The sequence below is a fragment of the Meleagris gallopavo genome, chromosome 6, assembly GCF_905368555.1.
Source record: "Meleagris gallopavo chromosome 6, MGAL_WU_HG_1.1, whole genome shotgun sequence".
In the NCBI taxonomy this organism is placed as follows: Eukaryota; Metazoa; Chordata; class Aves; order Galliformes; family Phasianidae; genus Meleagris; species Meleagris gallopavo.
In genome coordinates this window covers 47936562-48502206 of record NC_139409.1, presented here as the reverse complement: position 1 = coordinate 48502206, position 565645 = coordinate 47936562, and the positions used below count along the sequence as shown (strand labels likewise).

Sequence of the window (565645 nt, the reverse complement as noted above, 5' to 3'; positions counted from 1 at the left end):
CCAGGGGAACACAAAGTAAATCACGGTCTCATTAAGCTCGTGCTTAATGAAGATGTTTAAGCATCTTTCTGACTCGAGGAAAAAAGACATTGAGCGATGTTGCTGTGATGGGTAAGGTAAGTGGATGAGGTGGTGGGTGTAGGTGCAGTTTGCAAGACTGGGCAGGCAGAGCACAAGCAGCCATTCCACTGTGCAAAAGCTCAGATAGGATTTTATTGTTAGTCTGCAAAAGAGATTTAAAAGATCTTTTTTATTTGAAACAATACGTCGCAGGTGGTGACTCAGCACTTGATAGGCCAATTCCTGTCTGCAAAAAGTAGTGAGCCCAGTTAACTAAGGTCACATTTTGGAAAGCAGTGCAAAAGAGCACGGAGATGATGGAGAGCATCAACCTCGTCCATCCTGGAGGCTGTGTGCTGAAGTACCATTGTGCAAGGCACAATGCACTCAAGCCAGGCGTGCATCTACACTGCTGGGCACTGTTGGTCCTAATAGCCCAGGGTTCACAAGTTCTGCACGAGCTGCCAGAAAAGTGGGCCCAACTTGAAGCTGGGTGGCTCTTGTGGAACAAAGCACTGCCTCTTTGTAGCTGATAAGAAGCACAAAAGTCCCGGATAAATCCCGAGCCCGGCTTTAGAGCAGAAAACAAACCGGAGTCTCTCCCTTTTGGTGCTGCTGTGGCATCCGGTTTGCTGTGGCACAGGCTAACCACAGGTGTCTAATTGTGCCTGTGTGGGTGGTAGGTGGGCCGTTCCCAGCACACCCCGTCACAGGAGCGAGGACATCACGACCCCGGAACGGTGTCTGTGTCGGTTTAGATTATTACATGTCCAAGATGCATGCTTCAGAGGAGGAGGTGAGTGTTTTAATAAAGAAAAACACAACAAGAAAACCGTCACAACCGTGTAACCTTGAAGAACAATCGGTGTGTCAAGACAAGATTGCTGGATGTGAAGGTGATACAAAATTCCCTCAGTGGCCAAAATCGGACAGACCCCAGCCCTGACAAAATGCTGTGACCCCACAGGTCTTGTAGAGAAATAACTGGAAGTAGAAACTGCCTGTAGTGGTTCACAGGGATTCAGAACACTGAAAATAAAGTCTGTGTATGATAACCGTTTTACTGGAGAAGCCATAAAGATCCTGAGTCTCTGAGTACCTCCTGGTGCAGGAATGAACATCGTGCTCCCGTCCTCTCAGAAAAGTACTCTTCCAAATAAAGGGATCGGTGCGCTGTTGTTCTGCTTGAAAGCGTCAGCGTGCTGTAGGAGTTCTCAGCATCGTCCCGCTCTCATTCCACAGCTGCTCAAAAAGTTCACTCCTTTACTCCAGCAGAGGGTGGTAGGCACTAGAATTTGTGTTTATGGGACTGGAGATAGCAGTGGATTCAGTCTTCAGATACGATTTTTTTTGCACTGACCTCTGGTTATCTAAAGTTGGCTCACAGCTGCAGACACACAGGGCAAATGAAATGAGTCTTATGTACACAGTAACTGGCTGCTTCAGCATGCTGGCAGATGAAGACAGAGCAGCACGTTACCGAGCTGTTCTCTAACTCATTGCTGCAACACATCTTTGTGTTTCACACCTGTGTTTTTTCAAACTTACAGCATAGATCGAGCTGGAGCAGCTGCTCATGGAAAATCTGTACCATGTAACGAGAGATTTGGCTAACTCAATTCAAAAAGGCAGTGTTAAGAAAGAAAGTAATCTTCTATGCTACCTGTGTTTAAAGCAACTTTATCGTTCATCTGTGTTTAAATAAACAGCTAAATGACTAAAAATGAGAGGGTTTTAAAACCTTTAAGTGGTCTCATGTTCCAGGTCCTTGGCACTACTTTGATCCTATTAAGCCAACGCCCCTCACAATTTTCCTACACATCTACTCCTGTTTGCAGCCCGGTCTAGTATTAGATATGGAGGTTGGTGGCCCTGCCTGTGGCAGGCGGGTTGGAGCTGGATGATCCTTGAGGTCCCTTCCAACTCAAGCCGTTCTATGATTCTATGATCCTCTGCCTCCATCTCTCTCCGTTCACTTGCCTGTGCTTAGCTCTGGCTTCACTGGGATAAGTGCTGTTCCTCTGCATTCGCAGTGCTGTGCTGGTTGACCTTCAGCTAAAACACCAGAACTAAATGAACGTTAGCAGTCTTTTCATGCTGAGTGCCCGCAGCCAACAAGCCAGTCCCTTGCAGGGGACTGTGCTCAGTTGCCTCCCCTGGCTCTTGAGACTCCAAAAATCCTGCACCTTCCCTCCTAAGCAGAGTCCTCAAACCAGAAAAGGAGGGAGAGGGTGGGTGTAGGGATGTGCTTACGTAGGTTTCGTGTACTCCTTAGGTCTCCTGCCACGATGACATGGCATGTCAATGTCATGTGCCCCTCTCAGCACTCGTATGTGCCTGTGTGTCCCCTTTCTCTCACTGTCAAAACCTGAAACTTTCAGAGGCCTGAAGCATCAGCAGCTGCTAACTCCCATATTTGCATCAGAGGCCTTAGGAGCCTGTCTCCTCTTGCTCCTTCAGTCCCAGAGTACTTAGTGCTGGGAGCACTGCTTCTGTCTCCTGAGGAGCAGCAGCAGCAGAGGCACATCAGGCTTCCAGACCCAGCAGGGCACTGATGTCCGAGCACAGGGGCACGTCTCTAGCTGCTGTCTCCGCATCGCTTCTCTCCCTCATCACTTTCCAAACATGGCACAGTGGTTTAACACAGCCTGTGGCCAAGCCCCACCCCTTCCCAGTGGGATGGGGGAGAGACCACCCACCAAGCAATGCCCAGCTGGCCCCCTGAGCAGTGGAAAAGAGCAAGAAGAACAACTCACTCCCCCTTCAAAGCTCTCCTTCTGTGTGATGTCATATGGCATGGAATAGCCCTTGGGCCACTTTAAGATGGCTGTCCCGATTTTGTTCCCTCCCAGCTCGTTCTCCAGTTCAGCCAATCTGCTGAGAGGTGGTCAGGGGGCTGCCCACACTGACTGCCAGACTTAGGGTCTTTGCCTTTTATATAGGATTAGTGATGGTGTTACAAAACAAAACATGTCTAGGAAATGCTTGATAGGGAACTGGAGAAAGAGACCAAGGAAGGAAGAAGTGGTATGGAAAGTGGCTAGGAGACAGAAGGGCATAAAGAATTAAGTCACTGAGTTTGCATCTCGAATGATTTTCAAGTTAAAAAAAATCCTGAATGATGCACATTCAAGCCTGGGGAATTGTTACATGAAATGAAAAAATGTCCATCTTAAAGCCCTCCTCAGACTATCTTCAGCTGAAGGTCCGGGGAGGCAACAGGAAGGACAGCAGAATTCCTGTGCAGGGTCTGCACTCTCTCAGTTAACAGCATACAGGATGGAGATGCAGGTACCTACTACTGTGCCTGCTGGGAGTCTCACAGCGGGAGCAGCCTGCAGGCAGCCCTTACAGAAAGCTGGCTGCAACCTGAGCGGCACACTTTCATACAAGTGCCGAGAAACACAGCTGCCTTCCTGCCCCCATCTCTCAGCCTTCAAGACACCCCCACAAGCTCAAGCAGAGGAAGGAATTCCAAGACGAAAGCCAGGACACTGATGTGGCAATCATGTTCAGAGCTCACTGTCTGTGCCGCTATTCTGTGCAGCCTGAGTCCATCGTTTCCTCTCCCTCCAGCAGCCGTCCTGCCTCTAAGGTTCACTTTTTTGCCGCTGGAATGGCAGCACTAAAGGACCTGATGCAAAACAATGGATCTATCACAAGGAAACTGGCAGCAGGACTTTACAGAACATGTCCTGACAGGAGGTCTGCAGTGCATGCTGCAGTCGACAGAGACCTGGAGAGGATCCAGAGCAGATTCACTCTTTGTCAGAGAAGGGGAAACATAACTCTGCAAAGGACATGCGGTGGTAGGGGTGCTGTTTGTGGAGACAAACAACATCCAGGGTTGGTGCAGATGGCTGAGGAGGCCCATGGAGTTGTCCCCAGCATGAAGAAGTCAGCAGTTCACCATGAACTAGGCAATTTGTGCTACTCAAGCAGGCAGCACTGTCTAGGAAGGGCTGATGAGAGATGCTTCTTGGACAGCCCTGGGGTCTGAGGAGAGTAGAGTGACCTGGGGAAGGGCACAACTGAACAACCCTGCTTTCTACGTGTGTGCTTAACAAGATTTATGGTAAGGTTAAATGGAATGTAGCAGATAGATAGATAGATGTGTGCCCACAAAACAGTAGCTGGATTGAATATTTTAGGTCCTCTCTCCAGTGTTACTGTGTTTTGAAAATTCCCTTACAAATACTTAGGCCAAAGATCTTGGCATTGAGTGGACTTACCATATTCCCTTGCATGCACCAGCTTCTGGTAAAGTCAAACAGTACAGTGGGTTGTTGAAAACCACGTGGAAGGCAATGGGGGGCGAAACATTTCAGCAGTGGGAGAAGCATTTGGCAGAAGCCACCTGGTTGGCCAGTAGTCAAGGATCTATGAGCCTAGACTGTTGCAGTGGAAATGCTGATACCACAAGGTATCTTGCTGTGAAGACTGTATGGGAACTGCTGAATCACTGCCTGAACCTCTGACTGATCACCTGAGGCAAGCAATGAGTCAGCCCTGGGAGCACAAGTGAAGGCAATTCACCTGTGCTGCCAGAAGGGATGGAGCCTGGCTCCACCTCTCTGAGGCCCCATTTAAGAGCTGCCTACCAGTGGGGAAGGATCTCTTTCTGGAGATGCCTCCTTTTGGAGTTTTCCAGTGAGCCCAGGACCAGGGTAAGCCCTTTCTCTATTCCTTTTGGTGTATTAACCTGCTTAGCCAAACTCTCTTGTGTGTTTCTTAATTATAACACCTGTCTAATCATTGATGATACAGAAGACTGAAGAGATTAAACGAGAACTTAAGTCAGAGGAAAGCATTCCAACTCATTGCTCCATCACAACGTTGTTTATTAATGTTAATTAAGAGTCACAGAACAACAATAAGACACTTAACTTCAGAATTAACTTAAATCCTTATCATGTAAAAGGTCTGCGGGTGGTGGTTTCAGAGGGACCTTTCCCAGCGTGAACTTCTTGGCCTTAAACTGCTCCAGCTCTTCGGCTGTTAATTCACTCCTCGGTGTGTGTAACTGGCCTGGTCTGATGCCGTGTGGGAATGCAGAAGGCGCGGACGTGACGCTGTGTCCAGAGGCACCGGCAGTCTGTGCAGCCGAAGCACTGCTTGCGCCCGAGTGAGAAGTTGCTGTGGCTGCCTTGGGAGTTGCAGCACCCGTAAGCGGAGCGGTGCTGGAAGAGTTTGCAGCAGCAGAACTTCCAGGGCCGGGAAGCCCAGAAGTTCCACAGCCACCGGTCGTTCCAGAAGCGTGAAGTGAGAAGGGGGCTGCAGATGGAGCTGAAGAATCCCCAGTCCCAACGGGATGGGGATCGCTGTGGGAGGACGTCACCCCGAGTGCAGGCGGAGTGGAGGCAGCAGCAGAGCTCCCCAAAGCTGGAGGGCTTCCAGATGGGACGCTGGCTTTGGCCTTCGAGGACAACCTGGCAGCACCTCTGCTGCTGTTCACTGGAAGGCCTGCAGTGAGGAAATGGATGAGAGCGCTCACAATGGTACACCTGCCGTACTGAAACACTGCTGCATTTCAATACCTAAGAAGAAAACTGATCAACGCCTGTTCAGTCGCTGCTTCTTTATGCAGAGACTTACTTGGGAACCCAGAGCTTGGGGCTTGCTGTCCTCCCAGGCCAACAGAAGGCGACGGTTGAGTGACCGCATTCTTCCTCCGAGACGGCTGAAAAAGTTCCAAAGACATCCATGAAAACTACATTCCAACACAGGCAAGTATCTTTCAATCCACGCTTAAAGCAAAAACCCGTGTGTGCCGCCCAACTGAACGTAACTCTGAGAAACTTAATCAAACGCTGGCCACCAGCAGCTGCAGCTTTAAACAAAACGCTCGCAGGCTGCTGTCTGCAAACAGCCTAGAAGCAGGGCTCTGCTGACTGGCGGGCAAAAAGGAATTGCAATCACCAAAACCTCCTGGAGCTCTCATTCTCCTCTCTCTTGTTCTGGTTTGTTTCATGACTCCATCCGTATCACTGCTTTGGCTCAGTTTGCTCTCTGAGCACGGAACCATCATCGTCTGTGCTGAAGTCTGAACCCTGGGCTCTGTCTAAATGTGAATCCTAAGAAAAACCTTCGCTCAAGATTTAAGAGAGAAGCAATATCAGGAACAGAAATATTTTACCTTTCCTTAACACTTACCATCGATGCTTTCCTCGAGGCATTTAAAGCCTTCAGCTCCTGCAGCTTGTTTCTCCATTGTTGCACGCACTGATTGACAGCGTTCATCTAAGCGTGGGAAAACACAAACATGCTCTTATTAAGCATGGCTTTTGTTTTTTTCTTATTTGGATTTTTTTTTTTTTTCCTCTCTATCTTTAAAAGAGGGAACAAGAGTTCTGACCTACTGCAAGGAAACTTCAGACCGGACAATTCTTGCCCCACTTTATGAACAGAAACTCATGCTTTGGATAATACATTTTGTACCTGCATCATTGGTGAGGCCTGTGTCATGCAGTTATCAGAAAGAAGAAGGGAGAATCATAGACCTGTTTGAGTCAGAAGGGACCTTTAAGGCCATCTGACCCAACTCCCCCGCAACGAACAGGGACACCTACAAACAGATCAGGTTGCTCACTTATGGCAAAGCATTCAGGCCAGCAGCTCCTGTTGTTTCCTACTCGGTGCACAGAAAAGAGAACGTAGGAGGGCTTTCTTACGTCCCCCTCGAGTTTGGTTGTCACTGAGTCAAGAGTGGCCACCTGAAGAACAGTAACCACTCCTACCCTGAACCACTCCTAGCCACCAAAGGTCAGTTGTTTTAAATACTTACGTAGTATCCAGTGTTCTCGTTTGCACTGCAGTTATAATACTCCAGGCGCACCTCCTCCTGGGAGAACTCTGGAAAGCCTGCAGGGAGGCAAACAATCACCGTGCTCCAAAGGAGATGCAACAAAAATACAAAATTGCCCTCTAGGGTTACACAAGAAACTGCCCTTGCTACACCACCTGGGCCAAGCCGGTTCTACTTGGGCACACACAAAGGACTCCTGGTGCAACTCCGGGGGTGCGAACTCACCAAAGAAACACTGTAATCCAGTGCCCCTACCTGTTGCATCGCAAGGCAAGTCATCGCCTTGCAAGTGCTTCTGCTGAGACACAGCAGTGTGGACAAGTATAGAAATGCAGTCTAAACAGTAGCAGCACTCAGCGCTCAGCAAGGCTAAAAATGGTACCGACCTGAAACATTAGGCTTGCCCGTCACAGGAGAGTAACACGAGAACATCCACTGTCCAGAAGATTCCCAGGTTGCCATGTCTTCTGCTATACAGTCACTAGAAAACAGAACACAACAGCAAAAGAAGAAATTACGGTCAGAAGCCAAACGGCAAAAAGCAAAGTCAAACTCAAGTAGCCAAAGCCATGCCAATTAATTCCATAGGACGCTGCTCAGAGGGAACAAGTGAAGAACACCACAATTATCTGTGAAAGACACAGCAGTCACTCTGCTGGACACACAGGTGTCCCACAAAGCGTTTTACCATTTCATCGAACTGCAAGTAAATCACATCAGGTCTGGAAGAGAAACAAAACCCCAGTGCTTTCCATGGTTCCCCCCGCACGTCCCAGCTTCCATCCCCCGGAACGCATCCTCTCCATTATCCAGAGGAAGCCAGTAAGCACTTAAGCAGCTCATTGCGAGCGCTTCCCAGGGGACAGGTCATCACTCACCAAAGTCGCTGCTGTCCACCTCTGCGGCCATCACCAGGGGCTGCACTGCTTAACGCAGAGGGCGCTTTCAGCGACGAGACCGCGCTTTTCTTGCCTGCTGGTCCAAAACCGGAGGCACCAGCGAGTCCTCCTCCATCACGGCTGCCACCCGATGTGCTCTTGGTGCACACAGGAGGCTGGGCAGCGGCTGCGGGAGCGCCCCGTCCTCCTGCAGCTCCTCCCTTGCGCAGGGACACGGCTGGCCGGAGAAGGTTTAGGGCTCTCCGGGCACGAGGAACACGTCCTCCTCCATCGCCTCCCGTGTGCTGGATCACGGGTGGCTGGCTAAGGTTGGTGTTTATCTGGGTAGCATCACCCAATCCTTTTACAGCTCCTTCCGTGTGCTGGATCACGGGTGGCTGGCTAAGGTTGTTGTCTATCTGGGTAGCATCACCCAATCCTTTTACAGCTCCTTCCGTGTGCTGGATCACGGGTGGCTGGCCAAGGTTTGTGTCTATCTGGGTAGCATCACCCAATCCTTTTACAGCTCCTTCCGTGTGCTGGATCACGGGTGGCTGGCTAAGGTTGGTGTCTATCTGGGTAGCATCACCCAATCCTTTTACAGCTCCTTCCGTGTGCTGGATCACGGGTGGCTGGCCAGGATTTGTGTCTATCTGGGTAGCATCACCCAATCCTTTTACAGCTCCTTCCGTGTGCTGGATCACGGGTGGCTGGCTAAGGTTGGTGTTTATCTGGGTAGCATCACCCAATCCTTTTACAGCTCCTTCCGTGTGCTGGATCACGGGTGGCTGGCTAAGGTTGGTGTCTATCTGGGTAGCATCACCCAATCCTTTTACAGCTCCTTCCGTGTGCTGGATCATGGGGGGCTGGCCAGGATTTGTGTCTATCTGGGTAGCATCACCCAATCCTTTTACAGCTCCTTCCGTGTGCTGGATCACGGGTGGCTGGCCAGGATTTGTGTCTATCTGGGTAGCATCACCCAATCCTTTTACAGCTCCTTCCGTGTGCTGGATCACGGGTGGCTGGCTAAGATTTGTGTCTATCTGGGTAGCATCACCCAATCCTTTTACAGCTCCTTCCGTGTGCTGGATCATGGGTGGCTGGCTAAGATTTGTGTTTATCTGGGTAGCATCACCCAATCCTTTTACAGCTCCTTCCGTGTGCTGGATCATGGGTGGGCTGGCCAGGATTTGTGTCTATCTGGGTAGCATCACCCAATCCTTTTACAGCCCCTCCCGTGTGCTGGATCACGGGTGGCTGGCTAAGGTTTGTATTCAATTGAGCACTGTCTCCCCATTCTCCAATAGCTCCTCTCCTGTACTTGAAACTGGCTCTTCTCATGTACTTTAACACGGCTGAACGGATATTGTGTCTGTTTCTCGGGGTAGCAGCACCCCATCCTCCTACAGCTCCTCCCTCGTGTTGGATCATGGGTGCCTGGCTGTGGTTTCTATTTGTCTCTGTAGTGGCTCCTGATCCTCCTACAGCTCCTCCCGTGTGTTGGATCATAGTTGGCTGGCTAAGGTTTGTACTTGTCTGAGTAGTGCCTCCCCATCCTGCTCCTGCTCCTCCCTTGTACTGGAACACAGCTGGCCGGATAAGGTTTCTATTCCTTCGGGTACCAGCACCCCATCCTCCTACAGCTCCTCCTGTGTGCTGGATCATGGGTGGCTGGCTAAGGTTTGTATTTGTCTGAGTAGCGTCTCCCCATCCTGCTACAGCTCCTCCCGAAGGCTGGATCATTGGGGGCTGGCTCAGGATTGTGCTTGTCTGACTATTGTCAGCAGATCCTCCTACAGCTCCTCCCGAAGGCTGGATCATGGGGGGCTGGCTCAGGATTGTGCTTGTCTGACTATTGTCTCCCCATCCTCCTACAGCTCCTCCCATCTGCTGGATTATGGGGGGCTGGCTCAGGATTGTTGCTGTCTGACTATTGTCTCCCCATCCTCCTACAGCTCCTCCGGAAGGCTGGATCATGGGGGGCTGGCTAGGCATTGTGGATGTTTGATTATTGTCTCCAGATCCTCCTACAGCTCCTCCCATGTGCTGGATCATGGGGGGCTGGCTCAGGATGATTGTGGCTGTCTGATTATTGTCAGCAGATCCTCCTACAGCTCCTCCCATGTGCTGGATCATGGGGGGCTGGCTCAGGATTGTTGCTGTCTGACTATTGTCTAAAAATCCTCCTACAGCTCCTCCCGTGTGTTGGAGTACAGGTGGATGGATGAGGTTTGTATTTGTCTGAGTAGTGTCTCCCCATCCTCCTACAGCTCGTCTCTTGTAATTGAACATGGCTCCTCTCTTGCGCTTTAACACGGATGACCGGATAATGAGTGTGTTTCTCGAGGTAGCAGCACCCCATCCTCCTACAGCTCCTCCCTTCTGCTGAATCATGGGCAGCTGGCTAAGGTTTGTATTTCTTTGAGTAGTGTTTCCCCATCCTGCTACACCTCCTCCCGAAGGCTGGAGCACAGGTGGATGGGTGAGGTTTGTATTTGTCTGAGTAGTATTTCCCCATCCTCCTACAGCTCCTCCCGTGTGTTGTAGCACAGGTGGATGGATCAGATTTGTATTTGTCTGAGTAGTGTCTCCCCATCCTCCTACAGCTCGTCGCTTGTAATTGAACATGGCTCCTCTCTTGCGCTTTAACACGGATGACCGGATAATGAATGTGTTTCTCGAGGTAGCAGCACCCCATCCTCCTACAGCTCCTCCCAAAGGCTGGAGCACAGGTGGCTGGCTAAGATTTGTATTTATCTGGACAGCTGTACCCCATCCTCCTACAGATCCTCCAATGTGCTGGATTATGGGGGGCTGGCTCAACATTGTGCTTGTCTGACTATTGCCTCCCCATCCTCCTAAAGCTCCTCCAGAAGGCTGGATCATGGGGGGCTGGCTCAGGATTGCGGATGTCTGACTATTGCCTCCAGATCCTCCTACAGCTCCTCCCATCTGCTGGATCATGGGGGGCTGGATCAGCATTGTGGCTGTCTGACTATTGTCTCCAGATCCTCCTACAGCTCCTCCCATCTGCTGGATCATGGGGGGCTGGATCAGCATTATTTGCAGTCTGACTATTGTCTCCCCATCCTCCTACAGCTCCTCCGAGGACTGGATCACTGGGGGCTGGTTCAGGATTGTGCTTGTCTGACTATTGTCTCTAGATCCTCCTACTGCTCCTCCCAAGTGCTGGATCATTGGGGGCTGGTTCAGGATTGTGGCTGTCTGACTATTGTCTCCCCATCCTCCTACAGCTCCTCCCATGAGCTGGATCATTGGGGGTCTGGCTGAGGATTGTGCTGTCTGACTATTGTCTCCCCATCCTCCTACAGCTCCTCCCATCTGCTGGATCGTTGGGGGCTGGCTGAGGATGCGGATGTGTGGATGTCTGACTATTGTCTCCAGATCCTCCTACAGCTCCTCCCATCTGCTGGATCGTTGGGGGCTGGCTGAACATTGTGGATGTCTGACTATTGTTCCAGCATCCTCCTACAGCTCCCCCATCTGCTGGATCATTGGGGGCTGGTTCAGGATTGCGGCTGTCTGATTACTGTTAGCAGATCCTCCTACAGCTCCCCCATCTGCTGGATCACTGGGGGCTGGCTGGTTCAGGATTGCTGTGGCTGTCTGGTTTGTGGTACCCCATCCTCCTAGAGCTCCTCCCATCTGCTGGATCATGGGGGGCTGGTTCAGGATTGCGGCTGTCTGATTACTGTTAGCTGATCCTCCTACAGCTCCGCCCATCTGCTGGATCACTGGGGGCTGGCTGAACATTGCGGAGTTCTGACTGTTGTCTCCAGATCCTCCTACAGCTCCCCCCATCTGCTGGATCATTGGGGCCCGGCTGAACATTGCGGATGTCTGACCATTGTCTCCAGATCCTCCTACAGCTCCCCCCATCCGCTGGATCACTGGGGGCTGGCTGAGGATTGTGGCTGTCTGGCTTGTGGTACCCCATCCTCCTACAGCTCCTCCCATGTGCTGGATTGTGGGGGGCTGGCTAAGGGTTGTGCTTATCTGGGTTGTGGTACCACGTCTGCTTCCACGTCCTCTCGAGCGCCGCAGCTCGGATGCCCGGACAGCGTTTTTGTACCTCTGGATAGCGGCTCGCCATCCTTCTCCGGCTCCTCTGACGGGAGCTGCCAAGGAAGAAGAAAGGACGCAAAGCGTTGCAGACGGCAGGCGATTCGCACAACGCCGATCGAGCCGGCAAGAAGTCGGAACCAACACGCGCTCCCGGCCGCTCAGCCCGGGCACGTCTGAACCGCAGCCCCCCCCGCAGCCCCGCCGCGGCGTCCCCGTGCCCGCAGCGGCTCGCCGGCCGTCCCGCGGGACGGGAGCCGCTCCGCACGGCCCGGCCCCCGCCCGGAGCGGCGGCGCCCGGAACGGTCGCGCACACGGGGGTCCGGTCCGGGCGGCCGGCGCCCGCTCTCGGCGGCCGCGCCGCCCGGCGGAGGAGCCCCGAGCCGCCTCCGGACGGCGGCTGCCGGACACGCGGTCGCGGAGGCGGCATTTCGGGGACGACCGCCGGCGCGGCGCGGAGCGGCGCGGAGCGGCGGCGGCGCGGCGCCCCGCGCGGCAGCTCCCCGCCCCTGCTCCCCGCCGCCCATTACCTGGGTAGGGGCGCCCCCAGCTGCCGCCGAGACGCACGTTCCGGCACTTGGCCGCGGAGTGGCAGCGACCCTGCAGGAAGAGCTGGGAAACGGGCATGGCTGCGCGCCGACCGACCGCTGCCGCCTGGCGGCGCCAACCGCCGCGTGTCGTCACCCCGCTCTGTGACGTCGCGGAGGGGAGCTGTGCTGGGCGTCGCCTTGCGGAGCCGCTGCGTCAGCGTGGAGAAGGCGCGGGGAAGCGGCACGACGAGCCCATTGCGGCCGTTCTCCTGAACGAATGCCCATAGAAATAAACAGCGAAGCCGACTCGTGTTCCTAACGCCCGCGGGAGCAGAGTGCTGAGTGTTTGTGTTTCTGCGTTTCTTAGCTTTTCCAAGAGGATCTTGCTCCACGAACATCACCAACCTAATCTCCACGTGTCACCTCCTCTTTGGGTGACAAAACTGCACCCAAAGCGCTGTGTTACTGCTGCTTTAGTGGGCTGTGTGTGTCCCTGCTACTTTGTCCTTGTCGCTGGGACTTGGAGGACTGAAGATGACTCGTCAGTCCTTAATACAATAAAACCATTACCAAAATTAACACGTAGAACAACATTAACGGATAATTATCATCCAGCTACTCATCTGGAACTTGTCTTATCTTCTCACTTCCGGGAAACCATCAGTACAAATTCATCAGTGTTACAAGTACCTCAAATATCAAAGTGATAATGAGCATTGCAAGTTAATTGCATAGAGTCCATTAGCTTCTAATTCAGTAAGTCACCTTACTGGAGGCGGACTGTTGGCAGCCAAAGAGCCGCTCCAGTTCCCAGCTGCACCACAAAACTTGCACTGCCAGCTGGGGCTTGCCTGGAACTTGCCACTGGTTTACTCCTAAGATACAGAAATATAATGTGGAATGCTGAACTTAAGTAGAGTTTATTGCAGCCACGCCCAGAAATCCTTGACTTTCTCTTCTTTTTGCACTTTTATTTTAGCAAAGAAAAAAGGAAGAAGCCTAAGAAAAAGGGAGAGGCTTTTTTTTCTCGTTTTCTTTTAAGAATCCTTCCTGCAGTAAAGACTTGGGAGAAGTTGCCGTTGTAGTGCACAGTTCTCTGATAAATCGAAAGGAAGATGTCGACATTTTTTATGTTCATTATTTCCTAGGCCTTCTCACAAATGTAATTAACATATGGTAATGAAACACTTTCTGGTAAGGCAGTGTCTGTGCTCTACACTTCACGTTCCTGTGACTACTGAAAAGTGTGCGTCAGAATCAGGAAGGAAGAAGAGCATTTGTAAATACTGCCCCAGGCACAGAGACTGAAATCTGCTGGAGTATCAGAAGCAGCTGCGTTCCACCATTTCAGAAGCAGGTGTTTCTCAGACACCTCGCATGAAGTCCAGTGGCTCTGCAAGTCATCTGTGTGTGCCTTGAAAAACAGGGGAAGCAATAGGTGACACCAACCTTTTCTCTGCAGATTAGAGCAGCTGTGAGGTTTAACAAAACGGCTCGTTTTGTGTTCACAGAATAAATGAGAATCAGTTGACCAAGAGCAAAAATGATCTCAGGGAATAAGAGCAGCAACATTAATGTTATTTATTCAGTGCATCCTGTGGAACTAGGTTGACTTTTCTGGACTGGGAGCGAATCAGAAATTCATTGCATGGTTGCACTGGATGCCTGGAGGAGAAGCAGTCATTTTCCGTCCTGATGCTGCCGAGAAGACTAATTCAGTAAGTGGGAAGCTACAAGGGGCTTACTTAGAGTAACTCCCCCAGCGTGAGACAGAAGTCAGGACGAGATAGATGTGGTGCTGTCACTGTCTGCATTACCTCATGGCAGCACATGGCAAGCCACATTTGGTACCCATTGCCACTCCTGGACATTTAATGCCACCTTGTACAAGGGAAATTCTCCTTTGAACTCTTCCTCCCATCCAAGATGAGTCACAGTACCCTAGATCATCATAAATCACTCAGGCACCGATGTGATGTCACTCCAGTTTTACTGTACTATCAGTTCTTGTTAGGACAGCCAGCAATGTTTCCGATGTGCATCTATTCTGGTGTCTCCAAACCTGATTTAGATGAGGGGAAAAGTGGAATGCATGTAGAAGTTGGGAGAGGAAACCAAGAGCGATCTTTAACACCACTACTGAGAGACAGAAAGCAGCTTTGTGTGAAGGAGGAACATTGTCTCCGAGGGGGGATGTGGAGCTCCATTCCACAGTGTTTGGTCACACAGCAAAGGAAAATGGCCAAGGACAATCAAGATGATTTCGTGTTTCACAGGTGAAACTGTGACAATGGAGATGTAACGGAGAGAACCCGGCATCCTGAAAACCTGTAGCTCTAATCTAGTATCAGAAAAGCAATGAAATGGAGACATGCACACGAACAGCCGCGTTGCACGGCTTCCTTGCAGCTGTAAAGAAGCTGCCTTTGATGCAGAATGAAAACTTTTCCCCCCGAAAAGGTAAAGCTGTGCTCCCACGAGACTGGGGCTGTGAGAGAAAATGTGGCTTTGGAGAAGTGACGTTAATCTTGTGGACTGGCTGTAGTCTTGGAGAACTGACAGCAATCCTGATGTGCAAGACAGCTGGGTTGCATTTGCCTTCGATGGGCAAGGAATTCTGCAGGGAAAGACAGATACAGACGTAAATCTAGACATAGATACAGATATAAGTAGGGAAAATTCATTCAGTTTCAGTTTCCAACACTGAACCCAATGCAGTGTTTTTCATCACCCTGGGCCCAGACTTTTAGACTTTTGCCTAATGCCCACTGATTGCATTTCAGATACCTTCTTAAAGGCTCACGGGAGAGTTCAGGTCAGGAAACAATATGCCCATTTGCTATTACTTCATCTGTTGTGGCCCATTGCAGCAGGAAAAAGTAACACTGCTACAGAAGCAAAAAGAACTGAGGTGCTGTATTTCTAGCAGGAGAAAGAAATGTCCCTGCCATTAGTGGAAATACAAAGATAATGAGCTCTCCAAATTTGCTACCAGCACAGGAATGGCCATCCACTGAAAAACTCTGTAATGACTGTTATTTATACAGCCTACTTTAATCTTAAATGCAGGAACAAAATGTTGGTGACTCGTGGTTTGTAATGAATGCAATCACAGCCCACTGAGCAGGCATCCTTAAACCAGCACTTTTCAGGCCATTGTGTCTGAGCAGTGGTCCTCAGCTCCACTACAGGTAGCAAAAACCACACTGCAGCATAGCCTGTACGAGGCACAGTGCCCCAGACAGGGATCAGCCATGAGCAAAGCCACGAGCAGCCATTCTTCCCCATGTGCTCAATGCACAGTATCGATATCCTGTGCTCAGCTGCTCTGGCAGGGGGCATTCGTGTCACTGTCACCCCCAGGTGCTCAGAGTGGTGTTTCCACAGTGCCCACTGATAGAAACTGCATCCAGCTTAGGATAAAGTATGGCAGGGTGGCTTTTTTCGTATCACACAGGACTGGTTGGAACCCTGAGAATTTGGCAGTGAAAAGGAGCTGTCTTTGTCTCAGCTGTGTGTCAGGCACTGTAACACTGTCAAGCCAGAGAAAACATTTTTAATTTCTGCTTAGTGGAGCCACAGACATTTTCATATAGGCTGGGTTCCTTTGTAAAGAATTTGAGCCGGACACCAGTGTGCCTGTAGATACTCAGTGCCAGCACAGTGACTGGTCCTGTGTGGACGTGTGCTTAAAGCACAGCAGGCACCAGACTTCTCTTTCTAAGTCACCCAGTGTTGCCTTTAAATATCATCCCAAAGCCTTGGGACACTGCCACAGTGGAAAAGATAAAATGAGTGGAACACCTGGCGATAATCCAGTTTCCCCACATTCACCTCGGATCGTACGTGTTTCATCTGTGGTGCAGCTGGTCACTTCTTGCTTTGCCTGGGTAATAAGTCATTTCTGAAAGGATTACAAAAAGATGAATGAACCTCAGGTGCCCTGTCTTTATTCCAAGGCGCCGTCTTCTCGTTTCGACAGATCACAAAGCTGAAACTTGGTTCCACTCCCACCTACCCATTTCCACGCAGGAGAGCCACAGTTACCATTTATATTCTTTAAAACGAGCTGTCATTTATTCAGAACCTTGCATACCAATGCAGCTCCTGACTATGTGCCTGTGTGACTGAAATGAAAGCGTTTCCTTCCAGCCAGCTTTTGCTGGCGGCGTTTTTTTCTCTTCCACCATCGCTGTGATTTCTCTAACCCTGTGCTGAGACCTGCACTGTGCATCGAAATTGCTGTGCCATCACAGCTCTGCTGATACGGTAGGAGTGCCTGGAGATCATAAAGGTTTGCCTGGCCAACTACAGCACTTCTGAGGGCCGTAGAGCAAACCGTGGGCTGGGTGTGTATGCTGGAGCAGCCGCACCGTATTTGAAAGGGACAGCAAGAAGAGCAAACAGTTTCTGAGCTTAGGAGCCTCGTTATTTAGTCAAGTGAAATGTGGCTTAAGCAAATATCTCCGGATACAGCCTTTCTCTTATAGCTGGGCAGTGTAATATCATCCTTTCTCTTATAATTGGGCAGCGTAATATTTTGGTGACAATTCATGTTTGCAGGTCTCTGAGCCAGAGAGAGTTTAATCTGTGACCTTTTTCACCGGAGGGAGTTACTGTTACTGGGGACATCACATCTGCACCTTTGCCAGGCATCATGATCACGAGGAAGAAGGGAAATAAAACTCTTTTCACATAGAGCAAACGAGGGCCGAAGGAAAGCATGAGGCTCAACTTCAGTCCTGAAAACACGGTGGGCTGTAACCATCCTAGAGATAGCTGGGTTAACTTTCATTGCTGCATTCTTTCCTGCTGATTTTCATATTAGGGATGGTTCGTGCCACCTGTTTTAGGCGCCTCACTGTAGGTATGTCAGGTAGCAAGTTGCTTTTGCTGTGATCCATCCGTAGCCAACGGAGGAAAGCTCTCTGAGCTGCCTTTAGGTTTCTCTGGCTGTACAGAAGGATTCAGTTCCTGACTTAGACCCTTGAAGTTGACTGTATAAATCCCTCTGACATTCATACATCATCAAATATGTCCAGATTAATGTTCCTCTCTGACAACTAAGAACCTCATCCCCTCCTGCAAGAATAAGGCCTCCAAAGGCTCTGAATCAAACCCCATCAGCAAATACAAAGCTTTCAAGAGAAAGTATTTTTGTCATTTTTTCTTTTTAATGCACAGTAATGCGTATCAGCACGTTATCTGAAGGAAAACACATCATTTTCAGCCGATCTCTATTTCTAAATAGCCACCTGGAATGTCTCCAGACTTTTCTGGCCTCTTACCAGAAGGCAATTTATTCAGGGAGAATCAGGAAAAAAATAGTGTATCTTAGATGTTCAGTGTTATTCCAAACCTGTGCAGTAAGGCTGTGGCCGCACAACTAAGCTGAGTAGAACCTCTGCAGACAGATAGATGCAGAAAAGAGCTGCTGTGCTCTGGTGCACTAAGCAGTAAGAGCAGCACGAAATTATAAGGGCTGTGATGTGGATATGGACATATTTTAGCAGCTCAGCCTGTTTCTGCACGCATTAATGCACTCCAAGAGGAAAGCAGACAAACAAACAAGCTTTAGAGTGTTAAGCTGAGGTTCACAGTACAAAATTGGAACTGTAGAAGAAACTTGCAAGTAGGTCATGTATTTATCCACGTCTGCTTGACTTATTCAGGATGAGGGCATAAACGGGCAGGTGGCAGCTAGAGAGAGAAAAGGGTGAAGATCTGCTTAACAAGAACAGGGATGTTCAGAACTGGATGGAAATTACACCTGGACAAACCCCCAGGAATTTTTGCTGCTCCTTAAGAAACAAGGCTAACGACACTAAGAAGCAGAAGTGATTGGTTGATCAGACTGACTTCTTAGCTGAGGAGGTTACTGATAATGATACAGGTTCTCCTCCAAAGACATTTGCACTTTTTTTGTAAACTAGCAAAAGAGAACAACGGACAAACTATTATCCAAGCATGAGCAAAGCCTGCAGACTAGAATGGTTCACTAGGAGGGGATCAACACATGGGAATTGCTTTGAAGCTCTGTGAGCCTGAAGAAACACGACAAAGACAAAGGTACAAATATATATATATGTATTTAAAATCATTGTTTTGCAAGTGTGTGAAAGTATTTTTATGAAGCTATTTATGAATTAATGGCCGTTAATGAATTAGGAAATAAAGTTAAAAGCAAAAATCAGAAGCCATTCACTGGATGTGCCAGGACAGCTTATTATCCTCTGGGTTTTTAATGTAACCTTAATTAAGGAGACAAATAGCGCATCTCTGCAGTTCAGGATGATATTGCTCTATGGCAGGTTGTGTTCTAGTCTTGAGTGAAGGGGCTGATTTCTACCCACGTCCACAGTTAGCTCACAGATGCAGAAATAAAAACAGGTCCTGGTGCTGTGTGAGTGAGCTGGAGATGCTAGAACTTGTCTTTCCCACGCTACAGAGATAGTGATCAAATGAACCCTGTTTTTCTAAAGTATTGTGGAGTTACTCCTGTGTCAAAACATGCAAAGTACTTAAAAATCAAGGAGTCATTCTCTGCTGTTTAAATGACAGTGCTCAGTGTGTAATGAAGTGCAAGGCCATGGGCCTTTACTCATGGAAATCAGTTTCAGGTCCCCCCTAAAACATGAAAAGCAAAGGAAGCATTTTCTTTCAGCCCCAGCCTGGAGTCTAAAGAGCATCACCAATTGTGAGGCCAGCTTTGTTCATAACCTTGAGAGCATGAGACTTCTTTGGTGCTTTGATTCGCTCCTCTTACAGAAAGGAGTACAGCACATCCCCTCTTCCCTCTTTCATTTTCACAGTCAGTTTGCATTTGAATGTGTGGATTTCCCTGGCAGAAGGGCACACAGAAGGGCAGACAACAAGTCTGACACACTAAAATGCTGGGCTGGCACGATGGCACCCATTTGAAGTAAGCCTCACAGTGCTGACTGCATCAAGAGCGAGAGCCCTCAGGTCTGTACAGCAGCACCGATCCACTCGTATGCAGCACGTGCATTTTCATGCTGATCTTCTGATGAATTCTTACAGCTCTGCAGCACTAAAACCCAGCACATCAAGTGTGTTTCTTTTTATCAAAGCGTTTTTAGTGACAGATCTCATTGCTCTGTGTCAGCAATTCTCATGAAATGTTGATGCACCACAGGCAACACGGCAAAGAAAGCCACTTGAAACCTTTGCAAAGCAAAATATCTGATCTCATCTTAATACTTAAGGACCAACTGCATCAGTTGCACATCAAACCAGTTCCCCTGAAGGCTCCTCTCGTAGTATTGTGCTACAAAAACATACCCCTCCAACACAAAAGTTCCTAAAATGAACGAAGCAATGGTAAGTCCTGCACCACTGACAAGTTAACTGGGGGAGCATCCGCTCACCACACACATGGTTTTCATCAGGTACCTCCCATACACCCATTTTCTTTCAAGGCACTACATTAACAGAAAATTTCTGATTAAAAAGTGGCATCTTCTACACTCAGGTATTTCCCAAAGTGCTTTTTTTAATTTGCTTTTTTTTAAATAAAATCTCTTCTGCAGTGAGCACTTGTTAGAACAGAAGTTTTGAGTAGTGTGGGTCTGTAGCACGTTATGTACCAAGGGTCTGGATGTGGAGTGGGGGGGACAGTGTCACCAGTCCTCTTCTGAGGCCTTGGAATACACGGGGGGTTGACAGTAATCGAGATGAAAGTGTTCTGCACGGTGCCGAGGGTGCAGTGTAAGAGCGTGCCACTTCAAGTGTGGATTTCCTGTCAGCAGCAGCATTGCAAACACGTATTGCTCTCAGGGACCAGGCTGCTGTAAGTGCATGCCATATCTAAAGGCAGGTACAATTCACTCATTACAAAAGGGAAAGTGTTTTCCACTAAAAAAAATAAAAAAAAAAAAAAAAAAAAAAAAAAAGATTTGCCAGTAAGGAGAAATCATATGTAAATAGAGAAATTATTATTTGGGATGAAGCTCTTGAGGGTAAATGAAAAAAAGTTGACACTTTGATCCCAGCTAGATTAGTCCTTATAGTCTTAGAGCTTCACCATGTTCTGAATCAAAGAATCATAGAATTGCTCAGATTGGAAAAGATCATCAAGTCCAACCACAACCTGACCATCCTACCCTACCTCTAACAACCCACTGCTAAATCAGCCCCTGAGCACCACGAATGGTTTGTAAACACATTCAGGGATGGTGACTCAGCCACCTCCCTGGGGAGCCTATTCCAGTGCTTAGCAGCCCTTTGTGTAAACAAGGTTTTCCTGATACCCAGCCTAAACTAGGATGTCTTCTGCAACCTTCACAAATGCAAACTTCTTAGGCTACAAAGCCTGCACCCTATAGACTGTATAAATCTTTTTCTTAGCTTGGAACAGAAGTGGGCAGGATAGAAAAAAGATGAAATTAGGGTTGGGAATTAGGGTTGCTACTGAAATTACCAGCATCCTTTCATTCAGTGCTGTGACCTTGCAGATAAAAAGCTGCTCGCTTTGGAAAGCTGTGCGGTTTAAGAACTGAGCTCAGCTCTTTCACACAGGTATTGACAGCCCCCTTGGATATCAACATCAGCCTGAAAAGTGATGTAAATTTCACATTCTGAAGAAGCACCACATGCCCAGCAAGCAGGATCTTTAGGGCAAGAAAGAGGAAGCCCTTCAGAAAAGGGAAAGCTTCCTCACTCCCTGCAAGCACACAAAAGGAAACAACTGTACTGAACCCATGGCAGATGGAAAGAGTCTCAGGCCTGCTGTGATGTCTGGCAATGCTCATTCAGACCACAAGCTATGGCAATGAGTTATTGCTGCTCTCCTTTAGCTGGGGAAAGCTACAGGCCACCTGCACAGGGTCTGTCTGGGGAGAATGTGAGTCCTCAGACCTACTGCCAGTACTTCGGGTAAAGGATTGAACTCACACAAGGTTTGAGCATCGTGTTTGGGGGCACTGCTGAACAAACAGGAACCGTGGGAGGTGGGAGAACGGCTCTTCAACACATCCAGAAATGGAAGTGATGTGCCCCGTTGTTGGCTAAGATTCTGTGTGCCACCTGCCTCCCACCAAAGTCCCCAGCAAACCATGCTCAGACCTCTGACTGTGAACTGGAGTGAGAATCAGATGGAGCTGGTGACTGACAGGTGGAGACAAGCTGCCAGCTGGAAAGCAGTGATGCTGACTCCAGCAGAGCGTGTCTCAATACATTACAACGCATTCGAAGTATTAGAGCACCTCAGTGTGCGTAGTTTAGGAGCACAAAGGGCATTTGCCTTTTGACAATGTTTTTATGAGCTGCCTGAGTGATTTGCAAGCAGTTCAGAATCCACGCTGCATACCAGCACTGCTGTATTTCTTAGAAGACTGCTTGCCTAACGCAAGGGAGAAAATGACTGTGGTCAAAGTGAAATTACAATACACAGTTGCATTTCTGTGAGCAATCTGCACAGCTACAGTCTTTGCTCCACAGAAAGCCGCTGTAGCAAATTCCCTGTAGCAAAATGTTGGTCCCGTTTAGTGCATCTTTTCCTAAATGACATTCTGCAGAACAGCCCAGTTTTGGGGCAAGGCAGAGTACAAGGAGAAGGGCTGGTTTTCTATTCCTGCCACATGCAGTGCACGCAGTGTGGAAACATGAAGGGCAAGAGGTGGGCTTGGGGTTTCCTTTGGGTCCCCAGAGCAAAACCAGGCATTGGGATGGCTGATATTTTGACAGACTTTCAAACGTCCCATTGGCAGTTCTGAGTCTGCTTCACAGATGCACTCAGCTGCCAGCAGACTGAACGGTGTGTTTTTTACATTTTACATTTCACATACATAAAGCTACATTAAGAAAGCAGGGATTTTTGCTATTCCCCTCTTGCATACCAAAGCAGCCACATTAATTACTCTGAATCTGTCTTCAGACAGACTTTTCTCCACCTTGCTGCACACCAAACACCCGGCATTTTCATGTTTCATGCTTCCTCACCTGCTGATTCGTGCTACTCGCAATCCCAAGAGTTAAAGGTTTTTTTCTGCAGAGTTACTTCCTTCAAATTCTCTGCATGGCTGTGTATCACATGTTTGCAAAGGTTTCAAGGGACTTTGGGTTTGGCAGAAAGATACGAACGTGGTGTGTCTGTATGTTCATGAGGTCCCATCTGCAGTGCTACAGGTCAGGCGGCAGGAGAAAATGTTTTACTTGAAGGGTGGTGAGGCACTGGGACAGGCTGCCCAGAGAAGCTTTGGGTGCCCCATCCCTGGAGGCATTGAAGGCCAGGTTGGATGGGGCCCTGGGCAGCTGCATCTCGTGTGTGGCGGCCCTGCCCACAGCAGTGGTGTTTGAACTGGGTGGGCTTTAAGGTCCCTTCCAACCGAAGGCACAACTCGTTATGGACGATGTAACGTGGTGTCATGGAGACTTGGTTGATCTGAGGAGATCAAAAGCTCAGGAATCGGTCATGGCAGTTTCAGGCGAGATCCAGACGCTAAATAATATTCAGTGCATTCTGGCACTGCGGTGCACTTCATGGAAAGAAGTTCAGCATGTATTTTCATGTACTGTATTTCCCACCTGATGATTTTACCAGGCAATCCTCCAGGGCATCTTACCAGTATGTTTTGTTTGTGTTACCTGCAAATACCAGGGAGACAAAGCAGGTATGAAAATGAGAATGGCTGTTGTCCTACTGCCATGAAATTGCCAGCCTACAGTTAGACAAACACTGAGCTGCAGCTTGCAGTATCACGGCTTGAACACCATGGCAATCTGTTTTACAGCTTGAGGTGAGGAAGAAAAAAAGACTGTACTCCTGCCTATCAATTTAGAGTGAAGTAGCTTCATCAACAATATCTGAAACAGTAGGAAAGGATTAGAAATGCTGGTGCTCAGTGACAGTAATAATGACCAGAATGTCTGCATTACAACAACAGAAACTCTTTACATGGATTGTGCACAATTTTTGTATGAGAAAATTCATGCAGCTGCTGTTGTGACCAATATATGGATAAGCAGACCTTGAAATACTTGAGATAAAGTGTTGCCAAAAAGGATCAAGGAGAGGGACCCAGAGGAAATAACAAAAGGATCTATGGAGAAAACAGTGGGGAAGGACAGAATTACATTTTTTAGTAGTTGATATCCTACAAGTCTGTTTCTCCTGAAAAATGTTGGAGACAGGGGCATCACTTTACATAAATCGAGAAGCAATGAATTACCAACTGTGTAATTTCTTTGTCCTTTGAGGAGGCATGTCTTTGTTGATCTAAAGGAGCTGCATTTACACAGCTCAATGAGGCCAATTTCCTTTGTGCTGGAATTTTCCCTCCTACTGCTTTCATTCTTCCTACCTGTTCTGCTTTGCCTGAAGGAGAGAAGGGGAGTTAATTAATGAGTTGCATTTGAGATGTACTTTCCCAGCAGCCAACTCATAGTGATTATTGTTCTTAGTTTTGACTGAGATATTTAGGCATGCGTCAGTCTTAGGTTCATATACCTGGGTTTGCTTGATTCCTATTTCAAAACCCACAGCCACCTCCAAAGCATCCAATACAACTCATGGACGGTGTTGGCAGTGTTTCCCTTTATCTGTTGCTTAAGCAGCTGCTGAAATGTTGTCCACTGCTCAAATCCCTGAGTGGAGCTCTATTCCACAGAAAATTTCTCCTTGGAGCAGGACTTCCCACTGAAGAAAGAAATGCATAACCTCATAGGCCACGCTCTCTTCTGCATGCAAGTAAAACAAGAAGGGAAGCGGGGACACCCAGCACTGCCATCCGCTCATCTCTCCACAGCATTCGTCCTCCACTCAGTTCTCCACTCAGCTCCTCACCCTGGTGGGAGGAACAGGGCTTTCTGGGGGCCTGAGACCACTGCTGACGGGGATGAACACATTCCATAAGCCAAGTTCTCCTCCCTGTGTGCTCTCCAGGCTTTTAGCAGGTGCCCCGCTCCACACAATCCCCTTGCAGCCCTTAGTCCAGCTCTCTGTGAGTATGGGGTAGTGTGGGGGTGGGGAAGAGTGCTTAGGGAGAGATTTATTAACAAAGGCGAGTGACACGAAGGCCTAATAGCCCTTGCAGCTGCAACACATTGCTTTGAACTGTCAAGGGTCTGATCTCTTGCTCCCTGGTAAGTGCTGCAACCTTAGAGGCTGATGCTGTGTGGCATGAGGTTGTCTCAGCCCTTCATTATTTAAGCTAGAGAGCTCTGAGGTGAGGCTGGAGCCTCGCTCAGTCCCTTCTGGCAGCACCTTGCCTGATTCATCTCAGGGGTGGGGGCCCTGAGCACAGAAATGTAAGAAATCCAATAAATATATAAAATGCCCACCCACCGTAACAAGATTCCCTCTTCCTATGAGCCAGAAGAAGGAAGAGGGAGAAAAAGAAAAAAAAAGGAGAGGGATCACTTCTGCCACTTAAAAAAGTCTGTATAGCCGTAAGAGGAGAACTGAACAGGCTCCCTCTCAAAGGTGTTCAAGTGGGTTTTGTTTCATCTCTTGCATTTTGCGTTCTGCTCCAGGCCTTAAGCAGAAAGCACACAGCTGCAGAGCACAGTGTGTCATCAGTGCTCGTTGCAGAGCTGCAGCCGATCGCCTGCTAAAAGTGCTGCCCAGCCACAACTCCAGCCTGCACCCAGATGAGCTGCAGGGCTGAGAGGGGCTGTGAGCAGCCAGCACACTGGGAGAAGGGGCTGTGCCCAGCTCCCAGCCTCATCTTTGGCACTACGCTGTTCTGAGAGCTAAAACGTTGGCACTTGAAATGGCATTTTTAGGTACGTAACAGGGGTCTTTCTTTGATGTGCTGCTTCTGGTGCTCTTTGCACGCAGGCAGGTGATGGGAACACGTGGTGATGTCCCCAGAACCCGAGCTGGTGCTCAGCCCTGAGGAAGAACTTGCCTTACGAGCCTTGCCTCGCGTAGCCAGTGCTACGAATGACGCAGCCCTCTCAGACTTGTTTCTCCAATAGCAGTAGGGGAATCACAGAGTCTTCCTCCATTCCCTTGCTACAGGGCACCTCCAACCACAAAGCAAAACGGTACGTCAGCCTGCTGTAGCTTAGCGTGAAAGTGTCATTCCTTGCTTCTGGGGGCCTAAGAGCCTTTTCTTAACGGGAGGCTGTGATAGGCAGGGCTGTCACAGAGCAGCACTTTGGTGCTGCCTGCCTTTAGACTGGGTGCTCACTCAGGGGACCATTAGAAGAGTGCTTCTCTGTAAGTGATGATGCTCTAACTGGCTGCTATTTACCCTTTATGTGTGTGCAGCGTACAGCAGTGCCTCCATACGTCTGGAGGGAGCGCTCTGAAGACTTAAAGGAGCGCACACACACACACACATATATATATATATAACACACGTAATGTATTCTATGGGCATTAAAATAAAAACAAAGACAAATGAAAATACAATTTAATAAGTATCCCCTTAAATAAGACCCTGCGTAGGGAGCAGTTCTTCTTGCATGAACAAACACTTGTGTGTTATGACAGTCCGTATTTGTGCGCACGTGATTAAAACCCTAAATAACTGCACTGCCTCATGCCAAGCTCTTTTGTCTCTCCTGCAGCATTCGCTCTCTGTTGGAGCCCCTGCTTTCTGTTTGATATCCTGGACAACTTCAACATCCTCCCCGAGATCAAAGAGTGCTTCTATGCATCCGTGACCATTCAGAACCTGCCGGCCTTGAGCAGTGCCGTCAATCCCCTCATCTACTGCCTCCTCAGCAACCTCCTCTGCAGCCCCTTTGAGTCCCGTCCCTTTACTCTCACCCTGACCGTCCCCACAAGGGGGGAGAGATAAGCACAGGTGCGGAACTCATCCCCTATTTTCACCCGTTTTAATCCTGACCGTTCCTTATTTTCCTTAGGGAGAGAAGAACACGAAGGTTGGAGGGGACTTTCCGGGACCGGAGTGATGGAGGGCAGGAGATGCAGGTCCTGTCCAAAGCACAATACATCTGGCACAGGTAACGCCCCCAGAAGCACAGCAGGACCCGTGCTGAGGAGAGCAGGGCTTTCCCCGAAGGACAGACAGACGCTGTGTCTCACGTCCTAGTTGCTTTTCCAATTCTTCTTCAAGAATGGGAAAAGCCGGTGCCCGCTGCCATTGTACAGCAGTGCCGGTATGGGCTGCCAAGAGGGACCCCTCGATCGCAAAGCAGACAATTTCCGATCCCGAAGTCGGGGACCGGGTCGGGGTGAAGCCATGCGATGCTGCTCCTGCGGGCGATAAGACGGCGTTCGGGTGGCTTCAGCCTCGGAGAAAGGTCTTTGAAGCGCTCAAGAGCCGCTTAAGATCGCGATCTGACAGCCCCAGCCTGCCTGAGGGCGAGGGAGCGGCCGCTTGCTCTACAGATCAGCCCGCGGTGCCGTCGGGAAGACAGAAAAGAGGCTGGATGTGCAGAGCTGTAGGAAACTCGGGATGCCAGCGTCAGCACGGGAATCCTTGGGAGGAAGGAGCTGAGAGAAGGGCTCGGGGACCCAGAGATCTCCTCGGGAAGAGCTGAGAGGGGGGCTGGCAGGGTCCAGGAGGGTTCTGCCCTCGTGGAACAGAACAGCAGTTTGTGCAAAAAGGGGCGCTGGATTTGGTCACAGCTGCGATAACAGTTAAGGGTGGAGGAAATTAAGCTACGGAAGGAATTGCAGCCAGGTGTGGAATTTGTAGGCAACGCTGAAGCCAAACGTGCTGTTCTTACTGCAGTCAGTGGTGAATTTGTAACCACTGGCAAAAGTGAGGAGGTTTACTTTGTTAAACGTTTACAATCTAGTGCAGCTAAGCAGGTAGGCAGACACAAATTGCTGCACATCCCAAATTCACCAAAACCTTTAGTAGGGCATGATTTACTAAACCACCTGCAAAATGAAATAAAGTTTAAAGGCAAATAGGAATTGGAGGTAAAAAAGAACAGTTTCTAAAGATTTAGCATTAATCATTGCCCCTGCTGGGACCAGAACACGGAGGAAGTAAGGGATGAAGTTTGTCCTGGGGTGTGGGCAGTAGAATCCCCAGGTAGGACCAAGAACGCAGCACCAAAAGGATTCAGAAAAAAGCCGGGAGCTCGGCTGGCTCGGCTTAAACAGTTCTCTCTCAAATTCAAAGACGTGGACGACCTGGTAGCCACCAAAAAAAAGGAGGCAATGCATAACACGGACAATTAGCTCACTAAACGATCGCTCAGCCTTAATGGCTACCGAGTTTCTCCGCAGAAAGCCCAAGGCAGCCACGAGGGGTTTTCGTGCTACTTTCGTGCTGGCTCGTTTTAACCATCTGCTTCCAAACAAGGTGTAACGCATCCGTACTTTTTGCGAGTGGCAAAAAGCAATGTCAGCAGTGTCTAGTCCAAGCCTTTCTCTGTTCTTCCAGACCCTCTCCGAGCCATCGCTTGCAGCTCACACAACCGGTGCAGTGCTTACAAGCAGTTACAGGAGGGCACCCTGCCTGCCAGTGACCCAGGCACGTTTCGGATGAGAACGCACCTCTGCCACTCTCAGTTTCTGGCTTGGCTCCACGTGCAGCCACTGGCAGTGCCCTAACGGAAAGGAGGGGCCGTAGGGATGGACGGCTGTCTCCCTCCCACCTTGCCGTCCCCCCGTACACACCATCTGTGTCCTTCATCCTCCATCCCCTGCAGAACTTCCCTGCTGTTTTTCCTCGGCTCCCCTTCCTTTGTTTGCCATGACAAACGCGGGCGATCATTTCCTTCTGGGCTGCTGTACAATAAGACGGGAGCAGCCCATCCCAAATCCTGTCGTCCCTCAACTGCTCTGCTGCTCGCATCCCTGGGACAAAAGCCCCAAGCAGCCTTTGGGGCATTCTGCACTCATGCCACATAGGTACACCTGCATACAGGACACTCCAGCAGTGCAGATCAATCCTGCCACCAAGCAGAGGTGTTTCTCCCTGTCGACACGAGAGATGAATCTAGAGCTGTGTGTATCTCTCCACATAAGAGATATATCTGGAGGTGTTTCCCTCCCTGCATAATTTCCTAATCTCACTTAAAACGTAGAGGGAACCGTGTGCATCTTGAGAGAAGCTCGAAGCTGGAGAAAAGCCTGGGTTAAATTGTAAAACTCGAACTGTATTTTTAACACTTATTTGTTGATGTTCCAGTCTTATACATTCGTTCTGGGGTCCTCAGAGCACCAGCCACCAGGCAGAGCTTTGTGGCACAGTACCCTGAGCTGCTGGACGTTCCCTCCCTCAAACCCTCGGGTTTGAATACAAACGTTCTCAGTGCTGTTTTAGCAACTGGGTGAAGGAGATGAACATCAAGGCTTATCTTACCCTTAATTGTTGGCATGATGATGTGCTCTAACCAGCTGCACGGCATCTTTTTGCTTCTCCCTGTGCAAAATTTGCATTCTTACACGAGTCTGTTTAAACAGGTGTTTTTGTCATGATGATGATGATGATGATCCTTCACACTGAGTTTATTCCCTGCGAAACAAGAACTGAATAAACTTTATCTCATTACCTATGTTACAAGAATCTTTTTTCCTAAGCAGAGGATGTATAAACTCATGTAGCCTTACGTTCTCAGGAAAATGAGTAGGGTTTCTCTTTTTATTGTTACAAAGTTCTGTCGCAGATAAATTTGGTGTTAAAACCAGCTTAATTAAAGCCATGAATCCACACCAGCCTTTGCGGCCCTACCTTGGACAGATTGTCTGTAAGAACCAGAAGACTTTTTTCTGTAGCATCTCATAACATTTCCAGAAGTGGACTGCTTGGTTTAATCTTCATAATGATGTTGGTTTGGTTGTTTTTCCCATTACTTTTCGTCTGCTACAATTACAGCAGTTGCCCACTTTTGAGCATTCAATGCAGTTTGTAGACTTCATACCTGGAAATCAGACACATTTTGTTATTAGCACTTTGGTTTGCAAACTTACGTGCCTCAGATCCCCCCCAAATGTATACATTTGGTCAGCATATGAATCAGCCCACCAAAATTCAACGTCTTCATCAAGAAATGTGGGAATCCAGCCTGGAATGAAGTCATTACTCACTTATTTTTCAGAGAGATGGTGTCTTTCAACCATTACTGTGTCAGGTGCCATTTAGATGTTGCTCCTGTCCTTTTGCCCGTGGACCTGACTGCAATTCCCTTCTTCATATGGAGACATTTCTCTTCCAATACCCTCGCTTCCCTTGTGTCTGCATCCCTTCCAAGCACGTGTCCAGAAAGAATTTTTCTGATTTTCTTCCTGCTTCCCTCCTGTGTAGCACAGGCAGGTTTGCTAAGCTTTGATGTTCTTTTCTGTTGTTGTTGGAAGATAGTGTGCATGATACTTGAGAACTGAGAAAGAACTCATTTTTGCCATGAGTCCACAAAATACGTTCACAGTCCTTTGTCTCACGAGTGAGTAATTTGGGGGATTTTGTGTAACTGGTGGATTTCTGATTTCACATCCACAACCCCATCTTCACCTGTTGACTTCATTGTGCTGCAACTGTTAGGAAAGATCCCAGACGAACCAGGAGAGGTAACAAAAGGCAACGTCAAGGTCCAAGTGCCAAGAGAAGAGTCTGGAACACAAGAATGTGGCGCTCAGTCGGGTTGGTGCCTGTGACACTCTGTGAGTTGTGCCTTGCATCTTCTCTGACACTCCAAGATCCAGCTGAGAGATCCTTCTGACGCCCACAGCAACCATCCATGGCAACAGGCACGGCTGCTGGGATGTAGAAGAGCTCATGTTTGTAAAGTCCTCTGTGATCACAGACTCCTAGGAATCTGAAAATGAGCACTTCAACCCTCAGACAAGTCACATCACACAGCCTAAAACTCGTGCAGCTTGCAAACTAATCAGTAATTCAAGCAAGTAAGTGAAAGAGTGTAAAGGGGTATTTAGTCCATATTGTTGTTTTAGTCCTTGAAAATGCCAGTCACATTTTCATTTGAAAAAAAAGCTAATGCAAAACGAAATTTAAGATCCAAACCACCAGGTAGGTACAGCCCAGTAATGGAAGGCAACATTCCGCAGTGAAGTTGTGAAGGAATAACAAAGTGAAAGCCCTCCCCGAGGCATTTGGCATCCTCCTGCGTGCTTCTGGCTGAGATCTTAGAGCACAGATGTTATCAGCCAAGAAAAACGGTGGGCAGTGCGGCTGGTCAAGGAAAACGAAACCCACTGTGGCTGATGGAGCCAGACTGCGTGCAGATTTCAAGGATGTGAACACGTCAGGTCCCCACACTCCTTTCCCTGAATCAACCCACGCACCCCACGACCACAGGCCATACTCTCACCTCTGCAACAATTTACGCCCTGCGAAAAGAGAGCGCAGCACCTCCTGCCCCCATTCCTGCCTGCTTTCAGGATAGGAGACACAGAACAGCTGGTGGTGTTTGCTCTGCAGGGTTCCCAGGAGGGCTAACACGTCTCTTTTCTGCCTTTTTTGGGGTAATGCCACAGCACTGCATTTTTGTATCAGCAAATGGGTTCTGGAGGACCTGCACTTAAGCAGATGGACAACCTTAACTTTTCTGAGACACGTTACCTTTGGGAAGGGTAGGTGCACACAGGGTACCGTGCTCTACAGCTGCTCAGCGCATTTCTTTAGGAAAGAGATGAGCTGCTAGACTAAAATCCCTCTCCAAATCCCTGCCTCTGAGATTCCTGTATTTTCTGTATGCTTGTCTTTTTTTTTTTTTTTTCTTGACAGCTATATTTCACAGGGAAAAAAAAAAAAAAAAGCTCTTGTCCTATGACACCGAATGATCTCCCACAGAACAAAAATTTGACAAGATTTACATGGAAAGCATAAATGAGTGAAGGTCCCTGTTCTACAAGTCACCTGGACATCGAAATATGAACTGTTCAATGGAAATCAGGCGCCCTGCTATAGAGACAGGCTTCCAAAATATGGCTTTGTAGTCCTGGATATTGCAAGCATCAGCCACATATGGGTTCAAGTCCCCAAGGAGGTCACATAAGCAGAAGTACACGTGAAAACAGAACTTATTTTAGTTCCAACTCTGGTACTTAAATACAGGAAGGTTTTATGCTTGTTAGGACCTTGTGTTTTCATGACACTACAAGACATCATAGGAAAACAGCAAAATCCTAACAGGTTCATTAACAGTTTGTTAATTAAAAAAAAGAAGGGGTGTGGGGTGGGTGGGATGGTAAAGTAGGACAGAACGCTAAAAAAGGAACCTTGTGAACGTAGATCAGTTTTGTGAGGACCTGTAATAAACGATTTGGATCGTTCATATCTGAGTCCATACAAGGACCAGCAGGACCGAGAGTGCGGAAAGGAAGCTCGTGCTGCATAGAAGCTGCAGGGAAGCTCAGGCTGCAAGAAGTGATGGAGGGCAGGAGATGCAGGTCCTGTCCAAAGCACAATACATCTGGCACAGGTAACGCCCTCAGAAGCACAGCAGGACCCGTGCTGAGGAGAGCAGGGCTTTCCCCGAAGGACAGACAGACGCTGTGTCTCACGTCCTAGTTGCTTTTCCAATTCTTCTTCAAGAATGGGAAAAGCCGGTGCCCGCTGCCATTGTACAGCAGTGCCGGTATGGGCTGCCAAGAGGGACCCCTCGATCGCAAAGCAGACAATTTCCGATCCCGAAGTCGGGGACCGGGTCGGGGTGAAGCCATGCGATGCTGCTCCTGCGGGCGATAAGACGGCGTTCGGGTGGCTTCAGCCTCGGAGAAAGGTCTTTGAAGCGCTCAAGAGCCGCTTAAGATCGCGATCTGACAGCCCCAGCCTGCCTGAGGGCGAGGGAGCGGCCGCTTGCTCTACAGATCAGCCCGCGGTGCCGTCGGGAAGACAGAAAAGAGGCTGGATGTGCAGAGCTGTAGGAAACTCGGGATGCCAGCGTCAGCACGGGAAGCCTTGGGAGGAAGGAGCTGAGAGCAGGGCTCTGGGACCCAGAGATCTCCTCGGGAAGAGCTGAGAGGGGGGCTGGCAGGGTCCAGGAGGGTTCTGCCCTCATGGAACAGAACAGCAGTTTGTGCAAAAAGCGGCGCTGGATTTGGTCACAGCTGCGATAACAGTTAAGGGTGGAGGAAATTAAGCTACGGAAGGAATTGCAGCCAGGTGTGGAATTTGTAGGCAACGCTGAAGCCAAACGTGCTGTTCTTACTGCAGTCAGTGGTGAATTTGTAACCAGAGGGGAAACCACTGGCAAAAGTGAGGAGGTTTACTTTGTTAAACGTTTACAATCCAGTACAGCTAAACAGGTTGCTCTACAGATCAGCCCGCGGTGCCATCGGCTCCCCGGCCCCCGCCATCGGATGCGATTTTGACCGCCTCGCCCCCCGAGGATCCCGGCGGCGGGAAGAGACGGATTTGTGCCCTCCTGATCCACGCGCAGCTGTCGGGAGGGAGGCTGGGAAAGCCGGCAAGACGGAGAGCTTGCAAGTTTTCCCCGCGATCGGAGCCCCAGATCGAGAGCCGTGTTGGGAAGCGTTATTGCGGAGTGTCCTGCGGGACTCGGGACGCACGGTCACAGCCGTGCCCCCGTGTGAAGTACTGGCAGGCGCTTGTATCGCTCGGCTGCTTTGTTCTCAGGCACGGCCAGTGCCAGCCGCGCCCATGAAAAGGGGCTGCAGGGTTTCCATCAGCGGGGACCCCCACACGGAACTGGGACGTTTCGGGACTTGTAACGCCCGACTTAAAAGACTGGTTGTTCACCACCTCTCTGGACCCCCACGATGCTCCGAGCTTTGCTTTTCGCCCTCTGCAAAGCATCAGCACCAGCCCGGCAGGATCGTTGGACGGCATTACCTCAGGGCATGAAAAGCAGCCCTGCAATCCGCGCAGATAATGGCCCGGGACATCTATCCCAGAAAGTATTTCAGTGTTACAGAATTACAAGAGAAGCCAGAGCTGAGCACACCCATAGCAGCCTTAAAGCTGTGCTCCTTCAGCAAAACAGAGGGAATGCAGAAGGCACTTCCAGCTGGAAGGCTTGCTGAAACTACACGTGGATTGAACTTTTTAAGCCAAGGATGGGAATCCAGAGCACAACCCATAGCCCTCATTTCGTTTCAGTTAATTGGGAAAGAGTGAATATTAATGGAAAAACTGTGATAGCAGGAAAGAACCTGGAATCAGGTGAACGGGAAGGCTCATTCCCACTGATAACTTGGGGGGGAGGAAGAATCTTTAGGAGAAAGTGTACTGGTTGTTGTCACTCTCTTTGTGATTGGGAAATGTTTACGGCATATGGAAGTGTAAATGTTAATGCTATTTGGAAGTGCAAACATTAATGCTGTATGGAAGAGGAATTATGAATGGTACATGGAAGCGTAACTGAGGGTACAAATAGTGGAACTGTGAAAAATAACAACAACAACAAAAATGAGCAAAAAGTTTAAAGAAGAAGAGTGAGTTAAAACATTAAAGTCTGTGATCTGCTCCAGCCAAAGCGGAGAAGTGCCGGCAGGAGAACACATCCCCGCACTGCTCCTCCCCCCGCTTGTCGTCAGAACGGAAACAAAGCGTTGGTTGCGAATGGGGACGAAAAGAAAACCTCGGGAGCGAGAATAGACTGGATGTGCAGAGCTGTAGGAAACTCGGGATGCCAGCGTCAGCACGGGAAGCCTTGGGAGGAAGGAGCTGAGAGCAGGGCTCTGGGACCCAGAGATCTCCTCGGGAAGAGCTGAGAGGGGGGCTGGCAGGGTCCAGGAGGGTTCTGCCCTCATGGAACAGAACAGCAGTTTGTGCAAAAAGCGGCGCTGGATTTGGTCACAGCTGCGATAACAGTTAAGGGTGGAGGAAATTAAGCTACGGAAGGAATTGCAGCCAGGTGTGGAATTTGTAGGCAACGCTGAAGCCAAACGTGCTGTTCTTACTGCAGTCAGTGGTGAATTTGTAACTGGCAAAAGTGAGTGTAATAGCAGCAATCTGTTGTTTGTTAATCAAATGACGTGTCAGCTTATCACTAGGAAACTGCAGTAACCACGGGGCCGGTTTCCAACCACAGACATCCTGAAACACCAACAAACACAACCCTTTGAGGTACGGAGCCCAGGACTTGTCCAGCTTTACAGATCCTGCGCAAGGATCACGAAGGGCTGCGCTGCGAAAGATCCCAGCCCCCATCTGACAGGACAAAGGACGGCTGCCTGGCAACAGGAGCACGCATGCGCAAGAGATATCATGAAGCCACGAACCCGGATGTGGCACTGTGTAAAGGCTGTCAGCTGGAAGGGGAAAGCGCGCGCCGTTGGTGGAGCAGAGGCTCCCCGGCCGCCCAGCGCTGTTTTGCTTTCTTTCTTGCTTGCTTTAATAAAGCACGAGTTCCAAACTACATAATTGGGTCGCTCAGTTTGTTTAATGTAATTTAAAACAATTTGGTGCCGTGACTCGGATCCAGGTAACTCTGACACGGGATCCTCAACCCGGGGCGGCGCCCCGTCCTTGGGCGGCCCGCAGTGGCTGATCTGCGTACGGAGACCTGTAATTCCAAGCCCTAAAAGTCAGGAAAGTAAGCAGAAGAAACTGCAGAACCCCGCGATTTTTGTGCACGGAGACCCGAACGCCGACTCGAGGTGGCTGAGTAAGTATTGCAGTGTTGCAAGGGAATCCGTTCGGTGGGGGTTGGGAATCCTGGAGTGCGAGTGACTGAGAGGGCTCTGCCAGAGACCAAGCCAGTGTGGAGCCTTTAGTTGTGCAGCTCCCATCACCCGCGAGGGCGTGGGTCGCAAATAAGGGGGGCGAGCGTGAGAGTGAAAGGAGAGCACCCCAGAAGATGGGACCGAAGAAGAGCAAGCCTTCTGATGCCATGGGTGGTCCTAAGGGGAGACTACCAGATACACCGCCAGATAGCCCACTAGGACTTATGGTTGAGTACCGGGGGGCTTTCCCTCGAGGAAAGGGAAGAGCAAGGAGAAAGTGGTCCGTTACTGTATGGAGGTTTGGGGGGGAAAACGGATTAGGGCAGATAGTTTGTTCTGGACGATATTTGGATTCTTTGAGGACTGGATATGCCCGGCCTTAAATATTTATGTTAATTCCAAAAAGCCATTTAGCAATGAGGAAAGCGAATACGCTAGCCTATGGATTGTGCCAGGAACCCGAACTTTTCTATTTAGCCTTAAAGAAAAGAGACAAAGAGAAAAGATTAAAAAGGCAGAAGAAATCCCCTGGTCCCCTCCTCCTTATGTACCCCCCGAGCTTCCTGCGGCTCCCCAACTCCCCGTAGCTCCCGAACCTGCCTCTGCACCCCAGGCTCCAGTAGAGGCTCTGGTAGAAGATGAGGGGATAGGGTCTGATGATGCGGAGGAGTCAAATTATCCTGACTCACCTGGACTCCGAAGGAGAACCAGGAGCCAGACCAAACGAAAAAGTTCCAGGGAGGAAAAGTTTTTTTTTCTTCAGCAAAACTTCAAGTAGTCAGAGCCAAGGGTGAACCATTTAAGGTACCAATAATCAAAGGAGTAGAGATAGAAGCACCCTGTAAGTATGGTTTAGGTCCCTTTTTGCTGGTGCCTGAAGCAGAGTCTAATTTGTTGGGAAGGGATTTGATTATTGAATTAGGAGTGAATTTGGAAGTCAGAAACAAGGAGCTGACTGTAAAACTATGCACCCTGACAGTAAAGGATGAGGAACAGATAAATCCTGAGGTGTGGTATACCTCGGATTTGGTGGGGAAATTGGATTTTGCCCCTTCTGAAGTAACCATTAAGAACCCAGAGATCCCTGTAAAGATGAAACAGAACCCTATGTCACAGGAAGGCCGGCAGGGACTTCAACCAGAGATTGGGAGATTAATAGCAAGAGGCTGTTAGAACCCTGTATGTCACCATTCAACACCCCCATGCTACCTGTGAAGAAACCTGATGGCTCATACATGCTAGTGCACGACTTGAGGGAAATAAACAAGCGAACGATCACCCGGTTCCCAGTAGTCGCCAACCCTTATACTCTATTAAGCCAGTTAACACCAGAACTTTAAGTCATAGACTTAAAAGATGCATTCTGGGCCTGCCTCCTTAAGGAGGAATGTCGGGATTATTTTGCCTTTGAATGGGAAGATCCCCGAACCCACAGGGAACAGCAATTAAGGTGGACAGTGCTACCCCAAGGATTCACCCAGTCACCGAATCTGTTTGGTCAAGCACTAGGACAGGTACTGGGCACTTATCAACCAGATCCCCAGGTAACCTTAGTGCCATATGTAGACGATTTGCTCCTGGCAGGGGCAGACGAGGATGCAGTCCAAAAAGAAAGCATAAAGTTATTAAACTTTTTAGGCCTAAAGGGACTAAGAGTATCAAAGTCAGAATTACAGTTTACAGAAGAGGAAGTAAAGTGTTTGGGACATTGGTTAGCAAAAGGAAACAAGAAATTAGACCCAGAAAGGGTGAATGGAATCCTATCCCTCCAGGCTCCGAAAAATAAAAGACAAATAAGGCAAATCCTGGGATTACTAGGATACTGTAGACAATGGATTGAGAACTGTAGCAGTAAGGTAATATGAGGTTATATGAGAAATTAAGCAAAGATGGACATCTGGAATGGGGCCAAGAGGAAGATCAGAAACTAGAAGATTTAAAGACAGACTTAGTTAATGCCCCAGTATTAAGCCTGCCAGATATTAAGAGATCATTTTATCTGTTTGTGAATATAGATGGAGGTCCCGACACAGGAATGGGCAGGAAGAAAGAAACCTGTGGGGTACTTTTCTGAGTTTCTTGATCCCGTGAGTAGAGGGTGGCCAACTTGTTTACAAGCCATAGTGGCAGTAGCCCTTTTAGTAGAGGAAGCTGGAAAAGTAACCTTTGGTGGAGAATTAGAAGTATATACCCCCCACAACGTTAGGGGAGTATTACAACAAAAGGCAGATAAGTGGATAACTGATGCTAGGTTGTTAAAATATGAGGGGATATTAATACATCCCCCCAGGTTGGAAATTGAAACTACGGGCCTACAGAGCCCTGCTCAATTTCTTTATGGAGAACCGAATGAAAATCTAACCCATGATTGTAAACAATGTATAGAGCATCAATCCAAAATTCGGGAAGACGTGGAGGAAGAAGAGGTACAGGAAGGAGAAAAATTATATGTAGACGGGTCCTCTCGGGTGGTAGATGGGAAGCGTAGGTCAGGATATGCAATAGTTGATGGGAAAACATTATCAGTAGCCGAATCAGGGGCGTTAGATAAATCCTGGTCTGCTCAGGCTTGTGAATTATACGCCCTATGGAGGGCGCTAATATTACTTAAAGATAAAAAGGGGACCATATATACTGACTCTAAGTATGCCTACGGGGTGGTCCACACCTTCGGGAAGATATGGGAAGAAAGGGGGCTAATAAATTCACAAGGAAAAGGGTTGGTTCATGAATACCTAATCAAGCAGACACTGCAAGCTTTGAGAAGACAGAAGCAAATCGCGATTGTACGTATAAGAGGTCACCAAAAGGGAAAGTCCAATCACATCAGAGGAAATAACCTGGCTGATGAGGAAGCTGAGAAAGCAGCTGTTGATGGTTAAAGAGTTAGGGATCGAGGAGCCTAAAGAACAAAAACAACACAAAAAAAGTTTTGCTACTAAGGAAAAGGAAAGGCTGTTGCAAATGGGTATTGAAAAAAGAAATGGGAAATGGTTACTTCCTGATGGTCGGGAAGTACTACCAAAAGGACTCGCCTGGAGGGTAATGAGACAATTCCATAGAAAAAAGCACTGGGGAATCCAGGCACTAGTGGACAAAATATATTTAGCACAAAATATATGTGCATTGGGGTATGCAATATAGCAAAGGCTGTTTTGGGAGGATGCTTGACCTGTAAGAAAGTTAATAAGCAGCATCTAAGAGAAAGAATACTGGGTGGGAGAGAATTAGCCTTAAGACCGTTTGCCGAAATCCAGGTAGATTTTACAGAATTGCCTGAAACTGGGAGATATAAATATTTATTGGTGATAGTAAACCATCTGACATCTTATGTAGATGCTTACCCAGTAGCCAGAGCCACGCCCAAACAGTGTAGAAATATTATTTGAAAACAGCATCCCCAGATATGGGAACATTGAGGTAATAGATTCAGACAGAGACCTCATTTTATTTCCAGAACAGTGAAGGAGGCCTTAGAACCACTCGGAGTTGAGAGGGAATTCCACACTCCGTGGCACCCCAAAGCTCAGGGAAAGTAGAGAGGATGAACGGAGAAATCAAGAAGCAGCTTACTAAATTAATGATAGAAACTAAGATGTCTTGGGTTAAATGTTTACCGCTGGCTCTGTTAAATTTAAGGACCCAACCTAGGACGGATACAGGCATTTCTCCCTTTGAAATGTTATATGGGATGCCACAGGACTTAGAATTAGCAATAGAACATCCAAAGATTGAGGCATACTCCTTACGGGAGTATATGGTGGAGTTAATGAAAAGGAGGAACGAGCTGAGAAAGAGAGGCCACCCCTAAATACGGCAATCCATCAGTTGAAACCAGGAGATGGAGTGTTGATTAAGACTTGGAGGGAAGTACCCCTCACCCCTCGATGGGAAGGGCCTTTTATTGTTCTGCTTACCACAGAAGCTGCCGTCCGGACAGCCGAACGAGGATGGACGCATGGAAGTCGTGTAAAAGGACCCATTCCGGAGGATCAGTGGGAAGTATCTGAAAGCCCCGGGGGACTGAAATTCAGACTGAGAAGAAAGACCTAATAAGCACAAACGAGACTGTCTGTAGCTCAATCTTGTGAGTGCTAACCGACTTCTGTAAGGCAAACTGGTGGATCCGTTACACTTAGGGATATCTCTGCCGAGATATCCGTGACCTGTAGCTGATTGGTCAAGCTCCTACAGAGATTATTTAGAGCCCTGTGATGGGACACTTTTGAAACGGGAATTGGCCCAAAGGAGGGGTTGGTGCGTTTAATGGGGGTAAAACCTTGAGAGCCTGCAAGTGGTTGATCGAGAGTCGAGTAAGCTTATAAGGAGCAAAGAGGGACCCCTGAAGAATCCGACTGCTGCCGAGAAGATGGAACACCTCGCTGCTCTAAGCAAAGGAGCAGGCGAAGGAGGCAGAGGCGTCAAACGGTGGGGATGTAGGCCAAGAGGCCCCCTCTGGGGTAAAACCCCAGGCTCCCACTCCCAGGACCAATGCCTCTTAGAGCGCGAATATGACAGCCAGATCCGTCGGGCGCTTAAAACTTTGGAGGAAAGGAAGCATCCATTTAAACACCGTAAGGATCCACCAGTTATCCTGTTCTTATATGGGATTGTATGTATTGTGGGGTGGGTGTTGGTACCGATCCAGGCGGGAAGTAGCCCACACCAGCCCTTTAAATGGTCTCTAATCAGGTGGGAGGATCAGCAAGTGATTCAAATTAGGGAGACTGCAGGTCCACCCAGTTTCACACCTACTTTGTGTGAGCTTGTACCAATTAAACCATGCCTGAACCTTTTAGGATTTTATTTGTGCCCGAGCTCTAACCCAGGAAAAGAATATTGCAATTGGCCCGGGCATTATTATTGTGCCTATTGGGGTTGTGAGACCGTAGCTCCTGACTGGATAGGAGGGAAGGGTAAAGATCCCTTCCTATCCGTAGGCTGGGGACCCACAGGGTGTACACCTCCTCGTCGAGATGCCAGCGGAGGCACCGTCTCCCCAGGGAATTGTGAGCATATTTACCTCAACATAACCAAACCTGAAAATCAAGGATGGACAACGGGAAAAACTTGGGGAATGAGATACTGGGAGCCGGGTACCGACCGAGGGGGTTTGATATATATTAAGAGGGAAGAACTTCAGTCATCCCCTGTGGCAGTCGGCCCAAATGTAGTACTAAAAGAGGATCCAAAGCCTGAGGGAGGGAGTGTCAATGTCACCGAGGACAGTAAAGACAACTCCACTGAAAAGCCTGTGATAGAAGCTGTGAGTAACAACCCCCTTTTGGAATTTAATGAAAGCTAGTTATCAGGCCCTTAACGACTCCAACCCAAATGTGACGAACCATTGTTGGCTATGTTATGATATTAAACCTCCATTTGATGAAGCAATAGGAATAACCGCTCGTGCTAAGGCAACAAATGTATTGCAACAGTCAGTGTAAGTGTTAAGGAATGGGAAAAGTAAGGTCACTGTGCAACATGTTATAGGATATGTGCAACATGTTATAGGATATGTGCAACATGTTACAGGATATGTGCAACATGTTACAGGATATTATATCACAATGAGGACTTCATATATAATCATTGGGGAAAAGGGGAACACTATTTACAGAAAAGAGAACCCTTTACAGCTCTCACTATAGCAACTCTAATGGCTGTAGGAGCTGCGGGAGGGGCACAGGCATCACTTCTCTGGTACAACAAAATCAAAGGTTGCAATCATTACGAGCTGCTGTAGATGAGGATTTGGTAAGAATCGAAAAGTCTGTAACAGCCCTAGAAAAATCTTTAATATCACTATGGGAAGTAGTGTTACAAAATCGACGAGGACACGATGCATTATTCTTGCAACAAGGAGGTTTGTGTGCAGCCATAGGAGAGGAATGCTGTTTTTTATGCTGACCACACCGGGGTTGTAAGAGATACCGTGACCAAATTAAGGGAAGGATTGGAGAAGCAAAAAAGAGAGAGAGATCAACAGCAGAGTTGGTGTGAGTCATGGTTCAACCATTCTCCATGGCTTACTACATTATTATCAACAATAGCTGGTCCTTTGATTTTGTTGCTGTCAGTGCTAACCTTTGGACCCTGTATTTTTAATAAAATGATCGCCCCAGTAAAAAGCTGAATTGTAGCAACACATTTAATGTTGATCAGAAAACAATGTGAACAATGAGAGGAGAAGGAGGTCAATGAGACCCCTATCCTTGAGTTGGCTCGGGAAGCAGTTAATCGATTTGATGAACAAAATGGGAAAAAGGACAGGGGGGAATTGCAATAGCAGCAATCTGTTGTTTGTTAATCAAATGACGTGTCAGCTTATCACTAGGAAACTGCAGTAACCACGGGGCCGGTTTCCAACCACAGACATCCTGAAACACCAACAAACACAACCCTTTGAGGTACGGAGCCCAGGACTTGTCCAGCTTTACAGATCCTGCGCAAGGATCACGAAGGGCTGCGCTGCGAAAGATGCCAGCCCCCATCTGACAGGACAAAGGACGGCTGCCTGGCAACAGGAGCACGCATGCGCAAGAGATATCATGAAGCCACGAACCCGGATGTGGCACTGTGTAAAGGCTGTCAGCTGGAAGGGGAAAGCGCGCGCCGTTGGTGGAGCAGAGGCTCCCCGGCCGCCCAGCGCTGTTTTGCTTACTTGCTTGCTTTAATAAACGACGAGTTCCAAACTACACAATTGGGTCGCTCAGTTTGTTTAACGTAATTTAAAGCAGCGAGGAGGTTTACTTTTACTTTGTTAAACGTTTACAATCCAGTATAGGTAAACAGGTAGGCATACCCAAATTGTTGTACATGCCAAATTCATCAAAACCTTTACTAGGGCAAGACTTACTGAAACAACAATGCCACGGCCCAAATACAAAGGTCTGGGCTCTCTCAGCTGCAGAGGGGCAGCGGTAGCCTCCCCACTGCAATGTGGCAGCTCTCCAAGTAAAGAAATACTCGTGGCTCGACTGTGCGTGCCCTTCAAGGCTCAAACAGGCTCAGAAGATCTCGAGAGGATCTGAAGTAAAACTGCCCCCCAGTGAACTAGGAGAGCGTGAACGTTTCTGCCTCCAAGGAAACAGACACAACTTACGTGCCCAATGCTTACGCGTTTTCTCACTCATCTTGTCTGGCTGCCTTGTGACAATAAGCCCTGTTTAGTGTTCATTTCTTCTGTTTGTATTATTTGTTGAGGAATAGCTTCCAGCGTGTGCGCCCAAGCAGAAGCAGTTACTGAGTGAGGTGGTCAGAAGGGCAGCAGCTCCTGGCTGGCCACGTGCAGGGGCTTCTCAGCCACGTATGCCAGCGAGGTGTGGGCACAGCCGGTAGAACAGCTCCTGGGGGTAATTTGTGGTCCCAGAGCACTGCAGTGCCCAGAGCAAAGCCAGCAGCCCGTCCCTACAGAGACCCATGTCAGGTGGGGCTGGGGCTGCAGCAGCCCTGCCTCTTCCCAGTCTTAGCAAACAGCAAGTCAGTCCAACAGCTCTGCTTAGAGGAGAACCCGAAGTTATTTCAGGCGCGTGGTCCTGGAACCTGGAAAACCCCGGTGTTTCCAGGTGCAGGCGGTACTGGCCAGCACAGACATCAGATGGCTCTATACACCTCGTGAGCTGCCTAACAGGAAAGGAACGGTGCCAGCGTGCGGCCAAACTGAGCCCATCAGGCAGCTGTAAGTCAGTTGAGTCCTCAGAGTCCAAAGTGAGCGGAAGTTTGCTACAACACTCCGTGTGTGGTTAAGGTAACTTAGTTTCAGCAAGCTTTGCATTGGTAATAAAGGAAAAAAACCCACCCAAACAATTATGATAGGTGCTGCAAAAGAAACTCCTCTTCGTCTTTTGGATGGAAAGTCACCGACTGTGTGCAGTTTCCCCTGTAAAGCTGCGGGGCCTTCTTCCACTGCAATGTCTCTGCTGTCTGACACAACGGGAGAGCTGCTGTGGCCTCGTGTCCGTGCCTGGGCCTCCTCCTGGCTGAGCAGCTTTGTGGGAGGAGAAGAAACCCACGGGGCCTTGGGCCACAATTAAGAACTGCGTCCTGTAAAGGAAAACCACAGGTAAGAGGGAGGATCAGCAAGCAGCAGCACGGCCATCACAGCTCTGGGGGAGGTGCTGTGTTTCTCTAAGACTTGCTTATCCTAGCCACTGGAGGGTGATGTCAAAATAGGCATTTTGTCACAGGTCTGTTTATGGCAGAGGACATACTCATCAGTGAAGCAGCTTACTGTATTTAAGCAAGCGAACAAAACTCCTGAAAAGTGAGGACAGGTCAGACAGAAACCTTCGCTGCCGTACTTGTATCAAGCTTCATCTGCATGCAAAATATTGCAGGGCAGTGCAGGTGAGCACGAGGAGTCTGCTCTAAGAGCTGTCCTTCTTTGCCACTGCTGACAGAGCAAGTATTTCTGTGGCCGTTCTCACGCCGTAAGAGGTGTGGCAGGGAAGTGGATCATCCCCTCACATCAACATCCTGCTTGGATCCATTCCTACTACTTATTCCTTCAACATCACAGCTCCTGGGTAACGTGTGCACAGCCTCGTGTGTTTGTCAGCTGTACCTGAGTAGCCAGGCTTTGGGCCAAACGGTGTACAGACATCCAACAGAGTAACCTGGGGTGGCTTAAAGCAGGCTGGGGAATGCTGTCCCCTCTTGGAGGCTGCTCCAGGCTGAGATGCCGTGCTCAGGGGGGCTGCCTTGCCAGAGCAGTATTGCCAAGCTTAGCTGATGCACCGTGACATTCCCTGACCCTTCTGCTTGTGGGGAAGCAGACAGTGTGACCGTCTGAACCATTAAACAACTAGCCAAGGTGATGTGCTCCATTCTACAGCCTGGGCCATCGTATGGCTCAGGTGCTTTGCATCTTCCCCTGGCAGAGCTCAGCCTGCTGGGGGCTGTTCCTGTTCAGCCAAGCCAACCCCTGCATCCTGCTGACATAGAAACTGCCTTCCAGTGGGAACAAAAGCTGGACTTACAGCAACTGTGCTATCCAAAGAAGAGCAACGCTCGTATCAAATGGCAAGCAGCAAATACTCTGGAAAAGCAGCTATCTATGTCCACCAGAGGCAATAACTGCAGTGACTGTGCAAATTTCATTGGAAGGTCGGGGTATCAAAGTGGATGGAACAAACTTAGTGCTCCTCTGGAATAATAATTGCTTGTGCTCCTTACACTGACCCATCTAACATGCAGAGGAAACTTTCTGTCTGGTGCAGCTCTGTTTCTTTCCACTGCACCAGGTGCACTTATGGTCTTAGCAGTTACCAAGGAAAGCTGTAGGTTCCAGGGCTGGGCACAAACCCCTTGCAGTTATGTCCTCACTCTCAGCACCTAAGCTGTGGCTCATCCTAAAGCCACAAGTCTTCAGTGCAGGCAGAGAACTGGGCAACAGCTGCAGGGCCCGTGCAGTCTTTGCCATGCAGCTGGGCAGCCCTGCTGATCAACCTGTGTGAGACACTGTGCAGAAGAAGCAACCAGGAAAGCAGCTGTCAGAATATCTCACATTAAGAGCAAGACTTCTGTTTCTCAGCATCAGTGCAAATGAATACCAAGAGCTTTCTTTAAATCTGCTGATTGCCATTTGCCTTCTAAGGTGCTTGTGTGGGCATGGAATGTTGTTTCTGCATTTGATATTAAAAAGAGCAATTGGTTTGAAGAAGTAAAACATAATGCATTTGTATTCTGTAACTTATCCTTAGAAATAGTTTTAGAATACTTAGATAGATCTAAGAAGTAAAATATCATACACGGTAGCGGCATGTTTTAGAAACATTATTACTGCATTATGTGATAAATTCTTTCTTGCAAAACTGTAATAGTTGTTAAATGTTCCAAACCATGCCAGTATAGTGTTAGGGATTAGAAAACATACTGTAGGGTTGTTCTGTTAGGAGAAGAAACTCCCAGCAAAAGAAAAACAGATTTAGCAGCCATCAAAGAAATTCGGGCCTCTACACAGGGCTGAACTGTCTCACTGCGTGAGAAGGCTGGGATGTGACAGGCAGGCACCAAGATACCGCCCTGTCCTTCTGCCAAGCTCATCTTTGTGGAAAGAAGGGCAAGCAGGTATTCGCAAAATAATGATCAGCTGTGGAATAAGTTAATTAATTAACTACAGATTCACGCTTATGCAGCAAACATTTATGTTTGCCCAGTGTTTCCATGTTTAGTAAGGCATCGAGAACATTGTGAACCTCAAGCACTCAGCCGATGAGGAACCAGGGGAGAAAGAGATCAGCGTCGGGGAATAGGGAATTAAAGATGTAACTCTGTTTTCTGGGTGCTCTCCTGCTTGCAGGAGGCCCGCCATTGCAACTGCGAGTAAAATCTGCTTTATCAGAGGTAGATAGATAGATAGATAGAAAATTATTTGGATATTTCCAACAATTTGGGGCTCGTCCGGGATTATTATCGCCTTTTGGGGGTCTCCCTCCTGCCCTGGGCAGGATTTTTCTGAAACAGAATTGGCTTCTGTCGCTTAAGGGGTGCAAGAAGTAAAAAGTTCCTCACAAGAAGGAGTCGAAGTTCAAAAGAAAAAGGAAAGAGAAACAGAAAGATCATAAATGGGATCCCTTAGATAACTCCCCCCTTCGATTTCTAAAGCAGCGCAAGCAGCAGTGACCTCTCAGAGAAGGGCAGTGGCTGTGCTGCTGATGTGTGCAGGGCCTGGAGAGAGGATGCACTGCCTGTTACTGAGGGAGTCGGAGCAGTGTGAATGGGACCTGGAGAGCTTTCCTTTCTCTATCACTAACCTTACTAATACTTGGCTTTATCCTCTTAGGGCAGTCCCCTTAGGTCAAAGGGAAATAAGGTATGCTGGTGCCTGCTGTTTTCACGAGAAGAAAAGTTAGCAGTTTCAAGAAGAATTCCTTAATTGAGGATCCTGTAAGTCTAGCAGAACAATTAGATCAATTTCTAGGGCCTGATTTCGACTCATGGGTGGAAACGATGTTTATCATTGATATGTTGTTTATTGGAGAAGGATGTGGGCAGCTCTGCAAGTGTGGGAAATGGATACAGAGGGAAGGTTGGGCCCTGGAGGGAGGCAGAGAGAGGAAGGATCCTGAGGATAAATTGTACTGATTATTGTCACTGTCTTTGTGATTGTTAAATGTTTGTGTCCTGAAAGTGTTATGTTATGTTATGCTATGCTATGTTATGTAATGTTGTTATGTTATGCTATGTTATGTTATGTTATGCTATGCTATGTTATGTTATGCTATGTTATGCTATGTTATGCTACGTTATGTTATGTTATGTTATGTTATGTTATGCTATGTCGTGTACGAGGCTGTTATGGTACAAGGGGGTCTAAAGTGATACCCAGAAGACCCCCTGGGGGGTATTTTGGCTCACTGGAGAAACGTTGCTGGTGAGCCAGGGGAATATTGAATAAGAAGCCAGGAACGTAAATGGAGTAATGGGACCAGTTTTATAATGGAGTGCCCTAATGATGAGACCAAGTGCTGGGTGTTTGTGGAAGTTGAAGAGCTGTATTGTTTGATTTGTGGATTTTGAAGGCAGTGGGAGAGACTGTCTTGATGCTGTATGGAAGTGCATTTATTAATGGTACACGGAAATGTAATTGAGGGTACAGATAGTGGAACTGAGGGGGGGGGGGAGGGGGGAGAAAACAAACAAACAAAGAAAAAAACCGGCACAAAGGTGAAGGAAAACGGTGAGTTTGTAGAGTTCGGGTCGGCACGAGAACACATCCCCCGCAGCACCCCCCCACCGCGGCTTGTAAGAGCAACTCGGAGTGAGAGAAAGGGCTGGGGGCCGGAGCCTCCGCTGTGACTGCAAAGGGTGCAGTGCTGTGAATGGGGATGGGACGGGACTGTGAGAGGGAGAACAGCATCGTCTGCAGAGCTCGGGAAACCGACATCCAGTGAGAGCACTGGAAGCTGGGGAGGGGAGGGGGCGAAGCTGAACTATAACGTTAGTAACGTCTGTGATGATGAAAGGCTGGAAAGTGAAAAGGGCTTGGGAAAAACACAGGCTGAGGAAGGCAGAGCTGAGCAATGTGTAACAGGGATGTCCTCACCTAGAAGAAGAGGTCAGGGGGAGCCTGGAAGGGCTCAGGGAGAGTTCCACCCCCATGGACCGAAAGCAGCTGGGGAAGCAGGGAAAAGAGGTTTATTTTCTGCCTCTTACTCTGTGCTACATCAGGAATTATTACCCGTAGATGATTTCTGTAAAAGCTGTAGGAGCTACTGGAAGAGAAGTTTACTTTTTTGGGGACCGATTAAATACAGGCTAGGAGAACAAGTAGGAATATCTAAATTCTTGTACATGCCAGGTTCTCCAAAGCCATTACTTGGGCATGATGTATTAGAACAGTTGAATGTGGAGATTAAATGCGGTAGAGAAAACTGGAGCTAATTGTCAAGCAAGAGCAATTGACTGAAAATTTTAAGTCTGGCTTTAACACAAACTGGGAAAAGCAACGTTGTACTGCCAGAAGTTACGTAAATCTTAAATCAGGTAAACACAGGATTGCAGGCATCAGGAATGCCTGGCAGAGCCAAAAATGCAGCCCAATAAAAGCTGAGTTAAAGAGGGGAGTCAGCCCAACCAGGGTAAAGCAATGCCCTTTGAGGATACAACATTGCAGGAGGATAAAAGAAATAATACATAACCTCCTGAACTTTGGATTATTAATTGGATAGAAATCCAAATACAACATCCCAATCTTGCAAACGAAAAATTGGATGGCAAGAGCTATAGTTTGGTACAAGATTTGAGGGAATTAATAGAAATGTTGAATATGTACAACCCCTGGTGTATATCTTTATTATCTAAGTTAAGGAATAAGTAGGTGGGGTTTACTGTTCTAGATTTGAAGTACACCTTTTTCTGCCTGGTTTTGCCAGAGAAAGTCTAAAATTATTTGCCTTTGAATAGGAAAAGTCCAACATGGGGAGAAGGAAAATAATAATAATAATAATAAAAGAAAATAAAATAAGAAAAATTCAGTTAACCTGGACAATGTTACCCAGGGTTGTGAGAACAGCCCACTGATTTTTGAGAACTGGTCAACTCGTGAGCCTGAGATTTGGGTTCCTCCATCTCACAGTGGAACTTCACTGCAGTACCTGGATGCCCCATTAACAAAGGAGGACTGCGCACAATGGACTGTGAGTTTGCTGAGCTCCTTGATTTAAATGGCTATCAAGTTTCTCAACAGCAAGCACAACTGATCACAGAGAAGGAAGCAATTTGCTGAACACCCAGAACACCAACGCAGAGCTACCTCCAAGCCAGCAGTGTGCGACTGCACGGAGACTGACTGTGCCAGCTGGTCAGACCAAGGAGACTGAAGGAAAAGAGAGTGGTGAACTGGCTTTAATTCCAGATGGTAAACTTAAAATATCTGAACCTTAGTCAGAACCTGTAAGGTATTCTAGAGAGGATAGGAATCTAATTAATGATTTAGAAGGGAAGCGAGCAAGCTGACAGATGGGTGCATACCCAGATGGACACATAGTTGTGCCCGTTAGTATTTTATTGAATTTGGTTCTAAGGGAATGTAATAAAACATATGGGGGAACAGACACCAGAAAGTAACTGTACAATCCTAGAACCAGGAACAGGGTACAAGTGGGGCTTGTGGGGAAAGGGAACCTTTCAGGGCAACAATCGCAAATTGATTTTTTTTCAGCACCTAAGCTGTGGCTCATCCTAAAGCCACAAGTCTTCAGTGCAGGCAGAGAACTGGGCAACAGCCCAGCCTGCTGATTGCCATTTGCCTTCTAAGGTGCTTGTAAGGATCAACAGATCGTGCACTGTGTCGTACTGCAAGACAGCTCAAGTGGGAAAGCACACAGAAGCTTGAAGAAAGTGATTTTAGAAAGAAAAGAGAGAGTAGGGGGAAAGATGTAAGTTACTCTGTACGGCTTGTCAGTGTGAGGACCTAGCAGCAGCAGCCACACTTTCAGCTGTATGTTCTCGTAGAGCATCCCTGGCTTCCCAGAAAGATACTGGTAGCCACATTTGCCATATTCTTACATCAGCCCAGAAGTCTGTTGTCTCCCCGACAGTAAAAGCGTGAGTCAAGTATCTTGGTGGAGATCTGGATTGATCCAGCTGCATCTGCACCTCCACGAAGGCAGCTCTTCTGCTGATGCAGGCAGACTCACTCTGCTGTGATATGAAGGAAAAACAGATGAAGTAAAACTGCCAACACTGAAGACTGGGAAGGCACTTCTGGCTGTGCAAAATGTGTTGATTTTGGAGGGGAGGGACGGGAGGGTCTACAAAGGGTGCGTGTGTTTATTTTGAGGTTTCTTTTCAACACTGTTTACAAGATGTCAAGCATGAGCCCATCTGGTGCATGTCAGCGTGTCCCTGTTTCAGTTCTGAATGACACTGGCCCAACACACACCGACTTCCTTTGGAGCCCAGCACGCTTTTATGTCTCTGAAAATGATGCAGGGACATTTTCTTCAACGTTCCCTTTAGGATGCTTTGTTTACCAACGCTTCAACAAGGTCTACGGGTAATGAACAGAACAGTATAGAATTCTAAGGGAGTGATCTGTGTGACATCTGGTGCTGGAGCTGGTGGCACCATGCAAAGCAGCAGCACAAGGGCCGTTGGCAGGGAGCTGATCCAACCCCTCCAGGCTGACGCCTGTGTGTCAGCAGTGACTCTGGGGCTTTTCCCAAGGGACTGAGCACGCTAATTCTGCACCTCATGCTTCTCTGTGTTTCTTCTGGTGCCTTGGTCAATAAGTAACTGCACTGCATTTACTACGTCTCCAGCATCACAGCCCGTACAGCGCTCGCTGCGCAGGGTCCAGCAGCGCCCACTCCTCCCTGCTGAAATACACGCCACCTCTGCAAAGGCCACGGGCTCCTGCAAGTGCTCCTTGCTGGCCACAGCCAAGGCCCAGAGAAGCAGCGAGGAGAGGAGAGGAGAGGAGAGGAGAGGAGAGGAGAGGAGAGGAGAGGAGAGGAGGAGAGGAGAGGAGAGGAGAGGAGAGGAGAGGAGAGGAGAGGAGAGGAGAGGAGAGGAGAGGAGAGGAGAGGAGAGAAACTCCCGTCCCAGCGGCTTCTCTGTTCCCAGCACACAAGTGCTGGCTGAGGACACCTCACTCTCACCCTACAAACTCCCATCTCTTGCTCCTGGCCCTCTCCTGCCTGCTTCCCCAAGCCCCTGCCTGAGATGGACGTGCTGTGGCCACTTGCTGCTCTGCTGCAGGCAGAGGTTAAACTGGAGCCTGCTGGGACAACAGAAACAATAGGCAGGAGAGGAGTGAGGGAATGCAGCAATCCCTGCCCAACCCCCACCCTCACCAGCCCACCTGCAGGGCACTGCTTAGGGGTCAAAGCCAGCTGGCACTCAGACCAGCAGCACTGCTCTTACCAGGCTTCCTTCCCAGCAAAGCCAGTGTGATGGTGCGCTCCCTCCTCTCTCTTTCTCTCTTCCTTCCTCCCTCAGCCTGGCACAGGAAGACAGTGAGCAACACTCCTGGCTAAATCACATTGGCGATGACAAAACTGTCTCAGGCTGGGAGGCTGCAAGAACTCACAGCAGACCTCTGGCTCAACAGCTGAGGGCCAACTGAGCACGTGCCTAAAAACAAATACAGCAATGAGTCAATCATCTTAGCACCAAATAGAGAGCAGCACGAGCACCTCTTAGGCTCTCCTGCACAGCAGCAGGCTGCAGGACGAGCTCTCCCCTTGAGCAGGGATGCTTCTTGAGGTCACACCTGCACTGAGATCCTTTCCACCTTGATGTCAAGACACCTTGCTGGTACGGATCCTCAGTGAGCCACTACCAGTTTGCTTTGAGCTTTGTCAGCTCCACTAAGGTGATACCTTTGATTGTGCACATCGGATCCCTTAGACACAAACTCCTGAACGCGTCTGGGACTAGGAGTGGATCCAGCTGTGCTGAGGAACCTTACCTCTGTGCTTTGAAGAGTTCACACAGCCATGGGGCTCGCTCTGATCCTCATGACACGGCAGGAGAGCTGTGTGCTGTAGGTCTGTGTGTAACCCTGTGTGCCCCCTTGTGCTCAGCAGCCCGTGTGCAATTCCCAACTAAAGCCCACGGTGCGACCGAGCTGCCGCAGCGCTCACAGCACTGAGCGCCCTTTGCCCAACGCTATCGCGACAGGTGCCCGAATCGAGGTATGATGTCATTTGACAGTGCTCGTGTACTCGCCCTGTTTGCCCTGCAGGGAAAAGCCACCGACCGAGCTGAAGCAGCGTCTGCCAGCACCGCGACGTTCCCCGAGTTCTGAGAAACACATTTGCCATCGCTTTGCCTTCACTGTATTAATTTTTTTTTTCACTACGAATACCGGATCTCTTAATTTCAAGGCGTGCGCAATACACGTAAATGAAGCATTTACCAATGACCGAATTAGAAGAGTTGGGAACGTTAGAAGCTCCGTCCACCCGCGGTGCAAACGCACCGCCCCCGCCCGGCAGCGTTCCCACACCCAACATGGCTCCTCGACGGCTTCACCCGCTGCTCAGCGCCCCCCTGCAAAGCGCCTCCCCGCCGTTCTGAACTTGCCGTGCCCTTTCTCAAAATGGCGGCCGCCAGCTTCACCCGCGGCCGCCCTGCCCGGGTGACGGCCGCGTCGCGCGGTCACGTGGCGGGCGTTGAGGGCGGAGCGGTGCCGCGCGGCGCGCCGGGTTCGTCCGCTCGTCCTGGCCGTGCCGCGCGGTCGGCTCCCGTGGGGTCCGGGGCCTCCCGGGGTCGGTGCCGCTTACGGACGGGACGGCGCCGAAGGGCCGGGATCGGCGGCAGCGGGGTGAGCGGGGCCGGTGGGCGCGGGCGGGGAGGGAGAGCGGTGGGAGGGGGGAGGGGAGAGCGAGCGTCCTCCGAACGGCGTCGTGTTTCGCAGTTCTTGTCCTCGGTCTGATTTCTCTCTCCTTTCCCCGGCCGAATTTCGGCGCCCCGTTACACGTCCTCCAGGGGGAGGTTGGAGCCGACGGGCAGCCGGCGGCTGTGGGCTGTGCGGGGCTCTCGTGGCGGTGATGCTGCAGTAACGTGTCCTCCGTGCTCCCTTCGCTGAGATGTGCCGTGTGTGTCTGTGGCCGTGCTGAGGCTGCACGAAAGATGTCACGGCTGGTGTCTGCAGACCCGTGAGGGAAATCTACACTCGCGTTCCGAAGACGGTGCTCTCTTTCCCTCTCCCCCTCCCGCCCCCTTGATGTAGAAATGCGTCTATGATCGCTGTGAGCAAAGTCTGAGAAGGAGCTGGATTTCAATTCCTGCTGCTGTTTTCTTTCCCCTTACTCTTTCTCTCCCCATACGTCACCATGTGGACGTTATCTGCTAATTGTATTTTCAACTTTTTCTCATGATCCCAACGCTGTGAATTTCTCAGTGGTTGCTGAGAGGAAGGCAATCATAAATACAGATTTTAGCATATTGTATCATAGCTAATCACGTTCTGCTGCAAAAAAGGAAAGCGTAGTCCCTTTTTAAAAAAGCAGGAGACAGAGCGCTTCCCCCCAAAAAGGGAAAAACCCCCAAACGTTTATGCTGAGTTAACACGCTGAGAATGAAGAGTGGCAGCTTTGCTTCTTCCCTTCACTACTCGTCTTGGTTTGAAGTACAGAGGAAAGGATGCGTGAGCCATGCTGGAGCGGTGTGCCTGCCTGCAGAGTGTGGCAGTGAGCAAGGCAGAGAATTTTATAGCGTCTCTATAATGTCTGTCTCCTTCCTAGATGGCACTGAGTTCTCTGAGATGCGCTACGGAAATGATGAGAACGACTTCTGAGGCTGTGAGCGGTGGCTGATGAGAGAAGCTAAAGAGAGGAACCTCAAAATTGAACAGATTGGTAAATCCAAGCCTTAGGGTTTATATGCTCTTTGTTCTAACAAACACGTCTGACCCTTAATTACTTTAACGGACCGATGTTTTTATGTGGCGCCAGACAAGGTAGGGAAGCTCTAGGACTTGGTATGCCTGCATTGATGCTTCTCTCAGACTGTGCTTTTCTGTAGTAGCATAACATGCCAGGCAGTGGCTGGATACTGACTTCTGTTTACTTTTTGCTTTGTAGATACGGGATGAAGGGGCATCTCATAGCAAATGGATGAAGGTATGTCTGTTTTCCTTCTTAAAAGTGAAAGGTGCTTCTGAAGTTCCCTTGTTATCACATGTGCTTTGCTCGTCTGCTTCTTCTCTAGAGAAGAGACCTTCATCCTGTGACTACTTCGCTTCCTGACCTCTCGTGGTAGCTGCAGGCATGAAGCACTAACAGGAACATCCTTAGATTTTTTTTTTTTTTAATCTGAAGCTTTTATTTTGAACTTGGTAAGTCAGTGTATGCTAAGGAGGGCATTTTAAAGGAAGCTGCAGTTGAACCGTACAAATTCATCTTCTTACTGGCTGTTAAACAGCTTATCTTGTAAGTCAGAGATCCAGAATTCCTTCAGATTCTCAAGTGAAGTTCCAGTGGATATGATGCCCCTTAATTATTGATGTACAGCTCCAGGCTTTCATTACGTGGTCTGATTTACTTTTTCCATAAAGTAAGAGCTCTGAGTTTTAACTGTGCAAAAGTCAATACCTCATTTGGAACATGAGTTGGAAAGAGACAGTATTTCACATCAGGTAACACTGTGTCTCCTTCCCTGCACACCCCTCTTTGGAAGCTCGCTTCCCTTTGAGTTATGTTATGCTGAAGTGGAATCTTAATATAAGTTCTACTGTATTCATTGTTCACGTCCTTGCTGCTGCTTTGAGGCTCAGAAGGAAATGCATTTCTTCTCAAGAGAAGGTAGGGGTTAAGCTGAGTGTGAAGAAAACTGCTGATGCTTTTTTCCTTTCCACGCACAACTTTGCAGAAATTGGGTCCCTTCTGCTTAGAATCAGTCAGTCAGCGACTATTAGGAAAGTTCTTCTAGTTTTTGTATGCTGTACAAGGTCAGCTGTGTTATTTGTCCGTGGCAGCATCTGCAGCTATTTCATTCAGTGATTAGTTTTAGCAGAATAATACAGAAAATGGTGCACAGCAGTTAAATGTGACGTGACATTAGGAGGGAAAAACCCTTTGTAACTTCAGTGTCCTTCACGAGGCTGGCCTAGATAACATTCTGCCTGCTCCTGAGAAGTGGGAGTGCTCTCCTCTGAAACACCTTATCCTCATTCATATGTAAGGGTGTGTGATACGCTCGTAGTCTGTTAAACTGATCTGTGGTCAAAGTTTATAGCGGGACAGGTGAGCAGGAATTTTATAAAGAAACATCCTTAGGCACTGAGCTAATCAACTTTGATCACCTGCAAGAGGCTTCCTGAGAAATAGCAATTATGATGCTGGTGTTCTAATGTAACTAATTTTTCTATGGTTGTTTTATTCCTGGTTTGCCCACAACAGGCAGGAGTTGCACCTCAGCGAGTTCATAGCGCATGAGGAAACATGCATCACACACTCCAATTCCATAGACACGTTTTACGTACGGGCTTGTATTACTCACTTCCACCCCTCTGTTTTCAGAGAAGCCGGTGAGATCCAGAAGCTCACTGGGGCTTTGATGACCTTTTTGTTACGGCAACGTCTGGGTTCTCAGTTCCCATGTGGTTATGATGGCAGTGCAGTGTTTGGGAAGCATGCAGCCAGCTGACTTGTTCTTCTCGTTCTGGGTTCTGTCGCACGGCGGTCGTCCTTTGCAGAGGTGGACTGCATCTGATGGCTGACTTGTGGATAGAAACGTGTACGCCGCGCTCCTTCCCTGTGTGTTATCAGCAGTCTTCATTAGGAGGAGGTCTTGTGAAGGAAACGAGCTTTGGTTGTGTGTTGGTCACTGCCAGTGAATGGCTCTGCAGCTCCTGCAGCCCACCCAGCGTGCCTTTTGCAGCTGAGCTTGTTGTCAAGGCGTGCACAAAGAGCCGAGTTGGGTGCTAAGCCGTAAGTGCAGCTGCATGTTTCAACTGGGACTCGTGCTGCATCTCGCTGCTGATAATAAATACTTAAAGCTGGGCCTAAGGCAGTGCAAGACTGCGCTGCCTCTCCTTTGGCACGTTAAGGTTACTGCTGTAGGTCCCCAAGGGCAATATCAGAATGAGGCTTTGCTTTACAAGCCGTGGAGGTGGCGTGGCGTAGGTGAAGCTAGGTTTACTTGTGCTGCTGTGTTCTGAAGAAATAATCTTGTACTCATGCGAATGCTGTGGTGTGTTACAGCTTGCTCTGTAATGCAGGCTTTTCTGTTCTACCGGTATTACTCCAAAGCAAGCGTGCTTTTCGCTTTCAGTTTGGAGGGGAGGAACTACTGCAGCTGTTTGTACTTCTAGGCTCTGAGTTTTCTTCTTGTGACAAGTGCTCTCCTTAATATCTCGGGCAGGCCTCTCTCCTCTGGGACAAAGCCAGTGCCAACCGCCTGACCAACTCAGCAGGAACCGCGGGCTGTGGGAGATTGCAGCGCCTTCAGCGATGGAGCAGCGCAGGATGCTGGGCTCGGATCCCAAAGCAAACCTGCGTGAACGGAAACGTGAGCTCGTAAGTGCTGTGCACTGCTGATAGCTTTTACAGCTGTGTGCGTAAGGACTGCCTAAGGACTGCACAGCACATCCATCTGCCGCGCCAGGGCAGGAGAGAACCTGCAGCTGTCTGCTCTGTCAGTCTGAACTCCGGAATGCTGAGGTGTGAGGACAGCTGTCCTTAACAGCCCTGAGAAAAAGGTTGTGCAAGTTGTAGGGCATTTTTGAGTGACGTTTTCACCTTGGCCTATGCAGCTGAGTTCAGGTGTCGTTCAGCTTCTGAAGATCTATTCAAAAAGGGGATGTTCTTTAGAAGTAGCATGAAAAACGCAGGAGGAAAGGAACATAGTAAAGTTAATCTAGCTGTGTGTTTCTTAGGGTCTCTCTCAGGCTGTTTGTCTCCAGTTACAAAGAACAGCTGTGAGGGTTTTATTATCTGGGGCATCTGTACAACTTTCTGAGACTCCAGTCTGAAAACAGGCCGCAAACAGACTTTTACTTTCTCTCCCAGCTGCTTTGGTTAGGAGGTACAGCTGGAGGCTGTCACCCTCAGTTGCTCGTTTCATTTAACGTGCAGCTTTTTGTGGTGATACAGGCAGAGAATGTATTGGTTTCACTTTATTAAGTTCTCAGCACTGGGAATTGGTTCAGGAGGTGGATTTGCTGTCTTTTCCTTTCCTGTGGGTTTGTTCTGTCTGTTTTGTGGGGGGAAGGATGGTGGGTTGAGGGGAAGGAGGGAGGTTGCTTGTTGGGTTGTTTTCCCTTGTTTCATCTGGACGTGCCAGTGGAAATTAGTGGCTAGCTCAGATGCTGTTTCTGTTACTGTGTGTCCAGTTGAGCTTTGGTGAGCTGTGATATTACTTGCGTGCAGATACTTGTACTATGCGATGTGTTGTGTACAGTCTCTGACAGGCTTTTGTCACGTATATCACAGTGCTGCACTTGAGGAGACACGCAGCTGTTGTATCTACTCGTCTTCTTGTGCAATGCTTTAATTGGGAGGTCTCTTGAAAAGCAGTCAACGCTGAAAAGCAGAACGCTGAGATGTTATGCAGATCTGGCTATCCAAAGCTGGTGAAGAACGTACTCGTAATGCTGCTTGATTTCCTTGCGTAATGAGTAGTCCCGCATCAGTGATCTGCATAATGTCATGTGGACTGTCTCACCAGTGCAGTAGATTTATGCTCATCATGCTTCGTTGTCAGTCTAAAGAGTCTTAGATGAAGCGGTGAATCTGTCAGCTAGGTAGTTGTCGTAACTGTTTATCGGAACTAGCTATGCTGAGGGGAGTATAGTCAATGTCAGGGATCGCTCTGGTTGTTCTGTCTCTGCTTGGTATCAGGAGCTTGTCTGTGTAGTTGATTTCGCATGTTTGAGATGTACGGGCTAGAATCTTTGTCACTTTATAAATTCATATGACTGTGTGAGCTCTAGGTAAGTTCTGCGTTTTTTGTTTACAGGTGCTCTGTCGTCTATGTAAGTGACTCAGCTGAGGGTAGGGTGTTGAGTGACGCGATCCTTGCATTATCGACAGAGATTGTAGAAATAGTTCTTGAGTTAGAAATCTAGCATCGTTGTGATAACATGCTGTTTCTAATTTAACACTGCGTGCTATTCACTCTCTGTAATAGCCCTGAAGATGTTCACTCTGTTAGTGATGCTTTATCAGTGACTGTAGGTTTCGAATTGTAGTGAATCTAGATCTGCTCTTGGATGCGACATGAGACTGTGTAGCTCCTGGTCATTTTGTCGTCAAATGGCTGTCTCGTCAATCTAACAAGTACTGCTTACAGATGCAACTTAGTCTGTATGTTGTATCGATCTAGTTCTGGTGCTGTCATCTCTACTGAAGCATATTTTATATAATTAGTTCAAAAGTAGGAAAACTAGTAAGTGCTGTATGCAGGTGTAGGTGTGGTTAGTTTCCTGGTAAGCTGTTTTTTAAGAAGGTTGTGTCATTATGCTTCGTTCATGTCTATTCACTTATTGCATAGGTCTGTCTTATTCGAAGTTGTCTGATATAGTAGAAAAGTGCTTTCAATACGTTGATTTGTGAGCAGTAACTATAGAGAATCTGATAAAAGACTGTTGTTATAGCTGTGTTACCTGTGAGACAGCACGATCTCACATGTTGTCAAAAAAAGTCATCTAGTCTTTCTAAACGTTTGGTCCCCTTCAGATTTTCTTCATTAAGTTATGCATCATTCAGACACTTAATATTAGCATTTCTATTTATAATTAGACTTCTCAGTTTTGCCAGTGATAATTGGTTGATTTGAAATTTTGGACATTTAGGAATTTTAGTTGATCAGATAACTTCTTCCAACCTTTTCTGTTTTGTCACTAAAAGTTAAAGGTTGGAATTGACTTATTGTGTCACACACTACATTACTTCATAGAGGAATTTGCAAGGCAGTCACTGCTTAGTCTCTACCACGTCCATATACTGCTAATTAGAGATGTTTGCATCCCATGTATTGTAGTGTTCTTGCCTTGACTCAGTTATTCCATCATAAAGTTGCTGAAATGTTGCGAGCTTTCGTCTTAAAACGATTGATGAAAAATCAAGTCGCTAATCTTATTTATATTGTAATTGCTGATGCGTAGCTCTCATCTGCGAGTCTACCTACAATTGATGTTAAAATGAGTAACGCATTGCCTTGATGGCTGTCAGATCGTGCATCTCACAAAGATGACAACGTTTTGCCGCGTTCTTTCGCTCACACAAGTGTTGTAATAAGCAACAATCTTTTTATACCATGCACTTCTATTAGGTTTATGTGCCAAGACTTGCGAGGTAACATATTATGTGACAGGACTCCTGTTCGCAGCGCCTTCAGATTTTACATATAATACTTAGGCAACCGCATTGAGCTAACATGTCAGTCATCTGCTATTCAAAAGATGGAGACATCTCAGGGCTCATTTAATGATGAGACCAATAATGGTCGGTCCCTGAGCTGCGGAGGACCTGGTAGAGAAATAGTTTTCTGGTGGTAATAAGGCTGGTGCAGTCTATACTAGTCACCTTTGGATTAGTAAAAATATTGTAGTGCTCTAATCGCTTCACACTTTGCTCGAGTCCCGTGTAATTAAGAACATAGTCGTCGGTTACAAATTTCTCCTCCCTTCAGTTCATAGAGCAGTAGAGCCTCAGTCTCGTAATAGAGCGAAAGTCATAGGCTGCCCCACCTACGTGGGCCAATTCAAACCCCCCTGCTTTAGGTCATCTCGTCTCATACGGTCCTGCCGGCGCCTCTCAGCCAGTTTATCGCAAGCTCCCCGATAGTTCCACTCGCTCCCCGTAGTCCTGCGGCTGCCGATGCCGCTCACTCGTTGGTGGCGCCGTAAGGCTCAGCCATCTAGGCAGCACCAGCCCCCCAGCGCCGCGAGCCCAGCCAAAAACCGCCGCCGGCTACGGCTGTCTGCCGCCCCAGTGGCGCGCCCCGGCCCCCCCCGCCTGCCGCGCCGGGCCCGGGCCGGTGGCGCCGTTCAAGCCAGAAGCCACGCCCCCGCCTCGGGCCCGCTCGTTTCCGGGACCTGCTCGGGCCCGCCACCTCAGCGGGCCGCCGGGCCCTCGCCCCCGCGCTCGAACCGCAGCGCCACGCGTCGGCGCGGCGCCAAGCGTGCTAGCGCTTCCCCCGGACGCTCAGATGGGCCCGTACGAAGGCGTGGCCCCCGCCGGCCCCCGGGTCCCAGGCCGGAAGGCTTGTGTCCATGGGCCCGGAACCAGCGGCGCGAGTCTTCCGGTCGCGCGGCCCCGGCCGGGCCCGGGGGCCCGACGCCCGGATGCTCGCGCCCGGCGGGCTGGTCGGCTGCGGCGTCGCCCTCTGGTCTGTGAAGCTCGAGCCCCTGCTCCTGCCTGCCGGCGGCTCGCCTGAAACCCGCTCGCAGCCGCGGGCGTCGGCCCTCCGGCGGCCCGCCGCTGCCGGTGGCCTCTCCCGCCCCGCTGGCGTGCCCTGTCGTCTGCGTGCGGCCGGTGCTCGCAGTGCAGCCGTGGGTCTTGCGCTCCGGGCCCGGCCTGGCGCGCATGGCCCTTTCACTTTAAGGCGCTGACGCCGCCGGGGTCCCCGATGCCCACGTTCCCGGCAGGCGGCGGCCCTGCGCGCCGGCACCTGGCCGTCGCTGCGTGCGCCGGGCTCAGCCCTCCGGTGCGAGGGGGCTGCTGGGGGGGCGGGCAAAGGGGGGGGGGAAGTGGCGGGTCGGGGGCCCGGCGCTGGGCCAGGGCGGCCAGGAGGCGGGGGGTGTGCGTGGGGGCGGTGATGCTTGGTCGCTCGAGGGCGCGGTCCCGTCCTGGTGTAGCCCCGAGTGGCGCCGACTCCGGGCCGGCTCCTGCCGCTGGGGCCCGGGGTGGGCAGGGGGCCGAAGTCGGGGCCGAGGGGGGTGGGCGGGACCGGCCCGTGGTGTGGGGCGACGGCGCTCGCCGGAGGTTGCTGCTTCCCGTGGGTCCCTCGGGTGCCCCCGGGGCCAGGGCGCAGGGCTTGACCACTGCCCGGGGCTCGGACCTGGTCCCCCGGGTGGCCAGACCGACGAGGAGGAGGAGGCCGAAGCCAGTGCGGCCCGAGTGCCGCTGCCAGGGGTGTCTCGGGGGGGGCCGCGGCTGGGTTGGGCGGGGGGAGGGCTGCGGGGCGTGATACTCACACTGCGGAGCCACGTGGGTCCATCACACTGCATCCTGCCTGGGCTTCCACCCCCTATGGGACAGCAGGGATGCACCCTGGGTGCTGGTGGGCTTGTGGCACCCAATGCCTGGGGCCTGGGGAGGGTCGTGGGGGCTCCCGGTGTCTCCAGGAGAGTCCCCAGTACCCCCGGGACTGACCTGAGGGGTGGTGGACAAGCAGGATGAAGGTTCCCTTTCCCCATTCCCCTGTGTTGCGGCAAAGGGGAGAGGTTTTGTGAAGGGCACAGTGGTATGGGATTCTTTTCATAAAGATTCTGGACCTCGGTTCCCTGCCCGTGTCCAAATCAGAATGAAAAACTGTATTAAAAATTCATCTTTTGAGGAAGAAGCTCTGAGCACTTGTAAGTGGCAGTGCTTTGGTATTCTAGATTACCCGTTCCATGAGGAGTGCTGGGTGATGCTGCCTGATAGCATCAGTTGTGAGCGTGCTCTATAGAAAGTTTCCTCTGTGGGAGCGAGGAAACAAAACGTGGTGATTCAATACTGTGGGGTTATTATGGGGTTACTGGAGTCTAGGATTCTAGAGTCTGAGGATTGTGTGAGGATGCTACGAGGATACTGGCTGCTGTGAGTGCAAGTTCTGTAACTTCAGCTTCTGTGATTGTTTCCCAGTTCCAGATTCTTTGATTCTGTGATGATTCTGGGCTTTGAATGTGTGGTGATGCTGATTCCTCACTAAGAGTATAGACCCCCAGATTTGTAGCTATGCAATACGATGCATTTCCATATCCACCCCTGAGCACAGTGTGTGGCATAGTTCTGAGTGCCTGACGCAAACCCAAGCAAAATCAATTTCTGTGGGTTATTAAAAAACATAAATAAATTTTCTTTGCTTTAGTTTCTGCTCTCTGTTCCATTTATTTACGTTCTCCCTTGCTTCATATGTAACTTCCATTCTTGGCATTTTGCAAATAATACCTTTTCCCCCCTTCATCCTTCCATGGCTCCTGATGGTCCCTTGTTTCTCAGTTATCATGAGCCCATTCATGTAAGAATTTGGGAGTGGAGTTCACTCCATGAATCTTATAATAGTTAGTGTCCCTAGTTGCTATCATGCAGACTTCATCAAATTATAACAGACAGATACAGCTACAATATGCACTCCTAAGGGGGAAGCAGGAACGTATTGATTGATGAGCATAGGTATGCTGTAGTAGATATAACAGTGACTTAACAAGACTGGAGATGGCTGGGTGCACTTGGTTATTTTCCACGTAGAGGACAGGGTTACACACAGACCTACAGAACGCAGCTCTCCTGCCGTGTCATGAGGATCAGAGCGAGCCCCATGGCTGTGTGAACTCTTCAAAGCACAGAGGTAAGGTTCCTCAGCACAGCTGGATCCACTCCTAGTCCCAGACGCGTTCAGGAGTTTGTGTCTAAGGGATCCGATGTGCACAATCAAAGGTATCACCTTAGTGGAGCTGACAAAGCTCAAAGCAAACTGGTAGTTGCTCACTGAGGATCCGTACCAGCAAGGTGTCTTGACATCAAGGTGGAAAGGATCTCAGTGCAGGTGTGACCTCAAGAAGCATCCCTGCTCAAGGGGAGAGCTCGTCCTGCAGCCTGCTGCTGTGCAGGAGAGCCTAAGAGGTGCTCGTGCTGCTGTCTATGTTGGTGCTAAGATGATTGACTCATTGCTGTATTTGTTTTTAGGCACGTGCTCAGTTGGCCCTCAGCTGTTGAGCCAGAGGTCTGCTGTGAGTTCTTGCAGCCTCCCAGCCTGAGACAGTTTTGTCATCGCCAATGTGATTTAGCCAGGAGTGTTGCTCACTGTCTTCCTGTGCCAGGCTGAGGGAGGAAGGAAGAGAGAAAGGGAGAGGAGGGAGCGCACCATCACACTGGCTTTGCTGGGAAGGAAGCCTGGTAAGAGCAGTGCTGCTGGTCTGAGTGCCAGCTGGCTTTGACCCCTAAGCAGTGCCCTGCAGGTGGGCTGGTGAGGGTGGGGGTTGGGCAGGGATTGCTGCATTCCCTCACCCCTCTCCTGCCTATTGTTTCTGTTGTCCCAGCAGGCTCCAGTTTAACCTCTGCCTGCAGCAGAGCAGCAAGTGGCCACAGCACGTCCATCTCAGGCAGGGGCTTGGGGAAGCAGGCAGGAGAGGGCCAGGAGCAAGAGATGGGAGTGCAGGGTGAGAGTGAGGTGTCCTCAGCCAGCACTTGTGTGCTGGGAACAGAGAAGCCGCTGGGACGGAGGTTCTCTCCTCTCCAAGCTGCTTCCCTGGGCCTTGGCTGTGGCCAGCAAGGAGCACTTGCAGGAGCCCGTGGCCTTTGCAGAGGTGGCCGTGTATTTCAGCAGGGAGGAGTGGGCGCTGCTGGACCCTGCGCAGCGAGCGCTGTACCGGGCTGTGATGCTGGAGACGTAGCAGTGCGTGGCCTCGCTGGGTGCTCCTTCCTCGAGTCCTGTTGCTAACCCCTGATAAGAGGAGCAGATAAGAGACAGGAGGATCTGGCTTTCTGCAGGGTGACAGCCACCTGCGTGACCTGTATTTATTTTCCCAAGGAGGTGCAGCGAGGGGACATATCAGTATGGTGGGAAAAGGAGTTTTGCCAGAATTGTAGTGACAAAAGTATTGGCACGATAGAAAGGTGCTATAAAGGAATGGAAGAACACTTTTTATCTCTATAAGCAGATTGCGGGGGAATTTTCCACCAAGGCACGATCTCCAGAAAGAGATCCTTCTCCTGTGGCATCAGCCCTGAAATGGGGCCTAAGTGAGGTGCAGCCAGGCTCCAGCCCTTCCTGTTGCACAGCTGAATTGCCTTCACCTGTGCTCCCATGGCTGACCTGGTCCTTTCCGCAGGTGCTCAATCAGTGGTTCAGGCTGTGACTCAACAGATCCCATGCAGAGTCCCTCACAGGTTGCAGTGCAGGAATCTGCTTGGATGTGGTTCTTTAGGGGCTGCCGGGGGCAACCGTGGTCTTCTTTACAGCTTGCAGGAGAAGCTCTGCTCTGACACCTGGAGCTCCTTCTTCCTCTACTTCTTCACTGACCTTGGTGTCTGCAGTGTTCTTTCTTTCACATTTTTCCTCCTCCTCTCTCTCACAGCTGCTGCACTGCTTCAGAAATAACTTGGATTTGCAACCCCAGACTTGGCAAGGGCAAACAGTAGCCTTAACAGAAAAATGAGTGCTATATTTTCAGTTCTGAAATAACCAGCTTAGGGATGTTTAAAACTGGCTACAGGAGCTGCCAGCAGCCAGGGTGCTCCACATTAATGCCTGGCTATTGTAAGCTGGAGCTAGCAATGCAAGTGCTGAAGTACAGGAAGGGCCATTTAAAGAAAAATCTCCTGAATTCCTTACAACTTGCAAGGACATTAAAGTGCAGTTCCAAACCTCACACGATGGGCAGGGACACCTTCCACTAGTTCACATTACTGAAGTGGCCAATAATAAGTCCATTATCCCAGCAACCACCCACTACCCAACCCACCAGCGTTCTTGTGACCTGCTGTCAGCTGACGAGACAGAAGTAAGATCACCGTGATCTTCCAAGCCGTGAGGTGGGCCAGGACACCACAAGAGGAGTTACAGTACTGGAAATGGGGCCTCATGAAGGCAGAGAAGAGAAGGACGATCACCTCCCTTGCCCTGCTGCCCACCACTCTTTTGTTGCAGTCCAGAATACTGTTGGCTTTCGGGCTACAAGCACACACTGCTGACACAGGTAAAGCTTTCTGTCTACCAGGGAAGTCCAAGACCTTCTTGGCAGGGCTGCTGTTGAGGAGTTCTCCCACCATTTGGTAGTTGTGCTCTGGAATCCTGCCTTCAGGCACGAAAGCCAGGGAAGCATTGCTGGTGAAGACAGGGGCAAAGAAGCCGTGAGGTACATCAGCCTCTCTGCTCCTATGCTTATTAACACAACAGTAGGCCCGCACCATCCCTGTCTACTCTTTTACTTGTAAGGAAACCCTATCAGCTGGAGCCTGCACACTCCTCTGCAAGTATCAGGTCTGTGTCAGGTGAAAGCAGCCAAAGCTGGCCCTGATATCACAGCCCTGACCAGCTCCCTGCTGGCCAGTATGAGACCCAGCTGAGCATCACCTGCGTTGTCCCCCCAGCAGCTGTGTGAAGAAGCTGGCTGAACTCGGTGGCCTGTTGTTCTGCTCGGCCAGAGAATGCCAGGGCAATTGCAGCTCCCACAGGCAGCTGCTCATTGATCTGCAGACACCACAGATTGCTGACAAAAGACTTCTGCTTGCTCTCCTTGATCAAGCAGTTGGTAAGCAGCCTGATCGAGACCATGCAACAGTTGATGACGTTATCCTATAATAGCTCAAGTGACCAAGCTGAGAGAATCTTTTCCATGGTGTACTGCACGTGAGTCGTAGGCCCATTCACTTCTGGACACTTAAGGACACAGTTTGCAAAGGAATCCCTCATTTTATCTCCATCTATCACTAACTGTATCCGGAAAAGTCCTGCAAGAAGACACAAAAGCCAGGACAAGCTTGCTGATGACAGCTGAGGACACGCGGGAATGTCCGTGACACAACAGCCACTGCAGTCAGGGAAGATCTAGAAAATACAGGTGATGAAGCAGAAGAGAAAGAACTAAGCTTAGTCATGCTCCTGTGGCACACGACTCCATTTGTTTGGCTAAATCCCTTTATAGGCTGCCCTCATGCTGCACAGCAGGGACAGTTTCAGTTGTCCCAGATGTGGGTATCTGCTGTCAGTGCAGGTGTTGTTGGACAAAGCAATGTCCTTCCCCGCTCTGGGAGCAACATCCTACATTTCACCAGATATTTGCATCTGAACAGCTCCTTGCTGTCCTTAATCTCCACATGTGGGCATTAGTGGCTCACTAATTAGCATCAGTGAGGTACCTCACAGGGAGGTGTCTATGTTGTGGACATCTGATCTGAGGAAAGAGGAACTGAGGGGGGTAATGGGAAGGGGGGTGAGGATCAGAATGGGGAATAAGGAGGGGAGGGTTGAGGTGGGGATGGGGAAGGGACTCTGGGGGTAAAAATAAATGGGGGAGGGTGAGGGGGGGGTGTGGCGAAAAGGAATGGGGGAAGTGGAGTGGGGGGGCTCTAAAGGTCAGTGTTGAGGGGGATCGGGGAGAGATGTGACCCTGGGAGTCAGAAAGAGGGACTGGGGGCTTTATGGCCGAACCATGGAGGGGGTCGAGGCAGCGATGTACCCTGGATTGGGGTGGGGGGGACACAGCGCACCTCCCCACACCGAGCAGAAGCCCTGAGCACCACAGAAGCCCCACGGGGACCAATGCAGAGCGGCCCCCGCCCCGGTGCTCGCCCCGAACACCCACTCGTAGAAGCTGAGGCGGCGCTCGGAGCCCCGGCGCTGCCCTGCGGCGTTGGAGCAGCGCGGGGCCCCGCACCGCTTCCGCACGGCCGCCTCGGCCTCGCGGCGCAGGATGATGACGTCACACGGCCGCGCGCACCTCGCTCAGGTCAGCCCTGCAGCTCCTCCCTCCCCCGGCCCCAACGCGCCGCTGCAGTCGTGCCCCTCAGCGCGGGAAGAAAGTCATCAACCTTTTGTTTTCATCGTTTCCTACTAAAAATCTCTGCTGTCTTTTACGAATGGCCGTGAATTTCCACTCGGTACACGCAGGTGTGTTCTGCGTTTCCCAGTTGCTCCGCACCTCCAATTTGACGCGGCCGAGGGCTTTGCGGGGCTCCTCCTGCCGACACAAAGAGGAGAGGCTTCGTTACAACGCGGAAGAGGCACGGCACATCCGCACAGCTGCTTTTGCCAGCTGCAGAACCCTGACTTGTTCTGCTCCGCTCCCTGGGTTGCCGTGGGATGCCAGAACGGCGCTGCTGATGGGGGAAGGCAGCTGCGCTCCTCCTTCCCACCAGCAATTGTCCCTCCACACCCGCAGGGGGACAGTTTCCCTCCCACAGCGCCTTCCCACTGCTGCTCTCTCTGCTCTAGCAGGAAGAAAAAGTGCTTCCAGAAGTGGGACGGCTGCCTCGTCTGTCTTCCCCGCAGGAGTCGGCCATGTTGGAGAGCAGAGGAAGGCCCGGCTGAGCAGGCAAACCCTTTCGTTCCAGGACTTGCGGGCTGCCCGGCCTTCCTCCCTGGCAGCCTGCTGCACGCACTTGCCATACCTGCACGTGGAAGGTCTGGGCGACCTCTCCGTCCACGTTGTAAACAAATAACCCCAGGAGAGTTTCACCTTCATCCTTATCCGCTCCCTCAAAGACAAGAGATGACACAGTCACACTTAGGCAGGCCGTGCGAAAACATGCTGAGGCTGAAGGCAGGAGTCCCTCCCCCCCACATCATCTCTGGCAGGATTGGAGCACAAATGAGAGTGAACCTGAGTCAGGACACATGGAGCAATTGCTCCCAGCTGCTCGGCCATGAAGAGCAGCAGAGGCCTCTGGAGACGTGTAACCACCCTGAGGGTCTCCATGCCCTTGGGCAGGATGCTGTGCTCTGCAGCAGCCCACCACAGCTCTCTGGGAACTCCCACCACTATGGGGTCTTATGGAGCTCTATGGGGTCTTATGGGGCTCTGTGGCAAAGCTTTTCCTCGGGGCTTTCCTCCAGAAGAAGCAGTGGGCAGAGACTTACCGAGACAGCAAACTCTTTGGGGGCACTGCTGACTTCCCTGAAGGGAGAAACTGCCTTGGAGATGTGAAAGCCATGGGCTGGAGATGCTGATTCTGAAGGTGCTTGTGCCAGAGCTTGAATTTCAGCCTGCAGATAGCTAGCTGTGGTGGTTGGTGATGCTTACAGCACAGGGTGTGAGGGCCTTGCATAGGAGCTGATTCCTGAGGAGGCATGAGAAGGTCAGCACCCTCCAGTTCCTGGGAAGGCCAAATGCCCTTGGGCAACGGAGGGGGTGACAGTGGATGTGGGGGGGCTGGGACCAGCAGACTTTGCCTGAGCTCAGGATTGGAGTAGCTCAGTTCCCAATGAGAGCACATCACATCCATTCCTACTGTCCTGCTTTCTTTCTAAAGGAACTGACCAAGAAACTGAGCAGGATGCACTGCAGGAAGGCAGCCATCCCACACTGCCGGTCTCGGACAGTGGAATGCAGGCAGCACCAACAACTGGCATGCCAGGTAATTTCCGTCCTGCGCTCATCCAGCGTCACTAACCAGAGTCACTGTGTGTCTGCAGGCTCTTGCTGTTTGCCCTTGCACACCAGGTCAGCAGCCAAACCTGAGCGTGTGGGCACAGAGCACGTGTAAAATAAGCCAGGGACGGCTCTCTGAAAATGGCTGACCTCAGTGGGGTGTGGAGAGTTGTCCCAGCGGCGTGCCGGTACTTGCAGACCTCTGTGACGCTGCTCAGCTCCCACCACTCGCAGTTGCCAGAGTTGTGAGCTTTGCCCTTTTGCAACAAAGCCACCCGGGGGTGATGAGCGGGGGTCCTGTGTGGTAGGAGCCTGCAGGAGTGTTTCTCCCCTGGGCTGGCTCTGGCTGTGCCCTGTGCTGGCTGGAGCCCGACCTTCAGCCTGGGGTTGTGCTGCGGGAGAGCTCAGGACACGCGCGCTGGGGAAAGCATGAGGGATTCTGCTCTGCAGTGCTCCCCACAGACAAAGCCCAGATCCCAGGGCACAGCCCCAGCCCTCGGGCCAGAGGAGGACACGGGTAGTGCCTGTGCAGCCTCTCCCTACCCAACGAGAGGTGGAAGCGATCCTTCTTGTCCCCCGGTGCTTAGGCACCAGAGACAGAGGCACTTGCTAATGAAAATCTCTTGGGTCAATGGAGCACACTGAGAGATCATCTGTAGTGCAGGTGAAGGTAACGTGAGACATTGTCTCGTTTCTTCTAGGAATGAATGCTGGGAAAAGCACAGAGGCTGCGTTCACAAATCTGTGCAAAAGCGCCACATCACAGCCATGGTGATGTTCTCAGCTATGCTGCTGTCTGCGCTCGTGCTGGCCTGTGGTGCTGTGATATGGATGTGCAAAAACCCATGAGTTGGCTTTTCCTCAAAACACTTGATTGCTGCATTTGGCAGTGAAGCATTTGTAGTGCCAGGATCCTAGACAGCCAAATCAGCTACTGGCAGTACACTGCCAGGACTTACATTGCCAAGTTTTTCAAGTTTCCCCTTATTTCCTGTCAGTGAGTAGTGCTTTCTGAAACTCCTGTGCAAGAGAGAAAAGAGAGCAGCAGAACAAGCTCATCCTGATACCAACTAGGAGAGAGTTCCAACTGGAGATGAGGGCAGAATGGAGCTGGGAGAACAACAAAAGAGACTCTTGCCCCATCAAACAAGAATCTCAGCAATAGTTCTGGTCCATTCAATTCTGCCATCCAAGAGGCCAGAGGTCTTCAAAGTCATCTGGAAGGCCTGGAGCATGAACTCAGAGCCGTGAAAGAGGTCCACAGGAACAGTCCTGAGTGCTGCTTTCTGTCAGAGGACGGCCCTGAAAGTGAGAGCGGAGAATCAGCAGCAGAGTTTTTGTCCTTCATCCTGCACTCTCCAGGACAAGTATCACCAATAATTTGAAGATTCTTAGCTTGCCATAGCTACAATTCTTTTGAGGGTCCTGATGAGGACCCAGAAAGCGAGCTTCCTCCAACCACTGGACAATATGTTAACTTCTTTGGAAATGTCGATGAGAACGGCTGGTTTCAGGGAGAACTGACAGATAGCACAAGAGGACTGGTCCCTTCCAGTTTGGTTGCAGAGGTTTCAGATGATGAACTGGATACACCTCAAGATCCTGTCAGAATTCCTGCATTACTCCATCTGCAAAACTACCCCCTGTTCCCCTTGATGTTCAAGTGGACTGCGTGCAGGATGTGGATGAGCTCCTACAAAATGAAACAAAACCAACCAATTAAACACCCACAATAAAACAATCAATCAAACAAAAAACGCTACGCTGTTCTTTTTCTTGGATAAACGGCTGCTTACAAGGGTGGATAGTGATAGGACACGGGGGAGTGGTTTTAAACTGAGACAGGGGAGGATTAGGTTAGATATTAGGAGAAAGGTTTTTCACACACAGTGTCGTGACGCACTGGAACAGGCTGCCCAAGGAGGTTTTGGATGCCCCATCCCCAGAAGCATTCAAGGCCAGGCTGGATGTGGCTCTGGGCAGCCTGGACTAGTGCTAGCCTGGTTGGTGACCCAACACGTAGACGGGGGAGTTGAAACTAGATGATCACTGTGGTCCTTTTCAACACAGGCCTTTATATGATTCTATGATTCTATGATCGTATCAGACCTCAGGGAAGTAATGTGAAAGAAACAAGACTGAAATTAAGCTTGGTTTGCTCTGCCCCTCATACACCCGATAACTGCATCCCTTGCTTGGCAAATGGCCTTTCTGTGGGGTGTAGAAGATGAAAGCAGAGGAGGAGAATAAAGCAGCTGTTTTGTCCCAGAGCTTTCATTTCACTGGGGTCTGGCCCTATTTTCTGAAAACAAAGAGACAACATGTGGAAGAAGGACAGGGAAAGGTGCAAGGAGGTTTTGTTTTCGGTGCTCGTTCCAGCCTGCTGCTTGCTGCAGGGAAAGGCGTGCTTGGCTCCAAGGGAGGATGTATGGTGGAAAGCCAGCAGCTGGGAGGTTTGGGATCCCCAGGATGCCTAGTGACAAAGGGCAACAGCCCAAGCAAGAGCTGGGGCAATTTGTTTTTAAACTGCATCCAGTTAAGTCCTGTCCCATTGCATCTGTCAAATGTCTCCCAGTGTTTCTATAGAAATATACACAGCTAGAGGTATAAGCAAAAGGAGCTAGAAGGTTTAGCTTGGCTCCAGAGCTTCATCAGCAGCAGAATAAATGAGGTGTGTTGGAAAGGGTCCTGTGACTGGTGAGCTGTGTGTGACAAACAACATCCATGGTTGGTGCAGATGGCTGAGGAGGCCCACTGAAGGTTGACCTGCCATCTACACACTCTTGTGGACACTACCCAGTCCCTGCAAGAACAGCCAAGGTGGCAGTGGCATCTTTCACAGCGTGACTTGGGACACAGCTGGGGAAGAACTGGTCAGCCTCTTTCTCTGCCTATGTTATCTCTGGTATTGCATCACATTTTTCATAAAAAGAATAGAAACTCTTAAGTTGGAAAAGCCCCATAAGATCATCAAGTCCACCCATCCATGTAGCACTACTAATTCCAGTACTAATCCATGTCCCTAATGGCTTTTAACTACCTCCAGAGATGGGCACTACACCATTTATTTCACTGGGCAGCCTGTTCAACAGTTCTGCCCAGAAGAATTTAGAGTAGATGACTGTTTCTCTTACATCTGCTTAACCCATCTGCAGTCTGGTTCCTCTCTGCAGACACAAACCGTACTTTCTTAGTCTACCTTGGTTTGTAGTCATTAGGGCACACAAGGTCCCAGAAGTATTCAGACTTTTTCTTTGAAATGTCAAGCTAAGCACGCAGGCTGGTTGCCAGTAGCAGGGTTTTCTCAGATGTTATCTTGGGCTGTCCTGAAGGAAACAAGTGCGCAAAGGAAAAGCCTTCATCATCCTTCTGCTGACACAGGAAAAGATGAGCCATAGAGCGTCAGAGAGTTGAACAGGAAAGGGAGCTTTACTGAAAAATGTTGATGGCGAACTGTAACCAGGCACAGAGAAAGGCAGAGCTCCTGAAGTTGTTCAGTGGTACATGGATTTGGGTTTTCTGGGCAAAGCAGTCAGCAAGAGCAAGTTGCAGTTCCATCATATGCTAGTTTTATAAAGCAAAGATTTAAGAAAAAACAATTGCTCTTTGTGTCAGAAGGTGGATATTGTTAAGACTTTACTCTGTGTTTGTCTGCTCCTTCCAGACAGAGCAGGAAGGAAAACCTGAACCTGCACTACAGCAGTCCAACTTCCTCCAAGCTCCTGGTGCCTGGATGCCCTGAAGCAGCAATGGGCAGGACCAGGGCCAACACAGCACTCCTGTCATCTTGTAGCTCTTTGGACAGCTATAAATTGAACTTACATCTTTTCCCCCTTCTCACCAGACCACATGCATTGTTTCCAACAGCACCAGGTTTTCATTACCTACTGTTTTGCCATTAAGGCAGGAAAACAGCAGCAAGGCTTATAAAAGTCTAATGGTTATGGAAGGCAAGCCCTTCATCAGAAATCGATTAGCTGTGCAGGTAGCTCTTCTGGCAAGCCCTTTTCTCACGCTTGTATTAGGAACAGAACTCATGCTGCTGGAGGGAGCTAGGCCTCACTCTTGGGACTCCCATGGAACTTGCAGACACCGTGAGCACTCAGTGCTTTGAGAGGTCTCTGCACTGAGCTGGATGAAGCCACCCAAAGTCTGCCTTTCCTTGAGAAAACTCATTCCTAACAGAAGACTTGATGCCTTCATCCCATATAAGAGAGAAACCTCAATACAGTTTTGTTTCTGTAGGAACAAACAACCCAGAACTGTTAGTAAAATGTGGTTGATTTGTTGAGTCTCATAGCAACTCCGTCTTTTACGCAGAGGAAGCTGTTAGGAACTAGAGACAAGCCAGGTTGAAAGAAAAGTCCCCAGGTGTAGATTGCCCCCAGTAATTTGAGCGTGCACAGAATCCCACAGAGTTGAAAAGAAAGACTAGGCATGAGAAACCGCAGTGAGATTAGAGGCAGGAATGGGGAGTGTCTTTGATAAATTCGTAGTGCTGGGAAAATAATGGCTTGAGTAGCAGGGTCACCAACCAGCAGACCAGGCTGCCCAGAGCCACATCCAGCCTGGCCTTTAATGCCTCCAGGGATGGGGCATCCACATCCTCCTTGGGCAACCTGTTCCAGTGCTTCACCACCCTCTGGGTGAAAAACTTCCTCCTAACATCCAACCTAAACCTCCCCTGGCTCAGGTTAAAACCATCCCCCCTTGTCCTATCACTGTCCACCCTCACAAACAGCCATTCCCCCTCCTGTTTATATGCTCCCTTCAAGTACTGGAAGGCCGCAAGGAAACTTCCCCACAGCCTTCTCTTACTCCAGGCTAAACAAGCCCAGTCCCCACAACCTTTCCTCACAGGAGAGCTGCTGCAGCCCTCTGATCACCTCAGTGCCCTTCTCTGGACCCGCTCCAAGAGCTCCACGTCCTTCCTGTGCTGGGGGCCCCAGGCCTGGACGCAGTGCTGCAGATGGGGCCTCACAAGAGCCGAGCAGAGGGGGACAATCACCTCCCTCTCCCTGTTGGCCACCCCTTTTTTCATGCAGCCCAGATCACAGTTGGCCTTCCGGGCTGCAGGCGCGCACTGCTGGCTCATGTCCAGCTTCTCGCCCACCAGGACCCCCAAGTCCTTCTCTGCAGGGCTGCTCTCATGGGTTCTTCTCCCAGTTTGCATATATGCCTGGGATGGCCCCAACCCAACTGCAGCACCTCGCACTTGGCAATGTTTAACATCAGTAGGTTCTCATGGGCCCACTTCTCCAGCCTGTCCAGGTCCCTCTGGATGGCTTCCCTTCCTTCCAGCCTATCGACTGCACCGCTCAGCCTGGTGTCATCTGCAAACTTGCTGACAGTGCACCGGTCCCAAGTACGACCCTGAAGGACACTTCTTGTGACTGGCCTCCAACCTGACACAGAACCATGGATCAAAACTCTTTGGCTGCATGCAGCCAGCCAGTTCTTAATCCACCGAATAGTCCATCCTTCAAATCCGTACCTCTCCAACTAGGAGGGAAGGATGTAGTGAGATACAATGTCAAAGACCTTGCAGAAGTCCAGGAAGACGACATCCATCACATTTCCTCCATCCACCAAAGGCGTCACTCCATCATAGAAAACCACCAGATTGGTCAGACGTGATCTGCCCTGGGTGAAGCCATGCTGGCTGTCTTGGATCACCTCTGCCTCGCACGTGCCATAACATAGCTTCCAGGAGGATCTGCTCCGTGATCTTCCCAGGCACAGAGGAGAGGCTCACTGGCCTGTAGTTCCTTGGGTCATCCTTTCTCCCTTTCCTGAAAATGGGAGTGACCTTTCCTTTTTGCCAGTTCCTGGGGTCTTCACTGAACAGCCATGATTTTTCAAATAAGATGGAGGGCGGTTCAGCAACCACATCAGCCGTCTCTCTCGGAACCTTTGACTGCATGTCATGTGGCCCCGTGGACTTACATACATTCAGTTTCCCAAGGAGGTCTCAGACTTGTTCCACTGTTACAGTGGGATGCAATCTGCTCCTCTCACCCACACCTAGAGCTGCAGGGTCCTGGCAGGCACGGCAAGCCTGACCACCTGTGAAGACCGAGGCAAAGCTCTCATTGAGTACTCAGCTTTTTCTACGTCTCAGGAAGCCAGCTCTCCATCACAGAAATGAGTGTCTTGCTCCTGCTGTCCTGCAGGTGTCCTGCACGTTTATACTAGAAAGCATTTCCATTTCAGCTAAGGATGAGCACGTGTCCCGGCCTGCTGAAGTTGTCATGTTACCAAGAGCAAAGGAAGTGGCTAAGTATGAAGACAGCTGCCTCAAAAGGCAGAGAAGCACAGTGGGGCTGCCACCGGCTGTGGGACACGCAGGTCCCTCCTTCCCACCCCTCAGGATCCAGCTGTCTCCTCCAGTACGTTCTCTACCCGGGATTGAGCGAGCCTGTCCTCTCTGCTTAGAGAGTTTTCTTACAGAAAAACAGGCTGGGCTAGCACCAAGCAGGCAGACCCATCTGTACTCTGACAGTGAGAAGTTGCAAAGGCACAGGAAGCGACCTATGACTGTGCTTACTGGCAGCCCACAGCCCTGCAGAACCCCCAGCAGCCAGCACACTGCTTGGCTGCGCTCCCCCTGGGGCAGGGGCTGCAGCCCTCCCCTGCTGCTGCCCTGCTGCCTGTCTGGGCAGCTCACCTGGGGCAGGATGTGACAAACAGCACCAGGCTGTGCGGCTGCTGTGGGCAACCCGCCTGCAAGGGGGAGAAGGCAAAGGAAGCAGCACGCTGGCAAGAGATACGGTCCGGTTTAACCCCAGCTGTCTGCTGGGGGCTGCTGTTGTGGAAATGGCTGCAAATGCTTCCTGATCCTATCGGCAGGTAGAGCAGCCTCATTGGGAATCACAGAAAGAAGTGATTTCCACTGCTCGGATCTGCTTTGGGACCTCTCGAGGGTGCGACTGAGGCTGTCCACGCAGGGAAGCCCGAAGGAGAGCAGCGACCATGTGGCTGCTGACAGCTCTCATGCTGGCAGTTGGTTTCTCCTGTACGTGCCCTGCTCACCACGCTGCCTGCATGAACAGCGGGAACCTCTGCCGTTCCAGCTTTGTCTGCCCACTTTCTCTCTTGCTTCCCCTTAGGTGGCTCTGCACAAGCCTTGCAGCAAAGTCCAGCGGCCGTCACCAAGCCTGAAAGCAAAACGGCGCTCATCACCTGCCGCATCTCCATCTCCAACTTTGACAAAGTCTTCATTCACTGGTACCGCAAGAGGCCTGGGGCAGCTCCCAAGCGCATTGCCTACATGGCGACCAGGCTGTTCCTTGAGAAGGAGTCGGATGAGGGGAAATTCAGCATCGAGAAGGACCTCGCCAAATCCCAGTGCACCCTGACAGTGGGCAGACTCACTGCGCAAGACGCTGCTACCTACTACTGTGCCAGATGGGATGCACAGCAGCAGAGAGCCATAGGGAACCTGCACAAAGACACGCTCTGCTTCTTGAGCCACGGCCTAGAATGCCAGAAGACTTGTGGGAATGGCCTCTCCTTCCCTCTGCATCTTTATTCTAGGCAAATCCTATGTGGGCTCTAAAACGTTTGCGTTTCTTGCACCGTTTGGCCCAGACTATAAGGTCCCTCTGTTGTCTGCTTTCTCACAGCATCACCTGCTGGCTGTGCAGGGCCCCTCTCTGGGTGGCCGCCAGTGAGTCACATCCTGCCCTCAGGCGCAGCCCCTGTCCCTGCCACAGAGCTGGGGGCTTTCTCTGGGGCACAGGCAAGCAGGCACCACGACAGGAATGCTGCTGCTGCTGCCACTCCTGGCCCTGGCTGAAGCCTGGTTGCATCCATTCCCCTCCCCGTGGAGGCTCCACTTGCAGCAGCAGCAGGAGGCTGTCCTGCCTACACCTGCGGGCAGCAGGCTGGCAGTGCTTGCTGCCTTTTCTCTCCTTCTGATCCATGGACATGCACAAGTGCTGCTGCAACAGAGTCCACCATCTGTTACCAAAATGGGATCCAAAAGTGTGACTATTGAGTGCAAAGCCGAGGGCATAGCTAACTTCCAGGCTGCCTACATCCACTGGTACCGACAACTGCCTGACAAAGCTCCTGAATGGCTCCTTTCTGTGACAGCAAAATCACAAGTTTCCTATGATTCCGAATCCTATAGGAACAAATATTCGTCTTATAAAAGAGAGAATAACATCTGCACTCTCTCAGTTAACAGCATACAGGATGGAGATGCAGGTACCTACTACTGTGCCTACTGGGAGTCTCACAGCGGGAGCAGCCTGCAGGCAGCCCTTACAGAAAGCTGGCTGCAACCTGAGCGGCACACTTTCATACAAGTGCCGAGAAACACAGCTGCCTTCCTGCCCCCATCTCTCAGCCTTCAAGACACCCCCACAAGCTCAAGCAGAGGAAGGAATTCCAAGACGAAAGCCGAGACACTGATGTGGCAATCATGTTCAGAGCTCACTGTCTGTGCCGCTATTCTGTGCAGCCTGAGTCCATCGTTTCCTCTCCCTCCAGCAGCCGTCCTGCCTCTAAGGTTCACTTTTTTGCCGCTGGAATGGCAGCACTAAAGGACCTGATGCAAAACGATGGATCTATCACAAGGAAACTGGCAGCGGGACTTTACAGAACATGTCCTGACAGGAGGTCTGCAGTGCATGCTGCAGTCGACAGAGACCTGGAGAGGATCCAGAGCAGATTCACTCTTTGTCAGAGAAGGGGAAACATAACTCTGCAAAGGACATGCGGTGGTAGGGGTGCTGTTTGTGGAGACAAACTACATCCAGGGTTGGGGCAGATGGCTGAGGAGGCCCATGGAGTTGTCCCCAGCATGAAGAAGTCAGCAGTTCACCATGAACTAGTCAATTTGTGCTACACAAGCAGGCAGCACTGTCTAGGAAGGGCTGATGAGAGATGCTTCTTGGACAGCCCTGGGGTCTGAGGAGAGTAGAGTGACCTGGGGAAGGGCACAACTGAACAACCCTGCTTTCTACGTGTGTGCTTAACAAGATTTATGGTAAGGTTAAATGGAATGTAGCAGATAGATAGATAGATGTATGCCCACAAAACAGTAGCTGGATTGAATATTTTAGGTCCTCTCTCCAGTGTTACTGATGGGGTTTCATTTGCCAGTGAATTTCCCGCACACAAATACGCACTCCCTGGCAATGAGCTGAAGACCTTCCATTGGATGAGCCATGGGTCATTTCCTCCTCCCAGCTGCTGATGCTTTCTCCACCTGGATGCCTTTATAACACTTCTCCACTACGTCAGCTCTACATTTCACTCCTGCAGACAGCATGCTGTTGCTTCCCTTACTCGTTGTGACTTCATTTTGGTCCCGTAAGTGCTGTTTCCTTTCTCCTCTCCATCCCGTGCATGGAGAACACAGTCCCTGCTCCAGGCTTGCTGGTTCCTGGCCTACGTGCAGTTTCTCCCTGTTCCCTTGCAGGTGGAGATGCACAGGCTGCACCGGTGCAAAGCCCAGCAGAGCGCAGGCTGTTGGAGGGCAGCTCAGTCACCATGACATGCCAGCTGAGTAGTGAAAACACTGTGCACTGGTACAGGCAGCTTCCCGGGGAGCCACCCAAGAGGATACTGTACATGTCTGGATCCTCACCTACCTTCGATGACAACAACGATAGACGGAAATTTCAGGTGCAAAAAAATCCTTCCAGCAATGTTCTGACAATAAAGAAAGCAACCCAGAGGGATACTGGTACTTATTACTGTGCATACTGGTATTATCAAGTCTTCACAGCATGAGATGGGCAAAGGCAAGCCGTACAAAAAGGCATCTGGCACTGTGAACCTCAAGCTCTCCACTCCTGCCGGATGCAGATACTTCTTTATGCCACCTTTCTCTGGTGATTTTCAGCGGCAGGAGAGCAAAAGCAAAAGATTAACATGGCAGATGCTAAACGAATTATCTTAACTAATTCTCAGAATATTTTCTCTGTGCTTACACATACCTGTAACATGCAGAAACTGAACAGTCTTAGTCACTTAAGGATAAAAAGAGGTGACTTTGCACTTATGGCAAAGAACTGACTGGACTCAGAGCGCTCACCTGACAGTGAGCACAGACTGTCTGTGCCTGGGAACGAGCAGTTGTCAATTTTCCTTCTTCATTAAAAGCTGTACAGCAAGCAGAGAAACATACCTCTATCTCCTGGAGGCTCTCATTTGGAAGGAGGCACACAAGTGAAGCAGCGAGAGAAAACTACCTGATCTTCTAGATCCTCCTTCATTCTTTTTCGGCTGTCATTTCAGTTACTACCAACTCCTTCTGCAGCCCCGAAAGCCCAATTTCACTGTCTCCATTTCTCATCTGATGCATCCAGACAGAACGTCACTCTTCTCCCGTGGGCCTGGTCTCCAATGAGCCCTTTGAGCAAAGAGCAGTGAGTTCTAAGAATTAGAGACTGTGGTCAAAGCCTCTCTCTGCTCTCGCTCCTTTCCCACGTTGCTGTAGCTTCTTGACAAGCACAGCCCCATGTTGTTATGCACAGAAAAAACAGCGCTGGAGACTTCTCCTCCCACTCAGTGTGTCCCCATCTGGGCCCCACTCACACATCCCTCAGTCTCAACAGCAGCTGAGCAGGAGCAGCAATCATGCTGCTGCTGGCAGCTCTGATGGTTGCAACTGCATGGTCTTGTAAGTGCTTTAGCTTATTTTTGCTCACAGGCAACCAAGCGTTGTGCCCTAACAGAAGTCTTCGCTAGAAGATTGCTGCCAATGAATAACAATTTCTCCTCTTTTTGTCTTGTCTCTCCCGTCTTTCTCTCTCTTTTTTTTTTTTTTTTTGTAATTCCAGATGGATTTGCACAGGAGATTCCCATACAGATCCCTGTATCCATCACCAAGTCACAAGGAAATACAGATCTGAAGTGTCATTTTAAGGACTTCTCTGGAAATTTTGATAACACCGTCATACACTGGTATCAACAGAAGGAGAATAAAGCTCCAGTCAGGATGATCTATTTTTCATCAGGGACAGTAGTAGCAGATGAGAGTTTCCAAAGGCACAGATACAGGATTCAAACTATTCCTGAGCAGAAACTTTGCACTCTTACCATAAGAAATGTAATTCCGGATGATGCTGCTACTTACTACTGTGCCTACTGGGACCCTCACTGTGCCAGGTGCCAAACAAACACCTCAACAAATACTTCCTCAGCTGCTCAACCACAAATCATTTGGAATAAACCAGATCAGCTCCCATGGTGTGGAGGAGCTGCGCAGCCAGAAGCAGTTCCATCTAAATCTCTCTGAGGATTTGGATATCTGCTTCTCTCAAATGAAGGACTCCGAAGCTATCTGCAAAGTCCACGCTGACCGTTTCTTCCCTGACAAAACTAGTTGGTGATAGCTTAACCTGGAAAGCCATGTGGTTTGAAAGGAATCTGCCCAGTACATGTCTCTTCTTGCAACAGATAGCACAAAGTTTCCTTTGTAATTATGCCTGCCGGGAGAGTTGCTGTGTTAGAAAGCTTCAGGACAAAACTGGGACGGTAGCTGTCATTCAGACATGAGCTGTGTGAGATCCCATCACTACCAGGCCCCAATCGTATTCATCCAGCATCAGGTACCGGGCAGATTTCTGCTCTGTGGGCAGAAGAATAGCAATGGACCGATACGCATTTCATCTATCCTGGTAGATTTTGGCCACAGGGTTCTAGTTTCCTGTACTCTCCATACATCCCTAACACAAATGTGATTGTAACTGACTGAGGTTGCCCACACAGCAGATTGCCCTGGGGTGCCGCTGCCAGGAGTGACTGTGCGCATGCATCTCCCTCCCTTCTCCTTCAGGTCTGTTCCATCCTTCTCTCCTCCTTGCTCATGCACTGAAGCCACCTACCTGCCTGTCCTGACATAAAATCAAACGGCTTTTGCCGTGGTATTCACTAGAAGGAGGCAGTCGTCCAATCCTCTTAGCAATATGAGCATAACACCACACTGCCACGTGTCTTTCTGCTCTTGTTTTCTAGTCTCTCTCTCCAAGAAGTGTTTGCATTTCTTCTGAGGCTCAAAACTGAAATCCTGTGGCTGTGCACTTCCTCCCACACTCCAGATCAAAGGCAGGGCACACGCTCACGGTGCTGCTGCCCGTTGCTGAAAGCTGATACCTACCGGCTCTTCAGCCGAGAAAAAGCATGCACAGGACAAACATGGCTGGAGATTTCTCCTCCCACCTGGGGCCCCGCTCACACATCTCTCAGTCTCAACAGCAGCTGAGCAGGGGAGGCAGACATGCTGCTGCTGGCAGCTCTGATGGTTGCAGCTGCCTGGTCTTGTAAGTCCTTCCGCTTCTTTTTCCTCACAGGCACCCACGGGTGACATAACAGATATCTTCCCAAGTGGAACGTTGCCCCTGAACAACGTTATTACTTCTCACTTTTACCTTTCTTTTCCTTGTTTGTTTGTTTTCTCTTTTTCCCCCACAGAACTTCCATCACCATAGACTCCCACTGGCTGCTGTCTCCATCCAAGGCCCCATTCATTCTGCTCCTCAACAGCAGCAAAGTGGAAGCAACGAACGTGCTGCTGCTGGCAGCTCTCACGACCACAACCACTTGGTCTCGTACATTCTGCTTTCTTAAGCTTCCTTTTCCTCACAGGAACCCATGGATGAGTTCAAAGACATCTTTCCAAATCCCTGATTGTCACTGAATAACAATTTCTCCTCCTTTTTTCCCCTTATTTCCTAGATGAATTTGCATGGAAAGTTCCCATTCAGAGCCCTCTATCCATCACCAAGTCACAAGGAAGTGCACGTCTGCAGTGTCGTTTTGGAGACTTGTTTGGACATTTTGATAACACCGTCATACACTGGTATCAACAAAAGGAGAATAGACCTCCAGAGAGGCTACTCTTCTTTGCAGAAGGGAAAACTAGAGTTGAAAGTGGCTTTCAAGGGAACAAGTACATGGTTGATAAAGTTTCTAGTCAGCAACTGTTCATTCTTACAATAAACAATGTAAGTCCAGATGATGCTGCTACATACTACTGTGCCTACTGGGACCCACACCTTGATAGATGCTCAGAGACCATCAAGCCACAAAACTCCTTCAACCACTCAACTTCTACTTCAGTCTGAACCACAGGATTGTTACTGCCTCATTCCCCCAGCCTTCTCACTCCATCTGCTATCAGCTGCTACCCAGAGCAAATACTGCACAGGTGCAGAGAATCCCAAACAATAAAGGGCTGGAAGGGACCTCTGGAGATCATCCACTCCATCCTCCCTGCTGAAGCAGACTCCCTAGAGCAGGTTACAAGGGAAAGAGTCCTAGAAGGTCTTGAATGTCACCAGAGGACACTCCCCACCCTCTCTGGGCAGCCTGTTCCTGTGCTCTGTCACCGTCAAAGGAAAGAAGTTTTTTCTCAAGTTCAGATGGAACCACCTGTGTTCCAGTTTGTAACACATCTTGCCCCATGTCCTGTTGCTGGGCAACACTGAAAGGAGCCTGGCCCATCCATTTCACTCCTGCCCTTATCATATTTACAAGCGTTGATAAGATCCCCTCTCAGTCTCCTCCAGGCTGAACAGTCCCAGGCCTTTCTGCCTTTCCTCGTAAGGCAGGTGCTCCATTCCCCTAATCACCTCTGTGGCCCACCACTGGACTCTCTAGAAGTTCCCTGCTTTTCTTGAACTGAGAATCCCAGAAGAGAACGCAGCACTCCAGATGTGGGGTCACCAGGGCAGAGCAGGAAGCGAGGATCGATCACCTCCCTCAACCTGCTGGCCACGCTCTTTTCAATCCACCCCAGGATCCCATTGGCCTTCTTGGCCGCAGGGGCACACTGCGGGCTCGTGGTCAACCTGCTGTCCTCCGGGTCCCCGGGGTCCTTCTCCATACAGCTCCTTTCCAGCATGTAATCACAAACCGATGCTGATGCATGTGGTTAATGCCCGCTCCTTTTGAAGCTTTTGAAGCCATTATTAGCACTCCAGTCTTCAAACACACATCCACCCTTTCTGAGGGCAAAACTCTTCGCTGCCTTAAGAATAAACGCATCACTACTGGAAACTCACCTGCTCCATTGGCGTGCTTTGCCTAGCCATGGCAGAAATTGACTGATTCTGGAGGAAAGCTGACACGGCCTTGATTTTCTGGTCCAGCCATTGTGATCCCCTAGGAAAGGAGGCCCACGAAAAGAACAACAGTGTGTGAATGCAAAACAATATTCTTGCAAATCCCAAGTGCTTCTAAGAAACGTCATCCTGCGTCCCCTGTGGTCTGCTCTGCTCTGCAAGTAGGAGACTCTTAACCCCCTGCAAATACAATTTGCCTGTTTTGGGTACTGCAAAATCCCAAGGAGGCCAATTTGCATTGGAGATTTACTCCCTCTTATCTACCACAAATGAAGATGTGCTTTTTATAAACTTCCCTGGACGCTTGCTCCCCGACTCTCCCTGCTCCCAGCTGGACATCTGGGGACAAATTCCTTTGGTCTGCTACGCAGGGTCACCATCAGCCCCCAAAGGAGTCAACTCCTCCTCCCGTGCAACACAGCTCGTTGTACTGGCGACAATTTCCTGTTCTCAGTCTCAACAGCAGCTGAGAAGGACAAGCAACCATGCTGCTGCTGGCAGCCCTTGTGGCCACAACCACTTGGTCTTGTTCGTACTTTTCCTTAAGCTTCCTTTTCCTCACAGGAACCATGGATGAGCTAAAAGGTATTATCCCAAATCCACAACCAACACTAAATAACATTTTCTCCTCTCTTTTTTTCCATTTTTTTCTAGATGGGTTTGTGTGGGAAATTCCCATACAGAGCCCTGTATCCATCACCAAGTCACGAGGAAGTACACGCCTGCAATGCCATTTTAAAGAGTTCTCGGGAAATTTTGATAACACTGCCATACACTGGTATCAACAGAAGGAGAATAAAACTCTGGTGAGGGTTGTCTACTTCACATCAGGAGCAACTGTAGTAGATGAGAGCTTCCAAAGGCACAGATACATGATTCAAACTATTTCTAGACAGAAACTTTGCATTCTTACCATCAGAAATGTACTTCTAGACGACGCTGCTACCTACTATTGTGCCTACTGGGTCCCACACTACAGCAGCAGCCCCACAATCACCTCAACCAAAACTCCTCCAGCAGCTCAACCACAAACCATGATTCTATGATTCCTTCAGTACAAAGCAGTGCTTTTTCATGCTCTTGCTCCTGGTGATGGCTGAAGATTTTCAAAGCCTTTTGCTTGATAAGACAACAAAGAGAGATCTTTAGCTTGAAGGGTCCTAAGATTTTCAGTGAAGAAAAAAGTCTTATTTTGATTCAGAAGATAGCAACCGAGGGAGAAGGAAGATTTGCTGTTCATTCCTCCGGAGACCCGGAGAGGAATATCTTTCTTCTTTTTCGAGCTGTGTCAGTGTCTTTCGCCATCCTTCTTGCTTTCACTTTCTGTGTTTGACTCCCACTCATCATAGGAACAACACATCGGAATCACTACAGAAGTGCGGATGCTGCGATGCCAAAGCTAGTCCCAACAAAAAGAGCTTTCCACCTTTAAGAACACCTTTCCATATTTATGCCTTTAAGCAATGTGTCCCTCTTAGCTTCTGATTCAATGTTCATGTTGACCCTCATGGCTATGAAAATAATCCAGGTACCAGCGTTTTCTCAGATGTTATCTTGGGCTGTCCTGAAGGAAACAAGCGTGCAAAGGAGAAGCCTTCATCATCCTTCTGCTGACACAGGAAAAGATGAGCCATAGAGGGTCAGAGAGTTGAACAGGAAAGGGAGCTTTACTGAAAAATGTTGATGGCTAACTGTAACCAGGCACAGAGAAAGGCAGAGCTCCTGAAGTTGCTCAGTGGTACATGGATTTGGGTTTTCTGGGCAAAGCAGTCAGCAAGAGCAAGTTGCAGTTCCATCATATGCTAGTTTTATAAAGCAAAGATTTAAGAAAAAACAATTGCTCTTTGTGTCAGAAGGTGGATATTGTTAAGACTTTACCCTGTGTTTGTCTGCTCCTTCCAGACAGAGCAGGAAGGAAAACCTGAACCTGCACTACAGCAGTCCAACTTCCTCCAAGCTCCTGGTGCCTGGATGCCCTGAAGCAGCAATGGGCAGGACCAGGGCCAGCACAGCACTCCTGTCATCTTGTAGCTCTTTGGACAGCTATAAATTGAACTTACATCTTTTCCCCCTTCTCACCAGACCACATGCATTGTTTCCAACAGCACCAGGTTTTCACTACCTACTGTTTTGCCATTAAGGCAGGAAAACAGCAGCAAGGCTTATAAAAGTCTAATGGTTATGGAAGGCAGGCCCTTCATCAGAAATCGATTAGCTGTGGAGGTAGCTCTTCTGGCAAGCCCTTTTCTCACGCTTGTATTAGGAACAGAACTCATGCTGCTGGAGGGAGCTAGGCCTCACTCTTGGGACTCCCATGGAACTTGCAGACACCGTGAGCACTCAGTGCTTTGAGAGGTCTCTGCACTGAGCTGGATGAAGCCACCCAAAGTCTGCCTTTCCTTGAGAAAACTCATTCCTAACAGAAGACTTGATGCCTTCATCCCATATAAGAGAGAAACCTCAATACAGTTTTGTTTCTGTAGGAACAAACAACCCAGAACTGTTAGTAAAATGTGGTTGATTTGTTGAGTCTCATAGCAACTCCGTCTTTTACGCAGAGGAAGCTGTTAGGAACTAGAGACAAGCCAGGTTGAAAGAAAAGTCCCCAGGTGTAGATTGCCCCCAGTAATTTGAGCGTGCACAGAATCCCACAGAGTTGAAAAGAAAGACTAGGCATGAGAAACCGCAGTGAGATTAGAGGCAGGAATGGGGAGTGTCTTTGATAAATTCGTAGTGCTGGGAAAATAATGGCTTGAGTAGCAGGGTCACCAACCAGCAGACCAGGCTGCCCAGAGCCACATCCAGCCTGGCCTTTAATGCCTCCAGGGATGGGGCATCCACAGCCTCCTTGGGCAACCTGTTCCAGTGCCTCACCACCCTCTGGGTGAAAAACTTCCTCCTAACATCCAACCTAAACCTCCCCTGGCTCAGGTTAAAACCATCCCCCCTTGTCCTATCACTATCCACCCTCACAAACAGCCATTCCCCTCCTGTTTATAGGCTCCTTTCAAATATTGGAAGGCCACAAGGAAACTTCCCCACAGCCTTCTCTTACTCCAGGCTAAACAAGCCCAGTCCCCACAACTTTCCTCACGGGAGAGCTGCTGCAGCCCTCTGATCACCTCAGTGCCCTCCTCTGGACCCGCTCCAAGAGCTCCACGTCCTTCCTGTGCTGGGGGCCCCAGGCCTGGACGCAGTGCTGCAGATGGGGCCTCACAAGAGCCGAGCAGAGGGGGACAATCACCTCCCTCTCCCTGCTGGCCACCCCTTTTTTCATGCAGCCCAGATCACAGTTGGCCTTCCGGGCTGCAGGCGCACACTGCTGGCTCATGTCCAGCTTCTCGCCCACCAGGACCCCCAAGTCCTTCTCTGCAGGGCTGCTCTCATGGGGTTCTTCTCCCAGTTTGCATATACGCCTGGGATGGCCCCAACCCAACTGCAGCACCTTGCACTTGGCAATGTTTAACATCAGTAGGTTCTCATGGGCCCACTTCTCCAGCCTGTCCAGGTCCCTCTGGATGGCTTCCCTTCCTTCCAGCCTATCGACTGCACCGCTCAGCCTGGTGTCATCTGCAAACTTGCTGAGGGTGCACCGGTCCCAAGTACGACCCTGAAGGACACTTCTTGTGACTGGCCTCCAACCTGACACAGAACCATGGATCAAAACTCTTTGGCTGCATGCAGCCAGCCAGTTCTTAATCCATCGAATAGTCCATCCTTCAAATCCGTACCTCTCCAACTAGGAGGGAAGGATGTAGTGAGACACAATGTCAAAGACCTTGCAGAAGTCCAGGAAGACGACATCCATCACATTTCCTCCATCCACCAAAGGCGTCACTCCATCATAGAAAACCACCAGATTGGTCAGACGTGATCTGCCCTGGGTGAAGCCATGCTGGCTGTCTTGGATCACCTCTGCCTCGCACGTGCCATAACATAGCTTCCAGGAGGATCTGCTCCGTGATCTTCCCAGGCACAGAGGAGAGGCTCACTGGCCTGTAGTTCCTTGGGTCATCCTTTCTCCCTTTCCTGAAAATGGGAGTGACCTTTCCTTTTTGCCAGTTCCTGGGGTCTTCACTGAACAGCCATGATTTTTCAAATAAGATGGAGGGCGGTTCAGCAACCACATCAGCCGTCTCTCTCGGAACCTTTGACTGCATGTCATGTGGCCCCGTGGACTTACATACATTCAGTTTCCCAAGGAGGTCTCAGACTTGTTCCACTGTTACAGTGGGATGCAATCTGCTCCTCTCACCCACACCTAGAGCTGCAGGGTCCTGGCAGGCACGGCAAGCCTGACCACCTGTGAAGACCGAGGCAAAGCTCTCATTGAGTACTCAGCTTTTTCTACGTCTCAGGAAGCCAGCTCTCCATCACAGAAATGAGTGTCTTGCTCCTGCTGTCCTGCAGGTGCCCTGCATGTTTATACTAGAAAGCATTTCCATTTCAGCTAAGGATGAGCACGTGTCCCGGCCTGCTGAAGTTGTCATGTTACCAAGAGCAAAGGAAGTGGCTAAGTATGAAGACAGCTGCCTCAAAAGGCAGAGAAGCACAGTGGGGCTGCCACCGGCTGTGGGACACGCAGGTCCCTCCTTCCCACCCCTCAGGATCCAGCTGTCTCCTCCAGTACGTTCTCTACCCGGGATTGAGCGAGCCTGTCCTCTCTGCTTAGAGAGTTTTCTTACAGAAAAACAGGCTGGGCTAGCACCAAGCAGGCAGACCCATCTGTACTCTGACAGTGAGAAGTTGCAAAGGCACAGGAAGCGACCTATGACTGTGCTTACTGGCAGCCCACAGCCCTGCAGAACCCCCAGCAGCCAGCACACTGCTTGGCTGCGCTCCCCCTGGGGCAGGGGCTGCAGCCCTCCCCTGCTGCTGCCCTGCTGCCTGTCTGGGCAGCTCACCTGGGGCAGGATGTGACAAACAGCACCGGGCTGTGCGGCTGCTGTGGGCAACCAGCCTGCAAGGGGGAGAAGGCAAAGGAAGCAGCACGCTGGCAAGAGACACGGTCCGGTTTAACCCCAGCTGTCTGCTGGGGGCTGCTGTTGTGGAAATGGCTGCAAATGCTTCCTGATCCTATCGGCAGGTAGAGCAGCCTCATTGGGAATCACAGAAAGAAGTGATTTCCACTGCTCGGATCTGCTTTGGGACCTCTCGAGGGTGCGACTGAGGCTGTCCACGCAGGGAAGCCCGAAGGAGAGCAGCGACCACGTGGCTGCTGACAGCTCTCATGCTGGCAGTTGGTTTCTCCTGTACGTGCCCTGCTCACCACGCTGCCTGCATGAACAGCGGGAACCTCTGCCGTTCCAGCTTTGTCTGCCCACTTTCTCTCTTGCTTCCCCTTAGGTGGCTCTGCACAAGCCCTGCAGCAAAGTCCAGCGGCCGTCACCAAGCCTGAAAGCAAAACGGCGCTCATCACCTGCCGCATCTCCATCTCCAACTTTGACAAAGTCTTCATTCACTGGTACCGCAAGAGGCCTGGGGCAGCTCCCAAGCGCATTGCCTACATGGCGACCAGGCTGTTCCTTGAGAAGGAGTCGGATGAGGGGAAATTCAGCATCGAGAAGGACCTCGCCAAATCCCAGTGCACCCTGACAGTGGGCAGACTCACTGCGCAAGACGCTGCTACCTACTACTGTGCCAGATGGGATGCACAGCAGCAGAGAGCCATAGGGAACCTGCACAAAGACACGCTCTGCTTCCTGAGCCACGGCCTAGAATGCCAGAAGACTTGTGGGAATGGCCTCTCCTTCCCTCTGCATCTTTATTCTAGGCAAATCCTATGTGGGCTCTAAAACGTTTGCGTTTCTTGTACCGTTTGGCCCAGACTATAAGGTCCCTCTGTTGTCTGCTTTCTCACAGCATCACCTGCTGGCTGTGCAGGGCCCCTCTCTGGGTGGCCGCCAGTGAGTCACATCCTGCCCTCAGGCACAGCCCCTGTCCCTGCCACAGAGCTGGGGGCTTTCTCTGGGGCACAGGCAAGCAGGCACCACGACAGGAATGCTGCTGCTGTTGCCACTCCTGGCCCTGGCTGAAGCCTGGTTGCATCCATTCCCCTCCCCGTGGAGGCTCCACTTGCAGCAGCAGCAGGAGGCTGTCCTGCCTACACCTGCGGGCAGCAGGCTGGCAGTGCTTGCTGCCTTTTCTCTCCTTCTGATCCATGGACATGCACAAGTGCTGCTGCAACAGAGTCCACCATCTGTTACCAGAATGACATTCAGAACTGTGAATATTGACTGCAAAGCCGAGGGCATAGCTAACTTCCAGGCTGCCTACATCCACTGGTACCGACAACTGCCTCACAAAGCTCCTGAACGGCTTCTCTATGTGACACCAGCATCACAAGTTATCTATGATTCAGAATCTTATAGGAACAAATATTCGTCTTATAAAAGAGAGAATAACATCTGCACTCTCTTAGTTAACAGCATACAGGATGGAGATGCAGGTACCTACTACTGTGCCTACTGGGAGTCTCACAGCGGGAGCAGCCTGCAGGCAGCCCTTACAGAAAGCTGGCTGCAACCTGAGCGGCACACTTTCATACAAGTGCCGAGAAACACAGCTGCCTTCCTGCCCCCATCTCTCAGCCTTCAAGACACCCCCACAAGCTCAAGCAGAGGAAGGAATTCCAAGACGAAAGCCAGGACACTGATGTGGCAATCATGTTCAGAGCTCACTGTCTGTGCCGCTATTCTGTGCAGCCTGAGTCCATCGTTTCCTCTCCCTCCAGCAGCCGTCCTGCCTCTAAGGTTCACTTTTTTGCCGCTGGAATGGCAGCACTAAAGGACCTGATGCAAAACGATGGATCTATCACAAGGAAACTGGCAGCAGGACTTTACAGAACATGTCCTGACAGGAGGTCTGCAGTGCATGCTGCAGTCGACAGAGACCTGGAGAGGATCCAGAGCAGATTCACTCTTTGTCAGAGAAGGGGAAACATAACTCTGCAAAGGACATGCGGTGGTAGGGGTGCTGTTTGTGGAGACAAACAACATCCAGGGTTGGTGCAGATGGCAGAGGAGGCCCATGGAGTTGTCTCCAGTGTTACTGATGGGGTTTCATTTGCCAGTGAATTTCCCTCACACAAATACGCCCTCCCTGGCAATGAGCTGAAGACCTTCCATTGGATGAGCCATGGGTCATTTCCTCCTCCCAGCTGCTGATGCTTTCTCCACCTGGATGCCTTTATAACACTTCTCCACTACGTCAGCTCTACATTTCACTCCTGCAGACAGCATGCTGTTGCTTCCCTTACTCGTTGTGACTTCATTTTGGTCCCGTAAGTGCTGTTTCCTTTCTCCTCTCCATCCCGTGCATGGAGAACACAGTCCCTGCTCCAGGCTTGCTGGTTCCTGGCCTACGTGCAGTTTCTCCCTGTTCCCTTGCAGGTGGAGATGCACAGGCTGCACCGGTGCAAAGCCCAGCAGAGCGCAGGCTGTTGGAGGGCAGCTCAGTCACCATGACATGCCAGCTGAGTAGTGAAAACACTGTGCACTGGTACAGGCAGCTTCCCGGGGAGCCACCCAAGAGGATACTGTACATGTCTGGATCCTCACCTACCTTCGATGACAACAACGATAGACGGAAATTTCAGGTGCAAAAAAATCCTTCCAGCAATGTTCTGACAATAAAGAAAGCAACCCAGAGGGATACTGGTACTTATTACTGTGCATACTGGTATTATCAAGTCTTCACAGCATGAGATGGGCAAAGGTAAGCCGTACAAAAAGGCATCTGGCACTGTGAACCTCAAGCTCTCCACTCCTGCCGGATGCAGATACTTCTTTATGCCACCTTTCTCTGGTGATTTTCAGCGGCAGGAGAGCAAAAGCAAAAGATTAACATGGCAGATGCTAAACGAATTATCTTAACTAATTCTCAGAATATTTTCTCTGTGCTTACACATACCTGTAACATGCAGAAACTGAACAGTCTTAGTCACTTAAGGATAAAAAGAGGTGACTTTGCACTTATGGCAAAGAACTGACTGGACTCAGAGCGCTCACCTGACAGTGAGCACAGACTGTCTGTGCCTGGGAACGAGCAGTTGTAAATTTTCCTTCTTCATTAAAAGCTGTACAGCAAGCAGAGAAACATACCTCTATCTCCTGGGGGCTCTCATTTGGAAGGAGGCACACAAGTGAAGCAGTGAGAGAAAACCACCTGATCTTCTAGATCCTCCTTCATTCTTTTTCGGCTGTCATTTCAGTTACTACCAACTCCTTCTGCAGCCCCAAAAGCCCAATTTCACTGTCTCCATTTCTCATCTGATGCATCCAGACAGAACGTCACTCTTCTCCCGTGGGCCTGGTCTCCAATGAGCCCTTTGAGCAAAGAGCAGTGAGTTCTAAGAATTAGAGACTGTGGTCAAAGCCTCTTTTCACCGTGCAGAGGAAAGCTGGCATTTGTCTGTCAGTGAGCTCCACAACTGAGTAGTGAATTTGATTAGAACTCACGCACAACATCCTGTGAGGTACTGCACTCGAGAGACCGGACCTTCAGCCACACACACACACACTGCCACAGGGGTGGTTTTGCAAGGCTCTGAACACTGCTCCTGCTGAATGTGCCATCGTGCCTTTGAGTCCTTGCATGGAGCAACGGTTCTTTGCTTTTCTCTGAAAAGCAGACAGGACCACCATCTTCTGAACAACCTCAGCATTCTCTGCTCTCGCTCCTTTCCCACGTTGCTGTAGCTTCTTGACAAGCACAGCCCCATGTTGTTATGCACAGAAAAAACAGCGCTGGAGACTTCTCCTCCCACTCAGTGTGTCCCCATCTGGGCCCCACTCACACATCCCTCAGTCTCAACAGCAGCTGAGCAGGAGCAGCAATCATGCTGCTGCTGGCAGCTCTGATGGTTGCAACTGCATGGTCTTGTAAGTGCTTTAGCTTATTTTTGCTCACAGGCAACCAAGCGTTGTGCCCTAACAGAAGTCTTCGCTAGAAGATTGCTGCCAATGAATAACAATTTCTCCTCTTTTTGTCTTGTCTCTCCCGTCTTTCTCTCTCTTTTTTTTTTTTTTTTTTTTTGTAATTCCAGATGGATTTGCACAGGAGATTCCCATACAGATCCCTGTATCCATCACCAAGTCACAAGGAAATACAGATCTGAAGTGTCATTTTAAGGACTTCTCTGGAAATTTTGATAACACCGTCATACACTGGTATCAACAGAAGGAGAATAAAGCTCCAGTCAGGATGATCTATTTTTCATCAGGGACAGTAGTAGCAGATGAGAGTTTCCAAAGGCACAGATATAGGATTCAAACTATTCCTAGACAGAAACTTTGCACTCTTACCATAAGAAATGTAATTCCGGATGATGCTGCTACTTACTACTGTGCCTACTGGGACCCTCACTGTGCCAGGTGCCAAACAAACACCTCAACAAATACTTCCTCAGCTGCTCAACCACAAATCATTTGGAATAAACCAGATCAGCTCCCATGGTGTGGATGAGCTGCGCAGCCAGAAGCAGTTCCATCTAAATCTCTCTGAGGATTTGGATATCTGCTTCTCTCAAATGAAGGACTCTGAAGCTATCTGCAAAGTCCACGCTGACCGTTTCTTCCCTGACAAAACTAGTTGGTGATAGCTTAACCTGGAAAGCCATGTGGTTTGAAAGGAATCTGCCCAGTACATGTCTCTTCTTGCAACAGATAGCACAAAGTTTCCTTTGTAATTATGCCTGCCGGGAGAGTTGCTGTGTTAGAAAGCTTCAGGACAAAACTGGGACGGTAGCTGTCATTCAGACATGAGCTGTGTGAGATCCCATCACTACCAGGCCCCAATCGTATTCATCCAGCATCAGGTACCGGGCAGATTTCTGCTCTGTGGGCAGAAGAATAGCAATGGACCGATACGCATTTCATCTGTCCTGGTAGATTTTGGCCACAGGGTTCTAGTCTCCTGTTCTCTCCATACATCCCTAGCACAAATGTGATTGTAACTGACTGAGGTTGCCCACACAGCAGATTGCCCTGGGGTGCCGCTGCCAGGAGTGACTGTGCGCATGCATCTCCCTCCCTTCTCCTTCAGGTCTGTTCCATCCTTCTCTCCTCCTTGCTCATGCACTGAAGCCACCTACCTGCCTGTCCTGACATAAAATCAAACGGCTTTTGCCGTGGTATTCACTAGAAGGAGGCAGTCGTCCAATCCTCTTAGCAATATGAGCATAACACCACACTGCCACGTGTCTTTCTGCTCTTGTTTTCTAGTCTCTCTCTCCAAGAAGTGTTTGCATTTCTTCTGAGGCTCAAAACTGAAATCCTGTGGCTGTGCACTTCCTCCCACACTCCAGATCAAAGGCAGGGCACACGCTCACGGTGCTGCTGCCCGTTGCTGAAAGCTGATACCTACCGGCTCTTCAGCCGAGAAAAAGCATGCACAGGACAAACATGGCTGGAGATTTCTCCTCCCACCTGGGGCCCCGCTCACACATCTCTCAGTCTCAACAGCAGCTGAGCAGGGGAGGCAGACATGCTGCTGCTGGCAGCTCTGATGGTTGCAGCTGCCTGGTCTTGTAAGTCCTTCCGCTTCTTTTTCCTCACAGGCACCCACGGGTGACATAACAGATATCTTCCCAAGTGGAACGTTGCCCCTGAACAATGTTATTACTTCTCACTTTTACCTTTCTTTTCCTTGTTTGTTTGTTTTCTCTTTTTCCCCCACAGAACTTCCATCACCATAGACTCCCACTGGCTGCTGTCTCCATCCAAGGCCCCATTCATTCTGCTCCTCAACAGCAGCAAAGTGGAAGCAACGAACGTGCTGCTGCTGGCAGCTCTCACGACCACAACCACTTGGTCTCGTACATTCTGCTTTCTTAAGCTTCCTTTTCCTCACAGGAACCCATGGATGAGTTCAAAGACATCTTTCCAAATCCCTGATTGTCACTGAATAACAATTTCTCCTTCTTTTTTTTTCTTATTTCCTAGATGAATTTGCATGGAAAGTTCCCATTCAGAGCCCTCTATCCATCACCAAGTCACAAGGAAGTGCACGTCTGCAGTGTCGTTTTGGAGACTTGTTTGGACATTTCGATAACACCGTCATACACTGGTATCAACAAAAGGAGAATAGACCTCCAGAGAGGCTACTCTTCTTTGCAGAAGGGAAAACTAGAGTTGAAAGTGGCTTTCAAGGGAACAAGTACATGGTTGATAAAGTTTCTAGTCAGCAACTGTTCATTCTTACAATAAACAATGTAAGTCCAGATGATGCTGCTACATACTACTGTGCCTACTGGGACCCACACCTTGATAGATGCTCAGAGACCATCAAGCCACAAAACTCCTTCAACCACTCAACTTCTACTTCAGTCTGAACCACAGGATTGTTACTGCCTCATTCCCCCAGCCTTCTCACTCCATCTGCTATCAGCTGCTACCCAGAGCAAATACTGCACAGGTGCAGAGAATCCCAAACAATAAAGGGCTGGAAGGGACCTCTGGAGATCATCCACTCCATCCTCCCTGCTGAAGCAGACTCCCTAGAGCAGGTTACAAGGGAAAGAGTCCTAGAAGGTCTTGAATGTCACCAGAGAACACTCCCCACCCTCTCTGGGCAGCCTGTTCCTGTGCTCTGTCACCGTCAAAGGAAAGAAGTTTTTTCTCAAGTTCAGATGGAACCACCTGTGTTCCAGTTTGTAACACATCTTGCCCCATGTCCTGTTGCTGGGCAACACTGAAAGGAGCCTGGCCCATCCATTTCACTCCTGCCCTTATCATATTTACAAGCGTTGATAAGATCCCCTCTCAGTCTCCTCCAGGCTGAACAGTCCCAGGCCTTTCTGCCTTTCCTCGTAAGGCAGGTGCTCCATTCCCCTAATCACCTCTGTGGCCCACCACTGGACTCTCTAGAAGTTCCCTGCTTTTCTTGAACTGAGAATCCCAGAAGAGAACGCAGCACTCCAGATGTGGGGTCACCAGGGCAAAGCAGGAAGCGAGGATCACCTCCCTCAACCTGCTGGCCACGCTCTTTTCAATCCACCCCAGGATCCCGTTGGCCTTCTTGGCCGCAGGGGCACACTGCGGGCTCGTGGTCAACCTGCTGTCCTCCGGGTCCCCGGGGTCCTTCTCCATACAGCTCCTTTCCAGCATGTAATCACAAACCGATGCTGATGCATGTGGTTAATGCCCGCTCCTTTTGAAGCTTTTGAAGCCATTATTAGCACTCCAGTCTTCAAACACACATCCACCCTTTTTGAGGGCAAAACTCTTCGCTGCCTTAAGAATAAACGCATCACTACTGGAAACTCACCTGCTCCATTGGCGTGCTTTGCCTAGCCATGGCAGAAATTGACTGATTCTGGAGGAAAGCTGACACGGCCTTGATTTTCTGGTCCAGCCATTGTGATCCCCTAGGAAAGGAGGCCCACAAAAAGAACAACAGTGTGTGAATGCAAAACAATATTCTTGCAAATCCCAAGTGCTTCTAAGAAACATGTCATCCTGCGTCCCCTGTGGTCTGCTCTGCTCCACAAGTAGGAGACTCTTAACCCCCTGCAAATACAATTTGCCTGTTTTGGGTACTGCAAAATCCCAAGGAGGCCAATTTGCATTGGAGATTTACTCCCTCTTATCTACCACAAATGAAGATGTGCTTTTTATAAACTTCCCTGGACGCTTGCTCCCCGACTCTCCCTGCTCCCAGCTGGACATCTGGGGACAAATTCCTTTGGTCTGCTGCGCAGGGTCACCATCAGCCCCCAAAGGAGTCAACTCCTCCTCCCGTGCAACACAGCTCGTTGTACTGGCGACAATTTCCTGTTCTCAGTCTCAACAGCAGCTGAGAAGGACAAGCAACCATGCTGCTGCTGGCAGCCCTTGTGGCCACAACCACTTGGTCTTGTTCGTACTTTTCCTTAAGCTTCCTTTTCCTCACAGGAACCATGGATGAGCTAAAAGGTATTATCCCAAATCCACAACCAACACTAAATAACATTTTCTCCTCTCTTTTTTTCCATTTTTTTCTAGATGGGTTTGTGTGGGAAATTCCCATACAGAGCCCTGTATCCATCACCAAGTCACGAGGAAGTACACGCCTGCAATGCCATTTTAAAGAGTTCTCGGGAAGTTTTGATAACACTGCCATACACTGGTATCAACAGAAGGAGAATAAAACTCTGGTGAGGGTTGTCTACTTCACATCAGGAGCAACTGTAGTAGATGAGAGCTTCCAAAGGCACAGATACATGATTCAAACTATTTCTAGACAGAAACTTTGCATTCTTACCATCAGAAATGTACTTCTAGACGACGCTGCTACCTACTATTGTGCCTACTGGGTCCCACACTACAGCAGCAGCCCCACAATCACCTCAACCAAAACTCCTCCAGCAGCTCAACCACAAACCATGATTCTATGATTCCTTCAGTACAAAGCAGTGCTTTTTCATGCTCTTGCTCCTGGTGATGGCTGAAGATTTTCAAAGCCTTTTGCTTGATAAGACAACAAAGAGAGATCTTTAGCTTGAAGGGTCCTAAGATTTTCAGTGAAGAAAAAAGTCTTATTTTGATTCAGAAGATAGCAACCGAGGGAGAAGGAAGATTTGCTGTTCATTCCTCCGGAGACCCGGAGAGGAATATCTTTCTTCTTTTTCGAGCTGTGTCAGTGTCTTTCGCCATCCTTCTTGCTTTCACTTTCTGTGTTTGACTCCCAGTCATCATAGGAACAACACATTGGAATCACTACAGAAGTGCGGATGCTGCGATGCCAAAGCTAGTCCCAACAAAAAGAGCTTTCCACCTTTAAGAACACCTTTCCATATTTATGCCTTTAAGCAATGTGTCCCTCTTAGCTTCTGATTCAATGTTCATGTTGACCCTCATGGCTATGAAAATAATCCACGGGTACCAGGGTTTTCTCAGATGTTATCTTGGGCTGTCCTGAAGGAAACAAGCGTGCAAAGGAGAAGCCTTCATCATCCTTCTGCTGACACAGGAAAAGATGAGCCATAGAGGGTCAGAGAGTTGAACAGGAAAGGGAGCTTTACTGAAAAATGTTGATGGCTAACTGTAACCAGGCACAGAGAAAGGCAGAGCTCCTGAAGTTGTTCAGTGGTACATGGATTTGGGTTTTCTGGGCAAAGCAGTCAGCAAGAGCAAGTTGCAGTTCCATCATATGCTAGTTTTATAAAGCAAAGATTTAAGAAAAAACAATTGCTCTTTGTGTCAGAAGGTGGATATTGTTAAGACTTTACCCTGTGTTTGTCTGCTCCTTCCAGACAGAGCAGGAAGGAAAACCTGAACCTGCACTACAGCAGTCCAACTTCCTCCAAGCTCCTGGTGCCTGGATGCCCTGAAGCAGCAATGGGCAGGACCAGGGCCAGCACAGCACTCCTGTCATCTTGTAGCTCTTTGGACAGGTATAAATTGAATTTACATCTTTTCCCCCTTCTCACCAGACCACATGTATTGTTTCCAACAGCACCAGGTTTTCACTACCTACTGTTTTGCCATTAAGGCAGGAAAACAGCAGCAAGGCTTATAAAAGTCTAATGGTTATGGAAGGCAGGCCCTTCATCAGAAATCGATTAGCTGTGGAGGTAGCTCTTCTGGCAAGCCCTTTTCTCACGCTTGTATTAGGAACAGAACTCATGCTGCTGGAGGGAGCTAGGCCTCACTCTTGGGACTCCCATGGAACTTGCAGACACCGTGAGCACTCAGTGCTTTGAGAGGTCTCTGCACTGAGCTGGATGAAGCCACCCAAAGTCTGCCTTTCCTTGAGAAAACTCATTCCTAACAGAAGACTTGATGCCTTCATCCCATATAAGAGAGAAACCTCAATACAGTTTTGTTTCTGTAGGAACAAACAACCCAGAACTGTTAGTAAAATGTGGTTGATTTGTTGAGTCTCATAGCAACTCTGTCTTTTACGCAGAGGAAGCTGTTAGGAACTAGAGACAAGCCAGGTTGAAAGAAAAGTCCCCAGGTGTAGATTGCCCCCAGTAATTTGAGCGTGCACAGAATCCCACAGAGTTGAAAAGAAAGACTAGGCATGAGAAACCGCAGTGAGATTAGAGGCAGGAATGGGGAGTGTCTTTGATAAATTCGTAGTGCTGGGAAAATAATGGCTTGAGTAGCAGGGTCACCAACCAGCAGACCAGGCTGCCCAGAGCCACATCCAGCCTGGCCTTTAATGCCTCCAGGGATGGGGCATCCACAGCCTCCTTGGGCAACCTGTTCCAGTGCTTCACCACCCTCTGGGTGAAAAACTTCCTCCTAACATCCAACCTAAACCTCCCCTGGCTCAGGTTAAAACCATCCCCCCTTGTCCTATCACTATCCACCCTCACAAACAGCCATTCCTCTCGTGTTTATAGGCTCCTTTCAAATATTGGAAGGCCACAAGGAAACTTCCCCACAGCCTTCTCTTATTCCAAGCTAAACAAGCCCAGTTCTCTCAACTTTCCTCACAGCAGAGCTGCTCCAGCCCTCTGATCATCTCAGTGCCCTCCTCTGGACCCGCTCCAAGAGCTCCACGTCCTTCCTGTGCTGGGGGCCCCAGGCCTGGACGCAGTGCTGCAGATGGGGCCTCACAAGAGCCGAGCAGAGGGGGACAATCGCCTCCCTCTCCCTGCTGGCCACCCCTTTTTTCATGCAGCCCAGATCACAGTTGGCCTTCCGGGCTGCAGGCGCACACTGCTGGCTCATGTCCAGCTTCTCGCCCACCAGGACCCCCAAGTCCTTCTCCGCAGGGCTGCTCTCATGGGGTTCTTCTCCCAGTTTGCATATACGCCTGGGATGGCCCCAACCCAACTGCAGCACCTCGCACTTGGCAATGTTTAACATCAGTAGGTTCTCATGGGCCCACTTCTCCAGCCTGTCCAGGTCCCTCTGGATGGCTTCCCTTCCTTCCAGCCTATCGACTGCACCGCTCAGCCTGGTGTCATCTGCAAACTTGCTGATGGTGCACCGGTCCCAAGTACGACCCTGAAGGACACTTCTTGTGACTGGCCTCCAACCTGACACAGAACCATGGATCAAAACTCTTTGGCTGCATGCAGCCAGCCAGTTCTTAATCCACTGAATAGTCCATCCTTCAAATCCGTACCTCTCCAACTAGGAGGGAAGGATGTAGTGAGATACAATGTCAAAGACCTTGCAGAAGTCCAGGAAGACGACATCCATCACATTTCCTCCATCCACCAAAGGCGTCACTCCATCATAGAAGGCCACCAGATTGGGCAGACGTGATCTGCCCTGGGTGAAGCCATGCTGCTGTCTGAGATCACCTCTGCCTCGCACGTGCCATAACATAGCTTCCAGGAGGATCTGCTCCGTAATCTTCCCAGGCACAGAGGACAGGCTCACTGGCCTGTAGTTCCTTGGGTCATCCTTTCTCCCTTTCCTGAAAATGGGAGTGACCTTTCCTTTTTGCCAGTTCCTGGGGTCTTCACTGAACAGCCATGATTTTTCAAATAAGATGGAGGGCGGTTCAGCAACCACATCAGCCGTCTCTCTCGGAACCTTTGACTGCATGTCATGTGGCCCCGTGGACTTACATACATTCAGTTTCCCAAGGAGGTCTCAGACTTGTTCCACTGTTACAGTGGGATGCAATCTGCTCCTCTCACCCACACCTAGAGCTGCAGGGTCCTGGCAGACACGGCAAGCCTGACCACCTGTGAAGACCGAGGCAAAGCTCTCATTGAGTACTCAGCTTTTTCTACGTCTCAGGAAGCCAGCTCTCCATCACAGAAATGAGTGTCTTGCTCCTGCTGTCCTGCAGGTGTCCTGCACGTTTATACTAGAAAGCATTTCCATTTCAGCTAAGGATGAGCACGTGTCCCGGCCTGCTGAAGTTGTCATGTTACCAAGAGCAAAGGAAGTGGCTAAGTATGAAGACAGCTGCCTCAAAAGGCAGAGAAGCACAGTGGGGCTGCCACCGGCTGTGGGACACGCAAGTCCCTCCTTCCCACCCCTCAGGATCCAGCTGTCTCCTCCAGTACGTTCTCTACCCGGGATTGAGCGAGCCTGTCCTCTCTGCTTAGAGAGTTTTCTTACAGAAAAACAGGCTGGGCTAGCACCAAGCAGGCAGACCCATCTGTACTCTGACAGTGAGAAGTTGCAAAGGCACAGGAAGCGACCTATGACTGTGCTTATTGGCAGCCCACAACCCTGCAGAACCCCCAGCAGCCAGCACACTGCTTGGCTGCGCTCCCCCTGGGGCAGGGGCTGCAGCCCTCCCCTGCTGCTGCCCTGCTGCCTGTCTGGGCAGCTCACCTGGGGCAGGATGTGACAAACAGCACCGGGCTGTGCGGCTGCTGTGGGCAACCCGCCTGCAAGGGGGAGAAGGCAAAGGAAGCAGCACGCTGGCAAGAGACACGGTCCGGTTTAACCCCAGCTGTCTGCTGGGGGCTGCTGTTGTGGAAATGGCTGCAAATGCTTCCTGATCCTATCGGCAGGTAGAGCAGCCTCATTGGGAATCACAGAAAGAAGTGATTTCCACTGCTCGGATCTGCTTTGGGACCTCTCGAGGGTGCGACTGAGGCTGTCCACGCAGGGAAGCCCGAAGGAGAGCAGCGACCACGTGGCTGCTGACAGCTCTCATGCTGGCAGTTGGTTTCTCCTGTACGTGCCCTGCTCACCACGCTGCCTGCATGAACAGCGGGAACCTCTGCCGTTCCAGCTTTGTCTGCCCACTTTCTCTCTTGCTTCCCCTTAGGTGGCTCTGCACAAGCCCTGCAGCAAAGTCCAGCGGCCGTCACCAAGCCTGAAAGCAAAACGGCGCTCATCACCTGCCGCATCTCCATCTCCAACTTTGACAAAGTCTTCATTCACTGGTACCGCAAGAGGCCTGGGGCAGCTCCCAAGCGCATTGCCTACATGGCGACCAGGCTGTTCCTTGAGAAGGAGTCGGATGAGGGGAAATTCAGCATCGAGAAGGACCTCGCCAAATCCCAGTGCACCCTGACAGTGGGCAGACTCACTGCGCAAGACGCTGCTACCTACTACTGTGCCAGATGGGATGCACAGCAGCAGAGAGCCATAGGGAACCTGCACAAAGACACGCTCTGCTTCTTGAGCCACGGCCTAGAATGCCAGAAGACTTGTGGGAATGGCCTCTCCTTCCCTCTGCATCTTTATTCTAGGCAAATCCTATGTGGGCTCTAAAACGTTTGCGTTTCTTGCACCGTTTGGCCCAGACTATAAGGTCCCTCTGTTGTCTGCTTTCTCACAGCATCACCTGCTGGCTGCGCAGGGCCCCTCTCTGGGTGGCCGCCAGTGAGTCACATCCTGCCCTCAGGCACAGCCCCTGTCCCTGCCACAGAGCTGGGGGCTTTCTCTGGGGCACAGGCAAGCAGGCACCACGACAGGAATGCTGCTGCTGCTGCCACTCCTGGCCCTGGCTGAAGCCTGGTTGCATCCATTCCCCTCCCCGTGGAGGCTCCACTTGCAGCAGCAGCAGGAGGCTGTCCTGCCTACACCTGCGGGCAGCAGGCTGGCAGTGCTTGCTGCCTTTTCTCTCCTTCTGATCCATGGACATGCACAAGTGCTGCTGCAACAGAGTCCACCATCTGTTACCAAAATGGGATCCAAAAGTGTGACTATTGAGTGCAAAGCCGAGGGCATAGCTAACTTCCAGGCTGCCTACATCCACTGGTACCGACAACTGCCTGACAAAGCTCCTGAATGGCTCCTTTCTGTGACAGCAAAATCACAAGTTTCCTATGATTCCGAATCCTATAGGAACAAATATTCGTCTTATAAAAGAGAGAATAACATCTGCACTCTCTCAGTTAACAGCATACAGGATGGAGATGCAGGTACCTACTACTGTGCCTACTGGGAGTCTCACAGCGGGAGCAGCCTGCAGGCAGCCCTTACAGAAAGCTGGCTGCAACCTGAGCGGCACACTTTCATACAAGTGCCGAGAAACACAGCTGCCTTCCTGCCCCCATCTCTCAGCCTTCAAGACACCCCCACAAGCTCAAGCAGAGGAAGGAATTCCAAGACGAAAGCCGAGACACTGATGTGGCAATCATGTTCAGAGCTCACTGTCTGTGCCGCTATTCTGTGCAGCCTGAGTCCATCGTTTCCTCTCCCTCCAGCAGCCGTCCTGCCTCTAAGGTTCACTTTTTTGCCGCTGGAATGGCAGCACTAAAGGACCTGATGCAAAACAATGGATCTATCACAAGGAAACTGGCAGCAGGACTTTACAGAACATGTCCTGACAGGAGGTCTGCAGTGCATGCTGCAGTCGACAGAGACCTGGAGAGGATCCAGAGCAGATTCACTCTTTGTCAGAGAAGGGGAAACATAACTCTGCAAAGGACATGCGGTGGTAGGGGTGCTGTTTGTGGAGACAAACTACATCCAGGGTTGGTGCAGATGGCTGAGGAGGCCCATGGAGTTGTCCCCAGCACGAAGAAGTCAGCAGTTCACCATGAACTAGTCAATTTGTGCTACAAAAGCAGGCAGCACTGTCTAGGAAGGGCTGATGAGAGATGCTTCTTGGACAGCCCTGGGGTCTGAGGAGAGTAGAGTGACCTGGGGAAGGGCACAACTGAACAACCCTGCTTTCTACGTGTGTGCTTAACAAGATTTATGGTAAGGTTAAATGGAATGTAGCAGATAGATAGATAGATGTATGCCCACAAAACAGTAGCTGGATTGAATATTTTAGGTCCTCTCTCCAGTGTTACTGATGGGGTTTCATTTGCCAGTGAATTTCCCGCACACAAATACGCCCTCCCTGGCAATGAGCTGAAGACCTTCCATTGGATGAGCCATGGGTCATTTCCTCCTCCCAGCTGCTGATGCTTTCTCCACCTGGATGCCTTTATAACACTTCTCCACTACGTCAGCTCTACATTTCACTCCTGCAGACAGCATGCTGTTGCTTCCCTTACTCGTTGTGACTTCATTTTGGTCCCGTAAGTGCTGTTTCCTTTCTCCTCTCCATCCCGTGCATGGAGAACACAGTCCCTGCTCCAGGCTTGCTGGTTCCTGGCCTACGTGCAGTTTCTCCCTGTTCCCTTGCAGGTGGAGATGCACAGGCTGCACCGGTGCAAAGCCCAGCAGAGCGCAGGCTGTTGGAGGGCAGCTCAGTCACCATGACATGCCAGCTGAGTAGTGAAAACGTTGTGCACTGGTACAGGCAGCTTCCCGGGGAGCCACCCAAGAGGATACTGTACATGTCTGGATCCTCACCTACCTTCGATGACAACAACGATAGACTGAAATTTCAAGTGCAAAAAAATCCTTCCAGCAATGTTCTGACAATAAAGAAAGCAACCCAGAGGGATACTGGTACTTATTACTGTGCATACTGGTATTATCAAGTCTTCACAGCATGAGATGGGCAAAGGTAAGCCGTACAAAAAGGCATCTGGCACTGTGAACCTCAAGCTCTCCACTCCTGCCGGATGCAGATACTTCTTTATGCCACCTTTCTCTGGTGATTTTCAGCGGCAGGAGAGCAAAAGCAAAAGATTAACATGGCAGATGCTAAACGAATTATCTTAACTAATTCTCAGAATATTTTCTCTGTGCTTACACATACCTGTAACATGCAGAAACTGAACAGTCTTAGTCACTTAAGGATAAAAAGAGGTGACTTTGCACTTATGGCAAAGAACTGACTGGACTCAGAGCGCTCACCTGACAGTGAGCACAGATTGTCCGTGCCTGGGAACGAGCAGTTGTCAATTTTCCTTCTTCATTAAAAGCTGTACAGCAAGCAGAGAAACATACCTCTATCTCCTGGAGGCTCTCATTTGGAAGGAGGCACACAAGTGAAGCAGCGAGAGAAAACTACCTGATCTTCTAGATCCTCCTTCATTCTTTTTCGGCTGTCATTTCAGTTACTACCAACTCCTTCTGCAGCCCCGAAAGCCCAATTTCACTGTCTCCATTTCTCATCTGATGCATCCAGACAGAACGTCACTCTTCTCCCGTGGGCCTGGTCTCCAATGAGCCCTTTGAGCAAAGAGCAGTGAGTTCTAAGAATTAGAGACTGTGGTCAAAGCCTCTTTTCACCGTGCAGAGGAAAGCTGGCATTTGTCTGTCAGTGAGCTCCACAACTGAGTAGTGAATTTGATTAGAACTCACGCACAACATCCTGTGAGGTACTGCACTCGAGAGACCGGACCTTCAGCCACACACACACACACTGCCACAGGGGTGGTTTTGCAAGGCTCTGAACACTGCTCCTGCTGAATGTGCCATCGTGCCTTTGAGTCCTTGCATGGAGCAACGGTTCTTTGCTTTTCTCTGAAAAGCAGACAGGACCACCATCTTCTGAACAACCTCAGCATTCTCTGCTCTCGCTCCTTTCCCACGTTGCTGTAGCTTCTTGACAAGCACAGCCCCATGTTGTTATGCACAGAAAAAACAGCGCTGGAGACTTCTCCTCCCACTCAGTGTGTCCCCATCTGGGCCCCACTCACACATCCCTCAGTCTCAACAGCAGCTGAGCAGGAGCAGCAATCATGCTGCTGCTGGCAGCTCTGATGGTTGCAACTGCATGGTCTTGTAAGTGCTTTAGCTTATTTTTGCTCACAGGCAACCAAGCGTTGTGCCCTAACAGAAGTCTTCGCTAGAAGATTGCTGCCAATGAATAACAATTTCTCCTCTTTTTGTCTTGTCTCTCCCGTCTTTCTCTCTCTTTTTTTTTTTTTTTTTTGTAATTCCAGATGGATTTGCACAGGAGATTCCCATACAGATCCCTGTATCCATCACCAAGTCACAAGGAAATACAGATCTGAAGTGTCATTTTAAGGACTTCTCTGGAAATTTTGATAACACCGTCATACACTGGTATCAACAGAAGGAGAATAAAGCTCCAGTCAGGATGATCTATTTTTCATCAGGGACAGTAGTAGCAGATGAGAGTTTCCAAAGGCACAGATACAGGATTCAAACTATTCCTGAGCAGAAACTTTGCACTCTTACCATAAGAAATGTAATTCCGGATGATGCTGCTACTTACTACTGTGCCTACTGGGACCCTCACTGTGCCAGGTGCCAAACAAACACCTCAACAAATACTTCCTCAGCTGCTCAACCACAAATCATTTGGAATAAACCAGATCAGCTCCCATGGTGTGGAGGAGCTGCGCAGCCAGAAGCAGTTCCATCTAAATCTCTCTGAGGATTTGGATATCTGCTTCTCTCAAATGAAGGACTCCGAAGCTATCTGCAAAGTCCACGCTGACCGTTTCTTCCCTGACAAAACTAGTTGGTGATAGCTTAACCTGGAAAGCCATGTGGTTTGAAAGGAATCTGCCCAGTACATGTCTCTTCTTGCAACAGATAGCACAAAGTTTCCTTTGTAATTATGCCTGCCGGGAGAGTTGCTGTGTTAGAAAGCTTCAGGACAAAACTGGGACGGTAGCTGTCATTCAGACATGAGCTGTGTGAGATCCCATCACTACCAGGCCCCAATCGTATTCATCCAGCATCAGGTACCGGGCAGATTTCTGCTCTGTGGGCAGAAGAATAGCAATGGACCGATACGCATTTCATCTATCCTGGTAGATTTTGGCCACAGGGTTCTAGTTTCCTGTACTCTCCATACATCCCTAACACAAATGTGATTGTAACTGACTGAGGTTGCCCACACAGCAGATTGCCCTGGGGTGCCGCTGCCAGGAGTGACTGTGCGCATGCATCTCCCTCCCTTCTCCTTCAGGTCTGTTCCATCCTTCTCTCCTCCTTGCTCATGCACTGAAGCCACCTACCTGCCTGTCCTGACATAAAATCAAACGGCTTTTGCCGTGGTATTCACTAGAAGGAGGCAGTCGTCCAATCCTCTTAGCAATATGAGCATAACACCACACTGCCACGTGTCTTTCTGCTCTTGTTTTCTAGTCTCTCTCTCCAAGAAGTGTTTGCATTTCTTCTGAGGCTCAAAACTGAAATCCTGTGGCTGTGCACTTCCTCCCACACTCCAGATCAAAGGCAGGGCACACGCTCACGGTGCTGCTGCCCGTTGCTGAAAGCTGATACCTACCGGCTCTTCAGCCGAGAAAAAGCATGCACAGGACAAACATGGCTGGAGATTTCTCCTCCCACCTGGGGCCCCGCTCACACATCTCTCAGTCTCAACAGCAGCTGAGCAGGGGAGGCAGACATGCTGCTGCTGGCAGCTCTGATGGTTGCAGCTGCCTGGTCTTGTAAGTCCTTCCGCTTCTTTTTCCTCACAGGCACCCACGGGTGACATAACAGATATCTTCCCAAGTGGAACGTTGCCCCTGAACAACGTTATTACTTCTCACTTTTACCTTTCTTTTCCTTGTTTGTTTGTTTTCTCTTTTTCCCCCACAGAACTTCCATCACCATAGACTCCCACTGGCTGCTGTCTCCATCCAAGGCCCCATTCATTCTGCTCCTCAACAGCAGCAAAGTGGAAGCAACGAACGTGCTGCTGCTGGCAGCTCTCACGACCACAACCACTTGGTCTCGTACATTCTGCTTTCTTAAGCTTCCTTTTCCTCACAGGAACCCATGGATGAGTTCAAAGACATCTTTCCAAATCCCTGATTGTCACTGAATAACAATTTCTCCTCCTTTTTTCCCCTTATTTCCTAGATGAATTTGCATGGAAAGTTCCCATTCAGAGCCCTCTATCCATCACCAAGTCACAAGGAAGTGCACGTCTGCAGTGTCGTTTTGGAGACTTGTTTGGACATTTCGATAACACCGTCATACACTGGTATCAACAAAAGGAGAATAGACCTCCAGAGAGGCTACTCTTCTTTGCAGAAGGGAAAACTAGAGTTGAAAGTGGCTTTCAAGGGAACAAGTACATGGTTGATAAAGTTTCTAGTCAGCAACTGTTCATTCTTACAATAAACAATGTAAGTCCAGATGATGCTGCTACATACTACTGTGCCTACTGGGACCCACACCTTGATAGATGCTCAGAGACCATCAAGCCACAAAACTCCTTCAACCACTCAACTTCTACTTCAGTCTGAACCACAGGGTTGTTACTGCCTCATTCCCCCAGCCTTCTCACTCCATCTGCTATCAGCTGCTACCCAGAGCAAATACTGCACAGGTGCAGAGAATCCCAAACAATAAAGGGCTGGAAGGGACCTCTGGAGATCATCCACTCCATCCTCCCTGCTGAAGCAGACTCCCTAGAGCAGGTTACAAGGGAAAGAGTCCTAGAAGGTTTTGAATGTCACCAGAGGACACTCCCCACCCTCTCTGGGCAGCCTGTTCCTGTGCTCTGTCACCCTGGGTCCTCTTCCTTGAATGTGGAGTCACAAGCTGAGCCTGGAGCTCTCACTGCCTCAAGGGCTATGGACTTGTTGAGACGCCTCCCCCTTCTGCTAGTCCATGAGATGTTCTCTGCAGGGAAAAACCTTCAAAATATAATTTATCTCAAAAACGGTAATTTCCTGCAGGAGTTTGTTTGACAATAAATGTTCCCAGATAACTCTACACCCTACCCCATAGGAATAACCACATTAACAGCCCTTTTTCTGAGGGACCATCAGGGGAATTGCCGAGTTTTCCCAGAAGAGTGACCTCATTTATCTTTCCTCTACAAATTATCCTACATTCATGCCATTTTATAAACACTGCAAAACAAAGTCGCCTTTAAATTATTATTTTGGTGCCATGTGAACATGTCTTTCACCTAAGTTATGTCAGTGCTCATCACTGTTGGCGCTCAGTCGAGTTAGAGAGCTCTCACAGTTTCTTGTAGTGTCAGAATCGTTCTCCCAAAAGTTCTGCTTTGTTGTGTTCAACGTCCATCTTATATTCCATCCATTTACGAGCCAGGATTCCTGTCCCTCTCATCAGTTCATTGGCCGAGCTTCTCCCAAACAACGGTGATCAAGGATGAAAAGTTTCTTAAGTGTGATAAGGTTAACAGTGCGTGCAAACAGAACCTCCTGTTTACCCTTAGACGCAAACAGATCCCATTTGCTCTCAGTCTTACACTCCATACTCCCAACGTTTCACAGTGATAGGGTCTATCAAGGAGTCTGATAAACTCTTTGCTGACTGCTCACACTTCCATCTTCCCCCACATCTCCCCCTTCTTTATTCATAAAAAAGGCACGGCTCAAAGCATCCCGTATCATTTTTGTATACACAGCAACAAGCGTGAAACACAAATTAAAACACACAAAGAAGCAATGAGACAAACCAATCCTAATTGTAACAAACTCTGTCTCCATCCTGCAAAAACCCCTGAAGGGACACCTGAATACATTCCACCCATCTTGGAGCTGTTCCTTCACCCAGAGAAAAGCAGGACTCTGCACGGGATTGCTGCTGTTACCGCAGTAATAGCACTAATTATATTAATAACAAAATCATCACAACTCAATCAAAGCCTCTACTGATAACACACTAAACATAAAAGTCACAGAGGAGGTCACGATTTCTTGAGTCGATACAGACACACTCACACAGGCATTTATTTTAGACAATTCCATAAGTGGGAAATGGAAACTTTCCAAGCTAATTTTTACTACTTATTGACCCCTGAGAGATGGCAAACCGCCGAAACAACAGAGAAGGGACTTTGTGGTGTGGATGCGAAAGGCAATGCCAGCAGGGTGTCCCCTGCTTCCAAGATCCCTTTTCCTTTCTCACCCATCGCAGACTCTCTCCTGCTTTTATTCTCCTCAGGGTCTGCGAGGTTTTTTCCACTTGTGCTCCACACCTGCATGGCCAGTGCATGATACAGAGCCCAGGTGGAACACCTGCTCGCTAAATACAACTAGCCACTAAGTCACATCTCTCGACAAAACAAAATACTCGCAGAAAGTTATTTACAGCTATAGTCGCTTTCTCCCATTGTTTCTTGCTTTACCCTTAGCTCCATGTTTTATTTCATCCATAAGCTTTTTCTTGTTGACCAGCAGCTCGTACTACTGTGACAAAAATCACCTACAGGTAGTAAATCTTGATGCAGCACAGAGTGAGAGGCACCCACATCTACCAGGAAACAAACATCTTTACCCTGCTGTGTGTGCAGTGCATTCAGTCCACTGGGGGCAAAACTCATCCTGGGTCCTGCAAGGTCCTGCTCTAGTGCAACTGCTGCTGCTCTTCCCAATTTCTTTCTTTCATTACAAACTCTGTTTCTACTTTTCGAGTCCCCTCATTTAATTTGTGCAGGTCCCTGACTTCAATTCCTTTAACCTTTAACATTGTTCAAGTTCATCACCCACAATACAAGTGTTTTTTTTTTTGTTCTGCACTAACAACGGAGTCCGTGTCTGATTGCCACAGTTAAACCTTCCTCTAATCCGTCTTCCTCAACCTGCATGAGGACCTTTGGACAGGATTTCAAAAGGGCATAGAGGGGCTTTCCCAGTATTCCATAGTTGTAGGCGGCACCACCTCGTCATCTCTAGGAGAGTATAGCTGTTTGAGGTTCCAGTCTGCCTGTTTCCTTCCTCGCTGTTTCCTAGGGCTGGGGATCCCGCAGTGATTCCGTAACGCAAATGGGTTACTTGTGGCTGTGCCACCTGGGCTTTCTGTGGAGCAACTCGGTAGCCTGAGAAAGGCTGAGAAAGTTTGGTGAGCTAATTGTCCGTGTTATGCATTGCCTCCTTTGTTTTGTTGGCTACCAGGTCATCCACGTCTTTGAATTCGAGAGAGAACTGCTTAAGCCGAACCAGCCAAGCTCCCGGCTTTATTCTGAATCCTTTTGGTGCTGCGTTCTTGGTCCTACCTGGGGATTCTACTGCCCACACCCCAGGACAAACTTCATCCCTTACTTCGTCCGTGTTCTGATCCCAGCAGGGGTAATGATTAATGCTAAACTAAGCACCTTTATTAGCTGTTCTTTTTTACCTCCAATTTCTATTTGCCTTTAAACTTTATTTCAGTTGGCAGGTGGTTTAGTAAATCATGCCGTACTAAAGGTTTTGGTGAATTTGGCATGTACAGCAATTTGTGTCTGCCTACCCGTTTAGCTGTACTGGATTGTAAACGTTTAACAAAATAAACCTCCTCACTTTTGCCAGTGGTTTCCCCTCTGGTTACAAATTCACCACTGACTGCAGTAAGAACAGCACGTTTGGCTTCAGCGTTGCCTACAAATTCCACACCTGGCTGCAATTCCTTCCGTAGCTTAATTTCCTCCACCCTTAACTGTTATCGCAGCTGTGACCAAATCCAGCGCCGCTTTTTGCACAAACTGCTGTTCTGTTCCATGAGGGCAGAACCCTCCTGGACCCTGCCAGCCCCCCTCTCAGCTCTTCCCGAGGAGATCTCTGGGTCCCAGAGCCCTGCTCTCAGCTCCTTCCTCCCAAGGCTTCCCGTGCTGACACTGGCATCCCGAGTTTCCTACAGCTCTGCACATCCAGCCTATTCTCGCTCCCGAGGTTTTCTTTTCGTCCCCATTCGCAACCAACGCTTTGTTTCCGTTCTGACGACAAGCGGGGGGAGGAGCAGTGCGGGGATGTGTTCTCCTGCCGGCACTTCTCCGCTTTGGCTGGAGCAGATCACAGACTTTAATGTTTTAACTCACTCTTCTTCTTTAAACTTTGTGCTCACTTTTGTTGTTGTTGTTTTTATTTTTCACAGTTCCACTATTTGTACCCTCAGTTACGCTTCCATGTACCATTCATAATTCCTCTTCCATACAGCACTGATGTTTGCACTTCCAAATAGCATTAACATTTACACTTCAATATGCCGTAAACATTTCCCAATCACAAAGAGAGTGACAACAACCAGTACACTTTCTCCTAAAGATTCTTTCTCCCCCCCAAGTTATCAGTGGGAATGAGCCTTCCCGTTCACCTGATTCCAGGTTCTTTCCTGCTATCACAGTTTTTCCATTAATATTCACTCTTTCCCAATTAACTGAAACGAAATGAGGGCTATGGGTTGTGCTCTGGATTCCCATCCTTGGCTTAAAGAGTTCAATACACGTGTAGTTTCAGCAAGCCTTCCAGCTGGAAGTGCCTTCTGCATTCCCTCTGTTTTGCTGAAGGAGCACAGCTTTAAGGCTGCTATGGGTGTGCTCAGCTCTGGCTTCTCTTGTAATTCTGTAACACTGAAATACTTTCTGGGATAGATGTCCCGGGCCATTATCTGCGCGGATTGCAGGGCTGCTTTTCATGCCCTGAGGTAATGCCGTCCAACGATCCTGCCGGGCTGGTGCTGATGCTTTGCAGAGGGCGAAAAGCAAAGCTCGGAGCATCGTGGGGGTCCAGAGAGATGGTGAACAACCAGTCTTTTAAGTCGGGCGTTACAAGTCCCGAAACGTCCCAGTTCCGTGTGGGGGTCCCCGCTGATGGAAACCCTGCAGCCCCTTTTCATGGGCGCGGCTGGCACTGGCCGTGCCTGAGAACAAAGCAGCCGAGCGATACAAGCGCCTGCCAGTACTTCACACGGGGGCACGGCTGTGACCGTGCGTCCCGAGTCCCGCAGGACACTCCGCAATAACGCTTCCCAACACGGCTCTCGATCTGGGGCTCCGATCGCGGGGAAAACTTGCAAGCTCTCCGACTTGCCGGCTTTCCCAGCCTCCCTCCCGACAGCTGCGCGTGGATCAGGAGGGCACAAATCCGTCTCTTCCCGCCGCCGGGATCCTCGGGGGGCAAGGCGATCAAAATCGCATCCGATGGCGGGGGCCGGGGAGCCGATGGCACCGCGGGCTGATCTGTAGAGCAACCTGTTTAGCTGTACTGGATTGTAAACGTTTAACAAAGTAAACCTCCTCACTTTTGCCAGTGGTTTCCCCTCTGGTTACAAATTCACCACTGACTGCAGTAAGAACAGCACGTTTGGCTTCAGCGTTGCCTACAAATTCCACACCTGGCTGCAATTCCTTCCGTAGCTTAATTTCCTCCACCCTTAACTGTTATCGCAGCTGTGACCAAATCCAGCGCCGCTTTTTGCACAAACTGCTGTTCTGTTCCATGAGGGCAGAACCCTCCTGGACCCTGCCAGCCCCCCTCTCAGCTCTTCCCGAGGAGATCTCTGGGTCCCAGAGCCCTGCTCTCAGCTCCTTCCTCCCAAGGCTTCCCGTGCTGACGCTGGCATCCCGAGTTTCCTACAGCTCTGCACATCCAGCCTCTTTTCTGTCTTCCCGACGGCACCGCGGGCTGATCTGTAGAGCAAGCGGCCGCTCCCTCGCCCTCAGGCAGGCTGGGGCTGTCAGATCGCGATCTTAAGCGGCTCTTGAGCGCTTCAAAGACCTTTCTCCGAGGCTGAAGCCACCCGAACGCCGTCTTATCGCCCGCAGGAGCAGCATCGCATGGCTTCACCCCGACCCGGTCCCCGACTTCGGGATCGGAAATTGTCTGCTTTGCGATCGAGGGGTCCCTCTTGGCAGCCCATACCGGCACTGCTGTACAATGGCAGCGGGCACCGGCTTTTCCCATTCTTGAAGAAGAATTGGAAAAGCAACTAGGACGTGAGACACAGCGTCTGTCTGTCCTTCGGGGAAAGCCCTGCTCTCCTCAGCACGGGTCCTGCTGTGCTTCTGAGGGCGTTACCTGTGCCAGATGTATTGTGCTTTGGACAGGACCTGCATCTCCTGCCCTCCATCACTTCTTGCAGCGTGAGCTTCCCTGCAGCTTCTATGCAGCACGAGCTTCCTTTCCGCACTCTCGGTCCTGCTGGTCCTCGTATGGACTCAGATATGAACGATCCAAATCGTTTATTACAGGTCCTCACAAAACTGATCTACGTTCACAAGGCTCCTTTTTTAGCGTTCTGTCCTACTTTACCATCCCACCCACCCCACACCCCCCTTCTTTTTTTTTAATTAACAAACTGTTAATGAACCTGTTAGGATTTTGCTCTTTTCCTATGATGTCTTGTAGTGTCATGAAAACACAAGGTCCTAACAAGCATAAAACCTTCCTGTATTTAAGTACCAGAGTTGGAACTAAAATAAGTTCTGTTTTCACGTGTACTTCTGCTTATGTGACCTCCTTGGGGACTTGAACCCATATGTGGCTGATGCTTGCAATATCCAGGACTACAAAGCCATATTTTGGAAGCCCGTCTCTATAGCAGGGCGCCTGATTTCCATTGAACAGTTCATATTTCGATGTCCAGGTGACTTGTAGAACAGGGACCTTCACTCATTTATGCTTTCCATGTAAATCTTGTCAAATTTTTGTTCTGTGGGAGATCATTCGGTGTCATAGGACAAGAGCTTTTTTTTTTTTCCCCTGTGAAATATAGCTGTCAAGAAAAAAAAAAAAAAGAGACAAGCATACAGAAAATACAGGAATCTCAGAGGCAGGGATTTGGAGAGGGATTTTAGTCTAGCAGCTCATCTCTTTCCTAAAGAAATGCGCTGAGCAGCTGTAGAGCACGGTACCCTGTGTGCACCTACCCTTCCCAAAGGTAACGTGTCTCAGAAAAGTTAAGGTTGTCCATCTGCTTAAGTGCAGGTCCTCCAGAACCCATTTGCTGATACAAAAATGCAGTGCTGTGGCATTACCCCAAAAAAGGCAGAAAAGAGACGTGTTAGCCCTCCTGGGAACCCTGCAGAGCAAACACACCAGCTGTTCTGTGTCTCCTATCCTGAAAGCAGGCAGGAATGGGGGCAGGAGGTGCTGCGCTCTCTTTTCGCAGGGCGTAAATTGTTGCAGAGGTGAGAGTATGGCCTGTGGTCGTGGGGTGCGTGGGTTGATTCAGGGAAAGGAGTGTGGGGACCTGACGTGTTCACATCCTTGAAATCTGCACGCAGTCTGGCTCCATCAGCCACAGTGGGTTTCGTTTTCCTTGACCAGCCGCACTGCCCACCGTTTTTCTTGGCTGATAACATCTGTGCTCTAAGATCTCAGCCAGAAGCACGCAGGAGGATGCCAAATGCCTCGGGGAGGGCTTTCACTTTGTTATTCCTTCACAACTTCACTGCGGAATGTTGCCTTCCATTACTGGGCTGTACCTACCTGGTGGTTTGGATCTTAAATTTCGTTTTGCATTAGCTTTTTTTCAAATGAAAATGTGACTGGCATTTTCAAGGACTAAAACAACAATATGGACTAAATACCCCTTTACACTCTTTCACTTATTTGCTTGAATTACTGATTAGTTTGCAAGCTGCACGAGTTTTAGGCTGTGTGATGTGACTTGTCTGAGGGTTGAAGTGCTCATTTTCAGATTCCTAGGAGTCTGTGATCACAGAGGACTTTACAAACATGAGCTCTTCTACATCCCAGCAGCCGTGCCTGTTGCCATGGATGGTTGCTGTGGGCGTCAGAAGGATCTCTCAGCTGGATCTTGGAGTGTCAGAGAAGATGCAAGGCACAACTCACAGAGTGTCACAGGCACCAACCCGACTGAGCGCCACATTCTTGTGTTCCAGACTCTTCTCTTGGCACTTGGACCTTGACGTTGCCTTTTGTTACCTCTCCTGGTTCGTCTGGGATCTTTCCTAACAGTTGCAGCACAATGAAGTCAACAGGTGAAGATGGGGTTGTGGATGTGAAATCGGAAATCCACCAGTTACACAAAATCCCCCAAATTACTCACTCGTGAGACAAAGGACTGTGAACGTATTTTGTGGACTCGTGGCAAAAATGAGTTCTTTCTCAGTTCTCAAGTATCATGCACACTATCTTCCAACAACAACAGAAAAGAACATCAAAGCTTAGCAAACCTGCCTGTGCTACACAGGAGGGAAGCAGGAAGAAAATCAGAAAAATTCTTTCTGGACACGTGCTTGGAAGGGATGCAGACACAAGGGAAGCGAGGGTATTGGAAGAGAAATGTCTCCATATGAAGAAGGGAATTGCAGTCAGGTCCACGGGCAAAAGGACAGGAGCAACATCTAAATGGCACCTGACACATAATGGTTGAAAGACACCATCTCTCTGAAAAATAAGTGAGTAATGACTTCATTCCAGGCTGGATTCCCACATTTCTTGATGAAGACGTTGAATTTTGGTGGGCTGATTCATATGCTGACCAAATGTATACATTTGGGGGGGATCTGAGGCACGTAAGTTTGCAAACCAAAGTGCTAATAACAAAATGTGTCTGATTTCCAGGTATGAAGTCTACAAACTGCATTGAATGCTCAAAAGTGGGCAACTGCTGTAATTGTAGCAGACGAAAAGTAATGGGAAAAACAACCAAACCAACATCATTATGAAGATTAAACCAAGCAGTCCACTTCTGGAAATGTTATGAGATGCTACAGAAAAAAGTCTTCTGGTTCTTACAGACAATCTGTCCAAGGTAGGGCCGCAAAGGCTGGTGTGGATTCGTGGCTTTAATTAAGCTGGTTTTAACACCAAATTTATCTGCGACAGAACTTTGTAACAATAAAAAGAGAAACCGTACTCATTTTCCTGAGAACGTAAGGCTACATGAGTTTATATATCCTCTGCTTAGGAAAAAAGATTCTTGTAACATAGGTAATGAGATAAAGTTTATTCAGTTCTTGTTTCGCAGGGAATAAACTCAGTGTGAAGGATCATCATCATCATCATCATGACAAAAACACCTGTTTAAACAGACTCGTGTAAGAATGCAAATTTTGCACAGGGAGAAGCAAAAAGATGCCGTGCAGCTGGTTAGAGCACATCATCATGCCAACAATTAAGGGTAAGATAAGCCTTGATGTTCATCTCCTTCACCCAGTTGCTAAAACAGCACTGAGAACGTTTGTATTCAAACCCGAGGGTTTGAGGGAGGGAACGTCCAGCAGCTCAGGGTACTGTGCCACAAAGCTCTGCCTGGTGGCTGGTGCTCTGAGGACCCCAGAACGAATGTATAAGACTGGAACATCAACGAATAAGTGTTAAAAATACAGTTCGAGTTTTACAATTTAACCCAGGCTTTTCTCCAGCTTCGAGCTTCTCTCAAGATGCACACGGTTCCCTCTACGATTTAAGTGACATTAGGAAATTATGCAGGGAGGGAAACACCTCCAGATATATCTCTTATGTGGAGAGATACACACAGCTCTAGATTCATCTCTCGTGTCGACAGGGAGAAACACCTCTGCCTTGTGGCAGGATTGATCTGCACTGCTGGAGTGTCCTGTATGCAGGTGTACCTATGTGGCATGAGTGCAGAATGCCCCAAAGGCTGCTTGGGGCTTTTGTCCCAGGGATGCGAGCAGCAGAGCAGTTGAGGGACGACAGGATTTGGGATGGGCTGCTCCCGTCTTTTGTACAGCAGCCCAGAAGGAAATGATCGCCCGCGTTTGTCATGGCAAACAAAGGAAGGGGAGCCGAGGAAAAACAGCAGGGAAGTTCTGCAGGGGATGGAGGATGAAGGACACAGATGGTGTGTACGGGGGGACGGCAAGGTGGGAGGGAGACAGCCGTCCATCCCTACGGCCCCTCCTTTCCGTTAGGGCACTGCCAGTGGCTGCACGTGGAGCCAAGCCAGAAACTGAGAGTGGCAGAGGTGTGTTCTCATCCGAAACGTGCCTGGGTCACTGGCAGGCAGGGTGCCCTCCTGTAACTGCTTGTAAGCACTGCACCGGTTGTGTGAGCTGCAAGCGATGGCTCGGAGAGACTCTGGAAGAACAGAGAAAGGCTTGGACTAGACACTGCTGACATTGCTTTTTGCCACTCGCAAAAAGTACGGATGCGTTACACCTTGCTTGAAAGCAGATGGCTAAAACGAGCCAGCACGAAAGTAGCACGCAAACCCCTCGTGGCTGCCTTGGGCTTTCTGTGGAGAAACTCGGTAGCCATTAAGGCTGAGCGATCGTTTAGTGAGCTAATTGTCCGTGTTATGCATTGCCTCCTTTGTTTTGGTGGCTACCAGGTCGTCCACGTCTTTGAATTTGAGAGAGAACTGTTTAAGCCGAGCCAGCCGAGCTCCCGGCTTTATTCTGAATCCTTTTGGTGCTGCGTTCTTGGTCCTACCTGGGGATTCTACTGCCCACACCCCAGGACAAACTTCATCCCTTACTTCGTCCGTGTTCTGGTCCCAGCAGGGGCAATGATTAATGCTAAATCTTTAGAAACTGTTCTTTTTTTTACCTCCAATTCCTATTTGCCTTCAAACTTTATTTCAGCTTGCAGGTGGTTTAGTAAATCATGCCCTAGTAAAGGTTTTGGTGAATTTGGGATGTACAGCAATTTGTGTCTGCCTACCCGTTTAGCTGCACTAGATTGTAAACGTTTAACAAAGTAAATCTCCTCACTTTTGCCAGTGGTTACAAATTCACCACTGACTGCAGTAAGAACAGCACGTTTGGCTTCAGCGTTGCCTACAAATTCCACACCTGGCTGCAATTCCTTCCGTAGCTTAATTTCCTCCACCCTTAACTGTTATCGCAGCTGTGACCAAATCCAGCGCCGCTTTTTGCACAAACTGCTGTTCTGTTCCATGAGGGCAGAACCCTCCTGGACCCTGCCAGCCCCCCTCTCAGCTCTTCCCGAGGAGATCTCTGGGTCCCAGAGCCCTGCTCTCAGCTCCTTCCTCCCAAGGCTTCCCGTGCTGACGCTGGCATCCCGAGTTTCCTACAGCTCTGCACATCCAGCCTCTTTTCTGTCTTCCCGACGGCACCGCGGGCTGATCTGTAGAGCAAGCGGCCGCTCCCTCGCCCTCAGGCAGGCTGGGGCTGTCAGATCGCGATCTTAAGCGGCTCTTGAGCGCTTCAAAGACCTTTCTCCGAGGCTGAAGCCACCCGAACGCCGTCTTATCGCCCGCAGGAGCAGCATCGCATGGCTTCACCCCGACCCGGTCCCCGACTTCGGGATCGGAAATTGTCTGCTTTGCGATCGAGGGGTCCCTCTTGGCAGCCCATACCGGCACTGCTGTACAATGGCAGCGGGCACCGGCTTTTCCCATTCTTGAAGAAGAATTGGAAAAGCAACTAGGACGTGAGACACAGCGTCTGTCTGTCCTTCGGGGAAAGCCCTGCTCTCCTCAGCACGGGTCCTGCTGTGCTTCTGAGGGCGTTACCTGTGCCAGATGTATTGTGCTTTGGACAGGACCTGCATCTCCTGCCCTCCATCACTCCGGTCCCGGAAAGTCCCCTCCAACCTTCGTGTTCTTCTCTCCCTAAGGAAAATAAGGAACGGTCAGGATTAAAACGGGTGAAAATAGGGGATGAGTTCCGCACCTGTGCTTATCTCTCCCCTCTTGTGGGGACGGTCAGGGTGAGAGTAAAGGGACGGGACTCAAAGGGGCTGCAGAGGAGGTTGCTGAGGAGGCAGTAGATGAGGGGATTGATGGCACTGCTCAAGGCCGGCAGGTTCTGAATGGTCACGGATGCATAGAAGCGCTCTTTGGTCTCGGGGAGGATGTTGAAGTTGTCCAGGATATCAAACAGAAAGCAGGGGCTCCAGCAGAGAGCGAATGCTGCAGGAGAGACAGAAGAGCTTGGCATGAGGCAGTGCAGTTATTTAGGGAGTTAATCACGTGCGCACAAATACAGACTGTCATAACACACAAGTGTTTGTTCATGCAAGAAGAACTGCTCCCTACGCAGGGTCTTATTTAAGAGGATACTTATTAAATTGTGTTTTCATTTGTCTTTGTTTTTATTTTAATGCCCATAGAATACATTACGTGTGTGTGTGTGTATATATATATATATATATATGTGTGTGTGTGTGTGCTCCCTCCAGACGTATGGAGGCACTGCTGTACGCTGCACACACATAAAGGGTAAATAGCAGCCAGTTAGAGCATCATCACTTACAGAGAAGCACTCTTCTAATGGTCCCCTGAGTGAGCAGCCAGTCTAAAGGCAGGCAGCACCAAAGTGCTGCTCTGTGACAGCCCTGCCTATCACAGCCTCCCGTTAAGAAAAGGCTCTTAGGCACCCAGAAGCAAGGAATGACACTTTCACTCTAAGCTACAGCAGGCTGAAGTACCGTTTTGCATGCTGGTTGGAGGTGCCCTGTAGCAAGGGAATGGAGGAAGACTCTGTGATTCCCCTACTGCTATTGGAGAAACAAGTCTGAGAGGGCTGCGTCATTCGTAGCACTGGCTACGCGAGGCAAGGCTCGTAAGGCAAGTTCTTCCTCAGGGCTGAGCACCAGCTCGTGTTCTGGGGACATCACCACGTGTTCCCATCACCTGCCTGCGTGCAAAGAGCACCAGAAGCAGCACATCAAAGAAAGACGCCTGTTACGTACCTAAAAATGCCATTTCAAGTGCCAACGTTTTAGCTCTCAGAACAGCGCAGTGCCAAAGATGAGGCTGGGAGCTGGGCACAGCCCCTTCTCCCAGTGTGCTGGCTGCTCACAGCCCCTCTCAGCCCTGCAGCTCATCTGGGTGCAGGCTGGAGTTGTGGCTGGGCAGCACTTTTAGCAGGCGATCGGCTGCAGCTCTGCAACGAGCACTGATGACACACTGTGCTCTGCAGCTGTGTGCTTTCTGCTTAAGGCCTGGAGCAGAACGCAAAATGCAAGAGATGAAACAAAACCCACTTGAACACCTTTGAGAGGGAGCCTGTTCAGTTCTCCTCTTACGGCTATACAGACTTTTTTAAGCGGCAGAAGTGATGCTTTTCCTTTTTTTTTCTTTTTCTCCCTCTTCCTTCTTCTGGCTCATAGGAAGAGGGAATCTTGTTACGGTGGGTGGGCATTTTATATATTTATTGGATTTCTTACATTTCTGTGCTCAGGGCCCCCACCCCTGAGATGAATCAGGCAAGGTGCTGCCAGAAGGGACTGAGCGAGGCTCCAGCCTCACCTCAGAGCTCTCTAGCTTAAATAATGAAGGGCTGAGACAAGCTCATGCCACACAGCATCAGCCTCTAAGGATGCAGCACTTACCAGGGAGCAAGAGATCAGACCCTTGACAGTTCAAAGCAATGTGTTGCAGCTGCAAGGGCTATTAGGCCTTCGTGTCACTCGCCTTTGTTAATAAATCTCTCCCTAAGCACTCTTCCCCACCCCCACACTACCCCATACTCACAGAGAGCTGGACTAAGGGCTGCAAGGGGATTGTGTGGAGCGGGGCACCTGCTAAAAGCCTGGAGAGCATACAGGGAGGAGAACTTGGCTTATGGAATGTGTTCATCCACGTCAGCAGTGGTCTCAGGCTCCCAGAAAGCCCTGTTCCTCCCACCAGGGTGAGGAGCTGAGTGGAGAACTGAGTGGAGGACGAATGCTGTGGAGAGATGAGCGGATGGCAGTGCTGGGTGTCCCCGCTTCCCTTCTTGTTTTACTTGCATGCAGAAGAGAGTGTGGCCTATGAGGTTATGCATTTCTTTCTTCAGTGGGAAGTTCTGCTCCAAGGAGAAATCTTCTGTGGAATAGAGCTCCACTCAGGGATTTGAGCAGTGGACAACATTTCAGCAGCTGCTTAAGCAACAGATAAAGGCAAACACTGCCAACACCGTCCATGAGTTGTATTGGATGCTTTGGAGGTGGCTGTGGGTTTTGAAATAGGAATCAAGCAAACCCAGGTATATGAACCTAAGTCTGACGCATGCCTAAATATCTCAGTCAAAACTAAGAACAATAATCACTATGAGTTGGCTGCTGGGAAAGTACATCTCAAATGCAACTCATTAATTAACTCCCCTTCTCTCCTTCAGGCAAAGCAGAACAGGTAGGAAGAATGAAAGCAGTAGGAGGGAAAATTCCAGCACAAAGGAAATTGGCCTCATTGAGCTGTGTAAATGCAGCTCCTATAGATCAACAAAGACATGCCTCCTCAAAGGACAAAGAAATTACACAGTTGGTAATTCATTGCTTCTCGATTTATGTAAAGTGATGCCCATGTCTCCAACATTTTTCAGGAGAAACAGACTTGTAGGATATCAACTACTAAACAGTGTAATTCTGTCCTTCCCCACTGTTTTCTCCATAGATCCTTTTGTTATTTCCTCTGGGTCCCTCTCCTTGATCCTTTTTGGCAACACTTTATCTCAAGTATTTCAAGGTCTGCTTATCCATATATTGGTCACAACAGCAGCTGCATGAATTTTCTCATACAAAAATTGTGCACAATCCATGTAAAAAGTTTCTGTTGTTGTAATGCAGACATTCTGGTCATTATTACTGTCACTGAGCACCAGCATTTCTAATCCTTTCCTACTGTTTCAGATATTGTTGATGAAGCTACTTTACTCCAAGTTGATAGGCAGGAGTACAGTCTTTTTTTCTTCCTCACCTCAAGCTGTAAAGCAGATTGCCATGGTGTTCAAGCCGTGATACTGCAAGCTGCAGCTCAGTGTTTGTCTAACTGTAGGCTGGCAATTACATGGCAGTAGGACAACAGCCATTCTCATTTTCATACCTGCTTTGTCTCCCTGGTATTTGCAGGTAACACAAACAAAACATACTGGTAAGATGCCCTGGAGGATTGCCTGGTAAAATCATCAGGTGGGAAATACAGTACATGAAAATACATGCTGAACTTCTTTCCATGAAGTGCACCGCAGTGCCAGAATGCACTGAATATTATTTAGCGTCTGGATCTCGCCTGAAACTGCCATGACCGATTTCTGAGCTTTTGATCTCCTCAGATCAACCAAGTCTCCATGACACCACGTTACATCGTCCATAACGAGTTGTGCCTTCGGCTGGAAGGGACCTTAAAGCCCACCCAGTTCAAACACCACTGCTGTGGGCAGGGCCGCCACACACGAGATGCAGCTGCCCAGGGCCCCATCCAACCTGGCCTTCAATGCCTCCAGGGATGGGGCACCCAAAGCTTCTCTGGGCAGCCTGTCCCAGTGCCTCACCACCCTTCAAGTAAAACATTTTCTCCTGCCGCCTGACCTGTAGCACTGCAGATGGGACCTCATGAACATACAGACACACCACGTTCGTATCTTTCTGCCAAACCCAAAGTCCCTTGAAACCTTTGCAAACATGTGATACACAGCCATGCAGAGAATTTGAAGGAAGTAACTCTGCAGAAAAAAAACTTTAACTCTTGGGATTGCGAGTAGCACGAATCAGCAAGTGAGGAAGCATGAAACATGAAAATGCCGGGTGTTTGGTGTGCAGCAAGGTGGAGAAAAGTCTGTCTGAAGACTGATTCAGAGTAATTAATATGGCTGCTTTGGTATGCAAGACGGGAATAGCAAAAATCCCTGCTTTCTTAATGCAGCTTTATGTACGTGAAATGTAAAATGTAAAAAACACATCGTTCAGTCTGCTGGCAGCTGAGTGCATCTGTGAAGCAGACTCAGAACTGCCAATGGGACGTTTGAAAGTCTGTCAAAATATCAGCCATCCCAATGCCTGGTTTTGCTCTGGGGACCCAAAGGAAACCCCAAGCCCACCTCTTGCCCTTCATGTTTCCACACTGCGTGCACTGCATGTGGCAGGAATAGAAAACCAGCCCTTCTCCTTGTACTCTGCCTTGCCCCAAAACTGGGCTGTTCTGCAGAATGTCATTTAGGAAAAGATGCACTAAACGGGACCAACATTTTGCTATAGAGAATTACTGATGCTACTGGTCCCCTTTCCCAAACCTGTAACTGACTGAATGCTTCTGAGACGCGTGCAGAAAATGACCAACCACAGTCATTTTCTCCCTTGCGTTATGCAAGCAGTCTTCTAAGAAATACAGCAGTTCTGGTATGCAGCGCGGATTCTGAACTGCTTGCAAATCACTCAGGCAGCTCATAAAAACATTATCAAAAGGCAAATGCCCTTTGTGCTCCTAAACTACGCACACTGAGGTGCTCTAATACTTCGAATGCGTTGTAATGTATTGAGACACGCTCTGCTGGAGTCAGCATCACTGCTTTCCAGCTGGCAGCTTGTCTCCACCTGTCAGTCACCAGCTCCATCTGATTCTCACTCCAGTTCACAGTCAGAGGTCTGAGCATGGTTTGCTGGGGACTTTGGTGCGAGGCAGGTGGCACACAGAGTCTTAGCCAACAACGGGGCACATCACTTCCATTTCTGGATGTGTTGAAGAGCCGTTCTCCCACCTCCCACGGTTCCTGTTTGTTCAGCAGTGCCCACAAACACGATGCTCAAACCTTGTGTGAGTTCAATCCTTTACCTGAAGTACTGGCAGTAGGTCTGAGGACTCACATTCTCCCCAGACAGACCCTGTGCAGGTGGCCTGTAGCTTTCCCCAGCTAAAGGAGAGCAGCAATAACTCATTGCCATAGCTTGTGGTCTGAATGAGCATTGCCAGACATCACAGCAGGCCTGAGACTCTTTCCATCTGCCATGGGTTCAGTACAGTTGTTTCCTTTTGTGTGCTTGCAGGGAGTGAGGAAGCTTCTCCTTGTCTGAAGGACTTCCTCTTTCTTGCCCTAAAGATCCTGCTTGCTGGGCATGTGGTGCTTCTTCAGAATGTGAAATTTACATCACTTTTCAGGCTGATGTTGATATCCAAGGGGGCTGTCAATACCTGTGTGAAAGAGCTGAGCTCAGTTCTTAAACCGCACAGCTTTCCAAAGCGAGCAGCTTTTTATCTGCAAGGTCACAGCACTGAATGAAAGGATGCTGGTAATTTCAGTAACAACCCTAATTCCCAACCCTAATTTCATCTTTTTTCTATCCTGCCCACTTCTGTTCCAAGCTAAGAAAAAGATTTATACAGTCTATAGGGTGCAGGCTTTGTGGCCTAAGAAGTTTGCATTTGTGAAGGTTGCAGAAGACATCCTAGTTTAGGCTGGGTATCAGGAAAACCTTGTTTACACAAAGGGCTGCTAAGCACTGGAATAGGCTCCCCAGGGAGGTGGCTGAGTCACCATCCCTGAATGTGTTTACAAACCATTCGTGGTGCTCAGGGGCTGATTTAGCAGTGGGTTGTTAGAGGTAGGGTAGGATGGTCAGGTTGTGGTTGGACTTGATGATCTTTTCCAATCTGAGCAATTCTATGATTCTTTGATTCAGAACATGGTGAAGCTCTAAGACTATAAGGACTAATCTAGCTGGGATCAAACTGTCAACTTTTTTTTCATTTAGCCTCAAGAGCTTCATCCCAAATAATAATTTCTCTATTTACATATGATTTCTCCTTACTGGCAAATCTTTTTTTTTTTTTTTTTTAATTTTTTTTTAGTGGAAAACACTTTCCCTTTTGTAATGAGTGAATTGTACCTGCCTTTAGATATGGCATGCACTTACAGCAGCCTGGTCCCTGAGAGCAATACGTGTTTGCAATGCTGCTGCTGACAGGAAATCCACACTTGAAGTGGCACGCTCTTACACTGCACCCTCGGCACCGTGCAGAACACTTTCATCTCGATTACTGTCAACCACCCGTGTATTCCAAGGCCTCAGAAGAGGACTGGTGACACTGTCCCCCCCACTCCACATCCAGACCCTTGGTACATAACGTGCTACAGACCCACACTACTCAAAACTTCTGTTCTAACAAGTGCTCACTGCAGAAGAGATTTTATTTAAAAAAAAGCAAATTAAAAAAAAGCACTTTGGGAAATACCTGAGTGTAAAAGATGCCACTTTTTAATCAGAAATTTTCTGTTAATGTAGTGCCTTGAAAGAAAATGGGTGTATGGGAGGTACCTGATGAAAACCATGTGTGTGGTGAGCGGATGCTACTCCAGTTAACTTGTCAGTGGTGCAGGACTTACCATTGCTTCGTTCATTTTAGGAACTTTTGTGTTGGAGGGGTATGTTTTTGTAGCACAGTACTACGAGAGGAGCCTTCAGGGGAACTGGTTTGATGTGCAACTGATGCAGTTGGTCCTTAAGTATTAAGATGAGATCAGACATTTTGCTTTGCAAAGGTTTCAAGTGGCTTTCTTTGCCGTGTGGCCTGTGGTGCATCAACATTTCATGAGAATTGCTGACACAGAGCAATGAGATCTGTCACTAAAAACGCTTTGATAAAAAGAAACACACTTGATGTGCTGGGTTTTAGTGCTGCAGAGCTGTAAGAATTCATCAGAAGATCAGCATGAAAATGCACGTGCTGCATACGAGTGGATCGGTGCTGCTGTACAGACCTGAGGGCTCTCGCTCTTGATGCAGTCAGCACTGTGAGGCTTACTTCAAATGGGTGCCATCGTGCCAGCCCAGCATTTTAGTGTGTCAGACTTGTTGTCTGCCCTTCTGTGTGCCCTTCTGCCAGGGAAATCCACATATTCAAATGCAAACTGATTGTGAAAATGAAAGAGGAAGAGGGGATGTGCTGTACTCCTTTCTGTAAGAGGAGCGAATCAAAGCACCAAAGAAGTCTCATGCTCTCAAGGTTATGAACAAAGCTGGCCTCACAATTGGTGATGCTCTTTAGACTCCAGGCTGGGGCTGAAAGAAAATGCTTCCTTTGCTTTTCATGTTTTAGGGGGGACCTGAAACTGATTTCCATGAGTAAAGGCCCATGGCCTTGCACTTCATTACACACTGAGCACTGTCATTTAAACAGCAGAGAATGACTCCCTGATTTTTAAGTACTTTGCATGTTCTTAGCTGTAACACAGGAGTAACTCCACAATACTTTAGAAAAACAGGGTTCATTTGATCACTATCTCTGTAGCGTGGGAAAGACAAGTTCTAGCATCTCCAGCTCACTCACACAGCACCAGGACCTGTTTTTATTTCTGCATCTGTGAGCTAACTGTGGACGTGGGTAGAAATCAGCCCCTTCACTCAAGACTAGAACACAACCTGCCATAGAGCAATATCATCCTGAACTGCAGAGATGCGCTATTTGTCTCCTTAATTAAGGTTACATTAAAAACCCAGAGGATAATAAGCTGTCCTGGCACATCCAGTGAATGGCTTCTGATTTTTGCTTTTAACTTTATTTCCTAATTCATTAATGGCCATTAATTCATAAATGGCTTCATAAAAATACTTTCACACACTTGCAAAATAATGATTTTAAATACATATATATATATTTGTACCTTTGTCTTTGTCGTGTTTCTTCAGGCTCACAGAGCTTCAAAGCAATTCCCATGTGTTGATCCCCTCCTAGTGAACCATTCTAGTCTGCAGGCTTTGCTCATGCTTGGATAATAGTTTGTCCGTTGTTCTCTTTTGCTAGTTTACAAAAAAAGTGCAAATGTCTTTGGAGGAGAACCTGTATCATTATCAGTAACCTCCTCAGCTAAGAAGTCAGTCTGATCAACCAATCACTTCTGCTTCTTAGTGTCGTTAGCCTTGTTTCTTAAGGAGCAGCAAAAATTCCTGGGGGTTTGTCCAGGTGTAATTTCCATCCAGTTCTGAACATCCCTGTTCTTGTTAAGCAGATCTTCACCCTTTTCTCTCTCTAGCTGCCACCTGCCCATTTATGCCCTCATCCTGAATAAGTCAAGCAGACGTGGATAAATACATGACCTACTTGCAAGTTTCTTCTACAGTTCCAATTTTGTACTGTGAGCCTCAGCTTAACACTCTAAAGCTTGTTTGTTTGTCTGCTTTCCTCTTGGAGTGCATTAATGCGTGCAGAAACAGGCTGAGCTGCTAAAATATGTCCATATCCACATCACAGCCCTTATAATTTCGTGCTGCTCTTACTGCTTAGTGCACCAGAGCACAGCAGCTCTTTTCTGCATCTATCTGTCTGCAGAGGTTCTACTCAGCTTAGTTGTGCGGCCACAGCCTTACTGCACAGGTTTGGAATAACACTGAACATCTAAGATACACTATTTTTTTCCTGATTCTCCCTGAATAAATTGCCTTCTGGTAAGAGGCCAGAAAAGTCTGGAGACATTCCAGGTGGCTATTTAGAAATAGAGATCGGCTGAAAATGATGTGTTTTCCTTCAGATAACGTGCTGATACGCATTACTGTGCATTAAAAAGAAAAAATGACAAAAATACTTTCTCTTGAAAGCTTTGTATTTGCTGATGGGGTTTGATTCAGAGCCTTTGGAGGCCTTATTCTTGCAGGAGGGGATGAGGTTCTTAGTTGTCAGAGAGGAACATTAATCTGGACATATTTGATGATGTATGAATGTCAGAGGGATTTATACAGTCAACTTCAAGGGTCTAAGTCAGGAACTGAATCCTTCTGTACAGCCAGAGAAACCTAAAGGCAGCTCAGAGAGCTTTCCTCCGTTGGCTACGGATGGATCACAGCAAAAGCAACTTGCTACCTGACATACCTACAGTGAGGCGCCTAAAACAGGTGGCACGAACCATCCCTAATATGAAAATCAGCAGGAAAGAATGCAGCAATGAAAGTTAACCCAGCTATCTCTAGGATGGTTACAGCCCACCGTGTTTTCAGGACTGAAGTTGAGCCTCATGCTTTCCTTCGGCCCTCGTTTGCTCTATGTGAAAAGAGTTTTATTTCCCTTCTTCCTGTGATCATGATGCCTGGCAAAGGTGCAGATGTGATGTCCCCAGTAACAGTAACTCCCTCCGGTGAAAAAGGTCACAGATTAAACTCTCTCTGGCTCAGAGACCTGCAAACATGAATTGCCACCAAAATATTACGCTGCCCAATTATAAGAGAAAGGATGATATTACACTGCCCAGCTATAAGAGAAAGGCTGTATCTGGAGATATTTGCTTAAGCCACATTTCACTTGACTAAATAACGAGGCTCCTAAGCTCAGAAACTGTTTGCTCTTCTTGCTGTCCCTTTCAAACACGGTGCGGCTGCTCCAGCATACACACCCAGCCCACGGTTTGCTCTACGGCCCTCAGAAGTGCTGTAGTTGGCCAGGCAAACCTTTATGATCTCCAGGCACTCCTACCGTATCAGCAGAGCTGTGATGGCACAGCAATTTCGATGCACAGTGCAGGTCTCAGCACAGGGTTAGAGAAATCACAGCGATGGTGGAAGAGAAAAAAACGCCGCCAGCAAAAGCTGGCTGGAAGGAAACGCTTTCATTTCAGTCACACAGGCACATAGTCAGGAGCTGCATTGGTATGCAAGGTTCTGAATAAATGACAGCTCGTTTTAAAGAATATAAATGGTAACTGTGGCTCTCCTGCGTGGAAATCGGTAGGTGGGTGTGGAACCAAGTTTCAGCTTTGTGATCTGTCGAAACGAGAAGACGGCGCCTTGGAATAAAGACAGGGCACCTGAGGTTCATTCATCTTTTTGTAATCCTTTCAGAAATGACTTATTACCCAGGCAAAGCAAGAAGTGACCAGCTGCACCACAGATGAAACACGTACGATCCGAGGTGAATGTGGGGAAACTGGATTATCGCCAGGTGTTCCACTCATTTTATCTTTTCCACTGTGGCAGTGTCCCAAGGCTTTGGGATGATATTTAAAGGCAACACTGGGTGACTTAGAAAGAGAAGTCTGGTGCCTGCTGTGCTTTAAGCACACGTCCACACAGGACCAGTCACTGTGCTGGCACTGAGTATCTACAGGCACACTGGTGTCCGGCTCAAATTCTTTACAAAGGAACCCAGCCTATATGAAAATGTCTGTGGCTCCACTAAGCAGAAATTAAAAATGTTTTCTCTGGCTTGACAGTGTTACAGTGCCTGACACACAGCTGAGACAAAGACAGCTCCTTTTCACTGCCAAATTCTCAGGGTTCCAACCAGTCCTGTGTGATACGAAAAAAGCCACCCTGCCATACTTTATCCTAAGCTGGATGCAGTTTCTATCAGTGGGCACTGTGGAAACACCACTCTGAGCACCTGGGGGTGACAGTGACACGAATGCCCCCTGCCAGAGCAGCTGAGCACAGGATATAGATACTGTGCATTGAGCACATGGGGAAGAATGGCTGCTCGTGGCTTTGCTCATGGCTGATCCCTGTCTGGGGCACTGTGCCTCGTACAGGCTATGCTGCAGTGTGGTTTTTGCTACCTGTAGTGGAGCTGAGGACCACTGCTCAGACACAATGGCCTGAAAAGTGCTGGTTTAAGGATGCCTGCTCAGTGGGCTGTGATTGCATTCATTACAAACCACGAGTCACCGACATTTTGTTCCTGCATTTAAGATTAAAGTAGGCTGTATAAATAACAGTCATTACAGAGTTTTTCAGTGGATGGCCATTCCTGTGCTGGTAGCAAATTTGGAGAGCTCATTATCTTTGTATTTCCACTAATGGCAGGGACATTTCTTTCTCCTGCTAGAAATACAGCACCTCAGTTCTTTTTGCTTCTGTAGCAGTGTTACTTTTTCCTGCTGCAATGGGCCACAACAGATGAAGTAATAGCAAATGGGCATATTGTTTCCTGACCTGAACTCTCCCGTGAGCCTTTAAGAAGGTATCTGAAATGCAATCAGTGGGCATTAGGCAAAAGTCTAAAAGTCTGGGCCCAGGGTGATGAAAAACACTGCATTGGGTTCAGTGTTGGAAACTGAAACTGAATGAATTTTCCCTACTTATATCTGTATCTATGTCTAGATTTACGTCTGTATCTGTCTTTCCCTGCAGAATTCCTTGCCCATCGAAGGCAAATGCAACCCAGCTGTCTTGCACATCAGGATTGCTGTCAGTTCTCCAAGACTACAGCCAGTCCACAAGATTAACGTCACTTCTCCAAAGCCACATTTTCTCTCACAGCCCCAGTCTCGTGGGAGCACAGCTTTACCTTTTCGGGGGAAAAGTTTTCATTCTGCATCAAAGGCAGCTTCTTTACAGCTGCAAGGAAGCCGTGCAACGCGGCTGTTCGTGTGCATGTCTCCATTTCATTGCTTTTCTGATACTAGATTAGAGCTACAGGTTTTCAGGATGCCGGGTTCTCTCCGTTACATCTCTAGTGTCACAGTTCCACCTGTGAAACACGAAATCATCTTGATTGTCCTTGGCCATTTTCCTTTGCTGTGTGACCAAACACTGTGGAATGGAGCTCCACATCCCCCCTCGGAGACAATGTTCCTCCTTCACACAAAGCTGCTTTCTGTCTCTCAGTAGTGGTGTTAAAGATCGCTCTTGGTTTCCTCTCCCAACTTCTACATGCATTCCACTTTTCCCCTCATCTAAATCAGGTTTGGAGACACCAGAATAGATGCACATCGGAAACGCTGCTGGCTGTCCTCGCAAGAACTGATAGTACAGTAAAACTGGAGTGACATCACATCGGTGCCTGAGTGATTTATGATGATCTAGGGTACTGTGACTCATCTTGGATGGGAGGAAGAGTTCAAAGGAGAATTTCCCTTGTACAAGGTGGCATTAAATGTCCAGGAGTGGCAATGGGTACCAAATGTGGCTTGCCATGTGCTGCCATGAGGTAATGCAGATAGTGACAGCACCACATCTATCTCGTCCTGACTTCTGTCTCACGCTGGGGGAGTTACTCTAAGTAAGCCCCTTGTAGCTTCCCACTTACTGAATTAGTCTTCTCGGCAGCATCAGGATGGAAAATGACTGCTTCTCCTCCAGGCATCCAGTGCAACCATGCAGTGAATTTCTGATTCGCTCCCAGTCCAGAAAAGTCAACCTAGTTCCACAGGATGCACTGAATAAATAACATTAATGTTGCTGCTCTTATTCCCTGAGATCATTTTTGCTCTTGGTCAACTGATTCTCATTTATTCTGTGAACACAAAACGAGCCGTTTTGTTAAACCTCACAGCTGCTCTAATCTGCAGAGAAAAGGTTGGTGTCACCTATTGCTTCCCCTGTTTTTCAAGGCACACACAGATGACTTGCAGAGCCACTGGACTTCACGCGAGGTGTCTGAGAAACACCTGCTTCTGAAATGGTGGAACGCAGCTGCTTCTGATACTCCAGCAGATTTCAGTCTCTGTGCCTGGGGCAGTATTTACAAATGCTCTTCTTCCTTCCTGATTCTGACGCACACTTTTCAGTAGTCACAGGAACGTGAAGTGTAGAGCACAGACACTGCCTTACCAGAAAGTGTTTCATTACCATATGTTAATTACATTTGTGAGAAGGCCTAGGAAATAATGAACATAAAAAATGTCGACATCTTCCTTTCGATTTATCAGAGAACTGTGCACTACAACGGCAACTTCTCCCAAGTCTTTACTGCAGGAAGGATTCTTAAAAGAAAACGAGAAAAAAAAGCCTCTCCCTTTTTCTTAGGCTTCTTCCTTTTTTCTTTGCTAAAATAAAAGTGCAAAAAGAAGAGAAAGTCAAGGATTTCTGGGCGTGGCTGCAATAAACTCTACTTAAGTTCAGCATTCCACATTATATTTCTGTATCTTAGGAGTAAACCAGTGGCAAGTTCCAGGCAAGCCCCAGCTGGCAGTGCAAGTTTTGTGGTGCAGCTGGGAACTGGAGCGGCTCTTTGGCTGCCAACAGTCCGCCTCCAGTAAGGTGACTTACTGAATTAGAAGCTAATGGACTCTATGCAATTAACTTGCAATGCTCATTATCACTTTGATATTTGAGGTACTTGTAACACTGATGAATTTGTACTGATGGTTTCCCGGAAGTGAGAAGATAAGACAAGTTCCAGATGAGTAGCTGGATGATAATTATCCGTTAATGTTGTTCTACGTGTTAATTTTGGTAATGGTTTTATTGTATTAAGGACTGACGAGTCATCTTCAGTCCTCCAAGTCCCAGCGACAAGGACAAAGTAGCAGGGACACACACAGCCCACTAAAGCAGCAGTAACACAGCGCTTTGGGTGCAGTTTTGTCACCCAAAGAGGAGGTGACACGTGGAGATTAGGTTGGTGATGTTCGTGGAGCAAGATCCTCTTGGAAAAGCTAAGAAACGCAGAAACACAAACACTCAGCACTCTGCTCCCGCGGGCGTTAGGAACACGAGTCGGCTTCGCTGTTTATTTCTATGGGCATTCGTTCAGGAGAACGGCCGCAATGGGCTCGTCGTGCCGCTTCCCCGCGCCTTCTCCACGCTGACGCAGCGGCTCCGCAAGGCGACGCCCAGCACAGCTCCCCTCCGCGACGTCACAGAGCGGGGTGACGACACGCGGCGGTTGGCGCCGCCAGGCGGCAGCGGTCGGTCGGCGCGCAGCCATGCCCGTTTCCCAGCTCTTCCTGCAGGGTCGCTGCCACTCCGCGGCCAAGTGCCGGAACGTGCGTCTCGGCGGCAGCTGGGGGCGCCCCTACCCAGGTAATGGGCGGCGGGGAGCCGGGGCGGGGAGCTGCCGCGCGGGGCCGCGCCGCGCCGCTCCGCGCCGCTCCGCGCCGCTCCGCGCCGGCGGTCGTCCCCGAAATGCCGCCTCCGCGACCGCGTGTCCGGCAGCCGCCGTCCGGAGGCGGCTCGGGGCTCCTCCGCCGGGCGGCGCGGCCGCCGAGAGCGGGCGCCGGCCGCCCGGACCGGACCCCCGTGTGCGCGACCGTTCCGGGCGCCGCCGCTCCGGGCGGGGGCCGGGCCGTGCGGAGCGGCTCCCGTCCCGCGGGACGGCCGGCGAGCCGCTGCGGGCACGGGGACGCCGCGGCGGGGCTGCGGGGGGGGCTGCGGTTCAGACGTGCCCGGGCTGAGCGGCCGGGAGCGCGTGTTGGTTCCGACTTCTTGCCGGCTCGGTCGGCGTTGTGCGAATCGCCTGCCGTCTGCAACGCTTTGCGTCCTTTCTTCTTCCTTGGCAGCTCCCGTCAGAGGAGCCGGAGAAGGATGGCGAGCCGCTATCCAGAGGTACAAAAACGCTGTCCGGGCATCCGAGCTGCGGCGCTCGAGAGGACGTGGAAGCAGACGTGGTACCACAACCCAGATAAGCACAACCCTTAGCCAGCCCCCCACAATCCAGCACATGGGAGGAGCTGTAGGAGGATGGGGTACCACAAGCCAGACAGCCACAATCCTCAGCCAGCCCCCAGTGATCCAGCAGATGGGGGGAGCTGTAGGAGGATCTGCTGACAATAGTCAGACATCCGCAATGTTCAGCCAGCCCCCAATGATCCAGCAGATGGGGGGAGCTGTAGGAGGATCTGGAGACAACAGTCAGACATCCGCAATGTTCAGCCAGCCCCCAGTGATCCAGCAGATGGGGGGAGCTGTAGGAGGATCTGCTGACAATAGTCAGACATCCGCAATGTTCAGCCAGCCCCCAACGATCCAGCAGATGGGGGGAGCTGTAGGAGGATCTGCTAACAGTAATCAGACAGCCACAATCCGTAGCCAGCCCCCATGATCCAGCAGATGGGTGGAGCTGTAGGAGGATGGGGTACCACAAGCCAGACAGCCACAATCCTCAGCCAGCCCCCAGTGATCCAGCAGATGGGGGGAGCTGTAGGAGGATCTGCTAACAGTAATCAGACAGCCACAATCCTGATCCAGCCCCCCATGATCCAGCAGATGGGAGGAGCTGTAGGAGGATGGGGTATCACAAACCAGACAGCCACAATCCTCAGCCAGCCCCCAATGATCCAGCAGATGGGGGGAGCTGTAGGAGGATCTGCTGACAATAGTCAGACACCCACAATCCTCAGCCAGTCCCCCATGATCCAGGACATGGGAGGAGCTGTAGGAGGATCTGCTGACAATAGTCAGACAAGCACAATCCTGAGCCAGCCCCCAATGATCCAGCCTTCGGGAGGAGCTGTAGGAGGAGCTGCTGACAATAGTCACACATCCGCATTCCTCAGCCAGCCCCCAACGATCCAGCAGATGGGAGGAGCTGTAGGAGGATGGGGAGACAATAGTCAGACAGCGACAATCCTCAGCCAGACCCCAGTGATCCAGCCTTCTGGAGGAGCTGTAGGAGGATGGGGAGGCAATAGCCAGACAAGCACAATCCTGAGCCAGCCCCCCATGATCCAGCACTTGGGAGGAGCTGTAGGAGGATGGGGAGACAATAGTCAGACATCCTCAATCCTGATCCAGCTCCCAATGATCCAGCACATGGGAGGAGCTGTAGGAGGATGGGGAGACAATAGTCAGACAGCCACAATCCTGAACCAGCCCCCAATGATCCAGCACATGGGAGGAGCAGTAGGAGGATCTAGAGACAATAGTCAGACAAGCACAATCCTGAACCAGCCCCCAGTGATCCAGCCTTCCGGAGGAGCTGTAGGAGGATGGGGAGACAATAGTCAGACTGCAATAATCCTGATCCAGCCCCCCATGATCCAGCAGATGGGAGGAGCTGTAGGAGGATCTGGAGACAATAGTCAGACATCCACAATGCTGATCCAGCCCCCCATGATCCAGCAGATGGGAGGAGCTGTAGGAGGATCTGGAGATAATAGTCAGACATCCACAATGCTGATCCAGCCCCCCATGATCCAGCAGATGGGAGGAGCTGTAGGAGGATCTGGAGACAATAGTCAGACATCCACAATGCTGATCCAGCCCCCCATGATCAAGCAGATGGGAGGAGCTGTAGGAGGATCTGGAGGCAATAGTCAGACATCCGCAATCCTGAGCCAGCCCCCCATGATCCAGCCTTCTGGAGGAGCTTTAGGAGGATGGGGAGGCAATAGTCAGACAAGCACAATGTTGAGCCAGCCCCCCATAATCCAGCACATTGGAGGATCTGTAGGAGGATGGGGTACAGCTGCCCAGATAAATACAAATCTTAGCCAGCCACCTGTGCTCCAGCCTTTGGGAGGAGCTGTAGGAGGATGGGGTGCTGCTACCTCGAGAAACACATTCATTATCCGGTCATCCGTGTTAAAGCGCAAGAGAGGAGCCATGTTCAATTACAAGCGACGAGCTGTAGGAGGATGGGGAGACACTACTCAGACAAATACAAATCTCATCCATCCACCTGTGCTACAACACACGGGAGGAGCTGTAGGAGGATGGGGAAACACTACTCAGACAAATACAAACCTCACCCATCCACCTGTGCTCCAGCCTTTGGGAGGAGCTGTAGGAGGATGGGGAAATACTACTCAGACAAATACAAACCTCACCCATCCACCTGTGCTCCAACCTTCGGGAGGAGGTGTAGCAGGATGGGGAAACACTACTCAAAGAAATACAAACCTTAGCCAGCTGCCCATGATTCAGCAGAAGGGAGGAGCTGTAGGAGGATGGGGTGCTGCTACCTCGAGAAACACACTCATTATCCGGTCATCCGTGTTAAAGCGCAAGAGAGGAGCCATGTTCAATTACAAGAGACGAGCTGTAGGAGGATGGGGAGACACTACTCAGACAAATACAAACCTCATCCATCCACCTGTACTCCAACACACGGGAGGAGCTGTAGGAGGATTTTTAGACAATAGTCAGACAGCAACAATCCTGAGCCAGCCCCCCATGATCCAGCAGATGGGAGGAGCTGTAGGAGGATCTGCTGACAATAATCAGACAGCCACAATCCTGAGCCAGCCCCCAATGATCCAACAGATGGGAGGAGCTGTAGGAGGATCTGGAGACAATAGTCAGACAGCCACAATCCTGAGCCAGCCCCCCATGATCCAGCACATGGGAGGAGCTGTAGGAGGATCTGGAGACAATAATCAGACAGCAACAATCCTGAGCCAGCCCCCCATAATCCAGCAGATGGGAGGAGCTGTAGGAGGATGGGGAGACAATAGTCAGACAAGCACAATTCCTGAGCCAGCCCCCAATGATCCAGCCTTCGGGAGGAGCTGTAGCAGGATGGGGAGACGCTACTCAGACAAATACAAACCTTAGCCAGCCACCCATGATCCAGCACACAGGAGGAGCTGTAGGAGGATGGGGTGCTGGTACCCGAAGGAATAGAAACCTTATCCGGCCAGCTGTGTTCCAGTACAAGGGAGGAGCAGGAGCAGGATGGGGAGGCACTACTCAGACAAGTACAAACCTTAGCCAGCCAACTATGATCCAACACACGGGAGGAGCTGTAGGAGGATCAGGAGCCACTACAGAGACAAATAGAAACCACAGCCAGGCACCCATGATCCAACACGAGGGAGGAGCTGTAGGAGGATGGGGTGCTGCTACCCCGAGAAACAGACACAATATCCGTCCAGCCGTGTTAAAGTACAAGAGAAGAGCCATGTTCAAGTACAGGAGAGGAGCTATTGGAGAATGGGGAGACAGTGCTCAATTAAATACAAACCTTAGCCAGCCACCCGTGATCCAGCACACGGGAGGAGCTGTAAAAGGATTGGGTGATGCTACCCAGATAGACACAAATCCTGGCCAGCCCCCATGATCCAGCACACGGAAGGAGCTGTAAAAGGATTGGGTGATGCTACCCAGATAGACACAAATCCTGGCCAGCCCCCCATGATCCAGCACACGGAAGGAGCTGTAAAAGGATTGGGTGATGCTACCCAGATAGACACAAATCCTGGCCAGCCACCCGTGATCCAGCACACGGAAGGAGCTGTAAAAGGATTGGGTGATGCTACCCAGATAGACACAAATCCTGGCCAGCCCCCCATGATCCAGCACACGGAAGGAGCTGTAAAAGGATTGGGTGATGCTACCCAGATAGACACCAACCTTAGCCAGCCACCCGTGATCCAGCACACGGAAGGAGCTGTAAAAGGATTGGGTGATGCTACCCAGATAGACACAAATCTTAGCCAGCCACCCGTGATCCAGCACACAGAAGGAGCTGTAAAAGGATTGGGTGATGCTACCCAGATAGACACAAATCCTGGCCAGCCACCCGTGATCCAGCACACGGAAGGAGCTGTAAAAGGATTGGGTGATGCTACCCAGATAGACACCAACCTTAGCCAGCCACCCGTGATCCAGCACACGGAAGGAGCTGTAAAAGGATTGGGTGATGCTACCCAGATAGACACAAACCTTAGCCAGCCACCCGTGATCCAGCACACGAAGGAGGCGATGGAGGAGGACGTGTTCCTCGTGCCCGGAGAGCCCTAAACCTTCTCCGGCCAGCCGTGTCCCTGCGCAAGGGAGGAGCTGCAGGAGGACGGGGCGCTCCCGCAGCCGCTGCCCAGCCTCCTGTGTGCACCAAGAGCACATCGGGTGGCAGCCGTGATGGAGGAGGACTCGCTGGTGCCTCCGGTTTTGGACCAGCAGGCAAGAAAAGCGCGGTCTCGTCGCTGAAAGCGCCCTCTGCGTTAAGCAGTGCAGCCCCTGGTGATGGCCGCAGAGGTGGACAGCAGCGACTTTGGTGAGTGATGACCTGTCCCCTGGGAAGCGCTCGCAATGAGCTGCTTAAGTGCTTACTGGCTTCCTCTGGATAATGGAGAGGACGCGTTCCGGGGGATGGAAGCTGGGACGTGCGGGGGGAACCATGGAAAGCACTGGGGTTTTGTTTCTCTTCCAGACCTGATGTGATTTACTTGCAGTTCGATGAAACGGTAAAACGCTTTGTGGGACATCTGTGTGTCCAGCAGAGTGACTGCTGTGTCTTTCACAGATAATTGTGGTGTTCTTCACTTGTTCCCTCTGAGCAGCGTCCTATGGAATTAATTGGCATGGCTTTGGCTACTTGAGTTTGACTTTGCTTTTTGCCGTTTGGCTTCTGACCGTAATTTCTTCTTTTGCTGTTGTGTTCTGTTTTCTAGTGACTGTATAGCAGAAGACATGGCAACCTGGGAATCTTCTGGACAGTGGATGTTCTCGTGTTACTCTCCTGTGACGGGCAAGCCTAATGTTTCAGGTCGGTACCATTTTTAGCCTTGCTGAGCGCTGAGTGCTGCTACTGTTTAGACTGCATTTCTATACTTGTCCACACTGCTGTGTCTCAGCAGAAGCACTTGCAAGGCGATGACTTGCCTTGCGATGCAACAGGTAGGGGCACTGGATTACAGTGTTTCTTTGGTGAGTTCGCACCCCCGGAGTTGCACCAGGAGTCCTTTGTGTGTGCCCAAGTAGAACCGGCTTGTCCCAGGTGGTGTAGCAAGGGCAGTTTCTTGTGTAACCCTAGAGGGCAATTTTGTATTTTTGTTGCATCTCCTTTGGAGCACGGTGATTGTTTGCCTCCCTGCAGGCTTTCCAGAGTTCTCCCAGGAGGAGGTGCGCCTGGAGTATTATAACTGCAGTGCAAACGAGAACACTGGATACTACGTAAGTATTTAAAACAACTGACCTTTGGTGGCTAGGAGTGGTTCAGGGTAGGAGTGGTTACTGTTCTTCAGGTGGCCACTCTTGACTCAGTGACAACCAAACTCGAGGGGGACGTAAGAAAGCCCTCCTACGTTCTCTTTTCTGTGCACCGAGTAGGAAACAACAGGAGCTGCTGGCCTGAATGCTTTGCCATAAGTGAGCAACCTGATCTGTTTGTAGGTGTCCCTGTTCATTGCGGGGGAGTTGGGTCAGATGGCCTTAAAGGTCCCTTCTGACTCAAACAGGTCTATGATTCTCCCTTCTTCTTTCTGATAACTGCGTGACACAGGCCTCACCAATTATGCAGGTACAAAATGTATTATCCAAAGCATGAGTTTCTGTTCATAAAGTGGGGCAAGAATTGTCCGGTCTGAAGTTTCCTTGCAGTAGGTCAGAACTCTTGTTCCCTCTTTTAAAGATAGAGAGGAAAAAAAAAAAATCCAAATAAGAAAAAACCAAAAGCCATGCTTAATAAGAGCATGTTTGTGTTTTCCCACGCTTAGATGAACGCTGTCAATCAGTGCGTGCAACAATGGAGAAACAAGCTGCAGGAGCTGAAGGCTTTAAATGCCTCGAGGAAAGCATCGATGGTAAGTGTTAAGGAAAGGTAAAATATTTCTGTTCCTGATATTGCTTCTCTCTTAAATCTTGAGCGAAGGTTTTTCTTAGGATTCACATTTAGACAGAGCCCAGGGTTCAGACTTCAGCACAGACGATGATGGTTCCGTGCTCAGAGAGCAAACTGAGCCAAAGCAGTGATACGGATGGAGTCATGAAACAAACCAGAACAAGAGAGAGGAGAATGAGAGCTCCAGGAGGTTTTGGTGATTGCAATTCCTTTTTGCCCGCCAGTCACCAGAGCCCTGCTTCTAGGCTGTTTGCAGACAGCAGCCTGCGAGCGTTTTGTTTAAAGCTGCAGCTGCTGGTGGCCAGCGTTTGATTAAGTTTCTCAGAGTTACGTTCAGCTGGGCGGCACACACGGGTTTTTGCTTTAAGCGTGGATTGAAAGATACTTGCCTGTGTTGGAATGTAGTTTTCATGGATGTCTTTGGAACTTTTTCAGCCGTCTCGGAGGAAGAATGCGGTCACTCAACCGTCGCCTTCTGTTGGCCTGGGAGGACAGCAAGCCCCAAGCTCTGGGTTCCCAAGTAAGTCTCTGCATAAAGAAGCAGCGACTGAACAGGCGTTGATCAGTTTTCTTCTTAGGTATTGAAATGCAGCAGTGTTTCAGTACGGCAGGTGTACCATTGTGAGCGCTCTCATCCATTTCCTCACTGCAGGCCTTCCAGTGAACAGCAGCAGAGGTGCTGCCAGGTTGTCCTCGAAGGCCAAAGCCAGCGTCCCATCTGGAAGCCCTCCAGCTTTGGGGAGCTCTGCTGCTGCCTCCACTCCGCCTGCACTCGGGGTGACGTCCTCCCACAGCGATCCCCATCCCGTTGGGACTGGGGATTCTTCAGCTCCATCTGCAGCCCCCTTCTCACTTCACGCTTCTGGAACGACCGGTGGCTGTGGAACTTCTGGGCTTCCCGGCCCTGGAAGTTCTGCTGCTGCAAACTCTTCCAGCACCGCTCCGCTTACGGGTGCTGCAACTCCCAAGGCAGCCACAGCAACTTCTCACTCGGGCGCAAGCAGTGCTTCGGCTGCACAGACTGCCGGTGCCTCTGGACACAGCGTCACGTCCGCGCCTTCTGCATTCCCACACGGCATCAGACCAGGCCAGTTACACACACCGAGGAGTGAATTAACAGCCGAAGAGCTGGAGCAGTTTAAGGCCAAGAAGTTCACGCTGGGAAAGGTCCCTCTGAAACCACCACCCGCAGACCTTTTACATGATAAGGATTTAAGTTAATTCTGAAGTTAAGTGTCTTGTTGTTCTGTGACTCTTAATTAACATTAATAAACAACGTTGTGATGGAGCAATGAGTTGGAATGCTTTCCTCTGACTTAAGTTCTCGTTTAATCTCTTCAGTCTTCTGTATAATCAATGATTAGACAGGTGTTATAATTAAGAAACACACAAGAGAGTTTGGCTAAGCAGGTTAATACACCAAAAGGAATAGAGAAAGGGCTTACCCTGGTCCTGGGCTCACTGGAAAACTCCAAAAGGAGGCATCTCCAGAAAGAGATCCTTCCCCACTGGTAGGCAGCTCTTAAATGGGGCCTCGGAGAGGTGGAGCCAGGCTCCATCCCTTCTGGCAGCACAGGTGAATTGCCTTCACTTGTGCTCCCAGGGCTGACTCATTGCTTGCCTCAGGTGATCAGTCAGAGGTTCAGGCAGTGATTCAGCAGTTCCCATACAGTCTTCACAGCAAGATACCTTGTGGTATCAGCATTTCCACTGCAACAGTCTAGGCTCATAGATCCTTGAGTACTGGCCAACCAGGTGGCTTCTGCCAAATGCTTCTCCCACTGCTGAAATGTTCTGCCCTCCATTGCCTTCCACATGGTTTTCAACAACCCAAAAGTACTGTTTGACTTTACCAGAAGCTGGTGCATGCAAGGGAATATGGTAAGTCCACTCGATGCCGAGATCTTTGGCCTAATTATTTGCAAGGGAATTTTCAAAATGCATCCCACCATCTGACTCAATTCTTTCTGGAATGCTGTGTTGCCACAGGACTTGTTTCTCCAGACCCAACACGGTGTTTTGGGTACTAGCATGGGGTACTGCACATGTTTCAAGCCACCCAGTGGTTGCCTCCAGCATGGTGAGCACATAATGCTTACCATCGTGAGTTCACGGCAAGGTGATTTAATCAACCTGCCACACCTCCCCATATTTCTACTTTTGCCATCGCCATTCCTCCCAGAGAGCTTTCATCCTTTGACATGGTCCCCCACCACATCCTTATCTCCACATTGGAGGGATGTGGATTTGATGGGTGGACCACTCGATGGATAAGAAATTGGTTGAAAGGACAGAGACAGAGGGTGGTCATCAATGGCTCTATGTCCAGGTGGGGGCCAGTAACGAGCAGCATCCCCCAGAGGTCTGTCTTGGGACCAGTGCTTTTTAACATCTTTATCAGTGACAGCAATGATGGAATCGAGTGCACCCTCAGCAAGTTTGCTGACGACACCAAGCTGAGTGGTGTGGTTGACACGGTGGAAGGAAGGGATGCCATTCAGAGGGACCTCAACAGGCTTGAAAGGTGGGCAGGGTGAACATGATGAGGTTCAACACGGCAAAGTGCAAGGTTTTGCACTTGGTCCGGGGGAATGCCAGGCATCCATACAGACTGGAAGGAGCAGTCCTTGAGAGCAGCCCTGCAGAGAAGGACCTGGGGTCTTGGAGGATGAAAAGCTTAACATGAGCCAGCAGTGTGCCCTTGCAGCTCAGAATGCAAATGGTATCCTGGGCTCCATCAGAAGATGGGTGGCCAGCAGGGACAGGGAGGTGATTGTCCCCCTCTACTCTGCTCTTGTGAGGCCCGAGGGGATAGAGATATGTTTTTCTGTTTGCTCTACAGATTTAAATAAAATCTGAGACCTTTGCTTTATAAAACCAGCACGTGATGAAACTGCAACTTGCTCTTGCTGACTGCTTTGCCTAGAAAACTCAAATCCATGTACCACTGAGCAAACTGAGCAACTTCAGGAGCTCTGCCTTTCTCTGTGCCTGGTTACAGTTCGCCATCAACATTTTTCAGTAAAGCTCCCTTTCCTGTTCAACTCTCTGACGCTCTATGGCTCATCTTTTCCTGTGTCAGCAGAAGGATGATGAAGGCTTTTCCTTTGCATGCTTGTTTCCTTCAGGGCAGCCCAAGATAACATCTGAGAAAACCCTGCTACTGGCAACCAGCCTGCATGCTTAGCTTGACATTTCAAAGAAAAAGTCTGAATACTTCTGGGACCTTGTGTGCCCTAATGACTACAAAAGTAGTCATTAGTATACTAAAAAAGTACGGTTTGTGTCTGCAGAGAGGAACCAGACTGCAGATGGGTTAAGCAGATGTAAGAGAAACAGTCATCTACTCTAAATTCTTCTGGGCAGAACTGTTGAACAGGCTGCCCAGTGAAATAAATGGTGTAGTGCCCATCTCTGGAGGTAGTTAAAAGCCATTAGGGACATGGATTAGTACTGGAATTAGTAGTGCTACATGGATGGGTGGACTTGATGATCTTATGGGGCTTTTCCAACTTAAGAGTTTCTATTCTTTTTATGAAAAATGTGATGCAATACCAGAGATAACATAGGCAGAGAAAGAGGCTGACCAGTTCTTCTCCAGCTGTGTCCCAAGTCACGCTGTGAAGGATGCCACTGCCACCTTGGCTGTTCTTGCAGGGACTGGATTGTGTCCACAGCCTATATCCCAGCCTGGGGAGAGAGGGAAGCAGGCTGAGAAAAGTTTGGGAAAGATTTAAAAATCCATATCCAAGCCTATCAATTATGAAGCCATTTATATAGCAGCCCTGTGCACATGTAGGGCTGTGGAAACAGACAGGAAGATGGGCCAGAGTTTCCTGACAACTCTGCTTTGGATTTACAGCTGGTCTAGAGAGTTCTGCATGCTCCCACACCCTGCAGCATCCTTGGAGACTTCCTCTGCATGTGTGCCATGATTATACCCAGGCCACAGTCAAATCAAGGCTGATGTCTATCTTTTTTAACAAAGTGAAGGCCTTTGGATAAAAGACCTGTCACACCTGATTGCCTTGCTGGTTGTCCAAAAGCAACAAGCAAAAGGCCAGCTGCAAAATGAAAGCACTTCCCCTGCCAAGACGTTTTTTGAGATTAGTGATACAGCAATCTTATTTCAGTATTTCTATGGCATACAAAAGCCACTCACCTCTCATCACTGCTTCACAAAGCAAATGTAGTTCAGATCATTAACTCCAGCACAAGTAACTATCCTTGGTTCAGGACATTCATGAGCAGAGTCATTAATCCCTTTAAACATATTATCACTGCTCTATTGACTGACATCCCTTACTCAATCAACTGAATTCAGTTCATAATCTTTTCAATCAGAAAATGCATGACTGCAATCCTCCTCCTCTGAATTGCTACATTAGCTTCCTCTGAAGTTTGAATCACGTGGATTTGTGATGTTGCTGCTGCTGTCTATTATAGTGACCTATGGCTCATACTATTCTAGGTGGGATATCTGCAAGCAGAGGCAAAGGTGGCACTTCCGTTCTAAAGAGCCTTTTAACTCATTTAATGCATTACAGAACAGGAGAGGGGGAAAAAAAAAAAAATAGATTTTTCTCATGGAGTGTGACCTCAAGGAAAGTTTGTTTACAGCGCACTCCAGATACCAACAGGTCTTAGCATGACATTTGGACATATTAAGCCTCTTTTTCTCCCACAAACAGGCCTTTCTTCTGCCACTCTATTACAGATTTTAGAACCCCTTCAGGCACATCGGAAACTTCCCACCACCTCCTTGTAAGATGTTGTTCACCTGGAGCATAGTATCTGATAGTCATCCAGTCCTTTCCACTCAGTCCTCTCCTCCATTTGCTAATTAGACAAGGGGACAGACATCTCAGGAGGGAACAAGGGGACTAAAAAGGACACACAGGCTCTGGGCAATTGCTCCCCAGCTAAAGTCTCTTCACCAGCAGTCACACTGCCACCAAATGTTATGTAGCCTGAAGCCTGTAGACAGGCCAAAAAGAGCACGTAGAAGTCCACTGTCTTTTCATGTTTCATGGTGGACAAATGATTCTGTACACATCACTAATTTGGAAATACAAATGAAATCTCTTCTGCTAAATTGTGCTAACGTCAAACAAATAAATACAGAAGAGGGCTGAATCTTCACAAAAAGTCAGGAGATGTGTATTCCATAACTTAGTCTTTTACTGACAAAGTGCATTTCAGTAAAGTCAAATACCAACCTATGCATCAAGGGGAAAATGTGCCCCCCTCTATCTAGGGATAGTGGCTCTGCAGCTGGAAAACCCAATCTAGAAGGGAACTAGAGAGTATAACAATGAATTAGCAGCATATCATGAACTCTCGGTGTGATTAGAGCTTAGATGACATCAGGGAAAAGAAAAGAACTGTTTGATACCCTTCATATACAATGGGAAGAACAGATGTGGATATAATATCTTTTTCAAACACATTTACAAAACTTATGTAGTCTCTCAGCAAAGAAGATTAAAAAAAAGTCTGAGGATGGAAGAAAAATCAGCTGCAGTAAGAATTTTCAGAGTCAATCTATTTTGCTTAGTAAAAGATTACCAATGGCAACATCTAAGAACTTTCACAGAGAGACAAACAGAGTGCCAAAAAATTAAATTAAATTAAATTTAGTGGAGCAAGGTATGATGTATCAGTAATATAAAGCTGAAACCTACAAATCAAACCAGACATAAGGATCTCATTTTAATAGGGAAAAATGTTTAACTAGTGGAAGGAATCATCCATGAGAAATACTGGATTGCTCATCTTCAATGCCTTTTAATGAAAGCTAATTTGCTTATGTTTTATGAACAGAAATTAAATGCTCTTCCACATTTTGAAATCTTTAAACAAAGTTACATTCTGCATGGCTTTGCATAAACTCTTCCAGCAATAGTTAACTGCATTGAGTAGTGCAAGAACCAAAGATAAAACAGCTGATTAGTTTCTAAAAGCCCCCAAACCTGATTTTTGTATTCTTGTTTGTGGATAGAAACAAACTCAAAGCACTGATTTTTTTTTTTTTTTTAAACATCTAATGAAAATGAGTAAAGTGCCCAGGTATCTTTTAGATAATGTTGTGGTGACACAGGAAAACCAGAGGGTGGTACTTCTAGTGTGGATAAAGCCGATTCTTGACCTCATCCAGGAGAGCACAGTAAGAACAGAGCACGTTAAAAGAAGGGGCAAATAAAGCAACCGCTGGGTAGTAGGGGGAAGCTTTGAGGCTATGAAGGAGCTACGGCTCTCCAATACTTTACTGCACAGGAGCAGCAGCTGCAGTTTTGGACACTCTGGTTGAGTCTCAGTTTAAAAAAAAAAATTGTTTGTTTTTTTTTCCAAGCAAAAAATACCACAATTTGGATAAGAAATAAAATCCCATTCCCTGCAACATCCAGCTGTGAATGAGTGTCCTGTCACTTCCTTATTTTGGAAATATCTTCTTTTTTTTCCTCTGCTGATACACCCAGCCCAGACCACTGTACTGTTACAGCAAGACATAGTTTAAGAGACCATTCTCACCTATCTGAGGATGTCTCTTGCTCTCTTTCCTCTTCTAGAAACTGCTCTGGCTTGGTATAGGATTTTGCATATGGCACATTGCACAGAGCAAATACGGAAAGAATCATTTTTCATTTTCACTGTTCAGCAAAATGATATTTCCTACCACAAATTTAATCTGCAACGTTAACTGCTTATAGCTCTACAGCTAAGTCATTATGATTGCTTGGGTCTGCAAGCAGGGAAGATTTATTTATTTAAAAAAAAAAGAAAAAGAAGAAAAAAGGAAAAGAAACTTGCTCATATGTGCTTGGCAAACACCTGAGACTTTTCTGTCCTAAATGAAGGATTAGAGACTGTTAATCCCTCCTGAAGGCACTATATTCAGTGGATTCCCGTGGTCCATTGTGATTACTGAGATGTTCTGCTTCAGAAACAAGCAGATAACCGCCTTTGTCTAAATGCCAGAACACCTGCCAAGCAGCAATGGGTCCAGATATCTCTTGGAAGGACCTCAGCACATGGTACAACATTGCCTTAAGCAAGAGAAAAACCTATCCATGAATTGTCCAGAGATGCTAGCACCTCAGCGTGCTTGAGCTATGCCTAAGGGAGAGCCTCTCCCTGGAAGGCAAAAGACATGCACCAGTATCTCACATGTGGGATTACCAACGTGGTACCTGTGAGCACAAGTTAGGCTGGCAACAGCCTTCACAACAGCTGACCTACAAACATTTTTCATTCCACTTCCATTTCATTATTTTAAAGTCTGAAATCTGAACCCCAGAAATCAATGGCAAAGCTGTACTATCAACAAAAATAAAGAACTGGGTTTCTTTCCTTTTCCTCTTATTGAAACAGTGTTACAGCTGGAAAGATTATTGTGGTGAAAAAGAGAAAAGAAACAAATGAAGGAATGCTCACCCGTATCCATATCCAATGTAGGTTCACAGGAAAGACTCCACAGAGGAAGGAACTCCTGCAAGAGACCCTTCCTCAGTGGCAGTCAGCCCTTAAATGGGGTCTAGGAGAGGTGCAGTCAGGCTCCACCCCTTCGGTCACACAGCTGAATCGCCTTCATAGCTGACTCAGTACTTGCCTCAGGTGATCAATTAGTGGTGATCCAACAATTCCCATACACAGAGGAAGGTAATAGGAGGGTTCAGGGTGGTTTTTTTTTTTTTGTGTTTGTTTGTTTTGTGTGTTTTTGTTTTTATAACCTCTCTGCATTAAGCTACATCAAGGCTAAATCTATATTGCTCCCTCTAAATATACTGCTACCTGGAATTTTTTGTTCAGTAAGACAGATGCAGAAATTATTCATTACTTGATAAAACACCATTGAATGAGAAAATGCATTCATGAGTACTGAAGGGATTTTGTTTACATGCATCTATTTGTTGTCAATGTTAACCAGATTGAACGTCTCTGTCTTTCTGTCTGGCCACGCTCCCTTTTCCAAACAAGACGTTTGGAGACATTGTGAAGGTTAATTCAGCATTTTCCAAATGCCATCCAACTCTGAATGATAAAGTTTATCTAATTTCTTTTTCATCCTCCATCACAACAAACTGTTTCCAGAAAACTTACTTAACAACTCTTAGGGCCGTAGCGTGTACAAACCACAGGCATCTAAATCATGAGCTGAGCTCTTGGTTATGGAAACAAACAAACAAACAAACACACAACAAAAATCACACAATTTGTTGTTCTTTGGTTTCAACAGCTTCACACTTTCCACAAAAAATGCAATATCTCTTCACACTGCCCCCAAAGTAAGCTATCTCACTTTTAATGGCATGCATCTGTTACTGGACCAGAGTACATGACATCCAAATTTGGTGATGAGTTCACTGCATTGACCTAACCTGAACATCCCGGTGTCAATCCTGAAGAACAAATTCACTGCCAGTGAGGATGGAGAATTTGGGTTTTGGAGAGATTTGTGCTCTCAGGTTCAGCTATTAGCATGCTCACTACTACATGTTCTTCAGTAGTTGAAGAAGAGCAGGACATCTCCATTACAAGAAAAAATTTTGGTCTTACCTGGTTTCACAGTGACCTTGAACTAACTTATTCCTCTTCACCATGGAAGAGTGGAGTCACCTCCACAACATGTGGTTAGCATCCAGGGAAGCACTTGAGTCATCTGACCTGAAAAAGATGAGGAAAACTGGTCAAACTGGTCAGTGGGTTTCATCCATCTACACATTTTCTAGTAAAATTTGATTCTGACCCACAGATAATTTCTGAATAATATTTTTTCTGCCTTTTAACGTGACTTTGTTTTGTTTGGAAATAGCAATCAAGGGAGGGTATTCAAAGTTACTAGAAAAAAAATTGCCATCTTCCAAAGAACTCATGAATTGATTGGGAGATTCCAGTGAACTAAGCAGTGAACTCATCAGTTCATTGACAATGCAACTATTGCACTGCAATTAGACCATAAACACTATTTTATGTAATTTTCTTGTTAGTCCAGGAAAAGCCTTCCTGTTCGCTCAGGCTTCTGCTCTAGAGCTAACCAAACACACCTCACCTGCAGCCTCTGAGGACTTGCCACCCAAGGATAAGCATGCAGGTGATGCCTGCTCTGCTTTTGAAACGTATCAACAAAAATATGTTGGTGGCAAAAATGGCCTTAGGAGTACAATAGTTTTAGAGAAGCAGAGGTTGATATTGTCTCTATAACTACACTTAATAGGCACTAAAAGCAGCAAAATGGTTATTCAGCCCTTACGGTAACTGCGCCTCATAATTTCACAAATTGATAAAAAGACAATATGAAGCACAGGGTTGTTGCAACAGACACATATTCCACACAACACAGTCCCTCGACATGCAATAGACCAGTGAAATAGGCGAAGAGAGGTGGAGACTTCACCACCAGGAAGTTGAACTCCAGAGGAGAGGGGTCCACACCATAAGCACTCAGCTCACAGGCAGGGAACATTATGCTCCATTTGATACAAATGATGGTGATTGGGTATTTTTTGTGCTTGCTTGCTTGCTTGCTCTTTTTGGCAGCAAGACAAGGACAGAGAGGGGGAAGAATCACAATTCTCTAGAAGGTTGTGCTTCTTCTTACTGGAACTCTTGCATTCTTCAAAGCAGGCCAGGTGCTGCCCTTTCTAGTTGTATCTCCATTGCCTGCAGGACTCTGCTTCAGAGAACTTCAAAATACCACTTCGGCCTGCTGACTGTCTACACTACTAAAGGTCATACCACAAGCTCTCAGGCCCCATCCTCACGCCCTCAATTGGGAGTTTGCTTCAGGAGAGTGTGGTTGAAGAGCTGGTATGTAGTGAAGCTACAGCATGCAATTAGCTGAGCTGTATGCAACAGCATCAACGGGGGGATGACTCAAAGCACCTCACTAAGAGGCTTCATGCAGGGCAAAAGAAAAAAAGTGCCAATTCGGTATCTACAGAAAATCCTGTAGACCTCCTCTGCTAGCCAGGGCAGAGTCTTTTGCTATACCACCTGGGCTACAATCTATGCAAGATGTGTAGACATTCTCCCTCACCCTTTCTTGTGGCAGTGACAGATTTTCCCAGATGCTTGCTGATCTTGGCTGAGCAGCTGGCACAATCATTTCGCTAATGGCCACCCCAAAAAAGCCATCACCGAGGCTGGTGCACCTTAACCCACAGGGCAAGAGGGCAGGTCCCTCTGCCCCAGCATCAGCTGGCAGTGTGTCCCAGGTGGCACAGCAAAGGTGGCAGAAGGAAAAGGATTCCTTTAGTCAGCTTTAAATACTAGATACCTTTCTGAACCAATTTCTGACCTTTTAAAAATGTTGCTGTTATTAATTCAAGTAATCTGCAATGCTAAACTTTAAATATTATTCAGAGCAATTCTTTGTCCTTCTGTAAAATGCCATTCTATTCATCCAGGCACACACATTTTTTATTCATGTGCTTCTTTTTAATTCTCCTTTACTATACTACTGAAAGAGAAGTGTGTAACCTTTGCCTACTCTTTGAATTCCTCTAAAATTACATCACTTCAAGGCTTTACACTGTATTTATTTTACTGGGAAGCTCCAAGATGGCTTCTTGACACTCTCTCATAACATCCCCAGCTTGCAGGATGGGTGCAAGCATGGCTGTGCCCACTCATGCGTTCTGACAGAGAAGGATCTCAAACTCACCACCACTCAGAGGCATAACTGCATGAATATTCAGGAGCAATGTTGCTGCAGTTACCTGCAGATACCAATGGCTGCTTTTGCCATTGGAGCAGCTGGAATTAAAGCTTTGCTCCTTTACTTTTATGTCAGCTATGATCTGTAACTCCCATCTTGCAGAATCAGTGTATGCTTAACCCCGAATCAACTCATCCTTCTTTGTACCCAGGTAATAGCATCACACCAAGGAGAACCACACAGCTGCAGTTGTTCTCAGCAGCTCTGGAGGAAAGAGTGGCTTTTCTAGACTATGGTCAAAAACTGTAGGCATGCCAGTTTTGCATTCAAAACACTGTGGAAATTATTTGTTTTCTTTGTTTTCCTAGGGAGAGCCCCTGTTTGGTGTCTTGCTTTTATACCAGCATTCCTCCAGCTGAGGCAGTGACTCACTGTTGGTACGCAAGCTCAACAATAAGTGCAGCAGAGTGAATACAGGAAGAGCTACTTAGTCACATCTACAGACAGCAGAAAGTTGTTTTCAGTTCGTTTACTTTGAGAATTTAAAAATCAGGGAGAAAGGAGAATTAAGATAAATGCGAATCCAAAGGAAAAACAAAAATGGACTATTTTTGGAAATGCAATATTCCATTATCTTTACCTTTCTGCTTAGAGTCAGAATTCAGTTCAATTCAGGTTCATATGTTAGCATTTAATTTAGTTATACAGCATACAAATGGCAGTACTTTGACATAGGAAAGTACTTTTACACTGGAAAGAGCAGAGTTTCTGAAGTTTCCCAAGGAAATACGATATAGATAATATGAAAAAGCACAAGAAGTTGAGCATAATTTTCAAGACCTATAGCAGGCACAATTTGTATAGATTGCAACACATCAAACATTCACCTGAAACCCGAGTCACTTGGAGCCACGGCTGACTACCTTTTGATTGAAGCTAAAGCTCGGTGATCCTGGATTTTTGCTGCATGAAGTCTCATTCCCAGTGGATTTACAGATGTTGTGCTGGGCTGTCAGGCAGAGCACTTATTTCAGCATCTACCCATGCTCTCAACAAGGCCACTGTAATACAGGGTTTCTAGGAGCTAAATGACCTGTGTGCAAAACTCCAGCAACTCCTTCAGGCTCCAGTCTTCCTCTCCAGCGAAAAAGGAGGGCATGGATCTAACTACTCAGTATGGATTGCTCTTTCTTTTTTTTCAGCACAACTGCTAAAAGCCAACAGCTCTGGAATTACTGATTTAAAACCCTTTTGTCTCAGCACAGGCTTTTCAGACTAGAGATGATGGTACTCAGTAGACTGGATCCAAAACCTGTCCTGTGTGACCAAGGCTAGCACTTACCCACACTTAAGCAAAACTTGCTTGCTTTTCTTGTCAAATAAAACCAGGTACTGGGGTGAAAAGAGTCGTGTTCATAATTTCATTCAAAATTCCCTCCCATTCTCTGATTGCTCAAGCTGAAGGTGTGCAAACTCAGGAGAACTTTGCTTCTCTTGGATCTGGCATGGTTCAACCACTTTGTTTTTCTTCCTGGCTCCTCAGTGTTGCTAGCGTTAACTGATAGCAACACATGAATTGTTCTCACTATTTTAAATTATTTGTGCATCCTGAGATTTTCCTTAAAGAATCATACAAGAAAACCAAGGATTTCCGTTTGTGCTATTCTCTTCATATCCAAAAAAAGAATGGAAAGAGACTTAAAAAAACTACCAAGGCACAATACATAGGTACCTCAGACACTGATATATCCTCATGCTACAAAACAAGCTCATGTTATCATAGAATCCTAGAATCCTAGAATCAGGATGGCCTGAGTTGAAAAGGACCACAATGATCATCCAGTTCCAATCCCCTGCTATGTGCAGGGTCACCAACCAGCAGACCAGGCTGCCCAGAGCCACATCCAGCCTGGCCTTGAATGCCTCCAGGGATGGGGCATCCACAACCTCCTTGGGCAACCTGTTCCAGTGCCTCACCACCTCTGGGTGAAAAACTTCCTCCTAATATATCAACAGTTTACGGGCTGGTTTGGCCTAGTTCCGTGACTAGCAGGGCAGAGGGATTTCGCAAAATCCATGCCTCTGGAAAAAGGGAACAGGGGACACCAAAAAAGTTAAAAATAGCGGCAATGATCTGAGAAGAAAAAACTAATTTACTAAATATAGTATCGGATGCAAGATAACACACTATAATACGCTATAATTAGAATTGAAGCTAACAAATCAAATGTAATGACAGAGAGAATGTCTGAAAGGTAAGTAGGCCACACCATAAAGCTGAGGTGAGATGTGCAGTCCAGTTGAGCAGCAGGGAGACAGGAGGAGAGCTGACGAAGAAGAGCAGACAAAAAAGAGCAGGCAAACAAGAACACATCAGGTGAACTTGCCAGGAGTTGTATCTCCTCTCTGTAACTGCAAAGTTCCCTGGGGAATGTAGTTCTTCTCTTCCGGGCAGGTACCCAGAACTTGAGCACTAACAGTTAAACTCCCAGTGCCCCACATGATGTTATGATGTGGAATACCAAAAACCAAAAATCACAAAACCATGACATAATATCAAACCTAAACCTCCCCATCTCAGTTTAAAATCATCCCCCCTTGTCCTATCACTATCCACCCACGTAAACAGCCATTCCCCCTCCTGTTTATAGGCACCTTTCAAATATTGGAAGGCCACAAGGAAACTTCCCCACAGCCTTCTCTTATCCAAGCTAAACAAGCCCAGTCCCCACAACCTTTCCTCACAGGAGAGCTGCTCCAGCCCTCTGATCACCTCAGTGCCCTCCTCTGGACCCGCTCCAAGAGCTCCACGTCCTTCCTGTGCTGGGGGCCCCAGGCCTGGATGCAGTGCTGCAGATGAGGCCTCACAAGAGCCGAGCAGAGGGGGACAATCACCTCCCTCTCCCTGCTGGCCACCCCTTTTTTCATGCAGCCCAGATCACAGTTGGCCTTCCGGGCTGCAGGCGCACACTGCTGGCTCATGTCCAGCTTCTCGCCCACCAGGACCCCCAAGTCCTTCTCTGCAGGGCTGCTCTCATGGGGTTCTTCTCCCAGTTTGCATATATGCCTGGGATGGCCCCAACCCAACTGCAGCACCTCGCACTTGGCAATGTTTAACATCAGTAGGTTCTCATGGGCCCACTTCTCCAGCCTGTCCAGGTCCCTCTGGATGGCTTCCCTTCCTTCCAGCCTATCGACTGCACCGCTCAGCTTGGTGTCATCTGCAAACTTGCTGACAGTGCACCGGTCCCAAGTACGACCCTGAAGGACACTTCTTGTGACTGGCCTCCAACCTGACACAGAACCATGGATCAAAACTCTTTGGCTGCATGCAGCCAGCCAGTTCTTAATCCACCGAATAGTCCATCCTTCAAATCCGTACAGAAAAACAGGCTGGGCTAGGCAGACCCATCTGTACTCTGACAGTGAGAAGTTGCAAAGGCACAGGAAGCGACCTATGACTGTGCTTACTGGCAGCCCACAGCCCTGCAGAACTCCCAGCAGCCAGCACACTGCTTGGCTGCGCTCCCCCTGGGGCAGGGGCTGCAGCCCTCCCCTGCTGCTGCCCTGCTGCCTGTCTGGGCAGCTCACCTGGGGCAGGATGTGACAAACAGCACCGGGCTGTGCGGCTGCTGTGGGCAACCCGCCTGCAAGGGGGAGAAGGCAAAGGAAGCAGCACGCTGGCAAGAGACACGGTCCGGTTTAACCCCAGCTGTCTGCTGGGGGCTGCTGTTGTGGAAATGGCTGCAAATGCTTCCTGATCCTATCGGCAGGTAGAGCAGCCTCATTGGGAATCACAGAAAGAAGTGATTTCCACTGCTCGGATCTGCTTTGGGACCTCTCGAGGGTGCGACTGAGGCTGTCCACGCAGGGAAGCCCGAAGGAGAGCAGCAACCATGTGGCTGCTGACAGCTCTCATGCTGGCAGTTGGTTTCTCCTGTACGTGCCCTGCTCACCACGCTGCCTGCATGAACAGCGGGAACCTCTGCCGTTCCAGCTTTGTCTGCCCACTTTCTCTCTTGCTTCCCCTTAGGTGGCTCTGCACAAGCCCTGCAGCAAAGTCCAGCGGCCGTCACCAAGCCTGAAAGCAAAACGGCGCTCATCACCTGCCGCATCTCCATCTCCAACTTTGACAAAGTCTTCATTCACTGGTACCGCAAGAGGCCTGGGGCAGCTCCCAAGCGCATTGCCTACATGGCGACCAGGCTGTTCCTTGAGAAGGAGTCGGATGAGGGGAAATTCAGCATCGAGAAGGACCTCGCCAAATCCCAGTGCACCCTGACAGTGGGCAGACTCACTGCGCAAGACGCTGCTACCTACTACTGTGCCAGATGGGATGCACAGCAGCAGAGAGCCATAGGGAACCTGCACAAAGACACGCTCTGCTTCTTGAGCCACGGCCTAGAATGCCAGAAGACTTGTGGGAATGGCCTCTCCTTCCCTCTGCATCTTTATTCTAGGCAAATCCTATGTGGGCTCTAAAATGTTTGCGTTTCTTGCACCGTTTGGCCCAGACTATAAGGTCCCTCTGTTGTCTGCTTTCTCACAGCATCACCTGCTGGCTGCGCAGGGCCCCTCTCTGGGTGGCCGCCAGTGAGTCACATCCTGCCCTCAGGCACAGCCCCTGTCCCTGCCACAGAGCTGGGGGCTTTCTCTGGGGCACAGGCAAGCAGGCACCACGACAGGAATGCTGCTGCTGCTGCTGCCACTCCTGGCCCTGGCTGAAGCCTGGTTGCATCCATTCCCCTCCCCGTGGAGGCTCCACTTGCAGCAGCAGCAGGAGGCTGTCCTGCCTACACCTGCGGGCAGCAGGCTGGCAGTGCTTGCTGCCTTTTCTCTCCTTCTGATCCATGGACATGCACAAGTGCTGCTGCAACAGAGTCCACCATCTGTTACCAAAACGAGATACAAAAGTGTGAATATTGACTGCAAAGCCGAGGGCATAGATAACTTTCAGGATGCCTACATCCACTGGTACCGACAACTGCCTGACAAAGCTCCTGAACGGCTTCTCTATGTGACAGCAAAATCACAAGTTTCCTATGATTCCGAAGCCTATAGGAACAAATATTCGTCTTATAAAAGAGAGAATAACATCTGCACTCTCTCAGTTAACAGCATACAGGATGGAGATGCAGGTACCTACTACTGTGCCTACTGGGAGTCTCACAGCGGGAGCAGCCTGCAGGCAGCCCTTACAGAAAGCTGGCTGCAACCTGAGCGGCACACTTTCATACAAGTGCCGAGAAACACAGCTGCCTTCCTGCCCCCATCTCTCAGCCTTCAAGACACCCCCACAAGCTCAAGCAGAGGAAGGAATTCCAAGACGAAAGCCGAGACACTGATGTGGCAATCATGTTCAGAGCTCACTGTCTGTGCCACTATTCTGTGCAGCCTGAGTCCATCGTTTCCTCTCCCTCCAGCAGCCGTCCTGCCTCTAAGGTTCACTTTTTTGCCGCTGGAATGGCAGCACTAAAGGACCTGATGCAAAACGATGGATCTATCACAAGGAAACTGGCAGCAGGACTTTACAGAACATGTCCTGACAGGAGGTCTGCAGTGCATGCTGCAGTCGACAGAGACCTGGAGAGGATCCAGAGCAGATTCACTCTTTGTCAGAGAAGGGGAAACATAACTCTGCAAAGGACATGCGGTGGTAGGGGTGCTGTTTGTGGAGACAAACAACATCCAGGGTTGGTGCAGATGGCTGAGGAGGCCCATGGAGTTGTCCCTAGCATGAAGAAGTCAGCAATTCACCATGAACTAGGCAAAATTACTGATGGGGTTTCATTTGCCAGTGAATTTCCTGCACACAAATACGCACTCCCTGGCAATGAGCTGAAGACCTTCCATTGGATGAGCCATGGGTCATTTCCTCCTCCCAGCTGCTGATGCTTTCTCCACCTGGATGCCTTTATAACACTTCACTACGTCAGCTCTACATTTCACTCCTGCAGACAGCATGCTGTTGCTTCCCTTACTCGTTGTGACTTCATTTTGGTCCCGTAAGTGCTGTTTCCTTTCTCCTCTCCATCCCGTGCATGGAGAACACAGTCCCTGCTCCAGGCTTGCTGGTTCCTGGCCTACATGCAGTTTCTCCCTGTTCCCTTGCAGGTGGAGATGCACAGGCTGCACCGGTGCAAAGCCCAGCAGAGCGCAGGCTGTTGGAGGGCAGCTCAGTCACCATGACATGCCAGCTGAGTAGTGAAAACACTGTGCACTGGTACAGGCAGCTTCCCGGGGAGCCACCCAAGAGGATACTGTACATGTCTGGATCCTCACCTACCTTCGATGACAACAACGATAGATTGAAATTTCAAGTGCAGAAATATCCTTCCAGCAATGTTCTGACAATAAAGAAAGCAACCCAGAGGGACACTGGTACTTATCACTGTGCATATTGGTATTGGTATTATGAAGGCTTCACAGCATGAGATGGGCAAAGGTAAGCCGTACAAGAAGGCATCTGGCACTGTGAACCTCAAGCTCTCCACTCCTGCCGGATGCAGATACTTCTTTATGCCACCTTTCTCTGGTGATTTTCAGCGGCAAGAGAGCAAAAGTGGATTTTTGCAGAGAGCAAAAGCAAAAGATTAACATGGCAGATGCTAAATGAATTATCTTAACTAATTCTCAGAATATTTTCTCCGTGCTTACACATACCTGTAACATGCAGAAACTGAACAGTCTTAGTCACTTAAGGATAAAAAGAGGTGACTTTGCACTTATGGCAAAGAACTGACTGGACTCAGAGCGCTCACCTGACAGTGAGCACAGATTGTCCGTGCCTGGGAACGAGCAGTTGTCAATTTTCCTTCTTCATTAAAAGCTGTACAGCAAGCAGAGAAACATACCTCTATCTCCTGGAGGCTCTCATTTGGAAGGAGGCACACAAGTGAAGCAACGAGAGAAAACCACCTGATCTTCTAGATCCTCCTTCATTCTTTTTCTGCTGTCATTTCAGTTACTACCAACTCCTTCTGCAGCCCCGAAAGCCCAATTTCACTGTCTCCATTTCTCATCTGATGCATCCAGACAGAACGTCACTCTTCTCCCGTGGGCCTGGTCTCCAATGAGCCCTTTGAGCAAAGAGCAGTGAGTTCTAAGAATTAGAGACTGTGGTCAAAGCCTCTTTTCACCGTGCAGAGGAAAGCTGGCATTTGTCTGTCAGTGAGCTCCACAACTGAGTAGTGAATTTGATTAGAACTCACGCACAACATCCTGTGAGGTACTGCACTCGAGAGACCGGACCTTCAGCCACACACACACACACTGCCACAGGGGTGGTTTTGCAAGGCTCTGAACACTGCTCCTGCTCAATGTGCCATCGTGCCTTTGAGTCCTTGCATGGAGCAACGGTTCTTTGCTTTTCTCTGAAAAGCAGACAGGACCACCATCTTCTGAACAACCTCAGCATTCTCTGCTCTTACTCCTTTCCCGCGTTGCTGTAGCTTCTTGACAAGCACAGCCCCATGTTGTTATGCACAGAAAAAACAGCGCTGGAGACTTCTCCTCCCACTCAGTGTGTCCCCATCTGGGCCCCACTCACACATCCCTGAGTCTCAACAGCAGCTGAGCAGGAGCAGCAATCATGCTGCTGCTGGCAGCTCTGATGGTTGCAACTGCATGGTCTTGTAAGTGCTTTAGCTTATTTTTGCTCACAGGCAACCAAGCGTTGTGCCCTAACAGAAGTCTTCGCTAGAAGATTGCTGCCAATGAATAAAAATTCTCCTCTTTTTGTCTTGTCTCTCCCGTCTTTCTCTCTCTTTTTTTTTTTTTTTTTTTTTTTTTTTGTAATTCCAGATGGATTTGCACAGGAGATTCCCATACAGATCCCTGTATCCATCACCAAGTCACAAGGAAATACAGATCTGAAGTGTCATTTTAAGGACTTCTCTGGAAATTTTGATAACACCGTCATACACTGGTATCAACAGAAGGAGAATAAAGCTCCAGTCAGGATGATCCACTACACATCAGGAAGAGCAGTAGTAGATGAGGGCTTTCAAAGGCAGAGATATAGGATTCAAACTATTTCTGGGCAGAAACTTTGCACTCTTACCATAAGAAATGTAATTCCGGATGATGCTGCTACTTACTACTGTGCCTACTGGGACCCTCACTGTGCCAGGTGCCAAACAATCACCTCAACAAATACTTCCTGTGCAGCTCAACCACAAATCATTTGGAATAGCCAGGTGCCAAGCAGATTTCTGCTCTGTGGGCAGAAGAATAGCAATGGACCGATATGCATTTCATCTGTCCTGGTAGATTTTGGCCACAGGGTTCTAGTCTCCTGTACTCTCCGTACATCCCTAACACAAATGTGATTGTAAGTGACTGAGGTTGCCCACACAGCAGATTGCCCTGGGGTGCCGCTGCCAGGAGTGACTGTGCGCATGCATCTCCCTCCCTTCTCCTTCAGGTCTGTTCCATCCTTCTCTCCTCCTTGCTCATGCACTGAAGCCACCTACCTGCCTGTCCTGACATAAAACGAAACGGCTTTTGCCGTTGGTATTCACTAGAAAGAGGCAGTTGTCCAATCCTCTTAGCAATATGAGCATAACACCACAGAGCCACGTGTCTTTCTGCTCTTGTTTTCCAGTCTTTCTTTCCAAGAAGTGTTTGCATTTCTTCTGAGGCTCAAAACTGAAATCCTGTGGCTGTGCACTTCCTCCCACACTCCAGATCAAAGGCAGGGCACACGCTCACGGTGCTGCTGCCCGTTGCTGAAAGCTGATACCTCTTCAGCCGAGGGCAGCACGGGCAGAGAGCATTTTGTCGTGCTGGAGATGGGTGAGCATGCTGGGGCAGTTGAAGGGGGTCCCACATGGAAAAGGACATCCACTCTGAGTGACGGCACACATTCTGTGCCCACTAGGGTGTCCTCTCAGCTGGCAGCCTTGCACCTGATGCCCAGCTGCTCTTGCTCTCAATCTTTTCTCAGTAATCTTATGCAAAATTCAAGTCATTGGATTGAGCAATAATTCATGCATTTCTCTGAAAAGGAGATGGGATGATAAACTTCTAACCAACCTGAAGGAACATTTGCAGGCCGTACTCCAATACCAGGCTGTTGTGTTATTTCAGCCCCATGTTGTTATGCATAGAAAAAACATCAATGGAGATTTCTCCTCCCACTCAGTGCAGCCTCCGTCCAAGGCTCCTTTCATTCTCCTCCGAGTCTCAACAGCAGCTGAGTAGGAGCACCAAACATGCTGACGCTGGCAGCACTTATGGCCACAACTGTGTGGTTTTGTAAGTCCTTTTTCTTTTGTTTTCCTCATACGGTGCCCTTTGCTGCACTAACTACTTTCCTAATCCCTGATTTTCAGCTAATAACATCAGTTACCATTTTATCTCTTGCAGATGGATTTGCGCAGGAAATTCCTATACAGAGTCCTATATCCATCACCAGGTTCCAGAAAAGTGCACGTATGTTCTGTGAAATGAAGAAATTACCAGGACGTTTTGATAATACCGTCATACACTGGTATCAACTGAAAGAGAATAAACCTCCAGAGAGGCTACTCTTCTTTGCAGGAGGGAAAACTACAGTTGAAAGTGGTTTTCAAGGGAACAAGTACATGGTTGATAAAGTTTCTAGTCGGAATCTGTGTATTCTTACAATAAACAATGTAAGTCCAGATGATGCTGCTACATACTACTGTGCCTATTGGGACCCTCACCTTGATAGATGCTCAGAGACCATCAAGCCACAAAACTCCTTCAACCACTCAACTTCTACTTCAGTCTGAACCACAGGATTGTTACTGCCTCATTCCCCCAGCCTTCTCACTCCATCTGCTATCAGCTGCTACCCAGAGCAAATACTGCACAGGTGCAGAGAATCCCAAACAATAAAGGGCTGGAAGGGACCTCTGGAGATCATCCACTCCATCCTCCCTGCTGAAGCAGACTCCCTAGAGCAGGTTACAAGGGAAAGAGTTCAAGAAGTTCTTGAATGTCTCCAGAGGATGTCTTGATGTCTTCCGGATGATGCTGCTACCTACTATTGTGCCTACTGGGATGCTCACAGTGGCAGCCCAACAATCACCTCAACCAAAACTCCTCCAGCAGCTCAACCACAAACCATTTGAAAGATCCCTACTCACTTCCCCAGCATGGAGGAGTCTCCTGAACACGTGGGGGGGATTTCCTCATTACTGACCAGCTCCTTGCAGATGTCAGCTCCCAGAACATAGGGATTTCAAGCAAGCCAACGGTGCCAAGGCTGAAGCAAACAGTGGACGTCTAAAACATAACCCAACCTCAGCACTTCAGGTGCTCTTCCTTTTTCCTCAGGCATAGCCACAAACTGTTTGTAGTGGTTCAGCTTGGATAGTAGGAAAAATTTCTTCTCAGAAAGAGTGGTGATGATATGTTGGAACAGGCTGCTCAGGGGAGTGGTGGAGTCCCCATCCCTGGAAGCTTTCAAGAAAAGGGTAGATGTGGCACTTAGGGACGTGGTTTGTCAACATGGATGACAGTTGGACTAGATGATCATAGCAGTCTTTTCCAACCTTCATGATTCTATGATTTCTTCAGTAGAAAGCAGCTCTTTTCCATGCTAGTGACACAATTTCATGTATGTATTAGATGTCCAAATGTGCTATTGTTGAATTTTGTCCTACTAATGCTTGCAAGCCAAAAACACTCTGCAGAACTGGACAACCTTTCTGCAGCACAAAGTGCTTTGTTTTCTGTGTTTCTTCCAACGAGACCTGCCATCTACACACTGTTCCAGTCCCTGCAAGAACAGCCAAGGTGACAGTGGCATCCTTCACAGCGTGACTCAGGACACAGCTGGGGAAGAACTGCTCTTTCTCTGCCTATGTTGTTTCTGGTATTGCATCACATTTTTCATAAAAATAATAGAATTGCTTAAGTTGGAAAAGCCCCATAAGATCATCAAGTCCACCCATCCATGTAGCACTACTAAGTCCAGCTCCATTTTGTGTCCCTAAGCACTACATCCACATGGCTTTTAAATACCTCCAGAGATGGGGACTCCACCGTTTATTTCACTTGGCAGCCTGTTCAACAGTTCTGCCCAGAAGAATTTAGAGTAGACGACTGTTTCGCTTACATCTGCTTAAACTGAACGTTGGCCTAAACTGCCTAAACCATCCACAGTCTGGTTCCTCTCTGTAGCCACAAACTGTACTTTCTTGACATTGGTTTGTAGTCATTAGGGCACACAAGGTCCCAGAAGTATTCAGACTTTTTCTTTGAAATGTCAAGCTAAGCATGCAGGCTGGTTGCCAGTAGCAGGGTTTTCTCAGATGTTATCTTGGGCTGCCCTGAAGGAAACAAGCATGCAAAGGAAAAGCCTTCATCATCCTTCTGCTGATACAGGAAAAGATGTCTGTGAGTGGCTATTTCAGGGTCAGGATCGAGTTCAGGAGGCAGACAGGTAACAGACGTGCTGGGACAGAAAATGCCAGATGCAGCACATGGACACCTTCACAATGGACCCAGAGTGGCTCCCAGTGCTGGATTGTGTCCTAGTACTAGTTGATGGTACTTAATTCTGGATGAGAGGTGGAGTATGCCTTTGAGGATGTGCAGTATGATCACCCCAGTGTATGTGGCTCCTTAAGATGTATAATCCTATGGGCTGACTTGTGTGTGTAAAATTGAAGAGGATATCTTCACTTAATTATTAGGCACTAAATGGATGGGTTATCTGACCAATTTAGAATCTTTTTAGACAAAGATTTAATCTAAAGAGAATTATATATGTGCTGAACACTAAGTGCAAATTTGAAATTCCTGACATCCTCCAACAAGCCAATGCCAGCCCATCCCTCAAGGAGTCTCCCAGGGCTTGAATAGTGAAAAAGGGCTTTTTGTTTTCAGTGACTGCACATTATGAGAGCACTCCAGATTTTTGCAAAGCTAAAACACAGTGTGTAATGTGTGGATCAAATACTTCGGCACAGGAACTAAGCTGATTGTCTCAAGTAAGTACCATTGATATCAATCTGATTTTTACATCGTTACTTGTGTTGTTAGATTGTAATTACTAATGTAAGTGTTTAGAAAAAATAATTTCTGCCTGATAGGTCATATTTTGTCTTTAATCTGTGAATGTGGTTGCAGTTGTGTGTTGATGGGCATGAATACCAACCTAGTGGATAGGGAGATCACAGGAAAGACTACTGAATATTTGTTGAGATGGGGGGTGGGAAAACGAGGAGAGGTAAAATTTTAAATGTTGTGGTGGATACCTTCCTTGTGCTGTTCCAGGAAAGAATAATGAATTGTGAGAAAATTGTAGAACAGCTCTCAGTTCAACTAGTCAGAAATGCCAAAATTTGCTTGTTTATAGATGTGATTCAGCCTAAATTAATTGGGAAGAAAAATTGCCAGGAATTGAATAAATGTTGTGGTCCTGGCTGTACCTAAAGTAACCGGCTTCCCTTTGCATTCAGTAATCCCTCAAAAACGGTGCAGTCTATAGTATGAATGCTATTGTCAGTATAAACCATACAGCAGTGCCTACAGTGTCTTGCTCAGAAAATACATGAGGTTACCAAGGTGAGTATAAACAAATCAAACTGCAAAAAGCAGAAGAAAGTTGCAGTTTTCTGCAGTTTGCTGTTAGATTTTGTCTGTATATAGGCAGGTATTTTTGCCAAAGAGAGAATAGTGTAGTTACTCAGAACAGCCACAAACTTAGTTACACATACTAGGTGTCTGTTTAGTTTAGAATATGGTGTTTGCATGTAAAATATTGGCTTTGAAGTAAGAGTATGATGAAACTTAATCTAAGCTTCAATATTCAATAAGCAGCAATATTGTGCAAGGTACCTTATCTAAATCCACAAATATCTAGTAATTAATTTTATTTTCCTTTGGGAATGATACTGAAACCACATTTTTTCTTAAAATAACACATAAAAGTTACCTTAGAGAAAATGCAGTAGACTAGAAGCAGCAGATCTTTGTTACAAAAATCGCAGCACTAAAAGGGCTAAAGCATAGTAAGTAAGCATGACACAACTTTCTTTTCAGAAAATGTTGCATTTAAAAATTGGGACATTTTAGTCTCCAAGAAAAAAAAAAAAAATCATAGTATTTCTACATATTGCAGTCCAGTCCATACTAAAAATTCAGTTATTACGCTGGCCAAATTATCACCAGCTTCTAAATCAAAGAGATCATTTCTGTGACTTGTGAAAGAAAAATGAAATGCAGAAGATATTGCTAAGCATTATCACACTGTGCTATGGTGATGAGAAAATATTTGGAAGTGGAACTAAACTTATTGTTTCAGGTGAGTGTGAAATAAAACTTACTGCATCTGAAATGCATTTCAATACTGTTAGATATTGACTACGTGATGTGCTCTGGTTCTTTATCTTCCACTAGTTTTAATACTACAGAATGCTTTGCAGGATTTTACCTGAAAACAGTATTTTCTGATGCAGAACACAGCATCATTGTTTTGTATTTATATATGAAATTGGAAAAATGAGGCAATTATTCCGGTGGAGAATATAATTAACCCCTTTTTTTCTTCTTAAAGCTGAATTTAAATGCAGTGAAGATAATGTTCAGAAAAACAAATTTATTTTTTTTTTAAATTTTTAATGGTGCATATTCCACTTTTGTGACATGTCTAATTCATTCTGAAAGACTATGTCAATTTTGAGTTACTCAAAATCTTGGAAGAGCAAAGAAGAGCAAGACGTTTGTTTTTGTCTGAGTCTGACCATGCCAAATAATGGGAGAATGCCCAGAACTGTCTTAAGACCTGCATAGCTGAAAGGCTACTCTCTCTCCCTCTCTCTCTTATTATCATTTATTACATATTATCAGTTGTTATTATTAAGAGTGCTGAACTGTAGAGACACTAATTTTCCTCCCCCAAAGTACTGACATACTTTATCAAAATTTTATTGCTTCAAGTAAACTTCGGATGTTTTATGCTTGCCTGTGGTTTGGCTTGACTAAGTACCTGGGATGGAAACTGTCTAATTTTGCTCATTTGAAAATGGGTTTTTTTGGTAATGGGAGTTTTGATGTTTATTTGAGGTTTTGCTTCATGTTCTGATAACAAAAATTCTGATCAGGGGTTTTGTGCTGCTCAGCTCTCACGATGATGTTCACTAATTCTAGGGCTGATTTTATGGTGCTTTAAGGGAGCGTTTAAGGCCAGGTTGGATGGGGCCCTGGGCAGCCTGGTCTAGTATTAAATGTGGAGGTTGGTGGCTCTGCCTGTAGCAGGGGCGTTGGAGCTTGATGATCCTTGAGGTCCCTTCCAACCCTGAGCCATTCTAGGATTCTATGATTCTGCTGTTGTTGCTTTCTCCAAGTAGCAGATAAGGAGCGAAATTACTTAGTCTGTTACATCCATCTAAAGTTTTGAAAGGCTAAAATTAGTTGAGATGAACCTTGCCCGTTTAACAATGTACGTTTCCTCAAAATCTTCACACCATATATTTAGTTAGTTAGTTACTTTATCTTACTGCTTATTTTTGCTGTTATAGGATCTAAAAATTGATTAAATAAAATCTGTTTATCTTTATAAAATAATATTTACTCATAAATTTAATGTGCCCTTGCCACAAAGAAGGCTGACAGTATCTTGGGCTGCGTTAGGTGTAGCATTGCCATCAGGTCAAGGGAAGGGATCCTGCCTCTCTGCTCAGCACTGAGGAGACCACTTGTGAATTTTGTCCAGTTCTGAGCTCCGCAGTACAAGAGGGACATTGGTATATTTGGGAGAGTCCAATACAGAGCCATGAAGATGATCAAGGAATTGGAGGAGAGGCTCTGAGAGTTGGGTCTGTACAGTCTGGTGAAGAGGAGGTTCAGGGTCATCTCAACAATATCTATAAATTCCTGAAGGGAGGGTGTGAAAAAGATGAAGTCAGGCTTTTTTTCCAGTGGCATTCAGTTCAGGACAAGAGTCCATGGGCAAAACTGGAACACAGTAGGTTCCCTCTGAACACCAAGCAGCACTTCTGTGCTGTGCGGGTGGCAGAGCCCTGGCACAGGCTGCCCAGAGGCTGTGGGATCTCCTCCTTGGAGATCTCCAGAAGCCACCTGGACATGGGCCTGGGCACCCTGCTATTGGTGAGGTTTGTAGCAGGGGATCTTCAGAGGGTCCTGCCAACGTTACCCATTCTGAGGTTCTGTGATATAAAGATAACAGATCTGATATTGTAAAGACTTTATCCATCGTGTTCAGATATTACTACAAAGTTTTCGGCACTGGTACGAAGCTCACTGTAGCAGGTAAGTTACTTTCCTTACCATAAGATATAGGAGTTTTTTGTGTTCATACAGACTGATTATTATGGTGTCCTGGAGGACATTCAGCTTGCTTAGAGCTTTGGTCAGCACTATCCCTGCATGGGTTTCCCTCATTTGTCATTCTGTCAGTCTTGTTGATTTGTAACGCAGTGGTTTAGGATCGCAAATATATCCAGGAGCTATTTTTTTATCACTTATGAGCATACTCCTCCTTGGAAATATTGTGAAAAATGATCGGGAGTAGTTTCCAGAGCCCTCATGCTTTCTTCCAGTTACCGAAGCATTAACAACAGAATCAAGCAGTTGTGAATTAAACACTAAAAAAAGGAAATCCTCTTCTCAGTACAGATTCAAATAACAATTTGCAATGGCTATTGCTGAAGTCCTTTTTCAGTTAGACTAGTAAAAGTGAAAGAATTTGTGCTTAATTATTTTTGTTATCTACACAGCACTTTGGTAAAATAAACCTCCAAATTCTCCTCTTCTTGCTTATTAACATATGCTTGAAGAAGTCACCTTTATCTTGCCATTCCTGCAGAAATATTTACTTGAATGGTACATTGAGGACAAAATCCTCTTTTTTCCCCATTAACTGGTGATCTAAACACTGTAATCCTAGGGTAGACTATTATAGAAACACAAGGGTGAGGAACAATTGCTTCCGAATATTTTAAGCCTGATTAAATGCATTCCTTTATCCTTAACAATTCCTTTATGAAAGACTAGCAAAATCATAACTATAATTCAGTAGAAATATCTATGTTGGGACAGTTGTGTTAGGTGAAATTAAGTGAATTAAGTGAAAGCTCTTACTTGGTGATCAGGTAGTCACCATTTAATTAGTATTTACAGTTTAAAATAAATGATTTTCAAGCGTCTACCAAAACTTGCAGGATTCTGTTTCCTTTGCAAGGGCCAAGGTTCTTGACTAATTAAGAAAATAAAAAGCCTATATTTACCTCATGCTTATGATCTGACACCTCACAAGTACAGTGCTAGCTTATTAGGAAGTAATAAGACAAATAATCTATTTATATTTCTAGTAAATAAACTCACAGCAGAAATTGCAGCAGCAATATTTGATTTCTTTAGATGCCAGCCCCTAAGTATTACCAAGGAATCTACCATGATTTCATCAAATGCATTGAAGTTCAGTAGTCAAATAGCTACAATTATTTTTTGCAATTTTGTAGACTAAAATACATGTTGCTTATTTATAGTTTATGCTTACATTTCCTTACACATCATCTAAAATTGAATTAAATTGATATTCTGCCCTTTTAAATCAAAATGCATTCATTAGTATTTTTCTGTGTTTGCTTTTTGTTTGTGTTTATGGGGAAGAACATGAAGTTCTGAATCAAAACACATTAGACTGAAAGTCCAGACCAGTGTTATGGAGAAAGGATTGTGCATGAAACAAATAAGGGAAAATGTGGCCAATCTAAAGAAAACTGCAGAGCTAATCCTCATTAATAATATTAGTAGGTACATCTGCTAATGACTTTAGCAAAAATAACAAGGATGTCACAGGCCTGAAGATGAATTGAGTACTTCTTTCTTTTAAGGCAATCTAGAGGAGAAAGAATTTGGTATGTTATTCTAAAAAGGTAATATAGGTGACAGAAAAGTGATGTGGAATTTGCAGTAGCAAAATTCATCTCAAATTCACCGAAACGCTTGTGTGATGCTGCCATTTTGGTATTGACACCCTACAGTAACATCAGTACTCTGTATGCAAGTAGGGTAGGAGCAGGAGGTAAATAGTCCTGACCCCACACCCATTTAAGCATATTGCAATGGACCTCAGCATGCAGAGTTAGATCCAAAATGAGCATGGGCTCCTACAACAAGCCTACAGCTGAGAGGAGCTGTGGCTGTTCAGCACTGTCCAGCCCAGATTTCATGCAGTGCTTTTCGTTAATTCGGTTAAACAGTAACCCAAGCTGTTTCTTTATGTGCCCCATCTTTGGCGTAAGAATCATTTTCCCCTCTAAATTTTTTAATAAAAAAACACAATCATTTTTAGTTACACCATGATACAAAGGAACTACCTAAATGGTTATCTAAATGGTTTATTTAAATAAAGGTTATTTAAATAATATTTACACTTCCAGTTGCCTTCCAATACAGTATTTCCTCCTTATAGATGTTAACCCAAAACAATCTGTATTTCACAGAAATTGGAAATGGATTGCTGAGTAATACTGTGTGATGAGTTTCAGCTTTTGTGCATTAATAGACCCAGCTAGAGAAACAGCCTACGCATACTGATATCACCAAAACAGACTGGATTTGCCCAAAGATGATGAAAATGTGCTTGAAAATCCCCTGCTCCCATGGATCTTTAGAAATCTTTATTTTAGTGTATAGAGAAATAGACATAAAATTTGTTACAAAACGAGAACTTTGGAGGATTTGAAAGAGATAAGAAAAAGGATTCAAAATGAGTAGTTAAGACCTTGCATTCAGTTTCATATCATATAATCAAATAAAATCAATGCTTTTAAAATCATGTGCTCAAAAGCACTCAGCAGCCCTAAAAAAGAATTAATTTTTCTGGGAAAAAAAAAAAAAAAAAGAAGATGTATGGTAGCTCAATCAATGCCTCAGTTTTGGTTTATTCTAATATCTTTTAAAAAGTAATAGCAAAGATGAGTTTGAAATGGAATTTTATGTGCGTTTCACTGAAGACTCTTCGGGAATAGAAATGAAAACTGAAATTGAACTCAAAGTTTACACATAATTTTTAGTTGAATAACTAGACTCTCTTTATTCATAAAATGGTATACTTCTCTGGCCAAAATGTCATGAACATTTTCTGTAAGGAAATATAGCAATGTGGGTTATACCAGATACTTGGCACTGGCACAAATCTCATAAGCTCATTTCCATCAAGTCCTCTAAAGTTGTTTTTTTGTTTGTTTCGTTTTGGGTTGGCGTTTTTTGTTGTTGTTGTTGTTGTTGATCTTTTTACATTTTGTAATGGCAAAGGTGTGGAGTGAAGGTTGATTGGAGGCTCCTTCCTTAAGTTTCCTGGGGAGGCTCAGCATAGGCAATGTTATCACCAACACTTCAGAACCAAGATGCTGTCTATAAGCTGAGCGCTCTCACCTCATTTTGTGGGGCCATCCAAAAAAGGATAATTAAAATTTCAACCCAAGTCTCCCTGCTTTATTACAAGAAAAGCCATACACTAGCTTAACAATTGTCCGCAGGTTACATCTACATGGTTATATATTATTTTAAAAAGACATGGCTGCCTCTTCAAACCTGTCTAAAAGAACTGTTCAACAAAATAAGCAGCACATAGTTTTGAGAGTGTAACTGAAGAAAAAAGGCAGCAGAGCGTAGAGTGGACATTTACTACTTCAAAATCCTTCAGAAAGTATTGGATCTTGTGCACAGATAAGTCAATGTAAATCATTGTTGACTTAACTTTACAGATAAGCCTGAAAATACGTCAAAATCTACTGACAGGTTTTTAACTTTTTTTTCTGCTAAACATAATTGCAGCTTATATATATATTCACACACAATCACACGTGTTTTCATGCATACTGGAAAAACTTCCTGATCCCAAATAAATAAATGAACACAGCTCTTTCTAGAACTATTACTTATTATTTAAGAATTGTCTATGACCTATGCAGACTCTGTTTGACAGCAGTTCTACTGGGAAGGCCGTGGGATATAGGCTGTCCCATAGCCCCCTAATATCTTCTGAGTCAGCTTCAAGGGAGAGTGGCTTTGAATATATTCAACAGTATTTCAGCTTCTTAACATGTTTCTAAAAAAAAAAACAAACAAAAAAACAAAAATAACCTCCAAAAATTTTTGAGCACATATCTAAGGTTTCGACTAGCCAGACAAAATCTAATTTAATAAAGCACTCAAGAAATCTTTTGAGAGATCATTTTTAATGTACACTGAGAAAAACTTCTTTCTCTATCAGATGTGCTGCTTGAGGAGAAGCATGAGCAAAGCTATCTAGATGCTAGCATTCACTGAACAACTTGGAGCTTAAATGATGTTTCGCCATGCACGTGGCAGAGCATGAAAGCTTCTATCAAACATTCTCTGGACTTGGAAGAGTCTATATGTTGTATAAACAACATTGAGTTTAGACTGTTTTAAGTGAATCTTCTAATTTTGCAATTGATTTGCTGTTAGTTCTCTATGAAATAGCATATTTAAAATAAGATTGAAAGTCCTGTTTTCTATTCCCAGTTATTCAAAAGAGTCTTGTAACTGTTTTTGACTGGAACCCAAGTGGTAGATTACGATTTAATAATTTAAATTCATTTAATGTAAACTGTGTCTAAATGTCAAGTTCAGCCAGCTCAAATGAAAGCTTATTTTTACATGAAGGACAGCAAGGGTTGTAATCCATCCATCCGCTTATCTAAAATGTATTTTGTACATGAGCCATTGCTATTCCCATCCTAAGTATTTCATAATAAACTCGAGAGCTAGAGTATTTGTTGAGAAGAAATAGTTTGTCTCTGAATACCTGTAATTTATTGCTGTACACTACCAAGATTATAACTCTTCATTTTGTTATTTTTTTTCCTCTCCAAAAATAAATCCAGAACAAGGAAATTCTGGACCAGAGAGCTCTGAAATCCTGCGGAAAGAACATGAAAACCAACTTGTGTATGTTTGCCTTTTTGAGAAATTCTACCCAGAAGTTGTTCGGGTGAAATGGACTGACGAAGCAAAAAAGGAGATAACACAGAACGTAGTAAAAGGAGATGTCTGGAAGCTTCCAGATGAGAATAAGTACTCAGTCAGCTCCTGGTTATCTGTACCACTGGAGGACAAAAACAAGAAATATTTTTGCCAATTTGAGCATGAAAGTGGAGACCGTTTACTTCACACACATGGTAAGTACTGCATTTTAATTTTTTTATTCTACCTACTATGTCTTTATTTCCTTTTTTTTTTTCTAATTAATTTTTATTTTTCAGTAAAATTCCAGAAATAATGTTGTACTCCTGCAACTCCTGCAAGCTTCTGTATTCCTAGGCACAATAACTAACGTTCTTATCAGTAGAAACAATCAAAGCTATTCCAGGAGAAAAATCAATCTGTGCTGGGTTTGCCAAATGAAGGTCCCTTTGTAGTTCTTCAGAGTTACCAGGTCTAAAGTAGAGTTGCACCAAAAGGTCTGCACTGACTTACCTGGCAGTATGCAGAATTTCTTCAAAACAGTGTTACAGCTGTAAATGTCAGAGGCATCAATCCCTCTGATATCAGTCATGGCTATAATAAATGAAGGATGTAAAAATAAGGCTGATGGGTGTGTAGAGCAATGTTTAAATATGTTACTTATTCATGGTCTGGTGACAGTGAGGTAATAACCACGTTAAAAAGAAGGAAATAATTTAATTGCTGGAAAACTGATTACGTGAAGAAAAATCTGAAAGCCAATACAGTTTCAGAGGGAAAAAAAAAAAAGCAATCTATAATAACTGGTCTAAACTTACAGACCGGCTGAATCACGGTAACATCACTGAGAAAACTGCTTATTCTGGATAGGTGAATCTTTTCTGAGCTCACCTTGCTATGAATGAGTACAGCTCCACTCCATGAAAATACAGCCATACATAACTATTACTTTCAAAATATATTCTGACAAAAACATGTTTCAAGTCTACTTTGATAGGGGTATGTATTTAAGCCCCTGTCTCAGTGAATTCAAATACCATAACCAAGAACAAACCCCAAAAAGAAAAAAGCTCAAGAAAGGGAGGTCGTTTTAGAGACACCAATCTACCACTGTAATAGCAAATTCACAAGAGGGAACACGAGTGACAACTGGGTGCTCAGATTGACTTCAGTTTGGAGATAAAAGAGCTGCTGCCAAAAATCTGCCTAACAGAGGGCAAAAGGGCAAAAGCAAAGCCCCTGGTTAAGGCAACAAACAGTCATTCACTTCTGTATCAACATTTGTCCCCCTCAGTTCCCCCCGTGATGGAATCCTTCTGGTGGACAACTGATCTACAGACATGTCTTGAACATCCTACTTTTCTTAATACTAACTTCCACTCCACTGTTGCTCTTCTTTTTAGCCCTATGTTAATCCTTGTTAAAATTAAAGTCCAATTTTGTCATTTAAAACTCTCTTTCCATTTGTTTCTTCAGAGAGCTCTTCTCAGGAGCAGGACTGCAGCACTGAATCTAGAAACAGCACAGTTTTTAACAAAGGTAATGCCAATGAATTAAAATAGGGGAAAGTAGTGTGAAAATTAGATATCACTTAATATGAACAACGTGAACATTTTAAATAGCTTGCAGGAAATCTGTTAAATTCTGGGCTCTGCAACTTAGAAAGGCTTCCACGCTACTCTGAATCACTGTGTTGTGGAGTATAAAAAGCAGCCCTCATTTGCTGGGCTTTGTTAGCTGGTTGCAGATGTTGCTTGGGCTGCTGCTTTAGGTTATTAGCCTGCATTAAACGTCACTGCTTTAAATACTCAGCACAGTTAAATGCACAGCGCTTGAGCTGATGCTCCTTCAGACTAGCAACTGGCAAAGAAGTTTTCCTTTAGATTGAATGAGGATTTAGGAAATACTTTGGGCACTTGTGTCAAGAAACTGATGCAAAATGATGCCAGGAAACACGGTGTTATTGATGGTGGAAGAGCCAAAAGCTCTTGCATTGCAGAGAATGATAACCTGGCAGCCAGTCTAGCACTAAGAAATCTGCCCCATCTGCAGCCTGCTCAGGGGACAGTCAGACACTCCATTATATATTTCCATACAAATGTAGCACGCAGACCTGGCTCTACCTGTTTCTTTTTGGAGGTCGTACAATACTGATGTTGTAAGGAATTTTCTGCCTCACATCTGTTACAGATCACTTGACGCACAAGGCAGCGCAATTGGTGTACGTTGTTCTGCTTCTGAAAAGCTCCATGTACTATGTCATCGTGCTCTTCTTCTTCTTCAAGTACAGAACAAGGAACGCAGCTAAGCCCTCGGGAAAGAGAACATAAATACTGGGTTTGGAAAGGTTTATAAGATTGTCTTCAATTTGCTTTGCTGTATAATTATCCACATAGGCTCTGCTGTTCTCCATGCTAGATACAACAACAAAAAACAATTCTAAGAGAACAGGCATATAGGGTTTGCTGTGCTTTACTGCTAGTGTTTTCCTAATTTTTTCTGAGTATTGAACTGAGATGGAAGTGAGCAAAAAAAAATAAGCGTACATAGGGTTTTAGTAGGAACGCTGTAATGCAAGGTGAGGAACCTCCTCCCGCTTAAAGTATTTTTGCATGCATAAGAGTAGAGGTATATTGGAACTTTCAAAACATAAAACATTGATGCATTTTATCATTGCATTTAAGGTTAGTTAGGAGCATTCCACTGCTGAAAACGCATCAATACTACTTTTTATTTTTTTTTTTAAACTTTCAATGATTTATAGCAACTCCACCAAATCAGGGCTTGAATATTCTGAAGTGATAAGTGCTTTAAAAGATTCCACTAAGCTTGATTTTTAAAAGCAAAGATATTATCTTTTAGCAAGTTGATAAACATAAGAGCAATTCTAACGTGCATATCTATAGAAATTTAAGAAATTCACCAGGCCACAGGCTAGCACTGCTGCACAAACTGAAAACTTGCATATCGTGTCTTTAAAGGTAGAAAATGATTGCAATTATCACCTTGTTTAGAGAAATCATTTCAAACTCAGCAAAACCTTAAATCTGGTGCTTCAATAGAGAAAGTGTTCTCACATTACAGGAACAACTCTCAGATGCTGTACTTTGAACTCCTCATCTCCAAGTTTTGCTAATTTAGGGCTTGTACCACAAGTTTGGAGATGAATGCCTGCACCAAACCTGTAATGATGTAGAGCAATAAAAGCTTTCCTTGAGAGGCATTTGTGAGACCTCTATTTGTTCTACAGGCTGTACCTGTCTTGAAAACTTGGTTATTTTCCATGTTCATTGAGTTCCTTGGAGAATGAAAGATCCTTAAAACCATCCTTTTTTCTTTTTTTTTTTTTTTCTTCCTATTTTTAAATGGGGACAGAGTTCTACGTAGAAAAATGAAAGTTAACCCATTAGATCTTATCTATTGAACAGTGAAGCTGGGGAGAAACAACACATTGTTTGCAACAGGCCTGTCTTCCATCCCTGCTCAAGAAGGGCTGCCTAGAGGGGTTGCTCAGGACTGTGGCCAGATGCCTTTTGAGCATTTCCACAGCAACCAGTAGCAAATCTCTCAGTCTCTCCTCATTTGAGAGATACTCTAGTCTCTTGATTATCTCTCCTGGCTCTTTTCTGGACTTTCTCCACAGCCTTCATGCCATGTCTGTCCTATACCGATGAGCCCAGAATTGGAACCCTCAAAAGTAATGGAAAACCACTGCTGATGTTGAAGACTCAACCAGAGACCTTTAGATCTTCAGTCTAACACTCTCCTAGCTGAGCTATTTCAGCACTCACTAGCTTCGATACTCACAAAAATTGATGGAATGTAATTATCTTTCAGCTGTATTCGGTCAAGCTTTGCAGACATCAGCTTGAGAGTCAAAGTGATTTCAGGGAACAAAATGGAGACAGGCTGAGCTCAAAAGAAATGGTCCAACCAGCTGTATCAACACAGGATCCCTGCCATGGTACCTTACCTCTGTTTACAGAGTCTGTGTCTGAGCCTTAAGAATAGGGTGATGGGTGATGTCTAGAAGAGAAGCAGGGAAACAAAACTTCTGTTCTTGAAGGAAAAGTACATCTACCTTTAGAACAGAGAAGGTATCTGTCACAAGCAAAAGGGAAATAAAGATATAGAGCTAGGTCTCTGTAATACGACCTACAGGTTTGTTAAAAAGAGTATGGCCAGCAGGCCAAGAGAGGTTCTCCTCCTCCTCCTCTACTCCATTCTGGTGAGTCCACATCTGGGGTACTGTGTCCAGTTCTGTGTCCCCAGTTCAAGACAGACAGGGCATTTCTAGAGAGAGTTCAGAGGGAGACTACGAAGATTATGAGGATCCTGGAACATCTCCCTTATGAGAAAAAGCTGAGAAACCTGGGACTGTTCAGCCTGGAGAAGAGAACGCTCAAGGGTAAAATCTCATCGATGCTTATAAATATCTAAAGGGCAGGAGCCAAGTGCATGCAAGTGCATGGGGCCAGGTTCTCTTTGGTGACACCCAGTAATAGGACAAGGGACAAAAGGTACAAACTGGAACACATTTCTCATTTTCCATCTGAACATGAGAAATGACTTCTTTACTTAGAGGATGAGAGGTTGCCCAGAGATGTTGTGGAGTCTCCTCTGGATATTCAAGGCCTTGGATACTTTCCTGTGTAACCTGCTTCAGGGAATCTGCAGGGGGTTGGAATAGATGATCTCCAGAGATCCCTTCCAATCTTTAAGATTCTGAGATTCTATAATCTTCAGTCAAACTCTCTTTGAAAACAGGCTGATATCCTGTGTTATTATTTGCTTGATTCCAATGCAAGTGAAATAAAACAGCAAGAAAAGTATTTGGGAAATGCACCTATTGTAGGATTGAGTAGCAGAATTAATACCACTGTCCAGGCCTCCCTTACCATTACCCCTGCTAGTCCATCAGGCTGGAAAAACATTTGATTGCTTCAATGAATCAAGTCTGCTTTTACTAAAATCATCCTCAAATCCACTTGTGCTGCCTCATGTACAAAATCAGATGTCCGTGTTGCACAATAAAAAAGAGAGAAAGCATGGCCTTTTAAGCTTTTTGAACAAACAACCCTGCCCATAAACAGTGCTGAACAACGTTCAGAATAGCCCTCACCTCACAGTTTATGGGGTTTCTCAAGTACATAGCTGCAAGTCTTACATTTGCAACAGATCACATGCCCCTGTAGTGTATTTATACAGGCATATGCTGCTTATAGCATGTTTCTATTCTTATTTATTTGGCCCAAATAGGAGGACAAGTGGATGTTTTTAGGCGTGGGGTGTGTGTGTGGGGGGGCTAATGGCAGGAAGCTTAGGTTGTTTAGTGGAAAAAACCTGTAAACTGAACCAGTCACAACCAGCTCAGAGGAGGTGGGCTGCGATGGAAATGGGCGATAAGCTGAGGACAGTTAGACCACAGCCGTCCTGTCTTTTACCACAGTATATTTCTAAACCGCAGTGATGGAAATACAGAGTGATAAAACCACGTGCCTACGTTACATGTGAAAAAATAGTACACTTATCGTTCACTACACGTTGCTCTGACTGTGTGCTTGTGATAGCCACATGTAAGGGCTACTGCTGCTGCAAAAACACGGGTGCTGCAGGACTTCCATTCTTGTTTATCATGTATGCATGCCAGAGTTAGAAGCTATGTAAGTGTAAGCTTCTGCAGCCAGGACTTTCTTAATACTTGAAAGGCACATCTTCTCAAATGAATGCCTTATTGCAGCAGATTTTCAGTGCTTTCGAGCTTCTACAAGTATGAGCATTACAGCTGCTGTGCTCCTGTCGTGGTTGCAAAAATAATGAAAGTATTGAGAAAATGATTGCAGTCAATCTGGTGCTTATAACAAAAAGAAGACAGAGTGGAACACGCATGTCTGAAACACGAAGGACTAATGTGCGGATGAATTTTTTTTGTGGGAAGGGATTTCCACTGTTTTCTTTGTCTTGCTAGAAGCACTTTGCATCCTATATTGAACAAGAACTTGCATGGTTGAGAATTTTGATTTCTCATCTACTAAAATGCCCTAGAACAGGTGATAAGGAAAGGAAAGAAACCCGTGGATTCCTCTCACATATAGTTGCAAAGAGGAAAGATCTGCGTAAGGATTACAGCAGCCTGCCAACAGCTGACTTCTGTTGATACCAGTTACCAAAACAAATTTTAAAGGAGATCCCAAGAGCAGACTAATCATTTTGAGATTTTGAAACATTTGGGACACCAGCACACACTCACAAGTGCCGAGAAGATCAAAAACCTCAGAAGAACGGTTCAAGAGTTTGTTCCTCTGCACCTAAAGGGAAATAGATCAAGTGACAACAACGATCAAGTGACAAGTTTTAGCTACTGAGTCTCAACTATCACTAAATATACTTCCACCATACAGAAGTTTCATTCCATTCTTTTACCAATCTCTTGGCTAGGTGCACAAGACATCACTTTCAGTAATTACTTAGTGATTTGGAAGATCACTTCAGGTCTGCTTCACAGACAAATATTTTCATACTGCTTGCAAGCAATCTAATATACATATGTCAACAAAGTACCTTTGGTGGTGTGCAGCACACAGGGGAACCATTCCCTTTAGTTTCTAATGAGTAATTCATTCTACATCCATCATTCTTAAAGAGGATCAAAAGATCTCAGATCAGAAGCTTCAGCTTCTTGAGGTTTAATTCCTCCTTTAGCTGGAGCTTTGCCATTTGTGGTAAAGTGAATGCAAGATAATCCTGAAAATAAATTAAGTCATTTCAAAAATGAGAAAATCAACTCTCATATTTAACTGAAGCACGCCACAAACATCTTAAGACACTGGTGGTAGAGGGTAACACCCTCTGGTATTAAACAGAGGGAAGAGGGTAAAGACTCAAGCAGTTTTGTCCGGAAGATCTTCAAGATGAGTACATTTGTCCTACAACTGAAGTAAAAATAAATCTTTTCCTAGAACTTCCTCTCTCCAGAGAAATTTTTTCCATCCCTTCCCCTTCTGGTCCATCATTGTCTTTTCAAGATAGCTGGTGAAGAAATGATGGAGACCAGCCGTATGATCTGAGATTTGGGTAGTCCTGTGTGGAGCCAGCTGTTGGACACTATCATCCTTGTGGATCCCTTCCAACTCAGGATATTGTATGATTCCATTTCATCTTGAGTCTTTTTCATTGTGCTGCAGAAGAGCTTCTTCAGCCTCTGCACTTGGATTAGCCAGAATTCAGAGGCAGTTGAGTCCAACTCAGGCTCTGAGCAGCCAGAACCCAGCAGGACTTCCTGCAGCAGGTTCAAAGATGATGAACTCAAAGAAATAGTCCACTAATCAAATCACTTTGGGATGCAGCTAAAGAGAAAAAGGTACCTATTTCCAAGAAAACTGGAATTCTACACAAAGGTCCTCTCATTTACAATGAGTTTTCCACTGTCCTGTTTTTCTCTCAAGTCTTCGTCAGATCCTACATGGGAAGAGAGGATTGTTACCTAACTCCGCTGAACGAAATCACAGGCATTTCAAATCAAGCATTCCCCCCCAGATTACTCCCTTTTTCTTTTAAGCTGGAGAACATATTTTTAGACGTTACCTGGAAGGCTTTTAATTATCAAACCCAAAAAAACAACTTCACTAGGATCATTGATGAAATGCCTTTCTGTCAGCAAGGGCTTTCAGTTTCACTATGACACACTTGGGATAATCAGCTCCACGGTTGCTCCCTGGCAAGCAGTTTTTCTCATTCATTGCAGCCTTCCCCCTTGGAAGACATCTTCAGAAGCCCTTTTGGGAACAGCCAGAAGCACTGCTTTACAAAATAAATCATTTTTGTAATAAGTGATCTGGAAAGAGGTTGTCTCACTCCAAGCCACAACCCAAATAGCTCCTTCTGTTGTCTTCTCCTTGCCCCTTCATGCTCTAAGCCCTTAAGAAAGATCAGGTGGGCACAGGACCACGTACCAGAGATGGCTCCTGCAGGAAGCAGGGCTTTGCAGGAGGGTGGTTGGCTGTGTGAGTCATTTCAGAGAGACTTTTCCTCATCTTTCCTGGTGCAGCAAAACTGCTGCTTATATTCAGGCTCCAACTATAAAATAATGGTAGAAACTAACTGTTTCACACTTAGGCAGACTAACAGAAAGGAAGGACGGATGTGAGCTGTCACTGAGGCTCTAGTGACAGCATGCTGAGCTCCAAGCAAAGCTGGTCACCCCAGCACTCTGAGGCACTGTAACTGACAGACACAGCATCAACCCACTGAACTGCCTCTTTCAACTCACACATGTAGGCAGAGAGGAAGGGAAGGGGTAGAAAGAAGGGGAGTCAGAAACACCAGCCATTGCTGTTTTCAAATTTGGTCACAAGCAGAGGAAAAAAAAAAAGGAGCATGCTTCTAGAGTGAACAGAGAGACTTAAGACTTCCTGCAACTTCAATCTTGATCGTTACACTCACGGTGAAAGACTGGATTGCCATGTGAGAATATTAACAGCTGATGTTACGCTGTTGAAAAAGCAGTTTGAATCCACATTTTTAATGTGAGCTCCCTGTTTCCACCAGCATTCCTCAATCCGCTGGCCATCAAAGCAGATCACAGAGCCTCTCTTGCATTTAACACATTTTCTATTTGAATCATAAGAGCATTTCTAACTCACTTTGCCCCCAGGGGTCACATCAGCACATAAGGTTTTAAAAATCTCTGGATAGGAAAGACTGACTTGGCTTTACAACCGGGTGATCAGGATGCATCACTGATGACCAGTGTTCCTGTAATTAAAGTTTTCTCCTCCTGAGCATCTCGTGTCCATTCGCAGTACAGCACAGCATGATGCTCTCTGCTGTCCTGCTTTTTCACCCACACACGAAGCTGTCACTCACCATGTCAAAGCACTGCAAGGTTTCTCCCTGCATTATCGACTCCTAACTCCTCTTCAGAAAGTTTTTACACTCCTAGTAGATACAGAACAGATCTGCTCACCATGACAGACAAGCTGAAGTGCAGGGCACCAGCTGACGGTGCTGCCTGGGAGCTAAGAAAAAAAAAAAAAAGGCTTGGCAGGAACAAAAATCCCTTCTTCAACCAAGGGTCTTTCAGCGTATTCCAGTAATCACTCTGAAACACCAGGACAGAAAGCAAGGGGCTGCCAAGTTTCAGAAGGCAGGTAACAAGTGCCTTCCAAGCTGCAGCAAGAGAAGCAGCTTCTCTTTGTGCTGAACATCCTAAGGCACGAGGCAGTGTCATCACTTAGCAGCTTTTAAGGCAGCAATTAAGCTGGGAAAAAACTATAACCAACATTTCTACCTTCACAATGCAAGATAGCAAAAACTGCCTTCAGTATTTGGTCACTCCAAAGATGAGAGAGGCACAGTGCCATCCACGTCTCTCTCACCCAAAGGAGGGGAACTTGATGGTATATAACCAGTTTCAAGCTAGGACAGGACCAGAGATGAACGCAGCACCCCCAGCTGCTGCTGTTTGGAAGGTGCCACGTCTCAGTTGTCACAGCCAGCAGAAGCCCAGCATCCCCTTGTCTGCCCTGCAGAGAAAGGAGCTCCCACGGCTGCAGGGCATCATGTTCTGCTACAAATGCACATGGGAAAGAAGCAAGTCCTGTGCAGCAGAACGTGAGATGTACAGGAGAAAAATGGGTGAGAATTCTTTTCTGAGGGGCACTCCATTGACTCCAGACAGAATGTAATAAACAACACCTGCTTGTCCCATTTCCTTCATTAAGACTGCCCTTACAGAGTGCTGTGCTCTCAGTTCTCACTGCTGAGGACAGTCTGTCACCAATGCAGGTCATTTTAACCTTTTGTTCAGGAGTGCTTGCGCACATCCTTTCTCACTGCGTTCACACCACCCATTTCTGCTACCAACCTTTACACCACGTCATTAACAGCTTTTCAAACCATGTGTCTACCAAAGGCTGAAGTGGGAAGGCTAATTGCTCGTTCCTGAGATCTGTGCTTTGCTACAGCTTCCTCCCCATTGCTCACCTGGAGACTGAGCTGACAGTCAGGGGAGGCAGCAAACCTTGAGACAGTCGAGGTGTCTGGGTGCAGGCGTCAAGGCTTTGGCAGCAGTGGGCTGTAAATGTGGGGCCCTCTTTGAGAAGAGGCCAGGACGTCCTCCAGTGCTCACCATCCCGGATCCACTGACAGCTTCTCAAAGGTCAGCCTTCTCTGAATGCAGCTGTAGAATATTTTCTTCTCCTCCTTTTGTAGAGGAAACTGTTAAGTATCTACAGTCTCTCCCATTCTTTACTGCATGTAAAAACAACAACTCTGACAAAAGGAGCAACCTTAATTAACTACTGTTTCAAGCACCTGAACTTGAAAGGTTTTCCCAAATCCCCTCAAAGGGTTTAGGGGAATTTCGTGCTTTATGTGAGTTTCGGGGCCTTCCCTGGAGAGAAACTCACCATTTAGCAGGAGTTTCCCAGCATTTTGTGGGCAGGAAAGTCTCCAAGCCATCCTGAAACAATAGTCTCATACAGATTTTCCCTCTGCCCTCCATCAAGCAGCTCTTGCAGGTTCAGGTCTTCCTCCTCTTCCCAAGCTTGTCAAAAGCATTGGAGAAAATAGGAACACAAAGCAGAGTGTAAACAGAGCGTATGTGACCCTTGGCCAAGGTAAAGGACTAAAGCAGACAGCAAGAGGAGGGAGAAACTGGTCACTACCTAAATCTCTTCTAATATCAGCTCTTTTTGTGAAGTTTAGTCTATATTTAAGTGCTCCCACCACAACCAGACACTGAAAGCTCATGGTCCTCCATTAGGTAAAACTAGGCAAGACCCCTAGCCATCAAAAGTAAATTATTATCTCATTTGATCATGCTCATGCTTTAATTACCCTGGCACATGGAGGTGCTTTCCATTCTATTTCTGCTTATTCTTCCTGCTTTTCATTTCAATGCAGCATTAGCTCATTTTTACACAGCTGTACCTCCTGTGTGTTTGAAATCATTCACAACAGACTTTCACAGTGACTGCTCGCAAACTACGCTGAGAATGTTTTACAAGTGTGCCAGTGCAGTAGAGTCATAATTGAAATGAGTGTGAATAAGAAGGGAGGCTTCCTTGCAAACCGTGTGCCTGACTTATGGCCACAAACCCATTTTTGTTCCTCAAAACTTATCATTCGGGAACAACTTCCAAAAAATAATTTCATGGATCTTTTATCGGGTCCTAAAGCAATGCAAGTAAAACTCACCTTGCTTGGGGGCCTAACAAGCTTTTTGCCTGCAAATTGAAGTTTTGTAGCAAGTAAATGAAGACAAAAGTGTCCATCCAGATGCTTAATGCTATATTGAACAGGAGCATGCAAGACAAAACAACCCTAAATATCTTTGATAATTTCTTTAGTACGTTAGACTTTGGCATATTAGATAAATCTAATGTGTATCCTTCAACAGATGAGGATTCGATGCACTTTCTGATGCACCTCGTGTCATCCTCTTCACTGATAATACATGCCTTTAAGGCTCTCAGGAGAGAAAAGACTGTTGTATAAAGGATCATGCAGCGTGAAATTGAATACACATACATACATAGTTTTGTTTTCATTGCATCCCAGAGGTAACCTTAACCCTACAGAGAGTAGCACGGTTCCCAAAACCCATCACTTGACATTTTATAATTAAAATCCATGAACTGCTCCCACGAAGATTAAAACTTACATTTCATTCTTGGCGTCTGATACTTTCAGATGCTACACAGGGAAGTTGTAGGAGGCATCAGACTGGAAAAAACCAAGCAGCCTTGTGACAGCATGGCTTTGTGGGCAAAGTGTGAGGTGTTAAATCAAAGGTCTATTCAGTAAGAACACACCAGAGGCAGCTGGAGACAGTTACAATGACAAAAATTGCATTCAAGATGCCCCTGTTAGAAATAGCTCAGAGATCACTGTGTAACAACTGTGACTGGTATCAGGATGTATTACTAAAGTAATATACCAAACATGCAATCTGCACAAGGGCAGTCAGTTCCCAAACCATTTGCACCAACAACTATCCAAAGCATTTACAAAGTCCCTGGGACGGTTCCACTGAGCCTAAGAAGTGTTGCTCCCATAGGGAAACTGGGGAACACCCCAAGTAATAGTTGTACCTTGTTACAAATCATACTCATCTCTTTTACCTGAAACAAATTCTGATTTTCATCATTATTTCAAGACAAAGACAGTGTTCAAAATAACTTGGCACATGCTTGTACTTGCTCTGATTGAAATTCTGCTTATAAATAATGAATATGGAGCTTTAGAAACTGACTCTCCCTCCTTAAACAGCAATAGGCATCACAGGCTTCTCTCACTTTGCACTTTCAATTCTGTAAAGCCAGACCTAGAGCTTTGTTGTTGGCTTGGATGCTCACAGCACGGGGCAGGGCCCTGGCACCCACCAGCTCTCTGGGCAAACTGTCCCTGTTCCAGTACCCATACCATAGAAAAACAATCTCTCCTCTTTTACTTTGAAACCATTTCCCTTTGTCCTATCATAACAGATGTTGCTGAAGAGTCTGTCCCCCTTTTTCACATAACTGCCTTTAGGTACAGAAAGGCTGCTACCAGGTATCCCCCAAAGCCCCATTCTCTCAGCCTGTACTCACACAAAAGGTGCTCCTCCCTTTAGATCATTTTAATGGCCACCCTCTGGCTGTGCTCCAACGGGTCCATGTCTCTCCTGTACTGAGAATTCCACATCTGGATGCAGTACTCCAGGTGAGGCCTCACCAGCGCACAGTAGGGCCCTTCCAACCCCTGAAATTGTGTGATTCATACATGTGAACACACTCAGGACCCATTAACTATCTCAATCTCGAGAATACATACCACAAGAACAAGACTAATAGAAAGTACACAATATGAAAGCAGAGTTAACAGCAAAGAGCATGATTCATATGATCACCAAACTACAATACTACTATAAATGAGCAGGTCTAGGGAGATCTGCTACTTAAGGGATGTTTCTCAACACAGAAAACTTTTTTTTTTTTTAATGTCCAAGAGACATAAACACATCCAAGGAAAAAGAAAGTACGTTCACTTTTCCTGTGTAAATATGGCAGTTCCTTTGAAAATAAGCTCCCATAAAGACAGAAGCACAAATGCTCTGGATTGTAAACATCCTGAAATATATTTTGGTTTGAGAAATACTGACAGGCAACCGTTTGCAACAGGAAAGTATCTGATAGGAGTCCAAAAGAATGATGCCTCTCGAGTCAAACGTTTGGCCTTGCCAGCCTCAAACAAAGGCTTAACTGCCTGACACAGTGTTAGAACTCCCACTGCTGGTGATATTTATTAACACACTCGTTGTGCCAGCTTGAAAAGAGTGGAAGTTCTTAATAGCTTTCACTGTCCACAGAGAATAAGCTACAGACAAAGCAGTTCAAAAAAAACTTGTACTGACTTGATGATGGTATTATCACAAAGTAGCAGACCTGCCTAGAAAAACAAAAAACCTCACTACTTCAAAACCTTTAGATTAAAAAGTAAAAAAAAAAACCCTTTTTTTATGAATATGAAGATCAAAATTCACTGTTCTGTGAAGACTTTCTTTATTCCGTTGGAACCTCAGCATTTCAAAGAAAACACAAAGCATCTGCTTTTGGTCAGTAAAGTGTCCATTTAATAAACTCCGCAGCCATGTTTCCCAGCCCTTCCTCCCACCCTAAATTTTCAGTTCACACTCGAGCAGCAGATGACAAATTGACGGAATACAACAAAAGTCTGAAAATCTGTACTCTTAAACTAAGAGCATCAAGGGCTAGTATTTGACAAAGTTATCTAGAACTCAGATGTGCCCATGCAAAAAAAAAAAAAAAAAAAAAAGCAGATTTTTATATACAGTCCCTATTTATTTTCTTATAAATTTAAATATTTTACAAAAATGCATTTTCAAAATGTATAAAGTTCATTGAACACCCCAAATGTATCTTAAAATAAAATGTTATCTGATTTCAAGGGTTATTTCAACAATGAAGTCTAAATTGCACCAGATAAAAGGCACTTGTGCTGTGTGATGTCTTGAGCAAACATATGTTAAGTTTATAATACAGTGTCGTCTTGAATTCATGCAGTTGTCTCTGAGCATCAAGCATCATTAAAGCAGCCAGAAGAGATCGTGAGTAAACTTGATTCCACAGTTGTGAAAATGTTTTCTATCACCAGGTTGAACATACAGCATTGTGCTCCAGCTCTGACTCTAGAATCAAACGCTACAGAAAAATTGCTGTTATTCACAAGGGAATTCAAACTACATTTCATTTTCTCATAAGTTACAAAAAGAAGTATGTCATTTAATTATGAAACTAAAACACCACTGAACAACTCTGTGTTCACATAGTGTGTGCCAATGAAAGTCTGTATTTAAAAATGAGCTAGGGGCTAGTTATTCAAGGAGCAGTGCATTGTATTTTCAATTTCCACTTCACTGTTGAGATAGAAGCGCAGTCCTATTTGCCTTCATCTTCTCCAGCCTTTTCATTAAGTGGCTATTGGTCATCTCCATCTCTTCTATCTTATCCAGTGCTGTTCTTAACTATAAAGTGAAAACAAAAGTTATCACCACCAAGTTTAATTGGACTTCTTGCTGTTTTTAAGCCTTGACAATGAAAATAAAAGTCAGAAATACAGCTTTAAAATTCTTTACAAAAGTACTGTGCGAGTTAAGGCTGATACTTGAAGAGTAGCCATATAGTTACTGCAGCCAGATGAACGAGAATTTAAATATTAACATAATAATGGGTAAGCAATTTGAATATGAAATACTGTCATCACCAGTTTCCCATTACACGCTATTGAAAGATAAAGTCCTCTCAACTACTGTCATTAGCTGATGGGGACACATTGCCACGGGTAGCAGGCATCACACAAGTCACGCAGTAGCTCCAAGCCAAACATGTCCTTTCCAGCTCTTTGCTACGTGTGTGATGGAAACTTCCTAGGATGATACTCGATTATGGGAAGGTTGGCTCTTCAGTAATATTTATGGAAGGATTAGTTTAAGATATACAAGTTACCGCATTAGGAGAAAATATAACTTCAGATCCTCTCTTTCAAGGACAATACTGCATTGAATGGTATTTAATACTACTTTCACGTGCTACAGTTGTCCTCTGAATGCAGCACTGAGAGTCAGAGGCCTTCTGAAAACACTTGACAGCTGTAACAGAGATTACTAAAAAGAGAGAGCTTGGACATAAAAGACAGTGCAGTTCAAGACAAGTGAATCAAGTTAATCACCTCTCGCTGAAGCTTCCTCTTTTCAGCTTTGAGTTCATCTTCCACCTTTTCTGCATTTTCTGCTGCATTTTTATACCTTGCAACCTGTCCCTCCAGCCGTCCAACCTGCAAACCCAAACAAAAAGAGTGATTACCCAAGGTGTTCCACCCTGAGCTCACTTACCACCACCAGTTCTTCCATTTCCAAGAGAACATTAACACAAGGCATCCTGTGAATTATCCCTATCTCTGTATAGAAAGAGGAGGTTTAAATGTATTTAGCAACAGCCATATTTCAAAGTGTTTAAAACAAAAACAAAGAAAAAATCCACTATTACCACCACAAAAAAAAAAAGCTAAAAGCAATGAAATGGCATGCAGAACTTCAAAACTCTGCTGGTCTCCTGGCAAAGGATGCAGAAAACAGTAGAGAATGGAACATAGTATGGAAATATTTCAGATGATATGAAAAGATACTGAACTAAGCAGAGAGAGCAATCTGTAAAATAAAGAATTGGGTAATACATGGGGATTATACAAACCCTGGAAAGCTAAAAACCAGAGACACATGAAAGTAGAAAGAAGAAAGAGTCCTAACATGATGCAAGACATCTTAAGCCAAAGTACAGATTTCAACAGAAAAGTATGGACTTGTGACAAAATCCTGGTTTGGACCCATGCGTTTTGAAGTTCACTTGCTAGACTGTTTTCTTTTTAGCTCCTTGCTACCCACAAATCCATAGGACGGGGTAATCATCCACTGCTATACGAGAGTGCAATTGTGCAACTTCGATTCATACTATAATCCCTTAAATAATTTTCAAGTGGTCTGCAGAGATGCTGCATCATACCACATTACTCACCCTTTGCTAACACTAAAATTCCTGAATTTCTAAGAATGTGTCCCACAGTCAAATACAACCTTCATACAATTAAGCTAACATTAATGAATTTTCTTAAAAAGACTAGCTCTAGTCCCTGTTTACATTCTGCTGTACATTAATGTGCAAATTAACTCTGTATTTTCTTCTATGTTTAGACTATGCACAGCTATTTACTTGCAGCAAATAGGAAGAGAGTACAAATGTAACACTGTTCTGTGCAAACTAAAGAACAAGTAGTAGATCAAATTATAGTCTTCATAGGTTTTCTTGAGAAAAAGTATTGTAAAAGTTTGCAGAAAAAGTGTAATGGTACAAATAAATTTGAAGAAAGATGCACTTACATTTTGTTCCAAGGTGGTTATGTCTTGTTCAGCTTTTGAAAGTCTAAACTTGTATTCACTAATTTGTCTGTTGGCATCTCCTAGACAAAAATTGACACAAATACATTTCTCAGAGCAGTTCTCTGTACTGTCAGTACACCTTTTAAATCAAATTCACTAAAAAGCCCATTTTATTTATATTGAGGCATATGACAATCTGTTAAACGAGTAAAATATTCAGCTGAAGAAATAACTTGCTTGGAACGGAAAGTAGTGTAATGCTGCTAAGAAGCAGTGTTGAATTTTGAGCTGTATTTTAGTAATTTCTCATATTTTCCTTTAGGGAATGGTTAAATCTTTTAGATAAGTTTCTGTGTCAAACAAACAATCAGAACATTTTAACAAAAGCAATTCAGCTGAAATTCTAAAAGCTAAAAAACACATTTGTTCAATTATCGACACCCATTCTAGGCAAGACTGTTGACTGAGAACCAACCTAATCACATGTAAATACATATTTAAAGTTATTATACAGTGAGAAATTTCCTGCAAGGAGTCATACCAAGGAAAAAATACCTACTCAATGACATATCTGTTCACAATACTACCGCTGTATAACAACACAGGAAAAGGTAGGCAGCTTCATCTCCCCAGTAAGAATACCTCTGAACATAACCATATACGTACTCTGCATTTCAATCAGTTGCAAGTCAGAACCATTCTCTAAGCCTACTATATCTGGATTCATGCCATCACTTTTAGAGTATTTCTGCCTTTCTTCTTCCAATTGCATCTTCAGTTTTCTAACCTGAAACACAAGTTTCACTTTGTGAAAAACACAAAAATTCGGTAGCTGTACACCTAAACATTCAGTGAGGCCAAGTAGTGCTGAGATGGCACTTGCTGAGACAGTTCTGCAAGTGGGAATAGCTGAGCCATGCAGGAGAGGCAGGAAGTCCATTCCCAGACGTCTGCCTATGAAACCATTTCCCCACTGTAGCGAGGTGAGCGCTCTCTGCATGTCATCTTTGCAATGGGAGCTGCAAAATCCCCACTCCTGATATAAACCAAATCTTTTAATTGATTTTTACACTTATATGGCTATAATTATACATATTTTTATGCGTGTAAGATGTAGGTACATTCTCAGCAAAAACAGATGTTGGCAACATCATTTTATATTTTTTATACTGATGATATGTTCAAATAGAAGCACAGAAACTAGTATACTTAATGAATACTCACTGGATGTGTGTTTTCTTGAGCTCTCTCTTCAATATTGAAACTACATTAAAACACAGCTACTTTGGTACTAGTAACTTTCTGTTTAACTGAAGTGACTAAAGAAATAGTACACTATTACCACTCAGCAGTTTGGCAGAAAGATGCTAGAGCTTCCGACAGCTGTATTTTACTGAATTCAGTATTCCTGGATAATACCAGAAGGAAATCTATGTGTACTAAACAACTTTTTTTTTTTTTTCTCCATTCTTTAGAACCAGAAACAGAGTGAGAGGACTTGATAATTCCTGGCAGTCAGACAGTTTACAAGTCAAACATTCAGTCTTATTTCGTTTGAGCGCTCAGGTATTGGTGACTAATCAAAAGGTGCCTGCATTTGTTTACTGCTACTTTATGAATATCCTGTAAAGGATACACAAGAGGTATAATTTTGAAAATAACAGGCTGTTTTACCTGGGACAGCAGTTCTTCCTTTTCTCCAGCTAATTTGCGTAGCCGGACATCTAAAACAAGAAAGTTCTATTAGAAAACATGAATCTTTAAGTAAGGATCTATTTCTTGTAATTTTTGTTTTGTAAGTAAAATGTTCTTCAAACAAAGCTAACAGCATTGGGAGAACAAAACCATGATATCTCCCTAGCAATAACATAATGCTTTTCAGCTAATAGCAGTAAAATGAGAAAATACTTAATTGTTTCGAATATTAGTATAACAGCTCTAGAACAAAGAGCTCTGAGTTTAGTGATTCTTCAAAGTAAATTAACAACCAAGCAGTCAAGTGAAGATCGGTTTTAAATAATAAAACATAGTTTTGTTTCAACATATAGAAGCAGCCAACATGTTTTTTTCCTAGTTGCATACTCTTCTTGCCTTATTCTTAAAGATTGCTACCTCTTCAGGTACAGCAGTAGGCTTGTGGAAAGCATACATTTATAGAAAGCTTTATAGTTTCTGTTCTCAAACTACAGAAAAGTATTTGGGAATGGTCCCAGAGGAATATTTCAAAATCTCAAATCAGTTAGGAGATCAGTAATAGCTACAAAATACCCTGTCAGATAATGAAATGTAATGATTATAGGAGGATTTACAAGGAAAGCATAACTTTGTCAGTAACAAAGCATAAAAGGTGTGTATTTCACAATACAAACACGTACCAAGCCCAATCCTCATCTAAACAACGCTTAATTATTGTACATCATGTGCAAATATAATGCAAGTGTACAGTGAAATTTATCTGCATGTTAACTAACAGTTTCACGGGGTATTGACTACACACAGATTAACTAAGAAACTAAAATAAATGTCTGGGAAAAAGAAAAAAAGCATATGTTATCTTTATCTCTATTTGATTCTTTTTAAAACCCGTGGATTGTGAACAGAAAGCAAGTAGGCTTCATAAACTGTAGTTATTTTTGGATATCTTTACCTAGCGGTCCTTCTCCTGCAGATTCCAAGACTTGAGCAGCTTCCTGCGATACAACTGTTATTGCACCAACTGCTGATTCATGGTTTATATCACCATTTGGTGTGCCATCTGGGATTATCACTAATCCATGTTTCTGAAAGTACAGAAGAGAAATTGGTACTCACAGGAGTCCGCTGCTAAAATGTAACCGTACCGAAAGTTTTTGAAAAGCCTTCTTGAAGAGATTGAAACAATTACAATGAAGTGCTCCATCCGACCTACCCCAAGGTCACGTATTGAGGCTGCACAAGAACAGTAACCATTCTTCCTCCTTTTCACCGACCTTGATTTCATGCCCCATTGCTGGGTTTCTGATACTGTAAAGCAGCTACTACCAACATACCTCTCCTCTCTTCATTGTTTCCTTCAGGTCAGCCAACTCCTCTCTGAGCTCATCTCGCTCATTCTTAATGCAGTCAAAGTAATCTTTCTGTCTTTCTAGGGCCTGGGTTCAGGCAGATAGCAAGGAAAAGAATGGCACAGAGAAAAAGATGACAGATAGCAGAAAGATTTTCTAAAAATAAATACAAAAAGCTTAATAAAAGAAATTAAAAGGGGTATTTTATGTATGTAAAATGTATCTATAGCTAACATCTAACAACTACATTTTGCAAGTCAAACATGTAGCCTCATTGCCACGTTTCTCATGACAAATTTTGTCCCAGTGGGGTCTTAGTTAATTTCTATTATAGAATTTTTTAGAATATTCTGGTTTTGATAGATTTTGATAATCTAAACAAGGCATTAGAAGAGCAAGTCATTCTTCTTAACATGGCCAGATATAAAATTTGCTGGAACTCAATTGTCAAAAGATTTTCAAGCATCACACTCATTGAGATAAATTTCTTTAACTTCTACAGTGTGGAAGTAGAAATCTTACCTCATTGAACCACTGCATATATTAATTCTGCCATGCACTCAGAAGTCTAGGTTATTTGTACTAAGCACCTTTTACTATAAGCAGATTAATCACTTCTACAGAAAAGCAGAAACAAGCACTAGCAGTACTATTCCAGCATGAGAAAGGATCACAGCTAAAAGCACAACATATGGATATAGATGGGTTTGCCTACCTAACTAAACTGCAGCTCTGTTACTTGGCAGTTAATCAGACATTTTCCCTTGACTGGGCAGGATCCCAGTATTCCATTCAAGCTCAATATCGCATGCATTACAAATAATCCTGACTACAGAGCAACTGCAAAAACATGCACAAGTTTTCCTAAGAAAGTTATTTAGCTACACTTTGCATCATGCTTTTAGGAAGGAATGATAACAAGAAAGAAATGAAGGTGAATACCACTGCATTGCTTGTAATTGCTCCACGTGATTGCAGTATGCTGAACTTTAATAATTAGTACAAAACAATTGAAATGTAGAATTTATAAGATGTCCTTTCATTTCCACACCCATACTATATCTTTGTAACAACATCAGTGTGAAGATCCTTAATCAGTACATTCTTTTGTGTTCCACTGAAAGACGACTGCCATTTCTGAAGCATACAGGGGTGGCGTGGGGGTGAGTGTTCTGTGTTCACCCATATGGAAGGGTGGACACAGAGGCCTAAAGTCACACTGTAGATGCAGAACCTGTGTTCTTGGCAGTGCCCTGTGATGCTGCTGGCCTTACTAGAACACCCTTTCTATCTTCTCCCAAAACATAAAAGTGTTGGCAAGCAGGAAATTGTTATAACCAGGTACCTATATCTATGGAGAGATTGATAATGACTACTCAAAACTGAAAAATCTTGTAAAACTGCTTGTTTTTGTATGCCTGAGGGTTATGATATGACATGGATTTTATACTAGATATTGTACTACTGCAATTCTTCTCTAAGGAAAATTAAAATAGTAATAATAACAACAAATTGAACTCTACAAGCATATTTTAACATACCAACGTGATTAAAATCTGACTGTCTGGTAAAGAGCATACTTGTCCAGGGTTCTACTTATTAAATATTCCAAAAACCTTCATGAAATCTATACCAAATTCAGACACATCACTGCTAATTTCAAATTGGTCACACAGGTACTAGACTACAACAGCTGTACCTTTCAGTAATAATCTAACCTAAAAGTTTTGTTCAATGTCTTCAAATTGACCATATTACAACAAGGCACAACTACAAATTTTGATTGCTTTGTAGAAACAGGATAATATAAGGAGACATGGGTAAAACAAGCCATGCTATCTTTGTTCTGCTTGCCTTTCTTCCTTCCTCTGAGGTACCATCAGTCTTGCAAACTTTTTAGAGGTAGGTTATAATTCTAAGTCAAACTACTTCCTCAATTTCTGAAGCTTTGCAAAGAAGCTGGAATAGAGTAAAATTAGCAAGATGACTCAGTACTGAGGAGAAGTACAAAAACTGAGAGCTTAGAAAAATACCTAAACATTTTAGGTAACGTGAGAAAAAAAAAAAAGACAGTGGCATTATTACATTTCAAGAAGTAGGAGATTTTAAGGTTAAGATGAGAACACAAACTGGGAGGAAAATTTTTTAGCTTTTGACTTTGTGAATATCTGCAGTAACTAAAGAAAAAAATAATTGTCAAGGAAGCTTTTAGTTCTTTGAACATTAGATATATAATAGCTTCTGCATTAACTGTGGTGAGGTATCTGAAAGAAAAAAACAGGAACTGAGACAGTCTGGTACACAGAAGTGATGAAGAGTAAGTGTGGAAGAAATATGATCAGTTAATACAGAATTAAAATAAGCTTCCTGGAGCATATCCAGAAAAAAAAACAACTATGGAAGTTGAAATACTATTTTTCTGATGGAGAAGAATGTTGCAGTACGGTTTGAAGGAATGAAACAATAAAAATGACATGAAGGAAGAGGGTTGTTTTTGTTTTTGTTTTTTTTAATAAATCTAAGTGCTGAAAGCTAAAGATAACTTTTCACTTTTCACACTAACTTGAGCTTCAGCAAATACATTAATATTCAAAGAAATGTGAATAAGTCAAAATCCTGGTGTAAAATTAGTTTGATAGAAACAACCCTGAAGTTCCTAAAAGACACTTCCCTTCTGAAGACTACCCACAGTTAACTCCCTCTCACCGCTAGGCAATTTACTTGCAGACCAGAACAGCCACAAGTTCAGCCATGCAATTATTTTTTAGGGTCAGCCTGGCTCTGAGGCAGCTTTTTCATTGTGACCAGAAGCAAAGCTGGCAAGCCCTGCCTGAACTATATCAGCTGTGTAACAAATACATGACTGTTCTTGCTGTACCACCTTTCCTGCTACACAGGAACCCCAGAGATACTCCTTCAAATGAGCTGATACAGCCAATGTTTCAATTTCAGCTCTCAGTTCCAAGACTTGGTACCAGTCAGCCTGGTTCAGTACTGTATCCAAAGTAAAGACCTAGAAGAATCAAGAGCACAATACAGAAATGTGCACGTGTGGCTGAAGAACTCAAGTCTGCATGCCTACCTTAGCACTAGGTATGCTAACTACAAGCTTAACAAGTATTCACTGAGACTTCTCTGCATTTGAACCCTTAGCACCTGCAGCTCCCCAGGTTTTCCACTATTCCAAATAGACCAATTGAAAATCCACTGATTCTTAGGCAAACTGCTAAGACAGCAATAAAGGTAGCAGCCAAATCACTAGCAAGGTTTGAACTCTGTTCAGATTTTGAAAAATTTAATTTACCTTCATAAACACTAAAAGTGTTAAAAGTTATTTCAATTCTGTGTAAAACTCTATCAGTGCCACGTATCTGTGGATCAGTGTAAAGGAACAATTTTTATATCTGTTAAGGATAAGGAAAAAGTTACTTTTACAAGTCTTGACTACAGGTTAAAAGTGTTCTGAAAAAAAAATTGTACGTAACAGTTAATTCCATATTTTTAATATATTAAGATTATTCACCATTATGCAAGTAAAGAAAGTGGAGCTAATTCTCTCTCTCTCAAACAAGATGACTGCAAAATATTTTAAATACTTAAATTGGGAGTGGCCTTCATTTCTTTGGAGTACACAGCATTCCTTGGGAGGAGGAGGGGAATTAGTCTACTTAAATTAAAAGAACAATTTCACCCCCGTAATTGTTTCCTACCCCTATTTTTTTATCTTTCCAATTAATTGTCTCCTGGAGATCAAACACCTCTTTGGTTATGGAATCTATATGCTGCTGCATGCGTTGATTCTCCTGTAGTAAATAGTATAAGGGAAGAATAAAAGAGGAAAGACCATTAAGAAATGAAGAAAAAACAAAAATTCACATTTGAAGGTAAAGGAAATAAAGCAGTAAAAGCCAACCAAAGAGTATATGAACATGAGGTTAAAGAAAAAAGAGTGTTGTGTAATATTTTTCATTTGAATTCATGTAAAAGAACCGTAATTTTATTCCATTTCTGCATGTCAAGGGCAGAATTTTGTACAGCTAGCACTACTGTTCTTCAAGAAGAGTTCCCACTGCAGTTTGGAGACAGCATGCCTTCTTCAGGCAAACAGACACCTTTAAGTACCATTTGGAAGTCAATGCTCTACCCCACCTGCTAGCTTCCCCCAACCCCTCCCCAGATACACTATCTGTTATCTAGAAACAACCTTGTTTATGGAGTAAGACCTGAGAGAAAACACATAATGAAATACATTTGGAAGATTACTGCCACAGAGCAAACTTAAATTATGTAAGATAGCACCAATGCAAGAAACTAATAGATTTTTAGCCTGCACTTGTATTCAACAAATTTGTCTACCATCAGTGGTGGCAAAATAAATACTTCATTAAATGAACAAAGTTGGCTTTTAGCCCATAAATTTAAATTTTAAATTGGTGCTTGCAAGATGCTGACCATTAGCAACAACAAAAAAATCTAGAATTAACTGCTGAGGAGAGTATTACATACACAGTACATTCTTCAGGGAATCTGCCTTTAAAGCACTGCAACATTAGTCAAAAACAGTAAGAAGTATCACAGCACATGGACAAGTTGCAATATCCAATACTGTTCAGCAAAGGAAGTTAAAAAGATAGTAAATGCACAGGACATGACAATAGGAAAAGAAACTAATTGCAGAAGATTCATTATCAGCTGACACTGAAAAGTTAGCTGACAAGGACAATACAGTGATATCTATGGAATTACAGCTATTCTAGGAACTAGTTATGTTCAACTGCCAAAAATCACTTGCTTTAGTGCTTTTTACACACTTCTCTTGACAAGTGATTTTACTAGTGTTTAACAAATAGAAAACTCTCTTGAAAGCATAAAGAAGAATGTTTGAATCAAGCATCCAGGAAGTGAAGTATGCTTGCTGACAGCTTCCAGATATTTTAATCAATGTATTTCACATATAGCACTACACTACAAAAGAAAAAAAAAACAGCAACATGGTTATGACCCAGTAACACTGACAACTGTTGCTGTATTTATGCTTGACTGGAAAGCAAGCAAACACTCAGTACTAAAAGCTCCAGTGGCTGATGGTCACAAAAATCAGAAATAGCCAAAATGGAAATTTTGGGAAAAAGCAAAGAGGAATAATTTGACTATCCACGCTTCCGAACTTCTGGTTGTGGGATGAGATTTTGGTCATACAAGCATTATTTCTGTTCTCAGAAGAAAGTAAAGGCACAAGGCACATTCATGTGAGAATCACAGCTACCAAACAAAGGATTTTCTAATATGTAACACATTAAAATCTGTCAGGGACATTCTTAACTTTATAAGCTAGCAGACTGATTAGCTTAAATTCTATTCTCTAAAACAAGATAAATTCTTTAATGAACATGGGAGTTAACACTTTAGTTAATTTTGTGTGTAATGACTATTCCTGTTCAAATCTTACACTGATTTTATTTGTACAAGCTCTATCATGCATGATTACCACACATCAACATACCTCTATCAATTCGTCTCTTTGTCGAAGGCCCTCTTTAAGTTCATCCAGCTTGTGCTGTAGAACACTGCACGTGTGTTTCTGTCTTTCCAATTCCTGTATCGAATTCATGACTTTTATTTATTTGTGGTTGGACATGCATTTTAAATACATTTAAGTTAAACAAGTTACTAGTCTATCTCAACGTGACAATATCTGAGAAACCCCTGTAACAACTTAAGAAATTCTAACTACGTAAGGACTAAAAACCACAGATTAAATTTTAGGTAAGTTCCCCAGATACTTACTGTACAGAAAATTCATTTAATAAAATACGGAATGGAGACAAAAGACTCCATAAAGGTTTATGCATAATATCAATGATACCTATCTGTCTATGTATTGCTTGGAAAAAAAACTGCCACAGATTTTCTGTTCCAAGAAAGTTTGACCAAACTCATCCTATTCAGTTCAAATGAATATTTTGTTTTAGTATTTGGATAGATTCTTCTGTTCATCCAGAGGTCCTTGACTGCTTCTTACTGAGAAGCTGAAGCTTCCTATGAACTCTCTCTGTAGAGTGGGGGGAGGGGAAGATAAAAAAAAAAAAAAAGCCCTCAAAAATGAGTACCTTTGACTTCTCTTCATTTTCCCTGTAGTACTCAGCTATTTGCTCTTCTTTCTCCTCAATGACATCCTTTAGAGTATCCACTTGGTACACCAAGTTGTTTTTCTCATTGTCTAGTTGAGCATTGGAAACCATAGCTTTCTTGTACTTCTCTTCAACTTCAGATAGTGAATCCTATGGGTAGCAGAAAGGGTTACATTTGTCTTTTTTATTAATTGCTTTAATAAGAATTGAAGTGTTAACTGCTACACAGTCAAACTCTGCGACTACTCTTGTTTCTGATCTATTATTTCTGTGACAACTTTATGGATATAAAGCTCAATTTCCATTATTCATATTATGTTATAGATAGCAAGACAGAAAATTATCATAACACAAGTAACAAAATTACAGGGTAGTATCCCACTTGACATTTTCTGCTTTGCAACCTTCATAATTTATAGGAACAAAGTATCATCAGTATATTATTTACTTCATATTCAGTGCATGCAAAGGAAAACATGTCAGAACACCGCAACAAATCTGAAAGAACTCAGACAAATGACTGTAAATGTCTACAGAAAAATCTCCCAGAGTAGCTTTAACTTTATTCTTATTATATAAGAAGGGCTTTATTATCTAGATTCAAAGTTTCAAGGTAGACACGTTTCTAGTAATTGTGTATTTTGGCTTAAACTGTTCTATCTTCCTATTTTTAAGGAGTAGAATAAATAAAATTTTCTAAAAAATACAAAATCACGCATAGGTATCGTAACATCATAACGTGTAATTATTTATCCATATTACAACAAACCTTCATTTTTAGGAAGCTGTCCTTAAAGTGCCTATTTTCTCTTTTATTTTTCTATCATGATTATATACATTTCTACCTATCAATTCAATACACTGAATTTTGGAATTTTGTGCTGAGAAATCCAGTATTTCAAGAACTCCAGAAGAAATAATTCCAGATATGTCCAGATAGGCTACAGATCAGAATAGACTACACAACCCAGGAAGTATTGAGAAAAGTATTGTTATCATCCAGGAGACAGAAAATAACAAACAGCAAAGAAGATTCAGGATGAGATATAAGCAAATAATGAAAAAATAAAGACCACTTCAAAGTGCATTCAGATAATTCAAGTTTTAGATTTAAAAGTGTCATTATGCAATCATGACAAATTCTGTATATATAGTTACTGGTAAAGCAAAACATCAAGAGACAGTAAAGCTTTCCAAGACTTTTAAAGAAGAATTCCAGTTGGAGGGAAAAGCAAAATAATACAAGTCATAAAAGGCAAATGATATAGTCCTTTTACATTTAACAGATTTAACAAAAGCAACAACAAAAACAGCAGAGAAAAATGCCTATTATTGTTCATTTCTGTGAGTGTCTTGAGAGGAATCATACAGTAATGTATGTTGGCAGAGGTCCCTGTATGCCATCTGGTCTAACCTCCCAGTTAAAGCTGGGCCAACATCATGCTGATTGGAGCTCTCTCCAGTTTATTTTGAAGATCTCCAGGGATGCAGAGTGCACAACTAGGCTGGCCAACTTGTTCTAGTGTTTGACAATCTTCCTTGTGAAAACTCTTTCTTGAAATCAAATTGGAATTTCTCTTGTTACCATACAATTTTTGTCTGTTGCATCTTGCCCTACTGCTGCTTGCCTCTGTATGGAATCTGCTCTATTTTTTCCTACAACTCCTTTCAGGCAGCTGAAAACATCAATGAGATGATCCCAAGCCCCATCTTAACAAGTCCACATTCCCCTTATTTTATGCCATATGCTCCAGATCACTAGCCATCAACAAGAACTAAGAAAAGACCAAATAATGATTGCAAAACAGATGCCTAGCTGCCTTTAAAAAAAAAAAAAAAAAAAAACAAAAAAAAACTTGCTTGGAGCTAAGAAGATCAAATTAAAATGCAATTAATCAGCAAGTTAATGCAGAAAAATCTGCATTTATGGAAGAGGAATAAACTGATATTAGGACAGAAGAGTGGCAATTGTTTCCAAGAAAGGAGACAAGCTATGCCATGACCAATTGAAAAAGTTGAATCTTACTAAGACATCTCTGGAATAGTTCCTTTTTTTAAGAGAAGACTAACTCACAGAATCACTAAGCTTGGAAAGGACTGCTAAGAGCATCTGGCCCAATCGTTAACCCATCACCTTGCCACCATGTCGTCCCTAGGTGCTACACCTGCCCTTTTGTGGGGGTAGGCTCTGCAAGGATGACTTCAGGATATAGCAACAGATGTTCTGGATTAGGTATGGATACTTGCAGCAAAATCTACCTATACAGCAGATTGTTAACTCCGTCTAAAAAGAGATCAAAATACCTGAGAAGCTTTTGAGATAAAACCAACTGCATGACAAAATACTTTTTTTCTTTTAGCATTGGAAAAATATTCATATGCATACAATTTTCATGCCATGTTCTCCTCTAGCTTAAGTTACCATAGCTCCATTTTGTGCAATTACTAATCTCATGATTTCTTTTTGTAAGGCATCATGTTCCCTATGGTGTAAGAACTACGTGCATTTTCAGTAATAATCCCAGTTTTGCAAGAAGTAATAAGGATCTGGAAGAGTTTCTGAAAGACCTGGATGAGGCAGTAGGATGAAGCAGTGGAAATGGGCTGGAATGAAAATAGATAAAACTCTGTACATAACCTGTAACTAGAAGAAATACTACCAATAATTCTCAGCAAAGCCAAAGGGCTGTGCAAATAAGCCTCTGGAGCTAGAACCAAAAGAATAAACAAAGCAGACATCAAGACAGAGCTCCATAAAATGCATTAGAAAAAAATGCTGAGGAAAGGGAAATGCTGCTGCAAGAGAATACAGAAAGACTTAGCAAAACAGAGGCAAACTGAGACATTAAAAGATGTGAAGAACTGACTAAATCAGAAGTACTTAGAATACTGTTGACTGTGCTGACACCCAGATTTGTAGCCAAGTGGAAAAAGAAAACCTTTTTGTAGCCAGAGGGATAGGCAACTACAGAGACATGGGGGAAGTGGGCCTACAGATCACAGCCACTGGAAAAACACGAGAAGTAGAAGCAGGTACCCTTGTAGCTCTTCTTAAATGAAAGAAAACACCAGCAGTTGAGAAGGCAGTACATTCCTAAATAGAAAGAAGGGTTCCTGACAGAATTTCTCTAAATCAACTTATTTTATACTATTAATAATAATTTAAAAAAATCAAGTACATTTTGTACTATCTTTAAAGTCGATCACAGGTCCAAGATCTTACTGCCTACTGTACACCTGTGCTCTTTGGCAACTCTAACAGATAATACACAAATAATAGTGCTTGTAATGACAGAACAGCTGCCTTGGCATGCAGAAGTGTGAGAGGAAGACCTACTCTGAAAATATAATGCAATCTCAAAGTTAGTACAACATAGCTGACTAGCAATCTAGCAATTCTTCAAGTCTGCTGAGGAAAACTTTGAAAATGCAAAGGAAGTTTAACAATATTAAGAAAAAAAAAATCAGCTTTATACCAACTCTGACACTCTTTGAAATCTTTTTAATAGTCATATAGCAGATATAGTTAAAACAGAGGCTTAGATTGCTCTAATCCTATCATATCAAAAGGAGGTTATTATCCTCTAAAAAAACATTCTTGCTACCTTGAACAGGTCTAATGACATATTTTCTCTTTACTAGAATATCTATCACATTGTTTAACCAAGAAAATAAAAGGAAGCTGTTAAATGCCAACATTATATGCTCTAGCAGCAAGAAGCAGCCATTGAATTCTTCCTCTATATGGATGTAAAACAAGAACGTTAAGAGCTCTTTATTTTATACAAAGCCACTCACGACTAGATAGCAGGAAAGGGAACAAATCCTGGAAGAGATATTGTAAGTTGCCTGATTTGTCATATTTAGTTTCCCTTCAGTGCGGAAGAGAGACCAAACTGTTAACTGCAAACTGTTAATTGTGGGAAAATTTACAAAAGACAAGCATATTAATTTAAGCAAGCCAAAATACAGACAAATCTCATTAATCCAATACTGAAAATATCAGTCTATGATTTAAGAAGAATATAACTGGGAGTGCAAACCAATACAATCAAATAATTATCTTTCATAACTGCAGTCTACAAATGATCCAAACAAAACAATCTCCTCCTGCAAGCAACATGCCTGCCTACATGCATATATTTCAAAAACATTCCTTCAGTTTTACTTTATAGAATTTCCTGGAAATTGGAGGAGTAATTAAGTTATTCATCATAACTGTATCTTATTTTTTTCTTCCTCATCTGACATATAGCAACTACTTTGAATAACTATTTATTTGCTAACAAAGCACTGAAAAAGTACCTTAAACCTCTTAAAACCTTATCACAGAACATTCACTAAAACGTGAAAGTTAAAATAATGTTAACGTAAACCAAATAATGATTTGAAATGTATAATGAGACAGCAGATCTTAATATTTTATCCAAATGACAAACTCAATCTGACACTCTCTATGCATTAAAAGTTAGGTACATGCTTTAAAGAAATTTAAGAACTTGTTAGTAAAGCTTTATACAGTTAGTGGAACCAGTGATATCTCCGTTACCCCAAAATACCCATACAGAATGCATGCATGGGAGAAGCCCTAATACCTTCAGTTCTTTAAGTCCCTGCATGTATCTCCCCTCTACATCGTGTATCTGGTCCTTAAGATCATAGATATCCTGCAGGACATAGGAATGAACCATCGCATAAGAAGTATGGGGAAACACATTTGTAGCTGAAAGATCATCAAAATGTTTATATGCATTTTTGTCAAATGCCAACGCCTGCAGTAATTTACACAAATTGTATTTAATTCACAACAACCAGGTGGAAATTCAGATTTTGTTTGCATCACTGAATCCAAGCTATGAGAATTAAAACAGATTTTGAACAGGATATAACTATTTCAAACTTGACATAAACAAATTCTTCTACTAAAATAAGCTATCAGCAACATAAATACTGATCAATACAATTATCAACACAAAAATATATACACAGTTTCCTCTGACTGAAAATTAAACCCTCATAGCATTTTCTTACTACTATGAAACCAGAAGTAAAAAGCTTTCCTCCCAACCACAAATACAGTTTTAAGCTAGATCCAGATTCTCTGACAATGCAGTTTACCCGTAATTCACTGAGGGAGGCATCAGGATCCAATAAACTGCTTGTATCTCCACTTCCTCTCCTAGATGAGTTGCCACTCAGAGGAATTGAATTGCGAGACGATGGCTTAAAAAGGGGAAAACATTGGATCAGGTATGATATAGTGGTATACTTGACTTCAGTCTTTATAAATTACTTCATAACCATAAAGCATTTTTCCACCAAATGTTTTCCAGCACTTATGTTACTTCTTGATGAAATGCTGGTTGCTGTTCACTGTCACCGGATTTATGAGAAGCTTAAAGGACAGCATGCAGCAGAACAGAAAGAAATAGAAAACATCTCAGTTATTGTAACATTTCAAGTTTATTTCCAATTTTCTGTTCAGAAGATATCCATAAGGAGGCTGTTAGTGCCAAAAAACACTTCTAAAATTTTTCTGTCACACAGGATTCAGAATTCTCCAATGGGATCCAACATCTGTGTTTTTCAAGTCTTAGCCTCTTAAAATACAACCTTTCCAGGTGAATGTTTTACCCAGAAAATGGATTCTACAAGAAATCGATACTTCTTAAAAGGATATTAAAGAGTAATATTATTTCCTTTGGGAATGAGATGCAATGCATTATTTTTGGTGGAAGAAATGTGTCTAAAATTATTTCTTTGCAAGTTCTTAAAATTACTAAAATACACTCCACAAAGAAAGCACGTATTTCTCCTTTTGGAAAAATTTTGATGTTTTTAAACTGAAGGATGAATACCAACAATCAAAAATTTTAATTTAAAGATTCTTACCCTTGAAAAAATTTCTGAATGTGATTTTTCACTCTTTTCTTCCAGCTGAAAAAGAGGAGGGAAATTGGTCACAATACACCTTCTGCTACAAAGGACTAAAAAGCACTATTCTGTTCAAAGATACTGAAAAATATTTAAGAACAAAAAGTGAAACAAAAAAGAAATATCAGAAGTTAACACAGATCAAAACACATGAAAAAAAATACAGCCTCAAAATGTAGTTTTACCTTAACTGCAAAATAAATGAATGCTTGTAAAGAAAAAGCCAGAAACCTTTTACAAAGTTTTCTAAAGACTCATTGCTTAGAATAAAGTACTGAACAAAACAGGTTCCATTACTTCAAATCTGAGCACAGTAGTGACTACAACACTTGGTGGCATAACAAAGATCCATGCAAGTGCACTTCAGACAATCAGTGACACCAGTGTGAATGGTCCAGTTATTAGAAAACACATTTACTACTTCTAACTCCTCAGTAAAACCAGAAGTTACATAAGGACAAAAACACTTCAAGTGAAAGTTCTGAATTATTAAATAATTTTAATTCATATTTTTTCAGACTGCAGCCTGAGCAAATGAACATCTCCCCCACTTCACTTCCATCTCAACTTTTTATTTCAGAACCTTTGGTAATCCAGACTTGCACTGTAGACTTCCATACTTCCAACTGCAGTGAAATTAAATGAAGACTAACACACTGATGAGTACTTTTTAAAAGCATGACCTTTTCAAAAGCTCGTTTCTCCAAAACCGTCCACTTTGCTCTCAAGCTCAATGACAACAGATTTGGAGGTTTGCTACCATCATAGTAAAAACAAATGTTCCTTTATGAGATTTTTTTTCTTTCTGCTATGGCTTCTACAATGCATTTGACAATGCATTTCCATGGCAGATTCTATCATCTCCAATGATATACTGAAATTTTAATTTGTAATGTTTGTCACTCCCATGATGGTAAAAATGATATGAAAAATCCCAATGATCTGAAGCATCATTTGGAAAGACAAAGTATTATTATCGTCTACATTTACATTAAGAATAAGTAGTTTTACATACTACAAATTAACTCACATAGCAACAATGATAAAAACAACTGAGAAAATAACAATTGTTTGTCTCAGCTTCCACACCTTCTCTTAGCAGAGCAAGCTTGAGTAAAAGAGCTTTACTGTAAGTTAAGAAAAGCTAAGATTTTAAATAGATAAATGACTGCTCTCTGTCTTACTTTGACCACATACAGACAAATAAAATACTACAATACAAGTTATGCAGCACTATATGACTATTATACTGTCAAAATGTGGAATGACAGAAACAGCAGTTGAAGGGTACTCTCTAGTAGTCATCTAGTCCAGCTTTCCAACCAAAGCAGAATTGCTGCAAACAGAAATCCAGGTTAGCTTTTCTTTATAGGCTCTGTGTGGTTAACTTTCACCAGCTCCTGAGGCTGGAGATTCTCCAACCTTGCTGTCAGCTGAGTGCAACACCAATCTCCTCGTGGAGCTTCTCCCAGGCTCCAGCCTTGAGAAGCAGCATGAGGTTGCAAGATGCACAGTTAAGAAGAGTTTGGCTTTTACCTAATTAAGCAGTGGCAGGCTGCTAGTAGATCAGGTAGCCTCCCCTCTGCCCAGTTCTCCCAACTTTTCCTTCTACTGCATGTGTTAGCCCTGATCATTCGAAGACAAGGTTATGAAAATTCCCTATTCTTTCCACTATTAAACAAAAACTTTAAGTGACACAGTTTTCTAGAATTAACAACAGCAATAAAAAACAAAGGTAGCTAGGTTTTTGAAGCTCAGATCAAAGGAATGCATAGAAAATCTGTCATCCCAATTTTCCTGTGACAAGCTCTATTAACCTAGGACTCAGTGCTAGAGCATAGGTGGCTCCAATAAAGGGTTCTTAGAAACTCTTACAATGGGTTAATGAACACTAGAATGTGCTAACAAGAGCATACTAAACAAGTATCACTACTCCAAAACTCCACAAAGCAAAACTGGATATTGCTAACTTCATAACATAAACTTCCACAAGAAAAAAAAAAAAAGATTTTTATACTGAAGAGATGCTTAGGCTTATCACCTATCAAAATAATGTGAAGTGTTAAGACGTTACATGCTTCAAGCAACAGGCACAATCTCCTTAAAATAAAGCAGCATGCAACATGAAACAGTTTTAAGAAAATTCATGATATTTTTTATATACAACACAGCATTTAGTTTGAAATAAGCCTCAATCCTTCAACAAGCAGATTGATTTGACAAAAGAACTCAGTTCTTTTATAGTATTTACTCCTCTGGAGAACAAAAATAAAATTCATGGTTAGTCAGTTTGCTGTATTTGGCACAAGATAATAACAAGCATTACACTCACACTATTCAAACCTTGGACATCATCTGCATCAGAAACAACGCTTCCCCTGCGGTTGGAGCGACTGAAATAGTCAGCAGCAGTTTCACTTTTATCAGAAAAATCAGAGGACTTAAAAAAAAGAATAAGGAGGTTGAAAGAAAACTGAAGATTATACCACAGAATGAACAATTTATTTATTTATTTATTTTAATATAGCAACAACTTACATTTTCATTGTTGCAATTTATTCCTGCATTTTAGGTATAAGAACTGCAAAATACTCTTTTCTGAATTTTTGAGACATTAAGTGTGTCTATAGGAATAATACATGTGCTACACCACTATCAATACTTTGGCCATGCATAATTTTTAAGTACTCTTCAAATTTACTATTCTGATCATTGTCTATCTAGGTGTTCATCTAAAAGCAAGACCAATAGATATTTATTATTGACTCATTTTCTATGATTTGAGTAATATAAGAAGTACTGTCAAATACAGAAAAATAGCTTGGAATCAGTAGTGCCAAACTACATAAATTCTTAAAAAAATAAATAAAATTGCAAATGATGAAAACAGATGATACAGTCTGAAGTCAAGAAACAGAAGAATACTTTTCTCTACAAATGTTTCTTGTTTGGATCCCACTCTTATCAATCCAATCTGGACTTTCACTCTCTCAGTTTTCAGGATCTTTAAAATGGAATAAAAAATTTCCCCCCTGAAGCCACCCTCAAGTGGCTAAAAAGTGAGAGGAAAAAGTGCTCATATCACTCACAGAAAAGGCAAGATATACCTAAACACATTACGATCACTACAACTGCCACAGGAATTCAAGTGAAATATTTTTTTAAAAGCACATTATATATGTTAAATGTGTTAATGTGAACAATGCTTTTAGTTTTAAAAGTACTCATATGAAAGAAAAAACTTTAAATAATCTGAAGATATATGGCCTCCACTCAATGGTCACCATTAAAAAATAACTCAGAACATCTTTGTGCTTGAAATAAATACTTGATGTAGCTTCATCTCATTCTGATTGAAGATGGTGAGATGCTTTGTACACAAATGTGACCAGTACCAAATAAAATAGTCAGCTGATGAATATTTACAGCCATCTTACAATAACTAAGGAACCAGAAAGAATTCCAAACACCACTATGCCACCCAACTCACCATACTATCACTCTTCCCTTGCATGGCAAGATCAGAGAGGATGCAGTTCTCTCCATTTCATCATCTGTACATCACAAGGATTGAAAACATACCCTTGCATTTAAGTCATTATAATTTTTATATTTCTATATTTTATTATAGATAAAAATAATGTTTGAATGTTTGTCCAAGAAATTTGTATAGCACAAATGAAAGACCTGTTCTGCGAGGAAAAATGAAGAAACTCTGCTTATAATTAAAGCAATAAAACTTTAAAATAAGATAAAATGAATGACTTACACAAACTTAAAAAACAACTATTTAGGCATAATTTTTCTCAACAGTAATAAAGATTTTTTATTTTTTAAACAGAAACAGTTAAGCCAGAAGGCTGAGGCACTAATTATGGCTTATATTAAAAAACAAGCAAACAAAAACAACATTAAAAAACCCTACAGCACTGAACAATTATGTGTCTAACATATTTATTCTCTCAATACAAAGCCAAATAGAAGGCACAATAATGGATCAAAGCACACTTAGACTGTGAGTAAAACTCAATACTATGCATCCTCATGGTGGCCAATGGGAGGGAAAAAAATTGCTCAGGTGCTCCTCAAAAATTACCCTGGTTTTACTCTTCAGTAAAGATTTATTTCATTACTGTTAAGTTCATAAAACATATCTTCAAAAGCCTCATCAGAAAATTTAAGAGAAACCTCTTCCCAGTGTGCTAGCTCTATCTCTGAATCCTCTCACTGCAGAAGGCAGTCAGCAGTGTAATTATTGGCAGGCACACCTGCATCTTTTTCCTAATGGGTTTTTCAGATGCGGGGCACTGTGGATTTGTATGTTTTTCAGTGGTGTTTTCTACCCCGATTTCATGTTCTCTTCTATTCTCCCTTTTGATTTCCCAAGGCTACTGAGCTGATTTCCAGTGCAACACCCCAACGAAACCAAGTATTAACAACAGAAAGAATACGTGAAGCTATGATTAAGCTATGAGCAAGATTTTTGCTTTGTCTATCCACTTAATATCCTTTTCAGCATTACTTCATTCAAGTTATTCAACTTTGAAATCTATTAAATCTTCGCTAGTATACGTTGGCATTAATGATATCACAGACATACTGAAAACTGATACATAAACTCCTAAATATATACGTTTTATATGTATATATATGTATATATAAGAAATTATACTCAATCTTGAGAAACAGAGGAGACAATTAGTACACTCAATATCCAAAAGACTTCAGAGATGGATGACAATAACTCCTAAGTTTTGGAACCCTTTACAGAAATGGCAAAAGCCCCTTTTTCCTATACTCCTTAAAATTTAGTCTGAAGTCTATTGCAGCTAAAAAAAAAAATCAGTTTCTGACAAATCTTTAAGTTTTTCCTCTCTAACACTGATAAGAGCATGTGAAAAATGAAAACATGACTATTTCAGTTTAACCCACACAAAATGCTTGACATTCTTTTCTTGGGTAGCATGACAGATGAGAAGATGCACCAGTAAAACTGAGACAGCTGTTCTGGGGCAGAAATGGTGTAGCTACTAAAAATCACTTTGCAGCACAAAAAGTCACCTTTGGAGCAACAGTTTCAGCACAAGACACAGGAACAAGTTTAGCTGATTTTTAAGTACCAGTCACCAGAAAAGTGAGTCGATTACTTCTCAGTGCATGATATAATGAAGTTGACATCAGTCCTCTTCCCCCAAAGAAAGACTTTTTCCATGTGCTGGCTCCAGCTGTGACATAAGGTGGTAACTCCACAAAGTACTGTACTTCAGCACTTAGTTCTTTCCACTTCTGTACATTGCAAATATTTGAGAGATGCTTAAAACAGGAAATTCCTTACTGCTTCTTTATTTTACTGTCTCGCTGCCTGAAGTTCACACCTTGGTAAAATTTACATCTCTGATAAACAGCAGTTTTTTAATAAAAAAGAGAAAATCGAATTAATCAGTAAAATGACTCACGGTGAAAATACTCATAGCTGTTGTGTGTTAGTATCAAAGCATTCAGCAAAACATGCAAAGGAATGCTCACCACAGGACTACTTCGAATTGAGCTTGCTCTTGAAGAATACCAACTGTATTCAGATGGCTAAAGAAAAGCGTTGAAAATTTTCTTAATTTTCATTGATTTATGTCTCCAGAAAACCAAGATTTTGAAGGAAGCAACTGAAAACCTGTAACACTTACAGTGCAAGAACTACATGAGCTACGTAATCCATCACCACTCAAAGATGCCTGAGAAACAGAGGGAATGAAATGCCATTTATATTCTGACTCAGAAATTACTGTCATACACTGAAATGCACGGATAAATTAAATCTCATTCTTATTATCTTACCCAGCTAAGCATTCTCCTGTTACTATTTATATTTTTTGAAAGGATGAAGAATAGTTTTTAAGAATTGCCAGTAGCATTTCCTCCAACTAATATGGATGTCTACTTCCTAATATAATTTAAATTTCAGTGAAAAATAAGCTAAATAATTTTTAAAAGTCAGCTTTTTTCAGAAAAATAAATATTTTAAGTGAAATTTGTTTTTAGAAGTTGCAATCCATCCTGGAAACTGAAGTCACATCATACACTTATCCATCTTAAAAGCCTATGCAGATTTTCCTGAAGAATTTTTCAGAGGGCAAGGCTGAAATCTATATATGTGTGGAATAACAACAGAAGCTCTGGGCACCAAGTTAAATAAAAATTTACAGTCCCGTGTTGCTTTCCCCTACCTTTGAAGCTATCTCCAATAGAAATTAAGAATTATATGTAAAAGCAGTTGTCACAGTCTCATTCTCTCATGGGATCTTCTAATGTTATAACAAAAACACACACAAAGTCAAGAAGCAAACTGCTTGCAATTCAAATGCATAAGTCCATACAAATATTACATTTAAAAAAATATACTATTTTCTTATGTAGTTTCAGAACTTCTCTAGGTGGCAGCTAAGTTAGATTTGAATTACTGTAGCAGTAAAAGGCATTAAGTTTCAAGCATACACAATACCTTTTAAATAGAAGCTTTGTAGAGTTACTTAGCCATTCTTGTTCTAGCTGCTTTGTATTTGTAAAGATGTCCTCTTGCACTTTTGCACACTTACAAGTTTTAGTTCTGGCATCTTATTTGAAAGTACATGAAATGTATTTACCACAAATTTCTGTAACATCCAGACAATGATTCTCTCATTCAATTGCTGGACTTTTTAAAATATTACACATGCAGTTGTTGCCTAGCATGCTTGGATTAACTTAATTCTTAGGCCATTATTCATGAACATTACTGCTGTATTCATAAACTTTGTTTGTCTGTAGGAAGATCATCAAATAGCAATTACAAAAGTAATTTAAAGGGGGAACCTAGCATTTAAGGACCCTGAACTAATGTCTCCTCAGAACAAGATGCATTAATTATATTTAAGAGCACAAAAAGAATGCACATGTAATGCTATCAAACCACATGGCCATACAACACAAACTTAAGGCAACCGTGCAAAATGGGGCTTACGAACCAAACTGATACTTCTTATCAAACCAGTGTTTACAGAAGGAGACACCTATAAAGAGAAGTGTAATTTTGATTTTCAAGGGCCATTAAAACATCTAGAGAAAAAATGTCTTTCATGTAGTACTAACCCTGTAACTCCTAGTTGTTGCCACAGGATCACTGTATAGAGAAGACGACTGTAATGTGAAGAATAGAGAAAAGAATAGAGAAGAACATTTTCTGTGTAATGTTTTTATCAGTTGCTTTATATTCATCAAAAGTTCTAAAGATGGAAGTAATCTATTATAGTTGTAAAATATGTAAGAACTTTTAAGAAAAGTATGGATAAACATTCCAGGAAAATCCATTAGCTTTGAAAACGAAACATGAAACTTTCAGTAGAATAGTCTAGAATTTTTATCAAAAGAAAGTAGCAATAAATTAAATAGCGTTTAAAAGACATCAATTTCCTTTAGACACTTACTTAAACACAACCACAAACATACCTGCAGTTACTGTGAGAACCAACCTACCTCATCAGGCTGTTAATTGATCACTTATAGCAATGTACAATGAAGTAGCATAATATTGGGGCTAGATTTTTAACATGCTTTATGTACTTTATATATTAAGTGATGAATGTAGGAAGGAAAGACAGACCCGAGTATGGTAGGAAGGAGTTGGTTTGCTATATCTAAGGCTGCTATAATTTCTCTGATCATGGTAAAGTCCACTCTGTGAAAGGGAAAGAAAAAGAAAAGAAACACTAATATTGCATAATTGCATTCTAAGGTCTTGGGAATTAAAAAAAAATCTATTTTGATAGACCAAATTTGACAGCCCAACTATTCCCAAGTTCAGAAGTTAGGATTTTTTTTGCCATGTGTTAGTATATGCCATACTCTTGCCCAAAGTAGTAAACAGTTGTATTACACTCCCTTATAACAAAACCCTAAGAAGTCTGACTAAACCCTGACAAGTACAACATGAAATATACGAAAACATGAGACAGAACTCACTAATAATGACTGCAATTCTTTATTTGATCTTTCTTTTTCTATTAGATACCAACTTATATCAGAACTTGGAGGGAGAGAAGAATCTAATAGGGAATGGACGTTTGCATCATCACCATTAGTCCATAGCCTAGCGCTGTGCTCTACACCAAGCACAAGTTCTGATGTCTAACAGTTAAAATTCTGGCTTATTGTTGCTTTTATACATCTCACAGACAAAAGGTACATGTATGCATATAGAAGAAATTATATGAGAGAGAAAAAATAGAGGGGCAAGTACGATGTAGTACTTGCACAATGTAGTACTTTTATCATTGTCTCAGCCCACATATCCACTGCTCCAATCACTTCTAAGTCATCAGCTGTCAACATCCTCTGAAAAACTGTCTCCAAAATACTGGCACTACATTCATGCCACACACTGGATTTTCTAGAAGAGTGTTCAGAAGATCACATTAACCCACATCTTTCTCAAGAACTCACTTGAATAATGGTTATGTTTATGGTAAATACTACCTTAGCTGGTTCAAAACTACATTTAAACTCTAACAAATAGTGCTCAAAGCACAAGTAATAAAACACGTATTTCTGTTCTGACTAAATAAACTTTAATTCACAGAAGTGCCACTTCTAAACCATTTAAAAGACTTCTCACTGAATAGTATTTTTTATTCAGATGAGCTCCATCCACGTAACCCTACTGATGTGTCACAGCTTAATACACTCCACTTGTCAGAATTTGGTCAATACTACAAGTTCCTTTGTTACAAAAACAATAAAATAAATGCATATATCAGCAAGCTAATCCATTTATCCACGTACTGTATTAGTATATAACAGTGTATCTATAATAAATATCACAGAAAACTAACCAATAAGTCTTTACGGGAATAAGTAGTTTTCTTCTTTGTACTATGAGATTCACCGTAAGCATGACTCTAAGAATAAAATTTAGAAAAATTAATACCACTACAAAACAGCAGCTTCATTCTTAAAGCACAGAATGTCAATTCAAGATATTACGTCACTAGAAAAATAGGCCATACATCTAACACTGTGTAAAAAAGAAAAGGTAAGTAAAATTATAACTTATCTTATAATTATCCTTATCTTTGGTTAGAGCCAGTATTTACCTTTCACAAGAAATGTAAAAGCAATCATCAACTTAAAAGTGCTCAATATTACAGATAATTTTAAACACTGTTTTTATTAGGCTGCCTACTTGCAGATAATTCAGATAAGCAAATTCAGCTTTTTAAGCTGCTAACATGCTTCTGTGAGTGGAATTGATGCTTCATTTTGCTTAAGGACATGCAGACAAATCTTACTTACTATAATACCATATCAGAACTACAATACTTCATAATGGTAAGAAGGTATACAAACCACATGCTTTTTTCTCTAGACTGAAAAAAACAGTATATTACATTAAGTTTAATTTTCTATATGAAATATAGAATACAAATGTGTACATACAGATACAGGTTGTTTTTTTCTTTTATGTCCTCTGTAAGTCACACTTAATTACACTTATGGTTTAGCAATGACAAAGTACCTACTGCAAAATAGCTGCTATGTAGTCTATATGTTAGTTACTTCATTAGACTTCTTCTCCACAGAAAGCTTATACAAGCACACTATAGAAAGTGTTAAAATGATACTAGTATTCTTGGTCTTCAAGTGTGATAGCACAAATCTTCTCTTTTTTAAAAGTCATTTTTAAAGTAGCAAGTTAGTGTCACCACACTGTACACGAACAAATCATAGCCTACATTCATACAAAATCATGCAAAGTGTTAACATACAGGGACTGAGTATCTTGCAGGTCTATCCTTAGCACTGTCATACTGAGGTAAAAGAAGAAGAAATGGAAATGCTTACTTACAAAAGGAAAACAGAACAGAAATAAAATCGCATTAAACTGAGGCAGTACTCGTTATGTTACATGATGAAAGGCAGACAGTTACACAGGAAAAGGAATCAAGAAGACCATCAGTCAACCCCACTGTTGAGGTACAAAACACATCACAATGTAGGGGCTCCCCATAGCACCTTACAGAGCATGGGAACTTACAGCCTCTAGGGCACTGAAGACAATATGGGATGCAGGGGAACAGCATTTAGGGATCAGGTGGGGAAAGGGGGGAGAAAAGTGTTTTTGGAAGGAACAGGTGCATGAGGGAAGAATAGTGGGGATAATAGGGGCTCTCTGTGTATAAGAACACTTCTGGTGACTGTCCTCGTCCGGCCATGCCCTCTGCATCATCACGACAGTCAGATCTGGCTTCTTATTAAACCCCACTTCTAACTACTTTCCTGGGTGCACATCTGGGTATGGAGGCCCAGGGCAAACGACTGGACAGACTGAGCATCTAGAGCCAGTTACTGAGGGATCCATATTGCATACATGTATATATTTCTCACTAACAGGCCTTCCTCTTGTGCAGCCAGACACAGGAACAGAATGAGGCTGTTTGTGTTCGTGTGAATGCTGAGTGTTCCTGTCCACAGCAGCCATGTGATCATATATAAACAAAATAAATTTAACAATCCAATGTTGTATATTTGTCTTTTACGGACATTCGGCAACAATATTACTAGCTGAATCTGGGAAGATGGAATGACAGTGGCATGATAGTTTATCTCTCAGTCTACCAGACTTAGCAATGCTTTAGGAAATTTGTAATAAGTTTCCCAGCGTTCCCATGTCTTTTGTCATTTAAAGACTTTTAGAGAATCTATATATTAATTAAAAAAAAAATAACCAAACAACTACAATAAAAAAGAACATCATACACCTTAGGTTTTCACAGTAAGCTTGTTCTTTTGATTTCAATTCATAGGTATAACTTAGTTATTCTGACTGTACATCATGCACAATTCTAAATGCTCTTCATTATTATCCTAAGCTTTCTTAAAGCAAAAATAAACAGAAATTGAAGATGACTCAAGAACAAGATAATATGCTAACAGCATGTTAGAGCACTACCAAATGTTAGTTCTGGTGAGAATTACTGAGAGGACAAGAAAAATAATTTCTCTTATCTACAGGTATGTCTGAGAATTCTGCAGAGTTTAACTTGCATCTTAACTATAAAGCGTTAAGAGCTTAAAAAAATAATTCATGTAAGTATTTACTGAAAAACTGCCTAAGCTCTGAGTGACACAAATCAGATAAAAATACAGATTTCTAAAAAAGAGGTAGAATTTCTATTCATATTTTAGTCCAGAATGCAGAAATAGCACAGCAACAAATTCACTTTAAAAATACTTAAGAACAAATCCTTCCTGACAGAACTTCCAGGAACACTTTTGTACCCACCAAGGTTGATGCACCACCTCTGTCACCTGATTTTACTTCTCTTTTGCAAACATTAGAAGAGACAGAGATCAACTCCCTTCAAACTTCAACTTGAGTTTTTCTTTATGCCCCCAAATTTGCTATCACAGATAAAATGCTTGATTACATCAGTTATTCCAGCAGTTCAACAAGCACCGTTTTCCTTAAAGAAGCATGCTTTCACCAAACAACTGCTTTGGTAAGTAGAGATAGAAAGGGTTATAACGGGAACACATCAGAGCATGCTCATTCCACGTTACACACCACAAGATCTCTCCTTCTGGTGGTACTTGCTCTGCTCCTGTGAGACCCACTGCTATCCAAAGGACTCTTAAGAATGAAATTGCAAACATATTTCAATATATAAAGTCACTAGAAGAGTCTCTAATGGTAACTGTTAAGCTTCACTAAATTATTTACTCTCAATCTTCATGTATTTGTATGCTAAGTGAACAAGTGTAAGAACAAATCTGAGCAAATCTATATTATTTCACAAGTTTTCGTCTCCACTTACAATATTTTTTTTTCTCCCAACCAATTGTTGGCTCAACCAATTGCTGTTTGCAAAATAGTCAACATTAGGTCATTAGAAGTATTTGTTTGGGGAAAATACCTGTGACAAAAAATGTAGGAGCACTTATTTAATAGAGACGTGTAAGATGTTACCTAATCTTTGATAAACTGAATTTGATTTCTAATTGCTCTTAGTAAATGGCAATCATTTTTATTTAAGTCACACCAGAACATTTTATTCCACTAAACTAAACAGACCCAACCCTTTTATTATTGTAACTTGTCCCTCTCTTGGTCCTTTTATTACAACTATTCTTTAGCACCATTTTTCATTCAAAAAGGTTATGGGAAAGCCTGTACAACAATGAATAATTATACTACCAGGGTTTGGGGTATCTCACAGCATTCAGGTAAGGCTTTGTCACTAACAAATAATACATTCCCACATTCTCAAATAAAACCCTGCACCATATTTCTTCTTCAGAACACATCTTCAGCTACTGCTTTCATCCCACAAGTATTATAGAAACAGTAAGATCTGAAGTGCAAGAAAACACAACAGCGAGCAGAAGACCACAAGCATCAATTTGGAATGAAAGCTGAAGATACAAACTAGTATCATTCATCTTCAGCAAGTGGTCCTTATCCATAGGATGACTGAGTCAGCGGAAGCAATATTAATTTTTTTTCTATTTGCAGAACTTCTGACACAGGTAAAAAGGAAAAGAGAACTTCTCCCCACGAGACCACTGCCATCTAAACTTTTACTGTTAATAGCAGCTTCACATCCAACCATGAGCTCTTGATATGTAACAGTAACCATCGAGACAATGGACAACTTCTGCAGGAATTTTAATGCTCTACCCTTCAAGGAAAACAATTAATTCTTACTAATTGGCAATATCTGAAGCCTAAATGAGTACAGCTATTCAGATATTTTTGAAGAAATACTTCATTTAATATTAGACTGGAAAAAACACTAAAAGATGACCTTTAAAAATTGTCATTAAATATAAGTTATTCTAAGGAATCAAATGTTTAATAATACGCATTTCTAAGCAATTTCCAAGCCCACTCTTAGCCAAGGAAATATACCATAAATTATTATAAACAGAGAGGAAAAAAACTCAAGGTATTCACAGCACTAACTTCAAAGATCTAAAATGTGACGATTGATATTCTTCTTACATGCAAAGACACAAATGCATAAAATAAAAAACATTCATAAAATACTTATGTAGAATTGATGGAAATAAAATACCAAATGAAGTTCAACATCATGTGTGATTTAAAATACTGTCCCCCGAATCGTTAATGCTTAAAGCATCATCTGCTTCCTGATAACATGAAATTGTACTTATTTTTAAAAATAATTTCAATTGTACTTTTTAAAAAGGGCCTTGTGGCAAGAGTAAAATACAGTTTTAACACGAACCAAATATGAATGTCGACTGGACCGGTGAGAATACCTGGCCCTCTCTGAATCTTCCTGAGAAAGAAGAAATAGAGTTATTCATGGTAAAAAAAAATAAAAAGAAAAAAATGACAAAGTAAAAGCAAGCAAAGGCGAGCAACATGCTGTTAGCACTTTTAATGCCATGTATTATTTTCAATAATCGCCGTGGTAAGTGAAGTCATTCAAGTCAGGAGGAACTGTGATTTCACCTTGGTAAGTATACTAATGCATTGCGTTATAAAACAAAGATAAGAAAGGTTAATATAATTATTTAGTTAGAGTCCAGTACAGAAACCTTTTTCTGATTACAGTATTAGTGTAGAAAAATGTAGCTTTTTAAAAGAAAGTCAAATTAAAAAACTTTACAGAATTACATTTTACAAAGGCATTTTAACCCTTATGGTGATTATTATTCTCAATTTCCTGACGTATATTTCAAATGTTCTATCTTATAGGAACAAAGCTTCTTAAGCAAATGGATCAATCACAAAATCTATAGGAAGCTGACCTCTGTAGTGGCAGTGGAAAATGATGAATCTAACTTATACAATTTGAGAGGGAGCTAAGATACCTTCACCTTTTATTTTGAAAGATCAAGGGATGTTTCTTTTGTCTCAAATAAGCATCTCAAAATTTTCATTACAAAAGGTAAATAAATTTAGAATAATTTCAAAGCATCCCATTTGAAAACTAGAACAGGGCTCTAGAACTAGGATCTTTACTCAAGTCACTTCCTACCATTTTACTGTATATCAAACTATTATGAAGATTGTAAGCTATTAATCTTCACATGTAAAGGCTCAGCCTCCTATAGACAGCTTTCATATCCCTTACTGTCACAAGATTACTTTCTATATTATTATCACTGGGTATATTAGCATGTTTAACTATTCAAAAATTGCCTGGTTAATTCTTGGCAATAAAAAAAAAATTGTACACCTTTTTATTATTCTATCTTTATATTACCATAAGAAGAGGTGGATTACATAATGACATTTCAGTCTTCTTCTCTGTAAGAACTACTTTAAAACAAACATTGTGCCATGGAATAAATATCTACTATTGATTTTTGCAGCTCAATGCTCAGATTAAATTCCTCCTGGTTGCCTGTATGACACCAGTGTTTCCTCAATAACATACCTGAATCATGAAAAGCCTGACTGTCTATACACAGTTGCCTAATTTTGAAGTGAAATTGCTCACAAAGGAGATTTGCATTCTACAGTTATGGAACACATGGGTTTTTTTTGTTTGTTTGTTTTTTGTTTTTTGAAGGGGGGGTGGAGAGGAGAGGGAAAATCATATACATATATGTGCATATATGCACGTTTTGTCACAAGTTAACAGAAACCATTTTGATTTTAAGTGATATGAAAACTGACACACAAACATGGTAGCTAGGCAGAGAGTCAGTACTAGGTCAACACAACTTCTGCAAATGAAATTCTAATGACAGACCAGTCTTTTTCATCCTTAGTGCCAATTAACAGTCACTACCTTATGATTACTTTTGGCATGTCCTAAATCTTCTTGGTTCAAATCATTCGCAGTGAACACCAGGATAAAAGCAATCCCCAAAAACTCCCACAAATTCACAACAAAATTTCTTTTTAAGAGGAATTCTCTGAAGAGACAGACTAAATTAGTATAAACTGAGAAGCAACTTTCTAAGACTGTAATTCAACTATTCACATGCCTCCCTATTCAGAGGGAGCAAAGGGCAAGGAGTGAAAGGATGAAAGTAACACAAAGCTTTTTTGTTTTGTTTTAAAATATATTATTCAAAAGTGATAAATGAAATAACCACTGTTTGCTATGTTACTCAAAAAGGAAATAAATGCAACTCTGCCAAGAAAACAGTGGAGAAAGCCTCAAGCTAAACCCCACAAGCCAAATCCCTCAAATTCACTGCAGTAAAAATATTTACTTTTGAAAAGACATTTACCAATACTGAAACTGAAGTAAATTTGAAGGACACATAACCTGAAGCCAGAATATGATGTAAACAATATGCATTTCATTTTAGTTTCTTTCTTTTTGTTTCCATACAACGTCTTGTAAATCCACACCCACACTTAGCTATTATGCATGTTTTTTTCAGCAGTTCAAAACAGTACAAAATGACACACCACAAACCATTAGTAAATTATTTCCTCCAAATCCTGTTAGTTCCTTGAGTGGCAAAAACATGCACAAAAGGTTGTTTTAGCCTACCATCCATTTGTGGATATGAGCCCATTTTGTATCATATGAATGATGAGAAAACTACAGAATGCAGAAAACAAAAACAAAAACAAACAAATCATTTACAAAATTGTTTCCAAACCAATAACTCAGACAAATCTAAGTTAATTGCCATGGAATCTTCAAAGTAGTATCAGATACAACAGCAGTTAGACAACGTATGCAGTAATGAAAGACATATAAAAATATATCACATTTTATAAATAGTACTTACCATGATAGCAAAAGAAAGCAAATATCATTTACACAGATTTGAATAACTACATTAAGTAACTGAAACTTCTGCTTGCCATGTGAAAACCTGAGCAGACTGCAATAACCATGGAATAATCAAACACAGCAGACAATCTGGCTTTTTTTTATGCTTTTCACTCAAAAAAAGGGATTTTTTTTTTTTAAAGGAGAAATGTGTGCAGTAGAACAACAGTGTGTAAATATTATCCCAATTCTAGTAGGCTGTTTTAAGTAGAAATCCTAACAATAAGTACTTATTGTAAACATTTTGAGTGCAATCAAAAGGGAAGACATTGACTGAAAATTGCACATCTGAAGTCACATATTCATATTATCCAGTTACTGAATGTATTATAAATAGAAATAGAGCAAAAACTGCTTTTTCATCATTCTTTAATCTTTATATTATATAGTGTTATATATGTATTGTTATACATGCAGTGTTATATATGTATTATCTATGCTGTGCTGCCAGTTATCCATACTTAGAATGAATCTTTTTCACAGCAACAACAGACAAAAACTGCTGAGTGTGTTTTACAGTAAATGTTTACCAAAGCAATAAAAATCAGATGAGTCAAGTGGAAGTGTACTGATTCATATCCAAACAACATTAAACTTTACATTAGATATTGAAAACTGTTCCTTTCTACACAAAATTAGGTGTGCACTCCTGAGTCCTGGACACTGCCATTTACATTCTCTTCTGAACGTTTAAAAGAGATAAGCAGTAATATATAAATATCTCCATAGAAGCATGACTTCATTTATGCCCACTTTTAAGTGTTAACACTGAATTCACTGCTCTGTTAATGGTAAAACACTCAAATACCTCATTTGCCTGCAAAGGCTGAATTAAAAAAGAAAAAGAACGTTAAAAATAGTTTATTTCTCCTTCAGAAGCATGACTTCTAATAGTCTACTTGTACAGCAGATTGTTTTCTGCAATACAACCTTAAATATTAATCAATTTCAAAAAATCAGTATTCAGACTAATATTTTGTGAGGTGTTAAGCACAGATGAAAAGAAAGCAAGATATGAGTATATAATCCATAGGAAAGAGGAGGGTAACGAGAGTACAGTTTGGAGAGAGGGAGAAGGAGAAAGAGAGCTAACAGTCATCTGGTGCTCAAAATCCCAGAACACCACTGAATTACACTGAAAGACAAAACTAAGGATTTTAGCACAGGTTTGTAGTGGTTCATGGCAGTTTAACACTACCTCTTTTTGCTGCCTCTCCAGCTCTCTCATACGTATATCTCTTGCTTCTGCTCGAGCCGCCCGTTTTGCTGCAAGTCTGGCTTCAGCCTACAAGCAAATTGAAAACATTCCAGGTTTAAAATAAGTTCTGTGTGTATTTTTTGCATATTGAATGTAATAACCTCTTCACGTAATTCATAATTGATCACCATCACCAAAACATGACTTCTTTTCCACTTACAACTTCACATTCCCCAGCACACCAGGTCAAGTTTCTCACATTTGGGTAACGAATGGATGAAACTTCTCAATTTTCTGAAATATTAAACTCTTGATGACAAGTTTGCCATCAAAAAATCCTGTTGTTTTTTTAATGTTAATTAAAAGGAGCACTGAGAACCAAAAACTGAAAACTTCCATTATCCAGAACAATTTTACAGAACTTATTCGAGGTTGGAAACTTCAATGGGACGTTGCCTTAATTAAGGGTTGTTTTTTTGTTTTCTTTTTTTCCTGCTTTTGTCATCGGCACACCATAGGTTTATGTAAAACACTAGAAAGCTATCAAATGCACAAATATTGTAAATATCTACCACGCTTCAGGAAAAAGAAAGGGATGTTAGCGCTTGAATTATGTCACAAGAACAAAAATATCTATCAAAGAATTATCAAATAACAACAAAAAAAGCAGCAAAAAACATTACAGCCTTGTTACTTAAAATAGTCTTAATTTCAAACAATTCTCATCAAGGACGTTTTCTCTCTATTTTGCATACATAGATGAGATGATTGGAAATCAGTGCCAGCACTGCTGACTGCCACTATTTGATCACTTTTCAAAGGCTGCTCTTCCTGCCTAAGGACCACATACAAGAGAGCAGGGGAATCCCCAGGAACAGGAAGTCTTTTCTTATTTGTAACCCTGCTCTGCAATTGCCTGTGATCATAACTTACGTGGCAGATCACTTTCACACACATGCATGCTGTACAGAAAGAGGAGCATTTGTAGAGCTGATATGTCTAGTTTCAGATCTATCTATAGAACCACAGAACCACAAGATTGGAAAGGACTTACAAGATCAGCTAGTCCAACTGTCCTCCTATCACCATTACTACCACTAAGCTACTAAACCATATCTCATGGCACCTCACAGATCACCTGCAGATCAGCAGACATAAGCAAGCAGCCTTTAGACTGGTAAGGCTTTTTGGTTAAACATAGCAAGTCTGTTCGTTTATTGACGCGTGGTAAAATCAATTCCTTTCCATCATTCTCTCCTAGCCCTGCAGCCCAAGTTTCACAACCATGTTTCTAGAACAGAGGGAAAACTCAATGTTTCCTCATTTTACTAAACCCTTTATAATACTCAGAACAGTACCATAAACGTATTGGTCATAAAATGTATGCCTGAAATTGAAAAAAATCCCACCTTGTTATAAAAAAAAAAAAAAAAAAAATCAGGAAAAGAAACAGTTTGGTACTACATTAATTATTAATCTGAGCAACTAGATTCTTCAAAAAAAGTCCAGAATTGAAAAAGCACCAAAATGCAAGGCTTTAGACAGATCACACCGCATTCAAAAGGTCATCAAATTATTCTTTATTTACAGTGGAGTTGCTGGATAGCAGACTTCTCATGAAAATCATGATAACTATGGAGCTGAAACTGAAAATGAGCATTTAGGAATTAATTGTTAAAGAAATAACCATTATTCACAAGGACGCAGCAGCACCCAGGAAGAATGCTGTTTACTTTTTGTGTTACTGAAGAAAGCTTGTAAAAGTTGTTACAAAACGAAAGAAATTCTTCAACTAGATTGAAATAGTCATACATATCTACTAGGGGAAATACAGAGCCACAGCAGCTCTGCACAGACAGCTAACTTGAAAAGATGAAGCTGTTTGGACTACAGAAGTGGCACAAAAAAAGAAGTTTAGACTTTTTTTAATCAGGAAAAAGGGAAAGAACAGGCAATAAGATTCTATGCTTCCATAATTCAATCAATACTTGAATTGAAAAACATTCTTAAAATATTCTTTGCTCAAATGCAGTTGGGAGTCAGTACAGGTCGATTTTTACAGCTTGCATTAAATAAATTTCAATCTTAAAAAAACTATAGGCTGGCCAATAGAGCCTTCAGCTCAGTTTTATCAATTGTTGTTTTACATCTAGTTTTATAATCAGAAAAAATGTTTCTTATGAAAATATAATACAATATCATGTCATTTAAATGCAGCTTCTTAAGAAGCTATGTATCAAATGTTTCTGAAGTAACAAAATTAAACTCTGGACTGTCTACAATCTAGTAAACATGAAACTATTTTAAATGCTTCTGAGGGGATTTCCAACTGGTGTTGGGAAAAAGAAAGTGATAGCTGAGATTTCTTAGTCGCTTCAATTGCAAAACAGATAAGGTATCCAAGCCTGTTCAACCCACACCAGTACACCTACATTGGTGGCTAAAAAGAAACTCCTTGATTATACATAGTGGAAGGCAAACAGGAAAATTAAGGTAGAGACAATGATTTAGTCTGAAATTTAATCAGAGAAACGATCAAGAAAGGAAGTGACAGATAAGATACCTGTAATAAAATACATCAAGGAGATAGAAACACAAGAAAGAGGCCCTCACTACTTTATTTGGACAAGAAAAAAAAGATTTCAGTAGTATTTTTTGTTTTGTTCTGTACATAAATACATGTGCACTGATCCTCATCTTCTATCTAAGCACAGACACTACTTTAAATCAAGCACGGTATCTGCATTTCTTCAGGTATCAGCTCTGCTGCATCTCATTCATTCCAAAACAGATACAAAGGTATAATATATTATAAAAACGTATTTCCTTGAACCAGTATAAGCATCATTTCATTCTAAATATATATATATATATATATATATATTTTCATATTTTTGTTGTTTTCAAGCACACAATCTATCAAGAATCACCTTTCATTGGAGTGCGTTATTCTAGAAAACATGGCACTGGAAGTGAATGCCCTCTTTCCATTACTGGTGATGTGGTCAGTTTCTTTATTTTCACCAAAAAATAGTTACTAAAAACTACTTACAATTATTTTAAAAATTGTCTCTGCATATTTCATTTCTCCTCTTTTCCATTTTTGTTTTAAATAAATTCTTTACTGTAATCTTTTTAATAACTTCCAAACTACTTTATCTAGCACCTGGTTCTTTAGTTAGCATCAAAATAGTTTCTGTAGGAAAGGAAGAAAAAAAAAAAAAAGAGGAAAAAGACCAGATTTAAATTTGAATGTCTTTGGCAGATAGTCTGGAGTCTTCTTTCTGAATTGTTTTTTCTTAGCATCTTCACATCACTAATAAACTCTTCATAAAGAGAAAAAGTTTCCTACCACACAAAGGTGACATGGTAGAAGTTTTCCTCTCTGCAATGTTAAGTGAACATAAAATTTGACTCCACAGTATGGAAAGGATTTTTTCCTCCTTCACCTCACTTGCAAGAAGGCAATCACTAGACAGTAATAGTATTTTGATTTTAGTTTCTATACCATAGAGAAAGAGGTTCATTAATAAGCCAGATTCAAAAAATTAAAGCTTCATACAATAATACATGTCTGAAAAAATATGAATATTTAATTAAAACAATTAACATTAATTTGTCATCATGGGCTAAAACATATACAACTTTTTTTTATTATCTCTATCCAGGTATGTGCAGTATTAACAGTCCTGCATTTTCTAATGCTTTCAAGGTTCAAAGACAGGTTTTCTTCATCCATAGGATGGCAGTTGTGAGGGCACCTCGTACCCACACCTGATTGCCAAATTCAGTTTTTGATACCAGGTTGTTGGACAGATACCCAGGACATTATGTGGTCTTTGGCAAATAGGACAAACTTTTTAAAAAATATTCATAGTATTTCTTAATAGACTACTACACAGTTACCTCACGAGCCTCATAAAAGCTTATTTCATATTTCTTTTGAGGGAAATTGTTTCAGTTTTCTCTCTTGTTGCTCATTTCTTCAGCTTTCTTATTTCCATGCACTTTTACCCTCATCCTCTCTTTACTGTCTCTCCAAGACAGCAGTCATTTACACACCAGATGGATTTCTTGTCTCTCCTCAGATGCATCTTTTGTTTTACATTTATGTCTGATATGCCTGCTTTTTGTCCAACTGCCACTAAGTAAAGAATACAAACAACAAAATCTTAACATTTACATGATGAAGATTTAGCATGCTCCTGTCACATTTAGTGCAACAGCCCAAAGGAAATGCTTGCCTCAATGCAAACTCCCACAGCAAGCAGAAGACAGGAAAACTTTCCAGGCTAGTACTACAACAGGTGAAGGGGAAGGGATGCTAACAGCAAAGTTTCTGATACAGAAGAGAAAGAGTGAAAGAAACCTGACAAGGAGAAAGCAATTTGTTCAAGTCCCTCAGATCCCATGATAGTGACTTTCCATTGAATGTTTTCATACAGGACAACACATCAGATTCAACTACTGATGAAAAAAATGACTGTAGAGAACTGAGTTTATTGGTTCAGTACCAAAGAATTTGATACCAAAATTTCCATTTTTGCAAATGTTTGTTAGTTCTAATAGGAAGGAAATCTGAACACTGTAAGAAAGAAAAAGAAATAATAAAAGAAAAAAAAACAAAAAAACCCAACCCCAAACCTCATTCACTATACCAGGAAACCCTTAGTATTACAACTACTGACAATTCCTAGTGACATTTCGTGACTGCTTTGAATCCCAAAGCACTTTCCATGAAGTTTACCAGGTTGTGTGCCAGACTTTTGTTTCTGCAAATTCTGTTTACTACTTCTTGCTGTCTAGAGCACCTTAAAGGGATATTTTCCTCACAAGACATGCGAGTCAGAATAGCTGAATTTGGTCCTGTAATCTACATCTGCAAAAAAGGTAATTTCAGTATAGCGAGTGGAAGAACAGAACACCCTTTGACAGTGAAAAGATAAACAAGACATGTTGCTAAGATAACTGACTGAGAACAGTTGAGTACATATTCATGCATAGAGAATTGGGAATCCCTATGTCATAAGCATGTTAAATGGAAACATCTCTGCAGCCTCAAATGAGAAGGCAAATGAGAAGAACAGTACAGTAAAATCAGATATTGTTTAGATTTATTAAATGGCCTCAGCTGTTGGGAAATGAATTCTGTTCCTTTAAAGTAAAATACAAGGGCTTTTTAGAAAAAAAAAAGTTGGCTAATACTTGAATTCCAGCAAGCAATTCAATGACAACAGCTACTTTCTTGACTGGTTACTTCCAGGTGTTTATTTTTAAGCTTCTGATCCTATTAGAAAAGTCCTGGAATATGAACAATATGAATAACATATGAATCTATTTTTGACAGAGCTATGACTTCATATTTGAAATGGAAAACATTTGTCAACTCTTGTAAATACATTCAATAACTGTTACACCTTCAATGCTAACAGACTGCACTGACTACTACAGGAATACTGAACACTACAGTAGGCTAAACCTTCAGGTTTTTTTATTTCACATTTCAGAAAGCAACTGGATTTCTCATGTATCTTAAGGTAACAAACTAAATTGAAAGCATACCTACCTGTAGAAATAGCTGCTAAGCTTAAGTGTGATACTATGAAGTTACACTAACCATATAAGTAATGACACTCTATTCCAGTAAATGTCATCTTTTTAATTTAAAAGTATTCTTCATTGGTATTTCATTTTTGTCTAATTATTGGACTATAAATTTGCTTTCGTCTCTATTTATGAGTTAGAAAGAAATTGAAATTAACATACCTCTCTGGCAATGCTACTCAGAGCTTCATCTTCTGCAGAAAATCTGTCTTTCACTGGAGTTCTCTTCCGTCCTGATCCAGGAGTCCCCATTTTTATTCTCTAATTCTGTATTTGCAAAGAGAAATTGGAAAAAAAACCCACAGTCTTTAGATCTGGAATTAAAACAAACAAACAACAACAAAAAAAACCCAACACAACGAACCCATACCCACACAAATTTAATATACTTACCTATTTTGTAGCCATGTAATACTCAAGAACTCAATATGACATTGGCATAAGGATTTTTGGAAAAACTTTATCAAACTCTTATGGCAGCTTTATAAAAATCTGACTGCACCCTACAAAGTGCTCACAAGTTTTTCCACCTAACAGAAACCACTCATTTACCTACAGCTTCAAAGTTAGACTCAACCATCAGCTACTCCTAGCTCAGTGAAGATACTTACACCCTATCATTTTTCACAACTCCTAAAAATAACAATTAAATGCATTTCATGGACTTAAGAGACCCCACAGTCAGCAGCAGGTTCAAGAATTAGAATTACACAGTCACTAGAACACTCTCCAAAACAGAAAAAATTCAGCAGACAGAACCTTTTCAAAGCATCCAGGCAGGTAACAGACATTTATTTACATTTTAATACAGCTGCAATGGAATGCAGACTTCAGTATGTTATAGTAGAATTAAAGACATACCCAGGGTAACAAAAATATTCTTTTGCTTAACTTGGAAAGTGAGGAAACATTTCAGTGTCACGTACTCAGTATAATACACAAAAATCTTCCAAGCACTTTTTGCAAGAACAAAAAAAATCACCAACAAACCAAGACACAGCTTGTGTTTACAATATACAGTCACAGAGAGTAAAACATTACTCAAAAGTAGGTGAACAACCTCAATTAGCTTTTTTTTCCTACATACCTTACTGAAAGCCTACTTCCAGACATCCAGTTCCTTACAAATACCAGATGAGAACTCGGTGGTAGCCCGGCTACTTGAGATAAAGGAGATAAGTGTTCCACACAGGGCTTGGGAAAAAGCCTTATTTAGTAAAAAAAAAACAACTTCTTCATGCAAATAGAAAAGATCTAGGAGTGAACTATTACTGGCCACCCTCTTGAAAACAAATTGGTTTAAGAACTCTTATACCACCTCTAACTAGGAAATATCAAAAAATTCCTAATACTTCAATCAAACAGGCAAAATAAATTCTGACAAGGATTTTTTGTGCGTGGACATTTCATCATTTCTTACTCCATTATCTTTATTAGAGTAACAAAACCAACATATTTGGGCTATTTTCTGGCAAAGATATCAAGTAGCATCACTATGCCCTTTTCTTCCTTTTTTTTTTTTTTTTTTTTTTTTTTTTAATTTAGCTTCTACACTTCTCATCCCCACCATAATATCACAGTGCATGTCCTCTCTCCATTGCAGGCAGGGCATCTTTCATCCTGCTTCCAATTCCACAGGTACTTTCCTAGCCTTTATGTGCTTAGAGTAGGAAAATATTCTATTTGCTGAGAAAAGACAACAGAGCCTTGAAAACTACACATCTCCCTTCTTAAAAGCTCCTGCATAGGACAGACACTACTATTTTGCAATATAATCTTATCAATTTCCAGTTGCTATTCTGAGATCCAAACTAACGACGTTCAGTACTGCAGGTGTTGGATAGAAGCAAACTTTCAAGAACAAATATAAGATTCCAACCTCACTCTTATCTGAAGTTGGAATGGTTCCTGAAGGACAGCAGAGCTGGAACTCAAGGTGACTGAAGACTGAATTGAGGTCTAAAGCAAGTTCTGCCCCTGCTGGTCAATCCTGTGAGAATCTGGTTGGTTTTTTTTAGCTTTAAAACAAAGCAAGCAAGCTCCTACTTTGTATTCTGATGAATTTAGGTATCTATATTGAGAAAGCAGTTTGAAAATGTTTTGGTGGCAAAGATACAAGCTCAGAACTTTGGCTTGCTGCTCTCGTTTGGGAGAAAGGTGTCCAAAAAAAAAAAAAAAAAAGCACATCTCCTTTCAGTAATTAATACTGACTGGTTTCAAGTAAAAAAGCAGATAGATCACAAGACAGAAGCAGCATCAACATGTAAAGTGATATTCTCCTACTATAATAAGTACTCAAAAAGGTTATGCATTAGCCTAAATAAAACAAGACATTATGCTATGTGCTATTATGATAATCCAATTCATTTAAGCAACAGAACTCAAAACTATCTGCTAAAAAGGCCAACAGGCAAGAAATGAAATCCTTACCATTTGCATGGTCAGAGTTGCATTTCTCTTTTACAACATCAGCATTAACAGTTCGTATGCAAGTAAAAACTGCTGAGTACCTGAGCACAGCGTAGACCTGAACTACATCTGTGGGTATCGTTTAAACGACATATCACTTCTAACAGTCAACTACCTCAAGTTTGTGAGTTCACTGAGATCCTCATAGGATCAGAGTGATTTAGGGAATTAAATATAACAGGTTGTATAGCTATTTTTAGTATGGCTATGTTCAGACTGACAGTTCAGTACTTAATGTATAATTAAAGAGCAGTGAATGTGCAAATAGAACTTCGTCACAGTTGAACTGGAGCATAAAGGTGCAGGAGTCACTGTGCTGTAAAGAGAGCACAGCATTCCTTACAGCCATCTGCCAAATTTGCTCACCAAGATGAGCACAGAACTCCTGACTGAGCTCAACCCCAGAAAAGGAAGCATGAACAAACTACCTAGAAGACACATAGGAACATTCTTTCTGCATACAAAGATGAGTTAGAAAAGCCAAAAACTCATCCAGAGTCAAAACTAGCAAAGGCTGCTAAGGACAATAAGAAAGGTACTATGAGGACACTGACTGCAAAAGACAGGCTGAGAAAATAGTATGGCCACTGCTCAGTAAGGCAGAAGACATATGTCAGTGGTTAGACAATAGCAACTGTGAAGAAAAAAACTTCTGTATCAAATATGCAATTGTCTGACAGTGAGTTTGCCCAAAACAGGTCATGATGAAGAGCAAAATGACTACCATTCACAGCAGGAAATTACAGAGAAGTGTCTGAAACAAAGTAATCAGCTTTAAAGAAAATTGGACAAAAATATAAACATCAGTGGGGGAGGTCCTGGAGAGGAAAAAACAGCAGCTGTCCAAACCTGGCCTGACACTACAACATGATCCCTGTCCAGGTCAGACAGCATCCCTCACATTGTCCATCTCTCACCCTTCAGCCTGCAGGCAGCCAGTACAGGGTGCAGGAAGCAAGGAGAATCTGTGCCTGGCTGCAGGCAAGCCTTGAGGTACCTTCTCACCAGCACATGTCCAGGCACTGTAGGGAACGGCACAGGTCCATGCAAATCCAGAGCATCCCCAAATGGGAAACGCATGCAAACAGAGGATCTCGGAGCTGAAGAACAGAGAGCAGTTGGACACTGGCCTAGAGAGACTGTGAAACCTCCAGATCCAGAACGTGATCAGACAAGGCCCTGATCAACCTGCTCTACCTGACCATGCTTTGAGCAAGGGCTGATCTCCACAAGTTTCTTCCAAAATAACACATTTTTTGATTGCGTAATCCTTACAGCTGCCAGCTTTGAAACTCTTAATACAATCTCTTAACAAAATGTTTTCCTTCAAGAACCTTATTACAATTTCTTGCATCCCATGTAGCTTTTAATCAAGCTGATGTATCACAGAGCATTTCACGTCTCGCTCTATGATTCAGTGCTGAAGAGATCTAGTTGGATTGCTAACAGACAGTAAGTCTAATACTAAAGGTATCAGGATGTTACTTCTCATAAAAAACAGCATCAAGGATTTCCACAAATGTGAGTCAAACTTAACACGTGCCCTAACAGTAGAATTTTCACAAACAAAAAAATAACCTGAATACAACCTAAAATAAAATACAACCTCCCAAAGAACAAAGTTTGTTACTGGGCTTCCTGAACAATAGAAAGGAAACTACACTGTAATCTGCTGCGTTTACAATTCCGAATTCCCAAGTCACATCTCTTACGTGCTCATTTCTTAGTGTAGACTGGGCTACGTGTATTATTACACAGCTGATGAAGCGACATCCCGTTGTGTTTCATTTAAAAAAAAAAAAAAGTCCTAAAATAAAACAGAAGACTCATGAGGAAATCCTTCAATTTCCCTCTCTGGTTTCCCTTCACTTCAGTGATTATAAAGTTCCACCCGTTCCACAAGTTAAACATTTCTGCCTACTCTTCTTCCTACTATCTTCTGCCTAAAGCTAATCTGTTTATCTTTTCCTTCCTAAACAAAGGTGACCCGTCTTACATAAAACAGGAGCTACTCTACATTTTAAGGCCCTATCACTCACCACCTTCAATGGCACCACCTGTTCTGATGCCTGGGTCTACGCCAGCCTATTTGGCATCGCATGCATGTGAGGCATTCAGATACTACAGTGTGAAGATGCTATAAATAAAACAATCTGAAAGTCTCCTTTTCTCTTTCAAAGTGACACCACAGAACACTTAAGAAATTCACCTGTGTAGAAACACTCTGTGCATCTGATCCAATACCAGCAAAGAGCAGCACTGCTTTAGAACCACTGGCTGTTTGAGCCAGCCTTGCAGTTCCCTAACACTGAAGTACAAGTCAGCAAGTGCTGCGTATTTAAAAAGATAAAAATAAAAGCAACTCTTCTAATCTGGGGAAGGAGCTAAACCTCTTGTCCACAATACCTAGCTTCTTGAACAAATTTAGTTGTCCATTTGTCAAGTTGGCGTGGTGATCTGCTTTAACTATCCATAAGTGAATCACATGGATCATAAAATACCATGAAAGCACTACCTGCCCCTAATGGATAGCTTCCTCTGACGTGTAATGAGAGAGAAAATACTACTAGGAAGATGTTCATTACAAAATACCATCTGGAAGTAACTTCATACTACTAGACTACAAAAATGTCTCTGATACACACTTTTATCTGCCTTTCATCAAACAAGAGCAAGCAGTAAGGGTTTTCTCAACAAAACTCAAAGATGACATAGAATACATTGTTATGGTCTACATGATCAACTTCAGTTATAAGTTGATTCCATTTAAATTTGAGGGTTAACTATGATTTCACAAGGACAAAAAGGCAATGAAATCAGTGGGAGTTGATCAGAAAGGAGGGCTGGAGTTTCTTAAAATCAGTGTGAAAACCTAGAAGACTCTGAATTAAGGTTGCTTGGATGAATGTTAGAAACACAGTAAGTAAGAAGGATGGATATAAGAAGCAGAAGGAGAAGCACATTCATCATTAATAAAGCAAGCACAGATTGTTGATAAAAACAAACAGCAACTCATTCTGATTTCTGACAAATTTCAGAATTCCACAAACCCCAAGAATACTAAAAGAACAAGCTTGTGAAATATACTACTAAGTACAAAATCTTCTTCATACACCTCACTAAAAAAGAAAGATCTAAGCAAGATTGCTATGCAACAATGATGGAGTCAAACATTTTGAATATACTTCCTATTTTAATTGAACACCTGACCTTCACTTTAACAGATAACACAGCTGATTTCATAGCTATGAAAGGTATGGAAGCTACCATGCCCACAATTAGAACAAAAGTTAATATGCTCAGCAGAACACTCCCAATTTTGAAGAACTGTCTCATGAAACTGCAGCTCAGGTTAACACAGATCTATAAAAAAAAAAATAAATCAGAGGTATTATTATTGCAAGCCAGCAGAAGTAGCATTTATATTTAAGAAGGAGCAGAAAGAATCAGACTGGAGAATTACAGTCTTATTTGCTTAAACTTCAGCGCTTTGTGAAAGCAAGTTCTGAAGTAGAAACTGAAATAAATGGACACAGAACAAAGATACACGAAGAGTTAAGTTACACAAGGCTGACACAAGAGCGTTCCCTAGAAGGATGCACTTGTACCATTCCTCTGTGCAAGGACATGCTTTTTGGAATTAGAATGTCTAATTCACGAGGGGAAAAAAAAAAAAAAAGCAGCTTCATGTGCTACTGATCAGTGACCACCATGCAATGAAGGAAAGAGGGAAATCAGCAGTTGTTTGCATAATGGATTTAAGCACTCATTCATAATTTTCATTCACCACCACTTTGCTCAGAAAAAGATTAACTGAAACCAGAATCATCACAGGCGGTGGAGAAACCGATACTATGCGTAAAACACCTCGCATTAAAGGAAGAAGTAAAGACTGACAAAGTTACTGTCTGCCCAAAGATGACAGTGCTTACTACTACAACGGAGGCAGTTATTCCAGTCCATGAACAGTGTTTCCACTAAAAACCAGAAAACCTGTTTGTCTCAAATCATGTCCTACCTCAAACTGGAGGCACAAAGATCCTCCTCTGAATGAACAAGCTCACGTCAGCCTCTTCAGGGCAAAAAAATCCCCCTAAAGTTCTTTTGTGCACAGCTGTCAGCCTGCACTGAGTTAACTATCAACTATCCAGCGTACCTCTCTGATACAGCATGTTCCCAGTTTATTTCCCTTTTAAAAACCTGAGAAATACAGCTTTTTGCTTCGCTCGTGGCTTTTAACAATAGAATGACAACTCCTTAGAGAAAGCTGAAATCCCTTAGTTCTTGAGTGTTACAAAGCTAGGAATAGACAGTCAGCAGTTAAGACAACCAAAAAGCAATTATGTAGTCTGGAAAAGTACTGCCTGATGGAGCCATGAAGTGTAACTACATCAGGCTAGCGTTGGTAAACTTTAAGCAAGGCAAGACAGTAGCTGTACTGACATATCCTACGACCTTGTAGGAGTATCTAACACCCACAGGGCCATCCATCTGTCTTTGGTGACCTTCCTGTCTTTGCAGACTACCAGAATCCTGAGACAACACCACAGAGTGAAGTGACTTCAATCACTGGTATTTATTTTATTTTATGAAGCATGAATTCTTTGCCAGTCAGCTGCTTACAGCTGCACATGTAGATATCGTGACTCCGTGATAAAAAATGGCATGCAGAACATTATCATTATTGAGAAGAAGTATCTGCAAAGAAATATCTCACAGCCAAGATTACCTTAAGGCACAATGTAAAGGTAGGTTTCAGAGAAGCAGAGTGACACAGCTGGAGATTTACAGAACCAGTGTTACCACAGATACTGAAGATTCAGGGAAAATAAAAGAAAATCAAGCATGATTTTCAAATTTGAGGAAATGACAGTACTACAATGAACACAATGAAAAAAATTAAAGGAATGCATAATGAAAAACAAAAGTCACACGAATCTTCCAAAAACAAAGCAAATTGCATTTTTTACATTGTCAGCTTTTCCAAAATGAGTATCCTCTATCATTTTGCAAAAGAACAATTCATTAACCATTTAAAAACAAAGCACTGCTACTATATTGAGACTATTTGTTAATGAACGAAACAAAGAGCTCCATGGTAACAGCCCACGTCATGTACCAAGCTGCAACTACTAAAGATATTTCTCCATTAACAACTTCATATTTACAACACTCCTACTCTTTGCTACTATTGCTAAAGTTACTCTGCATTGCAGGAAAGCTACTGAAGCACAACAGAGCAAACCTTCCAGGGTACCCCGGAGATCCCCTGTGGGGCTATCAGGCCCTGGGGAGGTGCTCCTTCACCTCTGCCATGGCAGCAGCTCTACATGCCTAACACAAATCTATGAACTTCCATCAGTACTATTTATGTGCACTATTTCGAACGACATATAACGCAGAAGATCACAAAGAAGCAAGCTTGCATAGAAGCAAGTTGCCCATCGCATACATTTACACACTAACTCATTTCCAGTTACTTAGGATATTAAATTCATGTTACTTCCTCAAAAAGCATCTCTTATATATATATATATATTTTAATATGTGCATTGCACTGACCTCTATCACCATTTATATTATATTATTATTATTTTTCAAAAACAAACAAACACACACTACATCACTGGTTTTTCATCATTGTCATATACTGGATGTACTAAGTAATATATCTATCTAGATTTCAAAAATAAATAAAAATGGTATGTGTATTATCATTATGTGTGTTTATTCTCTATCATAGAATCACAGAATCTCCAAGGTTGGGAAAGACCCACAGGATCACCTAGTCCAACCATCCACCTATCACCAATGGTTCTCTCTAAACCACACCCTTCAACACAAAATCCAAACGTTCCTTGAACACCTCCAGGGTCGGTGACTCCAGCAGCCCATTCCAGCACCTGATCACTCTTTCAGAGAAGTACTATTTCCTAACATCCAGCCTGAATTTCCCCTGGTGCAGCATGAGGCCATTCCCTGCAGTCCTATTAGTGCAACACGAGAGAAGAGGCCGACCCCCAGCTCACTTCAAACTCCCTTCAGGTAGTTATAGAGAGCAATAAGGTCTCCCCTGAGCCTCCTCTTCTCCAGACTGAACAATCCCAGCTCCTTCAACCACTATTTAAGACCTTAGCACGTGCTACACAGCCCCCTGCAACTGGAAGTTTTAGACAGTGCTGCTTAAACTGGACTCCATGTGTTAAAACACTATGTCAGCTCCTGCACACTGAGAGCTATAAAGCAAAGGAGTTCACAAGAAGCATCATGTCTAGGTGAACAAGCTCACACCTGACATTTCACACAGCTGCCTTACATGCATGAGAGCCAGGAATCCTGTTCAGATAACACAGCTTCACACCCTAAGGTCAACATCTCCAAATGTAACACAAAGCCATGGGAAAAGCACGTCACCTACGTCCAACTGGTGCTGTACTGCCAGAGCAGCTTTCATCTGTTCTTACCTCACCACTGAGCAATCAGGCTGTGCAAGGAAGCAGATGTGTAGTAAGATCATACCTGCTTCTGGGCCCCACTTCAAACTCAAGACATAACGAATGTTTAAAAAATGACTTTTTTTAATGCTACAGGAAATTCGTGCAAGTAAGTAAATATTCCAAAGCTGCTCAGTGCTAACTTTGACACTTTAGAGGAACGAAAATACTATATTATCGTTATAATTTCAAGCCGAAGACAGCCAGAGGTCTCTCCAAAAGGAGCAAGGTGGAAATCAGTGTGGAAATCAGCTCTAACACACGTGGTGGAACGCAGCCCGGAGCCGTACAAAGGCTCCTTCCAGGCTCGGGAACGTCCCCATCTCTTATCAGCACGCTGTGCCCGCAGCCGAGCGCAGGGCACACAGAGCCTTCCCGGCAGCAGCACGGCCCGGCGGGACACGCCCTGCAAGCGGCGGAGTCACAGCGCTGCGCTTCGAGGAAGTGCGGCAGAGAAAGGCGCGGACGCAGCAAGCAATGCCCGCGATTCGCTCTGGCCTGCTTTCCGTCTCTCTTCCGCCGTTGTTCCCCTTCCCGCCGCCCGCCCCAGCCTCACCTGCGGGCCGGAACGCCCGATTCGGCCTCAAGCTCCGTGCCGGCGGCGGAAGGACGGAGGCCGAAGCCGCCCTAGGACGAGCCGTCGGCCTGGGCCGGGCAGCTGCGCTCTCTCCTCACCCTGTTCCCTCCGCCCTTCCCCGCCCCAGGAACCGCAAGAACCGGAGCGGGGCGGGAGCGGCCGCGCGGATGAGGGCCGTCCTCCTCTCTTCCTCTCCCCGCCCTCACGCTGCCGCCTTTTCCCCTTCAACGCCGAGCGGTCGCCGCCGCAGCGAGAGACTGGCAGGAAGCGGCGGTCGCGCACAGACCGCGAGGAGGACGAGGAGAAGGAAGGAGCCAGGCCGGCAACGAGGCGGGAGCGGAGCGACACTCGCGGGCCGCCCTCCAGCCTCTGCGCACAGCGCGCATGCGCGGCCGAGGGGCGGTGAGTGCGCGGAGGGGCCGCGCCTGCGGGCGGTAGGGGAGGTGGGTGTGCGGCGGTGCCGCTGTGGGGAATGTGCGCTGCTTTGCCCCCATCTCCTCCCTGCGGCCGTGGTGTGCTGAGGTCCTGCTGACGGGCTGTGTCTCCCCGGGGCAGGGAGAGGTAGGTCCGCGGTGTTTCCTTCTCTGGGTTCTAAGTGGTTCGAACATTGGGAGGTACCAGTTTGAGGGTAAAAATTCCCTGTAAGCACCACACCTCATCTCACACCGCCCCAAACGCCATTGCATTTGCACGCTGTTGTACAACAAATACAGCAAATGAAGATCCTAGGGATGTAAGACGTAGAAAACAAATATTAAATTAAAAATGCCATTAAATATATCCCAGTTTGTTCACCAGGATTTGACTAACATTCATCAGAGCTCCAGTGAGGATCTGCCTTGAAACAGCCCTGCCTTTCCAACTCTGTCACTGAGGCAGGGCGATCACAGGATGGTTTGAGCTCTGGCAGAGATGGTATTTCGTGTTGGAAGACACTTGATAATAAAAAGGCACTATAGGGTTGACAAGCCTAGCAGTAATGCTCAGGAATGTTCCCAAGAGCCTTTGGCAGAGTTCAAATGTTACACTAAAATAAGCTCAAGTGGATGAATATGATGGAGGAGCGTCCAGGCAAATTAGATCTATTACAGTAGACATAAAGCAACCTCCTGGGGTTTCTTCAGAATTTTAGGACTTTCTACTTGAGAAACATTACTGTGCCTGTCTCCTCCTTCATGCAGCGTGGCCATTCCATGCTTATTTTTAACATCGTGTTGATTTCTGTAGTAATAGATGATGATCTCACCACAGGGAGATGGAGCAGAGAGGAAGTGCTGTTGCAGAGGGAGTTTTTCTTGGAATATCAGTAGGAAAGACAAGAAAAGAATGCTGACTTAACCTCAAATAAGAACGTCTTTTTAATTCTTACAGAAGGATTTATGTGCTGATTTTCTGGGCTTTATGGGGAGAGTCTTCATTAGAAATGTCTCAGGTGGTTTTGATTGAGCTGCAGGGAGAAGTATTTTGAATGGAGAGTCTGTGTGGAATCTTCTGATAGATGCCATGCACTTGGTCTGTGGGAATTCTCAGTCAACATATTGCTATATAAAGAGAAAACATGTTTTCAGTTGTTTGTATTTTTTTTTTCTTCTGATGAAGTGTTAGGATTTGCATGTGTTTGGTCTTTTGATATCACAGGCAGCACATTTTTCTGTAATGATGGAGCAAAAAGCATGTCTCCTTGAGAGCAGACATGCATTTTTGTGGCTTGAAAGAGCAATTGTTTACTGAAAAGCAGTGCACAGAGCTCTGTATACAGAGCAGTTACTACGGGCAGTGGTACCAGATGTCACAGTAGCAATTCTGAGTTCAGCATCATTTATGAGGAGTTAAACAAACACTCAAGTTACATACATTTTTCATTATAGACCTTTAATTAGAAGGCAAGAAATGAAATCACATTGATCTTTTGCTATGGAACGGCTGCAGTTACAAAACAGAAATTGATTTATGAATCTAACCTGAACAAAATACTATTGAAGCTGCTGTAGAGTTTGTTCCATTAATAGTGTTTCAACTGAAATAAATAACTGAAGTAGCACTGGAACTCCCTTTCAAGGTATTTTCTCTCTTTATAAGGTAGATTATTATAGATTGCTTCTCATGTTATTCAACCTGCTGATTTAGTCTCCCTTTTCTCTAACAAGCTCTCTCTAAAATTCTTTTGCTTGGTTGAGGCATTCAGTGAGAGATCATCACCCGAGAAAGCGTATCTGGGATGCATGTGCAGGTCTGTTGTATAGAATACCTCAACAACGTCAAGTTCCTGCAGTGATTTGCATAGAGTTTTAAGATTTCATAGATTTTCAGGACCTCTGTTGAAATCAACGTTACTCAGAGTAAAGCAAATTTTCAGTTACATTCAAAGCAATACCTAAAAGTCTGCATAGGTTAAGTGTTAGATGCTCAGAATCATTCTAAGGCGTACTTTAAGAGAATGTCTGAAATAATTACAAAGCTGAGTGCATGCAGACTGTATGCTGAATATAGTTATCAAATTACTTAAACTTTTGTAGAATTCAGTGGAATAACAAGGGACTATTATCAGACTCCTTCCATAGGGCTTTTGTATGCATAAAACATTTACTAAATTACTTGCAAAAACAAGCAGTGTTTTCCCAGAAATCTAGATTCCTGACTAAACATCTTTTGCACAAAACATCTGTTTTCAGAGCAGATTTGTTAATTTACCCAACTATTGAAAACAGAGCTCTTCTCACTTCTTCTCCGCTGTTTTGGTCACTAAATTCTTAGTGAAGGCTTCTAGAGGTCAGCACTGGAATGTCATGTTTTATGTTCAGAATGTATTTATGGGACCATTTCTGTAATTCCTATGGATTTTTATTCATGTTATACTTTAATTTTTTAGTAGTAATGTGCTGAGCAGTTTCCAAAGATCAACTTGTTGAATAAAAAAAATAAGACACAGGCATTATTTTGACCTATACTATTTACATGTATATAAATCATGAAATTGGCAAGGTCTACGAACTGAGAGTTTGTTAGAAACTTTTTTTTTTTTTAAGTGGAGCTATAATCTGAAAAAGGGGATTTAGAAATCAGTTGTACTTTAGAATGTGAAAGTTTTATATTTACATGGTGTGGTTAATTTTCATACAAAGCTTTTCGTTATTATTCCACTGTGAAAACAAGTAGGGATGTAAGTAGTGTTATCCTTACAGACTTGACAGACACCACAGAATTGCAGAATTAACATACTCTTCAATGGATTTGTTTTGTTTGATACATATAAAAATACTACCACCTAATGTACACTAAACGTCATTCTTTAAAGATCAATTTAAAATCATGATCTGTTCTGCGTGTTATGTATCCCCCAAAAAAGATTGTGTAAATGCTTGTTGATTTTAGTGGTGACACACAAACCACATAAAGGAAATCACCTCACTCTTACGTAGCCATGCTGAGTCTGCAAAACTGACAAGCAGTGTCTAAATTAAGCATAAGCAACTAGATGTGATTTTTTTTTTTTTTAAGTATGTACTCAGATGTTTTTGTTAGTCACTTTTCTGACCATTCATATATATATTTTTTTAAGTAGACATCATTAGTATATGAAGTTTAAACATGGCTTCTCAATACATTTAGATTTTTAAACACATTGAAATGTTGTTAGATGTCCCCTATGCCTGACAGCACCACTGAAGTTATCCTGACCTACCACAGAGTTCCTGCTGGCTGTGAAGAGGTGAACATGTTATTAACATAACTAAGACATATCAACTAGTTTTTGTTTTCTTTGGAGAATATGAAAAGAGTTTAAATTTTTTTTTAATTCTTTGCTTCCTACATGAAGAAACAGCTCCTTTACAATTCTCTTGTAATACTCAACTGCACAGATTCACCATATAGTAAGAAGAGCCCTTACCTCATTTTCTCCAACAGCAAAGCTGACCCTCAGCATTTAAAACCAAATGGAGCAACAGAGCCAGCTTGAGAGAGATGCTTCCTTTCCATTACAGTTGTGCTTGCATTCTGCTGCTTGCTGCTTCTGTGCATTCACTTCTTTGCGTATCTGTCATTAATCTGTATCAGACTTGGAAGGGGGAAGTGGATGCTTCCTTCATATAAGTACTGTCCCATTAGAGAAGCAGGACACTGAAATTGAAATTTTAGATTTGTGAGGCTCTCCCACTTTTTTTTTTTTTCCCTTTTCAGAGATCAAATTTGTCTATTGCTCGTGGAAACCAGTCAAAAGTATGTTGGCATCTTCCTTCTGATGAAGTCACCATCACTTTTGGCCTATTTTTTTCTTTTCATGTCCTAAGCAGATGCTGTTGCTTCAGTCATTGGAAACTATGAATGCTCAACACTTGTGAGAGAAAAAGCCTGTACAAATTAAACAGATTGGGTTTAATAATTCCACTTACTAAACTGAAAAATCAGCACATGCTTTGGAAGGCTGGAAATTAAGTGATATGCCTATTATGTACATGCACCTAAGATCTAGGGCAAAAAATGCTTTTCCAAATTGTGATTAGAACAGTAACCCCAATCCCTGAAATTTGGGACTATCATGCTTTACAAATGGAAGTTCCTGCTCTTAAGATATCAGAGAAATGCTATGTTAACAATTCAAACACTGGAAAACAATGACAAAAAATGTGAAAAGTTCACAGAAAATTTCACAGTACATCATCTAAATGAATAGTAATTCAAAGTAATTCTTTTACATTCAATACAGTTGACACCCCACTTTACTTGTCTGTAAAGTCTAACCCATTGATTCATCTTTTGTTTAATCATTTATTTTATTCAGGATTGTGAGATAGCATGTGCCTCTCCAGCTGAATTAGAAAATGTTGTATTTATTAAACTGAAATTATAATATTCTTATAAAGGCACATTCCATTTTAGAGCTTGAGGATGCCTGGATTTTGTAGCAAATTTGTTGCTATGCGTACCTCACGTTGGGTTTGCCTGAGGGTTATGGCAGCTCAATCTCTATGAATTAGAAGGAGTAAAAAGCAGGTTTTTGTTTCTATAGGTAATGTATAATCCTGATATTAAAAAAAACTTTGTAGAGTTCTGGGTGCGATGCATAAAAAAAGATGGTATGCAGCTTCTGAGATTTTTTTTTTTTTGCTGTTTTCCCATCTTTTCACTGTTGGTTTTTGTTGTTTTTCTTTTTCAGAAAAAAAAGAAAATAAATATGTACACTACTCTGTGAGATTACTTGAGCTACAAGACCAGAAGTCAAAATTACTTAAACAGTGAAAATAGGGATGATCCAAGAGGCAGAATCTGTCTTCTTAATAGGCTGAGCAAATGTAAAAGGAGTACCAAAGACTAAGATGTCACTCCAAATGTATACAGTGAATTTTAATTCCAACCATGATATAATTCTGAAAGCGATGTGACAGACTTGCTCACTATTTCTGTAGCAGTCAAAAGGAGATTCAGTTGCTCTTTTGATGATTCGTATCTAAATACCTCGTCCTCTCACTGACCACTCACAACAACTCAGCACACGAACCGGATTGTATTTTCTTGTGCAGACTTGTTTGTTAGCATTCAGAGAGCCAATTGATTACTTACACAATTTCAAGTTAGCTTGCACAGTTGTCACCAATGGAGTCACTTATTTGTTTTTTTTTTTCCTGAAAAGAATTACACAATTGTAATGAGGACACTTTTGCAGTGATATTATGCTACATTATGAGAAGTGAAGCATGCATGAGAAGTAGTGCTGGTTTACTACAGGAGCCAAGATTGGATTTGTGCACCTGGCAACTTGGTGAGAAACAAAACAAACAAAAATCGGAAAGTTTAAAATAAAACCACAAACAAAAAAAACCCTACAAAACTCACCATCCAAATATTAAAAAAAAAAAAATCCTATCAACATGACTACAAAAAGTGCATTTGATACCAGAATGAAGGCACAATAAATATATTTTATACTGTTTTACAGGGCAAAAAAAAAAAAAAAAAAAATCAAGCCTGAGATGACATGTTAAGTTTTTTTATGCAGTGACTAAGTTTTGCTACTTTGTTATACACATCAGATTCTTTTATTTCTTAAGACTTAAAACTAATATTTTTAGGATTTATTAGTAAAACATAGGAAAGGTTAATCAGCCAGTTTCAAAATTCTTCTAATTGTCAACAGAAACTAAAACTTTTGTTCATTTGTATATAAAATATGTGTATGTACACATACATGCAATGTGTGTTTATATATATAAATATGAACAAGCCACAACATCAAGTACTAATAAATAAAGAATTGAAACTAATCTAAGTGGAATCTCATACAGGTTACAATATCTTATGACAAGCAGTTACTCAAATAACCATTTGGAGTCCTTAGGTTACTAACTTTCCATGTCTGCTTTACTTCAAAACCTTGGAGAAGAAATGTAAAGGGCTGCCAGAGCCGCATAAGTGTGTGCTGACTTTTCAACCTTTGCCTGTTTCCTGTGGGAGATACCACAGTTCTCAATTCCTGGTAAGAAAACCATCGAGGTTCATTTTTAGAACAACCAGTTCTGCATCTGCATTTATCTACTTTTATGTTATGGAAAGGATGTTTTTCTGGGTTGCTTATAATAAATGGTACCGGACATAGCCAGTGGGATGATAACAGTTGCGTAAACCTAAGGCTATGGTTTGATGCAACTGAAATTTAGTTGCTTGAAACTAATTTGACTGTTGTGGCATTGACACGTGTAGTAGTATTATGTCTGAAATGTAACCTCATACAGAGAAGACAGAGGAAAAGGTGGCTTGCCAACTATACGTAGTTATTGTTAAGATGTGCACAATGTTTTCTCACAAACAGAAAGAGAAAACTCTTTCATGCTGCATGAGGAAAATTAATAGAAACCCTTCATTGATGTTAGCTATTTGAGGGTTGTGTTTGTTCATTCATGTGAAACTTACAGGAGTAACATCCAGAAGGGCTTCAAAGGGATGGTTCTGAAACAGCCACTTGAGAGGTGATTGTGATAGGAGAAGAGTTTCAAGGAAGATGTTGATACTAGTGCATCACAAACAGCAATCAGTACATTTATCAGTATATACAAACTAAAATTCATCTAACCTTTTGTTAGAGGAAGGAAGTAAAATAATTGTATCTGTTTTTGGCAACAGCATACAAGATTAAGTAATAAAACTGGACTAAACTATTTCACATTCAACTTGACCATACAAGGTTAAGATGAAGAATATGAGAGTTTGGCTTAGAAAAAAAAAATCTCAAAGCTTTTAATTTGAAATTATTTCTTTGATAATGAATTGCACAAAAAAAAAAAGTGATTAGAGCACAACACACATCAGCATCTCCCTGAGCAGCCCTGCTGCATGCCCCTGACTGGCAGAGCGCTTATTGTGCACAAGGTCAGAGTCTGGGGGAATGCACTGAGGCCCCTTAGGTGCCCCAGCAATGGGATGCCAACAAGGGCAGGGTGCCATTACTGGCTGGACACCTGAGGAAACAGCTGCCTTCACTGTGAGCCAGGCATCTGGCCAAAACCCAAGGGGTAAGGACTGGATGGTTTAACACAGAAGAGATAAAGGAGTGGAGCTGGCAGAGGCTTAGTAAAGGTAAGATAGGAGAGAAGTAACATGCAAAGTAGAAACTATTATCCCTGAGCAGCCACTGAGAACTGCTGCTGCTGGCAGTCCCTCAGCACCTGGCAGGTAAGGGTCACAAAGATGCGAGTGTGATTATACAGAAGATCCAGTATTTCTGTCCTTAAGACTGGGCAGTACCACTACTCTCATTTCTCAATACCGTGCTGTTTCCTCCACAGGGCTGCCATTTCCTAATCCTTTATCTTGTCTCTTTTGCCTTAGCACTGTGAGGTCTGATTTTGAGACTTAAGTTCAGAATTTTGTTAATAACATATGTTTTCAGTATTTGTACTTTTTCATTTTCAAACAATATATATGAACAAAAATACACATAAGTATTTAAAACAAAGGAATCAGTAAAATGATGAAAACTAAACAATTCTCATAAAAAAAAAAAAGAATATTTTGTGGTGAGTAATGTACCTGATCTGTTTCTCATTCTTAAAGAATCCATTTCATTTTAGTAAGGAAGTTATTGGGGCTTATTCATTATTTACATTCTTCTGCTTTCCCACTGAAAATCATGTTCTCTACAAGCATTGGAGTCAAATCTCCGTTTTCTACACTTTCATTATTTCTATCTTTGATAGCCTTTACATTTGAGCAGACTTACTACTCAACTAAATTAACAAAACAAGTTCTTCCATTGCAGCAAAAATGGCATTAGCTTCACTAACCAGAAGTAAAACTACTAGTTGTCATTAATGGAGTTTATTTCATAGAAGTTACTACTTGTCTGGCTTATCTTCTTGAATAATTCTACAGAGACTCTCATTATTTCTTTTGCAACACATAACAAAGGTTTTTACTTGATTCTTTCTATCATCAATCCTTTGATATCATGAGGTGTCTCTACATGAATAGTACATCTGGATTTATGTGCATGTCAATCAGTGATAAAAAGAGACAAAACTGCATTCAAAAAGTGTGCTTGAACCTAAAATTCAGAAATTTTATTCATGTTTGGACCAGGAGTGGTTTGAAGACTGATCATGTACATGTTCCTGCTCCAGCCTGTGTTTTCAGTTTACCACCTGTATAATCAATGAATGTACAGATGTTATAATTATGAAAGATATCAAAGAGTTTGGCTAAGCAGGTTATTATACCAGAAGTGAATAGATAGAATGCTTACCTGTGTCCTGGGCAAGCTGTAAAACTCCAGGAGGAGGGATCTCCAGAAAGAGATCCTTCTGTAGTTGTAGTCAGCTCTTAAAAGCAGAGGTGGAGCCAAGCTCCATCCCTTCCAGCAGCACAGGTGAATTGCCTTCACTTGTGCTCCCAGGTGACTCATTGCTTGCCTCAGGTGATCAATCAGAGGTTCAGGCTGTGATTCAGCAGTTCCCATACACAACCTATCTGTTCTCTTTGCTCTGAGGCTTGCATTAAGCAACCACTGTTTTTACCTGTATGATGTTTGCTTTTCCAGTTTTGGTTTTAGAAACGAGGCGCTATCCTGAAACAGCAATTTCTCCTTTGATCTCCAGAGAAATATCACTTCACTTCTAAAGTTTTTCAATCTTCTTAGGTAAGAGAAATCCCTTCCAAGACTGTTTGGTAGCTTCAGTGTCTGTTTTGCATAGTGTAAGGCAATAGTGACGAGAGAATGTTTTATAAATACGCACTGTGTGCTTTAGATTACCAACACCACACAAACTAAAGCAGCCTCATTCCCACTGGCTTGTTATTGTACAATTTTCCACAGTTATCTCCTATTCTTATCTTTCCACAGTTCTTTCTGCATGAGTACATGCTAAATAGACCACCCAAAAGAACCTAAGCGCCATTTGGCTCCTGGGCAGTATACTGCCCAGTGAGACTTTCTGGCATTGTTCCTAGCTATTTAAAGATTAATAGGTTGCAACAGAGGTTGGCAAGAACAATATTTGATCTTACCTCTGCAGTATGTTATTTGCTTAGCGTTGTCCTTAATGGACTAGAAAAAATCTGGACTGCTTAACTATACAGAATTAAATGAACGTTCATATTGTGCTTAATTAGATAGAACTCGGAGAAAGAAAGTAATTGTTACAGTACAGAGAAAGAAGAGAAAATACTGCATGAAACATTTTCAGTACAAAATGTTAGGTAGTGTGGGGTACACACTGAATGAGAATTATAGCATGACAATGTGTTATGACAGCAAGTGAACTTATCTTTCTTACAGTATCTGAATAAACCCAAAAGGAAGTTTTGCCTTCCGTTTAAGTATTTTTGTGCATACTTAGTATAATTATGAAACGTTAACTGTTTGCAACACTTCTTCTCTTCTCTCAGTGACCCTAATACAAAATTGTCCTGGTGTTGTGGATCGCAGCAGTTTATATTGAAGAATGAGTTGAACAGATATATAGGAAGCTACATGATGTAAAAAAACACTTCTTCCTATTTTGAATAGTTACAGGGATGAACTGAATAAAGGTAATAGAATAAAAGAACAATACTTGTCATCTTACACTTGGAAATCAAAAACTAAATGTCACCTCCACTGTAGTTCTTACCAGGAGAACTCTATCTCAGTGTTTCAATGTGTTCTGACCCAAACAGAGGCAGGCCCTCCTGCTTGAGTGCAAGGTCTGACCTTCATCTCTGGTAAAGAAGTCATTGTTTCCCTTCTCTGATTAAGTATTATCACGTGTTTAAAATAAAAGATTTGTAGAGTAAAAATCATATTGCAAACTCTTTAGTAAGCAGTGACTTGCATTGTGACTTGTTTTGGTTGCATTACTCATGCAGATTGTTGCTAAATTAGAATAAGAAGCTCACAATAAGGCTCATGGTTTCATAAGAAGGACTTAGCAGTGTTAGAAATAAAAATTGCTCAAAATCCTTTAAATCAAGCCAGACAGAGTAGTCTTGCTTTGTTTTTTTTGTTTTTTTTTGTTTGTTTGTTTTTTCCTAATGCCAAAATAGTTTGCTTAATGTTGTAGTTCCAAACCAACTTGTAGAACTGTCAATATTTTTTCTAGATCTGAACTTTCAGATCGTGACTCACCCAATGACAATGAGTGCAGTTTCAAACTGCTGCAGTCCCCATCAGTTCAGCATCTCTCTTGTCAGGGAAAAGTCTCACCTCCCACAGATATTATTCCAAATGAAGTGTCAGATCCTGGAGGACAAGTTGAGGTCAGCTTAGTTTTTCTTGCTACAACAGTTTGAGTTCATGTAGCCCTTACTATAAATTGAAGTATGAAATTGCAACTCTGAAATTACCACCGCCTCCCCTTTCAGAGCCTTAAGATTGTGTATGTTGCTTGAAGAAAATTATCAGAAGAGATACTTCTATGAAGACTTGTCATTGTTTTCTGGTGATAGGTGTTTTGTTGTTTTTTTCTTTGTTTGGGATTTTGGGGGGCAGTTTTTAACTCTGTACAACTCTGGTCCATTTTAATAGATGCACTCATTGATGAGGAATACATTCTATTAGTAATTAAACATAACTGTGCTGTGAGCTGCAATTTGCATTTGTTAAGCCAAACCAAATGTCTCTGGCCTCTTAAGAATAAGCGGGGAAAAACTTCATGTATATGAAATAGGAGTGTGGAATCAAAGTAACAAAATAAAGTGAGTAGGGTCTGAGAGAGAACAATTGGATAATTAGAGTTGGAGATTGCTTTGAAATTACACATGTTAACAGATGAAGATGCAAAATAACATTGTTGCTTGGAGCATTCCTAGCAGTTTGGTGGTAACTTCCTTTTAGGTAACAATTTTCGCAAGTCAAGAAGTGTTTCATGCCAGGCAGTATTTCTTTGCTAACAAGGGGAGATAATAGAAGGGCTCATGCCAGTGGCTGTCACTCCTACAGAACTGAATTATAGAATCTCCAAGATTGGAAAAGACTTTCAAGGTCATCCAGTTTAACTGCTCACCTGTCACCAATATTTCCCAATAAACCATGTCCCTCGGTACAACATCTAAGTGTTTCTTGAGCACCTCCTGGATGGCAACTCCACCACTTCCCAGGTCAGCCCATTCCAGCACCTGACCACTCTTTCAGGGAAGTTTTTCCTAACGTCCAACCTGTATCTTCCCTGGTGCAACTTGAGGCCATTCCCTCTAGTCCTATCATTAGTTACATGGAAGAAGAGGGCAATCCTCACCTCTCCACAGCCTCTCTTTACATGGTTGTAGAGAGCTATAAGGTCTCTCCTGAGCCTTCTCTTCTCCATACTAAATAACCCCAGTTCCCTCAGCCGCTCCTCATCAGACTTGTGCTCCAACTTAGTACTCCAAGTGAGGCCTCACCACAGCAGAGTACAGAGGGGTAATCACCTCCCTGCTCCTGCTAGCAATGCTGTTTCTTATACAAACCACGACATTGGCCTTCTTGGCCACCTGGGCACACTGCTGGCTCATGTTCAGCTGAGTGCTGACCAACACCTCCAGGTCTGTTTCTTCTGCACAGTCCTTCAGCCAGTCTGCCCCAAGCAAGTGTTGACTGGGTTTGTTAGGGCCAAAGTGCAGGGCACTCGGTCTTGTTGAACTTCATTCTACTGGCTCCAGCTCAGGGATGCAGCCTGTCCAGATCCTTCTGTAGGGTCTTCCTACCCCCATGCAGATCAACACTTCTTCCCAGCTTGGTGTCATCTGCAAACTTACTGAGAGTGCACTCAGTGCCCTCATCCAGATCATCAATAAAGACATTAAACAGGACAGGCCCCAATACTGACCCATGGAGATCGTGAAATAGCATGAGGACACAGCAAGGGGAATGACCTCTTTTCATTCTGTGTGTACACAACTAAGGATATTTCCTAGACCCTGGGATTAAAAATCGATTCAAACCCATATCTACAATGGAGTTGTTGTGCAATACTTGTAGAACTTGTCTTCCAGAACTCACTTTGCTGTGCTGTAAAATGACTTGCGTTTTTTTTATGGGCATATCATCAGACTTACCTAGCATTTGTTTCTAAGTCACTTCAACAACAGCAGATATTATGCATTTAAATAAATGCTGAGTAATAACACTGTTCTTGCAGTAGTTCGGAGGAGGTGATAAAGTATCCACTTTCTTCAGCTGAAAGGTAAGTAATTCTTTTTCTAGAAGTACCTTGTGGGCCTGTCATTGAGAAATAAGTCAAACATGAAAGGAATTTCAGGCCTAAAGGCCTTGGGTCTCTTCAACCAGCTCTTCCACCCTACTCAGTGGGTGGCAAAGTTTGCAGTAAAACCTTGGAGCTAGAAAAAGCAGTGAAGGAGAATAAGAAACACTTCTGTCCACAACATTTAAAAACTAAGAGTAGTAGGAAATTTAGAGTATGACAATACTCAAGCAATAATATACCAGTACCAGCAGATATTCTTAAACTGAAATTGGTTGAGTGTTCCTAGTTGTATTACATTCAGTAATGTAGCAGTGACTTCTGCCTGGTGTAGCATCTCCAGTGATGTGATTTTAGAAGTTCCACACTTTAGCTAAAGGGATCATACAGGTTACATACATGTATTTTTAGTTCTTCCCAGCTGAATATCCTTTCTGTCTCTAGATACTTGCATGTATTCTAAGCACTGCTGACTAAAAATTATTGTGCAAAATCATTTGCCGTTTCTTAAAGACAGTGCTTAAGGGGAAATATGATCATAGAATCAGAAAAATCCTAGCAGGGAAATAACTGAATCTATGAATCTGTCTATCAGTATTTTTTAAAAGGATGACCTTTATAGCAGCAATTGGGAAAGCAAAGAGAAAATCTGACCATGTGTTTGCAAGAAATTGGGTAACATCCCTTTCTTTCTTAAAAGACCAACAGAAGAACAGAAATGCAAAACACCTTGCTCAGGGTTGATGAGCAGAGCAGTGGTGGGAAGCAAACTGTGGACTCCTTGAAACAAACAAATCTACTGATCTGCCATAAAGACACTCTGCCTTCAGAAGCAAGTTCTTTGCTCTCTTAGATATAAGGTCCCTGCCCATATGGATTTCATTATATTGTACATTAAAAATAAATAAATAAATAAATAAATAAATAAATTAGAATATTCAAGTGAGAATCTGCTGCCAGCTCATATAGAACTGAACTCGTGACTGGCATCACTGTTGATATGAAGAATTTTCCGTTTTATGGCATCTTTATCTCCCTTTTCATGGCATCCAGAGATTTTAAAGGAAATACAGCAATTACAGTGAAATACAGGTTTAGAGTTTTGACAATTTAGACAAAGCAGAATGGGAATGCCACTTAACCAAGATGGAGATAAAATGATTATTTGTGTTTTAAGAAAGCAAGACTCTTGCAAGATTCTGGCCCTTACTCTCCATGGCTTATGCTTCTATTTACAAAAAAGATGTCTTATTCAATTGCATGAACCCAGATATTTTCCTTGTCTTGCAGCCATAAGCAGTGATTCAGTTTACCCAGTGGCTCTTTGTAGCCTTCAAAGCCTGAGCTTGCACTTTGTACTTCTGGGGAGAGCAGCATGTTGCATGAAATGTGACCTCTGAACAACTTTCCCACTAAAGCAGAAAGCTTCCTTTCTTTTCCAAGGTGTAGAGCAGCAATGCCTGTCAGCTTTTCCTCACTCTGAAGTGAGTTTCTTGCCTTCTCAGATGAAACAACTGCAGATTCTAGGCTGTCTTTCAGCTTTCTCAGGCACTGCTCTTGCTCTCTAAATAGCTTTGTGCATTTTCCACAAGTTCACAGATTTTATTCCTCTCATCTGTATCTTTTTTTAGATACAGATGTTGTTGGTGAACCTTTTTGCTCAGTTTTCCCTTTGCTGGGCTCAGACCAATAGCAGAGCAGCACAGATGAGCATATAAATACACAAATAGACTGCTAAGCAACCATCAAACCAGACTGCTAAGCAACCATCAACCCAAACACATGATAAAGAAATGTACTGTTAGATATCCAGCAGGTTACTTAGAGCAGTCTCTTCTTCATACACATGAGGATTAGATGGTTAAATGGTTGTTGTAGGTTTTTATTTGTTTGTTTCTTTTGCAATTCTCTGTTCCACATGTTTTAGAATTCATTCCATTGCCGGTATAGTTTTGCATTTGTGTTACCGACAGTGACTACAGAGGTAGTGGTAATGTTCTGGAACACTGACATCTGCTGGTAGTTGAGAGTCATGATATTTAGATAGAAAAGTATCCGTCAAATCAGGCTGAAGACGTACTCTGGCTATTCACCAAGTCCAACTTTCATTTTAAAACTGGTAGGGTTCTAGTCACAGTAATATCATTAAAGGATGTATCATGCATAACTACTTCTTTACCTGCTATAGGGGGCCTGCTTAGGAGGGGGGTTGGGCTTGATGACCTCTGGAGGTCCCTTCCAACCCCTACAATTCTGTGATTCTGTGATGCTTCTCACTCCCTAAGCTGCATCTATAAAAACTTGTCACCGTTTTCATTGTACTATCAGATAATGTGTGGTTGTTTGTAACCTTTGTATTGAAATAAAGACTGAAATACTTCTTGATTGATACTGACTACCTGTGAACCTGCGTATACACCACAGCAACATTAATATTTTGAATGTTATGAGTAGTACACACTGCAATTACAACAAAATGCAACATTCCATAAGCTGTATGTAAAGAGCAGCAACATGCATTGTAAAGCTCTGGGCAGTAACTCCTTTCTGCTTACATATATGTTATTACCAGTTCACATTAGACTGTTTTTATAGCAATTTCTTCTATGTCAAATAAGATTCAGTAGGAGTAATAGTAATGTTTTTATCAGACATTCGTTTAACAATGTGATGATAATATAAAGAAAATTTCAAGAATTCTTGATGACAAACCTCCTTTCAAAAAATATGAACCGATATAAAAAGTTATCAGAAATGATACATGTGTGATGCTTCCTTTCCAAATTCGTGATGGAGGAGTGGATTGAAAGAAGTAATTTTTAGCAGATTCATACATTTTTCACAAAGCAATTGGAGTTGAGGTGTGGAAAAGAGTACTGAAAACCACATTCATAATTCATCCACAGGGCTTTCTTGTGACTTCCACAGAGCTGCAATTACTTAAAGAGGGCATTTTGAAAATCAGGTTAGGCTGACTAGAGGCCATCTCATGAATACTGTCATTAGCAGCCAATATAAGTTACTGATTGAGAAATGGAGCCGCTTGTTAGCTAACCTTGAAATAGCACTTAGTGGGATTACTTCAGTTTAAAATTAAGCAAATTGCTCAGCAAAGACCATACACTCCTGAGTGATCTGAAATAAGAACTCCGGCAATGTAAAGCTATCCAGCTTTTGGCTGCCTCTGTCTCTCCTGCAGTCGAGAGACTCAGCACAGTAAGTCAGCAGAAAGTTATTTGCTCTTTTGTCAGTTTTCAGTAAAATCAACACACAGCAATGGCTGGAGGAAAGGCCTGACAAGCAATGGCTCTAGTACAAGGTGAGGAGTGGGACTGCAGGGATATGTGGGCCCGTCACTCACAATCAGGGAAGTCTAGACTGCTATGAAAACACAGTCTTTTACATTAATGCTCAGTTTCCATTCCCACGGAGATACATTAACAACTGCTACAGATTCACTTGGGAACAGACTTTTATTCTTGATTATCTACCATATCCAGAACTGTGCAGAAATACATTTATCTTTCTCTGACTTACCCTCTGGAAATAAAGTACAATTCAGTTGCATAAAGGGTTTTGTCACCCAGAAGGGGTGGGAATTGTTGTGATTCCAGACAATTCCCCCAGGACTTCACTGATCTCGGAGTAAATTCTTTGCATATTGCAAAATGTTTTAATCAAACTTGCCCAGACACTAAAAAATTTGAAGGATTATGAACATATTTTGTGGAATTATCAGATATATTTTCAGAATTTGAATATATATATTCAGAACACAACAACTAACTTTTTCAATGAAATAATACAGAACTTGTTTTCATGTTTTGTACATTTTATGAAAGAATGAACAAAGCTATGAATGCTTAAAAAAATGTAAAGGAAAAATGACAAAAGTAAGGGCAGGCAGTGGCAATAGTAGAAGAAGACATGGTTCATAGAATCATAGAATGGCCTAGGATGAAAAGGACCACAATGATCATCCAGTTCCAACCCCCTGCTATGTGCAGGTCGCCAACCAGCAGACCAGGCTGTCCAGAGCCACATCCAGCCTGGCCCTGAATGCCTCCAGGGATGGGGCATCCACAGCCTCCTTGGGCAACCTGTTCCAGTGCATCACCACCCTCTGGGTGAAAAACTTCCTCCTAATATCCAACCTAAACCTCCCCTGTCTCACTTTAAAACCATTCCCCCTTGTCCTATCACCATCCACCCTCACAAACAGCCGTTCCCCCCCCGTACGCTCCCTTCAAGCACTGGAAGGCCACAATGAGGTCTCCCCAGAGCCTTCTCTTCTCCAAGCTAAACAAGCCCAGTTCCCTCAACCTTTCCTCACAGGAGAGCTGCTCCAGCCCTCTGATCACCTCAGTGCCCTCCTCTGGACCCGCTCCAAGAGCTCCATGTCCTTCCTGTGCTGGGGGCCCCAGGCCTGGACGCAGTGCTGCAGATGGGGCCTCACAAGAGCCGAGCAGAGGGGGACAATCACCTCCCTCTCCCTGCTGGCCACCCCTTTTTTCATGCAGCCCAGATCACAGTTGGCCTTCCGGGCTGCAGGCGCACACTGCTGGCTCATGTCCAGCTTCTCGCCCACCAGGACCCCCAAGTCCTTCTCCGCAGGGCTGCTCTCAAGGAGATCTTCCCCCAGTCTGTATAAATACCTGGGATAATACATGGTTGGAGAAAGGAAGAAAAACTTACCCCACTGATATCTGAACAGATAGTCCACCTGGATAATAACGCCCTGCAAGATGAAAGGCAGCCGTAAACTCAGCTCTCTTCTACCTGATGGTATGAGTTAGTTTCCTTTTAATATGTATCTAGCCATCAGATTCACACATTTAGAGACATACTTAAAATTAGAGGATAATTACAGGTGCTGCAGAGACAGAGCAGCACTGTGACAAAGCACAGAGGTGTGGTAACAGGGGATGTGTTGGGAGGCTGGAGGTGAGGCTGGAGGTGCAGTGATTAGAGAGTTTTCCAGAGCACTCCTTGGGCAGTGCCCTAGCATGCTGCCTGGAAATGGTCTGTGTTACTGCATGCCAGGTTTAGAGGGAATAGAAACCATCTGACTCAAGTAGCAAATTTTTCCTCTTTATAATCACAGTTAAATATAATCACCCACTCTACCTCATATCCCTGTGGCCTGCTCTTCAAGTATTTTTGCCATCTTAGTCTCAGAAACTCTCTCCCAGTTCTCTGTTTCCAAATCTACCTATACATTAGTATCACAACCAGTCTTTCAGTTTATCTACCACTAAATAGACTGTTCAAAATTATTTTTTCCACACGTAGCAAAAAATTAGGAAAAATTATATATATATTTGCTGTGAATGTATCTTGCTCATTTTCAGAGCACAGCAAACTATCCATCTACATACTTTTTTTTTTTTCTTTTTTTTTTTTTCTTAAATTACTTAAAGGTGAAGCAGTGTATTTCAGTGAAAACAGGTTGCCCAAGGAGGCTGTGGACGCCCCATCCCTGGAGGCATTCAAGGCCAGGCTGGATGTAGCTCTGGGCAGCCTGGTCTGCTGGTTGGTGACCCTGTACATAGCAGGGGGTTGGAACTGGATGATCATTGTGGTCCTTTTCAACGCAGCCATTCTATGATTCTGTGTCAGGATGCTTGTGATTACCAAATGCATTCTTCATAGAGCAGTGCTATATAGAAGACTCATGGTTCAGCATTTCTTGCAAATCCCATCATGTATTTCTAGCCTTCGTATGACATCATCAGCAATGTGGCAGTTTTGAAATAATCCCACTGTTGGAGAATGAATGGCAGCTGCTTCAATAGCTCACTGTGTCTCACTGACAGAACTGAACACACACAGTAAAAATAATAACAATAATAAAAATCCAGCAAGTAATCTAAAGGTTCTGCAAAGTGGCCAAGAACGTCTCCCACCCAGTTTCAAATAGAAAACCACAACAAAGTGATGCTTTATTCACATCCTATCTGTAAATAACACACCTCAGGTTTGCAAACAGAACGGGACACGAGGTGGCTGCCAGCAGACAGGTTTTCTGCCAGCTGCAGGAACCAAGCCCGCGTGTTTTCCACAGCCCTTCACACACCCAGCAACGGGCGGCAGGGAGAGGAGCTTCGTCACACGAGGAAGGGCTTAGGAACCTCGGATGGCGTTTGGTGAGTCACAGGATCACGGGATGGCGGAAGGGACCCGCGAGGATCACCGAGCTCATTCTCCACACAGGACCACCCGAGCCTGTTCCGCGCCCTGCGGTGACGATCCTTGGAGAGCTTCCCTCTCGGATCTCGGCTCCATCTCGCCGCGCCACGCATTTATCGCCGCTTATCCACCCATCTTCCCACCCGCCCTCACCGCGCTCCCTTCCCGGACCCGCCCGAGGTCCCCGGGGGCGGGCTTTGAACCAGCCCAGGAGCCGGGCCGGGTCCGAGCCTTCGGAGCGCGGCGAATTCCCGCGGGAAGTTTGTGCCTCGCTGCGCTCCGTACCTCCCCGAGCTCTCGGCTCCACGTTGGCCGCGCAGGCGCAGCGACGCGCTCACCTGCTGAGGGAGGGGGGGAGCCGGCGGCGGCCGAGCAGGGCAGGGGTCGAGTGCCATCGCCATCTCAGCGCAGGGGGCGAGAGGAGGAGGGCAAGAAGGACGACAGGGAGGCAGCGCGCTCCCCTCGCCGCCATGTTTAAGAAGCTGAAGCAGAAGATCAGTGAGGAGCAGACGCCGCCGCGCGGCTCTGGGGGCCGGGCCGCCCCCAACCAACATCAGGTAGCGCAGGGACCGCCGGCGGGCTTGGGGGTGCTTAGGGCTAGGGCTAGGGCTAGGGCTAGGGCTTGGGCTTTGCGTCCTGCTGTCCGCCCGTCACAGCCCCCAGTCCCTTCAGCTTCCCTCGTTTGGAGGCCGGCTATCGCTCGGTTTAGCCCCGTGCGTGTTTTTAAAGGTGGAAAAGCTGAGAAAAAAATTTGTTCTCACTTTTACTTTTTTTTTTTTTTCTTAGCGATAATTTTATTGGCTTTTTTTTTTTTTTTTTTCTTTCTCTTACTTATACTTCTGTCAAGGTACGTGATTAGCATTGGTTTCTAGAAACTGCGTTTCCTAATGAAGCACTGCTGTGTGCAGGCTTTGGCAGCAGCCACGGCCAGAAATGTGATGATTTCACGCATGTGCCAAAGCAGAAATCTTCTCTGTGCCAGTCGGGTAAAAAGGCCCTGACAAGTTAACTTTACTTCATCAGACCTTGTGCTGAGACAGGCGCTGTCAGCCCGTGCCTCTTTGAGTCTTCGATGGGTTAGGTATGCTTGAAATCTTGTAATCTAACAGAGTAAAAGTGATGTAAATGCAGGCTCGTGCTAATGGCAGGCTGCAGGCAGCAACTGCGCTCTTCTGACAGATCAGCCATCAGCTGCCTGTGCCCGGGCTGGATGAAACATGATGCGTGGGTGATCCTGGTTTCCTCCTGGTTTCGATCCTGCTGACATTCAGCTACTTAATATTTGTTTTAATTGCTTACTTGTCAAGTTGGGGCAGTACTTCTGGAGATAGATTGTCTGCAAAGCTCTTTCAGAGAATTACAGAATGGCTTGGGTTGGAAGGGACCTCAAGGATCATGAATCTCCAACCCCCTGCCACATGCAGGGCCACCAACCTCCACATTTAATACCAGCCCAGGCTGCCCAGGGCCCCATCCAATTTGAACACCTTCAGGGATGGACGGGGCATCCACAGCCTCTCTGGGCAGCTGTTCCAGCACCTCACCACTCTCTCTGTAAAGAACTTCCCCCTGACATCCAACCTAAATCTTCCCCCCCTCAACTTAAAGCCATTTGTCCTTGTCCTGCTTTGTAGCTTGTCAAGTTTAAGCCCTTTAATATCTATTCATTTTGAGCCTTCTCTGGAGAGAACTTCACTTTACTGTACTTTAAAGAAGTACATTTTTGACACAGTCGGGTCATAATAGCATACTGACTTGGTATGAGTGCTGAACTTTCAAGTACAGCAGTAAGAGAGCTGTAGAACTTACTCTTACTTATAAGCAGCCAGATCACAAAACTTAGTACACAATGTTATCACCCAGTTAGCAGGACACACATTACGTGTGAGTGTTTTCACTATATATGAGTACTTACTAGAAATTAACATGATGGATAAATTTGGGCCCAAATGGATGTGGTTGCACTTCTTTATTTTTCTCTCACATCCACAGCCAACAGTTCAATATATTATAGTCTTGACTTGGTTGTTAACATGGACGAATGTTAGCACTGATAAGTCTTAGGAAACATAATATAAGATACTTTCAATCAGGCTGCACTGCTGTGAGCAGGCTGTGTAACTCAAAGGTTGACATGAATGGAGGAACAGACAGAACAAGAAGAGATTTTTGTTTGTGTGTGAAAATTTCTTGGAGTAATATTTATTCTTTGATCGATCTCTGCTACTACTAGCAGGAACTTGGCATTATGTTTGTTCCTAAAAGTGAAATAAACTGATCTGTTAGCTCCTGTGCCTCATTTCAAAATAGATTCTGTTACTGAGGAAGGAGGGCAAAGGTACTGAGGCCTGTAGAATGTGGTGGAACCCTGCAAGGGTGTGGGAAGTACTTCTGTTCCCTTGCTCTTAGTAGACACATAAATAAACTGTGTTCAGTTTACTGTGTGCTCTGTCATCACGGACACTATGGGATACCTCCTAGTGAAGTACTTTCAAGCCAAGTTTTCCAAGCGTTCAACATTTTTTGTTCTATGGGACTTGTATCTGCATTCATTTTTGCTCTTTTTGTTCCTGTACCCTGTCACAGGGAGGCCTCACTTGTCATCCCCTCTCGGGGACACAGAACTTGTCAGCTGTGCTCTAGCTGTGGTATGTGAGGCTGTAATTACCACTCAAACACTGATTAAATCCACAGGCACCACTTCTCCCATCATAATATTCATCTGAATGCTTTCTCACCAGGTCTTTGTAGGCTTTCCTCTTCCACATGAGTGGTTAGCTAATGGATGTTAGCTCCCTGCATCTGAAAACCTGTCTGATGGAGGACATGTCAGCTTCTGACTGCTGAGAGGGAGAAAAAAAACTGCTTTTGCAGTTGGAGGCATCCATTTGATCTTCTGAATTCAGTTCTAGAATTGTGCTGTTTGTTGTATAGGATCAACGGCTGCTCCTGCTGCCCTGCGTGGTGCCCCTGAAATGGCTTGAAATTGTCTGGCCAGATGAGTGCATGCAGCAATACCAAATGCACAACCACTCAGGGTTGATGAACATTTGGAAACCATTCTCACTCTGTGTGGTGAGAGCTAGATGTCTTCTTCATATAACTCACTTTAAGCTAGATAGTGGAAGGAAGAGGAGCTGGGATAGGTTGCTGTTGTTGTGTCTGATAGCCTGACATTCGTGTTTCAGAGCAGCCAGGGCAGTCACAGTCTTGAGGTAGACATTTCATATGCAATCCAAATGATGGTGCTGCAACAAATTGTGAAAGGATTTGAGACTTTTTTTTTTCTTGGTAACACTATTTGTTAGTTCTGGTTATGTTGTTGCATTTATCTAAAGGGAAATCTCACTCATTAGTTTCTTTGTATGTAAAACTTGCTGATATTTTAATATTCCTTACTTCTGTATTGAAGTTCTCCAAGTGAATGTTGAAGCATGAGGCTGGCAGCTACACTTGGGTTGGCTTGGCTTGTTGCAACCTCACTCAGCATGGAGTTGTGAAATGCCTTTGAATGGATGTTCAGTGCTGACAGGAACAAGTTTGTATTGACATCAGAGAATGCGTCATGTTCTGCCACCGCCCTTTTCTTTTCCTTAGATTCTATTTTATTTTGAACAGTCTTCTAAAAGGTTTTTCTTCTGTCAGTTTTTTTTATTAATTTCTCAAAAGAATCAGATGGTATTCCTTATGTGAATGATCAAATGCCTGTCAGCGTGCAAAACCTTTGAGCCATAAACTAAACTTTAACGTAACCATAACACATTAATCCTTTAAACAAGTGTTAATATGCACTTGTTGTATTATGAACCTTGAGTTTCACGTCTGGACTGAGAGCACCATGGTTGCTAATAATCAAAATAAGAATTTTGTTGCATGCTTTCATGGCTGTTTCATGACAATTTATGCTGTGTAGACTTTGTTCTGGGTACAGTTGTCATAGATGACATAGGAAGCTGATTTTGGTTTCTTTAAAAGGAAGATGTACATAGGGCTTTACTGACATGTTATAGCTAGTAATTGATAAAATAAATGACAGCATGGAATAACTGGTTCTGAACCGGTGATGTTATTGGTTGTTGATATATGTGATTTCTGTATAGGTTCCCCCCAAGTCTCCTCCACTGACTGACAAAAGAAGCAGATCATCTTCATTGGCAGAGCAGAACGATGAAGGCACTTTAACACCAGACAAAGAGGTCAGTTGAGAGCTAGTTTTCTGTATTTTTTTAGCTTTAATATTTCCATTAAAAAAAGCAAAACGAAACAAAAAGAAAAGCAACTTTGTATTGAGTAACTTTTTTTTTTCTCAGTCTATTTGTACATTTATACACAAGAACAGTCTTAACTTATAGGCTAAGTCCCATAGTGTTGACTGCTAGTGAAATGGAACTTTAAGATGTAGCTGTTAACTCCCAGATTAAGAAACTTTTAAAATCTTTCTTGAAGTTTTAAAAATCTTATCCCTAAGCTAAACTCAGTAAGCTACTGTGACAGAAGTGACATTCAGAGAGATTATTTTTTCTGTCCCTTTTGTTTGAAAAGCTGGGGGAGTTATGTTAGCTTAGGGGTAGATTGAGCCTAAAGTAACCTAAAGTATTAAAGTGAGCCCTTATCAGTGTTTCTGACCATACTAGTAATAATAATCACATTTCAGAACAGTCTCAAAAAACCCCAAAAAAACTACAAACAAGAAAACACCAGCCTAAAAATATGGGCATAAAATATGATTAAATTTGCAGTGACTTGCATAAGCAAACTAGAGATAATCTGCACTCGTCCTTGTTCAGATTGAGCACTGTGGGTTTTGCTGTTTTTTTTTTTTTTTTTTAATGGCAGGATTAAAAATAAATAAAAAAAGAACTGATTTAGGGACTGTGAAAATAGACTGGAGAGGTACAGTAGGGAATGCTGGTGATTCTGTGAAGTTTGTCAAAGGAAGTCTTAAGCTCCTAGGTATAAAAACAAATTTCCTGGTTTTGACTGGGGAAAAGAGAAAAAGATGCACTTTCTTACAATGAGCCCACCTACTTAAATTTTTAACACATTTTTTGCCAGGTGGTAACCAGTTATCCTGAAATTTGCCTTACATTGTTGAAAACACTACCAGTGATTGATGCTAGACGGTGTATTTTCTGCAGTGATAGCAGAAACAAGGCAAAGGCTGTCTTGTGGTTCTGTTTTGTGCTTTAGAACAGCAATATTAAGTTTTCTAGTAAATAGTGGTTTTTTTTCCTGTACTCTTGCATATATAGAATGACTTCTGTTTGTCACTGGAGGGAGGCTTTCTCTTAACTGATACTCCATAGTGTCAGCAAGCAGTGTAACCCCTGATAAATTATTAAGCATTGTAGGAAAGTACTTTGCTGCTTTTGTTTGTTTTTGTTTTAAGTGCCTCAAGACAACTAGCGGAATGTGATAAAGTTGAAAGGAACAATTTGACTGGGGTGGTAAGACACTTTTAAGCAGCAAAAGCTTAGTGGAATATGCTTAGTGAAGCTGTGAGACACAGTGCCATTTGTCTGTGTCTGATTCACTGGGTTTTGTCTGTCATTGATTGGCCAACACAAAATTTTCCTCTGTTTTCAGTGGCAAATAATAAGGGAAAAGAATAAGTGGTTATTCTCCTCTTCCCTTTTATTATGCAAGTACCAACTGTTTTGTCCACTCAAATAGTACAGCTTACTCACTGAGTCAAACTCAGAGTAGTTTTCTTTAACTTGCCTTTAGTTTTGGGAATGGCTGCTTTTATTCCATATCTGAAGAGGGTTCACATTCCTAAAAGCTTATCTTCTTTTTTACTTGATTTAATAAAACATATTAAAACAAACAAATCCTATCTCCACCATTCTAATAACATCATATTTTAAGAAATAAAAACATTTTGAAATATTGTTGAGCTCTTGTGACTTTACCTCTCTCTCTATATATATCAGTGCTTCCTGCGCTGTTCTTCATTTCTGCCAATTTTACCTTCTAGTGTTTCATTTGATTTTATTATGCCCCAGTTTCTTTTTTCTAGTTTACTCTTCAAGACAAACAGGAGAGGCAAAGAATCCCCCACAGGACATGCCAGGTTTTGCTGGAAGAACATTATCATGCTCTAAATACAGTGATTACTCTTGGAACGATCAGAGAGAGAGGGAGAAATAAGATTAAGAATGGCAATGGAGTACTAAAGTGACCCCAGATTTACAGTTATCCCTTGGCATAGGGAGTTGTTATGAAAATTTTGTGTATGGAACACATCTTGTAATTAAAATTCTGAAAGCAGTGAGGATGCTAAAGGAATGAAAATCTCTGCTTTTTAATAAGGTCTGTTTTCACATCAAATGGAAATTTTACTAAAAGAAAGATAAATGACATGAAAGCTTCTTTTTCCAAATATTCCTCATAAATATTAAGACTGGTTAAAAGCAGAAAGTATTTCAAGTGTATTTGTTGAGCTTTCCTAAAATTCAGCTCAGTGGCAGTATTTATAGTGCTTAAAATAGATGCAGATGCTACAAACCATCTCTGAAAATACACATAGTAATTATAGGGTAGGAGGAGAGCATTTTAAGCAACATTATTGTTTGATCATTCATGTGTTATTACATAGTTGTCAATGTGTTACAAAGAACTAAGGTTAGACAACATTTAATTCAATGAAAATGTTTGGCTTTGAAGGATGCTGTAATGTTTCTGTAGTACATGAATAGGTATTAACCAACATGGTTTAGAAAGCTTAAACAAATAGAACTCTGCAGTGTTTTGGAGTTCTGCTGTGTGTTTTTTCACCTCTCACTGGTCTATTATATTTTAGTATGTATAGATTAATAGATATTTTAATAGATACATGTTCACAGAATCACAGAATGGCCAGGGTTGGAAGGGACCTCAAGGATCACGAATCTCCAACCCCCTGCCACACACAGGGCCACCAACCTCCACATTTAACACCAGCCCAGGCTGCCCAGGGCCCCATCCAACCTGGCCTTGAACACCTCCAGGGATGGACGGGGCATCCACAACTTCTCTGGGCAGCTGTTCCTCATCACTCTCATAGTAAAGAAGATGTTTTCGGACTTTTGGTGCTGCAATGTCAAGGCTACAGGTATCACGTGGAAACTTCAGTGTAAATTCAATATTTTTAGAATTTAAAAAAATTAGTGAATTAAACTTGTAATTGGCAATATGATTGTGATCAAAGAATTGCAATAAAACCTTCAGACCAACGCTTGATATTCTTAAGTGATAACTTTCCTTTTTTTTTTTTTTTTTTTTTTTTTTTAAATGCAAGTGCTTTCAGATTTTAAAAACCTCTACACTTCATTTATGGAACACTAGCATAAGTTTCTTTTATTGCTGCCTTCTTTCTTCGTGACTTGTATTTCAGTGAAGCTGTGACTCTCCATGGAGGATACAGAGAAGCTTGTTTTGTTTTCTGTATAAGGAAAAAGCAGAGGTCTCTTCTTGCAAGTAGCTTGCAAAATAGGGCTTGAATGTGAGATAAAAGCATATATTGATACTTAGCTAGAACTTCTTCAAACAAGTTGTCTGTCAGGTGCTTTCTGTCACTTAAAACAGATCTGCATGATTAAAACTGAATTCTTGCTACTTCCAGTCTTTTCCAAAGAAGAATAGAGTTTGGTTTTCAAATTTCAGTCTTTTGAGCAGAATTTGAGGGCAAATGCATCAATGACATTCCTTATCTTTCCTAGGAATTCAAATTTTTCTGTTATGTATGGGAGCTGCTCCGAAAGTAATGCCTCCTATTGTATTGTTTTGGCCCACTGTGTCAGACATGGATGGTGGTAATATGGTGATAAAGGTTGAACTTTCCCACCAATATTCCATTATGTTTTGTTGTCATGCAAAAGATGGCAGCAGAGGGACAATCTAACAGAATGGTATCTGATGTGAAAGTGCATCTGAAGCAAATGTGTGTCCTTGACTTCTTCCACATGGAAAAAATGGCACTTTTTAATATTCATTGATGCTTGCTGAACATTTACAGAGACCAAACAGTGTACGTGAGCACACTGAGACAATAGGTGGTGTGTTTTGGTAGTGGAGAGCAACTTGAAAGACAAGCCAGATTCCACAGGGGCATGCAGCTTTTTAATTTGCTCTGTCAATCAAGTGGTGCCATTGTGCTCTTTGAATCTGTCGTAGTTTCCATGGAAATAAATGGGAAGCATTACTTTGGGAGCAATCTATGACCTGTGTAGTACGAGTTGGCAAGTCATGTCCACCCAGTAAAGATAACAAAGGTCGTTTGGAGCCACCAAGCAGGAGCAAGCAGCCAATAGCTTGCTGTGTAGGGCTTGTTAGTTATCCACGTCCAGATATCACTCATCCTCAGGAGTGTCATGGAAGAGACAGCAGAGCACTGTATATTTAACTCCCTTTAGAGCTAAAGATAAACTAGCAGTGGACTTCTCAGACTTCTTTATGTTGACTACTAAAATGAATTGAAACACTTTTCTAGCATAGGCTAATAATAAAGGAAGCCAAATAAAAGTGGAAATAGTTTTTGTTTTTCTACCTTTGTTAGTGCTGCGTCTTTTATTTATTCATCCAGTTTGAAGTACTTCCAAATAAATACTGCCAGGATCTGTCTCTTTGTTAAATGCAACTTTAAAACTGAGTTTTGGAGGCTGCACAATCTAGTTCTTATCTAAAGCTTGTTTTTTATAGCTCTTGATGCATGCACAGATTTGTTTAGATAGCTCACGAAAATAAAAGCAAACCCAGAAAGGGCTGTTTGATTTCAGAATTACCTCTTTCTGTAAATGCAGTTCTGAACTCGTCGACTGAAGCTTTTTTAATTGGAGAGAACTCTTGAACTTTGAGTTCTTTCTCCAGTATTTTAATTCCGCGAACACAGCAGGAATGAGGCATGAAGAGATCATTATGAATTGCACAAACCAATTAAATAAATATTTGTGTAAGGTCAGCAAATTACTGAATTATTCACAACTTTTTTGGCATTCCCCATATTGGGCAAATAAACTTTTTTTTCCTTTTATTTTTTTTTTTCTTCTTTTTTCCCCCTTAATGTTGGGGAATGGTATATTCTTGTTAGTTACACCTGGTAGCTGACATCCCTGGCTCCTTGAGCAGAATGAGTTAAACTATTGGCTTGTCTTTTAGTCAAGCTTGTAGTATAATCTCTTTCCCTCTGTTTTACTGTACAAGTATGCATGGAAAACTGAACACATACAGTTAGAGAAGCTTCTAAACATTATTATACTTGAAATGCACATGCACCATGATATACTTGGCTAACAAAATGTATGAATTTGCATGTTTACATCTTCAGCATCTTCATCTGAAACTCTGAGAGGGAATTACTGCCTTTGACAACCAAACAACTGTTATGTATATGCAGCATGAATTGATTGAATTACTCCCATCTTCAATGAACAGTAAGATTTGTGTTGCACCATAATCACCGTTAAATTCTGTCTTTTGTTTCACAGCTTCTAAGAAAGCTTTTGATGTAGGGGTCATAGCTGCTTTAGTTCATGCATTCCATTCTTCAGAGTTGTCAGAGCAAAAGAAGATTTGAGCGGGGTGATTCTTCAGAAAGAGGAAGAATAGCAAAAGCTATAAACATGATTGGCTCTGGGGTTCAGCCTTCAAAGAACAAGACAGACTGCTTAACCAAGACCAGACTTGAGGGCTAAAGAAACTCTGTTTCTAAAATCCTGAAGAGATTAGCTCTTAAGTTACAATACATGGTACTTAAAGAAGTGTAGCAGCATCTGGTCTCTGGGTTAATTACTTAATTTACCTCATTTCTAACTTTTTCTGAAAGGTAGAAGTCCTTATTGTTGGTCAGTAAGGTAAAGTTGTTCTGTGTTATGATAAAAGATCAGCAATATCCCACAATTTGGTGCCTGAGTTAAAAGCTTTAAGGGCAATTTGATGGCATTCAGAGGACTAGAGAAAACTAATTAAAGCATTACTTAGATTTTTGCAAATTCTGTCTGGTCTGAAGCGTGCTAGAAACAACTGGATTCTCTACTTGTCTAGTTCTGTTGATTACATCAACTAACATTAGGCTGATGTAGTAGTGCTAATGATACATTAGATAGCATAGCAGTAGATGATGCTTAATTACCTCTCTAAGATAATTCGGAGTGGCACAGTTCTCAAGCACAAGAACCCATTGTGGCAATGTTTACAACTGTTTTGCTTTGGCAGGCTGCCTTTTTTTTCTTGCTGCTTTTTTTCTTTTCTTTTCCTTTTTTTTTTTTTCCCCAGGTATGGGTGAATCATTTTTAGTGACTAATTAAAAAAAAAAAAAAAAGTTAAATAGGTAATGCTAACGCCATGCAGACCTGTTAATTAGAAATGAAAAAGTGCTAATAAAAATGGTATATACTTCGGGAAGTATTTGGTAGTGTTATTATAAGACTTATCTAGCAGCACTGCCTATAATATAACTATATAAACATAGCAGGTAATGAGTTGCTGGAGCAATGTATGTCTGAGCAATTACTTAAGCATTTTCAATGTTGAGCATCCAACATCTGAGAACAGAAGATGAGTTCATTAATGAGGAGATAGAGCCAGTTTTCAAAGGGTTACTTTAACCAATAAATATCATTCTTGGACCATGATTTTTTTTGAAGTGTGAAGCTCATCTGTTGGTTACTGGGAATGAAGTATCTTGCAGTCTCATTTTCACATGGTTTTCTGTTCTCAGACAATATTGTTGTCTTCTACCTGACTTTGTTTGTAGGGTTTGTTCCTTCCCTTTTGTGCTAGCCTTGTCTTCTTGGCAGTAGGCTCAAGCAACAGCATGGTAATGTAGTGATGTTCTTGCTTCGGGCTTCTGATTATCATCTATGAAACTCAGCAGTATTGTTAATTGCTTTCTATTGCTTGTGTTAACTATCGTCTGTGAGACAGACACGGAGTTGTATGTCGGCAGATTTAAGTAGTATGGCACAAGAAATAAGAAAGCATATATGAGTTTAACAACGTAGCAATAAGTAGTGTGCATTAGGGTGGCTTAGGCTATGCAGATGCTGGTACCTTGGATATGCTGATCTTGCTATGGAAGAACTGCATGCAGTCCCTGCCAATTGTCTACCAAGTAGCTGGAATGAATATTTAAAATCAACTCTTTCCATTGTTTAAGCTTCTTTGTTGTCTTTCCCATATGGTTGGGTGTGGGTGGGTTTTTATTTCTTGTTTGATTTTGTTTGGCTTTTTTTGTGTGTGTATGAGACAGTAATGCTTAAGCCCTCCTGCTAGAACCTTATTACACTTATACAGATGTGGACTTAAAGGCACTACTAAAAACAACCATTCTTGGGTGACTGTCCACTTTTTTATTTCAGATGAAGAATAATTTCTTAGAGGTGAAATAGGATTATTATTATTATTATTTTTAATGCAAGTTGTTTGAGTAATGCAAGGAATTTGGTTTTTGCAAAATAATGCTGTGGTGAAATTGCATGGTCTAATATTTTGAGAAGCAAGCATTAGCCTACCATTGCTAGGAAATGGTAATTAGAACCATCTGGATTCTGGAAGTCCTTGGCAGTGATGTTTTGAAAGCGATTAATCTAAGCTGAAGATAATGTAAGTTCCATTTCTAAAATGTTCATAATCTTTTGGTTAATAGTGTTTGCCATAATCTGTTTACAAGTACTTTCAAAATGGTGTTTTATCATCCTAACTGGTGTTATCTAAACATTATTCTATATGAAGCATTCTGCATCTTAAACATTTCATCAACATTTGATTTCTTGCTGAGAATTTATGTACTTCAGATTCGTGAGGCCATCAGGCTTTCTTGCAGCATTGCTGCTTTGTGATTATACATTTCTTTTGAGATTGTTTTTGAGAGCAAAGAGGGCTCAGTGATAGCAGAAGGCATGTCACCTACAGAACTTAAAAAAAAAAAAAAAAAAAAAAAAGTCAATGTCAGTACCTGAAATGCTTTCATTATATGGGGCTTGAATACGATACTTTTCAAAAACTACATGTTTCCCAATCTTCTAAACAATGAACTGAATGATCTAATGCATAATTTGTGCTCTTGTCCTACCTTTATCAGTGTCTTGTTGTCTCATAAATGCTGTACCTTCTTATAGTGTTTTCAGTAGTGTCAAAAAACCAGAATTTTGCAACATTCTTTACCTTATCATTTGATTTATCTTCATTTTCGTACTTTTTGCATTGAATGACAGCTTCTAGCCGGGATGATAGCAGAGCCTGCTTTTCTCTCTGAGTATACTATCTTTGCTTTGGATCCCACCAAGCAACCTAAGCCACAGAGTGACGGTGTGGTGAGTCCTCCCACCCCTCTTAGTGATGCCTTTAGGAGAGGCAGGAAGTCCTGTACTAGAAGGCAAACCTAGTGTTGCTTGTGGCTTGTTCTCACAATGGCATCTTAACTACCTGTTGCTAACCCTGCACTAAATTTCACTGAGTTAGTACCTGATAGCTCCTGGCTGGTGTGCTGTATGATGTGAATTGATTGTAACACCAAAATTAACACATTTTCTGTTAGATGGGTAACAATACTTTACTCAACTTTTAAGTAATTGGTGCACAAATTTGTATACTTGTTGCTTAGAATTCAATAATGCTATTGAAAGTCTTCCTCTTCATTTTATGTATGTTTGTACTTCAAGATAAATAAATATGATAAACACTGAGATTGCATGTAATTTTTGGACACAGAAACATTTTGCTTCCTACAGTGGAAGGCTCAATGTAACTTACTGTTGATGGCAGTAGGAAATCATTATACATAGACAGAGAAATTCAGCTACTTCTAATTGGTAACCTGAATGGTATTACTGTGAGGCTAAATGAATTTTTTTTCTAAATTGTTAGATTTCATTTTAAATATATAGTTGTTTGCCTGGAAATGTTGTTTGCATAATATACAAGCTGTGCAGATAGAGAAGCCTGGTTGGAAGAGAACAAGACAACTGGAGAGAAAATAGCAGACACAAGAAGGAAGGCAGCCTTCTAATTTCTGATTTCTAATTTTTGTATACAGATACAAGGCTATGTGATTCTGATTGTTGCCATGGAACTGGGGTGTCTTCCTTCATGTGCTTCAGAGCCATGGCATTCCTGAGTGCACAGGGATTCAAAACAGTGCTAAAATCACACAGTCACATATCATCCTCAATTCATGATTCCTTACTTTCCTTTTCTGATTTAGCAAGTTTTTTCTTGCTGCTCATGTAGAGGCTGAAAATGAAAAGACCTGAAGGTATAACAGGGTGTTCACTATGTTGTGATGGGATTGTCTCAAGCTAAAAATGGTAAGACTGAAACTGTTAGAAAAGGTGATTGGTGCAAAGTCTGTTTTTTGCTTGTTATCTCAGAGCACAGCTTCATTACTAGCTCAGGCATGGTGATCTCCAGATTGAGCTTTTTGATGAGGGGCAAAGTTGATATTCAGACTGCTGAAATCTGAAGCTTTGGAATAGTTTTTAGATTTTGTATGCATTTTTTTCCTTTTTAGTTTCTAGGTATTTTGATCACATTCAAGGTCCAGTAATAGTTACTTTAAATTCTGCAGATAAAATTAAGCATAAACAATCATGGACTGTTTTTCAGTACACTGCAGAATATCCCTTGTACAGCTGGATTTTGAAAGGAATACAGTCACGTGGGTGCTCTAAAGTTGCCTTTCTATTCTCTGTATATACTTCAGTGACAGCAATGGCCATCTGGTATGCTTACATACAAAGCTGCACGTGCTGCAAGTAGTTATAATGTGGGAGTTACAGGTAATGTGTTACCAATGAGTGCTTAATAATCTTACCTGTAAAACTGATTTTATTTTCTGAACCTTTGGAAAAGAAGTGTTCTCAGTGTAAGAATTTGGGAGGGGGCAGTGGAAGAACGGAAAACAGTGATGAAAAGTCTTCAAGGAAGAGGAGTGCTGGTTATTACAAATACAAGAAAACCAAAGATGAACATTTGGGAAACCTGGATAAACTAAAGATACAGGAGAATGAGCATTTCATCAGCGCACACAGACATATAAATAAATTTTGCTGAGACAGGCTGGTATTTTAGCTGTGTGTGTACAGGTGATGTGCGATCCGAGGGAATGGGCATCAGGGCGAAGCACTGGGACTGTGGTGGTTTTTTTGCTCTGCATTGAGGAGGCTAGTGTAAGCTCTTTACTAACTGAGCTTTGGGGATTTCCTTACATGAAGAAACACAGTGCAGATATTCTTGGATGTGGAGGCATTTTTTTGGAGGGGAAAAATTGTGGGGAAAGAAATGTATACAAAACCCTTCTTCCTTTCTCCATAATTTACTCAAGACTTTGCTGTGCTTGAGGAAGAGAGGAAGAAGAGTAGAGTGTTTTTAAATACAGCCACTTAAGCTTTAAATTTTTAGACACATGAAAATATTTTTACCCTTAGGAAATAAATAGTAAGATAAATTAGTTTGCATTTCAGGAGTAGGAATGTAGGGAAGTACGAATATCAATAGAGTTCCCTGAGGGTTCCAGTTAAAATTGAGCTCTGGTTTATGCCTCTTAACGACAGAAAGCAAACGTTTTATTAATAATTGTAGACATAGCTGTCTTTGGATACAGATACAGTTGTTGTGTTATGTTCTGGGGAATAATGGAAGACAGACTTCTCTTGGTCTCCAGAAAGCCTGTCATTGCTCTACAGGTTTTAAGACTCAAAATGCCCACACTCTTTGCTTCCAGTTTCACCAAAACAACTCTTGAGGCTTACGAAAGGCTTCTAAGCTCTTCAAAGCCTCTTGAATCTATATTTATATATAGCAACCTTTATTCATGCTTACCTTTCACTTTATGGGCACTACAGAATGACCCTTTGCCCTCGAGCACGGGCTAGGGCAGTTAGAACTGCAGCAGCTAGGGATGTGTGAGGGTCCAGGTTCTATATGAAAGGTAACCAGTGCATCCTTGTGATTTATTCTGATAGCAAATACAGTCCTAAATATAGGCTCTGCTTCTGTTTACGTAGGCTGAAAGCAAAGATACCAGCACAATGAAGAGGAAAACTTTAAGAGGTGGCATTACTTTCAGTTTTGAGATGGCATTTTTTTACAGGATCTTAACAGTTGAAAAGGATACTTTTTTGTATGTATTTATAAATTTAATGCAATAAATCTAATTACTCTTGTGTTTTAAAATGACTTAAGTATTATTAAAGTATCATTGTGAAGTAGATCTACAAACCCTACACAGTTTCCTTTAATTCTATTGATGATAATCAGAGTACGTGATTTTTGAAAGATGTAGTTAGTGTGAATTCTTGCTAAAGTATGTCTTTTCTCTCCTGTTTGTCAAGTACTAGTCCTGCACTGTCACCACTGAAATAAAGTAGATGCTTTATTATAAAGCAGAAAGTAGTTTTTTATTTGGGCTACCCTTACTGTTAGCTTTCCAGTTAAGAAATGAAAGAACAGGTAATGCAGCCCAGAATAAAACCTGGGAATGCTTTAGTTTAAAAACCAGTAAGAGCTCTTAATCCATTAAAACCAAATCCACTATGACAGTGTGATGCTATTAAACGGAATGCAGATTTTGCTCAAGCCAGACAAAATGCAATTTCCAAATCCAGACAGATTTGCTTTGTGGCTCATTATTGCTCATTTCACCTAGACTGACTCTGTATGGGTGTCTGCTAATTTCTCGAGCTTACTTAGCTGTCTGGATTTCTATCTTCTGTGATATTTCAATACTTTATTGAGTTTGGCCCATATCAAACCATACCGAAGCCATTTTTTTTTTTTTCTGATGCATTCCTCTTTTATGCTTGTGTTTCCATGCATATCTGCACATCTTAATTGGAAAGTTACATTGCTCATAACCCTATTCCTTATATTTTATTCAGTATTTTTCAGTGCTTCTCTTGGAAAAAAATAATATCCAAGAGAGTTTCTAGCTTGTTCTACTGCATCACTTTGACCTGACTTAAGCACTAAAAAACTGAATTTGTACAGGTTAGGGAGCACCTGAGCACAGGGCATAGGAACAGCAGAACAAAGGACAGAAACGTCTGAAATCCATAATGAAAATAAAACTATTGTTTTTTTGTATAATTTTTTCCCCTCCTTATTTGGGAGTGCAGAAAAATATGTGTCCAGTCTTACACAAGATGCGTTCTCTGAAAGTCTAATATTGGGTTTTGTTGGAGTCTAAAACAGAGTGTTAGTGTTAACGGTGTATTTGTCCAGGTAGCAGGTTTTTGTGTTTTTTTTCCCCCTCTTTCTATGCCTTCTCAAATACAGGAGGATAATGTGATTTCAGTGTTCCTCACATCAGCTGTAAACACCACTGGCCACCAGTTCAATTTTTTTTTTTTTTCCCTGCTGTTACTTTGTCTTTTTCTGATGTTCCTTTGATCTGTGCATAAATGTTACATAGATAATCATTATGAATAATTTAATTGGAAATGTTGGTGTTTGCGGATGTCTCATACTAATCCATGCACACATAGCTGCTTTGTAGTTCTCTATATTGCAGCAGTATGTTTGGAGTTTAACAAACTAGCTTGTTTGCATGAACATATCGGAATAAACATTTTAAAGAAAGTAGTAGAAACACAGACAAGAAAAAAGCATGGGTGTTATTTGTAGGAATGATGAAATCTAGTCATTAGTCTATTCCTTCTAACAGTTGTTTTTCCTCCTGCAGAATTTACCTAAGCAAACGGTTCCCAGATGGACTGAAAACAATGGAAGTGAGCCAGCATCCCCTCAGGTACTTACGGGGCTTTTGTTTTGTCTTTCACTGCCATGTTTCATTTGTATTAATTTAGCCAAAGTGCCCAGTGTGCATCTTCATGCTGGAGAAGGGATGAGAAGTACTTTGGCATGTTACTAAGATGGTATTAAGATAGAGTTACTTTCTAGCTGAAGGAAAAGAATTGATAGGCTTAAAAAAAGTCGTCACTAGTAATAAGGTGAGGTCATTCTTTAATACACCTCAGAAATAGGTCTGGATTGCTGGAGTGGGATTAGCAGCAATTCCTACTGTGTCATTCCAGCCTTTGTGTGGGCTACATCATTTGGTAGCACTGTAAAGTCACTGCTGTAGCACCAGCAATGCATATCTCCATAGCACGGGCTCTGCTGTTTTAAAACCTCACAAGGATTTGTGTTGCATAAATCAGTAATTGCATTTCGTGTAAAAATCCTAAAACCATTTAAAATAAAAAGGAATCTTCGAGATCCCGTTAGAACTGTTGTACAAAGACTTTTACAATGAATTTATTTTCTCAATCGTAGGAAAAGATCTTGGTATCTTTGAGATAAATGCAAACTTCTGTTTAATACATCAAGAAGTGAGTCGCGTTTATATATTTTAATTTGAGATAAAAAGTAAATGCAGCTATTTGTTTTAGTTACGTATTCACTTTCTAATGGGTTTGCACAGAAATACATGCTTCCAGGAGAGTAAATCTGAGCTGCAGTGTACTGAATTTAGTTGTTCTCCAAAACTGCCCTCACCTGGTAGTTTGCATGGCTGTTTTTTCCACACAGGGAGGTGACTGCTAAGGGAATGGTAGCTTTTTGGTGTCATCTCTAAGGTGCTCTGTTGGGTGACAGTGGTTCCTTGACGTTACTCAGGTCTTTGTTTCCTCAGCCTTAGTGTTTTTATTTGCCTAAAAGCAGTGCAGAAGTAACTTCTTGCTTTGGGTTTTTGCAGCCAAGTGATGCTCAGTCATTCACCCAGCGTCTTCAGCTCCGAGTTCCCTCCATGGAGTCATTGTTTCGAAGTCCAGTGAAAGAGACCCTGTTCCGCTCTTCTTCTAAAGAGTCCCTGGTACGAACATCCTCCAGAGATTCTCTGAATCGGCTGGATGTGGATGCGGCTGGTCCCACCTTTGACCCACCTTCTGACATTGAAAGTGAGACCGAGGAGGTTTCAGGAAATGCAGACAGCCTCAGCAAGGAGCAGTTGCTGCAGCGACTGCGCCGAATGGAGCGCAGCTTGGGCAACTACAGAGGGAAATATGCTGAGGTAAGCGATGGCACTGAAGAGAGAGGAAGGAAGAAAGTAAGACTGGCATACCACAGTAGTGAGTCATCATTTTTTCTCTGCAGTTTTCCTCAGCTTGGAACAAATGGATCCTCATGTAGGTAGCATGGACTTTTAATGATGATATTAAGTCTGGTTATGTTTGGCCTAGACGAGCCAAAAGTTTTGCTGGTAGCACGATGTGGAAATACTTCTCACAGAATCACAAAAGAGCTGAGGTAGGAAGGAACCTGAGTCCATTTGGTCCAATCCCTGCTCAAATAGGGCCACCCAAAGCATGTTCAAGTGGCTTTTGGAGTTCTCCTTGGTTGAGTCTCCACAGCCCCCCAGACACCTTGGGCCAGTGGTCTGTCAGTTGCAAAGCACAGAAGTCTTTCCTGGTATTCAGAGGTAAGCTGGCAGGACAAGGGGAAATGGTTTTAAGTTGAGGGAGGGAAGATTTAGGTTGGATGTCAGGGGGAAGTTCTTTACAGAGAGAGTGGTGAGGTGCTGGAACAGCTGCCCGGAGAGGTTGGGAGGCCCCGTCAGTCCCTGGAGGTGTTCAAGGCCAGATTGGATGGGGCCCTGGGCAGTCTGGTCTAGTATTAAATGGAAGTTGTTGGCCCTGCATGTGGCAGGGAGATTGGAGATTCATGATCCTTGAGGTCCCTTCCAACCCAAGCCATTCTGTGATTCTAGTGTTCCAGTTTGTTCCCATTGCTTCTTGTCTGGGAACTACTATAAAGAGCCTGGCTCCGTCTTTGCCCTCCCTTCAGGAATTTATGGACATTGACGAGAGCCTCCTGTGCTTCAGGCTGAACAATCCCAGCCTCTTCTTGTTGAAGAGGTGCTCTGATCCCTTCATTATCTTGGTGGCAGCCTGCTCTTGGACCCTTTCGAGTATGTCCGGGTCTCTCTTGTGCTGGGAGGCCCCAAACTGGAACACTTAGTACTTCAATTGTGGCCTCACCAATCCTCAGTAGAGTGGACAACTCACCTCTCTTGACCTGTTGGCAGTGCACTGCCTGTTGCAGCCAAGACTGCCATTAGTCTTCTAAGCAGCAAGGGCACATTGCTGACTCGCATTCAATTTTGTAGCTGCCAGGACCCATAGGTCCTTCTCTGCAGAGCTGCTTCTCAGCTGGGCCCTTAGAGTTACTCCTTCCCAGGTGCAGGGCTTTGCGTGTCCCCTTGTGGAACTTCATGAGATTCTTGTCAGCCAGCCTCACCAGCCTGTTAAAGTTTCTCCCTTTTCATCTCTAGTTTGTAAATAATAACTTGCTGTTGGGAACAGAGTTGAGTGTCACTTTGTGTGAGTGTTTTCCTCAGCTATATACCTAGATACAGGTCCAGGAGGTTTTCTGGTGAAAGTGTGTACTTGGGGTGGTACTGAGTGTAGTGCTGAGCATGGCTAACTTGACATACTTTGCTTCTGAAACTTGTTCTGAAGTACACCTACACGGTGTGTTTCACTTTGTGCATTTATCGTAGACAGGCACTTTGTTTTCAGTCAGTGAGTTCTGTTCACCATAACTCCTAGGTATACCACTTCTAAGATTTTTGTTGTTCTTTTCTTTAAGTGTATGTCTTGTATTTAAAACTAAGTGTATGCATCTTTTTTTTTTTTTTTTTAACAGTTATTTAAATATGTGCTACCCACAAGTACAGAAATTTCTGTGTGGATTTTTGGCTATCAGTGTCAAAATCCATGCAATCTAAGACATATACAGCAACTATTGTGCTTGACATATATCTTAAAAAATAGCTGTGTTTCATTCATTCATTCATTATCATCTCCCATTATTTTTTCATAGTCTTCCAGCTAGTATAATAAGGTTATATTTTCTAAAGGTTTAGGTAAAAAAAGTGTTGTTAAAATGAAAATTCTCCAATTTGTAGATTTTGTTTTGTGTTTTTAGTGCAGTCTGTCCAGCAAATCCTAGTTTTCTCTGTCAAAAAGTATTTTGTGTGTGAGAGAGTTTCTCCAGTTCTTTGGATTCCATTTAAAGACCTGTTGGAGTTTGGAAGAAAGGCATTTGATATATAGTAAGAATTTTAAGATTTAAAATTCTTTCTCATTGGTAGTAGAACCCAGAGTTGGCATCTCAAGAATAAAGTTTTTGTTTTCTTCTAAGTATGAAGTAAGTATGACTCAAATTTAACAGTAGCTTTGAATTCTGAAAAGTTCTAATTTATTTTAAGTTACATTTTGAAGATGTCAGTTGACTTACAGATTTCTGGTTTTGATGTTTTGCGTTGGTTTTCCCATAATTTTACAGTAGTTGGAAGAGTACATTTTAGTTCCAAGTGCCATTATGCTACTTCAGCTTTGGACAGCTTAGGCAACTGTGATCAGAGTTTTAATTAAACTAAATTGTGCAGTTACTCATGAAGTCCTTTTGTCAGCTTACAATGAAAAATTTTGTTCATTTCCAGTCTGTCTGCTTGTGTATGTGCAAAGCACTTGGGATGAGAACATTCACTGTTACACAAACCTTTCTCTCCTAGAGTTGAAAGTGTACTTTATAAGGTAAAATCATTTTTAAATTTAAACTCTCTGGGGTATGTATATTTAAAAATGTACATCCCTGTGGAGCAATTCTCTGGGATATAACTTTCTGATGTAGTATTTTGACTAGCTGTACTTAAGCTTGGGAGTTTTTAGGATTATTTTCAGTGAAGGGAGTGCTGTGCATGAGTGCTGAGTAATCTATTTGTTTTGACACGTAGACTTTATTTAAGTTATTTTATAAGTGGAAAAAGTGAACATTGCACAAGACAATTGTTTGCATACATTCCTGTCAAGAGAGTTTGCCAAGTGAAGTAAGGAGTTTGAAAATGCATATAGTGATACAGCTAAGCAAATTATTTTGATATCTGTAAGTGGATGCATTATCATCATTATTACTGATTTCTGTATTTCAGCTGGTGTCTGCTTATCAAGTTATCCAACGAGAGAAGAAGAAGCTACAGGTAAGCATTACTATTTTCTAAATCTTGAAATATAGTGTCCTTTGTTTATATTCATTTATGTGTATTTCTACATGTTTACATACGCTGGTGTGTTTCATTTATAAATAAAATAAACAGAAGACTGTCTTTTAGCTTGGTGCCCTTAGAAATCTGAGCTAATACTGGTTTGTGCAAATAACTGAAGCTGTTGTACTTCTGCCTTTTTAAATGGATCAACTGAACTTGTGTGATGGATTGCCAACTCACATTTGGCAGTTTATTACAATACTTACACATCAAATTTGACTTGAAAGAAAAATAAACACAAATTCTTCTGCTTATATACAGTTCTATCAGTTTATTTATACTTTGCACCTGCAGTTACATTTAATATGGTTTCTTCCTTTTTAAGGGCATTCTGAGTCAAAGTCAGGATAAAGCACTTCGCAGAATTGGAGAACTGAGAGAGGTAAATTCCTTTATTGGTTGAATGTTTGCTCTCCTCCATACATGCAGAGGATCTTTCTCTGTGTCTGGTTTTTGATTTTAAATTCAATTTGGAAAATATTTCCTATTGCACAGCAGGGTTTTTAACTGCTTGCTTTTATTGCCTAACATGGGGCTATTCCTCTTGTTTATTTCCCATTCAGCAGATTATTGTCACAGTCTAAGGCAGAGCAGTTTGTAGCACCAACTGAATTGCTTTGCTGTTCATTGTGAAATTGGTAGAAATGCATGTGGTTATTGCAGTGTTGTTGGGGCTGGCACTAGATGTGGCTCTGCAACTTCGAGCTTTTTTAGTATGGAGAAATAATTATACTAGGTAAATACAAATAACAGGCTCTTCATAGAAGGGTTTTCATGGCTGTTGAGTTCACTGGTTTCTTTTGTTGTTGTTGTTATGTTTTATTTACCTTTTTGGGGATATAAATAATTTTAAAAATACCCACAGCCTTACAGACAAATTGGCTGGTCAGTGTTTCTTTCCAGTTTGCTACATATGTGAGAAATGTATCCCATGTCAAGTATGGCTGTCTGCCCCAGTAGATTTAATTTTCCTGTGTATTGATGCTTTGTAAAGTTTGAGAGGCTTATATGTGTCAGAATTAAAGTGGTTTTATTAGGAAAAGGGTTGCGTGCTTGCATACTGAACTTTTAGCATGTTTTGACAAAGTTCTTGGATTAGAAATAGATGTAACTGTGTGTTTATGTTTAAAAAGAGATATAAAATATATAAACGATGTAAAATTTCTTTATCCTGAAAGAATTACAGATGTAAAGATTCCTAAAATCTAAGACTTAAATTCTTTATTAATATAAAATCTTTCAAATCAATTCCTTGGTATTCTGAAAGCCCAAATATTAGAACGTGTAGTGAACTAGTCTTAAAACTTAAAATAGCAGTAATTAAAATATACAAATAAAATCGGAAGATTCCACTGTGAAAACTGAAATGTTACAGAATTCATCATTCATTGATGTAGCCACTTATTATCAGCATTTAATTAAAGAACAAAACCAAAAGAGCTGTCCTTCATCATACAACCTATTCTTCCCATAAATGTTTTGGATTAGACAAGTTTCTTCTGAGGAGGCCATGTAAGAGCAAATTTAGTTTTGCTTGTTAGGAACTGATGGTGCAAAAAGTCCTTGGACGTAAATATTTATTCTGCTTTAGGTTTTGCATCAGGATTTTCCTAGTAATTATAATCCCTCGACAGTGCTTGGTGTCTCAGCTCTCAGACAAGGATCAGAAAGGGCTTTTGAATGCAGAGGTCTATTGCAGTGCTGGATTCAGAACGTTTTGTTGGCTTTTTGCTGTGGAAGGAATTGCTTCTACAGCTCTGAAGCACAGGAGGGAGGTGTGATCAGTAACTGCTGAGAACTAGAGGCAGTATATTGTTCAGAAGTGGATGTGGTTTGTTGAAAGGAGAGTGGAACAGCTTTATTTGAAGCTGCTTTGCAATACTGTCCTTTTGGCGGTGGCCAACTTGGTCAGTGCTCACCACTGCAGGTCTCATAGTTGGTGTTTACTGGTTGGGGAAGGGATAGATAGCAGGAGACCATAAAAGTGAGACTGGGAGTTGGGTGAAAGCAAGGCAGGCAGCACTGTGTGCCTTGCATTTTGTCTCATTTGCTTTTTCATCCTTTCTTTATGCTAAGCCTGGATGGCAGATCACATATTTACAGGTGGCACTTGCTTTTACACAAGCAGCACCCTTGCAGAGTCATGGTGATAGAACTGTTGGCTTTCTGGGGTAAATCTTCCTAGTAAAGGTGTGTGTGGATTAAGTAAATAAAAAAATCAAAACACATGTATATAAAGTGATTTGCAGGGCATGAATGAAACGTGTATGCTTCTGGTTCTCTCAATAAGAAGTTGAATGCAAATGTAAATACCCCTATTGTCCTAACAACTAATTATTTAAATAATAACTAAAAAATAGATAAACTTTAAAAGCAATCAGAAACTGCCTCGATTTTATAGTCAATATAGTAGATATTTGTAGTGTAAATAGTGTAGATATTGCTTCCATATTTAGGTTACATCGACAAGTTTCTAAAGGTGTTCAGCCAAAAGAATTCAAGTACCAAGTAAAGCCACTCTGAAGTTTTCTGGCATCCTCTGTCTCATTTGAGACACATTCAAGATTAAAAAACAAAACAAAAAAAACCCGTATTACTTTGTGTTGTTATAAATGGCATGTGTTGTATTACAATTCTAGTGCATTGAATGAGCATAAGGGAAATTTACATTTCTGCTGTTTATGTTGATTTAACCTGGTGCCTAAATGCAGAATCTGGTTTACCAAAGTGCATTGTTTGGATCCCAGGAGAAATGTATCTGTGGAAAACAGTTTTTAGGAACAGGCTTGAAGTGATCCTAACACAAACTGGAAGAGAGGATCCTTGATAATTTCGCATCGAAGCTAATCTCTTATTTAGATGCTGGTATTAGAATTAGGTTTTCCTGTTACGTTGCTTAGTAAAAGAAATAGATGCTTTATGGTTTTGTTCTGGAGTTACAGTTGCAGTGAGATATTTTTATTGTTTAATAATATATAGATAAGCTCTTTAAATTCGTGTTTCAGTTTTCATTTGAAGTGTGTTTATATATGATTCTCAGGAGCTCCAGATGGATCAACAAGCTAAGAAACATCTCCAGGAGGAATTTGATGCTTCCTTAGAAGAGAAGGATCAACTTATTAGTGTTCTGCAGACTCAGGTAGAACACCATCACCAAGAGATGTTTTTAAAAACTAATTTTTTCCAGACACTTTTTATGAATTTGCTGTATTGAGTGTCCATGTTTTATTATAAATGCTGTTGTGTTTTAAGGCTTGAGAGTTTATGATTCCCTAGAAATTAAATCGATACCTTTAGAATACCTTTGGAAAATCTCATTCTTGTTAAATAGAGATGTTTGATCTGCATTTAAATACCTTAGCAATGTCTTTGTTATCAAGAACATAACATTAGCAGATATTTGAGCTAAAAATGCTTTTGTAAAATATATGGATTTTCCTTAATTGACCTTTGTTGTTTCTGCACTTCTAATTTTACTATTTTTGTTGCTTGGAAACATTTTTAAAAATGCTAAAAATAATCAGACAGATTTTTCCTTTCTCTGCTTGAGAACAGTTTTCTTAACTTTCTCTTGTTCTGCAAATGAAGACATGGTCATCTTAGATACCTTTTAACCAAAAATCATTTTGTTTAGGTATCGTTGCTGAAGCAGAGGTTACAGAATGGTCAGATAGGCATTGAATTACCTGATCCAAATAACCAGTCTGAACCACAAGTTCAAAGTCAAACAAAAGAAATCAATGCAGAAAATATTGTGGAACCAGGAAGTGATGGTGGGTACTGGGGCTTTCTTTAAGAGATCTTGGTTTTGGGGGAATAAGCCTGCTGTTATTTATGATGGAGCAAAAGTACCTAAGGCACAACATATTTGGGCTGATCTCTTTTGAGTGTTCTTCCATATGGAGATATCTGAGCTATAGAAATCCCAGCATTGTTTAGGTTTGGTTATTGACTGTGGGATAATATGTTGCTGGCATACCATGAAAGTATCAGTTGTGACTTCATAAAAGTTAGGGTTCAGATAGAGATGAACATGCATCTTGAAATGGTCTTTGTTGAGGATCTGCCATGATTTTTCTGTGTAGATAACTTGTGGTGTTACAGCAAAGATTTTCTTACCCAGTGTCATGTCTTTCTTAAGAATTTGCTGCTTAGGAGGTAACATATGCATTTAGTCCCTGGGAATCAGAGTTCAGGATGTTTCCTGTGCTCAGATCTGCTTTGGCACTGTAGAGTGTAAGACCCTCTGGTCACGAAATGAATGGCTGAGAATGTGTCTGATCCTATTTTCAGAGCACCAAGACAGAACATAAGATATTATCCATATGCTAGTGAAGATAGTAGCTTTTCTAGCTATGAGAAGCTATCCATGTAGAGGAAAACATAGCTTGGAAAGATACTGAACTTGGCCTTTTTCCTGCCTGTGCAATATTGCCAACCTTGCTATGCTAGAACTAATGTCATGCCCAACACTGTGAAAACAGGGGCCTGTTTGCTTGGCACTTCAGAGATATGATTTGCTTTGCATTTTGGGATTTGCAGATTAATTTAGAGTTGAAGAATGCATTTGCCATCTTGTGTATGTGTGTGCATGATTTCAGGCTGGACCTGGAATGCATTTAAAGTAGTCAGTGAGAAGTTTTGCAAAGTTTTCTTATTTTAAAGAGCTGTGAGTCACCCACCATGTGAATTAGGAAAGTAGATCTGCATTTTGGAAAAAGTGTGCACGTGGTAATGTTGGTATATTGTCTGTAGAGGGTAATGAAGATTCTGTTAAAACACTGGAAACTCTTAATCAGAGGGTGAAGCGCCAAGAGAACTTGCTGCAGCGCTGCAAGGAGATGATTCGGTCACACAAGGAGCGCTGTGCCCAGCTAAGCAATGAGAAGGAGGCACTGCAGGAGCAGCTGGAAGAGAGACTTCAGGAGCTAGAGAAAATGAAGGTAAAACGCTCTTGATTCTATGGGTGGCTACAAGAGCAGTGTAAGAATTCCAGTACTTGCAGAATTTATTCGGAGGGCACAAATGCAGCGTTGCTAAGATTATCTTTAAGCCAAGATGCAGATGTTAGGCATGTTTCTTGCCCATTTTACTGTTTGAGCTCTCTCATTTATAAGAGAACCCCTGCCTTTGGATACCTGAATTGTTACGGAAGCAATGAAGCAGCCTAACAATGGAAGATTTAGGAGTAATTCTGAGGCTGCCTGCTTTCATTTCCCTGAACTTCATTCTCTGCTTTACCTCCAAGGTGTACTGCAGGGCCCCAGTGCTAGCCTAATTTAATTTTTTTAATGTAACAACACTTTTGGTTATGTACCAATCTAGGAATCACTCTTTCTAAAAGCCAAACGTCGAGTGCTTGCCAGAAGGTATTTTCATGTGGATGGCAGTGATTAAAGCTTTTGTGGATGGGATCTCTTTATTTTCATTTTAGGACCTTCACATGGGTGAGAAGACAAAACTGATTACACAGCTGCGTGATGCAAAAAATTTGATTGAGCAACTAGAACAGGACAAGGTAAATAAGGAAGAATTTTTATATAAACTGTAGTTTTGGAAGAAGAGTGGCTACACTTGAAATATCTGACTTTGTGGTGTTTGAAGCTGTTCTTAGTCACCTATTTTGGACACCCATGGTTACACACCTCAATGCAAGATTTAAAAAATCTAACGAGGATGAGATGCAACATAAAGGAATTAAACAACCAGTGAAGTAGCTTTAGTTTCTTAGGAATATGAAGGGTTTCTCCATTTTTATTCCTTCAAAGATTTTTGTTTTTTTTTAAACTGTGATTACTTGGAGTAACTTTTGATGGTGGTGTAACAAGCAGCATGGCTAACACTCATCATCTGTGCTTGCTGTTTAAGGAGAAGCAGATGCACAATAGTGCTTTTAGTTTACAGAATACGTATTTCAGAGAAAAATAAAAGAAAATAAATTTTTCCGATGGTCCTTGTTTCCTGGAGGAGTATTTTTAACCAATAGATAAATTTTGTCTCTTCAAAATAATTTCCTTTTCTGATCTTTTTATTATTTTCTATTTTCTGACATAGAAAAACAAACACCACGATTTCTGATACTGTAGAAACGGATTAAAGCTTATTTCTAACAAGGAGTGTGTCCTAGCTTGAAATTGTTTTCGATATGCATTTTATCTGTTTATTAGCTTTTATCACAAGGACCTTTTCCATAGGGCATGGTAATTGCAGAGACAAAACGACAAATGCATGAAACACTGGAAATGAAGGAGGAAGAGGTGGCCCAGCTGCGTGCTCGGATCAAGCAGATAACTACACAAGGCGAGGAGTTAAAAGAGCAGAAAGAGAAGTCTGAAAGAGCTGGTAAGAAACTGAAGTTTATTAGCTTTCGTATTTGATCACAAGAAAGCTTCAGCATATTCTTTTTGCAGTTTTTCATCTGGTGTTATTTGGAATGGGTATTAAAACATGCTTTTTTTCCTAATGTTCTGCTGTGTCACGCCTGCTGGCATCATTACTAACTTCATTTCTAGTCATGAGTTATTAACTGTTCTGTGTGATACTCTGCTATCAGTTCAATTGGGGCAAGTAAGGAAACTGCTGAAGCAGCTGTACCTTCTTTGTAGCAGAAAAGATTGACGTAGTGTTGTATTGGTGTAATTTCAGGAGAGAAACTTTGGGAAGATTTTTTTTTAAATGCTAATGCCTTCTATATTTGCTATAGAAAACATAGCAATTAACGCATAAGAACTTGGGAAGACACAGAAACAGAAGGATGTGTTACAATCATAACAAACATTTGCTTTCAGTATTTGTAGCAGAAGCGTTTCAGGTCTTTTTCCTAGTAAAGCATCAGATGATCCTGTTGTTTCAGGGTTTTGTAACCTAATAGTTGTACGATTACTACACACCGAAGTTTGCTGTTGTTGGAAATTTGATAGCATTAACTTTGTGCACTTTCAGTCAGTTTTTCCACCTTTTTCTTTTTTCTTTTTTCTTTTTTGAACATAGTGAAAGCTATTTTGCACTGTATCTATCTAAATTCTTAGAGAAACATTTAGATTGTTCCTATAGGCATTTAGATGGAGTAGTTCACAGTCTTGGCAGGAGCTATGATGTGATCAGTTGCATAAAGCATGCAGTATGGTATTTTTTTTCTCTCTAAGTACTGAGAAGTTCAAACCATACACCTTGTAGCAGTTTTATTTTAAATCTGTGTAAGTTTAGATCAGAACTTTCAATTTTAAAGACGAATTTGTGATACAGAAGAGCAGGTTCAGCTTCCAAAACCAGCAAAGGAAACATAAAGATAACAAAGCAACGAATGGTCAGACAGAAGACTTCTGAACAACCTGTGAAAATAACAAATATTTGGATTAGGTGCCCTCCTTCCCTGTCTTTTCATGAGAATTTTTAGCTTTGAAATCCGTGTTCTAGAAATCAGTGACTCCTTTGCTGAAGTTGGAATTCTTGGAGACTGGAAAGCTTAGATTTTTTTTTATCTTTTTTTTTTAAATGAAATATAATTATCAAGAATATTTTAACATCCCACAGGTAGGAAGTTACCGCAGACATTGAAACATAGCCATTTTTGAAGTGGCAGAAACCTTTGATGAGGAAGTGATGTCCACACACTCCTGTTTGTGCAGTCGTTTCCTCACGTATGCGTAGTTGGAATCTGAAAATGAGTTAAAGGCAATCTGTTTTCATGGAAATACTAACTACTGTAGTGCCAAGGAATTTCACTTAGTAATAATGTATTGAGTACGTTGCACTTCACAAAGAGATTTGTCTGTTATATGTTCTTTTTATTTTTAAGTGCTGATGGAAAAGTTTATGGTGTTAAAGTGTCCATTTTAACATAGAGTGCTTCTTTTTGTACTCTCTTAAGCATGCATATGCAGATGTTGGAACTCTGGAAGATTACTCAGCACAGTGAATTTTATTAGGTTTTCCTATGCATTCCAAAGAAGTCGTGATGCACAACTGAAGTGGAGCTTAATGCAGTCAAAATCATTGTTCTGGCATTTGAAAAAACACCGTGAATATTGGGAAAGCTTGAAATTGGTTCTTTGTCACAGCCTTTGGTTTTCACATGTTCTGTGAACTTGGCAGCTTTATATATTTGAGGTCTAAAGATAGGTTTCTTAGTTAATGTGAGATTACTTTTGATTGTAGACTTGTTAATTTTCTATATTGTGGTTCAGTGAAGATTTACTTAGGGCAATATTGTATTTGCAGCAGTGTTACATTTCATCTACATTATGACAAAATAAAGATTTGTACTTTTTTTGTACTTGGCATCTACTTCAGCCTACAGTGTAGCACTAGGACCAAAATCAGTGCATTTTGTGGCTACTTCATATTTTAAATTTTGTCAGTCACGTATCTGGCTTTTTTACTGTAATGAAGTGGCAGTGCTGAAAAGCACCAGTATTTGATTTAATGCAAGAAAAAAGAGTGACAGTTTAATGTTAATGCATTTTTGTGTACTGAAAGATGCATGACCTTATTTTGTGTGCGTTGTATAAACTATAACTGAGTGTCCCCAGTTAATGTTGCAGTTCAGTTTTGTTATAGTTAGAAGTACACTGTATTGAAATCTCACAGAGCATCTTGTTTTTGTGCATCCACACATGCCAATAAGTGAATCATGGTGCCTTTCCCAAGCCTTGTATGAACAGGACTGGGGTAAGGGCTTTCTTTTCTTACATCAAACATTGGGTGCTTGATCTGGGCTCTAAAAGTAAATTCTGTGCTTCTCAGGCAATGGCAGTTCATTAACTGGAAGCAACCACAAATGTTACCGAATGCTTTTCAAATTATGTAGATTATTTGTATTTTCACTTAACAATAATATTGTTAGAATTAGTGAATTTATTGCTAAGCTGAAGTTTGTTGTTCCTCAATTCTTGGCACAAGTCATCTCTGACTTCTCAGAATGCAGTTAATTGATGAGTTTATATTCTGTGAAGTAAAATAAGCAAGCAGGTTTTAGAAAGTGAATTCCTATTTCTTTGCTGCTTTCTGCAGATGACTTCCTTTGCAAGATTAATTAGTTTGTGCTTTGTAAATTTCTATGGAGATTAAAAAAGCCTCGACTCTGTGTTGAGAATCCTGCATAGCTGCTCAAACCAACTGTAGGAAATTAATTCAACCTTCATTTCTCAAGGAGCTTTTTGACAAGATGCCTGCTCTCAGCCTTCAGTAAGAAAATGTAAACAGCTTTTGCCAAATCTGTTCTGTGCTTTGTGCACGATTTCCAGCAGTAGATGGCACTACAGCTGAAGGTAATACATGTTTGCAGTACCGACCAGGGTAACCAAGACGCCTTCACAATACTGACTCGTGTTACACAGGGCAGCAGGGGCAAGGAGGGGAGAGCTGGAACTGATACTTAGGAGTAGTATATGTGAAGCAGTTAACTTTCTGGTGCACGTCAGTTTTGCAACCTGGCGCTTCTTAGACTGTGCTCAGGCTCTGTTTGATTTTATATCAAAAATATCTGTTGGTCTGCTTTGGTCACATGAATGAGTTCTTGTAAGACTTGTCTGATGCTTCATTGGTGTGTTTGTTAGCACTTCTGTTTTGCCAGTGAGCCTTAATGAGACCAATATCTTAGATAGAAGGATCTTTTCTCACATTAGCTGTGCTGGTTCAGAAGAGCAGTGGCAGTGTCCTTACTTTACTCTTGGCATTCTGTATAGATGTACTTGGATAAAAACACAGGCTTCTTATTCCAAGCTTTTATCCACTATTAAAAGCTTCAATAGATTAGAAAAATAATAGTAATAATAGTAATTTAGACTGTGTTCTCCCTCCCTGGTGTTAGCCCTCTACTGGTTTGAAATTCGCTTGTGTTATGCTACACTGGAATAACTACTCTGATTTAAAACGTACTGTTTTGCTAAAGTCCTAAAAGTGCCTGAGATGCATATAATTTAACTTTTACAGAACCGTGTGTGTTTGTGAAGTGTTGCTTTTTGGTGCTTTCATACCCCCTTGACGTTTCATCCAGCAGCTCTGCCTAGTGTTTGCATTAGCATCCTGCTTGCAGTTATGGCAGTGCAGCTGTCATCCTGCATGTTGCTCAGCTTTCACTTACCAGCAGGTCAATCTTAGTGCAAATTTGATTCTTCTGTTTACTGAGTTTGTGGGTGGTGACAAATGCATTAGATTTCCTTTCTCGGAAGGAAAAGATTTCTTAAATGAAATTAAGATTTTGTTACTCATAGCAAGAATCAGAAAATGAAACAGTGAAATGTCTTAAAATCTGTTAGATGCAGGTTTTCTTTTCCAAACTGTATTTAGTAGAAGTATAGGCTGATTTGGCTGTCTCTGTGTGCTTTGGCTAGGGCTAAGGGAAGAGGAGAGCAGTCACTGCCAGTCTCCAGATGCAGTGGTGCAGCCTGCATTCATGGTTTGGGGCACAGGAGGAAGGAGTGGAGTCCTGCTGGCCCTGGGTGGCAAATGCCCCAGTGGGGATGATGAAGAACGTGCTTGGAAAACAAGTGGCTGCCTCATTAGGAGCTATAGGCCTTGTGCATGCTGGCTTTATACTTTATACTGTTTTGCTCTTTGACGTAATCTCTTAGATTTTTGTAAAGAGTTCTTGAAGTACTTTGTAAGGAGGTATGGAAGTAGAATGAGGAATGAAAAACTGGATATGATTATGTGGTTTGGTACTGTCATGGTCAATAGCAGACCTGTTAACATCCTAGGACATAATTGTTGCTGTGAGAAGTCAGTGAAAGGCTTCCTTGCAAAACAGTTGGAAAAGGTCAGAAATTGGATGAATGCAATTTTATGGACTTAAGTAACTTGGAAATGTATTTGTGGCATTGGCTCAACAGGCACAGTTTGTTAAGAAAGACTGGTTTCAAGTGTTATCAGAACATTTTTAATGGAGATGGTAATTTGCTTCTCTAATTCATGCCTGAATATTATTAAGTGTGGTTAACTGTGTTTGTTTCACAAAAAAGGATGACAGTAACTGTTATGAATGCCTACTAAGCAACGGTGTATCAAGGAAACAAGGGATGTGTGTTTTTTAGAATTAAGTTTAGAATTAAGTGGAAGAAAGGAGAGCATACTAAATAACATCTGAAAAAGTGATTTTATGTTTGTTCCAGACTAATATCCAACTAGTCCAAGTTTTTTGTGCTCTGCTAAATTACAAATGATACTGGTACTATGATCACAGATTTTTATAAAGGTATTTTGCCAAAGTTAGTTTATGTAAAGAGAGTACCGTGCTGTCCTGAGACTGAATTTTCCTTTGACATGCAGCAGAGGCTTCTCTGCTTATGCCCTTTTTTTATGCCAGGAAAAGGGACTTCCCTGGTAGTGAATACTTCCTAGTCTTGTGTAAATCTGTAGAGGTTCTGCTGTCAGTTTCAACGAGGGATTCGGATATTGAAACTGGTGTTGAAAAATCATAACAAAGCAGCTCCCATTCAGGAACTCAAGAATCGATTTGCTTTCTTTCTGTATTCAAATGATCACCTCAGAAGTGAATGAAACAGGCTAGAATATCTGTTATCGTAAGAAGCAGCTGTGAGAGATGATTGCTTCCAATCTAAGTTGTGTTTCAGCAGACTTGTGTCTGTCATTACTTCTGCTTGTGTTCTTTGAAACACGTTACGAATATTCAAGTTCTTTTGAGAACAAATGCTAATATTTTTTCCTTAGATTTTTTTTTTTTTACAGTTTATAGAAGCACAAGGCAATCTTCACGAACCCACATTTTTCCAGTGTCCCTTCTGATTGTGTTTGTAGCAGTTTGTATTGAAGATAGGCAGTGAAAAGATGAAATTAGCAAAGCCCATCTCTACACAGTATTAAAGAGAAGGTTGTCAGGGTTATGCTGTGGGAAAGGAACAATTCTTTGGTAAATAAATTACAATGCCATTGTACTTGAGTATTTTGTTCAGGAAGAGTTCTTTCATGATTTAGTAAAAAGTGAGAAAATTATTCATGGCTTATGGTTGGAAAAAGAGCCATAGTTTTACTTGTGTGGTTTATATACCTTTTAAGGATTTTAGGGGAAGAAGTAGAAATCCAAAAGCAACCAAGGCATTCACAGCCATTTATCAGTTTTTTCCTTTCTAGATAATAAACTCATGAGAATTCTTGATGAATTCATAAGCTCACAAATTTATTTTTTTTTCATGTTTTTTTTTTTTTAAATCTCTCCAGCTTTTGAAGAGCTTGAGAAGGCTCTGAGTATGGCCCAAAGAACAGAAGAAGCCCGGAAAAAATTACAGGCAGAAATGGATGAAAAAATCAAAGCAGTAGAAAAGGCAAGTGAGGAAGAGAGGGTAAATCTTCAGCAAGAGTTGACCAGAGTAAAGCAAGAGGTGGTTGAGATTATGAAGGTAAAAGCTGAAACTCACTTTTGTTGTTGTTTTTTAATCTAATCGTTAAATAACAAATAAGTTATAGCTGTAAAATGCATATAATATATCAGAGCATTATTATAAAATTCTAGCTATTTGTAACATTGGAGAAAAATTAATCTCTGCAATTAAAGATTTACATAACGTGTAAACTGAAATAGAAAACTTGTATGTATATTTTTTCACTGACACTTTAAAATCAGTATGTTACTCATTGTAAAATGAACCATATTGCAGTTAGTGGTTAATAAAAGTATTCACTAGAAGTACACTTGAGACTTTGAAGAGAGATGATAAGGATATGTTCCAGTATTTAGTACAGATGAAGAAATTAATGTCAGTGAACTCACACACATCTCCGCCAGGATTCTAAGTTCTAATGCTGAGTACTTCCAATGATTACCCTGGCCAGTACATGTAAAAGTTTAAGAACTTGTTGCCAACTGTTAATCAGTACTTAAGAATAGCTAAAATCTGCTTGATCAAAGCAAATTTTATTCAGCTAGTTTTAAATACATACTTCACATCTTGCTAAGCTGTACATAGCAGTTCTTGTCTTGACGTTTGTTGTGTTACTGATTTTCCACTGATGCTTTGGGAGAATGATTTACTTACATAATGTTATTCATAGGCAAAGCATCTATGTAAGCTGTAGATGGCTGTTTAAGGAGAGGTCAGGTGATGATTCTCTTCTGGCTCATGAAATAATGGGAATAGAGGGAAAGTCGCAGACAGAAGCTTCTGTTCCAATTTGTTGTTACATCTGAACTAAAATTGAAAACACGGAGTTCACCTTTGTAGAAGAATCTTTTGAAAATGTGATATTTCTTTTATGAGAACTATGGAAGACTTTAAGTTTGAAAATAACATCTGACAGGACTTTTTACTAGGAAGTGCCTCAAATAATTGTTAGTTACTAAAAGGAAGCAAATACTTTTGGTTTCCTCTCTCTGCACTGTATTTCTTATTGGGAAATAATACAAAGTGTTTTGTTAATTAATTAGGTTTTTTATGACATTTGATTCCCAGAAGTCTTCAGAAGATCGTGTTGCTGAGCTGGAAAAATTACATAAAAAAGAAATGGCTACCAAAGATCAGGAGCTAAATGAGAGATTGCAGGCCCAAGAAAGAGAGTTCCAGGAGAAGATGAAGGCAGCTCTTGTAAGCATTCCATAAAATGTGTAGAAAGACATTTCTCTAAGTGTGAGGTGGGTACTAGAAGTCTTAAATCTGAGCCATTCCACAATGGGAGTCCTTTAGCACTCAGATATGAGTGCCCTCCAAAAGTCCAGGAGCTCAGAGACTTCAGAGCATGAAAGATAAGCAGCTACAATGATCCAGACCAAGTTAAAGAATATGAGTCACTGTTGGTAATCACTGACAGCTGCATGTTCTGTGAAAAATTATTACTGTTTTTTTTTCTTAACTCTCTTTGTTAGACTGTTTTTTTTAATTTCTACCTCTGGGTTAGTGGAGATTGGCCAAAGCAACTAGAGAAAAAGAGGTACAAAGAATGAAGTTGTTAAACAAAAAGCATTGACATTCATGATGTCTGGTTAGGTTATGTTGTCAGAGAAGCACATTTGCAGTGGTTGATCTCTGATAGAAAAAATCCTTGTCAGTCTTTGCTGTTTTCTGTGATCTGTAATCCACTTCAGCTCATTGTGCAGTTTCACTTATCAACTAGGTATTCTTTTGTGCTCTTCTTTGATGGCTGGTGACTAGAACAGAGGATGTTAACTGTTCCTTCCTGAGTGTAGTCTTCTATTTGTTTCTAAGATTACTTTTTAATTATAATAGATAAAAATCTTTTAGCAGAATCAACAGGGGACAGATGTTTGTTCCCCAGAGGTGTTACTCACAATTAATAATGGTGACCAAACAAAAATGAAATGCTTAAGTTGAATTGTTTCTCGTGCATTTAAAAATAAAAAAGTGGAAGGCAAATGGTTGCCAAGTAAAGAAAATGGAAATGATCTGTAATAATCTGTTTTCACAGAAGTACACACCATGTGTTTGTATGTAGAGGAAATATATGTGATTACTATGTGATTCCTACTATCTTGTTTGTAAATTTCTTACTATACTGTTTTTGAAGGTGTGGGCCATCTTTATAGTGTATTGTCTTATTCATTTTGGTACAGGAGAAAAATCAGAGTGAGTGTTTAAAAACCCTTCAAGAGCAAGAGCAACAGGAATCCCTAGCCTTAGAAGAACTAGAGCTGCAAAAGAAAGCAATACAGTCAGAATGTGACAAAAAACTTGAGGAGATGCATCAGGAAGTAGAGACTTTTAGAACTGTGAGTAAACATTACAGAAAAGTAAACATTTTCTAAGAATGCCTTTCAGAATATTTGTGACTTTGACAAGTTTACGAATAATGTAGATGTTATTTGATCAGGTTTGGTTTAATTACACAGTGTAATGGTAGTGACCAAAATGTTATGTATTACCAAAGTAAGCTGCAGCTTGTACTTTTCTTTTTTTTTTTACAAGATCTGATTTCAAAATAGAGCAATCCATTCACTTTGTATCATGGTACAAATTCGTATCCATCAGCACAGGTTTTATGTGTGTGGTGCAGGAGAACAGTGCTTTATCAGTTTAATTTATGGGTGGACACTTACAAAGATGCTTAAGTAGTAAAAATTTGCTTAGTTTTTTGAAGTGTCTTTTGATTTTTGTCACAGGAGAGTTTGCATTTTCTCCTAAAGGAAGATTGCATTTTATTCAACCACTCCCAAACTTAAAGTTGTGAATTTTGCCTATGGAGTAGTTTCATCTTTACAGCAGCAATGATATAAGAGGTGGAATTAAGATAAAACTAGTATGTAGGTATAAAGCCCAACAGCCCTTGTAGAGTCAAGAAACCTTTAATCTAGTTCTGTTTGTTCTTAAACAAATAACATTGTTCTTTTATACATTGCGTGAATTAATTTGTTTGAGTTATTTATTTCCAAGTTTTTATTTTGTCTGTTTTCACTGCAGTGGAATAGAACTTCTTTTTTCCATTAGCTAACTCACTTAATTTAATGGAAGCGAGGTTGATAACAAACTAGATAAATTAAATAAAACTGTGTTTTCTAACAGAGAATTCTTGAATTGGAGAGCTCTCTTGAAAAGTACTCACAAGATGACAGGAAGCGTTCAGAGGAATTAAGCACTTTGATGGAATCTGAAAAAATGCAACATAACAAGAAAGTGAGTGATATAGTTGAAAAACACAAGGAGGAATTGGAGAACGTGAAGCAGCAGCAGGAAAAGCTTTGGACAGAAAAACTTCAAATTTTACATCAGCAACATGTAATTGAGGTAGAAAAAATGAGAGAGAAGCAAGAACAAGAAATAGATACGATACTGAAAGAGAAAGAAACGGTTTTCCGTACACATATAGAAGAGATGAATGAAAAAACATTAGAAAAACTTGACGTGAAACAAACAGAATTAGAAACGTTGTCATCTGAGCTATCCGAAGCACTGAAAGTACGTCAGGATTTAGAACAAGAGCTCTCAGAAGTGAAAAGTAAATTGGGTGAAGCAAAGCAAGAATTTGAAGGGAAGTTGGAAGCAGAGAGGAATCAACACAAAGAAGAGGTTGAAGTTATGTTAAAAGAGCATGAGATGTCTATTCAGGGAGTCGAGAAGGTACTGAAGGAGGAACTGAACCAAATGAAGCAATCATTGGAGGAGAAGGAGAGACTGCTGGAGGAAACAAAAGCACGTGAGCAAGAACTAAAGGAATCTGCACAAAGATCTGAAGCTGAACTTGTCCAAGTGTCTGCAAGGCTAGTGGAGGCTTCACTATCCCAGCAGAGTACTTCTAACGAGCAGGCAAAGCAATATGAAGAGGAATTAGCAAAGCTCCAGCAACAGCTGATGGACCTGAAAGGGGAAAAATTGGAACTTAGTGAGCAGTTAGTAAGAACTGAATCCCAGCTGAATGAAGTCAAGAAGGAGTTAGAATTGTACACCTCTCAGGTACATGACCTGAAGCAGCATTTGCAAGAGCAAAGCGATGAAAATACCCAGAAAGTAACATCTCTAACACAACAGTATGAATCTCAACTGTGGGATCTACAAGAAGAGGCTGATAAGGCAAAGCAAAGTCTAACTGAGAGGGAAAATGACATCGAACATGTGAGGAAAGTACAGAATGAACAAGTGGAAGAGCTTAAACAGAAACTGTTAGCTGCAGAGGAGAGAATTAGTACTTTACAAGGAGACTATGAAAACAAGCTAAAGCGTCAGGAAAACAAAATGGAGAAAATGAAGCAGAAATCAAAAGATATGCAGGAAGCCTTCAAAAAGAAACTCGCTGAGCAAGAATCTAAGCTAAAGAAAGAGCTTGAAAATAAGCAATTGGAGTTCAGTCAGAAAGAGAGTGAATTCAATGCTAAAATACTGGAAATGGCACATGCCAGCTCAGCTGGAATCAATGATGCTGTGTCAAAACTGGAATCTAATCAGAAAGAGCAACTGGAGAGTCTTGCTGAGGCTCATAAGAGGGAGTTGGAAGAAATTAGCCGAAGTTGGGAAAAGAAACTCAATCAGCAGGCAGAAGAGCTCCGGGAAAAACATGAAATGGAACTGCAAGAGAAAGAGCAGGAACTTGGAGATCTAAAAGAGAAACTTGCCACCTGCAGTGCTGAAAAGGAGGACTCAAGGACAGAAATAACCCAACTGAAGGAGGAGCAGGTCAAGAGGAACGAGACCCTGAAGCAATTGCAAGAAGAACTAAAACAGTCCTTAGCTCAGATGAGTGCTCTGTCAAATAGTGAGAGCGGCCTAAAAGCGCAGCTCCAAAAGCTGGAGGGTGATCTTAGTCAGTCCCTGAAAGAGAAATTAGGACTTCAGGAGCAGATCAGTAGGCAGAAAGCAATTGAAGAGAAGGACAAAGCCAGAATTACTGAGCTGGCTGATAAGCTGAAAGCCCTGGAGGAGAAACTCCAAACGATGCAGTCTTCTCACAATAAGGATCGTGAAAATTATGAGAAAAAAATCGAGGCTTTTCAGCTACAAGAAACTGAGATTAAGGAGCTTGCAGCGCAATTAGATGCTTATTGGAAGAGTGCTGAAGTTCTATTGCAAACAAAAAGCAATGAATTAATTGAAAAATGTAATGAAAAAATTGGCATAGTAACATGCAAAATTGCAGATTGTGAGCGCCAAACTACAAAAGTTAAAGAAGCGGTAATTGTTAAAATGAATAAGTCAGTGCAGCAGCTGCAAGAGAAGGACAATGTAATAAAGTCCATGAGGGCTGATATTGAAGGTCTTGTAACAGAAAAGGAACAATTGCAAAAAGAGGGAGGGCATCAGAAGCAAGCAGCCACAGAAAAAGAAACTTGCATAACACAGCTCAGGAAGGAGTTATCAGAAAATATCAATGCTGTCACCTCGATGAGAGAGGAACTCCGGGAAAAAGAATCAGAGATCTCAACTCTCAACAAAACAATAAATGAGCTTAATGTTAGACTTGAAAGCACGGTAAGCTTAACAGAGAAGGAAGCAGCCATCTCTCTATTAAGCACTCAACATCAAGAGGAGCGGTTGCAGTTGTTAAACCAGGTACAGGAGTTATCATCCAGTATTGAGGTACTGAGGCAAGAAAAAGCGTCAGCTCTTGAGCAGGTAGATCATTGTACAGCCAAGCTGTCAGAATGGAAGACAAAAGCACAAACGAGGTTTACACAAAATCATGAAACTATTAAAGATTTGCAGAGCAAACTTGAGGTAAGCAATACCCACGCCACTAAAAAAGATGAAGAGCTAAACAAGCTGAAGGAGGAGCTGGCTCAGCAAGGCAAGGATCTGGATGGTTTAAAGAGTGCTCTGGAAGAAAAGGAAAACAGGATAGAAAAACAAGAAAGTGAGTTAACTGCAGAGTTAAAAATCCAAGTAGCAAGAGTTGCTGAATTGGAAGAACACATTGCTCAGAAAACTTCAGAAAATGATTCCTTGATGGAGGAACTTAGGAGGTATAATGAACAAAAAGACATGGAGCAAAAAGAGGTAGCTTGGCAACTCCAGCAGGCAGAGAAGGTTGCTTTTGAAAAAGACAATAGATTTAAGGAGGCTGAAGAAAAAGTGCTCAATCTTGAAAAGGAAATAGGTTCTCTGAAAGCTGAATGTGAAGCAAAAGAGAGAGAATTTGATCAAATGAAATCAGCGATACTTAAAAGCAAAGAGGAAGAACTAAAAGAGTTAGAAGAGAGACTGAATGCAGAGAACAGCACAAAGTTGGCAGATCTGAAAAAGAAGGCAGAGCAAAAAATTGGTTCTATTAAAAAGCAATTGATGTCTCAAATGGAAGAAAAGGAACAGCAATTAAAACAAGATAGAGAAAATCAGGTAAGACATTTGGAACAAAAAGTGCAGGAAAGAGAGGCCAAAATTGAATCCCTGGAAGAAAAGATGAAGTCAACAAGAGATTCCATGGAATTAGAGAGAGAAATGCAGCAAAAAATAGAGAGTGCTAAGGCTGCTATAGAGCAAGAAAAAAATGAAATACTTAAGAGTGTCCAACAGACACACGAAGAGAAAATAAACAAGTTACAGAAGGACTTGATAGAGAAAAACAAGTTGTTGCAGAAGTATGAAAGCGAACGTGAAGGTGTAGACTCTCTTCTAGAACTGCAAAAGAAACAGGAAGAGCTCCTTAAAAAGTTGGAGTGTGCTGAGAAGAGACAGAGAGAGGAGCAGAGTGTGACTGAAAGCCTCAGGGAAGAGCTTGAAGAGCAGGCTAAAAAATACTCCTTGCTGGTGGATGAGCATGCTCGGTGTGGTGGTGATTTAGCAAGTAGTAGGGAAGAACTGAAAGCTAAAGAACAAAAAAATTTGGATATGGAGAATACAATTGGAGATTTCCAGAGAAAAATGCAGGAAAAAGATGCGGTCAGTCACTCTTTAGAACAGAAGGTGAGAGAATTGGAAGATAATCTAGCTAAGGTAAATGAAGAGCACAAGAGAGAGATGGAAGATAGAAGTTTGAAATATGAAGAAAACCTAAAAAGTTTACAGCAGCAGCTGGAAGAAAGAAATGACCGCTTGAAAGCTTCTGAAGCAAATGCTGAAGAAAAGACTAAATCTGCTTTGGAGCTGCAGAAGTTACTGGGTGACATGCAGAACCAGCAGAAGGACTTGCAAGCTAAACTGGAGGAGACTGACAGGGAGAAACAGAAACTACGTAAGGATGTAAACAGTCTTCAGAAAGACCTGCGTACTCTGCGAAAAGAACATCAACAGGAGCTTGACATAGTTAAGAAGGAATCCTTTGAAGAAATGGAGCAGAAAATCAGGTAAATTCTTCATTCCCAGTCTGGTTAACATCTCCTTTATTTTTAACCACTTAAACCTTAAGAAGACCTTTTTATAGCTTGATTCTTAACAATGAAATGATGACTGGTATTTTGCTGTTTTTTTTCTAGATAGACAGCAAAACAGAAAGCAAGGAACACATAAAACATTATTTAATTCATCAGTTTAAAATATGGTTTCTCATTGGACAGAATAATACCACTTGAATTGTTCAGGGGCAGTTACTTTCAGCATTACCAGAACATAAGATACAGTTTTAGTTTCCTGAAACAAGAAACAAAGTTGACTAAAGCTCAATTCTGAGAGCTTCGTGTCACTACCCTGTAAAGTAGCTCAGTATCAATTGAGAGTTCAGAATGTGAACTGGGGTGGTGGGAGGAAAACAAGTGGTACCAAGAACTGTCCATATGTACTGCAAAAAGTGTGGTATGTTGTTCAGTGTTCTGATAGTTTATCAGGCAAGGAAGTTCCTAAAAACTCCACCATGGGGGCCCATTTAATTCAAAGTTTTGAGCAAAAAATGTGTGTCTTTGAGGGAAGGAGAATGGGAGGATAATGGCACATGATGGTTCAATTCTGGTTTGTTTGTTTTGTTTTGTTTTACAAATGAAGTACCTGTGTCTTCCGGGTGAATTAGTTGGGAAGGAGAATCCCACAGAATTCAAAGTCAACCCGTTATAAAACAGTTTTAGAAACTTCCCGAATTTCTTCCCTTGCTGAACTGTTCTCATACTCTTCAAACTTCTATTTTCTTAATGAATTTTTTCTTACTATTTTGTATAGATGTGAACAAGAAGACATTGAATTAAAACACAACTCTACATTAAAGCAGCTAATGAGAGAGTTCAATACTCAGCTTGCTCAAAAAGAAATGGAATTGGAAACAGCTGTAAAAGAGACCATCAGTAAGTGATATAGTAATGTAAATGTAAAATGATAAGACTGAAAAGTAACCAGGTGTTTTGGAAAAGTTATTTTACTTGGAACTCTGATGAAGATATGTATGTAATGATTTGCTGCTTCCTAGAGAAATCCGGGGAAACTTCTCTTGCTGAGAGAATAAATAAATGTTAATTGTAACACAATTAGGAAAAAATGTATTTAGTTTTTCTTCCTGTACCTGTGGACTGTATTTTTGACCTAGCACTGTTTCTGTATCTGTCATGGCAACAGTTACCTAAGACAGCTATTGATACTAAATTTTTTTGTATGTACAAAAAAAATCCCAAACATTTTTAGAAATGAAAGCATGTCGATTGTAATACTGCTTTGGCTTCAGTGGTATAGATGTGTAATGCTGCATAGAGGTCTGTATGGCATTGAGGGAAGCCTTCCAGTGAAATGTAGAGAACGTCCCAAGTTGTAAGATTTCCTAAAGGATGATGGAGTCCAACTCCTGGCTCCGCAAAGGACCACACAAAATTCAGACTCTGTATCTGAGACCATTGTCCAAATGCTCCTTGAACTCCTGGCAGCTTAGGGCCGTGACCATTGCCCTCAGGAGTGTGTTCTGTGCCCACCACCCTTTGGTGAAGCACCTTTTCCTAACCACCAACCTGACCCTCCCTTGACACAGCTCCACGCCATTCCCTTGGGCCCTGCTGCTGTCACAGAGAGCAGAGCTCAGCACTGCCCCTCTGCTCCCCTTGTGAGAAAGATGCAGAATTGCCATGAGGCCTTCCCTTCCCTGGACTTGAGGAAACCAAGGGACTTCAATTGCTCCTCATGTGCCTTGTCCTCTAGGCCCTTCACCATTCTCATATCCTTCCCGTGGATGCTCTCAGATGTTTTTCCTATATTGTGATGCCAAAAACTGCACGCAGTGCTTGAGGTGAAGCTGCACCAGAACAGAATCAATATTGCATTTTCTTAGCTGACCCTTATAGGTTTCATTCACTGTTACTGCTAACGGGCACAAGCAGAGCATACTGCCTGTTAGCTGTGTCACAATAGTTTATACCTAGAGTACGGTGTATTTCAGCTTATTTTTTTACTGTTGAACTTTTGCCACCGTAATGTAAGTTGGGGTTGGAGAAGAAAGTATCTTTTGACTTCATGTTTACTGAAAGTGCTCCTCAGAGTGAGGAATTTCTGAAAATTTGCAGTTGTTTCTGGATAGAGGAGGAGATGCAGTTAGTTGGTAATTACTGGTTGTGATCTTAACTCCTAGAGAAGGTCTGACATCAGGCAGAAAAACATGATCCAGCTGCCAGAATGCTAACAATAAAATCCATAAGGATTAGAATCAAGTAATACAATACATTTTCCTGAAGAGCTTTTTTTATAGATACCTACTTCATTTTTTTTAAGCTTCTTAAATAGCATTGTGACTTAATTCATCCAAATATGTATGCCTTTTGATTTTGCCTCCTCTCTCTTTTTTTTTTTTAATAGGTAAAGCCCAGGAGGTAGAATCTGAATTGATAGAAAACCATCAGATAGAGACAACTCAGTTGCATAAAAAAATTGCAGAAAAAGATGATGATCTGAAAAGAACTGTGAAAAAATATGAAGAAATCCTTGAGGTATCTTTCTAAAAAGTGATATGGCTACTTACATTTTGTAATAACTCTGCTTTTTTCATTGCAGAACTGGACAGAAAACTGTAATGCATTTTAGCAAAGATCTTTTAAATCTCCCCGATTGAATTATACTTTACATGTGTGGTGGCCTAGTTTCCAATTAAAATATTTGGTTGTGGTTTTGGAATGTGTGAGAACAGCAAAGATCAGTCTCCAGCTCTGATCTGTGATAAGTCCTTATGTCCTCCAGCAGTTTTTCTGTGCTCCAGATCATAGCAACAAAAGCAAGCAGGTTAAAATTTAAGATCCACTAGATGATGTTGTTGCTTCTAGCAAGGATTTAAATACAGTGCTAGAGATATCCTCACAGTGTAGCTCCCTTCTGTGACATATTCTGTCTGGATTGGTACCACCATTCTTAAAGTTCTTTTCTATGCACAATGCAGTCTCTTTTTGCAAGTAAAACTTCCATTTTTTACTTCTAGCTGGACAATCTATCTTCATCACATTTGTAGGCATAGCCTTGCTCCAATGTCACACCAACAGAAGTTAGCAGCCAACTTCAGTGTCAGAGATACTTGACCCTCCAAGGATGCTTTCTGTTTTAGTCAAGTAGGAGTTTAGGTACAGAAAATACACTGCAATAGACTGCATGGCTTTCAGGTGCTAGACTGTTACTGTATTGGGATGCAGACTTTAACTTTGGACATTCGAGTTCTGCTTGCACAAATAATGTTAAAAAGACTGTTTTTTGAATAGAACTATTAGTACTAATTGAAAGAGAACTTCTGTTTGTTTATGCTGAGTCCCAAGAGCTATGTCTGAATGTGTTATTCTAAAAAATCCCGAATTTGCAGGCAGATTATATATCCTGCTCTGCTTTTGAACATGAGGCAATTTGAGTGGATGTGACAGGATTTTAATAGAGTCCCCTTTTTTTTCTTTTTATCAAGGAATTCAGAAAAATAGCATAATATAAAACCACAAAGTTAATTTTTTTTATGACATACATCATTCCAGATCATACCTGCATATGCAGTGTGTTGCCATTCAAGTCCTTACTGTGAAGGCCAAAATAGATCTGTGATGTGAAATCATGAAGGTGTAGTTCCTTTCTGTTTTGAGATACATTTAGTCTGTGTATGTATGTGAGAAGCATGCATGCTGTGCAGAGTTTGTAGGGTTGCAAGTTTATGCTCCATTTGACTTTGTTGCAGTTGGAGGCACAAACAATGACGTTCAAAGTACAATAAGCTGTAGTGTGATTTCTAAATTACAGGCCATGTTTATTTTTTAGGTAATGGCGTATTTGTGAGTATTTGTTTTTGTTACTGTGGCAAAACAATAATGAAACCTTGCACCAATTCAGAGAATTCTGAAAAAGAGTTGCAAGAATCTTAGAAGTGAATAAATATTTGTTAAATTCAGTGGTTGTCACATTCACTGAGATCTCTGCTAAAAAAAATAGGAACACGTGCACCCACAGATTTTACCAATTTAATGTTAAGCTACCAGTTACTACCATAAATGTACCCAACTTGACACATGGCAGGTCTGAGAAACTTTGAATCAAGCAAGTCATGCAGAGAGGTTTATCTCAGTCATAAGAGGTAAGGAGATGAAGCAAAAATAATGCCAGTTGGAGGAAAGAAGTTTGATCATAGTAAATTTGTAGCTTTCTCTTGCACTTTAAGTGTGGTGAATGATGCTAAAATTTAGACTAACTTGATGTGTGTATCCTTAAAGACCAGCAAGAATAAATCATTCTGTTAGTACAATTTATTTACGAAATGTTCTGCTGGTAATTTGTCTTGCTTTACCTGCTGTCTGCTTATCTTTTATAAGCACTGTTATCACATAGCCCTAATTATGGACTTATAAATCAATATAGCCTATAACTTGAGGGCTGTCTTTTTTCTATAGGTAAACTAACGAGTATAATTAGAGAAAAATGAAATGTTGTACTCCAGCTAGTTTATCTAAAGCCTGTCTAAGCTAAAATTGAAATATGTAATTTCAGATGCATATCCCCATGTGAATAAAGGTAGGTTCTGTGGTTTATTGAAGTCTTTGTTTGCAACTGTAATTAATCTGGATAGTGTGTAGTTTGTGTATTTTCAGAGTGTGCCAGATGCTGTATAGAACAAGAAGTTAATGTAATTCCATGTTGGAACCTCACATGATCTCTAATTATTTCAAACTCTAAATCATGATCTCTACTCAGTGGGCTGTACAAGTCATATCTTACAGAAGTTTTAATCATCTTTTCTAGTTGTTTCTTTTCTGTATTTTAGCTCCCTTCTATGACTAAGAGGTGTGCATGCAGTTTTGATTTATTTCAACGGATAGTTATCTAGAAAATGAATGAATTTAGATTCTTAGTGTAAACAAACAAACAAACAAAAAAAAAGCTAAAATAAAATCAACTAGCTATGCCAGTTTTTGACTTTTTAAATAGAAGTGTATAAAGGAACCATGGGAACGTAGAATCTTGTTTAGCTCCTAGGTTGGTTGTTTCTTAGTTTTTTTCACTAGGCTTATACTGGATTTCAGACATATTGTTTCTGTATATGGCATAAGTCTTTGCTGTCAGTCTGCTGTCATTAGGTTTTGAGTGGTAAGATGATGATTTATTGTTTAACTAATAATTTCTTCCTGTAATTTGAAGGCTCGTGAAGAAGAAATGACAACAAAAGTTCACGAGTTGCAGACACAGTTAGAGGAGTTGCAAAAGGAGTACAAGCAAAGGATGGCAGAAAAGGACCATCGAAACAGTGAAAACGTGAGCTGGCATTAACATTACTGGTATATCTCTAGGTGTGACGTATTTTTATCTTCATGGAGTTCTACACATGCAGCCTCAATTGAATTTGTTTATCTGAACTTCGCCTTCACGTACACGTTTTGTTCTTTTAGGTGTTGTCTTCTTCCAAAGTGAACCTGTGCTAATCTGCAGTATTTGATACTACCTTTTTTTATGAGATGTTAAAAAAAAATTCTTTTTTTGGGAGGGAGGAGGAGGGCAGGGGATTTTTTGCCTCCTACGTGTTTTTTGTCGTTATTGTTGTTTTTTAGGTTTTTTTTTAAGAAGGAAAGGAAATTGCATTGGATCATTAGAATGTGATTTTTTTTTTTAGCTGAAATTCCTGAGATTACTGAAATAGACCTTTGAATACATCGAGGATGGACAGAGAATTCTGTACTGAAAGAAGAGTGTCTGCATGTGTCTTTCTGAGAACACATTCTAGTTAGAGGAATTCTTCCTGATGAACAAAAATGTGACTTGTTTTTACACTGAGATGAGGAAGAGTCTATGTGGTGTTGTCACTGATTAGAAAATACCTATTAACCTTAGTTTAAGATCATTCATTTTGATAGCAAACACTGTTGGGCATACTTAGAAATGCTAAGTTCTTCAAGTTATCTTTATGATAATTCTATTACAGACTCAAGAGAATTTAAATATAAGCTTTTGATGCTTATCAGTACAAGTAAGCATTAAGAAGTATTTTGGGCTACTATAAGTATATAAGCATATTTGTGTAAGAATACGTATGATTTGATCATTTCAGTTTTTGTCATCTTGCATTAGTCATATGACTAATCCAGGGAATGAGATATTTGATATTTTCTTTTTTCATATCTGCATTTTCATCTGATTTTTTTTTTCTTGTTCTAGGTCACAATAGCAGAACTTCAGGTAAGTTTTGATTTTTTTTTTTTATTTTTTTTCCCCTAGGTAATGCTTTGAAACCAGCAGTACTGTTTATCATAGAATCATGGAATCAGAATGGCCTGGGCTGGAAAAGACCACAGTGATCCCCCAGTCCCAACCCCCTGCTATGTGCAGGGTCACCAACCAGCAGACCAGGCTGCCCAGAGCCACTCAAGCAGTATGTTCAGTAGTTTGTTGAAATTTTCTGTTCTTTCAGGCACAGCTTGCACAGAAGACAACGCTTGTCAATGATTCAAAGCTGAAAGAGCAGGAGTTCAAGGAGCAGGTAGGGGTGCTGCTTGAATAAGGGGAGAACATCATCTTTTTGGGGGATTTGTATTTGCAATATTAAATGTTTTGTTCCTTCCAACTGATGATGTAGCACAACTCTATACAGAAGTATGGTACTAATACATGTAAAATAGTTTTGACTCATACATCTCTGCAAATTTTCAAAATACTCCTCAGTCCCTGGGGTATGAAAATACCAAATTATGGTTCCCCACTTTTTCTAAACTAGATCTTCTGGTTTTAGGTAAAGTCAGTAAGTAATTTTATATCTGTGTTTTCATATGGGTGTATGTATATACATGTATAGGTATACGAATATGTATATATGTAGATGTTCTCATGTGTCTATATACATGTATACACAATTTTCCTTAGGCAGGCACAGTTGTTAATAATGTATTTAAGGGCAAATATATTTTGCTCTACTAGAATATCAGGATGTTTAGCTGAAATTTCTTATGCTTACTTTTAACTTACTTTTAACAGTTCTTATCTTGATTGTGCTCTGTTTAGATTCATGTACTGGAAGACAGACTGAGAAATTATGAGAAGAAAATGTATGTCACATCAGTTGGAACACCACATAGAGGTGTGTACGTAGTTTTCATCACATAAGTTTGTTTATTTGAAAGATATGCTTTTGTTTAGAGAATCTATTAAAACAACAGGTTTTTTGAAACACTTTCATAATGTTTTTTGCAAATCATGTAGCATTTTTGTTTGATGTCTTACAAGTGAAACAGCTCTGTATCAGCAATCTGTTGTCTCTGGGGGGATTGATAGAGGCAGTTGCAGTGAAAATAGAGTGGAAGGGAATTATATTTTAGCTAACTGAATACAATCTTTATGACTCTTTAAACATCTTAACTATGTAATTATTACACTTCGAAAATCTTCCTTGTGTACCATGTCAGGACTCCTGCCATACTTATAATTAAATGTCCTTTCCAAGATCTCCTGCTCTGACATCTTGATTACCATACTAGTACTTTTCATGCTCTATCCATATTTATTAAGAACACTTCTTTAAAAAGTTGTTTTGCAGAGTTTCTTTAAGTATTTTTAACCTCTCTCTGTGGACCATTTCTTCTTTATCAAAAGTCCAGTTTCTCCTAAGACTTATGTCCAAATTAGTCCAATACCTAATCTAAACAGCTAATTTAATTTGCCATTGGCCTGTGATGCTGGGCTTACGTTAAATTATGCATCCTTCTATCTTCCATCTTTACCTTGGTAAGAATAAGCTAAACTATTAGTTTATTCTCTATAAATATTCTTCATAAAAGTTATCCTTCACTGCTGTCTTTGCAAAACTTGATGATTATATTCATAGTTTGGTATACCACTGCCTACCACGCTCATGAATGCCTTTTTCTTTTTTTTCTTAACTTTGTACTCCTTTTTTTGTTTCCTTCAGTGTGCTCTATATCTCCTGTCTAAGCTGCTCGTAAGACAGCTAAAGTTTCTCTCTTGATTCATACTGCAGTTGTTCACATTCTTTGATAACCCTGTAGTTAATACAAAAAAAGCACATTTCATTGGAAAAAATGTTAACACTTGTACTTATTTCTCTCTCTTTTTTTTTTTACATCCACTTTTACCTGTTTTCAACTATCTTAAATTCAGAATCTGTTATATCAATTTATCTTTTCTGCATTTCCTCTGAAAGCTAAATTGGTATAATTTCTGATTTCAGATGCACTGATACAAAATTGGAATCAAGTCATAGTCAAGAAAAACAGCGGAATCTAAAGAAATAGGTTTTAAGTCTATCTGGTATGAGTTAAAAAGAAGAGATGCATGAATTTTCATTTAAAAACAAAACTTCATGAGTAGTACGTTGTTGAGGATTTTTAATTAAATGTGCTGATCCATTGTATTTTAAGCTTCAGGAAATTGCTCTAAGTAGGTTTAGGCATCTGGCATAATTATGGTCACTACGCCCGTGTTTCATACTTGGTTACATTTTGTTTCAGTCACTTTCTATGACTAACATACATTCTTATGAGTTACTCTCAGTATAAATATACTTATTTTTGTTTACCCAGATGGAAATCTTCATCATACTGACGTTTCTCTCTTTGGGGAGCCTACTGAGTTTGAATACTTGAGGAAAGTGCTCTTTGAATATATGATGGGTCGTGAGACAAAGGTATGGAAAGCTCTATGCAGTGATGTGATGTGGGTTAGAATGAAGTTTAGCTTCCTCGCTGTAAAGATCCAAAGTGCCATGATGTTGGTGGTTCATCGTGTATTGTCTGTTATTGTAAAAAGATTCAGTGACTTTCAGGGCTTTTTTACAAAAGAGATACTGAGATAAAACCTAGGGAAAGTGAAAGGAGAGAACACTGGGAAGGGGGAGGAAGTGTCACATCTCTCACCAAGGTACTTACAGAAACAAATACCTCTACAGGTAGGTGTTATTTTACCAGCAGAAGTCTTAGTGTCAGTCAGGCTGACTGGACTTTGAAAGCTGATATGCACTATATTAGCAAACTACTTTTGTGATGTTATCTTGGCGCAAATATGATTAAGTTACAGTTGTATTAAATATTACCTTGTTACTAGTTCTGAAGATGAAGGTTTTTTTTCAAATTGTTCCATTAAGATCTTTTACAAGGCACCTAAATCTGTGTACCTTCGCTAGTTAGTATTAACTTACTTTTAAAAGCAGAGAAAAGCTGCACAGTAGGCTCTTTGTTGTATGCTGACAAGCTTGTGAAATCATTTCTGTGTGGGAATTTTACTAGCTTGTAACAATACTGATGCTAAGAGATTGACCAGGTTCAAAGGAGGTATACATAACACAAACATTTTTCTTGGATGATAAATGCTATGTGGATGAATATTTTGTTTTTCCTCCCTGGAGTTTTTCCATTCTTTGTTGTGCTGCTTTCAACTTGGACTACTATCAAGTAAAAAGGTTTTATGCAGGTTTCTGTGTTAATTGGGTCTATTCTCATTGTTCTCCTTATGGAATAAAACTTGTTCTACACAGAACTTCTCGTCCTTACAGGATTCCTATTTCTTTTCATCCCTTTTTTTTACTTTACTATTTAACTTCCTTTTTATGAAAAACATAAGCCCTGGATCCAAAACAAACTAGAAGCACTAGTTAGCTTCTGTTCATAGGCCTGTGGCTCATTGGCTGGCTCTCTCACCTTAGTAGCATCTGATTGCAACCATTAAAGAAAAGTACGTACATTACTGGATAATTACTGGATAATTACAATAACTTTTGAATTGTGAGGGACTTAAACACGAGAAAATGCTAAAAATATATGCATACATATATATATATATATAATATAAATAAGAATACTAACAACAATCACAAACTGTCAGCCATGTTCCCACTTCATCCCATGAGACTGTAATGGATGGCTGGTGCAGGTAGCAAGCATTCTGTCATTCCTTCAGTTGCTTTGATTGAAAGGTACCTGTATTTGTGTGTGTGTGTATTTGCTCTGGAGATTACACTCTGTAATTAGAAGATGCCATTACAACATTTCCTACACACAGGCTCCTGAAAGCAGATGAGTATCAGGGAAAAACTGTATCAGGAAAAATAGACATTGAGTTCCTGTAATAACTTGTGAAGGCATTGTTTTAAAATTGATATAAGTGAAAGGGAAAGTAAATTTAATTCAAATAAAGAAGCATAATAAACAATCTTCAAAGCACTACAGCTATTAGCTTTGGGAAATCAGATTTAGATAGGTAGTGGATGATAAACTTAAATTGAATGCAATTGTATTTCTCTCTATCATATTTTCATATTAATCTGATCTGATAACATCATAGCAATTTTTATTTGAGGATAAATGTTTTAATATGTTGCAAAAAAGGAAAGGTTTCTGGTATTGCTGTTATTAGGTGATCAAGGTTGAAGCTGTACTGGTATTTGTTAATGAAAACCTAAAATGCAATGAAGGCTAACGTATTTATATATACAAATATATATGTATATATTAATATGTTATATATATCTGTATATATACATATTTGCTAATGTAAATCTGAAGGTATTTTGGTGGTTTCTTCAATTTTGCTTCAGAGAGTACTTTCAAGCTGATCTCGTGCAGTTGTTCAACCATTGGATGTGTGACTGGAAGGCACTGAGGTTAGCTCCTGCAGTCAGGGTTGTATCTCATACCTTAAGTTTACTCAACCGTGTCTTGAAAATAGTTTGGTTTCTTCCTGCTACACCGATTGGAGATCCATAACAAATGGTGATGTGATTGTTATAATCCATTTAATACTGTGTTAATAGATTTAGACTGTATATTAATATACACTTCTTATTGCCAACACGTTGAGTTTAAAGATCTCTACTGAGATCAACCTGTTTGACACAGATGTACCCTCTTAGCTTCTGTTTTCACAGACCAGGTGAGGCAATTATTTCTCACAAGATATGCATTCTATTCCCCAGACTATTCTAGTGCCCCTCCTCTGAGCAGGGTTTCCCTTATAGAGTACAAAAAACCACTCTGTGTCTCAGAAGTAGTTCTGCAGTGGAATAAGTCATCTTTGTGGGCCTGATGCCCTCTTTGGTGAAAGCAGTTCTATAGAAGTTGTGCAAACTATCCTGAACAATTTATCATTTATGCAGCCTGGTAAACAGTTCTGGTATTGTATTAAGTGGAGGGATGAGTGAATGCATCAGTTGTGCAAAAGTGCTGGAAAGCTAAGGGAAATGATGAGGGTTGATAGTGGTTCAGTAGCTAAGACTCAGTAATTATGACTATAACGTTTAACCCATATAATCTGCAGCTTGTCACAATCTTTGTAAGCTGTTTTACTGTTGTGCACATTTGTATTTGCTGGGGAATGTTTATTGTCTTCCTCTCCAATCCTTTAATTCTTTTTCCCTTTGTTTTTCCTTGGCACAATCTATAAAATGAAATCACCAATTTTTAAGCATGCACCTTGTTAGAATATCTGAACTCAGACATGCATGGCATCCACAATCAGGTTCAGTAACACTGCATTTTCTACAAGCACCTGAATGGCTGAACTTCCAGCTCTGCTGCACACTTAATCTGAAGTCTTCCGAAAGTCCTGGAGGACCATTTTGGCAGATGCTTCTCCTTGTTATTTCATTGTGCCACTTGGAGTCTGTTCTGAAGTCAGAAAGTCAGTCTGAATGTTGTGTGTGTCTGATAAATGTGTTTCCATCGGTTAGACAGAGGAATGAATGAAGTAGCACAGAATTATGTTCTGTCAGACTTGCTTCAGGCTTTGCTGCTCTCCAACTCACATATCGGAGATAATCAATTCATGCAAACCTTTTTCTGGCACCTGGCCATGCTTTTGTGCATTGCAGAATGACAAGGGATATTTCTGTCAAACTCCTGCATCATTTTTGAAGGGTCTGGCTTTGACCTGCAGCTCTCAAAATGAAGGGGCTGATGGATATCACTGTGAAAGCATTATTTACAGAGCTCACATAACTGACCTCAGAAAGAAATGCAAGCTGGCATCTCTTACAATAGGGCTGGTTATTACGTGTGTGAAAGCTGTGAGTCTGTCGGTGGCTGGGGTCAGAGATGCACACCCAGGAACAAGCACATTGTTTTGTTATCCCCAGTGACAGAGACTCTTAGTGAAGTAAGTTCTCAACTGTGAATAGTACTCAATTCTTCTGCTTTAGAATCTCTGTAGTAGCCCCAAGAACATGGAAAATTTCAAGTCATTGAGAGCAATGAATTACAAAACACTTTTTTCAGGAAAGAAGATTTCAGCCTCTGTTTAAGTTGGCACATAAGAATCTATGCCTTCATGCAGTATTTGCAGTGTTTGCAGATTTTTTGTTAACATTTACACACCACTGTGCTCTGTGGAAAATAGTCAAACAGTTTGAAAAAATGCTATGCTCAGTGCTTTCTAATCTTTTAGTCCCAGATCGTTGTGATCGGGGTTTTGGCAAAAGAGATGGTAGAAGCACAGGGTCTGTTTGCGATGCTGGGAATGCTCCTTATTGTACCTGGGAACTGCACTACAGGCTCTTTTTGATTATGGGAGCTACCAGTGTATTTAAATGAAGCTTTTTTTTAATCGAAAAGTTTCAACAGGACTTGTTTTCTTCAGTATTTACCCCTAATTAATTATAGACAGAAGCAGTACCTGCGAGTTAGAAGTTTACCTCTCACTTGTAGCTGTGGTCATTTTTGTCCTGCAGCTGCTTTGTTGCTGCAGTCTCCCTCTTCATTCCACGTGTGGTGAGGCTGGTAATAAGCAGTGGACTTCAAGAGCAGCAATCTTATCTCACCCACATTCTTGAAGAGCAACAGCTACTGCTTCTGTAGCAATCACTGAGCTGCCCTGCAGTTCTGACTTTGACCTTTCTTGTGAAAGTCATCAGAACCACGTTCTGTGCCTTTTGGAATTTTTTTATTCCCACTAATCTGTTTTTAGAAGGGAAAGTTTGCATGAAAGTTTGACATTCTAACATGTTCCATCTGAGGTTATCTAAATGTTTTGCTAGTTAAATACGAGCTACTGTGTACCTGCTGACAATATTTTGACAACTGCAGTTCTGCATCTCACATTTGGATCTTTCTTGGTGTTTCATTTCTTTGTGTTTCTTTACTAAATATTTGGCTGGTGTGAATATAGGTGAATTCATAAAGACTCTTTCAGGTTCCACGTGCCTCAGATGAGCTTTTCAGAAAGGCTGCATTAAGATTAAACGTGGCAGGAGAAGGATTGGCAACAGTTTGCTGTCGTTATTAATGGACTTGAGTACTGTAGAGCAGTAATCTAGAGCTTACATCACAGTACAGTAGCTGCAGTTGGTGACAATGTGAAATGAAGACTCTTATTGGTTTCCATGTATTTCACATAATGTATCATGCCATGCAAATACAGCATGAAACTGGTGGTTATTTTTTAATTCCTTTCATTATGCTTTTTGGTGACATTACTAAAAAATGTATTCTCAAGAGAAGCATATTTTAAAAGGTTAAGAAGCATTTTAGGTGACGTGACAATAATTATAGATGATCTGTTTCTTTTCAGACAATGGCCAAGGTTATAACAACAGTGCTGAAGTTCCCAGCTGATCAGACTCAGAAGATACTGGAACGAGAAGATGCAAGACCATTGGTAGGTTGTACCAATAAGCTTAAGTTTGTGCAAGAGATGATGTTGCAAGAATAAGAAGTTTGAAACTTTCTTTAGATCTCTCTTTCACGCTTTCTTCATTGAGAAGAACTCTATTTCTCCACCTTTTTCCCTCCAGTGGAATGTCAAATTCTGCCAGTAGGTTATAGCAAAAACGAAAAAAAAAAACAAAACAAAAACAAGCACATTTTCTTAACTAGAATTTCTGTCTAAACCACATTTGTGAAAGCTACTATTCTGAGATTAATTTTCTTACCAAAAAAGTTAACTGAGAGAATATTTGTGTTACTTATATTCACAAATTTCTGTGGATTCATAGGTGTTTTATGGAAAAAATGGTAGAAGAGGTTTTTTTCAGCCCTGGAGTATAATATTTGATAAACACAAGAACAACATTTGCTTGTAGAATAGAAAACTCATTAGTTCAGCCACCTGGGATTTGTGCTATAGAAGTGGAATGTATACAGAATCACAGAATGGCCCAGGTTGGAAGGGACCTCAAGGATGATGAATCTCCAATCCCCTGCCGCATGCAGGAACCTCCATTTAATACCAGCCCAGGCTGCCCAGGGCCCCATCCAACCTGGCCTTGAACACCTCCAGGGATGACGGGGCATCCACAGCCTCTCTGGGCAGCTGTTCCAGCACCTCACCACTCTCTCTGTAAAGAACTTCCCCCTGACATCCAACCTAAATCTTCCCTCCTTCAACTTAAAACCATTTCCCTATAAAACCATATATTGGAATTTTGTGTCAGTACCCTAACAAGAACTTATTTATGTATTTATTTATTTTGTACTAAAGAAGCATCAAAATATGTCAGGTCAACTCTCACTAAGGACAAATGAAAAATAAGAATTTTAAACATTTTCTGCAGTGCTGCCTTTTCACCAGTGGTGCTGAGTAATACAACAGCAAGATTTGACCTTGTACAGCTGTGGGGGGAGGAAATAAAGTGATGGCAATCAATCTGCATAGATGCATGTATTACAGTGTAAAATTGGTGGGACATTCAATAGAGAATGATTCCTTGTAATTGTAAATAATTAAGTATTGCTTAACTTTCTTTTAATTATTATTACTTTATTGTTTTTATTTTTACCCCTAAATTTTTTGAGGGAGAGTGGAACTGTACCAGCTTCAATCCTTGTGGTTTTGGAATGTCTGCGATGATGGGTTTTGTTTGTTTTCTGTTTGCCTTTCCATTTTAAATAAACATATTAAATACTTTGTCTTTACTAAAGAGCTGAATTAGGGTTTCAGAAGCAGGGCCAAAAGAGAGAAAGAATATATGAGCATAAGCATTTCTTTGGTATTACTCTTACTTTTTTATATAGTGGAGTTACTTTTTATTAAGATAAAAACTGCAGCAATAGCTTTGTCTGTGTTGTATCTGAAGTCAGTATTGTGATTCTTCACTTTGTGGATTAGCTGAGTACAATATTTAGGGACTTAAGTGAGAGAGAGAGCTGTGTTCTCTTTTTCTCACTTGCCTTTTGGATATATTGAACACTTTCAGAAACAAAATCAAATTTGGAATGTTTTCACCTGTAGTTGCACTTCTCATAGTGCCACTACATCAGCATAAACATCCTGTTGAACCCTTGAATTGAATTTAATAAAAAGTTTCCATCATTTCATCAGCTTGAGGTATCAGAGGAGGAAAGTGTTTGATGCTACAATATTTTCCTGTAGACTTTGTTCTTCTGTGAGCCTTGCAATCTTAAATACTTAGTATACTTTTAAAAGCATGTAAATGCTGATAAAAGTGTAACAGTAATATCTTGTGTGTTGCTGGCATCCTATTTTTGTTCTCAAAAAACTTTTATTTAAACCAGTTGCTCATCTCTGCCGTATTATTTGAAGTTATTCACACTACTCTTGCTTCCAAAACAATATGAGAATAAATAAATAAAACAGTAATTATGGCTTTCCTAAGACTCTTTCTCAGACCTTCAGTTAGAAAGCTGACTTTCTATTTTATTTATTTATTTGCACACTCTAGTAATATGTTAGGAGCATTCTGAGTTGGTCAAAAGTGAGGTCAGAGTTGGAGTATTTCAGCTCCATGTGCTTGTTGGTATTTGAAACTTGGTCTCCTCGAAAGAGGTGCTCACAAATTCTGATAGCAAAGAAAACTTCAAGTTAATCCAACAGGTTTTGGTACTAACTAATAATTTGGGACTAAATTATGGCCAATCATACAAAGAACTTTTTTCCAGGCTGCAAGTTCTTTGATGGTTATAAATATCAAAATGCAAAGAAGTTGATGTCTTAAGGAGAAACTTCTTCAATTTCACATAGCTGTGTTTCTTGGCTCAGATTTAGCCTGTCATTTTTTGTCCTTTCCAAGTACACAGAGATGAAAAAATAGACATCTAACAGAAAGTCAAATATAAGGCAAAAATAAGTCAAATATACAGCTAATGAAGGACACAGCCATTTTTGTCTTCAGTTTCAAACATTTGTTTACCAAACAACAAATTCATGTTTGTGGCGAATCTTTTGTAATTCTGTTCGAGACTGAAACAAGTGGGGGAGTCATAAATTATTCTGTTAAGAGTGATGCTGATGTGTGCTAACATGATTGTTGTGTTTCTCCACACAATACCAGAATGATAGCAGTATTTGAAAGTTTCCAGTATTTAGATCTCATGAGTAATGATGTTACAAACGTATAAATGTGCATTTTTAACATAAAGCTTAGCTGGTTTTGTATGTGAATTTACAGCCAAAAGGTTTAAAACTAATTTTAATGTGTAAATTGTCAATTAAATGTGCTACTGAAAAGAAATAAATGTGCGTGTTAGGAAGGGCCTGTGAGTACTTGTCCTTTTAGTCTGTCTGTCTTAAACAGTAGGAATACACTTGAGAGGTTTCTACTTAAACCTTTCACAGATCCCTCAATAAATAAGTGTATGCCAGACCAATGTATCTCCTGCACTAATATGTTTTTTGCTACCTACTTATTGTGATCTAACTGTAGCAATCTCATCTGTAATCAGTAGATGTTCACAGCATTCTTACCTCTGCTTTACCATGTAGTCCAATAAGCTGTTTTCTATCTGGCTTTGTAGTTTGCCTCACCTCGCAGTGGTATCTTCTGAATATTCCATCAGTCTGTGCTTAGTTAGCATGTGGGTGAGTGAAGCCTCATATGTACTTGTTTTGTTTGGAGATAAAAACCTGTAGTATGATGTTAATCATTCTTCTGCTTTTTTTTTATTTTTTTTTTTCCCCCCCCTTTCTTGGCTCCTTTTGGTAATTAAAAGCATTTTAAGACTTTGTTTTGTAAGTGTATGATAAACTTGGCTTTATTCTGACGTTACGAATCCAAGTCTGAGCATGGTAAAATATTGATTCAAAAGCAATCTTTCTGAGATACAAGAATAACTTGAAATGTTGATTGAGGTGCAGAAATCTCAGTTATAGGGGAAAAATCTTATTTAAAATCAAAGATATGTAATGTTAAATTTTATTGTACTTGGCTTTATCTTAATCCATTTTCTGATCTCCTTATAGTTTTTTGAATAAACGAATAGGGAAGTCAGTTTTGAAAATGATACTGTCTGAAATGGATTTTGTACATCTTCTAAATATGATAATGTGTAATTTGAGAAAAGCTTAATGAAATATCCTCTGTAGAGTGATTGGAGTATGGTGGCATTTAAATGTTAGTACCTTTCTGAATCAGAGCCTTGGCTTGGTGTCAGGAGAACATAGGGCACCGGGATTAGGGAGAACACTGGGGAGCTTTATGCTTTCAGTTTGCTCTGCCTTTTTCCAGGTTTTATTCAGTTGTTTTCCTGAAGAAAGTGTGCTGCTATTTGTAGTGTTATAAGAAAGCAAAAGCTGGCTTAGAACTAAAGGTAAAGGTTGCATTTGACTAACCCAGCTAAACAAACATTGTGAAAGAGTAGGGGCTGAGAGAGGAGCAGAACATGCAGATGCCCTGGCAATGCTTTCTGCTTTGCCCAATGTTACCATTAGAGCACGATGTTTAATAAACTCTTTGTGACGAGTTCTGTAGGATATGGTCAGCATAACTTTCCTTCATCCTTTGCAATGGAAGAGCTCTGCACAGTTGCCAGAAATAGGTTCAGTGCATCTGGAGCACTGTTGGCTGTAGCACAGTGCCTTGCTCAGCACGTGTTCCTGCACCCCTTAACCCAAAAAGGACCAGCCTGGGCCCATTCCATTGCCAGACCCACAGGGCAGCTGATCTATCTTTTCCTCTTACCAGTACAGCTAAAATATTTGTTTTGAAAAGAAAAAAAAAATCTCTTAGCTAACATTCACACTTTCCACTTTATTTTTATTTTGTGATCTTTTAAACCTTTCACTTTAAATACAATAGCAAATGCACTTTATTGCACTCAAAATGCAACAGCTTCTTGACAAAATCAGCAGCTATTTTCTCTAGCCTTCTTTTAAAAATAATTGAATTGTTAGTAATGACAGAACAAAGCTCTTTACAACATTATTGCAGAAAGCACATTTGAAACTTAAATTCTTGTGCTTTCTGTAGTGCTGATGTAAAAGCTTTGTGCATTCTCAGCTGTCTTTGATGGCTGTCACAGGAGGGCCTGATTTTTGGCTTTATTGTTAGCAAATGCCTGTAGGACAGTAGGCATGGAAGCTTTGCAGCCCTCATTATTGGATTGTTGTTTTTTAGTTTATCTCAAATATTTTTGTAACTTAAGTTAATAGCTTACCAGCAAAAGGAATAATTTTCTAGTGTGCATAAAACTTAAAAATTAAGGTGATTATTGTGAAAGTAATGATCTTCTTGATAGCCCCCAAATTTGACTTCAGTGCAATTTGGATGGCAGACCTTATGCAGAGAGGACAACAGTTGTCTTGAGTTTTTAAGTGGTAGACTTTACTACTTCCAGTGATATTTCTGACTGTTCTGTTACAGGTCTTTTGATTTTATTTTATTTTTAACTCGACTTTCTCAACCGTTGTGATAATATCAGAATGGAATTACTTGATCCAAATTGCCTAATAATGCGGTCATTTGATTTAATCTGAAATTCTTGTATCTCCTATTTCTATCAATCAATACTAATTTCATTTTTAATAGTAAGCGCTTCTGAGTTGCTCTTAATAAAATACTATCTACTAATTTCTTTTCACTTTCTGTTTCTCTAGTCATGGCTACGACCGTCCTGAGGAGATCCCAGTGAGAATGTCTCATAACAGTGCTGCTTAGAAACACGTTCATATCTCTGTTTGTTGCCCCTTGAGAGGGGGCGAGAAGAAAAGCTATTATTCAAGGTCACAAATGGAACAGCAAGAACCAAAGCTCAGCACCACCTTTGGACCGTGAATATAGTTAAAACTGCCTTGACAAGAGATGCTAATCAGGGGTTATCTGGGGATGAGTCTTTTTTCTCTTCTATTGAACACTCTTCTATTTTGTGTTAAAGGTTATTTTTTTAAAGGAGAGAAAAGATTACCCTAGGAAGGAATTACCCGTTACTGTATCTCCATACAGGTTTCACTGGGTGTTTTTTAAGAGTTGAACTAAATGGTTTGTCTCTTCTATTTATTTTTTTAATTTTGAATGAATTGTGCAATACATTTTTGGATGGATAGCAGTTGAGGTGATTTTTCCGGATGAACTGGGCACTCTTGTTTGACTACTCCTCTACCGATTTGATCTTCTGATTGTTTGCTACAGGTCACTTCCTATATGCTTTTGCCTACAATAAATCCGAATTGCAGTACCTCATTTGTTTACTTCTAGCTTTTGTACTTATATTTTCTGGAAAAAAAAAAAAAAAAAAAAGTACTTTACTGTAAATTGTAAATAGTTAATACAGAACTGTATCATATGCTGATCTGTGACTTGACAGCACTAATCTGACGGGAGCTGAGATGAAATAAAGTTTATTTACTGTATAATTTTGGAACTTCTTGTTGTATGCTGCTTCTTTTGAAAGGCTCCACCAATTTTGTTCTCATTCCTGTTCAGGACATCCTTCCCTGAGACGTTTCCAGGCTGAAATTTCTCTCGTGTCAAGAGCTGTAAGAAATCAATGGAACTATTCAAATTTTCCAGGGAATGCAACCTGTAAAACAGGTGCATACTGAGCTGATAAGTGTAGTATGTGCATCTATCTCAGTGCATCTACCTCAGTGCATATTGAGATAGAGTGTAGCAAGTAGGGAGGTTTGCTTTGTTAAGGTTTTAAATGGTTCAAGCTGATGAATCCTCTGTATTATTTTTGATACGTGTCTGTAGGAACAATAAATCTCAGTAGTTTATTTCTGATCATAAGCAGGCCTTATGAATATACTGCCTGCCTGAAAGATCACCAAATCACACAACGGCAGGGGCTGGAAGGGACCTCGGGAGATCATCAAATCCAACCCCCCTGCTTAAGCAGGTTCCCTATCTGCTTTACAGGAGCAGTGAGTAGTGTGAGGAAGGAGTGGTTCACTGCTGGTGCACCTGGCTGGAGCAGGCATCACCCTGTTCTGGGGATGCTCAGTCTGTTCCTTGCCTTTGATAGCTAAGGACCCAGAGCTGCATCTTCATAATTCACTTGCTGCCTGGCAAAATCTCTTCATGCTGCTTTATTATTTGCAGTATTGTTTTCCCCCTCAGTTGTCAGATTTTTTTTTTACTTTTTTTTTTTGCTTGTAATATTTTCAGCTATCGAAAGTTTTTGCTTCTGCAGTATATCTGATCCCTGTCTCCCAGTGTGTTGCCAGACGTCTCGGCAGCCTGTGCCAGACTTACAGGGTACGTTTGGTTCTGAGAAATGCACGTTCCTTCCTGGTTGGCTGGGGATTTGTAGGAGTTGGCTATCGCTGTCATTAGAGCAACCCAAAACATGGACTTTGTGTTTCAGTTTTCCATGTAAGGGATAGGTTTTCCTAGGTTTTGGGAAATTAAATGCAGGGATCTGTTATTTTGACAGTGAGTTTCATTATGATCACTTACTGTGCTTTTCTCTTTTTACAAATAGGCTGTTCTTCATGTGTCCTGTCCTTGTTCTTTTCCTTCTACATGAAAGTTACTGGCTACGGGCAGCACTTTATCAAGCATGACCTAAGTGCAGCAGGCCAAACTGAAACTGTCATATTCATGTGAAGAACAGAGCAAATAAATGATGTTTTTTTTTTCCCCTGAAGTGACCTAATTAAAGAATGCAAGGGAGATGACAGAGTTATCCTTGATTGTGCTTTTTAATTAAAATCAGAAAAATGCTCCCCAAGTTCACTTTTGCAAAAAAAGTTATTTTCCCTTCTATAAATTACTCATAAGCAATCACGTAATGGAAAAGATGTAACTGCAAGGTTTGGGGCAAACTGAAGTTTTAACTGCTTCTTCATTTAAGGCAATATGTAAATAAGGCATTACTTCAGAATCTAAATAGAGAAAATGAGGGTGAAAGCATGAAAATGAAAGCTTTACTTTGAGTGATGATTTATTGTTTCTTGGAGTATCATCACAGACCCTGATAGTAGTGCTAATGCAACTATAAACTAAGATACTCCAGGCCACAACTACCTCTGATTATAAAATATCCTTGCTTAGACACCCGTAGCTAAAAGCCAAAGACATATCAAAGTTTTGGCTGTCTTTTTACCAAAGGTTAGAGGATCCCAAATTTCTTTAGAATGGAATGTTGCTGTGCTGCAAGAGAATGTATTTGGATTTTTTTATGTTGAACTTTCCTCTAGTTTTACATGTACACTGCATGTATAACTGTGCACCCACGTGCACGAGCGTAGAAAACCAAAAGATCTATTTATAAATCTGTTTATATAGACTTAAAATGTTTCCCAAGCATCCTCTAGTGTTCAAAGGCTTAATCTCTGAATTCCAATGAAATATGTCTGGAGCTTTTATTCATGTATTATCTCAGTGCCTAAGCTGATGTTTATTGGCAATGTACAGTTGTAAGGTACTCGACTGAATGCTGAAGTGGGTTCCTTTTGTAATTCAGACATCCTGCATCCAGTCTTCCTGTCTGTCCACAGCTGTGCTACAAATAAATAAATAGAATTCCTCTATAGACTTTGCTAAAAGGAACAACTCATTTTTTTTAATTTACTTTTTCATGAAATGACGACTTCCACAATGTCATTACTGTTTCATCATGGATAACAAGATGAGCAGTAAGTGGCAGCTTTTCCCTTGCTTCCTTACATCCATACCCAGATATAGGAATCCTTGTGTTCCTTGCTGGTCCTCAAAAAGAATGCAAGCTTGGGACTTGAAATGTGTTTGGTTGTGTTTATTCATAACACTGCATATTAGAGACACTATAAAAGAAGTAAGTATCAAGTTGGATGTTGTTCTTTGCCTCTGGTATAGGAGTTGTCACCTTTAATTTTCCCTTTTCTTGCAGGCTGTCGTTTACATTGATTGTAGTCTTGTAAGCATTGATGCAATTTCCTTTGTTAGAGTAATTTTAATGGCACGTTGGCTCAAACTTAGAAAGGACATCTCTAGAGATTTCCTTCATTGTAAAACAGCGACAGCTATTTTCTTCTTGACCATGTAACACCATGTGATGTTTTAGAGAAGCCATCATTAAGCCTGTGGTAATTACATGTTGTCTTCTGGCTGTGCTGGAAGATCTCTGCACAGTGATGGGGGAGTTATAAATGTGGCTCAGGTATCTGCTGTGTCAGACAACCTGCTCTTCTTGGTTGCAGCTTCTAGATCAGCCCACGTCACAACGTCACCTCTTAGCTGTTGGACAAATGAGTATATGGTAGCTACTTGGCTTCTAATTAAGCATGTCAAATTAACTAAAGCTGCTCTGATTTTGTTAAAGCTTTTCTAAATGGAGACTCAGTGTGGACCCTGGGGTGGGCCAGGTTTGGGGTCTGGAGGCCACTCCTGGGGTTGATGCTGAAGCTTGAATCTGGGGCACTTTCTGTAAGAATTTAACTTCGCTGATAGGAAAAGGAATGAATAGCAGGTATATATACTGTAATCTTTGTCGCTGTTAATATTTTGGAAACTTTATTGGTCCAAGAAAATATTTAGCCTTGTTATTTAGATCAATAATTCCTACTTGTTACAGTGCTGAAGTCCGCAAGAAAAATTGCTGCTGTGGTTAGTGACAGTATTCATCAACCAGTTTTATTGGAGAAAGGGAAGCACTTAAAGGCTTTCTAACTTGGATCAAACCATATATCTGTTGCAAGAAAGTCAATCAAACAAAAGCAGTATGTGAAGACTTAGAAGAGGCCTCTCTGTGCAGCCAACATTTCCTGTGCTCTGTGTTTCCCAAAAAAGATAACAACAAAAAACATAGCCGATCCAAAAATTCTTCTTTGCATGTTGTTGCAGTGGTATCTAAGGTTTACAATTTATGGAGTAGCGTGCTTCAAAAATAATAAATATTTCCTCTCCTAGCCTAGGCTAGGACCAGAGTTATATGGCAGTGATGACAGTGGTACAATCAGTGGCAAAAATAAAAGAGGAAGAGTGATCAGAAAGACTTGGGTCTTCATTTACGTAATGAAAATAATAATTAGGTTAGGTTATTTTGAGGAAACGAATGTTTTGCCTTCCCATGCTGAACTGTACCTCCAGCTTCCCCGAGAAGTGTTACTACATAGAAAGTAACTGTCCTCACCTTGCAGCCCTGCAGCCAGGGCAGGTGTTATCTGAAAATTATTTAAAGAACAACAAGCTTCAGCCCAGGATTTCAGTGCTGTTCAGCAGCAAATTAACATCTGATCCAAACATGAATTCAATACTGGAGGTAGATAAGTTTTCTTTTTTTTTCCCATGCAAGGCCTGCTGCAGACATCACTTCTAGGCTGGGCCTGCAGGCTCCTGTGCCAGTAGAAATTGTGTCCCACGGGGGCCAGCGCTGGGCTGATACTCTTTAATATCTTCATTGTTTACTTTGACAGTGGGGTTGAGTGCACCCTCATCAAGTTTGCTGACGATAAGCAATGGGGTGCGGTCAACACACCAGAGGGATGAGATACCATCCAGAGGGACCTAGACGGGCTTGAGAAGTGGGCTCAGGTGAACCTCATGAGGTTCAACAAATCCAAGTGCAAGGTGTTGTACCTGGGTTGAGGCGATCCTCACTACCAATACAAACTGGGGAATGAAAGGACTTAGCTCAGCCCTGCCAAAGACCCGGGGGTACTGGTGGATGGCAGCAGTGTGCTCTCACAGCCCAGGAAGCCAACCATACCGATGTTGGTAGATTAACCTGACATGCCAATGAGTAGTGTCAAGCAGGTATTCCTTCACTGCAGCGCTGGGCACATAGTATGTGCACCTTGGCTCGTGCAGATTGCATTTATTGGTTGGACTCATACATACTCATGTTTTTCCCTGGAATTTCATGCATATGCTAAATATTATTTTTGAAGTCATTATTATTTTCTTAGAAATTATTAACATAAGATCCTTCTCCCTAGAGCGTGCGCAGTCACCCTTGGGGGTCTTTTTGGTGGTCATCTGAGGCTCGAGGGAGGAAGGATGATAGTCTTTGTCGCCCCTCAACTTTTGACCCCTGCTGTCTAGACCATGCTCAGTTAGGTATTTGCCTCCTCTGTAAATGTATTTTCTCTGGTATATTCTATTAGGGCCCACCTATCTTCCATTTGACTTTGTTTAACTTCCCTATCTTTAAGGTAGTACACATGGTTCCTCCAGATGCTGACTCTTGCAGTATTAAAGGTCCTCACCCCATAAGTATCCATCAAAAAAAGTGTGGCCAGAAAGGTCAAGGGAGGTGATCCTGCCCCTTTGCTTTGTGCTGATGAAGCTTCACCTGAAGTACTGCATCCAGATGTGGAGTCCTCAGTACAGGAGAGACATGGACTTGTCAGAGTGTGCACAGAGGAGGGCGACAAAAATGATCCAAGGGATGGAACACCTCTCCTATAAGAACAGGCTGAGAGAGATGGGGCTGTTCAGCCTTGAGAAGAGAAGACTCTGGAGAGATCTGAAAGAAGTCTGTCAGTATCTAAAGGGAGATGTAAGAAAGAATGGAACAGACTCTATAGGAGGATGTTAGATACAGTGAGGATGGTGAGGCACTGAAATGGATGCTCTGTCCCTGGAGACTTTCAAGGCGAGGCTGGATCATGCCCTGGACAACCTGATTTAGCTGTGCACATCTCTGTTCATTGCAGGGGAGTTGGGTCCCTTCTAACTCTAAGGATTCTACGATTCCATTAAATGTTTGTACAAATGGAGAGTGAGCAGAAGAGATCAAGAGTGCCCCTACTTTTCCTCAAAAGGAGGATATCCCCATGCTACTTAAAAATACCGTGGATGTTTTGATATTCTTAAAGAACTCTCTGTGTTCTGCCAATGAAGAAGTACTAAAGCATTGTGGCAGTCCCTAGGAAATGGGGTAGGCCTTCATTTGTGAGCGTGTCTTCCCTTTTTCTCTACTGTTTTTTGATTTGCCTGGTTTTCCAGGTGTCTCAACCCACGTGGTAACACACAGGTGAAAATGGCAAATGTGAATGAGGTCTTCAAGGACAAGTGTGGTGGCTGCGTGTGTCTATGCGTGAGGCCTGCTTTGTTTCTCCCTGCAATTTTGGGCAGATATAAACACCTTAGTTGTTTGTAATAGTATACACTTAAAAAACAAATAATATTGATTGTAAAGACAGCCTTTCTGCTTAAAGAGCTAGAATTGACTTCACATCTTTTGGACAGCCCTGTGGAAACTTCAGTGGTCCAGCTGGCCCAGTTAGGAGCCCTGCAGGCCCAGAGCTTTGTGTGGATACTGGGAGTCTCCCCAGCTCCTCTTTTCATGCACTGCCCCTGTGCAGATCTTCATGAAATATTTCCTCTTTTGCGTTTGCTGACCCCTTTCAGGACTTGTGCATTGGTGTCTCCTCAGGAATGGCAGCTGCCTGGGGGTGACTTTGTGACGAGTCCCTGAAGAGCATGGATCTGCTGTTTGCTCTGCATGGCAAGGGGAGACTGAGCGCAAGAGGCAAACGCATTGAGTCACAGCTTTATTTTTAGGTTGAGAGTAAGAGTGTATTTCTGAGAGGGATACTGACTGTAGGGTAAGCTGGAATTAACATTTACTTTAGATAAGCTTTGCTATTAACTAAAAATAGAAGATGGTTTATGTATTGCTACAGACATCCTCCAGCAGGATCTGGATGGTTTTCAGAAAGACCCTTGTGGTTGCAGTAATGGTTAGAGGAGCCAATAAATGCAGTGGGTAGAAGATAAAAATAACTTCATATCCTTTTGACAAGGGGACAAGTTCTCCTTACATCTCATGTCACTGCTGCTGTCAATTAATTGTGAGCATATTTTGGCTAATGTATTACACTAGGATGTCTGGACTGATTTACCATGTGCCAGAGAAGGTGATTGTAATTAAATATCTCATCTGATTTCACGTGTATGGGGACCAACATAGGCTGTTCCCAGTTTTGTGAGAATGTTTCTGCAGGTCTGTATGCATGCACAAGGAGGGCAAGGAGACATCACATACTCTCCATTTTTCTAAAGGATCTGCATTTCTCTTAAATCTGAGGTTAGGTGGAGCTTGAAGTAACTCTTTCCCATGGAGGAGCCTATAACAATACTCTAAAATTGATAATTGTAGCTGTTCAGTCCTTCTTACCCAAGCAAAGGGGCTAGGAGCATGCAGATTTGCTTTAATAGTGATGCTACAAGAACTCAACAGAAATCATAGAATCATAGGAAGGCCTGGGTTGAAGAGGACCACAATGATCATTGAGTTTCAACTTCTCTGCTATGTGCAGGTCACCAACCAGCAGCTCAGGCTGCCCAGAGCCACATCCAGCCTGGCCTTGAATGCCTCCAGGGATGGGGCATCCACAGCCTCCTTGGGCAACCTGTTCCAGTGCCTCACCACCCTCTGGGTGAAAAACTTCCTCCTAATATCCAACCTAAACCTCCCCTGTCTCAGGTTAAAATCATTCCCCTTTGTCCTATCACCATCCACCCTCACAAACAGCCATTCTCCCTCCTGTTTATACCCTCCCTTCAAGTACTGGAAGGCCACAATGAGGTCTCCCTGCAGCCTTCTCTTCTCCAAGCTAAACAAGCCCAGTTCCCTCAACCTTTCCTCACAGGAGAGCTGCTCCAGCCTGCAAACAAATCAGCAGGCAAACCACAAAACTCTGACACTGACCTCCAAATTTGTCTTATTATCTTACGCTGCTGGTCAATGGGTAGCAAGGTTGTTACCACCAAATTTCTCTCGGAACGTTTCTTACAGCAGGACTGTTCACTGTGATGTGAGAATAATGTAAACTGGAGAGTTTGCTGCGTGATCACAACTGCAGTGCCCCTCTCTTTCTGTTATTTGTAGAGAATACCACTGGAGGATTGCAAAGTTCTTGCCTCAATGCCACTGTTTTTAAATTGAATTATATCCGTAGAAGCTGCTTCTGGGATGGGGGTTTGGCAAAGTATGTTTTATATGTATATATTTTCAAAAAAATTGTTGGCATCAACACTGTTATCCAGATGCTCCAATTAATGTTTTTCACATTACTAAGCTAGATAAGTAGGCCTCTTCTGGCATATCTCACGCTGATAACAAATCCTATGTAGTCCCACGGCTTACTTTTCTGAACTACTGTGTATGTACAGCACACACCAAATTAAGCCATAGCATAGCAGGCCATTCAGAAATAACTGGGTCACAGAAGGGTCCTGCATGTCAGAAATTATTTAGTTAGGGGCTGAAACTTCAGCTGCCCACGCACAAAACTGCAGAAAGTGTCATTTTTGGAGGGGTAGAATATATTTGGGTCTCAGAGATGATAAATAGGTTATTGTTCATCTGAACTTTTCACACAAGTATTGTATGATAGTTAACATGTGTAATAATAAACATGGAGTGGCCAGCTAATGAGAAGCAGATGTGACAGGAATTCCAAGCAAAACGTTTGAAAGCTGTGATGTAAATTGGGCTTTTTGACAAGTGGTCCAAGCTCAAGTGACCACCGGAGTTTCAGAGGAGTATATTTACAAAGAGAGGCTAAATAGGAAAGGCAGCACTTCGCTGTATAAATCTGTGAGGTTTAATATAGCACATTGGTGCTATATTAAATATAGCAAAGTGGTGGGCCATAGGACCCACTACATGGCCAGTATGTCATGACTTTGTAGCATCTAGTACATTTTTCCTCTTTGTGTTTTTTGTTGTGGAGTAGTAAAGTGCTTGCAGATTTGCCCCGTTGTCCTGGGGATCGTTTTGGAGATGGATGTACTGCCACCTGGCTTGCAAAACAGACACCAGCTGGGGATGCAGTTAGGACATTTAAGAAAACTATGATAAGAATCAGTTGTGGCTCTGCCTCCAACTCCCTGTTTCTTGGATATTGATGCAAAAACTGTCTTTTGTAGCAAGTCTAATCTCCTTGTGATGCTGGGCAAAGAAGGGTAATCCAGAGGGAGATTTGATTTATTGTTTCTCTTGGATGTATTTCTCTAGGTAGCCTAGCACTTTTCCCAGGAGGCTGGAGCTGTGAGACTTCTAAGGGTGGGGAAGAACTTCAGTGAAAAGTCACAATTTCACCATTCACCTCCTTTATTTATAATACCCATTACGTTATTAAGAAGATTATGGGGAAAAGATAAAGACTGGGTCAATGCCTTTTGAAACCTATTGGTTTGTTCCATCCAACATACTAAGTCTGTGTTGTAAATTCCACCATGAGAGAGAGCAGGCTGATTAGCCAACCACCATCACATCAGACAAGACTGGGAAAATGCTGGCAAGCAAGTTCAGTTAAAAGCGTATGCACAAAGGTATGTATCTATTGCATTTTGGCACACAACATCAAATATATTGAGGCAATGTAATACATGATGTTATATGGCTGTCGTGTAAAAATAAATATTCAACTTAATGGCTGTGTTTCAACGTACCAGACATTCATATACTTAGACAGTGCTTTAGTATGAGTTGCAGGATCAGCTAGTTTTTGTTTTTGTCCTCACAGGTCTTCCACAGAAGTTTTTTTTGTAGAGTAGGTCTTACATAGCATTTAAACTTGTGCCAGACCTTTACAAAGGTTCTGTTCCTCCAGTAAGGAGAAAACAAAGTGAAAATAAATGATAAAGTTGATCAAAGAGCCAAGCTGTATGCAAAGTTTAAATAGCAGAACAAGTATTTCATAAGCAGGTTTTGTGAGGTGAGCAGAAATACTTATTAAATTTGAAGATGTAGATAAGATGCATTGTTGGTGTTTCGAATAGTGAGAACACTAAACAGAAAATGTTCACTGGGTGAGAAGATGAGGCAAGAAAAAGGAAAACTACAAGAAGATGCTTACGAAATCTAGTACTTGAACGGTGGTGTCCTTCCTCACACCAAGTAGCAGCTCTGCGTGTGAGTTGGTCTGCTGGTTTTTTTTAAAGCTTTCACTCTATAGTGAGGTGCTCAGGTTGACCTAGAAATGGCAGGTCAGTACGCTTAGGAATTTATTTATGTTGTGTCTTGTTCTCCTTTTGTTCTAGTTTTGGGCACATCTGTAATGTACACTCAGGGTAGATTCTGTGAATCACTTTTCTCTTGGGTGAAATTCAGTAAAACAGAAAACTTTGAAAAAAGGATCTGAATCCAGCTGCAACAACCCAAAGAAGATAACTGAGAAATAGATTGGTTGATTACTCTTCAGCTCCATGGATGTTCCTCAGGTAATAATGACAAACAAAATAATGATGAGGAAAAACTCTGGAAAAATCTACTCTAGATGTCAGACTAATACATAATAATAATTCATTGTTTAGGTAGAACGAGGTGCTGGGCCTACGTTTAAGTACTTTCAGCAAATACACCATTGTTTCTTCTGTTCTTTGCATAAAGTATTTCTTCTGCAAAAATTTGCCAAGAGGAAGAGCTCGCTGCTTTTTCCATATCTGGTGGATCACTCCTGATCCTGGTACATCAGAAAACCTAAATGTCTGCTGGCTGCTGATGTGGTTTGGAGCCAGATGAAAGCAGTTCTACTGAGGTACGATGCTCTGATCTCAAGGTACTGTCACTGCCCTTCCTGCTTGCCAGCGGCTCGTAAGGAGGTGGATACTTTCCACTTTAGCTCAGAGATTTCAGAAAGCAACCTGAGTTCAAATGGCTTGATTAATTTTGTTGATGTTGTTTTGTGTGTTTTTGTTGCTGTTGCTGTTGTTTTCTCAGAAATACTGTCTCCTCCTCTAGTTTTCCTAAGTATGAGGACCAAACTCAGGTTGGTTTCAGGTTGGAAAATTTCTTTTCAGAAAGACTGGGGAGGCATTGGAACAGCTGCCTAGGGAGCCCAGTTGAGAGATCCAGTGTCAAAGTTTTTTGAAATCACGACATGGGTGGAAGTGTTGGTCATCAGATTCTGGAAGCAAATGGGCTTGTGATGAGGGAGGCAAGTGCAAATTGCAGCTTCCATTATGCAATTGCCAAATGCTCAGTCAGAAAGCAGCTGCCAATGTTTCTACAAGTACTTAAAAGCAAACAAGCTGTTTTTGGGGAATACCAAATGGGTATTCTAAGGGTCTTCCTCAGGTGGATGGAACTGTCTCATTTGTTGAGACAGTTGGTAGGCTTTTATGAATTCCATCTTAGAAAACTGGAAGATTAAATACTGAGTTTTCCTCTTTGTTTAGGCTCTCTTTCCTCTGTGATATATCTTGTTGATAAGAGATGTTAAACCAAAGAACTCTTGATTGAATTTCCTCAATATAAAACGGTGTAAATTCATACTGCAGTTGTCTTTAAAGTTTTGCCTGTGAGAGATACGCTTCACACAGACTTGTTAATGTGTTTTCTTGTGCAAGAACAAATTTGAAATCTTGATTGCTGTTCATTGCTTTGAGTAAGAGTCAACCATTTCTTCTAGAAAGAAGAGCTCCTCAATGGAAAGATGTGAGGAACAGGGAAAAGAGGAGGGAATTTGTGGAAGGACATACACAAGTCCTAAAACTGGTTCCATAGAAACTCTGCTATTGAGTTTAGCTGGCTATAAACACTGTGTGCAGACAACAAATTGGCATTACTTGGCTTTGGAGCTGTGATACTTCTGTGCAGTGAACATGGACACCTACAGCTAGATCAAGTTGCACAGAGCCCCACCATCCCTGACCTTGGATGTCCCACGGATGAGGTATCTACCACCTCTCTGGGCAACCCGTTGTAGTGCATCACTATCATACTTTTCCTTATATAGAGACTAAATCTTCCCACTTCTAATTTGAAACAATTTCCCTTTTCCTATCACAAGAGACCCTGCTGAAGAGTCTATCCCCTTATTTCTTATAGCTCCCCTTTAGGTACTAAATGATCCCATAGCACGTGATCATCTTCAACATTACAGACAGGAAAAGGTTCAGAGAAAGCCAATAGAAATCTTATGGTTGGACTTGATATCTCCAAGTTCTTTCCAAGCCTAAATGATTCTACGATATTTGTTAGTTATGTTTCAGGGCTGTCATTACATTTTTGGTTGCAATACAGTGATTTAGGAGGTACTGACAAAGGCTAGCTTTGGAGCAGTGAGGTTAGCGTTCTTGGAATTTCTCTGAAGTCGCATGAGAGAGAAGTTTTCTCTCTTGACCATTTTTTTGAAAACTCAGCTGCAGGTACTCCAAACTGCCTTTTTGTGGAGCTTCACTTTTCCTTAAGTACAGCTCTCCTACCGTGGTGGTGGTCTGTCTCCTTCCTCACAGTGGTCCCGGTGGGCACCTGTCAGTGGAGGTTAAGGACAAAGGGCTTCTCCATTGTATCCCTTACAGGTGAGGTCCTGAGTCATGCTGTATTTACTTTTGGAATATATTGCTACATGGCTTATTTCTGAATTTATTACTTATATACATGGGTCCTACTGTAGACGGTCTAAAATATATATCAGAAAAAAAAGTAAACAGAAAGAGAATTTCATTACAGTATATTGCAAAATAAAAGTGTGTCTCCTCTTGTTACAATGATAAAAGCTTTTGGTTCTGCTGATCCCTTGGTTGTGGTAATGAGGTTCAATCATCTGAGTGACCAAGGACATGGTATCACTGGTGTCAGCGTGAAGTAAAAACATGCAGTGACAACTCTACCAGTGAGGCCAATGCTGGTGAACAAAAAGCGATTCAAAATAAGCCTGTGTGTGGTTCTACAGTGTGTGTGTGTGTGTGTGTGTACACATATTTAAACACATAGTATATGAATGAGTACAGTGCTATTGTAATTCTAACTATATGCAAACAAATATGCGATGGCTGTTGGAAAATGTGAGTGCTGCAATGACCACTACTTGCTGTTAGCAGTGCATCCCTCAGTTAGCCTGAGTCCCAGTTCAACCCAAACACATGCTTAGTTTCAGCACTGCCATCCAGTTCCCCGTAAGTCAATAAAGCATAAGCACGCACTCATGGTTAAGCAGAACCTTAATGAAGCATGCAACATTGCTAAATAGAGGCAACTGAGTGGAGGTCTACTGTGTGAGAAAGAGAATGGAGAGATCCAGATGTACGGAAGAAAGGATCTTAACTGTACGAAAGGAGAAAAATGTAACTGATGTAATTCTTTTCTTGGCTCTGATAAATGTATTCAGTTTCTGGTATAGGGAATATGATAACTGCTTTAGAAATATGTTTTACATTACATGATGCATTTTCATTTGGTCAAATATTGACCATAAATCAGGTTGAAACATATCCCCAGTACTGAAAGCCTGGGCAAGGGTTTACAACTAACGTAAGTGCAAAGTCTCCAAGGGGATAGAAGAATGGTGAATCTGTATTACTACATTAATGGGATTGCTGCTGAAATGGTACAGTTTAAGAACAGAAAGCCCTTAAATATTTGAAAACAGAAAATTGATAAATATATATGTGTATATATATATATATATATATATTTTTTTTTTTGCATGTGAGGCTCTGAAAATTATAGCTTTCCAATCTATTCTTTTAGCTATCATTATGTGATGAGAATTTTGATTAAAGTCCAAGCTTCTATATCACCTAAGATTTGTACTAACACTATCCCCAATCCAGATAAAGCTTTCTGGATTCTAAATCTACTTGGAAAACTCTGATAGAGCTCAACAAAAAAGGTAAGATACAGTGGCTTGAGAGCTAACAGCAGCAAACAGCAGTACATGTAAGAGAACCATTTTCTTTCTTTCCTGTTTGCTCCAGCTGAAGAACTGGCTACAGCCAAAGAGAAGAGTGAAGCATTAGGACTTAAGCGAGTACATAATCTGAAGTGATCACTGTGAACACCTCAGTCAAATTTACAGTGGAAACTTAACCTGATACATGTACTTACCATAAGAAATTCCTCTTGCGCTCTGGTGTAAAAATTGAGGAAGACATCTCCTCCACTTAACGAAAGTAATGATTGAATATATGGTTCGAATCACGATAATCACAGTCTAGACTTGCTGGTAAATCTAGATGCAGAAAATGATTTAATACCCGACACTCATCAACACTTGTAGATTCCATGAAATAAATAGGAGGCATTACTTTCAGAGCAACCTACGTATTTAAGTTTCAATGCCACACTCTTCTCCATGACAGCTTCAGCAGCAATGAGGGCCTGGAAAGAGGAGACAGAAGTCTTTCTGCTTCTCTTTACAGTGTAATAAAGGTGACTGTGTCCTTTACACCAGTTCAGTGGAGATGCAACCAGGATCAATCTTTTTAATGAAGCCACAATGAAGGAGGAATCGAAAAGTTTGCTCTCAGCGTGATTTGTGAGAAGAGCTACAAAACTGTCTGGAAAATTTCTCCTCCACAGAAAGACGGAAGAAGCTCGGTCTCCTTAGCTTATTACAGTGGAGTCAGAGCATGGATTAGATCATAGAGCTCAGTGGGAACAAGCTAAAAATAAACGACAGTATTATCATGAAGACTGATTTACAAACATTTACTGACCTCGTTGTACCGAGCACTGGGCAGAGAAATATGGAAAATGCCTGTGAAGAATCAGCAAGCTTCAGTGCTGTGATGGGAAAGCTTTAGCACAAGTTTGCTTAAAGCCACCTTACCAAGCACAGAGTGATGCAAATGTGTGGGTCATGGCAAGGAGACACAGCAGCTGTTCTATCAGTGAGCTCATGGAGTGCCTTCCCATGGCTGGTGCACCCTGAATGATGCTGCTGGGGTGGGAGAAATGGATGTAGCACAGGCAGACATGTTCCCCTTTCCTTTCTCCCCATGTGGGAGCACATCTGAGTTCATGTGGACGTGGAACAGCCTAAAATGGAGTGTAAAACCTGAACACAGTAATACTACTGGGATACCACAGCACTAAATGCAAGGAGAAGCAAACAAGTAGCATAGCAAAAAGAGGTGTCCTAAAGCTAAGCAAGGTAATTGTCAAAATAATGAAAGTCACATCGAGTTGGATTTGTGTAGCACAGGAGCAAAGCTGAATATATTTAAAATAATAAATTATTATATGAGAAGTTGCATTTTGGGAAGAGACCCCAGGAGGGGATCTACCTATTAAAAGTGAGTCTTGATGAACCACGTCTACTGATGCTGCAAGAAATTCAGATACCAGGCATTTGTTTTCTCTCTTTCCTCAGCCAGAACATCATTGTGCTTTTTTTTTTTTCTTTTTCCTTAGCTCTGCAATTCAAGTTATTAATTAACAAGTATTGTCATGGGAGTTTTTGCTGTAGGTCATCATTTTACAAATAACTTTTCTAATTTAAAACCTGATCTTGAGACCAGTTGCTGCCAAAATACAGCATGTTAAATTCCAGTTAAGTACTTAATTAATATAGATAAATGTAAACTACAAATTGCCCTTACGATGCAGGGACGGAACCACCCTAGACAATGCAAACATCAAGGTTCAAGCAGACAGAACAGGGATATAGGATTAGCTACATCTGCATTTCTAGTTTGAATAGCTCATTAACTAAGAGTTGGCATAATATTTACTGTCCCTTGTTCTCAGTGCTTACTGCTAGTATCATATTCATTTAACAGTACACTATTATTACGCTCGCAGTTGCAGTTGGATGCTTCCCATTGCTTTCATTTCTTCCACGGCACGCCAAGATTTTAACAGCTTCAAGGTCTAACCTTGCAGTTTCTGCTCCGCCTGACAAAATTCCCATTGGATTAAATGTTGTGAGATTATTTCAGTATTTGGATGCACGGTAAAAAAAAAAAAAAAAAGAAAGAAAAAAAAGCTGGGGAGGAGGTGGGAATATTCCTTCCCTTTCTCTGTATAATCCTGCTTGCCAGGAATGGAGAGCAAAATGACCTAACACACTTCCATACTGTATCAATTCCAGGTGAAACAAGCCCCTTGAGAGCTCTGCAAGGTGAGAGACAAGCTGTGCTCATCTCATGCAGCCACTTTGCTTCCCTTGTCTCTCTGGAGATGAATGAGCCCTTCCTTCTCCCCAGCCGGTGCCAGCTCACATTTCCTTTAACTTCACTGGAGAGCTGTCTAGCATCGTTCAGTGCCTGGATAATTAACTGAAAAGCCCCATTGTTTTCTTGCTTCAAAGTGCAGAGAATTTGGCTTGGTAGTGCTAATGGGATTGCATGTCATTTGTGGAATTTGCTTAATCACTGCATATTGACTTTCTGGCTAAATCAGATTTTTTTAGCCATATTGATTGCGCAGTAATAAAACTGCTGTGAAAATCTTTTCATTAAATGTTATAAATATCCCTGCTAATTGAATGTAAATGCCCCATTGTTTTCACTTGGTTCCCTAATGATTAAACCAATTGTTTCAACTTGCTTGTACAATAATGTCTGAAAGTATTGATAAGTGACCTCTCCATTTTATTTGATACTAAGCACTTTGCCACTTGATTTTAAAAGTGGAGAACTGTTCATTTCACTGTTCATTTCTACATAACCCTAGTCCCATTGTGTGTGCATGCCTACAGGCAGATCTGTGTGGTTTGTGGCAGGAGCACGTCCCATTCACTTGTTCAACCTCTAAAGGTGATGCGTTGCTACGTCATCCTCATTTGCAGTTGTATCCCCCCAAAATTAGAAAACTGGAGAGTCAAAATGTCCCAGTGTTTTCATAGACCACTGTGAGGAAGAGCTTTAAAGAAATATTCTGCCAAGCTTTTTGTAGCACGTGTAAACTGCACTGATGGCGACAAACCTCCCTTCCTCTGCCGACTTCCTCAGTGCCCAGTTCTGTAATTACTGCTGTTCTATTAAACTTGTCCCTGGTATATTACTCTGCTAACCTCTACTTTCTAGCATCACACTCAACATGAAGAATGTCAGGCTTCCAGGCAGTAACACCTGCACATACAAACAGCACCAGCATACTGGATGAGGACAACCAAGGTCAGTGCTTACAAACAATCCGGAGATGGCTTTTATCTGATGAGGATGCTTACCTGCAGAAACAAGCTACACTTCTGAAAGAGCTACATCAATAGCTTGAAACAGATTACCACAAAATTACCTCCTTGCTGAACATGCATTCTCAGCTGGAACGCACAGTCAGCTCCATCCCACCTCAGGAAATACTGAGAGCTTCCTGAGAACTTCCTGTGCTGAAAAACTGTTCTATCTTCAATAAAGTTTTCCCACAGCAGTTCTCAGCCAGCCCCAGCATCCAGAACCCGTCTCTGCATCTCCCTGTTGCTATCTGAAGCACATTCCCCGTGGACCACCAGGTGTCAAACACACTCAAGTTGTGCCTACACCAGAAACTTCACACTGTACCTCCAGCTGCTTGCCAGATGAAGCAGTCTCCACCACATCAGAGCTCCTGGCCCCTCTCCTGCGTTCCCTGGGACCTGCTATGCTTCTCCCAGTGCAGCTGCTCACAGATGAGAACGGTACATGGACCCACATAGCTAACAGCAACAAGTAGAACTGCCAATTATCTCTGAGGGAGCACTTCTCTCAGTTCCTGGGGCTGATCCTCAAGAGCATGCTTCTAAGCTCACTTCCACTGGAATCCCGAGGGGAACCTGCAGCCTTTTTGTTGAATAACAGAAGCATGGACTCTGCAGGGCCAGGAGCTGTAGAACACCCTGCTTCCTCCTGCTGCAGAAGCACGTGGCTGCTGTTGTACCCACTGGAGGTGGCCACCTTGCCTTGGCTCCTGCCAATTTACTGGGCATTCAATCATTTTCAGTCACAGATAGGCTATTAAAATATTAGCACAATTACTTTCAGCTTAGCCGTGAATGCTGCCGCTTCACTTGCAGCTCTGGAGGATGTTTGCTGGAAAATAGTGGTCTGGTCTTCCTTCTAGGTGTGTGCTTGTCTGTTGCTCCAGTAAAAGACCCCATCTCTTCCCTTGATTTTTCTCCCAATCCCTTTGGTGCGACATGAATTGGGCCCTCATTCACCTGCCCTACACACTGCACCACACAACTCGTGGTGCCTCGGTGGTAAGCAGCCCTGGTCCCCTATCACCTCTCTGGGAACTTGGGGAAGGAAGAGAGCTCACTGTGAGGAGTCAGATTGAACATCAGGAAAAACTCCTCAGGAGGAGCAGTGATACATTAGAACAGGCTGCCTCAGGAGGTGGGGAAGGCACCGTCCCTGGAGGCATTCAAGAAACGTGGAGATACGATGCGTCGCTGAGGGACAAGGTTAGTGGGTAATACTGGCTGTGGATGGACGGTTGGACTAGATGATCTTAGAGATCTTTTGCAACCTCCGTGATTCTATGAATCCGCGACAAACAGCGCCGGACAGACGCAGCCCGAGGGGATGCGGCCCGCGGCCACCAGGGGGCGCGTTGCGGCGGCGCGTTGCGGCGGGGCGGAGCGGGGCGCGCAGTCCCCGCGGGTCGCGGCGCGGGGCGCAGCCGGGCCGGGCGGGCAGCGCAGAGACGCGGGGCGGGCACAAAAGCGCGGCGCTGAGCGGCGCCGTCGAGGAGTCGGTGTTGGAGCGGCTGCGCGGGGACTCGCAGGGATGCCGGCGGGGCGGCGGAGTTGGACGCGGGTGCTGAGCGCGCTGCTGTGGGTGGCCTTAGCGCGTTGTTACAACGTGGACGTGGGACGTCCCGTGGTCTTCCGGGGTCCCAACGGGTCTTTCTTCGGGTACTCGGTGCTGCAGCACTACCATGACAGCACGCGGTGGTGAGTAGCGGGGCGGTGGCGCTGGGGGAAACGGGACCGACTCGAGGAGCGGGAGCCGCGTGCCCCGAGGGCGGTGCCGGCCCGGCTGCGAGCACGGGGTGCCTCCGGACCGGGGGTACCGCGGGCGTTCGGTCGTGCCCCGACCCGCCGCGAGGGGATCGTCGTGCTTGTGGGACTTTTAATAGCGACCGGGGACGGAAAGTTTGCCCGCATCCGAAAGAATCGTGCCGTTGGCTTGCTTCCCGCTTGTCCCGGTGGCTGGAAGGAGCCTCGGAGCGGGGTCTGCCTCTCCCCGTCTGGTGAGAGGCTCTTTGTTAGAATTTAAACTGCTTTCTCTTAATGGGACCTGTCCTTCTAATGTGCCGCTGCCAGCGAGCGTCCACAGAGCTTCTCTTTATCTCCCGCGCTGACGGCTCAGCTGCGGTGGGGGAACTGAGGGGCACTGTGATAGACATAAGCGTATTCATGCCGCGTCCGGTTCTTTAAAAATGGGCTTCTTTCAGTCCCCTTCCTCCCCCCCAGTCCCCCCCGGTTAAGACGAGTTGTGCCTTTTGCATTGCGGCTTTCACTGGGCGGGCGCGGCCGGGGGCTTCTCGGGCCGCTTCACAAAGAGAGAAGAGCTCTCGGAGGAAAGAGGAGCGCCCGGCTGGCAGCGCTGCTCGGCTGGGGCAGGAGCGCCGGGCTGGGCATGCGGAAAGCGGCCTCTCACGGCGGGTGGGCGAAGGCTGGGGAGTGGAAGGGGTGCATTGCGTAACGAGAGCTATCCTGGGTGGCACCTGCTGGTGTGACCCTTTGGGGCGGGAGGTGGGGCGGTGCAGGTACCTGCGACGTGCCGTCTGTGTGGGAATTGAGCGGGGCCCTCTGAGGGCACGCGTCTGCGATGCTCGCGTTTTGCTCCCGGTTTCTGCAGTAGAGCTTGTTTACAGAGGTGCACCCTGAAACAAAAGACGTCTAAGGTGGCCGAGTGGTGTTAAACGGATTAATCGGGGGTTAACCCTGACAGCTGGGAGCTCGGTGTGCTCAGAGTCGGCACCGGGCTGTCGGTGGTGATGGGGAAAGCCCTTCTGTCACTGCGGAATGGGGAGCTTGTTTTCATGGCTGCTTCAGGGTCCTGTGCCCAGAGGAGGTGATAGCAGTTAGGGGAGATATAGCCAAAATATTCTTATTTTTCACAAGCAAGCACTCGTTGTAGAATCATAGAATCACTCAAGTTGGAAAAGACCTTACAGATCATCGAGCCCAACCACGCTACCCTAACTTAACAACCCTCTGCTAAATCACGTCCCTGAGCACCACGTCCAAACGGATTTTAAACACATCCAGGGATGGTGACTCCACCACCTCCCTGCGGAGACTATTCCAATGCTTATACACACATAAGTATCATTCAGTGCTCATAATACATAGATGGAGTCTGAAGATGAGGGCCCACACTGCGTTGTTCTGCTCTTCAAGGTATATGCAGCTGCCTTCCAGTTATCTGAAGCTGTCACTCTGTGCTGGAGGGGCAGTGCCAGTTCTAAGTGCTTAATGTGTTTCTTCTGGAGAGCTTAAAAGATCTGGGCATTCTTTCTGGACATTCAGACCATTGAAGGACTGAACCCTGGTCAGTACCATTAGCTTTGTCTTCTTAACGAGAGGGGCATGAAGGCTTGCAGTGTTGTAAAGCAATATTACAAAGCCACATTCATACTGGACACCACTTCAGAGCATAAAAGCCTCTGATTTCCATTGTGAAGTGATTACAAGTTGCATGTAATTGAAGTACAAGATAGGATCTTAGTTTTATTGTATGAGTGCAGAGGGAAATGGTTAGCAGGATGGGTGGCAATCTGTCGGGTTTCTGTGCGTGTAGCTTTTGTGTGTAAAGCTGTAGAGCTATTTTCTTAGTTGGCTTGTAGGGTTAATGGGTGATGGTTTTTCTTTCAAAATGTGATACACTGGGGACAGGATGGGGGCTGGTATACCAAATAGGTATGTTGCTCCTAAAGTTATGTCTTATAATATAACACTGTTTGATAAAGCAAATTCTCAGCTACAAGAGGCTGTTTTTGAACACAGCCTCCACCATGAGCAATGCAGTTTTGCCAGTGATGAACAAGAGCCATTGTGCTGCATTCATAGAAATCTGCACAAGTGGAAGTGACCTGCTGTCACTGATGCCACTGCTGAAACGCACCACCCACCACCTCTCTGTGCTCATATCCACAGTTTGGTCTCCATAAATGTTCAGCAGTGATGAGTGCCATTTTTTCTGCATGGAGAAATTCAGTGATGCTCCTGTGCTTCAGATGCACTCCCATGGCGGACACTCTTTGGTCAGACTGCTCTTCTGCTGCCATCTGTCACAGAACAACATGTACTGGAATACTGGTGGGAAGGCTCAGCCCTTACTGCCATACCACCACCATCTGCCTCTGATGTTGTGGGCCAACACAATAATATAGGAGCCATTACTTTTGGAGCAGCCCTTGTGTGTATTAAAAATGCTTGCTGTTCATCCCACTGTAACATGCAGCTTATTTGTGTTATTTGTGTGTGCGTGTGTGTGTCAGTTTTGTTCTTAGCTTTATAGCTTTTCTTTCCATGAAGAAGCATTATGGTTTGAGTTGCTCACGTTTCCTCGGCCTAAAGATTGCTGTGGGAAGTTAACCTAGGTTAACTTTGAGCTGTGATACTTTGGTCATGTGTGGCTTGCAGGGTCAGCTATGCACTGTGTAAGCCTGTAAAAAAAAAAAAAAAATGTGATCAATGTCCAGAGCTATCTTTTGCCTATATAAATTTATTTAATGTGTTAACATGCTCCAAAGCATTGGAGTGTTATCGTGATAGCTCAGGGTTTCTTAATCTTCATTGCCCCGGGGCCCTATATTCCCTAATGATCATCAGAGCATCTTAGTTGAAACGTGTTCCTCTCAGCAGCCTGTCCATCTGCTTTTTAATATACATGGAAAATCACTGCCTCATAATAAAAAGGCATCTGTAATTGTCAGCTCTTCAACTTCAGTGTTTTCAGCCACTCATTTTTCCACACCAGAAAAGCATTTACCTGTATTGTTTGCTACAAGCCTGTAGATTTTAAGCAAATGAGCTCAGAGTTGTTTTTTTTTTCTGAAGATTTATATGAACCAAATATTCTGCATGAAGAATGTTTCGTTTGAGATGTTGTGTCAGATGCAGACCCAGAGGTTAAGATGGAATATGAGTATTCATCCTTCTCTACAGTTGTGACGCAGATCTGTGCCTCTGTCCTGTCTGAAATAGTTAATTCCAGCAATCCTTTCTTCTTTGAGTTATTTTTGCACAGTTTCTTTCTCAGGAGTAGCTTGTCATCACAGATGTGCTGAGGTTATTGTTTTTCTGACAATGCCCCGTTTTCCTTCCTTACCCGGGTTTTGTGACTGCAAATCTAGAGAGATTTACCCCGCTCCCTGTCGTTCCCATTTCCAGCAAAGCAAGGATCCAGGTGGTTGCTTGCATTTGGAGCACGGACAAGCTGAAGTGCTTCTGTTCTCTGGAAATAATTTTCAAGCTTGGACTAAAGACCCAGCAGAGTGACCAAGAATGTGACTTTCTCTCTTTTGTGAGAAGACAATTCAAGAACAAACAACGTCAATTTTGTACCAGTAAAAGATGTCAGTGATATGACATCTCTCATCGTTCTTTTATTAATATGGTGTTACTTTATCTCTCTCCTTTCCCCATCTTACTGGCACTCCCCCAAATCCCTCAGCAAGTCCAGGTTAACAACTTCATCTTTTCTGGCAGCACGATCCGGCACTAAAAAGTAATGGAGTCATTTTAGCTGCACGGCATCCTGCTGTGAGAATTACAGCAAGGAATGAGCCTGGCTGTTGTGCTGGTGCTGCACCCCTTCGGCCCCACGCTTCACTGGATTGTGCTGCTGCTGGAAGACGGGGCTGGTTTTGCATCTTAGGCTGGTGGGTTCGTGTTGTTGGGGTATGGTGAGCATGTGGGCAAGACACATAAGACGTGGGAACAGATCAACCTGGTGAAGGATGGATGCTGTGTTAATGATGCTTGCGTTGGTGATGGTGTAGATAGAGTTGGAGTGTTTGGAGAAGGTGGAGAGTCTGGGCTTGCTGACATTGCTTACAATCTGCCACCCAAATAACGTTCCTCCCACTTCTAGTTCTGCACGTATTAGATGAACCACTGGGGTTTTTATTTTGAGGGCTTGACATGTGACAGAGACTCTTCCGATAGGGAAAAACTCAAGCGGGATATGCTGGTGGGGCACTCTCTCCTGGTTCTGCCTTTGAAATCTGCTGTGGTATGTGGAGATATTTAAGGACTTTTTTCCCCTGCCACTTAACATTGCAGTGAAGTGAGGTGCCCACACTCCACAGTCCTTGAGCTGTGATTGCCTAATTGCTGCTGGCGTGCTGCGGGCTGATGTTCGGTGTGTTTGGCATCCCTCCACGCCATTGGGCAGCTTGACACTTCCCTTCACTGCTCTTTCCACTAAATGTGGCACTTAGCTTCCAAATCTATATGTCCTGAGGGTCAATCACCAGCAAAGTAACAGTTACTGTTCTGCAGGAAGTAATTTTAAGGGTGCATGATTGCCCTGTGGCCAGAAATCTCCTCGTCGTCCATTAATGCTGGCTGATGCAGTGCATGGCTGTGATGATTTTTGGCTGCACAGCTGCAGAGCCATCTCCATACAGATGAGGATGTTTGTCCTTGACCACGTGGGTGTAGATTCAAGAAGAGAAAGTTAAACGGCCTCTCTGCTTACTGCTTCTCACATCGGCTTACATACCAGTACTTAGTTCACAGGGACGATGAGATGTGGCTGACTCTATGTACATCAAGTAAAAGAGACCTTAAAATGGCCCCAAACCCCACTTCTACTGCCCTTGGTTGTCTTCAGGGGAAAGTGATAGAGAAGTCCTGATAAGCTCTACCACAGCATTAGGCTGTTTTAACCTAGGACTGTGTTGGATGGTTGCCTGATAATAGCAAAACCCTCAGAGTAGTACTTGTGTGGGCTTTTTACATATCCTTGTATTTAGGCTGGGCAAGAATGCGCAATGCTGAATCACAAGAGTATATGAGATTCTAAGGCTTTATTTTAAAATGCATTTCTGTTTGTAAATGGTACCAAAGAAAAACACCTTTTCTGGCTGCAGCGTGGTTTCATAGAAATATCAGAAGACTTCTAAGGTGCTTTAACGTGTAGGGAAGACACAAAACGGACACTTGTTTTGCTCAGTGAGCTTCAGAACATCAGGATGCAAAGGAGTCTTCTTCCCAGGTCTGCTGAGGAGTCTTCTGACAGTTAAATAGGTGACCTTCTTCTGACAGGTTAAACACTTGTATACAGAAACTAGCTAAAGATTTAAGGGAATCTTTTACTGACAAGAGTAATACGCTAATACTCCAGCCTCAGTTCTTTGGATAAAACTGGACTGAGTGGTACGTGGTGAATGGCAACCTGAGCAGCCAAAAGCATGTGGCCCAGCAGAAGGAGACCTTTATGCCATCCCTCCGAAGGCGAGCCTTCCCAGGGTCTGGGCAAGCATGGATCACATCAGTCAGAGCAGGAAATCCACCGAGGTTTCAACCTCTGGAGGAAGTGCAAGAGTGAATGAGTGAAAGAAGATCCTGAGATAATATTGAGCGTGGTGTAGGTGAACTACCAATTTTAGGTGTCCGGTATTCAGGAAAATCCAAAATAGATTTGCTTCTGGCACACATTAGTGGCTGCTTCCTTCTGCTCAGTCCGTATGAAGAGATGGCAACAAACTGTTTTTTGAAAGGTGTGCTCACTCAAGACAATTTGAGTAATGTAATCTGTGGCAGTAGCCCACTCAAATCTGTAATCACCATTTTTTCTCTTTTAGCTTTTTTTTTTTTTTAACAGAACCAATTGAGTCTTTGTGATTTATGCTCCTTAAGCTCTGTCTGGGGTTCTCTGACGCAAGGTATCTTTTGCACTAATTGCTGAGTCAGATTTACTTTTTTTGGGTTAGAAGAAAGCTTTGTTTAAACTGGAGGTCAGCACAGCTTACCTTATCTTATTTTTCTAACAGTTCATAGGAACAGTTTCTTGCCATTTGCAATTTGAACCTGTAACTCTTTAAGCTAGTAATATCCCACCTTATTTGCTTTTGTTAGCCTACACAAGTGTCAGTAAGTGAATGACACACATTCATTGCCTGTGTAAATGAAATGACTGGCATCTGATTTTCTGCTTGCTGTCTGCATGGTGGGATTTCCATGTCAGGCTGTTATTTCAGGATCCTTTGCTCTTAATCCACAATGTGCTCAGGCCTTGTAGGCTTCAGCAACTCAAGCAGTTCAGCCATTAATTCTTCTCACTTGTGAAAATAGGACCTGTGATATTTAGGACAGCCCCACTGACCTTCTCTAAATACCACTTAACTTGTGAAACCTGGGAAGAAACAGTCACTCAGTGTCGGGGTTGCTTTTCATTTTTTATTTCCATCTGCCATGGGAGGGTTTTGTCACATCTGGAGAAGCATGTTAGAGAAGAATCACCTGAGGGCAGCTATTTCAGGTGGCCCAGGTTGACTGGGATACATGCATGCCCCAGGTCTCCTGAGGAGGTGACGATGGGTGGTGGCTGGCTTTGGAACTTGAAATCGGAGGCTGCTGAGGAGGATGACAGAGAAGTCATTTAAAAGAAGGAAAGCTGTTTTTTTGGGTCTGATACTGGGCTGCTAATCTGTGCTGTGTGTAGGCCGTGTACAGAGATTGACTTTGCAGCAGTAGCTCCCATGGCTAAACCAAGAAAGGTGCCTCCATGGTCTGCTGCTGCCTCCCAGGTGACAGGCTGGGCCTGCACGCTCAAGCACTGAAGTCTGACTTTAAGTAATGGCCGATAGCAAGGCAAGGCACTGTGGAAGAAATTTGCTCCTGTGTCTTGTGTTTGTTTTAAAGCTGTAATTACATAAAATCTTCTGCTAATAGAGTGCCTCAACTTTCTAAGCAGTCATTAATCTTTAGCTGGCTGGAAACATTCAGGTTCAGGTTTTTTCCTCTCAGGGCTGTGTATTTTAGGTCTTTTGTTTTTTTAATGCCAATAGAGATGTAGTTAAAACTGAGGAAAAATAGATGGGGCTGCTGTTATTTGTCTTAATACTTTCCTAAGTGCTATCTGGGGTGAGAAAAGGAATTGCTCTACAAGTGTTACAATCCTAATAGAAATTTAATTTATTAAAGTATTCATGGCTTTCATGGCTTCACTAGCAAAAAAAAAAAAAAATAAATGCTTGTACTTTCGGTGTTGTTTTCAGTTTGTGAATCAACGTTACCATTTTACAAAGCTTCTGGAAAAACTGCTTTAGCTGAGGAATCCCTGGCAATGTGAACCTTGATGTTGTTTGTTATTTCTTATTTCTTTCATGCAATTAGTGACTTGTTACTTTGTGTTTGGTTTCCAGGGTCTTGGTTGGAGCTCCCAAGGCAGACTCTAGATACAGCACCTCTATTCAGTCCCCAGGAGCAGTATTTAAGTGTCGAGTCCACACCAATCCTGACAGAAGATGCACAGAGCTGGATATGGGTCGAGGTGGGTAGCAGTGATACTTTGAGGGGAGCACAAAGCACCCCATGTGGCTAACAGTCCTGCCAGCCTTAAAGAGGTCCCAGCTTTCTCTAAGTGAGTCCTACTTGTACACTATTTACGTAGTCAGGATTGACTCTTTTCTCAGACATACTGTCAGAATCAGCCTATTCCCAAAACTCTCATAGAAAACCTTCTGCTGGATTCTGATGGAGAAATTGAAGTCATTAAACGTTTCCATTTTCTTGGTCACGTGATTAACGTTATTTAATTCTCCACCTATAATTAAAACTATGTTAGTATCGTTTTGTAAATCTTTTCATGTTTGAGTTAAATAGGATTTGTTTTTATGAAGCTTGGATAGATTACAGTAGTACTTTAGCTGTTTGACTTGTCCATCTACAACAGTATAAAGCATCTTTAGTGGATTCACACGCATACTGCCAATTGGGACTAAAAATGTAGACCTCATTTAAAAAAAAAAATTCCAGATCTCATTTTCCAGGATATTTTTGCTTTGATTGCATTCTGGAAGCAATTGCACGTGTATTCCACTAACTTCACTTGGATGGTTTATTCAAGTAAAGCTGTGGGCATATTGCAATAGCTGCTGGCTGTTTGGAATAGAGTCTGTCCTCTGCTATGGATGGTGTCTGGTGACATTGGGAGCACCACCCTGAGTAGTGCTTACAAGAAATAGTAATTGGGATGAAAGGGAAAGGAAAAGTACTGACAGGCAGATGTTTGATGGCAACCATTTTTCCGAGAGATTTCTTTCTAGATGCTTATGTCTTCCTGCCTTGCTGCCATTCTTTTCCTCCTGTAGGCAATTCTCGGGGCATGCTCTGTGGAAAGACTTGTAAAGAAGACAGAGACGATGAATGGATGGGCGTGAGCCTGGCTAGACAGCCTAAGGCTGGTGGAAGTGTGCTGGTAGGTCCACTCTTCTCTTTGATCTCATTAAAATCATCGCTGCTGTCTGACTTTAATGCTAAATACGTCAGAATTAATGTGTTTGGTAGTGACTGATGGAGTCCAGCTTTATGGGCAGCAAATTCTGTATTCCCTTCCTTCAAGCAGAAGGAAAATGAGCTCCAGCCAAAAAGTTTTATTTGTAGATGAATGACTTCAAAGCGATCACACCTGACTTGTGTCACTTAAGGGCTTCCTCCCAAATCTGGGGGATTAAATCTTCAAACAGAATAAATAGAACTTTGTCTGTGAGGTATCTGCTGTTTTGCTCTTCTTGTAGGTTGTCTCTGTTTATGTATGCATTCATTTTCCACAAGCATATGCATTACATATCAGAACTCACCATGAAAAATGTAAGATGAGACTTCAGGGAAATATTTTGTCTTTATGTATATGTATTTTCCATTAATGAGGCGGAAGCATTGAAAGTGAAGATGAATTAGTTGTGTGTGGGTGGCCTTGTTCTCTTTGATATGGTTACCACACAAAAGGTCAAGGAGAGCAGATGTGGTCCTTAGGATGTGGAACTTATTTCTGCAAAGCATTTCCTGTACTGGAAAAAAAATCTTAAGAACTGGACAAATATCTTTTTAAAATTTATGGGTATATTATGGTCAACATTTGCCTGTGTTTGCATCTGCTGTTGAGCTCCATCTACCCTGGGAGCTTTTGAAGGAATATTAAGTGAATAAGAAATTTTTTTATGAAATGTTGTGCATAATGTGTGGCTGGCAAATTTCAGACTGATGTCACAGTACCCCTAATAACAATCTAATGCTAAACGCTACTTTTTGAGTTGGAAATTTGCAGCGTGACCCCATCTTTCCAGTGAGGCAGGGAATCGCACTGGTGTGTTGGCACCCATGAGTCTCAAACCTAGCAACAGGAGCTCTTGTACAGCACCTTCTCCACTGACCACCTGCTCAGTCAAGTGGAGAAAGCTGCTTAATGTGAAGGCATTTTATTTAATATGTGATGAGACACTTTAGCACCACGAGTCCTTGCATGGTGACCTCCTATAGGGGAGCAGGTGGGTTTTCTACCTTTCTGTGATAGTGCAGTGGTATTTTATCTGATTGTCTCTGATGCACAGCTTGCTAGTGTTTTAGAGGCTAGCTGGTTCATTACCTTAGTTGAAAGTTTTAACTATGTTCAACTGTAGAAGAAAAAGGGAAAAGCAGAATGGGATAAATAAAATACATTAAACAGCAGAGCACAAAATGAGTGCATTCCAACTAGAAGAGTGTGTAAGCAATGTGTGTTTTCAAGGGATAACCCAATATGTATGCTTGGAAGAAGTCTGCTTGGTGACTGAGGAGTAATGTGTTCTGATCCAGGCAAACCAGCCTCATGCTATGATTCTGTGTTGGAAGTGTTCAAGGTCAGGTTGGATGTGGCTTTGAGCAACCCAATGAAAGGTGTCTCTACCCACAGCAGTGGGGTGTGGAGCTGGATGATCTTTAAAGCACCTTTCCAACACAAATCATTGCGTGGTTCCAAGACACGTAATTCTTGTCATCTTCCAGTCATTGGCCAGAGCTAGACAAATTCTTCTGTCATTTTCAGAAGGTAAGCAAAAGCAGCAGAGGAGAGGGAAGTATATGAAAAAGCCAGGCAATTGCCAGAGCTAGGGCTGGCTGCTCACTCAAAACAGAACTTTTTAAAGTTGAGGAACTATTAGGCTACCTAGCCCCAGTGTCTTCCCAGCAGTAGGAAGTCTGTGTTTTGAAAGGAGAACTTACAGCTCTCTACAACTACCTGACAGGAGGTTGTGGTGAACTGGGGGTCGGTCTCTTTTTCCACGTAACTAGCAATAGGGCTAAGGGGAATGGCTTCAAGTTGTGCCAGGAGAGATTCAAGTTGGATATTAGGAAAAATTCTCCAAAAGAGAGGTCGGGTACTGGAATGGGCTGCCCAGGAAGGTGGTTGAGAATGTACTTTCCCAAAAGATCTTGTAATTGCAATATTTTTGTGTTCAATAGCCCTGGATTCTTTTGTTAGTTTCATAAATATGAGCATTTCTTTTTAAACCCATGTGAACTCTTCGTGCTCTTAATGCCCTATGTTAGAGCATATAGTTCCACAGTGTAACTGTGGGTTGTAGTTGCTCCTTTTGCTTTGAGATTGCCTAGTGGCTTTGCCTTACCAGTTTCACCAAATCAAATACCCCTTCTTCAGATGGAAATAACAACTTCAGTGGAAAGAGGAAGGTTAGGAGTGTGCAAGAGGCTTGGCTAGTGTTAGGTAATGTGGATTATGTCTGAGCCCATCATGTGCCAGGATATTACTGAAACAGAGTTTCAAACTGATAATGAAGACTTAAAAGAGGAAGAACTAAGATTATCTAAAAAAAAATAAAGTTTGTAGTCTAGTGGCTTCCTGTCCTGGGTTATAGTCAGTCAGTATTTGCGTTAATCAAAGTGCTACAATAATACAGCTGAGATTGCTGGCTCTTCCCAAACCGAAATGGCAAAATTCCTTCTTTTGCTTTTGTTGGGAGAGGAGCTGAGGACGGTGCATTATGATTTGGAGATAAGCCAACATGCTTTAATCTTGCTCTTTGGAAATACCTGCCACATCTGTTGTTACTCTGCTTTTTATCATGTGTTGCCGTTTTTCACTTTAAGCAGCTGACTTACTGGCACATTTAGTGATAAGCTTGCAAAGGAAGGGGTGAGGGAGGGGAACCCATCACTGTGCCAAAGCCTTCGTAGTGAAGAGCAAAGCAGAATAGTCTGATAGTGGTACACTTAAAAAGTCCCCTGTCTGGACTCTAACTTCAGGATTCAGCCTCTGAAGAGAAGTCTTGGTCTCACATTACTTTTTCTATGATGCAAAGCCTATGACTGGCATTCAGTCCTCAAGAAAGCAAAAAACATTTGCTGTTCTGAAGTGGTCCGTCTGCTATATCACAGTGATGCAATGTCTGCTAACATTAGAGACCTCTGCATGCTTGGTCCAGCAAGATTTTATTTTGCCTCAGGAATTCGCATCCTTTCTCCTGTGTTCCACATCAAATTTGAGTGACTCATCTCTGTTCCCAAAGCCTTTTCAGACATGTGCAACCAAAGGAGGAAGGCTTTAACTGCTTTTGATAGTGCATCACCTTCACTCAGCAATGCTGAGACATGCAAGGATCATGCATTGTAATCCAAGCAAATAATTTTGTAAAGGCAAGAGAACCAGAAGCAAATGCAGACAAGTTTTGCCATGGCAGGGAGACAAATGTGCTGGTTGCCTGGCTGCACAGAAGTGAATTTTTGGGAGAAGAGGAGATACTGAACTCCAATCCATTGGGAAAATATCAAATTCTGCAACTGTGGTCTTGGGGGAGAGTGGGGAGAGCCGTCAGCAGACTCAGGCTTACCAGTAGTTAATTGCATTATGCTTGAGTATGTGCAAGACTGAGGGTATGGAGAAATTTTCATTATTGAAAACAAAAACGCAGAAAATATCACCAAAAATAAATAAATAAATAAAGCCCACAAACAAAAATCAGACAACTTCCCCCCCCTCAAAAACAAACAAAAAACCCCAAGCTGATTAGGGGATAGCACTCAATTACTAAGACACATCCACAGTCTCACCTTGATTTTTGAGTGTACTTTTGATGTAGTGGCTGCTTTCCTTTATTTTTTTTTTTTTTTCCTTCTCCTTATATTATTCTCTTTCTTGGCCTCTGCACTTCACTCCTGATTGCTCCTGAGCAAAGCCTGCTGCTTGTGATGAAACGCTGCTGCTCACCCTGTCTCTCTGTCATTTGTGCTCCTCTGGGAGAGATTAGTAGGTAAATTTATGCAAGCCTCTGACAGTTTTCAAAAGATAAAATGTCGGGGAATTTACAATATCATCATGCTTTATTTATCTTTCCATAATTAAAAAAAAATATATATATTCTTTATCATTTTTCATTTGAGTTAGTATCTGGAGTTGAGGTTGACTTAACGCCAGCTTTATTGGTATGTGTCTTTATGGTACTGTCTTCAGAAAGAACGTGCCTGTGCGTATTTGTGCTCATGGTACTCATCAGTCATAAGAGAAACTACTTCCTTGTTACTCAGAGAATGAGTGTTACTTCTGCTGCTGTTGAATTTTGAATGAATGGTGCATGGGGGATTAAAGTCATAAGCTGAGTCCCTGAAGCTGATCTGTGCTGGGCTGCTGACACGCATTTGTCTGTCAAGCCAAGTGCACTATAAGCATCCTTTGCGTGATGGGTGGCAATCTGTGGATTATTATTATTATTTTTTTAATTTGTCATAGAATCATAAAATTGTTTCAGCTGAAAAGGACCCCTAAAGGTCTTCAACTCTCCTGCAGTGAACAGGAACACCTACAGCTAGACCAAAGTCCTCAGAGACCTTTCCAGCCTGACCTTGAATTGTTCCAGACACAGGGCATCCACCACACCTGTGGGTAGCCTGTTCCAATGCCCCACTACTCTTATTGTAAAAAAACTTCTTCCTTATATCCAGTCTAAATCTCTCCTTTTTTACTTTGAAACTATTTTCCCCTTATCCTATCACAACGGACCCTGCTAAGGAGTCTGTCCCCTTATTTCCTGTAGCTCTGCTTTAGATATTGAAAGGCTGCTATCGTATCTCCCCGGAGACTTTTTCTCCAAGCTAAACAGCTCCAGCTCTCAGCCTGTCCTTGTAGGGGAGATGTTCCCTTTAAATACTGAGATGTTTCTATGGGCAACATAAACAGCTCTGAGGTGTTGAGGCAGGAAGGTGGTGTAGAATGAGGAGAAGGGAAGAAGATGTCCCATCTGGGAATGATAGGGTAAAATGTGGGGCTTGTGAAGGTGGCTGTTGCAGGCTTCTCTGAGATAGCAAGACTGGTGCAAAGTTTCCAGGAAAAGTTGAAAGCATGCTAAGGAGATGATTTGTAGCAGAGAGCTTGCTTCTGTGCTCATGAGACCAATGCTTAAGTGATACAAATTGATGCATCTACACTAATGTTCTTAGCTTAAACCAGCTGGGGACGTGGCTCACCATGTGCATAAGTTCAAAACCATTGCTGTTTCACATCTCATTTCTTTTGATTCTGATTAATCCTTGTGCATAAGGCAACTTGTGGCTTGTCTGGTAGCGATGCAGTGTTACTTTTTAGGAGCAAGCTAGCCTCTGGGAAAGTGTGAAGCAGCGTGTCTCTGTGTGGCATTTATCCTGAGCACTATGTTCTAGTGAGGCCGGTTTAGCCTTTGTTGATCTTACTCTGCATGCTCTGCCTTGGTCAGAGGGCTCTCCTGCAGCTCTGGGTCAGTAACACGTGTGGTATGATCTGTTTAGGCCTGTGCGCACCGCTGGAAAAACATCTACTATGAGACAGAATACATTCTGCCCCATGGCTTCTGCAACATCATTCCCCCCAACCTGCAGCCCAGTGGGAAGAAGCTCCTGCCCTGCTATGAAGGTAAGGATGGAGGGATGGGAGCAGGGCTTGTCTCTATCTCTGGTCTCTCGTTTTTTAGCTTCTGTGTTTTCTGTTTGTTTCCAAGACCATCCACTTTAGCCCTCACTGCTAAGATTGTTTTTATTTTATTTTATATTTCTCCCTGTAACATACAGTCTTGAGGCTTAGCTGGGGTTTTGCATGGAGGTGGGAGAGCAGCACAGCAACTGAACAAATCCTGAGACTTGCTGTGCATGATTAGAGTCTGCTAGAGGAGCAGAACTGTATTTGGAGGCTATGGTTCTCTTTCCTGTGTATGAATTATCAGTAGATACAGGTCACTCGTGCTTAGCTGTAGCACAGATTAAATTGGGAATACTAATTGGGAATCAATTTGCTTATGGAAATATTTTCAGTTTTTTATTTTGGTTTATCACAGGACTAGAGGGGGGAAAGCTTGCTTAATACTTGATTCATTCACTTCTGTGGCAGCTTAATATAACTGCTGCTGCACTTTGGGTTCTGTAAAGCATTTGGATATTCTAAAGATCTAGATTTAGGAGGGCATGGCAAAAAAAGACTCCAGCACCTTGAACAATGGGCCTGTGTCCCTGTTGTTTTCACTGTAAATCCCAAGTGTCAACATCATAATTTTCCAGTTTTCTGATACATTTGAAATTTTGGTATCGTGTTTCCTTTCCTTAAGACTTCAGAAGACAGCATCACCTCAGCCAAAAGCAATTAACTAAAGCAGGGGCGTAGGAATGCTGTTAGAAAGAAGATAAGAGATCTCCTAAGGTTTCTCAGCTCCCAAAGTGGCAGTGGGGAAAAGACTATCTTGAGGTTTTTCTTTTCTGTCCTGGGCATCATTCTTTAGGATGTCTTTAGGAGCCTGTGTAAGCACAGGGTCTGGAGGCCGACGTACAGCATGGTTTGTTATGGGCAAAACCTCTGATTTTATTTATTTGTTTTCACTGCAAACCAGTGAGATTTTTGTCTTGAATGCATATGTCTGCTTGGAAGCAGCACGCAGTTGTATATTACAAGTTTACCAGCCCAGAAATTATTCATTATTTGGAATGTGAGAGGTTTTGAGTCTCTTGAACCAGCCACTCCAGCTGGTTCTGTGACAGAGTACAAGTGAACTGTGTAAGCCTTCCTGTTGTGAGTGCTGTCCCATTGTATTTGCTCTTTCTTCTTCATTCCTGTCAGCAAAACTGAGCTTGTGCTTCACGGTGAGGCAATGTGGTTCACATAGTCCAGTGTGAGCTGTGGTGATCAACACGCACGCATGGAGACGCTGCCAGGGTTTCCTCCGGGCCTTTGTCATCACTCTGTTTGCTTTAAAAACTGCTTGTCTGAAGCTGTTGCAGGGAGGTGGTTTCTGGAGGAGACGAACTGCTTGTGTTTTTCTGTGCGTCATGTCTTGAGAGTAAAGCGGCTGCTAATCTGACAGGATATTTGCCAGGAATTGCTAGAAAATAGAAGTGTGTGGGCCTAGTGTATGCAAAGCAGCCAGTGGAAAATTGGCAGGGCTGGTGCAGTACAATGTTGGCTTAGCTTCAGTTCATGCTAGAATGAAAATCGGAGTTTTGGGACTGATTTATCCTTCTTCCCCCCCATCTGCCATTGTCAGACGTGAAATTGCAAAGTGTTACAAGGGATGGCTGTGCTTGTTTGCTCCTGGAACTTTTAGGTTTCAACGAAACAAGCCTGATCCCCAGTGTGGGTGATAGCCATGTTACAGCACACAGATGAGTTCGTTGTTTGAGATCAGCCACGATCCACTCATCTTGCAGCAATCCTTTGCTTTCTGGAATGAGAAAAAACTCACCTCCTCTGAGAGAAACAGTCTGAGGGGGAGAAGCTGGGGGGTTTCATAGGAACAATAAATGCAGTGCATAATGCTTCCAACGGGCCCCTAAAGCTGAAGCCTGTAACTGGTGCATCTAAGGTGATAAACCTGGTGAGAGGATAACATGGCTGTCTGATCCACAACTAGAGCTGGCTCTTGCCAACTGGCAAAGCGTGCAGGCCAGCTGAGTGCACATCAGTTGCCATACATTTGTGTGTGCACACCTCAAGAAGGATTATTAGCTTGTGTAACAGAAGTCTTGTGCCAGAAGGGGAGAGGAATCTGACCGCTGTACAGGCATCCTTAATGCGTGCAGTATGTTTTCCTTCCATGTAAAACAGGCTGTATAACTAAAGACGAAGAGGAAATGGAAGTTTCCTGACTGGATGGTAATGGTGCAACAATGCGATGGTCTCAATCCATCTTATTCTTGTCCAGTTTCCCTGAAGTGGCTGACAGAAGTCTGGAAGCAATTGATTGCTAATGAGAACAGCAGCAGGCCTAATAGTTAAATGGAGTCTTTCTGAGTAGGAGCTAATCTGGTTTATATGAGCTGGATGTCCTTTGAGGTATAGCTGGGGTACGGAGCCATGGTCTTCCAAGCACAGCTTTCACTTGTTTACTTTTTTCTGTAGCTGTGTCTTCATTGTCCTGATGCATTCATTTTACAATGAAGAAGTGTGGCTGCTTCCAGGGTGAAAGGTAGCCCAGCTGTATGGAGAGAGCTGGGGTGGTTTTCAAGTCCTGTGGTAGGAGCTGGTGATGGATGCTCGGAAAGCTGGTAGGCATGTGGTTAGTAAATAAGGGGAACAGCACATCCTTACGTGCCTGCCCTCCAAAGGGATGAGCAAGTTTGCCAGACCACACTTGGTTTTCTGGGAGGCATCAAAACATCCCTGTGGTGTGGTGCAAACCCAATACCACAATGCTAGGTCAAAAAAATTACTGCTTTTTCTTCCCGCTGTAATGAAACACAGAAAGATGGGGGAAAAAGAGGCTCTCAGTGCAAATGACAGTGTATTTCAATTGCCCATTTTAATTCTATCTGAGAAGATGGTAGATGAAGGATGTTATTGCACAGTGAAGCTCGTGCTGTGTTATGGTACTGAAGTTTGCTTATAGACTTGGATTTGCTCAGAGAAGAGGCATTTGTCTTTGTAGTCATCACACATCATCCTTCTCATCCTTCTTGTGGATTATTTTGTCCAAATACTTAGTCAGCCTTACTGATTTCATAAACTAAAATCATTCTGACTATAAAACATTACCCTCCCTTTTTTTTTTTTTTCTTCCCTTTTTTAAGCAGTTATTCAAAATCACAGAAGCAACCACATCTCTCAGGCTCAGCCTCATCTTAACTGTTTTGCTATCAACCATTGCCACAGCAGCTAATGTAGTGGCTTGTGGTCTGCATAATCAGGGGTGTACAGTGGTCTGTGGGCAGATGTGAGAACAATAAAGTAGCATAAAGACAAAAGTTTTGTTCATGGCAGCAGTTGTTATTGCTTGCAGCTATATGGAAACTACCGAGTTCACTGCATGCAATATTTAAACCTCATGCAAATGCTGCTATTCAGGTGTGCAAAGGCTGTGTGCTGATGCATATTTGCACAGTTTCCTGCTGGCTGGTGGCTTTAATGAATGAATGATGATGTGAGTGACAAGTATCACAGCTGTGACACCACTGAGGTGAAAGAGAGGTAGAAGCAGTCTTGTTTTTTATGCTCTTTGGGCTCATCTGGTGACTGGGAGGGGCAGGCTGGCTCTGTGAGGGCATTGAAGTCTGAGGGGCTGATATATGACCAGCCAGGACATGAGGAGCTGCTCTGGACTGTGGCCCTGACTGCATGAGTGAGAAGGAGAACTGCTTGTGGGGATATCCAGATACTGTTAACAGTGAGGTAGGATGAAGAGAGGAGTGGGTTTTCTGCTGGAAGGATTTTGCCAGAGTCCAAGAGCATGGTGTCTGACCAGACTGGGCTACTATCCCCCATATGAAGGACTGCCTTTGTTGGCATCCTCTTGAAACATGATTTTGGTCTGCACTCTACTTCAGTGGAGTTTCAAATGCTCAAATAGCCTTAGTATCTGATGTGTTTGGGGCCCTGTGCTTCAGATATCCCTTGCAAACTGTCATTAAGTTCTGTAAGACCAAGTGCTGGGTCCTGCTCTTTGGCTGGGGTTATATCCAGATTCAGCATTTACTTGAAATGCTGCAGTCTCTGTCTGCTATCTGCTATTACAACCACAGTATAACTAGTTGTTATATATATATATAAGTGACATCTATGGCCGTTAGTTTGAGCAGCTAGAATTGGCAACGTAAATGACTTAAAAACAGAACACTACAGATAGCCCTGAAAACCGTGGAGAAAGCCATGCTGTCTGTTAAGTGTGAGCTTCTGTGGACAACTATTTAAACCATCAAATCTTTCCCATTTGTAATGTGTTATTACAGCCAGTCACCATTCAGTTCATTTGAAAGTGATTTTTTTTTTTTTCAGTGCCTGACAATGAAAACAAGAATGTGTGTTTCTATTCATTTTTTTCTAACATGTATGTTGCTGATGAAAATCAGCTGTGTTGTGTTCTCTGATGTGAGGGTGTTGGGTTTTCAAGTTACTCCTAGATCTGAATTTGGTTTCTTTTGTAAAGTAGGAAAAATTGTGCTATTATAAAACGATACTAATACGTTCAGTAAACTTTTTGACACGATAAGAGTAGTAGTTTAATTTGTGTGTTATTTTATGAGGAGGAAAACAGTTTATCTCAAGAAATGATGTGATCTCACACGTTTGTTGCACACAGCTGGATAAAATTCTGGGCTCATCCGCCAACCTTGAATAGCTGTGTTGTATGGCTGAAGCTGCTACCGTTTCTTCTGTTGTCTCCTGTAGTTTTACATCCTCTTGATTTGTATTTGCAGCTAAATTCAAGGGACCCTTGTGTGAGCTGGGCCACTTACCACAAGTGTTTGCAGAGAAAGCCTTCTGTTGGCTTGAGTTACATGGAGTTATGGTTTGGAGGACGTTCAGGGCTTGCATATGGCCAAATTCCAGTCTCTGAGGGAGTTGCAGTTGTGTTTGAGGCTTTTGTTTGTGCTGTGGAGGCTGTGATGTAAAGCACAACCTGGGCACTGTGTAATCAAAGCTTGGTCAAATAGCTGAGGAAGGATGGACTGGGAAGAAGTGTTGCAAAGCCTGTTTGTAAAAGAAGGAGAAATATGAAAAAATTGAAAAAATCCCAAGAAAGAAGTTTTATTTCTTTGATCCTGTGTTGAGCCAGCCATTCTGTGCAATTATTTGCTTGATATAATCTATGGCAATTTCCCCCTTTTGTTTTAAAGCAAATTTGATTGATTAACTGATTGAAGGAGATGCATAAAGAAGCTGTGAGCCAAGCCTGATACTGTTTTTATAGAGAAATGCACCACTTTCAGCCCGTCAGTCAGTCAGTGTGGCTCAGCTGCAGTGCTGGTTGAGGCCTAGAGCTCTGCACTGGGTGCACCTCTTGCCAAGGTTCACAGTCAGGGGGATCCAGAAGTAGGGTTGAGCTTGGGTTACCAACAGCTGGGACATACCACAGCTTCAGTGTGAATTCAGGAAGAAGCAGGATCTGTTTTGTACCTCAGCGTGTCAGGTAGAAGAAAAAGTGCCTGATTTGGGCAAATACAGGGCTTGCTTGCTGCAGTGCATCCCATGTGAGGCTGGAAACTCAGCTATGGGGAAAGCATCACCTTCAGAATAATCAGCAACTATTTCTCAGCAAATGCAAAATGGAGAAACCTCATACCCTCATCAGTCTTAATTTTAAGTATTTTCGTGTCTACAAACAAGTATTTTACAAGTTGGACTTGTGCCTGACTAAGTAAGAAACTATATGTGAGCAGCCAGCAGTCATGAGCCTTGGTGCTGTCTGAACAGCCAAGAGAAAGTAGGGTGAATTCATTTTCTGGTGCTCTGTGGTGCACATTTCTGCTGGGAAAGGTGTGTGTTTGCGGACACAGCTGCTCTGGCAGTCCTTGTATCTGCCTGGGGCAGCTGTGGTGGGCATTGGGGTCTGCCATGCACTGTCCTGCTGTGCTTCCCCAAGTGCCTGTGCAACTTCTGCAGATCCCTGAGGATCTGAACTTCCTCAGGATTGCAGGAAGGGAATTTTGTTAATTTTTCTTCGTTTGTTTTTATAAAAATTAAATACAGGTATTGATTAAATGCAGTAAGTAGCAACTCTTTCTCTCTCTCTTTCATATACATAATGTATAGTTATATATCTAGTAATGTATTTATATATTACAAAACATACAGTGCAGTATAATATATACTTTTTATTTATATCAGTATATGTATCTTCTTAAGATCTTAAGGATATAATGTTTATATATTTATATATAAGAAGATATAATTACCTGTTACAGGTTATGTATATGCATATATATATATGTGTGTGTGTGTATATATATATATATATATATATGTATGTAGACTAAAGAAGCAGTGAGAAGGCAGCAGTTTATAACTAATTCATTTTTGAACTTGTTCCAAAGAGATCATTTGCTCACTGATTCCATGCTTTTTTTTTTTTTTTATGACTTAGGAATGAGTTAATAATGCTTGACAACATTGTAAGGGGAAAAAAAATTTCCAGGCTACAGAGGGAATGCTTAGAGCCTGAATTACTCTTTCTCCTGGAGCTTTTTTTTATCCTTTGGAACATACTGTAACATGCAAGAAGTGGCAATACACTGAAACTGTGCACTCATTATGGTAAATATTTGAATGCAGTGCTCAGGAAAAAAAAAAAAAACAACCTGCCAGGTGGAACATGATTTCTTCCCCTCCAAGCCTTGATCTTAGTGTATTTTTTTTTTTTTAAGAGAAGTGTGAGTTTTTGTAGATGTTTTTGTTGTTGTCTCCCTTACTCCAGTGTCCCAAAGCATCTCTCCACCAGTGATACTTGTGTAGTACCCCATCCCACCCTTAGCAGCATCCAGGCTGCGTGTAGGTTGGTGCAGAAACTCAGGTGGGATGTGCCCACTGTGCAGAGGTGGGGTAGCATCCTTGTTGCCTGCGTGACCACAGACTGACAACAGTTCTTTCCTTCTTTTGCCCAGAGTATAAGAAGAAGTACGGGGAGGAGCATGGCTCATGCCAGGCGGGGATCGCAGGCTTCTTCACCGAGGTGAGCAGAAGTACTGAGAGGTGGGAATTAGGTTTGTGAGTGGGCTCTCCTGACGTGTGCGCCAGGGAAGGGAGCCTTCAAATGCAGCCATCATTCAAGCCTAATTGCAGTAACACAGGAAACACTCTCCTGCCTCCATGCTGTCTGTCTGTCTGCCTGTCCATCCAGTGCTTCATAATGTAAGTGAAATTGTCTTGACAGGTCGGTGAACAAGCATGAATGAATAAACTCTGAAAGTTAACCTCGGGGAATATTTTTGCTATGTCCATTTCAAAGCCTACACCAAAATATTTCTGTATAATAATGCTAACTATTTTCTTTCATTGGTGACCTAAAACAATTTTCCCTGGAAGGGTTTGTTTGAACATGCGTACATGTGGCTGTATGTTCATCTGTGGGTAACAGAGCACTGGAGCAAGCTGCCCAGAGAGGTTGTGGGGTCTCTTTCTCTGGAGACATTCAAAGCCTGCCTGATGCATTCCTGTGTGACTAATCTTGGTGCTCCTGCTCTGGCAGGGGGATTGGACAAGATGGTCTTTCAAAGTTTCTTCCAATCCCTGACATTCTGTGATTCTGTGATCATTTATGAATACATAAATGTACACACATACACATAGACGTAGGGTAGGAAACACTTTTTTTTTCCAGTTATGCTTCAGTTCTTCATTTAAAAAAAACGTGGCTTAAAAAAAAAAAAAGCATCCAGAGCTGTTACAAATACTGGATTGTATTCTTTGCCAGACAGCAGTCTTATCAACCATGTTTTAGTTAAGGCAAAGATGAATTGATTCCCTTATGTGTGTGTTGAAATTTTTTGAAATGTTTCAAGGTTTAAAAAACAAAAACAGCAAACACACAACTATTGTACATCAGGGTCCTTGTTGCTGTCCTGTCCAGTATACATTCACTCCTAACTAAGCATGTGCTGGGCTACAGAGTTGTTGTCCAAGTTGATACAGCCAGACTAACAGTGTCTTCACTGCTCTGGCAGGAGCTGATGTCCAAGTAAACCAGAATGGCAGGTGCTGGTGCTGCGGTGGCTCTGCCTGATAACTTGATGCTCAACAGCAGCAGCTGTTTCCTGGCTTTTCTGTTCTCTCTAGCTTGCTGCTGTTCCCAAGCTTTAAACCCTTCTTTACTCCCTAGTTCAAAAGATAGCTTTGAACTTTCATTGCCTGGGGCCTTGTGATGGCTCCAGTGCTTCCAGACCGAGCAGGAAATGCAGATAAATCGCTTTTTGGGTCAAAGAAGCAGGCTGCTACCATATTTTCAGTGCTGCTGGTGTGTGTTGTTCCTGATGGTCAGTGATCCCTTGACCTCAAGGACACGGCTGCTCCCAAGGAAAAAAGCTGTGGCTGAGCATATCTCGCACTTTGGCTGAGGATGTGGTCCTGTCCCTTAGGTTTATTAGGAAATTCTCTTGTTTAACATCCCTGAAACAGCAGCCAGTCAGTCCAGAATCTGGGGCATGGAATTGATTTGCCACAAGTCCACCCGTGGTTTGTGTTGAAGGGAACAGTCGAGCACAGCAGCTGTCTTCAGTCTTCTCTGAGGCTGGAGAACTTTCTTAAGCTTAGTGCTCTTCAGGCTTCGCTAAATCCTTTGTTGTGGGTCTTTAAAGCCACATCTGCTGCTCTCCAGGGGTGGACATTTGCTGTGAGGTTGCTGGATGCTTTGGTACATGAACACCCTGCATTTTCATCTCCTCCCTTCATTTGTTTTCTAAATAAAATTATTTGGTAGTCAATAGTGTCTGGTTTTTCAGACTGAAGATATAATTCACAAAACAAAGAATAGTTGCCCTGCCCCTATAAGCAACAGGATCCCCCTTTGACTATAGCACAGTAAGTAAATAAATAAACAAATCTCATGTCTTAATTTTGTCACACACTGATGTTTCATGTTATTGCTTCGTTCTAGAAAAGGGGGGGAGGGGAAGTCTACCATTTTGCCAGCAGCAAGTGAGATGGTGATCTTCTGTAACTAAAATCCAGTTCAAGAAAATATCCATTCAATTTTTGCTTTCAAATTGTTGTGACAAAAATAGCCAAGAAATTCCTGGACTTGAGTTCGCATGCCTATCTAGGTTTCCATGTGTGAAAAACAGAACAAGAAGCTTTTCTCACCCATTTGTAACTGGGAAAAGAAAAAGATAAACTTTTCCTTCTCTTTACCGGCCTCTTCTAATAACCAGAAAAACGTTTTTACTCTTTATAACCTGTGTCTTGCCAAGGTGTATCTATGTTGTTTTCCAAGTGTTTGGGGAAAACTTTTTTTTTTTTTTTTTTAACCTAATATTAGTGTTATATATACTCTCCTTCAGTGGGAAAGAGCTCTGAGGGTTGAGTGCTCAGGAGCTAGAAAAGTTCAGTTTGGATGAACTTGAACAGGAAGGCATTGAACTGGAAGCACTGTTTTCAACCAGTTAATTTCCTTTAGAGATGTCTGCTGCTTATAGTGGGCTGATTAACAAGCCCTGCTCCTTCTCTTCCTGGACCAATGCAGCCAAAACATCAAGTGTTGCATTCTTTGTCACTCGGCCAGCAATTTCATGGTGTGGGGTTCAACTTGAAGCTCACCTTATTTTGCTTTCCTCACCTTCTCTGTCAATGCTACTGTTTAAATATCTGCAGTGTCATCACTGCACCTTCTCTAGCCTTGCTTAAGACTTTGGGTCTTCTGGAGGGGAGCTGGGAATGTCAGCAGATGGATAAGTGGTTTTGTGTTAGCAGGGGCAAGTCTGATGGTTTGTAATTGCCTTTTATTGAAGTTGCAATGCAACCGAGCAAAAGTAAGCCAAAGAAAAGGAGTCTTAATGTTTCCAGAACATGTGCAGTGATCTCTATTTTTGAAAATAAAGATATATGTGCTTGCGGAATGCAGGTTCTTATAAATAAGCTTATAATTAGTGTTTTATTTAATATCTTGTACCCTTTCCCATTAGTGCATAAAGCAGAAATTCTTGTTCAATTTTGATTACTGCTTATTTTTTCCCTCATTCTTTTTCTATCCTGCTGTTTTTCCTACTGCAGGAGCTGGTCATCATGGGAGCACCAGGATCTTATTACTGGACAGGAACAGTCAAAGTACTGAATCTCACTGACAACACATATTACAAGCTGAACGATGATGCTGTGATAGCCAGGCGTTACACATACCTCGGTAAGCAGCTCTCTGTGCTTGCTGTGAGAGTGGATTAGCTGAGCAACACAGTTCAGAGCCTATCAAAAAAAAAAAGTACCACTTGGAAGATGCTGCTTGGAGATAACTAAATGGGGAGCGTGTGTACACGTACATAGGTTTTGTCACTGATAGACATGAATTATCATGTTTACAATGCAGACAAGAGCCTCATAATTTACAGAAGAAGATCAAGTCAAATGCAAGAAAGCCTTAGAAGGAAAGCACTTCACTCTTCTTTGGCTATTATATATCATTTTAATGTAACAGATTAGATAAAATCTCTGTTCTCCTGTCAGATACGCTCTTTGATCTATTCTCCCTTTTTTACTCTTACATAAACAGAAATCTTCTCAAGCCATTAACTTTTCTGACCTTTTTGTCTACTGGCCTCTGCTCTCCTCTCCACCAAAAAAGCATGTATGTAATTTTCCTGACTTTTTCTGAGCAGTCATTTTAACTAAAGGAGGAGACTTCTGTCTGGCTGATGAAGGACTGTGATGCTTCCCTGCAGTGATGTGCTCCCCTTGTTCCCTTTCCTCTGTCTACATGCTCCTGGTTCTTTTCCTTTTGAGATTCACAGTTTTCAAACTGTTCTCTGCAACTGCTTTGCATGCGCTTCTGCCATGTTTTTTGCTGACAGTACCTACATCTTTTTTTCTGTTGACTTTTGTCACAGTACCAGAGGCTGTACTGCCATTTCCTGTTGCCTTGTGCTCTGGAACTGAATATTGGTGTATTCTACACAAAATGTTTTTGTAATGCTGTGAGATACAGTTCAAGTGTAGCAATGAATCCTGTTGAGGACATTCGAGATTACTCAGCTGTTTCTCAGTCTTTTTCCTTTTGCTCTTTTTTTTTTCTCTTTTTTTGTTATTTATCTTTATCCTCTCCTCTCCCACTCAGGATATGCGGTGACAGCAGGCCATTTCTCTCAGCCAACTACCACGGATGTTGTGGGAGGAGCTCCCCAGGATGGAGGCATCGGAAAGGTGTGGCTTTTTGTCCCAATAATAATGTGGTCGGATTTAACTGGGCAAACAGAGTGGTATTGGCACAGTTCCCACGTGTCAGAGAAGCCAGGAGATTTTTGCCTACAGAGTAGTTTTGGAACACTGTTCGAGGAAGAGGTGAGGTAGTTTGATGGTCAGCAAATTTTCTCCACCTGTGTCCTCTGATGCTTAACATCCCTCCTCCCTCCCTTTCTCTCCCACTCAATCCTTTAAATAGTTATGTTAATGAGATGCTGGCAGCATTTCTTTCACACCACTTGTGTTTAGGATTTCTAATGCATAGACATCACTTAAACCTTGCTCAGAAATGAGAACTTGGAAGAGTCTTTGTCCTCTTCTTGCTTTCTTCATATGTTTGATAGTGCTGTGCATTCTGATTGGTTCCATATTTTCTTCAGGATAGCACCTATGATAGCATTAAATGCCATTCACTAGCCTTTTTGATGTCTCTTTAGCAGGTTAGTGTATTGGTTTCTGCCAGCTGTATTCAGAAATCTTGGTGACAGGCTCTTGCAAAACAAAAAATAAAAAGGTTTTCCTGTAGGTATACATATGTACAATCTCAAAGCATGTGAGTGGTCAGGAGGTGTTGTGCCTGCAATTCCTGTGGCTGCTGTAGGGAGCAGGGTGAGGCTGTGCTGTGACCCTGCTGACACTTGTGAACCAAAGGTGGAAGAGAAAGAGTAGAGAAAGGGAGGGAGGGATGCAAAGGGTCAGCTTTCCCCACTCTTTCTTTGAAGTCCTTTGGGGGCTTACTGCCACCATGTGTTTCAGCAGAGATGTCCTGTCTTTCCATCTTCTTCCCTCCTGTTCCATAGGGGCATCAACAGTAGCTGAGCTGTAACAATAAGGAGTGGGAGGTGTCCATTAACAGGAACACTATCCCTAAGCTTAGACAGACTGTTTTTGGCAGTAGCAGCGTCCTGAGAGTAGCAGAAAAAACAGGGAAAATGAAATAAAGTAGAGGATGAATTTGGTACATACATCTTATCTGGTATGCCTAGGACATAGGGGATATAGTAGCAGTTAAGTTACTGTTGAGGAGACGTTCACAGGAAAGCCATGGTTTCCTTATCCTGGGTGTTTTGTTGCAATGGCTCCAGTGCATTTTCCTTCCATCTCAGTGGAGAAACATTTAAATTCTGTACAAAGAAGAGGCTAAAAACCCAGCTGCTAACATGAGATGAGGAAGCAGCGGCTCTGTAGGTTAATGACTGTTGCTCTGGTTGCAGGGGCTTCTGTTACTATCCTTTGCATGGGGTATGGGTAGCAGGAACAAATGATGAGGGCGGCACTAAGAGGTGTTGAATACAGAACATTATACTGAGCAGTCCTGTTGTGCTTTCCACACTCTTTAATGAGCTAATCCTTGCCACTTTTCCGAGAGAAAGTGATTACCATTGTCACACCCTTTCCATTGAGGAGGAAGCCAAGACACTTAGTGGGATAGAGTCATTTCCCAAATGGTACTGGGAGTGTCATTAGTAAAACTGGGTTTGGAGATGTGGCACCTGGCACCATGTACTTGCTGCTGCAAAAATTGGGGAGTTCTTTATATCTAGAGTAACTATCTGCAGTAAATGCATGCTGTGTTCTCAATCGAGAATGGCTTTGAACTCTCTTGTCTCATCACCTACTAATAATTCACCACATATTCAAATATGTCAAGTGCTTGGCTCTGCTGCATGGCCTTGGAAATAGGAAGTCCTCTATCCCAAACACATCCTAAGCACCTGTTGGGAAACGGCCTGTCCACTGCTGGAGGAGTCTCAAATGCTGACTAAGCCAGCCTTTCTGCTAAAGGGAATCCCTTCCTACAAGCTGTGTGTTCTGGGTCTTAATTTTTTTGGTAAAAGATTTAAGATTGGACTTGTATTAATACTTTTATCCCTAAGAGTTCCTGGTTAAGCAGTTTCTTCTACAAAAATGAGCAACAAGTGGAATGTGTTTGAGAATTTTTGGTTTACGTATCCTTTCAGGCAAAGCAGTGCAAATGCACTGAGTGGTCCTGCTGGGATTTTGCAGTGATGTACATGCTGGGGAAGGGAAGGCTTGGCAGGAGAAGGGGAACAGCCTCATGCCTTCTCAACACTTTGCCCTGCTCGTTCCCTAGTAGTCTACAGATGTATCTTGTTTGTGACATGGAGTGTTCCTTTATGGGGTGCTTTTAAATACTCATGTGTGCACATACGTGTGTACTCACAAAAAAGCTGTTCAAGCATCTCTCATGAAAGGTGGCCTCTGATTCCTCAGGAAAGTGGAGAAGTCAATAGTTTGCCTTTTAAAAGAAGAATGAGTAATATGTAGTCTAGAAATTGGATCTTGGTGGTAGCCATGGTTATGATCATGATGCACATACACTGAGAAAGCATCAGTGATGTACTATTATGTGCCTGTATTTTAGTATTGGTTAACCTTTTTCTTCTTTTACTTTTCAGGTTTATATTTTCAGAACAGACAGACGATCAGGCTCTTTAGTAAAAATCTTTCAGGCTTCAGGAAAAAAGGTGAGCTTTTATATTTGTATGCTATCATGTGAGGGTGGAGGAAGGGGAAATAATGGCAGGATCATCTCAGAGCATCACTTTCTATTCACGGCTTCATGAGTTTTCAAGCAAATGCTGTTTCTCCTCATCCTTCCCGAACACGTAAGTCTGTACAGACCAAGTGTATTCCCTTTTTTGTGTAATGGTGGTGACTACAATGTCTGTTCAATGACCATGGGACTGAAATTGAGCGTCTTGCTGAAAATTGTACTTGTTTCTTTAGCCTCACACAAATGTAGCGGCAGCTTTTGCTTTTGCTTTCTCAGGCGTGGCACAGCCCAGAGGGAGAGATTTCCTCTGACTGGATGTTACCAGTGGCTCTGGGTAGCCTGGAACTCGGTTTATTGCACAAAGCCACACACTGTTTTTCTCTGCCCCAGTGAGACATGACAGAGACATGAAAATTATGCTGTTGTGTGGAGGAGCTGTTTCATGACTTCAAAGAGCCATTGATTTTCCCCGTATCTGCCATTAATCTGTCTTGAGTATTGCTATTAGTATTAGTGCTCTCTGCTCTTCCTTAGAAATGTAGTGAATGCTAGTGAGATCCAGCTGCCCTGTGCAGTGTGATGTTTGAGTAGGAAACAGCCTGCACTCTTCCCTGGGGGTTTGCTGGAGATGTGTCACATGGAGAATGAAGCAGAAACTAGTACGTCTAGCTGTAGGTAAAAACAGATAGGTTGGTTTATTTGGGAATAATATACTGAGGACAAGATACCCTTTACCTGGAGTTGTCTGTATTCTCCTGAGATGAGAGGAAAACAGAAGAAAAGGTTGCTGGTGGTGTCTTGCTCTGGAAAGACCTTCTGGAAAGATCTCAAGCATTTGGCTATATCAAGTTAGAAGTATTGGCATGTTTCATTTTATTTTTTTCCCCGCTGAAACACTTTTGCAGTCTTCAAAGGCATGCCTGGAATAGGTAAAAACTGCAATGATATGTGGGTGGATGCTGAAACTTGTGTTTAAGAGTCTCCAAAGTTTGTCTTTCTCTATACTGTAGCAGAATTGCTGGCATCTTGAAAGGAAAAGCTCACCCAGTTCATTGAGGGCATCTCCTGTGCTTGATTGCTTCCTGTTCATTTTTATCCCTTTTAACTTTTAAATGTCCCTAAGGATCTGCTCCTGGAGAACTATTCCTCAGCCAAATAAACAGAGCTATCAGGAAGTTTCTAGGTCTCAGCCAAAACTTTCCTTTTTGAGTTTAATGGTATTATTCTTAACTTATCAAGTATTTACGTCCTTCAAGTACTTCTATGCTGTCATCGCCTTATTTCCCAGTAGCATGTTTGCTACAAATTCTGTAAAATCAAAATGAAAATTGTATTTTAAGAGCAGCCCATCTTAAATCACCTTTTCTGTTTTGTGACTGAGATATAACCAGCCGTGCTTGGTGCTGAGCACTGAACAACGGTTGGAAAAAAGCTCTCACCAAATGCTGCGTCCTTCCCACTGGTGTGAAAGTTCATTGTTCTGGCATTCCTGTTGGACAGACTTTAACAGCGGGCAGTTTCTTCTTTCCCTTTTTTTTTTCTTTTTTTTTTTTCCTGTGGGAGGCTGAAGAGGGAAATCAGATGCAGAGAGGAAGAAAGAAAAGGCAGTGTCTTGTTACAGATGTTAAGTGTACAAACGTCAGGTTCTCACAGCACTGAACTCACCCACATTGCAGACGTACCACATTGCAGTTAAGTAAATAATAGCCTTCCCCTGAAAACTGTCTAAACACATAGTGAAATGCTTTGCGTAAGTTTCACTCCTTACCCATGAGAAATTTGTTTAAAAACCTTAGTGGATTAAAATAAAAATAAACAAAAAATCCACAAGGGAACTTAAACTAGAAAATAGCTGGAATCAAATTAGGTTTGAGGTCTGACCCTAAACCCCTCAAACACAGAAATCTGACTTACAAACTGAAACTCTATCCTTAACTCACCCCATTATATACGTGTAGCAGCTTTTAAATCTCAGACTGTAAGGAGTAGAGTTGCTGCTGCCTATCTCCTGTTGTGCCCAGTAGCTCTGGCTTATGCCTCAAGAACTATCAGATGTGAAGGCTGTGGGGTCAGGGATCCACAGTGATGAACATGAGAATATAGAAGAACTGCATTCTTTTTAATCTAAGTAATTATTTTTGTAACCTCAGTTTTCCCTGGTACGTTAACAGCTCTCAAGTTCAAATATAAAGTGATATCTTTTTAATTTTCCTTCAGAAGTTGCTTTTAATTTAGTGAGTGTTATTTAGCTGATCTCACAGAGTATGCCTTGTGGTACCTTAGCAGAAGTGGATGAAATAAGAGCAGAGTATCATTCTTGCTTTTGGTTTCCATTTTGTGTGCTTTTAAATTCACAGTGTTGGTTCTGGTTGGAGGATTGTTAGCATTTCGTATTCACCTGTATTGAAAGTGATGTAATGAAAGTAATGAATTTCTTAAAACTTAAGCAAATTAGTTTTATCAAGCAAGAATAATTAGAGATAGAAAGTGACTTGTTTTCTCTGAAAATTTTTTAATGACAGTTTATTGACATGTCAACTCACCTTGTCTATATGTGAGAGAGAAGGCTATAAGCAAAACCCACAGCCAGTGCTGCTAATTGAAGGTGACTGATTTAAGCAGAGCAGGGGGAAATATTCCAGAAATGAGTGGTAATTTCAGATGCCTCTTTTCATTGGCTTTTCTCCTTTTTTTTTTCCCTTTTTTTTTCTTTCTTTTTTTTTTTTTTCTTAATTTTTTTTTTTTTCCAGAAGATTTGTTGTGTGGAAAGTTCAGCACTTCAGGAAGTGTAGTACTAGGTGTGAGTGATCACTAGTAGGGTCTTTGTTTAGGAAACTTATTTCACCCTGTTGCTGGTTTTAAGCATTTGACCAGCGAAGCCAGGCTATGGTGTCTCATTTAAATACATGCCAAAGTTTTTTTTTTAAAAAAAAAAAAAAAAAGTGTATTTTCCTGGTAGAGTATGCAAGATGATGCACTGTTACAGTAAAGTGTTAAATTCTTGCCAATTATTCCCTAAGTATCCCCTAGGGTTTCTCTGTAGGAGTATTTGTGAGTGATAAAGCAGCAGGTCATCATTTGAAATTAAAATAAAAAATAAGAAATAAAAAAAAAACAAACAAAAAACACGCCTAAATGATTTCCTCCTGTGTGTGGGCAGATACTGAATGCTTTGTTGTGACTCGGCTTGGTTACAGATGGGCTCTTACTTTGGCTCCTCCTTATGTGCAGTTGATCTGAATTCTGACGGGTTGTCAGACCTGCTGGTCGGAGCACCTATGTTTTCTGAGATCAGAGATGAGGGTCAAGTCACAGTCTATATCAACAGAGGAAACGTGAGTATGTCCAGGAATTACTTGGTAAGGGATCTTAAGGGTGTGGGTCCGGGCAGGGTAAAGCTGATGTCCCCTCCAGCTCCGCATGCTGAAACTCCGTAACATGCAGTCATGGAAAACTCATCTGGTATCATGGTTTCCCAGAGACCAGCCCACATTCATCACAGAGTTGTGAATCTTTCAAGGAGGTCTGGGAAAGTTTCTGGTTTTATGTTGAAACTTTGCGGCACTTGTGGCTGTATGTGATTTCTGTGCCAAAACCAAGTGAAGTCAGCTGCTTTGACTGAGTTTTACTTTGTCTTTTGGGTGGTCATTGGGACCTACAAATGGGAATAAAAATGGCTGGGAATTTAGGATTCCTTACGTGAGGAGGGCAGAGACTGAATTCATGTTATCTTCACACCCATCCCGCCTGTGGTGGGAAGGTCTTATCAGCTGATACTGTTGGATTTCTCGTGTACCAACAGCAGTTTTGGAAATGTCTGAACTTCTGTCACTAAAACAACATCATTATTATGTTCTATTTATAGGAAAACAATGAATGCTTACTTATTGCACAAGTAACATTCAGATCCAAAACCTGCTGTCTCAGAGGGGAAATTGTTACATGCTAAAACTAAATTTACTTGCTTCAACAGAATTTTAACAACTCTAGAGTTTGTGCAAGACACAGCAGTCACTGCAAGTCTATAGAAAACATTTGAGAGACTTGAGAATTGTCTTTGTAGTTTTATTTTGTGCTAGTGCTTCTCCTTTAAATGGGCTTTACTTTTTCAGTTTGATTCCCCAGGTTGTCCAGCCTATATATTACAGTATGGCTGCTAGACCATCCAACAGAATAAGTCCCTAATGCTGAGCCAATTTATACCTCATATTTCTTGCTAACAGTGAGAGCATTCCTGGATTCAGTTTATAAAAGCTAAAAGTTAAATAATAAGGCTCCTTCAATAAGAACTACTTGAAGGAGTAGTGGCTCGCAGGACTGTGGACTTTCTTTTGGGATGTGGTCATTAAAGCTTGCAGTTTCATCCTGCAGGCACCAGTGCTTAAGAGTTCGTTGCAGTGAATCGGAGAACACTGCGTTGTACTACAAGCATGCATAGTGATGCTGGGTATAGCATACTTAGATTTTCCCCTTTCTTACGAGGACTGCAGAGAGATGAATTGCACATATGGGCCCAAATGTCTCTTCTCTTGTGTTTCAATTTCATTATGAGGGATTTTCTTAAAGTCAGCAACTCCCTGCAGCCAAGAAGAAGATTATATTACATTTTCCGGAGGGCAGTTTACCCTCATTCACAAAGGAAGCAAAAACAAAACAAAACAAAAGCCAACAACCCTTGAGGTGGATACGGAGCTGGATTGTGTAACTAAATCTTGTTTTCTTGTGGAAATGTTCCTTTCCCCTTGAGGGAGGACTGCAAAAAACTGAGGCTTATGTATCTGACCAGAAAGTGGGTGGCAAGAAATACCAGATCCATATAAGGCTTCTGATGGCATATGAACACAAAGTTGATTTATTCTGATGTTTTCTGTCTCTTTATTGCATTAAAGCTTTTTCCTTGTTCTTCAATTCAGAAAGCTTTTTGGGGAGTTTGCTTTAATCCTTCCATCCAATACTTGAAAAGTTTTCAAATCCAGTTGCCCAACTGTTCTCTGCCTAAGGAAGAATTCTCTTTAATTCACTGAGGTTTAGCTGAGTAAGCCTGGATGGAGGTTTTTACTCCTCAGATGAAGTCTGCCAGTGGAGCAAAATCTGAGCTGTTACATTTTAGGTGCCTGAAATCTTCATGAACTCAGTTTGTGTGTGACTGCATATAGTCACATCATTTAGATTTATCATCGAGTTAACTTAGCTTTTTGTTTTTATCTTATCATTTGCCTGCTCTCTGTTTTTTGGTTTTATTCTTAACCCTTTCCATTTTTAGCACCCAGCTGAGCTACCCTGAAAGGGAACCCCTTGGCGATGAGGGCGATAGTCATCCCACAGCTCTGCCCTGTTGCTTCCTGTGGCAGGGTTCCCCTGAGCCTGCTTTATTTCCTGTTTGCTAGGGTGTGCTGGATGAGCAGCTCGTCCTGGCTGGTGATGGTGCCTACAACGCACACTTCGGGGAGAGCATTGCTGCCCTTGGTGATATCGATGATGATGGGTTCCCAGGTTGGTGCTTTTTCCCGAGAGATGTCAGTGGGGCTGGTGGTGTTGCTGAACTCCTCCCTGGGCTCATGCTGAGGACAGGGTGCTTGCTCAGGATGTGCCTGCTGAAGTCCTTGGCGTCTGGTTGTATTTGATAACAATAGATGAGAGCGAAGCCGTTGGTGCTGGTGCCTTACTTTTGGCAGCACATATTAAGGGCTGACCTGAAGACTGACCTGCTCTCTGTACGCCTGAATTTATTTCTTCCAGGCCACTCAGGGTGTGTTGTTCCATTACGGCTAAGCTGGTGTTGCTGCAGGTTGTCATCACAAGAGATGGGGGTATTATCCCTCTGCACAGAGGTGGAATGTTTGTCGTATGCATTGTTTTACAGATGTTGCCATCGGGGCACCTAAGGAGGATAACTACGTAGGAGCAGTGTATATTTATCATGGAGATGCCAACGGGATTGTACCTCAGTACTCAATGGTACGTGACGCCTGCTGTCTTTTATAATATCTTACTGAAGTCTCTTTCCTGGGACCTGCAGAAATTAGCTATACGTAGGGGTCCCCTTATAGGTAGCCTCACGCAATTCAAGCTCTGCATTGTTTTCTCAGTTCCAGTTTGATGCTAGCTTCTCCCAAGGCTTGTCTGTATCTATGCTGTAAGGTAAAATAATGTTAGTCAGGAGATATTTCTCACTGTCATTTGTTACTCTTCCTTCTTGTAGCTTTCTGTTTGAAACAGACGAAATCTTGGGGTTTCAATGTCATTTTTTAGAAGTAATAGCTCTATTTGAGGTGAAAAGTTTGCAAAGATCGAGCATATATAAATGATGGAATGGCCAGTGAGAGTCAGGAGGCTGTGCTTTCTTCCCACAAAGACAGACTTCACGAGAAGGAAGAGTACCTAAGTTCTCTTCCATTCTCCCCAGAATTGCCTTTACAGAGCTTGTTGACTTTCTGCTTTGGATATGAGAATACATGACAATGGTGGGTTAAGGGTACCGCCTTTCTGGCCACTGTTAGGAAGTTAAAACTAGACTGGGATATGCTCACACTGCCCACTGTGCCCCCTTGTCTCTGTCCAGCATGTTTCTTTTTTCCCAGAGCCTAAATCTTCCCTCCCTTTGTCCATGTGTTTGAAGTTCTGGCTGTTTTGTTTTGTTGCTGGGTGGGATCCTCCACAGTAAATCAGTTTAAGCAGAATTAAAAGAATTTAGTGGTTATAGTGGAGGCTTTTCTGACAGACCATCGAAGTGCAGTCCTTCTTTTTAGCATGTGTATGTCATGCACTGCTTTTTCAAAAAGGAAGTTGAATGCTTCTTTATGGATACTTACAAAATGCACTAATTTGTGGCACTTGGACATCTCTGCCATTTTTTTGCTGAGAGCTGCTGGTTGTTGGGTTCTTAGGCTGTTCAAAGGTTGGAGCATTTCAGCTCTTGCTGAAAAGGATCAGGAACTTGATAAGGGTTTGGGTTTTTTCTGGGGGGGGGGGGGGGCATTCATAGGGAAATGCAGCATTTTTGGAAGAGACCAGATCAGCAGGGCGATAGGGAAAGCATCCTTCTTGCTATCTTGCCCTCCCCATTGGAGCAGCAAAGGCAGCAGACACAGTGCATGCCTCTCCACTTGACCTGGAGGGACAGAACCCAGTTCCAGAAGGTGACAGGGTGCCTTGACACAGTGCCCTCTCAGGGAAACAATTTTTGTGCCATTTCTGAGGACCAAAACACCACCAATTCACTTCCTGTGTGCAACACCAAAAACTTCGTATAACTTCACTTTTTTTACCCGTCTGCCCTGGATTTGAACCTAAAGGTGAAAGGGTTTGTATCTTATTACTGTACCCCCGAGCCATCTTAATGTGCTGGATTTCCTTGATGAAATCAGCCAAGAGAGGTGTGTGATGGTGGCTGCAGGGTATGCATTTTCACTCATTTATTTTTGTTGGCTTTTCTGATCATTGGTGCTGCCTTAGGTTACCGTAGTACTTCTGCCTTCTGTACCGTAACAACCTGCAGGTGGCTGTTGGCATGTGATAGGCAGGGTTTACCACACTAACTAGGAACTCCTGCCCCAGAATGTGATGTAATGTGGGGAGGAAGTGCCCTCCAGTTGCCTTATCTACCCGTGGGTGGGGGACCAGGGTCTGAACGTGACAGAGCACTGGGATCCTTTAAGCTGGCTGTCAGGATGCGGATGCCAGAATGTCTTTCTTCCCCTCACCTTGACTTCCTCTTTTCCACAAAGTTCCTGTCTGACCTTTTGTCAAATATTGTGCAGGAAGATCCCATGGGCCACATGTCCCACGCTGTGAAGAACCACCAACAGCCTCACAACCGTATGGTGGGATGGGTTTCTTCAGTCTGCAGCTTCTGTAATCAGATGCTGGTTTGAGTTCAGGTCTTGCGTTGGTGGCCCAGCATAATGAATAAGAGCTGTGAGACATCAGATTGCCATAGAGAAAGAGATTTTGATGTATTAATTTGCTTTAGACAAAGGCATTTACATTTCAAGCTGTTTAGAGAAAGTTTTTTGTTAGTAATTAAAAGAAAGAAGTGATGTTAGAAGCTAATTAATCTCCGCGTTGGGGAGGCAGAAATGAGATACAGCTTCCAAACTGACACAAAATACTACATAATAGTTGATGAAAAACAGAATTTTCAAGTGGGGTGGAAATTAATCATTTTGACTTGGAGTATGCTAGCAAACTTTGTGAAAAGAAATGGTTGCACAGGATTTTCTGTTTCTCTTAGTCATTAATTTTGCAAAGATGCTGCTTCAAACTTTTACTTACATAAATGAAAGTAATGAGGAAAAAAACCCAACAACGAAAAAAGGAAAATCTCTGGGGCACAGTTGAATTTCCTCCTTTCCCCCATGAAACATGTTTGATGTACTCTTTATTTGTCTTGGGTCTGCATGAGGGCTGCAATGCAGGTGTGTGTTCGGGTGTAAGCCAATGCTGGCCTCTCCTAGCCCTGAGCAGAAGGGCTTCCTGCAGATGTGTGGCACTCCCAGCCCATGAAAATCAGGCTCCAAGGTTTTTCTTTTTTTTATCAGAGGCATCTTTGTGTTACTGCCTGTGAGTGATTTCACTTGGTATGTTTTCCACTGCAGAAGCTGTCTGGGCAGACGATAAACCCAATGCTGCGGATGTTTGGGCAGTCCATATCAGGGGGTGTTGATATGGATGGCAATGGTTATCCAGGTATGTGTGCTACTTCACAGCAACACGACGGAGAACAGCAGAGCTGGTAGTTTCCAGGTTGCTAGTTCTCACAGCCGTAGGAGGCTGTTGATGTTTTGTGTTCCTGCCTACTCCCTGTGTTATCTAAAGCTCCTGATAAAAAAATTTAACTTGTTTCTTAGCTCAGATGTTTGGGCAGTCATGGTAACAAACTCAGATATTAAAGTAGGGAGTGCTTGATATCCTGACAAGTGTCGTAAGTTGCTTGGAAAGCTGCTCAGTCATGATGATAAATTTACAAAAATGTAGTAATAATAATAATAATAATAAACAAATTCTGAAATAGAAGTGAAGTATTGTTGCAGACTTAATCATGTAATTATAATGTTTTGGACACAATAAGGGACTAGCTGGTTGATTCTAGCCAGGAAGGCATTTATTTTTCTAATACATGCTTTGTAATTTACAGACTGACTTGTGATAAGTGAATTCTGCGTCTCTCTTGTCTAAATTGTCTCTCATTGTCTAAACATTACAAACATTTCAGATATGACTGTTGGAGCCTTCTTGTCAGACCATGTTGTACTATTAAGGTGAGATCGCTGTCTTTTTTGCCTCATTGCTGTTTTAATTTTATTTCTGTGCTCTGTTTGTATCTAATGTGGTCTATGTCCTCTATCCTACAGATTTTCTCCTTAATTTATTGCAGTCAGAAACAGCAAACTGGATTGTTTTTCAAGCGTAGCATTACACCTGGATAGTACTGAAGAACATGCATTTTAATTTAAGCAGAATTCTGAGGGATAACCATAGGCTTCTCAGGGCTGTGAAGAAACCAATGGGTTAAGGAGATATGTTGCATCTCAGTGCCTTTTGAGAAAGGTCACTCCAAGTTTGTGAGAAGTTTTTTTTATTGTTCTTGTATGTACATAAAGTACATAAACTATGATTTAAGGGAACAGAGCATAGCAAAAAGCCAGCTGCATATGATGCCAGAATTTAATTCTGCAAGTTACAGTGAGACGCAGAATGAAGTAAGACTCTTCAAGGAAATTAAATACAGAGAAGTTAATACACACAGCATTTGGGCTACTGTTCAGTTGTAGGCATTAAATGAAATTGCTTATTTCATCAGATGGAGAGAGATGTGACAACTTGGTTGAGCAAATTACTCAAGTGGGAACAGACCGTATGAGCAGGTTCGAGGCCCACAGACCTAGGGAAAGGAATAGGAAGTTTTAATTTTGCCAATGACTCCATTATTATACTCGTAAATATTTAATAGAAAATTTCTACCAGTAACTAGGTGTCATTAGAAGTGGAAATACCTACGTCTTAATGGAAGATACAAGGGTGTGGTAAGGCTATCCAGACAAATGCTTGAACTACTGAACAGATGTGCCAGCCTGCCTCCTGTTAAAAGCAGGGAAATCTGGGCTCTCTTTCCATTTGAGAAACAAGAAGATAGAGAGACAGGGAGAAAGAAATGACAGGTGTAACAGTGGTCAAGTCTTTTGAAGGGCTTTCTATCATCCTGCAAGCAGAGGCAACCAATTGCCTCTCTGTAAAATGCTGTGTGAAGACCTGAGATAGGACCTCACAGCCCTGCTTCTATGAAACTACTTAAAGAACAGCTGTGTAAGGTTCTCCTGCCCTGTTGTTCCTTGCAGAATGGAGAAAGGCAATCAGAAAGATAAGGCAGTGTGCATTGCAGCAGTGTAGTGATCTCCATCAAAGTGTTCAGTTGCTGCCTCTACATTTCTGGGGAGATTTGAGTATTACTAATTATGTGGACAGATTGATTAATGGCCCCTGCTGCCAGTTCAGAGTGTGTCTCTTTAGAGGAATCTGTTTAGATTCAGATTAGGATAAAGAAATCAACTTTTTCTTCTTTCAGAAGCCTTGTAAAGTCTGTTGGCCAAAACCAACAAACGTTTTGCCAAGTGATATTAAAGGCTTTTGCGGAAGGCGTGGGGCATGGGGCAGATTGCAGTTACTGTGTTGCTTGGGTGTGCATTTGGCCATTTAATGGATGTGTTGTGTTGTGTGTGTTTGTTTTTTTCCTATGAATAACCAAGTGAGTTCACATTAAGGACAAATCAGACAGTGCATCATGACTGGATAAATTTCTTCTTTCTAGAAGAAATATTTTTCTAGATCAATTACAACATTTACTTCTTTATTTCTCCCCAAGCATTTAGAGAGTCATTTCCATAGTTTGACGTGCTCCTAGGAATCTCGTTATTTTTCCTCCTTTTTTCTTCTCTTTCCTTCCCCCTGCCACCCCCTACTACTGTATATATTTCTAGGATTAGCATTTATCTCCATCTCGAAAGGCAAACTTAGGCTGTTATTTCAGGCTGTGGTAAAGGAGTCTGAGCAGCTGTCTCAGAGATTGCTGTGAAGCTTGCTCCAGTCAGTATGAATTAGGTGTAAATACAATTCCTGCTCACTTCTCCCCCTCTCCAACACCCCCAGATTAAGTGGCTTGTGGTGTGAGAGTCCTGAAACATGGAGAATAACACTCAGTTCTTGGGATGAAGTCTTGCACTGGGAGCAGCTCTGTAGAACCTGAATTTCTGAGCTGCTTTTCCCTACCAAGCTGGCAGCATCTCTATGCCTTGTGAGAGGGAGCACAAGTAAGCCCTGGTAGCCCTCAGCTTGATCTGCTTGATCTCTTCAGCCAGGACCACCTGTAGCAACAGCTTGGTGCAAGACTTACAGGGCTGGAAAGTTTTCATTCTCAATGCACCAGATGATTCCCAAAACTGAGTTCTGCAGTGTGAATAAAGTGTATGTACAGTCCTTAGCACCTGCTGGGTGAGAATTGCCCAAATGTTCCCTTTTCTAGAAAATGTGAATGTGGTGTTTGTTGACCTTCTTACAACGGAAGAAAGAAACGTGCATAGATCCATATCCCACCTCAACTTTTGAGTCACAGATTTTACTGTAGATCGTTCTGTGGAAACCTAAGGGCTTTGCTTATTCACCATGCAAGCTCCTTTGATAATAGTCTAGCTTGCAAGGGCTTATTGTTTTTATTGCTAATTTTGTTACTTTTTTTCCCATCATCAGGAAGACTTTATGCAACTTTTGATAGAGATAATTGTAACAATTTCTCCTCCTGCCTGTTTGGAGTGTCATGTGGGCATTAAACTTCAAGCTCATGCCTTGATTTTCTTTCAGAACCTAGTTGTTCTTGCCATCTAGGTCAAGGGCTAATTCATTTTAAGAGTTCAGATGCAATCTTCTGTTTTTCATGGTTACTTGAAATTGTGCACATTACCAAATGTACTTTATTTTCCTTTGATTGAGAAACTTCTCTCTGAATGATTCTTCAGTTCAGCTTTTGTATTGATCTCCAGATCCAGACCTGTCATTACCATGGATGTCTCCATTTTCCTGCCAGCATCCATCAATATCACAGCTCCGCAGTGCCATGACAGCTTGCAGCCTGTGAACTGCCTCAATGTCACAGCGTGCTTTCGTTTCAGCGGCAAGCATGTTCCTGGAGAAATAGGTAAGGTACCTGTGCCAGCCCTCTTAGGCTGACATGGAATCGAAGGCTACCTTTGGATCAGTTACAGACCTTTTCCATTAAAGAATTATTTTTTGAGATGACATGAGGTATGCTGTCAGAGGAAGTTGGAGGCTTCTGAGGTGCTTTCTTTGGCATTTGTCTTAATTTCAACTGGGACAGAATTGTTTTCTTTAGAGTGTCTGGTATGATGCTACGTTTTGATTCTAGGGGAAAAACAATCTTGATGGGACAGCGATGTTTATAGTTGCTGCTAAGCCGTGTATACAGAGCCAAGGCCATTCTCAGTGAAGGGCCCAAGGAGCAGGGAGGGAACAGAATTAGGATAGGTGACCTGAACTGGACAAAGATATCCCATACTGTGTTTCTGAGGGGATGGGGGAGTTCATCTGCCTCTTCTGCTGTTCGGGGAACTAGCTGGGCATCGGTCAGGGGCTGATGAGCAATTGCTTATGCATCCCTTGTTATATACATTATATATAGTCATAACTATTCTCCTTTTCCTTTTCTCGATCTTAGTAAATGCTTTTATCTCAACCCACAAGTTCTACTTCTTTTTTTTTTTTTTTTTTTTTTTTTTAATTCTCTCCCCCATCTCACCAGGAAGCGGGGGAGTGAGTGAATGCTGTGTGGTGCTGAGCCACTTGCCAGGTTAAACCACAGGTTTAACAGCATTCATTTACCTTGTGATGAGGATGAGGTAATATTGGGGTAGTTTTCACTGAAAGAAGAGGAAGGTTTCTTTAGGCTTACTGCAAGGACAGAGACCACAGAATCAACTGATGCTTTGAAAGTTTATGTTCCCTCTGCCTGTTGATAATGCATTTTTGTGTACATATCCTCTATCATTGTTATCAGAAAGCAACTGTGATTTGCTTTGGATGAATAGTCTTTGTAAATCTACAAGGAGCTCTTGAAATGGAGCACTATAAATCTGAACTGCTGGGTGTTATTACTGCCAGACATGAACAAATCCTTTTCAATGCATCAGTTTACCCATCTGTAAAATGATTATAGATATCCCAGAATTCTACTGATTGCAAGAATATCTTCCAGGTTACTTAGTTACTGTAAACCACACTGAGTTTTTTGGGTGAATGGAATTGTATAAGGTATGTAATTGTGCCAACCATTACATCTTGACTGCATTAAATTATTGCTTAGGTCTTTTACATTGCAATGTTTATAAGTCTTAAGTATTGTCTTAAGTTTTATGGAATAGATACAGCGTTTCTAAATACCGTAAAGTCTGGATTTATTTAGCTTAGCCACGCTGTTTTAACTTGGCCATGCTTTAGGAATGGTAATGGTCTTGTTCTCCTACCATTCACATAGAGTAAGAACTAGAAGCAGCTTGTTGGAGTTGCTCTTTGCAGCTCAGCACTCTATCACCTGAAAGCTCAAAAAACAGTTATTGAAGATACCTCTGGATTCTAACAGACAGATACAACTGAAACATCATTTTTTATTTTTGCACTTTTTCCTTCCCTATAAATGATGGCAGACTCTTTGCAGACAAATGCCTGCTTTGATGTAGTGATGTTTTTGTTTGCTTGTTTTTTAGATATTCTTATCTTCTGTCAGTTAGAAACAACTTGTCTGTGAGTGCTCCAGGGGTATTTATTTCTGTCTTTAAATTCATGAGTAGAACTACTTAATATCTCAGTTTTTTGGTGTTTTTTTTTTTTTAATATTTCTAGGGATACTGTTGAAAATGATTTCTTTTGCTTTAATGTCGTATCACCTGTGGCTAATAAATGGTCTGCCTTTGTCTCATTTTAAATACATGTTCCCCTTTTTCACAAAAGGGCTATCTTCTGCTTCACTGCGTCTTGTAAAAGCCAATTGAATTCCTCTGCATGGTCACACAAACTGTACTCTTGATTTTATTGTGGTGAAAGTACATGTGCATCTTCTTTGGTGGGTAACATCTGTCTCATTGCAAGGAATTTTTATTCTATTAAGTAGATGATTATAATACTTCCAACCATTGTCTTTTTATACAATGCTTCTTGTAAAGTGAATAGTCTTGAAAACATTGCAGGCAGAACAATCTGAATGGATAAAAACCCTCAGGGATATGATTTGGATACAGTATCTCAAACAAGCTTTCAGTTTGTAATCTAACAGGCCATTTTAATTATGTTGTAGTTGAAGTGTATCAACTAACAAAGGGTGGAACAATTCATGGAACTATTACAACTGTTCATCTGTGTGGCTGAAGTTGGGGAAAAATATTCCTCTAAGCACATCACTGTCCAGTTTGGACTCTAAAAGGCATGCAGACATGTTGAAATGCTATGGTTAAGTTCTGTGGGAGAGGCATTTGGGATTGTCTCAGCTTCAGATGTCTGGGAGCTGTCTGATAAGTCAGGCAGTGTGAGTACACTGCTCACTGAAAGTGCTGCTCTGCTAAGGGAGCTCCCTTTGTCAGTGTGGACTCTCAAAACTGCAGGTTACTGTCTGGGCTTTTCTCTGACTTTTGGGCAGCTAATGTTGGTTACTTACTACAGAATGTTTAGAAAGTCAAGGTGTATATGCAGGCAGCATTCTTTTGTCTGCAGTGCTTATGTGAATTTGTGATTGTGTCATTAACTGTCTTGGGAAGAAAAGCTATCTTCTCCTAGCAGTATCTCTCACTTGCATGTAAACCATTTCCACTCTTATTTTTTTTCCCCCAACAGCAATTGAAGCACTACTGGTCATGTAATAGCTATCTGAGAGTCAATGTTTACTAATCCAGTGCCTGTATATTTCCTATCCCTTTTGTGTATACTGCTTGCAGACTGTGGTCTTCAGAAGTATGAACTTACAGTAGAAATGATTTTGCCTGAACAGACAGCCATGCCCAACTGAATCATGTGCTCTGCTGTAAATGCCAAGCATTGTCCATCCCTCACTCTCCCTCAGTGCTAGCTGGAGGGCTGAGCATCCGCCAACAAACACAGCCAGCCACTGGTATGTCTTGGATTTGTGAGAAATAGAGTGATTTGTCAGCCCCCCCCAGACTTTAAGTATTTGTAGAATAATTCTCTCCTCCTGCGTCAGCTGCTCTCACAGGGTGAGAAGGAAAGGAAATAGCTTTACTGGATTAGGTAGATATATGTATTACACACAGTTTAATAAAAGAAAAGGAAGAAAAAAAAAATCCCATAGCATCTTAAAGTGGTAGAAAATATTCTGTCCTCCTCTGTTAGCTTCTACACTAGGAAGTAGGTTGAGTTTATTTCTGATACAGCTATTGGCATGTAGCATGGCTGCATAGCAGGGTGATGTGGGGCTACAGGAGGCACGAGAAGTACTGATGAAGACAAGAGGGACTCTGGCATGTCCTGGAAATAATGGTCAAAGACTCCTGGGGGGGGTTCTGCACTGCACTGCACAGTCACTGTTATTCATGTCATCTTTTATGGGCTATACTGAGGGTTTGTAAGCTCAGAATGGCCATGGTGTTGTTCAGTAATGTTTCATGCTTTGCCTGGCTGCAACTACATCTCATGTACCTGAGCATCAGGCTGAACTGCAATTCAGAAAAGGCAAGGGTGAGAAGTCCTTTTCTAGCCTGGATGAGCAGGATTCAGCAGCCTCTTCAAACGACATACTTCTGAGTGACAAGAACAAGAAACAGAAGCTGCTGGTATCTCCATGCATCAGTTCCTTTTATTGCATTCAGTCTGTCTAGAGAATGGATTTTAACTTGTGGCCGTGATCTGGATAATTTCCTGTACAAAATTAAAATCTAAAAAAATCAGTACCAGTAGATGGATTAGTTGAATTTTAGTTGCTGCAAAAACAGAAGTTTTTGGGTATTTGGCTACAGTTAGATACCTTAGGTAATTCTTCAAACTTTCTCCTTCACTCTTTGCTTCAGATGTGCATTGCTTGTGTGTTGATACATTTCTGGGGCAGTCCTCATGCTCCAGATGTTGTTGTCTGAGAGTCTAGATTGAGATTTAGTTCAGAATAATGGATTGTTCCATATTTTTGCCCTGCTTTGGCCTGTTTCTAGGATTGAAGAAGCATGCCTGATCCAAAACCTGACAAAAGTAGGCACTCTTCTTCTTATCTGTATCCTGCTGTAGTTTGGTGCAGCAGTGTTATTTCTGTCTCATTTTTCCCATCCACTTGGATGCAGGCCTGAATCACTGCTACCCTCTGAGTACCTCAGCAGCATTGTTGCTTTAGGGATATGTTTTTCAGTGCGTGCTTGGGGCAGCTTAGATAACTCCCTTCTTAGAAGCTAGGAATGACACAGAGAAAATTTGAAAGAAGAAAAGAAGGCTTTCTGGGAAAGGATGGAAGGGAATGTCCTGTGTGTTGCCATTTGCCAAACTTTTTAAATAGCTGTTTTGTATTTAAGAGTTTTCTCTGTGAGCACAGTTCATAAATAATTTTATTCTCACAATTATTGGTATGGAAGATGAAGAAACACATTCCTCTTACAATGACTTTTCATTATCATTTAAGAAGTTCTTTAATTTCTCCATGTGCTCTCCAACCCCAGGTCAGTGCCAGTCTGACAGGACATGGATGTGCTTATTCCATAGAGCATGCTGAACCCTGCTTTTTGTGCACCATGTTATCCTCTGAGTGGGCTGTGAAGATTTTTGCCTAGTGGCTGGGGATTTACAGGCCCTCCATTTGCTCAGCCTGCAGCGATTCTTGCTTCAAACCATAGGATGCTGCTGCTCTGTTTCCCCTCCTCTGCTCACTTCTGTCTTCTTCAGGGCTGCCTGCTTGCATGATCTGCTACTTAAGAATGGAAATCCACTATAGAAATGCTATTTGCTCAGCAGGTATGTTGCAGTGGTGGCCAGGCACCAGTTGGAGTAACTCGCTTGCCCTGCTGGCTGGTGTTTGTCTTGCGGATGTGACCCGCAGTTTCCCAGGAGGAGCTGTTATCGATACCTCCTAGGCATGTGGGAAAGGAATAGTTACTGGAAAAATGAATCTGTTCATCTAAGCTCATCAAACCCATGTTAGAGTTTTACTTTAATTGCCTGAAGTGAATAGGCAGATCCCCAGAAGCATTGCTAGCTATGCTTAAAGCTGCCAGAGGAGGACTTGAGGGCATTACCTGCAAGAGTTAAATCTCCTGCTGGGGTGAGAAAGAAGAACTTAAACCACCAGGAGGGATGAGTCTGCCAGTTATTCCCCCTCCCCAGTGGCTTTTTGGAAGCAATGAGGATGGAGAAGGGGGTGAGGGGAAAAAAGTCTTACTCATGATAATTCAGTTTTTCCACTGATGTGTCATCATTGGATATAACATAGAAACAAGTTGTCAAAATAAAGGGGAGGTGGTGGCCGGGCAGGAGGGGGATGGGAACGGCGCGGTTTGATTGAAAACATCCACTGCTGCTGTGGTAGCTGGAAACGTTCTGCTTGAGGCCTGGTACGGGGCTGGTGGCGGGATGCAGCCTTTCTCAGGGCCTCACCAGGCAGCCCCTCTGGCCACAGTCTGTCTCTCTGGCCTCAGAGTCTGTCCCTCTCTGGAGGGATGTGTGGCCTTGCAGGCGCAGGCTGGTCTGGGTCTGCTGGCAGAATTCCTCAGTATCGCCAAGAGGATGGAGGCACAGCTTTCAGCCTGCACGCCTCAATGTGGGGTCTTGGAAGCAGAAAAGGGAAAAATCGGGGATGGGTGTGGGATGTGAACACTTCAAAGGGAAAAATTGGAGACTGCTGAGATTTCAACCAGGCCAAACCCTGAGCTTCTGATCAGAAAGCATCATACAGCAGCACAGTCAGGCAGGGAGGGTGTGACCCACACAGACTTCTGCACCAAGTTTCGTGCTATTGTTAAATGAATTCTTCATAGTAATGAGAAATTAGTGAATAAGGGATTAGTGGTGATTGCATGGGCGGCAGCATTAATTTTGAGAAACGAGTTCTCAGTGATTTTAAAGAAATATAACACAAAACAAGCAGCAAACAACAACAAAGAGCCTTTCCTGAAATTAGGTAGAAGACCTCACTGAGTCTAGTCATATATTACCTTCATGCTGGTTTTTGTATAGAATTCTAGATTAAAAAAATTTATATATAAAGGGAGCACTTTATCTAGCATCAATTACCAAGAATTTAAAACATGAATAAAAAAGTAATAATATCACAAACACTCTACTTATATAATTAATCAGCACCAAAGGTGTTGCTGGCTGTGGTGTACAAAGATAATTAGCTAACTAAGCTTATAGTGGATCAATCTCATGGTACTGCCCTTACTGTCTTGATGGTGGCTGAAATTGGTACGGATTATGGCCTGCCTTTCCTCTGTCTGCAGCCAGCAGCAGAGCAAGCTTTCATGCTTCTGTTGTTGTTTCCCTGCTCTTGTTGACAGAAAAGGTACAGTCAGTTTGATTATTTCATTGCTATACTACTCCTTGATGTAGCAAGTTTTCTTTTGGACACAGATACATCCAGCTGCAAATCCATCCATTGTGTTAAGCTACCTGTGCTGTAGAGCAGCAGGAAACAGGATTTAGGGAGATACAGCTGGTTAGTCTCTAAGGATTTCTAAGCTCCCAGGAATCTGTACTGGATACCAAGTGAAAGGCAGCAATCTCAAGTTAAGGGCTAAATGCAAAGATGACTGTAAGTGAACAAAAGTAACTGTTAGGAAATTCTGCATCCTGACTGGCTTGTATATAGTTTGTCCTTTTGTATGAGGAAGGCAAAGCTTGAGGTTTTTGTTGTTGTTTGTATTGTGTTTTTGCTTTTTCTGTTAACAGCATAATTAATGATTTTTTTTTTTTAATTGAAGTGTGCATGTCTAGGTATGTTTTTATATGACTTCCTACTTCTGCTCAGCATCCTTCAGGAAGGGCTGGGAAACCAGTGGCACAAATCCTGGGAGTATGTCAGTAATTAGATTTGGTTTTGCACAGCCACAGGAAACTTTGTGATTGATTGAGGACCTGCAAGACCTGACCTTTATTTAAGTATGCGTGCCTCAGGGGCAACAGGATCCATTGATAGGTGGCTGAAGTATGGCTATTGTTCACTTACATCCTTTGTTTTCTTCTTTTTCTTTTTTGAAACAGGTTTGCTTTATAACCTGACTGCTGACGTAGCAAAGAAGGAAAAGAGCCAACAACCCAGAGTTTACTTTGTGACTTCTGGAGAGACGGTGGGACAGATCACAGAGAAGTTAGAACTGTCATACATGCAGGAAAAATGCAGGCATTTCCTAGCATATGTCAAGGTCAGTTCATTCCTATCTTTATCTACGTTGGCCTAACTGCAGTTACACCTATTCATATTTTTATTTTTATTTTTTTTCCAAAATAGCCAATTAAAGTGGCGCAGCGTGGCTCTATACACACTTAGTTTTTCTACCAAGTGGATGAAGTTTTTTGAGTGGGACATTTGAACTTCTTGTTTGGCATGGCTTGTCAGCATGAGCATACGCTGTTGGGCTTCTGAGACTTAGTGTGAGGAATATGTATTTGATTTACTTTTCATCTGGTACATTTCCTTTGTCTTGCTTTGTTGTTACCATCATTTTACTCAAAATAAGGAGGCAAAGTTTTATTTTGGCAGGAGCAGCAAATTTGGTGTATTAGTTTTGCAAGGTGTTTTCCTTTGAACATGGAGCTGATACGGGGATCTGCATGGGAATGCCAGGATTATGTAGGACCTGTCCTGAAGCTGTTGCACTCTCAGATTTGAAAAGCACACCAGTTTTCATTTGGACTTAAAAATACTAGTGGGATAACTGAATTTCATCTGTATCGTGAACCTAGGGAATATAGGAAGCACTTTCCAGAGATGGTGGGACAGAGAGGGTGTGTGTTCTTCAGGTGACAGAACTCTTCCAGGCCTGCTGGGAGTGTTATCGTTGCTCATAAGTGGCTGCTGAAGAAATGCTGTACAAATGGCATTTTGTAAACAGAATTTTTTTTTTAGTATGCTCTCTCTATATATAGAATGGATTTGAAAATCATATAGAAAGGAGACTTACCTTTTAAGCAAGCCTAAGTCTTGGAAGCACTAATCTGTACCACCACCCTAGAGAGCAGTATGAGGTAGTATGATTGTGTGGGTGAGTTTCATATCCTTCTTGCTGAAGGACAGATTCCCATAGAAATGTATGACCTAACCTCGGAGGATGTCAATTGGTACTGCCTTATTTTTGAGAAACCAGTGGGTCCAAACATCCCTAAATGTATAAACTTTTCCAGGAAACTACTATGTACCTAAAATATCATGAGAATGGGAGATAAGGTTCATCCTTTGACTTTATCAACATTTTATGCATGGTTGTTGAGGGAAAATAAAATAAATAAAGGGACCACCACTAAGGAAATGATGTCATCTTAAGTGTATGGATCTCTGAGAAGTGACTAGATATCTTTCATGTTTTTTTTTCTTTTTTTTTTCTGTTTGTTTCTGGAGCAACATTTGGTTTCTGCTGAGGAAAAGCTTGTGATGGAAAATGTAGACATAAAGTTACATTTTCTAAGTAAGAGTAGCTATGAATTTAATAATTCTGATCTTTCTCAAATAAGCACATCTGTTCAGGCTTCCATGTATTGAGTTTAGGTGAAAAGGAGCATGTCCCTTTCTATCTTAACCCAATAATGATTTCTTTCACACTAGTCCTATTGAAGTTTTTGGCTACTATACAGAATATATTAAAAGGCAACATATGCCCAAAAAACTGTTATATTTAATGTAGCATTTGCAGCTGATCTTGGGATTGCAAAGGTAAGAACTATTTTTTTCTGGAAAGTTTCTGGAAAATTTGACTTTTATAGTTAATACATCTAAACATTTATAAATGTTTCTCTTAACTTAAAACAGCTGGTTAAAAAACAAGGCTGTTGGCTTTGTATTTTATTTAAGTGGCTATTTTTCACAGTTGGAAGAATTGCAGGAAGTGTCATTTCTGTATGCAAACGGAGAATGCAAATAGTGGAGAAGGACAATCCGTGTAATTTCATGGGAAAGGTGATATCCTGAGACTATGTGACATTAGAAACATCAAAGGGAGACCTACAGACTCTGGAGGAGTGGAAATAATGAGGTCATGATCTCTCACTGATATCCTTAAGTAACAGCTAGTTTAAAAACAACAACAAAAACAAGACAAAAACCCCAAACTTGAAACATAAGGAAGTGTCCAAAACTCCAACCGAAACTTTCCTCGATCACAAAGTTTTATGATGGAATTGATGATTAAAGGCCTGGGCTTAAAGTATTTTTTAGTAAGTCTTTTGCTTAAGCGTTCTTCTGCCCTTTGGTTTACTGTTGCCTCCCTGGCTAATGAAGTTGTTTGCACTTGCATCCTTAATCTATTCGCTTTATTCTGTGTTTGAGTCCCTGGTGATAAATAGACCTATAGGTTAATATGAAGCTGTCAGTTCTGTAATACCTGTGATGAAGGATAGAGATCCTGACTGGACTTGTGCATGACCTCATGTGCCAGCTTGACAAACCATCCTAGGTAAGCAGGGCTCCCAGTCCAATTGACATACAGCACAGATCCGTACATTACCTTAGTTAAATGAAAGCCTGTGCCAAGCCTTGCTGGGTGACACTGTCTTAGCAACAAGTAGCTACTGCATGCTGGTGACGTAAAACTGAAGGACTAAGGAGACTCATGGAAGAACTAGGTTTGTACAAGCTCGCTGTGATCTCTTTTGAGATCTAAGAAGACACCAAGGAAACCAAGCACTAAAGAATTGAAGGCTGCAAATGAACTGGCAAGGATAATGGTTAAATCATTCTGTAGTTAAGAATCCTCACTGTACTGATCGTGACTTGTTTTCTATTTGTTGTCTCTCATGACAGGAAAAACCTTACTTGTGCTACTGAATTTGAGTGTTAAAGTCTGTCTTTCCTTGTAAATATGTGGCTGATATAAATGGTTATCAAAGCTTGTAGGTTATGTCTAGCTCAGAACTTGATCTTGTACAAGGCAGGCTACTGAATTACAGTTCAAATTGGTAGAGTTGTGGTAGTTCTTCTGGCTGAGGTCAGAGAAGGAAATGGAAATTCTTTTTGAATCAATGAAAATGCTTGATTGTTTCAGCACTGGGTGTGGGGAAGTAGAGGAGAGCCTCAGTTTCTTCCCCCCTCTGTTGGAAACTGCTTGTTGATTTCTAGTTCAGAAAACCCTAACATTTTAGTATGCATTGACAGTAATTTCCAATACTCACAGTGCCTCAGATGTTACCTGCAAGGGCTGCATTTAACTTAAACAACCTTTGGAGATTTGACTGGTAGTAGAAAATGAAGAGCTGGTACAAGTTAATTATGACCTTCAGAAGTATTGCTGATTTTCTCGTGATACTGTGTAGATGCTGCTTATTCCCTCTCAGGAGATGCTTTGCTGCTGGGTGGTTACTCCTCTGTCTTTGATGCCAATACAAACCTTCTACTTCAACAGTGGTGAATCCAGTAACAGCTTTTGTGGGTTCCCTTAATATTAAGGATGTATTTGTCTATGTACTGGGCAAGAGAACTTGATTCAGACAGCAAGGTAAGCTCTATGTGCAGGTTTATGTGCAGCCAAATATTGTTGTCCTTGATTTACCACAAAAATCACAAGGAGGATGCTGGTGAAAGCCCCATGTGTGATTCCTACATGTATTAAAGAAGCTCTTAGTGGTTTCCTAGCTCACTGTATGCCAGCCAGCTAAGCTGTCTCTTGCTATCACTCTGTTGTCTATGTGCAGTGTGAGGGCTGTAAGAGCTTCAAACACCATGAGCAGTCCTGGCACAGGATTAAACCGACCACAGCATTTATATTTTCCAGAGATCTTTATCTTCATTGACTGTCTGGTTGTTGCAAGCAGTCTCTTGTTGCTTGTCATATTAACTCTTACTGGATCCAGTCATAACTGGAAGGGAGGATGGGGCTGAGAAGTGATGAGACTTTTCATAACAGCACATAAGTGAGAAGCTCATGCTGTTTGTACAGCCAGGGTTGGAATAAAATGTTACCTTTTGAGTAAAAACTGTACAACTCCCTGTTTTGTTCACTGCTGAACTCTGTAGCCAAAGGTTTTCCTTTTTACACATCTCACCTCTGTCTGCTGTGCACAGCTGTTATATCAGGTCCCTGAAGATACTCTGAGCTGCTGATCTCACACAACTTTGTCTGTAGTACTCACGAAATTGAGTCGCTGTATGTGATTGTGATTGTTTTTCCCTGTGTAGCTCTTTCATCTGTCTGAGAGGGATGCACATGTTTTATTCTTTTATTCTTAATCCGCTGTACTCTGCTCTTTCCTAGAGTCTGGCTGGCAAAGCATTCTGCCCCACTGTCATGTGTAATATTGAGATGACTTCACCTTGATCATTTGCCAGACTTCTTCATGAAAGCTGCCTGACAGTGAATTAACATCTCTGTGTTAAGGTTTGACAAGCATTGTTACAGGATGTAGGGAAACGCCCGGAGACATTTAAGCTTATTTTGAAGTATTTATTTATTTTTAATGGAGAAGCACTCTCATTGGATTTGGTGGCTGCAGGCTGAGCCTTGTTGCTCATGTGTGTTGAGACCTTCTCTGAGAATCTGGTGTTGTGAGAGATTGTGTGTTGGGCATGGATGATAACCATGCTTTGCAGGGGAGGAGGTGAAAACCAGTGCCTGGTGAATTACAGCTCCCCTGGGTAGTGACCCAGCTGTCCTGCTTGCTTCTCTGAGGGAGAGGAGAGAAACTGGAGCAAGTCAGGGGATAATGCCTGAGGCACAGAGTCATTGCACAGCAGCAGCTATGAAAACTTAGTCATGATTATCTAGAATTTCACAGGATTTAGACGACTGGGCAAACAAGGGGAGCAGTGACCTATTCCAGTCTTTAGCAGGAAGTTTAAAGTCACTAAGAGAGACGAAAGCTGCTGTGTGCTATTGCCAGCAATGATGACTGCAGTGAGAGACAGCACTAAGACCAATACCAGAGTTGATATCTTACGACTTGTTCCTTTTTGTTTTATTTATATTTTTTTTCCCCCCATTGCTGAGCCAGTGGGAAAAACTGTCAGGCTGATCCAGATGCAGCCATAGCGTACGTTCAGTATTAAAGGCTGAACATTAAAGGCTATTAAAGCACATCTTCTGGGACAGTTCTGTTTTCCAAAACTGCAAAGTGTGCTTGTAATCTATTAATGCAGCCTGGCTTCCCTCCGGCAGAATGAAATACATACTGTCTTGGCAACGTGAATATGGTGTGTTTTGTCACCTTGCTCTGTGATCAAAACTCTCCTTTTGGGGACCAAGCAGAGGAGAAATTGTGTGCTTGTTCTCAGACCCTCACGCAGGTGAGGGAAGAACTGCTGTGTTATTCTGGGTTCTTTTTCATTGTCTCTTAAATGCACCAGAAAGACTGTTAGGAGGTGGCAAGAAGGCTGACACCTTTAAGCATTAGCAGTATCAAAATTTAAATACTAGTAATTATCATGGGGTTGGCTTTTCCAGCAGCTTTTTGCAGGATTCATCAAAAGCAAGTTCCAGATCAAATTCAAAACTGTTCCATGCAATCTGGCCAAACTGAAGCAGCCAAATTTTCCTGGCACTCATGCCCTTTCAGAGGAGACCCATGCTGCAAGTTGTTAAGTGCTGCAATAACTGCTAGGGCTGGTAGTGCCGTTGTGAGGGCGAGCAGATCGTGGCAGATACTGTGCTATAAGCTGGTTTGGGACTTTCAGCTACTGGGCAGTATAGCCAGTAAGGCTGTTTGGTCTTATCTCCTGAGGCCAGTGGGAGGTGTTCAGCTTTGAGCTTGATGGCAGGGGTTTTGTCCAGATGCACTCTTCTTTGTCCATTTTCCCAGATTGTAAAGAAACCACTTTGTTTTTTTCTTCGTCACACTGATTGGTGATGTGATTAGATGGCAGATCACTTATGCCGGGATGGAGAGTGTCTGTACAAGGCTTGTTGATGACAAAATCAATGAACAAGCAGAAAATAAATCCCTATCCTGTTTCAAATTGTAGCAAAGTAACTAATTTTACTTTAGTTCACTTTTCTGCTTCGACTTTAGTCAGCATTTATGAAAAAGGCCAAATGCTTTGTTTATGACCCAAGTAGAAACTTGTTGTCATGTGTAGCTGCTGCCAGATAAATTACATATAATAAATTAATATTAAAACATTAATAAATTCAAGTAATAAGATGTTATGCTCCTGAAATGAAGTAGGTATCATATTGAACGAGGCTCAGTCAGCACTTAAAGCACAGCTTTGTTTTCCTTCTATTTCTTTTTTACCCACCTTTGTTCAACTGCTGTGTTCCTTGCTAGTCCCTAATGGGATCCAAATCTTCAGTCTTGAGCCCTTTCACATTCTTGTTCCTTCAATATATTGTATTTTTTTTTATGGACTCAACCTGAAAAAAATCACATTTCTTTAATTTTAATGGAGATTTATTTCTGAGGTGTATATGAAGCATGACACTTTGTTATTGCTCTTAAACACTCAATTGCAGACTTATGCCTGGCTGTACTTTTTGCCCACTGATGCCTTTTTGTCCAATACCGTAGTGCCTCAAAAGAAATTTCATTTGGAGATTAAATCTTCTGGAGGACCAGGAGGGACAGAGCTAGGCCTGGTCAGAGGACAGCTCTTTTAGAGAGGAGAATACAAGAGATCATAATTTGGGAGAGGTCATTCATGGAGCTCCTCTAAGAGGATTCTTTGTGTTTCCCAGTGACAGCTCTTCTAGGAAGTGAGCAGCCAAAAGATAAGAGGTGCTGCACTTTGTTTTAGCAAAAGTCATTCCAAAAGGCAGGTGATGATGGAAAGGAATATTTTTTTTTCTGCTTTTTCTGGCAGTCCTGGTTAACCAAACAGCTTGTTGTCTCAGGTGGAAGGAAAGAACAAAGGTGGCAATGCTACTGTTTTAGAAACATTCTAAGCTTGTTTTTCATACAGAGTTACACAAACTTAAGATGTGATGGCTCATTCTACTGTAAAAGTTTATTAGTACTTCTTTGGGACAAATTTACACTTGTGAGGTGGGGAGGGGGAATATGCTTAATCCTAAATGCTAGACTCTTGCTACAGAAAATTACAATAGGGGACAGCTTGTTTGTCTTAGTGGTTTTCCTGTTTATAACACATGGAGGAGTATCAGTCTGTGCCATGATCTTGGACCCACATCTTCATGATCAGCCTATCCTGTCCAAACTGGGGAGTGCCTAAAATTATCACCCTTTCATTTTGCTACCCTTAGGAAGGAATGAGCAAGGCACTTCATCAGAAAACGCTGAAGGCAACTTCCAGCAGAAAACTCCTCTGGGCTAGAAAGAAAACAATCACTTTTGATGGCTGTGGATTCTGGATGTCTTCCAAAACTATAACCACCTGATAGTCAGAATAGATGTGCACCTCCTGGGAGACTCTTAGAGATGCTAGGTTTGGTTTGGTTGGCAACAAGTAATGCTAATCCAGTGCCTTAATTCATATTGAAAGTACCTGATAATGTGCTTGAAGAAACGTGGGAGTAATATGTTACAGGCATAGACTTTTTTTGGCAGAAAATGTCTCTGTTCTGTTTTTCCCCCAACTTGTACCTTCGGTTGTGGAACTGAATTCATCTTGAACTCCTGAGGTTCAGAAGCAGTTGAGGTAAGGCCCATACTCTGTGCCACCAACCTCACTTCCATGCACCCTTCTGCATTTCTACATGTAATGGGATAATTAGAGCTGGGATGGCTGTGCTGGTGATAAAAAGTTGCATCCCTGGCCGTATACTTCCAGTTGTAAAATTTTCATCACTGATTCCCTTTGTAGAACTCCATGACATCTCCTGGAGTCTCAGCTATCTGAGGGAATGTTTAGTGTTCTGTATCTGGAACCTGCAAGTTGTTCTATTCTACTTCTGCTCCTCCAGATATTTGAAATCGGAAGCTTTCTGGGAGTTAGAACTATTTTCCAGTTGTCTACAATGTCTTTGACTTGATGGCATATGCTTCAGCTTGTTCCCTGAGTTTATGTTCAACATGTTCTTAAGAACTGGATGCATTAGGTAGGCTTTTTGGTCTGCAATATGTGAATGTACCTGATTGTGTAAGGCTAAGACTGGATAACAGCCATATTGTAATAATAAGTAATAATGAAAAGGAATAGAGTCCTATAATAGCTTACACTGCATTTGTTTTGTCCTGGGAGAAGACCCAGGCCTGATGCTAAACTCTAGACTGAAATATAAACAGCTCTAAAACTAAGAGAAACTAATGTGAGAGTAAAGTAAATTTACTACTTCCTTCTTTTGGCACATGCTCTGCATTACTTAAGACTTCCTTAATTGAGAAAATAAATTAGAAATATAACTGATTAAACTTGTCATGACTTAGTAATTTTCATCCTATTAGCAGTCATCTAGAGGCAGCTCCTCGTTTGGCAGGAATGGATGTAAGGGAAGTGACATTAAATTCACAGAAAAGAGTGTAAAAATAGAAACAACTAACAAAAAAAGGCAAGTTAAAATAGAGTATGTCATATAAATTTGTACATTCTTTCACATGTTTTTGACCACCTAGGATCTAGCAAGCATGAAGTGAAACACATCTCTAGCCATGAAAAGGGGGCTTCAGTGAACCTTGAGTGTATGTGGACAATCGTCCAATGGAGAGGCTTTTAAAATCCATTCCAAGTAAGAGATGAAGCCCTGTCACTGGGCAAATTTGGTTCATGCACTTATGCTCTAGAATCTGGAAAGAATGGAAAAAGTGAGAAGCCAGAAACTTCATCGTACTCCAGCAGGTAAAAGATGTTGAAATACATGCAAGGTTTTTACCCCCTTGCATCTTCCCCTCTCACCAGAAACAGGCAGTGGATCATAGATGTTTTAACAATGGACTAGATAGCTGAGGTTGTCTCTGAGATGTCCTGAATGTTTTTAGGTTTTCAGTCCCCAGATAGGAAATTTAGAGACAAAAGTCCCTGCAAGTGCGGCGTTGAAGCAGCATAACCTGGAAACTTTGATTTTTGTTCTTCAGGTTGCATTCTGTCTTTTAGGTACTAACTCTTTGAAACAGGAGTGAAAAATTGTCAATCAGAATGTATATATATATTTATAGTTTTCTTAAATAAAGCTTTCTATATTCAGAGAAAACAGGTGAGTTCATGCAATTGTAATAGCTACAAACAACTCCTTTGAGCAGATAGTTGTCTGTTATTGGAGGAAATAATTCTTTCTTGCCCTGGTCAAGTACAAAAGCCTGATAAATTCACGCAGTATAAATCCAATTTCATATAAGAAATATTACCCCTGTGAAAGTGAGTTTAGTTTCCATTTGTGCTAGGTGACACCCCAGCAAAGCCGGGGGGCAGGGCTATGAGGAGCCTAGTCTAGCTGTAGATGTCTGTGTTCATTGCAGAGGAGCTGGACTAGATAATCTTTAAAGGTCCCTTCCAACTTAAACCTTTCTGTGACTCTGAGATGCCTGTTACCCCAGAAGGAGCTTGCCTGGGAACTGCTGCTGTTTTGTCCCTGTTCAGCGAGCTGTGCTGTTCATGGTGGAGACTTCAGCTGTGCAGCTGTAACTGGCATCACATGAGCAATCCCCTGCGACTTGGAGATGTTGGTGGAGGCCCTGGCACACACAGGCTTTCAACCCATCTACTGCTCAGCTGCAGGAAGGGAGCTGGAGGAGGAAGTTTCCATTTTCTTGTGTTTCCCGCAGCATTGTTTCCATAAAAGCTGCCCTGGTTTGCTCTCGGATAGCAGCAGCAAAAACCATGAGCTTGCTTTGGAAGGCTGAGCTCTGGATCACAGCCAGGTTTGGAAGCTGTGTCCACAGCCTGTGCCAAGATAGCATAAGCAGTGCAACCCTGGCAATAGAAATCCATGGCAAAAACTATCCCTGGTTTTAGCCAGGGGTGAGATTTTGCCTGGAGACCAGAGGAGACTTTGCTCTCTGAAAAAAGCATTACCAAAGCCTTCCTGAACATACTGAATAATTCTAGAATGGGGGCATGGATCAGTGTTAAAGCTGTAATTGGGCAGTAATTCCACATCTGGCATTTCTGTTCCTGCTACATGCACAGGAGGAGGTTGTGCTGTGCATCTCTGCTTGGCTGCTACATGGTTACACAGCTGTGGCAAGTGCATTCTTCACATGGAGATACTGCATGATGCTCTGCTGTGATGCTATAGCCATTGCAGGCAATAAATATTATCTGGAGGGGCTTTTTTTTTTTTTCCTTCATTTGTCCCTTTTAAGATCTTGAATGAGTGCCAGAATTTATTTTTAAACTTTATATAAACAATTTAAATATTTGTGATGGCTCATTTTTCTTTCCTTACTATTTTGGGAACAGACTTTATTTTGCTTTGCATTGTTTCTGATCACTTTTGATGTTGGTTTTATTTCTTCCCTTCTGTAAGAAAATGATCTGATGTCCTGTGTTTACCGAAAGCTGATGGGTAAAATATGAGGATGCTTGCCCTGGGCAGTGACCCAGAATGTATTTGCAGAACTTCTGCTGTGCCCTTCTTCTGCCTCCTGAGACAGCTACCTAAAAACGTAATGTTTCTGACTGGACAATCTGTACATACCTTGTTAGTGGTGTTAATGTCATCTCTTTTGTCTTGACGTGAAAACTTCTGAGTGTGGCTCGGGAGAGCTGAATAGCAGGCAAGTAGTTTAACATGTTGTATGGAGACTGCTGAATCACAGCCTGAACCTCTGATTGATCTCCTGAGGCAAGCAATGAGTCAGCCCTGGGAGCACAAGTGAAGGCAATTCACCTGTGCTGCCAGAAGGGATGGAGCCTGGCTCCACCTCTCCGAGGCCCCATTTAAGAGCTGCCTACCAGTGGGGAAGGATCTCTTTCTGGAGATGCCTCCGTTTGGAGTTTTCCATGAGCCCAGGACCAGGGTAAGCCCTTTCTCTATTCCTTTTGGTGTATTAACCTGCTTAGCCAAACTCTCTTGTATGTTTCTTAATTATGACACCTGTATAATCATTGATTATACACATGTACTTACATATTATTGTGTTAGTCTCTTACTCTTGTAAATATTGACCTTATATCTGTCCCCACTTCCTTAATGCACTGGTTCTTCTATTGTCAGCCTTGAGGATGCTGCAGATGGGGTTCTGTTGGTCTCTCACAATAGTTTTTCTGACTGTTAGCCCTGTTTAGGAGCCACTGCTCCCACCTGTGCCAGAGGCACAGAAGCTGCCACAATTCCTAATGTCTTTGCACCACGAAGTCAGTGGTGTTATTAAGTTATAGCATCTAACTTAATGATTATGTTGCCTAAGACCTGTTTGTCTCTTTTGTGACCGGTTGCATCAGGTCACTATTTTGATTGTGAGCTGTTGGGATTGGGGGTCTGCCTTTGGTACAAACCCCTGTGTGAACAACAGCAGTGCTGGTGGCTAAAAACACAGGCAGGCAATCACCAGCATGGAATAAGAACTCGTAAGGCTTGGATGTTTAAGGGGTGATTTTCTTAAAGTAGACACCCCCAAAATAATCCAAAAGGGTATACAAATTATCTAGTTCTTTTGGGAAGGTTAAGTCCTGGAAGTCCTACAGCAGGTGGTTTTCCTTTTGCATATTTTTTTGTTCTGGACTGTTGGTGTTGCAGAGGTGTTTCTAAAGATGGATGCTCTCTCATCCTTCTAGTTCCAGTCAGAACAAGAAAGAAAATAAAGATCAGAAACAATTCAGAGGTGTGTTAAGGAAAAAAAAAAATCTAAAGCTTGTGAACTGAGGACTGAGTCTTCTTGTAAAGCTTTGTGCATGTTTTTTGTTTGTTTTTTCGTTTAGCTACAGTCTTTGCCATGTGAACAGTGCAGTGTTCTGGTAGTTTAGAAGCAGCAAGTGAAATTAAGTAGGTATAAAGTGAAAATAAGGAGCTTCTCTGATAAAAGTGTGGGTATATGTATGTATATATTTCTCTGTATACATTAGGTATCATTCTAATATCAACACTGAAGAACTCTTTAAATGATGCTTTTCTAATTGTCATGTTTTTCCAGTATTCCTATACAGTGTTTTTTTTTTTTTTTTTTAATTTTTCCTCAAATCCTGTGAGTGTGTAGGGTTGGAGAACTTCTTAGAGACCTATATATGGGCATGAAGACACAGGACAAGGGAAGATGGCTTTAAACTGGAAAAGGGTAGATTTGGGCTAGATATTGGGAAGAAATTCTGTGTGGGTGGTGAGACACTGGGACAGGTTGCCCAGTGATGCTGTGGATGCCCCTACCTGGAAGCATTCAAGGCCAGGCTGGATGGGGCTGTGAGTAAACCTGGTCCAGTGGGAGGTGTCCCTGCCTGTAGCAGGGGGTTGGAAGTAGATGATCTTAAAGGTCCCTTCTGTGTTTCATGTGAGGTAAAAGGTAATCAAATCAGCTGGATAAATGCTTATGCTTTGCCTTGTATTTTTCGAGGAGTTTGTTATAAAGCAGGTTAAATCAATATCTGGGAATCTTCTTCATAACAGCATTGACATTATTCGTAGAGTGCTGCTTTTCCTGCTACTGCCTCTCATCACATTCTGCTGAATACATTCCTCCAGTGCCAGGCTGGATGGTAGGTGCAGGCCAGGAGACAAGAAACGATGTACCACAGTTTACTCTTGCCAACAGCTCATTATTACCCTCAAAAAGCTTAATTTATGACCCCTGGAGAGCACGGTGTGTAGGTTGGCTTAGGTTACCAAGGAGCATTCTGCCAAACTTACACTCCACCAGGAGCTCACTGGTCCGTGCTGGACCCATGGCTGACTACAGGCTTTGACAAAGAATTTAGTGCACCTCTCTTGCAAACTACTCCCTCCATTCATTCGCATACAAATTTTGAACAGATCAAATATTCATCTTTTTTTCTCACCATTTGGTCTGTGCTTCATGCTCAAAAAAGATTTTCATTCTGAGAAGTTGCAAGAAGTGACTTTTTTTTTCTTGTTGATGCGTTATTACCATATCTGGGTATGAAAGACAAGCCTATATCAAGCTGTGGTCTGCAGATGATTATCTTATGTACATAGTAAACACAGATGATAGAAGTCTTGGCCCATGGGATTGCTTCACTAGACAGATGGATGGAAATAACTTAAAATATGCAAGTTTTTCATTCCCTTAGGAAAGGCCCTCAGGTCAAAAAGTGTCTATACAAACAAATCTTTACTATTAAATCTGTGTTATTACCACTAATTTACTAATATTTTGACTAATATTTACATCTTCTCAGTATCCACTTTTGGTTTATCCTCTATTTTATACAAGTCATACATTTCTGAGAAACAAACTAGAATAAACTGTAGTCATTTGTCTAACAAACCCTTATGCTGCTCCTGATTCCTGTTACTTTGGAGTTGGAATGATGTTGTTTTTTATGGTAATGATATTTACAAAGATTGTCTCTAAACAAAAATTGTTTGAAATGAAAACATATTTAGAAGTAGGCTTATGAGACATCTTGGGGAAAAGGGAAAACACTAAGGATGTATTATATAAAATACATGAACTCCTAGTGTGACTTGAACTTGTCCTGTGCTACAGCATGTTAACAAAGTCATAGAGTCATCAAATCACAGAATGGCTTGGGTTGGAAGGGACAACATTAAAGCCCATCCAGTTCCAACTGCCTTGGGCAGGGACACCTCTCTCTAGATCAGGTTGCCTGTGGCCCCATCAAGCCTGGCCTTGAACTCATCCAGGGATGGAGTATCCATAGCTTTTATGGTCAAAAAAAGCAGGATTAGGAGCAGTCCTTTGCCCTTCAGATCCATTTACCAGGACTACTCTTACCCTCTTTGCGCTGGGATCTCCACTGGCTAATGCAAGCAGGGAGATCCCTGGTGGGAATGAGAGATGCCTGCAGCGTGTTTTTCTCTGTAGTTATCTCAAATCCCTTTCCAGACTGCATTATATGGATGTAATTACAAGGGGTAAAAGGTATTTGTGATAAGCCATATGCAGTATCTGCAAAAATGGTCCATAGAGCAGAGCTAGGTACCCTGGTGAGTGAGAAGGTATGGCCGTAAGTAGGCAACATATGCAGATCGGTTTTTGTTTGATTGGTTAAGTCTCTACCTGCAGCTCATCGAAACTTTCTTCTGCCAATTTTATTTGTAACTTTTAATGTATTGATGCTTTAATGCAACATTTGCATTTGTATCTTTTCAGCAGATACTCTTCAGGTTTTGTTGAAAGACTGAAAACAAGCATAACTTTTGTTTTTGCATGAAGAAAGCATTGTTTTCCCTGTACAGCCTTTCCTAAGTAATGCAAAGGGACTAAGCCATGATGCTGACATATTTCATTCCAAATGAACTATCAAAGTTTGTTGCTCCATAGTTTCCTAGGGAGAAACAAATGATTCTGTTACAGGGGAAAATAGCATGACTTAAGGTGTGAGTTTCTTGGTTTGTTTTGTTTTCTCCTGGAACAAGATATCAACAGTGCTCATTTAAGAGAGAAGTTGCAAGAGCAATTGGCATAAATGATAGTTCCAAGCATAACGGGGTGATACTCATCTCACCCTGCTTTCTGGTGGGAGCTATTCATTTTTGGTTGTCCTTATGATTAATGGTAAGAAATATTTTTAGGGCGTGAATCCCCTGGCTTGCTCCACATATGTGTGTTAGGGGAAGGGCAGTTGTACTCACTGACTACATCTCCACTGGCTCACACAGAAGCCAAGGGCAACTCATTGGAGGTAGCACCTCCATACTTGGAGGAACGTACTTGCCTACGTTTAACTAAATGAATCCCACTCAGTCCAGTGCAGTGTTGTCTGACATTATTAGCTAGGTAAGAAGGGAAAATGATCAATTAGTAATGATTTACTCATCAGTTTCCAGTATTCTATTTATTAAGGGAATCGAATTCCTTTTTAGCTGGAAAGCTAAACAGAAATTAGGAATAGAAAAGTGGTACAGTGAAAAACCTACTTTTTCCCCCCATTCTCTACAGTCATATAACAAGGCAAACATTAGACTTTTTAGCTATAAATTTCAACTCAACGTGGGAGATACAAAGTCTAGTTGAGTGAAAAGGAATGAAAGCCAGCACAGCACAATTGCTGTCACGTGTTCCTCCTCTTGTTGTCTGCTGGCTGCGGGCTATAAGGTTATAGGAGTCTTTTATGCAAGCAAATCTTGCTAATTTTCTTCATCTTCACTGAAATGTGAAGTGATGGCTATTTATAATTAGTGAATGTGTACCCCTGTTATTATGTCTGATTATGCTACATGTATCCCTCCCTTGCTTTTAAAACAGCAACCAATATCATGTGGGAGTTGGTTGTAGCCTGTCTGTTGGTAGATGGATTAGTAGTTGGATTAAGACTCAGAGAACAACCCAACAGCTGAGAAAGATGTTGGCTAAATGGTTTTAAATAATCGATGTTACTCTCACTGGAGAGTTTAAAGTAGCATTATGGCTTACTTATTTTTTGTGTTTGAAATGACTGTAAAGCTACCTTGCTTTTGAAACCTAATCTTTTGAAAATTAAGTAGGTGTAAGGATAGAACTTGCTTCGTTGGAAACGGGGTGCATGTGAATACAGTAGTAGAACCCATTTACAATATTTGCCATCATTTGTGAGTTTGGGGAACGGACTGCAACATAGAGAGCAGAAAATGAGAATTGTAATACAAGGGGCTAGCTGGGGACTCTGCCAGGATCAAGTACTATAAGATTTTGCTGCTCCCTTGTAATGCCCACAGCTGTGCTTTAAACATTTCTGCAAGCAAGCAGGCACAATTAAATTCAGGTATGACTTCTACATTAAGCATTCAGAGGCACTTCTACTTTGATGTGACTTCTCCTTATTGTTCTGTGAAAACACTTTTTCCCTCATGGATAGGAATAGTAATTTTTTATTTTTTTGGGGGGGCTGGGGAATGGATGTAAATCTTAACAACTGAAAATATGCATGATGTGTTTTGGATTTTAATAACTGATATGATTTGGCTATAAGAGCTTACAAATTTATTCTTGTGTCTTCACTTGCTTTGTCAATAGCTGTATTTCCAGAAAGTTGCATTACACTTTCTTGGCCCCTCTCAGTCCCATCAAGGAATAAGGTGTTGATGAAACACTTCTTCTGACGTTCCCATGTTGAGCAATGGAGCTGAGATTTCATCAAGGCTTTGCTGATTCATGTGCTTTACGAGAATTACCATGAAGACCTTTTACATTTTTGTCTCTAGTAACAGAAAAATAGGGAAGAGAAATAAAACATGTGGATGAGATTAGGAAAAGCCATAAGAAAATAGTATTCTCCTCTCCACTTTGTTCTGTTGTGTTTTTTTTTTTTTTATAATTTATTTTGTTTTAAGTTCCAATTAGATCTAATTTTTTTGGAATTGTTTTTACTGCCTGATAATTAACTTGATTCACTGCAAAGTAAACAGTAAGACCCACTTAATCCATCTCCAAGCAATTTGCCATCTATTTTTTGGTCTGCTGTTAGACTGGAACATAGCATCAGCATCCGTCTGATGGACTGAATTCCAGCTAGTTTCAGAGAGAGAGGTTACTGGAATGGAAGAAATAGTAAAGTATCTTTCATGTAGTATGGTAGGAAATGGGTGAGCCATTGTCACCTCCTCTTCTGAGTTGAAGTAACTGTTGAAACCACAGTGGGACCTAAGTAATATCAGTGATACCTGTGAAAGCCAGAGAATGCACAGGGCTTGTCTCCTTATGACTTAGTGGTCCAAACTGCACCAAAATCAATAGAAAGCGTTGTGCTGATCCGAAAGGGATTTCATGAAATACAGTGACAGTGGTGGCACTTGGCTGGGGAGAAAGGTTATGGACAGTAATCAGGTGTCATTGCCTTTCTATAGCAGAGAGCATTTTTGCTGAGACGCAGCAATGGATGTACTTTAGTCCCTTTTGAGTTTTGGAACCCCATGGATGAAGGGTGTGTTTTTTGATACTTTGGGAAGAGGAAAGAAAGAGCTGCAGGAGAGCAATTGTTCTTGCTGTCACTGGGTTAAAAAAAAAAAAAATAAATAAAATATGCATCACTGACTGGTGTGGGCAAGCATGCCTCTTCCACAGCAGTCGTCATCCCATGTACCCTGGCCCAACCTGCAGAGCAGCAGCAGCCTGAATTTTGGGTTCTCGGCAAAGTAAGGAGGTATCTGTTGCCTTGGTGGTTAGCGATCTGCTTGTGAGTACCTTCTGCCTTCTGTTAGGGCTTGCAGAGAGGAGCTGTGCATGTGCAGCCCTGCACTGCTCACATGCATTTGTAAGTTCTCTTGCCTTCTCAGGAGATGAGAGCATCCCTTCTCACCAGAACCCTGGGAGGAGTGGTCAGATCCCAAAGAGTCACAACTATGTCTGTGGGTCATGGACCTGGCATTTGCACTGATGGACAACAGGTGTGAAAACAGCATCTGAAAAGGTTTGCTCAACTTTGACTAATTTCAGCCTGTCCCATTTTCTTGACTTCTTAAATGCATGGTAAGGAAGTAGTTAAAAGACATCTTTCCTTCCCAACCATGTTCATCTTAAAAGCTTTGGAGGAGGTGGAATTTCTCACCTTTTGTGCCACCCTCTCTGAAGCCTAGGCTTCTAGGACAAAAAATGTCTATTTCTGCCAGTGGAGCACTGCTTTTGTGGAAGATGATGGTACTTCTGCTTTTTATTTGTGTAACTGTTTGGTTTCTGTAATTAAACGTAAAACTTTCTCCATGTCTTTGGCTTCTGCTTTTGCTGAATTTAGTGCATTTCCTGCCTTGAAAGAACAGTGAGGAAAACTTCAAAGGAAACAACTGGACAGGCATGCATGGGCAGTCAAAAGAAGTTTGTTAGTGAAAAGGCACTTTAATCAGCAGGGCCTTTGCTGCAAGGGTGGGATAATGGTGACAAGGTAAAGCAGAGCTTTGTGCCAATTCCTCCCTGTAGCAGCAAAGCATGCTCTGTATTTATATGGTCACCACTGCATGCTTGACTGATATAATTTGCTCTCCCATGAATGGAAAAGTTAATCTCAGTAAAGTGGCTTATTTTTAGTAAAGCTACAAGAAATTAAAGTGAAAGAGAGGCAGAGTTGGCCCCATGATATGCTGGATTAAAAAGTCTAAATCAATATTCAACACAAAATTTTATTTTCTGTAGTATACCACTGCTATATTTAATGTAAGAGCAATTCCTTTCTTAGAACTCAAACTAAGAAAGGGGAAAAACTGATCTTCTGGGCTTTCTTGAGATTTATATTTGTTTCATTTTAACATGTACTTTGCTACACAGGGACTTCTTTCCTTTTGTTGAACTCACTTGCTCGTCTCAGAGTAAGAAAAGATAACAAAAATTGTGGGCTGCAGCCTGTTGCCAAGTAAATGAATAGTGAGTTTTAACACTGTCCTTGAGGAATATAAAGAAGCTCAGGGTAACTTCACTCCAAGCTTTATATTGTAAGCAAGTACCTGGTGTTTTCTTTTTGGAAAATCTTATGCCCTCGTCTTGTCTGCAAACCAGGCACAGTAAATAATCGTCTTGTACACAGCTGCCTTGGGTAGCAGCTTTTGCTGCTTGCTTTTTAGAGGGCATTCCTCTTCTCTAACTCTCATGCCCGCTTGCAATCATCTTCTGTTACATGCACTTTATCCAGCTACGCGCAGGGACAGTGCTGAAGATGCCGTTCATGTCTGTGTTTCTCTGATCTGTTCCAGAGATACCATTTTTTCCCCATGCTAGCTGGCGCAGTCATTGATTTCTAGGCCAGGATCCACAAGTGGAAGTTCAGGCAGTAGTGTGCACGTGGTGTTTAAACATTCAAAATGTAAACACGTAAAATAATTGAAGCACTCTAGCTCAAGCTGAAATTGTGACAGGGAGGTTTATTAATTTAAACAAATTACCTTTTGGGCATAGGAGTGCTGTTGCTACAAATGTTGACTAAAATGATGTGCATCCTGCACTTCATTACTTTTGCACGTAACCTTTTTTTCAGCTAATGAAGCTGTCTGTATCAGCAAGCCTTGTTTCGTGGCTTCTACCCAGGAAGTTCATGTTTCTTCTGTGAAGATTTATGGCTGCGTAATAAACATTCTCCCAGGTTAGCGCAATGATATTTTAAGTATCAGAGTTGAATCAATCAGAATGTGAAGGAAACCTTGGCAGGGCAGGAAGCTAACAAAACTATAGCTCTCGGAGTCTCCTGGCTTTGTTTTTCAGATGCACACATGGCGTAAGGCAATTTGTAAAAGGCAGATGTGTCCCAGAAGGTTTCTGATGGCTGAACTGCCATTGCTCTGTACCCAGAGGGGAAGAAAACAGAACTGCTTTTGTATTTGTTCATAAAGCAACATTGTGGGTTGCACTGCTTGAACCCAGCTGAATCTACCTACCAATATCAACCAGAGTATGAAAAGGATGTTGCATGGAGTCTGGTCCCTCTGAGATGCCTGAACATACTGTATTTTGCTGTATTTTTACTCCCATGTATTAGGAGAGAAGCTTACAGTGTGGGCTTTGTACATGCAATAGATGCTGCTCTCCTAGCTTCATAGCTTCATCTTCCTCTGCTTTCTGTTGTCAGGTCTGTCTCTGCAGCTTTCTCCCAGCCCTTCTTTTTGTTGTCCTCTTCCTCCACAGGAACCAGATTGAATCTGTTTTTTGATGTTTTTATGGCCCTGCTGCCTTCTGACTGCGTGTGGCTGCCATGCCTGCTCTGTCACCAGTCTTCCCAGAGAGTAACTTATGAAATCCCTTTCTTAATGAACAGCCTCACACTGTAGTATGATTTCCTGACGTTCATTAATCATTTTGTGCTCACAGGTTAACACAGTGGAACAATAGTTGTTTTTTTTGCCTTGTTGTCTGGGAGTGCAGGTGTGGTTATATCAAATGATAAAGACATCTGAGTTGAACCACTGTTCCTTATAAAGCTATGTTACTTAGGCTGTGATTGATTTAGCTAGCGGGTCAACTCAGGAGACTATAAAATCAGTATCTTTCATAGATGCACGATGCTTCTGTTCTGCTTTTTCATGTATGCCTTCATCTATGTATGTGTTTTCTTCAGTTAGACTTCATACTTTTGGCCCAAGTACTTTCTTTCTGGTTTATGTTCAGACAGCAGCCTGGTAATCTACCATAACCAATATTTTGTCTTGTGGTAATTTGTTCTGCGCTGCCAAAAATTGTTTTTTTTTGTTGATGTTGACATATTTAGGAACAGTGATTTTTTTTCTCTTTTTTTCTTTCTGAGTTTTCTAGGAGAGTTCCCAAGAGCCTATAGTAGTGAATTCCAAAGAAACTGTTAGAAATATGAGAAAGTAGATCAGTCTCCCCTTGTTCCACTGCTACCCCACCTGTTCTGTTGTTGGTTCCAGTAATTGCATAATGTGCCTTACTCTCTAGTAACAGAGAGAGTTTTTAGTTGATTCTCTTCAAAAGTGAAAACTTTCCAGTGGTTCCATTTGTGTGAAGAGGAAAAATGGTGCTCTCATAAGGAAGCTATCATTCTCATTTTGGTAAGCAGAGATCTAATCCTGTACATGCATGTGCCTGTGTGGATGTCTTCTGAGCCACCGGTGACTGGGAATACCGTTGCTTCTTCATTTTCATCAGAGTTCACTTTGTCAAGGTCAAAATTGTTCCAGGATTTAAGTACAGAGTGTGTTTGCCTAAGGATTCCATGAGCTTATTGCCTACGTAATTATATGCCACCATGTTTCAACACAGTGTAAACAGCATGACTCAGGACATGAAATAACAGTCAGCCTCGGCCAGGCAGCTCTTCACTAATGTAATTTCTTCAATAACAACAAAAAATCTCTTGTTTGTTGAAGTCGGTCAAAGCAGTTCTTTTTAAGAGGTAGGTATCTGAAACTTCAAAAATCAAGCTGCAGGTTCAGGTGTCTATGTTATGCCTACCACTCACTTCTAGATGTACAAAAAATGCCTTTTTTGTCAAAAGTTAAGCTGACACAACTTCCAGATGTCAGTGACACGTGATGATCCTTCCCCCTGGGATTTTTGTGAGAACCTGACCTTTCCTTCAGGTAGAAAGTTGAAGTCCAAGGAGAGTTCAGGGAAAAAGCCAGCCTGCTGTTTTCTTTTACAGGCTTAGCCTACAGAATGAGAATGTATGTGGAGTTCTGTATGAGAATCAATGGGCAGGGCTGTGTTTCTGCCAGGAGCTTGTTCTAGGGTTGGTTTCAGTGGGTTGGTTTCCGTGTGACCAAGTCCAACTGAAGTGAGTCCATCTGCACTGCACTATAATTTGTGTTTGTGCTAGTCGTACCATGCTGAACGCCATCAGTATTTTCACATCAGTAACTCAGTGGCATAAAAATGTAGCAGTGGTGTTTGTCTCAGTGGATCTTCGATCAGAAGCAGCACAAGCAATATGTCTGTAAACACTTCTGAAAACTGTGCTGTGTTATTAGTTTAGAATGCCCTTTCATCAAGGAAACACATTTTGTCTGTTCAGGAATTAAAGCTTTAGGACATGTGGAACTATAAAGATCTGATGGTGGTGGTTTTGCTGCCTCTCCTCTCTTTTTTTTTTCTTTTTTTTTTTTTTTAATAAATCAGAAATGCAGAGAAAAGCTCCCCAGAGCTTTAAAATTACTTTTATTTGTATCTCAGTGTGTGGTGGCTAAAAAGAAGATACCCAAATTTGACTTCGTTGTTCATCTAACCCAAAGAAGCTGCTCTAATTCCTTGTAATAAATCTTTCACTACCTAAGTGGATGTTACTGTAATTCTGAGAATCCCAAGTCAGTATATTCATACTCAGCAGGCACATCGTTGTATGGTATTTTTTTACCAGGATTTCCAATACTCTCTTGATGTGATCCACAGTCCTATAAAATGAATCTTTCTGTGGCTGAGATTTTGAAGCTAAGGATTACATGGGAGGTCATAAGCACTCTCAGACAAGCAGACTTTACCAAATGGTGCAGGAAATCTTGCAAACACTCTGAATTATGTCTGACTCAAAACTTCCCCCAGCATTGACATCTGAGGCAGGACTACTGCTCTGTTTCAGAGGCAGATTCGTAATGCGCTATTCACTGATGAAGCCTCAGCCAGCTCTTCAGCTGGAAGGCCGTATTTTTACTCAGTTTTTGGACTCGGTGAGAGAATCATTACAGATAGCAGCGCGAACTGGTTTATGTTACATAAAAGCATCTGTGCTCTTCATTTCTAGCAGAAGCTCCACGTGCTTTTAAATGTACTTTTTTCAGGCTACTGTCAGACAGGAAGCAGGAGGTGGTTCTTCCTGATCTGTTCATACTGCTGCTCACTTTTCTTCTTGTGAGTGGTACCCAGTAGTATAAACTAAGTTATTTTCTCTAAAGTGCCTGTTACATTAGATTTATCAAAATTAGATTTTGTTTGCCCTGGCCTATCTTTTCAATTTTCTATATGCTTCTGAATTTCATCAAAGTCTTCTCTAGTTTTGATTAAACTTAATTTGGCATCGCTTGCCGCTTCAGTGCTTGTCTATTTTTTCCAATCACTTAAAATTACATTAAACAGTGATCCTCACTTTTTAAATGTCAGATTGCCCTCTTAACCTCTAGCCATGTCTCTTCTATTAATGGTTTAACGTGATGAAAATTCTGACATGGATCACTTGGAGAAGGAAAAACATTTGCGTGGAAAAGAATGCCTGAAGCTTGGACCTGAGGACCGTAGAAATAAAAGCTTTTAGAAACAATACCACATCAGTAGGAGCATTACCTCTGAAAAAAACACATGCGCGCACAAAGCAAATGGTGAAATAGTTACTTCTCTCCCCTCAAACATACTCTGTATTTTGTAAATTACTTTGGAAGCAGTGAAGTATCATCTGGGCTCGATGATCTCTGCAAGTCCCTTCTGACCCCTTTGAATCTGTGATCACTGAACATCTAAGGATAGGAAGTGTCTGCTCATCTACATGCTTTGGGTGATTTCAGGTCTGCTCTGGTCTCGTCCTGTGTTTGATCTTTCTCAGAATAAAAACAGGCCCCAGAGTGTTACTGGTCCCTCTTGGTTCACTGTGAGACATCCAGTAGCTTTCTAAGTGTCCACAGTTTGACAAATGTGATGCTAAACATACTTGGAGTTACTGCCTCCAGCAAAGAAGAAATCCCAACATTTCATCTTCAAGGCACAAATCCCTACTGTTTGAACTTGAAGGAATGAGGGAATCACTTTATTAGCTGCTACCGCAAGCTGTCACCATCTACTTTGTGAACCAGCCAGTATTTAACAAGCGCTCCTGACCACCCAGTCTCCTGTTTAAATCGTCCAAGGTTAAAAAAGAAAAAAGCAAAAAGGCAATAACAAAAAACACACAAGCCCTTACACCACCACCACCACCAAACTTGGCATATCCTAGAGAACTTTGTTTGGAGCTGTCATTTCTCTAAGAGGAAATCTTACATATTTGAAGTCCTGAGCTGGGAGTTCAGAGGTCTGAGTTTGATTCTCAGCTGTAAAGCAGTAATCTGGTGTGAAGTTGGGGAGGTATTTATGATTTTTCTTTTGGTTTTTTGCCCTCTGCCTTGCCATGGTCTCTTGCCCTTGTGTTGTCACGCCTGTTTTCTTCCCAGGCTTTTTGCACTTTGAGTGTAGTCTCTAACTTGCTTGCAGTTCCTATGGTGATCACTTGCTTTATGTACTTGAATATTAGAGGAATGCTGTTTCTCTGAATCCAGCTTGGAATTCAGTGTAGTTCTGCCAAACAAATTAATTCGTGTCTTTTTTTTTTTTTTTTTTTCCTTACACTCCATTTTTTCCCCTTACTTTGGGTGTTTTGGCAAACACAGACATTACCAAATCTCAGTGCCATATCTTGGGTGAAACTGTGCAGATTGTTTACGGGCTGCTGCCAATGGTGTTGTAAGAGACTGAGCACTCCAGGGTCAGGGGCCAAGGTGATAGATCACAGAGATGCTTTTAAGTTGGAGGCATTGATTGTTTGCTTTAAAATTCTTCTCATCTTCCACACGCTTTGTGTGTACACAGATCTGCCAGCTGGGCTACATCAGCCTCATTCTGTAAATGTATTTTTAACTGTGCTTTCAATCATGTTCTCTATTTGAGACCTTCTGTTGGATTGTTCCACCCAAGTCTATTTTAGTGCATTGTCCAGCCGATGGCCTAAACTATGTACTCTGTTACAAATATCTGTTGATATTTTTCAACAAAAGCAGAGCAAGCTTTTCTTTGGCCGGTTGATAGCAGTGAAATGCACTGAATGCCTCAAGCTGTTGCACCTTGAGTTGTGAGCTTGCTAGATTTCTTAATAAAAATAAGGTCTAGCTAGCTGGGAAACTTTGTGGGAGTACTTGAAATGAAGACCAAAAAGCTGTAGCAAAGCTGATGTGGGGCTTAGTTTTTGGCATTCCTTCCTCTGACTTAGCAATGAGCCAGTTTCCCAGCATGATAGTACTCTGCTGTGGTAGGTGCTTTTATTTAAAGTGGACCAAAAGACTTGAGGCTTCGATTATGCCTTCTGACTTCAGGCACTTAACTGTGGCAAAGTGAGAGCTTTGCTGCTGGGCTGCTGAATGAAGGAGGCGGGTATCTTCAGGGGAGGAAGGTAACTTTGGGTCTAGAGAGTGAGAGAAAGAACGAGAAAACACCTAAGCATCTGCTCACGGGTTTCAGTTGACATTGTGGTCACAAGAAATCTCAAGCTTAGTTTTCAGGAAGTATCAGTGTTACAGATCATACAGGTGAGTTGGAGCCAATATTTCACCCTTCTTCACCTCCAGGAGCTTCAGCTTATCTCCAGAGAGCTACCAAGGGAGGCAGAGATGAGGATTTGGTTAAACGAGAAACCTGGGAGGCTGCGTATTGCTAAGATCTTTATCTGAATGATTGTCAGTAAACTGAGATATGTGCTTGTGGAAAATCAGAGCTCCTAGTACTGCGTGGTAGAAGTCAACTGGTTGGAACTGAATTCCTCATGGATGCTAAAAATTTACTTTGATTGAAAAAGTGGTTGCATGGCATGAGACTCAAAAGATAAACACAAAGATGCGGCTGTGGATGCCTTTACAGATTACTGGAAGCTGGGACAGCACATCAGGGATATATAAGTATCACTGTGTTTGATCTTTGCTTATTTTTCTCTGAAAAGATTTGCTATTTGTCATGGTTGAGAATAGGCACAGATTGAGATCATGCCCTGGTTTTATCCAGCGCTCTCACTCCATATTCTGATCCTCATGAATATTGAGGAATGAATAATAAGTTATTTATAGTTGAAACGACAAAGTCATTGGAGATACTCAAACAGCATTTTAATGAAAGCCTGCTCATGCTTTGGTTGGAATCAAGCTGGCTGAGCAGCCATCCTTCAGTGATTGAATGTACACAGAGTACCTTTCATCCACATAGCATTTTACAGGGACAGACACCTGCAGGCATGTTACTGGCAGGATAGTCCCTCAAAAAAGGTGGCTCTGACATCACAAGGAGTGAGAGGATGGGCTGGGAGGAGAGATGGAGACTGAGCTTGTGCTGAGAAAGAAATATCAGTGAGTTAAAAAGAGAATTTCCTCTTGCAGTAGTTGTTCCTCCCAGTTTTCTATGAATGTTTCAGTTGATGAAGAGAGGATAGCAGCAAACTTACTTCTTCGCTGTTCTTTTAGCAGATGTGCATTTTTGTATTTCCAGATAATAAAAGCGAGGGGGGAAAGGTTCTGGAGTGACCATATAGTTATTAAACAATACTAATTTTTATCAATCTGTGCTTTTAAGAAATCAACTTTTTGCGCTGCTTCCTCTTTCTACAAACAACTGGCATTGCTCCTATTAACTGAATAGGAAGCAAGTATTTTGCTAGATTGCAAGTGACATGAAAGTGAACCTGGCTTGAAAGACTCCTTCCTCTCTGCCACCTCATGTTTAACATCTGCTTTCTTCTCCAAGTTATTGTTGCAGAAGCCCAGGATGAATATCTTGGCAATTGGCACAGGAACGCAAAATACCCAAGCAGGTCTCTGATTTTATCCTTACTTGTAAAAATAGTGGCTTTATTTGGATCTGGTCAACAGGCTGCATGACAACCCAAACAAGTTCTTTTGCTGGTTCTAAAAGTGGTCCTTGGATTTAGTGAAAGGGAAAAAACGACTTTCAAAGAGAAGTTGAACCAGCTTTGGAAACCTTGTGTGTTTTAACATTTTAAAAATGAGGGGAAAACCTGAACTCTGGGGTGATGACTAGACTGGAGAAAGATAACATGATTTCAGACAATATTGTTAAGCCCTGGCAGATGTGCTGTATGCTGGGAAAGGCAGCTGAGAAGTGCTCCAGAAAATGTGATTTTTTTTACATGAGATAGCATAGAGCAGCTACAGCTAGTGGCTTTGAAAGGGAAGAAACAGTGACAGTTGGCAACGCTCACATGTCTTGGTGTGTTTGGCCCCCTCCTGCTAAAATTATTAATGTTCCTTTTTCCTCATGCACACAGAAACACTGACGACAGTGTCTCAGGGATTCAGACTGTTTTGATTGTTTTTATCTGTGGAGCCCTGAGAGGTTCTGTGCAGGATTTTTTGCACATATACCATGCAAGCCATTCACCTACCATTTTGTAGATCTAACTCAATCCAATTCAAGGAACACATTTCCCCCTATAACTCAGGGACAAATGCTCTTTAGAGCAGATGAGCACTATCTTGATATGGCATGGTTACTTTGAAGAGGAGAGTCATGAATGAGCAAAGAGGTGAGGTTAATCTTCTAGAGATTGTTCTGGAAAATGTAGGAGAGAAAGATCAGTAGTTTTATACATTGGAGTCATCTGTGTTGTATTCTTCCATGTTTCAGAAACGGCACTTTCTGAAATAAAATGGTGTCCTATGGAATGGTGGTATCTATCATATGTATTTCCTGTGTGAGATTTGAGTCTGTAGGACAGCAAACTGATTTTTGCAACTATATGTAAAGTATAGGAGCTGAAAGAGGAATATTTCTCCTATGAAAAGAGCCAGCTAACACTTAGTAGGCCTGAAGATCTGTGACTGGGAACAGATCAATGCAAAAAGGCAGAGATGGAGCCTGGTTGGAATTTGGCTAGCCCATTAGGACTGATTGAGGAACAGAGGAAGCACTCTATGGCTTTAATACATGGGTTTTCTGATTTGCTTACGAAAGATTACGTAAGTGATTTTCTTATCTTGTAAGCATCAGTTATTTGGAGACTGCATGAAGTCTGAATGAGCTTTGTCACAACCCTGATGTGGAAAAGTGTGAGGAAAAGGAGAAGGAGCTGAAAGGGAGGACAAAGGTTGGATTGAACAGAAGTGTTCTTTTCACATTTCTAGACAAAACTGTCTATAGGGGAAGAAGAAAACCCTAAACCTTAGATACTTTCAAATTATTTCCTTCTGTTGAAAACAAATTGTGTCCAGCTGAGTAGCAGTGGAAGAAGCTATATGGTAAATTGGCGGAATGAATAATTCCTAGTTCCTGTTCCCAAGCAGATCAGTGCTCCCTCAACTCATCTCTACTCAGTGTTGTCTTCTGGGTTACCTGTCCTGGTCCTGGCTGAATGTGCTGAGCAACTTTGGTTCATTTCTGGTCTTAAAAAGAAGAGGGGAGGACAGGAAAGCCAAACTGGTAATGTGTTCTTAAAGTACTTAGAGTTCCAAAATGAAACCAGCTAGCAAACTAGCAGAAAGCCACATTCTGTTTACTCAAAACAAACAAAATGTGCATGTGCAATGGAAGAGTGAATATGTGAGTGAAGACTCATGCCTTATTTCAGCTTTTTGTTGACACTCTGGGAATGAAGTACAGTTGTTTATAGTATTTGACAGGGGATTTCAGAGTAGATTCTTTGCTTTTATCTAGCAGAGTAGGAAGTGCTCAGGTCATCATTTGATGCAGTTGTAAATATTAACTTTATAAAACCAGTGTTGAAACTCTGTGGAAACCTTTAGAGCCAAAGTACTCAATTGTGCAGGCATATTTGGGAACTAGTGGAGCTGTCTAGAGATGAAAGGAAAAAGAAGGAGCCTGAGGGCTTCATTCATTGCTTGTCCATGGAGAAGCAAATAAGCCTTCCTGGGCTGGGCACTGCTGTGACCTCATGCTTTGATTCCAGCTTTTCTTGTAGGTTGCACTCCTATATCTGATAGCGGCACTGAATTAAACTCTCATAAATGTATGGATATCAAAATAGTTGCTTTCATATTTGCTACCTTCTAGGGTGTTAAGAGAGGGAATGCACCCAGCTGCCTGTTAGTTTGCAGATACTTTGTGCGTTTTGTTTCTGTACCAGGACGATTTGCAGAATGTAATGTTGGGTTAAAGAGGACTGGCTATTTGCATCATTATGAGATAACGTAATGACTAAGTTTTACTGAAAGGAACAAAGTTTTAGTGGCTGAACAAATCCTCTGGCAGCAGGGAATTTTTCCATTCCAAACACTTTTCCCACTCAAACTGTGAGGAAACCTTGTGATGCTGCTTGTAAAAAGTAACACTGGTGAGTTGACATTATTTGTAGGACAGGAGGTCACACCGGTTTCTCTTCAGAGAGTGCACCAGATGTTCCTTCCTAAAAAGGACATGCTGTACTCTTTCCCCGGTGTTCTGGAGTCTCCAAAATTCTGTATATCAAGGGCTGCAGCTTTTGTGCAGAAGTCTTGGCATTAGATATTTATAGTTACTCCTACACAGAATGACTCAGCCTCTCTTTTACGTGAAAGAACACGGCTGGTTCAAGTGTTCCAAAAATTGTCAAGTAGGGAAACTTCATGACTGAAATGGATTGTGCCCTATGGGTTTCACTGCTGTGTATATTTTGATTCACAAATGAAGTCCTGTGGTAGTCTAGTACCTGGGTTCTTTTCAGTGGAAACAAAAAATAAGGGTAAAAATACACTTTCTTTCATTTTCACTACTAAAAAAACCTCAGCGTGATGTGAGGAGCACCAGGTTGTTTTCAGGGTGCCACTGGTTCATGTCCACTGCTTCTGATAAAACACAGTAAGTCCACTGAGGAGGAAAAGTGTTGTCAGTGTACTCAAGGCAATGCATTGTGTTTAACTTCAGTTTTGCATTTTTACTGACATTATAGGTGGCCACTGTTCTTGCTGCTGTCCTGGGATTCCACCTGCTGTGTCACGTGATACATTTTCATCCTTTTGCTTTAATAAATGAACTATCAACGTGTAGTTTTTAGATGAAGGTTGGTTCATTTGGTGCTCAGCGCTGATTTTGGCCAGCTGTTGAACAAGGGTAATGCTGAGAAACTGCCAGGCTACTGAGCAAAAAGGGTGGTCACTTCTAATTTACTCCCCCACGCTTCCTCTGAGATTTGGGCTAGGACTTGCTGTTTGCAGCCCAAACCAATTACCATCCAAATAATAATACCTTGATTTACTGAAAGTTGGAGATAATGGAGAGGTAGTGTCTTCATTGTGCCAGGAATTAAAAATGCCAAATCTTTGGTTAAAAGACCCAAAGCGAAGGGTGGTGGAACAGACATTTTGATGCATTCTAAAATGAAGCCAGTAGATTTTCATCTGCTATTTCTGGAGTTAATCTACTTCGTATTCTTTTCTCTGTCTCCTTTTATTTTTACTCTAAGCAATACTGCAGACATTATGCAGTCCTATTACACCGTCACCGAGCTTACATGCTTCTACACTTCCTGAGACTAAGAGCAGATGCCAGCTCTGCAAGTTGCGGGTGCAACATGTGACCCCTTTCTCACCTGAGGTTCACTTCAAGCACAGGTTTTATAGTTCACAAAATGCTGTAAATAAGTAAATTAAAGCAACATAACAAGATTCCAGCATTACAAAACTGAACAGTCCACAGCAATCCATACCACTCAGTTATGTCAACCGAGTTCACTCTGCGCAGTCTATCTGTGTTTAACTATGTAAGTTCATAGAGGATGCTAGAGATGATTTTCATGTTCTTTCAGGGGGTACTGGGACAAGTCTAGCTACTCTTAACTGTTGAAATTGCTTCTTGTTTACATGAAATAAAGAGAAGTCAGTGAAAGCTGTATGGCTTCTAGAATGGAAAATATTTAAAACATTACTTTTTTATTTTATGAAGATACTATTTTGGTATCTAGTCAAATCATATTTCTTAAACCTTGCTGTTGGCATTTTATATATGTGTGTGTATATATTTATATACATTTATATATAAGTAAGTTGCTCCGAAAGTAATGCCTCCTTTTTATTTCCATGGAAACTACAACTGTTACAAAGAGCACAATAACACTATTTGGTAAAGCGAATTCTCATCTACAAAGCACTCTTTCAAAATTGTCATCACCATTAGCTATGCATTTTCACCAGCGATGAACAAGAGCCTGCATGTCATGGTCATAAAAATCTGCATGGCCATCCAGAATGTGGCTTGTCTGTCCACTGCTGTCACCACTGCTGAAATGCCCACCTCATACTGGAATCCAGTGACACACATTTGTTTCATCCGCACTTTCACATCAGATACTCTTTTCTCAGACCGCCCCTCTGCTGCTATCTCTCATATAGCAACAAAATGGAATGGAATATTGGTGGAAAGGTTCAACCTCTGCTGCTATACCACCAACATCCACCTCTGATGTTGTGGGCCATCATAATAAAATAGGAGGCATTACTTTCAGAGTAGCCCTCATATGTATTTATATTTTTACAAATATGTATAATTATGTATATGTGTATATATACGTACATACATATCTATATATGTATGTAATTTGAAAAGGAATGCAGATACACTGCATCCACTCATGACTCATATAACAGTGCTGAGCATCTGGTAAAAAAAACCCTGTATTTCTTTCTGATCTAACATCTCTTTGCAGTTCGAATTCTGAATTGGTTTGCCTTATTTAGTAACCCTTCTAGTTTTCTCGCTCCTTTTTGTCTCATTGATTATTCTGCACTCTGTAGCAGCGCTCACAACTCTTGCCAGCATTGCATCATCTATTATGCAGCTGAATCTGAAAGCAGCATCATTAGACTTTTCCTCTTTCTTGTTTCTTTCCAGTAGTAACTGCAGTGGTTCTGGAAATTCTTGATCTGAGAGATCCTTCAAGGTGAATCTTTCAGTACAACACAAGCTATGGAAGCACAGTATCTACTCCTGTGCCCTGTTACTGTCTCATTGACCACCCTGTTAGCTGCCACTGGCATAGATGAATTTCAAATCTGTACCATGAACTCAAGCAGCTGTAAATGACAGGACATTTCACAGGGGGAAAAAAGCCAAACACCAAACCCTACACCCCATATCCTATTCTCCACCTCCTGAAACAGCCTGCAGCTGGGTTTTAGTTCTTCAGCTGTGCTAGTTGTTATGCCATTGGTGTGCAGGGGGTTGGCTTTAGCCCAAGTGCAGAACATTTTTCTCCTGGTCAGATGTTGCCTCTGAACCATGTGGCACTGAATACACAGTGGGCTGTGTTGTTTGTCTGATTGCTGTGTTTGTATTAGCATGGTTTAATCTGAGCCTGGTTTTCTTTTGTGTTATGAGTTAAATGGTGTGCAATTACACTGGGGGTAATTTACTTGTGTGAGCCTCGTGGGGAAACAATAGCTCGATGCCTTGTTTTATCTCAAATGTTCTCCTCTTGTTAATAAACAGGACAACAACAGGAATTTAGGCTTACAAATATTTTGCTTAGCACTTGTAGAGTGCATTTCTTTAGAGTGTTTTGCAGGCATTAAGTAATAAATCCCAACAAAGTTCCTTCAATATAAGTGAACGGTATTATTTTTATTTTACAAATGGGAAAGTGAGACAAAGTGTGCTCAAAACCACATGGGAAGTAACTGACAAAATGCTAGGATTAGAACTTTGGCTCTGTTTCAGGTAAGGTTCAACAGAGGTTGGCCATGTTGTGCCTTATGCAAGCTGTATCCAGCCTTAGGGGTCCTCCTCCCCCCCCACTGCAGTAAGGTCATTGAAGGTAATTTGTATGGAAATCATTTTCATTTATTTACTTAAAACGTTTGTTGGTTGGGTGTAGTGGAACTTCTTTGTTGCAGTTTTCTGTTTAGCATCCATCTTAGCTGTTAGATGTGGCTAAGAGGCTGCGTAACCTCCAATATTGTGCAGATCTCTTCAGGGAAGTCATTTTTTATAACAAACTGCAGTGGGAAATGACCTTTCTTCTCAATAGTCTTCTTTTATAGTGTGCTGAAGAAATCCCAGTCTAGGTTTGAAAGCAAAACCAGACCAGCAGAGAATGCAATGAAATGCTTCGAACTGGCTTGAGAGCTTCCTGTGACTGCATTTCTCCTTGATGTAGGTTGTTTCCAGCCTATAGATTTTAGTGGATTTTGGTAGAGAAATGTAGCTCTATTTCACATATGATGGCTTGGGTGTTTAAAACCTTTGGTTTGTTTGTTTGTTTTGTTTTCCAGTTTGGCAGTTCTAGCAGAATGGCTCATATTTACATGGAAAAGTGGGCTTTGCTCTCTTTGCTAAATAAAACATTGCTGGGAAGCACTGCTAACCTCTGTGATTTAATCACCTGTGGCACCATGTTGTGCATCACACCTTGGGTGGGTTTGGTCCAAGACAGCTGTCTTGAATGATTCCTGGGCAGGCTTTAGGAGCTGCTATGGGCTATCCATGGCTCTGCATGGGGAAAAGTTGACAAGTGTCTCTGCTTGTGATCTATCTGATTGCTACTGGGGATGCTCAGCCTACTAGGGATTTTTAAAGCCATTAAAAGCTCTTCTTCTGTTACTGATTTTTTTAAAAAAATATCTCTTTCAAAGATTAAGTGCACATTTTGAAACCTTCTTACTGCACGTCAAGTTATAACCACATCACTGTAATATATCTGCTGGTGACATCTCTGTTGGATTAGCTGTGTCTCCCTGCGAGACATTTCACATGTGGAGCAGCATAAGCAGGCATGCTGCCATCTCCTTTTCATTGCAGAGCTCCCCTGCAGCCCTATGTGGCTCTGACAGTTACTCAGAGGCTTTGAGAGTCCCCTTCATTCGCGTGCCCTTGCAGTTAAAAGAGAGACATGAGGGTAAAAGGAGGAGCAGCCCATACTTTCCACAGCCAAAACATATCCCTGTGCTAATGCTGCAGCTTGTGCAGGACTTGCTGTGATGTTGGGGTGAATTGAGCTGCTTGCCACACAGGTTTGGCATGGCTGCTGTGGAACGGTTTGTGAAGGATGTACATGGGAAAAAGGGAGCCTGCGGTGCCCTGACTTTCCTTCCATCCCTTCTTCTTCCAGCACGGGAAAACCTCTGCTCCTTCTGGGGAAGCTGAATTTCCACCTCCAGCAGTGTTTGGGTTGGTTTATTTATAACACAGTAGGTGAGGCCCATCATTAAAGCAGCACCATTTTACCAAGGTGCTGTGTTTCCATGCGGGGGAAGGCTCACTGGAGCAGCTCCAGTCTCACAAGTGAAAGCATTTTTTCCACTTTTGCCACCCTGTTTCTCCACAGGCAGTTCCACCCAACCTACATTAGCCATCACAGCGAGGGGAAAGGAGCAGGGTCCCCTCAGAGGGCTGGCACAGCACTCCAGGCCTCTCTTCCCTCTGCTGCGAGACCTCCAGCAGCTACGCCATCAGCGGAGCTGCACCTGGGATCATCAAACCTCCAGCTGCAGCAGTGATCCTTAGGGGACAGATAGATGGTGGCCAGGCCATGGAGACTTGTGGGTTTGGGACTGAAGGACAGATACCATCATTCATACTTGGGCAGAAAGTGAGTCCTTGGGAAGCTCCGGGTCTGTACGTTTCTAAATGTTCATGTTCTTGTGAGGCTTCCATGGTGGAAGAGTACAATGTTTCTAGATGAGAGTGGGAGTAGCAGAGAATATAGCGATACAAGCATGTCTGTGCAGCATAGTGCGTTGCTTAGTGGGAGCGTATATGGTTCTGATTATTAATCAAGGTTTCTTCATCCCCTCTGGAATCAATCTTGACTACTGCTAATTTCTAGGAATGTTTTCAGAGAATTAAAAATAAAAATAGATCAGATAAAGAAGTATAAATCCCACAGCAAACTTCAGTTCTTTTCCACTCCCAAACATCCAGGAGTCCCTGAAAAGCAAAACTGCAGCTACGTAGTTACCAGTAATTCAGTTTAAATAATTTAGTTTGGATATCACTACACAGCTACGGTCTTCGGATATGACACAGATCATTAGGTTAAGTCTCTTCCAACTCCTACTGATTATTCCCTTTTCTTTTTTGTTCTGAATGTTATTTCTTTTATTGGCCATTTAAGGAAGTCCACTTTCCAAAATAATGACAATATAAGAAGTTTAAGAATGAATTAAACACGAATAAACATTTTATTTTTTTGAAGTTGTCTTTACCATGGATTGGCAAATAAACTACTTTTATAGAGGTAGTTTATTTACATTTTTTATATTATTTCCCTTTCCTGTGGTTTTTGATATGAAATACAATGATTCTGTTACTTAGAATAGTTTGAAAGCCTATGTAGTCTTAATCCTCTGAAGAAGCTTCCATTTGTTAACATCATGCCCAGGAGGGAAATATTTCTTTGTTACTGTATTGTTCTCAAGGGTTTTGTATTATCAAGTTAGTGGGAACTTGACAGCTTGCAGATTGTACCTGGTCACAGGGTATTTTCCATAACACAATTAGTGAGAAATAAGAGCAAGAAATGGCTCTGCCTGACTCAGTACCCAAATTTGAAACAGTCTTTCTGTGCAGACCCTGGGGAAATTGAGGATCTATCCTAAATCCTTTTGTGCGTCCATTTGACATTGGGAGCATTGTTTGTCAGCTGAATCAATCTACACTGGATGTTTGAATTACTTCTGTCGGGACAACATTGTGTTCCAAACACAAAAGCATTGGTGGCAAACATACAGGCTTTCAGAGTATGAAACTGGTGTCCCATCGTGGTCAGCTTGGCACGAAGAGGAAAATACTTTTTCTCATTGTGCTGTGTATGATGCATTGTGTGGCAGCTCTCTTTTTGGGGTGAGAACGGTCAAATGTGTGGGGCAGACATTCGTCTGGCATAAAATAAGCACTTTATAGTAAAACTGGAATAATCTTGTGTAAATGGATGTCTATGAGAAAGAGATGTAAAGAAACTAATCTTATTTTCTAAAGATAACTTTTTCTACTGAGATTTTGTTTGAGTAAAAATGAGCTTAACTTGATATGAGAACAAGTTGCTGTAATTAAGATATATGGGTTTTTTTTTCCATCTTCCAAACACTTGGAAGGTGGAATTTCATAGTCTAGTAAAACTATGTAAGCTTTAAACGACTGCTAGTAAGCAGTACTGCTCTTCCATATCAAATTATGCTTTGAATTTCAACAGTTCCTGAAACATACCTCAAAAATATTTATCCATTGTTGCATTTATTTTGGGATTTGTTTTTTTTCTGTGTTTTTCAGAAGTGGAAGCTGAGTCAAGTTGTAGTCTCTGTGATGAAATGATGGTTGCAAGGGAAAGAAAAGTTGTAATGCAGGAAAATTAAAAGATATAATGGCTAAAAAATAGAGGTCATGTGGAGTGCACGGGGTTTCCAGGAAAGAACACATTATATGTAGGTTTTCAATCAGCCTTGAGAAAAGAAACTTTGTAGAAATGGAAAAAGATAAAGATTTCTAGAGATTTACATAAATACTCAAATTTTTGCATGAAAATCAGAAAAAGCTGATATTTGTATATTTCTTGGTGCAGTATTAGAAATCGTATTGATATTCTATATCTTATTAGAAATCATTATTTTGGTCAGACATCTGTGTGGGAAGGGACAATCTGGAGCAAGAATCACCTTTCTTGATTTTGTGATTTCTTTCTGGCACATATCTCCTTAGTTAAAAGCAGTGAAAATCACCATCATCTCTATAAACCAGCACAAGCTTTGTCTAACTATACCTTCCAAAGCAAAATACAGGTACCTAGAAAAAGTGTAACACCTATATAAAATACAACTGCATATGTCCTCATGTGTGCATTTCTCCTTTATGTGGAGTTCACAGATATCTGAACTTACAGCTGTGTGTTGTCAAGATATATTGCTGCACTGGATGTTACAGGAGTGAGAAGCAGCCTGGGTTAGTGCTGTACTGGTTGGAGAGTTTGATTAATGGCTTAATGTAGCCTTCTCCTCCTTTTGTGGAGAAGGCTATTTTCTTGATCACATTATCACATTTTCTTGATAAATGGATGTAAATTTTCCTCTCATTTTCATTTTGACTTCTTTTTTTTCCTGCCAAATTCAAAATCATTTATTCCTGAATAGAGTTAGTTTTAAAATGTTTCAAACTTCTCCTTACAGAGTTCAAAGTTTTAGGATACTTTCTTGTCACCAGAACAACTCACAATTTTTCTCCTACTCAGAAGGCTTTCTGAACCTTGAATATAATTTCTTTAATCCTTCTATCAGAAGAGAGGGACTAGCAGTCTCTGGAGTCTTCCTTATCTTTAATTACAACTGTAATATGCATTAAGCTTTTATCTCAAAGAAAATTGGTTTAAGAAAGAAAATGAGAGGCCTTGCAGATGCAAGGAATATAGACTTTGTATTAAAGTAGATGACTGATAATTGAATGGCTTGAAAGAGCTCAACTGGTTCTCTGCAGTAATATTTTAAAGCTCAAGTGATTAGAAATAGTGTATTATCTTCTAAACATGGTCAAAATGTTAATTTATACTTCGCTGCTTTTTCAGAATGGATGCTTAGCCATGCTAGAAAGCAATGGGTGAATGTTTTTCCTTGGCTAAAAAAGCAATTCATCTCAAATGCAGGAAAAATAAAATGCATTCTCTTTTATTTAGAGAATTTTTATAGATCAGGAAAGAATGCAACCTGATCTTGCAGCAGTGCTGAATTCTGTTTAAACAGTTGATGATAATCACACTGCAAACAGGAACATGGGACCAAATCAACCCTTGAATGTTCTGCAGCTGCTTGGGCTGAGCACACTGTGTTTCAACAGATAGTACAAGAGCTGAAACATATTCTTTAGAAAACTGGGAAGTAAAGACCTGGATAAAATGTTCAATACAGAAATTCTTGGATTGCTAGTGGGCCCTCACCCTAAAGAAGACTGGAACCGTATCAGGTTATTCTCAGGAATTTTCTTTGGTCTCTATTTATTGTGCTGAAAAACAACAAAGTCTGAGGGGAAAAAAAGCAAATGAGTTTAAATTAAAAAATAAAATAAAGCAAATTTTGTTTTCTGTTCCAAATATCAGTTTTTTAGATGGGTAACTGGGTTTCTAGGATGTGGAAGTCTGGGAAATGAGGGTAGGTGGTTGCTTCATTCAGGCTGCATTTTTCAGTGAGGATGTTCCCTTGCAATTTGCCTGATTGTCTTGGATAGAATTTATGCATCTGCCTCTTATCTTTTTGATTAGCTTGGTACAATGTCTTGATATACTCTGTACAAATTAATAGCTTCTCTGGAGCAATGACAGTGTAAGCCATTATGGGGCCAATTATTGGATTTGGGGCTTTTAAAAAAACAGACTAACAAAACAACCAAAAAACTCATTGATTACTTAAATAGAAAGAAGGAGGATTCAATTTGGGTAATGTTCCAGATCATTTCGAATATCCTCATATGCTCTGGTTGGGTTACGTTGCAAAAGCACCGAGGAGCTTGGATCTCAGCAGAGAATATTAATACATCTTTTATGTGTCTTTACAGCCCCACCCTTTGCTACTTTGATTGAACAGCAGGGGAGGAAAGAGCCTCCCTCGTAGCTTTCCAAAACAATTACAATACTTTTGTTCCTTTTGCTTTAGTTTGGCTTGCAAAAATTACAGCCTTGGCTTCATAGCAACTGCTCTAATTACAGCTGTGAGTGAATTTCAGTTATAGCACTCTTTTTTCACACTAACGTGCCTCTTCAGCAGATTGTTTTTTGGGGAGTGAAATGTTCCATGCGGTGTGGCTGTGGGAGGAAATGGGACTTTCTCCACTTGTCCTTAGGTTTGGGCAAAGTTGGGAAAATATACACTTGAGCCTTTTTTTTTTTTTTTTTTCTTTTTTTCTTTTAACATCTACACAGCTTGCGTTTGACATGATGTGTAAATGTAATCTGTGAAGATGAAATGGTCATCCTCAAAGAATATATTTTAGAAGTTGGAAAATTGATGTACTTCCTGGTAAGCTCATGATAACAAAATTAATGTCTAAAAGCTCTTTGAGTGCTTTTGAAGTAAGTGCTTTTAGAGAGCCTAAAAAATGTGCTTTTTGTGGCAAGCATCAGATAATGCAGACTCCCCACGGACAATTGGGGGGAAGATATGACATACATCTTCCTGTAGAAGTGGTGGAGAACAGCCATCCTTTTGGGATTCGGGGAGCATCCATGAAAGAGATGTATGTGCTGCAGTAGAGAGTAAAATCCTTCAGTCCTTAAACAGCAGCTGCAATAAGAACCTTCTTGCTGTGGGGTTGGGCAACACTGCAGACAACATTCTGAAAGGAAAAATATCTGAGAAAAAAGCAAGGGTTGTCATCTCTGTGCTTAATTCTTAGATAAGCCATCCTTCTATCCTGCTTGCGGGCTATTGCAGAATAAGGATTTGCCTCTGGCAAATCGAGTTTCTGTACTGCTGGAGATTCATTGCATACTAGTGGGGCAGGTCAGACATCCGGGGAAACATCTCCTCGGAAATCCTGCACTAAAGTCAGATGGAGCCCCAAACCAAGCCCACCATTCTAGTGTGCTTGGAGCTTAAACTGAGAACCAAGTACTCAGTGCTTCTTCGGTTGTATTTGATGGTGAAGAAGAGAGTGTATTTGGTGGTGTGTATGAGCCTTTATTGACCCACAGTGCATTTGTATGAGATCAGTGTTGGATTTTTTTTTTCTCCTTGAAGTTCTCATTGCCCTGCTAAGATGGTGGAGTGCAAGTAGAGTTGTTTTTTGGAAAAATTGAGGTTTTTAAATGGCTCTTAGTAAGATAGGGAATCCACTTTGAGATTCATGACAAAAAATAGACTAGTGTGGACTAAAATGTGCATTTGGAGATGCAAGCCTGTTCTTCAAAGTGGCTTAACGACATTATGGTTCCCATTATGCAAGCTTAACTGCTCACAATTGAGGGATGAATGAGAAGATACTGGGTTCCTACAAGCATTGTCTGGTTGACATACGCTTTCAGGCTGTTCACAGTTTTGAAAGCCTACCAAAATTTCAATCTGCATTTAATGCCTAGATTGGAATCTTCAGGTGCTAACAGGAAAGGATGGTGAAGTAGATGTACTTTAATACAACAACAAAAGCAGAACAAGGCAGTTACCAAGAACGCTGTTTCTAGAAACAGCATCCCATTTATGTATTTGCTTTTTCCTCATGTGCGCTTAGGCAGGAGATGGAGGTAAGGGGAAAAATTCACAAAACCTCTTGCTAAGTAGAAAGTGTTTTGATTCATTATTCAGATTGCTGGGATTAGATGGCATAATCTGCCACTCAACTCACGTGGGTTTTTCACATGTTTTTTTCCAAAAACATTGCTTCCTCCCTTCCGCAGTTGTATTTATTTGCTATCTGGATATCCAGATATTTATACTGCATTATTAGAAAGAGGTGTTTTCAAGAAAGCAAAGATATTCCTTACAAATTATTCAATTAAGAGACCAGTGATCTAATTTTACATTGCTTTTTTTTTTTTTTTAAAGGTAGAAACTAAGGAGAATTCAGTACCATCCGGGGAGTTTTTAGAGGACTTTTTAACACTAACTTTGGAAATGAGAGTGCATGGTATCTCCCTTTTTTGGTTTAAAAGATACACAGTGTATAAGTTGGTATATACATGGCTCCTGACAGCTCTGCGGAGGTGTTCTTTAGGTTGACCAAAGGCCAAGAGCTTCCATTAAGAAAGAGATGCTGCAGAAATTTGACAAAGCAAAAATGTCATTTGCTTTTCTCTTACCTGTCTCTGTGCTGCTTTCCCTTCCAAGGCATAACTCCTCAAGGTCTTCCAAGCGCTTCCTGGTATCTTTTTGCCATGTTAAAATCAGTGCTTTTGTGACAGTGCAGAGTGGAAAGAAGAGCCTCTGTTACAGGCCCAGCTTGTAACAAATCTGAGCAGATCCAAGAGGCTGGCAGTGGTCTTGGAGCAGGGAAGAACCCCACAGATCACTGCAAGAGCAGAAGGTGAGCATTAGGAGAAGCTGACAGAGCCTGTAGGATCTCTGAATAGTAGCTGAAAATGGTTTCCTGCATTATGTTACTGCTGAGTTCACAGAAATGGGACTTTGCCTGTGCACCTCCTGAATAAGCAGGAGATATTGACAGCATCTGACCTCATCTTCAGTCTTAGCTCCTAACAGATGTGCAACAGGAGTTTATTTTTAGGAGTATATAATTTGGAAAGCATGTCCAGTCTTCAGGATCACTGACTAAGGTACTCTTCTTTCCCGTCCCATCCTATTCAGGTGCTCTGTATTTTTAGATTGTCATATATTTGGGAATTTGTTAACGTGCTGTTTAGTCTCTGTGGGAATTGCCCAAAGCAATTCCTAAGTAATAATTTATATTCAAGCTATACTTTGTCTTGATAGACAGCCAACTTTAATTGTAGGTAGGATTTTTGTATGTCTAAGAAGTAGACTTAAAGTGAGCCTAATGGTGCTAAACTTGAGTTTGAAAATGACTGATCATCAAGTAGAGATCTTCCAGAATCTTTCAGCTGTCATATTTTATGATGTCTGTTATGTTAAAGTACAGTAAAAGCACAATGAAGAGAGAGAGAATATGTTAAAGTTTTACTAAATGGAAAGAAAACAAAGAAAACCAGGAGCCTCTGTTGATCTGATACACTCTGTATAGCTCTTACTGTTGGCTGAAAGCTGTCTGGTAGCTCGTGAGACTACCCAGAGTTTTTCATTTCAGGGAAATGATCAGACCAAGGGCAAATTTTCAAAAATAAGCACTTGAACTGCATCAAAAATAAGTATACACATGGTCAGTTGAAAAGATAGTCAGTTGATTTCCATGTAAAGCGGCAGTACCATGAGGTCTAAAGAGAATGTAAGTGTGCAGGTTGCAGTTAGATGGGATTTTCAGAGAGCTCATTTTGGCTAGTGGTTGGGCTTGATGCTTGAGTGTGACAGTTCTCCTTTGGAAGTTGTAGCTTACAACATCAACAACATCAGGTTACAAATTCTTGGTCACACAGGAGTCATTAATTAATGAGTTTGGTAAGTTTCTACTCACTGGGTTGTGTAGTATCAGAATGCTTCCTTTGAGCCAGGGTTTTAAAAGTTAGATATAAGGTGAATGGGAATGAAGGATGTGTCATATACCACTTCCAGAGTGGTTTTGGCACATCACAGGTATGTTTCAGGGCTGCACAGCTGCAGTGGGATGTTGTATTCACTTGCACTTCATTGCTGAGGCAGAGGTTTCCATCAGTTAGGTGCCCACGTCTGTATTTCTTTCTTAGCAATTTCATTCAATATAAACCTTTGACATGGAGTTACTGAAGTTTTTTTTAAAAGGGACTGCTTTTCCTGTTGGGTTTCGAAGGAAGAAGATGAGCAAGTTTTCAGAACTATTATTGCAAATCCTAGAGCTAGCATCTTCTAGGCAGCCAGTTTTCATTTTAAATTGCATTGACATTTTGCTATGGGAAAAAAAGTGGCAGAACTTCACTCTTTGTAATGGTATATTTGCAAAGTTGATAGCGTTGCTGTGTTTTGTGTCCCATGCACAGAATACCACAAACATCTCGATTATTGTTTCCTAAAGCATTAAGGTTTAACAGCACTTTGTGTATTTTTCTTGCCCGCGTATTGAAGTTTTAGTAAAATGTTTCATCTCTCTACGGTAAGCTGGGAAATTGCTGGCAGAGGAGGCTTGTTACGTTAGGATCCTAGAGAGGATCTGTAATGTTTTTTTTCTGTTTTGTTAGTTTATTTTAAATGCCCTTTCCAAAGAAAAGATGCGGTTGTTAATTTGGTCAGCTCTAAAGGTAGATCTGGAGATTATATGTGCTGCACACTGGCAGTTAAAGGAGTGGAAAAGTCAATTGAGGCTATTTCTACACAACGGAAAGGGTTTTCCTCTCAGAGGCCTTGGAAAATCTTGCTGGAGGTGGATACCTACTACCGTAACATAATCTGTATTTTTCCCTTTTTGTTTCCTTTTTAAATGTCACATGCTGAGAGAAGTCTCCTCTTTACTGATGGGTAGATGTAAAAACAGGGTTTTTTTGTGTGTGCGTGTGGAAAGAGAATTCCACCCGCTTTAAACAGAAAGAAAACCTAAAAATCATTTTATATTTTTAATGGAAGAGATGGAGCTAAGTAAACCTTTTTGTCCTGTCACTTATGATGTATCAGTTTACTCCTCCCTGCTTGCCTGATGGCTTTTAAGAATAAATCAGATCACCTGTGGGTGGTTGTGAGCCATTTTCACCTAAACACCTACTGTGCTGCGTGGGAGCTTTTTAAAGGATTTTTTTTCCATTCTTAATTAACAAATAAGGATAAAATAGAAATATGATTCTATGATTCTATAATAAAAAACTGTTTCTATTGAGCTGCACTAAAGCCGTAAGATTAGGGTCTAAAGTTGCCTTCAAGCTCTTGTTATTATTATTTTCACAATTTTGGATTATGGAGCTTTCAAGCTGTTAATCTGGATTAAAAAAAGGCAGTTGGTTACTTCCATTTATCCTTACAGAGCAAAGGAAAAGGGGCAGAACATTTTTAGAGGTTTTTCAACTCACATCAGTTCTTACTCAGAGGTGTTAAAGCACTTGTGGAATATTGCCCTGCTATTCCATGGGATCCATAATGGGAGTATCAGGACTTATGGGACAGCAGCTGTGCTGTTTGCCCTCGGGGTTTCTGGAATACTTTTCCTTTATGATTGTAGCCTCTTGAGAATAAAGTCGATGTATTAATGAAATAAATCCTAGCAATAATACTGGGACGTCATTTGATGATGGTTATGAAACTGTTCAGACACAGAAAGGGGAAATGTTTTCATGAAATGCTTATGCTTCTGAAAGGAGCAGGAAAATGCACTCATTTCATTAAGATTATTTTGTTCCTTTAATGCATTTGTAAATATGGAAAATGTCAAATAATGTTTATCGGAAGTCATCATGTTAAAATGGTCTGGAGAGTTAAGGATCCCAAGGACTGGCTGAAGAGCTCTCTGGCTCCATATTGTTAACTTTCCCTAATACATGAAATGTAAGGGAAATTCCAGTAAGCATTACAGGTTAAGGGTAGGAAAGCAGATCTGAAGTGATTTGGCATCACTGCACAGACAATATGATGGAAATGCCAACGTGTTGTGTGATTGTTCAAGAATTTTACAGGAAAAAAATGCTGTAAAAAAAAAAAAATAAAATAAAGAGATTGCTCAATGGAGTGAAAGAGTGGTAGGGGCTTGCAGTTGTTCTTAACGTTTTAGCCACTGTTATTTAGAAAAAAACAGTACAAAATCTGTAAATATAAAAATTAATAGTTGCACAGCAAGCTGATGGAAAAGCAGATGTCACTGTAGGGTTCGGTTGTTACTTCTGACATTCTTCAGGGAAAGCTTAGTATCTATCAATACAGTAATTAAGTGTCTGAAAACAAATACAAAATGACTTCCAGACCTTGCATATAAAAAAAACCCACAGTCGTTTAAAGGGAAGAACAGGGAATATTTTTATGAAGTGCTTCAAATGAGCTCCTAAGTTGTGTGACTTCAAGGCTAGGCTGGATGTGGCTCTGGGCAGCCTGGTCTGGTGGTTGGCAACCCTGCACATAGCAGGGGGTTGGAACTGGATGAGCATTGTGGTCCTTTTCAACACAGGCCATTCCAGGATTCTATGGTTCTATGACTTGATCCAAATGTATTTCAGTATAGTGAGGTCATATATCCATACATCCACCTATGGAGGTGGAAGAGGCTTGTTATCTGGAGCAGGGTCTCTGTAAGTAATTTCAGAGGCATAGCAGACCAATAATTAACATGGCTTTTCAGTGTAATGGTTGGCAAAAAGGAGTCATGAGTTATTTGGGCGTGCATAGGGAATAGTAACTTGAGGTGATTCTTATTCCATAAAGAACATTGTTTAGGCCAGTGTGTTCACTGACAAGCTGCTTCCATCTAAAGGAGGTTGAAAGGAACTATAAAATGGCCTTCAGGCATCAAAGGGAAGGCTTCGCTTAGAAATTTGAAATGGTCACAGCATTTATTTTAAGGAAGACCAAGAGATACTTAAGAAGGTATTTGTGAACAGTAAAGAGGTCTTGAATCTAGCAGAGAAGTGTGACAAAAATCTGTGACTGAAAGGTGATGCCACATACACGTTTAGAAGCCACACCTTGGGTTTGCTATAGGACTAAACTATATGCATTTCTGGAAAATACACTGAACAAATGGATTAATGTAATGGACGGTTAATGAATGAAATGTAATATCTGGAGTAAACAAGCAGGCAGACTAAATAATGCAGTCTGTTACTACCTCTTGGGATCATTTATTTTTGCAAAAAGAAGAATTTCAAGGAGCATCATTAGTATCCCAGTGTTTGTTTTTAAGGATTTCCTGTTGATAAAGCATGGACAAATTATAACAGAGCAGTATCAGTTCCTGTGAGCTGGATTTTTGAAGCAGTACCAAAGTGGATAAATGAACAAAATCCCATAGCCAGTAAGACTGGAGGAAAAAAAAAAAATATATATATATATATTTATGTAGTTTGTGTCTGAGACTGAAGATACAATTTCTTAACAAGTAATGTGAAAATAAAGATAAGGTGAAAATATTATAATTTAACAGTATCAGTGGGTATATATTCAACACATTCACAGCATAGTCCTTTGAATATGGTGCTGGTAAACATCCAAGCCTAGGCAAAGCTACGCAAAGTGAGCTGGTGCTTGAGCAGGCTGTTTTGGGGAGTCTGATGTGTACTTCTGACCTGTGACTATGCCATGAAAGACGGTCTCAAATTAGACCACTGAAGCTTCCTACACAGATATTTCCTTGTTTTTTCTTCAGCTATGAGTAAACATGTGCAGGTTGCTATTTGTTGTTTTCAGGATTTGTTACGAGCTGCTTGTAGGATCAGAAAGCACTGCCATCCTATTCAGTGGCTTTGTTTTCCTTCTCCTATCCCTTTCCCTTTGTTCTTTCCAAGCTCTGTGTCACAGTTATGATGCACTTGCAGCTCCCTCCAAGTGCTCCCTGACCTCTGTAGCTGCTCCTTGTGCTGTCTGAAGTTTTTCCTCTGACACATTCACCGTTCTCCAGTCTGCTCTTACTTTAGCCATGTGGTCCAGCCAATTTGGAAATGAGCAAACCCTGGAAAAATACATTCCAAAGGATCACACAGTTAGAAGATGAAAAGAAGGCTTCACCCCTTAAAATGCAACAGCCTGTTTTAACCTAATTTCACAGCTATGTCAAGTTATTTCTTGCTGTTGGTGCTTTCAAGTCCAGTGCTGCTGAGCATGCTGCCTTCAAAAGCAGCTTTGCTGTCCTTGGAATCCTATTTTTGGTTGTCTGATAAAGGCAACATTTAATCACACGTAATCTCGTGACTCAGCCTAACAGACTGAACACAACAAAAAACAGCTCTTGAGGTGAGCTTGGTTGGCTTTGCATCCATTAGGTAAGAGGAAGCTGCTTCATAGAAGAATAAAGTGGACAGATCAAGCTTATTTTACAGATCTACAACACGAGATAATATCTACTGCAAATAAGCTTGTTTATCTGTGGATTTTTGTTATAATTTTTTCATCCTGAAAACCAGAAAAAGCCAATCTACAACCTGCCAACCCCCTTTACCTCCAGTACTGTCTTGTTTATCTCGCTGCTTCAGACCTCTTCCCATGGATATGTGTGTACGAGCTGGCATCCTTCACAGGTAGGTCAGGGCTAACTGCTCTTTCCCAGCTCCCCTGGCATCTATTCCTTTGCACCACACCATAGCATATTCCAGTTATCACGAGAGTACTGCTGTTAGAATGAGAACTGTATAAAATAACCAAAAGCAGGCAAATGTCAGCTACAGATGTGTAAAGTGGCAATACATTAACTTAATCATCTCTGCTCTAAAATCCTTTTAGAGTCCACATAATATCACAGTTCTGAAGGACCTTTATTTTTTTCATGGAGAATACTCCATGAATATGCCTTCAGCTTCAGAGCTCTCAGCTTTTATCTGGAGAAGTGTATGATTAGCTCTTATTTGTGGAAACATTGACCTTGTTTATGTTTAAAGCCTGCGGAATTCAAAGGGAAAGTTGTGTTTTTCCTTGGTTGCCCTGAGAAACATTCATTCATCCCACACTCATCCCAGCTAACAATCATCCTTTGTCACCCTACAACATCCCTGGTTCATCTCCCAGCCCCAGGCGGCCATATCCTCGTGTGTGGGGCGGATTGCAAGGCTGCTGGAGCTGCAAAAGAAAGGGAAGAGCCTCGCTTTTGCTGCAGCAAATGGCGAGTTTTCCATCTGGTCACAATTTCAACGTGCTAAATGTGCTGAAATGCCAGTGAGATTCCTTGTACGTGTTTTTCTTCTAGTTTTGTGTTGTGAGCACAGCCTGGGAAACTGAAGAGGGGGTTGTTAGCAGAGCCGTGTCCGAATGATGAGAGGGGAAGAGGACAGGAAGGGAAGAGGACAGGAGGAAAGCGATGGGGGAGGAGGCGACACAGCAGAGTGTTTCTGAGGTGGTTGTCAGTAAGCTGAGATTTAGGTATGTGCAGAATGGGAGAGCTGGCAGCTAATGAAATACCCTTGGAGTCATCCATAACGCTTGTGCTACGTAATGGATAAGTTTCCTTCAGCTCATCCGTATTACTTGATTAATAACGGTACTTCCTAGTAATTAATAATTGGGATAATGACATTACTTTACAGAAGGATGAATGGGAATTTGTCATCCTTAGAGGTTTCACAGTTTCCAGCACAATACAGACTCCTCACTCTCTTCAGAAATTGCTGCACTCGTGTAAGGAAGATGTAGCACAGCTTTGGCTTCCATTTGATACTGCAAGGTGCTTTTATGTCTTCTGCAATATTTCTGTTGTATGCTCTTGTCTAGTTGAACAGCGCATTTAAACTGGGCGATTAGTTTTCTTATTCAGTTCTATCCTATGCTTAAATGTTTGCATTTGTAAAAACCACATTGAAATAATGAAATTCATTTTTATTGAAAAAGTAATTCATTAGCGATGTTAAGATACAGTGAGAAACTGATTAATTTCTTTCTCATTCCCATTTATACATGCACAAATGCTTTAATAATAACTGAACAAGTTATCTTTTACTTACCCATACTTATCTAATTGACCTGAACTGTTCCAATCATCAGTTTCTTTAATTTTTTTTTTAAATTTTACTCTCTTAAATTTTCTGTTTTTTTTTCAGAATGAAAGTACTTAGATAAATACATAGATTTCCTTGACAATTTATGGGAAAAGATATCCCCAGATGAAAATGAAAAAACATTGGTGGGTTTTGGTTTGGAACAACTAAAGAATTTAAGTTTATAATTGCAAGCTTATTATAGAGTCATTCTATTAAAAGCGGAAATAGCAGGACTACATAAAACAATCTTCTGTTGTGATGCACTCAAGATTCAGGTTTTAAATATGATCTGAAACATTTTAAACTGGTTAGAAGGAAATTCTGCTTTGTGTTTGTGGGTTTTCTGTTTTTTATTTTATTTCAAAGCTTGTTTTAATGCATAGTAACTCCATGTGGATGGCAGCATGAAGAGTCTTCATAACCACTAAGACAGTAAATCTTCTGTAGCTGATTTCATACTTCTGTGTGAAAATTGAGGCCAGAAACTGTACATGGTCATAGGGCCATATTACAGAATCATAGTAAGGCTTGGACTGGAAAGGACCTTAAAGGCCATCCAGTTCCTACCCCCCTGCCATGGGTAGGGACACCTCCCATTAGATCAGGTTGTCCAGGGCTGCATCCAACCTGGATTTTTACACATCCAGGGATGGAGCATCCACACCTTCTCTGGGCCTGAGCCTGATGCCTCACCACTCTCATAGGGAAGAATTTCTTCCTTATACGTAATGTAAGCCTCCCCTCTTTTAATTTAAATTTTTTGACCTTTGTCCTAACACTGCACTCCTGGATAAAGACTGCACTCCAGTCTTTTCTGTAGACTCTTCTAGGTTATCTGCAGCGAGGTATCCTAGAAACTTCTCCAGGCTAAACAGCCCAGCTCTCTCTTCTTTTTTTAGATAGGAGAGGTACTCCAGCCTTCTGATCATCCTCATGGCCCTGGTCATATCAAAGGAGTCAATCAGTTACAAATATTTATATAGAATGTATGAAGGCTGCCTCCAAAAAGAATCCCTACTATTTTATTACATCGGCCCACCTTGTCAGAGGCAGATGCAGTATGGTGGTAGGGGTTGACCCTTTCCACCAGTGTTCCATTGCATTTTGTTGCTGTATGACAGATGGCAACAGAGGGACAGTCTGAGAAACTGGCATCTGAATGGAAGTGCATCTGAAGAAAAGGTGTGGAACTGAATTCCTCTATGAGGAAGAAATTTACATTTACACTTGCTGAACAGTTATGGAGACCAAACAGTGGGTGGATAGTGAAGCAGTGGGTGGTGCCCTTCAGCAGTGGCAACAGTGATGTGAAAGAGAAGCCATGTTCTGGGTGGCCAGATCTCTATGAACTCAGCAAGCCAGCTTTTTTTCATTGCTGGGCAAAAATGCATAGCTCATAGTGGTGACTGTGTTGAAAAATAGTGTTTTGTAGCTAAGAATTTGCTCTATCAGGTAGTGTTACTGTGCTCTTTGTCATAGTTCCTGTGGAACTAAGTAGGAGGCATTACTTTCAGAACGACCAGATATGTATATATCAGTATATGTGTTTATGTAAAAGCAACTATGTGTATACATATGTATATTTGTAAAAACACTTGTGTGTGATTATGTATGAACCTATGCTGTGTAAGTGTGTAAGTGCATAGAAATGCATAGCACACATTCGTGCTATTAGCAGCAGTCCATTTCCTCAGGATTTGCAAAGCATGATATAATGCTCCTGGAGATCTCCTGCCCTAGATTTCAGTTGTTTACATTTTTAAATTCATGTGGCAAAGTATACAATCATAGTACTTTTTTTCTTTTACCCAGATTGATTTTAAATCCTGCTCTCAAGAGATCTATACTAATAAATAATACCTCTTCCATTTAATAGCGTAAGACTAGATTAGATCACATTTCCTCTCAGGCCTTTGTGGAGCTATCTATTCTCCTGTGATTGAAAGAAAGATTCATATTTTTGTGTGTAAAATATCTCTAGATTTTTTAAAGTAAATTATTCTCCTCTCAATAGTATGTCTTCTTACGCACTCAGCCTCTCACTCTGATTCAGGCAGGTTGAGAATGAGTCTTGCATTTATTGCAAGACTTCCAAGGACCTTTTCTATCAGATCTTCTCAATTAAAATACTGTCAGCAAAATGTTGGTGATAACCTTCTTTCATCTCTGTCTTCTGCAGAAGATTATTCTGCTTCCTTCCAATCCTGACAGAATGCTACTAATTTGTTCCTTTCGCTGTTTTCTGTTGAATACTGGGCTTATGTAGAACACTTCTTTGTCTCATACATGTGTTTCTTATAAAGCCATTGATGAAATGCTTTTTGACACAGCAGTGTTGAAAGGATCATAGCAACACAGTGTTAGGCCTTCAAATCTAGTCAGCTTTAAATGAAGTGTTCATTAAAACATTTGTTCCACTGCTGTTGTGATTTTTGATAGTCAGACAAATTTTCTGTCACTTCTAGCAGATACTCAGTCACTCAGACCATTTGAGATACCAGGATTGCAGTTGAGCCCAAAGATGTTTGACTTATTTGCATTGAGGTACTTCCTAGTGTCTTGCTAGACATTAGGGACATACTGTATGAGATAAAAAGTACCCTAAGACCCACATCCCAGAAGGTGTATAGAACCTCAATCTGTTTGCACAAACCTCTTAGATCATTTATCCCATTGAGAAGGTGTAGGTACCTGCAAATGAGAACAGGATTTTAGAGTCAGACATTTAGTGGGGTGGTCATTGGGAAAAGTGGAGGAATGTGTCTTGTATCCTAGCTCTTCCTACAGCTCTGAAGTCTCTGAAGTCTTTTACAGAGATTTGGGAGGAGCCTTTTGATGATTCCTAAGAGGCAGTGATTTAGTAGAGGTGCTTCTTCCTTTTCTTTAAAAAAAATCTAGGAAAAAAAATCCACCTGGAGAGTGAGGTAACAAGGGAGCTTCATACAGAGATCTCCATGCTTAGCTTGTGCATCCATCAGTGTTGGAGGGATATCTTGCATAAAGAGAAACAGGTAGGTGGATTAACTCAGACTGTGGAACTGATGTATTTTAAGACAGTGTTAGAGGAAATCTCTAACTAATCAATATTTTATCTAAGCTAGGTTTAGATAAAATATTGTATCAGCAGAATATGAAATGTAGTAAATCCAGTGGAAAAGACAAGTGACTGGTAGGGTTACATATGTGCAAGAGGAGTGTGGGTTTAATTATTGTCGCAGTTCGGGGTATAATTCCCTACCGAATACGAGGGTATCAATATTTTCAGAAAGCGTAACACAAATGCTTTAATTGTTACACCTGTTATTCTTTCTTGTATTCTTTTTGTGAACTGAATACCTCAGCTTAGATGAGCAGTGAGCTCATCAGTTCTCAGACGTTTTTTCCAATTGTTAGTATGCCAGATAGCCAGGCATATGTTACAGACGTCTAGCTTTTTGCCTGGTACAGCCATTTCTATATTTTCTAGTTTACTCTCTTTCAATCTTCAATCAATCAATCAATAAGAAAGTGATCCTTAGAGATAGAAATGGATATTTAAACAAACAAACATACAAAAACCCATCCTGGAAGTGTTAGACCCAATAAAAGCAGCAACATTCAACTTTATAAATGAGACATGGGAAAACGAAGCTATTTGAATCTATATGGTCATAATGTGTTTTAGTATTGAACTGGAAAATCGAAGCCAGGGCTCAGTAATACATTATATTGTATTCGGGTCACATATGAGTACTCTTCCTACTGATTACCTGAAAGGATTATCAGCAATATATTATTGTTAAGTCTCTGTAACCTTTGACATGGAATGTTTGCAGCACTGATCTCAGTCTCTCTCATGCTGACATCATTAATACCTTTATCATCCCTGGCTGATAGCAGGAAGCCAGATGTGCAGAGACACACTTTAACTCAGAGTGAGCCTGTATCCAGCTGGGGTTTGGACTTGCAGCTCAGCCCCTGCCATCTCAAGGTGTCCTTTCCATGCATGCAGGCTGCTTGACGCCTGATGTTTGTTTAGCATCAGATCCCTTCAAGATTTGCTTTTTCCTCCCTTACATTTTTCCCATTATCAGGGTTTGAGAAGGGTTGCTGGCCTGATTGAAACAATTGTGTGCTAGACTAACACAGCTGGGAAGAGGACAGAAGGAGGATTCCCATTCTTTCCAGCAGTAAATAATGCTCAAGTGTGTGACGCCCTGCAAGTCCTTTGCTCCTTTTTTGCTGCTCTGAATTTTGGGATTCTTCAGAAGCCTTGTAATGTTTGAAGTTTAGCAACAAAGACAGTCTGCCTACTTTTTGAGTTATAGCTGTCACAAGATCTTAAAAGAAGACAGAAGCATGGATTATTGAAGCGTTAGGCCTCTAATTGTCTTCATATGCTATTAATTTCACAAAATTTCACCAGTGATGTTGTAAATGAGCTTTTACCAACCAAGTAATCTTCTAGTTCTGTCTCATCTCTGAAACAGACTTGGCAGTTGTGATTTTCATCCTTTAACTACAGTAATGTCTAAAATATAGTCTATGTGTGCATGTTGTGCACAGAGTGGAAACTAGATCTCTTCAAGATTACTTTCACATGACCATTTTCTGTCTGGCTTTGCAATGGGGAGGTATAAATGCTAAAATTACACCAATCTGAAACAAATTATTTCAAGTCCTAGAATGTCTTTATCAAAGTAAATGCGGGAAGGCTCTCCTGAGAACAGAGGTGGGTTTTGTGATGCACAGGATTAGTAACAGGTTGAGAATAGAAACTTGGCTCATGCACTAGAAATTGGTAACCTGAGGGGTCTAAACTTGGTCATAGTTTAGATTGCGAGGAACAGGATGAGCAAGTTACTCCTCATTCATTTTCAGGTACAAGAATGAGACTTATGCATTCATTTGTCTGGAATGAATGGAAGCCTGTCTTCCAGTTTAAAGCCTGTTTGTCTACTATTTTTATTGTATTGCACAGCTCCAAAGTCTTGTCTCCTATATGACTCACAACTTAGAGAGGGAGGCTGAGATAATAGGAGAAAGTAATTCATTTGGAAGTCACGCACTATAATCTTGACTGATTCATGACCCATTGTGTATAGTTATTAAGATCTACAGCTGATATTTCATATGATAAATTGTGAAAGTAGTGGCCTTTACTTCCAAAGACTGGTGGGGGTTTGAGTCATTTTTAAAATCACTGAGCAGGGAACAGTTTGTCCCTTGGCACTGAGTTGAGGACATACGTGTTAGTGACCTGTGACTTGATTGAAGTGTTATTAGCCATCATGCTAATGCTAGCCCAGCCATTAGCATGATGGCTTTGTATACTTTATGGCATTAATATGTTATCTACTAAATTAGGTTTTTCAAATTTATTTTGTATGTTTTAAGCCTTTAAAAATGCTTACAGTTTACTAGTAGTGCTTGTTTAAAACTTGAATGTGTTTAGAGTATAATGTTCAAGTTGAGTATTTTAAAAGACACATTCTCAAATTTGTTCTTAGTCACTAAGCTAAATAAAGCTTAATTCTCAGAATTCTGAAAAGCTGTACCGATTTAACTGAAAGCTCTGAAATTTTACATGGGTTGATGTCCTCAAGATCATGTCAGAGTAGAAAAAAGGCCTGATAGGACATAACTTTCCCAAGAAGAATAAGAAGTGAAGCTCTCAAAAAACGTAAACCAGGATAAGTCAAGGGCAACCACAGAAACCATCCTACTGACTACATGTATTTTTTCATTCAACACTGTTGAAAATGACTTCATTCTCACTTAATGTTTTGCTGCTGTAAAAGGGCCATGTTTCAACCTTTCATCCTGCAGGACTCTTGCGGTAGCTTGTAAAGATTATTTACATCTCAATTTGTTCTTCAGCCCATTGGCCATAATTAAAAATGGAATTTGGCACTCTCCAGAGCCCCTGCTGGAGACTTTCACCTTGTAGGAGAAAAGGGGATTAGATGTGATGATTTACTGGGCTCGTGCGTAGTCCCCTGACTGTACTGTGGCATTGAGCCTAAAGAAAGCTGAAACAGTATCCAGTCTTCTCTGGCAGCTGCTCACACCAGGAGAAGAGCAGATCCCCCATAACAAAGCCCCGTCCTGTTCCATCCAAATTTTCCTGACTTTCTGATGTGTGTGGGCTCTTGGTAGCACAAAGTTAAGGTTGGAGAAGATGGCCTTTAGGAGGCTGGAATCTGTGCCTGTGTTTGTGTTGTCACTACGTGTCTTATTCTGTGCCCACAAAATGTGCAGAAAGTAATTTCCTACAGTCATCATGCTCCGCTGTAGGGAGGGAGTCAGAAATGCTGTTCAGGATCAAAACTGTGACATCTGATAGTTGCACTGTGATTCTTTTTCAGATTTTTCAGACTTGTTACTAAAGCCAGACAGAAATGCAGTCAGAAATCTGGCAGCGGCTGGTTTGCTTGGTTGCTTTTTTCTCCCCTGCTAAGCCAGAAGAGAAAATGAAGAAGCTGTGGCCAGCTTCTAGCATAGCATTAAAAAAAAAAAAAAAAAAAAAAGTGTATTTATTCGGGGTGGTGAGATGGCAAGCCTGCTCTTTGATAGGGTGAGTGCTCAGGACCACGGGGTCTTTTGCATTTTCTGTATGCAGCTTACTGCTTTTGTAGAGGCTCTTGAGTGTTCCTTTCTTAGGGTCACATCCTCACTTGGTAATAGCGAGGAAGCACCCTGATTAAAAAAAAACAGCAGTTCATACCTAAACACCTTTTTCATCACCTCAGGGTGATGTCATGCAACCTCAGAGGGAAAGGTAGAGCATCTAGAGGAAGGAATAGAGCCTTCCAAAGGAAGGCTGGCTAGGACCGTTTGCATTGCAGGAAGTTACACTGGAGAGGACAGTTTGCTGAGAGAGGAAAATAACAACACCCTAGAGAAATGGCTTTGTGAGAACAGGAAAGCTACATGGCATAGCTGATGGCTTGCAGAAAACCCACCTTCAGGCCCCTGATCCAATTCAAGCACAGTGAAAAAACTTGCAGCATTTCAGTGACATCTAGTTATTTGTTGCTGTTAGTCATTGAACAGTTGTTACATGGCTGCTTCTGTTGATAATATGAACTCCTTGAGTAGCGTTCTAGTTTTGATGTGCTCCAGGCAGCTTTGCTGCTAAAAAAAGCTGTGCTGTCCATGTGCTGTGACTTGCCAGGGATACTTCCTCATGATGCAGAAATGTCATTAACCTTCAACACTTTCTCAGCGTAGTGAAAAAGCGTAAATATATGTAAAAGCTGCTTGGAGAAATTACACCCCGTGGCAAATCCACTCAAGTAGGGCTTTTTCAATAGAAAAAGCAAGTAATACTTCCCTTGATTAGAAGAATTTTTCAGTTTATCTCGAAACTGTTTGTCATTGCATCTTCTACCTTTTAGAAATCAGAAACACCTGAAGGTGATACACGGGCAGCACCACCTGATCTGACTGCTGGAAGTAGCACATTTGGGTAGGCTGGATGAGGAAGAAAAAGAATGTATTTCCAGCTTAAAATAATGCTTCTCCAGATTGTGTTTGGGCAAATATTCAGTGTTCTCATTTTGTACTAGCTTCCCAGACGGTCTGTGGTGTACCTGTGAGACAGAAGTGTCTGCGTCTGTCTTCATGTTTTAAGATTGTGAGCAGAAGAAACTGAACATGTGGCACAATTAGTAACTGGGCAGCATTCATACTTTCATCCTTAATTAAAGACAAGTGTGGTGAAGGAATATCCGCACATGTAATTAATCTAGCTGCTGGAAGTCACAATTTCAGCACTAAAATGAAAAGGAAAGAGACACCAGCAAACAGTATGGGCACGCTCCTGCGTTCATTGAAGTCAATGGGAAACTTGTCTTTTGACTTCAAAGGGGATTGGACTGAGCCCTCCAAGGTCATATTAAAACACTTAGGAGTCATAAGCGCTTACTGTTGCCATAAAGCAGTACCAGAGCCAGAAAAAAAACTGTAGGTGGATTTTAATTCCACCCACTGCATACACTTTCAGTTGTTGTTCGCAGGCATAGTTGAGTGCAAACTGTTGGATTAGGCGGTGATCTGCCTGATGGTTTGTTGTTTCACTGCTGCCTCATGGTATGCTTTTAGCGGTCTTATTTTTGAGTATATACAATCTCCTTGTATGCTGATACATTTCTCACTGAAGTTATTGCATGTGATTTTCTGTGAGAGCAAAGCTAGTAGCTTATGTGAGTTTTAGCATTGCTATCTCTGTGTTCCAACTCCTGCCCCAGGGTGGGATCGTGGAAGGGGCTGAAAAAATGAATGTCCCATCCCCTGGTGCAATACAAAGTCTAGTTGAGTGCTGGTCCATTTGAAGATCTGTTGTCTTTGGTTATCTTCTTATCTTCTCAGTTTCTTCTCCATTGTATTCACACACATTTTTTTAAGTAGATAAAATTCAAGAGGGATGTTTGCTTGGGAAAAGTAGGATGTCTGCCACTTCTATTTTCTGGTAAATTGGATTTTGGAAGTCAAGACTAAAAAGAACACAATGAGCATTTTTTCCTCTCACAGAAGACAGGCTTCAGGCTTCACTTGTGATAATAAATGGTATGAGTTTTGTGGCTTGGGCTCAAGCAACAAGAGAAGGCAATTAATAATAATAATAAAGATTCATCCTATCAAACAAATAATGCAGCACTATTTAGTACATCTGACATTAAGCCTTCAATATAGTGCATAAAATAAAGTTTTTCTATTTTTTTAATTAAGTGTTACTGCTCTTAGGGTGGTGGGTGCTATGAGTTTTGCTTTCGGAACAGTGCTGGAAGGTGGCTTTCCTTGCCCCTGCATGTCTGTAGCCTTGCTTTTACAGCCACATTGGTAACTTTACCCATTCAGTCATTTAATTGATAATAATAATTTTAAAAAATGCAACACTCGAGATGGAGTTTGGACTTTTTTTTTTTTTTTTTTTTAAGTGGGTGGAACACACTGGAAGTGACCCAAATCAAAGCCTAGAATTTAGAAACCCCAGAGGAAATACACTCTTTGCTTCAAATTTTGCAGTCCTAATGGAAAATATTTGGGTTTTAATTAGAAAGATTTGGTTTACAGGTGTGGAAAATGTGCCAAGGACTTCAGTGAAACCAAGAGTGCTAAAAGAATAACTCACTTCTTGTTAACTGTTTTTTGATCTGACTTCTTTTGCTGTGACAAAAGTTTTTTTCCTGTTCAGCAGTAAGAAGACCAAAGGGAATATAGAGGCCTGCTTCATGTCTGCAGCGTTGAAAACAAATTATGCTTTAATTGTGCTTGTAACTGTGGTGTATAAATATCTGCCTGCCTTTATGTAACGGTAGTATCTCTGTTTGTTTCCTTTTACAGAGGAGAGTCAAAGATGTCATATCTCCAATTGTATTTGAAGCTTCATACAGCCTTGGGGAACATGTAATAGAAAAAGGAAAAGAGGACAAGGAGCTACCTCCTCTGAAGCCCGTTCTCCGTTGGAAGAAAGGACAGAAGATTGCACAAAGGAATCAGGTCAGGTTTGGATTATTTTATTTCCTTGTGGCTCACTCATTTTGAACTGGCAACAGAAGTGGATGTAAAAAGTGTCTGCAAAGCTTAGAGTTATTTGTGCATGGTATTATCCTTATTGTCACTGATATTAGTGTCTCTGAGAGGCAGTAAAGAAGACTGGCAGGGTTGGGCAGCAAAAGAGAAGGTCACTTGCTAGTTTCAAAGTGTTTGTACTGGACAGAAAAAGACTGAATGAGGGAAAGGAGGAAAAGTCCTGCTCCTCCTAGCTCTTCCCTTTCTGAGGGAGGTTCTCATGACAGACTTGATCCAGCTTTTCTTTCAGGTTAAAGCTTAGTCTTGGAGGGACAGAACTGAGTTCAGGAGGGGATGCAGGGACTTGTACCTCTGCTAGAGGGAAGAGTGATGAGTGAAACGAAGAGAACTTTGCCTGGCCCACGGCCTTCATTTATTGAGGGCTTCTCGCATTCAGCAGTGTGGCAGGGGAAATCCCTTCTGCTGTTGTAATTATAGAAAATGCCTTGCTGAAGTAGAATGTTTCTTTTTGAGAGAAAGTGAAGTATAGGCTCAGCATTGTATATATAGGATCCTATTTTATTCCTGCATTTTCAGGAAACCCCTTCTTCACTATTTTTGCTCAGAACAAGAGAATTCCTTTGGTTTTCAAGCACTTGTCACTTAGAGAATAGGGATCCTGTATGGTCCCTAAGGAAATGAAGTGTACGTGGCTGGGCTGCCTATCTGTTTGACACGGCCTCACTAGTATCTTTGGAAAATACTGATTTTGAGAGGTTTTTTTACAAGGGTCATCAAGATAGTTCTTACAAAGGTACTAAACATTAGGGTTAATGAAAGCAGGCAATAACATTAAGAAAAAAGGCTGCTGGTGATCTTTTGAAAGACTCCAGTTTGAGTGTGGTTGGTCATTGTAGGTGCCAAGGAAGGAACCTGCAAGACAGTGCCACTTCCTGCTGCACTGACACTGGAGCATCCAGCCATGAGGCCACAAGCTCTGAATGGAAGTATGGCTTCTGTGGCTTGCAGCATTGATTTGAAGAATCACTTCAGGCTGAAAAGGACCCTTGGAGGTCCAGTCCCTTGATCAAAGCAGATCCAACTTAAAAGTTAGATCAACTGTCTTGAAGTTGCATCCAGTCATGTTTGATTTCCAAAGCAACAGAGTTACAAGCTGGCATTGCTTGTGAAATGGAAACCATTTCTTCTTTAAACACCGAAAAGCCCGTCTGGAGTTAAAGACAGTGGATTATTAAGTCTGTTTTTTAACCAGATAAGTGATGCTAGCATCATTATCTGTAGCACTGCTTTCTGATGCTGCTTGTAAGTATATTTTGTTGTTCTGAAATCCACAGATCCCTGAATACTACTCAAAGAGCAACTAAAATGCTTGCAGAAGTTTGCTTTGCCATTTGCGCAGGTGTTTGGAATTGTTTTTTTGCTATAACCCTTTTACTCAGAGAAAAGAGTATTTAAGAATGTTTTATAAGTGAATGAATGAAGATGAAATATTATAATTACTTATTTTTATAAAGAAGGATGGTGTTGCTCTTAAATATCTAGATGTTGCGTTGTTGCAAACATACAATGGGAATTTCTAAAGAACTTTGGAATCAGAACAGTGTGATGAAAACTTGGATGTTATATAAACTAAACTGCTTGGATGCTTTCCTACAAAGTTTAAACTCCAAAGACCACATCTTACCCTACAGGCATACTCTCTGATCAATATTAAAATACCTAAATGCTGAGATTATACAGCAGAAACAAAAATATGTTGGGAATTTCCCTGGCTTGTTTTCTTGTATAATTTGGGTGAGAGAGAGCCAGTTTAACAGTGCTTTTTCATTTGCTTTCCAGATGTTGTTCACTGAGCTTAGTAAGAAAAGGACTTGGACATGGGGTGTGCCTTTGAGTGCACTTTCAGCTAAGGAAGTGGGCAGAACTTCAGATTAATTGTGGCAGTCATGGTGAGAAAGCCTTGACTGAGTAGCCTCGAGGCACTGACAGGCTCCTCAAAAACCAATTTCATGGAAAAATCAAGACTTAGTGTTCTCTTTTAGAACTTTTTTTCATCTTGCAAGCAGAAATTGTTTTTCAAGGGGAAGAGGAATAGTAGGAACAAAACTTTACATAACAAAGGATTTACGTTTTCAATGAAAACAGGGGTTTTAGTAAGACCTTACAGTTTGGAAATCCAACTTGAAAGGTCTAGTGGACACCGTTTTCAGTGTTTCAGTGCCCTCTAAATACTGGGTCTGGTTGGCATTAAGATGAGTACTGAGCAAGAGAAGTGGAGGTACCACTTTTTGCTTTAGCAAACAGCAGCATTTCAGAAGGGCGGAGAGATGGATAAGTACAGTTTTACTTCTAGTACTGAAGTCTTTCTGTGTAGCTACTGGAGTGTGTTTTTTGGAGGTTCTAGACCCTGTATATCCAGTAATTAGTGGTGTTCTGAAATCTAAAATGCTCTAGCTATTGCTTCAGTGTACCAAAGGTACTGTTAGAGGTTGACACTTGGCTAATAATCTCGGGTGGCTAATTTCTGTGAATGGAAGCAGTGCACAGATGGTGAAATGAAAGGGAGCTGTGGAGAGAGGGTGAGCCTTCCATTTGTCAAGATCCTACTTCAGCTCTGTTTGACCTATTTGAAAAGCCAGTCACGCAAATGATCAACTAGATATGAACTAAAGCGATGTCAAAGCTAAAATGATCACTTTCACTGGAATCTCAGTTTGTTTTTTATGACCCAGATGTTCCCTGTATGTGTGCATGGCTTCCCACAAGGAGAGAACAGCCTTGTGGCTCGCAAGCAAGGAGGCAGGAAAGCTACCAAGTGGCCCCTTGATGTGAGAGTTAAAGATTATATCGAGCATACAAAGTTTTTTGTGGCACTTTGCTTCCAGTGCATTAAGGAGTCAGCCTGGAAACAGAGTTCATGGACGTGCACCAGAGGGATGGTGTATCCTTTCCCGATGACATAATCACTAAAGAGGATTATGCTGGATATTCGTTCTTTAAATCAGTATTACTTTGTATGTAAGAAAAAAGTTTAGTCTTGGACAAAAGAGCAAAACAGAGTTAAGTACTTGCAGTAAATGAGTGCATTGATGTGGAGTTTTCATTCAAAATTCATTTACTTATTGATCACATTTATTTTAAGAGAGCAACTTTAACTGTAAGACAGCACAAAAAAAAAAAAAAAAGGAAAAGTTTGTATGTAAAAATGAGCTTATTATTGACTGGTCATTGAAGGGAGTTTCCTTCTGTTCCTAAAACTACTGGCCTCGAAGCAATCAAAATACGATTAACAATTGGAACTCCTAGTTGGTGAGAGGAAAAGGATCTTAATGGAAATTTCCTAATAAACATTATGCAGTTGTGAGGCTTTATTCATTGTCCAGTTTTGTAAGCAAAGAGGCTCTAACACTACAAAATGAAGTAATAATGTAGTTAAAATGGCCTGAGGCACTCTGTGGCCTGGGATACAACAACAGCTTCCTCACTAACTTATTTTCTTGGTTCTTGTATATGCTTACCAGAAACTGTGGTTGCTATAGCTTAGTGTAATAGTCCGTGGTAGCAAAAACAAATCCTTGGGGTTATGTGTACAGGTCTATTGATAGATGGCTCGGCAACTTTTGTATAATTGTTAGGTGGAGACCAATTATGTGAAGAGGATGACAGCTTTCCAAGTTGTAAGAGGCTAGGAAGCTTTTGTTCAAACTGAAAATCTCTGATGGGTCAAGAATGGGTGGAGAAACAAAGCTTTTACTTTGTGTGTGTGAAATGAACTTTAATAAAACTTCCCACCCCGAGGATGACTTTCCATTAGCTTTCTCATTGCTTCCCAAATGCAGTTGCTACCTCTGTCCACTGGAAAAAAATAATAAATCTTCCTACTTCAGGGAAATTAATGTGTATTTAGAACTTGGTTTGGCTTAGTTCATTGTAAGTGGTTTGTACTACAGCATTTATTTTTGTATACCCACTGTATAAATACATGTCAACCAGGAAAGAGGGAGCTCTCCTGCCAAATACAGTGGGGATTTATTCTCTAGTATCCAGTAATGTATCTTAGAGTTTAAAACGTGGTATGCTAGAACTCGGTCTGTTTTGAATACTGTAATAAAATCACCTGCTGTTATGTGGATGGAGGCACCATTTTGTTATAGGAAAATATTCGCAGTAGGTTTAATTGCGTCAGTGTCTTCAGGCTTTCGGGAATGGTCTGTCATAAAACTGCTTATAAGTTAGAAGAGAAAATGTTTAGGACATTCTGTTCCCAGCTATGTCAGACTTGCAGTGAGAGTCTGGGTATAGTGCAGTATCTCTGGGTGTCTGTGCAGCTGCTCGTCGCTGGGATAAACTTCACCTTTTTAAAGCAAAGTGCTATTTTTGGAAATATTTGTCTTTGAGCAGCTAACTTAAAGCTGACGAAGTAGTTACACGTAGATTAGTGTACTTGACAGGTATGAGAAAATTTAGAAGGATTTTGGTGAAGCTGAATTATGAACTCCTTTAGTAATTTTGACTTGCTGCATAAATGTTGTTTTTTTCTTATTTGTAAGACATCCCCCCACTCCCAGCATCTCATTCTGAGCACAAAGCAACAATGGATCTACACAGACTGAAATGTGGTGTGGTCCAGGTTTGTCAGTGGTACCTTCTCCAAAGCAGAGATGCCCGTGTGCTTGGATCAGGCTTCATCTCTCCCAGCAAACTGGGCTGTTTCTGGTGTGTTTCTCAATGCAGGAATGACATCTCCGTCCTGCTTGGCTGCTGGAATGGCTTCCATGTCGGCTACCACAAACCTTCCCAGGCATGGCTCAGGAGCTTGGGTGCTTCAAGGGCATTTTCCTGTCTTGGAGGCCAGGACAGTCTAAATTACTGGTACACTGAAGCCTCAGTGGCTTAGCATATCTGTCAGGGTGAATGGAAAGAGCGGAGACTGTTTTACACCTGGGCACACAGGAGGTCTTCAGGAGACTGCGGGGTCAGCCAAATTGCTGTGCTCCAGATGAAGCTTTTTGGCACTAAACTCCCTTTCCTCCTTGGGCTTCCAAATTCTCTTTTGTCTTTATTCTTGCAGTCTGTGCCACCCTTACTGCTTAATCACCATTGTTCTTCCATCAATTGAGGTGGTTTTGCTAAAAGTGCTGATTCCTGCTCCTTCCTATGCCTTCCCTTTATTAGTGTCTGTCTTTTGCTCTGACCAAATTTGTCTCGAATCAGTTCTGAACTGGCAGGGATTGGGTGCTGTTCGTGCCAGGACATCTGGGAAGGATGGTGGGAAGGACCCACCCCAAGCATGTACTGGATTAAGCTGAGTATTGCATTTGCCTGCTCTCTTTTGTTGAATGGTGATAATGAGGAAAGATTTATAAGTCTGGAAGAAATTCAGTACTGAGTGAGAACAGCAGGTGTCCAGATGTATTTTTGTACCTCTGATGTAGTATTGTTAATTACCAAACTTGCTGAAGTAAGAATTAGTGGAAATTGACATCTCTGATGGTACCCATGTTTCTATAATCTTGTTCTTGAGCAATGACAGGCTTGGCCAGTAATGGTCCAACTTGTTTATATTGCTGTTTGAAAGTACAGGCAAAACAGTGTAATGCATGGGCCGTAGCCTAGATCTCATGGGCTTCCTAAAGAACAGCAGCCAATATCACATGCACGTGTGTGTGACACCTTCATATGTAAGCTGGCTGTATGTGCCAGAGGGAGTCACACTACAAGGTGATCTTGTCTGAGATCTGAGCACAAGAATTATCTGATTTAGCTTATAGATTCTCCAAATACATAGACAAGGAAGTGAGGGATGATCACATGAACTGAAATTCCTATGGGGTAATTTCTGCAGTTCCCTGGAACAGCATACATTTCATTTCCATACCACTCTGTGGATGGGGAATTGTAAGTGGAAGAGATGGAGATCTTCCACTTATGTGTGGAACTGTTAAAAAAAAAAATCATCATAATATACTTGAAAAGACACAAAGGTGATTAGTCTTCATTAGCTCTTTTCATATTCATAGCACTTAGATGACAGATCAGTAGAACTTGGAATACCCAACATCTGGAGAACAGTTAATACAGTAGTATTAATTCTTTCAGTTCAGAATACCTCAGTGCCACAGAATTGCTGGCAGTTTAGAGCAGCATTCATAAAAACAAAACCACTGAAGGGCAGGTGGATTATAGAAGACGACTCCCCCATATCCTTGGGAGTGTAAGTGAGCTGAAAGTAGACAAAAATTGCTTATCTGATCATTTTAAAACACTTTTTTTTTCAAGCTATCATCAGTTACCACTTTTTTGTTGTATTTTTATTTATTTTATGTTTTCAATTATTCCATTGCATCATCAGCAATATTTTTAATTCATATATTAAAATGTTAAGAGTATAGGAGCATACTTGATAGTGGAAATAAGGAGACTTTGGAATAGAAAATGTTCTCATTAAAAAACCCTCCTGAGATGATATAATTGAATTATTCTGCAGTCATTGAAAATAAATGGAAGATTATTTAGGATGAGTCAGGAAATATATTGAGAAATGTGCTACAGAAGTCCATCCTATAATGGTATTGGGAGATGGAACAATTAACCCAATAAGTCTTTCTCATCTATTGTTCTATGGATTTATAAGGTCTGAAATCCTGTGAAATGAGAACACTTTTTGGCTGATTTGAACTGTTAATAATTTCGAAAAAGAAAAAAATTGCCTCAGCCTGAAAAATGAGTGAGTCAGACTAGAAATCTAATACAGCTCCAAAAGGCTGGGAATGTATTTCTATTGCCACCAACTGTAATTCTTCACCCCAGGAGAATCCGAGAACAAAAAATGGCATTATTAAATTCACTCACTGCTGTGAGGAATAGCTAATACATAGGTTCATTAATACATGCTTGTGTTTGACAGCTAACAGGTTTCATGCCTGATCTTTTCTGAACAGCTGATTCAATTTGGGAGTAATTGCAAGTAATAACACTTGAGTGTTCTCTCTCCTTTTTATCTTAGTGCTCTAGCTCGGTTTTCAACACTTAGTGAAAGGTGTAAATAGCAGGATACAGCTGGAATAGGGGAGAAATTATTGTATCTGGCCTTAGATGGCTTTACAAACGTCAGTCACAAGTTGGGAGCCTTAGGCCTGGAGTCCTCTGCTCTGCAGAGTGGATGAATTTCCCTGTCACCTTCCTCAGCTGCAGAGGTTCCACTTGTGTTGTGCATCCCTGTTGATATAATAAAATGGTTATTATCAGTCAGTTTCTGCTTTCTGATACTAATGCATTAGAAGTGAGCTAGGAAACTCCGCATACACTTCATCAGAGCACACCTTCCCACCGAGAAAACAGATGCTCACCTCCATCCAGTGCCCCACACAGTACCAGCACGACTCTGGTTTTGTGGTAGGATTCTTCTATATGCTTACAGCTCCCCTCATACTCCTGCCTTTGCCCTGTGATTCTTTTGCCACTCGTTACAGGCATTGGGCATATTTTTTTTTTAGCCTGCACTGCTGATGAAATCCTAGAGAGCTTTTCAGAGTATTAATCACTTTTCTACTGAGAATTTAAATCAGCTTGTTTGCACTTGGCTTAGCAGGATATTTGAGTGGATCATTTCCACGAGTAGTATACTAAAGCATAAGATGTCTAAGAAGAACCAGTAACTATTTTTTTATTTGAGGTCAATAGATACATAGATAATAGCTCTATTTTTCAGGCAGCTGGAAAATGGAAAGACAAAATAAAGCTCTGAAGTCAGGCTTCTGTATCTGTGTAAGCACATTCATATCCCAAGTCAGAGATTTGTAAAGCCGTAACATAGGAAGTAGTTCCTGGAGAAAGCAGAGAGATCTGCTTACTGATCAGTACTTTTGAAAATCAAATCACACTACCTGCTCCTTAAATAAGTAAATTCATCACTTAACATGCTAATAGCCATTGCATTAGGATGTAAAAAATTATTAACCTAACAAGCCCTCTCATTCTCCATCCCTTAGGTAGCAGAGCTTTTATGTTACTGATGTGATTTAGTTGTTAAGTCATCCCTATACATAACCTGAGTTATCCTGAAGTATGTGGCACGGGTCATGCAGTTAAAGGGGTTGATCCTCAAGTTCCTGAAGGCCAATTCTGCCACGTTGTAAGGGATGCACTACAAACTTTTTGTGGACTGATTTGTGATGAAGCAGTTAAAGACCTAATCTAGAGTGAATTCTGTTATCTAAACTGTAAATCGTCATACCTTCAAAACTTCTTTTGAAAATCTCATTTCTCCCCCTTCTCATCAAGTGTTTTTCACCAGTCACTTTCCCTCATCTCTGAAAGGCTGCAACGCCTACAGAATACAATACTGGCAGCCTCTCAGAGTCTGATTGCATGTTTTGACTGAGACTTGAAATTTTCACATGCTTCCCTAAATTTTGGGGGGTTGAATGTCTTGAAATACTTTTTTCTCTGCCTATTGGACAACTCCCAGTACTTTCTGTGGGCCAAAGCACCATAAACACAGTTTTTTTTTTCACTTTCCTGTGTCCTGTTCTCTTCTCTGCTCCCAAAAACTTAAGTTTAGATAGCCATTTAAAGAATCTGAAGGAATTTAGCAAGTCAGGTTTGAAACCCCACGTCACGTTCCTCTGAGCAGAGCTCTCACCACTGGGCTGAAATTGGGCTCCTTTTCATTTGTTTTCCTATTGTCATTCCTCATCAGTCCAGCATCAGCAATAAGGAGGGTATCTTCCTGGCAGCTTTGTGCTTAAGGATGTTTGGGATGTAGGACTATGGATTCATCCTATTATTTTGTGGGGCTAAAGACTGTAGATTTGGCCTGGCCCCTGGACCACAAGAAGTAGCATTTAATCCACCACCTCTCTTCAAGGGGCAGACTGGACATGAAGATACCTGTTGTGAGGCTCTGAATGCCTGTCTACACACATCTTCTTTCCTGTCAGTTTGCTCTAGGTCTCTCCTTACTGTCCATTTATTATGTATATATGTCTGTATTTGCATATAAAAAGTATGTTTTAATGCAGTACCCTCTGGAGGACTTGGGCAGCCATCTGTCTCTACTGATCTTTCAAGATTAGCAAAGATCTGCCACATTCGTTGATGATGAACAGACTTCTACCCAGAAAAGCAGCCAGGCAGAATATCAGAACACCATGTTTCTTTGGGATGTCTGATGATTTGCTGAAACTGCTATGGAGCAGTTCCCTGTAGTTGTTGGGTTCTGGGCAGCAAGGGAGAATACAGGGAAGAATCACTGGATCTGCTGTGTGCTGTGCTGTGATTGCAGGAAGGCTGACAGACTTGCTGTGCACACAAATAGCTTTAGCTCTATGTTTACCAGTAAAGTCATATCCCAGAAGCATTGATATTATACAGCCTGTCCTGCTGAGCACACACACACCTTTTTGGCTCCTGGAAATGGCAGACAGAAGTTTGACGACATCCACATAAGAGATGCAGCTGTGTTTCTCATTCAGGACAACGAATATGAGCTTTTCTGGGAGCTTTTCACAACCTTCTCACCAAACATAAAAATCTCCTTGAACATGAATCTTATGTAAAGAATCTTCCTGACCATCTTTGATGATCTGTGAGGTACTTGGTACAATTAAAGTGGAATCCGGTGAGAATCATTTGAGTTTGAACTTCTCTAAAACCACTGCTCCTCTTCACCTTGGGTAACAGCAACCACAGAAATTATGAAGTGTTTCTACTGCAGAATGGATTTATTTCCTTCTACTCTTGCCAGTTCTGAATAATATGTACGAAAGTTGATTATCTTCTTCAGCATTTTGAATATGTGAAGACCTCAGTAAATCCCTAAAATTGTTATTTTAAAGCCAAAGCCACTTTAAAAATTATTTAGAGCTAAAAATAGCGATTGTGTTGTAGTAGAGCTTATGCATATCCTAACTCCAGATTCCTGCTCCAGCAGTGTGCAGTGTTGAGTTAGGTATGGTTTCTTTTCTGAAGAGATCACAGCACAAACAGACCAACTGAGAGTACAGTAACAAGATATATAAGCATTGTTTGCAAACATTATGATAACTTAATGTGTTTACCCCTTAATTCTTTAGGAAGTATTTAAGCAGGCAGGAATTAGTCACCTGGAATGGCAGAAGAAACAACAGACTGGGGAAGGAAAGGCTCAAGTTAGCAGAGAAACAAAGTGGAGGAAACAGGACTGAGGAGCTACTGGGCTGAGGCTCTAGCAGGCACACAGAAAACAAGAGGTGGAATAGGGGCTTGACAAGATCTGTTCAAACCAGGGAAATACTGCAGAGGTATCATTAGCTTCTGATGGAGGCTGAACAAGCAATAGGTGCCTGGCCGGGTCCTAGCAGCTGAATGGACTGGAGATCTTTTCTCTCTGTCTCCCCAAACCAGAATGAGTCCAAGATTTTCCATAGAAGCAGAGAATTCACTGCTACACATTTACAAAACTGTGGACTCATCTTTCTTTCTTTCTTTCTTTCTATCATCACAGTGCTATATAGGAACTTGAGTTTTATGACATAAGATATGCCTGATGTTTTACAGAGCAGCTTGCTGTCCAGTGCATGGTGTGTTGGAAGAGATACATGCTCAGTGGTTCTAGAAAAATGAGATGTTTGTTCATTCTTTCTGAAAAAGCACAACTATAGATTTAGTAATAAAATTCCAAGATTGTTAGGTAGTTACTTAAATATATTTACAGTACTTGGTTCTTTTAAAAGTGCAGATCATATCTCTGATCACTCTGTTCTGTTTGCCAAGATTTCTGCAGTGCAAATAGGGAAACTGTCAGGCAAGAATATTTTTACAGTTTATTTTTCTTTGTCCTCTGAAGGTCAAAAAGTGTTTCCTATATATAGGTACTACAATTGTTGAGGATTGGCTCTGAGGACTTTTCAAACTGTACCTTTGAAACATGCCATGTTTTGAGAGGGATACTTTGAGCCAGTTCCTGACCCCAGGCTATTGGGATTCTTGTTCTCTGACCCCAAATAAAGTCTTTATTAAGGAGGAAGAATAAGTTCAGCCCTTGTGTTTCAGTGATCACTAATTTCCATATCTGAGGTTCTGAGAAAGTAAAAGATGGGAAAGTAAAATTAAAGGACAGAGTGAACCACTCCAAATGTACTGGCCCTTCCCAGCTGTCTTCGTTCTGTTTGCAATTTAGTGTAACCTACAGAGTAGTTGGATATCTTCCAGTCCAACACTAACTGCCTGTTCACACCTATGTGGAGAACTCTAACCATGCAGAAAAAGGGGAGCAAGCTGCATCCTTACACAGGAGTCTTCCTGAGAGAATGAAGACTAAAAAATCTTTATTGCTGTCCAGACCTAAGATTCAAAGTCTTTCTCCAGTGCTGATCTAGTCAGGCAGAGATTGTCAAACACATATTACCTCCATCTTCTTCTCCACGAGTCTGTCCATTCTCTGTGTCGTGCATAAATTTCCTGTCTCTTTGCATTTATGTTTGAAATGTATTTACTTTGGTGATAAGGCAAAGCCTGTAGGTAGGAATATTCATACTAAAGGAAGAAACCAATTGAGTCCCAGGTTTCCTAACTGAACAGTGTTGGCAATACTCATTTGAGGTATTTGTCCCTTAAGTACTTGCTGAACTGAAGAGCATTACGTATTGGACAGAATGAATCCATCAGCCTAAGAGGTCTGCTCAAATGTTCAGCAAGATATCACTCTCTGTTCCTAGCAGCATGGGAAAATAACCATGATCTTGACATGATTTCTTGGATGGATTTCATCATTTCTTGAATGCTAGGAGCATGTTCCCATTCTTTAATTTCACTAACTAATGGCTGTCTTACTTAACCATGGCAAATTGCTGTAGATAGATCCTAGAGTATTGCTGGTATGTAACTGTATTTTTTTGTTGCTTGCAGGTTAGCAGAAAAAATTGCAACAGATAACATGATCTTAAAGCATAGAAATCTTATCTGTAATGTAGGCCAGTGAATGTCTGAATTACTTCCTTTCTTCTTTTCTGGGACAGAAGATAGTTTCATCAGTAACTCTTTCTTTTTTGTGCATAAGTTTTGGAAAGAGAAAACAGGGTGCCAGAAATACCTTCTTTTCCTTTGGACCTTCTTTTTCATCTAGAAGAGAAGGGAGGCAGTTCTGATAAAGATGAGATTTGGCTCCCCTTGAGTTTCATTGGCACTCACACCGTATGTTCCCATATCACAGATTTTGGTGGGTTGTGAGTCCATCCAAACATGTTGCTTCTTTGTGGGTGTTTCAATCTTATTCTTTTCAAGCTGTAACAGTTCTTTTCTGTTTTCCACAGACTGTTTTTGAGAGGAATTGTCAATCTGAGGACTGTGCTGCTGATCTGAAACTTCAGGGCAAATTACTGCTATCTAGGTGAGTAGGTGAACTTTTTTCTTTTTGTTCTTTCTTAGACGCTGGTACACCATTTGTTTTATGTAAGATATATTCAGAAATCAAAGTACAAATGCAGACATCTTATTCCAGACTAGGATGTTGATGACGATATCATGTCTGGTGCAGTAAGTGTACACAGAATCAGAACTGGGGTGTTGGGCTGGGTGCATGCCAGGGCAAGACCTGTTCTCAAAGAGTTTGCAATTGCAATAGGCAAAACCAGTGATAGCATAGTGGAGAGGGACAGGGAAGGTTAATTCTGTCCAAATAAAATATTAACACGGACCGTGTCATTTTTAAAAGATGATAAAATACTGTTTGTGACATGGTAGAAGCAATCTGCATGGAGAAAAGCATTTTTGTTTAGAAAAAGTGTCATAGAACGTTTTAAAAAATATCTTTTGGGATGTGATTTTTTTCCCTCTTTAATTTCTGAGCTTGTATTTTTCCTAACTCTTTAAATTCTGCTCCTGTCTTTTTGTGAGTAACTTGGAGGTGTCTGATTTCACTTTCTTCTGGGATAATAAACCTAGTCAAATAGACCAGAGGTAAAATTTACGTTCTGTCCTTTGAGACTGGTGATCCTAGGAAAACGCCTATTGTTTTGCCAGGACATAGTTATTCAATTTCTGGATAAATCAGGCTAAAGGTGAACTACATGCACCATTTCTGTTTCCTTTTTTTTTCCAGCTTTTTAGCACATTTTTAGAAATGGGAAATGCTGATGTAAGTTATTTAATTGTGTTCCAGAGGTATTACTGTTTGCAGATGCTTGCTTTGCTTCAGGTCAGGAAAGAGAGGGGAAAAAATTCTGGTCGTTTGAAAAAAAAAAAAAAAAAGTAATAGTAGATGTGCACACTTTATGAAAGTGTACAGCATGCTGTAACTGTAGTTGGAGAAGAAACTGAACCAAAGTCAAATCCATGAAGTTATGGACTTAGCCAGACACGACTGAAGTCCACAGGAATGTTTTGGGGGATTGGCTGGGAGCAAGGTTAGGTCTCAGGTTGCAGACTACAGGCTTTGTCTGTGGTTAGTCTGGGTTCTTGACCTTTCATTAGGTCTTAGTGGTGAGAAAAATGTGTTTAGAGTTGGAAACCTGTCTGTGTGTACTGGGGAAGTAAGTAAGGGGGTTTGTCCTGCAATTGACAAATAATCAATTAAAAGCACATTATAAAAACTTGTCAGCCACTGTGCAGTAATCACTGCAGTAAGAGCTGTACTTGTGACTGGAGTATCAGACTGTTTACTTTTATGGCTGTTATTTATTTTATCCTGACAATATAAAAGCCACAACTGTCAAAAAAGCTGAGGATATTCAAATGCAGCTTCTGTGATCGTATAGCAAAACGTTGAGCAAGCGCTCTCAAGCTGACTTTGTTCAGTCTCATTCTGAAGTTCTGTTTGAAGTAAACAGGATGTCATAAAATCCATCACGTCCACACAGAATGGGTTTTCTTTAGGTAAAGAGCTGTATGAACTCCAGCTGTTAAGAATCATAACATAGTGAGTATGTTTGAAGAAAACAGTTGTCTGTAAAAACTCAAAAGCATGAATAGATTCTGATTGTAGAGGGCTGGTCCTCTTGAAGAATGTGCTCATCTTTTCAGCGCCATTTATCTCATGCTGGAGACCTCTCTCAGACTTTTTTCAGGTATTTTGTGTTTATGCTAATTGTGTGCAAAAAGGTTTGTTTTATTTGCTTGTTTGTTTTTGGAAGAGCATAAGAGGTGAATCTTACTGTTTGCAGCTGGGAATTGAGCGACTTGATTAGCAAAATTTTCACAATGCCTTTTTTTACACAGTTGTGTCTGACTGAAATTGGTCTAAGAATAAAATAAATAGAAGTAGCTAAATGGCACAGAGATACTCCAGTAGATTGAAGTGAACAGAATGTTTATGGGAAGACATTATGTGCAGTGTGTCAGCTATACAGCAGCTCTTCTAAGGTGTTGCTGGATGCGTGGATAGGGTGGTCTGGTTGAGATCACCTACCTGACCTTCAAAAAACTTTCATTAGGATTTATCACCAAAAATTCGTAAAGAAAATAAGTTGCCCAGGCTAAGAGGAGTGGAGGCTAAGTGTTACAACCTAATTAAAAAGCAGTCAGCAAAAGGAAATATAAACAGTCTGTTTTCCTGGTGGGGAAACCTCCACAAGTGTTTGAGTTGTGGCCAGCGGTATTCCTGCTACTCATAAATGATGGGGGAAATCTGCTAAAAACGAGCAGCAAGGTGATGAAGTTTGCGAACCATATCGAGCTCTTTGGGGTAATGAAAGAAAAAAATGAGGAATGTTTTTTAAGCAACCTGTGGTTAATCTGTGGAGTTTGCTGTTGAGAATGTTGTAGAAGTTGGGAATTTAAATGGTAGAGAAGCATCTAATTTGAATGCTGGAAGCTGGAGAAATATATCAGGAGAATAACATGATGTGCTGTCCTTGTTATTCTATAGGCCTCTGTTTTAGACATGATTGGGTTTAGGGTTCTCTGCTGGATGGACTGTCTTATTCTGGCTGTTCTCACCATTTTTTTTTATTTATTTGTAGTGTGTTTGAGCCAAAAGCTGTACAGAACGCTATATACTGTAAGGCATAGTTTTGTCCATCCCTGTATATCACAAGCTGTCAAATGTGTGCTGTTTAGAGCATTTGAGCTCATATTATGTTATCGTCAAGAGAACTGCTTGCTGAGGTCACGCTCAGGAATCCAGGAACTCCACAAGCTTCACCAATTTCCAGTTCACCTGGGCTGTATTTCAATCACTAGGCTTACCCAATTGATTAGGATTGCACATGGCTTTGAAGATACTGAGCCAGCATACTGAATGACTAATGCTGATCTAATGTGGCGTTTCTTGGGATACTCCTTCTCTCCCTAAAATTAAACCGGCCACCTCAAATGGGGGCCAGTGTACTCTGAGAAATAGCAAACAGCATGACCAGGTGACAACCTAATATATGTCTCTTATCCAAAGTGGTCAAACCAAGCAGATACATGTATAAGTTGGAAACTGCTGTTCTGACCAGATACGGCTGGGTTTGCCTCGTTATTTCCTGTTGTTTCTTGCTGGAGCTGCTGCAAGTGGAAACTGTGCTGCTGGGTGAGCTGAAATCCTTCCCTGTGCTGCTGGTAGTGGGGAAGAGAGGAGCAAAGGGCATCAAAGTGGAAAATAATAAAGCCCTAATAAAAAACTTAGAGATGATTTGGGTGGGTGATGAGCTTATGATTCTAGTGTTTTGTGTTTTTTAAAATACTTTTACTAGAGTGAAAATTGTCCTTGGAGGTGTGAGCTGAACACTGAGGTTGTATGCTGCACTGGAATAAAGACAAGCTCGTAGAATGCATTTATTTTGAGTAGAAAAGGGCATGTTTTCATTTATCAAAGGAATCTTATTAAGGCTCGATTTCATTTTACAGATGGATCTCTTTAGGGCTTGTCCTCTTTCATTAGCATACGTTTGTATGTAAACCCACCACAATTCATTGTAAGTATTGTGGGATGATGTAACCAGACTCTTCTTGCTTGTGGCAGATGACATGAAGGGCAAGTCACACAGTGCGGTTTGGCAGGCTCAGACTGGAGAATGGGAAGAACTTCCTTGCATGGGTGGTTTGTGCTGCACTGGGGAGAGGTGTGCAGAGATAGTAGATTCTGGCATTCTGGATTCCAGGACTTGGAGAGTCCCAGCTGGTCTCATCTGTGGCTGGGAATAGTCCTGTGTCAAAGAGCAGGATGGCTGCTATGGCCTAAGACGCAAAATGCAATCAAAGACTGTTCTGTTGGCTATTATTTTTAAATATATTCTTTAGTTTTATGAATATATTTATTGCATATCATAGTTGACTTGAATGCCTCACTCTGTTTTCTCAACACAGCAGATGTCTTCTCCATCAGGCTCCTGTAGCAAATACCATGTTTTTATTGAGACTGTCCATAGCTACTTGTTCAGAAGCTGAACTGCATCTGTTTCCTCAAGATGGGGAAGACTATGAAATGCGTGTTTTGTGAAGGATTAGGCTTCGCTAGCCTTTAAAATCTGTTAATCCATTTCTCTGGTTCTTTATATGGAAGGCAAGCACTCTGGTCTTTTAAGACTAATTACCTAAAAGGGCTGAGAGAACAAATCTGGTTTGGCTCCAGTGCCTCATTTGTGCAGATAACTATCTACAGAGGTAATAGCAGTTTTCAAGACCTGTTTATACCTCTGTGGAACCAAGTAAAAATCATGGAGAAGACATCTAAGTGACAGTAAGGCTGTTTGGAAAAACAGACTTTCTTCCAGCTGTAATAAACCAGCTTAAAGAACAGAGCAGAATGGCAGGTTCCTGATTTAGGGAGGAAATCCTGTTTCACTGTGTAAATGACACTGACGGCTCATGTGCTGGAATGAGTAGCGCAGCTTCACAGAAAACAAACAGCAGCCAGCAGAAAGATGTTGCAGCATGTTAGGTAGCTGCTGCATTCCAGCCTGAGCTGTGTGCGTGGTACGTAAATTAAGATTGTAAGGGATGGGTCAGTAAGCCTCCTTGGATGGAAAAAGATGTAATAAATATTTCTATTTCTGGAGAAAGTCTGTCTTCCATATATTTATGTGATTTGAGGTTGTCCTCATCTGTCATTAGAAACAGCTTTACTCACCCATTGGAACACTTGCTATGTTTGGAATATGCTGCCTTTTAAACGCATTGGCTTTAGAACTTCTTTAGATGTTCTAGATCACTCATTAGATTCAAATTTATTTTAGTTCCCTACAGACTGGTTGGGATTCATATCTGTACTTCTGCAAACTGTTTATTTTGGAAAAGTCAAGTTGAAAGTAAAAGCTGTTGAAAGCCAAAGAGGCAACAGGTGCATTCGCAGAGATTTTCAAGGTTTTGCAAATTGGTTTTATTTTGCATTGGAGTGAAAGCTTTTTTGTGTGCAGTGGAATTTTGGGGAAATGTCCTTTCCCAGTTAAAGGTCAGGCTTTTGATTTGGGCCATCCCTGCTTCTGCCAGTCCCCCTGGAATTAGCCAGAGGAGAGACAGAAACTCAATCTGTCAAAAATTTCATCTAGCTTGAATTGTTTCCATTTTAATAAAATAATGATTGATGAAGAAAAGATATTTTCCAGATATCTTCTAGTTAGCTCCATAGAAGGTTATTTTTTCCCTTTCAAGTAAATTCCTTCTGTGGCTTACTAAAGTATTAACATGTTTTCTGCCAGTACTCCTTTTGCTTATATGATATGCTTTATCTATCCTGCGTATGTCTCTGCTTGAGTGATCTTCTGAGATGTAATCTCAAAGTGTACCTAACCCAGGCAAGACACCTGCATCACTGTTTAAGGAATTGTTGGATGAGATCTCCTGGGAAGCTATCCTAAGAGACAAAGGAGTGGAAGAAAGATGGCTACTCTTCAAGGATGCCTTTCTGGGAGCACAAGAGCTCTCTGTCCCTCAGAATAAGAAGGCAGGGGAGGCAGGAAACCAACATGACTTGACAAGCACCTGCTGGTCAGACTGAGGGGAAAGGAAGAGATTGTAACAGCTGTGGAATCACAGAATCACAGAATGTCAGGGATTGGAAGGGACCTTGAAAGATCATTTTGTCCAATCCCCTGCCAGAGCAGGAGCACCAAGATTAGGAATGCATCCAGGTGGGTTTTGAATGTCTCCAGAGAAGGAGACCCCACAGCACCTGTGGGCAGCCTGCTCCAGTGTTCTTTTACCCTCACCGTGAAGAAGATTTTCTAGTGTTTATGTGAAACCTCTTATGTTCCAGCTTGTACCCATTGCACCTTGTCCTGTCATTGGATGTCACTGTCAGGAAACAAGGGTACATCACCTGGGGAGAATATGGGGATGCTGTCCAAATTTGGAGAGTGGGGATTAGGAAAGCCAAGGTGCAGAAGGAACTGAACTTGGTGAAGTATGTTAAAAAAAAAACAAGATGGGATTCTGTAGTTACGTTGGCCAGAAGAGGCAGGCCAAAGAGAATGTACCTCCTAAGGTAAATGAGACAGGGGAACTGTGACAGATACGGAGAAGGCTGGGGTACTAAATGAGTTTTTTGTCTCAATCTTCACTGGCAGCCAGGATTCTTATATTTCTCTTGTCCCTGAAGCTTGCATCACTGTGCTTCTAGGTGGGAACTGGGGGAGTACATCCCTGCCACTGTAAGGGCAGGGCAAGTCTGAGACTGCTGCGTGAGACTGAATGTATACACATCTATGGGTCTGGGGCATCCCAGAGTCCTAAAGGAACTGACTGATGTGGTTGCTGAGCCACACTCCATCATATTTGAAAAGTCGTGGCTGTCAGGTGAAGTCCCGAGGGACTGGAAAAAAGTAAACATCATTCACATTTGCAAGAAAGGGAGGAAGAAGGACCTGGGGAACATTTCGTGGGGCCGGGGGAGAGCAGGAGGGAGGAGGGGGCAGGGGCCTACTGCCCTCCTGTCACAGGCATAGATTGATCTAGTTAACTCCGTGACAGTCTTGAGAGCAGTACTCTTCAACATCTTCATCAGTGACATCAATGACAAGCTCAAGTGCACCCTCAGCAAGTTTGCCCATGATGTCAAGCTGAGTGATGTGGTTGGCACGTTAGAAGGAAGGGATGACAGCCAGGGGGACCTCAGCAAGCTTAAAAGGTGGGCCCGTGTGAACCTAATGAGGTTCAACAGAGTGAAGTGCAAGGTTTTGCACTTGGTTTGGAGTAATCCTAGATATATAGTATATATGTGTGTGTGTGTGTGTGTATATATATATGTATGTATGTATGTTTGTATATGTCTGTAGACTAGGAGAAGAACTCCTTGAGAGTAGCCCTGTGGAGAAGGACCTGAGAGTCCTGGTGGATGAAAAACTGAACATGAACCAGCAGTGTGCTTTTGCAGCTTGGATGGCCAGTGGTATCCTGGGCTCCATCAGAAGAGGAGTGAAAGAGGGGTGGCCAGTAGGGACAGGGAAGTGATTGTCCTTCTCTCCTCTGCCCTTGTGAGGCCCCATCTGGAGTACTGCATCCAAGTCTGAGGAAAGATGTGGAGCTGTTGGAATGGGTCCAGAGGAGGGCCATGTAGATCAGAGGGCTGGAGTATTTCTCTTATGAAGACAGACTGAGGGAGCTGGGGTTGTTCAATCTGGAGAAGAGAAGGCTGTGAGGAGACCTCATTGCTGCCTTCCAGTATTTAAAGGTATTATAAAAAGGATGGGAATCAACTTTTTACTTGGGTGAATAGTGATAGAACAAGGGAGAATGGTTTTAAATTCAAGGAGGGAAGGTTTAGATTGGATGTCAGGGGGAATTTCTTCACAGAGAGAGTGGTGAGGTGCTGGAACAGGCTGCCCTGGGGAACCTGACCTAGTACCAGATTTGGAGCTTGGTGGCCCTGTCTGTGGGAGGGGGGTTGGAACTTGATGATCGTTGGGGTCCCTTCCAATCCAAGCCATTCTGTGTTTCTGTGATCACTACCCTGTCACTTACTGAGCTTTGGATCAACTCCAAAGTTTATAAGCATGATTTGTATTAGTGAATAAAGAATAATTTCATATAAGTAACTAGATATGCAACTGATAGAGGCATGTGGTTGTTTTGCAAATACTATGTGTGGACACAATAAAGAATATTTTCATGAACCTATTAAAATCAGAGGTCCTGCTTATGGTTCACTAGGCAGATGATTAGACTCTAAGCACCTAGATTTAAAGAATGAATCTCAGCAATTTCATATTGACTTGTCAAATTATTGCAGAACCTGAACTGAATGAATCCAGAAGCTGTAGAAAAAAAGCATGTGTTATGACAGCTTTGTCCAATTTGCTTTTCACCAGCACAAGATGTAACAGCATAGACCATAGTTGAGTGCAGTAACAATGCAGATAATCAGTGCCTTCTAAAGGAAGGAGATGTAACATCAAATTCTGGTCAGAAAGATTAAAACTGCTCAAGTGTATCTCATGAATATAGTAGTCTTTCAAAGAATTTTTTTTTTTTTTTTTTTTTAAAAAAAAGGTTTTCACAGGTCATAGGTTTTCTGAACCCATGGAGAAAAGCTGCAAGCTTGTGATTTAATGTGGGAAGCAAAGTTGTTTCATAAATTTGACCAGGCTCACGCCTCAGCACTTATCTTCCTTTGATCACACAAGGGGATTTTGTTTCCAGAGAGGCATCACATTTCATCGCCTGCCCCTTGTGGTTTTGTGCCTCTGAAGTGCATCTTAACAAAATAGTTGTGATGAGGAAAAACAATATCCTTTCATTTGGAACTTAATTACACGTTCTGATAATATCAGTTTTTCCCTTCCTCTTCATTCTTTGCAGATTAATTTGTTTTCACTTATCTTTCATTGCACAAACACTTTCAGTAATATTTTTGACAATCTATTTACCCTAGACAAGCTACTTTAAATAGTAGACCTAGTCAGATGGAGCTAATTTGCTGCCTTATGAAGAACAACAAAAGAAAAACGAGAAAATTTAGCATGCCTATTGCTGGAAAAGTGCTCATGAGCTTTCAGTCCAGACCACGTGTGCATAAGGCTGTGTACTGGCATGGATATTCCCAACTTTTGGGATGCAGATACCAAGCTTTAACCCAATCCCTTTGCAGTCATGTATTGCCCAAAGGTTACTTGGTCTTGTCTGACTACTGAGCCAACTCCAGGTATTTTAAAGTGCCAAAAGAGCGATTACAAGGGAGAAGGATTGGAAAAAAATTGGAAGAATACAGTGGTTGTGAGTAGGTTGCTTTCAGTTTTCTCAAAAAATCATGTTTCACTCTTTGATTTTAAGTGATTTCATATAGTGTAATTTAATACTATCTCAAAGTAATTTGCTGCTCTGTAAAGGATGCTGTGAAAATGCTTATACCATTATAATAAATAGATACAGGCCACAAAATGCCTACCTGTGTAACCTGATGCAGGCTAGCTGCTTTAGCAGGGGGATTGGACTCAATATTCTCTTGAGATCTCTTCCAACCCCTGCAATTCTGTGCTTCTGTGAAAACAACATCATCGTGACATACCGTGCTTCACCCACCACAGTGCCATCAGGGTGCGAAATTACAGGTATAGCATCTCATGAGTGCTTAATTTCTGCAGAGCTGCCAGATGAAAGCCATGTAGGAGTAGAGAGAGCCTGCACCCACCCTCTGTGCAGGTCACATCTGAAGTGCAAGTTTACATCTGTATTAATGATAATATCGTTTTTTGTTGTTGTTATTTTTTTTTCCTTTTGTTTTTGATTATTAAAAAAAAAAGAAAAAAGAAAAAGAAAAGATCTGCCTCATTTGGAGCTCCTTAACTGATATTTTATTCTATGGCCCATTGAGAATGAAGGGAGCTTCAGACACTCTCGCTTAGCTGTGATGCTCAATCCCACTGCCCAGCATTCAGGAGACTTTTCACTAGGAATCACCTAATAAACTGGAGGGGCCTCTGTAAGCAAATGCCAGGGCTGAGTCCAGGGAGGTTCAAGTTGGATATCAGGAAGAATTTCTTCTCAGAAAGACGGGTGAAGTATTGGAAGAGACTGCCCAGGGACATGGTGGAGTTGCTGTTCCTGGAGGTTTTCAAGAAATGTGTAGATGTGGTATGAGGGACATGGTTAGTGGGCATGGTGGTGTTGGGTTCGTGGTCTTCTAAGGTACTAGATGACCTTAGTGACCTTTTCCAGCCTTAATTATTCAGCGATTCTGTGATTAGCACATTAGTGTAGATTAGTGTGTAATTTCATTTGGATGTAGGTCTATTTGATGAATCCAGGAAAGAGAGATCTAGTTTCTAATTTACTTAAACTTTTATCTTTTACTTACAGACAGTTGCTAGTGAATTGAATGCTGCATTTGCAAGACGTGTGGAAAACTTTGTTGTAGCAAGCACTTCCAGCATCTGATTGCAGTTTCCTGAAAGGGGAACCCAGAAGAGCCTACAGTTAATCAGGATGTAGTACAAGTTGCATAGGGAGCACCAGCTCAGGAACAAGTGGATGTTTCCCCTGTTGAGGGTGAAAGGGGATGAAGGAATGGAATTTTGGTTTCCTTTTAGCTGGTTACATGCAGAGCTTTGTAAATCTCTCCCAGAATTAATAAAAAGGGCCAGTTTGATAGCTCTGGGCAGTCCCTTTGCATGGGACTTGGTAGTACTTTACCATGTGGTTGGTAATAGAGCCATCAAATGATGGGTGTTAGTGAGCTGCAGTAGTCCACAGCTTACACAGATTCCTTATTTGTTTTTTTAGTAACAGGATACTGACTGCCAGTCAGGGACACCATACAAGCCAGTCATATTACTCCTTAAATGCTGCTGTATGTTCATTTTTGTTTGTTTGTTAAGAATCACCTGAGTTTACCCACTGGCATAGATTTTTCTGTTTGTTCTCTAAATTAGACCCTAAAAAGATGTGATTTTGCACAGCTTAAATTGATTGTTTAACTAATGTAAAACCTGGCCTTCTTTGTGAACATCCCAACATCAGTGTTTTATGGATCTAAGATGGTTCAAGTCATATTTTTTTCTTGCTCCAGCAACCAGAGCATAAAGCTAACAAAACAAAAACTTAACATCTAGCAATTCTATCTTATAGAGCTTCCTCCAGTGGTGGATGGCCTTGATACACTACAGACCACAATGGAAAGCAGATGCATTGTTGTTTTGGATTTACAGAATATTTCTTGACTGATAGTTACCTGCATGCATGCACACACATTTGTTGTAAAGCTAGCTACATAAACTTTTTCTGTAGCATATCCTGCAACTACAAAATCTGTTAAAGCTGATTTTTGTTTCAGATCACCAGGAAAATCCTCTTGCTGGTTCTGCCTGAGCTGTTGGCTTAAAATAAAGGAAATGCGATGGTGTAGATTTATGCTGGTTATCATGTTTGAGATTGAGATGTAACTTACTCTTGACATATAACACCTGCTACTGCAAAACAAATTTCCTAGAGTAACAAACCTGTGCTGCTTCTAAATTTTCCTCTCTAATTAGCTGCCTTTCACTGACCTCCGAAGGTGACTGGTGAATGGGGCACTGGTCTTTTTCTCAGTTGACCATTTTTTTTTAAAATTACATATTAAACCCCAGCATCCCAGGAATGAGGCAAGTAATCAAACCAAATTTTAATCGGTCTGTTTCTGAAGGCATGAGTTCTGTGATAAAACTGTGGTTTGCGTGCTGACTTTAATTTTCTAATTCCTAGAAACAATATTTTGCAAAGCGCCGCTTAACTCATTCTCAAATTGCACTTCCTCTCTATGGCTTCTGGACATCAATCTTCATTTCTATTAATATTTCTACTCTGGAACAGGCTGCCCAGAGAGGTTGTGGGGTCTGCTTCTTTGGAGACATTCAAATCCCACTGGACACGTTTCTGGATGACCTAATCTTGGTGTTCCTGCTCCAGCAGGGGGATTGGACCAGATGATCTTTTGAGGTCCCTTCCAATCCCTGACATTCTGTGATTCAACGTTACTCTTCCATTACTTTAACAAACAGGGAAAAAATACATCGATTTTGGGTTTGTTTTTTGTTTTTTTTTTTTTGTTGTTTTTTCACATCAGGCTGATGTATGCAACTTCCAGCTACGTGCCCTGGCACCATTTATCTTCTCCATTTGTTTTTGCCACTAGTTACTAGCTTTTGTTTGTGCTCTCACCTAAGGACACATATGCTCACACATGCACAGACAGCTGGCTTAGGAGCATAGTGTCATTGGTTTCCCGGACACAACTTGTTCTAACAGAAGATGCTGGTTTGTATGCATTTCTTCAAGGGTGAAAGATTAGATTAGAAGTTCTGGAGATGTTGAGCCTGATCTTGCTTTCATGTGACAGTTTCATAAACCAGGGTAGCTTCACTCAAACCAAAAGCTACTTGCTAGAGTAAACACAGAAAACAGAGTTGGCTCCTTCCCCATTGTCTCTTAAGTTCTGTTTATAAAGGGTTTTGAACATCTGGGTACAATTGAAATTACTGATAATAAAAAAGAGAGGCAACAGATTTCTGCAGTGTGATAAGATAAGCAGTGCTGTGCCCTGCTCTGTACTTTCTACTTAAATTTGAAGACACTGGTGGCTGGTGGTTGTATCTGTTGTGTAGTTATGGGGGATTTGTGTGGATGAATTGCATTTGAGGAAGAGAATTTCCAAAGAAGCCTTCAAAATATGATTACTAGTTGTAACTGTAAAGCACTCTGTTTCAAGATTCGTGAGAAAAAAAAAAACAATTTCCTAGAGTGTTTTTTTTTGTTTGTTTACTGCTTAAATTTATCTATTTATTTGTTTATGTTAAGGTGTAGGAAAGGTGGAAATGATAACGTTCTTTGTCACATCCTTGAATTGCAATATGAGACCTAAAGAGCAGGGGGGAGGAGCTGTGCCCCACAGGGGTACCAGCACAAACAGCTCCACCTCCTCAGTTCTGGACTCGCTACAGCAAGTGCCTTTTTCATACAGGATGTTTGATCCCTTCCTATGGGGAAACATTGGCCTGTATTATTTCATCATCCCAGAGAGCAGTGTTGGTGCCGTTTGAGTGCCAAGCCATACTCTGCCGATGCAGGCCCTCTGTGGGTGGGCCTCTCTTCAAATTCTCTGTTAAGTTTTTCCCATCATCTTGGACTATCCGCTATTCAGAGCAGATAGAAAGCAGAATTTTCAACTCTGGAAGCAGAAATGAATGAAACAGGCTGCTGGGCCCAGAACCAGCTTACCATAGCTGGCTCCCTGCATCTGGGCTGGACTGCAGGAATCGGCCATGTGGGGTCTTCTGCAGCATGTGGTAGCTGAGGTTTCTGTGCAAGAGGGGAAAGGCAGCAGTTCAGCTAACATCAAATAAACCACGGCATACAGAGTGTTTGCCTGAGTCCTTGCCTAGATTGGTTTGAGCTTTGCAGAAAATTGAATGCACAGGTGATAGTGAGACAGTAAACAGGTAGTATAAAATAGCACTTCCTCCCTGTGGGATTGTTTTTACGTGGTTTGGCTCTGCTTGTGGGGCCGTTACCTCTCAGTTTTGCTTTAAGACTTAGAATAAATTCTCAGAAGATGAGCTGACGGTTTGAGCTTTTCATTGGCTGTTGGGGTCGAAGTGTTTACAAAGCTCAAAGTTCAGCTGGCCCTCGGGTCTGTGACAAAACTCCCAAAGGAGAAAGGTTTTCAGAATTGAGACAAATATACTGAAAAAATATTTGTCAGGGAGACAAAATACAGACTCTGTATCATAGTGAATGCAAAAAGCAACTGTGATGCCAATTGGTGACACTATAAATATTTGGACCTGTCTTGAACCAGTGTTGTTCTCTCACATCTATTATTGATCTAAAAGAAAGATGAGACTTCTATTTCTTCAGCAGTTTAACTTCATCTGTTGGAGACAGGGGACAGATGTGTTAGCCTTTAGTCACTTCAAGCCCTCTACCTTCATGCAGTCTGCCCACAGCTGCGGCTTCCCCTGGCCATTGGGCAATAGCAGTGATTCATCTGTGCAGATGCAGATTTGCTGTAAGAAGAAAAAAGCTCATAATGTTAAAGGGAAAGTCGGTGGCCCAGGCCAACAGGGTAAGTACAACCTCACCACATTCCTTGACCTATGTATGAGCTGCTCAGGCTAAGGGGAAGTGCTAAATGCTTTTTAAATTCTTTAAAAGATGTTCTCAAGTACAGGAAATAGAGAAATATGTCCCTGCATACCTTTTGGAATGCAGATTATGTGTCCCTTGACCCACGTTAATAAAAACACTAGCATCTTGCAGGGTGGGGAAATGAAAAACTGCAGATCTTTTCTGTTTGTTTTTTGCAGCTGGTCTTTCTTCCCCCACTGGCCGTAGCACAAGGCCTTGGGATGAGCATTGACAAAGAATGTTAAAGTGTGTTTAAAAAGAAACTGTTTTATCCTGGATCTTGAAAATTGAGCTGATTTTTTTTTTCTTTTTTTAGTGAAAAGGGGAATGTTAAAGATTTTTGTTTACATTTGATGCGTAGTAACACAGCCAGTAGATTTAAAACCATGGTAGAATTTGTCATCTGTGTAGCAAAAAGTTGGATCCTGATTTCCAGATTTTTTTATTACCTGCAAGCCTCACTCGTGTGTGAAAGCTGCAGATATGCTGTACTTCTGAATTCAAATTTATTTCCCTTTCCATGCTAATAATAGGTAGCATGATGTTTTGTGTGCATCTGTGTCCATGTATGCAAACAGGGTTGCCTGTATTTAATCTACAGATTAACCAGAACGTCTATGAATTTCATGATCAATGCATGTTACCTGGCACCAAGCTGGCAGCAGAGCTGCTCCCACGCTGCAATAGGTTGTGCTACGAGCAGCGAATGGGGCCTGGGAGCTCCCCTGTGAGCAGGGAGATTCTAATCCTTTCCTTACAGCAAGTGAGCCTGATTTGTTCCAGATGCATGTGGATTTAGTTACTTGCAAATCTACTCTTGAAATGAGACTTACAGCACAGAGAATCACTAGTGTGCCCTCAGAAAGTGGGTCTTCTGTTTCTGCTCAGGAAAATGTTGTTATAAACATCATCATTTAGTTATGATGCACTTTTAATGGATGATTAATAGCTTTCACAAGGTGTATGACAACATAATGGCATTTAAAATTATGTCTGTGTCGTTACTTTTGAACAGGATTTTATTCTCAACATTTTCTTCATTATTCAGTAGGAAGGACAGGATATATGGGTCCCTTCCAACTTGGGATATTCTGTAATTATCTGTAAGTTAAATCTCGAATTGCTGCTGCCACCAATTTGCAGTGGATTCTTTCCTCCTTTGCATATAATTCTCTTAATATAAAGTTACGTTAGAAGGGAAAGAAGTAGTGGCAATGTCTATGTTAAATTGTAATTGTTGGACACGAATGTGTAAAGTGCATAACACTTAGTGCATAACATTAGTATCATGTAACTTTCCTTCGCTTACTGAAGTGATGCTTCCAGATTTTGCTAACAGGTTTGGTACATGTTGATTCAGTTTTTGAAAGGACTACCAGAAGTGAGATTATAAAGTTCATGGCAAATAATTCACAGTTATAAGTGGTTGAGTTTATTTATTGCCTTCCAAATATGTGCTTTTGATTATTAATGAATCCCAGCTGATCATTTTGTATATCTTCATAATTTGCATGCTTTTCAACATTAAATGTTGGCATAGGGGCCAAAAACATTAAATGCTTCCAAGTACTCTCATATAGTTGTCTCTTTCATTTGGTGCATAAAAAGTAATGATTCCAAGTATTTCGACCTCTCAAAAGAGTTTTTCAGTGGATCTTGTGAATGTTTTGCTTTTGCAAATGTTTATTTGCACTAATAGCTGATTGCAAGAATATACCAAATAGTCCAATTATAGGTAGGATTGATTGCTGTCTGCAGTTTAGTGAAAGCAGGCATGTTTCCCGAAGGTTTATATTTGCTTCTTAAGAACCTCTGATCGAACTGTAAGCCATAGTTTTGGGCTGTAATAAATGAAGATCATCATAAATAAGTACAGGAAACCAATGGCATTAATATTGCCTGCATTATGTGGAAAAGTTGCACTCAAAATCCACTAACATCAGCTTCAAAGCCTCAGTCTACACCGTCTTGCTCTAGATTTCCTGCACACCAGAGCCTTGGTTACTTCAGTCTATCCCTTTGGAAACCCAGGTCTGGAAACTTTTTGCAGATGCAGAGAGAGCTCAGTTTGCTCTGCTGTTGGAGTTTCAATAGGGCTGCAGCTGGCAGGGTAGGGTTTATAAGTGCCATTATCTATGGAAACACCTGACTGATGCAGATGCTCCGGTTGCAACCCCTTTAGTTCAGCTGGAGGCTGCCTAAAACATGTTCACATCTAGCACCTATGCCACTTTCAGACAGTCTCTGATATACTAAGGTGTGGTGTGTGCCAGTGTTACCATCCCTGGTCGATCCTTCAAGAGAGATGTGTGAATGGCAGGCTGCGTGGCCACCTCTGGATTGCTGCATGCTGCAGCGTGCCTGGATGTTGTGCAACAGCATCTGCTAGGTGGTGGTGTGTGGTGCCTGCAGGGCTCTGCCCTTCTCTGACCAGCTACTTGGTGGTTTCCCTGTGATGTTGCCTCAATTTCTTCAGGGTACATGAATGATTTTACATTCCAGTTATGATCGCTGTAGCCAGTTTGATATATATATATATATATTTTTCTTATTTTTGAATGTATATCTGGTATATTGAATAAAATCTTATAGTATATTTTTAATTCTTAGACCTGGAAGCCTGATACTGTATTTTCCTGTCATTTATCTTAAGCCTGTGTTCTTACTTGTTAGCTCATCTTTTGGGGAGATTAACGTGATTAAGTATATACCAATAAAATGTGTGTATTTGTGATCTGTGATGCCTTACTACAGTAGTGTATTGATTCAGGATGTATGACTATTACCTTAGTTCAGTCATTCTCTTGATTTTTCCATTTGTAGAACATGACTCCATCATCTTAAGTCCAGCAAAAACATCCAAGGAAAGATTGGTTGCATTCAGTAGATGGTTATTATAACTTTCATACATTTTTCCATTCATACTAATTTCTGGATTTTATTTAACCCTCTTTTCCTCGTTTTTCACTGTCTATACTGTAGTTCTAGGATATTCAGAAAGTTACTATAATGTTTCAGTAACATTGAAAGACAAAATCAAAATAGAATTTGTGTTTGAATGGGAGCATAATGTTTTGTGCTTGCTGCTTTTCACCCATCCAATGACTACAGTCTTCAGCTGTTTTATTCCCAGTAAAACCATATCAACAATGTCACATGAAATGGTTTTACATGAAAATCGTGGGATTTTCTTAAAACCACAAAAGGCAGTGTAAGAACTGCCATTCATGAGCTGCTCGTTTTCCACACATCTGCCCGTACCATGCATCGGCTGTACAGTATGTTGCCGAATTACTGATCACAGTTGTTTTGAGACCCTTCTGTAGGAGGGAGTAAGGACAAGATTGTTCGAGCTGCCAAAAGTTAAACTGATGTAATTATTTTTGCCCGCAGTGTTGATGACAGGACAGCCTACCTGGCTCTGGGAGCAGTGAGGAACATCTCTCTTAATATTTCCATCTCTAACATTGGAGATGATGCCTACGACACCAATGTTTTCTTCAACTTTTCTGGCGAGCTCTTCTTCATCAAAATGTGGCAGAAGGTAAGAAAGACCAGTGTTGCTGTGAGCAAGTCTCCTAACATTGAACCGACTTAGTTGCAAGATGTTGGAACACAAGTGGCCTTGTCCCCAGTGCTGAGGCATTTGAAAGTTGTTTCTGGTTATGCTGGGCTTGAATTTCTTCCAGGCTCTTTATGGAGGTTTTCTCTTTTGAGGGTTTGAGCTGTGTAAATGATATCCTTTGTGCTTCTACAAAAAAGAGCACTGTTATTTGGGGCAAGTTAATGAAATAGAAAGGTTGTTTGCTTGAAGTATTAAGGTATTAAGAGGCAGACCTGTAGGATACCAGAGGTCACTGATATGCAAAGGCCACGATGCATTTGGCCATCTTGCTCACCTCCTGACCAGGATTCCTCTGTTTTCTCCTTGCAGAAACCAAAATGCAAGGCTGTTCTTTGCTCATGTTTCAGAGCAAGTTTGGTTTTTGGCCGGGGCACATCATTAGTTCCAAGAGCTCAAAAATACTTTTTATTTCACCTGCGTGGGCTCACATGAAGATTTTGAGCTTTAGTCTCTTCACATTTAGATTAAAATGCTCAAGTGTTTTTATCAGCTTGAGTTTATCTAGGGTTGAGATACAAACACTGAATTGAGGTTTTTACAAACTGGCTGTGGTAGCTGTCTGGTTGAGTAATGTGAAAATAATTGTGCAAAACAATAGAATTACAGTAACAACATTTTGTTCCTGCTTTCTGTAGCGGTTTGTGTCTCTTGGAGCTTTGCTATGCTTTGTAAGCCGTAAGAGCAATATTAAAAACAGCAGCACAACTGTCACAAAGTATGGGATTAACATGACGCTTTGAAACAATATTTTGACATTATTCATCAAATTTTATAGAGGAAGATTGATAGATTTCAGCTATTATATACCTCTTAAACTGTCTCACTACATTAACGTATGATAAATTCTGACATAAGTTAATTCTGTTCGTTTTCAGATTAGGCTAATGACACTACACACGGTTACAAACCTGAGAAAGTTCTCTTTGCATTATAAACTTCCATTATGGATATTATGTATTGCAAGTGTGCAGCTTATCAGGAGGGAAAAAGAAACAACAACACAAGGAATAAACCAGAAATGCCTTGTCCCAGTATGCAGCTTCTCCTTAATGGAAGTTTACGTGAAGACTTTCAGGATGTGGCCCAGCTCCTGTTGAAGTCAGTGACAGGGTTCCCATTGCTCTAAATTGAAGAGGAAACCATTCGATGTATGTTTTTAAAAATATGGTTGTTTTTAATTCTGTGCTTACATGTTATATATTTTACATGCAAATTAACTGCAACACTAGTTGCTTCTGTTGTTCTTGGCCAATGCTGTCAGGGAACAAGCTAAAGATGATGTGCTGTTCCCCTTAGTGTTTTACCTTGAGTTGAGATCTAAAGCAGACTTGAAACAGCTGTGCTGAAAGCTGTCTAAAAGGAGTAGTTTCTGGAAGCAGATGACATTGTTGTAGGGTTATCTCACCACTCATTGTCTTCTGCTAATCGAAGCCAGCCTTTCTTTAAAAAATACAGAATAATAAATTGCAGCATATATCAAAGAAATGTATAGGCTTCTTTCTTCCTCAGGTCTTACAAGCAGTAGCAAGACATGTTATTCCTGTTATCCCACTGTTTGTGTGATTGATTTGATAGGGTGTTTTTGTTTTGGGGTTTTTTTTGATAGCTTAGTAATGGTTTTGTTGGGCAACTTTGCTTCCTCTCAGTGAGCTTTTGCTTCATGACAGGCTAATGGATTGTTGGCCACACCATGCATCCAGATGGGAAACTGGATTACAATTCATAGCCTCAATTAGTGTTATATTTTCCGTAAGCTCCCTGAACAATGCTTCTCTAAAATAAAATATAATGGATTGTGTTTTTCATAAACCTCTCCCATCCCTTGACATCTATGCATAATATGTACTGTGCATGTACTTTAAATAGATTTTGTTCCTGGTTGAACACTGCCCAGGCAAAAATCCAGAATATAAAGCTGGAGTAAAAATGATGACTCATAAGATTTCCCTTAGTGGAGCAATTTCAGAATCAAATTGCTATTTGATGTTGGAAGCTTCTTGCTGCAGTGCTTTCTAACAAGTAACACTGGAGTGGAAGAGAAGGGTATCTTGACACTTTTCCTGAAAAGGGACCCCAGAACACTGTATGATGAGCTATTTAACCAATCCTTTGGAGAGCATGTCAGTCCCCTCTTTAGTTTACTTGTGTCTGCAGTGGAGATTCTGGCAGATTCAGTCTGGCTATTTCTTGCTATAGACTGGTTATGTTGAGAACTGACAGTGCAAATGCTAATGCTGTTTTCCCAACGGAGTTACAGAATGCCACAATTCATGTTTGATAAGAAAAGGATGAACAAGCCCACTACTGGTTATGGTACACTCCCTGAAGTGCGTTAGCAGGGATGGCTCTTTGCTCTGTGGAGGCTGAGAGTTCATGAGCCATGATGGGCAGAGCATCTGGCAGAGCTTTGCTGCTTCTCTGCAAGGTGAAAAAGTGTTTGCTGACTGACGTTGAAAAGGCTCAATTTATTCCACTGTCTGATTTTCCTGCTGTGCTGCTGCCAGTCCTCTCCGCTCCATGGATGGAGCCCAGCATTTTCTTTCCATAGCATCTGACAGGCAGCCCTCCTCCTGTGGCTCAGTACGTGGTGTGGGCTCCAGAGGACAGCTTCTCATCTCTGCCCACCCTGTGGTGGTCTCACCTCTGCTGTCACTGCTGCCCTCCTAAGGGGCTGTTGTCACAGGAGTGTTATCATCCTGCACTCGTGGCATCCCTCACCCTTTTTGAATACAGGAAGAGACCGTTCTGGGGGAAATGAACACCTAAGTACCAAACAGCAAGTGGTGAAATTCCTGAATTCTTAACGTGGGTTTAATCTCCAGTAGCTTAATGTGTGAACTATTTTCCATTCAGTATGGTTTCATTAAACATATAGTGTCGTATGAAAGTAACAACATTTATTTTTCAATTCTTCCTAATTTGGTGGAACTAAACTGAGATTTTAGAAGCCAGATATAATATTTTTTCTTTCTTTCTTTTAATTAAATAATACCAGAAAAAAAAAAAAAAAGTTCTCTCAAGGCAGAGCGAAGACTGGGTTTCTTTTCAGGAGTCTGACAAAGTTTGACCATCAGTGTAACTCTTCCTGTGCAAAATTTAAAGTTCTGATGCAGCAAAAGTGGTGTTTTTTACAGATGCATAGGAGGATTTGCAATGTAGTAAATTTCAGGAGGTGTCCACTAAAATCAATGTTCCTTTTGAAATACGAAGATGTGTAATTGCTCTCTCCCTCTCTTTCTCTCTTTTTTTTTTTTTTAATTAAAAGGGAAGGAATTGGACATCTCACCTGTTCCCTTTGACTTTTTTTAAGCAATGTTGATAAAGATTGGCCATCTGTTCTGTGTACAGTAGATTTGCTAATTTATTTTTTTTATCTTAAAGTTCATTGTCCCATAATCACAATTCAACTTCAAGAATGCTATTTCAGAGCCTGAAAAACCCACTTAACAGATGTGTTGTTGCCACTTTCATATGGAAGAACGCAGAATTCTGTTTGTGTGCTAAGGAGTCTGGAAAAGGAGTAACAAGCTATTACTTCTGATTTTGACATCGTTTTGCATCTATTGGAATTGCCATCTGACTTGTGAAGTTTTGCTGAAAATGCTTCTCAGAAATAAGTTACTAACCATTTATTAGCTGCTGCTCAGAACAGAAGGGCATTTTTAATATAGTTACAGAAAAAAAAGCTTTCTGGCCATGGCAGGTGGCACTTGTCAGAGATTTCCCAGGTAGGCTGGTACAACAGCCACCACTGAACGGCAAAATTCCATTCTTCTGCACCTGCCCTTATGATACAGACTTCGTCCCTCCTTTTTTGGGAGCGGATATTCTTCAGGTTCAGTGTGATGAATGGGCTTCCCAAGGGTCAGCTGGGTGCCAGGTAAGTGCAGGGAGAGCGATGGAAGCACACGATCAAGGAGCTGAGTTTTGGCTGTGAATGTAGGCAGGGCCTTATCTTTATGAAATCAGTTCAGGAGGCTGTATCCCAATGGTATAAAAATAACACATGTAAATAATCATAATTTAACCAACAACAATAACCCAGTATCTATAGCATTAATCTCTGGCTGCTCCTGAAGTTCTCTGCGAGAGCCAGAGGGAACATCTCAGGGTTAAAGAGAGAGGAGGTCAGGAAATCCTGCTGCTGACTGTCATTCCCAACTGTGGTTTATTTCTGTATTTCAGGCATGCTCCCGGCATCCAGAGCCAGCTGTGTGTAGCACTCCTGCTGCTTCTCACAACAGCTTTCATCAGCAACAGCTGGATGAAATTTGTGGGGCTGGGTCAGGGCAGAGAGAGCTGCAAGGTTATGGTTTCCTAGAATGTATTAATTTCTTGTAATTCTTCTGTGTGCATCTGAAACCTTGGTGCTCATCATGAATACAGTGATAACCTGAGTCACGCTGCTTATGGGCTCTGTGGTTTCTCTTCTGACAAGCAGTGTGGTGCCTTGTCTGGGTAAGCAGGCAGGTCAGGTACAAACCTAATCCGGCCCTTTGAGTGCTTGCTTCCATCTCCTGACAAAGAGAGCCCAGAAAAGCTATGCACGCAGGAAGAATTTAATTTTTTTGGAATTTGGAAATTCTCTTGCACTAGTTTCCCATGCTGCTCATACTTTCTAAGAGTCCCGTCAGAGTAGGATTCTGATAGAGCACAAAAGCCTAGGACACATGCCCTCTTTTAGATCCATTTGTGCCAGTGGAAGACACCACAGATTCTGGGTATTCTTAATGTCTCTTTTCCAGTGGGTATTGCTCCTTGAGATCCACTGGCACAGAAGCTAGCTGGTTAGCAGTAACCTTTTAAATAAGTGGTTTCAGTTAAGCTAGCTGATGTTGTATGGAGTGAGCTGGAGTTGCTCCTGTCATCCCCTCTGCTGAGGTGTCAGGAGAGCAATCCCAAATGGCGTGGAAACTGTAAGCCCTGCACTGACACAAGCATGCCTGTAAGGCTGCCCAAGTAATGCATCACACATGTGAAGGGATGGTAACCCTTTGGCCAGGAGAGCTTTTATTGCCAGAATTCAGAAGTATGAGTAGAGTAGCAATCATCTTCACGTGGTGCTTCCATGCTTCTGTGAATCTAATGCTTAACTGTTGCCCTGGGGTGCACCCTCGAGTACAATTGTCTGATTTCTTGACTGGAAAGAAAAAATGCTTGCAGTTCAAGCTGTCTGACTTCATTGCTTATTTTACATAGGTTGCTTTGAAAGTAATGCCTCATATATTGCCCCTCACTATGAGGAAGACATCAAGGCCCTGGAGCATGTCCAGAGAAGGGCATTGAAGCTGGTGAGGGGTCTGGAGCACGGGTTTTAATGAGGAGCAGCTGAGGGAGTTGGGATTTGTAGTCTGGAGAAGAGGAGGCTCAGAGGAGACCTTACAGCTCTCTACAACTACCTGAAAGGAAATTGTGGCATGGTGGGGGTCAGCCTCTTCTCCCAGGTAACAGCGATAGAAGGAATTAGGAAAAATTTCTTTTCTGAAAGAAAGAGTGGTCAGGCACTGGAACTGGCTGCCCGGGGAGGTGGTTGAGTCACTGTTTCTGGAGGTGTTCAAGAAATATTTAGATGTTGTACCAAGGGACATGGTTTAGTGGGAAAACGGTGGTGGGAAGTGGATGGTTGGACTGGATGGTCTTGGAGACCTTTTCCAACCTTGGTGATTCTGTGATTCTACAATTCTGTGATTTATTTCCATTGAAACTGTAGCAGGTACAAAGAGCACAATAGCACTGTTTGATAGAGCCTGTTCTCAGCACTATTTCTCAACGCTGCCACTACCATTAGCTATGCATTTTTTCCAATGAGGAACAGGACCCCACACAGAACATGAATGTGGCACTGGAGAAGGTTGTCCAAAAATGCCCCATCCCTGGAGGCATTCAAGGCCAGGTTGGTTTGGGCCCTGGGCAACCTGAGCTAGTGGTTGGCACCCCAGTCCATGTTGCAGGAATTGGAAATAGATGACCTTTAAGGTCCCTTCCAGCCTAAGCCATTCTGTGATTCTAAGATTCTTAGCTGTTTGCTTATAAATATCTGTGTCAGTGGAGGTCATCCACTGTTTCACAGCTACTGTGATGATGTTGTTAGGAAAATGTTGCCCATACAGCCCCATCTTTCATCATCCCAGCCAGATGGAAATAAAAATGTGCCAAATCCAGACTGTATTGTGGGTGTGGTAGGGCAGTCCAGCCAAGACTGGCAATGTGCTCCACGGTTTTTATAATGATATGGGGCCTAGCATTATCATGTCGCAGGAAAAAAAAAAAAAAAAAAAAAAAAAAAAAAAAAAAAAAAAAAAGATTGTCTTCTTCAGTGGCCTGAGTGGAAATTTGAGTCTTCAGCTTAGTCACTGGCACAACGTAGCTCTTCATTTTGTGGTGTGACAGCTGTGTGTGGTTGTCTAGAATGTGACTGGTCTTTCATATCATTGCCTGCACTGCTGAAATGAACCACCTACCACCTCACTGTGCTGACATCCACTGTTTGGTCCCCTTGAATGTTCAGCAAGCATCAATCAGTGCCAGTGGAGGAAATCAGTTCTACACCTTTGCTTCATGTACAGTTACGTGTTAGACACCTTTTTATCAAACTGCCTCTCTGTTGCTGTCTGTCACACGACAACAGAATGTAAAGGAATTTTGGTAGGAAAGTTCAACCTTTACTGCTGCACTACCAACATCCACCTCTGACATCTTGTGCCAACATAATAAAACAGGAGGCATTACTTTCGGAACAACCCTTGTAATTTTCTTTTTTCTATGAATATTTATTGAAAAACTTAGAATGGCTTGAGTTAGAAGGGCTCTCAATGTTCATCAAGTTCCAACTCCCCTGCTGCATGTAGGGTTGCCAACCACTAGATCGGGTTACCCAGAGCCCCATCCAACCTGGCCTTGAACACCTACAGGGATGGGACACCCACAGCTTTTCTGGGCAGCTCTTCCAGCACCTTGCCACCCTCTCATTGAAAAATTTCCCCAACATCTAATCTAAAACCTTAACTTTCATGCTTTGTTAAGGCTAACTAAGAAGTAACATTCTTTTCAGGGCAGAGATTATTAGATGTGTTTGGAATCCCCTGGTCTTAGCAGGTAAGAATTGAAGGCTAAGCTTCTGATCTAGACTTTCCTTTTGAGATTTACATATCACTCGCATAGTGACTGAAGACATTTGCTGCATTGGATTTAGTTGTGTAACTAGTACTGATAGTCCTGTAGATTCTCCTCTTACTGTGTATATCTGAAATAAATCTTTGTTATTTTTTCCCAACAAATTAGCTCAATGAATAGAATTCAAAATCCCCAAAGTCCATTGGCACAATCCCTATTGGAATGGTTCAGAAGTCATGATTTTGCAGGAATTTAGATCTTGTTCTGTTTAGTGCTGGAAGAACCAATGTGAGTTTGATTGTTAAATCCTACTTTCAGGAGCAGCTTAACACTTAAAAATCAGATTGAAGTTTGATAGCATGTAGATTTCCAAAACCCTAAATGACTCAGGCCTTGCAAAAGTGGATGCAGCTAACTCCAGCTGGCTTTAAAGATCTGAGTTTTTGCAATCTTAAGCTATTTGTCATGAAAAAATGACTTGATGTAGAGAATCATCAAATACATATCCGCAGGAAGCAGTAGAAATTCCAGATTCAAAAACAGAATACTTTACATGACATGCATGTTTCTTTTGGGTGAGGTTAGAGTGAAAAATTGTTTTGTAATATAAAAAGGTGGTGTTAATTTTCCTGAGGATAGGGGAGGTTTATTTGTTTTAAAACACCTTGTAACACCTTAAAACAGTAGGCTGTCATCAGACATTTGCTTCTAAAGACTCAGTGGTGCTGGAGTAACACGCAAGATACATTGAGAAGTTTTCTGCTGATCTGATTGGGCTGTGCTCTGGGTTTTATGATGAGGAAAGTGATTACCCTGGAAGTAGCTCATTATGACTGTTAATTTGACTGTTTCCATATAAAATTGGATGTAAAAATATTGTTTTGGGGGAATAGCCTGGGATGATCTGTGTGGTTCCAATTAAGGGAGGCTTTGTTTGACTGCCTAGCCATGCTCCTCACATGAACCTACAAGGGGAACAAGGGGAATGGTTTTTTGAAGGAAGAACAGCGATGTGGATGAATACACTTATGTGAATTGCACTTTTTTTAGAGGCTGGAAGGCTGCCTATGCTGTAGCAGAGCCTGCTGATGGTAAATAAGGTCCCACAAGCTGGAGTACTACCTGCAAAAGTAAGGGAGGATTTCCACAGCTTTTAGTGGCTGTAATTGCAGAATGAGATTGTTGAGTACAGGAGTTGTTTTTGTTGTAACTTGAAGTTTCAATCTGTTGACTTTCTGGTATGAGAGGTCAGTTCTGTTCCTGTAGGAGTTTCCTGTCATCACTTCTGAGACAGGCGGATCAAGATGGTGCCAGAAGATAACTGATACCCTGAGCAGAAAATCCCATAGAATTGTGTAAATATATACATTCAAGTTGCCAAGTTCTGTGGCAGGAAGTGGTGGTAATTGCTGTGTTTAATCTAGTTGTTCAGATTTCTCCCGTGATGCTAATAGGATCTATAGAAAAAAACCTCTTTAATTATTCTCAATAAGCGTAAGGCATGATACTGCAGTCAGTCGTTTCTTTGGACATCTTTAGAAAGATTTAAAACAAACAACCAAACAAAAAATACCCATCCAACAACAGAAACTACCAACAACCAGCCAAACAAAAAACAACTGTATTTTATTTGCAGTCAGAAAGATTAGTAAAGCTTCTAAGCTGAAAATCCAAGGAAGGACTAGTGTTTGCACCTAAGCAATGAGGAGCTTTGGCTTGGTACCAGTGCTATGTTTTTCTGACTCTCCTATGAATTGATGGAATCTCCTGATTGATTCTGGTGTAAAAGGCAAGTCCCAGCCATTTTTTATTTTTTTTTTTTAAGATTGTTTCCTCTTTCTTGCTCATTCTTCTGTCTTCAAATACACCCAGAAGAGCTTGATTCCTTTTAAAGAATGAGGCAAGGTCGCCTCCTTCCTCTCAGCATGTCCCTCCCTGAGCAGCATTTGCTCAGTCTTGTGTTCAGCCAGGATCAGCTTGATCTTAGCCTTACTGCTAAGCTTTTGTTTTTTTCTTAAAACAAGCAAACAAACAACAACAAAGACAATTTTACAACTTTTCAATGTGCCAGTGCAGAAGGTAATGATTTATATCTTTGCATTTCATCAGTGTCACTAGATAAAATAGTATTTATCATGTCATCAGTTTCTTCTGTGGAAAAAGTCCTGATGTGCCTTGCATTTGGGTTTCTGTGTGTGTTTTCAAAAGGCATTTGGTTTGGCTTTGCATTTTGGTGACTGAGGTAGGCTGAGGTAAGGTTTATTAATTCCAGTAAAATACTCGATGCCAAACTCATTATTACTGTTATTACCTTAACAGTATTTTTTGCACTAGAGAATTACCACCAAAGAAGAAGGGGAAAAAAGCTTTTTTTTTTAATTATTACAGTTTGTTTTAATCTATTTTTTTTTTAGTAGTAAGCTTTTCCACTTCATTGAGCTGTGTTTAGTTGATGACATTTGAATTTATTTCCTGACCTTGCTCTGAATTTAAGCTTTTCATTATAACTCCAAGAGGGAATAGCTGTATTGCAGTTGAATACGCTAATATTCAGTATGATTGATGGCTTACACACAGGAGATTCCTTATGTGGGTATATATTATCTGTGCTTTCAGAAATACCACTAAGAAATGAATGTTGATTCTTCGGTTTCTGCCACCTTGTGTTTTTTTCTGTTTTTAATTTTGAGAAGCATGTTTTTAAATATTTGTTTTTGTTACTGAAAAATAATAATGTTATAACCCATGAGTTATCTGTAGTATTGGAAAAAACAACTCTCCTGCTGGTGTTGCCAGGCAACTGTGATTCCATAGTGTGAGATACATGTGTGTGCACGTGTACATACATCTAGATGTGTAGGCAGAATGGGGGAAAGCTTACTCCAGAGCCCTTTCTCCTCCTAATGACTTTCCTGTCCCTGTGTTTTGCTTGGGCTGTTGAAGAGTATGCACTCATGTACATGAGAATGTGTTATTGATATGAAGCTTATTTCAATGTTACTATGCACAGGTCATGAAGGAATAATCCAACCCACAAAAAGAGGTTTTCATCCACAATTATTTAAAATAAATGTGTAATCAAATGAAGTGCACTGCTGGCAGATTAAAAAGCATATGTAGGTTGGTTATATATGTAATGATATGAGTAATATAGAATCATGCCAGTGTGTAATTCTGGACATGCCTTCTTTTGAACTCTCAGAAGAACTTCATTTGCTAGAAAATTGCCTTGTGTCTACATATATAATCCTACAGATTTTCTGTAGTTCTCTCTTAATTGGAGAGGTAAGGATTTGAAGGATGGATGTTCAATGAATTAAGAACTGGCTGGCTGGATGCAGCCAAAAGGTTGTGATCCCTGGTTCTGCGTCAGGGTGCAGGCCGGTCACAAGCGGTGTCCCTCAGGGATTGGTCTTGGGACCAGTGCTCTTCAACATCTTCATCAATGACAGATGATGGCATCGAGTGCACCTCAGCAAGTTCATGGATGACACCAAGCTGAGCGGTGCAGTCGATATATTGGAGGGAAGGGAAGCCATCCAGAGGGACCTGGACAGGATGGAGAAGTGGGCCCACGTGAACTTAATGAGATTCAACAAGGCCAAGTGCAAGGTTTTGCACTTGGGTAGGGGCAATCCCAGGTATTTATACAGACTGGGGGAAGATCTCCTTGAGAGCAGCCCTGCGGAGAAGGACCTGAGGGTCCTGGTGGGCGAGAAGCTGGACATGAGCCAGCAGTGTGCGCCTGCAGCCCGGAAGGCCAACTGTGATCTGGGCTGCATGAAAAAAGGGGTGGCCAGCAGGGAGAGGGAGGTGATTGTCCCCCTCTGCTCGGCTCTTGTGAGGCCCCATCTGCAGCACTGCGTCCAGGCCTGGGGCCCCCAGCACAGGAAGGACGTGGAGCTCTTGGAGCGGGTCCAGAGGAGGGCACTGAGATGATCAGAGGGCTGGAGCAGCTCCCTTGTGAGGAAAGGTTGAGGAAACTGGGCTTGTTTAGCTTGGAGAAGAGAAGGCTCCAAGGAGACCTCGTTGTGGCCTTCCAGAACTTGAAGGGAGCATATAAACAGGAGGGGGAATGGCTGTTTATGAGTGTGGATGGTGATAGGACAAGGGGGAATGGTCAAAAGCTGCATCTTCACATTTTTATAAGCAAAGGTTTTATGTTGGTTTGAAAACTGGTTATGAAATAAGCACTATTTTGTAACAATTCTGTACACAAAGATTGAGTGTTTTGGAGATCAGGGAGTTTTTCCTGCATCTGAGTCTCCATTTTTCATGTGTTTCCTGGCATCTAAGTCTCATTTTCACAGGATCATAGAATGGTTTGGGTTGGAAGGGACCTTAAAGATCGTCCAGTTCCAATACCCCTGCTACGGGCAGGAATTAGACCAGGTTGCCTGAAGCCACATCTAACCTGGCCTTGAACACTTCCTTGAATAGGGTGCCCACAGCTAGTCTGGGAATCTGTTTCAATGCCTCACCATCCTTATACTGAAAAATTTCTTCCTGATATAAACTTATCCTCTAAAAGAAAATTAAAAACAAATAAAAAACAAACAAAAAAAAACCCAAACCCAGCCATTATTCTTTGTCCTATCACTGCACTCCCTGGTAAGGGCTTATCATGGCTTTATGATTTTTGCTATTGGTATTTCACATCGTAACATCATGTAAAGCTTGGGGAATTAGAGTTAATACTTCAGTTCTGTGGACTGACAACTTTCCAGATACCTGGTTCTCAGAAGAGAGGAAGAAGTGCATATCCCAGACTTTGCATTCAGAGGGGAAGACCCACGAGTCATGGGACTCTCTCGCTGCCTGGCAGTGTGTAGGTGTGCTACCCAGCTGTTTTGTCTTCAATTCAGAGTAAGGCCTTAGGTTTCAGACAGTCTCTCTCTCATTTTGTTTGATTTATTAGTCTCAATTCCAATTATGTTGTATTATATGGTGTTATCTTGCATTCCGATATCATATTTAGTAAATTAAGTTTCCTCCACAGATCATTGCCACTGTTCTGTTTTTGGGCCCAGCTCCCATCTCTGTACCCTACTCCTTTCTGTTTTGGGCTGGTGGGCTTGCTGCTCCCCTGTCACAGACACAGATAGATTTAGATAATTCCATGACAGGGGTCCATCTCCAGCTTTCTTATAGGCCCCATTTAAGAACTGGAAGGTTGCTAAAAGGTCCCCCCAGAATCTTTTCTTCTCCAGATGGAACAGCCCCACCTGCCAGCCTATCTTCATAAGAGAAGTGTTCCAGCCCTTGTCTTCATGGCCCTCCTCTATACCTGTTCCAGCGTGTTCATGTCCTTGTTCTCTAGGCCTGGACGTGGTACTCCAGGTGGCACCTTGTGAGAGCAGAGTAGAGGAGGACAGTCACATCCATCACCCTGCTGGCTACTCCTTTTGTTGCAGCCCATGATATGGCTGGCTTTCTGAACTGCAGGTGTGTTACCAACTATTGACTTTTCATCAACCAGCACTCTGTAGAGTTCTCAGGTCTGCTCTCAATCCATTCTCTGCCCAGTCTGTATTCATATTTGGGATTGCTCTAACACAGGTGCAGGACATTGCACTTGATATTGATGAACTTCATTATGTTTGCATAGACCCACCTCTCAAGCCTGTCCAGGACTCTTTTGATGGCATCCCTTCCCTTCAGCTTGTTGACCACACCATGCAGAGTGGTATTGTCTGCATATTTGCTGAGAGTGCACTCAGTCCCACTGCCCATGTCACCACAAAGCTGTTAAATAATATCAGTCCCAATACCGGCAGCTGAGGAATACCACTCATCACTGTTCTCCACCTGGGCATCAAGTCACTGACAACAATTTTGAGTATGACAAGCCAGTTAGTTCCTGGGGTCTGCAGATCAGATCCACATCTTTCCAGTTTAGAGATGTCAGCAGGACAGCATTGAATGCTTTGCCCAAGTCCAGATAGGTGCTATCACTTGCTCTGTTTTTTTCTTCTTTTCATGAAATCTTTAGTCTAACTTGAAAAAATGATTCTTAACACTGGCAGTTGTGCACTAGATGACCTTTTGCAAGTTTATTTTTTAAGATGAGAGGAAGCAAACGTATCTTGAATTCATCCTTTTAAAATCTTATCTTCCAAGTAGTAGTATATTCTGAAGTTCCAATCACAGTTGGCTTAAAATTCAGAATTATCTCCATATCAGCCTCTGGTTGCTTCAGATAATTGTTGGACCAGATGTATAGAGGTACCAATTATAAAATAAAGTGCAAGTACCTGGAGGAGATTGAGATGGGATGAGGTTTAGGCTGTTTCCAGCTTTGCATTTGTCTGTATTGGTATCTCAAGGACTGTTCTTGATACTGGAGCACCTGTAGCCTGCAATGGTATCTTGCTTGAGAACAGCACCCAAAGCAGCGCTCCAAATGGAGAGGAGGTTGCTCAGCCCATTTTCCATTCGCCTTTCATATGGTGGAGGTTCAGCTGGCCAGGGTGCTTTCCTGCTAATTTGTTCCTGTTTTTTCGTTGTCCTTTAGTTGGATACAGAAGGCTGGCTGCTTGCATCATGGCAGTCTGTGATGCAGGGTGCTTTCAAAAGGGACAACTCTGCTTCTCTTGGAATAAAAGAAAAACATCATTTCAAGAGAAAGCAACAAAAGATTTGTCTACCAGGGTATCTACATAAGACAGCAGCTAGTGAATCAAACACTAGTTAAACTGACTCTGGCTTCATCTGCTTTCATCCTTGCTTCCCTGTTGCTAGTCTTGGACACCCATTTGCAGTGCTGCTCCCTTTGCCATTTTCTTTTTCTGTGATGGCTCTATAGCGGATATGGGCCTGGTCAGTGGTCTCTGTCTGTAACTCAGGTGCACTGGGGAAGGAGCAGTGGCCCCCTTGGTCTGCAGCTAAGCTAAACTGTCTGTGCAGCCCATGACCCTGAGCCTGAAAGATAAGAATATTAAATGATCTGTGTGATTAGAATTTCATATTAGAAGTGATGTTTGCCATCCTTTCCAATGCCTAGTTGGAAAACTCATGCAGAAGTAAACAGTGTGTATCACAGTCTATTGAAAGACCCCTGCAAATGTACACATTATATGCATGTGTTTGGCCCCTCAATGATAAAATTTATTGATGGTAATAAGATGTGGGTACAAAATACCTGTGGTGAAGTGTCTGGGTCTGGGTTATTTGTGGATTGTGTGTATTATTGGCTTTGGCTGTAGGAAATAGTTTCTTTTGCTTGGTTGCAAGTACACAATGTTTTATTTCACCTTGTGCCTTCCCAATAAATGGAGCAATGTGTATGTGCATGTGTGTGTGAGTATGTATGGAAAACTGAAGTTGAATTTGTATAAAAAATGGTACGATATGAATAAGTTGATAGTATAAATACTTGTAGCAACACTTGATCAAGTCTGGAATCCTGTATGTCCTTAATCTTCTCCAGCTAGGGCAGAATAGCTTAGCAGGTCTTACCTAAAGATGACAGTTTCCCCTTTAAATCACTCTCCCCTTATCTCTCTGGATGTGTTCATTGGTTGCATTCTCAGGCTTTCAGGTGCATGGGGGATGTTTTTGTGGGGAACAGCTTGAATTTTTTGTTTTGTTTTGTTTACTTTTGTTTTGTAGAAAATGAATGAACTGCCACCAGGTACTGACCTTACTCCAATGTTTCCCAGATCTTTCTTTCACAGATTACATCCCAAAGCCACCCCTCAAGCTGAGCATTAAAAGCAAGGAGCTTTTGCATGAAATAGCTAGGTGAAGCTCTCAAAACTGCATGGTCCTACAGATCAGCAAAGTGCCTGGGAAATGGCACAGTGGGAAGCTTCCTCTTGGCAGTTCCAGTACCTCCAGTCTGGTAACTACTGGCCACATCTGTCTCCCCTGCACCTTTTCAGCTCCGGTGTTCCTTTCCCAGCAGGAAAGTGTTTGAGCCACATGGAGATGGGGAGGAAAGGCAACTCTAACTTTCTGGCCCTGGGAAAACATTTGTTTTGGGTCATGTTCAGGAGTTAGAGAGACTTAATCAGGAGCCTGAGATTATCCTGACTGGACCAGCAGACCCTGTGCTGAGAAATTCAATGAGAATGCCAAGTGTGAGGTAACTCATGGTCCCTGGGGCATGGATATGGCTGCAGGAGCTGGCCCAGCACAAGTTCCTAGACTGATGATGTCAGCAACGATGTAACTTTTAAGATGCTAATTGCTGCTGGGGAGAAGAGAAATGTAATCTTGTCATTCCAACAGACATATTTGCTGTGGTGAGAACTATTCTCTGCTACTACTACTTTTCTACCACTGTCTGTGAAAGGCTATAAAGGCAAGAATTAGGCTCTCATCTCCATCCTGAAACACAGTAAGGAGATTCCAGGGAAAGTGTGGTGTCTCCAGCCTTTACTCATCTGGGTAATTCCACGGTGGGCACTATGGGCAATTCACCTGCTGCTGTAGAAACGGGCTACCGTCCTCTCCTTTCAGGGCATGCACTCAGATTATCCTAAATAACAGTTTTTTTATTCCTTACTCTCTTATGCCCAAATTTAACTAGCATTCTTCATATTGCTAATATTCTCTGGCACAAGCTGGGTATCGCTTGGTGGGATGAAAGTTGCTGTGTGGGCAGGTGGAAGCCTGACCTTTAAGCTGTTCCTAGTTACTTCCTGAGTAAGCGTAGCTGGACGTCAGCACATGGGAAAAAGGGTAAGGAGCAGCTTGGCTGAAATAGAGTCAACCTCATAATGGATGCATGACAACTGACCTAATAGCTGTAGGGGACAGTAGGTCTTGGCTGTGTACCTTACGATTTTTCCCTCTGTAGAAGTGAAGATCAGCAGTTCTCACCTGTTATGGGGAAGAGAATGGTAGAGCTTGTGTAGTGGAAGCTGATGCAGCATGAAAGCAAAGGAGATGAAACTTCTCACGGTGGCACTGAATCCCCCTTTCTCCTTACAGCTTCACCACCTGCCCTGCAGGTCCTATAAAGAGAGAAGTTGTAAAACCACAACCAGTTTTATTGACTTGTTCAAAAACCTCTGAGATGGTGTGCTTTAAAAATCTGCTGTAGTATCTGTTCTCCAGTTAATATGTATGCTATGAGAGAGAAGGAGGAAAGATGAGAATGCTGGGAATATCCAGCGAATAGAAAAGCTTTTGTTTTTCTCTCCCTTTTTCCTCAAAGATTTTCTGTACTGGTTGGGATTGGTGATCTCATGGTCTATAAATAGGTCCCATCCAGGGAGGAGAGGGAAGAGGAGGGAGGCTCTAATTAATTATATAGAAATAGTTGTTTTTGCAAAATAAGCAGCAAATCCAAGATGTTTCAAGCCAGGCTTTCTGCGCTTGGGGGTGGGGTGTGCCTGCATCATTCACTAATGAGATCATGGAGTGGGGCAGGAAATCTCTTTCTGAAGCCAAAGAAAACTCTTTTTTTCCCTCTTGTTCTTTTTTCTGAAACAACTGAAGAGGTTCCTCCATCACCTCTCAAACTTGTTTTCTGTTAATGAATCAAAGAATTGATTCATTATTGGAATTAGAGGTCTCGACACCTGGTCTTCCAGCTTTGTGTGTGTGTGTTTGCTTGTATGTGTGTCAGTGTAGTTGGGGTAATGTAATTTTGCTTGCTCATGCAAGCACAAGCATGACAAGGGTCTCTGCCAATGAAACAGCAATTTGTACAGCTGCAGAATTTCTGTACATCACATTTGCTGACTTAATTTATTGGGGGAATATCTCTGTGTTGGAAATACCTGTGTGAATGAAAACTTGGCGTCCCCGTGGTGCCTTTAAAACAGACCTTTGCAACACACAAAAAAATCTTTTTATATTGTCGTGTAATTAGATTGCCTATCCAATGTTCCTCAGTCATTACAGTCAGGGAAGTAAAAAGATGTCAGTTTCATGACATATACTCAGTGTATAGCTGAGTTAAGTCTGTGTTTAATCTATATTTTCTTTTCTGTAATATTTTTCCTAACATGCAATGATTAACAATAACTTACATATGGTAGCTGTCACTGCCGCTGGTTTTTGTTGAATTGTCCTTCACATTATTCACATTGTTGCTTGCATTCCACCAATATTTGGAAATCATTTAAAACAGAAGAATCTTATGAAGCTCAGGAAACAGAGCTATTATGTTGAAGGAGTAAAACCCATCTTAAAAACAAAATTAATTAAATCTTATTTCTGTGACTCCTTGTTGCACATTTTGCTTTGGTGAGTGAAGAAGTGCACATAGAAGAGTTTCTGAACTCAAGGCTCAGAAGTTGCTTGAAGCTATCGAATTAACCATGTGACAAAAAATGGAATAAAACTCAAGAGGCTTTTGCTCTGAGAGCAGAACTCACAGAAGTGAGTGTGAGAATTTTATTTTTGATGGCTTTTAAAGCAATGACCACCTGTACTGGACTGCTGCCAGCCATCTTGAAAGCTGCTGCCAGTAATAGGGTCTTTTTCCCAGGCCAAATCGTACGCTTGGAGCTCATGAGAAGCCTCATGGTCCTCCCATGGGAATAGGGACTCAAACTCCAAAACTTCTGACCTCAGTCTGTTAGGTAGAGAGACTTTTAAATGTTAGTTACTGATGCTGTTAGCATCCACTAGGACCTGAGTGAGCTGGGGAAGGTCAGTACATGGCAGTCAGGCCCAGGAATCATAAGTGAAATATTAGTTTTAAATTCAGAAAGACTAAGACAACTAAGAGGCAAAAGCAGGCACTAGCTGCTAGTTGTACAAATGAGACAGAGACACGAAGAGCATTTTGGAACCATAATGAGTAACTTCTAAGAGGAATTTGCTGTAAATCAGACCCATCATGGCAGGAATCTTCTTAAATTATGATGCAGTTCCAGGAAGAATTACCTATGAACAATACCAGTAAACCACCTTGTGTTCCTGCAGTTTTACAATCAGAGAATCATAGGAAGGCCTGGGTTGAAAAGGACCACAATGATCATCCAGTTCCAACCCCCTGCTATGTGCAGGTCGCCAACCAGCAGCCCAGGCTGCCCAGAGCCACATCCAGCCTGGCCTTGAATGCCTCCAGGGATGGGGCATCCACAGCCTCCTTGGGCAACCTGTTCCAGTGCCTCACCACCCTCTGGGTGAAAAGCTTCCTCCTAACATCCAACCTAAACCTCCCCTGTCTCAGTTTAAAACCATTCCCCCTTGTTCTATTACTACCCACCCTCAGTCCTACCGCCTCCTGTTTATATACTCCTTTCTTCAAGTTCTGGAAGGCCACAATGAGGTCTCCTTGGAGCCTTCTCTTCTCCAAGCCAAACAAGCCCAGTTCCCTCAACCTTTCCTCACAGGAGAGCTGCTCCAGCCCTCTGATCATCTCAGTGCCCTCCTCTGGACCCGCTCCAAGAGCTCCACGTCCTTCCTGTGCTGGGGGCCCCAGGCCTGGACGCAGTGCTGCAGATGGGGCCTCACAAGAGCCGAGCAGAGGGGGACAATCACCTCCCTCTCCCTGCTGGCCACCTCTTTTTTCATGCAGCCCAGATCACAGTTGGCCTTCCGGGCTGCAGGCGCACACTGCTGGCTCATGTCCAGCTTCTCGCCCACAGGACCCCCAAGTCCTTCTCTGCAGGGCTGCTCTCCAGGGGTTCTTCTCCTAGTCTGTAAATAGCTGGGATTGGCCTAACCAAAGTGCAGTAAAATTACCCAGCTAAGCTCTGTCTGGGAGGAAAGCACAGTGTCTGGGGACTTGAATTAGAAAAATCCATGCTGTAACATGCAGAAGAAAGGACCACCAAGACAAAGTTACCAAAATTGTTCACGTTCACAGAGAAATTCAGCCTGGACCAGTCTTTTTATTGAGAAAATCCCCAAGGTTTCAGGAACAGAGACTTTCCTAATTGCTCTGTACATGTGGGTACCCACGACCCACATTATTTGGTGACCTTTGTTGCTGCGGAAGGAAAGTGCATCAGTATACTCAGGTGGCTGTTAAATGAATTTACAAATATTTATATCCTTGAAGCCGCAGTGAAGGCATTAAGAGGATTGGGAAGCAGGGAGAGCTAAGGGCAGGATCAAAATAAAAACTATGCTCTCAAAACCCTTGGGAAACACACAGGGAGGGGGGGGGGGAGGTTACTGAAGTACAACCAAAGGGCTTACACCAAGATTAGGAAGGGTAATTAGAAAAAGTCATCTCAAATATCATAGGAGAGGTGATCCTTTATTGTAGGTTCTTCACCTTAGAGATGTTTGTGTTGAGCTTCACTGGCTCAGTGTGCAGCAGAGTACCAGCTGTGATCAGACATAGACATATGCTCAGTGATATCTCCTGAAAGGGAGAAGCTTTTAAAATGCAGTTCAGGTCTATGTAGTTGTCCTCTTCAGTGGAACAAAAGATTCAGATTTCATCTAAACTTTCACCTGGAAAAATGTCCCTGTTCACCAAAAATTCCAATTTGTAAGTTGAAATTATTGAGACATGAGTATGTTCTTTAAGATGGAGTCCATGTTGATTACATGTATATATAAAAAAGTACAGATTTAGCAAAACATTTTTCCTAGTGTCTGCTGTAAGCCTCTAACTTTGGTGCACAAGTTACCTTATTTTCACTTAACTAGTGTTATTTTCACATAACTAGTGTGGAGAGTGAACTGTAAAGTCTGTGTACTGGAGAGTGCATACTGAGTACGTAGTATCTAACTTCTGAGATTTAGCATACTGTAGGAGTGCAGATAGCCCTCCTTAGTGCTGTTTTCTTCGATACTCGTAGGACCTCTCAGATGAGGATGCTCTTTGTGGTCCTCTGAGGGGTCAGCTATGATGGTTCTCAAACAGACAGGTGGTACAGAACAGGTAAGTAATAACAAGAGCATGTGCCCTGGCAACAAGAGCAGGATTTCTCACTATGTACTGGTGGCACTCTTTTGTGCTCTTTGGAAAAGCTGCAGCAGCATCACGAAACATAACGAGTTAAATAAATTCTCAACATCTTCAAAATGAGTGTTCTGTCAACACGTTATCAAAGCTTCCAGGACATTTTCTCCACCTTTCTGGAGTAATAGTAGCTAGGATTTGCAGAAGCATTTTTCCGAATAAACAACAACAAAACAGGCTTTTATTTGAGTATTTCTGAGGAAACAGAAAGATAAACTGCTCTTAGATATGTTATATAGCAAGTTTTTCTTTTTTTTTCTTTCTCCTAAAAATGTATACAAATTATCCTAACAATTTGCAACAAGGATATTTTCAATATCTTTCATTAGTGATTTTAACCCATTAGAAATAACAGCTAATCAGAGGACAGAATAAGAGGATTGGGTCATCTCTGGCACAGATAATCAGCAGTATTCAGAATAGTACTAAGCTTCCCAAAAGTGCATAAATTAATCCAACTTCAAAAAATGAAAATAAAATCGGAACCATATCCAGGACATCATTTTGCCACATTCTCCAAGTTGAGTATTGTTCTGGTGCAGCTTTGTGCTGACATTGAAGGTGTAGTATCTACCAGTATCTTGTATGCTTAGGAGAGCGGAGAGCTGGCAGGCAATAAAGGAATGTTAGGAAGCTCTAAGTGCAAAATATAACACAAGTGACCTATACTTTTACACTTGTTTGCTTTTGCTGATAGTCATAATTTGGTAGAAGAGCTGTCAAATAGATTAAGGTCTGGATGCTGAAGGGGAGTTAACAGGCTGGGGGAGATTAGATGAGGAGTTGCTTGAGGTGTCAGGCTTGCAGCTAGTCTTGGATGGGGGTGGGAACGGGTTGGAGAGTGTGTGATTGACTCTGAGCTGGGGGTGATGATGTGAAGTCAGAGAAGAGTTGCTTTTTCACTGAGAAGAAATGAATAACCCTAAGGATGAGAAAAAATGAAAACAGATGGGAGTATAGGAACCGCTAGGTCAGAAAGGCAGAAATATTTTTCCTTTAAGACTGGAGGTTTTTGTTTGGACATGACATGAATGATGTGGAAGAGGGTTTTATCAGCTGATGAATAAGTCGTCATTGCTGGCTATGTGAGATTCTTAAGGGAAAAATGCATGTGCTTTCTGGCATGAGAACTGCTTATCAAGATGAAGCTGAGGATATCTCAGCACCCTTCTTTGTGCCGTTTAATGTGTGCTGTCTGCATCTGGCCATCTATGCTCAGGAAGGGAAATCATAACAAGGAGCAGTGTACTGTGTTGGTATGTCACTGTGAAGGCTCCCTAGAGTCTTTATCTTTTTTCCACCAGCATTTCTTTTTTATTATTATTTTTTTCATAGGACATTCCCGTTTTCTTAAATCTTAGATTTGGCAGTTAACAAAGTTGAAAATTACCCTTCAAAGTCAAAGTAAACAATAAAAGAAATCTTGTTTTTTTTTTTTTTTTAAAGTCTGTTTCAGGAAGAAGGGGCACAAATGGCTGTTGTCTTTGAGCAAGGTTTGGTTCTAATAAATGATCTCTAGGATCATCCCTAAAATATTTGAGTCCTGTGCTCAAACTGGCACTGGTCCCACCTTTATACCAGAACATTAGGCCCATCAAGTACTAAGAAAAAACAATCTTTCCAAATGCCAGAATGCATGTAGTCAAAGACTTGCTTGGCGCAATCTGTTCTAGTACTGACAAGCTATTTCCTTAGTGACAGCCTACCTTTTGCGGCCTGAAAAGCATGCAGTTGTCATGCAGTCCAGTAATGATCTCTGATCAGGAAACAGCAAAATCTGGAGTTGTTCTATGTGTCAAATCCCCAGATGATCAGCTAGGTGAAGTCAACAAAAGGACGGTGTCCAGCATCCCAGCTGTGTGGTCAAAACGATTTACTCGTGTTGAAATGTATTGTTCACTTTTCTCAAGCAAATTAGTCTGTGAGCTTTTTTTCTGGTTAGGTATCTAAGTTGTTTGAGGCAATAAGAACTGCATGTAGTGTTCAGGGCAGGGATATAAGGAGATATTGCTCCAAAAATATCCTGTGTTGTCAGACAATAGTCAGATGTACTCTGAACTCCCATGTTCAGTAGCTGCCCATTTCTACCAAAATTTGTACTGTTAAAAATGCCAATGGAGAGAGTGTCCCTTGGTGCTGGCAGTGTGGTGCACCAAATTAATATCTGAAACAGCTGAGAATTGGATCTGAGGCAGGAATAACACAAGCATCGTAGAAGTTCTTTCATTTTCAAGTTTTAAATTTAACAAACAACATTTCTGAGTTGTTATTTCTACCATATTATATTAATATGATCATTATCAGCTTCCTGCACTACTCAGTCACTTGAAGCCACACAGAATATTTACGCTTCAAAACAAGAACCTCCAGAAATACAGCCATTTACATTTCCGATCACCCTCTGATTAAATGCCCCAGCACATGACAGCATTATCCATAATTTCCATTGGGTTGCTCTTTCCTCGTGTGCCCCTTTCAGTAGCATTAGAACTCAACTGTTTCATTGTTCTTGTTATAATCATCAAGAACTTTTCTTTCTGTTTGGAGGAACAGACTGTTAGTCAGCCTAAGCTGTGTGTTTCTCACACCCCGGTCTTCATTTGTTATGCTACAGCTCTTTGGCTGATTAGCTCACTGTTTATCTGATTGATTCTCCTAAAAACATGAAGTGCTGTCAAATGTTTCAGAAGAAAGACAAAGTTTTCTGGATAATTCATATCTGTAACCAGAAGAGAAGCTTCCATCCCCTTTGGCTGCATTTTCTAAGCAAATTGGGAACTCTGCTAGCTAGTATAGAAATGTGTAGAATACTGATCCAGTGGTTCAGCAAACTTATTTATGCTATTTCCTAGCTCTGAACAGTTTGACTTTGCAGCGTGCATAGTGTTTTATTAATCACTGAACTGGATGGTATGCTAATGAAGTCAGAAGGTCCTTCTAGTCAATCTCAGTACATCTATTAAGCTGTTGCAAGCTGCGACAATAGAAGTGGTCAGTGCAGTTTTATCTGTCATTTCCTTAACTGACTGTTATAAACAACTGGCATCTGCCTGCCTGTTGTCAGGACTGCAGAGGCAGGCAGCCTCCAATTTGCAAAATGAAGAAGAATTGCACTTCTTCCATTATCAAGATGATTGTTCTTTCTGTTATCATGTTTTTTGACATCTCTGAAGTGATACAGACGTGGGGAGAGGAGGCAGCCCATTGGGTCTGTCTGGTCACTGTCACCACCAGACAGCTATGTAAATAGAAATCTCTCTTGACTGAGCAGAAACAGGGAGATGATGAAAGAGAGTTCATAGGTTGCTACAGTTAGACAGCAAGGGATGTTGGAACAACACAGAACCAAGAATGTTCCCAGAGAAAACAACTGTGAAATTTTTCATTTGGTTATGCAGCTGCTCAGAGTGTGTATTCAATGGATCATCCACATAAAACTAGAAGAGTTCCCAGGTTGCTGAGTGGAAAAGGCAAGTGTAGGAGATGCTTCACCTATAAAGCACTTTCTCTGCTCTTTTTTGTTAAATGGAGGAGGTGGAGAAGATCTGACCTAGAATAGGAAGATGACAGCTTTGTACAACTGAATCTAGATAGCTGATTTGCTTTTATATTTTTATAATGTTGGAAATAGAATCATACAGAGGACTACAAGGAAATAAATCCGTAGAGAAAATGAACACGGAGCCCACTGCTCTGGCAGTTGAGTACTACTGAAGTGATTTCATGCCGTCTCAACGTATGCATGCATTTTCTCCTTAGATTATTTTCTTTACACACGAAACCAGTCAAATACTAAATCAGGGGAGAAAAATGACGTTAGGGATATAATCATCTATATGCATGTGCTATTGATTGATATTCAATATATTCGATATTGATATATTGAACCATGTTTTGAAGATAAAGGGGATCTTCAGGAAACAAAAGGAAACTGAAAGGTGAAGAATCTGGATGCAGTCAGATTAATGGGTAATGGTCTGACAATCAGACAGGGTAATGTCTGTAGACCACTAATGCAGTGCTCAGATCACAACATGAAACCAAGAGAGTCGTTTCCTGGAGATGCTTATACTCTGTGTCCATGTTTCAGGAAGCCACTTCAACATGTGCTTGTTCCATTCAAGAATGGTACTCATGCAACTGCTTAAATTGAAGTACATATTTAAAGCAAAACTCATGAGTGATTTGGGAAACGTGCCAATGGGAGACTGAGCCTGGCTTTCACAAACTATTGTAGATTCCTAAAATAGGTTGAATAAATGATATATCCTGTATCTAAGAGATTTCCAGATAGATGTACATAGTTGGGTTAATGTTCAGATTTCATATCTCTCATTCAGGCATTCCTATTATAGTTGCATACTTCAATACCAGTGTTGATCTATTCAGTAGCAAAACCTCGTCTCTTCTTTGGCTCACTTTGGAATAAACACCTACATTTGCTCTGCTTAGCAGTTTTCTATATCTGCTACGATGGGAGCACCTGGATCATTTAGCAAACTCTCCTGGGCAGTCACCTAAAAGTGTGCATCCAGATTGGGGAGCTGAATCTCACTCTGAAAATTTTATGTTACGAACTTTTCCACAGGGCATGCAACTGTCTTCTGATGATCTGGAGATGAGAACATCTTAACCTGGAGCCAGACTCCTATTTTATGGAGCAATGGAACCCTTTCTATTCAGTAGATTCATTTCTGTTGTTTTAATGGACTGGTTTTTATGTTAGTGCTCTGAACTTTTCGATTTGTATTACTGACAATGCTCATAGTCCATCCTGGTTTAGCATGAGGAGAGAATCATCCCCTAATTTCCTCTACACCACCATTGTGTCATTAAAGAAGAGCTGGTATCTGTATCATTGTAGTTCATCTCATGAGACTAAGAGATCAGACAATGAGTAACAGCATTATGATGGGAAATGTTTTATTTTCTAAGATATTTTATCTCAATGACATTTCTTGGTAGTCTTTCTCCATCGTTTTGTGGTCTTTTTATTTTCTTACAGGAGGAGCTGGGAATTTCCTGTGAGTTGCTGGAGTCAGACTTTCTCAAGTGCAGTGTGGAATTTCCTTTCATGAGATCAAAATCTAGGGTAATGTCATGATATTTTCATTTGCAGTGGTGGTTTGTTCCCCTCTTTTTCTCTAAAGAGTGTCGGGAAGAATTACTGCTCTGTTAAATGCCTGTGGCTGATACCTTATGTAGCTTTCTAACACAGATATCCAGGCCTTGCATGGTTGTAGGAGGGCAAATATACTTGCCAGATACAGCCAATAACAATAACTTGTGCATTGCAATTAAATAGTCTTGAAAAATTGTTGCAAGAGTCGTAGCAACCAAAATTTTAGTGGAATATTAGAAAAAGACCCTGTCTTGTTTGTGTTGCCTTACTATATTTTTATTTTTGCCTACTCTCAATTTAAATTGTGACTGCTTTTGTATGAATGACAATGAAAATCTTGTAATAACTTTTTCATATTATGGTTTTCTGATAGCTGTCAAAGAAGGTTTTGTTTGGATAGTAGTAGATGAACTCTCTAATTATACTTAGAAATCCAGCCAGGTTCTTTCTGTCACTAATCAAAACTGTACAGTAATCATATACAGTAATCAACCCAGGAATTGAGAAGAGGCATAATTTCAGGATGATCTGAACAAAATGTATCTGAATTTTTTTAGAAAATTTAAATGTTAAAAATTTATCCTTTCTGTTTGAATTGCCACAACACTTGAGCTCGTGTTTTTGTTGTTTTCTTTTTTAATATATTATTTATTGCTTGCAATATGTTCTTTTGAAACATTTAAAAAGATATAAAGCATAATGGAAAAAATGCAGTAGCAAATGGAAAAAATTGCAATAGCAAAATATCACCTGGAATTTAAGAATTTCAGTGTTTCGCTTCAGAATTACGTAGTTCCGTAGCTCCGCTCCTCTCCTCTCCTCTCCTCTCCTCTCCTCTCCTCTCCTCTCCTCTCCTCTCCTCTCCTCTCCTCTCCTCTCCTCTCCTCTCCTCTCCTCTCCTCTCCTCTCCTCTCCTCTCCTCTCCTCTCCTCTCCTCTCCTCTCCTCTCCTCTCCTCTCCTTCAAGCCATTGAAATTAGCATGAATTTGGAAACCATTTCACCTGGGCTTTGGAGTTAAATAGAAATGTTGCTGTGTGGAATATTTAATGTAGTGCTACAGTGATCAACCCAGTAGATTCTCAATTCAAAATTAACACCTGATTATTGGTTAGTGGCCTGGATGGTGCTTTAGCTACTGCTGGTTGTTCCCAGTGTGTGTGCATGTCTGTGCATGAAAGATTCATGGGAGATTTATTGGGCAGCAATGAGTGCATGCAGTGGTGCTGAGGTAATTTCAGTAATGATCTCCTTATGCTAAAAGCTCTTCCACTGGCAGATAATTTGCTCCCAAAACATCTTTGAGTGGCAATTCTAATAAAGGCCTTCTCACAACAAAAAATCAGATTCTGTAGTATTTGAACAACCTAGGAATTGCAAAGTTAAACCTTTGCTACTCTGCAGTAGAGGGGGCTTTATTAAGAATATCAAAATATGCTACTTGTTTTTTGCTAGACCAGTAGAATGTAGGTGAAGCTTCAGAATAAGTGTGTTTTGAAACAGTCTCTAAATGCCACTTTTTCTTTGTGCAGTATGAGTTCAGTGTAATCTTTGACACAAGCCACTTGTCTGGACAAGAGGAAACACTGACCTTCCTTGTCACTGCCCAAAGGTAAGAGAACTTTTCCGTGTCTTGATAACTTGGATCTTCTTTGTTGCATGATGTGTGCACTGCATATCCTTAGCAATTGTGTGGTAGCAGTCATCAGCTCATGCATGTGTAGTAAATGAGGTTGAATGACTGAAGCTAAATGCTTCTTCTTTGATAACACAGAGGAAACACGTGGCTTACCTTCCTGAGAAGTGAGGTGGAATTGTGTGTAGGCTCTGTTTGCCAGGCAGTTGTGATTCTGAAGGAGCATTTTGTGTTCTTTCAGTTGGAAGGCCCTTGTGTTTCTCTGCTCATCCCTTTGGGCTGTGTATCAAGCTCAGCTCAGCTGTACTTGACGATCAGCACCAGACAGACCCATTTGTTCCAGCATTTAAATGAAATAAGTATGCTTGGATGCAAACCAGAAAAGAAAAATGCTTTCATCAGATGCTCAGAGATCTTACTGACAGTTTCCAAAGTTACATGTCTATTTTTTCCCCACTCTGGATCTTCAGTAAGGTTTGACAGATGCGTGGAGCAGTTGAATGGGACACTGCCCAAAGGGCATTTGCATCGGGCACTGCAGTAGGATAGTGCCAAATGCTAGCCAGTGGCCTTATAATGTAAGCACAATCACTTTATCTGGAGTGAAATGAAAGGTGTGGCACCCAGGATGATTTGCTACAAAAGAAGTAGTCTCCGTGGGCGTTTAAGGCAAGGCAATGTCTGGGTGTTTATTTGGAGACTGTAGCACAGCTTCATTAACCTAGGTCATAAATTGCTGCTCTGGCATGCTGAGTAGGGGACTGGTTGTTGCCACTTCCACAGGCAATCTTCATACTTTACAACATCGAAAATGGCATTTCAACAGCTCGCCTCCCCATTCTGATGCCTCACAGGCTTACTGGGAATGAGAGACAAGATCCTGCAGTTGCTGAGTGACTGCTCCTATAACAGCTGTAGGTGGGGAACAAGATCCTGCAGCACGTGGGGCTGCTATGAAACGCTGACAGTGAGAGCTCACATCAAGTGGGCAAGGCCATGGCTTGCACATTATGCAAGTTTTACTCTGTGAAAAGTAGCTGATCGTGTGTTTAGATGACCCCATAATATTTCTGGGGCAGGGAGATGTATCAGGATCTGCTGGGTGAATGCCAGCCATTGCAAAGATAGGTCACGGCTGCTTTAAATTTGCCCAGCCAGCATTTTCCAGCTTGTACCCCTCATTTCCATGCCTTGGATAGCACAGGGCTCTCCTCAGTCACCTCACTCCGTGAGATTACTATGCCTCACCAGTGAGGAGGGTTGGCTGGTGCCTTTAGATGGGGTGAAGTTATAGATAGCAGCTTGTGCACATAGTGCAAATGCTCTGAGAGCTTAAGAGAATGTCTTTCATTTCAGCAGGGTGGACTGGAGGACAGTTGTTTTGTGAAGGATTCAGCTGAACCTCCAAAGGCAACAGTGCACTTCCCAGTGCAGAACTACCCTTGTTTCCTCTCTATCTTTGGGCAAATTACTCAGTTCCCTCACTGTCAAATAATAGTAATATCTTCTACCACAAGAGTTGCTGGTCTGCAACAGGGAGCCATTGGTTGAAGTCAGTGATAAGGAAGTGGACAGGAAAATTATGTGCTGTGGATAGACAGCAATGAATATGGACTTTATTCCCACACAAAACTGGAGCTAGTCCTCCAGAATTGTGTGGGGATAGAGAAGCTGTTAGCTGTACTATGCTGTTGTGGGAATGTAAGTATTGCCCTGCAGGCAGCCATTTTGCTTGTCCCTTCTAGCTGCAAATTCCATATAAGCACCTATAGCAAGAGAGGCTGGTTCAGTAGTGAGACAGCAAAGGAGAAACTAAGCACCAAGAAAACTCTTCCATTGCTTCCTGGAGTGAAGTATTTTGCTAGAATTAGACTCAGTGTGTGATGTTCTCCTTTTCTACAGGAACTTTGAAATGCGTTAACTGCATACATTTGAAATCTGTATGGAATTCCACATGCTTGTTCTACTTGCCACCAGAGTATCTCAATATCTGAGATGAAAAATGCCTCTATTTCAGACTCCTACTGAGTCCATCCAATTTTTGTTAAATCTTTTTTTTTTCTTTTCTCCTGGGACCAAATTAAGCAACTGATCATATAAATGGTGTATCATTTGAAGTGTTACAGCTTGCTTCTTTTCCCTCAGTGACATTGTCCTAAAGTAAATGGGAGCATATCTTTTCCCAGTTTGATTTGTGAGTAAATCCAGCAAACAGCAAGGCAGAAAGCAATTAGTCACTACTAAAGAGTCTGGAAGTATATGCAACATATCTTCTGAGCTGCTACTCACCAAGCAGGCTCACCTCCAGAATTAGAATATTTACAAGTTTGCGTGTTGTGCTTGCATTTCAGGAGCCCTTCCTGGATTTAATAGATAAATCTTCATACTGAAATAAAATGACTGAAGTAAGAGATGATTACTTACTTTTCTTTCCTTCTGCTTTTGACCAGTGGTGGCAGCTGACTTTAAAGATAGAAAGTAGTACTTTCATTTTGTGATCCTCCCAAACTGATGTACAGTCAGGCTGGGAAAAATGAGTCCTTGCATTTATACCTAAATGTCCTTGTGAATGATGACAGCACTTCCCTTTGGATTGACTGCTTTTTTCAAATATGGTTTTTCAGCTGGTGCTTGTTCATGTCCCATCCACAGAGGGGTAACCACAAAGTATGTACTGTGTACATGTGCCCCCTCCAAAGTGGGGTGAAGAGATGTAACTCCTACCCTCTGAGAGGCTTCCTAAGGAGTGGTGACATCGCTCAAAAAGAGAAGTTCAGAGTACAAAACATAGGGACAGTAGCTGTGTAACTGTGAGATATTACAAAGGCTGGGGATTTACAGTATGTTCATGTTTTCTTTCTGGCACAGTGGAAACGTAGAGCGCGTGGAGTCTCTGCATGATAATACTCTGACCCTATCAGTGCCCCTGATGCATGAAGTGGACTCATCTATCAATGGGTAAGTACCAGTCATCAAATGAAAACAAAAAAAATGCTAATAATCCTAACAATAACATGTAAGCCTCTTGGAGTGAAAAACGGAATTTTTCTCTTTGTTTACAAGTAGTGGAATGTTGATTTCTTTTCTTGTTTCCCAGACTCTGGAAATAAGGACAACCTCATTCCCTATCTGGGAATTTTATTTGTCATTCTTTACATTCCAGCACTGTAACTCTTTCTCACTCCTTTCTAACAATACTAATTTATTTAAATCAAATTTATTGTAGATATTTTAGTGATCATATTTGAATTCACGTGATTCTGTGGATACGATGGAACTTTAAATAAAATAAAAATAGGAAAAGTGAATCCTATCTTGTTCTGTAAGGCATGCCTTTAAAGATATGATTGAGAATCAGCAGGCCAAAGGTTAGGGTCAAATGTTATGGGATTTTAAGGATCTTGGTAGAGTCTAGTTGTTTGCCTTTCTGTTTAATTTCACAATCAGAATTTGCTTCTGCTTCTATCTCCTTTCCCACTACCTCTGCTTCTTAGTCTGCAGAGCATCCAAATACTAACTGTGGAACATCACTCACCCTTTGACTGATACGCTTACACAATACATAGCCACCGTCCTCTCCCAGGGACTGGACATGTGCAGGTTCCTTCCTTTGTACTCAGAGCTCTCCTCTTCCTCTTAAAAATCACAGTTTTACGTCTTGAGTGAAACATTTAGGATTAGTCCAAATAAACTGACCCCTAACATAGTGCTCAAGTTGGAGTTGAGTGACCTGGTCACGGGGGCTGAAGTAGCATCAGTGTGGGCTGCAGAAGTTGACATTCATTTCTAAACTTGGGAAGTAAAAACTCATCAGTATTGTCCGCAAGAGGCAAAGGTCTGTTTAGCCACCATGAAGACTACCAGACCTCACAAGATGGCTAGCAAGGATAAAGTTCTTCTCTATATTGAGAAGCAGCATATTCTGAAAGTTTCTGAGCATTTTCAGAGTTACAGACTGTAGAAATGTAACTCTGGATCCCTTAGTTGGCACTGCTTTTACACAGATTTTATACAGCTTTACAGACACAAAAGAAATAACGTGCCTTTAGATCTCTGTTCACCACCTACAGAATACTACAAACCAAAAGCCTGGTACAAATTAGGCTTCTTTTTCTTCACTATATATATATATATATATTTTTTTTTAATGCATTATGCTCCTGAAGTTTTCAGCCCCACCTGACTATTTGGATGATTTCTTCCTCTTACACAGACAAAGCTTAGTTGACTCCAGCTCACAGAAATGTCCAACTACCGGAGAAAAGTTTGATTTATTGGCAGGTGCACCATTGCCAAGCAATACCAAATAATACTAGGAATACTCTTCTTCAGACAGTATGTCTTTAAAACCTAATTTAATTAGTTATCCTTATGTGGGTCTGTGAGAGCAAATTCCTGTGATAAATATCCCAGAGGGCTTGTAACATGCTTGGAAGGAGCCTACTGGCACAGCACTGTGGATGGGAGGAGTAAAGTTTGTCTCCTGCTGTTTGCCCTACTGATCCCTGCCATAGGAGGCAGGTCAAGAGACCAGAAAAAAAAGGAAATGTACCTAAACAGGCTTAAAATCCTGCCTCAGAAACCTCTGATCAAAAGAACAGCCTGGGAAGAAAATGGAGTTTTAGACAAATTCTTACTGCAGTCTATATAAAATTACATCAGGACCATTTCCAGCCAGTGGTGCACTCTGACATTAGGAAGCACAAAGAATGCTTAAAGCACTCCTAGTCCTCCTGTCTTGGATTTCTAGGTACTATCATGCTTCAGAGTCTTTTCTGATAGAACCTTACTGCATTTTACCTTGTAATAAGATGCTAAGAGTAGCTGAGGGAACTTGGCCTCTGTGACTGTAGCTTAAAGCAAGTCATATCCCCCTCTTTTCTTCCCTTTAACCATCTGCAAATCATAAACCCAGTGATAACTAATGAGGTGTTTATTCATGAAATGCTCTGTAAGTGGTAGATCAAATTGAAGTGTTATTTTAGTGAGTAAGTAACTGAAAATAATCCTGTTTGTTAGTACTTCAGATGAACTCAGTAGTGCAGGGATTTCATGTGTTACACGTGCTAAAGGACTTCCACATATCATCCACGGGAAGGGCCATAGGCCAGGAGAAGGTTTTTGTGATAGGAAAAGAGAAAAAGTAATCAAAGTAAGTCTGCTTCCTTCTACGATAGGATGTTAAGCCAGATCACTTGAGATGCTGGTTGTGTAACCTACTGTTGTCAAGAGGAAATCAAATGAAAAATACTGCATTAGTGTAACATGGTTCCATAGAACTTCCCATGGCCAGAAAGCAAGCAGTGAGATTTAGCAAACCACAAATATATTTAATTTTGGTGGCAATGAAAACTTACTAAATCCGTGTCTTGATCTTTCAGGGAAGTCTTCCCTACTTCCTTTTTCTATGGTGACTCTGTGGAAGCATCCAATTTCGTTCAGCTGGAAAGCCATGAATGCCGTTTCCAGTCTCTTAACTTCACACTGCAGGTAAAACTGAAATTCTTGCTTGACAGTACATTCTAGCTTTGTATCTTTTATTCTCGGTGCACTAAGGGCTTTGGTGCTTGCTTCCATAACACAGTATGCTGTGCAGTGCATTCTTGATTGGATGCCGTATTTACAGGGATTCATTTGTACAGGGATGGTGTATTTCCTTGTCTGAATACACTGTTACAATAATTACAAACAGGACGTCTCACTTTCATGGTTTCATACTGCTACTGTTTGTTTCTGTTTTACTTTTCATCGTGTGCCAAGTACAAAGTTATTCAAGTGCCACATCTTGAATGCAGTCTCAGGATCAAATGGGAGAAGTAATTCTTTTCAGTGTCATGGTCATTGAGCAGAGGTGTGGGCAGTCTTCATCCATGAGAACAAGCATGTTGTACCTGTGCAATGGATTCTGACTAGGCCAAATACCTCTAGTACAAAAATATTTATAACGTTACTGATGAGAGTCTAGTGCAGGAAAGAGAATGTAAAACCAAAAACGTGGTGTGAGAAGGTTTCATTGCATGACTCATAGCATATCAGTGTTATTCAAACGTTATCTATAAATTTAAAATCACATGTCAGTTGGGATCCTGATCTTGTAAAGTATATGGAACAGTTATTGCAACAAGCTCTTGTGATGGGACCAAAATAAACTTGTCTCATGGCCATGACTGTCTCTATTACAAGCACTTCAAATCATTTTTGACCGCTAGATGGAACTAGGGAATGATAAATCCGGCAGAGGTGGGTGAATCGTTGATTGTGAAAAATAGTCTTTCACCTTTTTTCCCCTTTCTGTTCTCCTAGGCATGAATGCCACTCAGCTCATAATGAATAACACATGTCAGCCTCTGTGGACAGACTGTGGGCCAGAGCAATTAAACCCCCACTGTCATGCAGTGCCCTTAGCTATTTACTGAAAAGGACTGAAAGCAGAATTTCAGGACATTAAAGCTTTTGTGAACTAGGCTATTAATTCTTATGATACTGATTCCATTCTTGGGGTTTTATAGGTCTTCTCTTCTCCCCAGCCAGATACTGGTTAGAAACAGATAAAGAACAGATGTACTGATGCTTTAACTAGATGATTATTTTCAATAAAATGAAGTGATAGTAGGTAAAGAAGAGAGAGTCTATATATTGGCAGAGCCACCATTTATCCTCTCCTACTCTCTTGCCTTTCATACACACACTTGTGAGTTGCAATATTAATAAGGTTGCTCCCCATATGAGAGTGGAAAACAACACAGTAACAAGTCACAGATCTGCTCACCAATAACATGGTAAACCTCATATCTGTTTGTCAGAGAGAAAGGGTAGAGTTTCATAATGGGCAGAGCATGGTTTGTATCACTGTTTGCTTGTATTTAATGATTTGCCTGCCATTTATTAATCTTCTCCAGATGGAGAAAAGTAATAGTTTCTTAACCGAAAGAAGAAATGACTTACAAAATTACAGAGCTTTGTAGAGTTTTTTATACATATGAAAATCTTTACCATGTAGGATATTAATAAGGAAAGAGATCTATACATCAATTTTTTGGGGTAACAGGATGTGCAATGAAAATGCCTTTTCTGCATTAACTCTTATATCTGATCTCAGTGATGTAACCAGCATTTTCTAAAATGTCTTACATGAAACATTATATTTGTATTTCATGCAGTTGTTGCCATGCCTGTTGTAGTGGGATTTCCCCCCTGCTTGGAGCCTCGGGGCTTTTGTGAGGATTTGACATTGTGAACTGATTCTCTTTATCAGTCAGGCATTTCTTCAAATATAAAGTGTTTGAAGAATGAATATCTGTTGTTTTTAATATTGGTACTTTACACAGTTAAAAGACCAGTTACTTCATCTTGTCACGGTACTGTCTCAGAGCAGATAAATATTCTATTAGCTTAATATTTTTATTGTTTGCATTTATACATGTGTTGCTAGAAACAACGAGGAGATATTTTTCCCTGATCAAAAAAAATACAGATAGTCATGAAAACTTACTTTAATAGACATTTGTCCATGGATTTTTTTTCTCTTCAGCAAAAAGCCACAAATTTAGCAATTTTCACTGGATATATTTCAGCGGTGTACTGAAAATTCTTTGAGTTTTGGTTGAGAAGTTGTGGGGGATTTGATAGAAAGCCAACGTTTTTCCACTAAGAGTTTCATTTAATTGGAAACCCCAGATCTTGGTTGGAAGTTGTTCACATGCATTTCTTGGCAGCTCAGTTCATCATGCCTACAGTTCAGTAGTCACAATCATCATTACTCTTCCCTGTAAGAAAAACACACGCAGAATATATTGCAGAGGTTACCTGATGGAAATTAGGATGTTGGTAGAAATAGCAATATTTTTTACAGTCTTCTGGGTGGTGTTAGCAAAACACTTAAGAGTACTAGTAGTGTCTCTGTGTAAAAGATAGAAATCATATGCTATTTGTATTGATGACTGGTAATTATCCTCCAAATCTGCATCTCACTTGTGTGGGCTATCGTTAAAGACTTTTAGGCAAAGTAATCCTTTGACTTCATCCTGATACTGAAAGGAGAAGGTGTTATCTGAAAAGATTATAAAGCTGGCACACTATTAGAATTTTTTTCAAATGTACCTACGCTCCCAGCTCTGGTTATACAAATATTTCCTACTTATGAGCAGTTATATTTCTTCAGGGCTTTTTAATACATCTATCTGCCTATTTTTCTTACAGGTTTATAATGCTGGACCAAGCACTCTTCCTGGCGCTTTTCTTGACGTTTCATTTCCAAACCGCCTCTCTGCTACTGGAGCTGAAATATTTCACGTTCAGCAGATGATGGTGAGTACATTACCATGTATTCAATTGCTCAGAGAGGTAGTGAAATGTCTGCAGATTTTGCTGAACGCAACATGCAGGTTCTTACTGACTGCTGGTGAATATGCAACAGATAATGGTGGTGATAGTGTTGAAAAGTAGTGTTTTGTAGCTGAGAATTTGCTCTATCAAGTGATTTTCTTGTGCTCTTTGTTGCAGTTTTCATGGAAATAAATAGGAGGCATTACTTTTGGAGTGACTTGCTTATATTTTTCTGTATTGCGTGCTATAAGTTATCCTTTCTGACCTTCAAACAAATGTAAATATCAGTGAAATTTATTCTTTCAACATAAGATTTTTCAAAGGCTGATTTTATATCAGCTACAAAGAAAACCAAAGTAATTTGTGGTAAATAAGACACATTCTTAGATTTCATCTTTAATATATTTTTATTATTTTCAAAGCTTTTGTTAAACCACTGAAATACCATCATTTATACTGTGGTGGCCAATACTGGGAAGCCTCACTACTGAGGTAAATCAGAGTAGTCTGTTTTTATGAGAAAAAAACATCTCATTCCATCAGTTTGTGGTTTTCTTGAATAGAAGTATTCTACTTGCTTTGTGGTTAGGCTCTTTTCTAGGCCTTTAGCTGAAAAATATTACCATCCCTCATACACAGGTAACTGTGTCACTGAATCATTGCCAATGAGGATCCAAAAAGACATCACTCAAGAGGTTTCCAAGATTTGTGCTATTGAAGGGTATGGTTGAGGTTATATATATCCACGAGGGTGGATACTGACAGGACAAGGGGGAATGGTTTTAAGCTGAGACAGGGGAGGTTTAGGTTGGATATTAGGAGGAAGTTTTTCAGCCAGAGGTGGTGAGGCACTGGAACAGGTTGTCCAAGGAGGTTGTGGATGCCCCATCCCTGGAGGCATTCAAGGCCAGGCTGGATGTGGCTCTGGGCAGCCTGGGCTGGTGGTTGGTGACCCTGCACATAGCAGGGGGTTGGAACTGGATGAGCATTGTGCTCCTTTTCAACCCAGGCCATTCCCTTCCCTGTGTGGTCCCCTTCTGTTTTCCCAAGCAATGTTAACAAAAGAAAATAGCAATCACTCCCCAGTTTGTCGCCATTTATTGCAAATATTCCATGATTTCAACAGCATAACTTTTGCAAGGCAGTAGCCGTGTACTCAGGTGGCGCTTCTCTAACTAGACTGCAATAATTCCCCATCTTGCTTTCCATCACATCACATTGTTTTGTTTAGCCCATCCCTATATGTGGATAACCACCTTCTCTTGGACACACTGCAGGACAGAGGATCCTGACTCATGTCCTTGACTGTTCCCATCTCTCTGTGCTGTGTGAATATGTGTGTTCACAGCTCCACCAGAAATGTGGGAGTCATCTTAACAGATTTTCTCTGCTGGTGTCCTCTTTGAAGTGGCACTGCTTGTTTCTTGATGCTGACTCTTCCAGAAATCTGCAGAAATTGTCTTAGACAAGACACCTGTTTTGCATACTTAAATTAGCTGCTGTGCATGCCACCCACATGGTGTATAAGGGCTAATTTCCAGACATAATTTGTCATCATTTCTACTTAAAACTCGAATTTGCACTGACAAGGTTATGCGGTCTATATGGTTTTGAATGGCTGTTAAAAAAGAAGACGAAAGCCTCAACTCTTGCACTACACTTGTAAAAAGGTTTTCTGTTTCTTGTTGCTGTTTTTACTTGAGATGGCTTGCCTAAAGGAGATCAATGTGGCACTGGGTACTGTGCTAATATGCCTGTGGGGTTTACATCCCTTTTTCCCCAACAACAGGTTGAATTCATACCAGCATTATTTGACATGTATTTTGTAACCTGTTTTTGTAGAAATTTCAAACTGCTGTCGAGAAACACATTTGTATTGCAGGCTGAAGTGTTGTAGTAGATGAGTATGGCTTTATGTTTTTGCATGATATGCTGGTACACCCTGCATTAGTTCAGCCATTGCTTTGGAGTATATCACAGAATTGTCATAGAATCATAGAATGGTTTGGGTTGGAAGGGACCTTTAAGATCATCAAATTCCAACCCCCTGCTATAGGCAGGGACACCTCCCTCTAGACCAGGTTGCTCACAGCTCCATCCAGCCTGGCCTTGAGTGCTTCCAGGGAGGGGACATCCACAGCATCACTAGGCAGCCTGTTCCAGTGTCTCACCATTCTCACAGTTCTTCTAAGTAGCTCATCTAAATCTACCCTCTTCCAGTCTAATACCATTTCCCTTTGTCATGTAGCTACATGACCTTATAAAAAGTCCCTCCTCAGCTTTCCTGTGGGCCATCTTCAGGTACTGGGAGGCTGCTCCTCAGAGCCTTCTCTTCTCCAGGCTGAAAAGCCCTGGCTCTCTTAGCCTGTCCTCAAAGAGGAGGTGCTTCAGCTCTCTGATCATCTAGTGTTGGGGGCTCCAGAACTGTACACAGTACTCCAGGTGTGGTCTCACGAGAGCAGAATAGAGGGGCAGAATCACCTTCCTTGACCTGCTGGCCGTTTTTCTCTTGATGCAACCCAGCATACAGTTGATTTCTTGAGCACCTCTGACTTGCTAATAAGTATTATCCAAGCAAATCATGTCTGGGATAGTGGTTATCCCTACTTTGCAGGTAAATAATTGAAACACCAAATGTTTTGCTGTAGGTTACACAGTAAATCTGTGTAATTTGTCCTGTATGTGATAGGCCCTGAACCCATGTCTCCCAAGTTGTGGTATGATAACAGAAAAACCATTTTGCTCTCTTTCCTCGTACTTCTCCCACACTGAGTTTTTATTGACTGAAAAGGGAGCCAAAATCATGCAGTTTTTCATCTTTTCTTAGACCAAATATACTTAAATAACCTAAAAGCTGCAGGTTGGAATGATCTATGAAAAGGCAAGGAAAGATGACATTCAGAAGTGTTTGTGTAAGTATATTAATTCAAGATTTCAAGCATTTGCTTGTTTTGAACATTGTAGGAACTAGAGTTCTACTAGAGTAGTAGAGGTGATTGTGTTCTCTCTGTGATTACACCTTTTTCCAGCAGTCCTAGGTGTCAGTGTTGCTGGACCTTTCAGAATAGCTGATAATACAGAGGATCAGGAATTGTTGTTTATCTATAACTTAAGCTTAAGAGCTTAAGCTCTTTTTTTGAAAGCTCACAGTATTTTTGGCACTTCTCTGGTGTACAGTACAGCAGGGAAATTTATAGGTGAAAAAGTAAAAACCTTTACCATAGCAAAAACACTGGAGTTTGTGTTTCAAATAAACACAAATATACACAAATATCCACAAACTTAGACAAGAGCTAAGTCTTCCTCAGTGTGTTGACTGACCTAGAATTTCATTCAGTCACAAAAATAATTAAAGGAAGAGAGTCACATATGGCCCACTGGAATGGTCTGCATTTCTGGGAGGTGTTAATAGGAGTTATTACCTCGCTGCTCCTGGAGGAAATGACAGCCCTCATGCTTCCTCTTTTGCCTTTGCTCTAAGCTTTTTGGCTTTATTGCAGAAACTGTTTTAAGGTTTTCTTCCAGAGAAATTCAGGTCACAAAGATGTTTTGACATTCAGAGTTCTGCTTTGGAGATGTTCACATTCTTTTGGAGGGGTCTTGGGAGTTTATGTAGCACAAAACCGCAAAAAAGTCAACAGTGAAAGCCAGACATAAAAGAGAATGGATAATTGAAAGAAAATTACAGAATAAGCAAGTGAACAACCTCCCAGTTTAAGTTTAAACAGAATGGAAATACTAGAAATTTTACAAGTGATTTTAACTAGGGAATTTCACCACAGACATTGACTTTTCATAGTAGATATTTAAAGCCTGCAGTGGTAAAGGATATTTTAGAAGCAAATAAGAAAAACTTTCCTTCTGTGTATTTTTCTATTTGCTTTCTTGCAGAGGTTTTAAGGCAGGTTAAAAGAGTGGTCCCTCAGCTTGCTGGTAAGATTGTCATACTCCAGGTGATGGCAAAGAAAGCTTCACTCAGAATTAAGGAGGGTTAGCATTAACAGAAATTCTGCACTCTTCAGGCCATTGATTATCTGTTTTTCACAGAGGAAAACAGGACTCATTATACTTGTCTGTGTTTTGGTTTCGAACTGAAAGGTTAGTAATTTCCTTTGGGTATCCAGCTAATTTGGAGGGCAAGGGAATCACTGCTTCACTTGCCAGCCAAGAAGCTGCTTTCCAGGGCATCCAGAAAGATTTTCACAATGGGAGCTTCTGCCAAATTAGCCAGGGTATTTCCTGAAGCTGATAATAAATTAGCAAGGAGTCCGGGATTACACCAGTGTTGGCTTTACAGAACTGGATCAGATTGTTGCCTTCCTGTTTATTTAATTTCCAGCTAAGGTAAACACCATTATGAGGAGCAAGAGACTAACAGCTGGAAACCACATTTTTCTTTTTGCACCTGGAGCCAGCTGCAGTGCACATGGATGATCCTCACTCCTCATCTGGAGGAAACAAGCTGTAAAGGGCTGCTGGTTGGTCAGTTAGTTATCACCAGAATTAAACAATTGCATGGTACAAACCAGGACAAGTGCCCTGTTCACTTGTGGGTTTTTGGAAGGAGCTAGCTAGTGTTGCAAACATTCCTTTACAATATTTAACACTGGTGCAGTCTCACTTTGAATACTGTGTGCAGTTCTGTCCTCCGCTATATAAAAAGGGTATTAAGGTGCTTGAAAGGGTCCAGAGGAAAGCAAGAAAGTTGGTGATGGAGCTGGTAGACATGCAATGTGAGGAGAGACTGAGACACTTGGGCTGCCCAGCCTGGAGGCTGAAGGTGACCTCACTGCTCTCTGCATCACCTGGAGGAGATGCTGGGCTCTGCTCCTGGGCACTGATGGCAGGGTGGGAACAGCATAAAGCTGTACTATGGGAGGGTAAGACTGGGCATTGGGAAACATTTCTGTGCCAGAAGGGTGGACAGACAATGGAGCAGGCTTCCTAGAGAGTTGGTTGGTGCCCTATACCACTCAGTGTTCAAGGAGCTTTGTGGTTAGCCCTGAAGTAGTAAGGCAGTTGGACTTTATATCTGAAGTACTCTTCTAACTGAGTTATTCTGTGTTCTAAACATCGTGTGGGCCAGCAAGTACTGATTTTTAAGATCCTGCTTAGGAAAATCAACACCATGGGTATGAAAAACAGTGTTTTTATCATTAGTGGGGTAAGAATCTTGTTAAAAGTGAGATGCACACCTTGAAGGTTATTTTTTCTTCAAAGACTTGAAATAAAAGGGAATTTTGAGCAAGGAGCTAGAAGGCAAGACATATTGTTCTCATTTTCTGATGAGAAAGACAGTCCCAGCATGTAACTTTTGATATCTAAGTATAGTAATTACTGTTGTATTAATTGCTAATAATAGCATACTTAGAATGTTTTATTACTCTTGTAATTCCTGGAGAGAGATAGGCAAAGGAGCAAGTTTGTAGAAGCCCCTACCTGTCTCCACTGGCAATATAAAATCTATCTATTATTCTTGAATTTCCAAAAGACTTTGCTAATTATCTCCAGAGAGAGAAACATGTTAAACTTTTGTTTTGTGAATCCTACTTCTGTTCACCTTGGAAGTTCCAGTTATCTCAAGTCCCTTGTTCCTGGTTCAGTGTTCCCATCACTCCTTGTTTAGAAAGCAAAGGAAGAAATTTTTTCTGTTGGAAGGACAAAGAAATGTAATCCAGTTGTCCTATTATGCTTTACATATTCATTTCACCCTTCTCCATTCCTTCTTTCTCATCAGGTAAGACCTGAATTGTGCATTTTTAAAATCTGGGTATTAGTAAGATTTGAATGGTAAAGAAAAGCTAGACTGGAAATTAATAGAATTGGAGTTGGAAAGCATCTTCCAGGTTGTTTTTGAAATCAATAGTTGCCTGAGCACAGGATTACAGCACAGACTGTTGTGTTCAATAAGGGTAACTGTTGAAATAAACATCCCTTTTTCATGAGAATGTTGAAAGAAAGAGTAAAATGGAATCAGTTTCAGAGTCAGAAGTCTTTTAGTTACATCTTTTGGTTTTGTGTAGCACTCATGTCATTTTTCTTCCTGGCACTTGCACAGTAATATCTATAAGGAGCAGGAAGATTTGAAAGAGAAGAGTTAGTACTTGCTGTCTTGTTTAATGAAAGTTCCCAGGCTGCTTGTGGTTTTGTTTAGGTTGTAGCTTTAGGATCTTTGCAATTTTAAAACTTCAAATATAACTTTTGCTTAGTATCTGTATGTTGCTATTCTCCAGGGTAAGAATCAGAAGAATCAGATGCTTTCACAACTGCATTGCTGATGTTTAAAACCATTTGCAAAGGGTGACTGTCAGAACTCTCTGAAGTGGTAACAGTGTGTGAGTGCTTTTGAAGTATCTGATGGGATTGTCAAGCTCACCACTGCATGCTCCACCTAAGGAGACAAACCTTTGTATCATTATGTAGAAAACCCCTTTTTTCTTGGCAGCCAGTTTAAAATTGTTTCATTTCTGTCTTTTGAAGTATCAGGCTCTGAAAACATCTATAGGCAGTCCCAGCATGCGAAGATACAAATATTTGCTGATAGTATTTGATGTAGCAAGATGTTGTTCTTGCAGTTATGCTGCTGGTGGTTGCTACCACTGATACTAGATTTGTGTAGGAAGGTTTCAGACTTACAGCAAAAAATATTTTATCCCTTTCTGTTAGTCATTCCCCCCTGCAGACACTCACATGCACATATTTTGGCACCATATTTAAAAAGCATAACTAGATTGCTGCAGGAAATTACTAATTTCAGAGTGTATTGTACAAAACTTGGTGACCTTCTTGCCTCTTCACTTTGATAGCTTCTTTAAATGACTTTTCCAAAACATTTTGTGTAGGTAGCTGAAGGTTTTTTTTCCCTGCCATGCAGAGCATCTCTGTAATAGCGATTGAATCAGCCTTGGGAGCTCTGTCACTCAGGAGAAACTGGCACCAGCATGGCTGCAAGGAAGGGCAAGAGTGTATGCTGCAGTCCAACATGGCACAGTCATCTGCAGCCATGGGAAGTGAGACCCCAGAGCAGCTCAGAAAGATCCCCCTTAAGCACCTTCCTAACAGCAGCACGATAAACTGAAGCGCCTTAAGTAAAGAGGAACTTCGTTCTTATTTAAGCTATCATTGTTATTCAGGAAAAGATGCCTAGCCATAAAATTATTTCCTGAGCTAGGACCTTAATATAAGTCCTAAATGGGAAAAAATCATTACATTTACAGCTTTTCTGGGACCATCTGACTGCTATACAAAATCTATGCTTTGGTTAGAGTTCATTGCATTTGCAGTGTTTGAAAGTAATCTTTTCATGCCTTGCTGAATATTGCCTTCTAGATATTGTAAAACAGTGTAGCAGGAAAAGCATTCCATGACTGACTTACTAGTTTGGATTTTAGATGAAACCAGATTTGAACAAATTTTATGACAATTTCTATTCGTTTTGTCCAAATCTTTTAGCAGTGATAGTCCTGTTGTATTTACATAAGCAGTGAATTTTGCAGGTGCTAGTTAAAGTTCAGGGAAAATGCACATTGAATTTAAAAATACAAATCTCTCAAGAGAATTACTATAAAAATGAAAGCCGTCCGAGGGAGGGACAAGAACGCACTGTGATCAATGTATTAGATCAGACCATGGTAACAACTGTCAACAACAATTTTCTTATGACTTTCTCATTATTGAAGCCAAGTATGGAATTTATCAAATTACCTACTCGTTGAAATTTTGCAACACAGTGCTCACCCCAGACTCAGTACCTGTCAGTGTAATGTGGGAGTCTGGTATTTTGAGTCAATTTAAAGAGTTGCTAGCTTGTGAAGTGCCTGTAGTTCCTATTTTCATGACTGAATATATGTAAAAAGATGAATGATTTGCCTTTTCATACAGCTGAATTTAAGGTAAAGAATTTGTCTTTTGGAATAATTGCTTAAATATGCTAGCTGTTAAGAGATTCATAAAGGAAGCAGGAGGTTTGGTAGATACCACAGCAATCGGGAGTTTTGCTGAAGTATGGGAAAAAAATGCAGTAAGTTTTCCTTAAGCTTCCCAGCCAGAGAATTCCCTTGTGGAGGAACTACTGAGTGAGAAGGAATGAGCCAACACAATCTTAATTTCATTTTATTTTTGAAGGAGTATGAGACTTGCATCCTTTCACTGTTTCCCAGTGTTTGTAAAGATGTTCCTGCCAAAAAAACATAGGAGGAGAAATTTCAGGAAAGAGCTTTTTAATTCTTTTAACATACATGTCTTTCTTAAATGCTGAATCATAAACTAGCCTTTTAATTTTATAAATAACATACCGGATTTTTGGGTTAAGTGGCAATTCTGGAAACTTAAGATTTGAAAACAATGCCGTTTGTGTGTATAGGGTCTCATAACTGAGAATGATAAAAGAAGGGTTTATCATACTGTTGATATATCTGAGTGTAAATAAGCATTGTGTATTAGTATTAGTATTAGTATTAGTCCAGTCCTGTGTGAGGTACTGGTAACTATCAATAAACCATTCTTTAGGGGAAGGAGAACTGTGAGGATGTCCTGGAAAGAAAGGACATAACTTCAAATACTTAATCTTTAATCTTCAAGACTACTACAGATCTGCAAGATTGTCCTCTGAAGCTTCTACCTTCTGTCCACTGTCTCTGAAGACTCTCTGTATCTTTCCAGTGCATTCAAACATCTGCTGTGGTGGAATGTCCAAACAAATTCTTCAGGCTCTGCAGGGAATGTATTTATCTGCTTGCTCTTTAGAGATTTTTATCCTAAGCTTAACACAGCCACTGAGGAAAGTCCAATAAGTAGGTAAAGAAAAAACATGCATTTAATGATGTTTAATGCATTGCATAAAATAGAAAGTGTGTAGAAAGAAATTTAGCTGAAACCTTGGTAAAAGCACTGAACTCCAAGTGATCTTTTTAAAAAAGAGATGTACCTGGAGATTTATTTGATGCCTCATGTGTTGATTAAGCAGTTCACAGTTCACAACAGGGAGAGGGATTGTACGTGTCAGTGCATTCTGGAATTCAAGCTGTTGAAGACATATATCATAAGGAGCTCATGAACATTAGAGGTAAACTGTCCCTTTAGTGTCCATGTAAGGTGGTGTTCATTCTTATGCCCGAACCTTCTGTGTGGAAAGTGCAGATAAATCACGTGAGTGCTCGGTCTTTCTTCCAGCTGTGTTCATCTCTGGCCAAGGGAGAAGCCACTGTCTTGCAAATTATGTACTTTAATCAGAAAAATCTTATTACTAAACCCTGCAAGTAGTATACTAGGTCTTGAGAATAGCACTTGTGTGCATTGCTGCTAAGTATGTGCGGAGTGGTTGCAATGCCAGTGCCTGTCTCGTGATGGCAAATGTTGCGACATTACGCTGATTGAAATCATTTACTTAATTAAAGTGCACAGTTGAGTGTGTCAAAAGAACATCTGCAAGTTGCTGCAGATTTAGGCCAAACATGCATCTGGTATTGTTACTGCTGAAGAAGCAGGAACCAGAGCTGCACTGTAATACTCCTCTGTCATTATTTAATGCTTTCACATCCCCACTTTGCTGTTTACATCTTGTAGCTCCTTGTGGCCATGTGGGTTTATGTTATGGATTAGCTGAAGTACTGTTCTTCCTTACCAGCATTGCCATTTTCAGTCAAAATCTTTTTAGGCGTTGTATAAAATGGGTTAATTAAAAAAAATAATAATCATAAAAAAAAAAAATTCCTTCCTGTTGTTTCAGTGCCTCTTAAATGTATTTCCAGAATCAACAAAACTGTTCTGAATCAAACATATTTCATTATCTGTGAATATTAAACATTTTTGGCATATGGAGCAAGTGCTCAGATAACATATTTACATAACTTATTTGTCTTCTGTTGAAAGTCTGACCTTGTCTGGAATTTCTTGTCAGAGCCCTTATTTTTCCTCAGTATGTGTGACATGTGAGATTATCATGCCTATCAACTCATCTCCATTGCATTTGCCTACTATGGAGTGAATCAGCCTTTGAATCAAGACATACGTATACAGTTCCTCCCTGATATTAGAGTGAAAATGCTACGGTTAGCAACTAAGTAAACAAAAGAGGGTCTGTTATTTATTACCCAATTTGCAAATGTGAACCACTAATTAAGCATGCATACATAAATAAAACCACAAAAATAATAAAAAAAACACAACTAGTAAGAGACAAGAAATATGTAAAAACTCTCTGACAGCAATCTCAGGAAGACTACAGCCAAACCATCCTTTGGAGCCCAAATACCCCAAGGCTGATGTGAAAAGCATCCGTTTCAGGGAGGAACAATGCAAACAACTTTGCGAAACAGCTGACCTCTGTTCAGACTTTGATCGTGTTTCTTGCAGCTAAAATTACAGTTCCAAGTATCTTGTGTCTCACAGTGTTTTCTGTGAGCTTGCCCCTATGTTTTTTCCATGTTCAAAGTTGGGTTTGTTAGAACTTATCGCGTGCCTTCATGGCTAGATTCAGCCTTCTCATTTGTTTTGTGTCAACTTAGTTCTCTTGGTTTCCAGGCTGTCACTAACAACTGATGATGATTTATCTCAGGAGGGGAACCAGGCTTATTGGAAAAGCCTGAAAATTTTAAGACTTATTGCCACAGTAAATTCCTTTGCATTAGTGCAAATCTAGTATTGTCTGTGAGGAATGGGCTGAAGACATCTTCTTCCCTGTTTGTGCTGTAAAATGCTAAAGATTAAATATGAGATTAGTGCTCAGCTTCTTATATGCAGCAACACAGCAGGGAGTTTGCATGCACTTAATGCATCATTGGGAGCGACAGCCGTTTTCCTCTTGTTTTTCTGTCTCATTCCTCCAAAAAACTCCTTTCGTATGCACATACTTAACCCCATACTGGCTGCCAATTTCCACTTCCCTGTGCTTGGTCCTCAGCTGACCTCTCTAGTCCCCTATTTTGAAACTGTATTCATTTTCCTCTCCTGGATTGCCATGTTATGCATGATATGAGGGTCTGAATAATAAAAAAAAAAAAAAAAAAAAAAAAAAAGGATCTTATCTTTGATGCATGTCAAACAGGGTTCAGATCAAGTCTAGAAAGGTTCACTGGCTTTCAGACCAGCAGTGAAATTTGTTGCTGACCAGTATGGCCTGAGACCTTAAAATGTGTGGTAAAATAGCCCAGCATCCTCATAAACACCCTCAAAGACTTAGAATCATAGAATTGCAGAATGTCTTTGGTTGGAAAGGACCTCAAAGATCGTGTAGTTCCAACTTCTCTGCTGTGAGAAGGGTGGCCAGCAACTAGATCAGGCACTAGACCAGCTTGCCCAAGGCCCCTTGCTAGACTTGCTAGAAATGCTGTGAGTGTAGGTACATATTAGCAGAAAGGGTGTTCCCTGAAGGTGAAGTACCAAGGCTGCGGATGCATTATTCCTGCCAGAAACCCCAAACCCATTTAGGGGTTTAGAAATGCGAATGGTATTGCATTGATTTTGGGTTACCCTCTATGTTCCTTGGGGACAGTATGGTGGTTGTCCTCCTTGCACTGGTGCCATCTGGAACAGCTATTCAGAGAGGCTGTGGATGCCCAATCCCTAGAGGTGTTCAAGACCAGGTTGGATGGGGCCCTGGGCAGCCTGGTTGTATTAAATGTGGAGGTTGGTGGCCCTGCATGTGGTAGGGAGTTGGAGATTCATGATCCTTGAGGTCCCTTCCAACCCTGGCCATTCTGTGATTCTGTGATCTTGCTGGAGTGCCAAGCCCAGCCCAAGTATTCTTATTCATAAACCCGTGTACAGAAAGTCAGAGAGAATGATACCTGTGGTTCATAACAAATCCAACATGTTTTCCCATCCAGCTTTATTAAATATACTATGCTTTTTTGAAGATGTAATGCATATAGAATATACCTGGTATGTTTTACATACAATTTTCACTCTGAAATATCCTCCCACCTCTTTCTTTTAAACATAGTGCAAGCTGATATAGTTAAAAATCATTATTTTGTTACGAGTTTTCTTCTGCTCTGCAAGACCTCTTAAATATTCAGCATCCACAGAAGTCCTATGGGAATTTCTTCCTTTTTGCAGATACAGCATTCCTAAAACGTGAAGTAATGCACATGCTTTCTCAGTGGTTACGTCTTGTCTCCGAGAAGCCAAAAGTTGGCAGAGTAACCCATCGTGTAGGCTGTTGCATTTAAATGTTGTCTCTCAGTCGTGTTAATGAGCCTTTTAATGGGACAGCAAGTTTCAGGAAATTTAATAAAGTTGGAGTGTGACCTGGCTCTGAATGTGTGGCCGTTGATGAGTAGGGAAGGTAACATAAGGCATGGTTTGCTTTTCTATATGATTATGGATTAGGAATAATAGTAGCCACTGGAGACATACGGTGAATTTTAGAGACCTGTTATGCAAGATACATTTGCAGAGTTCAGGCTTTTATCTCCTCATGTTTATGCATGTTACATTGGAATAGTGGAATACATATATATGTATGTTTGTCAGCAGATAGTCATTTTCAGTTCCTTAAATTTTGGATATATAGATAAAACTCTTCTTAAAAATCACCACTGCTGAAATTGGACCTAATTGGGTGTTGAAAGGTGCTGAAGGACTCAAAATAACCTCTCCCTCTTGAAAATTACAGATGGGTTTCTGGCATCCACAGCTGTTGAGGAGTGCAAGTGAGATCTGAGTGAAATCTGTGCATTTTATCACTGTGTTGTTCTGTCAGGCTTCCCTTTACCTTGAAGCTGAGCAGTTTGACAGAAGTGCCTCTTGGCTTGACATAAAACTAGAAAAAAGTAATACATAAGATGCACTGATGTTCGGGTGTTTTGCAACATATGAAAAGTTAAGAATAAAAATGGCCTGACATAAGAAGAACCTGGTTAAAAGAAAAAACAACAAAAAAAACCTGTCAGAAAAATCTTGTAGGGGAAAATTTTACTTTTGTTCTTGATGCTGGAGATGTGATGGAGATGTGACTGTACTGCCAGTGTACCAGGCTGCAAATGGTTTTATAGAGGATTTAAAACAGATGAACGCTTTCTGGAAAACAGAATGTAACAGCCTGCAGCAAAGACTGTTCTGACACAGCTCCTTGGAAATCCCTCCTTGGGAAGCAGCAGGGGATTCCTGCTGGGTACTCCACTCAGGGCAAGGGTTTTATTTCCCAAGCGGCCAACTCAGTGCAGGATTTAGGACAGTCTCCATTCTGTCCTTGTTTATTGCTGTTTGCTTGTATTAGGAGTTGAATGTTGATTTTTCTCTGTGACTACTGTATAGTCCTTGCACTGAATGCAAACAGAAGATGCATCCCACTTCTGCTGTTTCTGTGAAATATTATATCCCTGGAAAGATCATTTTGGTGGTAGTCCTCTTCTGCTTTTAGATTCCTAAGACTACATGGGAATTTCCAAAAAGCCCTAGTACATCACATACCTAGTAACTCCAAGACTTTGTCAGAGGCTGGATATGTATTCTAAGACTTGCACAGTTCTTGCTTCTGTAAATGATAAGCATTTGCTCATGCAGAAACTTCAGAAGAAAATTTCTGATGTTTTTTTTTCATATGTATTAGATTATGAAACTGGTCACAAGAATTAAAATAGGTGTCTAGGGTAGTATCTTGCTTGGACAAGGAGAAGCTCAAACATGGGTATTACAGTTTGTATTTTAGAGCTCAGTCTCAGCATAATGGGAGCAGGAGCTTTGTGCAGAGCTTCTGTCTAATAGTCTGGTTTCCTGGAGCTGAATCTTTCATTGGTGATAGAGTTTAATGAAAAGTTACCATGCTTACCTTTGTCTGACTGCTTGACTGAACCTTCCCTTTATTCAGATGAAAAGTGAGGAAGATAAGAGCTGATGTGAAATGTAAGTGACAGCCATCCTAAGAAAAACAATCAAACAAATGTAGCCTGTCCTTTGAGAAGGCTAGATTTCACCCTCACTCACATAGATCCACTCATTTCAAAGAGTTCCGTTACTTTTTCCTTATTCAGTGACTCTGATATTTCTAAGTATGCTTAAAGAAACAGAGAATTTCTCAGCTGCATTGGATTGCAGATACACAGATTGCACCTGAATACGGAATTGCTGCCCAATGGAATTCACCCAAATTCTGGCAAGCAGTTAGTGTCTGCCTCATTTTCTGGAGGTGATACCTATCTTTGGTTACCAAAACAGGCTGTTAGTGAGCCACTGCAATGTCCCAGAGCAGCACAGGTGACAGGAGATGTTTGGTTCTGAATGTGTCCCTCCTAATATGGTCCGAGATGCTGAATTTAATAGCTGCCTTGTGCAGGATTACTGCATAGTTGGCAGACAGGGAAGGATACTTCCATTTTCAGATTTAGTCCTCTGGAGGAGGCTTCCTCTGTGTCAAGTGAAGTGTTTTAAAAAGAATGAGGTTGTCTAAGCTTCAGTTTTAGAAAATATAATCATTTATAGAAGAAAGGACCAGATATATGTTGCTTCATGCCAGATCACGCCTTTCTGTCTTCTGAGCTATTTCTGCTTTAGTTTGTTCTTACATTTTGTTTATACAGGATGTAAAGCAGGACTGTTTAGAGACTGGGATAGTGTAGAAGCTCATACTGTTCTCTCTCTATCTTTTACGTGAATCTGTCCAAATCTCTGGTAATTCCAGCTTTCAGGAAGAAGGAGCAGGTACTGAGTACGTCTGGATTCTTTGCTGTTCTTGATTTATCATAAACTTTCTGGTTGATCTGAATCCAATTCCCACGTGAAAGTTCAAAGAAAATAAAAGTCAGTGTGCTTCGTGCATCTCTTATGTACAATAAAGAAAGAAATCTTATTCCAGATGACTTGGACAAGTGGAGAACATTGTAGTCTTAATTTTCAGTTGATCCCAAGAAACTATAAACACTGGATAGTTCCTTGTGTATGTATCTAATGGGAATGTAAGAACAGATTATTTAAAGCCAGAATGTGAATACACAGTTCAAAGAACAGATTATGAAGTATTTGTGGGCCAGAGGAGCAGAAAAGCTCTATCCTACCAAGAGACTTGGCCATCACTTGTCTGGTAGACAGTGTTTAAAATGTAGATAAGGCTTTGTTTATCTTTTGGCAACACTTTGGCTAATTTGACTAAAAAGCGCCCATGCAGAATGTGACTCAGAGCATGCAGCAATTAAAAAAAATAATAATAAAAACTTTTTTTTATTTTTAAAACATTTATGATTTAAGTGAGATAAGTTTTCATCCTCAGAGTGGAGGATGTGGAGAAGTTAGCAATAGGATATGCAGGAATATCACTTGGTGTCTTCTAGAAAAATCTCACACAACTTTTAAAGATGGAGGCAGGGGGAAATTGCTGATATTTTATTGTCACGGGTTGTATTAAATTCCAATAGATTTTCTCCAGTGAATATTCATAATTAGCAGAAAGTAAGAATGTTTTTCTCATGCAAGGTTATCTTGATTGAAGATCATTTTTGTACATTTTTGTGTTGCACTTGTTTCATCTCTTTTTCTGGATAAGTGAATAAGTGATAAGTGAATAAGATGCAATATATAAATATATTTTCATTATTTTTGTACTATTTATGCTGAAGGTAGAGGTGCAGATTTGGTGGCCAGGATTGTGTGTTTACACAGTGATTTCTTTTAGCTTATTTGTTCAGATAAAAACTGTGAAACAGTGAAGGTGGCCAAGCACCAATAATGTAAGAAATGTAAGACACAGAGTATCACAATTGACTTAAAATGGCAGGTGGCTGATTTCTCTCTTTTGCCTCTTAATAGGAGCCCAGACATCCAGCTCGGATGGAGGCACCTTCTTTGGGCAGGTTAACTCGACCTTTTTGTGACATTTATTTTAATTCAGAATAATAACTGAGTACATTTGTGCTTGCAGGTTGGTCAGGACAAAGGCAACTGCTCTTTTCACCGAAACCGCAACCCGTGTGTTGTTCCCCAAGAGAATGAAAATATTTTCCACACTATATTTGCTTTTTTCACGAAGTCTGGCAGAAAAGTATTGGTAAGAAAGTCCATGTGAAATAAACAAACATACAGTGCTTATTACTAAAAGCTTTGCATGGATCAGCCTGAGGAACTAGAGCAGAGAGCTGACCATCAAGCAGCCGTTTGATGCATGTAGACTAATACTGATATGGGGATATCTGGTAAACCTGTGGAGATACTTAACAATTTCAGTTTTCTGATTTTAAAATGGCTACAATTAAGGGAGCTACCTGAAGTGGCAGCACGCACTTGGTAGCCAGAGTTCTTTGCTCACATTGCTGAAGGTGGGTGGAACGGGAGGGCTTTGGGCCACCAGAGTCCACCCTGAATTTTGGATGCTGAACTTCACTTATCTTGCTTTTATGCAGGTCTTACTACCTTGTTGTCTTCAGGTCTTGAAAACTGCTATTTCAGCACAGCAGAACTGGCTTTTAGCAACTTACCGTGCCTCTTAGTCAGTGTGTACAGTGGAGTGTGTACAGTTGCACAGTTTTCAGTGAATTATCTCCTCCTTTGCCTAACAGCTTTTTCCATATTTTCTGTAGGACTGTGAAAGACCAGGCAGGTCTTGCTTAATTATACGCTGCAACTTAAGTTCACTAGCAAAAGCAGAGTCCAGTGAAATAAGTATTTACACACTGCTGAACACTGAAATACTGAAGAAGGTAAGTGCTGCCTTTGTCATCTGTTTTAAACACCAATGTTTACATGCATTAATAGACACAAAACTCGCATTATTCCCTCTGTTTACTAGTGTGTTATAAAAAAAAATCACAGTGTCAAAGAAAACAGATCTATTTATCAACAGCATGCACAGAGGTGTTAATCCTAGTTCTTATCCATTACCCATTAAGACAGAAATAAATGAAGTTTAGAAATTTATACATTGAGAAACAACAAATGAAGCGCCCTAATTGTATGCACGGTGGTAAGGCAAGAGACTTCTGAAAGTGGAATTGATTTCTGAAAGTCCTCATTCAGAAAACTGAGAAATAGACTAAGTGCATGTAAACTGTGACACGCTATCATTCCTTCCATGTAAACAGAGACGTGGCAGTTTTTTATAATTTTTTACTTCAAATGATTATTATTCAAAGAAGATGCATTGCAACCATATTAATGCTGAGCCTGACATTTGTGACAAGAAACAAATGGTTGCAAGCTGATTCTTGTCTTCTCTGAAGTCACTGAATGAAATAGAAAATCTACAACATTTCTAAATTTTTTCCTAGTTTCCTATACTTTAAAAAAAATAATGACTGTGTAGTTATGGCAAGATGCTGTAAGGTTGTAAATGTGTAAGATAATCAGAGGAGAAAATTGATAACACAAGCCTATTAAAATAAACCTGCATTTGAGAAGGTTTTAAAATATTGGAGAGAGCCCTTATTAGAGATAAGTTCCTAAAGTAATATGTAGCTCTGAGCCTTTCCAGCTGAAATCAACTCTATCTGCTAATGTATGTCCATATTTGAAAACAGAAGTATAAGAAAGTCCAGAAGCTTCAGGTGTTTGTTACTTGTAGATAGAAAAGCTAAACAGTGTAAGCACGTAACTGAGTGCCTTGAAACGTGCTTCTGAGGAATTCTGTCCTGGGAATAGCCAGGATTCATCCCACCTCTGAAAGACATGCAGAGCTTACCCAAGTCTGTGGGTCAGTATCACTAATACTTGACATTTGCTACCCATACTTACCTTCCCCAGCGCAAATGGCATAAGAATGACTAAGATATGAATTAAGATTGCTTATTAGAATGTGCCTGTTACAATGCAATTAGTAAAATATAGGAGAAATAATATACTAGTAAGGGAAGATGTACAACGAATATTAAAGATATTTGAAGTGCACAGTTTCAATTAATTATGCAGTCTTCTTTGTGGCTTATACTTGAGCCTGCCCCAGCTTTCCTGTGTTTTTTCTGTTCAGTTGAAAAATAAAAGATTTCTCCTGTAATGGTTAATATTGAGATTGTCTGCAGTGATTGGTAAGGTTCTCAGTTTTTGGCTTTTGTGGTAAATGCGGTAAACAAAAAAAAACACCACTGCAACACAAAACAAACAGCTAAATAGAAATTGTATTCAAATTTCAAATATGAATGAATGCTGTTTGAAGTCCAACATACTTGATTTTATTTTAGTGTGCTTGCTTTTATCAATGTTATGAGTGTAAAGTATATTTTTTTCAAAACAAGCTTTTAACCAGGATAGTACTTAGTTCTCAACCTAACTTACACTAAGCATTATCTAGATGTATTTATCATACTGCCAAACATTTCAAATGTTTGATGTTTTGTTTTGAGGACTTCTGATGTTTTGTTTATTTTCCCACCCATAAATCTAGTTCTTTATGTTTTTACTTTTCAGGACATTTCATCAGTTATCCAGTTTGTCACAAGGGCAAGGGTGCAGGTAGACCCTGACCTCCGGATTGTAGAGGTGCCCAATGGGAGTCCGGAAGAAAAGACAGTAAGTAAATGAACACGAAGAGAAATGCTTCCTGTTCCCCATGGGCTAGAGTCCATTAAGAGAGCAATGCAGATTGGAATTTGTGGCTGGACTTGGGCTTGGCTAGCTGCTGAGAGTGCCCAGACTGTCTGGCTAGACTAGCAGTGCAGTTAACCTTGCTTCTGTGGTTTTGCTCACTGTGATAACCATGCTGTTGTGAATGGTCTTCTGTGGTGCAGGAGAATCTGTGTTGTTTTAGCCGAAGTTGTAATAGGCTTTGAGGAATTCATGCCAAAATTAGGTTTAGCTTCCTACTCTGAGGTTGATATCTGCTCTCATTCATTTTCCTTGAAAAACTTAAAGAGTCTTGAAGCTCCAGCAAAGTTTTTTCAGATGTGGAATTCATGTGCAACCTGAAACTGCATTTTCTGTTGATCTTCATGAAGCTGGACTGAAAATTGAAGGGGAAATATTAAGGTTCAAGTGAATTCACAGTATAGATTCGGCTGTAGGCCAAGTTCTGTAGGACCAAAACCTCAGGGCCAAAACTTCCCGAAAAAGGAAGGTGCTGAGTTTGGTTTCCAACTACCAAGTTGTCTAATGCTTATGCAAGAAGATTGGACAGGATGCCATATCCAAATTCAGCTTTCTCTTTGCCTACTGAAATTTTGTAGTGTCATTTCCTGTTCCTATCTCACATGAAGATCAATCTCTATTTCTCCTCTTGTGCGTATCCTTGGAACATGATCGAGATCCTTCTTCTCAGTTATCCTCTTACTCTCAGCAGCCATGATATCACCAATCCACTCATCCATTCTCTTATTGGCTTCATTTCAGTGAGTGCTGTTGGGGTTTTAGTGAAGAGTGTTGAGTTCAAAGCACTTTTGGAAGAGATAGACATCACACACTAAAGCAGTCTTCTAGGAGATACTGGATTTAAAACACCAAAGGCAAAGAAACACTTGAATCTGCATCTAGTACTTTCAGCTGGAGAGCAGAGATCTGCTATAGTGTCCACTTTCTCCATCATCATTTAATTTTATTAGAACTGTCAAGAAAAGAAAGTCATTTACATGACAGGACCCATTTTCCCTTTTTGTTTTATTTTCTATGTCATTTTTCTGGACCATCCTAAAGAACATTAGAAAAAATAGAGTTGGCAGCTGAGCTAAAAAATATAGCCAGTCTTCCCTGGGAATGTGCCTTACAAGTGACCTGCAGCCCTGTCTGTTAATAAGTTGCTGTATATCTCTAATTCTGCAGCTAGCACGGAGTTAATCTTGAAAATTTATGGCGAAAAATCATTGGTAACTGCAGTAACACTTAACTGTGATACTCATGCCCCAGCTGAAATAGGAGAAGCTAGGATCTCTCTGCCAGGTATCTGAATGATTTCAGAATGTCGAAATGATAGGCACAGTGTCAAATATATAGGATTACTATTTAATGTTCAAAATTCAGAAATGCTTATATCCAGGAATGCAAGCTCCACTGTATTTTGCTGTTTTTTAACAATTGAAGGAAAAAAAAACAAAAAACAACAACAAAAAACCCTAACAACACTACAAAGCAACACTGTCCTTTTCCTGTTCCTGGAAAACCTTTCATTAAGTCTTGAGTTGCAGTGATTGTGAAGTACAGTGTGTGTGCTGGGAAGCTATGTTAATCTTCAAACAAGAGCTTGCTCCTCGTTCCTGGGAACCCAAGCTGTGAGGGAGCCTGACTTACATGCTGTAGCTATGTAATATCAATTTATAACTTCAAGTCTTTTCTGTTGTGAGTGCTATTTGCTTTCTCCTTTATGCTATTTCCATATGTCTGTTGGCTTCTCTGTTGCTGTATGTTTTGCATAGGGTCACGTTAAGGGAAAAAAAATTAGACATGTGGTTTGGCTCAAGGTATTCATTTTTTCCTGCTCTCTTTTCTTGTGGAATGCAGAAGGGAACAACAGTTATTACAAGCCACAACTATTCTGCTGGAAGTAGAGACAGAAGAGAGAAAATATCTTTGTTCGTACTCCTCCCTTCCATTTTAAAATCCCAATATATTTTCTTTTCTTTGACCACAGACTGCTGTACTATATCCGTTTGCAGAGTAGCTCCTGAAGAGTTGGTTATGGACTACCTTTGAGTCTATTTATTTAAGTGTTCACTGACAGTGAAACACATTTTCTTAGACATTTTATCATGGTAAATCTGACAAGGTCTTTGCAGTCTACAGCTAAATACACTTATTAAACCCTTTTAAACTATTCTTTAAGACCAACTACCCCTACTTCAATGAGGACTTTTACAATTGAGTGTGTAATATCAGAATACAAAATGTCTGTAAAAAAAGGCAAAGGGAAAAGAGTGACTGATGTTTGCAGTGCAAGTTTAAGGTATTTCAGCTGTGTTATGTTTCAGCTGTGACAACAGTGGCAGTGGGTCACCTCTACTGGTCAGATTTTTATGGGCGCTCTTATTTCTGCTGGCAAAAACACATAGATAGCGGTGATGACTATATTAAAAAAGAGCGTTTTGTAGCTGAGAATTTGCTCTATCAAATAGTGTTGTTGTGCTTTTTGTATCCGTTGTAGTTTCCATGAAAGTAAACGGGAGGTAGCACTTTCAGAGTGACCTACATTTCTGTAAGACCAGGCAGTCCTTGAAATTTAATTTTCAGAAATGATTTCTGTTGACCTGGATACGTTTTGATATGATTTGGGGTGATAGATTTTCTTTCTCTAGTTACAATAGCCAATGTGATAGGGAGACAATTAGATATGCAGGTTGGCAGTCCTTCCTGCAACAGGAGGGTTGGAGCTTGATGATTTCTGAGGTCCTTTCCAACCCAAGCCATCCTATGATTCTGCTTGGACTTCTATTAGACAAATCACACGAAGATGAACAATTTTGATCTCTATCTTTGATGACAGTTGGATCAACATGAGTATATAATGGCTGAAGGTGATATGTGGAGTTTTCAGGAAGCATACTTTCCTTTCTTGAGCATGTGGATTACCATGAAGGTTTAGCTTCCTTCTTTCATGCATGTGAGGCAAAACCAAAAAATGAGTTCCGCGAGACTGCAGTGGTCGAATAGTAGATCAGAGAGTTCACCTTCTGTGTGCTCAGCATGGCTTTTATGATTCTGGGCCTCATGATACAATTAAAGTTAATAAATAAAAAAATAAAATTAATTTAGTTTGGATAAGCAAAGAGAAGTGCATTACTAATTTCTAACCAAATATTGCTGAGCTGTATTTCTTGTCTTTCTGAGTCCCAGTACATCAGCATGTCCCTGTTCTTCTAAGGACTTAAGCACTGTATGAAGTTGAGGTATTTGTGGAATTCCTGCTCAATTGGTTTTAAATTCTTACCTACATACTTTATGGAAATAGGGCACACACACACAAAAAAAGTAATCCTTTTAAATTTGTTCATTAAGATCAGAATATAACAGTCAGAATATAACAAGTGGTTGACACAGGTAGAAGTTGCCCTTGTCTGTATTCATCCAAGATGTCAGAGGTTAGTGGTAGGGTGCAGCTCACTGTTAATGTAGAGCAGGCTAATTGCATTCCATAAAACGTGTTTGACAATTGAGCTACTTACGCTGTATGGCAAACTAAATTACCTCCCAGACTTCCCATAAGTACAGCAGGAAGTGCAAAAGATAAATATGAAACTTAAGCTCCTCATACATCGTCAAGTCAGCTGTGTTTTTCATGGCCTTTTCCTGGCATCTGGTCAGTCTGAAAACAAGTCTGTAATCCTCTCCATGTTTTATGACCATTGCACATGTTCTTCTCAGACCAGACGTCTGCTGCCCCATCACGCTCTCTCAGCTGCTGCCAAGCCAATTAATCTACTTATGCAAAGATTTCTTTAATTGCATGTAAATGTATGCTTCCTAGTTTTAATTTGGGAGTGTTTTTTCCCTTTGTCCCTCATTTTCATTGAGTTCACCCTGAGTATTTTCTTTTTATTATTTTCCATATGTCCCCATTGCTGAAACTGCTGTCATTTCCTAATTAACAATTCACTATTGTTTTAGAAAATCAATAGGGTAGCAAACAGCGGTGGCACTCTATTTTTATTCTATTTGTTTTTAATTGGGAATGACCTGCAATTCCAGCTTCTGTCTCTAGTAGAGAAAAAGTGAAGTTATTGAAGTGTAGTTATTGCTTTTGGGTTTTTTTTTCCTGTTGGTTGGGTTTTGTTTTCTGGGGGAAAAATAGGCAAATTGTCTTATCTTGTCACTGCATTTTGTTAAGAGAACAGAAGGGATAAAGGAAGAGTGTGTTCTAGTGTGCTTTTTAAATCTTACTAGACTTTTAACTTGTGACGTGCATGCTATAAAAAAATAGTTACAGACTTTCTGTGGGGAATTGTTTTGAGAAAAGTAGAATGAAACAATAATTTGGAGGTTGTGTGAAGTTTGGTTCTTACAGAAAACCATTAAAGTGATTTTAGAACCATTGCTTCTACTTTCTTTTGAGAGACAAGGTACAGATTCAATCTGTGATTTCACCATTAAATACATAAATGAGTGAAAGAATGACTATAAAAAGGACATGATAACTGAAAAGGTTTACTATTAAAACATTTTATTTCCAGAATCATTAAAAAAATAAATAGATAAAAAGACAAATAAATAAAAGGACATGAGAATGGAGAACGTTTATCACTCCAACACCTTTCCAGAACTTTCTGTCTATGAGCTCTCAATTTATGAACCTGTAACTGGTGCTGCAGTCCCTGCTGTCTGCAGGGTCTCACGCTAAGGTGCCAACCCATCCCCTCCATGTGCCTGGTGAGAGCTGCAGGTGCAATTGGGGCAGGATGGGGCTGCCTGTTAGGAGGCATCAGCATGGCTGCTGTCAGCATGGCCGTGGGATGAGGTAAGGAGGGCCCAAGGAGCCTGCTGCTCAGCTGTCTGCGGGTGCTGAGGAAGCTCCTGCTGCAGTGGGCCATTTGTAAACCTGGGTCCCGTATGAGATGAAGGAGCAGAGGTGGCAGCCGCGGTCTGGCTGCTCCTCGGTGGCAGCAGGGAGGAGGCCAGAGGCTGGCACGTTTCCCTCTGTGCTGCTGCAGCAGGGTCTGGCAGGGCTGGAGCAGCGCTGGTTTGAGTGGTGGCTTTCTTAGGGTGCTTGAATGGTGGGGGCCCATGGGTGCCACTTTCTCTATGCCTTCTTCCTTTGGCGCTGCCAGCAGGCTCCTGTCTTACCCAGCAGCTGCTCCCTGCATGGGCTGGACATCTGGTCTGCTCCTCAGGTGGCTCTTGTTCAGGTCTCCCTGAGACCTGAACACCTCCTCTCATCCCCTCAGGGCATCTCTTCACTGGCAGTGTTCAGGCAGTTGTGGATCATCTCTCTGGAAGTATGGATGATAGTAGAAGAGTAAGTGAAAAATTCATAAGAGAAGAATTAGTTGCTATCTATTTGGGACTCAAAGACAGCAAGATACAGGAAGTGAGACTTAAATGCTGAAGATGAACATGGGTATTTAAAAGGTCATTCAGTCAGTTTAATCCTATATCTTAGGCTGACTAAAACAAGATATGTTGCAAATATATTGAAATAAACAGACTCATCGTATCCCGATTTATGTATCTTTCTATTCCATGGATTCAGACTCAGATATAACCCAAATCTATTTTATCCATATTTCTACTGCTCAGCAATGCTACCTCTGAAGTATCCAGAAACAGACACAGAAAGATCAGAGCATTTACTGTCATCTTCATCTCCTCTGTTACCAAAGCTTATTTTCTTGGAACCTTCATTCCTCCCACCAGAATATTGTGAGAGCTGATTTCTGTGTGGAGAAAATTTTTATGTACCTTCCTGTGAGCAGCAAAATTTCCTCTGCCAGAAATTCAGGAGAACTTTTGCAGTCATGTTGTATTTTGGTGAATCCATACAAGATTAAGTTGATGAATGAAGCTTTTCATATTTTTGGTCTGAAAAACTCTTGAAGGTTCTTTCTAGTACTTCAAGCTTAAACTTTTCTTCATTGATGACAATGGCGTCTCCACCATGACCCCATCAAATCATCTTAAATTCATCACTTTCAACCACAGAGTTTCTGTGGAAAGCTAAGTTGTGAGGAGATGCTGGTTTTGCTCTCCTCAGAAGGAGTGTGAGGTAAACATTTGATTTCATCAGAAAAAGTTAGTGAATCCTTTTCTTCCTTTATCCATGCTGCAGCAGTATCCCAAGCTGTTCCTTGATGCTAACCTGGAGGATCAGGAGAATGAGAGCATGAGGACTCAGCCAGCTTTTCTGGCTCAGAAACAGAAGATTCTGATTCAGGTTGCTCAATTTTAATTTTTCTTGTCTCAGTTTGACACAGAGGCATTTCTGCAACGAGCCAGTCTTTGGCCTGCGGGCTGGCAAGTGAAATCTAGAAGAACTGTCTGAGGGTTCCATTGAGAGATGCTCAAATGTCACCATGAGACCCACATGTCATCACAGTGACATCTCTGTGTGGCTCCCAAGTCCTGGCTGGCTGGAGCAGCCAGAGCAGATGTCACTGATCAGCACTTGTTGCTGGTCCTGCACAGAGCCACGAGTGTTTGCACTTGAGTCAAGAAGCAAATAAAGCTATATTTGAAGGGGATCAGTCCTCAGTTAAATCTTGCTTTCCCTTCCCTGTGTGGTCCCCTTCTGGTTTCCCAAGTAATGTTAACAAAAGAAAATAGCAATCACTCCCCAGTTTGTTACCATTTATTTCAAATTTTCAAATGTTACCATTTATTGCAAATACTCCATGATTTCAACTTGCACAGCTTCTGCAAGCTGTGTATCCAGGTGGTGCTCTGCAATGTCAGCTGTCTCCCAGAAGTTGCTTTGTACGTCCAGCTAGAAAAAGGCACTAAGTGTGTTTTGCTGATGGCATAAACAGGAGATGTGCAGCTCCACTTTTTTTCCTATGCTTTTACTGGATATGTTTGAAATATAGAAAGCAAGCTAACAAGATAAGTGATGTTCTTTAAGCCTTTTAAACCACAGCCCTCTCTACAGAATCAAATGCTTAATCTGTCATTTTGGTCTGGAGATGGTGTCTGGATGCAGGACATGAATGTGTGCTAAGTTTGAGGATAACACTAAGCTGGAGGAACTGTTGACTCTCTCAAGGGCAGAGAGGCCTTGCAGAGAGATCTTGACAAATGTGAGGGCTGGGCAGCCACCAAGTGCATGCACCAAGGCATGAAGGTACAAGAACAACTGCCAAATTCTGAGCTTTGGGTGGTGCAACCCAGGACATGTGTACAGATCTGGAGACAAAAAGGGTGTGGAGGTGTATGAAGAGCAGCTGAGATCTCTTTGTTTTTTCTTCCCAGAGCAGAGGAGCTGAGGGGAGCCCTGATGGTGTCTGCAGCTCCTCACAGGGAGTGAAGGGCAGCGCTGAGCTCTGCTCTGTGTGACAGCGACAGGGCTGAGGGAACGGCATGGAGCTGTGTGAGGGGAGGGGCAGGCTGAGAATCAGGATAAGGTACTTCACCAGAGGGTGGTACGCATGGGACAGGCTCCCCAGGAAGCCAAGGTCACAGCCTCAAGCTGCAAGGAGTTCAAGCAGCCTTTGGACACTGTTCTCAGACATAGGATTTGAATTTTGTGCAGTCCTGTGTGGAACGAGAAATTGGATTTGATGATTCTTGTGGGTTCCTTCCACCTCAGGATATCTTGTGATTCTAAAGTGATTCTTCTGCATCAGTCACTTTCATCACTCCTGCCTTCTCTATCAGCTGTGGGAAGTGCACTAGGACAAGGGCTGCCTTGTGCTCTGCACCCTGTTGGCTGCCCCACAGAGGCTGTGCTGCTGAGGAGGCCAAGGTTTACTCAGGGTTTACTTTCCTGAGTTGTGTGGCAGTCCACAGGTGCAATGGCAGACACTGGCTATTAATTTTCTGTTTAGAGATACCACCTTCTGCCTTCAGCTTCCCAACTGGGATGTCTTGCTTCCCTCCCTTCCACTGCTTGCTGTCCTGATTCCCCACTGACACTTCAGTGTGTGCTGTACACTGTTTGCCCAGTCTAGTTTGTTTGGGGCTTGAAGTTTGTGGGTTTTCTCTTTTTTTTTTTTTTAATCCCCAGTAGTTTTGTTTTGTTTGTTTTTTAACCAAAACTCATAGCTGTGTCTGCATACTAACGCAAGCGGTTTTTGAAGGCCTGAGTTGGATTCGGACATAACGTACGCAACATCCCTGCTCCTTTCCAAACCACAGAGCTGTGAACAGAGTATTTTTTTCTATGCTTGCCAATTGATTCCAGACTAATAGAAGAAATTAAATTGATAAGAAGTTGTTGCTCTATACTCTCTTAATTACGATTGCTTGAGCTATGAGTGTGAACTGTGAATACAGCCAAGCTATTCTACCTTCAAGCTGTAGGGATGATGCATGATTTGACCTCTGCAGCTATTCCTTAGTCTGTGTTTTGGCAGCATGAAGTACAGTTCTGCTGTGCTGGAGATTGTTTCAAATTAACACTGAAGACAAGGCACCAGCTCATCTTGCATCCAGTACCTGCTTTCTCCTTTCATTAAAGATGGCAATATCTACTATGTTAAGAGGTTTTTCTCTTCCTTTTAGAATCCTAAAGAAAATAACATTCGTGCTTTATCATCTTAAAATTAGTCTTCTGACTTGTCTCTGAAAGATGGATGCTACCCATAGCTTCTATGAGAAATGGTCTGCCACTGCAGATCATCTTTCCAAGCTGGCTCAGAAATCCAAGGAAGGCACAAGATTTGTCTTTGATCTCTCTGTCTGGAACTCCCCTTGCATGAATCTTGGCTCTGAGGGAAACTCTGCTTCCCAGGAAACTTTCTGAGATATCTTAAAAGGCCTGACAAAGGCTTTGTGCTGATGTATGAAGTGCTGAAATGATTCTTTTTCTCGGAGAACTAGTCCATGTTCGAGAGCTATTTTGAGCTGTTTTAACACTAGTTATGGGAACATATTTGAAAAATTCTATCTTTATATACTGTCATTCCTGACTGTTTGTTACGTTTTCATGTCTTGTTGTCATCAGATGCTTGATAGTATCTCTTTGGTACAAAAAAAAACAGTGCATGTGAATCAGCTGTATTCAAATTCCACCTCCAAAAATGTTGTGGCATTAATCAACGTTGGTCTGTGAGACTGAGATGAAGGAGTATGTATTTATTTATGGGAGCACCGTGACAAAATACAGACCTATCCACTTGTGGTTTTCTCTCATCTGTGCCTTCAGTTTTTGTGGATGTTCACTGAAGCTGGTTATCCTTTTGAAAACAAAGAAACGTCTATTAGAAGGATCATGCTGTCCCAGTCCCCTCTTAAATCAGGGCTATTTCCCACACCAGTTCAAGACTTCCCTGGTTTTGCCTGAGCCTTGGAAACCTTCATGGATGGAGAACTCAGGGCTGTGTTTTCCTAATGCTTGGGTGGAGCATGCATATGGCTTGAACATTCTCTTTGCTGTCTCATATGCAGTGTTGTTTGAACAGCATCACCAGGGAGTGGTTGCATTTCGTAGATCATCCATGGGTCTTTTATGATGAGTAAACTGGGGTTGCATAAGCATATCTAACTCTAATTTCTTGATTTTCACACATTTTTAACTTGAGGTTTTTTTGTTTTGTTTTTTTTTGTTTATCAATTTTTAACTGTGAAAGATTGATTTAACAATTACTACCTATGAAAGGGTTTGGCGTTTTTAAGCAAAGATAATGAAAGTGGTTTGTGAAGAAGGGAGGAAAATTCACTTATTTATTTTCCAAGCCAAACCAAACTAAACCAAAGCCAGATTAAGCAAACATGCTACCTTTAAAAAAGGCTGCCTCTCCATATTTGCTGGATATTAAATTGCAAAATTTATCAAAGAAGTAGCCATCACTGAAGAGAACCACTTTGGAGTTTTCCACTGAGAAACTGGTTTTGATTGAAACAAGAGATCGAAAATTCCTGTTGTGTTTACATTTGATACAGTTCATTCCTATTTTCTTCTTAAAGCAGGCAGTTAAGGAAAGCAGTTTATAGGATCTATTTCTGTGCTGTGTATGTGATACGAAAGGAGAGAACAGCAGGTGTTCCCAGAAAAGACTATCATTGCAGATGCCCTTCCCTCATTCCCAAGTGTGTTTTGCGAAGCACAGCAGAAACTGTCCATATTCAATAGGAATATATGCGAGTAGTCCCATTTTTTTTGTGAAAAAAAGTTAACAAACTCAGCATATCATTGAAGTATTGCAGTGTCCTGTGGAGCTGGGAACATGGCAAGTAAGACAATTCATGCAGGATGTCAGCTCAGTCTCTGCCACTCCAAGGACTGCTGGTTTTCACCTTTGGTGGCTTAGCACCAGAAGAAGCTCGCTATCTGGAGTAGGATGGAGGAGCTGGCAAATTAAGGGTTATTTTTGAGTGGGAGCAGATATGCTTTATCCTTAGTTGGGAGCTGATGTCACATGACTACTCAGATTCCGTTTGAAGCTTTCAATCCCTCACAAAAAAAAAAAAAAAAAACAACCATGAAATTAAGAGCACATTCTGTATTTGTTTGATGGACGAATGGATGAAATATGATCAGTCAGGCCACCATGCAATATATTTCTTAATGTGAGTACAAGAGAAAGCAATACAGCTTCCAATCATAAAAAGATCTTTTTCTAATTGCTTTGTAGGTGGTCTTTGAAGCTTTACACAATCTGGAGCCTCGTGGTTATGTTGTTGGATGGATCATTGCCATCAGTTTGCTGGTGGGAATTCTCATCTTCCTGTTGCTGGCTGTGCTCTTATGGAAGGTAAGGTAACAGATGCAACATAAACACTGAGGATGGTCCCTGGAAAAAAAGCTTTAATTTTTTCTGTGCATTTAATGTCCATTTGCTCAAGGAATTAAATAATTGTCCACTCCATTACAGAAGTTGTTCAGCCAACAAGAGTGCTTTCATATCCAGGTTTTTATGTGGGACAGAGAGACTTCTGATGTAGAGAAGAAGTGGAAAAATGGATTCTCTGGGCTTGGCTATTAAAAAATAAAACCTTCACTACTGTTTCAGGATGAAGGAGGATCCCTCACAAAACCTGCTCTCTCTCACTTAGATATTTGGCACATTTTTCTGATGCCCGAGAATTGCTGATTTCATAAAGGATCCTTTGAAAATCAGCTCAATTTTTCTGGACCAGCTAAAAGATGGGGTGCACACAAAGCAAAAACCACTTGGTAGCTACTGTTTTCAAGAAGGCCTGGGATAGAGCAGTATCCAGGTTTAAAAATTGTAGACCTCTCAGAATTCCAGATGAGTAAAATGTGTTATCTGAACAAAAGGCACCAGGACCTGTTAAAAGCCAACCTTCACACCATCATTGATAAGATATAATTCTTGTACCCAGACACTGTAACACCGGGCTGCTGCTGACAGTCAGCAGCAGCCATCTGGTGTGGGTAAGTCAGAAGAGTTAGGAACTTCAAGTGTGTTCATTCCTCTGTTCCCTTTTACCAACCCATAAATTTCAAAGGCCTCGGTCAAGGTCAGGAACAGTCTTTGAGAGAAGTAAATCTTGAATGCACACATGGGAACTAGTCCAACCTGAGTTTGCTTCCCGTGGCGAAGGGCCAGCAGCCTGCCTCACACTGCTGAGCAGCACATGTTCTGCAGGCTCTGCTCAGGGGCTGAGTGGGGACTGAAGGCCACAGCCACATTGGGCTGCACAAGGACATGTCTCTTATGCAAGGCTGTAAAAGGATTTTACAGACCTGGGCCAAAAATTGGCGGTGAGATTCCAACAGTAGATTATACAAGTGCTTGTGTAGCTATGTGTTAGATTGTACTTCACAGCATTATATAGATTTTATGTGGATTATAGATTTTAAGCATTTTTATGGTCATCTTTGAAGATTTTTATGCTGATACTGGCCAGGTCAAAATAGACTGCGCTTTTCATTTGGAAAACAAAGTTTGACCATATTGTTGAATACCTTACAACTTCTGTTTTTCTGATACATGGGAAATGCTTTTGCTTTCTGTGGCAAGAAGTGAAGATAATAAAAAAACTGAGTTAAGATATCAGAATAGTAATGAAAATGGGAAAATGTGGAATTGAATGGGGTTCAGGGTTTTCATCCTTATGACATTTTTGTAAAAGGACTTACTGCTGATGATACCTCTATGACTCATTTTGTATTGCTGGTTTCCTGAAGATAGGAAGGTTCTTAGCAAGCTGCTACAAAATGTGCAAGGTGAGAGGAGAAGCAGCTCACACCTTGAGGCTTCACAAGAATCTGAAACAAGTTTGCTTGCTGATCTATACTAAAATGTATACACTGCTTTGTTTTCTGGCATAATCTTGAAACTTGAGCCTTCTTGTGTGTTACTGGTGTCACTCATGAACACATGAAGAAGGGGCCATTTTGCTACGTGAAAGCTGTGAGGGAAATTCTGAATAGCAGCAACAAATAATTATAATTAACTACAGGCTTATATACGGCCCTTTCTGCATGCAGAAAGCAATGGTGGAGCAAAGCCAGGTGAGATGATATACCAAGAGTCCGATAGCAAAGATGGAAGTCATAGCAAGACTTCATCAGCTACATACCAGTGTTTTATCCACTGAATTTTATGATTGCTTAAGAAACCAATAACTGCAGTTTTGTCTTAATGGAAAGTGATTGAAAATTTGGGGTTTCTGGTATCAGGCCAGTATTTTCATTTAAATCTTTTTTTTGATCTTTGGATCCTAAAATATATAGAAGTAATACTTTACACTCACTGATTTCTATATTTACTAAAGTTACTGACAGTTTTAAAGTTGTCTGAGATAAAACTGACGTGGGAAAATTGCTGTCCTACAAAGGAATCTTAATTGCTTGACTGTAAATATTTGTTGGGCAAAATGGACCAAACATATCCTAGAGTCGTGCCTAAATTTTGCACATGAAAAAGTCCATGATTATATATATATATATATATATAAAAAATATTGGAAGAGAAGTTTTTGTTTGTTTGTTTTTGTTTTAACTGTGGAATGAAAGAATAGCTGTGAGTTAGTTGGAGATTTGGACATTGCAGAATTGCTAGCAAGAGCTAGAAATGACACAAGTTACAGCATAATTTTTTTTTAATTTTTTTTTAATTAAGATAGCTAGAGTTAAGCTGTGGTTCTGGTATGTGACTTTTCACACCAAACAGAGCCACAGCAACCCCTTTATCATGGAGCTGTGTGCTGGAGCAGCACCTGTGTCATGGCCTGGCAGGGAAGGGACGTTCTTGTTGTGTGTTTGGTCGGACCTCAAGTGTCACAACACAACAGACAAGTTCTTGAATACAAGTACATTTTGCAGACAGATTGAGGAGCTACTTTCTGTTGCAGAAAAATATTACAATACGTGTAAGCATTTCACATTATATGTTGCTTGAATTAATGGCATTAGCAGGAACGAGCTCTCAGGGAAATTTCAGCCCTAAATCCTGATTTGAATCAGAATGAAGATAACTGTGAGTACAGTAAGATGAGATGGTAATCATTTCATTATTTGCAGATCAGAAATTGCACGGTCTAGAGGCCCATGTCAATGGAAGTAATGTTAAATGCTTGCTTATTTTACTTCACTGAAAGCTTATTTATCCATATGCATAGCATGAACTTGATTGGTGTTTGACTGGTATTGCTTCTCTGCTTGTCTATTTTAATACTTCATGTAGACACCACATTTCCTCTGCTTTAAGTGCATACAGATTCAGGTGGACTGAGCAGCTTTCTCTGTCTTCCAGAAGATGCCATGCATAATGCAGACTGGCAAGAGTTACCTCATTTTTGCATATTTTGTTGAATAGCCCGATTTTACTCCCAACTCTTTTTGCTATTCATATCCTGTTCATCTGCTCTGGATGCTTTTGTACAGGCATCCATGGGGATGAGTTCTTGCTCCTGCTGCTTTGTCCTCAGCACATCTACGCTCGCTGCTCATGTCTTGCCCTAGGTCTCCCATATATATGAGGAGCTGGAGGGGCTCTTATGCCAATGCCAACAATAATACATTTTGCTTTTTACTCACAGAGGTTGGCTTGCACCTCTTTGGTGGCTTCTGGATGCATGTGGAGAATAGAGCATGGGAGGAGGCTGCTTTGCTTCAGGACAACTACCCATGTGCTGAATGAACCGTGGGTTTCATAAGGGTTTCAGAAGGGAAAAATGATCATGGCTAGATTATTTTGGGGACTGCTATTTCACACACTGCTCCCTCAACAGTTAGGGCTGCAGCCATACATGGGAACAAGAACCTCTTCAGAGCTGGTAGATTTATGCACCTGTAAATCAGAGGAGAACTGGCAAATGAAAAACCGAAGCGTAATATATTATGACACAATAAATATTACACTATAACACATACAAAAATAGAAGTGCTACCTTGGAAGTGGCTTGAATAATGGAGTGAGTGATTCAATCCATATTGCTATAGACAAAGCGCACAGAAAGGAAAGAAATTATCTGTGCTCAGAGGATGTCGAAGGGGTGAAGTGTTACAGAGCACCAGAATGGATGTCTGGGCAGCAGTCGTATGTGGAGCCATTGGTGTAAGTGATTTGCAAAACAGAGATTTTGTATTCACTGCAGTAATGCTATCTTTTTTTTTTTAGTACAGGAGATCTATCTAAACTGATTCATATAGAAATTAAGTTTATTTCTGAACTGAGCCTGCACCCGTTGCATACAGCTTCTGATTTGTAGAAGAGGAGGTTCTGGAACTGTTCTACAGCTTTTGGGCTCCTGGGGTAGAGAACTAATCTAGCAGTCCCTTACATTATAAAACATTCTTCTGCTCTAAACCTTGGATTTTTGGTGGGATTGCAAACAGGAGAAAGACCAGCAGAATAGTTCCCATATGCATATGTTGTTTTTTGTTTATCAAAGGGATTACTATTCTTCAGGATGTCTACCTATGTGCTAGACCTATTTGCTCTTTGCCTTTAAATTAGAGTTTGAAGACTTTCTGTAACTTGTAGGAGAAATATTGTGAAGACAGTTTTTCCCTGAGTGTGCTTACAGTTTGTCCAGGCTTCAAACAGGCTTGTTCCATTGAGGAACTTGAGTCCTGATCTATGCTGATCTTATGAAATCCTCACTTAAGCAGAGGCTGGATGTGTGGATGGCGCTGTCTCTTGGCACAGCTTTAAGGGGAGAAACTTTGAAATACAAAGGTGGTTGTTTTCGTGTTTGTTTGTAACGAACTCTGAAGTTCCTTTGTTTTTTTTTTATTTTATTTTTAAGAAAAAAAAGCCAGACAAACCTAAGAAGTTTTTCTAAAGGTGTATTTGGATTTGATTCTCTGCTTGGATAAGCTATTTAGACTTTTTTTTCTGGGACTGCACAAGTGTCTTTCAAGGAACACTTGCATTCTGCTTGCGTGCAGTGTTTGTCATTACCTCACATGTTGTTTGAACATTTTTCCCTTTCCCCTTTTTGGAAGGAGACACTTTCCCTTTCTTAGGGCCTCAAACATTTTGTCTTTATACAGTGGGCCAAAACATACAGTTTGCTGTTTTCCAGCAGAGGGGAAAAAAGAAAGCCTAAACCTGCTCTTACTCTTTGCCATTCTAGGTATCTCGTATTACAAGTCTGAAGACCAAAGTCTTTCCCTTTTATCTACAGCTCAGGTGGCAGAGGCTAATTGCTATTTCCTGTCCTGTCCTTGTGCCAACCCCTATCCTGGTTCCTGGAGATCAGGTTTTAGAACTGTGGCTCTGTAATGAAATAAAAGTTTTTTTTTTTTTTTTTTTCTTTCTTTTTTTTTTTCTTCTTCAGACCATGGGCACCTGCCATTATGGCACAAAAACCTCCTTGGATTTTAGTATAGGGGAGAAGTCTAGCTTTCTGTGAGGGGAAATACATATGTCCATATATATACATATAAATATGTCCTTCCATGTAATCTTTCCAGGAAGAACCCTTTTCACTAAAAAAAGCCTCCTGGCTGGGTGGTGTAACCCAACCATTATCATGTCTGTCTAGCATCAAATGTAGGTTGTGGACTGGGGACAGGAGAAGCCTGGTGAAACTTAGTGGCATTCCGTATCTTTGATGCAAGTTGCTTCTATTCGTAACTTGCATTCCTCTTCCTTTCTGTACATGGAATTCCAAGAGTAAATCAGTATGTACTGTGGTGATACTTTAATTTTAAGAATCATAATCATTCAGATAAACAGGGCAGTTGGCTCAGATTGCTATTGCACTTAATAGGGTCTGGTTACGGGAAGGGTGCATTTCAGAATGCACAGAAGTTGTTCCTGTCAAGATGTAGATGTTTCTATGAGCTGCCTAAGAACTCATTAAAGAAGGGATATCTATGTTTCTCTTTTTTATTTCCCTTTCTCATGCTTTCTTCCATGTTCCGGTACTGTTTCTTTTTCATTTTTCACATTATCTCACTTAGGAAAGTGTAAATCCTATAGCAGGAGCTATATAGCATAGACCAAACTCAACTGTCAACTGAAAATGCAGAACTGTATTTCATTCATGTTCTCTGACATTTGTTTTTCTGTACTTCTCAAATTGCTACTGGTTTTTCTGGTAAACTTGTAATTTGGTTGTTGTGCTCCACAACTTACCTGTTACATGTTTGCTTCGTGGAAACTGTTACCTGCTATAATAAGTAATGTTCTCAAGGGTACAACATGCATTTTTTATACATATTGTTGGCTCAGTCCATCTAGAATTTGGCTTTTATTGGTATTATCCTGTTACTGCCACTACTGATTCAATCACATGATGATTAGGTTCTGTCATTGGAAACCAAACCCATATTACATCCCAAACATAGATGAATGTTCAGTGCTTGTAACAACTTGAAAACCTTGAGGGAACTGGGCAGTGGAGATGTTTGGTTATCTCTACAAATAACATTTTCCCAGGCAGATGTTCTCAAAGAATAATCAGAGCTGTGTTTTATATAGTTTCCTTTTTCAAGACCACAGTATTACCAAATATTTGTAGACCCTCAAGAGCAAAAGGGATTCTGTTTTGGTGGCAGTGACTCAAATGCTTCTTTTGTTTTGTTTTTGAAGTAGGTTATTTGGATGATTTGCTATGCTTTTTGAAATTTGACTAAATGTTGCAGCATGATTGGATATAGACATCTTTGCATTTTGCTTATTCTCAGCCAAGTAAACGGTTAATGCTACTGTTGTAGCTAAAACACTGCCTTCCCCAGTGGGTTTGCTGGCTACCATGTAGTATTTGTTCACCTCCCACAAGAGTAGGGCTGGCAACATTTCAGTGTAATGTGTCCAGTACTTGTGAAATGCCTTTGTTATCTTTGTGGATAAAATGAGCTATGTAAATGTACAAGAGTAATAGTACCGTGGCTGAGCATTCTCTCTGGTCTCAATGTCCTCCAAATGGGAGCAGTGCTTGCCAGGTCACTTTGAACATCCCAGCCATTGCAGCTAAGTAGCTCTCACCACAAGAATCAATTGAACTTACTAGCAAGAGAGAGGTTGGGTTGTGGTTTGAATTATCTTTCCAAAAAGAAGAAATGTAGCCATCATTTTCAGGAGCCCAGACAAGCAAAAAAATATGTGTGTAGACTGAAAAGTTGCAAATAAGTACCTGAAGTTCCAAGGTTCCCTGCTGCTGGAATACAGCATGTGTGTTTATTGGAAGCTGTTAGCATCCCTTAGATCCAAACACCAAGAGCAGAGAAAATGTGACCTGCATAGTCTGAATTCTCTCTTTAAGCTTGTTGTCAGAGTGGGAAATGCTGTGTTATGACTTACACCAGCCTTAACCATTTCCTCCTAGTTCAGCTAAACCCATGGAAATAATTTATTCAGATAATTATGGGCATTGTACAGGTTTAATTCATATACTTTTGGCAAGTCAAGGCTATCAAAATATGATTGTAAAGCTACATTTTATTGATTCCAGAAATAGTCTTTAGCATTTAGTCCTTGGATATCAAAGAAACCCAGAAGTATTTCAGTAGTTTTTCTTCTTTTCTTTGGAGAGGAAATAGAAAATATGGATTGATGGATATCTTAAATTAATTGCACTTTCAGGAATGATGTGTTTAATTACTGCCCTGTTCCCTGCTGAGATAAAGAAATCGGTATATAATAACTTGTCCAGACATATCTGCAGCAAAAACTGTATTCTTCCCAGTTCCTGAGACTGATAATCACAGATGAACTTTGGATGATGGCTGTGTTCATTCTGTGACTTTTAAAAAATAAACTACTCAGTAAAATTTTGCAATAGGGAAAAAAATCTTAAAACCATGTGGAAGTGTTTATGGATTTTAATGTTGGTTAGTTTGCTTTTTGATTAAACTTACAAGTATGCTTGCAACATCTGTCATGCAAGTTACTGTACACAGTTGCTATCCTGCAAGAAGTTCATGCTTTCATTAAACCGAAGCTGCCAGAACTCAGTGCTGAAGGAGCTTTCAAAGTCCAGTCACAGGAATTCTCTTTGTTTCCACTGAACAGAGCTTCCTTAGCAAAATATGTAAGTCTCTCTGAAAGTAACCCCTTCTGTTTGTTTCCATGGAAACTACAACAGATACAAAGAGCACAATAAAACTTGTTTTATTGGGCATATCAGACATATCAGAGCCTGCATGCTGCACTTGTAAAAATCTGCACCAGTGGAGGTGACCCACTGTCACTGTCACCACTGCTGGAATACACCAGTCACCACCTCACTGTGCTCACATCCACTGTTTGGCCTCCGTAGGCATTCAGCAAGCATCAATGAATGACAATGGAAGCCATTTTTTCAGCATGGAGGAGTTCAGTGACACACATTTGCTTCAGATGCTCTTTAATGCTGCCAACTTTATTCTGCACATCCTTAGCAAGCAGGTCCATTGAAAATAATGAACAACTCCTGGGGGAAAAGTTGCGTGAGTGGTGGTTAGAGGAACACATCATTGATGGCTGGACAGTTTAGAGTGTCACGTGGTGAATTCCGAATCAGAAGCATGAGTGACAGCAGCAAGGCACACTATATTGGAAAAATACTGAAATACTGTCTCAGACTGACTATACTGCTATCTGTCTTTAAGTGCAGTTATCTCATTTGCACACCTGAATGGGTCTTTTTCATGTATCATTTTCATATTTGCTTTATCTACTCGGGGTACTCAGCCTTACTTATGTTCTTTGAAAACTTGGCTTTTGGGACTGACATAAAGCTTTTGGTTAAATTAGTAGTTTATTTAATGACTGCATGGGTTAAGTTTAGCAAAAAAGAGCACGTTATTTTTTCATTATTATTTCAGCCTCACAACGTTACGGTGTGAGAAAAAAATATGTTTAAAAACTATGCTTATTTCACTACTAAGCCATATAAAATAGATTTCCTTTTAAAATTTATGGAGTATTACAGATCTTCACTCCAAGCACTAGCAGTAATATCTTGAGTTAATTCGCCAGTCTGCATGAACTTAGAAGTTAGGAGGTAAGTTGCACTTTTTTGTTCATTTTTTTTTCTGCATAGCAACATGTATAGCAATAAATTAGGATTAGATTCAGGTGTTAGATGTCAGATTCTTCCATGTTAGCTAAATAGAGTTTGTAGAGGCGGGCTTACCACTGAGCAAACTGCTCAGCTTTTCTTTACGTTGTTTTCCCAGCTACAAAGTTGTATTTGTCATTTTGTATATACGCACCGACTCACTCACATAGCAACTACTTATGAAATGGTGATGTTTGTAGCATATGTATTTATCTTCTTGCATGTTTAATTGAGCAAATGAGGACCTACGTTACTGAAAAGCAAAGGGATTCACCTCCCAGAAAGTCAGTGGAAGACTGAATAATCAAGCCAGACCACAGGAGTCCTCATGTTACCTTAACCACAATACCATCCTTCCTCCCAAATATACGGTTTCTCCTTAAACTCCAGCCAGTACTTATGGCTACTTTCCAAAAAGGCCTTTTCCTCACAGGGAGGCCCAGGCAGTGGCAGTTTGCCAGTCCCCAGTGGAAAAGCTGATCCACAATATCTGTTCATGACCCCTCTGTACTGTGGCAGGGGTACTTTAATTGGGAGGAAGGAAATGGTGCATCCTCTTGGAGCTGGCTACATGCCAGAATAATCCAGGGCCACATGAACCCGAGTGCAAAGTATTGTTGGTTTTTTTTTTTTTCCCCCTCCTGCCTTCTTGGCAGTAATAAAATGAGATTCACGTTAATAAGCAACAGTTGATCTCTGCAAGAGGAAACTGTGTGCTTCCAGTCCCAGCAGCACCGGTCTGCTGTGCAAGGGTCAGGGGTGCTGGTGGCACCTTGCTGGGGATGAAGCTCCTGGTCTCCCTTTAGATGTAATTAGCTGTACATTTTTTGAACTGTTTAGTTCTTTCAGAAGAGCCACAAGGTAAATGGCTTTGGACCTTTCTCTGGGTTAAAGAGATGGGGCAGTGAATCATTTCTGATGTAAATCCAGACTGTAGCTGTTCAGATTGTGCTTACTGTATTGAAGTAACTGTATAATAAAGATGGCTTGTGAATAAGGCACTGAACCCAAAGAATCCAGGTGTTGTTCAGTGGGAGATTTCTTCAGTGGCTCTTAAATTTTGTTTTATTTCTGAGCTACAAGTATACCAGTACTTATTTCACTCTCTTTTTACTTGCTGGTTTACACTCTGGTCAATATAATCCATTAGAAGACATTTGTCAGAAGCTCTGTACTGATAAAAGTCAATACTTCCTTGTGTGCAGCTTAGTATATCAGGATATAGTAGAAATGTAGTTAAAAATTTATACCTTGCTGATTGACATTAGTGGCAAAAGTCTCTGGTAATGTTATAGATTCTGTGTGAACATTGTTCACAAACCTGTATTTCTTCTTCAGTTACAGTCTGCAAATACCAGCGTACTAAAATCGGGTTAAAATATTATTTTACAGGAGGATCTAGCTGCTCTTATCTTGTTTTTTAACGCATGATGCTAATGAGAAAAAGACTAGTTTAAAGAAATACGTAGTCTTACCATTCTTCTATAGCCCACGCTTCAATTTATTTCACTCTTTATTAGTTTGGGACAGTAGCTGGCCTGTGAAGGTGCAGATGGGAGGGCAGAAAGTAGCAGCAGAAAAAAAGACAGTAATTTGTTATGATGTTAGCACTTCAGAATTACTTTGGCTTGGATGTTCAGTTTGTGTGAGTGCTTGACGAATGCATCTTTGTGCAACTGTTATGGGTGATTTTAAATGATTTAGAACTGACATGGCAGCAGAATGCTAGTGAAAGAGACTTTGAATACTCAAGATTTGAATACTCAAGACTTCACAGTGCTGTCGCGTGACAAGATATAACTTCACACTAACAGGTGTAATTCCCCAGACAACAAGAAACACAGATTTTCTGTTGCTTTGTTATTCTCTTTTGCCAGAAACATGCTTTCTGCTCAGATTAAACTGTAGATGGCAGTAAGGTTTTGCTAGAAAAAAGGTGCACGGGCTGGAATAACTCAGTTAAGAATAAGTATATGGGTGGTTTTAGGTTTTGAATCTAAGTTCTGTATTTACAGAGCTCTAATGCTTATTTGAAGCATCTCCAGAAGGGACTAAACATTATTTATCTATTCTGATAAAGACCGTATCAACTTTTTATTTCCATTTTATTTGTTTCTGCCTGAATTTCTCTGAATTTGTTTAAAAGCAAGGAGACATTCCTTTGCAAATTATCATGACATGTAAACCGTGGCAGTTTGTAGGCTTGCAGACAGTTCAGTCCATCTCTCTTTTCCTGGGATGTCACTTCCATTGGGACTGACAATGATAGCCCCAGGATTTTGGGACTATCCCTATATTTCAGGAGACTTCAATCTCCCTGTTTGTCTTCTCTTATCTCCACACAGAGAAAATGTACTGGGACTTGGTGCCCCAGCATAGCTGTCCCCTCTGATGAGCTCTGTCAAGGTTAAGAATAAAGGATTAGGCAAGCTGAGTAGTGTCCCACTGTTGATAACTTTTTATCAGCCGTGCTGACCCAGAAGGCCCAAAACTGAGGTCCTCTTCAGCCTTCTCAGATAATTTTCACCCATCTCTGACTAGGGTTTGCTTTTATCCTGCATTGCCTTTGGTAGCTGATTCCTCTTCTTCCATTGTATCCCTTTATCTTCCCATGGTACTCTCTCCTTGCCTCCTATAATAAGGTTTCTCCTATTCCTCTTCATCTGACGAGTTCCTTCCCCAGGCACAAGTTTGTTGATCTGAGTATTGCCATCGGTCCTTTCCTTGCCTGTGGTGGTATGCACTTGCACATTGAGTGGTGGGGTCACAGATCTGGGCTTGACTGGTCCTTTGCCATACTCATCCATGCATATGTACACACATGCATGTGTCTCTATTCATGGAAAGCAAAAAGTGGGAGAATTGAACAACAGGAGAGAATCACGGACCATGAATCAGGCTGGAGGCCACTGCACTGATCCATTGGAAATGCCACTTCTACAAATGCCATTACAGCAGTGCTCCTGCTATAGCTGGTGATCTCTCCTCTTTACCCTGTTTGAAATTCAGCACTGAGTCCCAGTTATCCTCTCTGGAATTTCTGAGTTCTCTTAAGGGCCGCATATTAGTAGAAAAAATACCGGAGGCAAAAAGTCTCTGATGTCACTCTTGCCCCAGAGAACTGAAACAGTATAAACTCTGTATCCGTGTTGCACCATTTCTCTTGCTTTTATCCATGTGTCATCTTCCTTATTACCCCTTCTCCAGCATGTTAAACTCACTTGTTCTTTCCAGCTTGCCACAGGCACTTATCTGCCAATGCCATATGGGTTAATATTGCTGTCATTTTTAATGAAATCTGTTTGTTGTAAGGAGATGGATATGTACACTGTGTGGTCTCTTGTGAAGCCATGATAATGTTGTGATTATTTTGCAGCCATCAAAAAAAATCTTTCTGATGATCAGAAGGACTCTGTCTCATTAAGTGGAAACATGCTATGTTGACCCTAAGAAGCAGTGTCCCATAACAAAGCATGCCTTTTCCTTTTAGGGATGGCAAATGTAACCAATCCCAAACACTACTTTTAAAACGTCCAATAAAAAAATCTTAAGGTCCTTAAGTTTCCAATTTCTGTTGCATTTAAATTAAGCTTTCTACTTAATTTTGAATTATCCACAACACTTACAGCAAGTGAACATACATAGCTTCACGGTGAAATCACCTGTAGATGCTGGATCTCATGCTTCAATAATGTTTATTCATGTCTTCAACTCACTTTTTTTACCCTACTGAAAAGCTATACAAAAGCATTCTGTATCCAGTAATGAAATAGTAAAATACCAAAACTATCATAACCAACTTTTAAAGATAATTCCTGAAGCAGATGTTCACAAACAGACAATTTTTATTAAAATAACAGTGGGAGCTTGCTTTTGTTTGTTTGGCCCTAGAGGAAATTAAAAAGCCTTTCTATAATTTTGATTATAACTTCAAGTGAGGATTTTATTGAACCAAGGATGTTGTACCATGAAGGATGGAAACCCTAGGGGTTTAAAACCTGTTTTTAAAAGCTACAAATTGAACTTCTCTTGTTAATCTTAGGAAACCAAGTCCCCTGGCAGTTTTATTTTCAATGTGCAGAACTTGTAGGTCTGTTACAAAACCTGATAATACAAAAATGGCACCCACTTCTTCGACACATCTGCTCCCTGAGCATATGTAAGGTGTATCTGCAGGTTCCCAAGACTAAAATAAGTACCTACAATGAATCCCACTGGTAGAAACATGGCGACAACAGAGGAGGAAGGACGTTCTAACTTACTAATTTTGTTACCAATAAAATAAATCACTAAAGTTTCCATGTTGGAGCGTGAAAATCTAAGGACAGTGAGTTTGCTGTTAGCTTTAAGTCTCCATTGATCCGAAGTACACTGGCATCGGTAAGATTTCACTAAGATTTTATGATCATAGAATCATAGAACTCTTTAGGTTGGAGGAGGCCTTAAAGATCATCTAGTTCTAGCCCTCCTGTAATGTCTAGGGTTGCCAACCACAAGATCAGCCTTCCCAGGGTCTCATTCAACCCAGCCTCGAACGCCTCTGGGGCAGCATGTTCCAGTACTTCACCACCCTCTGAGGAAAGAATTTATTCATAACATCTAACTTAAATGTCCCCTCCTAATTGAAAGACATCCCCCACTTGTCCTATCAAGATGTTGCCATCTTGAGGCTTTATTCTCAGAATATATCCTTTGCACTGGTATAGCTGTGGATAGAAGTGAAAAAAAATCAGTGTGATGTTATTTTTTTGCTACAGGAGATGGAAGTTTACCTGTTTGTTTTTTGTTTTTTGAGCAAGTTTAAAGAACAGAAAACTAGTTAAACTCTTCTTTAATTCCTTTTTTCCCCCTGTATTCCTGAGAACACTATTCTTAAAGGCACTGGGAGGCGAGGGAGTCAAGGCTCTTCAAAATTTGACAGTACGCTTTTTGTGAGGACCTGAAACAGAAAGACCATTATCAGCGTGTTTGTAACTTGTGATGGATGAGCAAGAGACTGTGTTCACAGTTTGTGCACAAGGCTAAGTAACTTTTCAGGTCTGACTTCAGTGTGCATTATGGGAGGTCATGGGACCAATCTCTGTAAAACTGAGGTCATAAGCATTTATGAATATGGCTGTCCATTGATAATTTATAAAGTGGAAGCTGGGGCTCACTTTTCAGGTCCTGAGGCTGGATATCAGGGTGAGGATCTTTACTAAGAGAGTGGTGAGGTGCTGGAACAGGCTCACAACAGGGATGCCCCATCCCTGGAGCTGTTCAGGTCCGGGTTGGATGGGGCCCTGGGCAACCTGGTCTAGTATTAGATATGGAGGTTGGAGCTTGATGATCCTTAAGGTCCCTTCCAACCCAAGGCATTCTATGATTCTACGATTTGCAAAGCAGTGCTGGATGAGCACACTCATCAGTTTGAACAAGCTGTCTTCCAGAGCCCCGTGGGTTAAAATATACTTGAAGAAAATTAAAGTTGCTAAAGAACTGAAACTAGAAAGTTCAACTAAACAGAACCATAGCAGTGACAAAACAGCACAAAATAATCCTACATATAGCCAGTTTGGGAATAAAGATGGCAATAACTGACTGATAGAGGAAGACTAACGCATTGTGTTTTACTCAGCAGGAGTTAAGAAAACAGGTTTGGAGTGGTAGGAGTTATATAAATGTTTAATTATGATGAACAAAATATTGATTCAATTGTCTCCATGGTGCACTGCTAAGTTTGAGGAGTTATTTTTGAATACTTACCAAAGTCTATTATTAAAATCATTTTTGTTAATCTGAAAGGAAAAAAAAACAAACACCAAAAACCAGAAATATAAGAGGTTTATATACAAACTGAAATGAAAACTGCTAGCTTTTTTTTTTTTTTTTTAATCACAAGAGTCTAGGAAATAAGAATAGTTATTGTTGCTGCTCTGCATTTTGTAGGATCAGACTTCTGCTTTGCCTTCTGACTTCACACAGCTGTAAGCAAAAAGACAAGGGAAATCATTTAGCAAAAAGAATAATCTGAAGCTATCTGTTTGTTCCAAAGCATCTGAACACAGATTATCATTAAGTAGAAAATTTGAGATCTAAATTTAGATTCCTGGTAGGAAGAGGAGAGGAGAGTACCTGTAGTAATTTCTATGGCTGATACTTCTGGAAACACAGGAGCTAAAATAACATCTTCACAACCATGATGAAGCACAAGTGACAGCATGTATTGGCTTTTCTCAAAGAGTAAAAAAATGGCAGATATGTGAAGGTGGTCTTACTGAATTCCTCTGATCTCTTTTGTTTCATGAATTTGTGGACATTGAGAGCACAGTTCATAAAACTCCAGCATCCTTGACCTGGAACCCAAGAGCTAGCTTGTACTTTAGGATTGAATCCAAAGTTTACATTTGTCTTTATTTGATACCAGTAACCTTGTATCTGCATTTTCTGGTCTATGTTTATTAGAAATATTTGGGGTTTTGTTTTGTTTTGTAGTTTTGTTTCATATAAGAAGACTTAAAGTAATTGAACTATAGTGTGCAAAGGACTCGTGAAGATTTAGGACAAAATTTGATCTCATATTGATGTAAACAAGGAGCTATGATTTCAGGCTTAGAAATTAGACTCACATTGGCGCTGTTTTCTTTCTTTTTCACAATATTTTCTGACAATGTAAGTTTCAATTTAATGATGCTGTTACTTACCACCATCATCTCGTTTTAATTTGCAGATGGGTTTCTTCCGCCGGAGGTACAAAGAAATTATTGAGGCTGAAAAGAACAGAAAGGAGACTGAAGATAGTTGGGACTGGGTCCAGAAAAATCAGTGAACTGCCCTTGAGAAGGAAAGCCCAGTCATATGACACGTGCTTGCTTGCCCATAGGTCCTGCTCTCGTATCTTCCATATGTGGAAGAAGGAATCTTCTCCAGATTTTTCGGAGGCCCTGTTGATGCTGTGTCTTTATCACTCTAACAAGCTAGGGAACATATCCTGAGGCAACCACTGTGGCCATGTCAGGTGACTGGAGCTATTTACACTTCATTTTAGAGCTGAACTTTGAACTTTGGTAACCAAGCTGCAGTGCAGAGCAATATTTATGAATCCAACTATGTGGTATACCCTCAGGGGAAGACTGTTACCTAAAAATATTTTTTATAAATATAAGCTTTTTATATTGATCATGTCTTTATATTTGTATCGATGTTTTATAGTTTCTATTGAATAGCTATATAGTTCACTCAAGCACTGATATCTGGCTGAATCATTGGGAATGCATACCTGTATATATAAATCCTATTGTACTTTTAAACTTCAATGGAAGAGAGAAGATTTGCAGATCAGAATAGCTGAAAACCCCATATGCTTAATTCACAATGCTTGGTAATATTGTATATAGACCATTTAATGGCAGTAAGCCAAAATCTTTTAATTGTCTCTTTTTTGAGTTGAATTTGGTGTTTGATTTATAAACTGAAGAACCTGAAGTGTTACACATATGTGATGTCTTGTATATGAGTCTATCCTTCACTGACCTGAATGGGGAAGAATGAAAATGCTTCCTCAGTGACATGTAGCAAGACTTGTAGCTCACCTTCTATTGCTGAAGAAAGCATAACATGTTTTCATTGGGGAATTTTTCTCTTGCAGTCTCTAGTATTTTAATAAAGGTCTAGGATTGGACAGCTGAGATACCAAAACTTGGCCAACTACCATGGCATTGACAAATTCCTTGGAATTTAAATTGAAAAAAAATGGAGCCATATTAGCATTTAATGTTAAGAAGGTTGGTTTTTAAGCTACTGTTAACAGTTGTGAGCTGTTGCTGTCAAAGCAAGTGATCAGTTGATGTAAGCTGTATCTATTATACCTGCCTTGTGAGTTGTCTACGTGAGTCATAGTGTTTATAGCATAGTTTTAGGAGAGATAAGTAGATGCAAACATTAAAATGTTCCTTGGATCTTGAGATTGCCTTTTTGCGTGTTCCTAGAATAGAATGTGCAATGGAAAATGGCTTTAAACTAGAAGAGGGAAAATTTAAGTTAAATGTTAGGAAAAAATTCTTTACTCAGTGTGTGGTGAATTGATGGAACAAGCTGCCCAGAGAAGTTGTAGATGCCCCATCCCCAGAGACATTCAACACCACATTGAATGAGGCCCTGGGCAGCCTGATCAAATAGTTGGCAACCCTGCACGTTGAAGGGGAGTAGAGCTCATTAATCTTTAAGGTCCCTTCCAACCTAAGCCATTATGTGATTCTATGATTCTGTGAATGTCATTCTTCACCAAGCGTTATAAAGGAAGTTTAGTCAAGATGCAGATGTTACTGCATCTCAGGTTGCCACTTTATTCATTAGTAATTCCTTATAAAATCATTTGTTGAATTGGAAAACACGGAATTGTAATTAATTCAGCCATATATCTTCAAAAAACTCTTGGGTTTCTGAATAGAAACAGTGAGTCTCTATGATGCTTGGTTTTAGATTCTACTTGTGCTTTGCACCTTGTGTAAATAAAAATTGTAGTGTTGGTGTAAAATTAATATAAGGGAAAGGATGATGAAGCTCTATAGTAGTAGATTAGAGAATAACAGGAATGAATGGTGGCAGGATATGTCTCCTTGGATTAGGGTAATGTAAAAGAACTGCTGGAAGTTTGGAAACCTAAATGCAGAACACTGAAGTCTGTTTGAGAACATGCCTTATCCTTGTTCTTCCTTGTAAATTCATTATAGTTTCATATTTTAAAAAATTAACCTGTTTCCTGTTTGTTCCTCTCACTCTCCCAGAGGCATTAAGTGCCTGCTATTACTACAGTATTGATCAATGTTTGTTAATTTAACCATCTGCACCAATTAGGCAGGAAATGGTTTTTAAGTGAATGAAGAGTATTGATTCAGTGTTTGGAAAAAAAAAAAACAACAACTGTTAGTCTATTTGATTATCTTCCCTAAAAAATCATTGTTGATTTGAAAGATTTGGTCTTGCAAGTGATCATTTAAGATAGAATCTGTAAAAAAAATAAAAACTGCTGAGAAGAAATCCAGCCATCACCACATGTAGTGGATTGCATCAGAGTGCAAAAACAGAAGGCTGATGGCCTTTGACAGCCCTATTAGTGAATGTTGAATTCCTTCCGGTATGACTCTTCTGACACCACTTAGATTTACTGGGTGTATTTAAGCCTAATATATCTATTTTTCTATTGTTAAAATACTGAACAATACCAGATAGAAGTTAGACATGAAATTCATTAATAAGTATGAATTAAGTAAGCAATTGCTTAAATATATACAGAAAAGCAAATAATGAGTCCATTTATTTAGCTGTAAGAATTTTTTCTGTCCTCTCTAAAAATGAGTAAAAAAAAAACCCATGACAGATGTAAAAGTAGATTTGTTGAAAACAGAGTTGATGGGACAAGAAAAACTAATGATGAATTTAATCTAATTTTGAAGAGATTTTACCCAAAGAATGAGGAAATTCCCTTGGAAAAGTTGAAAATCCTCCATTGCATTTTCACTTTTTAAACAACAACTGAACAATAGAAATGCCAAACAACAGAAGTGCCGAAAATATTTCATTTTTATATTTTAAGAGTCAAGAGTAGCTTTTTCTTCGAAAGATCTTTTGACCATATATAAGAGGACAGTTAAAAATGGTGTAATATCTGCTATTGATCCAACACAGTCAAGACACTGGCCTGATTAGTGAAATATTCTTGAAATAATCCATAAATTCTTATTATCATCACTGTTAGCTTCCCAGTAGTTCTGTTGACACAGTTGCTTTTGTTTTTATATGTATAATCTTTATAATAATTCTTTTTTTTTCAAATTCCAGTGTAGCTCTTTGCTTTGTTCCAGTTAAAATAGATTTGACAATGAAACATATCAATACTAATATTAAAATCCTGTAGATAGACCTTTCCACTCCTAAAAGAAACAGAGAAAAACACAAACAAACCAAAGAACCCACTAATAGTTGGTTGCAATTCCAGAAATCTTATGAAAATGTAGTGTAATTCAAGAATGAATTACATTATAGAAAAATGTTGTGCTATGGTTCAACAGTATTTTGGTTGTTTTTTTTTTTTTAATCTTTGGAAATAGCTCCTAGGGCTCTGGAAGTTGCCATGTGTCAGCCACTGGGTTAGTCCCTTTGTGCTGTGATGCTCACCTGGCAGAGCTGGTGGAAGTCATTGTTTAGGTTCTCTCCAGTTAATTCAGTTTGGGACTAAGTCATCGTTTGTCTTGGACAACTTCATTTGAAGGTTTGCTGAGTAGTCATTAGTTTTGGTTTTGTTCTCTTCCTACTAAGAGTTCAGTTTGTGCTGGCTCTAAGCTGCACAGGTGGAAGCTCAGACGTGGGGCAGTATCATTTTCAAACATGTAATCTAGCACCCAAGAGATCTTTAGTTTAAGCTCTAGAGCCATGTGTAGAATGTTTTCTTACCAACAGTAATCTTGAAGTTCTTCTAGGGCAGGAAGAAAGGGATGTCAGAAAAATACGATCAGGAAGAATAGAAAAAAAATTGTTTAGGAAGAATTCACTTAACGCAAAGCTGTTGCAAGTCCATTTACTTTCCATCTTCAAGATGGAATTCAAGAAGGAAATTACAGTTCTTGCAGAGTCTTGGTCATCCACAGCACCAGGATGAATTTTATTTCCCAAGAGCTGAGATTTTACTGCTTTCCACAGCATGCTTTATGAGCATTTCATTTGGAAACCGAGGGTCTACTCTTGGAGGTTTTTACTCCTGGAGGTGAATCCCCATCAGTTCCTCCCAAGCAACAAAAGGGCTCATGTATTCTGAGGCAGTGGTTGCTCTGCCATGGTACCTGGCCATTATTAATAAAAGTAGTAGGTATTTTTTTCAGAATAAACCTTGGTTTTAATTTACTCAAATGCAATTAGGAAATCACTTGCATTTTCTGAGAGAGAAATTGGGACTGTTGTGAACTCAGTGCCCATTACCCAGACCTTTCAGATGGAAAACTCTTTTTTGCAAAGCCTAAAATACCAGATAAGAACAACCCTTTCTAACTTGTTGCATGAATAGGAAGGATCTTCCCTTCATGTCAGTGAAGTAATTTAGCTTGCTGAAAGCAACAGTTGCACGAAGATTGTGTTTGGCAATATTTAGTACTGACTTTCTTGAATGTCTTCTCTTTATAGGCACATTTTGGAGTCTTGCACATGTTTCAAGCCTAATATCCATGTGATGTGGGAATGTATAACATTGCTTTCTCTAAAGGATTAACAGAGTCATAGAACTAATTTCGATGTTTGTCCAAATCCATGCAGATGCTACAGTTTTTTGAATATAAATAAAAGCAGGATTTGGTTCACATGCTGTACATTGATTAAACTGGGGTGAAGACTGTAATGAACTTCTGGAGTGTGGTCTGCATATGCAGTAGGGTACCCACATCATTGTCACTCCTTTTTCTTAGAATGTCACTCCTTATATATTGTAAAATTCTGTATTTCTTTTTTGTGAACTTGTGGTTGGAAGAATGTGTTCACTCTTATTGATGTCACCTGTATTTAGAAGCTCGTGATCACCTGTATTCGAATTCACTTGCACTGTTTTGGAAATGTCAGGTTTACAAAAATACAACTTTTTGGAATAAAAAGTGGCTGCAAAATTATCCTGATAATACCATATTGTCACTTACGGTCCTTGTCCAGCTCAAGTACTTTTTCCTATCAATAGGGTGTGACATTTTCACATGTACGTTTGAATTAAATGGTATGCACATGTGTTCATCTGCTTGTGGTTAATGGATATCTTCTGTCATTCAAAAACTTGCATCAAAGCAAGGTGTGTGGAAACTAAGAATATAACTAGCTGTCCATCTGTGTGACTTTGAATTCTGTTTCTATCTGTATGAGTTAGGATAAATGTGAAGTTACTTCTTTAGACATATTTCTTTCTGCAAGGATTTGTGTTTCACAAGCAGCTAAGTCATACATTTGAAAGCTTTTCTTCCACACCATTCATCCCCATGCTTATCCTATCAAAGGTTGGTGAGAAGCTATACAAACAAGCTGATTTTTTTCCTATGGCTGTAATGTCTCTCTGACAATAGGTACTTCTAACACCTGTTGAGAGGTTCTGTCAGTGTTTTCTCATCATTTTGAAGATGGATGAAACCCCACTGGTATGAACTGACCTGAAAATTCATACAAGAACAAAACTGAAAATTGGAAAGTGAAGTATCAGGCTCTCCCTTTCCTCATATTCTGCTCTGTTCTCTGTTTTTTTCTGTGGAGTCTCTCTACATAAGTTCCTAGATGTTCTCCAGCCATAGAGAAATCACTTGTTTCCTCAGCGTTATGCTGACAGCCAGGTAACCCAGAACAGACAGAGCAAGGTTGAGCCCTAACCTGTGGCTCAGCACATGGGTACTAGTGATTTCACTAACCTTTGTCAACATATCTGGTATAGCTACTGATGGTTCCCTGGTGGAGGTTGGTAAAAAAGAGGGTCTTATAAAATTAACAGAAGATGATGCAATTACCACTGGTAACTCACATCTGATGAAATATCACTGCATCAGATTAAAAAAAAAAAAAAAAAAAGGCATGCAAAAGCTTTAAAAATGGACAATGTCATGGAAATTGTCATCAAAGCTTTCCTAAAGTCCATGGGACTGAATCATCACCAATTCTAGGAGTTCCTTAAAAGTATGGATGCTGGTTATGGGGACTCGTTTACTCTTCCGAAGGAAGGTAGCTAAGTTGGGGTAAAATACTAAAAAGAGTTTATGATTTGCAATGTGAAATCAAGTCCTCTATGGAATCGATAGGAAAGACTGAGCCAGAACATGAAGATTAGAAATGGCTCACAGATCCAGCATTTGTGGTGAATTTGACCGTTCATTTAAATAAGTTAAACATGCATCTTCAAGGTGGGAATGCCTCATTCCCAGACCTTTATAAGCTCTATCTGACCAGAGAGAAATACCGCGCCGTTCAAAGTCACGCTTTATTCATGTCATCACTTCTTGACAGTACATACATTTGTGAACAATTATTGTCAAGGATGAAGAACAGAAAGAATAATATTCCATCAAAAATCTCTGATGAACTCCTGGAGAGCTCTCTGAGAATGGCAGCCACTGCCACTGAACCAGGGTGATGAACTCGTTCAGCAAAAACAGCGTCAAACATCTCACTCTTTCCACGTTTTTGTTTCTCTTTTTTTTTATGCTTTAATAAAAAATACATACAAAATAAGTCATGTTTCAGTGGCACTAGTGCCTTTTTGTTACAGTGCAGCCCCTGTGCTGTAGAAGCAAGCAATAGCTACCTCGTCTGAGGAAAGGGCATTGCAGAGCTGATGCTGCCCTCTGTGGGGCTCATTCGCCTTTTTGCTTCGCAGTGAGCAGAGAACACTGGTCTGGTGCATTGCAAGATTCTGTGTGCTGCTGTGGACCCAAGTGGCTTTCAGGAACCTCTTAGGACTTCCATGGCATAGTGGCTTTGCTTTAGCAAACGATGATGTTTCAAAACCAAAAGCTTTTACTGATTTATTTCTGCGAGTTTTGCCAAGAAGGAAAAAACTAGACCAAAACTAGATGAAACTCAAGGAAAGGAGAATGTTCTTTTGGCACGGAAAAAAAGCTCATTTGGTACGTGCTGCTCAGCCGGGGCCTGGAGCTGGAGCAACGTTTTGCTGCCTGCTGTGCTGGCCGTTGGACTGGGGTCACAGGGGCTCTTCTGAAAGAGCTCCTCCATTTAGTATATACACCCAATGTGAAAGGAACATGTGTCATTTCCCCAAATCTTTTGTGTCTGTTGGGATGGATAGTTGCCTAGGTAACGTGCTTTGCTTTTGATTAAAATTTTGAGTGCCAGAATGATAAAGGAAAATGTTGTGGAGGTCATTAAATACACAAACTAGATCTTGGGCTCCCCTCACCCTGGCTGATTTGCTACTAGAATTAAGATACTAAGACTAAAGCACCTAGTCTGTGAAGACTGAGCTGCACAAATGGATTTAAAGTTATATGGCTGCCCACTCCTGTACATATCAAGAGAAAACACATCTGAGGTTCAGTTTAAATAGCTGCAAATGGAGATATTTCTTCCTAAGTATTTTTGACAGAAGAGAGGTGAAATAGTAGGGGGAAAATGAATCATCTTAACAAAGCAGTGATGGAAATTAGTTTTTCATAGCCATGCTATAATTTCCTGTGACTACCTAAAAAGATCTATTCATGAATTTCCAGTACATTTCTTCTTTGTTTTTTGTGTAGTTACTGCCGTTTTAATGTTTGAACTTGTAGATGTGCAGTGCTTTCGTAAGTTAACCAGCAGTTCAACTGCTGTGAAAAATCAGAAATTAATGAAGTATGTAGAAACCCTGAGCAGAGAGTTCCCTGCTGCAGACATATTCAGATACTATGTACTGACTTTTATTCTAGATTTATACTAACACAAATGAGAAGGGACTCAAACAGCCTCCCTTGAAGCTGAAGGACACACATCATGAGACAAGCTTTGCACTAATCTATGTAAGTGGTAATGTACGGTAATTTCTGTCATTTAAACGCTATTCCTCTGGGTTTGATGTCTGAGAGCTGTATAATTCAATCCTAATGATGCTGCTCCATGCTATATTCAGGAAGAGAAAAAGAACAGTAAAAAAATAGTGATCACTTCATCTAGCAGAGAGAGCACTTCATGGAGAGGATGTGCCCTGTCCTATACCACATTCTCAATGGAGATGAGGTAGCTCAGAACTGAATATGCTTTGCCCCCTTACCTTTACTGAACTTGAGAACTCAGGCTGATGACTGGAATTCCTACTGCATATTTTAGGCAGATTTTACTTTTAGGGAAATGACACCTCAGTGTTAAGTTCAGGAAGCTAATGTACAGTCTTTGTTGGCAGATGAATGAGAGGTGTGAGAGTGAATCACGGAACCACGGAACATAGTTTTTATCTCAACCCACTGCTGCTGGGTCAAACCACAACAGCTTCATAAGTGTTAATCATCCTTTTCTCCATTCCGTCTGAATAGGAAGGCTACTTTAAATTTAATTTATTTTTTTCTGATTAGTTTGAAATGTGTCATTTTTCTTTCAGACCTGGAGAAAGGTTTGCCCTTCTGAAAACATAGCAGCTTCTCCAATTGTATGCTGCAGGAGGTTGTACTGGGCACTGTGGTCCTTTACTCAGTTTCCTTTTCGCCTAGCTCAACCACCAGTTGAAATGTACCCTATGAAACCACTAATAAATGTGAAATATGAAGAAGATAGATACAAATAGACATGTGCATATGACTGAGGCTTTTTCTGAAAGCAGACAGATCGTGCAGAAAGGCAAAGACTGCCAATGCCTCAACCCTTCAGAATAATGTAAACATTTTGTTTGGAAATTCTGAAATGCAATTAGGAGCATGGGATTGGAAGGACCTCAAGTCCAGTCTCCTATTTTCATTGGCAACTATTCCATATATTTCTTTTCATAAACTAGCTGAACCAGATCCAGTCAAACCACTTACATTTCTTTTCCTTGTTATTCTTGCTAAAGGACTCTTCTAGCACCTCATTTTGATGCTGCTGTTAATAGTCATTTTCATCCCTATTTGTTCCCATGCTAACAGTCTTTTAACTTAATTGTTCTCTTCCCTCCTTTCTCTTCTGAGTTGATCTTTCTTGGATATGGGTATTCGTAAGAAGGCACCATTTTCTAGGTAGGATATTAGATGCCTTGTCCATTGCTTGGTTTGGGAGTGGCAGCTCTTTGTGAGGTATCTTGATCAACAAGGGACATTGAAGACTCAAGCACAAGTGACCTTTCTCAAGGGATTTGTTTTGAAGAGTCTAGAACTCAAGCATATTGATTTAAATGAATATTTTCACCAGAGAATTCCCACCTAGCGCTGGTCACTTGCAAGGTCACCAAAGCATTCTTACTTATGCTTTCTATTTTCTGTAGCTGTGCTCTTAAAGCATTATTAATTATTGATTAGTTACTTAAGCAATGCGGTATAGATTGCAAAAAATGCTCTGAGATGGTGTAGTCAATTACATCTGACACTTAAGGGGCCAGGCAGGTGTTCAGATGTTGAGTATCTTTAAGTCCATACCCACACAGCTCTATGGCACTGATGTGCCAAAATCACGCTTAGTAGGTATTCATTTAAGTCTGCTTTTGTGTAACAGGATTGACACATGAGCACATCACCTATAGGACTGGTTTCTCTTTCTCTGAGTGCAGGGCTAATTTGCCTTCAGTATGCACTGCAAGTGTTATTTAAGATGATTTATTTGGTTGTTTTTTTTTACTAGAATGGCTGTCATGTACTTCTGAGTGCTGACATACCACACAGATAGTCTTGCAACAGGATAAAAAAACCTTACTGGTGTTCGTAAAAATAATGACTTATTTTGATTGCAGGTAGAAACAGCTGACATACATTATGAAAGGGACAGCTTATGGAGACCAAGCAATGGATGTTGGCACAGTGAGATGGTGGGTGGTTTGTTTCAGCAGTGATGACAGCAACAGTAGGTGATCTCCACTGGTGCAGATTTTTACAAGGGCAGCATGCAGGCTCGTGTTCATCAGTGGTGAAAATGCATAGCTAACGGTGCTGACTACATTGAAAAACAGTTATGTAGCTGAGAATTTGCTCTATTAAATAGTGCTGTTTTAGTTTTAATGTTTAGTGCTCTTAGTATCTGTTATAGTTTCCATGCAAATAAATAGCAGGCACTATTCTCAGAGCAACCTTTGTATTTATTATGTTTATAGCTGTAAAATTTTGGAGAAATTGCTGTAAAGCCTTGCATAGTGAATTCTAGATGGGGTAAGTTTTTTTTTTCTAATGACACAGCGTCCTACCTTTCTCATGAAAACATGATGAATGCACCTTTATTTTGGCTGAATGTGTCCAGGGTATATATTCATAAATTGGGACAGCGGTGGGGTGTTGCTGATACACAGGAAAATACTCAGACTTTAACTCAGTGATTTTGCTTTCAATGGCATATGAACTTCCACAGAGAAGAAAAATCCCCAAATGATTATTGAAAGAAAATATAGAAAACTTATCTCAATCAGGAACTCACAGTGACTTACACAGTGGAGGCAGGACATCTGGGGAAATGCCACTCCCCACACCACCTCCTCTTTTTCCTTAGTGTCTGCCTCCCAGAGAGTGTTGAAGACAGGATGCTGTGTAAAAAGGGCCCTCAGCCTGGTGCAGGGCAGGCACTTGTATATCCTCGTGGCTTTCGAGGCGTCTCCATCAGCAAAGGAAGTCCTCCAGTTGAGCTATGGCACCAAAGAACTGCTTTGGCTTCCTGAAGGAGTTCTTGTTGTTGCTGTTTCAATTGTTGAAATAAACAAAAACAAGTAAGTAAGTAAGTAAATAAATCTACACTTCCTTATAAGTAGAAAAGAAATCCCCACAAAATTCAAGCGTCATTTCAGGCAGAATAATAGGATGGGAGCGATGTATTAATAGGAAAAAGGAAGACAGAGAAGGCCAGTTTTATACATATGTTTATGTTTTAATTTTGACCTTTGTGTCTAACATTTTGCAGCTGAAGAGTAAATTATCCTAACAGTTCTTCCACCTCGCCCCAAAATACTTGTGAAGAAAATCTTTATTTCATACTAAAGATCTGAAAGCCTCCTAAAATCTAAAATCTCAGGTATTCCATATAAATACTGTCAATACCCAACTTCCCAATATCATCTCAAAGCTCACACAGATGATGCCAAAACATTCTGTTTCCATCATTTAAAGGTTTTGCTCCTTCTGGCATAGATCTTTATAATTTATTTTACTGTCTAACATTCTCCCATCATACAGCAGAAAGAAAATACCTCCTGCCTGCCACCCCTACCATATGTTACCGCTACAAAACATTTCAGGTTGTTCCCAGAGGAAAATTGTCCTTCAGACGCCAATCAACAATATTAATAACCATAACACAACAAATTCTACCTTGCTTAGCTCATTCTGAAAGCTAAAAGGCTAGTCGGGAACATGACCGTATGTGTACCTAAAGGAACACCAAAGAACTGTAATTCAAAATTGTAATTTGAATCTGAAAATAGCAGGTGGTGGCCTCCTCTTCCATACCTTGCACCAACCACATAATGTGAAGTGCAAACAAATGTTTACACTTTGTTTTCCCATTTGTTGTGTGCTGGAATGAGAGCTCTGCAGGATTAAGTCCTCTCATCCGGGAGGGGGTGAACTCTAAAAGCACCGCCAGCCTTTGGTTGGGTGTTGCCAGAGCAAGCATTTGAGCACTGAAATATTGAGAGATGCTATGGGAATGTGAAGCCAGGTCCTATTTTTACATGTGAGTAGAATGTCAGCAGCACTGTCAGCATTACAGTGGATACATATGTAGTGCTGCAGTGCTCAAGAGAAGTTATGGCTCAAGTGATGATAAATTTAGTGCTGGTGATTTTTTCCCAGGAACAATCATCAACTCGTTTTGTGTGGGCCACCAATAAATGTTCCATTAAATTAATAACTGATACTGGCAAATTTGAATATGTACTTTTAAAGCTGAATGGCTATCTGTCTTCTGAACTGTCATTTGTGTGTTAATAGAATAATAGAATTGTGGAATATTATGCAGTTGCCTAGCTGTTCCAACATCTAAACCCTATTGTGTGAAATAAAATACAAGCTACAAAGCTTCTACAGAATTAGAAGATCATATAGGATTTTGCTCCTGATCCCAATGAAGTAAAATTTTGCCAGTCCTTGAGAGGTTAGCCCAGAGAATGTGAAAGTAGAACGAAACATCAAATTTTGGTTTGGGAAAAGTGACATTTGTCTGCAATTTAAAAGCAAATTATTTCAGTTTGATAGAGCATCCTCTGTCATTCACTTCTGAACACACCCAGGATGATAGCTGCACTTTCACAGTAGCATAAATTTTGACATCAGACAAGTTTTCGTTGCAACTCATATTTATGAGACTGACCTAAATTGCTCAGTAATCAACTACGTAACTTTGCCAAACAGTGAGCCCATGCCTTGTTCAGACAGTGATGTGCTATAATAGCCTTAAAATTATAAGCTGGCTTAATAAAATTCGGGTCATATCTTCTAATGTAATATTCTCCTCATTTGTCCTGAATTTGAATCACTAGAGTATTCAAAGCCACCTTGGGTAATTAGGATAATCTCCTTAAATTACTCGTCTCCCATTATGCCTACAGTAATACCACAGAAGTATATTGCTGTATCACTTAGTGCCATGCCCCTTGTCTTACTGTTTCATTTCCTTCTGTTTTCCTCTATCCGTTTGCTTTATTAACTCAGTGCCCGGGACTACAGAAATCACAGAATCTTTGGGACAGGGATTCTTTCTCCTCCATTTTGGCACATCATCAGGTCAGTCTGTGACTTCACACACTGAATTATGGATTCAGAAAACCTCACACTACTTGAAATCTGGATAGAATCCTAGACACAAGAAAAATTAAAAAAAAAAAAAAAAGAAAATTAAACACTTTGGTTTTCTGAAAAAAAAATAACCAAGCAAACAAACAAACAAACAAACAAACAAAAAAAACGCAAAACAACCAACGAGCCAACCCTTTAATTTAGGTGCTTTCATTCCTTTAGGATGGACACTTCGAACACAGCCACAGTGGAGGTAATTGGAGCAGCCAAGTGTTTGTAACTGAGTAGGATTAAGCCTGCTGCCTATAAAGCTCATGTAGCTTCCAAGCAATCAAGTAGTGATCAGTTCATCATCATTACAAGCAGTCTGCCTAAGAAAACATGCAGGGGCAAGATGACTGTAAAATTTTAGATCAGACCAAGTCTGATGTTCACTAACGGACATGAACCATTAGCCTTGCAGCTTCAGCCAATTGCTGAAAGAGACCCTGGTGACATTTTTGGATAAAGTACATTAGGGACCAAAGATTTTCTTTTGATTTAATGTATTGATTTTTTTTTTTTTTTTAATTGGGAACTAAAGTAAGCTGAGGAAAGAAAGAATTTGGAAAGGATACTGGCAGTGGAAAGGAATGGAGATTGCCCGCTGACTTGTCTAAATACTCCTTTCCTAGTTTTTTTTGCAATGTTCAGCAGCGGAATCTCTGAGTGAACATTTTCTCCCCACAAAACTTTATTTGTCTACTTCACAGTCCAGTGCTAGTGCTGTCAGGCACTACATGCCAAATGAAACATTGAAGGTAAATCCGACACCGTACGAACTCCAAAAAAGCCAAGTTTATCTGTACAGACAGCTACTCACTGCTGGTGAGCAGAATAAGTAGGAAGGAAAACAAAACATTTTTCTTGCTTTGACTGTTGAATTGTTAAAAAGTGTGATAACATCTTGACAGGGGAAAAAATTTACAATGTTTTCTACCTGTAGGAAGCAAGTAACCTCTGCGCCATCGTTACGAGAGGTGACTTGAAAGATACCTGAATGTGCAAAGCAGTGGTCCAGTCCCGCTATTAGGTTCAGCATCACATCATGGCATAACTCCTTTGATTAATTCTCTCACGTGGGAGTGACCCTGGGACAAAAACTTACTACAACTTCATTATTTAGCTATGTTGCAATCATTACTCTGAGCAAATGCCTTTTGTGCTACTGGCCGCCTACAGCTAACCTTGGGATTAGTTCTGCCCTTTTTAGTTCTTTTAAACACCACTTTATCATGTTGACTTGCAACAGGCTCCATTATATAAACCAGATTGGCCAGCACTGAAAGTTACACGCAAAAGCCTGGAAAGAACTTCTTCACTGGCAGCCACTGTGATTTTGGACATTTCAGACATTTATTGTCTTTGTGTAGACTTCAAAAAGTGCATTAAGAGAAATCCAAGGACGTTGAAAAGCTGTCTGCTCACTGAATTTTCTGAAGTCTTTAAACAGAAATTTCTTTTATTTGTGCCAGACTTCTGTGTCATTAGATACTACCACAGAACGTTTTGCATCTTCCTCGTAGCATTTTGGTGAAAGTATCCTATGCAGCCAGAGGGGACACACTGCTCTGCTTTCAGTACTTGGTCCAGGGATGATTCCTAAGGCAATTCCCTATCTTTGTAGCCCAATGAGCAATGGTCATGCTCACATGTGCAAAGCGTAAGGTTATGGGGTGAAATCTGAATCAGCCTCACTGCCTTTGCAAAGATCTGCTTGCAAAACAAGCTCAGAGGTTTTGGGATAGGAGACTCAGGCAGAGAGCCAGAAGATGCTGCTTCTCAAAAAGTACGCGCCTATAGGAGGGCTGCATGAGCTCGCTGGGGAGCTGAATGGAACAGAGACATACGAAGGGGGGGATTTAACAACATTCTGAATGTGGTAATGAAAAACTGAGAAAATTAAAGGAGTGCTTGAGAAATTTCCTTGAGAAATTTTACCAGAAGTCATGAATGATTCTCAGAATGGATGTGGAGTTGAATCTGGCCTTATCCTATGTCTACCATACTCTGCTCAGCTTTACGAGCTATCACTATCGATGGATACTCCTTACTTTAGGGGAAGAGGGGAAAAAGCCAATCCTGTGTTTGTGTAGCCAAAAGCAGAAAATGCTTGCATTGAAAAGCAGCCAAAAGCTGGGAAAAAAAATTAGTGAGAGGACAGCGCACTATCTGTACAAGGCTGGATGAATGAAAGCTCAGAAGCACAGTACCAAACTGCCCCCAGGACTCGAAATAATTCCCCAATGGTCCGTTAGGAGACCTAGGTACTCCCAGAGCTGCACTGCAGGCAGGTGTGTGTTTCAGGGTGAGCTCCTATTCTCCTGAGATCAGAGATTCTTTGTTGTTGACTTTGGCAGGAGCAGGGACTTAAGCTAAATATTTTATGGTACCATCACAAACTATAACATCTTATAATTCTTGGGGGAAAAATAAGATATTCATTTGTGATGCCATGTGGCAAAGGATATGTCCATATGGCCGTGTTCACAGCAATCAAACAGATAATGCCACTGAATTCAGCAGGCACCATCGCGGCACAGCCCTGCGGAGGCTGCAAGAAAAAAAAAAAAATCGTTGATTCAAATGAGGCCAAGATTTCACCTCATGTTTTTAGTGTAGCAAATGTTATTGCAAGCCCACACAGAGCCAGCGTGAAGTGCAAATTACCACAGGAATTTGTCATATTCATTACCAACCTAGCATCATTAGTTTATATGAGTGCAGACAATTAGAAAAGAGGTTTGAGTTTCTTCCTTTGAAAATGTGAATTTTATTAACAAAACGACAAGCTTTCTTTCAATGAAAGAGTATGCTGCAGGAAGAGTCATCGATTTTGGGAAAGGGTAGAAAGCCAGTGCTGAACAGCAGCACAGCTCCATAGACCAGACAGCAGCAACTCAATTGCCCGTGTACTTGGGAATCAGGTGGAAGAAACATAAATGTGGCTACAGAGATTTTGTCTGCAAAGATGGATTTAAAGTTACTGAAGACAGTATGAAGACACTTAGGGGGCAGCAACGGCCATTGTTGTCCATAGATTTGGTTATTTTCACTGAATCATATCATGGAATCACAGAATGGCCTGGGTTGAAAAGGACCACAATGCTCACCCAGTTCCAACCCTCTGCTAAGTGCAGGGTCGCCAACCAGCAGCCCAGGCTGCCCAGAGCCACATCCAGCCTGGCCTTGAATGCCTCCAGGGATGGGGCATCCACAGCCTCCTTGGGCAACCTGTTCCAGTGCCTCACCACCCTCTGGGGGAAAAACTTCCTCCTAATATCCAACCTAAACCTCCCCTGTCTCAGATTAAAACCATTCCCCTTGTCCTATCACCATCCACCATCATAAACAGCTGTTCCCTCTCCTGTTTATACGCTCCCTTCAAGTACTGAAGGCCACAATGAGGTCTCCATGGTGCCCTCCATTGCTTGCTTTTCATTTATTTGGCTATATGGTCACCTCCACATTTAACAACTGCTCTGATTGAAGTGAAGCTACCCTGCTTACAGCAGGCAGTAGCGTTTCTCACAGCAATGAGCATAGCTGCTGGAGATGCCTCCCTTCCCTTCCTTCACAGGATTCATTCCCACCCTGGCACATTGCTATTAGCTCGAGTTTGCGTCCGTCTGATTTTTCCGAGTATCAGAAGAGAAACGGTGCAAGCAGTTTTGCACGTGGGTATGTAAACACCGTGTGAGTTTGGCAAAACGACAGAGAGACAAAACAGCCCCACAAGCGCATAACGCCTGGCTGGCCTCCTGCTGTCCCACCCTCGCACCGTTGGTTCTGGTCGGGTTTTGGCCACGCACAGGGCTAGCGGGAGCTGTCAGTGCGGGTAATCCTATTCTAGAGCGACCTCTCGTGTTATTTTGGCTAACTTCTGTTCATTTTGTTTGTCGTCCGGTTTCCAACAAGACTAAGGAAACTGCACGGACTTGTTCTGGATGCAGGTTTTGCTCAGTCCCTCCCATTTGCTTGTTGCTCGCTCAGCGTGCTGCAGTGCACTGACTCCCTTTCTTCCTGAAATCATCCCAACAGCACTAGCGAGAGGATTTCCCCCCTCTTTTAAATTAATTTTCATGTATATTCACTTCTGTTCGGAGTCTTCACCTTTCAGTGAAATGACCAGATGTCTCAGAAAGCCTGGAGCGATGCTGGCATCAGGAGACTTCGCCCCCATCCTGAGTGACTGCCGACTGAGATGCCAATATGTTCTGGTTTGTAATGGATGATTGATTTGCAAGGCTGTTTTGCTCTGATTCTCCCTTGCTTAAAGAAGCATTGGGCCATGCTTTTTATACCAAGCCAGTCTGCAGCCCCGTGTCCAATAAATCCAGTCATATCCTTCTTCTAACTGCTGTTTTGTTCATGATTGGTATTTTATCTTTTTTTTGTCTATCCCCCCCCTCAGAATAACATGAAGCTTTAATAGCAGTAAAACTACACAAGGAAAATACCATCAGTCACCTCAATAGCATTGAATGTAGAAGGACTGCTCATGCTGAAGGAGGTGAACACGAACAGGGCACCACAATTTGTCCACTGTGTCAACTGTTCTCCTCTCTTCTCACACCTTGTATCCAGGCATCTGAAACCCAAACCTCACAAGGTTCTGTGAGTCCTGTCTTCAGGCATGCACTGTGGGCAACGCAGTGGGAGAGATGCCTCAGAGCTGGTCCTGCTGGGCTTTAAAGGTGGGCACCCACACTCCATGTGTGCTCGAGTATCCATTGCCACATCCAGAAAATTGTTTCCCTGTGTATAACCCCTTACCCTGAGAACGTTCCCTGCTGAAATATCAGCACATACCTGAGCACCTTGAGAAGCCTTCAAAGCCAGAGCCTGGGCCGTAGCGATGGCTGCGTTAAGACCGTATGTGGGACTTGGAGCTGCAACTTTCCATTCCCAGTCCTTTGTCCTTTCACTGAGGATTGAAGTGTAGCTTGGTTAACAATAGGAAAATCAGTAATTTAATCCTTTCCATTTCCCGGGAGTTTTCTTAAGGCCTGCTACAAATTAATTATGCAACTTTTACAAATATCGGGGACTGAGTTGTTAATATCTCATGCAGAGGAGACTGTGCTAAAACATAACCAACAGCACATATGGTATTCAGCCTTAAAGACTAATATGCTGCTCTGGGGAAAGAAAGGACTCTCAGGGCAAACAGGCATCAGATTCTCAATATTTTAGACAGAAAACAGGCTCTTGCTTGAACAACACTCATGAGCAATGGGCTTTTAGGTGCCAAGGCTATGAATGTTGGATTGCTATTTTGTCTTTCTTACAGGGCTGTGGAAGGAAATCCTTTGGGAAGCAATAGAATGCAGTGACCTGCTGTGTCCTTCATACACTAAGGTGAGTTTGAGTTTTACCACTGCTTTCAAGGCAAATAGGGTCTGCCTTAATTTTTTTCCCCCCCTTCACTCTGAGATCATCTTCTCACTCAGCTTTTTGAGGAACAAGCCTTTTGTGTCACGTCCATATTTGGAAAGATATACCCAATTTCAAGTATCTGGATGCACTGGAAAGCTCCTCAAAGAGGATTTCAGATGGATCCTCAATAAAATCCTCCACGAGACTGGAGGTTTACACAAAGTAGAAGAAATAACACTTTTCATCCAGAACCAGGGAATCCTGCAGATGAACAGCTTACCCCTAGAGGTCACTGCGATCCAGGGATTTTAGTGACTATCCACAACACGGAGCGGAGTTTGGGCCCCGATCGTGTGGAAGGAGAGTTTGTCTTCACGCTGGCTTGGGTGCTTGAGAAGTCTGCTGGCATTTCATGACCCTCATGGACAGCCTTTCCTTCCTCTCTTCTTCCTCTTTCCATTACTCTCTCTTGCTCCGACTTTTGAAGCTTACCAATAAGAATCCTGGAATTCACTGGAACAGGTTGCCCAAGGAGGCTGTGGATGCCCCATCCCTGGAGGCATTCAAGGCCAGGCTGGATGTGGCTCTGGGCAGCCTGGGCTGCTGGTTGGTGACCTGCACATAGCAGGGGGTTGGAACTGGATGAGCATTGTGCTCCTTTTCAACCTAGGCCATTCCAGGATTTTATAAGAACCAGCCGGTAAGCCAGCAGAGCTCTTCCTTTCCCACCTCCCTTCCCCTCCCCAGTTATTATTATTACCATAACAGTTTCTTTTCACTTGGGAAAAAAAAAAAGACTAATTTTTTTTACAATTATTTTAAATTCAGGACAGAATTCACCTTTCAGAAAGCAAAGACAACTTTGCTTTCTGAAAAAAAGAAACTTCTAGGTTTCTTCAGAGCAAATTCTTCATAGGAATGAATTTTACTGTGCTGGTCAATTTGGGCTGTGTTTGATTTATCTCTCTGTCATGATTTACCACTATCTCTGTATTTTTCAGCATATGATTTGAGATTTTTTAAAATTCTTCCATTTCAGCGCAGGTCTCTGATAGCTGTTATTGGTAGGTATATGTTGGAAACAAGCTGGTTCAGAAGCATCGTGGTGCTTGATGAACTACTGTCTAGCATTTTGATTTTGAAGGGGAGTAGAGTGGGTGGGTATCGAAATGCCCCGATTGCAGAAAGTCTTTTTCAGGATTTTCCAAGTCTGCTATAAATTTTGAAACACCTGTGAAATGTGATCTTCTTTGTCTCAAATCTAGGAAAACAGATATATTTCAAAACAGGGGAAAAAAAAAAAAAAGCTAAAAAAAATACTTTTTTGACTCCCACTTTTCACAATATTTTGATCATATTCTGCCCACTGCCCGCTGAATTTTCTCTAAGCAAGTTCTTTTGTAGCACAAGTGCATGTAGTCAGAGTAAGTGAAAGAAGAGTTGGACAAAATTTCCTCCATAAAAAAAAAACCTTAAAACTTGGGAAAAGATCCATGGCTTGAAATAAGTGGAGCTGGATAGTCCACGGTCCCTGCTGTATAACATCCACCATAACTGAGTAGTGCAGAATTCCACCTTTGCATCATATGGCAAAATATGCAAATTTCTATGAATAATGGATTTAATCCTATTAGAAAAGAGATTAAAAGTAGTTAAACATGTCAACCTTGATTCTGTTCTATGACTTGTTAGCAGAGACAGAAGTATATGCTTATCCAGTTGATGAACTGTTGTGGCATCAGCAGCCACGGCCCTCCCTTGGGAACCTGCCATATTTGCAAAACCTGGCTGTTGTGCTTTTCCTTATCTGGAATGACTTTCAATATAGCATCAGCTATCTCATGCTATACACATGGCCACATGTTTTGGACTGGCCTAGGACTTGGAGGAGAAAACACAAGTGCAGAAAGGATGTGGTGTGCTTTGCGTGCACTGCTTTGCAACTGCTTCTTGGTAAGTCCTTTAGCAAATACAAACTCTTTTAATTTCCTAAATGCACAAGATTCATTGCAGCTGTGCCTGTAAGCATTGTGTATATGGTGTGAGAATGACCAACTATTAACAGAAGTTTAAAGATCCTGTTAGGACAGCATAAAAATGATCAAAATTGCAGGCACTGAATTCCTAAAATATCTACTATCTGACCAAATAGTTGAAATATCCCAGTGGTGTGAAATAGGGCATACTGTGAAGCACTGTGTGTGGAAAAACAGAAGAAATACCACTGCCATAGTTCAGAAAATAAAGATACAAATACAGAAATGAACCATTTATAGGTTCCCTAAACGTGTTGTATATGTTAGTGAAGGGTGGGGTGCATAACACTTAAAGGAGTGCAAGGACTTAGCTGAGGGATAAAAAGATATGGGAATATACAGCTCTGATCACCTTCTGTTTCTTTCAAGGAAAGGAACAGGGGAAAAAAAGTTATTTTTTCAGGTCAAGTGAGGCAAATTGAATGTAGGGCCTCCTCCAAAGGATTTGCAGGCAGCTCGAGCACAGAGCATGTGAGGTGCTCAGGTGGCTACATTGAAAGTACTCACTCTGAAAAGGCTGCAGCTGGTCTGGAGTCCTTCTGAACTGCCTTCGTGAGCTCCCCTCTGCCACGTGAGGTGACATCAGCATGAGGGAGAGTGGAAAAAATTAAAAATGTTTATATTGGCACATTGTGTGTGTGAACCTACACGAGTAGTTTGATAATGCGTGAATTTATCCCCACGATCAAATATCTAATTTCTAATATCTAATATCAAATAACTATGTAAAAGTTGTTTATCTTTTTTTTTAATTTTAATTTAAAAATATACATACATCTTTAGCTCAGCTGCTTAAGTGGTTGGCATTTATGGCCCTCTGAAAGATCACTATTATACTGCAGAAATACCAAATTACTAGAAAGCTACTGAAAGGCCACTCAACCTCAGCTCTTCCTGCCTCTTCCTTTCAATCTTTCCTTGAAGCATGGAGTGCTTCACTTTTTGGGAGCTGGGTTTTCTCTGCATGACAGAAATGCTCTTTCCACAGCATAGATTTATCGGTTGTCTTCACTGCTTTGCAACCGGTTTTGCTCTCAGCTCGCAAAGGAGGTGATGAGGACCATAACCATTTTTAAAGATGCCATGACACGGGTCCTCCTGCAGCCCACCTTGCCTCTGGCTAAGAGGTGTATAACTCAGGGGAACTCTGTGTCCTACTTTCTGGATTTTTCCAGTGTTATTTAGTGAGAGAACAGTGTGTTTTATCATTTAGCCATGACATATGATGGAGCGAGGAGATCCAGAGAGATTTCTCAAGGCTGCCAAATTTTATGCAGTTCTGAGAAGGATATTTCTTACCAGTGAGAAGCCCTCCCATTTCTTGCTCCCTTCTCACCACCAAAAATGTATCTGTTCTCTCTAGGTCAGCCTACTTCCTGGCAGGATCATCATACTCCAGAAGAAATAGGATCTTAAAGGGGAGCAAAAAGCACCAAACAGGTCAGTTTCATCAGTCCTTAGTGAGCTCCCCACCAAAAAGGCCAGCAGCATCAGCTTCTCTGCTGGCTTGCCCCAAACTGTGCTTCCTCATGGATCTGTGGGGTTCCTGCTGCAAGCAAGACCCTACCTATACTACACTACACTGCTATCAGCCCAGGGGTCTGTTTAAAAGGTTTTTTTTTTTTTTTTTTTTCTTTTCCCTAATGTGGGGCAGGGAAGAGGAGGAAGAATCCTCTTTAAGGACAGAGCTGTACCTAAATAACAACAGGTTGGAGCTTCAGTAGTCATCTACTGCTGCAGAGAAGGGGGCTCACCAGGTGCTAGGGAAGGCTCCCTAAATGCTCTTGATGTCATATCTCCTCTCTGCACTGAGCAGGAAGGCAGAAAATTACTGAGTGGAAATGCCTGTGTTTCGTGCTGGAGATATAATCCAGGCAAGAATTGTTTTTTCCCCTATATGTTAACTATGGTAGACTTAAATTCACCTTGTCAAAGAGTGAGCACCTGCCACTTCTTGAGAAAACGTCATCTCTCTGATGGTCCCTGGGGACCAGAGGAAACAAACAGTGTGGCAGCTTGCTGGGGCACTTGCTGTTAGCAGGATAAAAATGCAGGGAAGGAGGCCTATTGAAGTCCCACAACAATAGAAGCCAACTGCTGCAGTGAGAAAGCAGCCATTTGCTGTGCCAGCTGCAGCCAGGGACAGCAGAGGGAAGGAACAAGGGAGCAAGTGTGGATGAAGGTGAGTGGCCTTCAGCTGCGCTACATCCTAACGCAACTCACCTTTTTGCCATATTTCAATAGCAGAAAATGGGGGAAAAGGCAGGGAAAGGTAAAGAAATGAATGTTAACCTTCTTTCGTGTGTACCTCTTGAAATCCACACTGATGTCACTGCTGCTTGCTCAAGATTTGAAATGTCCTCTCAGAAGCTGGTGCCAAATGCGTACTGTCCCGTATGTTCATTTTGTTTTTGTGTGCTATCACACAGTGCCTTTTCCTTCTCTTCTTGGGCATAGATATTATTTTCCTGCTACTGGTAAAGTCAGATGTGGCCCCTTCTTGTTCCAGTTCTGGGGGAAAACCTGGCCCTAAAACAGCATTTGCTGAGGAACACACCAGCTGAGTCATGAGCTTTTATTTTCTGAGCATTCTGTGCAATCAAAGAGAGAGGCCTTATTTTGCCTCTAAATTTTACTGTGGTGGACTTCCTGTTCTTAAAGGGAAGATTTCAGCTTCTTGGACCAAGGCTGACATTTTCTAGGTCGTGGCTCTGACTGGATGATAGATTGGCTTCTCTCCAAAAAGTCCTTGCCCCTGCTGTGGACTTTTGTGTATGAAGCTGAATATTCATTCTGTCTCTCTAAATGAAATTTTCAGGCTTACAAAAAAATTCCCTTCAATTTCATTTCAGTACTTTAATACTTTACAGGTTGTGCAGGATGCATCTCTGTTGGACAGTGACATCAAGTCCAAGGATCGTGTACCACTGAGTGCACTTTTCTCCCAGCTCTTGCCAAACTGATGCGCAAATTCTGCTTTAGTGACTAAACAATGAAATCTCTATGCCCGGGCTTTTCCCCAGAGCTTTACCTCATTAGGCTTCAAGCCTCAATCAAGATTTGCTAACTAGATCTATTCCTAAACTGGAGTAGTAACAGGAATATGGGACTGCCACTCCTGAGCTGGTCAGATTGTGTGAAGGATGGAGCACTGATAGGGAGCTTTATGTATCTTAAGACAACGCAAAATCCTCCTGAGATACAATGAAAAGGTAGAGTGGTAGATATCTAACAGCCATGAAAATAATACATCTTTGAAAGGGAAAATGAAAGATTTGAGGGGCTGGTCCTTACAACGGGTATTACTAGGTAAGGTTCTCAGAGGACTATAAAGAGTTGACTGTGGACCACTTTGTTCATAACTGGCCAATCACCATTACTTCAATGGAAGAAGGTTAAAAAAAAAAAAAAATAGTTCTGGAAACTATGCTATATGTCAGAAAAATTGGATGGGAACAATTGAGAAAACTGCATTTCTTCTGATCTGCTTCGGTGACCATAAAAAGCACTGAAATATGCAGATAATAAAACTACTGCAGATCACTGATGGGTGAAGGTCGTCTTCTAAATACTTTGGAGAAATTGTCACGTCAAGGATCTAGGGATTTAGATTGAAAGCTCTATTATCTGTTACATCATCCTTTCCATAAATCCATGGGGCAAACTAAATGAGAGAGCAGAAATACAGGTGAGGAGATGGATTACATAAGACATAGCTAGAGAAAAGTAAAATAAAAACTTCCAGACATACAGGGAGAAATTCTAATGTCTTCTCCTCCGCTATGATGGACAGTGCATATAGTTGGAAAAATGAAGCAAAACAAAGCAAAACCAAATAGATGCCATATTCCTAGCCCCATTCTGTAGGGATTCTGTAAGGATCGGTGCTAGATAACCGCATCAAGATAGTGAAGCCCTGTGGTCCACTCTTCAGAGGCATAAGATGGGCTGTAAAACTATGCGAGGGCATTGCATCAAGCATTATCCAGTTAGTTTGGAGATAGCAGCCAGAAAATGAAGCATTATAGCTGATAGGCTGAGCCTGTTCCTTTGTTGCACTGTATATAGTGTTACAGGGAAAATTGAGTAAACATCAAGATGATCTTACTGGTTATTTACTTATTCATACTTAGATTTCATATATGAGTTTCTTTTCAGGTGTATTCATAGGAACAGCAAATTTGAAACGAATGTTAAGAGGAAAAATAATAAAAAAAAACTAATAATTTATAAGCATTCTTTTTCTGAGAGGCACTCTGAGTAAGAAGACATATAACACAAATAACTTGTGTTTCAGTGACAACAAGTTGAACCTGCTCAAAGTGACATATCAGATGGCTGTTCAAAATTGCTTATGAACCATATTCTGGTGGGAATAAAATGGTAGCCAAATTCCTTCAGTATTTGCACATTATAAAAAATGTGGCATTGACCGAAAAGAGGGGAAAAACTGTACAGCTTTGTTTCCTAACTCTTTGAAAAGAATAACATTAACAACAACAACAACAACAAAATTGTTGCTTGGGGACAGGCTATAGACAGAACACATCAATAAATTAGGAACCATGGCTTGCTCAGCTTTATTCACTACTCTACTGCGTAAGAAAACAGCAGGTGAATGAATATACTTAATTCTTCCACCAGTTTACTTCTTCAACAGATTCATGCACATAGTGAAACCTTTCTTTTGCTAGGGGAATAGATGGAGAC

General features: G+C 42.2%; 10 protein-coding genes, 7 long non-coding RNA genes, 1 pseudogene and 4 gene segments (V, D, J or C); 14 read left to right on the top strand and 8 right to left on the bottom strand.

The window, feature by feature from the left end:
- Nucleotides 1-4898: 4898 nt before the first annotated feature.
- Nucleotides 4899-8963, bottom strand: LOC104914398 (nucleoporin NUP42-like). Its single transcript, XM_085226665.1, has 6 exons — nt 7744-8963; nt 7252-7346; nt 6845-6921; nt 6214-6300; nt 5656-5740; nt 4899-5523 (listed from the first exon to the last, which is right to left on the bottom strand). Exons 1-6 carry the CDS (start codon nt 8913-8915, stop codon nt 4955-4957), a joined length of 2085 nt encoding a protein of 694 aa, XP_085082791.1. The 5' UTR covers nt 8916-8963; the 3' UTR covers nt 4899-4954.
- Nucleotides 8964-27639: 18676 nt separating this feature from the next.
- Nucleotides 27640-31378, bottom strand: LOC146544180 (uncharacterized). The gene is made up of 3 exons (XR_014884041.1): nt 29338-31378; nt 28982-29171; nt 27640-28765 (listed from the first exon to the last, which is right to left on the bottom strand). It is a non-coding gene; the product is annotated as an uncharacterized LOC146544180 (long non-coding RNA).
- Nucleotides 31379-31453: 75 nt separating this feature from the next.
- Nucleotides 31454-41596, top strand: LOC109368340 (uncharacterized). Of its 2 annotated transcripts, XR_002116285.3 has the most exons (3): nt 33037-34838; nt 38819-39470; nt 41220-41596. It is a non-coding gene; the product is annotated as an uncharacterized LOC109368340 (long non-coding RNA). The 2 variants fall into 2 exon arrangements; XR_014884037.1 differs by lacking the exon at nt 41220-41596 and having other exon boundaries at nt 31454-34838; nt 38819-39692.
- LOC146544179 (uncharacterized) lies at nt 40435-51494 on the bottom strand. 3 transcript variants are annotated; one of them, XR_014884040.1, is made up of 4 exons: nt 51263-51494; nt 50266-50475; nt 48907-49041; nt 40435-42939 (listed from the first exon to the last, which is right to left on the bottom strand). It is a non-coding gene; the product is annotated as an uncharacterized LOC146544179 (long non-coding RNA). The 3 variants fall into 3 exon arrangements; XR_014884038.1 differs by lacking the exon at nt 40435-42939 and having other exon boundaries at nt 46441-49041; nt 51263-51478; XR_014884039.1 differs by lacking the exons at nt 40435-42939; nt 51263-51494 and adding an exon at nt 50813-51212 and having other exon boundaries at nt 46441-49041.
- A 10-nt stretch (nt 51495-51504) lies between these two features.
- LOC146544178 (uncharacterized) lies at nt 51505-56108 on the top strand. Its single transcript, XR_014884036.1, has 4 exons — nt 51505-51670; nt 52593-52706; nt 52932-52970; nt 55213-56108. It is a non-coding gene; the product is annotated as an uncharacterized LOC146544178 (long non-coding RNA).
- An 8285-nt stretch (nt 56109-64393) lies between these two features.
- Nucleotides 64394-105043, bottom strand: LOC146544174 (uncharacterized). Of its 13 annotated transcripts, XR_014884025.1 has the most exons (10): nt 103868-105043; nt 101880-102104; nt 93439-93538; nt 89274-89498; nt 81112-81211; nt 77232-77456; nt 66580-68783; nt 66111-66197; nt 65532-65680; nt 64394-64548 (listed from the first exon to the last, which is right to left on the bottom strand). It is a non-coding gene; the product is annotated as an uncharacterized LOC146544174 (long non-coding RNA). The 13 variants fall into 13 exon arrangements; XR_014884026.1 differs by having other exon boundaries at nt 77139-77456; nt 101880-105043; XR_014884021.1 differs by having other exon boundaries at nt 101880-105040.
- Nucleotides 73689-74648, top strand: LOC146544177 (Ig kappa chain V-III region PC 4050-like). The segment is given in 2 exon segments: nt 73689-74105; nt 74200-74648. Coding segments are annotated over 2 exon segments (492 nt in total).
- On the top strand, nt 74777-76380 carry LOC146544176 (uncharacterized). Its single transcript, XM_085226662.1, has one exon. The coding sequence runs from the start codon at nt 74854-74856 to the stop codon at nt 75637-75639; it is 786 nt and encodes a 261-aa protein (XP_085082788.1). The 5' UTR covers nt 74777-74853; the 3' UTR covers nt 75640-76380.
- On the top strand, nt 86289-86966 carry LOC100540485 (Ig kappa chain V-III region PC 4050-like). The segment is given in 2 exon segments: nt 86289-86423; nt 86518-86966. Coding segments are annotated over 2 exon segments (471 nt in total).
- On the top strand, nt 87161-87972 carry LOC146544175 (uncharacterized). The gene has a single exon (XM_085226661.1). It carries the CDS (start codon nt 87172-87174, stop codon nt 87955-87957), a length of 786 nt encoding a protein of 261 aa, XP_085082787.1. The 5' UTR covers nt 87161-87171; the 3' UTR covers nt 87958-87972.
- LOC104911587 (Ig kappa chain V-III region PC 4050-like) lies at nt 97844-99296 on the top strand. The segment is given in 2 exon segments: nt 97844-98753; nt 98848-99296. Coding segments are annotated over 2 exon segments (471 nt in total).
- LOC104911588 (uncharacterized) lies at nt 99502-100302 on the top strand. The gene has a single exon (XM_085226664.1). It carries the CDS (start codon nt 99502-99504, stop codon nt 100285-100287), a length of 786 nt encoding a protein of 261 aa, XP_085082790.1. The 3' UTR covers nt 100288-100302.
- A 6254-nt stretch (nt 105044-111297) lies between the features above and the next one.
- Nucleotides 111298-113651, top strand: LOC146544173 (uncharacterized). Its single transcript, XR_014884035.1, has 3 exons — nt 111298-112959; nt 113126-113315; nt 113532-113651. It is a non-coding gene; the product is annotated as an uncharacterized LOC146544173 (long non-coding RNA).
- Nucleotides 113652-114568: 917 nt separating this feature from the next.
- On the bottom strand, nt 114569-155010 carry LOC146544172 (uncharacterized). Of its 5 annotated transcripts, none has more exons than XR_014884018.1 (4): nt 153909-155010; nt 144954-145061; nt 139985-140087; nt 116266-116405 (listed from the first exon to the last, which is right to left on the bottom strand). XR_014884018.1 is itself a non-coding variant. In XM_085226660.1 (3 exons), exon 1 carries the CDS (start codon nt 130556-130558, stop codon nt 129647-129649), a length of 912 nt encoding a protein of 303 aa, XP_085082786.1. In that variant the 5' UTR covers nt 130559-131228; the 3' UTR covers nt 114569-114607; nt 116007-116105; nt 123853-129646. The 5 variants fall into 5 exon arrangements, 2 of the variants coding, with proteins under 2 accessions (XP_085082786.1, XP_085082785.1); XR_014884019.1 differs by having other exon boundaries at nt 116269-116405; nt 139953-140087; XM_085226660.1 differs by lacking the exons at nt 116266-116405; nt 139985-140087; nt 144954-145061; nt 153909-155010 and adding exons at nt 114569-114607; nt 116007-116105; nt 123853-131228.
- LOC104917031 (Ig kappa chain V-III region PC 4050-like) lies at nt 150554-151546 on the top strand. The segment is given in 2 exon segments: nt 150554-150993; nt 151088-151546. Coding segments are annotated over 2 exon segments (492 nt in total).
- LOC104911585 (immunoglobulin lambda-1 light chain) lies at nt 151729-170215 on the top strand. Its single transcript, XM_085226658.1, has 5 exons — nt 151729-152217; nt 162257-162303; nt 166914-167207; nt 168469-168531; nt 169183-170215. Exons 1-5 carry the CDS (start codon nt 151742-151744, stop codon nt 169320-169322), a joined length of 1020 nt encoding a protein of 339 aa, XP_085082784.1. The 5' UTR covers nt 151729-151741; the 3' UTR covers nt 169323-170215.
- Nucleotides 170216-180584: 10369 nt separating this feature from the next.
- On the bottom strand, nt 180585-230802 carry LRRFIP2 (LRR binding FLII interacting protein 2). 24 transcript variants are annotated; one of them, XM_010713063.4, is made up of 27 exons: nt 230658-230802; nt 221301-221405; nt 215535-215621; nt 214049-214099; nt 211814-211867; nt 210130-210195; nt 208331-208372; nt 207398-207463; nt 206170-206244; nt 205659-205706; nt 205535-205579; nt 204218-204265; nt 204063-204119; nt 200869-200976; nt 198495-198539; nt 197721-197825; nt 197198-197269; nt 192582-192752; nt 191975-192067; nt 190182-190274; nt 186457-186558; nt 186075-186207; nt 185102-185151; nt 184094-184214; nt 183428-183507; nt 182224-182328; nt 180585-181519 (listed from the first exon to the last, which is right to left on the bottom strand). In XM_010713063.4, the coding sequence occupies exons 2-27, from the start codon at nt 221388-221390 to the stop codon at nt 181409-181411; spliced, it is 2118 nt and encodes a 705-aa protein (XP_010711365.1). In that variant the 5' UTR covers nt 221391-221405; nt 230658-230802; the 3' UTR covers nt 180585-181408. The 24 variants fall into 24 exon arrangements, with proteins under 24 accessions (XP_010711365.1, XP_031409855.1, XP_010711369.1 ...); XM_031553995.2 differs by lacking the exon at nt 190182-190274; XM_010713067.4 differs by lacking the exon at nt 197198-197269.
- On the top strand, nt 227462-245714 carry LOC104911580 (uncharacterized). Its single transcript, XM_085227409.1, has 3 exons — nt 227462-227465; nt 230258-231080; nt 239707-245714. Exons 1-3 carry the CDS (start codon nt 227462-227464, stop codon nt 239735-239737), a joined length of 858 nt encoding a protein of 285 aa, XP_085083535.1. The 3' UTR covers nt 239738-245714.
- On the bottom strand, nt 232067-239467 carry LOC104911579 (uncharacterized). 2 transcript variants are annotated; one of them, XR_014884034.1, is made up of 5 exons: nt 239413-239427; nt 237585-237681; nt 236238-236299; nt 234568-234797; nt 232067-232219 (listed from the first exon to the last, which is right to left on the bottom strand). It is a non-coding gene; the product is annotated as an uncharacterized LOC104911579 (long non-coding RNA). The 2 variants fall into 2 exon arrangements; XR_794026.4 differs by lacking the exon at nt 237585-237681 and having other exon boundaries at nt 239413-239467.
- A 4124-nt stretch (nt 245715-249838) lies between the features above and the next one.
- GOLGA4 (golgin A4) lies at nt 249839-309804 on the top strand. 5 transcript variants are annotated; one of them, XM_010713062.4, is made up of 26 exons: nt 249985-250071; nt 253615-253710; nt 261706-261804; nt 266172-266237; nt 267186-267500; nt 270423-270470; nt 270862-270918; nt 273577-273675; nt 274171-274309; nt 275292-275479; nt 275971-276054; nt 276731-276878; nt 282714-282892; nt 283943-284074; nt 285058-285213; nt 286004-290211; nt 291014-291135; nt 292625-292755; nt 295421-295534; nt 296432-296452; nt 296685-296753; nt 297272-297347; nt 298807-298910; nt 303782-303868; nt 306964-307027; nt 309041-309804. In XM_010713062.4, the coding sequence occupies exons 1-25, from the start codon at nt 249985-249987 to the stop codon at nt 306991-306993; spliced, it is 6855 nt and encodes a 2284-aa protein (XP_010711364.2). In that variant the 3' UTR covers nt 306994-307027; nt 309041-309804. The 5 variants fall into 5 exon arrangements, with proteins under 5 accessions (XP_085082768.1, XP_085082767.1, XP_085082769.1 ...); XM_085226642.1 differs by lacking the exon at nt 261706-261804 and having other exon boundaries at nt 249839-250071; XM_085226641.1 differs by lacking the exon at nt 306964-307027 and having other exon boundaries at nt 249839-250071.
- A 17774-nt stretch (nt 309805-327578) lies between these two features.
- ITGA9 (integrin subunit alpha 9) lies at nt 327579-545853 on the top strand. Its single transcript, XM_085226640.1, has 28 exons — nt 327579-327922; nt 335356-335483; nt 336304-336410; nt 341744-341867; nt 348812-348879; nt 351912-352041; nt 352966-353051; nt 355511-355579; nt 358806-358943; nt 360996-361101; nt 361472-361566; nt 364206-364296; nt 364823-364868; nt 367641-367795; nt 374854-375014; nt 431324-431479; nt 443806-443882; nt 460904-461054; nt 486137-486223; nt 487784-487863; nt 490756-490845; nt 493269-493377; nt 496087-496194; nt 512066-512191; nt 512721-512840; nt 514540-514641; nt 525273-525392; nt 540815-545853. Exons 1-28 carry the CDS (start codon nt 327756-327758, stop codon nt 540911-540913), a joined length of 3096 nt encoding a protein of 1031 aa, XP_085082766.1. The 5' UTR covers nt 327579-327755; the 3' UTR covers nt 540914-545853.
- On the bottom strand, nt 519921-520964 carry LOC146544171 (heat shock transcription factor, Y-linked-like; annotated as a pseudogene).
- Nucleotides 545854-565645: the final 19792 nt, after the last annotated feature.

Bases quoted from the DNA above. Each gene is read 5' to 3' on its own strand.
- LOC146544176 (XM_085226662.1), top strand. From the start codon at position 74,854: ATGCTGCTGCTGCTGCCACTCCTGGCCCTGGCTGAAGCCTGGTTGCAT.
- GOLGA4 (XM_010713062.4), top strand. From the start codon at position 249,985: ATGTTTAAGAAGCTGAAGCAGAAGATCAGTGAGGAGCAGACGCCGCCG. The intron at 270,919-273,576 runs GTAAATTCCTTT...TATGATTCTCAG, and splicing joins GAATTGGAGAACTGAGAGAG to GAGCTCCAGATGGATCAACA. The intron at 296,453-296,684 runs GTAAGTTTTGAT...CTGTTCTTTCAG, and splicing joins TCACAATAGCAGAACTTCAG to GCACAGCTTGCACAGAAGAC.
- LOC104914398 (XM_085226665.1), bottom strand. From the start codon at position 8,915: ATGATCCAGCACACGGAAGGAGCTGTAAAAGGATTGGGTGATGCTACC. The intron at 7,347-7,743 runs GTGAGTGATGAC...TCTGTTTTCTAG, and splicing joins GGTGGACAGCAGCGACTTTG to TGACTGTATAGCAGAAGACA. The intron at 5,741-6,213 runs GTAAGTGTTAAG...GAACTTTTTCAG, and splicing joins CCTCGAGGAAAGCATCGATG to CCGTCTCGGAGGAAGAATGC.
- LOC104911585 (XM_085226658.1), top strand. From the start codon at position 151,742: ATGCTGCTGCTGCTGCTGCCACTCCTGGCCCTGGCTGAAGCCTGGTTG. The intron at 152,218-162,256 runs GTCTCACAGCGG...CATCGTGTTCAG, and splicing joins TACTACTGTGCCTACTGGGA to ATATTACTACAAAGTTTTCG. The intron at 162,304-166,913 runs GTAAGTTACTTT...AAATAAATCCAG, and splicing joins TACGAAGCTCACTGTAGCAG to AACAAGGAAATTCTGGACCA.
- LOC104911580 (XM_085227409.1), top strand. The intron at 231,081-239,706 runs GTGAGTGCGCGG...TTGCTTTTCCAG, and splicing joins GCATGCGCGGCCGAGGGGCG to TTTTGGTTTTAGAAACGAGG.
- LRRFIP2 (XM_010713063.4), bottom strand. From the start codon at position 221,390: ATGGGGACTCCTGGATCAGGACGGAAGAGAACTCCAGTGAAAGACAGA. The intron at 214,100-215,534 runs GTAGTGTTAAAC...TGCATTCTGTAG, and splicing joins TGGAGAGGCAGCAAAAAGAG to TTTTCTCATCATTCATATGA. The intron at 205,580-205,658 runs GTTAGTACTACA...TTCTCTTTATAG, and splicing joins CAACAACTAGGAGTTACAGG to GTGTCTCCTTCTGTAAACAC.
- ITGA9 (XM_085226640.1), top strand. From the start codon at position 327,756: ATGCCGGCGGGGCGGCGGAGTTGGACGCGGGTGCTGAGCGCGCTGCTG. The intron at 327,923-335,355 runs GTGAGTAGCGGG...TTTGGTTTCCAG, and splicing joins TACCATGACAGCACGCGGTG to GGTCTTGGTTGGAGCTCCCA. The intron at 375,015-431,323 runs GTCAGTTCATTC...TTCCTTTTACAG, and splicing joins ATTTCCTAGCATATGTCAAG to AGGAGAGTCAAAGATGTCAT.
- LOC104911588 (XM_085226664.1), top strand. From the start codon at position 99,502: ATGCTGCTGCTGCTGCCACTCCTGGCCCTGGCTGAAGCCTGGTTGCAT.
- LOC146544175 (XM_085226661.1), top strand. From the start codon at position 87,172: ATGCTGCTGCTGTTGCCACTCCTGGCCCTGGCTGAAGCCTGGTTGCAT.
- LOC146544172 (XM_085226660.1), bottom strand. From the start codon at position 130,558: ATGTGCTGGATTGTGGGGGGCTGGCTAAGGGTTGTGCTTATCTGGGTT.